The sequence below is a fragment of the Ranitomeya imitator genome, chromosome 2 (genome assembly GCF_032444005.1).
Source record: "Ranitomeya imitator isolate aRanImi1 chromosome 2, aRanImi1.pri, whole genome shotgun sequence".
NCBI classification, from domain to species: Eukaryota; Metazoa; Chordata; class Amphibia; order Anura; family Dendrobatidae; genus Ranitomeya; species Ranitomeya imitator.
In genome coordinates this window covers 156,808,641-157,341,271 of record NC_091283.1, presented here as the reverse complement: position 1 = coordinate 157,341,271, position 532,631 = coordinate 156,808,641, and the positions used below count along the sequence as shown (strand labels likewise).

General features: G+C 45.6%; 4 protein-coding genes across 6 annotated transcripts in view; 1 reads left to right on the top strand and 3 right to left on the bottom strand.

The window, feature by feature from the left end:
- The window catches only part of BARHL1 (BarH like homeobox 1), a 9,189-nt gene extending 9,030 nt beyond the window's left edge, over positions 1–159 (bottom strand). The window contains exon 1 of one of the 2 annotated variants that reach the window (XM_069755519.1): positions 1–159. This exon is cut by the window's left edge and continues 1,083 nt beyond it. The gene's annotated coding sequence lies outside the window, so the exon portion shown is untranslated. The other variant, XM_069755520.1, reaches the window with a different exon arrangement.
- A 51,916-nt stretch (positions 160–52,075) lies between these two features.
- Positions 52,076–222,538, bottom strand: CFAP77 (cilia and flagella associated protein 77). 2 transcript variants are annotated; one of them, XM_069747582.1, is made up of 6 exons: positions 222,426–222,538; positions 115,266–115,365; positions 100,888–101,110; positions 78,359–78,464; positions 74,241–74,342; positions 52,076–52,245 (listed from the first exon to the last, which is right to left on the bottom strand). In XM_069747582.1, the coding sequence occupies exons 1-6, from the start codon at positions 222,432–222,434 to the stop codon at positions 52,123–52,125; spliced, it is 663 nt and encodes a 220-aa protein (XP_069603683.1). In that variant the 5' UTR covers positions 222,435–222,538; the 3' UTR covers positions 52,076–52,122. The 2 variants fall into 2 exon arrangements, with proteins under 2 accessions (XP_069603683.1, XP_069603682.1); XM_069747581.1 differs by lacking the exon at positions 222,426–222,538 and adding an exon at positions 180,745–180,870.
- TTF1 (transcription termination factor 1) lies at positions 181,306–356,170 on the top strand. Its single transcript, XM_069747579.1, has 14 exons — positions 181,306–181,353; positions 185,366–185,468; positions 185,723–185,990; positions 186,235–188,746; positions 206,471–206,643; positions 209,374–209,559; positions 242,106–242,184; positions 248,572–248,699; positions 304,833–305,037; positions 305,978–306,067; positions 323,149–323,214; positions 323,503–323,585; positions 352,068–352,147; positions 352,238–356,170. Exons 2-14 carry the CDS (start codon positions 185,463–185,465, stop codon positions 352,313–352,315), a joined length of 3,954 nt encoding a protein of 1,317 aa, XP_069603680.1. The 5' UTR covers positions 181,306–181,353; positions 185,366–185,462; the 3' UTR covers positions 352,316–356,170.
- A 22,913-nt stretch (positions 356,171–379,083) lies between these two features.
- Positions 379,084–420,793, bottom strand: SETX (senataxin). Its single transcript, XM_069747578.1, has 25 exons — positions 420,661–420,793; positions 419,962–420,145; positions 419,669–419,879; positions 397,223–397,332; positions 396,756–396,975; positions 396,557–396,676; positions 396,236–396,407; positions 395,930–396,020; positions 389,291–393,019; positions 389,089–389,197; positions 388,672–388,842; positions 388,141–388,373; positions 387,832–387,999; positions 387,399–387,555; positions 386,866–386,967; positions 386,646–386,752; positions 385,477–385,548; positions 384,920–385,069; positions 384,734–384,841; positions 384,280–384,452; positions 382,421–382,513; positions 381,774–381,938; positions 381,505–381,603; positions 380,729–380,816; positions 379,084–380,474 (listed from the first exon to the last, which is right to left on the bottom strand). Exons 2-25 carry the CDS (start codon positions 420,139–420,141, stop codon positions 379,854–379,856), a joined length of 7,449 nt encoding a protein of 2,482 aa, XP_069603679.1. The 5' UTR covers positions 420,142–420,145; positions 420,661–420,793; the 3' UTR covers positions 379,084–379,853.
- Positions 420,794–532,631: the final 111,838 nt, after the last annotated feature.

Here is a 532,631-nt window from a genome sequence, read left to right as displayed (position 1 = left end):
AGTGTCCTGCTCCAGAGTCACCCAGGGGGGTCCTCCAGGCTCAGATCTTCTCCTTTTGAACTCCCTGCACTGTCCTGCTTCTCCTGGAGTGGGGGAGGGGAGGGTCCTCTCCAGGCTCAGATCTCCTTACACACTGTCACTTCAAGCCTTTTTCTCTACAGAACTTGTGTCACTTTGGCAGAGCTCACAATGTGTCAGCACACGTGTCACCAGAGCCCCCTCTCCCATTGGCTGCTGGGGGCTTTTTTTTGGCTGATGTCATGTAGGAGAAGGAACCTGATCCTCTTTCAGTTTGATTAAAAGAGACAGTGAATTAATTACAGCAGCTCACGGTCCGCTGTTTACAGGCAATTTCCACCTTGTTTGCTCTCATCCCATCATTCAGGAGCCTCTAATGATGCCATTAACCCTCTGCTGCCAGCCTGCAATCAAACCTGCCACCCTCAGTCAGCCCATGGTGCCAGGTCTGTGAGCAGGTGTGTGTAGGAAGTGTACCAGGTGTATAATATACTCAGCCATACAATATAGTATATGACACTTTCAGTCCTGGCTGCTATAGTTTAATTGCATTGTTTTCATTTTCATTATTTTACTTTATTATTTAATTGTTCAGTTTTTTTTTATTACTGTTATGCTAATATATTATTGAACAGTTTTCCTTTGATTGCAATTAAATGTCTTTACATCCGATTTATTCTCTATCCTTTAAAAGGGTGATAATAAGAATAGCGCCTTGCGTGCTTGACACCTTTAAAAAATAAATATAATAAAACACATACATATAAAAATGCCAACTATTCATTCACATTAGCAATTAAATTGATATAAATAATTTAGGGTATTTTAGAAATCAAGCATAAGAAACCCATGAATGTCAGTCCAAATACTCTGCTACACCTGCACCATCCACATGTCAGACCCTACAAGTGTCTATAGGGGGTTCAGGTACTTATATCATGGAGCAGAATATAATGGGGGTGGGTGGGGGTCTCTGAGATATTATATAGGCTGCACATTAATATCAGCTAATTGCACTGAATTATTATAGATTATCAGGGAGATCCTGATCCAGTAGTCTGTCATCACCATGAGGTATCAGAAGCATCAGATATGTGGAGTGCTGGATATTCTGAAGATCATTCTACAGAGGAAGGTGAAGCAACTGCACGATTTGGATATTATAATATTATGGAATTATTATGAGGAATAATTTGTAGTATTAGTACCATTGTTATTAGCACTTGTTATATGAATTTCATATTTACTGCGCATTCTATTTGTTCTATTAACTTCAACATTTGTATCATTTTATGTTATTAAATATTTGTATTATTCAGCATAATTTATTAATACTACTATTAATGTTGTGATTATGGCTATTATTATTTATTCATGATAGTAATAATAAAATATGTATTTGGAGTACAATAGAAAGTGACATCAAACCATGGAGGTCAAGTGAAAGTCATCAAGTGGTTTGTAAATTGTGAGCTGAGGATAATGCCAGACATATAAACACATATTCACCTATAAGTTCACCAATACGTTCTGCAGCAGCTGCGGTCAGCGGGCATGCGTGTGCGATTTATATGGGGCAGAGTGACTGTTCATCCCATAAGGTGATGTTCAGACGACTACTGCAATTCATGGACCAGATCTGTCTGCAGATTGCGGATGTGGCTGTGTCGGTATGCGTCTCCATGCGTCTCCATGCGTCTCCATGCGTCTCCATGCGTGCGTTCATAGGACCTACAGACACAAGCAATATGCCATTACATGCTTGTACTGTCTGATTCGCAAAAACAGATTCAGTCGTTTGAATATTGCTATTTGTTTTGATCCGTGTTATCAGGAATGTGCAGGAACGCATTGATCCGTTTGCCGACCGTTTTTTTTTTGTTAATTAAAAAAGAGCAAGGAAGGAAGTAATAAATGAGAAAAGTGCCCGCTACCTAACGTGATCTTCTACAGAGCCCAGGATGTGCCCCCTATGGCTTAATAATGATGTGTATAGGTGCTGGATATCCTGAGCTTGTTTGGCCTAATCTGCAAAAGGAGACAGTAATTACTCCCAAATTCTTGCTAACTCAGTAGGTAATCAAGGGTGGAGAGCTCTGCCAAGTGTGTGCCAGCGCCAGTCATCTGTAGCCTCATTTATTGTAAGGTCTGTCTATCTATCTATCTATCTATCTATCTATCTATCTATCTATCTATCTATCTATCTATCTATCTATCTATCTATCTATCTAATATCTATCTTTGTAATATATATATATATATATATATATCTGTCTGTCATATATCTATGGAGGGGGGCCCCTATGACAATACTTTCCTCCCCTGCACTCCCTCACCCATGGGGGGTCCTATGACACAATACTTTTCCTCTCCTGCACCCCTTCCCCCATGGGGGGCCCTATGACATAATATTTTCCTCCTGTGCACCCCCTCCCCTATGGGGGTCCTATGACAACACTTTTCCTCTCCTGCACCCCTCTCTCCCCCTTGGGGGGCCCTATGACACAATGCTATTTTTCTGGGTGTCATTAGTGTCCCCTTTGATTGGCATCTTGGCTGTGATTCGGGACCAGAGGGCACGGTGCTGGCAGCTCTGACACCCTCGGTGTGATCACAAGCCTCCCCCGGTAATGAGCCGCCGCCCGCACCCGTCACTTCTTCGTCTAAGATTCTTATGTCGTTGTTAACACTTTGATTTTCTTACATTTACACCAAAAAGTAAAATTCTGCTTCCTTTTGTATCTCCCGCCTGTCACATAGAACCATGTTCCCGTCTCCGAGATCACAGGGGGCCGAGAGCGGAGGGTGCGGGGGGCTGGGGAGGGTGGTCTGCATCCCCAACTCCCAGGATCTACCTGCCAGTGTCTCCCAGCTCAGATATGTCCCCTGCCCTAGGCCTGTCTCTAATAGCACAGAGACCCCCCACCAAGCGTCAGGGGCTGATTGCGGCTGCTGGGTTATTGTGGGGGCGATGCCCCTGGGCACTGAAGTCTTTCCCCACACTGCTCCCACTCTCAAGTGATCGGTGCCTGCAAGGGGCTCTTATTAGGGTGGCATATTAATTGCCCTCCCAGAATTGCCTATGCAGAGTGAAACAGGCGAGACGAGTGTGACAGATGCTGCTGCGCTCTGCATAGGCAGTGACTGAAATGACAAAGCTGAGCATAATGAAGTGAGCTCTGCCATTTCCGTGGCTGCCTGTGCAGAGCGTAGCAGCAGTTGACAAACAACTCTCCATTTGTGTGCTCTGCATAGGCAGCAACCCAGAGGACAGCATATGAGTAGCTAATGAATGAATATTGTATTCCTCAATTGATGAGAGCAGCTCTTACAATTATTCTCTATGGCCTCACCAGAGTTTGGTTAGAGTTACATCACTCTTTCTCAGATGAGTCAGAACAGACGTTTCCCCAGCTTCTCCCATGTAGCAGTCTGATGGCATCTGAGTGCGGTCTGACTTGTGTTGCTCATTTTGAGCCATCAATAGTGGTGATTTCTCCATCATTGTGCACGGAGCACTCTATCTGTGAAAAGTCATGACATGTGAATGGCCCAGCCACCACTACAGGTAGAAGCACAAAACGCAGGGGTGTGAACGAGCTCTATCTAGGGTTACAGCTGGGGGATACAATTGGTACATACAAATAGCAACTTAATATCTTTTTTTTGTTACATAAGTATTGTTAAAATGTTAGGAAAAAAACTAAAAGGTGAGAGCAGAGGGTGTCATTACAGTGGGGGGAGGGGCTGGGGGGCTAGTGGTCCACGTGTTAAGGAGCACTGCCCCCCGAGTGGTCAGCAGTCGGGGCGACCCCCAGGAGTCCTGAGTCCGGACAGCTCGCATTGCCACAGCAGGGAATGGGCAAACCTTCCAGATTTGTGCCAGGACCCCAAAGCCCCCCCCAGCTTCTCCCAGCAGATTGCAGGCGGTCAGCAGTCTGTGCCAGCCCCCTCCAGCCTCCCCCGGCTGCAAGCTGTCACTTTAATGGCAGAAGACTTAGCACCTTTAAGAAGGCTGAAAACATTGTCTCAGGTTTCACAATGGCGGAGCGGCCCCAGTTTGCTTCCATGGGACTGTTCTTCTGGATAAAGGGCGATGCCGGAATCCATGATTCCCTCTCCTGTCCGATGGCTGCCGAGTGGTCCCCAGCCCCCGATAACCGCGCATGCGCCAGCTATAGGGGGTGCAGAGAGCAGCCCACCTGGCTCCGGTACCTCAGAGTCCCACTCCACTCGGCTCCTGACTATTGAGCCAGCAGCACAGAGTGTTTCAGGAGCTTGATAAGGGCAGGACGTAGCCTGGAGGAGAGGGGGTTACTGCCCCGGCCGGAGTATTTGGATGCCAGGCCGAGCACTGAATTTCTGCACCAGCCGCTCCAACACAGGAGTCCACAGCAGCACAGAGTATTTCAGAGGAACATAGTTTTAATGTTGTTTAGCAGGAAAAGTACTTAAAGTTACATAGTCGAAGGGCAAGGTCATTAGCCGCAGCACAAAGTATTTAAGGAGAGCATGGTGTTAATCTCGTGGGAAGCTGCAGAAGGAGCGGTATATAGGGCAAGGTCCGGTCCTCAGCAGCACAGAGTATTTCTGAAGAGCAGGACTCGGCATTTAGCATCTCTATACTCCAGCCTCCCTGCAGTACCCCCAGTGGCCAGGCGGCGGCAGTGCAGGCCGGTGTGGGCGCCTCTGCATATAACGCTCGCTCCGCTTATATCACTCCCGCTGGCACTTACATAATTGGATTTGTTCATTGTTTGTCCGCACCCGGCTGAGCTGTAATCAGTCTGCACTGTCTGCAGCCTCTGCTCCATGGTGTATCTCATCCCTGATTATCTCCAGAGAATGTATCTCATCTGTTATAGTAATAGAATCTATGAAGTTTATAATCTGTCATTCAACTGATAGGAAGAGAAGCAAGCGGACTACAACCCCCATAATGACTTGCAATTCTGCACCTGGTAATTATACCACAATGCTACAGAGGGGCTGATATAAATCACAAATGATAAGTAAGGTCTGAGGATATATCAGTACTGGGCTGAGAGGGCTTATATCAGTCACATGTGGTGTAATGTCTGGAGGATATATCAGTACTGGAGCGTTATAAGAGGCTGATATCAGTCACATATGATGTAATGTCTGGAGGATATATCAGTACTGGAGCGTTATAAGAGGCTGATATCAGTCACATATGATGTAATGTCTGGAGGATATATCAGTACTGGATACGTTTCAGATGGAGACGTTTATTCTCAGTGAGGTAGGTCAAGCGTAGGACCTCGTATAAGAGAGATGCCGTAAAGTGGCTATGAGGTACACATAAAATTGGCCATTTTTATGCGCTAAAAGCTCTAATTTTTCATATTTCTAGTGCAGTAATGCAGTTCAAATTTCGTGTTTTCAAGTTTGCATGTTTTGGCGCTGCAGTGTGCTGCCCTATTTACTTAACATGTGGTGTAATGTCTGGAGGATATAAGTACTGGAGCGTTATAAGAGGGGCTGATATCAGTCACATGTGGTGTAATGTCTGGAGGATATATCAGTACTGGAGCGTTATAAGAGGGGCTGATATCAGTCACATATGGTGTAATGTCTGGAGGATATATCAGTACTGGAGTGTTATAAGAGGGGCCGATATCAGTCACATATGGTGTAATGTCTGGAGGATATATCAGTACTGGAGCGTTATAAGAGGGGCCGATATCAGTCACATATGGTGTAATGTCTGGAGGATATGTCAGTACTGGAGCGTTATAAGAGGGGCCGATATCAGTCACATATGGTGTAATGTCTGGAGGATATATCAGTACTGGAGCGTTATAAGAGGGGCCGATATCAGTCACATATGATGTAATGTCTGGAGGATATATCAGTACTGGAGCGTTAAAAGAGGGCTGATATCAGTCACATATGATGTAATGTCTGGAGGATATATCAGTACTGGAGCGTTATAAGAGGGGCTGATATCAGTCACATATGGTGTAATGTCTGGAGGATATATCAGTACTGGAGCGTTATAAGAGGGGCTGATATCAGTCACATATGGTGTAATGTCTGGAGGATATATCAGTACTGGAGCGTTATAAGAGGGGCTGATATCAGTCACATATGATGTAATGTCTGGAGGATATATCAGTACTGGAGCGTAATAAGAGGGGCCGATATCAGTCACATATGGTGTAATGTCTGGAGGATATATCAGTACTGGAGCGTTATAAGAGGGGCCGATATCAGTCACATATGGTGTAATGTCTGGAGGATATATCAGTACTGGAGCGTTATAAGAGGGGCTGATATCAGTCACATATGGTGTAATGTCTGGAGGATATATCAGTACTGGAGCATTATAAGAGGGGCCGATATCAGTCACATATGGTGTAATGTCTGGAGGATATATCAGTACTGGAGCGTAATAAGAGGGGCCGATATCAGTCACATATGGTGTAATGTCTGGAGGATATATCAGTACTGGAGCGTTATAAGAGGGGCCGGTATCCGTCACATATGGTGTAATGTCTGGAGGATATATCAGTACTGGAGCGTAATAAGAGGGGCCGATATCAGTCACATATGGTGTAATGTCTGGAGGATATATCAGTACTGGAGCGTTATAAGAGGAGCCGATATCGGTCACATATGGTGTAATGTGTGGAGGATATATCCGTACTGGAGCATTATAAGAGGGGCCGATATCAGTCACATATGGTGTAATGTGTGGAGGATATATCCGTACTGGAGCGTTATAAGTGGGCTTTTTCCATCTTTTGACTAGCACTTGCTTATTACTGTGATTTTTTTTTTATAACAGAGTATTTTTGACCTCACTGTGCTCTTTTGTGTCTTCAAGTTTCTTGGTGGTGTGTGAACAGGTTCCTACAGACTTGTTCAATGTGCAAGTAGCCCATGTGTTTCTACAAGACTAGGGAGTCCACCACTCCTTATGGCTCATTTGCATCAAAGCTGTTCCATCCAGCATGTCCACATGGATGTTCCCTCTCTGAACCCTGCTTATACAGGTACTATACAGATGATCAGGTTTTTAAATACATCAGATCGGGATTATATACATTAGGTAGGACTGCTCTATATGGGTATACCTTGACGATTGGTGGAGCAGCTTAGTATACATTTTTTTGCAAAAAAACATATCAACTAAATACCCTGTTTTTTTCCATCTTTTGACTAGCACTTGCTTATTACTGTGATTTTTTCACAACAGAGCATTTTTGACCTCACTGTGCTCTTTTGTGTCTTCAAGTTTCTTGGCGGTGTGAACAGGTTCCTACAGACTTGTTCAATGTGCAAGTAGCCCATGTGTTTCTGGTTCTACATATGGTGCACTGCGCACTGTGCTGCAATAAACGTCTCTGCACAATCAGAGGCCAGCAGCTGATATTGGCAGACGGTGCATGGCAGTGATATCACACGTCATTGGTTGCCTATAGGCTACTTTCACATTTCCGTCGTTTGGTCTCCATCGCAATGCATCATTCTGTGCAAAAAAACGCATCCTGCAAAGTTGCCCGCAGGATGAGTTTTTTGCACATAGACTTGTATTACCGACGCATCCCGACGTATCGACACACGTTCCATACGTCGTGCACTGGATGCGTCGGTATTTGGTGGACCGTCGTAGCGAAAAAAACGTTTTTTCGTACGTCGGGTCCTGCATTTCCTACCGCGCATGCTCGTCTGGAACTCCGCCCCCTCCTCCCGGGGACTTTAGAATGGGCAGCGGATGTGTTGAAAAACTGCATCCGCTGCCCACGTTGTGCCGAATTTTCACAACATCCATCGGTACATCGCGCTGACGCTTAGTGACGGCCGCGTACCGATGCAAGTGTGAAAGAAGCCTTAGCTGGCATGCCGCTTTCAGCTGCTGTCCTCTGAGCTGGCTATAGAAGAGAGAGGGGGAAAGTGAGAAGAATGTTTTTTTTTTTTTTTGTGTGTTTAGAGAACAGCAGCAGAATGGGGGGGGTCATATATACTAGGAAGGAATTCAGGATGGGGGCATATATACCAGAAAGGAACCCATGCTGGGGGCATATATACCAGAAAGGAACCCATGCTGGGGGCATATATACTGTGTGCAGAATTATTAGGCATGTTGTATTTTAGAGGATTATTTTTATTATTGATCAACAACTATGTTCTCAATCAACCCAAAAGACTTAGAAATATCAAAGCTTAATATTTTTGGAAGTTGGAGTGGGTTTTTTAGATTTTGCTATCTTAGGAGGATATCTGTTTGTGCAGGTAACTATTACTGTGCAGAATTATTAGGCAACTTAATAAAAACCAAATATATTCCCATCTCACTTGTTTAGTTTCACCAGGTAAACCAATATAACTGCACAAAATTTAGAAATAAACATTTCTGACATGCCAAAACAAAACCTCAAAAAATTAGTGACCAATATAGCCCCCTTTCTTTATGATGACACTCAGCAGCCTTCCATCCATAGATTGTCAGTTGCTTGATCTGTTCACGATCAACATTGCGTGCAGCAGCCACCACAGCCTCCCAGACACTGTTCCGAGAGGTGGACTGTTTTCCCTCCCTGTAGATCTCACATTTTATGAGGGACCACAGATTCTCTATGGGGTTCAGATCAGGTGAACAAGGGGGCCATGTCATTATTTTTTCTTCTTTTAGACCTTTCCTGGCCAGCCACGCTGTGGAGTAGTTGGAGGCATGTGATGGAGCATTGTCCTGCATGAAAATCATGTTTTTCTTGAACGATACCGACTTCTTCCTGTACCACTGCTTGAAGAAGTTGTCTTCCAGAAACTGGCACTAGATCTGGGAGTTGAGCTTCACTCCACCCTCAACACGTAAAGGTCCCACAAGTTCATCTTTGATGATACCAGCCCATACCAGTACCCCACCTCCACCTTGCTGGCGTCTGAGTCGGAGTGGAGCTCTTTGCCCTTTACTGATCCAGCCTCTGGCCCATCCATCTGGCCCATCAAGAGTCACTCATTTCATCAGTCCATAAAACCTTTGAAAAGTCAGTCTTAAGATATTTCTTGGCCCGGTCTTGACGTTTTATCTCATGTTTCTTGTTCAAAGGTGGTAGTTTTTCAGCCTTCCTTACCTTGACCATGTCCCTGAGTATCGCACACCTTGTGCTTTTTGTTACTACAGTAAGGTTGCAGCTCTGAAATATGGCAAAACTGGTGGCAAATGGCATCTTGGCAGCTTCACGCTTGTTTTTCCTCAATTCATGGGCAGTTATTTTGCGCCTTTTTTTGCCCAACACGCTTCTTGTGACGCTGTTGGCTATTTGCCATGAAACGCTTGATTGTTGGGTGATCACTCTTCAAAAGTTTGGCAATTTCAAGACTGTTGCATCCGTCTGCAAGACATCTCACAATTTTGGACTTTTCAGAACCCGTCAAATCTCTCTTCTGACCCATTTCACCAAAGGAAAGGAAGTTGCCTAATAATTAAGCACACCTTATATAGGGTTCTGATGTCATTAGACAACACCCCTCCTCATTACAGATATGGACATCACCTGATTTACTTAATTGGTAGTTGGCTCTCAAGCCTGAACAGCTTGGAGTAGGACAACATGTATAAAAAGTATCATGTGATCAAAATACTACTTTCCTAAGGGTATGTGCCCACGCTGCATCCTGGTGTGCGGATTTCTCCGCACTGATTTTGATAAATCCGCAGGGCAAAATCACTGCTTTTTTCCTGCGGATTTATCATGGATTTTCTGCAGATTTTCCGCGTTTTTTTGTGTGCGGATTCTACTGCAGTTTTACACATGCGTTTTTTTTAATATGGAGCAGGTGTTAAACCGCTGCGGATTCCGCACAAAGAATTGACATGCTGCGGAAAATAAACCATTTTTTTCCGAAGCATGTGCACAGCGTTTTTTTTCCATAGGTTAACATGGTACTGTACACCGCATGGAAAACTGCTGCGGATCCGCAGCATCAAAAACGCTGCGGATCCACAGTAAAAACCGCAACGTGTGCACATACCCTAATAATTCTGCACACATTGTATACCAGGAAGAATCCCATGCTAGAGGCATATATATCAGGGTGGGGGGCATTTATAACAAGAGGGAGCCCATGTTGGGGACATTTATACCAGGATGGGGGGCATATATACCAGGAAGGAACCCATGGTGGGAACATTTATACCAGGATGGGGGCATATATACCAGGAAGGAACCCATGGTGGGAACATTTATACCAGGATGGGGGTATATATACCAGGAAGGAACCCATGTTGGGGACATTTATACCAGGATGGGGGGCATATATACCAGGAAGGAACCCATGTTGGGGACATTTATACCAGGATGGGGGGCATATATACCAGGAAGGAACCCATGGTGGGAACATTTATACCAGGATGGGGGCATATATACCAGGAAGGAACCCATGGTGGGAACATTTATACCAGGATGGGGGCATATATACCAGGAAGGAACCCATGGTGGGGGCATATATACTCAGATGGAGAACATATACAGTGGGGAAAAAAGGTATTTAGTCAGCCACCAATTGTGCAAGTTCTCCCACTTAAAAAGATGAGAGAGGCCTGTAATTGACATCACAGGTAGACCTCAACTATGAGAGTCAAAATGAGAAAACAATTCCAGAAAATCACCTTGTCTGATTTGGCAAGATTTATTTTGCAAATTATGGTGGAAAATAAGTATTTGGTCATTAACAAAAGTTCATCTCAATACTTTGTTATATATCCTTGGTTGGCAATGACAGAGGTCAAACATTTTCTGTAAGTCTTCACAAGGTTGGCACACACTGTTGGTGGTATGTTGGCCCATTCCTCCATGCAGATCTCCTCTAGTGCAGTGTTGTTCTAGGCCTGTCATTGGGCAACACAGACTTTCAACTCCCTCCAAAGATTTTCTATGGGGTTGAGATCTGGAGACTGGCTAGGCCACTCCAGGACCTTCATATGCTTCTTAGGAAGCCAGTCCTTCGTTGCCCTGATGGTGTGCTTGGGATCATTATCATGCTGAAAGACCCATCCATGCTTCATCTTCAATGCCCTTGCTGATGGAAGGAGGTTTGCACTCAAAAGATCAGGATCTGTGACCCATTCATTCTTTCATGTACACGGATCAGTTGTCCTGGTCCCTTTGCAGAGAAACAGCCCCATGCTTCACAGTAGGTATGGTGTTCTTTGGGTGCAACTCAGCATTCTGTCTCCTCCAAACACGACGAGTTTTGTTTCTACCAAACCGTTCTACTTTGGTTTAATCAGAACATATGACATTTTCCCAATACTCTCCTGGATAATCCAAATGCTCTCTAGCAAACTTCAGATGGGACCGGACATGTACTGGCTTAAGCAGAGGGACACGTCTAGCACTGCAGGATCTGAGTCCCTGGCGATGTAGTGTGTTACTGATGGTAGCCTTTGTTATGGTGGTCCCAGCTCTATGCAGGTCATTCACTAGGTCCCCCCGTGTGGTTCTGGGATTTTTGCTCACTGTTCTTGTGATCATTTTGACCCCACAGGGTGAGAACTTGCGTGTAGCCCCAGATCGAGGGAGATTATTAGTGGTCTTGTATGTTTTCCATTTCCTTATTATTGCTCCCACAGTTGATTTCATCACACCACACTGCTTTCTTATTGCAGATTCAGTCTTCCCAGCCTGGTGCAGGGCTACAATTTTGTTTCTGGTGTCCTTCGACAGCTCTTTGGTCTTCACCATAGTGGAGTTTGGAGTGTGACTGTTTGAGGTTGTGGGCAGGTGTCTTTTATACTGATAACAAGTTCAATCAGGAGCCATTACTACAGGTAATGAGTGTAGGACAGAGGAGCCTCTTAAAGAAGAAGTTAGAGGTCTGTAGGAGCCAGAAATCTTGCATGTTTGCCGGTGACCAAATACTTATTTTCCACCATAATTTGCAAAATAAATCTTTCCAAATCAGACAAGGTGATTTTCTGGATTTGTTTTCTAATTTTGACTCCTATAGTTGTGGTCTACCTATGATGTCAATTACAGGCCTCTCATCTTTTTAAGTGGGAGAACTTGCACGATTGGTCACTGACTAAATACTTTTTTTCCCCCACTGTAAGTATACACTGACTGCACCAGCAGAATAGTGAGTGCAGCTCTGGAATATAATACAGGATGTAACTCAGGATCAGTAATGTAATGTATGTACACAGTGACTACACCAGCAGAATAGTGAGTGCAGCTCTGGAATATAATACAGGATGTAACTCAGGATCAGTAATGTAATGTATGTACACAGTGACTGCACCAGCAGAATAGTGAGTGCAGCTCTGGGGTATAATACCGGATGCAATTCAGGATCACTTCAGATATGGCAGCTATTAAAACTACCACCCGCTGGTTCTGGACCAGCTGTTCTAAGGTTCTGAGTGGCAGAGAGATGAGTGAGATTTTTCTTGCTCTAGATGTCTGAGCAATGAGGACAATCCCTCTGGGAGCTGTAACAGCGGTCACATTGGTTGTCACCGAACTTTCCTAGAAAGCTAGATTTCAGACACCGACAAATATAACTTGCACTGTTCTCATCTTCAGCTTTTGGACTCTGCTCTTGTTCTAGTTTCTTGTCTCTGAGTAAACAAAATAGGCGGTATTCCATGCGAGCGTCTCATCTTTATATAGATGTCTTTAGATTGCTAGATGAAATCCCTGGAGTTGCGAGTGACTGCCTGGCGCCACCTTACACTGCTGCCCGGGGCCCCTCAGGCAGGCGGCTCAGGAAAGCGCTGCACAATGAGCAGGTTCAGGAAATGACAAGTTTGGAGGATGAGCTAGGGCTGCGCGATTGATTCTGTCGTCCTCACTGCTCCGCTTGTGGCAACAATAAGTTGTTATTTTGATGTTGGCATGTCGAGTTTATTTCACACTTTTCTGCCATTAATACTGTATAAGTGTGATGTTGTGATAGCCGCCTGTGTGTACACACACCACCTTAATATGAAAGATTACAAGATACACATATTGTAAAACGCACCGTGGTAAGTTGCATTTTGCACTAAACCAGTACCTGATCCTCATCCAAGTCATTATATCTGCCCAAACAGGACACTTCGTCTAGTGAATCCCATTAACCCCTTTACCCCCAAGGGTGGTTTGCACGTTAATAACCAGGCCATTTTTTACAATTCTGACCACTGTCCCTTTATGAGGTTATAACTCTGGAACGCTTCAACGGATCCCGGTGATTCTGACATTGTTTTCTCGTGACATATTGTACTTCATGATAGTGGTAAAATTTCTTTGATATTACCTGCGTTTATTTGTGAAAAATGGAAATTTGGCGAAAATTTTGAAAATTTAGCAATTTTCCAACTTTGAATTTTTATGTAATTAAATCACAGAGATATGTCACACAAAATACTTAATAAGTAACATTTCCCACATGTCTACTTTACATCAGCACAATTTTGGAACCAAAATTTATTTTTGTTAGGGAATTATAAGGGTTAAAAGTTGACCAGCAATTTCTCATTTTTACAACACCAATATTTTTTAGGGACCACATCACATTTGAAGTCATTTTGAGGGGTCTATATGATAGAAAATAACCAAGTGTGACACCATTCTAAAAAATGCACCCCTCAAGGTGCTCAAAACCACATTCAAGAAGTTTATTAACCCTTCAGGTGTTTTACAGGAATTTTTGGAATGTTGAAATAATAATGAACATTTAACTTTTTTTCACAACAAATTTACTTCAGCTCCAATTTGTTTTATTTTACCAAGGGTAACAGGAGAAAATGGACCCCAAAAGTTGTACAATTTATCCTGAGTATGCTGATACCCCATATGTGGGAGTAAACCACTGTTTGGGCGCATGGCAGAGCTTGGAAGGGAAGGAGCGCCATTTGACTTTTCAATGCAAAATTGACTGGAATTGAGATGGGACGCCATGTTGCGTTTAGAGAGCCACTGATGTGCCTAAACATTGAAACCTCCCACAAGTGATACCATTTTGGAAAGTAGACCCCTTAGGCTGTGTGCACACGTTGCGTTCTTTCGCGTATTTCGCCGATAAAAACGCTATAAAACCGCAAAAAAGCGCAAACAATAAGCATCCCATCATTTAGAATGAATTCCACATGTTTTGTGCACATGATGTGTTTTTTTTTTCCGTGAAAAAAATGCATCGCGGTAAAAACCGCAGCATGTTCATTAATTTTGCGGTATTTTTGCGGATTTCCCACTACAAAATGCATTGGGAAGTGTCCGGAAAAAAACACGGCAAAAAAACGCGCCAAAACCGCGGCAAAAACGCATGCGGTTTTCTTGCGGATTTCTTGCGGAAAATGTCCGGTTTTTCTCAGGAATTTTCTGCGAGAAATCCTGAACGTGTGCACATAGCCTTAAGGAACTTATCTAGAGGTGTGGTGAGCACTTTTACCCAACCAGTGCTTCACAGAAGTTTATAATGCAGAGCCGTAAAAATAAAAAATCATATTTTTTCACAAACATTATCTTTCGCCCCCCAATTTTTTATTTTCCCAAGGGTAAGAGGAGAAATTAGACCACAAAAGTTGTTGTCCAATTTGTCCTGAGTACGCTGATACCCGATATGTGGGGGTAAACAACTGTTCTGGCGCATGGCAGAGCTCGAAAGGGAAGGAGCGCCATTTGACTTTTCAATACAAAATTGACTGGAATTGAGATGGGACGCCATGTTGCGTTTAGAGAGCCACTGATGTGCCTAAACATTGAAACCCCTAACAAGTGACACCATTTTGGAAAGTAGACCCCCTAAGAAACTCATCTAGATGTGTTGTGAGAGCTTTGAACCCCCAAGTGTTTCACTACAATTTATAACGCAGAGCTGTGAAAATAAAAAATCTATTTTTTTTCCGCAAAAATTGTTTTGGCCCCCAGGTTTGTATTTTTCCAAAGGTAACAGTTGAAATTAGACCCCAAAAGTTGTTGTCCAATTTGTCCTGAATACGCTGATACCCCATATGTGGGGAAGGGGGGAACCTGTTGTGAATTCTGCTCTTGGGTTCCCTCCAGTGGTTGTTGGTGGGAATGCAGTTGTCTCTGACTCGCAGTCCTGGCCAGGTGTATCGGATAATTACAATTCTGACTGGGATATTTAGGTGTGCTGGATCCTTTAGCCCTGGCCAGTTGTCAATGTTTCTTTGGAAGTATTGGTTCTCTGCCTGGCCTCACCTGCTTAGCTGCCAATTTCAGCAAAGATAAGTGTTTTGTTTTTGTATCTGTGGCACACTGTTGTGTGCTTGTTTCAATTTATTCCTGCTCTGTTTGTAGGATTCACTGGAGTTGCAGATTTACGCTCCTACATCTTTTAGTAGATGTAGGAAGTTTTTTGTATATCCTGCTGTGGATTTTTTTGAAGGGTTTTAATACTGACCGCACAGAACTCTGTCCTATCCTGTCCTATCTAGCTAGAGTGGCCTCCTGTGCTAAATCCTGTTTTTTCTGCCTGTGTATGTTTTTTCCTCTCCGACTCACCGCCAATATTTGTGGGGGGCTGTCTATCCTTTGGGGATTTTCTCTGAGGCAAGATAGTATTCCGATTTCCATCTTTAGGGGAATTTAGTCCTGCAGCTGTGACGAGGTGTCTAGGTGTGTTAGGTACACTCCACGGCTACTTCTAGTTGCGGTGTTAAGTTCAGGGTTGCGGTCAGTATAGTGGCCACTTTCTCCAGTGAAAGTTCTCATGCAGCTCCAAGGTCACCGGATCATAACAGTACAACTGGCCAACAATGAGTTAATTATATCTCAGAAGAAGGGAGGAAAGATCTTGAGCCATTTTTTTTTCTCCAGTCTGTTTTGTCTTCTCCTCCCTCTTTATCTCTGGGTGGCTGAAGAGCCTTGTGCTAGCATGAATGTTCAGGAATTAGCTTCTCGTATAGACCAGCTTGCTGCTAGAGTACAGGGTATTTCTGATTACATTGTTTAGACTCCTGCTTTAGAACCGAAGATACCTACTCCTGATTTGTTTTTTGGTGACAGGTCCAAATTTTTGAGTTTTAAAAACAACTGTAAACTGTTTTTTTGCATTGAAACCTCGATCCTCCGGTGATTCCATTCAACAAGTTAAAATCATCATTTCCCTGCTGCGTGGTGATCCACAGGATTGGGCATTTTCCATGGAATCTGGGGATCCTGCTTTGCTTAATGTAGACTCCTTCTTTCAGGCATTAGGATTACTGTATGATGAACCTAATTCGGTGGATCAAGCTGAGAAGACCTTGTTGGCCCTGTCTCAGGGTCAAGAGGCGGCAGAATTGTATTGTCAGAAATTCAGAAAATGGTCTGTGTTGACTAAATGGAATAATGATGCTTTGGCGGCAATTTTCAGAAAGGGTCTTTCTGAATCCGTTAAAGCTGTTATGGTGGGGTCTCCCACACCCTCCAATCTGAGTGATTCTATGTCTCTGGCCATTCAGATTGACCGGCGCTTGCGGGAGCGCAGAACTGTGCGCGCTATGGCGTTACCCTCAGAGCAAATTCCTGAGCCTACGCAGTGTGATAGGATTCTGTCTAAAACAGAACTACAAGGTTTCAGACGTCTCAATAGGTTGTGTTATTATTGTGGCGACGCTTCCCATGTCATTTCTGTCTGCCCTAAGCGGACCAAGAGGATCGCCAGTTAATTTACCATCAGTACTGTATAACCTAAATTTCTGTTATCTGTGTCCTTGATCTGTTCATTGTCATCATTTTCTGTCATGGCGTTTGTGGATTCAGGCGCCGCCTTGAACTTAATGGACTTTGAGTTTGCCAGGTGTTGTGGTTTTCCCTTGCAGCCTTTGCAGAACCCTATTCCTTTAAGGGGCATTGATGCTACACCCTTGGCTAAAAAATAAGCCCCAGTTTTGGACACAGGTGACCATGCGCATGGCACCAGCCCATCAGGAAGGTTGTCGATTTCTGGTGTTTCATAATTTGCATGATGCTATCGTGCTGGGTTTTCCATGGTTGCAAGTACATAATCCTGTTTTGGATTGGAAGTCCATGTCTGTGACTAGTTGGGGTTGTCAGGGGGTTCATAATGATGTTCCTCTGATGTCTATCGCCCCTTCTCCCTCTTCTGAAATTCTGGAGTTTTTGTCTGATTTTCAGGATGTATTCGATGAGCCCAAGTCCAGTTTCCTTCCACCACACAGGGACTGCGATTGTGCTATTGACTTGATTCCAGGCTGTAAGTTTCCTAAGGGCCGACTTTTCAACCTGTCTGTACCTGAACATGCCGCCATGCGGAGCTATATTAAGGAGTCTTTGGAGAAAGGGCATATTCGGCCATCTTCTTCACCATTGGGAGCGGGGTTCTTTTCTGTTGCTAAAAAAGATGGTTCCTTAAGACCCTGTATTGATTATTGCCTCTTGAATAAGATCACGGTCAAGTTTCAATATCCTTTACCTTTGCTTTCTGATTTGTTTGCTAGGATTAAGGGAGCTAGTTGGTTTACTAAGATTGACCTTCGGGGGGCTTATAATCTTGTTCGTATTAAGCAGGGTGATGAATGGAAAACTGCGTTTAACACGCCCGAGGGCCATTTTGAATACCTTGTGATGCCATTCGGACTCTCTAATGCTCCATCTGTTTTTCAGTCCTTCATGCATGATATCTTCCGGGATTATCTTGATAAATTCCTGATTGTATATTTGGACGATATTTTGATTTTTTCCGATGATTGGGAGTCTCATGTGCAGCAGGTCAGGATGGTATTTCAGATCCTTCGTGACAATGCCTTGTTTGTGAAAGGGTCTAAGTTTCTTTTTGGGGTGCAGAAGGTTTCCTTTTTGGGCTTTATTTTTTCTCCCTCGTCTATAGAGATGGATCCGGTTAAGGTTCAGGCCATTCATGATTGGATTCAGCCCACATCCGTGAAGAGCCTTCAGAAATTTTTGGGTTTTGCTAATTTTTATCGCCGTTTCATTGCTAATTTTTCCAGCATGGTTAAACCCTTGACTGATTTGACGAAGAAGGGCGCTGATGTGGCGAATTGGTCCCCTGCGGTTGTCTGCCTTTCAGGAACTTAAACGTCGTTTTACTTCTGCTCCTGTGTTGCGTCAACCGGATGTTTCTCTTCCGTTTCAGGTTGAGGTTGACGCTTCTGAGATTGGGGCAGGGGCTGTTTTGTCTCAGAGGGATCCTGTTGGTTCCTTAATGAAACCGTGTGCCTTCTTTTCCCGTAAGTTTTCGCCTGCTGAACGCAATTATGATGTCGGCAATCGGGAGTTGTTGGCTATGAAGTGGGCATTTGAGGAGTGGCGACATTGACTTGAGGGAGCTAAGCACCCTATTGTGGTCTTGACCGATCATAAGAATCTGATTTACCTCGAGTCTGCCAAACGGTTGAATCCTAGACAGGCTCGATGGTCCTTGTTTTTTTCTCGTTTTGATTTTGTGGTCTCGTACCTTCCGGGTTCTAAGAATATTAAGGCTGATGCCCTCTCTAGGAGTTTTTTGCCTGATTCTCATGAGGTCTTGGAACCGGTCGGTATTCTGAAAGAAGGGGTGGTCCTTTCTGCCATTTCTCCTGATTTACGACGGGTTCTTCAGGAATTTCAGGCTGACAAACCTGACCGTTGTCCTGTGGGGAAACTGTTTGTTCCTGACAGATGGACTAGTAGAGTGATTTCTGAGGTTCACTGTTCCGTGTTGGCTGGTCATCCTGGCATTTTTTGTACCAGAGACTTGGTTGGTAGGTCCTTTTGGTGGCCTTCTTTGTCGCGTGATGTGCGTTCTTTTGTGCAGTCCTGTGGGACTTGTGCGCGGGCCAAGCCTTGTTGCTCCCGTGCTAGTGGGTTGCTTTTGCCATTGCCAGTCCCTGAGAGGCCCTGGACGCATATTTCTATGGATTTTATTTCTGATCTTCCTGTTTCCCAGAGGATGTCGGTTATCTGGGTTGTTTGTGACCGATTCTCTAAGATGGTTCATTTGGTGCCTTTGCCTAAATTGCCTTCTTCTTCTGATTTGGTTCCGTTGTTTTTTCAGCATGTGGTCCGTTTGCATGGTATTCCGGAGAATATTGTGTCCGACAGAGGTTCCCAGTTTGTTTCTAGGTTTTGGCGGGCCTTTTGTGCCAAGCTGGGCATTGATTTGTCTTTTTCTTCTGCATTTCATCCTCAGACAAACGGCCAGACCGAGCGAACTAATCAGACTTTGGAGACTTATTTGAGATGCTTTGTGTCTGCTGATCAGGATGATTGGGTGGCTTTTTTTGCCATTGGCCGAGTTTGCCCTTAATAATCGGGCTAGTTCGGCTACTTTGGTTTCGCCTTTCTTTTGTAATTTTGGTTTTCATCCTCTGTTTTCTTCTGGGCAGATTGAGCCTTCTGACTGTCCTGGTGTGGATTCTGTGGTGGACAGGTTGCAGCAGATTTGGGCTCATGTGGTGGACAATTTGGTGTTGTCTCAGGAGGAGGCTCAGCGTTTTGCTAACCGTCGTTGGTGTGTTGGTTCCCGGCTTCGGGTTGGGGATCTGGTTTGGTTGTCTTCCCGTCATGTTCCTATGAAGGTTTCTTCTCCTAAGTTTAAGCCTCGGTTTATTGGTCCTTATAGGATTTCTGAGATTATTAATCCGGTGTCTTTTCGTCTGGCGCTTCCGGCCTCTTTTGCTATCCATAATGTCTTCCATAGATCTTTATTGCGGAAATATGTGGAGCCCGTTGTTCCCTCTATTGATCCTCCGGCCCCTGTTTTAGTTGATGGGGAGTTGGAATATGTTGTTGAGAAGATTTTGGATTCCCGTTTTTCGAGGCGGAAGCTTCAGTACCTGGTCAAATGGAAGGGTTATGGCCAGGAGGATAATTCTTGGGTTTTTGCCTCTGATGTCCATGCTGCTGACTTGGTCCGTGCCTTTCATCTGGCTTGTCCTGATCGTCCTGGGGGCCCTGGTGAGGGTTCGGTGACCCCTCCTCAAGGGGGGGGGGGTACTGTTGTGTATTCTGCTCTTGGGTTCCCTCCAGTGGTTGTTGGTGGGAATGCAGTTGTCTCTGACTCGCAGTCCTGGCCAGGTGTATCGGATAATTACAATTCTGACTGGGATGTTTAGGTGTGCTGGATCCTTTAGCCCTGGCCAGTTGTCAATGTTTCTTTGGAAGTATTGGTTCTCTGCCTGGCCTCACCTGCTTAGCTGCCAATTTCAGCAGTTTGTAGGATTCACTGGAGTTGCAGATTTACGTTCCTACATCTTTTAGTAGATGTAGGAAGTTTTTTGTATATCCTGCTGTGGAGTTTTTGAAGGGTTTTAATACTGACCGCACAGAACTCTGTCCTATCCTGTCCTATCTAGCTAGAGTGGCCTCCTGTGCTAAATCCTGTTTTTTTCTGCCTGTGTATGTTTTTTCCTCTCCGACTCACCGCCAATATTTGTGGGGGTCTGTCTATCCTTTGGGGATTTTCTCTGAGGCAAGATAGTATTCCGATTTCCATCTTTAGGGGAATTTAGTCCTCCGGCTGTGACGAGGTGTCTAGGTGTGTTAGGTACATTCCACGGCTACTTCTAGTTGCGGTGTTAAGTTCAGGGTTGCTGTCAGTATAGTGGCCACTTTCTCCAGTGAAAGTTTTCATGCAGCTCCAAGGTCACTGGATCATAACAGGAACCACCGTTTGAGCGCATGGCAGAGCTCGGAAGGGAAGGAGCGTCATTTGGAATGCAGACTTAGATCGATTGGACTGCAAGCGTCACATTGAGTTTGCAGAGCCTCTAATGTACCTAAACAGTAGAAACCCCCTACAAGTGACCCCATATTGGAAACTAGACCCCCACAGAACTTATGTAGATGTGTTGTGAGAACTTTGAACCCCCAAGTGTTTCACTACAGAGATCGGACGCCATGTCGCGTTTGGAGAGCCCCTGATGTGCCTAAACAGTGGAAACCCCCAATTATAACTGAAACCCTAATCCAAACACACCCCTAACCCTAATCCCAACGGTAACCCTAACCACACCTCTAACCCTGACACACCCCTAACCCTATTCCCAACCCTATTCCCAACCGTAAATGTAATCCAAACCGTAACCCAAACTTTAGCCCCAACCCTAACTGTAGCCTTAACCCTAAAACCCAACCCCAACCCTTGCCGTAACCCTAACCCTAATGGGAAAATGGAAATAAATAATTTTTTAAAATTTTTAAATAACTAAGGGGGCGATGAAGGGGGGTTTGATTTACTTTTATAGCGGGCTTTTTAGCGGATTTTTATGATTGGCAACTGTCACACACTAAAAGACGCTTTTTATTGCAAAAAATATTTTTTGCGTTACTATATTTTGAGAGCTATAATTTTTCCATATTTGGGTCCACAAAGTCATGTGAGGTCTTGTTTTTTGCGGGACGAGTTGATGTTTTTATTGGTACCATTTTCGGGCACGTGACATTTTATGATAGCTTTTTATTCCGATTTTTGTGAGGCAGAATTACCAAAAACCAGCTATTCATGAATAGTCCTAGGGACTATCTTCAAATACAGCACATAGTAACATAGTAACATAGTTAGTAAGGCCGAAAAAAGACATTTGTCCATCCAGTTCAGCCTATATTCCATCATAATAAATCCCCAGATCTACGTCCTTCTACAGAACCTAATAATTGTATGATACAATATTGTTCTGCTCCAGGAGGACATCCAGGCCTCTCTTGAACCCTTCGACTGAGTTCGCCATCACCACCTCCTCAGGCAAGCAATTCCAGATTCTCACTGCCCTAACAGTAAAGAATCCTCTTCTATGTTGGTGGAAAAACCTTCTCTCCTCCTAAGTACCAGGTTACATAGTTACATAGTTATTAAGGTTGAAGGAAGACTATATGTCCATCTAGTTCAACCCATAGCCTAACCTAACATGTTGATCCAGAGGAAGGCAAAAAAACCCCATGTGCAAAGAGTAAGCTCCACATTGGGGAAAAAAATTCCTTCCCGACTCCACATACGGCAATCAGACTAGTTCCCTGGATCAACGCCCTATCAAGGAATCTAGTGTATATACCCTGTAACATTATACTTTTCCAGAAAGGTATCCAGTCCCCTCTTAAATTTAAGTAATGAATCGCTCATTACAACATCATACGGCAGAGAGTTCCATAGTCTCACTGCTCATGTGGCTTTCTTTCTTTTTTCCCTGTTTATTTTACAGTACATTGGTTTATATTGCACTTGCACCCAGAGGCGTAGCTAGAGCTTTTGCCGCCCGGGGCTGTTCCCGAGTTTGGCGCCCCCCCCCCCCCCCCAGCTCAATACACACAAAGGTTACCAAAAATGGTTTTCCTGTTTTGTAGAACTTAAACTGGGCCTAATGGTGTCACCCCCACATGCCACACCTGTGACTTAATACCACCACACCATGACCAGGCCACATAGTGACCGAATAATACTACATACAAGGGACAAATACCACAACACCATTTCCAGACCACATATTACCACCACATAGTGACTGAATACTACAATACTGATCAGTAATAAAAAAAAAAACCACAATACTATCACCATAAGTGCCAGTATTCACAGGAGATCTGTACTTAGTATGCAGTGTCTGTGTAGAGGTAATACAGAGATCACTGGTGACATTATACACAGGACCTCTATATAGTATACAGTGTATAGTGTCAGTGTATAGGTAACACTGACTCACCAGGGAGCTGGCCCTGGTCGTGGCGGCGGACGGCGCCGCCCGAAGATTTAAAGGGGCGTCTTTTTTTTTTTTTTTTTTTTTATCTTCTTCTGCAGCGCCGGCTGCCCCCAGCATTGTGCCGCCCGGGGCGGACCGCCCCCCCCGCACCCCCCTTCCTACGCCACTGCTTGCACCACTGTGATCGCAGTGTTATATATTAACTTGTTTAGTATTGGTTTTTGCTATTGGTCTTTTTGCCACCTTATTAATTTTGCACATGCACTTTATTAATCTATACAGTTTTTGGTATTTCTGCTAATTACACTTTTATCATGCATATATACATGCATACATACATGCATATATACATGCATACATACATGCATATATACATGCATACATACATGCATACACATATACATATATATATACATGCATACACATATACATATATATATATACATACACACACATATATACATACATATACATACATACACATACATATACATACATACACATATATATACATATACATACATACACATACATACACACATACACACACATACACACATACATACACACACACACATACATACACATACACACATACATACACATACATACATATATATACAGTATATACATACATACACATACATATACTAGATGGTGGCCCGATTCTAACGCATCGGGTATTCTAGAATATGTATGCATAGTGTATAGCACAGCCCACGCAGTACATTGCGCAGCCCACGCAGTACATTGTGCAGCCCACGCAGGACATTGCGCAGCCCACGCAGTACACGTTGTATATTGCGCAGCCCACGTTGTATATTGCGCAGCCCACATAGTATATTGCGCAGTCCACGTTGTACATTGCGCAGCCCACGCAGTACATCGCACAGCCCACACAGTACACGTAGTATATTGCGCAGCCCACGTTGTATATTGTGTAGCCCACGTTGTATATTGCGCAGCCCACGTAGTATATTACGCAGTCCACGTTGTACATTGCGCAGCCCACGCAGTACATCACACAGCCCACGCAGTACACGTAGTATATTGCGCAGCCCACGTTGTATATTGCGCAGCCCACGTAGTATATTGCGCAGCCCACGTAGTATATTGCGCAGCCCACGTAGTATATTGCGCAGCCCAAGTAGTATATTGCGTAGTCCACGTTGTACATTGCGCATCCCACGCAGTACATCGCGCAGCCCACGTAGTATATCGGGCAGCCCACGTTGTATATTGCGCAGCCCACGTTGTATATTGCGCAGCCCACGTAGTACATTGCCCAGCCCACGGAGTACATTGCGCAGCCCACGTAGTATATTGCGCAGCCCACGTAGTATATTGCGCAGCCCACGTTGTATATTGCACAGCCCACGTAGTGTTTTGCACAGTCCATGTAGTATATTGCATAGGCAGCATGAAGAGTAAATAGTTGGTCACAAAGGGTTAATAGCAGCGTTAACCGAGTGCGTTACACCGCGGTCAACGCTGCCATTAACCCTGTGTGAGCGCTGACCGGAGGGGAGTATGCGGGCGCCGAGCACTGACTGCGGGGAGGAAGGAGCGGCCATTTTCTTCTGGACTGTGCCCGGCGCTGAGTGGTCGTGGCTGTTTTGCCGCAACCAATCAGGGACTTGGATTTCCATGACAGCCAGAGGCCGCGACCAATGAATACCTGTGACAGACAGAAAGACAGATGGAAGTGACCCTTAGACAATTATATAGTAGATACATACATATATGTATATATGTATGTGTATATAAATACATATATACACATATATATACACATATATACACACACATATCTAAATATATACATATACATATATATATATATATATATATATATATATATATATATATATATATATATATATATATATATATATATATGACCAGATATCACCTCCCTACTAACCAGAATCCCTCAATGTCTGTCTGCTATTTCATCCTTCTTCTCCACTAGATTTCTAAAACTTAACATGGACAAAACAGAATTCATCATCTTTCCCCCATCTCACGCGATCTCCCCAACGAACCTATCCATTACAGTAAACGGCTGCCCACTCTCCCCAGTCCCACAAGCCCGCTGTCTTGGGGTAATCCTTGACACTGATCTCTCCTTTAAACCACATATCCAAACCCTTTCCACTTCCTGCCGCCTCCAACTCAAAAATATTTCACGGATCCGCACATTCCTAAACCAAGAATCTGCAAAAACCCTAGTCCATGCCCTCATCATCTCTCGCCTTGACTACTGTAACCTCCTGCTCTGTGGCCTCCCCTCTAACACTCTTGCACCCCTCCAATCTATTCTAAACTCTGCTGCCCGACTAATCCACCTGTCCCCCCGCTATTCCCCGGCCTCTCCCCTCTGTCAATCCCTGCACTGGCTCCCCATCACCCAGAGACTCCAGTACAAAAGCCTAACCATGACATATAAAGCCATCCACAACCTGTCTCCTCCATACATCTGTGACCTCGTCTCCCGGTACTTTCCTGCACGCAACCTCCGATCCTCACAAGATCTCCTTCTCTACTCCCCTATTATCTCCTCTTCCCACAATCGCATACAAGATTTCTCTCGTGCATCCCCCCTACTCTGGAATGCTCTACCACAACATATCAGACTCTCGCCTACCATCGAAACCTTCAAAAAGAACCTGAAGACCCACCTCTTCCGACAAGCCTACAACCTGCAGTAACCACCGATTGACCAAACCGCTGCACGGCCAGCTCTACCCTCACCTACTGTATCCTCACCCATCCCTTGTAGATTGTGAGCCCTCGCGGGCAGGGTCCTCTCTCCTCCTGTACCAGTTGTGACTTGTATTTTTCAAGATTATTGTACTTGTTTTATTATGTATACCCCTCCTCACATGTAAAGCGCCATGGAATAAATGGCGCTATAATAATAAATAATAATAATAATAATAATATATATATATATATATATATATATATATATATATATATATAGATTCAAAGAAGCTTTATTGGCAGGACCAAATACACATCAATTTTGCCAAAGCAAGTGTATAAAGGCAATAGGGATAGGGACTGTGGGGATGTTGGGTAGGAGCTGTAGGGAAGGTGGATGGGGGCAGATCCACTGTGGGGGTTATAGTCCATGGCATAGGGGAGGTGGATGGGGCAGATCCATTGTGGGGGCTATAGTCCATGGCATAGGGGAGGTGGATGGGGCAGATCCATTGTGGGGGCTATAGTCCATGGCATAGGGGAGGTGGATGGGGGCAGATCCAGGGTGGGGGCTATAGTCCATGGCATAGGGGAGGTGGATGGGGCAGATCCATTGTGGAGGCTATAGTCCATGGCATAGGGGAGGTGGATGGGGCAGATCCATTGTGGGGGCTATAGTCCATGGCATAGGGGAGGTGGATGGGGCAGATCCAGGGTGGGGGCTATAGTCCATGGCATAGGGGAGGTGGATGGGGCAGATCCATTGTGGGGGCTATAGTCCATGGCATCATAGTTCTCTTTCTCGCAGTCTATGACATTCGCTCACATACCGCGCTGCTATCTCCACTGCTCTCTCTTCTTCTCCCAGCAGGATATATGTTTTCTCTTCCTCCTTCATGGTGATGAAGTCTGGGAAGAGATGTGAGAGTCTCCTGAAGTGCATCTCCCTCACTGCTGAGTATTTGGAGCAGTGTAGCAGGAAGTGGGTTTCGTCCTCTATGGCCTCCTGATCACACTGTTGGCACAGTCTTTCCTCCCTGGGCTTGTAGCTCTGCCTGTGTCGGCCACATTCGATGGCCAGACTGTGGGCACAGAGTCTATATCGGCTCAGGATCTGGCGGTCTCTGGGGTCCGGGAGTTTCTCCAGATATGGGGCCAGTCTGTAGTCTCTCTGTAGGCTCCGGTACATGGTCAGTTTCTGTGAGCTGATGATATTATTCTTCCAGTCACTGACATACCTCTCCTGGCCTTCGTCTGCCATCTTCCTAATTCCGGCTTTTGTCAGGTTGTTGTGATTGGTGTTCTAGTCCGGTTGGGTTTGGCTGGGCTGTTCGAGGATTCTGGTTTTTCTGTTTCACCTACATGTATCAGGGCTTTATGGTGATGGAAGCTTGGATTGCTCCTATGCAGGTGAGCCCGGAATGACAGCGCCCTCTTTAGAACTGTTAGGTGTAGAGGGAATCTGCCCAGCTCGGCCCGACAGGCACTGTTGGAGGTGCTCCGATGGACCTGGAGAAGGTGCTTGCAGAATTCCAGGTGGAATATTTCTGTTGGACTTGTATCCCACTTTGACCAGTCTGGGTAGGTGTGAGGACCCCAGACTTCGCTGCCATACAGGAGGATTGGGGCGATGATGAAGTCGAAGATTTTTAGCCAGACCCTCACTGGTGGCTTCAGATGGTAGAGTGTCCTTCGGATGGCATAGAAGGTTTTGCAGGCCTTGTCTTTCAGGGTCTCTATGGCTTGTTTGAAGCTCCCTGACCGGTGAATCTCTAGGCCCAGGTAGGTATATTTGTCTGTTCCTGTGAGGTCACAGTTGTTGAGGATAAATGATGGGTGTTGGTCTGATCTTCTCTTTCTCCTCTGGAACACCATGGTGTTGGTTTTCTTTAGGTTGACCGGTAGAGCCCAGGTGGAGCTGAATTTCTCTAGGATTTTCAGGTCGTCCTGGAGGCCTTTCTCGGTTGGTGACAGCAGCAGCAGGTCATCTGCATACAGCAGGATTTTCACCTGAGCGTCGTGGAGGGTGAGACCTGGTGCTGAGGAGGATTCCAGGGCGGTAGCCAGCTCGTTGATGTAGATGTTGAAGAGCGTTGGACTTAGGCTGCAGCCTTGTCTGTTCCGCGGCTCTGCTGGAAATAAGCCGTTCTTTTGCCGTTCACACTCACGCTGCAGCGGTTCTCGGTGTAGGAGCTTTTGATGACATCGTAGGTCTTTCCTCCTATTCCACTCTCCAGCAGTTTCAGGAATAAGCCCGGGTGCCACACTGTGTGTGTGTGTGTATATATATATATATATATATACACATATATATACACACACACACACACATATATATATATATATATATATATATACACACACACACACACACACACACACACACACATATACACACACATATATACACACACACACACATATATATATATATTTACTGTACACATATATACAGTTAGGGCCAGAAATATTTGGACAGTGACACAATTTTCGCGAGTTGGGCTCTGCATGCCACCACATTGGATTTGAAATGAAACCTCTACAACAGAATTCAAGTGCAGATTGTAACGTTTAATTTGAAGGGTTGAACAAAAATATCTGATAGAAAATGTAGGAATTGTACACATTTCTTTACAAACACTCCACATTTTAGGAGGTCAAAAGTAATTGGACAAATAAACATAACCCAAACAAAATATTTTTATTTTCAATATTTTGTTGCAAATCCTTTGGAGGCAATCACTGCCTTAAGTCTGGAACCCATGGACATCACCAAACGCTGGGTTTCCTCCTTCTTAATGCTTTGCCAGGCCTTTACAGCCGCAGCCTTCAGGTCTTGCTTGTTTGTGGGTCTTTCCGTCTTAAGTCTGGATTTGAGCAAGTGAAATGCATGCTCAATTGGGTTTAGATCTGGAGATTGACTTGGCCATTGCAGAATGTGCCACTTTTTGGCACTCATGAACTCCTGGGTAGCTTTGGCTGTATGCTTGGGGTCATTGTCCATCTGTACTATGAAGCGCCGTCCAATCAACTTTGCAGCATTTGGCTGAATCTGGGCTGAAAGTATATCCCGGTACACTTCAGAATTCATCCGGCTACTCTTGTCTGCTCTTATGTCATCAATAAACACAAGTGACCCAGTGCCATTGAAAGCCATGCATGCCCATGCCATCACGTTGTCTCCACCATGTTTTACAGAGGATGTGGTGTGCCTTGGATCATGTGCCGTTCCCTTTCTTCTCCAAACTTTTTTCTTCCCATCATTCTGGTACAGGTTGATCTTTGTCTCATCTATCCATAGAATACTTTTCCAGAACTGAGCTGGCTTCTTGAGGTGTTTTTCTGCAAATTTAACTCTGGCCTGTCTATTTTTGGTATTGATGAATGGTTTGCATCTAGATGTGAACCCTTTGTATTTACTGTCATGGAGTCTTCTCTTTACTGTTGACTTAGAGACAGATACACCTACTTCACTGAGAGTGTTCTGGACTTCAGTTGATGTTGTGAACGGGTTCTTCTTCATCAAATTAAGTATGCGGCGATCATCCACCACTGTTGTCATCCGTGGACGCCCAGGCCTTTTTGAGTTCCCAAGCTCACCAGTCAATTCCTTTTTCCTCAGAATGTACCCAACTGTTGATTTTGCTACTCCAAGCATGTCTGCTCTCTCTGATGGATTTTTTCTTGTTTTTTCAGCCTCAGGATGTTCTGCTTCACCTCAATTGAGAGTTCCTTTGACCGCATGTTGTCTGCTCACAGCAACAGCTTCCAAATGCAAAACCACACACCTGGAATCCACCCCTGACCTTTTAACTACTTCATTGATTACAGGTTAACGAGGGAGACGCCTTCAGAGTTAATTGCAGCCCTTGGAGTCCATTGTCCAATTACTTTTGGTCCCTTGAAAAAGAGGACGCTATGCATTACAGAGCTATGATTCCTAAACCCTTTCTCCGATTTGGATGTGGAAACTATCATATTGCAGCTGGGAGTGTGCACTTTCAGCCCATATTATATATATAATTGTATTTCTGAACATGTTTTTGTAAACAGCTAAAATAACAAAACTTGTGTCACTGTCCAAATATTTCTGGCCCTAACTGTATATATATATATATATATATATATATATATATATATATATATATATATATTTACTGTACACATATATATACACACACACACACATATATATATATATATATATATACATATATATATATATATATATACACACATAGATATATCTAATATATAAAGCTGAATGTGTGTGTGTATGTATCCGGGATTGGCATCTGCACCGTCGCAGCTACAGCCACAAAATTTTGCACAGTCACACGTCTGGACCCCGAGAGCGTCATAGGCTATGTTGTGAGATGAAATTTTAACCCCGCGCGTTCCAATTCACCAAACAATTTTGCCCCTATCTACATAATGGGGAAAAAGTGAAAGGAAAAGTGTTGGAGGCAAATTGACAGCTACCAGATGTGAACAAGGGGGACTTAAAGAGTGAGAGCGATGGCGCCAAAGAGTATATACCGTACAGTTGCTAAGGTGGGGCCCCGACATGGGATACTCACCACACACGGGGATATGAACACACACACACAAAATGCGCCACACACTACCACGTGCTTGAACACATATACCATCCTCAGCACACATTTCACCACACATACAGGTCCTTCTCAAAAAATTAGCATATAGTGTTAAATTTCATTATTTACCATAATGTAATGATTACAATTAAACTTTCATATATTATAGATTCATTATCCACCAACTGAAATTTGTCAGGTCTTTTATTGTTTTAATACTGATGATTTTGGCATACAACTCCTGATAACCCAAAAAACCTGTCTCAATAAATTAGCATATCAAGAAAAGGTTCTCTAAACGACCTATTACCCTAATCTTCTGAATCAACTAATTAACTCTAAACACATGCAAAAGATACCTGAGGCTTTTATAAACTCCCTGCCTGGTTCATTACTCAAAACCCCCACCATGGGTAAGACTAGCGACCTGACAGATGTCAAGAAGGCCATCATTGACACCCTCAAGCAAGAGGGTAAGACCCAGAAAGAAATTTCTCAACAAATAGGCTGTTCCCAGAGTGCTGTATCAAGGCACCTCAATGGTAAGTCTGTTGGAAGGAAACAATGTGGCAGAAAACGCTGTACAACGAGAAGAGGAGACCGGACCCTGAGGAAGATTGTGGAGAAGGACCGATTCCAGACCTTGGGGAACCTGAGGAAGCAGTGGACTGAGTCTGGTGTGGAAACATCCAGAGCCACCGTGCACAGGCGTGTGCAGGAAATGGGCTACAGGTGCCGCATTCCCCAGGTAAAGCCACTTTTGAACCATAAACAGCGGCAGAGGCGCCTGACCTGGGCTACAGAGAAGCAGCACTGGACTGTTGCTAAGTGGTCCCAAGTACTTTTTTCTGATGAAAGCAAATTTTGCATGTCATTCGGAAATCAAGGTGCCAGAGTCTGGAGGAAGACTGGGGAGAAGGAAATGCCAAAATGCCTGAAGTCCAGTGTCAAGTACCCACAGTCAGTGATGGTGTGGGGTGCCATGTCAGCTGCTGGTGTTGGTCCACTGTGTTTCATCAAGGGCAGGGTCAATGCAGCTAGCTATCAGGAGATTTTGGAGCACTTCATGCTTCCATCGGCTGAAATGCTTTATGGAGATGAAGATTTCATTTTTCAGCACGACCTGGCACCTGCTCACAGTGCCAAAACCACTGGTAAATGGTTTACTGACCATGGTATTACTGTGCTCAATTGGCCTGCCAACTCTCCTGACCTGAACCCCATAGAGAATCTGTGGGATATTGTGAAGAGAAAGTTGAGAGACGCAAGACCCAACACTCTGGATGAGCTTAAGGCCGCTATTGAAGCATCCTGGGCCTCCATAACATCTCAGCAGTGTCACAGGCTGATTGCCTCCATGCCACGCCGCATTGAAGCAGTCATTTCTGCCAAAGGATTCCCGACCAAGTATTGAGTGCATAACTGAACATTATTATTTGTTGGTTTTTTTGTTTGTTATTAAAAAACACTTTTATTTGATTGGATGCGTGAAATATGCTAATTTATTGAGACGGGTTTTTTGGGTTATCAGGAGTTGTATGCCAAAATCATCAGTATTAAAACAATAAAAGACCTGACAAATTTCAGTTGGTGGATAATGAATCTATAATATATGAAAGTTTAATTGTAATCATTACATTATGGTAAATAATGAAATTTAACACTATATGCTAATTTTTTGAGAAGGACCTGTACACCAACCTCGCCACATAAAAGTCAAAACACAAAAGTCGCCGCTCAAAACTCGCCACGCGCAAAACAAGCCACATGCAAAACTAGGCTCATGCAAAACTCGCCACACGTGCAAAACTCACCTCATGGAAAACTCGCCACACGCAAAACTTGCACACGCGGAAAAATTGCCACATGCACAAAAGTTGCAACACATGCAAAAGTTGCCTCACACAAAACTTGCACATACTCAAAACTTGCTGCAACATGCTACACTAACCTGTCACATGCAACTCGACACACAAAAAAGTTGCTACACGCACGTCGCCACACAAAATTCATCTCACAAAAGTCGCTACATGCATGTAGCCACATGCAACTCAACACACACAACTTGACACATGAAACTCGCCCTAAAACACACACAAGTCTGGTGTGTGGTGTATTCAAAAATAAAGATCTGATTAATAAGCAGACAAACTACAAGTGCAACAAATGTACCATATAGGAAATACGGCAGCTGTCAGTCACATGACCTGTCTATTATGTGATGTGTGAGCGAATATATACTGCCAGGGGGGAGGACTTCCTGTTGGCTGGAGATTTATCAGGCTGCAAATTTAGCTTACAAATACTGAGGTAAAAATACTGACCAAATAACGTGTGAACGAGGTCTAATACAGGAGGAGATGACACACAGGTACAGTGGGGCAAAAAAGTATTTAGTCAGTCAGCAATAGTGCAAGTTCCACCACTTAAAAAGATGAGAGGCGTCTGTAATTTACATCATAGGTAGACCTCAACTATGGGAGACAAACTGAGAAAAAAAAATCCAGAAAATCACATTGTCTGTTTTTTAACATTTTATTTGCGTATTATGGTGGAAAATAAGTATTTGGTCAGAAACAAAATTTCATCTCAATACTTTGTAATATATCCTTTGTTGGCAATGACAGAGGTCAAACGTTTTCTGTAAGTCTTCACAAGGTTGCCACACACTGTTGTTGGTATGTTGGCCCATTCCTCCATGCAGATCTCCTCTAGAGCAGTGATGTTTTTGGCTTTTCGCTTGGCAACACGGACTTTCAACTCCCTCCAAAGGTTTTCTATAGGGTTGAGATCTGGAGACTGGCTAGGCCACTCCAGGACCTTGAAATGCTTCTCACAAAGCCACTCCTTCGTTGCCCTGGCGGTGTGCTTTGGATCATTGTCATGTTGAAAGACCCAGCCACGTTTCATCTTCAATGCCCTTGCTGATGGAAGGAGGTTTGCATTCAAAATCTCATGATACATGGCCCCATTCATTCTTTCATGTACCCGGATCAGTCGTCCTGGCCCCTTTGCAGAGAAACAGCCCCAAAGCATGATGTTTCCACCACCATGCTTTACAGTAGGTATGGTGTTTGATAGATGCAACTCAGTATTCTTTTTCCTCCAAACACGACAAGTTGTGTTTCTACCAAACAGTTCCAGTTTGGTTTCATCAGACCATAGGACATTCTCCCAAAACTCCTCTGGATCATCCAAATGCTCTCTAGCAAACTTCAGACGGGCCCAGACATGTACTGGCTTAAGCAGTGGGACACGTCTGGCACTGCAGGATCCGAGTCCATGGTGGTGTAGTGTGTTACTTATGGTAGGCCTTGTTACATTGGTCCCAGCTCTCTGCAGTTCATTCACTAGGTCCCCCCGCGTGGTTCTGGGATTTTTGCTCACCGTTCTTGTGATCATTCTGACCCCATGGGGTGGGATTTTGCGTGGAGCCCCAGATCGAGGGAGATTATCAGTGGTCTTGTATGTCTTCCATTTTCTAATTATTGCTCCCACTGTTGATTTCTTCACTCCAAGCTGGTTGGCTATTGCAGATTCAGTCTTCCCAGCCTGGTGCAGGGCTACAATTTTGTTTCTGGTGTCCTTTGACAGCTCTTTGGTCTTCACCATAGTGGAGTTTGGAGTCAGACTGTTTGAGGGTGTGCACAGGTGTCTTTTTATACTGATAACACGTTTAAACAGGTGCCATTACTACAGGTAATGAGTGGAAGAAAGAGGAGACTCTTAAAGAAGAAGTTACAGGTCTGTGAGAGCCAGAAATCTTGATTGTTTGTTTCTGACCAAATACTTATTTTCCACCATAATATGCAAAAAAAATGATAAAAAAACAGACAATGTGATTTTCTGGATTTTTTTTCTCAGTTTGTCTCCCATAGTTGAGGTCTACCTATGATGTAAATTACAGACGCCTCTCATCTTTTTAAGTGGTGGAACTTGCACTATTGCTGACTGACTAAATACTTTTTTGCCCCACTGTATATACTATATACAGGAGGAGATGACATACAGGTATATACTATATACAGGGGAGATGACACCGGTATATACTATATACCGGGGGAGATGACATACAGGTATATACTATATACAGGAGGAGATGACACACACACATATATACTATATACAGGGGAGATGACATACAGGTACATACTATTTACAGGGTAGATGACAGGTATATACTATATACAGGAGATGACACACACATATATACTATATACAGGAGATGACACACACACATATATATACTATATATAGGGGAGATGACACACAGGTATATGCTATATACAGGGGAGATGACACACAGGTATATACTATATAAAGGAGAAGATGACACACAGGTATATACTATATACAGGAGATGACATACAGGTATATACAATACAGGGGAGATTACAGATATATACTATATACAGGAGGAGATGACACTCAGGTATATACTATACAGGGGAGATGACACGTATATACTATATACAGGAGGAGATGACACACAGGTATATACTATATACAGGGGAGATGACACAGGTATATACTATATACAGGGGAGATGACACACAGGTATATGCTATATACAGGAGATGACATACAGGTATATACTATATACAGGAGGAGATGACACACACACATATACTATATACAGGGGAGATGACACACAGGTATATGCTATATACAGGAGATGACATACAGGTATATACTATATACAGGAGGAGATGACATACAGGTATATACTATATACAGGAGGAGATGACACACGTATATACTTGTTGTGAGTTCCGTTCTGGAGCTCCCTCCTGTGGTTGCTAATGGTATTTTTGTGAGTTCTGCCCTTGGGCTCCCTCTGGTGGTTTCAAGTGGAACTGCTGCTCCGTTAGGTAGCTGTAGCAGCTGTCTTCACTAATCGCCTTGCCTGGGTTTGTTATTTAAACCTGCTCTGGGCTTTAGTCCATGCCTGCTGTCAATGTTCTTGGTTGGATTTGATTCTTCCCTTGGATTTCTCATATGGCCAGTCCTTGTCTGCAAAAGATAAGTTTTGCTAGTTTTGTTTGTCTATTTGTTTGGACTCTATTGCTTTGCATTTTGTCTCTTTTGTACAGCTTGTCACTATGTCTTATTCAGGCTAGCTGGAAGCTCTGGGAAAGCAAATTTGCCCCTCCACACCGTGAGTCGGTGTGGAGTTCATTTTTGTAAACTCTGCGTGGATTTTGTAGTTTTTAATACTGACCGCACAGTATCCTTTGCTCTCTATCTAGTTTAGTTTTGGCCTCCCTTTGCTGAAATCTAATTTCATTTCTGTGTTCGTCATTTCCCTCTCCTTTCACAGTCAATATTTGTGGGGGGCTGTCTTTCCTTTTGGGGGTTTCTCTGAGGCAAGATAGCTTTCTATTTCCTTCTTTAGGGGTAGTTATATCTGAGGCTGTGACGAGGTGTCTAGGGAGTGTCAGGAACATCCCACTGCTATTTCTAGTTGTGTTATTAGGATTAGGGACTGCGGTCAGTAGAGATACCACCTTCTCAGAGCTCGTTCCATGTTGCGTTTTAGCCACCAGGTCATTTCAGTGTGGCCTCTTAACCACCAGGTCATAACAGTACAGCAGGCCATGAATGAATTGAATGCATCTCAAAAGAAGGAAAAAAGAAGAGTTCTGAACCATTTTTTTTCTGTGCTCTGTTCTGTCTTCTTTTTCCTCTTGATATCTGGGTGGTGCTGGATATGTGCTCTGGTATGGAGGTTCAGGGTTTGTTTTCTCGTGTGGAACAACTTGCTGCAAGAGTCCAGAGTATCCAAGAATATATTGTTCAGACTCCGGCTCTAGAGCCAAGAATTCCTACTCCTGATTTGTTTTTTTGGAGACAGATCCAAGTTTTTGAACTTGAAAAATAGCTGCAAATTGTTTTTTGCTTTGAAACCCCGTTCTTCTGGTGATCCCATTCAGCAAGTGAAAATCATCATATCCTTACTGCGTGGTGATCCTCAAGACTGGGCATTTGCTCTTGAAACAGGGAATCCGGCATTATTGAATGTAGATGCATTTTTTCAGGCGCTCGGATTGTTGTATGACGAACCTAACTCTGTAGAGCATGCTGAGAAAACACTGTTGGCCCTGTGTCAGGGTCAGGAGGCGGCAGAGTTATATTGCCAGAAATTTAGAAAATGGTCTGTGCTCACTAAATGGAATGAAGAGGCGCTGGCTGCTATTTTCAGAAAAGGTCTTTCTGAAACCCTTAAAGATGTTATGGTGGGCTTTCCTACGCCTACCGGTTTGAGCGAATCTATGTCTCTAGCTGTTCAGATTGATCGGCGCTTGCGTGAGCGCAAGGCGGTGCACCATATGGCAGTGTCCTCTGAGTCCTGAGCCTATGCAATGTGATAGGATTTTGACTAGAGCAGAAAGGCAGAAATTCAGACGTCAGAATGGCCTGTGTTTTTACTGTGGTGATTCAGCTCATGCTATTTCTGACTAACCTAAGCGTACAAGGAGGGTCCCTAGGTCTGTTACCATTAGTACTGTGCAGCCTAAATTTCTCTTGTCTGTTACCCTGATTTGCTCATTGTCGTCCTTTTCTGTTATGGCATTTGTGGATTCTGGCGCTGCCCTGAACTTGATGGACTTAGAATTTGCCAAGCGCTGTGGTTTTTCCTTGGAACCTTTGCAGAGTCCTATTCCCTTAACCCCTTTCAGACATCGGACGTACTATCCCGCCGAGGTGACCACGGACGGGATAGTACATCCAGCTCACGGGGGGAGCGCGGCCGATCGCGGCCGGGTGTCAGCTGCCTATCGCAGCTGACATCCGGCACTATGTGCCAGGAGCGGTCACGGACCGCTCCCGGCACATTAACCCCCGACACACCGTGATCAAACATGATCGCGATGTGCCGGCGGTGCAGGGAAGCATCGCACAGGGAAGGGGCTCCCTGCGGGCTTCCCTGAGCCCCCCGCAGCAACGCGATGTGATCGTGTTGCTGCGAGGGTCTTACCTCCCTCCCTGCTTGATCCAGGCCCGGATCCAAGATGGCCGCGGATCCGGGTCCTGCAGGGAGGGAGGTGGCTTCACAGAGCCTGCTCAGAGCAGGCACTGTGAAGCAGCCTGCACTGCTCTCAGATCGGTGATCTGACAGAGTGCTGTGCACACTGTCAGATCACTGATCTGTGATGTCCCCCCCTGGGACAATGTAAAAAAGTAAAAAAAATTTTTTCAAAACGTGTAAAAAAAAAAAAAAAATTATTCCCCTAAATACATTTCTTTATCTAAATAAAAAAAAAACAATAAAAGTACACATATTTAGTATCGCCGCGTCCGTAACGGCCCGACCTATAAAACTGGCCCACTAGTTAACCCCTTCAGTAAACACCGTAAGAAAAAAAAAAAAAAACCGAGGCAAAAAACAACGCTTTATTATCATACCGCCGAACAAAAAGTGGAATAACACGCGATCAAAAAGACAGATATAAATAACCATGATACCGCTGAAAGCGTCATCTTGTCTCGCAAAAAACGAACCGCCATAGAGCATCATCAGCAAAAAAAAAAAAAAGTTATAGTCCTGAGAATAAAGCGATGCAAAAATAATTATTTTTTCTATAAAATAGTTTTTATCGTATAAAAGCGCCAAAACATAAAAAAATGATATAAATGAGGTGTCGCTGTAATCGTACTGACCCGAAGAATAAAACTGATTTATCAATTTTACCAAACGCGGAACGGTATAAACGCCTCCCCCAAAAGAATTTCATGAATAGCTAGTTTTTGGTCATTCTGCCTCACAAAAATCGGTATAAAAAGCGATCAAAAAATGTAACGTGCTTGAAAATGTTACCAATAAAAACGTCAACTCGTCCCGCAAAAAACAAGACCTCACATGACTCTGTGAACCAAAATATGGAAAAATTATAGCTCTCAAAATGTGGTAACGCAAAAAATATTTTTTGCAATAAAAAGTGTCTTTCAGTGTGTGACGGCTGCCAATCATAAAAATCCGCTAAAAAACCCGCTATAAAAGTAAATCAAACCCCCCTTCATCACCCCCTTAGTTAGGGAAAAATTAAAAAAATGTATTTATTTCCATTTTTCCATTAGGGCTAGGGTTAGGGTTAGGGCTAGGGTTAGGGCTAGGGTTAAGGCTACAGTTAGGGTTGGGGCTAAAGTTACGGTTAGGGTTTAGTTTACATTTACAGTTGGGAATAGGGTTGGGATTAGGGTTAGGGGTGTGTCAGGGTTAGAGGTGTGGTTAGGGTTACTGTTGGGATTAGAGTTAGGGGTGTGTTAGGATTAGGGTTTCAGTTATAATTGGGGGGTTTCCACTGTTTAGGCACATCAGGGGCTCTCCAAACGCGACATGGCGTCCGATCTCAATTTCAGCCAATTTTGCGTTGAAAAAGTAAAACAGTGCTTCTTCCCTTCCGAGCTCTCCCGTGTGCCCAAACAGGGGTTTACCCCAACATATGGGGTATCAGTGTACTCAGGACAAATAGGACAACAACTTTTGGGGTCCAATTTCTCCTGTTACCCTTGGGAAAATACAAAACTGGGGGCTAAAAAATAATTTTTGTGGAAAAAAAAGGATTTTTTATTTTCACGGCTCTGCGTTATAAACTGTAGCGAAACACTTGGGGGTTCAAAGTTCTCACAACACATCTAGATAAGTTCCATGGGGGGTCTAGTTTCCAATATGGGGTCACTTGTGGGGGATTTCTACTGTTTAGGTACATTAGGGGTTCTGCAAACGCAATGTGACGCCTGCAGACTATTCCATCTAAGTCTGCATTCCAAATGGCACTCCTTCCCTTCCGAGCCCTCCCATGCGCCCAAACGGTGGTTCCCCCCAACATATGGGGTATCAGTGTACTCAGGACAAATTGGACGACAACTTTTGGGGTAAAATTTCTCCTCTGACCCTCGGGGAAATACAAAACTGGGGGCTAAAAAATAATTTTTGGGGGAAAGATTTTTTTTTTAATTTTCACGGCTCTGCGTTACAAACTGTAGTGAAACACTTGGGGGTTCAAAGCTCTCACAACACATCTAGAGGAGTTCCTTAGGGGGTCTAGTTTTCAAAATGGTGTCACTTCTGGGGGGTTTCTACTGTTTCGGTACATTAGGGGCTCTGCAAACGCAATGTGACACCTGCAGACCATTCCATCTAAGTCTGCATTCAAATGGCACTCCTTCCCTTCCGAACCCTCCCATGCGCCACATATGGTGTATCATCGCACTCAGGACAAATTGGGCAACAAATTTGGGGTCCACTTTCTCCTGTTACCCTCGGGAAAATACAAAACTGGGGGCTAAAAAAATAATTTTTGTGGGAAAAATTTTTTGTTTTATTTTTACGGCTCTGCATTATAAACTTCTGTGAAGCACTTGGTGGGTCAAAGTGCTCACCACACCTCTAGATAAGTTCCTTAGGGGGTCTACTTTCCAAAATGGTGTCACTTGTGGGGGGTTTCAATGTTTAGGCACATCAGTGGCTCTCCAAACGCAACATGGCTTCCCATCTCAATTCCTGTCAATTTTGCATTGAAAAATCAAACGGCGCTCCTTCCCTTCCGAGCTCTCCCATCCGCCCAAACAGTGGTTTACCCGCACATATGGGGTATCAGCGTACTCAGGACAAATTGTACAACAACTTTTGGGGACCAATTTCTTCTCTTACCCTTGGGAAAATAAAAAATTGGGGGCAAAAAGATAATTTTTGTGAAAAAATATGATTTTTTATTTTTACGGTTCTACATTATAAACTTCTGTGAAGCACTTGGTTGGTCAAAGTGCTCACCACACCTCTAGATAAGTTCCTTAGGGGGTCTTCTTTCCAAAATGGTGTCACTTGTGGGGGGTTTCAATGTTTAGGCACATCAGGGGCTCTCCAAACGAAACATGGCGTCCCATCTCAATTCCAGTCAATTTTGCATTGAAAAGTCAAATGGCGCTCCTTCGCTTCCGAGCTCTGCCATGCGCCCAAACAGTGGTTTACCCCCACATGTGGGGTATTGTCGTACTCAGGACAAATTGTACAACAATGTTTGGGGTCCATTTTTTCCTGTTACCCTTGGTAAAAAAACAACAACTTGGAGCTGAATTAAATTTTTTGTGAAAAAAAGTTAAATGTTCATTTTTATTTAAACATTTAAAAAATTCCTGTGAAGCACCAGAAGGGTTAATAAACTTCTTGAATATGGTTTTGAGCACCTTGAGGGGTGTAGTTTGTAGAATGGTGTCACACTTGGGTATTTTCTATCATATAGACCCCTCAAAATGACTTCAAATGAGATGTGGTCCCTAAAAAAAAATGGTGTTGTAGAAATGAGAAATTGCTGGTCAACTTTTAACCCTTATAACTCCCTAACAAAAAAAAAATTTTGGTTCCAAAATTGTGCTGATGTAAAGTAGACATTTGGGAAATGTTATTTATTAAGTATTTTGTGTGACATATCTCTGTAATTTAATTGCATAAAAATTCAAAGTTGGAAAATTGCGAAATTTTCATAATTTTTGCCAAATTTCCGTTTTTTTTCACAAATAAACGCAGGTACTATCAAAGAATTTTTACCATTGTCATGAAGTACAATATGTCATGAGAAAACAATGTCAGAATCACTGGGATCCGTTGAAGCGTTCCAGAGTTATAACCTCACAAAGGGACAGTGGTCAGAATTGTAAAAATTGGCCCGGTCATTAACGTGCAAACCACCCTTGGGGGTAAAGGGGTTAAGGGGAATTGATGCTACGCCATTGGCCAAGAATAAACCTCAGTACTGGACACAGTTAACCATGTGCATGGCTCCAGCACATCAGGAATATATTCGTTTTTTGGTGTTGCATAATTTGCATGATGTTGTTGTGCTGGGTTTTCCATGGTTACAGGTACATAATCCAGTGCTGGATTGGAGATCTATGTCTGTGACTGGTTGGGGTTGTCAGGGGATACATAGTGATATTCCTTTGATGTCCATTTCCTCGTCCCCTTCTTCTGAAGTTCCTGAGTTTTTGTCGGATTACCAGGATGTATTTGATGAGCCCAAGTCCAGTTCCCTGCCTCCTCATAGGGACTGCGATTGTGCCATTGATTTGATTCCTGGCTGTAAGTTCCCTAAGGGCCGACTTTTCAATCTGTCTGTGCCAGAGCATGCCGCTATGCAGAGTTATGTAAAGGAGTCCTTGGAGAAAGGGCATATTCGCCCGTCTTCGTCACCGTTGGGAGCGGGATTTTTTTTTTGTTGCCAAGAAGGATGGCTCCTTGAGACCCTGTATAGATTATCGCCTTCTCAATAAGATCACTGTCAAATTCCAGTATCCGTTACCTTTGCTTTCTGATTTGTTTGCTTGGATTAAGGGTGCTAGTTGGTTTACTAAAATCGACCTCCGAGGGGCGTATAATCTTGTGCGTATTAAACAAGGTGATGAATGGAAAACAGCATTTAATACGCCTGAAGGCCATTTTGAATATCTTCTAATGCCATTCGGGCTCTCTAATGCTCCATCGGTATTTCAGTCCTTTATGCATGATATCTTCCGGAATTATCTGGATAAATTTATGATTGTGTATTTGGATGATATTTTGGTTTTCTCCGATGATTGGGAGTCTCATGTGAAGCAGGTTAGGATGGTGTTTCAGGTCCTTCGTACTAATGCGTTGTTTGTGAAGGGGTCTAAGTGCCTCTTTGGCGTTCAGAGGGTTTCTTTTTTGGGTTTCATTTTTTCTCCCTCGGCTATTGAAATGGACCCTGTTAAAGTCCAGGCCATTCATGATTGGACTCAACCTACATCTGTAAAGAGCCTTCAGAAATTTTTGGGCTTTGCCAATTTTTATCGTCGCTTTATTGCTAATTTTTTTAGTGTGGTGAAGCCTCTGACCGATTTGACGAGGAAGGGCGCTGATGTGGTGAATTGGTCCTCTGCGGCTGTTGAGGCCTTTCAGGAGCTTAAACGTCGTTTTACTTCTGCCCCTGTGTTGCGTCAGCCAGATGTTTCTCTCCCTTTTCAGGTTGAGGTTGATGCTTCTGAGATTGGGGCAGGGGCCGTTTTGTCTCAGAGAAATTCTGATGGCTCTTTGATGAAACCTTGTGCCTTCTTCTCCAGAAAATGTTCGTCTTCTGAGCGTAATTATGATGTCGGCAATCGGGAGTTGTTGGCTATGAAGTGGGCATTTGAGGAGTGGCGACATTGGCTTGAGGGAGCCAAGCATCGCGTGGTGGTCTTGACTGATCACAAGAATCTGATTTACCTCGAGTCTGCTAAGCGGTTGAATCCTAGACAGGCTCGGTGGTCTTTGTTTTTCTCACGTTTTGATTTTGTGGTCTCGTATATTCCTGGATCTAAGAATGTGAAGGCTGATGCCCTTTCTAGGAGTTTTTTGCCTGATTCTCCGGGAGTTCTTGAGCCGGCTGGGATCCTCAAGGAGGGGGTGATTCTTTCTGCCATCTCCCCTGATTTACGGTGGGTACTTCAGGAGTTTCAGGCTGATAAACCTGACCGCTGTCCTGTGGGGAAATTGTTTGTTCCTGATAGATGGACTAGTAGGGTAATTTCTGAGGTTCATTGTTCGGTGTTAGCTGGTCACCCTGGGATTTTCGGTACCAGAGATTTGGTGGCTAGGTCCTTTTGGTGGCCTTCCTTGTCGCGGGATGTGCGTTCGTTTGTGCAGTCCTGTGGGACCTGTGCTCGGGCTAAGCCTTGCTGTTCCTGTGTCAGCGGGTTGCTTTTGCCTTTGCCTATTCCTGAGAGGCCCTGGACGCATATTTCCATGGATTTTATTTCTGATCTTCCTGTTTCTCAGAAGATGTCTGTCATCTGGGTAGTTTGTGACCGGTTTTCTAAGATGGTCCATTTTGTGCCGTTGCCTAAGTTGCCTTCCTCTTCTGATTTGGTTCCATTATTTTTTCAGCATGTGGTTCGTTTGCATGGTATTCCGGAGAATATTGTGTCTGACAGAGGTTCCCAGTTCGTTTCTAGGTTTTGGCGGTCCTTTTGTGCTAGAATGGGCATTGATTTGTCTTTTTCTTCTGCATTCCATCCTCAGACAAATGGCCAAACGGAGCGAACCAATCAGACCTTGGAAACCTATTTGAGATGCTTCGTGTCTGCTGATCAGGATGATTGGGTGACCTTTTTGCCGTTGGCCGAGTTTGCCCTTAATAATCAGGCTAGTTCGGCTACCTTGGTTTTGCCTTTTTTTTTGTAACTTTGGTTTTCATCCTCGTTTTTCTTCAGGGCAGCTTGAGCCTTCTGACTGTCCTGGTGTGGATTCCGTGGTGGACAGGTTGCAGCAAATTTGGACTCATGTGGTGGACAATTTGACGTTGTCTCAGGAGAAGGCTCAGCGTTTTGCTAACAGTCGTCGGTGTGTTGGTCCCCGGCTTCGTGTTGGGGATTTGGTCTGGTTGTCTTCTCGTCATGTTCCTATGAAGGTTTCTTCCCCTAAGTTCAAGCCTCGCTTTATTGGGCCTTATAAGATTTCTGAAATTATCAATCCAGTGTCTTTTCGTTTGGCCCTTCCAGCTTCCTTTTCCATTCATAATGTGTTCCATAGATCCTTGTTGCGGAGATATGTGGTACCTATGGTTCCCTCCGTTGATCCTCCTGCCCCGGTGTTGGTTGAGGGGGAATTGGAATATGTGGCAGAGAAGATTTTGGATTCCCGTTTTTCGAGGCGGAAGCTTCAGTATCTGGTCAAGTGGAATGGTTATGGCCAGGAGGATAATTCTTGGGTTGTTGCCTCCAATGTTCATGCTCCCGATTTGGTTCATGCTTTCCATTTGGCTCGTCCTGATCGGCCTGGGAGCTCTGGTGAGGGTTCGGTGACCCCTCCTCAAGGGGGGGGGGGTACTGTTGTGAGTTCCGTTCTGGAGCTCCCTCCTGTGGTTGCTAATGGTATTTTTGCGAGTTCTGCCCTTGGGCTCCCTCTGGTGGTTTCAAGTGGAACTGCTGCTCCGTTAGGTAGCTGTAGCAGCTGTCTTCACTAATCGCCTTGCCTGGGTTTGTTATTTAAACCTGCTCTGGGCTTTAGTCTATGCCTGCTGTCAATGTTCTTGGTTGGATTTGATTCTTCCCTTGGATTTCTCATATGGCCAGTCCTTGTCTGCAAAAGATAAGTTTTGCTAGTTTTGTTTGTCTATTTGTTTGGACTCTATTGCTTTGCAATTTGTCTCTTTTTGTCCAGCTTGTCACTATGTCTTATTCAGGCTAGCTGGAAGCTCTGGGAAAGCAGATTTGCCCCTCCACACCGTGAGTCGGTGTGGAGTTCATTTTTGTAAACTCTGTGTGGATTTTGTAGTTTTTAATACTGACCGCACAGTATCCTTTGCTCTCTGTCTATCTAGTTTAGTTTTGGCCTCCCTTTGCTGAAATCCAATTTCAATTCTGTGTTCGTCATTTCCCTCTCCTTTCACAGTCAATATTTGTGGGGGGCTGTCTTTCCTTTTGGGGATTTCTCTGAGGCAAGATAGCTTTCTATTTCCTTCTTTAGGGGTAGTTATATCTGAGGCTGTGACGATGTGTCTAGGGAGTGTCAGGAACATCCCACGGCTATTTCTAGTTGTGTTGTTAGGATTAGGGACTGCGGTCAGTAGAGATACCACCTTCTCAGAGCTCGTTCCATGTTGCGTTTTAGCCACCAGGTCATTTCAGTGTGCCCTCTTAACCACCAGGTCATAACATATACTATATACACGAGATGATATACAGGTATATACTATATAAAAGATGAGATGATACATAGGTATATAGAGGAGATGACATACAGCAGGTATATACTATATACAGGGGAGATGACATACAGGTATATACTATATACAAGAGGAGATGACACAGGTATACACTATATACAGGGGAGATGACACACAGGTATATACTATATACAGGAGCAGATGACACACAGGGATATACTATATATACAGGAGGAGATGACTTACAGGTATATACTATATACAGGAGATGACACACGTATATACTATATACAGGAGATGACAAACCGGTATATACTATATAAAAGAGAAGATGACACATAGGTATATAGAGGAGGAGATGACATACAGCAGGTATATACTATATACAGGGGAGATGACATACAGGTATATACTATACATAGGAGGAGATGACATACAGGTATATACTATATACAGGAGGAGATGACACATAGGTATATACAATATACAGGAGGAGATGACATACAGCAGGTATATACTATTTACAGGGGAGATGACATACAGGTATATACTATATACAGGAGATGACATACAGGTGTATACTATATATAAGGGAGATGACAAACATACTGAGGGGAAAATGAGAGGTGTGAGGTGAAAATGAGGGGTGTGAGGTGAAAATGAAAAGGTGTGAGTGTAAAATGATGGTATGTGCACACGTTGCGGATTTTGCTGCGGATCCGCAGCGTTTCCGCACCTGCGGATCCGCAGCAGTTTCCCATGAGTTTACAGTACAATGTAAACCTATGGGAAACAAAATCCGCAGTGCACATGCTGCAAAAAAAACACATGGAAACACAGCGTTTTATTTTCCGCTGCATGTCAATTTTTTGTGCGGAATCCGCAGCGTTTTTACACCTGCTCCAATAGAAAATGCAGATGTAAAACCGCATCGGAATCCGCAATAGAAAACGCGATAAATCTGCAGTAAAAACCGCAGCGGTTTTGCACTGCGGATTTATCAAATCCACTGCGGAAAATTCCGCAGAGGAGCTTTCTACGTGTGCACATACCCTGAGAGGAGTGAGGGAAAATGGTGGAGTGATCGGAAAATGACAGATGTGAGGTCGAAATGACAAATGAGAGGAGTGATGGGAAAATAAGAGAAGGGAGGTGCTACAACTAACCACAGATATTTACTATCTATCTATCTATTTATATATATATATATATATATATATATACACACATATATATACACACACACACACTACATATATATATATATATATACACACACACTGTATATATATATATACACTATATATATATATATATACATATATATATATATATATATATACACACACACATATATATATATATATATATACACATATACACTATATATATACACATATACACTATATATATATATATATATATATACACTATATATATATATATATATATATACACACTATATATATATATATATATATACACTATATATATATATATATATATATATATATATATATATATATATATATATATATATATATATATATATATATATATATATATATATATATATATATATATATATATATACACACACACACAAAATATATATATATATAACGCTGGGAGCGTCACTCTGTCCGAAGCCTTTATAGACTGCGCTGGCGCAAGCGCCGGCGCAGTCTGGCCCCCACAGAGTGACGCTCCCAGGAGATCGCGGTATGCGTAAGCACTGAACGCATACCGCGATCTCCACCGGAGAGTCAGGGACCGTGGACGCGCCAGGAGGGAGGGTAAGTATATTCACCTGTCCTCCGTTCCAGCGCTGCGTGCGGCTCCGTCTCCCGGCTCCTCTGCTGTGACAGAGTCCAGTCACAGGCAGAGGAGCCGGAGTGTGTGTTCAAGAAAATGTCGCCGGAAAGCGCGGACTGCGCAGGCGCCGATTCCTGCTGCCGGAATCGGCGCCTGCGCAGTCCGCGCTTTCCGGCGACATTTTCTTGAAGACACACTCCGGCTCCACTGCAGGTGTGTCTTCAAGAAAATGGCGCCGGAGAGCGCGGACTGCGCAGGCGCCGATTCCTGCTGCCGGAATCGGCGTCTGCGCAGTCCGCGCTTTCCGGCGCCATTTTCTTGAAGACACACCTGCAGTGGAGCCGGACGATAGGGGAGTATGGTATTTTTTTTTTTTATATGGTAGCAGCATACGGGGGCATACACACTGGAGCGTCTTATGGGGGGCATATAATACAATAGTGGCGCAGGATGGGAGCAGCACATGACAGAACGGGCGCAGGATGGCAGCAGCACATGACAGAACGGGTGCAGGATGGCAGCAGCGCATGACAGAACGGGCGCAGGATGGCAGCAGCACATGACAGAACGGGCGCAGGATGGCAGCAGCACATGACAGAACGGGCGCAGGATGGCAGCAGCACATGACAGAACGGGCGCAGGATGGCAGCAGCATATGACAGAACGGGCGCAGGATGGCAGCAGCACATGACAGAACGGGCGCAGGATGGCAGCAGCGCATGACATAACGGGCGCAGGATGGCAGAAGGATGGGAGCAGCACATGACAGAACGGGCGCAGGATGGCAGCAGCGCATGACAGAACGGGCGCAGGATGGCAGCAGCACATGACAGAACGGGCGCAGGATGGCAGCAGCACATGACAGAACGGGCGCAGGATGGCAGCAGCACATGACAGAACGGGCGCAGGATGGCAGCAGCACATGACAGAACGGGCGCAGGATGGCAGCAGCACATGACAGAACGGGCGCAGGATGGCAGCAGCACATGACAGAAAGGGCGCAGGATGGCAGCAGCACATGACAGAACGGGCGCAGGATGGCAGCAGCACATGACAGAACGGGCGCAGGATGGCAGCAGCGCATGACAGAACGGGGGCGCAGGATGGGAGCAGCACATGACAGAACGGGTGCAGGATGGGAGCAGCACATGACAGAACGGGCGCAGGATGGCAGCAGCGCATGACAGAACGGGCGCAGGATGGCAGCAGCGCATGATGGAGACCATATACCAATATAAATGCTCGCCACCCGGGCGTAGAACGGGTTCAATAGCTAGTGTATATATATATATATATATATATATATATATATATATATATACTAGCTATTGAACCCGTTCTACGCTCTGTGTATAGTATCATTGTACAGGTAATACAGTGATCACCAGTGACATACACAGGAGCTCTGTATACAGTGTCCATGTACAGGTTGAAGGAAGACTTTAAGTCCATCTAGTTCAACCCATAGCCTAACCTAACATGCCCTAACATGTTGATCCAGAGGAAGGCAAAAAAAACCATGTGGCAAATAGTAAGCTCCACATTGGGGAAAAAAAAATTCCTTCCCGACTCCACATACGGCAATCAGACTAGTTCCCTGGATCAACGCCCTATCAAGGAATCTAATCTATATAACCTGTAACATGATACTTTTCAAGAAAGGCATCCAGTCCCCTCTTAAATTTAAGTAATGAATCACTCATTACAATATTACACTTATTACAATATGGCAGAGAGTTCCATAGTTTCACTGCTCTTACAATAAAGAATCCGCGTCTTATTATGCTTAAACCTTCTTTCCTCCAGACGAAGAGGATGCCCCCTTGTCCCTGTTTCAGGTCTATGATTAAAAAGATCATCAGGAAGGTCTCTGTACTGTCCCCTCATATACTTATACATTAAAATAAGATCACCCCTTAGCCTTCGTTTTTCCAAACTAAATAGCCCCAAGTGTAATAACCTATCTTGGTATTGCAGACCCCCCAGTCCTCTAATAACCTTGGTCGCTCTTCTCTGCACCCACTAATACACCTGCTAATACAGTGATCACCAGTAACATTATACACAGATCTGTATATAGTGTCAATGTACAGGTAATACAGTGATCACCAGTGACATTTTACACAGGAGCTCTGTATACAGTGTCCGTGTACAGGTAATACAGGGATCACCGGTGACATTATACACAAGAGCTCTGTATATAGTGTACAGGTAATACAGTTATCACCGGTGACATTATACACAGGAGCTCTGTATACAGTGTCCGTGGACAGGTAATAGTGATCACCAGTAACATTATACACAGTAGCTCTGTATAGTGTCAGTGTATAGGTACTAAAGTGATTACCAGTGATACTATACACAGGAGCTCTATATATAGTGTACAGGGATCACAGGTGACATCATACACAGGAGCTCTGTATATAGTGTACAGGTAATACAGTGATTAAAAGTGACACTATACACAGGAGTTCTGTATATAGTGTCATTGTACAGGTAATAGTGATCACCAGTGACATTATACACAGGAGCTCTGTATATAGTGTCAGTATACATGTAATACACACACACACACAAATCCTGGCTTTCTCACATATATCCGTCCTGGTCCCTTGTCCTGCCTCCCATATATTTGCATCCTGGCCCCCATATATATGCATCCTGCCCCTCATATATATGCATCCTGGCTCCTATATATATATACATATTATGATGTCCACAAAGTACTTGCCCCTGTATACAATGAGGTCCCCATAGTATAATCTCCCCCATGTACAGTATGATGCCCCCACAGTACATTCCCCAGAAAGCAGTGTGATGCCCCCCACAGCACATTCTCCCACACAATATGATGTATACAAATTATATTCCCCCCACACACAGTATGATGCTCTATCCAGCACATTCTTCCATTCCCCAACAGAGTATGATGTTCCCGTAGTAGTGTCCCATTCACACACACTACATTTTCCCCCACACGCAGTATGATGCACCCACATTTCCCTCACATGCAGTAGGATGCACCCACACTACATTCTCCCATTTATAGTAGGATGCCCACACAGAATATTCTCCCAAACACAGGATGCCTCCACAGTATATTCCCCCACACATATGATCTTCAAACAATACATTCCCCCACACATTGAATTATGCTTACACTGTACATCCTCCCATAGTATGATGCACACAGTAGAATGCCCCCACAGTACATTCACCCATACAAAGTATGATGCCCCCCAGTATATTCCCCCACACACAGTATGATGCCCCCACACAGTATGATGCCCTCACCGTATATTCCCCCCAGACAGTACATTCCCCAACATGAAGTACTCAATATATTCCTCCACATGCAGTGTGATACTCCCAGTACATTCTCCCACACACAGAAGGCCTGCCGAATTATATTCTCTTATTCAGTGTTATGCCTTCAATGTATATTCCCCCACACACAGTATATTCCCCTACACAATACGTTGCCTCAGTACAATCACACACACACACGATAGTCCCAGTACATTCACTCACAAACACACACACAGTATGATGCCCCAGTACATTCTCCCATACACACAGTAGTATGCTCCCACAATGCATTCTCCCATACACACAGAATGATGCCGCCACTGTACGTTCCCCCACATACAGTATGATGCCCTCACACTACATTCCCCCACATACAGTATGATGCCCCCCTCACAGTACATTCCTCCACATACAGCAGGATGTCCTCACAGTACATTCCCACATACAGTATGATACCCACAGAGTACATTCCCCCACATACAGTACATTCCCCCACATACAGTATGATACCCCCACAGTACATTCCCCCACATACAGTATGATGCCCCCACAATGCATTCTCTCACATACAGTATGATGTCCTCACAGTACATTCCCCCACATACAGTATGATGCCCCCACAGTACATTCCCCCACATACAGTATGATACCCCCACAGTACATTCCCCCACATACAGTATGATGCCCTCACTGTACATTCCCCCACATACAGTATGATGTCCCCACAGTACATTCCCCCACATACAGTATGATGCCCTCACAGTACATTCCTCCACATACAGTATGATGTCCCCACAGTACATTCCTCCACATACAGTATGATGCCCTCACAGTACATTCCCCCACATACAGTATGATGCCCTCACAGTACATTAACTCACATACAGTATGATGCCCCCACAGTACATTCCCCCACATACAGTATGATACCCCCATAGTACATTCCCCCACATACAGTATGATGCCCTCACTGTACATTCCCCCACATACAGTATGATGTCCCCACAGTGCATTCCTCCACATACAGTATGATGTCCCGACAGTACATTCCCCCACATACAGTATGATGCCCTCACAGTACATTCCCCCACATACAGTATGATACCCTCACAGTACATTCCTCCACACAGTATAATGTCCCCACAGTACATTCCTCCACATACAGTATGATGCCCCCACAGTACATTCCCCCACATACAGTATGATGCCCTCACTGTACATTCCCCCACATACAGTATGATGTCCCCACAGTACATTCCCCCACATACAGTATGATGCCCTCACAGTACATTCCTCCACATACAGTATGATGTCCCCACAGTACATTCCTCCACATACAGTATGATGCCCTCACAGTACATTCCCCCACATACAGTATGATGCCCTCACAGTACATTAACCCACATACAGTATGATGCCCCCACAGTACATTCCCCCACATACAGTATGATACCCCCACAGTACATTCCCCCACATACAGTATGATGCCCTCACTGTACATTCCCCCACATACAGTATGATGTCCCCACAGTGCATTCCTCCACATACAGTATGATGTCCCCACAGTACATTCCCCCACATACAGTATGATGTCCCCACAGTGCATTCCTCCACATACAGTATGATGTCCTCACAGTACATTCCCCCACATACAGTATGATACCCTCACAGTACATTCCTCCACATACAGTATGATGTCCCCACAGTACATTCCTCCACATACAGTATGATGCCCTCACAGTACATTCCCCCACATACAATATGATGCCCCCACAATGCATTCTCCCACACACAGTATGATGCTCAGTTGTATTGAAATTAATGTGACTGAGTTGTAGTACCACGCCTGGCCTGTAGACAAGTTTGGTGCTGTTACGGGAAGAAAGCAACATTTTTTTTTTTTTCAATTCTGGACAGTGCTTTTATATCAAAGTTTTATTTAGAGATGTCCTTCTGTGATTTTGAAGGGTGGTCTATTCAATTAAGCTCCATGGGATCCACCTACCCTCCAACACCTCCACTATCCCGATGTCATTGGGTTTTTAGACAAATTGGAGTGGGGGTTTGACTAGACCCAAAAGGTGTGACACCCTGTATTCCAATCAACTCAGAATGGTAATTTTTAGTTTAATCTATTTATTATACAGCCTGCTATAGAAAACCAACCTGCTGTCATTTTATTGTCTCATTTGCACAAGGCAATGGCTTAATGTAGCGTCCTAGTTTTATGCAACTAGGAAAAGATCCAGAGATCAGTGTGATCAGACGATCAATTACAAGATGACCTAGATATAAAGCAGATCATTGCAGAAGGTTTCTATAAAATACTAAAATGAAATCACAAACTGAAACCATGAAATCCAGGAGGCTTTATTGCACTGCACACAGAAGTTATGGGATCTCAGCTGATGTTATAGATGCCTTGTCCATGGAGACCTTGACGAGCTACGGCATCAGACCGATGGGCGCTGAATGCTCTCTGTCGTGCCTTCTCACTGGGAAAGGTATCTAGATGAGGAGCAACCTGGGAGAAAAAGCAAAAGTAAAAAATCAGCAACCCAAAGTCATGGTGTTGTGCAGAAGTGATCGCGCATGTGTATTACATACATATACAGACATACATATACACAGACAGAATGAACAAAGACTCCTGGGAATGATGATCCGGACTCACAGAGCCCTGATATCACATAATCCAGTCTGTCTGGGATCACATGAAGAGACAGAAGGATCTGCACAAGCCTCATACACAGAAGATCTGGGGTCAGTTTTCCAGGATGTTTGGAACAAACTCCTGCCGAGATTAGAGATACTGAGAATTATACTCAGTATACAGGACTGGAGAAGTGGTACTGTGCAGTATATAATATGTATATATACATACATACATATATACACACAGGTGGGGTGGTACTGTGCAGTGTATATACAGAATAATACAGATATTGAGAATTACACCCAGTATACAGGACAGGAGAAGTGGTACTGTGCAGTGCATACATACAGGACAGGAGATGTGGTACTGTACTGTGCAGTGTATATACAGAGGACAGGAGGAGTGGTACTGTGCAGTGTATACAGGACAGGAGGAGGGGTACTGTGCAGTGTATATATACAGGACAGGAGGAGTGGTACTGTGCAGTGTATATATACAGGACAGGAGGAGTGGTACTGTGCAGTGTATATATATATATATATATATATACAGGACAGGAGGAGTGGTACTGTGCAGTGCATATATATACAGGACAAGAGGAGTGGCACTGTGCAATGTACAGTGCAGACCAAAAGTTTGGACACACCTTTTCATTTAAAGATTTTTCTGTTTTTTCAGGACTATGAAAATTGTCCATTCACACTGAAGGCATCAAAACTATGAATTAACACATGTGGAATTATATACTTAGTTTCAGTTGTTTCACACTTTTTTGTTATGTCTTAGATTCTAGGTTCTTCAAAGTAGCCACCTTTTGCTTTGATGACTGCTTTGCACATTCTTGGCATTCTCTTGATGAACTTCAAGAGGTAGTCAACGGGAATGGTTTTCACTTCACAGGTGTGCCCTGTCAGGTTTAATAAGTGGGATTTCTTGCCTTTTAAATGGGGTTAGGACCATCAGTTGTGTTGTGCAGAAGTCTGGTGGATACACAGCCGATAGTCCTACTGAATAGACTGTTAGAATTTGTATTATGGCAAGAAAAAAGCAGCTAAGTAAAGAAAAACAAGTGGCCATCATTACTTTAAGAAATGAAGGTCAGTCAGTCTGAAAAATTGGGAAAACATTTTGAAAGTGTCCCCAAGTGCAGTGGCAAAAACCATCAAGCGCTACAAAGAAACTGACTCACATGAGGACCACCCCAGGAAAGGAAGACCAAGAGTCACCTCTGCTTCTGAGGATAACAGCAGCTCAGATTAGAGACCAGGTCAATGCCATACAGAGTTCTAGCAGCAGACACATTTCTACAACAGCTGTTAAGAGGAGACTTTGTGCAGCAGGCCTTCATGGTAAAATAGCTGCTAGGAAACCACTGCTAAGGACAGGCAACAAGCAGAAAAGACTTGTTTGGGCTAAAGAACACAAGGAATGGACATTAGACCAGTGAAAATCTGTGCTTTGGTCAGATGAGTCCAAATTTCAGATCTTTGGTTCCAACCACCGTGTCTTTGTGCGACGCAGAAAAGGTGAACGGATGGACTCTACATGCCTGGTTCCCACCGTGAAGCATGGAGAAGGAGGTGTGATGGTGTGGGGTGCTTTGCTGGTGACACTGTTGGGGATTTATTCAAAATTGAAGGCATACTGAACCAGCATGGCTACCACAGCATCTTGCAGCGGCATGCTATTCCATCCAGATTGCGTTTAGTTGGACCATCATTTATTTTTCAACAGGACAATGACCCCAAACACACCTCCAGGCTGTGTAAGTGCTATTTGACCATGAAGGAGAGTGATGGGGTGCTACGCCAGATGACCTGGCCTCCACAGTCACCAGACCTGAACCCAATCGAGATGGTTTGGGGTGAGCTGGACCGCAGAGTGAAGGCAAAAGGGCCAACAAGAGCTAAGCATCTCTGGGAACTCCTTCAAAATTGTTGGAAGACCATTCCCGGTGACTACCTCTTGAAGCTCATCAAGAGAATGCCAAGAGTGTACAGAGCAGTCATCAAAGCAAAAGGTGGCTACTTTGAAGAACGTAGAATATAAGACATTATTTTTTTTCCAGTTGTTTCACACTTTTTTGTTAAGTATATAAATCCACATGTGTTAATTCATAGTTTTGATGCCTTCAGTGTGAATATACAATTTTCATAGTCATGAAAACACAGAAAAATCATTAAATGAGAAGGTGTGTCCAAACTTTTGGTCTGTACTATATACACAGGACAGGAGGAGTGGTACTGTGCAGTGTGTATACATACATACATACAGGTATGGACTGGGACTGAAATTCAGCCCTGGCATTTGTAATCACACAGGCCCATGTTGTCCCTGTTTCCAAGCACCAGATAGGGATATATTACTAATATTACCACATAGCCCCCCGAGGAAGCCCACCACACGAAACGTACGTCGGGGCGACGGCAGAAAGGTACCGAGTCCCCACATGGGAAAGCACTTTTTACTGGGAACACTATTTGTGGCACTTTAGTATAATTAGTATATTTACATCAGGACTGTCACGATATTGTATGAAATATCATATAAGTTTAGTTTCGCTGCCAGCACACATAGGGTGGGTGGCGACCCCCCTTCACTCTGTGTTTAGCTTGCCTTGTGAATGTGTGTGTAGGAGAGCTTTTATGGCTTCTTGCAAATTCCTGACTTTCAGCTCCCAAACCCCTCCTGCCCCTCCTAAAGGAATTTTTACGACCAGGCTGGAATCTTCCTCCAGCAGGAACTGTCTAGAAGTTTCCAGAAATCCATGAGAGTTCTTTGTTCCAATATGATCAGATATTGGGCAAATGAGTTAGGCTAGAAAAAAGGAAAATACATATTCTTTATGTCCAGCGACAGATCTGTTAACCGCTGTAAACATGAGCTTCTAACCCCATCAGGTAAAAAAGTAGGGATTTCTTTGCAATGACGCATCACACATATGACATATTTGATCTCATTAGAATGCCAATGTTAATACGAGATGAATGCTGGGTTTGTTAGGACTATGACCTGTTCTGTAGCGGAGTTACAAGCCTTAGACAAATTTAGGGAAAAGTTAGTTAAACTGAAGAGGTAGGAGGGACGGGGTAATCCAACCCCTTTCAGTGATGTCACAGGCTGCAGCTATAAGTTTGTTGGCCAGACTCCAGCAGTCAGTCTGTCTGCTGGAAGCCATGTGAGTCTGACCTGAAGAGCTGTACCTAATGCACTGGGACAGATGGAAAACCCACTAGCCGGGTTGCCTGAACTGATATGAACTAAGAACATGTGACTTGTACCTTTTCTTATTTAATCCCTTTATTTTATAATTACCTTGTACATATTTTTTTTCAATTGTCTCATATTGTAACATCTTTATATAACTTTTTATAAACACTGCCTGAAAATCATTCGAGTATAATATTTAATATACTAGATTCGTTCTCCTGTTCTAAAACGTACCCTGTCTCCTAAAGGGAAATACGCTACTGTTTAGGGTTAGCTTCGGACCCTTTTAATCGAAGCTGGTGGCAGCTTACCGTGTGCAGGCCTCTGGGTGTTGTTGTAGCGACTGCGGCGTTGATAATTATTTTTCCTGCCTGAGTGGGAGTAGTTTATTGCATCGCTGCAGCGTGCCCAATAGCCAGTACATAGCAGGCAGCCTTTCTGGCGACTAATTACCCCAGGTGCAGTACCTAATCTGACCTGAGAGTAAGGGGGGCACCAGAGAGCTGCAAGTCTTAAGTGGAACTGTAAGCGGGATATACATAAATCCCTGCAGTTTGTGGTATATTAAAGAGCAGTGGGATACCTAAAATAAGCCCCTGCTGTAAACTAAGAGGTCAATAGCCTTGTGTGTGTTTTTTCATCACATTGTGGAGTGGAGGGATAACTAAGATAAGCCCCCTGCACATGTGATAGCCGTCTGTTGGCCTAAAGTCACCCCGACCCGTGACGTAGGGGTGACGGTCACGGTGTGAATCGTGACAAATTGGTGGCAAGGCGGTGGGATATATTAGAGCATTAGTGATTTGGTTTGAGCAATCATTCCTCTCACTAAAAAGTTGCAAAGTTCTTGCGAGGACTCTGTGCAAATAAGTTTGGAGAACGAACTCAGTGTTTATTAGTCCTGAGACAATTGTGTGTACTGGTAATTATCCCTTCCCTTTCTCTTCGTTTTTCTGTCCTATCTTATTTGGCAACCATGGTTGGGCTAGGAGAAACCTTTTATGAGCAGCAGACGAGAGACACCCTTATTGCCTTATGCAAGTCACAGCACATTGACTTTGCAGGCAAAAACAAAGCCCAACTGGTCGCAGACCTGGTGCAATGGTAAGCTGCTGTAGACAACTCTCAGAGCCCAGTGGCCGCAGAAGCCAGCACGAGCAGAGGTGGTGCAGCAGAGGTCCAACTACTGAATATGGGCCCGACTAGCAACCAGGGCGAATTGGACCCCCACCTGCAGGCGGCCTTGAAAGAATTCCCCACTGACGACCATGAGGGACGTCGGCAGCTGATCCAGCAATACCGGCAGGAGGCCGAGGCCCGAGCCGAGCGAGAGGCCCAGGCCCAGCGAGCCGAGCGGCAAGCGGAGCGGGAGAACCAGCTGCGGATGGCCCAACTGCAAATGCAGGGGTCGTTCCAGTCCAGCCGTGAGCCCAGCCGCGCTCAGACACCGAAGCCCCGGCCCGATCACTTTCATGTTATGGAAAAGGACGGGGACATGGACACGTTTCTGCGGGCCTTTGAGAAAGCCTGCAGACAGTACCGGCTGCCTACAGATGAATGGGCCCGATACCTGACACCAGGGCTGAGAGGCAAAGCTCTGGAGGCGTTTGCTGCCCTCCCTCAAGAACAAGATGGTGACTATGACGCCATCAAGCAGGCCCTGATAGCCAAGTACCAGCTTACACTCGAGGTGTACCGTAGAAAGTTCCGGACCCTCCAACGTGGCCCACACGACAGTTACAGTGATGTGGTGCATGGACTGGGGACCCACTTTGACTAGTGGACCCAAGGACTGTCAGTGACCACCTTTGCCCAGCTGCGAGACCTGATGATCAAAGACCAGTTCTTACATCTTTGCCCAGCTGAGGTGCGACAGTTCGTGATGGACAGAGAACCCAAAGACGTGACGAAAGCAGCGCAGATTGCCGATGCCTATGAGGCCAACCGTAGATCGGAAGCCAGTCACCACCAGCTGGAGAGGGGGTAAGCCTGCAACCAACGCCAGTACCCCTGCCAGCCAACACACCAGAGGTCCTGGCCCCGTGGCCAACAACACCAGACCTACCACCGAACCTCGCCAGTGTTACCACTGCAGGCGGCCTGGTCATATCAGTACCCACTGTCCAGACAAGCAGAAGAACCTCCCAGCCAAGGCCCCAGGGCCTAATGCAGCAGTTCTTTTGGTGGGTGGTGTGGTTGGGAGGGTGTGTGACAACGTACAGCACGTCACTGTGGGAGGCCATGTTGCTACAGGCCTCAAGGACACCGGGGCTGAATGAACCCTCATCCGACCCGAACTGGCGGCCCCTGAAGAAATTATTCCGGGGAAAACCCTGATGATGATGATGATGATGATGATGATGATAATGATGGGAAATCGCATGTGTTACCTGACCATGCTTTATCTTGTAATGATGCATCTAATAACCATTTTTTCCCTAGGATTGATGGTGAAAATGTTGCACCTGTGCCAACTGAACCTGATAATGATTTTTCTGTGAAGGTTAATGTGTCCATAGGTACAGGCGTGCCCAGCCACGTCGCTCTGCGGAGTGAGACGGCTGAGGAACCCCTAACAGGGGCAAGTGTTGGTGCTACAGGAAATGCGGAGATGCATGGGAACCATGAGGAAGGTGATGCCATGAAAGTGACCAGTGCCACCGAGGAAGGTAACTGGCCCATAAGTAGCACTGCCCCTGGAGTGTTGGGGGTGGATGGGGAGATAGAGCCCATAGCAGCGTCGGCTGATGGGTCTGTAGAAACCCCCGGGGAGACAGCCTACGTAGCTGCTGTCACCCGCAGTCAGAGTGCCCGGAATGCAGATAACTGTTGGCCTTCCGGACCCTCCTAAGTCATCAGTGTGACTGAACCAGAGGTGGATCAAGAGCAGGTCCAAGAGGGTTCCCGTGGGGAAGGGACCCTGACATCGCTTCTGGCTTCCCCTAGCCAGGAGTTTCAGGCCGCTCTGCGCACATATGCGAACCTAGAGAGTTTGAGACAACTCGCCGAGGTGTTCTGGGAACGAGGAAGGTTATACCGGGAGACAGTATCCGGAGAATCGCAAAAGGAGTGGTTGAGGGAAAGACAGCTGGTTGTCCCGCAGCAATTCCGGGGTGAGTTGTTACGGATTGCCCATGAGATCCCGCTAGCTGGACACTTGGGGATCAGCAAAACTAAGGCCTGGCTGTCTCAACACTTCTATTGGCCTAAGATGGGGACAGATGTGTCAAACTACTGCCGCTCCTGTATCACCTGTCAAAGAGTGGGGAAAGGGGGGGCCTGCTCTTAAGGCTCCCCTGATCCCTTTGCCAGTGATAGAGGAGCCTTTCCAGAGAATCGTGGTGGACATTGTGGGCCCGCTGGCCGTCTCAAGCACCTCTGGAAAGCAATACATCCTTACTGTGGTAGACTACGCTACCCGGTACCCAGAGGCAGTAGCTCTGTCGTCAACTAGGGCAGATAAGGTGGCGGATGCCCTGTTGGCCATCTTTTCACTTGTAGGGTTTCCAAGGGAAATGCTTACTGATCAAGGGGCCCAATTCATGTCTCGCCCATTGGAGGCTCTATGTAAGAGAATGCAGGTGAAGCACCTGGTATCGAGTGCGTATCACCCACAGACCAATGGCTTGTGTGAACGCTTCAATGGTACCCTCAAACAGATGCTACGCATGCTGGTTGAGACCCAAGGGCGCGACTGGGAGCGGTACCTCCCACACCTGCTATTCGTTTACCGAGAGGTTCCACAGGCCTCGACGGGGTTCTCCCCCTTTGAGCTCCTGTACGGCAGGCGAGTCCGGGGACCCCTTGGGTTGGTAAGAGAATCCTGGGAAGAGGAGCCGAACCCTTCTGAAGTGTCCATAGTGGAGTATGTCATGCGCTTCCGTGACAAGATGCAGACCTTGATGCAGTTGGTGCATGACAACATGACGCAGGCTCAGGCTGACCAGAAGCACTGGTACGACCATAACGCCCGGGAGAGGGCCTACCATGTGGGTCAAAATGTGTGGGTGCTGGTCCCCATACCAAAGGATAAGCTTCAGGCAGCCTGGGAGGGCCTGTACGTCGTCCACCAACAGCTCAACCCGGTCACCTACGTGGTCACGCTTGACCACGCTCGGGGTAGGCGAAAGGCCTTTCACGTCAACATGATGAAGGCTCATCACGAATGTGAGCCTTTCGTCCTACCGGTCTGCAGCTTGCCCGAAGACGGGGAGGAAGACACCCTCCTGGACATGCTGGCCCAAGCCAAGGCCAGTGGGTCCATCGAGGACGTGGAGGTAAGCGCCTCGTTAACTGAACCCCAGCGGTTGCAGTTGCAAACCACACTGGAACCCTTCCTGGTCATGTTCTCCAACCGACCTGGGAGGACTGAGTTAGCAGTCCACGAGGTGGACACCGGGAATCACGCCCCACTACGGCGAACACCCTATCGAATCTCTGACCAGGTGCAGCAGATTATGCGCCAAGAGATCGATGAGATGTTACAGCTGGGGGTGATTCGACGGTCAAAGAGCGCATGGGCCTCACCTGTAGTTCTCGTGCCAAAGAAGGACCAAACCACCCGGTTCTGCGTGGACTACAGGGGGCTCAACGCCATCACAGCCTCTGACGCGCACCCAATGCCGCGCATTGAGGAGCTGCTTGAGAGGTTAGCTGGCGCAAAATACCTGACAATAATGGATCTGAGTAGAGGATACTGGCAGATTCCCCTCAGCCCCGAGGCGCAGGAGAAGTCCGCCTTTATCACACCCTTTGGACTGTACGAGTCCACGGTCATGCCCTTTGGCATGAAGAATGCCCCTGCCACTTTCCAGCGGATGGTCAACCTCCTGCTTCAGGGACTGGAGAAGTACGCAGTGACGTACTTGGATGACATTGCCATCTTCAGTCCCTCCTGGGAGGAACACCTGCAGCATCTCGAGGAGGTGCTCAGGCAAATTCACCAAGCAGGACTGACTATCAAGCTGGGAAAGTGCCAGATGGGCATGAGGGAGGTCCACTACCTGGGGCACCGGGTAGGCGGAGGCTCCCTAAAGCCAGAGCCTGAGAAAGTGGAAGTGATTGTGAACTGGCCCACCCCCAGGACCAAGAAACAGGTGATGTCCTTCCTGGGCACTGCAGGGTACTATAAGCGCTTCGTACAGTACTATAGTAGCCTGGCAAAACCCTTGACAGACCTCACCAGGAAGAAGCTACCCCACATCGTCAACTGGACCGACGGCTGTGAGGGGGCCTTTCAGGCGTTGAAAACAGCACTGTGCAACGCCCCTGTGTTGAAAGCAGTCGACAGCAGTCGACCGTTCTTGGTGCAGACCGACGCCAGCGAGTTTGGCCTTGGTGCTGTGCTCAGCCAGGTTGACTCGGAGGACCAAGAGCACCCCGTGTTATACCTGAGCCGGAAACTTTTGCCGAGGGAAGTGGCCTACTCCACCATCGAGAAGGAGTGCCTGGCCATAGTCTGGGCCCTGCAGCGCTTGCAGCCCTACTTGTACGGTCGCACCTTCACTGTGGTGACAGACCACCACCCTCTGCACTGGCTAAACGCCATGTGTGGAACCAACGGCAGGTTGCTACGCTGGAGCCTTGCCCTTCAGCAGTTTGACTTCAACATTGAACACAAAACGGGCAGGGAGCATGGAAATGCAGATGGACTGTCCCACCAGGGTGAACCTACTGAGGTGCGCATGGAGGCATACCGAGGGGTTCTGCTGCCGTAGCGCACACCAAAAGGGGGAGGTGTCACGATATTGTATGAAATATCATATAAGTTTAGTTTCGCTGCCAGCACACACAGGGTGGGTGGCGACCCCCCCTTCACTGTGTTTAGCTTGCCTTGTGAATGTGTGTGTAGGATAGCTTTTATGGCTTCTTGCAAATTCCTGACTTTCAGCTCCCAAACCCCTCCTGCCCCTCCTAAAGGAATTTTTACGACCAGGCTGGAATCTTCCTCCAGCAGGAACTGTCTAGAAGTTTCCAGAAATCCATGAGAGTCCTTTGTTCCAATATGATCAGATATTGGGCAAATGAGTTAGGCTAGAAAAAAGGAAAATACATATTCTTTATGTCCAGCGACGGATCTGTTAACCGCTGTAAACATGAGCTTCTAACTCCATCAGGTAAAAAAGTAGGGATTTCTCTGTAATGACGCATCACACATATGACATATTTGATCTCATTAGAATGCCAATGTTAATACGAGATGAATGCTGGGTTTGTTAGGACTATGACCTGTTCTGTAGCGGAGTTACAAGCCTTAGACAAATTTAGGGAAAAGTTAGTTAAACTGATGAGGTAGGAGAGACGGGGTAATCCAACCCCTTTCAGTGATGTCACAGGCTGCAGCTATAAGTTTGTTGGCCAGACTCCAGCAGTGAGTCTGTCTGCTGGAAGCCATGTGAGTCTGACCTGAAGAGCTGTACCTAATGAACTGGGACAGATGGAAAACCCACTAGCCTGGTTGCCTGAACTGATATGAACTAAGAACATGTGAGTTGTACCTTTTCTTATTTAATCCCTTTATTTTATAATTACCTTGTACATATTTTTTTTCAATTGTCTCATATTGTAACATCTTTATATAACTTTTTATAAACAATGCCTGAAAATCATTTATGGTAATATTTAATATACTAGATTCGTTCTCCTGTTCTAAAACGTACCCTGTCTCCTGAAGGGAATTACGCTACTTTTTTGGGTTAGCATCGGACCCGTTTAATCGAAGCTGGTGGCAGCTTACCGTGTGCAGGCCTCTGGGTGTTGTTGTAGCGACTGCGGCGTTGATAATTATTGTTCCTGCCTGAGTGGGAGTAGTTTATCGCATCGCTGCAGCGTGCCCAATAGCCAGTACATAGCAGGCAGCCTTTCTGGCGACTAATTACCCCAGGTGCAGTACCTAATCTGACCTGAGAGTAAGGGGGGCGCCAGAGAGCTGCAAGTTTTAAGTGGAACTGTAAGCGGGATATACATAAATCCCTGCAGTTCGTGGTATATTGAAGAGCAGTGGGATACCTAAAATAAGCCCCCGCTAAGGTCAATAGCCTTGTGTGTGTTTTTTCATCACATTGTGGAGTGGAGGGATAACTAAGATAAGCCCCCTGCACATGTGATAGCCGTCTGTTGACCTAAAGTCACCCCGACCCGTGATGTAGGGGTGACGGTCATGGTGTGAATCGTGACAAGGACTATTTGGGTTCATGCCTTATAGTGGCTAATCACTAACATTAGGATATGTTCCACTGGGAACTTTCCCGTATACTTTTTCGATCTGATTAGCTATTGGAGATAGCACGATTCCTCCTTTTTCATCAGCGTGCCCTTTTGTGCATACCAAGACAGTTTTATCTGATGCTCAGCACTCCTGCCCTTGTTTTGTCATCTCACCAACTCACCTAGAGAAACGTTTTATGTATTTTACATGTCTCTGCTAATTCTGTATTTAATAAAGAACTTTTTTTTATATATATATCTTTATCTAGTGTTGTCTAGTCTATTTAGCTAGTCATTTAAGTAAGTATATCGACTTTATTGGGGCATAATATTTAGGAGTTACCCCCTCTTTACTTTTGTTACTTTTGTATTTTTACTTGGTAATCACTTTTGGTATGATATCCTTTGTTAAACTAATATTAACCTGGATTGAGAAAAACAAGATCAAAATTTCTAATCATACCTGTGGCCTGCTGGGGTAAGTGACGGAGTCAGCGACTTTGTGCTCCATCACAACTCTTAACAGAATCTGTGTTCTCATGACACCCATACTATTAAGTTTATTAACAACAACATTAGGGTTAAACCACCAAGGTGAATGTCTACTTATTTCTCTACATTTCAGTTCAATCGTTGTGTATGTCCTATTCTAATGTATAATGTATAATGTTCTTCTGTCAACTCCACTGTCATGTCAACTATGTAATTCCTTTATGATTTTTATGATTTAAGTTGTGCTGCTGTGATACCATAATTTCCCACGGGATCAATAAAGTGTATCGTATCGTATCGTAACGTAACGTGGCAGACAAGGCAGCCCATGACCAGACAGGCCCTTCTGGCATTTGCCAGAATTGCCAGATGGCCAGTCCGGCCCTGCATACATATCCATACACATAGAGGAGACACTGAGCTCCCTATAAGATGCGGAGGACTGTGTAACTTTAGCAGCAGTGCGGAGCTCCTTTTGCAGGGTACACCCACCCATCCTGGACCATCCTGACACCCAGCGCCCCCCTACCTCTCCACGCTCGCACATTTAGATGCAAATGACTCGGTGAAGCCGTCACTGTGATGCTTGACAGCGAGTAATGAGAATTACTAAATGTTTTATGAGGTCAACATCCAGCAGCTGTCAAACAAGAAAGAACTTAGCAAAGGCAGGAAAACTTCCATCACTTCATTAAAGCCGACAGGTTCGGACCGCGCACATTCGCCATCAATACGCGGCCGTTTTGTGTCAGTAATTTGTGGTGAAGAAGGAGGGAGAGAAAAAAAATCTTAAAAAATAAATAAAGTGCGGAGACGCCGGGGCCTTGGGGGGAGCTGGGGAATAGGATATGCACTAGGAGCAGTTCTGCTCCTAATTGGAAGCAATGGGCATTATCAGCGGCGGATTCTCCCGGCTCCCTGACAGCTCGCGCTGCCGGAATGATCGCCCACTTGTCAGTGTAAAAGGACCATTAAAAACAAACAATTTTGATTTAATTGGAGGCGTGCGCTGGGGGCGCGGGTGAGGAGTCTCATCATCCTCCTCTGCTTCCTGCTCCTTGTGCCTTGATGGGTTCAGAAGTATCTGGAGGAAGACGGGAGAGGGAGGAATGTGTCAGCGGCTACGGTGACAAGTCTGCCATCCGCGGGCGTCTATACTGGGCTCTGCTTTATCATCTTTGCGCAGCGGCAGCTTCTGCGCCGATCACATTTATATCAGTCTCGTCACTTCTAGTTTGAGATCTGCTTGTTAATCTGCTTATCCAGAGCCGCCTGTTTCAGGGAGACCAAGATATAGTCCCTCCTACTAATCACAGGAACCAGGAACTTCAGGATGAATGGATATATGATGATCTATAGGATTATCGATGCCTTTGTGGCGGCCGTCTAAGAGCTCCTGTGAAAAATGACTACTGTATATACAGTCTTCACAGCAGGGATTTTCATGGGGGCAAGTGACCTGTGTGCCTTGACCTATAGAGGGCGCCACTGCAATACTTGGAGCCCAATCTTACAGAAAGACGGCTGCAGAGAGGCGGTTCTGTTTGCTAAACTTATTTTAGCTATATTAATACTGGGCGCTATATCGCTGTACTATTACCGAGCATTATATGGCTATACAATTATTACTGGGTGCAACATGGTTGTATTAATGCTGGCCACTATATGGTGGTACTGCAATTAGGAGCTAAAGGCTATATTAATATTGGCACTATATGGCTGTATTATTGGGTGGTATATGGCGGTATTCATATTACCGAGAGCTATATGGCTGTATTATTGGGTAGTATATGGCGGTATTCATATTACTGAGAGCTATATGGCGGTACTCATTACTGAGCGCTATATGGCTGTATTATTGGGTGGTATATGGCGGTGCCCATATTACTGAGCGCTATATGGCTGTATTATTTGGTGGTATATGGCGGCACCCATATTACCGAAAGCTATATGGCTGTATTATTGGGTGGTATATGGCGGTACTCATTACCGAGAGCTATATGGCTGTAATATTGAGTGGTATATGGTGGTAATCATATTACCGAGAGCTATATGGCTGTATTATTGGGTGGTATATAGCTGTATTCATATTACTGAGAGCTATATGGCGGTACTCATATTACTGAGCACAATATGGCTGTATTATTGGGTGGTATATGGCGGTACTCATATTACCGAAAGCTATATGGTTGTAATATTGAGTGGTATATGGTGGTACTCATATTACCGAGAGCTATATGGCTGTATTATTGGGTGGTATATGGCGGTACTCATATTACCGAGAGCTATATGGCTGTATTATTGGGTGGTATATGGTGGTATTCTTATTACTGAGAGCTATATGGCGGTACTCATTACTGAGCGCTACATGGCTGTATTATTGCATGGTATATGCCGGTACTCACATTACCGAGAGCTATATGGCTGTATTATAGGGTGGTATGGGGCCGTACTCATATTACCGAAAGCTATATGGCTGTGCTATATGGCTGTATTATTGGGTGGTATATGGCGGTACCCATATTACCGAGAGCTATATGGCTGTATTATTGGGTGGTATATGTCGGTAGTGGTACTCCTACTACCGAGAGCTATATGGCTGTATTATTTGGTGGTATATGGCGGCACCCATATTACCGAAAGCTATATGGCTGTATTATTGGGTGGTATATGGTGGTAATCATATTACAGAGAGCTATATGGCTGTATTATTGGGTGGTATATGGCGGTACCCATATTACCGAAAGCTATATGGCTGTATTATTGGGTGGTATATGGCTGTATTCATATTACTGAGAGCTATATGGCGGTACTCATATTACTGAGCACTATATGGCTGTATTATTGGGTGGTATATGGCGGTACCCATATTACCGAGAGCTATATGGCTGTATTATTGGGTGGTATATGGTGGTAATCATATTACCGAGAGCTATATGGCTGTATTATTGGGTGGTATATGGCGGTACCCATATTACCGAAAGCTATATGGCTGTATTATTGGGTGGTATATGGCTGTATTCATATTACTGAGAGCTATATGGCGGTACCCATATTACCGAGAGCTATATGGCTGTATTATTGGGTGGTATATGGCGGTACTCATATTACCGAGAGCTATATGGCTGTATTATTGGGTGGTATATGGTGGTATTCATATAACTGAGAGCTATATGGCGGTACTCATTACTGAACGCTACATGGCTGTATTATTGCGTGGTATAAGCCGGTACTCATATTACCGAGAGCTATATGGCTGTATTATTGGGTGGTATAGGGCCGTACTAATATTACCGAAAGCTATATGGCTGTGCTATATGGCTGTATTATTGGGTGGTATATGGCGGTACCCATATTACCGAGAGCTATATGGCTGTATTATCGGGTGGTATATGTCGGTAGTGGTACTCCTACTACCGAGAGCTATATGGCTGCATTATTGGGTGGAAAATGGCGGTACTCATACTACCGAGAGCTATATGGCTGTATTATTGGGTGGTATATGGCGGTACTCATATTACTGAGCGCTATATGGCTGTATTATTGGGTGGTATATGGCGGTACCTGTTATGATCTGGTGGTTAGAACAAATAGTGGACCTGGTAGTTAGAGCACCAGAAAAGACCTGATAGCACATTAATACAGGACAAGCTCTGGGAAGTGGAACCTCTGCTGACCGCAATCCCTAATCCTATCACGTACACTAGAAATAGCCGTGGAGCGCTCCTAACATGACCTAGGCGCCTCGTCACAGCCTCAGAACTAGCTAGCCCTAGAGATAGGAAAAATAAGCCTATCTTGCCTCAGAGAAAATTCCCCAAAGGAAAAGGCAGCCCCCCACATATATTGACTGTGAGTAAGATGAAATCACAAACACAGAGATGAAATAGATTTAGCAAAGAGAGGCCCGACTTACTAAACAGACAGAAGATAGGAAAGGTCACTTTGCAGTCAGCACAAAACCCTAAAAAAGCCACACAGAGAGTGCAGGGAAAAATACCTTCCGCACCGACTAACGGAGCGGAGGCGCCCCTCTGCGTCCCAGAGCTTCTAGCAAGCAAGGCAAAATTCACATAAGCATGCTGGACAGAAAAAAATAACAAACAAGAAAAAAGCAAAGCGAAACTTAGCTTCTGCTGGAGAAAACAGGTAACCAGGAAGATCCAGGAGCGAACTAGACCAATGCTACAACATTGACAGCTGGCATCGGACAAGGATCCAAGTGGAGTTAAATAGAGCAGCCCACTAACGAATTAGCCTCGTCACCTGTAGAAGGAAACTCAAACACTCACAGGCATCAGAGAAAGTCCATGGACAGAACCAGCCGAAGTACCATTCATGACCACAGGAGGGAGCCCGAAAACAGAATTCACAACAGGTACCCATATTACCGAGAGCTTTATGGCTGTATTATTGGGTGGTATATGCCGGTACTCATATTACCGAGAGTGATATGGTGGTACTCATTACTGAGCGTTATATGGCTGTATTATTGGGTGATATATGGCGGTACTCATATTACTGAAAGCTATATAGCTGTATTATTGGGTGGTATATGGCAGTACTCATATTACTGTGAGTGATATGGTGGTACTCATATTACTGAGCGTTACATGGCTGTATTATTGGGTGGTATATGGCGGTATTCATATTACTGAGAACTATATGGCTGTATTATTTGGTGGTATATGGCGGTACTCATATTACTGAGCGTTATATGGCTGTATTATTGGGTGGTATATGGCGGTACTCATATTACTGAGAGTGATATGGTGGTACTCATTACTGAGAGTTACATGGCTGTATTATTGGGTGGTATATGGCGGTACTCGTATTACCGAGGAGCTATATGGCGGTACTCATTACTGAGAGATATGGCTGCATTATTGGGTGGTATATGGCAGTACTCATATTACTGAGAGCTATATGGCTACATTATTGGGTGGTATATTATTATTTATTGTTATAGCGCCATTTATTCCATGGCGCTTTACATATGAGGAGGGGTATACATAATAAAAACAAGTACAATAATCATAAACAACACAAGTCATAACTGGTACAGGAGGAGAGGGGACCCTGCCCGCCAGGACTCACAGTCTACAAGGGATGGGTGAGAATACAGTAGGTGAGGGTACAGCTGGTCGTGCAGCGGTTTGGTCGATCGGTGATTACTGCAAGTTGTAGGCTTGTTGGAAGAGGTGGGGTTTCAGGTTGTTTTTGAAGGTTTCGATCGTAGGTGAGAGTCTGATATGTTGGGGTAGAGAGTTCCAGAGTAGGGGTGTCACGATATTGTATGAAATATCATATAAGTTTAGTTTAGCTGCCAGCACATATAGGGTGGGCGGTGACCCCCCCTTCACTCTGTGTTTAGCTTGCCTTGAGAATGTGTGTGTAGGAGAGCTTTTATGGCTTCTTGCAAATTCCTGACTTTCAGCTCCCAAACCCCTCCTGCCCCTCCTGAAGGAATTTTTACGACCAGGCTCAAATCTTCCTCCAGCAGAAACTGGATTAGAGAAGCTTCCAGAATCCATGAGAGCCTTTGTTCTAATACGATAAGATATTGGGCCAACTACTGGGGCTAAGAGAATATTAAATAGATATTGCTAAAGTCCATCGGAGCCTCTATCCATCACGGTAAACCTGAGCTTCTAACTCCATCAGGTAAAAAAGTAGGGATTTCTCTGTAACGACGCATCACATATAGGACATATTTGATCTCACTAGAATGCCAATGTTAAGACGAGATGAATGCTGGGTTTGTTATGGCTATGACATGTTCTGTAGCGGAGTTACAGACATTAGACAAATTTAGGGTAAAGTTAGTTAAACTGAAGAGGTAGGAGGGACGGGTTAATCCAACCCCTTTTAGTGATGTCACCAGGTTGAGCTATAAGTGTTTTGCCAGACCCCAGCAGTGAGTCTGTCTGCTGGAAGCCATGTGAGTCTGACCTGAAGAGCTGTTCCTAATGCACTGGGACAGATGGAAACCCCCACTAGCCTGGTTTCCTGAACTGATCTGAACACATGTGTTATTTCTCATGTAATCCCTGTTTTTTTTAATAATTACCTTGTACATATTTTTTTCAATTGTCTCATATGGTAACATCTCTATATAACCGTTTATAAACACTGCCTGAAACTTTTGATGGGGTATATTATTTAATACTAGTTCGTTCTTCCTGTTCTAAAACGTACCCCAAGTCTTCTGAAGGGAATTACGCTACTGTTGTGGGTTAGCTTCGGACCCGTTTAATCGAAGCCGGTGGCAGCATACATTTGTGCAGGCTTTTGGGTGTCGTTGTAGCAACTGCGGCGTTGATAATTATTGTTCCTGCCTGAGTGGGAGTAGTTTATTGCGTCGCTGCAGCGTGCCCAATAACCAGTACATAGCAGGCAGCCTTTCTGGCGACTAATTACCCCAGGTGCAGTACCTAATCTGACCTGAGTGTAAGGGGGGCGCCAGAGAGCTGCAAGTTTCAAGGGGAACTGTAAGCGGGATATACATAAATCCCTGCAGTTCGTGGTATATAGCAGAGCAGTGGGATACCTAGAATAAGCCCCTGCTGTAAACTAAGAGGTCAATAGCCTTGTGTGTGCTTTTTTCATCACATTGTGGAGTGGAGGGATAACTAAGATAAGCCCCCTGCACATGTGATAGCCGTCTGTTGGCCTAAAGTCACCCCGATCTGTGACATGGAGGTGACGGTCACGGTGTGAATCGTGACAAGGGGTGATGCGCGATAAAAATCTTGTATACGATTGCGGGAAGAGGAGATAAGAGGGGAGTAGAGAAGGAGATCTTGTGAGGATCGGAGGTTGCGTGTAGGTAAGTACCGGGAGACGAGGTCACAGATGTATGGAGGAGACAGGTTGTGGATGGCTTTGTACGTCATGGTTAGGGTTTTGTGGTGGAGTCTCCGGGCAATGGGGAGCCAGTGAAGGGATTGACAGAGGGGAGAGGCCGGGGAATAGCGGGGGGACAGGTGGATTAGTCGGGCAGCAGAGTTTAGAATAGATTGGAGGGGTGCAAACGTGTTAGAGGGGAGGCCACAGAGCAGGAGGTTGCAGTAGTCAAGGTGAGAGATGATGAGGGCATGGACTAGGGTTTTTGCAGATTCTTTGTTGAGGAATGTACGGATTCGTGAAATATTTTTGAGTTGAAGTCGGCAGGAAGTGGAAAGGGCTTGGATATGTGGTTTGAAGGAGAGATCAGCGTCAAGGATTACCCCAAGGCAGCGAGCTTGTGGGACTGGGGAGAGTGGGCAGCCATGCACTGTAATGGATGGGTTCGTTGGGGTGGTCGCGTGAGATGGGGGAAAGATGATGAATTCTGTTTTGTCCATGTTAAGTTTCAGAAATCTAGCGGAGAAGAAGGATGAAATAGTGGACAGACATTGAGGGATTCTGGTTAGTAGGGAGGTGATATCTGGTCCAGAGATGTAGGTCTGTGTGTCATCAGCATAGAGGTGATACTGAAAGCCATGAGATTCTATGAGCTGTCCCAGGCCAAAGGTGTAAATGGAGAAGAGCAGGGGCCCAAGGACAGAACCTTGTGGGACTCCAACAGATAGGGGGTGAGGTGAGGAGGTGGTGTGTGAGTGGGAGACGCTGAATGTCCGGTCAGTTAGGTATGATGAGATCCAGGATCGGGCCAAGTCTGTGATGCCAAGGGATGAGAGGGTCTGTAATAACAGGGAATGGTCCACTGTGTCAAAGGCAGAGGACAGGTCCAGGAGGAGGAGGACAGAGTAGTGTCGCTTGCTCTTGGCAGTTAAGAGGTCATTGGTGACCTTAGTTAGGGCAGTTTCAGTGGAATGGTGTGACCGGAAGCCAGATTGTAAGCGGTCAAAGAGGGAGCAAGAAGAGAGATGGGAGGACAGTTCAAGGTAGACGTGTTGTTCCAGTAGTTTGGAGGCATAGGGGAGAAGTGATATAGGGCGATAGCTAGATACAGAGGATGGGTCAAGAAAGGGCTTTTTGAGGACAGGTGTGATGGAGGCATGTTTAAAGCTTGAGGGGAAAACACCAGTTGTTAGTGATAGGTTGAAGAGATGGGTTACGGTTGGGATGAAGACTGTGATGAGGTTTGGGATGAAGTGGGATGGGATCGGGTCAAGAGCACAGGTGGTGAGATGCGATCTTGAGAGTAGAGTGGAGAGTTGATTTTCTGTGATGGTGGAGAAGTTGGTTTTGGAGGTGCAGGGCTGGGAAGTCGGGAGGAAGGGCTCTGGGGGTTGTTGACCAAAACTGGCATTATTATATGGCAGTACTCATAATACCGAGAGCTATATAGCTGTATTATTGGGTGGTATATGGCGGTACTCATATTACCGAGGGCTATATGGCTGTATTATTGGATGGTATATGGCAGTACACATATTACTGAGAGATATACAGCTGTATTATTGGGTGGTATATGGTGGTACTCATATTACCGAGAGTGATATGGCTGCACTCATATTATTGAGCGCTATATGGCTGTATTATTGGGTGGTATATGGCGGTACTCGTATTACTGAAGCTATATGGCAGTACGAATATTACTGGATGCTGTATGGCACACTATGTGGGTTGGTGGGTATCATCCAACCTGCCACAATGTGCACTATAAATGTAAACTCATTAGCAGCAGAAATTTTCCCAGATAAAATACAAAATCCGTTGGGCCCCACGGAGCCAAAACCACTGATCAGCTGCTTTGGGCTAAGTCGCCACAGTGTATGGTGCCCACGTTATTCCATGTCTGATCATTTGTGACTTATAAGATATTTTTCACCAGGAGACGCAGAATCTCGCAGGGATGTCTGGAGGAAGCGAGTGACGCAGATGGACATATGTGCCGTTACAGAGTTGATAATAACTCTTCATACGCTCTGACATCGGTGGCGCCATCCTCTCCACCCCTAAAAGATCCAGATTCCATGTAGAGGAACAATTTAAAAGGGCAACCCCATCCAAAACTGAAAAATCAAGTGAGGTGTGCTCAAGTGTATATGTAGTGGTACCAGGGGGTACACCATGCAACACTGATCTAAAGCCACGTATGGTATGGAAAGTGGAATCCTACAGGGCGGTGGGGCAAATGATCAGGGACATAGAAAAGGGCCCCCTAAAAGGGGAGGGTGTTGTCATGAGCTTATTTGCATAAGTTGAAAACTACTTCCAAGCTTCCTCCCTGATTCATTAGACCCTCTAGCTGCAATTTAGATTCAATTCCCCGTTATATTCAATTATTGATTGATGTCAGTGAACAGAAACCCGAAATAAGTTTGCAATCTTTGACTATAAAGTTAATTGTCTCCATTCACTAACAGCAAACAGAGATCTTAAAAATGAGGAACTGACATTTTATAGATGGGAGGGCTGGGTGGGCCCGTCCTCTGTATGAAGGGCCGTCTCTGTACCCGTCCTCTGTGTGAAGGGTCGTCTCTGTGCCCGTCCTCTGTGTGAAGGGCCGTCTCTGTGCCCGTCCTCTGTGTGAAGGGCCGTCTCTGTGCCCGTCCTCTGTGTGAAGGGCCGTCTCTGTGCCCGTCCTCTGTGTGAAGGGCCGTCTCTGTGCCCGTCCTCTGTGTGAAGGGCCGTCTCTGTGCCCGTCCTCTGTGTGAAGGGCCGTCTCTGTGCCCGTCCTCTGTGTGAAGGGCCGTCTCTGTGCCCGTCCTCTGTGTGAAGGGCCGTCTCTGTGCCCGTCCTCTGTGTGAAGGGCCGTCTCTGTGCCCGTCCTCTGTGTGAAGGGCCGTCTCTGTGCCCGTCCTCTGTGTGAAGGGCCGTCTCTGTGCCCGTCCTCTGTGTGAAGGGCCGTCTCTGTGCCCGTCCTCTGTGTGAAGGGCCGTCTCTGTGCCCGTCCTCTGTGTGAAGGGCCGTCTCTGTGCCCGTCCTCTGTGTGAAAGGCCGTCCCTGTGCCCGTCCTCTGTGTGAAGGGCCGTCTCTGTGCCCGTCCTCTGTGTGAAGGGCCGTCTCTGTGCCCGTCCTCTGTGTGAAGGGCCGTCTCTGTGCTCGTCCTCTGTGTGAAGGGCCGTCTCTGTGCCCGTCCTTTGTGTGAAGGGCCGTCTGTGCCCGTCCTCTGTGTGAAGGGCCGTCTCTGTGCCCGTCCTCTGTGTGAAGGGCCGCCTCTGTGCCCGTCCTCTGTGTGAAGGGCCGTCTCTGTGCCCGTCCTCTGTGTGAAGGGCCGTCTCTGTGCCCATCCTCTGTGTGAAGGGCTGTCTCTGTGCCCGTCCTCTGTGTGAAGGGCTGTCTCTGTGCCCGTCCTCTGTGTGAAGGGCCGTCTCTGTGCCCTTCCTCTGTGTGAAGGGCTGTCTCTGTGCCAGTCCTCTGTGTGAAGGGCCATCTCTGCGCCCGGCTGGTAGACACATACATCACAGAGATGCATAGATGTAGAGGTGCAGGGTGAGGATAACTGGCGCTGACATCTGCCCCCTGCAGACTCCCTCAATCTGTCCGCCTCTGTACGGAGCAGAAGCCGCAGCGGTGGCGTCATCTCAGGGGCACATAAATGATCGCTGACATATGTTAATGGAGCGGATCAAGGTGGAAGAAGGTTCCTGGCAGCGGAGGCCTCCTTTATCATGACAGGACAGGGCTGTCAGTGTCAGCCCTGTCATGAAGGGAAGCGGCAGGAAAACCTCGTGGGATAGATGACAGCTCGGGTTTATGGGCAGCCGCTCGGAAGGGCTCGTGTCTGTCAGCTTGATCCTGGCTGCTACAGACAACCAGATTTCACTGATGGCGTACGAGTCTTACTGACGCGGGGATCAGTCGCACAGGAGGTGAAAGGAGCAAGGACACTGAGGGGCTGATGGAGCTTCTTACAATGTAGCAGTGCAGGTTTCCAACCTCTAGATGTAACCCAGAGATTTTCTCATTCAGTGACAGCAAGCAGAGGTCATGAGACTACAATACTAGAGCAAAACGAGCCACTTACACCTTTCTAATGAAAGCGGCAAATTTCCACAAACCTTTTCAAACCGAGGCAGCTTCCAAAGAGGAGCGGGGTCCATAGGGGGCTGGTACTTCCTGAGCATTGTGGTTCTCGTGTCCTGAACCTTCCGCTGCCGGATCTGAGGAGGAGATAAGAGGTCAGAAATCAGGAGGAAAATCCTGGGCACCAATTTGACCCATGGCCGCAGCACCCACCTTTACTGCTACATGTCAATACCGGGGCATGTACATCCCAGTGTTCACAATCACCGATATACTGCAGCATGGAAGGGAATGGCATAAAGGGCAATGCCCCAAAATTACTGGAATCTCTCGCATTGTCACCTGCAACCTGTGCTGCACTAAACACACTGTACATCCTGTGTTATATACTCCAGAGCTGTACTCACTATTCTGCTGGTGCAGTCACTGTGTACATACATTACATTACTGATCCTGAGTTACATCCTGTATTATACCCCAGAGCTGCACTCACTATTCTGCTGGTGCAGTCACTGTGTACATACAGTACATTACTGAAGTTACATCCTGAATTATACTCCAGAGCTGCACTCACTATTCTGCTGGTGCAGTCACTGTGTACATATATTACATTACTGATCCTGTACTGATCCTGAGTTACATCCTGTATTATACTCCAGAGCTGCTCTCACTATTCTGCTGGTGCAGTCACTGTGTACATACATTACATTACTGATCCTGAGTTACATCCTGTACTATACTCCAGAGCTGCACTCACTATTCTGCTGGTGCAGTCACTGTGTACATACATTACATTACTGATCCTGAGTTACATCCTGTATTATACTCCAGAGCTGCACTCACTATTCTACTGGTGCAGTCCAGTCACTGTGTACATACATTATTGATTGTGTAATGATCTTGAGTTACATCCTGTATTATACTCCAGAGCTGCACTCACTATTCTGCTGGTGCAGTCACTGTGTACTTACATTACTGATCTTGTACTGATGCTGAGCTACATCCTGGATTATACTCCAGAGCTGCACTCACTGTGTACATACATTACTGTTCCTGAGTTACATTCTGTATTATACCTTAGAGCTGCACTCACTATCATGCTGTAGTAGTCACTATGTACATAGGATCAATGAAGGATCAATACAGGATCAGAAATGTAATGTATATACACAGTGACTGCACAAGCAGAATAGTGAGTGCAGCTCTGGAGTATAATACAGGATGTAACTCAGGATCAGTACAGGATCAGTAATGTGATGTATATACACAGTGACTGCACCAGCAGAATAGTGAGTGCAGCTCTGGAGTACAATACAGGATGTAACTCAGGATCAGTACAGGATCAGTAATGTAATGTATGTACACAGTGACTGCACCAGCAGAATAGTGAGTGCAGCTCTGGAGTATACTACAGGATGTAATTCTAGGCACAGGTACAGTGGGGCAAAAAAGTATTTAGTCAGTCAGCAATAGTGCAAGTTCCACCACTTAAAAAGATGAGAGGCGTCTGTAATTTACATCATAGGTAGACCTCAAGTATGGGAGACAAACTGAGAAAAAAAAATCCAGAAAATCACATTGTCTGTTTTTTTAACATTTTTTTTGCATATTATGGTGGAAAATAAGTATTTGGTCAGAAACAAACCATCAAGATTTCTGGCTCTCACAAACCTGTAACTTCTTCTTTAAGAGTCTCCTCTTTCCTCCACTCATTACCTGTAGTAATGGCACCTGTTTAAACTTGTTATCAGTATAAAAAGACACCTGTGCACACCCTCAAACAGTCTGACTCCAAACTCCACTATGGTGAAGACCAAAGAGCTGTCAAAGGACACCAGAAACAAAATTGTAGCCCTGCACCAGGCTGGGAAGACTGAATCTGCAATAGCCAACCAGCTTGGAGTGAAGAAATCAACAGTGGGAGCAATAATTAGAAAATGGAAGACATACAAGACCACTGATAATCTCCCTCGATCTGGGGCTCCACGCAAAATCCCACCCCGTGGGGTCAGAATGATCACAAGAACGGTGAGCAAAAATCCCAGAACCACGCGGGGGGACCTAGTGAATGAACTGCAGAGAGCTGGGACCAATGTAACAAGGCCTACCATAAGTAACACACTACGCCACCATGGACTCAGATCCTGCAGTGCCAGACGTGTCGCACTGCTTAAGCCAGTACATGTCCGGGCCCGTCTGAAGTTTGCTAGAGAGCATTAGGATGATCCAGAGGAGTTTTGGGAGAATGTCCTATGGTCTGATGAAACCAAACTGGAACTGTTTGGTAGAAACACAACTTGTCGTGTTTGGAGGAAAAAGAATACTGAGTTGCATCCATCAAACACCATACCTACTGTAAAGCATGGTGGTGGAAACATCATGCTTTGGGGCTGTTTCTCTGCAAAGGGGCCAGGACGACTGATCCGGGTACATGAAAGAATGAATGGGGCCATGTATCGTGAGATTTTGAGTGCAAACCTCCTTCCATCAGCAAGGGCATTAAAGATGAAACGTGGCTGGGTCTTTCAACATGACAATGATCCAAAGCACACCGCCAGGGCAACGAAGGAGTGGCTTCGTAAGAAGCATTTCAAGGTCCTGGAGTGGCCTAGCCAGTCTCCAGATCTCAACCCTATAGAAAACCTTTGGAGGGAGTTGAAAGTCCGTGTTGCCAAGCGAAAAGCCAAAAACATCACTGCTCTAGAGGAGATCTGCATGGAGGAATGGGCCAACATACCAACAACAGTGTGTGGCAACCTTGTGAAGACTTACAGAAAACGTTTGACCTCTGTCATTGCCAACAAAGGATATATTACAAAGTATTAAGATGAAATTTTGTTTCTGACCAAATACTTATTTTCCACCATAATATGCAAATAAAATGTTAAAAAAAACAGACAATGTGATTTTCTGGATTTTTTTTTCTCAGTTTGTCTCCCATAGTTGAGGTCTACCTATGATGGAAATTACAGACGCCTCTCATCTTTTTAAGTGGTGGAACTTGCACTATTGCTGACTGACTAAATACTTTTTTGCCCCACTGTATATATGGTCACTGCTCTAGGTTTGCCATATCAGTGTTGACCACTTTCGGCTGTTCAGTGACTGGTGATCTCGCCGTCTCCATATTAGCGATTGGGGGTCTTGCATTAGAGGGTCTGCTCCCTTCCCCCGCTCTGTACACAACCCACTTCTTGTCATATTAAAGAATGCCCCCCATTCTCCTGCGGCCATATATAATCTCCTGACAGGGCAGTGGTAAATTTGCTGCTAATTAGACAAGCCGAGCCTCCCTGCACTCAAACCATAAAGCATCATCTGCAGATGCCGTAAACTCCCACAGCCATCGCTTATTACCCCATTAGCGGCCTCTTATTCCTGCCATTACCATATAAACCAGTCATTGGCCGCTCTTAAGGGCTATTTAAATATTACCAGAGGCCTCGGACCGGCATAAAACGTCTTTATCCCCCTAACCGCTCCACCGTTAATCCCGGTTAACACTTATTACACCAATTTAGTTAAAATATATCTCTCAAGTGCTGTTATTATGTAATAGGATTCAGGGTGGGGGAGGGGATCTTAAAGGGGATGTTCAGTTCGTAGTCGAGGATCCCACTTTTGTGATTCCATTACTAGGAAAAGTTGAATGCTACAGGCCGTGCTGCCCCTGGAGGAGCCTAGTGAGCGATGGCTGGAGATCTAGAGGCATGCGGTTTCCCACAAACTAAACCTGGGTGCACAAATTTTCTTCTTAAAGAACACGACCTTTAACTGCATATTAAACACGTGAACACCGCTTCTTCAGATCTTACTTCTCGGCCAAGATATGACCAATTGCATATCGAGGCCCAGGGCCTGAGGCTGCACTACTTAGACTCTAAGTCCCGTCCAGATCACCGCGCACGCATGCTACCGGTAAAGCTAGAGAGGGTGCACATATTGATGTGGGTGGCCATTAGGCACAATTTGTTAGGCAGGAACCATGCAGTCAGTCTCTCAGTAGTGCAGCCTCAGGCTTTAATCCTGAAATTGTAAGCCTCAGATCTCTGCATAGAAATAAGATTTGTGATGTTCACTACAGGGCTGCACTGCTGGTGCCGATAGTAACCCGGACCCTCATACAGAAGCGTCCTCCCAGGCGGTCACCTACCTTCTCCTTGGACAGGAGGCGCAAGGCCTCACTAGCCTGTCGCTGCTGCTCGAGCCAAAGCCGCTGGTACTTGTGCTCCATGAGGTCGTAGATGGGTGTGGACGGCCTGAAACAGACGAGAGGAGTCAGATCCAAGGAGCTCGTATATCGGAGGCCGACTGGCAAGAGGGCGTGGCCAATGGGCAATAGGGTGGGGTCGAAAGCAGTTACACCAACTTATGACCAAGGAGCCATGACTTTTTTTTTTAATGTTCTCGGTTATCAGCTATTACTGGGGAGATGTGACCATAGGACAGGTGAGTACAATCTATTACTCCCTGTTATCAGCCATTACTGGGGAGAGGAGACTGTAGGACAGATGAGTACAATCTATTACTCCCGGTTATCAGCCATTACTGGGGAGAGGTGACTGTAGGACAGGTGAGTACAATCTATTACTAAAAGGAAAAAAAAAATATAAAGAAAAACCAGCTCACCTACTAGGCATTTGTTGTGGGGAAGCCCGGATAACGTGCAGTCTTCACGTGAGACAATAGAGCAAAATAGAAGAGAAAATCCAGCTTCCAAGAATATCAAAATTTATTAAAGAACCTAGTGTTCGAAACGCGTAGCATGCTGCTATCTCCTCTCCTGTGAACTATGTTTTTGGACCTTGGATTTTATCTTTAATAAATTTTGATATTCTTGGAAGCTGGATTTTCTCTTCTATTTTGCTCTACAATCTATTACTCCCTGTTATCAGCCATTACTGGGGAGGAGACTGTAGGACAGGGGAGTACAATCTATTACTCTCTGTTATCAGCCATTACTGGGGAGCGGTGACTGTACGACAGGTGAGTACAATCTATTACTCCCTGTTATCAGCCATTACTGGGGAGAGGAGACTGTAGGACACGTGACTACAATCTATTACTCCCTGTTATCAGCCATTACTGGGGGAGAGGAGACTGTAGGACACGTGACTACAATCTATTACTCCCTGTTATCAGCCATTACTGGGGAGAGGAGACTGTAGGACACGTGACTACAATCTATTACTCTCTGTTATCAGCCATTACTAGGGGAGGTGACTGTAGGACAGGTGAGTACAATTACTCTCTGTTATCAGCCATTGTAAACTTTTAGCCATTATAAGCTTCAGGTCCTTTAAAGCTGAAGCTACGGTACTTTGTACACTCTGGGACTCAGTGATACATTGTTACTCGCCCTGTGACCTCTGTGGCAGTATTATATTGTTACAATAAAGGTCATCTCTTCTGCATTAGATCTGAGACCTTTCATGGTGTCTCTTCTGCGTTTGGATGTAGCAGAGCTGTGCGTGTCACCCCCGCCGTGGCTGATATTAATCATTGCACTCTGCATGTACAGCAGTTAGATAATCTATAGCCGTGTAATCCTAATGATGCAGATAAGGGGGGGGCCCGGCTTGTACACCACAGAGCCACCCCACATCACAAGAGACATGCCCGATGCCAGCGCTGTCTACTAAGCTGCTGGTGACCAGATGTCATGGTGGATCAGCTGCAGCCTTTGTGCTCGCTGGTGTTTAACCACATTGGCTGCATTAATCATCCCTCTGCAGCACTCCATAATCTGTAGAAACCAGATGATGGTCCTGCTCTGTGGAGTAAAGGGATGAGCTGCTAAGTCAGGACTGGACATAGTGCAGATGATGGGGCTCCACACCTCCATGTTTCACAGTCACCCCAGGAGGACGCTTCTCTAGACCAATGTCCTAAGGGCTAATTCCCACGTATAACCCCTCACATCAATGGCCTCCAGAGGCCTCTAAACCATTAGACCCACAAGACTAATGACCATGATGACACTACTGTGCAACAAGTAAGAAAGGGGCCCCACACCACCAGGACCACCTTCAGCAGGCAGTTCAGGACATGAAAAACAATCAGCACAACAGGTATAACGTACAGCCGGGGTAATGTCACCACACAGGTATAACGTACAGGTAGGGTGATGTCACCGCACAGGTATAATGCACAGCCGGGGTGATGTCACAGCACAGGTATAACGTACAGCCGGGGAGATTTCACCGCACAGGGATAACGTACAGCCGGGGTGATGTCACCGCACAGGGATAACGTACAGCCGGGGTGATGTCACCGCACAGGGATAACGTACAGCCGGGGAGATTTCACCGCACAGGGATAACGTACAGCCGGGGTGATGTCACCGCACAGGGATAACGTACAGCCGGGGTGATGTCACCGCACAGGTATAACGCACAGCCGGGGTGATGTCACCACACAGGTATAACGCACAGCCGGGGTGATGTCACCACACAGGTATAACGTACAGCCAGGGTGATGTCACAGCACAGGTATAACGTACAGCCGGGGAGATTTCACCGCACAGGGATAACGTACAGCCAGGGTGATGTCACAGCACAGGTATAACGTACAGCCGGGGTGATGTCACAGCACAGGTATAAGGTACAGCCAGGGTGATGTCACCACATAGGGATAATGCACAGTGATAATGCACATGGTAATGATGCACACAGTGATGTCACCACACAGGTATAACGTATAGCCGGGGTGATGTCACCGCACAGGTATAATGTACACAGTGATGATGGACAGAGTGATATAACAGCAAAGGGATAATGTACATGTCTCCTCCATTTATCTCTGAACTAATCTCCCGATATCTTCCCTCACGTAATCTCCGGTCCTCCCAAGACCTCCTTCTCTCCTCCACACTCATTCGCCCCTCATCCAATTGCCTCCAAGACTTCTCTCGAATATCCCCCATCCTCTGGAATTCTTTACCCCAACACGTCCGACTATCAACCACATCCGGATCCTTCAGACGGAACCTGAAAACCCACCTCTTCAGGAAAGCCTACAGCCTGCACTGACCCCGCTGCCGCCTCATCACTACTGAAGCATCACCAACACCGGAGCTCCTGCAACCCTCAACCTACTGTCTCCTTCCCCAGAATCCTGTAGAATGTAAGCCCGCAAGGGCAGGGTCCTCGCCCCTCTGTACCAGTCTGTCATTGTTAGTTTGCTTACTGTAAGTGAAATCTGTAATTTGTATGTAACTCCTCCTCATGGAATCAATGGTGCTATATAAATAATAATAATAGTGATAATGCACATAGTGACAAAGAACACAGTGGAGTCACAGAATAGAGATGATGCACACTGAGGTCACATGCGATGATGGCACAGAATAGGGACAATGCACAAGGTGATGTCACAGCACAGAGATGAGGCACAAAGTGATAGCATGGCACAGGGACAGTGTACGTGGTGATGGCACAGTATAGTAATAATTCACTCCGTGGTGTCACAGTACTGGGATAATGCCCACCAGCTGGGTCGGTATAGGCACCTTTAGTTGCTGCTATCCTGATAGTTACTGTTGTGCTACTGGGCACATAGAGAAAGTGAGCAGAGTAACAGAGAGGGGCTCGGTAACACTCCTGGATGGCACAAGACCCCCACCCTGGTTCTCTATAGGGGATGTCCTGGATTTAAATCTTTATATCGATTATGGAAATGAATGGGTTATTGCCAACATTAAAATTATATTTCCACAGGAAAGAGGACCCAGGTCCGACTACTTGGGTCCCCACTGATGCTAAGAACAGGACACTAAACGGTCATCATGGAGCAATGGTCGTGAATTTTGTCCACTGCTCCATAACATTGGGGTAGTGGTTGGTGAGACCCTACCAATTCCTCACCTGTCCTATTGGGTTTGACCATCCAAGCAAATTTCTACTAATCGTTTGAGAGCCAAAGGAAGCGAGGAGCATGTAAAGAAGAGCCCGGTGGGCGGCTCTCTCCCAGTTGACTCCTGCCCAGCTTAGTGTGGTTCATGCCAATCAAGCTGCAAGTTGGATGGAGAAACACAGGCTGGAGATGTCTATTGGACTTGTCCCCCATGCCCGTTTTTTTTAGCTAATACTTTCTGTAATTAGGCAGCCTACTGGGATTTCATGTTGGCCGGGGGGCTTCCCCCAGAGATTCAATGATTCTCCTTGAACCACCATGGATGTAAGTATGAATAATGTGGAATTATTTGGGCACTAAATGGAGGTATGTGGGCTGCAGATGGCAGTTTTAGATGGGCAGAGCATCAATATTAATTAGCATGGTATGGCGGTATTACGTGTATCTTCATACTCCACCAGAGGAACAGCTTTGTCCTTGTGCAGGTTTAACCCTGCAGCTGCCCACTCTCCAGGCACAGCAGATATTCCATTCACTGCACCCCCCGACTTCCACGAGAAGGTGAAGCAAGTGACTAGAAACAAATGCCGGATCCCATCCACTTGGAGCATTGGGCACCGGGGCGGCCATAAAGTCGAAACATTCTAATCTGAGAATGCATTAAACTGACACCTTGCTTGCGAGGCTTGTGCGCATGCCTGTGTGAAAGCTGACACTTCGGATTTGTGTGTTCGCTCGCCTTCCTTGCCAAATAAGGCTCCGCCGAGGATAGAAGGGGCGCCGTTTATGGCAGGTCATCATCATATCTGCCAGCTCATTAAAACTTGGAGATAATAAAATAAAATAAAAATATAAGAAAAAGTTCGGGAGAGGCGAGGAGTCATCAGAGGCTTGGGAGGGAGGAGAAATACAACGCGCCTTGAAAGGTGTTTGAGCAGCGAGCCTTGGGTCTGACAAACTGGATTCTTAGTATGCCTCTCCGTTCACTGTGGGCAAAAATAATTGGTCATCAGTGACTACTAATTTGGTTCAGTAGCCAGAGGCAATTTTCTTCTTGCGAGGAAATCAATGACAGCACTGAGGCCTTTCCAGCGCGATTCGGCTCATGCCGCGGCCCTTATTTAGCTCTTGATAAGCCGTCCGCTCCAGACAACTGTTTTGTTAAAATACCATTACAATATCTATATATGCGGACTGGGGAGGGGGGCAAGGTCGGATCTCCTGATTATGATGACACATGGGGCGGGGGTCACCTGACAGACCCTACAAAGTGACACAATTAAATGTGTCGAGTCCCAGTCAGGATTTTTCACTTTTGTATTTTATTCTCTGGTACAAACTCCCAGTACGTCCTCTTTCTTATCTGATTACAGGGGTCCTTGTGACATCCCCCTCCCCCCCCGGGCCAGATTCAACATTTTTTTTTATATAGAATTTCCTATTATATTTATTGAAATTTTATTAACCTTGCATATTAAAGAAAGTTCCGTGCACCTCCATATAAAGCAAGAGGAGATGCTGTACGGCAGGACCATATTGTGACTCCATAGTGCCAGACACATTAGACTTACCGTATGTATCGGCCTGATGGGGCGATTTTGGCAAGAGATGATCTATCGGAAGTATGAAATGTCGACCCGCGTTGGGGCAACGTGTACAAAGTATGATTTGGCGTGTTGAATTACACTATACCCGATCCTTATTGATAAACCAGGCTGTTGGCCAAACCAGCTATTATCACCTCACCTTTACATCGGAGGTGCCAATGACCACAATCACCTGTGGGGAGGCGCGCAGACATTTTGTCAGGTGTACAGGGTCATAAAAGTCATTGCACCGCTCGCCACCGATTCAGAAGTAAGTAGCGCTAAACAACCCCTTTAAAATCTGAAAAATAATTACATATACTATATAGTACACTAGATGGTAGCCCGATTCTAACGCATCGGGTATTCTAGAATATGTATGCAGTTTATTTATGAAGATTTTAGAACACATTTAATACACAGGATTCGGCCGGCCGCGACCAATTAGCGAAGCGTGGTTCAAATCCCGCGCTAATTCGCGGCTGGACGGCGCCTGTCACTGATTGTTCGCGGCCGGCCACGTAGTATATAGCACAGCCACTTAGTATATAGCACAGCCACTTAGTATATTGCACGGCCCACGTAGTATATTGCACGGCCCACGTAGTATATTGCACGGCCCACGTAGTATATTGCACGGCCCACGTAGTATATTGCACGGCCCACGTAGTATATTGCACGGCCCACGTAGTATATTGCACGGCCCACGTAGTATATTGCACGGCCCAAGTAGTATATTGCACGGCCCACGTAGTATATTGCACGGCCCACGTAGTACATTGCACGGCCTCGTATTATAGTGCATGGCCCACGTAGTATATTGCACGGCCCACGTAGTATATTGCCCGGCTCAGGAAGTATATTGCCCGGCCCACGTAGTATATTGCCCGGCCCACATAGTATATTGCACAGCCGCGTAGTATATAACAGCCCACGTAGTATATTGCACAGCCCACGTAGTATATTGCCCGGCCCACGTAGTATATTGCACAGCCGCGTAGTATATAACAGCCCACGTAGTATATTGCCTGGCCCACGTAGTATATTGCACGGCCCACGTAGTATATTGCCCGGCCCACGTAGTATATTGCCCGGCCCACGTAGTATATTGCACGGCCCACGTAGTATATTGCACGGCCCACGTAGTATATTGCACGGCCCACATAGTATATTGCCCGGCTCAGGAAGTATATTGCCCGGCCCACGTAGTATATTGCCCGGCCCACGTAGTATATTGCACAGCCCACGTAGTATATTGTCCGGCCCACGTAGTATATTGCACAGCCGCGTAGTATATTGCCCGGTCCACGTAGTATATTGCACAGCCCACGTAGTATATTGTCCGGCCCACGTAGTATATTGCACGGCCCACGTAGTATATTGCACGGCCCACGTAGTATATTGCACGGCCCACGTAGTATATTGCACGGCCCACGTAGTATATTGCACGGCCCACGTAGTATATTGCACGGCCCACGTAGTATATTGCACGGCCCAAGTAGTATATTGCACGGCCCAGGTAGTATATTGCACAGCCCACGTAGTATATTGCACAGCATATGTAGTATATTGCCCAGCCCACGCAGTATATAGCAATGTGGGCATCAAAACCCTGTTAAAAAAAAAATTTAAATAAAAAATAGTTATAAACTCACCTTCCGTTGGCCCCCGGATCGAAGCGGTTACCGACGCTCCTCGCGCACTCCAGTCTGAAGAGTGCATTGCGGTCTCGCGAGATCGCAATGCATGGAGCCGTCACCGGAGAGTCGCGAGGAGCGGGAAAGGCCTGTTCTGGATCCGAGGGGCTGACGAACGGTGAGTATATAACGATTTTTTTTTTTTTTTAATTATTTTTAACATTAGATCTTTTTACTATTGATGCTGCATAGGCAGCATCAATAGTAAAAAGTTGGTCACACAGGGTTAATAGCAGCGTAAATGGAGTGCGTTACACCGCGGCATAACACGGTCCATTAGCGCTGCCATTAACCCTGTGTGAGCGCTGACTGGAGGGGAGTACGGAGCGGGCACTGACTGCGAGGAGTAAGGAGCGGCCATTTTGCCACCGGACTGTGCCCGTTGCCGATTGGTCGTGGCTGTTTTGCTACGACCAATCAGCGACTTGGATTTCCATGACAGACAGAGGCCGCGACCAATGAATATCCGTGACAGACAGACAGAAAGACGGAAGTGACCCTTAGACAATTATATAGTAGATACCAAAAGTTTGGACACACCTTCTCATTTAAAGGTTTTTCTGTATTTTCATGACTATGAAAATTGCACATTCACACTGAAGGCATCAAAACTATGAATTAACACATGTGGAATTATATACTTACCGCATATACTCGAGTATAAGCCGAGATTTTCAGCCCATTTTTTGGGCTGAAAGTCCCCCTCTCGGCTTATACTCGAGTCATACCCAGGGGTCGGCAGGGGAGGGGGAGCGGGGGCTGCCTAATTATACTCACCTGCTCCTGGCGCGGTCCCTGCACGTCTTTTCCCTGGCGCCGGCAGCTTCTTCCTGTACTGAGCGGTCACATGGTACCGCTCATTACAGTAATGAATATGCGGCTCCACCTCCCATAGGGGTGGAGCCACATATTCATTACTGTAATGAGCGGTAACGGTGACCGCTCAGTACAGCAAGAAGCTGCAGCGCCGAGGAAGCAGGTGAGTATAACGGGGAGGGGAACGCATAGCTGCGCGATATTCACCTGCTCCTCGTTGCGGCGCCGCTCCGTCTTTAGCGTCTTCTGCAGTGACGCTCAGGTCACAGGGCGCAGTGACGTGGTTAGTGCCTGAACGTCAGTGCAGAAGACGCTGAAGATGGAGCGGCGCCGGAACGAAGTCAGGTGAATACTGAAAGAGCCGGGGGCCTGAGCGAAAGAGAGGTGAGTATGTGATTTTTTTTTTATCGCAGCAACAGCAAATGGGGCAAGTGTCTGTATGGAGCATCTATGGGGCCATAACGTTTCTGCAGCACTATATGGGGCAAGTGTCTGTATGGGGCCATAATCAACGTTTGTGCAGCACTATATGGGGCAAGTGAATGTATGGAGCATCTTATGGGGCCATAATCAACATTTGTGCAGCACTATATGGGGCCATAATCAACATTTGTGCAGCATTATATTGGGCAAATGTGTCTATGGAGCATCTTATGGGGCCATTATTAACCTTTATGCAGGATTATATGGGGCATATTTTATTATGGAGCATCTTACGGGGCCATCAAACTTTATAGAGCTTTATATTGGGCTCCTGATTCAATATGGATATTCAAAAACACTTAACCTACTGATGTCTCAATTAATTTTACTTTTATTGGTATCTATTTTTACTTTTGACATTTACCGGTAGCTGCTGCATTTTCCACCCTAGGCTTATACTCGAGTTATTAAGTTTTCCCAGTTTTTTGTGGCAAAATTAGGGGGATCGGCTTATACTCGGGTCGGCTTATACTCGAGTATATACGGTAACAAAAAAGTGTGAAACAACTGAAAATATGTCTTATATTCTAGGTTCTTCAAAGTAGCCACCTTTTGCTTTGACGACTGCTTTGCACACTCTTGGCATTCTCTTGATGAGCTTCAAGAGGTAGTCACCGGGAATGGTCTTCCATCAATCTTGAAGGAGTTCCCAGAGATGCTTAGCACTTGTTAGCCCTTTTGCCTTCACTCTGCGGTCCAGCTCACCCCAAACCATCTTGATTGGGTTCAGGTCTGGTGACTGTGGAGGCCAGGTCATCTGGCGTAGCACCCCATCACTCTCCTTCTTGGTCAAATAGCCCTTACACAGCCTGGAGGTGTGTTTGGGGTCATTGTCCGGTTGAAAAATAAATGATGGTCCAACTAAACGCAAACCGGATGGAATAGCATGCCGCTGCAAGATGCTGTGGTAGCCTTGCTGGTTCAGAATGCCTTCAATTTTGAATAAATCCTCAACAGTGTCACCAGCAAAGCACCCCCACACCATCACACCTCCTCCTCCATGCTTCACGGTGGGAACCAGGAATGTAGAGTCCATCCGGTCACCTTTTATGTGTCGCACAAAGACACGGTGGTTGGAACTAAAGATCTCAAATTTGAACTCATCAGACCAAAGCACAGATTTCCACTGGTCTCATGTCCATTCCTTGTGTTCTTTAACCCAAACAAGTCTCTTCTGCTTGTTGCCTGTCCTTAGCAGTGGTTTCCTAGCAGCTATTTTACCATGAAGGCCTCCTGCACAAAGTCTCCTCTTAACAGTTGTTGTAGAGATGTGTCTGCTGCAAGAACTCTGTGTGGCATTGACCTGGTCTCTAATCTGAGCTTCTGTTAACCTGCGATTTCTGAGGCTGGTGACTCCGATAAACTTATCCTCAGAAGCAGAGGTGACTCTTGGTCTTCCTTTCCTGGTGCGGTCCTCATGTGAGCCAGTTTCTTTGTAGCGCTTGATGGTTTTTGTCACTGCACTTGGGGACACTTTCAAAGTTTTCCCAATTTTTTTGGACTGACTGACCTTCATTTCTTAAAGTAATGATGGCCACTCTTTTTTCTTTACTTAGAATTTGTATTATGGCAAGAAAAAAAGCAGCTAACAGTCTATTCAGTAGGACTATCAGCTGTGCATCCACCAGACTTCTGCACAACACAACTGATGGTCCCAACCCCATTTACAAGGCACGAAATCCCATTTATTAAACCTGACAGGGCACACCTGGGAAGTGAAAACCATTCCCGGTGACTACCTCTTGAAGCTCATCAAGAGAATGCCAAGAGTGTGCAAAGCAGTTATCAAAGCAAAAGGTGGCTACTTTGAAGAACCTAGAATATAAGACATAATTTCAGTTGTTTCACACTTTTTTGTTAAGTATATAATTCCACATGTGTTAATTCATAGTTTTGAGGCCTTCAGTGTGAATGTACAATTTTCATAGTCATGAAAATACAGAAAAATATTTAAATGAAGGTGTGTTCAAACTTTTGGTCTGTACTATATATACTAGATGGTGGCCCGATTCGAACGCATCGGGTATTCTAGAATATGCATGTCCACGTAGTATATTGCCCAGCCACGTAGTATATTGCCCAGTCACGTAGTATATTGCCCAGCTACGTAGTATATTGCCCAGTTACGTAGTATATTGCCTAGTGACGTAGTATATTGCGCAGCCACGTAGTATATTGGCCAGTTACGTAGTATATTGCCCAGTCACGTAGTATATTGCGCAGCCACGTAGTATATTGGCCAGTTACGCAGTATATTGCCCAGCCACGTAGTATATTGCCCAGTTACGTAGTATATTGCCCAGTTACGTAGTATATTGCCCAGTTACGTAGTATATTGCCCAGTTACATCGTATATTGCCCAGTTACATAGTATACAGCACAGAGCCACGTAGTATATTGGCCAGTAACGTAGTATATTGCCCAGTGACGTAGTATATTGCCGAGTGACGTAGTATACAGCACAGAGCGACGTAGTATATTGCACAGCGAAGTAGTATACAGCACAGAGCCACGTAGTATATTGCCCAGTTACGTAGTATATTGCCCAGTTACGTAGTATATTGCCCAGTGTCGTAGTATACAGCACAAAGCCACGTAGTATATTGGCCAGTCACGTAGTATATTGCCCAGCTACGTAGTATATTGCCCAGCCAGGTTTGTCACAGGTGAAAAAAAAAAACAAAAACATATACTCACCTTTCCGAAGGCCCGTTGTAGTCCACGGCAGCTTGCGGTCCCAGGGTTGGTATCATTCTCTTGATGAGGTTCAAGAGGTAGTCATCGGAAATGGTCTTCCAACAATTTTGAAGGAGTTCCCATAGATGCTTAGCACTTGTTGGCTTTTTTGCCTTCACTCTGCAGTCCAGCTCATCCCAAACCATCTCGATTGGGATCAGGTCTGGCGTAGCACCCCATTACTCTCCTTCTTGGTCAAATAGCCCTTATACAGCCTGGAGGTGTGTTTGGGGTCATTGTTCTGTTGAAAAATAAATCATGGTCCAACTAAACACAAACCGGATGGAATAGCATGCCACTGCAACATGTTGTGGAGCCATGCCGGTTCAGGATGCCTTAAATTTTGAATAAATCCCCAACAATGTCACCAGCAAAGCACCCCCACACCTCCACCTCCATGCTTCACGGTGGTAACCAGGCATGTAGAGTCCATCCGTTCGCCTTTTCTGCGTCACACAAAGACACGGTGGTTGGAACCCAAGATCTGAAATTTGGACTCATCAGACCAAAGCACAGATTTCCACTGGTCTAATGTCCATTCCTTGTGTTCTTTAGCCCAAAACAAGTCTCTTCTGCTTGTTGCCTGTCCTTAGCAGTGGTTTCCTAGCAGCTATTTTACCATGAAGGCCTGCTGCACAAAGTCTCCTCTTAACAGTTGTTGTAGAGATGTGTCTGCTGCAAGAACTCTGTGTGGCATTGACCTGGTCTCTAATCTGAGCTGCTGTTAACCTGCGATTTCTGAGGCTGGTGACTCGGATAAACTTATCCTCAGAAGCAGAGGTGACTCTTGGTCTTCCTTTCCTGGGGTGGTCCTCATGTTAGTCAGTTTCTTTGTAGCGCTTGATGGTTTTTGCAACTGCACTTGGGGACACTTTCAAAGTTTTCCCAATTTTTCAGACTGACTGACCTTCATTTCTTAAAGTAATAATGGCCAGTCGTTTTTCTTTACTTAGCTGCATTTTTCTTGCCATAATGCAAATTCTAACAGTCTATTCAGTAGGACTATCAGCTGAGTATCCCCCAGACTTCTGCTCAACACAACTGATGGTCCCAACACCATTTATAAGGCAAGAAATCCCACTTATTAAACCTGACAGGGTACACCTGTGAAGTGAAAACCATTCCCGGTGACTACCTCTTGAACCTCATCAAGAGAATGCCAAGAGTGTGCAAAGCAGTCATCAAAGCAAAAGGTGGCTACTTTGAAGAACCTAGAATATAAGACATAATTTCAGTTGTTTCACATTTTTTTGTTAAGTATATAATTCCCCATGTGTTAATTCATAGTTTTGATGCCTTCAGTGTGAATGTACATTTTCCATAGTCCTGAAAATACAGAAAAATCTTTAAATGAGAAGGTGTGTCCAAACTTTTGGTCTGTACTGTATATATATATATATATATATATATATATATATATATATATATATCACATTAGTTTCAGCCCACAATAATACCGCCATATGGTCCCTAAATAATATACAATATCTGCGTAACACTCCTTTAGGTCGGGTTGGGATTTTATGCATGTAGACATTACAGTATTTTACAATCCCAGTAAAGTGGAGGAGGGCTCAGTGAACCCCTTCCTGCATCCTGACATAACAGGACAACACAGTCCGGATGCGGGTTTATGAAGCAGTGTTATACCGCCGGCATCCGCCTGTAACAGCCGTAACCAGAGCAAGCTCAGATCATTTAAGCATTTAGAAGCTGCGATTGTCTGAGCTCCTGCATTGATATGATGATGGAAGCCACAAAGCTTACAAGAAAGGAAGGGAAAGAAACAAATTGGAAATTTAGATGCAGAAACACTGCAGATTTGTAAACTGAAATCCACAAGGTGTGAACTAAGCCTTAAGGAGCTCACATAAAATTGCAGTTCAGTCCCTAAGTAATCGCTCCATGCATCACAGGAGAAAGGTTCTCGCCTATACGTACAGGATGGTGCTATGGCCCAGAGTCGGCACTAATGTGTAATGTGCACACTACAGCAGTCACGAGGCTGACATACCGCATCAGCAGTGACCTGGAGGGGCAGGATCTCATCTACCTGCTCCCAAAATAAGTTAGGACAGACATCCAGACGGATGGATAAAATGTCCGATTACCTCTTAAAGTGAACCAGTCCACCATTCTTCTCTCTCCCATCACCCCAGGAACAATGGCGACACCTGTCCCTCCACCCAGCTGATGCCTGGGTGCTGCAGCTCAGCAGGACATCCACGCTCCTATTATTGCAGATCAGGTAAATATGGTGGTAACCACCTGTGCAGCCGTTTGGCCCATCCTATAATTGTTCCCCCTTGGCCTGAGAACGTGTTGGATGCGGCAAACCCCGAGCCAAGGAAAGTGAGTGCAGCTCATCCGTATTCACAGCGGCTGCCGCAGCTAATTAGTGACGAAGCCACTGGGCTTTCATGGGCCGAGTGTTGCTCTGAGGGTTTTTTTTTGTTAATTGTTCCTGCATAAAGAAGCCTAATGACGGTGGAGGAGACGACTTTACTTCTGAAGCTAAATCCTTACAGAAAGGTCACCGGCAATTTACCCAGACTTTCCCCACGCCGCCTCCAATTAGTGTTCTACCCAAATTAGTACAAGACTTTGCGGCTGCAGGAGGAAGAGGTGCAAGTGAGCGCATCACAGATCCCAGGGGTCCCTAGATAAAACTCTACCCCGAAAAGACTATGGTCACCGACAATCACCTGATATATGATCATAAACCAAAAGCTAGCGAGTGTAGCTCTCGAGTAGAATGCAGGATGTAACTCCGGATCAGTAATGTAATGTATGTACACAGTGACTGCATCAGCAGAACAGAGAGTGCAGCTCTGGAGTATAATACAGGATGTAACTCAGGATCAGTAATGTAATGTATGTACACAGTGACTGCACCAGCAGAATAGTGAGTGCAGCTCTGGAGTAGAATGCAGGATGTAACTCAGGATCAGTACAGGATAAGTAATGTAATGTATGCACACAATGACTGCACCAGCAGAATAGTGAGTGCAGCTCTGGGGTATAATACAGGATGTAACTCAGGATCAGTAATGTAATGTATGTACACAGTGACTGCACCAGCAGAATAGTGAGTGCAGCTCTGGAGTATAATACAGGATGTATCGCAGGATCAGTAATGTAATGTATGTGCACAGTGACTGCACCAGCAGAATAGTAAGTGCAGCTCTGGAGTATAATACAGGATGTATCTCAGGATCAGTACAGGATCAGTAATGTAATGTATGTACACAGTGACTGTGTCAGCAGAATAGTGAGTGCAGCTCTGAGGTTTAATACAGGATGTAACTCAGGATCAGTACAGGATCAGTAATGTATGTACACAGTGACTGTGTCAGCAGAATGGTGAGTGCAGCTCTGGAGTATAATACAGGATGTATCTCAGGATCAGTAATGTAATGTATGTACACAGTGACTGTGTCAGCAGAATAGTGAGTGCAGCTCTGGAGTATAATACAGGATGTAACTCAGGATCAGTACAGGATCAGTAATGTAATGTATGTACACAGTGACTGCACCAGCAGAATAGTGAGTGCAGCTCTGGAGTATAATACAGGATGTATCTCAGGATCAGTACAGGATCAGTAATGTAATATATGTACACAGTGACTGTGTCAGCAGAATAGTGAGTGCAGCTCTGAGGTTTAATACAGGATGTAACTCAGGATCAGTACAGGATCAGTAATATATGTACACAGTGACTGTGTCAGCAGAATAGTGAGTGCAGCTCTGGGGTATAATATAGGTTGATGATGGTCATACAAACTAGAGAATAATCGTAATACTTTTTTTTTCCCCCAGATTTGGCTCCAGCAGAACAAAAATGTCAGTGTTTGGTGCTGGGTCTCCCACTTTTAATTTCCCAGCACTACTATTACCATTGGGTGTAGGAGGAAGCTGGGAATTTAGATTTTGGACAAAATGGACAACCAAGAGGCCAACTACCACTGGTCCAGATATCAGAAAACCGATGAGGCCCCATCTGTCCTCGCTATATGTTATCTGGACATGAAAGCATGTATGAATGTGCAGTGACAGAAGCGGGGGGTACATGTGGTGCATCCTTCCCTCTGTGGTTGGGCTTTTGGGGGTAAATTGGAATTTTCTGGAATGTGAGGAAGAAGAGGCGATGGCTCAGCATTTACCTGTACATCCACCACATCCTCCTCCACGCGCCAGACCTAGTAAGGATCACACGTTACAGCGAGAATTCCAGGATGCTGATTGGAGCTTTCCCCATGGGGGCCCGGGACGCTGGCACAGCCTCGTTAGTGCTGACCTTGGCATGGGTTCTGGTGGCTGATGGATAGGGTACCTGGCCGGACAAAGCCCTAGGGACCCTCGCAATGCATCCATTATTGTCCCATGACCCCTCCCTAGTAGTGAATGCCACAGGCATCAGGGAGAGTATAAATCTATGTCTGATGGTGCGGAGGGGGCAGCAAATGAAAAATGTCCTTTATATGACAGGTACAAGAAAGCAGCCTGAGCAAGAGGAGGAGGAAGGGAAAGGAGAGGGGGTAGCACTGCAGCAACCGGCCTGGATTAACCCCTGGAAGACTGAACAATGGATGGTGCAGAAATCCTGCTAATCCGGCAAGTGACAGATTGTCATCACCTGCCGGAGCTTCAATGGTGGATGAAACGCTGGTAAATAGCCACAGACCTATCGCCACCAGGACAGAGCATGTCCAAAATGGCCGGTCGTGAGAGGGGTCAGGACACGCAGGGCATCGCAGCTATGATAGAGAGGGGTCAGGACACGCAGAGCATGGCAGCTATGATAGAAAGGGGTCAGGACACGCAGAGCATCGCAGCTATGATAGAGAGGAGTCAGGACACGCAGAGCATCGCAGCTATGATAGAGGGGGTCAGGACACGCAGAGCATCACAGCTATGATAGAGAAGGGTCAGGACACGCAGAGCATCGCAGCTATGATAGAGAGGGGTCAGGACACGCAGAGCATCGCAGCTATGACAGAGAGGGGTCAGGACACGCAGAGCATCGCAGCTATAATAGAGAAGGGTCAGGACACGCGGAGCATAGCAGCTATGATAAAGAGGGGTCAGGACACGCAGAGCATCGCAGCTATGAGGGGTCAGGACACGCAGAGCATTGCAGCTATGAGAGAGCGGCCAGGACACGCAGAGCATCACAGCTATGACAAAGAGGGGTCAAGACACACAGAGCATCGCAGCTATGATAGAGAGGGGTCAGGACACGCAGAGCATCGCAGCTATGATAAAAGGGGCCCGAACACGCAGAGCATCGCAGCTATGATGGAGGGGTCAGGACACGCAGAGCATCGCAGCTATGATAGAGGGGGTCAAGACACGCAGAGCATCACAGCTATGACAGAGGGGGGTCAGTACATGCAGAGTATCGCAACTATGATAGAGGTCAGGACACGCAGAGCATCGCATATATGATAGAGAGGGGTCAGGACACACAGAGCATCGCAGCTATGATAGAGAGGGGTCAGGACACGCCGAGCATCGCAGCTATGATAGAGAGGGGTCAGGACACGCAGAGCATCGCAGCTATGACAGAGGGAGTCAGGACACGCAGAGCATCGCAGCTATGATAGAGGGGGTCAGGGTACGCAGAGCATCGCAGCTATGATAGAGGGGGTCAGGACACGCAGAGCATCACAGCTATGACAGAGGGGGGTCAGGACACGCAGAGCATCGCAGCTATGATAGAGAAGGGTCAGGACACGCAGAGCATCGCAGCTATGATAGAGAAGGGTCAGGACACGCAGAGCATCGCACCTTGATAGAGAGGTCAGGACATGCAGAGCATCGCAGCTATGATAGAGAGGGGTCAGGACACGCAGAGCATCGCAGCTATGAGAGAGGGGTCAGGACACGCAGAGCATAGCAGCTATGATAGAGAGGGGCCAGGACACGAAGAGCATCGCAGCTATGATAGAAGGGGTCAGGACACGCAGAGCATCGCAGCTATGATAGAAGGGGTCAGGACACGCAGAGCATCGCAGCTATGATAGAGAGGGGTCAGGACACGTCAAGAATTGCAGCTATGATAGAGGGGTCAGGACACGCAGAACATCGCGGCTATGACAGAGGGGGGTCAGTACACGCAGAGCATCACAGCTATGATAGAGGGGGTCAAGACACGCAGAGCATCACAGCTATGACAGAGGGGGGGTCAGGACACGCAGAGCATCGCAGCTATGATAGAGAGGGGTCAGGACACGCAGAGCATCGCAGCTATGATAGAGAGGGGTCAGGACACGCAGAGCATCGCAGCTATGATAGAGAGGAGTCAGGACACGCAGAGCATCGTATATATGATAGAAGGGGTCAGGACACGCAGAGCATTGCAGCTATGATAGAGAGGGGTCAGGACACGCAGAGCATCGCAGCTATGATAGAGAGGGGTCAGGACACGCAGAGCATCGTAGCTATGATAGAGAGGTCAGGACACGCAGAGCATCGCATATATGATAGAAGGGGTCAGGACACGCAGAGCATTGCAGCTATGATAGAGGGGGTCAGGACACGCAGAGCATCGCAGCTATGATAGAGAGGGGTCAGGACACGCAGAGCATCGCAGCTATGATAGAGAGGGGTCAGGACACGCAGAGCATCGCAGCTATGATAGAGGGGGTCAGGAGACTCAGAGCATCGCAGCTATGATAGAGGGAGTCAGGACACGCAGAGCATCGCAGCTATGATAGAGGGGGTCAGGGTACGCAGAGCATCGCAGCTATGATAGAGGGGGTCAGGACACGCAGAGCATCACAGCTATGACAGAGGGGGGTCAGGACACGCAGAGCATCGCAGCTATGATAGAGAAGGGTCAGGACACGCAGAGCATCGCACCTTGATAGAGAGGTCTGGACACGCAGAGCATCGCAGCTATGATAGAGAGGGGTCATGACACGCAGAGCATCGCAGCTATGATAGAAAGGGGTCAGGACATGCAGACCATAGCAGCAATGATAGAGAGGGGTCAGGACACGCAGAGCATCGCAGCTATGAGAGAGGGGTCAGGACACGCAGAGCATCGCAGCTATGATAGAGAGGGGTCAGGACACGAGGAGCATCACAGCTATGACAGAGGGGGGGGGGTCAGGACACGCAGAGCATCGCAGCTATGATTGAGAGGGGTCAGGACACAGAGCATCGCGGCTATGATAGAGAGGGGTCAGAATACGCAGAGCATCGCAGCTATAATAGAGAGGGGTCAGGACATGCAGAGCATTGTGGTTATGATAGAGAAGTGTCAGACACACAGAGCATCGCAGTCCTGAAAGAAAGTGGTCAGGACACGCAGAGCAGCTTGCAGGAGTGGCCTCAGGCTGGATAGGGAGCTCCTGCTGACCCCTGTTCACGGTTTTAAGTGCCTACATTTTGCGCATAACCATCAGAACTCGAAGATGGAGAGAAGTGTGATACTGTCCTCAGCGCTGCTGTATCTAAGCCTGTGATACCCTACACAGATTGAACAGTGGGTGTATTGTGTATTCACTGTGTGGATATTGGCGCGGATTATCAGAATATGATTACAGTAATGTATCAGGTCTGATCTGCTGTAAATTATAATAAGCACATAAATGAATATAAAGCTGGATAATTCAGAGACAGATCACCGGGTGTATCCACACACTGATTAGCACAGCCTCCCCTAATGATCAGACTCACTGTACCACAACAAGGGGGCTACACAGCCGGGGAACGAGGGCCTCTATATTCAGGAACCAGGATTTAGATCAAGAATCATTTACTGAGAATTTATCACTGAACCCAACTCAGATGTACTCTAGGACAGTGTATCTAATCCCAATATATGATGCCGTCTGATGATTGCCCGTATCTAATCCTATCCTGGGTGAGAAGGTCTGCTGAATTGTGTATCTAATCCTAATATGTGATACCATCTGATGACCTCCTGTATCTAATCCTATTCTGAGTGATGTCTGGTGAGCTGTGTATCTAATCCTATTATATGATACCTTCTGCTGAGCCGTGTATCTAATCCTACTCTGTGTGATAGTGTCTGCTGAGCCGTGTATCTAATCCTATCCTGTGTGATACTGCCTGCTGAGCCATGTATATACTCCTACCCTGTGTGATACTGTCTGCTGAGCCGTGTATATACTCCTATCCTGTGTGATACTGTCTGCTGAGCCGTGTATCTAATCCTCTCCTGTGTGATACTGCCTGCTGAGCTGTGTATCTAATCCTATCCTGTGTGATACTGTCTGCTGAGCCGTGTATCTAAACCCATCTTGTGTGATACTGCCTGCTGAGCCGTGTATCTAATCCTATCCTGTGTGATACTGTCTGCTGGGCCGTATATATCTAATCCTATCCTGTGTGATACTGTCTGCTGAGCCGTGTATCTAATCCTCTCCTGTGTGATACTGCCTGCTGAGCTGTGTATCTAATCCTATCCTGTGTGATACTGTCTGCTGAGCCGTGTATCTAAACCCATCTTGTGTGATACTGCCTGCTGAGCCGTGTATCTAATCCTATCCTGTGTGATACTGTCTGCTGGGCCGTATATATCTAATCCTATCCTGTGTGATACTGTCTGCTGAGCCGTGTATCTAATCCTCTCCTGTGTGATACTGCCTGCTGAGCTGTGTATCTAATCCTATCCTGTGTGATACTGTCTGCTGAGCCGTGTATCTAAACCCATCTTGTGTGATACTGCCTGCTGAGCCGTGTATCTAATCCTATCCTGTGTGATACTGTCTGCTGGGCCGTATATATCTAATCCTATCCTGTGTGATACTGTCTGCTGAGCTAAGTATCTAATCCTATTCTGTGTGATACTGCTTGCTGAGCCGTGTATCTAATCCTATCCTGCCTAACACTGTCTTCTGAGCTATGTATCTAAGCCTATGCTATGTGATATTGTCTGCAGAGCTGCGTATCTAAGCTTACTCTGTGTGATACCATTCTTGGTGCCGTCACACAGTTCAAGGTAAGAATAGATGATCACGCTGCAGGATACATCTCTCGGCTCGGATACGCCCGTCAGTCAGGATTCTACGTTTTGCCATTTTTTTCGCAGGATTGACAGCTTCAGATAGATTTCTGACATGTGAGGACACAGGATCCTGAGTGACAGCTCTGCAGAATCGTTAATGCTTCCACCCGCACTGGCAACAGATTAACAAGACTCTAGAATAAGTGCAGGCAACAAATGAAGAACTACATATCCCAGAAGACCCGCCCTCTAGGATTAGGTATTATTATGACTCTCCTTTATATTACGGGATTATTTACTCGTAGTCATTCATGGGCAAAAAACAGCTGGAGTGGTACAAGAGACTTCATCAAGCGCATGGATATTCAGATCCATTATTGCTAAGGCTCAAAAAACCCCTAATATAAGGTGTGACGAACTGAAGGCGGGTGTGGGGTGATTTACTTCTCACAGCTGAGGGTTTGTCACAGTGTATAGCAGTGCAAGCTGAACACAGCAGACATACAAATCTCGGGGGAGCTCCTCCTTTGAGGTCAGCGTCCTGTCAGCGCCCCCTGGTGGTGACATTTTATGAAATTGATCTAAGCATGACTCATGGCCTGGAAGCAATGTTAGAAAAAAAAAAATACCTTGGAAGGACGAAAAAGTCTTCTCTCATCCTTGCACAAACAAATATGGCCGCCTCCTTTTTATTTTGGTAAAAAAACAATAAACCTGAAGAGTTGCACAGACCTGAACCTCATGCGTGGGATCAATGTAGCGCCTCCAAGCACACGCCGCAGCACCGGTTCAGTGTGGCCATTTTTTGGAAAGCCTGGCTGGTCCCATTCCCACAGCTATTTGGATGGCAAAAATTGTTCTCGAGCCGCCCTCTCCATAAAAAGACGAATGAAGGGGCCAAACAAAACCCAGGCGCTACCATGCTTCGCGGTGCCCCCCAGCATCTTGCTCTTGATTCGACCCCCAGTTGTGGGAAGCTCTCCATAGCCTGGGAGCGTAATGGGGTGATCGGAATGGTGCGCCATTCTCTCTCCTAAACCGCCAGGCGCTGACCGCCTCTAATCCGCGGCCGCAGTCTCCTTCCACGATGTAACCTGCATTTATGGAGGAATACAGCAGAATTGATGCTGATTGGTGGCCGCTCGGGGGACACTTTGATCCATAAAAGGCCACTTTGCGGGCACTTTGCAGCGCGGCGCTGTCACACGGCAGCGGCTCCGGGCTGATCATGATAAAGCTTTATGGCCGGGCTGTTTGCATCTAAGCGCCGAGTAATGGAACGGATTCATTTGGCTGCAATTAATGTTAATGTCGGCTATGAAAATCGTCATTAAATACCATTTTAAAATCCATTCAATTTGCATCTATGGAGCCCCATTTACTCCTCACAAGCGCCCGGCGCATCAGCTCAGACTCCCCCGGATAGTTAACCTTCTGCTACCCAAGGAGTCCCAACATAGAGTTAAAAAAAACAAACATGGCTGCCAGCTTCCAGAAACAGCGCCACACCTATACTCAGGCTGCATCTGGTATTGCAACGCAGTGCATGACCTGAGTATAGGTGGTGATGATTTCTAGAAGGAAGCAGCTGTGTGTTCCTTATCCTGCCAGTGCCAGTGATTCTCTTTATTTTTCAGTTATATCAGTATCTAGAAAAGTGACAAGCAATATGGCCGCTCGTCACCTACACTCTATCTGCCAGAACACAAGACTGCAATACCATTGCCCTCCCCATGGTTCTAATGACCTGGCCCAGGTGACTATAGACTTAGACAATGATTATGGATCAGTCCATTACAAGTGCAGGGGTGTTCAGCCTTAATATGGACATAGTATTGGAGGATATTTTTTTTGGAGACAGAGCTAATTGCCGGTGGTGCAGCATGGCCGTGTCCTCTCAGCACCTCTTGCCGTTCCCACCTGGACGCAATGTTGTTCCAACTCCTGTAAATTGCTACTATGGCCAATTTACACCTGTAAGTGTCCTCTCCTGCGCCCTCGGAACTACAGGCCACCTTCATGGGCTCTTATCTAAAGTGCATGGCAAGAGGTGAAGTGGCGCCCAGGTGGGGGCCAACACCTCTGATCAGACAGATTTACCACTGGGGGGGCCGGGATGGGATTCTGAGGATCCGCGGGAGTGAAGCACTTTGCTGGATTGGACCCCGGTGGCTGCGGTTTTACGCTGAACCTTTTAAAATTCCACGAGACGTAATAGGATTGGCGGGAGACGAAAGGCACGCTATTTCTATCCCCGGAATGAGGAATAACAGGTCGAGGTGAACACCACTTCCTATGGAGAACGCCGGAGTCGCTCGCGCTGAAGAAACTTTACAAACTTCCATTTACAGAAACCTGATCTCTTTGTACTGTCCACACTATCAGAGAAAAAAAGAAGAACACTTCTCCTTTAAATAATACCCAAAGGTCCCCATTACTAGGGTAGTGACTCAGCTTTCCACAAGCTCTGAATGTACGGTTTCCTATACAATATGGCGGCATGTATTTTCCAGATAGTTCTGACGCTCACCTGGTGCAGATGCCGTAGGCCATGTCTTGCGGGAGGCGCAGGCTGCGCGGTTTCACCCGACCTTCATTGATTGGGCGCCAGATGTTATGGGTGTTGCGGAAAGCTTGATGTTCGGCCACAGTCACCAGTCCGGACTTCACCGCTTCCCGGTTTAGGGCGATGAAGTTACTCTCCAGCTTCCTCTGATGAGCCTTGGCCTCCACTGACTGCCAGTGTCCGATGGCTGATCATGGAGAAGAAAGGGAGCATCAGAGGCGGCATTAATAGTGTATAATATGTGGCGGAATTCATTGTGTACTATATGTGGTGGCATTAATTGTGTATAATATGTGGCTGCATTAATCGTGTACTATATGTGGCGGCATTAACCGTGTATTGTATGTGGCGGCATTAATCGTGTACTATATGTGGTGGCATTAATCGTGTATTATATGTGGCGGCATTAATCGTGTACTATATGTGGTGGCATTAACCATGTATTGTAGGTGGCGGCATTAATCTTGTATTATATGTGGTGGCATTGTGTATTATAGATGGCGGCATTAACTGTATAATATAGGATATGTGGCGGCATTAAACATGTATTACACATGGTGGCATTGATTATGTATTAGATGTTACGTGAGAAAAAAGTGCACTAGTTTTCTGACCTATATTGCTAGATTTGGCTGCATTTTTTCTGCCTTTTGTTGCTATGTGATATGTGGCAGAATTGTGTATTATAAGTGATATGTGGCGAAACTGATCACGTAAGGGATGCTATGCTGGAGTATCTGAAGAGGAATAACCTCAATAATAACCTCATGACCCAATACCAACATGGGTTTACTAGGGACCGTTCCTGCTAGACTAATTTGATCAGTTTCTATGAAGAGGTAAGTTCCGGACTGGACCACGGGAACCCAGTGGATGTAGTGTATATAGACTTTTCAAAAGCTTTTGATACGGTGCCACACAAAAGGTTGATACATAAAATGAGAAGGGGGTAGGGGAAAATATGTGTAAATGGGTTAAGAGCTGGCTCAGGGATAGGAAACAAAGGGTGTTTATTAATGGAGCACACTCGGACTGGGTCGCGGTTAGCAGTGGGGTACCACAGGGGTCAGTATTGGGCCCTCTTTTAACATTTATTAATGACCTTGTAGGGGGCATTCAGAGTAGAATTTCAATATTTGCAGATGACACTAAACTCTGCAGGGTGATCAATACAGAGGAGGACAATTTTATATTACAGGATGATTTATGTAAACTAGAAGCTTGGGCTGATAAATGGCAAATGAGCTTTAATGGGGATAAATGTAAGGTCATGCACTTGGGTAGAAGTAATAAGATGTATAACTATCTGCTTAATTCTAAAACTCTGGGCAAAACCGTCAATGAAAAAGACCTGGGTGTATGGGTGGCTGACAAACTCATATTTAGTGGCCAGTGTCAGGCAGCTGCTACAAAGGCAAATAAAATAATGGGATGCATTAAAAGAGGCATAGATGCTCATGAGGAGAACATCATTTTACCTCTATACAAGTCACTAGTTCGACCACACTTAGAATACTGTGCACAGTTCTGGTCTCCGGTGTATAAGAAAGACATAGCTGAACTGGAACGGGTGCAGAGAAGAGCAACCAAGGTTATTAGAGGACTGGGGGGTCTGCAATACCAAGATAGGTTATTACACTTGGGGCTATTTAGTTTGGAAAAACGAAGGCTAAGGGGTGATCTTATTTTAATGTATAAATATATGAGGGGACAGTACAAAGACCTTTCTGATGATCTTTTTAATCATAGACCTGAAACAGGGACAAGGGGGCATCCTCTGCGTTTGGAGGAAAAAAGGTTTATGCATAATAACAGACGCGGATTCTTTACTGTAAGAGCAGTGAGACTATGGAACTCTCTGCCGTATGATGTTGTAATGAGTGATTCGTTACTAAAATTTAAGAGGGGACTGGATACCTTTCTTGAAAAGTATAATGCTACAGGTTATATATAGTAGATTCCTTGATAGGGTGTTGATCCAGGGAACTAGTCTGATTGCCGTACATGGAGTCGGGAAGGAATTTTTTCCCCCAATGTGGAGCTTGCTTTTTGCCACATGGTTTTTTTTTGCCTTCTTCTGGATCAACATGTTAGGGCATGTTAGGTTAGGCTATGGGTTGAACTAGATGGACTTAAAGTCTTCCTTCAACCTTAATAACTACCGTATATACTCGAGTATAATCCGACCCGAGTATAAGCCGACCCCCCTAATTTTGCCACAAAAACTGGGAAAACTTATTGACTCGAGTATAAGCCTAGGGTGGAAATGCAGCATTTACCGGTGAATTTCAAAAAATAAAAATAGATCATTCTTGCCCCATAGCTGTGCCCCACATAGTGCTCTGCACCATTCATGATTGTCCCTATAGCTGTGCCCCATACAGTGCTCTGCACCGTTCATTATTTCCCTATAGCTGTGCCCCATACAGTGCTCTGCACCGTTCATTGTTGCCTATAGCTGTGACCCATATAGTGCTCTGCACCGTTCATTGTTCCCTATAGCTGTGCCCCATATAGTGCTCTGCACCGTTCATTGTTCCCTATAGCTGTGCCCCATATATGCTCTGCACCGTTCATAGTTTCCTATAGCTGTGCCCCATATATGCTCTGCACCGTTCATAGTTCCCTATATAAAGCTCTGCCATGGCCACTGCTGCTGCAGTAAAAAAAAAAAAAAAAGCCATACTCACCTCTCTTGATTGCAGCTCCCGGCGTCTCGTTCCGGCGCCTCCATCTTCCCAGCGTCTCTTTGCTGACTGATCAGGCAGAGGGCGCCGCGCACAGTATACGCGTCATCGCGCCCTCTGACCTGAAAAGTCAGAGCGCAGACGCCGGGAAGATGGAGGCGCCGGAAAGATGGAGCGGCGCCCGGCGGCTGGAACGTGGACAGGTGACTATTAAATACTTACCTGGTCCCGACGTCCGGCTCCCCGCCTGTCACAGCTGGTCTTCGGTGCCGCAGCTTCTTTTTCTAATCAGCGGTCACCGGCAGCGCTGATTAGAGAAATGAATAGGCGGCTCCACCCCTACGGGAGGTGGAGCCGCCTATTCATTTCTGTAATGAGCGGTCCCACGTGACCGCTGAAGAGGGGAAGAAGCTGCAGCACAGAAGACCGTGGGACGGCAGGGACAGCGCGAGGATCGCTGGGACTAGGTAAGTATACCTCAGCGCCCTCACCCCCTCACCCTGCCACCCACCTTGACTCGAGTATAAGCCGAGAGGGGCACTTTCAGCCCAAAAATTTGGGCTGAAAATCTCGGCTTATACTCGAGTATATACGGTATGTTACTATGTATTATACGTGACATGTGGCAGAATTAATCATGTATTATATGTGACATGTGGCAACATTAGTTGTGTATTATATGTGAGATGTGGCAGCAAAAAGTTAATTTATTTCAGTTCTTCAAGACAAAAAGTGAATCTCATATTATATAGAGTCATTACAAATTTTATCTTCAATTTGCTTAACTGTTCACAATAATAATAATAATAATTGTTATGTATACAGCGCCAACATATTCCGCAGCACTTTACAATTAAGCGGGGACATGAATTTTGACCAGGGGTGTCCAAACTTTTACATGCCACTGTATAGATAGATAATAGATAGAGGGACAGAGATGTATATATATATATATATATATATATATATGTGTGTGCATATATATATATATATATATAGATATATATATGTGTGTGTATATATATATATATATATATAGATAGATATATATATGTGTGTGTGTGTGTGTGTGTGTGTGTGTGTGTGTGTGTGTGTGTGTGTGTGTGTGTGTGTGTGTGTGTGTGTATGTATATATATATATATATATATATATATATATATATATATATATAGTGGTGCAGTGACCAATGTTACAGCCAGGGGGCGCTGCGTGTGCACTTCAAGATGCACTTGGAGGCATAATTGTGATAAGACAAAGTCCGGCAGAATTGTAGGTGGCCGGTACACTCTGCACTGTCAGTCAGAAGTTGTGTTGTGGTCTGGGACCTATAGTCCCATGTGTAAATGTTTAGTTCCAAAGGGACACTGGCAGGGCTAGTTATGAGAGATGGGAGGGTCAAACTAGCCACACACACCCACACGCCCACCCAAGGGAGTGGTTACGGGTATGTAATGTGACCAGGGTGTGGGTCACATGGTTCCGGTGTTTGGATCTGAATGGTCCAAGTGCAAGGCCCTGAAAGCCTGTGTTGGAAGTCCTGGGAATAGGATTCCTGAACAGCACATGGTTGGGCTTTGGCACTGTGTGGCCTGTGTGCTATAGGTCCTGGAAGAACCTGAAGACCGTGGACCTGGACGGTCTGTGTTGAGGACCTGGGGCTGACGTGAAGTCAGTGTGAGGAGTGGAACTCCTGAAAAGTAACCCCGGACAAGGGGATTATAATATACGGCAGAGAAGCCTATCTGCTATATGAACTGTCTGATGTCCTATCATGTTTCATGGATGTAATGAAGCCGACTGTACTCTATCTGGTTTATGCGGGGCTTAAATAAACCGAATTGCCTGCTTATGTGAAGTAACCTGTTGTGAATTCTGTGGTCAAGGTCCCTCCTGTGGTCATGAGTGGTACTTCGGCTGGTTCTGTCTATGAGCTTCCTCTGGTGGATGTGAGTGGGGCTGCGGCTTCTGAGTTTCCTTCCTCAGGTGACGAGGTTAAGTCGTTAGGTGCTGCTCTATTTAACTCCACCTAGTTCTTTGTTCCTGGCCTCCAGTCAATGTTCCAGTATTGGTCTTGCTCTCTCCTGGATCGTTCTTGTGGCCTGTCTGCCCTGCATAAGCTAAGTTTTGCTTGTGTTACTTTTGTTTGCTATATTTTCTGTCCAGCTTGCTATATTGGTTTTTCTTGCTTGCTGGAAGCTCTGAGACGCAGAGGGAGCACCTCCGTACCGTTAGTCGGTGCGGAGGGTCTTTTTGCGCCCTCTGCGTGGTTGTTTGTAGGTTTTTGTGCAGACCGCAAAGCTATCTTTCCTATCCTCGGTCTATTCAGTAAGTCGGGCCTCACTTTGCTAAAATCTATTTCATCTCTATATTTGTATTTTCATCTTTACTCACAGTCATTATATGTGGGGGGCTGCCTTTTCCTTTGGGGAATTTCTCTGAGGCAAGGTAGGCTTATTTTTCTATCTTCAGGGCTAGCTAGTTTCTCAGGCTGTGCCCGAGGCGCCTAGGTCTGGTCAGGAGCGCTCCACGGCTACCTCTAGTGTGGTATGATAGGATTAGGGATTGCGGTCAGCAGAGTTCCCACGTCTCAGAGCTCGTCCTATGTTATTAGTAATTATCAGGTCACTTTGCGTGCTCTTAACCACTAGGTCCATTGTGGTTCTGAATCACCAGTTCATAACAGTAACCGTGCCTGTATGCGTTATTCCCATGCCATGCGATAGTCCCCCAAGACCCGTAGTAAGGGAAACGCTACAATATTATATATATATATATATACTAGATCAGGGGTCCCCAACTCCAGTCCTCAAGGCCCACCAACAGGTCATGCTTTCAGGATTTCCTTTGCATTGCACAGGTGATGCAATTATTACCTGGGCAAGACTAAGGAAATCCTGAAAACATGACATGTTGGTGGGCCTTGAGGACTGGAGTTGGGGACCCCTGTACTAGATGGTGGCCCGATTCTAACGCATCGGGTATTCTAGAATATGCATGTCCACGCAGCCACGTAGTATATTGCCCAGCGACGTAGTATATTGCCCAGCCACGTAGTATATTGCCCAGTCACGTAGTATATTGCCCAGTCACATAGTATATTGCCCAGTCACATAGTATATTGCCCAGCCCCGTAGTATATTGCCCAGTCACGTAGTATATTGCCCAGCCACGTAGTATATTGCCCAGTCACGTAGTATATTGCCCAGTCACGTAGTATATTGCCCAGTCACGTAGTATATTGCCCAGCCACATAGTATACAGCACAGAGCCACGTAGCATATTGCCCAGCCACTTAGTATATTGCCTAGCCACGTATGTCACCGGTTAAAAAATAAAAAATAAACATACTCACCTTCCGATCCGAGGGCCCCTTGTAGTTCTGTCACCTGTGCGAGGTACAGGTGGCAGCTTCCGGTCCCAGCCTGCTCGCGCAGGGCCTATGATGATGTCGCGGTCACATGACCGTGACGTCACGGCAGGTCCTGCTCGCGCAGGCACGCAGGGCCTGTGATGACGTCACAGTCACATGACCGTGACGTTCCGGCAGGTCCTTCTGCCAGACGATCTGTGCCAACGGAACGTGGCGGTTGTATCGCGAGGAGCGGGAAAGGCGGCGTAGGTGAGTATATAATCGTTTTTTATTATTTTTAACATTAGATGTTTTTACTATTGGCGCTGCATAGGCCGCGTCAATAGTAAAAAACTTGGTCACACAGGGTTAATAACAGCGGTAACGGAGTGCGTTACCCGCGGCATAACGCAGTCCATTACCGCGGGCATTAACCCTGTGTGAGCAGTGAGCGGAGGGGTGTATGCGGGCGCCGGGCAGTCAGTGCGGGGAGTAAGGAGCGGCCATTTTCTTCCAGACTGTGCGCGTCGCTGATTGGTTGCGGCAGCCATGACAGGCAGCTGCCGAGACCAATCAGCGAACGAATAACCGTGACAGAAGGACAGACAGACGGAAGTACCCCTTAGACAATTATGTATATACTAGATTGTGGCCCGATTCTAACGCATCGGGTATTCTAGAATATGCATGTCCCCGTAGTATATGGATAATGATGATTCCAGAATTCGCGGCAGACTGTGCCCGTCGCTGATTGGTCGAGGCAACCTTTATGACATCATCGTCGCCATGGCAACCATTATGACATCTACGTCGATACTGTGCGGGATGTCTACGTCCTTTATGACATCATCGTCGCTGTGCCTGTCGCTGATTGGTCGATGCTTGGCGGCCTCGACCAATCAGAGACGCGGGATTTCCAGGACAGACAGACAGACAGAAGGAAAAACCCTTAGACAATTATATATATAGATAGATATAGATATATATATATATATATATCTAGAGCTAGATATCTAGATATATATCTATATATATATATTTATATATACACCGTATATATTATGTATATACACACACACACACACACACACACACACACACACACACACACACACACACAGTACAGACCAAAAATTTGGACACACCTCATTTAAAGATTTTTCTGTATTTTCATGAGTATGAAAATTGTAAATTCACACTGAAGGCATCAAAACTACTGTATGAATTAACACATGTGGAATTATATACTTAACAAAAAAGTGTGAAACAACTGAAAATATGTCTTAGGCTGGGATCACACATGCGAGAAGTACGTCCGAATCTCGCATGGTAATACCCGGCACTGCTGCCGTCTCTCTGGAGCGAAGCGTGCGGCTGCACTCTCCGCTCCTGAGTGACGGCAGCAATGCCGGGTATTACCATGCGAGATTCGGACGTACTTCTCGCATGTGTGATCCCGGCCTTATATTCTAGGTTCTTCAAAGTAGCCACCTTTTGCTTTGAGGACTGCTTTGCACACTCTTGGCATTCTCTTGATGAGCTTCAAGAGGTAGTAACCGGGAATGGTTTTCACTTCACAGGTGTGCCCTGTCAGGTTTAATAAGTGGGATTTCTTGCCTTATAAATGGAGTTGGGACCATCAGTTGTGTTGTGCAGAAGTCTGGTGGATACACAGCTGATAGTCCTACTGAACAGACTGTTAGAATTTGTATTATGGCAAGAAAAAAACAGCTAAGTAAAGAAAAACGAGTGGCCATCATTACTTTAAGAAATGAAGGTCAGTCAGTCCGAAAAATTGGGAAAACTTTGAAAGTGTCCCCAAGTGCAGTGGAAAAACCATCAAGCGCTACAAAGAAACTGGCTCACATGAGGACCGCTCCAGGAAAGAAAGACCAAGAGTCACCTCTGCTTCTGAGGATAAGTTTATCGGAGTCACCAGCCTCAGAAATCGCAGGTTAACAGCAGCTCAGATTAGAGACCAGGTCAATGCCACACAGAGTTCTAGCAGCAGACACATCTCTACAACAACTGTTATTATTATTATTATACATTTTTAGAGCGCCATTTATTCCATGGGGCTTTACATGTGAATACGAGGCAAATATAGACAAATACAATAAACATGAGCAGATAACAGGCACACGGGTACATAAGGAGGGAGGACCCTGCCCGCGAGGGCTCACAGTCTGCAGGGGATGGGTGATGAAACACTAGGAGAGGGTAACTGTTAAGAGGAGACTTTGTGCAGCAGGCCTTCATGGTAAAATAGCTGCTAGGAAACCACTGCTAAGAACAGGCAACAAGCAGAAGAGACTTGTTTGGGCTAAAGAACACAAGGAATGGACATTAGACCAGTGGAAATTTGTGCTTTGGTCTGACGAGTCCAAATTTGAGATCTTTGGTTCCAACCACCGTGTCTTTGTGCGAGGCAGAAAAGGTGAACGGATGGACTCTACATGCCTGGTTCCCACCGTGAAGCATGGAGGAGGAGGTGTGATGGAGTGGGGGTGCTTTGCTGGTGACACTGTTAGGATTTATTCAAAATTGAAGGCATACTGAACCAGCATGGCTACCACAGCATCTTGCAGTGGCATGCTATTCCATCCGGTTTGCGTTTAGTTGGACCATCATTTATTTTTCAACAGGACAATGACCCCAAACACACCTCCAGGCTGTGTAAGGGCTATTTGACCCAGAAGGAGAGTGATGGGGTGCTACGCCAGATGACCTGGTCTCCACAGTCATCAGACCTGAACCCAATCAAGAGAATGCCAAGAGTGTGCAAAGCAGTCATCAAAGCAAAAGTTGGCTACTTTGTAGAACCTAGAATATAAGACATAATTTCAGTTATTTTACACTTTTTTTTGTTAAGTATATAATTCCACATGTGTTAATTTAATAGTAATAGTTAATAATAATAGTTTTGATGCCTTCAGTGTCAATGTACAGTTTTCATTGTCATAAAAATACAGAAAAATCTGTAAATTAAAAGGTGTGTCCAAACTTTTGGTGTGTACTGTGTGTGTGTGTGTGTGTGTGTGTGTGTGTGTGTGTGTGTGTGTGTGTGTGTGTGTGTGTGTGTGTGTGTATACACACACACACACACACACACACACACACACACACACACACAGCTCAAAAAAAATAAAGGAAACCAAACAACAGAATATAACTCAAAGTAAAACAAACTTCTGTGAAATCAAACTGTCCACTGAGGAAGCAACACTGTTTGAAAATCAATTTCACCTGCTGTTGTGTAAATGGAATAGAAAACAGATGGAAATTATTGCCAATTATCAAGACACACTCAATAAAGGAGTGGTTCTGCAGGTGGGGACCACAGACCACATCTCAGTACCAATGCTTTCTGGCTGATGTTTTGGTCTCTTTTGAATGTTGGTTGTGCTTTCACACTCGTGGTAGCATGAGACGGACTCTACAACCCACACAAGTGGCTCAGGTAGTGCAGCTCATCCAGGATGGCACATCAATGCGAGCTGTGGCAAGAAGGTTTGCTGTGTATGTCAGCGTAGTGTCCAGAGGCTGGAGGCGCTACTAAGAGACAGGCCAGTACACCAGGAGACGTAGAGGGGGCCGTAGGAGAGCAACAACCCAGCAGCAGGACCGCTACCTCAGCGTTTATGCAAGGAGGAACATTGCCAGAGCACTGCAAAATTACCTCCAGCAGGCAACAAATGTGTATGTGTCTGCACAAACGGTTAGAAACCGACTCCATGAGGGTGGTCTGAGTGCCCGACGTCCACAGATGAGGGTTATGCTCACAGCCCAACACTGTGCAGGATGCTTAGCATTTGCCACAGAACAGCAGGAGTGGCAAATTCGCCACTGGTGCCCTGTGCTCTTCACGAATGAAAGCAGGTTCACACTGAGCACATGTGACAGGCGTGAAAGAGTCTGGAGACGCCGTGGAGAGCAATCTGCTGCCTACAACATCCTTCAGCATGACGGGTTTGGCAGTGGGTCAGTAATGGTGTTGAGTGGCATTTCTTTGGAGGGCCGCACAGCCCTCCATGTGCTCCAGAGGTAGCTTGACTGCCATTAGGTACCGAGATAAGATTGTCAGACCTATTGTGGGTCCATATGCTGGTGCAGTTGTCCTGGGTTCTTCATAATGAAGGACTATGCCAGACCTCATGTGGCTGGAGTGTGTCAGCAGTTCCTGCAAGATGAAGGCATTGAAGCTATGGACTGGCCCGCCCGTTCCCCAGACCTGAATCCAATTGAACACATCTGGGACATCATGTCTCCCACACCATCCACCAACGTCACGTTGCACTACAGACTGTCCAGGAATTGGCGGATGTTTTAGTCCAGGTCTGGGAGGAGATCCCTCAGGAGACCATCCGCCACCTCATCAGGAGCATGCCCAGGCATTGTAGGGAGGTCATACAGGCATGTGGAGGCCACACACACTACAGAGGATCATTTCTTTGTCTTGAGGCATGTTAACTGAAGTTGGATCAGCCTGTAACTTCATTTTCTACTTTGATTTTGAGCATCATTCCAACTCCACACCTCCATGGGATATTAGTTGTGATTTACGTTGATCATTTTTAGGTTTTATCGTTCTCAACACATTCCACTATGTAATGAATAAAGATTTACAACTGGAATATTTCATTCAGTGATATCTAGGATGTGGGATTTTAGTGTTACCTTTATTTTTTTGAATAGTGTGTGTATGTGTGTGTGTGTGTATATATATATATATATATATATATATATATATATATATATATATATATATATATATACACACGAGATGGTGGCCCGATTCTAACGCATCGGGTATTCTAGAATATGCATGTCCAAGTGGTATATTGCCCAGTCACATAGTATATTGCCCAGCCACGTAGTATATTGCCCAGCCACGTAGTATATTGCCCAGCCACGTAGTATATTGCACAGCGACGGAGTATACAGCACAGAGCCATGTAGTATACAGACTTAAAATAAAAAATAAACATATACTCACCCTCCGTTGAAGTCCTGGCCCTGCGTGCAGTGCACCCGGCAGCTTCCGGTCCCAGGGTTGGTATGGGCGCAGGACCTGTGATGACGTCGCGGTCACATGACCATCTTTGCCACCGGAACCTGCTGCTTGCATGGACTGGTCACCAGAGCGTCGCGAGGAGCGGGAAAGGCGCCGGAATGTGAGTATATGATGATTTTTTTTTTTTTATTATTTTTAATATTAGATCATTTTACTATTGAGGCTGCATAGGCAGCATCAATAGTAAAAAGTTGGTCACACAGGGTTAATAGCAGCGTTAATGGAGTGCGTTACACCGCGGCATAATGCGGTCCATTAGCGCGGCCATTAACCCTGTGTGAGCGCTGACTGGAGGGGAGTACGGAGCGGGCACTGACTGCGGGGAGGATGAAGCGGCCATGTTGCCGCCGGACTGCGCCCATCGCTGATTGGTCGTGGCATTGGTCGTGGGCGTTTTGCCACGACCAATCAGCGACTTGGATTCCATGACAGACAGAGGCCGCGACCAATGAATATCCGTGAGACAGAAGGACAGACAGAAGGACGGACAGATAACGGAAGTGACCCTTAGACAATTATATAGTAGATATATATATATATATATATACACATATACACACACACACACACACACACTTCTCCAAAAATTAGAATATCATCAAAAAAAGTTAATATATTTCAGTACTTCAATACAAAAAGTGAAACTCATATATTATATAGAGTCGTTACAAACAGAGTGATCTATTTCACATGTTTATTTCTGTTATTGTTGATGATTATGGCTTACAGCCAATGAAAACCCAAAAGTCATTATCTCAGTAAATTAGAATACTTTATAACACCAGCTTGAAAAATGATTTTAAAATCGGAAATGTTGGCCTACTGAAATGTATGTTTAGTAAATGCACTCAATGCTTGGTCGGGGCTCCTTTGACATCAATTACTGTATCAGTGCGGCGTGGCATGGAGGCGATCAGCCTGTGGCACTGCTGAGGGGATCTGGAAGCCCAGGTTGCTTTGATAGCAGCCTTAAGCTTGTCTGCATTGTTGGGTCTGGTGTCTCATCTTCCTCTTGACAATGCCCCATAGATTCTATATGGGGTTAGGGTCAGGCGAGTTTGCTGCCAGTCAAGCATAGTAATACTGTTGTTTGTGAACCAGGTATTAGTACTTTTGGCAGTGTGGACAGGTGCCAAGTCCTGCTGGAGAATGAAATTTCCATCTCCAAAAAGCTTGTCTGCAGAGGAAGCATGAAGTGCTCTAAAATTTCCTGGTAGACGGCTGTGCTGACTTTGGTCTTGATAAAACACAGTGGACCTACACCAGCAGATGACATGGCTCCCCAAACCATCACTGATTGTGGAAACTTCACACTAGACCTCCAGCAGCTTGGATTGTGGCCTCTCCACTCTTCCTACAGACTCTGGGACCTTGATTTCCAAATGAAATGCAGAATTTACTTTCATCTGAAAACACCTTGGACCACTGAGCAACAGTCCAGTTCTTTTTCTCCTTGGCCCAGGTAAGACGCTTCTGGCGTTGTCTAGTGGTCATGAGTGGCTTGACACAAGGAATGTGACACTTGTAGCCCATGTCTTGGATACGTCTGTGTGTAGTGGCTCTTGAAGCAATGACTCCAGCATCAGTCCGCTCCTTGTGAAGCTCCCCCAAATTTTTGAAGGCCCTTTTCTTAACAATCCTTTCAAGGCTGCGGTTATCCCGGTTGGTTGTGCACCTTTTTCTACCACACTTTTTTCCTTCCACACAACTTTCCATTAATATGATTGGATATAGCACTCTGTGAACAGCCGGCTTCTTTAGCAATGGCCTTTTGTGTGACTGACTTCTGGACATCTGTCAAGTGAGTAGTCTTCCCCATGATTGTGGAGCCTACTGAAACAGACTAAGGGACCTTTCTAAATGATTAGGAAGCCTTTGCAGGTATTTTTTTGTTAATTATTCTAATTTACTGAGATAATGACTTTTGGGTTTTCAATCATCAACATTAACAGATATAAACACGTGAAATAGATCACTCTGTTTGTAATGACTCTATATACTATGAGTTTCACTGTTTGTATTGAAGAACTGAAATAAATTTAGTGTGAAGCACCTGTATGTGGGGGGAAAAAGTGCATTCGTTTTCTGCCTGGTGTTGATATATATGATGGCATTAATCACAGATTATATATGATATATGGTGGCATTGATGTACTATATGTGATGGCATTAATCATGCACTATATGTGAAATATGGTGGCATTAATTGTGCACTATATGTGATATAATACATGATTAATGCCACTATATATGTGAAATATGTTGGCATTAATCGTGCACAATATGTGATCGCATTAATCATGCATTATATGTGATATATGGTGGCATTGATCGAGCACTTTATGTGATGGCAATAATCATGCATATATATATGAGGAAGAAATGCAAGATTCTACATTTGGGCAAGAAAAACGAAAATTACATCTATAGAATGGGAGGAATAAAACTAAGCAACAGCACTTGTGAAAAAGGCTTGGGTATACTAACAGATCGCATATTGCACATGAGTCAATGGTGTGATGCAGCAGCAAAAAAGGCAAACTTTTGTAATGCATTTTAAGAGAAGCATAGGGTCTAGATCACATGAAGTAATTATCCCCCTCTATTCCTCCTTGGTAAGGCCTCATCTGGAATATTGCGTCAAGTTCTGGGCACCACATTTTAAAAAAGACATTGAAAAACTGGAGCAAGTTCAGAGAAGAGCTATCAGGATGGTGAGCGAACTGCAAAGAATGTTCTACAAGGATCTGGGAATGTTTAGCTTGCAAAAAAAGAAGGCTAAGAGAAGACTTAATAGCTGTCTACAAATATCTGGAGGGAGGTCACAATGTAGAGGGTTCATCATTATTTTAATTTGCACAAGGAAAGACTAGAAGCAATGGGATGAAACTGAATGGGAGGAGACACAGATTAGATATTAGAAAAAACTTTAGGACAGTTAGGGTGATCAATGAGTGGGACAGGCTTCCACGAGAGGTGGTGAGTTCTCCTTCAATGACAGTCTTCAAACACAGGCTGGACAGACATCTGTCTGAAATGGGTTAGTAAATTCTGCATTGAGCAGGTGCTTGGGAACAATGACCCTGGAGGTCCCTTCCAATTCTAACATTCTATGATTCATTGGTGGGTCCATCGGCTCCCCCAATGAAAAAGGGCGAAATCTCCCAGCTCCCAGAAAAGGTAAATAGCCAAAGAAATCTAAAAAATCATCATTGCAGTGCTTGCACCCACCTTCTGCCACTCCTCCCTCTCTCAGTAAACTGTCCTGGCCGTAGGTGAAGTCTGGTCCTGGCAGAGAGTAACACCTTCTCTTTGTCTTTCCCAGCTCTGCCTAAAAGAACAAAAACTGGAAAATAAGAGATATATATATATATATATATATATATATATATATATATATATATATATATACAAAAATACTGAAAAGACAAATAACAGGTCACATACCAATACAACATAAATGTTTACAAAAAAGTCACTGGAACCAAATATATGAAGATAAAAGCAAATACATTGAAAATGAATTAACTACATTGATTTTATTTTTTATTCTGAATGTTCCTCCATTATCCGTAAACAAAACAACAGATATGGATATGGATGAAAATGTCAAAAGTTGTAGGGGAAGGAAACAACTACTGACACCACATTAGTGACCAAAAGATAGCAGACCAATTAAAGATTGAGTGACAAAAAGTGGCAAGCTAGGATGATTTATTCAAGAACAACTACTATAATACTGCCCCTATGTACAAGAATATAACTACGATAATACTGCTCCCTATGTACAAGTGTACAAGAATATAACTACTATAATACTGCCCTTATGTACAAGAATATAACTACTATAATACTGCCCCTATGTACAATAATATAACTACTATAATACTACCCACTATGTACAAGAATATAACTACTATAATACTGCCCCTATGTACAAGAGCGTAACTACTATAATACTGCCCCTATGTACAAGAATATAACTACTATAATACTGCTCCCTATGTACAAGTGTACAAGAATATAACTACTATAATACTGCCCTTATGTACAAGAATATAACTACTATAATACTGCCCCTATGGACAATAATATAACTACTATAATACTACCCACTACGTACAAGAATATAACTACTATAATACTGCCCCTATGTACAAGAGCGTAACTACTATAATACTGCCCCTATGTACAAGAATATAACTACTATAATACTGCCCCCTATGTACAAGAATATAACTACTATAATACTGCCCACTATGTACAAGAATGTAACTACTATAATACTGTCCATATGTACAATATAACTACTATAATACTGCCCCTATGTACAAGAATATAACTACTATAATAATGCCCCCTATGTACAAGAACTTTAGCAAAGAGGGGGTGGAGGGCACCATCAAACATAATAGTACAAAGAAGGGGGTCAACCCAAAGCTTGACCAACCATGAGACTCAAAAGACAAAAAGAATCAAGCTATACAGCAGGGACCACCACTAAATCAATTTTTGAAAATACAATAAATTTTATTTTGTCAACCAAAAACTGCACACCACACAATTAAAATCACTTAATACAAAGATGACATCTAGGGTTCCACATGAAGAACCCTATGTACAAGAACATAACTGTTATAATACTGCCCCGCATGTACAAGAATATAACTACTATAATACTGCCCCTCTATACAAGAATATACAGTGCCTTGCGAAAGTATTCGGCTCCCTGGAACTTTTCAACCTTTTCCCACATATCATGCTTCAAACATAAAGATATCAAATGTAAATTTTTGGTGAAGAATCAACAACAAGTGGAACACAAATATGAAGTTGAACGAAATTTATTGGTTATTTTAAATTTTTGTGGAAATTCAAAAACTGAAAAGTGGGGCGTGCAATATTATTTGGCCCCTTTACTTTCAGTGCAGCAAACTCACTCCAGAAGTTCATTGTGGATCTCTGAATGATCCAATGTTGTCCTAAATGCCTAATGATGATAAATATAATCCACCTGTGTGTAATCAAGTCTCTGTATAAATGCACCTGCTCTGTGATAGTCTCAGGGTTCTGTTTGAAGCACAGAGAGCATCATGAAGACCAATGAACACAACAGGCAGGTCTGTGATACTGTTGTGGAGAAGTTTAAAGCCGGATTTGGATACAAAATTGATTTCCAAAACTTTAAACATCCCAAGGAGCACTGTGCAAGCGATCATATTGAAATGGAAGGAGTATCATATCACTGCAAATCTACCATGACCCGGCCGTCCCTCTAAACTTTCATCTCAAACAAGGAGAAGACTGATCAGAGATGCAGCCAACAGGCCCATGATCACTCTGGATGAACTGCAGAGATCTACAGCTGAGGTGGGACAGTCTGTCCATAGGACAACAACTAGTCGTACACTGCACAAATCTGGCCTTTATGGAAGAGTGGCAAGAAGAAAGCCATTTCTCAAAGATATCCATAAAAAGTGTTGTTTAAAGTTTGCAACAAGCCACCTGGGAGACACACCAAACATGTGGAAGAAGGTGCTCTGGTCAGATGAAACCAAAATAGAACTTTTTGGCAACAATGCCAAATGATATATTTGGCGTAAAGGCAACACAGCTCATCACCCTGAACACACCATCCCCACTGTCAAACATGGTGGTGTCAGCATCTTGGTTTGGGCCTGCTTTTCTTCAGCAGGGATAGGTAAGATGGTTAAAGTTGATGGGAAGATGGACGGAGCCAAATACAGGACCGTTCTTGAAGAAAACCTGTTGGAGTCTGCAAAAGACCTGAGACTGGGATGGAGATTTGTCTTCCAACAAGACAATGATCCCAAACATCAAAATCTACAATGGAATGGTTCACAAATAAACGTATCCAGGTGTTAGAATGGCCAAGTCAAAGTCCAGACCTCAATCCAATCGAGAATCTGTGGAAAGAGCTGAAAACTGCTGTTCACAAACAATCTCCATCAAACCTCACTGAGCTCGAGCTGTTTGCCAAGGAAGAATGGGCAAAAATTTCAGTCTCTCAATGTACAAAACTGATAGAGACATACCCCAAGCGACTTGCAGCTGTAATCGCAGCAAAAGGTGGCGCAACAAAGTATTAAGTTAAAGGGGCCCAATAATATTGGACCCTCACTTTTCAGTTTTTGAATTTCCATAAAAATTTAAAATAACCAATAAATTTCGTACAACTTCACAATTGTGTTCCACTTGTTGATTCTTCACCAAAAATTTACATTTGGTATCTTTGTTTGAAGCATGATATGAGTGAAAAGGTTGAAAAGTTCTCTAGAGCCGAATACTCTCACAAGGCATTATAATGACTATAATACTGCTCCTATGTACAAGAATACAACTACTATAATATTGCCCCTATATACAAGAATAAAACTACTATAATACTGCTCCCTATGTACAAGAATATATCTACTATAATACTCCTATATAAAACAATGTAACTACTATAATACTGCTCACCATGGACAGTAATATAGACCTGCCTGTGCAGTGTCATTATTTTTGTTAGGTATTACAATTCCTCCGGGGGAAGCAATTGCTGGTGATAAGTTACCTGTGAATATGGCTTATCAGGTATAATGGTCTTATTTTCTCTGAGGTTTGTATAACAGTTATCTGGCAGTAATAGAAATTACCCAGAGTCCTCGGAGACACAATCCTGTAATTAAATTTTTCTTTGCTGATAGATTTCCCTGGGGTTTGATGAGGTTTCCTCTCCTAGTTAATATGGATATATGATAAGAACCTGTCATCTGCAAATCAGTACAAGTACAAACAAGAGGAACATACAGAATATTCTATAAGTATATCCCCTTCCGCAATTCTACATTCTACACCAAAGGTCCAGAAATGAGGAAGCTACAATTCCCAGCATGTATTGATAACCGCTAAAAAGCACCACCCATTTGTGGAGGAGCTGCGGGCACAAAGCCTAATTGACCAAAATCTTGGAAAAAGAACAAAGTGTTTTCTAAAATGGTTACCAAATTTTAAATATTTCTACTGTGTTTTCAACAAAAATAAAAAAATATATATACACACACACACTGCTCAAAAAAAATAATGGGAACACAAACAATAGACTATAACTCCAAGTAAATCAAACTTCTGTGAAATCAAACTGTCCACTTAGGAAGCAACACTGTTTGACAATCAATTTCACATGTTGTTGTGCAAATGGAATAGACAACAGATGAAAGTTATTGGCAATTATCAAGACACCCTCAATAAAAGGAGTGGTTCTGCAGGTGGGGACCACAGACCACATCTCAATACCATTGCTTTCTGGCTGATGTTTTGGTCTCTTTTGAATGTTGGTTGTGCTTTCACACTCGTGGTAGCATGAGACTGACTCTACAACCCACACAAGTGGCTCAGGTAGTGCAGCTCATCCAGGATGGCACATCAATGCGAGCTGTGGCAAAAAGGTTTGCTGTGTCTGCTAGCGTAGTGTCCAGAGGCTGGAGGTGCTACCAGGAGACAGGTGTTATGATCTGGTGGCCTAGGAGCAGCATGTGATGTACTCTGGAGAAGGTGGTACCTGTGCTGACCGCAGACCCTGAACTTAGCACCGCAACTAGAAGTAGCCGTGGGATGTACCTAACACTCCCTAGACACCTCGACACAGCCTAAGAACTAACTTCCCCTAAAGATAGAAACGGGAAAACTATCTTGCCTCAGAGAAAATCCCCAAAGGATAGACAGCCCCCCACAAATATTGACTGTGAGAGGAGAGGGAAATGACATACGCAGACTGAAATCAGGATTTAGTAAAGGAGGCCTTTCTAGCTAAAAAGAAAGAATAGGACAGAGTACTATGCGGTCAGTATTAAAACACTAGAAAATATCCACCACAGAAAATACAAATCTCCACATCTGACTAAAGACATGGAGGGTATATCTGCATCTCCAGAGATACAGCTTGGCTGCAAAAAAATCCTTACACAGACAAAGCTGGACAAGACAAAACATGAAAATGCACAGAACTATAAGGCCCACAGCATGTGGACAGCAAAAACAAAGCCAGAACTTATCTTTGTTGAAAAGAACAGCAAAACAGGAGAGACCAGTCAGGGATGTGAATCCTCCAAAAACAATGGACAACTGGCACTGACTAAAGGATCAAGCAAGACTAAATAGCCCAGTCCAAATTGCAATAAGTGGACACACCTGATAAATGCTGCGATCCAAAGACAGCAGCACTACCACTCATAACCACCGGAGGGAGCCCAAGAGCAGAGTTCACAACAGACAGGCTAGTATACCAGGAGACGTGGAGGGGGCCGTAGGAGGTCTACAACCCTGCAGCAGGACCACTACCTCAGCCTTTATGCAAGGAGGAACAGGAGGAACACTGCCAGAGCACTGCAAATGTGCATGTGTCTGAACAAAGTGTTGGAAACCGACTCCATGAGGATGGTCTGAGTGCCCGACGTCCACAGATGGGGTTTGTGCTCACAGCCCAACACTGTGCAGGACATTTGGCATTTGCCACAGAATACCAGGATTGGCAAATTTGCCACTCGCGCCCTGTGCTTTTCACAGATGAAAGCAGGTTCACACTGAAGACATGACAGAGTCTGGAGACGCCGTGGAGAGCAATCTGCTGCCTGCAACATCATTCAGCATGACCGTTTGGCAGTGGGTCAGTAATGGTGTGGGGTGGCATTTCTTTGGAGGGTCGCACAGCCCTACATGTGCTCGCCAGAGGTAGCCTGACTGCCATTAGGTACCGAGATGAGATCCTCAGACCCCTTGTGAGACCATATGCTGGTGCGGTTGACCTGGGTTCTTCATAATGCAGGACAATGCCAGACCTCATGTGGCTGGAGTGTGTCAGCAGTTCCTGCAAGATGAAGGCATTGAAGCTATGGACTGGCCCACCCATTCCCCAGACCTGAATCCGATTGAACACATCTGGGACATCATGTCTCCCACACCATCCACCAACGTCACGTTGCACCACAGACTGTCCAGGAGTTGGCGGATGCTTTAGTCCAGGTCTGGGAGGAGATCCCTCAGGAGACAATCCGCCGCCTCATCAGGAGCATGCCCAGGCGTTTAAGGAGGTCATACAGACACGTGGAGGCCACACACACTACTGAGCATCATTTCCTTGTCTTGAGGCATTTCCACTGAAGTTGGATCAGCCTGTACCTTCATTTTCCACTTTGATTTTGAGCATCATGCCAACTCCAGACCTCCGTGGGATAATAGTTGTGATTTACGTTGATCATTTTTAGGTTTTATTGTTATCAACACATTCCACTAGGTAATGAATAAAGACTTACAACTGGAATATTTCATTCAGTGATATCTAGGATGTGGGATTTTATAGTGTTCCCTTTAGTTTTTTTAATATATATAATAATCTTTATTTTTATATAGCGCTAACATATTCCGCAGCGCTTTACAGGTTGCACACATTATCGTTGCTGTCCCCGTTGGGGCTCAGAATCTAAATTCCCTATCAGTATGTCTTTGGAATGTGGGAGGAAACCGGAGAACCTGGAGGAAACCCACGCAAACACGGAGAGAACATACAAACTCTTTGCAGATTTTGTCCTTAGTGGGGCTTAAACCCAGGACTCTAGCGCTGCAAGGCTGCTGTGCTATCCACTGCACTACCGTGCTGCCCCTATACAGTACACACACAAACAGTTGCTTGCGAAGGTATTCACTTCCTCTCTTGGCATTTTTTGTGTTTTGCTACCCCACAACCTGGAATTTCACTTTTTTTTTCTGTTTGCATCAATTCATGTTTCTTACTGTGAAGCAAAAGCAAGTGGGACAAAATACCTGAAAATATCAGATGCATTCACGACCATAAAGTCAGTACTTTATAGAGCCTCCTTTTGTGGAAATTACAGCTGCAAGTCACTTTGGATAAGTCTCTATGAGCTTTCCACATCGTGCCACTAGGATTTTTGCCCATTCCTCAAGGCAAAACTTCTCCTGCTCCTCCAAGTTAGATGGTTTCCTCTGGTGAACAGCAATCTTCAAGTCTAACCACAGATTCTCAATTGGATTAAGGTCTGGGCTTTGACTAGGCCACTCCAAAACATTTACATGTTTCCCCTTAAACCACTCGAGTGTTGCTTTAGCAGTATGCTTTGGGTCATTGTCTTGTTGGAAGATGAACTCTAGTCCCAGTCTCAAATGACTGACAAACAGGTTTTGCTTACGAATATCCCTGCATTTTGCACCATCCATCTTCCCCTTGAGTTGGATCATTTTTTTGCAATGGTGTTGCAGGCTATGTGGCTTTTCAGAATAGGTAAAATGTATATACTTACAGGCCTAGTGACACTTAGATTGCACACAGGTGGACTTCATTTCACTAGAATGTTTAGGGGCTTCATGGCAAAAGAGGTAAATACATATGCACCTGCCATTTTTTGGTTATTCGATCCCATACATAATTAATCGTTGCATATTCAATTGAAAGTGTTTCAAGTGGGGTACCACAAGGCTCTGTCCTGGCCCCAGTGTTGTTCAACATTTTTATAAATGATCTCGATAATGGAACTAAAGGTAAATTAATCAAATTTACAGATATGCAAAGCTAGGAGGGATAGCTAAAGGTACCGTTACACTATACGATTTACCAACGATCACGACCAGCGATACGACCTGGCCGTGATCGTTGGTAAGTTGTTGTGTGGTCGCTGGAGAGCTGTCACACAGACAGCTCTCCAGCGACCAACGATGCCGAAGTCCTCGGGTAACCAGGGTAAACATCGGGTTACTAAGCGCAGGGCTGCGCTTAGTAACCCGATGTTTACCCTGGTTACCATTGTAAAAGTAAAAAAAAACACTACATACTTACATTCCTGTCGCGTCCCCCAGCGTCAGCTTCCCTGCACTGTGTAAGCGCTGGCCGGAAAACAGAGCGGTGACGTCACCGTTGTGCTCTGCTTTACGGCCGACCGGCGCTGTCACTGGGGGACGCAGGGAAGCTGGCGCTGAAGTCCCCTGGTAACCAGGGTAAACATCGGGTTACTAAGCGCAGGGCCGCGCTTAGTAACCCGATGTTTACCCTGGCTACCAGTGTAAATGTAAAAAAAACCAAACACTACATACTTACATTCCGGTGTCTGTCCCCCGGCCTCAGCTTCCCTGCACTGTCTCAGCGCCGGCCGGCCGTAAAGCAGAGTGGTGACGTCACCGCTGTGTTTTACAGCCGGCCGGCGCTCACAGTCAGTGCGGGAAGCTGACGGCGAGGGGACAGACACTGGAATGTAAGTATGTACTGTTTGTTTGTTTTTTACATTTACAATGGTAACCAGGGTAAACATCGGGTTACTAAGCGTGGCCCTGCGCTTAGTAACCCGATGCTTACCCTGGTTACCAGTGAAGACATCGCTGAATCGGCGTCACACACGCCGATTCAGCGATGTCTGCGGGAGATCCAGTGACGAAATAAAGTTCTGGCCTTTCTGCTCCGACCAACGATGTCACAGCAGTATCCAGATCGCTGCTGCGTGTTAAACACAACGATATTGCTATCCTGAACGCTGCAACGTCACGGATCGCTAGCGATATAGTTGTTAAGTCGCTCAGTGTGAAGGTACCTTTAGGGTGATCAATGAGTTAACAGGCTGCCATGAGAGTTGGTGAGTTTTCCTTCAATGGAAGTCTTCAAACAGAGGCTGGACAGACAATCTGAGCTGGTTTAGTGAATCCTGCATTGAGCAGGGGGTTGGACCAGATGACCCTGGAGGTCCCTTCCAACTAACATTCTAGGATTCTACATACGGCAATTTATGCCTATATTTTTTGCACTTCACCAACTTAGACTATTTAGTGCTGATGCATCACACACAAATCAGATTACAAAAATATTTAAATACAGGTTGTAATGTTATAAAATAGGTAAAAAGATATGCATATTTCTATATCTATCTATCTATACACACACACACACACACACTTTAAAAAGCAGAAACTGTAAGAATATAAAAAAAAAAAAAAACATGACAAATCTAAAGTAAAACTTTAGGAACAGAATGAAAAATATTTCCTAAAATTTCAACTTAATAGCGCTAGCAAAAAGAAGCCGGATCTATGTTAAAAAAAAAAAAAAAAAAAAAATTATTAAGGCCGAACCCCAATCAAATGAAACAATGTAACATTTAAAAAGTTATAAAAATGACACGTTATAGCCGATTGTTATCAAAAAGCAAAACAGGAGAAAAAGGCTTCACACTTGATACAAGTTGTGGCTTTAAACAGTTCTCTTTTCTTATAGTTTAGGAGTTTTCGGCGCTTTACCATTTGTAGTTGTGACACCAACACACAATGAGATCAAATGATATGAATACAAAAGATCCACAAATTCAGACCATGTCCTAAAGACCTGGGAGGGCACATGAAACATGACTGGAATGACCACAGAAAAATCCCTGGTCAATGGAGTAAAGAGATGAAAACGTTCCCTGTCCGGGCATTTACGGCTGTAAATTTTGGATGTTTTTAAATCTCTAAATCAAATTGAGAGGGTAACAAGGGCGGACAATGATCTGGCTCAGCTCTTTATCTAGTCCTGATGAAGTGCCTTTGTGTGTGGAATAGATTTCGGGAGGATTAGCAGGAGATCAGTTGGTTGTTGTGTTTGCCGATCATCTCCACGGTGAGGTCTTTGGGGGATTGGCATTGTCACGTTACCATACGCGATAGACTGAGCCGTGCCCCTTGTCAACATCACCACTCTTTCATGTCGATGGTTTGCAGCCTTCGGTGGCCAAATTGCTGGATATTTGTGGGGTTGAGGATCCAAGGATGAATTAATAATGGATTGGAGGGAGTTTAATGAGTGAACCTCCAAAGACTTCCATGTCAATCTTTGATGTTCTCCACCACTCAGTGAGGCTGGTAGTAAATGAGTGCGACTTCACAAATCTGCAGCCAGCAATCCCCCCCTGACTCCAGCCCATTCATGGTCTCATGATTCATTCTGGCCCAATTCATAATTCATATTGTGCTCTGAGATTTGCAGTAAAACTCCACCTAGAAGGCCATTTACGAGGCACCACAGAAACACCCCCCCCTTTATTGAGGTCGACTAGTTAAAAAAAAATAAAAAATGAAGAAATAGAAATTATGATGTTTATATATACATACACTGTTCTAAAAAATAAAGGGAACACTAAAATACCACATCCTAGAGATCACCAAATGAAATATTCCAGTTGATAATCTTTATTCATTACATAGTGGAATGCGGTGAGAACAATTAAACACAAAAATGATCAATGTTAATTAAAACTAATATCTCATGGAGGTCTGGATTTGGAATGATAGTCAAAATCAAGATGGAAAATCTAAGTACAGGCTGATCCATCTTTAGTGGGAATGCCTCAAGACAAGGAAATGATGCTCAGTAGTGTGTGTGGCCTCCACGTGCCTGTATGACCTCCCTACAACGCCTGGTCATGGTCCTGATGAGGTGCCGGATGTCTCCTCCCAGACATGTATTGAAACATCACTCAAATCCTGGACAGTCTGTGGTGCAACGTGGTGTTCATGGATGGAACAAGACACGATCTCCCAGATGTGCTTGACTGGATTCAGGTCTGGGGAACGGGCGGGCCAGTTCATAGTATCAATGCCTTCAGCATGCAGGAACTGCTGACACACTTCAGCCACATGAGGCCTAGCATTGCCATGCATCAGAAACAACACAGGGCCCAGTGCACCTGCATATGGTCTCACAATGGGTCTGAAGAGGTCATATAGGTACTTAATAGCAGTCAGGGTACCACTGGCTAGCACATGGAGGGCTATGCAGCCTTCCAAAAGAAATGCCTCAACACCATTACTGATTCACTGCCAAACTGGTCATGCTGGAGGATGCTGCAGGCAGTTCTCACGGCATCTATAGACTCTGTCACGTCTGTCACATGTGCTCAGTGTGAACCTGCTCTCATTCGTGAATAGCCCCCCTCCCCTCACCGTAGTAAAATCAGTACAAATAAATCTGGTTTACTCTTTACTAGCCTAACCTGACGCACATGGAAAATACATACACTTTTAAATAGGAATATATTTGAAACATCGATCTTTACACTTCTTCAGGGACTAAATGCCGCCTGAGGTGAAGTGATCAACTTGCTTCATTTTAAGTGTGCCATTGGCCGGGGAACAGTGCTTACTGTAGTACTTCTTCCCCGGCAGGCGTCCGTGTCGTACAGATGCAGCACACAGTTGCCACACGTATTACACACACAGACACGAATATCTCCAGTACCGTTTGTTCCGGTACCGGAAAAATCAGGATGTGTGAAACCAGCCTAAAGCCACATTCACACTATCAGTATTTGGTCAGTATTTGACCTCAGTATTTGTAAGCCAAATCGGGAGTGGGTGAGAGATCCAGAAGTGGTGACGTGTTCCTTTATACTTTTCCTCTGATTGTTACTCTCCTGGTTTTGGCTTACAAATACTGAGGTAACATACTGAACATGTGAACGTGGCCTGATAGCGTGTTTCTGTTACTTCTGACTTGCCGCAAGCAGCTGGAGCGGACCACGATGCCCATCTGACCCGTAACGGACCGGGACCGCCCCTGGGTTAGTATAATATAACCTTTATTTCTCATCTTTCAGGTTATTACAGCATTACAGAATGCCATAGATAAGCCCCTGATGCCGGTGGCCACAGCTCATATACGATTTTTGGGGTGATAGACGCCCTTTAAAAGATCTCTGGAGATGGACTGTGGACTGAGGACAGTTCTGAGGACCATTTTCATGTTCAGAGCAATTCTAGAATAATGGAGTATAACATTTGGAGAAGGGGGAAGAAAAGGGGACTAACAATTAAGGGATAGCTTAGTAAATATTCTATCAGAATATTTGTGGGCAGCCCTAGTGTCACAGCACAGCTGTCAGATGACCCGAGACCAGGGGCTCCTTCCCTGTCCCTAACAGTAGGGGGCCCTTTAGCTCGCCCTGCTCCCCGGGATGCTTCAGATGGCAAAGATGCCAGGGCCTCCTCCCTTGTCTTATCTCCTGAGTTAGCCCTCCGTCTGTTCTCTAACCCCACCCAGGGAAGAGGGGGCACTACTGAGCACCGCAGTACACCAATCCGACAAACAAGGCAACACAAACTCCTCCAACTCTCCATCTCATATGAAATCCGCTTCCTCCGTTAGCCATGCAGCAAATGCTAGCTCTGAAAAGGATTTGTAATAGAGCCCAGGTTATAAAGGAGAAAGGAGTGGCTGACAGAGCTCAGCTGTGAGCACAGGGATTTCCAACATGGCCGATTAACCTGTTTTGACAGAAGAAATAAACACATTTAAAATGAAGGAGAAGTGCTTCTTCTCAGCACCAGAGTAGGAGCAATCAGATGCTGCGGTCTTCTGGCTCCACACTATCGCGGTAACCCCGTGACACCTGGAGGATCCAACCAAGGACTCCATCCATATCTTTCCATATTTGCGAATCAAGTTACTTTCATGATAGATTCCTCTTTCCAACCAGATTATATTATTTACCCTTCGCTGTAGTTTTTCCCATAGATGGAGGATCTGTGTATAACCAATGCAATGCAAGAAGTTTACATGCTTAAAATACCTATGATGAATAGGGGAAAGTGGGGATCCATCTTTAAATAATCCCAATATACATATACGGGGATCTGTTAACCCATACATCCTTTCTATCAAAAGTGGTCCTATCTGTCTACATTCTCACATCACATGCATCAGATGAGCCTCATCCATCCCACACCTAGGGCTGAATGATGGCGATATCCCATCTTGTGTAGAAAGTATGCAGTTCGGTACACTCTGAACTACATATAGTTCAGAGCCGTTGTGCCTCGCAGGGAGATAATTTGGGAAGTTTCTAGAGTCTCTCTCCATTGCTCCACCGACATAGGGCCAACATCCGCCTCCCATATAGCTGTAACTGTCAGGGTGATTATTCAGTTGGGGTGACAATAGGCACTTATATATGGTAGAGATTAAAGCCTTTGTATGACCTGTTAGAAGCAATAGTATCCACTAAATGGTGATGTTTGTGCTAAGATCCATCAGACCCGATTGAGGTGAAAGAGCATGTTGGATTTGTAAGAAGGGAGCACTCCTGTTAAAATGGTGCGGTAGAGTGCATGCTTTATCGACACTTCATTCCTTCCCTATGGGGCTTCCGAGAAATTGCTGAGCGCAGCACTTGGCGGCTACATAGAAGATCAATAGAGCAGCAGTTGAGCATGTGCACCTCCACTTCATTTGAAGGGGGTAAAAGTGACGATTTGTTCAAGTCCTAGTGGCTGGACCCCTCAAAATCAAAATGTGATCGCCTATTACATGCATAAGCGATAACCCCTCTAAGGCAAATCCTCAAAAGGGTTATATAAAAAATTGTCTTTTTTTGCGTCACGTCTTCATTCATCTTCATTGAATTGTTTCTTTGGAATAAATGGGTGACAAAAAAAAAACATGTCTGCCTTTACTGCTCCCACAGGGAATTTGGCTTTTCTAGGATCCTGAACCTATAGTTTATACATTTCCTACAGAAATTTTTGATGCATTTGATGATGGAAAATTTGGTTTTTTTTGTAGCGGCTCACAGAAAAAAAAAAAAAAAAATGGCCCCCCACCCTGTGCATCATGCCCCACTGTAAGTTCTCAGGTGAGCGCCGGTTACCCCGGCCCCAGCTTGTTGTAATCTCCTCCACTAGGAGATCCGGCAGGAATACAGAGCAGCCTGACAGCTGTCTCCATCAGTCTACAGCTTCATTAAACCTCGTTAAGATGTCATCCGTGCGCCTTGTACCTCAGCCTCTCAGCTCTAATTAAAACCATCTCCTGCTACCTTTCCCGGCCCGTCCCTATCTTCTCCCGGCGCCTTCTGGAAAATTACATCCCTTTTTATGACCCCGCTATGTAAATAAATGGCGGCCTACTTCTAGCTGTTGTTTATGGCGCCTGTACAGGAAATATAGCGGAGATTCCTTATAGTCATTTTTATGCAAATGAGGCGGGAGGATTACGAGCGGCCGGGGACTGTGGGGTTTTATTTAATCATCGCACATTGCAGCCTGTGACTGTAAAATACAAAGATTTAAAGTTAAAGTAAAGTAGTCATCACCAAATTATGTCAACTTTTAATCATCATTCCAACAAAACAAGTCAAATAAAAAAAAAAATCTTAATTGGAATGCCACTGGAAATTTTTTTTTAACCAGTAAATACAAATTGTTTTCAACTGGGAAGAAAACCAATGGCAAACAAACAATTTTCCACACACCATTCCAATTGTTGCCTTTTTACTCACTTGTTCTCCATCTTCACCGTAGCCCAGCTCAACACTACAGACCAGTTAGCAAGAGTCCTATTCTCACCCGCAGATCTGTGTCTTCTTTCCCCTCTAGGGACTATATTACCAGAATGGCCGGTACATAAAAGGAATCTGTCACCACATTTGACCTATCTAAACTATTACTATGGGCATACAGGCTATAGTCTGCTGACAACGGTCCCACCTGTATGTCTTATCTCAGATGTCTTGTTGCTGAGAAATCATCTTTCATCACTTTATATAAGTGACCACTTCCAGGCTCTGGGGAGGATCCTGCATGGAAGAGGACTCCAGAACTTATTAAACATGAAGGAGAGATACCAGTGTGATGTGCAATGGTCACCAGCATGCTGTTTAATGGTTGTCATTGATACCAGAGTGATGTGTGATGGAAACTCTGCTCTCCTGATCTTATTGCAGAGCTGAGTGTGATTATACCTGATACATCTGCAGGTTCTTAGCTTCCATCCAACAGGCAGACAGGGCTACAATACAGCAGAGCTGTAAGAGCTCCAAAAATGAGTATGCAAGAAGACAAATGTAATTTCTCCTGTTCTGTGTTAGTGACTTGTCTCACACTGGTATCTCTCCTTCATGTATAATAATCCCTGGAGGTAGAGTCATCTTCCAGGCAGCGCCCTCCCCAGAGCCTGGAAGAGGTGACTTATATAAAGAGATAAAAGATGATTTCTCGCCAAGGCATCTGATATTGGACGCAGGGATCACACTCCTCAGCAGTCTATAACCTGTATACTCATGTTAATAGCTTAGAGAAATCAAATGTGGTGACAGAGTCCCTTGATCTTCTCTGTCACCTTGCAACTCTGCACTCCCTTCGTCTTATGTTGTCTGTTCCGTCCTGGCCTTTTACCTCTCTGAGTTATAAACTCTGTGCCGTACTGCTAGGTGTCCTGTCCCAGGACCAATCTCTAATCGATCACTCTGCCTTTTGGTCACTTCTCTTGCTAGGATCTCACTATCCTCTGTCACAGTCTCCTCTCATGTTAGGAGCATCCAAACCATGCGATACTCGTACTGCTACTGTCAAGACCTTAGGTCTACTCTAGACACACGCTGGGTCCCCATCTGACATCCTCACAGGAAACAGTCTCTGTCCCTTCACCTTAGCCCCTTCCACTCTGGGCTAGTCCCAACCCTTAACTCTCCCTACCGTCAAGCAGAACACAATACCAACACTATTAACGCATGTCACAATTCACATTACACAATAGAACATTACACTTGTCATTCAGAAGGTAATGTGGGCAGTATGTCCGTCCCCTTACACCTGGGCCCTAGTGACGAAGGGGCCCCAGAGACCATGTGGCTACATGAAACCCGTATTATAAATAGAACAATGGGACAAATCTTCTGTTTGAGCCCCAAATTACGCCAAGAAATCAGGATCCCAGAAATATACCGTATATAAGTTTTTTTTAAAAAAATAAATAAATAAAAATTTGGCAAATTTTCACAAACGTTCTGCTTTTCCTGCAGGACTTTGATGCTGCGATTTTCAGACAGCAGTGATGTGCCGAGATGGGCCGGTGTTCCCTCTCCTGCGGCAGCTGGAATTCATTTACATGATCTCTGTGCCCGGCTTACGAGACGGCGAGATTTATTTTCCACTTAGCCTGAAGTTTGATTACTCCAAGAAAAACAATGAGGAACAGACAGGGATGGCACAGGAGGGGCAGGAAGAGGGGCAGTAACTCAGGGGGCACGGCAGCAACGCTGGAGGTTACCAATTTACTGCCAGGTGGGATACAGATAAATCTGCCAATGTTTTTGCTCCACCCCCATTTTATTTATCCCATCTGATTGGACCGTAAGAAGCAAATGGCCTAATTTAAAGGGGCTGCTAACGGTTACAGATGACCTTTAAAATAGAAATCTCTGACCAGTGGAGGTTTTACCTTGGGAATCAGCCAAGACCACCATCGATCGATGGAGTGCCCCTTTAACCAAGACTGAAAACATCATGTGACATGATTGTGACACCTTAGTTAAAAGGGGTATCTCCATTTGTTATTATTTTATCCCCTGAAGACCATTTTTAGGAGATCTGTATAAAGAGAATGGCATCCTAAAAAAAGCTTGATTCTGATTGGTTACTGGTCGCTGCTCCTCTGCTTATTGAGCCAATAGGCATTACATACAGTAAGCGGGGGGCGATGCTTGTTTGCATTAACTTTATTGACAAAGTTATCAAAACGTCGGATTCTTCTGACCATGCCCAATAACCATGTATAGACGTTTTCCTTCTGAGCCAGATTATTTATGTGCCACCCATAAACCAGGCTTCATGCCCTCCGGTCAGGGGACTTTCTGGGCACATGAAGCAAGCTGTATTTTATTATTTCCAGCTCTCACATGTGTGGCGGACGCCGCTTTTTATTAATAATCGTCGAGATGAAATTAAATCTTTAGCGCGATTCATTAGCTGTGGTTATGAGGGGCAGCGGGTGACAAGCCGGCGAGGAAATTCACTGCTTCTACTGTCAGACTTTGCCTCCTTATATCTGTTCCTGGGAAAGATGGATGACAACCAATATGGCCACCAAAGGAACGATTAGGAACCGGGAAAGGTTGGTGACCGTTCTTAAGAGAGCCAGAACACTGGTCTAATTAGTCACAAAAAATGGCAGGATGGCGGTGGAAGGGAAGGTTTAGGTTTTAAGGTGCAATATCATTGGCAATACAAGGGGCTCTGCTCGCTCAGCACAAGGGGGCACAATGATAGGGGCACCTGTGGAGGCAAAATATCAGGGCAATAGCAAGTTTAATAAAGGGGCATGAATGGACAGTAAGCACAATATTTGGGAGCTATAGCATTTTGTGATTTGTGGGGGATTGAGATCCCCCATGACAGGCCGATCACAATGCGCTCAGGCTGACAGCAGCTTCCTCCGCCGGCCGGCCCACACAGGTGACAATTAGCCACCTGTCCAGGCCGCCCCTTCTCCACATCCTCAGATCTGCAGCCGCCACATCCTCATTATCTCCTCTCAATTATAGTTTTCCTTTTGCACTGAGACGGATGCAGATTCGATAAAACACAAGTCTCGGGGGAGCGCCGCCGCACCTCTGCCGGTCCCCAAAGAAATCAACTCTAATCCTTTACTAAGAAGCTTTAAATAATTTCGAGCTGCCATATTGACTGATTAAAATGCAGGCAAGCTCCGGGGGGCAGTCGCACGACTAGGAAGTGCCCTGGAAAGTTTTAAAAAATGTTCGAGAACAGAAAACGGGGAGCTGCACAACATCCGGAAAAAAAAAAGAAGCTAACATTGGGCTATGTCACAGCAGCAATGAGTGACCCTATAATAACACAATGGGGGCTGCACATCCATGGCTCCAGCCAAACAATGGCACATGACTTGGTGGGGGGAAAGGCCAATACGTGAGCTCCAATGGCTTTAGGTGGAGGTTGGGTGACAATCTGGGAAAGCTGCAATGGTGGCAACTTTTGTGGAGGTTTTATTTTTCTGAATTAAATAGATGCTCAGAAATAAATGGAAAATTGTGGAGCGTCGACTGATAATTGTATGAGGAGGATCTCGGCGCAGGACAATGCCCCGCGCCTCATTAACCCCATGTCCCCATCTACGCCCACTCCCCATTCAGCCTCCGCCGCTGCCGTTCTGTCACTGTCAGTTGTCGGGGCGGGTCCTGTGGGTTTACAAGCTTGTTCTGTCCTGCCCTCTGACACGTCTAGGCAGGGGTGACATTATCTGGGCTGGGCGTGCAGTTTGGAAACAATTCATAATGTTTAGGCCACTTACACATTGTAACATCTGTGCTGCCGCCGTCCCCCGAGAAGCCGCCGACATCTGACGCCATCATTAGCTGAGCGCGTACGATGATGGTAACGGCCGCATGCAAGAACGAATGGGAAAAAAAAAAAACTGAAAGATTATCGACAACCAGTAGAGTCAATATTATTTCCCGGGTGGGTTGTCAGCACTGAAGACCATATTTCGTGGACAGATAACTGTATCCGATAACATATGGCCACCATTACTGCTCCCACAAGGGTAATAACCCCACTTTTCCAGCCCCTGAAGGGCGAAAGTACTGGGCCCTGAATGGTGAAGGTCAGCGTCCGCACACGATATACAGAATTTCAGCAGCTTGTTTCGTTTTGCACCGGACTGAGGGTTTACCACTGGACCCAAGTTGTGCCCTAATGGTCCGCGCTATTAAAAAAAAAAAAAAACTCCAAAAATCAAAAAGACTCGCTCTTGTATATTTGTTTTTCGCCATGATCTTCTCCTACACTAAAGATTAATAAATAAATATTACGAGACCATAGACTCCTCCAGCCAAACCGTTCTGTTTTCAGTAGTCGTGATTTTTCCTCGCCCGCCTGTGATTTCCGACTATTTATTTAAATGCTATCTGGCATTATGAAGCGATAATCCTCGTGCACAGGAGATAATTTATGAGGCATTTAAATTAAGAGGAGCAGCTAATTGGGAGCATGTGTCTCGGTAAGCCCTGCGAACGCGCCACAACTGCAAATGAGGGGAGGCGCGGCGGACGGGTTCCTGTTGTTCCTCTCAGGTTTGTTTTTTCCTGCAGTAACAAAACATGAAAAAAAAAATGTTCAAAATCTTTTAGAAAATGATGCGAATCCTCGCGGCGCGGCATTTGATGTGACACACAAGGACGGTTTATGAATCCTGATGACAGCGGAGGCCGTTAGATGCCGCTATGAGCGGCGCACGTTACCAGACGCCGTTTTTCCAGCTGTAAACTTTACTGGGTTCGAAAATGTAATTCTAAGACGTTCGGGTCTCCAGTGGCCCCTGCGAAGGAAGGAGCGCGGCAGTTCTGCCTGAGATGGCGCGGAGGGCAGGACGACCTGCATATGGGAGACTCGCAGTCATTCAGCTTTTCGAGACTCCTGACAGGCAGCTAAGCCTAATGCTACGGGGAAGGGAATGCAGAGTAAATGTAATCCTACTTCAAGAAACACACACACGAAAAAAAAAAAAAATACCACTAACCCCCTTTATCCTCATCCAAAAAAAGGCCTCAAATTATTATTATAGTGATTGATGAGTGAATGTAGGAGCCAGGTGGGCACTTGCCCACCCCTTGGTTTGGGATTTCAATAACCACAAGGCCTTAAAAGAAGAAATTTGAGGGGCATTTCCTCTTTAAGTCCTCCCCACCAGTCAGCATTGCAGAATGTGGTCACGAGATTCTACTTGCTAACATACAAAAAGAGTGCTCCTTCTATATAGTCAAGGAGGAGGAGCCTAACTTATTATCTGCTTGGTACCTGCGGAGTACATTTTCCAGGAGCCCTTCCTGCTGACAGTTTCCCTTTAAGAAGCCGGTGAGGAGATTCCCCGTTCCTTGCGCTGCCGTCTTGACTGTCGCTCGCCTTTATTCCAGAGTAGGTTCCGCTTACATATTTATACGGTACGAGGCGAGGCCTTCCCCTTATTCGCCTTTGATACTTGGCGGTGTAATTGCATCTCTCGTGCGGATAAACGCACATGAATATTCTCTATCATTTCCTTTGTTCCTTTCTTCTCTGATTTACATGAACCGGCGGTGAACACAAAAGGGATCAAACTGGGAGGGGGACCAATGAGGCTTGCTGTCAGTGAATGAGGACATTCTTGTTTGCTTCCTGTCACAGCTGAGAGTTTGTTACAGTGTAAACTGTGGCAATAAGGACCTCTTGGTAGTAATTACAATTTGCTGAGATGCTTCATCACAAATTTCCATTGATTGTGGGGGTCCGATCACCCCTGAATGCAAAATCTGTAATGGGCCCCCAGCATTTATGTGCCATTTATCATACTGGTGTCATGTGGCCCCGCCAGGCTTGGGTGCGGCTGCCATCTTTGCATTCACCTACAGCTCCACCTTCCTTATCAGTCTAGGGGGTCTCCAGCTCCCTTTAAGCAATGATCTTTGACCTTTGCTTCTTCGGCCGTTGCATGACTACAACTCCCAGCATGCCCTAGACCCGGCCAATTATAACCAGGTCCTGGAGTCCTAATAACAGTCATAAAATCTCTGTTTGCAATCTTCTCCATTACAATGGTTGCTGGTCCCAGCGTGCTGCCGCACTGGTTTTCTGCAGGTGCATGTGTAATTCTGCATTGCTTTACCTTGCAGAGCAGATCCAAGGTGAGATTCCCTCAGTAGCTGACATGGCGGTTATTAGCCGGGCAGAGCGCTGCGCCATGAGTAAGACCTGCGATGAGGAATCTCCAGAGGACCTAGTGGGTCAATGAGGTTCAAGAGCTGGTGAAGACCTTATCTCAGGGCAGCTCTGCCAAACTGGAGGGGACGGTGCGAAAGGAGATGAGTACTAATGTGGGCCAGCTGCCATGGTGCCAGCCCAGGCCGCCCATCCTCAGCGAGACATGCAGACTCTCCGCTCAGTCCTCACCCCCAAGAGCTGGTGTAGACCTTATCTCAGGGCAGCCCTGCCAAACTGGAGGGGACAGTGCAAAAGGAGATGAGTACTAATGTAGGCCAGCTGCCATGGTGCCAGCCCAGGCCGCCCATCCTCAGCGAGACATGCAGACTCTCCGCTCAGTCCTCACCCCAAGAGCTGGTGTAGACCTTATCTCAGGGCAGCCCTGCCAAACTGGAGGGGACAGTGTGAAAGGAGATGAGTATTAATGTAGGCCAGCTGCCAGCTCAGGCCGCCCATCCTCAGGGAGAGCAGCTACAGCGGGCGACAGCAGACACTCCGCTCAGTCCTCACCCCAAGAGCTGGTGTAGACCTTATCTCAGGGCAGCCCTGCCAAACTGGAGGGGACAGTGTGAAAGGAGATGAGTATTAATTTAGGCCAGCTGCCAGCTCAGGCCGCCCATCCTCAGGGAGAGCAGCTACAGCGGGCGACAGCAGACACTCCGCTCAGTCCTCACCCCAAGAGCTGGTGTAGACCTTATCTCAGGGCAGCCCTGCCAAACTGGAGGAAACGGTGCGAAAGGAGATGAGTACTAATGTAGGCCAGCTGCCATGGTGCCAGCCCAGGCCGCCCATCCTCAGCGAGACATGCAGACTCTCCGCTCATCCCTCACCCCATGAGCTGACCATCTAATCTCCCCTTCCAGCACAATCCGTCGAGCACCCACAAACTACAATTCTTCTTTTTCATATAAATTAAAGCTCCTCCTGAATTCTTAGAAAGGAGTCTCATTGGGTGGAGTGTTAATCATTTCATCCAACTGACCAAAAACACCAAGAGATGCTCGACCTGGACAGATCCTGTGGGGCAGCGACTGAGGGGCGAAGCCAAAGTCTGACAACCCGACACCCACTCACTTCTGAAGCGCACAGGAAAGTCGTGTGCCCGATAATCTTGCCAGAAGGAATGTTGGATGGCGTCCCCTTTAAATTTCAAATTACACCTCAAGATTGCCATTCCTGAACAACCAGGGGTTTTAAAGGGGGCCCCTACTAACGCGAGGATTGGTGCACGAGTATGACCCCCAGCTCCATTCTCTGTCTATGGAAGCGATGGTCACACGTGTGCACCTACTTCATGCCCATAGTAGTGAATGGAGTGGACACTGAGCCAGCCATTTATACATGGGACCCCCATTCTCAGAATAGGACCACCACAGATAAAACGTATAGCACCTGCCCTGTAGACAATTGCTGTTCCAGTCATTCAGATACAATGTGGACAGCATACTGCAATACCAGACACAACCAGTGGACAGGCGTGGCGCTGTTTTCAGCTATGTTTTCGTTTGAGGGTCTTCGTCGGGGACATTTATCACGCCCAGGGCTGTTGTAATAAGGGGAGCATATATAACATAGAATGTGTGACAGTCTGCGCTCTCGGAGCCTCGGCCTTGCAGGGGATAGTGATGAAATATTACAGCGGAGGACTGTGAAGTGGTCCCTAGGGCGCTGCTCCTGGTGGCACGTGCGTGGAGACATAAAAAAAAATCCCCACAACATTATCCGTAACGTGTCGCCACCGCAGCCGCCACGAGCCCGGCGTTTCCTTACAATAGATTCCTCCCGGCTGTAAGCACCGCGTATCCGGCCGCGGCATTACCATGATTTATACAGCCCATTTCTGCGGAGGATCCAATACATCAGCGCAGGAGAGGAGCAGCTGCAGCGGCCGGATACCGGAGGCCGGGAGAAAAGTCCTCACATGATAAACTAGTGGCTGACAGGCCGCGCCGGTAACGAGGCGATGAGAAATCAGTTTTATTTCAAGCCTAGAGAGAAAGGAAAAAAAAAAGGTCAAAATAAATTTCGCAAGAGCGTCACCGCCATGAAAGAAAGCGCTAAAATCCTGGGAAGGAACAAAAAAATCTGTATAGCCAAATTTTTATTACATTTTATTTTATTTATTTACTTCGTATTTACTAGTCATTACTTGTTTCAGATCACGTTTTTTTTTTTTTTAATTATCTTTCTTTTTCTAAAATTATTATAATGGGCTATTTATCTAACCAATTATATTGTTTTTTTACTTTTATTACATTTTACACTTATCTATTTAGGACTTGTTCACATGTAGCATTTTTGCTGCGTTACTTGTGTGTTATTCTCATATGTAAAAAAAAAACAAAAAACAACAAAACAGGGTTTTACATTTGCTGCAAAACAAAGAAGATTTCTCCTCTCGTTCAGATGGTGCATTTTTTGCACAGTTTGAGCTGCATTTTTTATTTTTAACTAAAAAAAGATCAAGTTCGGCATTTTTTCTACAAAAAAAAAAAAAAGTGTGTGATCATACGCTTAGGCTATGTGCACGCGTTCCGGATTTTGCTGCGGTTTTGGCGCTGTGGATCTGGAGCAGTTTTCTATGCTTTATACAGTACCATGTAAACCGATGGAAAACAAAATCCGCAGTGCACATGCTGCGGAAAAAACGCTCGGAAGTGTAGGGTTTATTCCGCAGCATGTCAATTCTTGGTGCGGATTCCGCAGCGGTATACAGGTCCTTCTCAAAAAATTAGCATATAGTGTTAAATTTCATTATTTACCATAATGCAATGATTACAATAAAACTTTCATATATTATAGATTCATTATCCACCAACTGAAATTTGTCAGGTCTTTTATTGTTTTAATACTGATGATTTTGGCATACAACTCCTGATAACCCAAAAAACCTGTCTCAATAAATTAGCATATCAAGAAAAGGTTCTCTAAACGACCTATTACCCTAATCTTCTGAATCAACTAATTAACTCTAAACACATGCAAAAGATACCTGAGGCTTTTATAAACTCCCTGCCTGGTTCATTACTCAAAACCCCCATCATGGGTAAGACTAGCGACCTGACAGATGTCAAGAAGGCCATCATTGACACCTTCAAGCAAGAGGGTAAGACCCAGAAAGAAATTTCTCAACAAATAGGCTGTTCCCAGAGTGCTGTATCAAGGCACCTCAATGGTAAGTCTGTTGGAAGGAAACAATGTGGCAGAAAACGCTGTACAACGAGAAGAGGAGACCGGACCCTGAGGAAGATTGTGGAGAAGGACCGATTCCAGACCTTGGGGAACCTGAGGAAGCAGTGGACTGAGTCTGTTGTGGAAACATCCAGAGCCACCGTGCACAGGCGTGTGCAGGAAATGGGCTACAGGTGCCGCATTCCCCAGGTAAAGCCACTTTTGAACCATAAACAGCGGCAGAGGCGCCTGACCTGGGCTACAGAGAAGCAGCACTGGACTGTTGCTAAGTGGTCCCAAGTACTTTTTTCTGATGAAAGCAAATTTTGCATGTCATTCGGAAATCAAGGTGCCAGAGTCTGGAGGAAGACTGGGGAGAAGGAAATGCCAAAATGCCTGAAGTCCAGTGTCAAGTACCCACAGTCAGTGATGGTGTGGGGTGCCATGTCAGCTGCTGGTGTTGGTCCACTGTGTTTCATCAAGGGCAGGGTCAATGCAGCTAGCTATCAGGAGATTTTGGAGCACTTCATGCTTCCATCGGCTGAAATGCTTTATGGAGATGAAGATTTCATTTTTCAGCACGACCTGGCACCTGCTCACAGTGCCAAAACCACTGGTAAATGGTTTACTGACCATGGTATTACTGTGCTCAATTGGCCTGCCAACTCTCCTGACCTGAACCCCATAGAGAATCTGTGGGATATTGTGAAGAGAAAGTTGAGAGACGCAAGACCCAACACTCTGGATGAGCTTAAGGCCGCTATTGAAGCATCCTGGGCCTCCATAACATCTCAGCAGTGTCACAGGCTGATTGCCTCCATGCCACGCCGCATTGAAACAGTCATTTCTGCCAAAGGATTCCCGACCAAGTATTGAGTGCATAACTGAACATTATTATTTGATGGTTTTTTTGTTTGTTATTAAATATTGGATGGGTGAAATATGCTAATTTATTGAGACAGGTTTTTTTGGGTTATCAGGAGTTGTATGCCAAAATCATCAGTATTAAAACAATAAAAGACCTGACAAATTTCAGTTGGTGGATAATGAATCTATAATATATGAAAGTTTTATTGTAATCATTACATTATGGTAAATAATGAAATTTAACACTATATGCTAATTTTTTGAGAAGGACCTGTATACCTGCTCCTCAATAGGAATCCGCAGGTGTAAAACCACAGGTGGAATCCGCACAAAAACCGCGGTAAATCCGCAGTAAGTACCAAAATCAGTGCGGAAAAATCCGCACACCAATCCGCAACATGTGCACATAGCCTTAGACGGAATTCTATTTATTACTATATTTTCTGATTTTAAGCATCTGGACACACATACAGGATGAGTCCTAACTAAGGAAGCCCCCAGCGACAAAGGGGTCTTCGCACACATAAGACCAAAGATGTCCCAGCCAGGTTGTTTTGTATGGGTGGAGCCTGAGGCCTCATTCGGACGGCGGTAATGACAAGTAAGATGTCTCCGATGTTCATGGATGTACTAATAATGAAGGTGGTGTCGTCACTCCTCCATCTTAAATATAACTTAAAGGGGTTGTCCATATCTCCCAGGCTGCAAAAACAAATCTCAAGCAACATGGATGCTGAAAAAGCCTTGAGAAAAGAAGTGTTTCTTCTACAAGACCTGACATTATCCGTCATGAGATGGAACCAACGTGCCCTACCACACATTCAGGAAACCAGGAGTGGGTGGGACATGAGGAGGTGTGGCCTGTAAAAAGGGGGCGTGTCCAGTTATATCGCCACGATCATCATGACAATACACCTCCCGGTAGACTGCCACTAAAAAGTTGCCAAATACGATCTGTATCTTCCCACCGGACAAGCTTACAAGTAGCGTTGTGTCCCCTTTAAGAATTTAAAATTAATTTAAAAAAAAAGTCCAGATTTTTGGATTCCTGACCCTATATACATATCAGATAGAAGAAGTACCCCTCCACCAAACCCATTGCTACAATGTATCTGAATCTCAGACTGATCAGTATATATAGGGTCAGGGGTACAGGAAGGAAGAAATGGAGCAATTAGGGTTTAAAAAAAGTGCAAAAATATAGTAAAAAAATAAATAAAGTAAAGAGCGCAGCAGCGGAGCGTTGGGGTGTGAACGGCGCCTCGTCTCTAAGGAAATATATAAAACACAAACATGAACAATGAGGCGGTGGAAAGCGTCCATTTAATGCCGGCCGCTAACGGCGTTAATAATGCCTTAGGTCAAGAGTTGTTAGCATGGTATGGGCCCGTACTCAGCGTTCCAGAAATACATCCGATTCCCCAGGTGGCCTCATTTGTTATCTCGCCGCTTCGTAAATGCCAGAACAATAAAGCAAAGTCTATTGTTAGCTCCAAAGAGCCAGGTGATTTGCATCTGGTCATGGGTTACTGTTCGCTGCCTCCTTCATTTAGGCTGAGCAAGCTGGATCGCCTCGCATAATGAAAAAAATAAATAAATAAAAATATGGGAAAAAAAAAAACACCACCCTCCCATGGGTAATTGCGGAGAAAAGACCCCACCTCTCGCTTCACGGCATGGTGGGTGATTCCTACCCAAACTCATAAAACAGCTGCACTCGGCTAAATTGGTCCCCGGAATAATCCTTGATAATTTATTATACCTCTTAATTCGCGTAAACTTACACCTATATTATTGGCGTTCTGCGAGGCCGTCCTGCCGAATAACCTACTTATTAGCATTAGAATTTATGACCGTACTGGATCGGAAGGAAGACGACAAGAGGGGACCCTACAAATGGAGGAATAATCCAACAAACAGGACAGGAGAGGTCTCCTACACACAATACATTTCCAAGAACTATTAAAAAAAAAAATAAAAAAATTTTATATATATAAATACCCCTTCCAAAACAAACAAAACATCCACCCACATGCAAAATAAAGATGCATTTTTCTGTTGCATTTTTCCCAAATTTCTGCATTAAAATATGCAGGAATAATCTGCTTTGATAATTGCGCCTTTGGAGCAGATTTCAAGCAGTTTTATAATTGCGTTTTTACATACATATACAAATAGTTTTTTTTTCTTATTTCTTTTCAGGCTCCCTAAAAAAGACTTTACTGCAAATAAATAAATAAAAAATGCACAAAATACTGCACAATGCAGGAGTTTTTATTAAATCACAAAATTGTTAAATGCAGATTTTCTGTTGTAAAAAAAAAAAAAAAAAAAAGTAGAGGAAAAAAAAAAACTGCAGCATTTACACAATATGGGAGCATGGCCTAAGAGTTTTACTCAAAATAGGCCAAAAACCAATAACCAAAACCTAAAACACAAACATAAAAAGACAAAAACAAACAAAACAAAAAAAAAAGTATAAAAAAAATTAAAAATACAGTTCCAATTTAAAAAACAAAACGAAAACAAAAACAAAAACAGAAAGCGAAAAAAGTTACAAAAAAATTCTAAGAAAAACAGTAACAAAAAAAGATGGCGTACTAAAGTAATGTAAAAAGCCGACGAAGTATAAAAAAGCTATATAGAAATAAAAAGACTGAGAAAAAAACAGTACAAAGATAACATCTGTAAATCAGTGAATTACTATCAATTTGTCCACTTTTGGGAAATCTTAGTGACAATATGGCAGCCACTACTCCCATGGTTGATGCCAGGTTTCTCTGGAGGGCAAACATGCCCAGGTAGGAGGCATCCTTTGGGTGGAGAATGTGCCACCATGACAGAACTAGCCAGGTCTGCACTTAGGGAGTCCAGAACAGATGACGTCCATCCTTTCTAGACTCCAGAACAGCAAAGAACCAGTGAAACAGCGATGAAAGCAATGACTGCAGTCACCCAGCTTTCCTGGAGAAAGATGCAGCCAAGAAACAAGATGTGACAAATAGAAGGGGGGCTACTCGACTCCAGGGGGCTTCTGCCTATTTCTGGGCAACTGCCCGTCGGTTTTTTCTGTGACTCATTTGTAGGAATTGCTGGAAAGACACATCACACTCACATGTAATTAAGCTTTTGTGGTATTTTGAAGGACAAGGTTCATTTTCATTATTCCTCTTAAAAAAAAAAAATCCTAAAACTGATCCAGTGTTATTAATAATCTGCCTAATCCACAGCACAGTCCAGAATGAAGGTCCCGCCAGCAAAATCAGCCGTAATTACAGGCTGCAAATTATTAGAGAAACAGACAAGATATAGAAAATGATCATTAGAAAAGAAGAGGAATGTCCGACTCCACGAAAAAAGGAGAAATATATAGTTGTGCAGTACTACTGATAAATACACCCTGTAAAGGCAGTATTATTGTAGTGATATTCTTGTACATAGTGGCAGTATTATAGTAGTTATATTCTTGTACATAGGAGCAGTATTATAGTAGTTATATTCTTGTACATAGGGGCAGTATTATAGTAGTTATATTCTTGTACATAGGGGCAGTATTATTGTAGTGATATTCTTGTACATAGTGGCAGTATTATAGTAGTGATATTCTTGTACATAGTGGCAGTATTATAGTAGTTATATTCTTGTACATAGGGGCAGTATTATAGTAGTTATATTCCTGTACATATGGGAACAGTATTATATTAGTTATATTCTTGTACATAGGGGCAGTATTATAGTAGTTATATTCTTGTACATAGGGGCAGTATTATAGTAGTTATATTCTTGTACATAGGGGCAGTATTATTGTAGTGATATTCTTGTACATAGTGGCAGTATTATAGTAGTGATATTCTTGTACATAGGGGCAGTATTATATATTCTTGTACATAGGGGCAGTATTATTGTAGTGATATTCTTGTACATAGTGGCAATATTATAGTAGTTATATTCTTGTACATAGGTGGCAGTATTATAGCAGTTATATTCTTGTACATAGGGGCAGTATTATTGTAGTGATATTCTTGTACATAGGGCAGTATTATAGTAGTTATATTCTTGTACATAGGGCAGCACTATAGTATTTATATTCTTGTGCATGGGGCAGTATTATAGTAGTTATATTCTTGTACATAGGAGCAGTATTATAGTAGTTACTAGATGGTAGCCCGATTCTAACGCATCAGGTATTCTAGAATATGTATGTAGTTCATTTATAAAGTTTTCAGAATAATGCAATTTATACACAGGATTCGGCCGGCCGGGCGCGACCAATTAGTGAAGCGTGGTTCAAATTCCGCGCCAATTCGCGGCCGGACCGCACCTGTCGCTGATTGTTCGTGGCCGGGCGTGACCAATCAGTGAAGCCAGGGCCTGCTCCAGGATTTTGAGGGCCTCGGGCGAAAGAGTCTCAGTGGGGCACCCTCTTTAACACATACCACGATTCATGATGCACAGATACAGCAGAGAAATATACCACAGCCAAGTAGAATACAGCCCATGTAGTATATAATACAGCTCACATAGTATACAACACAGCCCATGTAGTATATTGTCTAGCCACGTAATATATTGCACAGCGACGTAGTATATAGCACAGCCACGTAGTATATAGCAGATACGTAGTATATAGCACAGCCCACACAGTATCTAACACAGGCCACGTAGTATAGAGCACAGCGATGTAGTATATTGCCCAGCCACGTAATATATACCACAACCACATAGTATATAACACAGCCCACGCAGTATATAACACAGCCCACGTAATATATTGCACAGCCACTTAATATATTGCACAGCCACGTAGTATGTAACACAGCCCATGCAGTATATAACACAGGCCACGAAATATAGAGCACAGCGATGTAGTATATTGCCCAGCCATGTAATATATACCACAGCCACGTAGTATATAGCACAGCCCACGCAGTATCTAACACAGCCCACGTAGTATATAGCAATGTGGGCACCATATCCCTGTTAAAAAAAAAAGAATTAAAATAAAAAATAGTTATATACTCACCTTCCGTCGGCCCCCGGATCCAGACGAGGCGTTTACCAATGCTCCTCGTGTGTTGTGAATTCCGCTCTTGGGCTCCCTCCGGTGGTTGTAAGTGGCACTTTTGTGAGTTCTGCTCTTGGGCTCCCTCTTGTGGTTTCAAGTGGTATGGCTGCTCCTTGGAGTTAGCTGTCATCAGCTGCCTCCACTTATCTCTTCTGCTCTGCTATTTAGGCCTGGCTCTTTCCTTCAGCCAGTGCCACTTGTAAATGGTTCCTGGTTGGATTCACATCTCTTTGGATTTCCCTGTTATCCTGACCAGTTCAGCAAAGCTAAGTTTTTGCTTGCTCTTTTCTGTCCATAGATTGTGGACTTATCCGTTCTGTGCTTTCTCTGTTTATCCAGCTTATCAGTATGAATTAATTCTGTCTTGCTGGAAGCTCTGGGAAGCAGATTTGCCCTCCACACCTTTAGTCAGGTGTGGAGATTTTTGTAAACTCTGCGTGGATTTTTGTAGTGTTTTATACTGACCGCACAGTATTCTATCCTGTCCTATCTATTTAGCTAGACTGGCCTCCTGTGCTCATCCTGGTTTCATTCTGTGTATGTCTTTTCCCTCTCCACTCACAGTCATTACTTGTGGGGGGCTAATCTATCCTTTGGGGATTTTCTCTGAGGCAAGATAGCTTTCCTGCTTCTATCTTTAGGGGTAGTCAGCTCTTAGGCTGTGACGAGATGCCTAGGGAGAGTTAGGAGCATTCCACGGCTACTTCTAGTGTTGTGTTGAGCTTAGGGACTGCGGTCCCACGTCCTTCAGAGCTCGTTCCATGTTGCTCCTAAACCACCAGATCATAACACTCGTGACACTCCGGTCCCAAGAATGCATTGCAGTCTCATGAGATGATGACGTAGCGCAGAGGTGTCAAACTGCATTCCTCGAGGGCTGCAAACAGGTCATGTTTTGAGGATTTCCTTGTACTGCACAGATGATAATTTAATCACCAACTCATTATTTGTGTAGATGATTAAATTATCACCTGTGCAGTACAAAGAAATCCTGAAAACATGACCTGTTTGCAGCCCTCGAGGAATGCAGTTTGACACCCCTGACGTAGCGGTCTCGCGAGACCGCTACGCCATCTTGCGAGACCGCAATGCATGGACCGGAGCATCGCGAGGAGCAGTGGGAAAGGCGACGGAAGGTGAGAATATAATGATTTTTTATTTTATTATTTTTAACACTAGATCTTTTTACTGTTGATGCTGCATAGGCAGCATCAATAGTAAAAAGTTGGTCACACAGGGTTAATAGCAGCGTTAACGGACTGCGTTACACCATGGCATAACGCAGTGTAACGCAGCCATTAACCCTGTGTGAGCGCTGACTGGAGGGGGCACTGACAGAGTAGGAAGGGGCGAATTCGCGGCCGGACTGTGCCCGTCGCTGATTGGTCGCGGCTTGCCGGCCGCAACCAATCAGTGACGCGGGATTTCCGTGACAGACAGACAAACAGACGGAAGTGCCCCTTAGACGAATCTATCTATCTATCTATCTAGATAGATAGATATTCTTGTACATAGGGTCAGTATTATAGTAGTTATATTCTGGTACATAGGGGCTGTAATCTGGTAGCTATATTCTTGTACATAGGGGGCAGTATTATAGTAGTTATATTCTTATACATAGGGAGCAGTATTATAGTAGTTATATTCTTGTACATAGTGGGCAGTATTATAGTAGTTATATTCTTGTATATAAGAGCAGTATTATAGTAGTTATATTCTTGTACATAGTGGGCAGTGTTATAGTAGTTATATTCTTGTACATAGGGAGCAGTATTATAATAGTTATATTCTTGTACATAGTGGGCAGTATTATAGTAGTTATATTCTTGTATATAAGAGCAGTATTATAGTAGCTATATTCCTGTACATAGTGGGCAGTGTTATAGTAGTTATATTCTTGTACATAGGGAGCAGTATTCTAGTAGTTATATTCTTGTACGTAGGGGCAGTATTATAGTAGTTATATTCTTGTATATAGGAGCAGTATTATAGTAGTTATATTCCTGTACATAGGCAGCAGTATTATAGTAGTTATATTCTTGTACATAGGGAGCAGTATTATAGTAGTTATATTCTTGTACGTAGGGGCAGTATTATAGTAGTTATATTCTTGTACATAGGGGACAGTATTCTAGTAGTTATATTCTTGTACATAGAGGGCAGTATTATAGTAGTTATATTCTTGTACATAGGGGGCAGTATTATAGTAGTTATATTCTTGTACATAGGGAGCAGTATTATAGTAGTTATATTCTTGAACAAAGGGGAAGTATTATTGTACATTTTACCAAGTTGTAAAATCCAACAACCCCGACATTCTAATTTCTGGGTTGAGCACTGCTCTGTATGGGTGAATCACTGTTGCATGCTGAGAGTTGTAGTGTCACAGCAGCTGGAGTGTCACAGGTTGCAGACAGTGGTTGTAGAGCCAGTGTCCTACTATCTGTAAAGTAGAAGAGTGATGATACAACGCTCTCTCCACGATTAAGTAGCAAAAATAAGGTCAGTCCACGGTTATTAATGCTGGTGACCTAATTTCTTTGACTTTCAGTCTCGAGCTGATTTCCGTAAACCAATTACATTTCTTCCAATAATTCAGACTTGGTTTGCGGCAAAACTTCAACGAAAAATAAAGGAAAAAAAAAAAGAGAGAAAAGATCATTGCTCATATCGAGGGGTCAAAGTTGTCAGACATGAAGTAAAAGCTAAACCATGTGACTGTGATGGTGACACAACGGCTTATTGATGGTGGTTCTGACAGGCTGGGGCTTGGCAGTGACAAGTTTCAGGATAAATATCGACTTTTAACAGGCGGCCATTACCAGAGATCTCCAACTACCATCAAGCATCAGGACGATGGCGGCGACGTTACCCGCACGCCATTGATCTATGCTGAGAATGACGAGACAGTACCAGGCGCAAAGCAACGCTCTGGAGAAAGGGACACAAAGACCAGATTTAAGCAGCAAAATACGCCACAATTGTAACTCAAGTTTCGTAAAAAATTATGTAGTTGCAGTGCACTTTTTTTTCGTATAGCAAAGTTGCAAAATGCGCCAGATGGGTTAGTAAGATGCAATATTGTTTGGGTGCAAAATATACGTCTGAAAGGTTTCTGCCCATCAGGTTTAATTTTATGGCATATACATTTAGAATGGGCAGAATAAATCTTCCACAGTATGTTGTTCCCAGGCACAAAACTAGGAATACTGTAAATATATATTTTTTTTTATTAGGGTAAGCTCACACTGGGCGCTTTTGATGCGTTTTTAATGCTAATTTTCAGCTGCTTTTTACAGTACCAGCAAAGCCTATGAGATTTTAGAAATCTCATGCACACATTGGTTTTTTGTTTGATCGGTATTTTGTGCTTTGCTGCATATTTTGGACATAGAGCATGTCACTTCTTTCAGCGTTTTTGCTGCGTTTTTTCAGCGTTTTTCACCCGTTGACTTGAATGGGTGTTGAAAAAACACAAGCAAAAACGCAGGTATCATTATTTGCTGCGTTTTTTGCTGACAAAAATTCAAGAACATTAGCATGGACAAAGAAAAAAAAGCACCAAAAAAACCACGCCAAAAACACATTAAGCAACAAAAAAAAGCACCTAAACCCTCGTTTTTCACGCAGCTTCTTTCCTGCCAAGATCAGGTTTTACTGCAGAAAGAAAAAAGCAGCAAAAACGCCCTGTGTGAACTTACCCTTTTAGACACAAAAATGACAATGGAAAATGCACATATTGCTTTTCCTTGAGTGTCTTTACTGCAGTACCGCTTTTCACCACTATGTTTGCCAACATATCCCATAGACTGCTTTACAACAGTGCCACTCCCTGTGAGTGATGTGCCGCAGGGTTTTTATTTCTGGCTTTGGGTTAATAGGATCCTTCAGAAATATCAAATGTGATCATCACAGACGAGAAGATGATCTTAGCATTGGGGAGCAGCTATGATCTGGCCGCACTGAGAAGTCAACGATATAAATTTAGGAATTATTATTATTTATTATTATAGCGCCAGTTATTCCATGGCGCTTTACATGTGAGGAAGAGTATACATAATAAAAACAGGTACAATAATCTTAAACAATACAAGTCACAACTGGTACAGGAGGAGAGAGGACCCTGCCCGCGAGGGCTCACAATCTACAAGGGATGGGTGAGGATGCAGTAGGCAAGGGTAGAGCTGGTCATGCAGCGGTTTGGTAGGGATTACCATGGAAACACAATTTCCAATAACTAATCAGAGGATTTTATCACACACCTCATGTACAATAATAATACAACATATGTATAATATAACTTATGATCATTTACATTTTATGACTGTTCAAACCAAGCCCAGCTCCTTATAGAGGACAAAGCTCTTGTAAAATTCACACTTAATATCCAAATACATTGATGCGGTTTCTAGAAACCATTCTTTATTCAAATATGCTAATGAGGCGTTTGGCACACCGTGGGCGTGGCCGAGCAGTTCATTGCATCTTCCCACCTACTTGCTTTTCCAGTTATCTATTCCTTATACTTCAATGATTGACAGCTCTCGCTGCTTGAAAGCCAGAAGAGGTAGCGAAGATGGAAAGCAGATGGATGGGAAGGCGTTATGATCTGCCAGGCACGCCAGGGTGCACTTCATTAGGAAATTTACCAGCAATAAAATGCATTTCTTGCAAGAACAGGAATGGATTTGGACACAAGAGGTATTAATAGTACTAGAGCTGCGTCCCCTACATGGAACCTGGGCTTGGTTTGCACAGTCATCTTGTGCTGACAGACTTCTTTAAAGGCAATCATCTGCCCGAACCACAGACTGCATGAATCAGAGACTGGCTGCAAAATTGCAACCATGCATATTTTATCTCAAACACACCGGTGTTTCAGAGAAAATACTGTACAAAGATCCAACCAAGGACCAATTCTGGAAATGAGACTAGTCTGGCATCGTCCTTGGCCGGCTCTTCCCAGCGCCGCTGCAGATGATTGCCAAATCTCTTGCTTTGGGAGTAATCTGTCAATCACCAACAGAAGCGCTGGGAAGAACCGCCCTGGGGTGGAGTAGGACTAGTCTCCGCTCAGGCTATAGTACACGGTCAGATCTCCAAAGTAGATGTCTGAAATGCCAGAGTGCATCAAAGAATAATGCACCTGGCTGCAATCATGGGGCCGGGCTCTGATAGATCTAATACAAGTATAAGGTACATATTAGAAAGATGCATGTTCTGTAACATTAGTCTAATATATGTCGATATATCTAATACGAGACCATAGATACAGGAGATTAAAAAATAAATAAATTATTGAGTAGTTATTAATCATCAAGATCTAGGAAACCTTGTAATAATGTATAATATGTAACAAACAAGGGTGCAGATATTTAACATAAGGTGCGTCTTTAGCTCAGGAGCGCAATGGTCGCATTATATTATTTTGCTGTGATTTCTAGCATTATTTTGTTGCTTTCACATCTTTCTAAAGTTGGACTTAGAGGAACATTTGGACCAGGAGGAGGTGAGAAAGTCTATTTTAAAACCGCATAAAAAAAACGCATCAAAAACGCACCTGCGGATTCTGCCAGGAGATGCAGTTTAGTGCAGAAAATTCTGTAATAAGTTTACCGCACCTCCTTGTACGATGATCGGAGGGGGATGAAAAGACGACATTAAAAAGGACAAATGGAGAAGATATAAAGGGATAATCTCAACAGCAACAATTTAATTAACCCTCCTGTCTCATTAGCTACCAGCGGGGCGCAGAGGGGCTGGCTTTAATTAGAGGACTTGTAAGGCTTTATTGTAGACAATGGTCCCTCCTGCTGCCGCCCAGATTACAGCCCCGGCTTATTACTACAATGGCCGATCATGAGCATATACCACCACGTTGGCTGCTGTTTCCACCTCCCCGAATCCATAGTCTTCTTCCATTCAGGCCTAATTGAAGCAGAACATTGGGATGTATGGGACACAATGGAATGGCAAAGGATCTTCTTTACTTGGCTCTTTAGGTTTTCGACTTGCATTTGCGCTACTTTTGACAAGAGAAGAGAAAGTGAACGGTATCTGGATCCACATAAGAGAATTAACGCGCTGGAAAATATGTGGATTCAAATCCTTCCGAGCATGGAAAATACATTTAGGGTATGTTCACACGTTCCTGATTTCCATCCTTTTTTTTTCAGGACTGTTTTTTAAAAAACTGCAGCTCTTGGCAGAAAACGCAAGTCCTTTTTTTGGTCCTTTTTTGATGCGTTTTTGATGCAGTTTTCTAGCCAGAGTCTGTGTGTTTTCTAGGAATTTTTTTAGGGTTAAAATGGCTGAAAATACCCTAACCCTACCCCTAACCCTACCCCTAACCCTAACCCTATTCTAACCTTAGTGAAAAAAAAAAAAAAAATTCTTTATTTTTTTTATTGTCCCTACCTATGGGGGTGACAAAGGGGGGGGGGGGGTCATTTACTATTTTTTTTATTTTGATCACTGAGATATAACCTATCTCAGTGATCAAAATGCACTTTGTAACGAATCTGCCGGCCGGCAGATTCGGCGGGCGCACTGCGCATGCGCCCGCCATTTTGCAAGATGGCGGCGCCCAGGGAGAAGACGGCCGGATGGACACCGGGAGGCCGGGTAAGTATAAGGGGGGGAGATTAGGGCACGGGGGGGCATCGGAGCACGGGGGGGCATCGGAGCACGGGGGGGGGGTGACATCGGAGCACGGGGGAGGGGCATCGGAGCATGGGGGGGTGGGATCGGGGCAGCCACACTCCACCCACGCACTTCCGCCCGCTTCCCCGCACTTCCTGCTGCAGCGGTTCTGCACCACGAACCGCAATAAAACCCGCAGATCTATTTTTGATCTGCGGGTTTTACTGCGGGTTTGACCTCACAATGGAGGTCTATGGGTGCAGAACCGCTGCTGTTTTACAAAAAGAAGTGACATGGTACTTCTTTTTTACCGCAGCTAATCAGTGCGGTTTTTTTTTTTCAATTCAGGACCATGTGCACAGTGGGTTCTGTTTTCCATAGGGTACAGTGTACTGTACCCTGCATGGAAAACAGCCGCAGAACCGCAGCGGCAAAACCGCTGCGTTTCCGCGGTAAAAAACGCACTGTGTGAACATGGCCTTAGGTTTGTGCGATATGATGGAACACTGATAAAGGCTACATGGTAGCAGATACATTTTCTGGTTGTAAGAACATTAACAAAAAAAAGGACAACATTTAAAGGTTTATTATACAACCTAAGCTCCGCCAGCCCTGACCTCAGACAGTCTACTGTATAACCTGAGCTCCGCCAGCCCTGACCTCAGACAGTCTACTGTACAACCTGAGCTCCGCCAGCCCTGACCTCGGACAGTCTACTGTATAACCTGAGCTCCGCCAGCCCTGACCTCAGTCAGTCTACTGTATAACCTGAGCTCCGCCAGCCCTGACCTCAGACAGTCTACTGTACAACCTGAGCTCCGCCAGCCCTGACCTCGGACAGTCTATTGTACAACCTGAGCTCCGCCAGCCCTGACCTCAGTCTACTGTACAACCTGAGCTCCGCCAGCCCTGACCTCGGACAGTCTACTGTACAACCTGAGCTCCGCCAGCCCTTACCTCGGACAGTCTACTGTATAACCTGAGCTTCGCCAGCCCTGAGCTCAGTCTACTGTATAACCTGAGCTCCGCCAGCCCTGACCTCAGTCAGTCTACTGTACAACCTGAGCTCCGCCAGCCCTGATCTCGGACAGTCTATTGTACAACCTGAGCTCCGCCAGCCCTGACCTCGGACAGTCTACTGTATAACCTGAGCTCCGCCAGCCCTGACCTCAGTCAGTCTACTGTATAACCTGAGCTCCGCCAGCCCTGACCTCAGACAGTCTACTGTACAACCTGAGCTCCGCCAGCCGTGACCCTGGACAGTCTATTGTACAACCTGAGCTCCGCCAGACCTGACCTCGGACAGTCTACTGTACAACCTGAGCTCCGCCAGCCCTGACCTCGGACAGTCTACTGTACAACCTGAGCTCCGCCAGCCCTTACCTCGGACAGTCTACTGTATAACCTGAGCTTCGCCAGCCCTGAGCTCAGTCTACTGTACAACCTGAGCTCCGCCAGCCCTGACCTCAGACAGTCTACTGTACGACCTGAGCTCCGCCAGCCCTGACCTCAGACAGTCTACTGTACAACCTGAGCTCCGCCAGCCCTGACCTCAGACAGTCTACTGTATAACCTGAGCTCCGCCAGCCCTGACCTCGGACAGTCTACTGTATAACCTGAGCTCCGTCAGCCCTGACCTCAGACAGTCTACTGTACAACCTGAGCTCCGCCAGCCCTGACCTCAGACAGTCTACTGTACAACCTGAGCTCCGCCAGCCCTGACCTCAGTCTACTGTATAACCTGAGCTTCGCCAGCCTTGAGCTCAGAGTCTACTGTACAACCTGAGCTCCGCCAGCCCTGACCTCAGACAGTCTACTGTACAACCTGAGCTCCGCCAGCCCTGATCTCGGACAGTCTATTGTACAACCTGAGCTCCGCCAGCCCTGACCTCGGACAGTCTACTGTATAACCTGAGCTCCGTCAGCCCTGACCTCAGACAGTCTATTGTATAACCTGAGCTCCGCCAGCCCTGACCTCGGACAGTCTACTGTACAACCTGAGCTCCGCCAGACCTGACCTCAGACAGTCTACTGTATAACCTGAGCTCCGCCAGACCTGACCTCGGACAGTCTACTGTATAACCTGAGCTCCGTCAGCCCTGACCTCGGACAGTCTACTGTACAACCTGAGCTCCGCCAGACCTGACCTCAGACAGTCTACTGTATAACCTGAGCTCCGCCAGACCTGACCTCGGACAGTCTACTGTACAACCTGAGCTCCGCCAGACCTGACCTCGGACAGTCTACTGTATAACCTGAGCTCCGCCAGACCTGACCTCAGACAGTCTACTGTACAACCTGATCTCCGCCAGCCCTGACCTCAGCCCATCATCTGTATAACCTGTGAACTGCCAGCTGCGACCTCTGTGTGTGTCGCTGTATAATGTGATCTTTGCAAGTTCTGACTAATTAGTCCATAGTTCTGATACAGCACTCCAATCTCTCCGAACATGACAAAAGATTGACTTCCTGTAGCCACCACTAGATGGAGCCCCCAAGCTAACAGTATACGGCCTCTTGTAGCAACTGCTTGTAACTGTCAATGCAGCAGCAGTAGGGAGACTACAGACTTCTGTAGATGTTGTTTCTACTCTGCAAATAATTTAGAAGGACAATGGAAACGGATTTCAAGTCCTGGTTTATTATAGGAATGCCACCACTGGTAAAAGGGAAAAAGTAAAAAAATAACAGTATATAAAGAACTATTTGAGATCCCCGTAATAACCCGATCTTTCATTTTCATGATTACCTTAGAATATGGCTGCCCCCCATATCTACATAACAGGAATGTCTTCAGAGCAGCAGCAGCGGGGCAATTCAATATCAGCAAAGCTCAGACATTTTGTCATCTGATTAATCTGACGCATCTTGTTAGGGGAAAAAAGAAAAAAAAAATGTAAAATTGTCTTTTCTTGCACATTTCTCAAAACTGAGATGTAAATTTGACATCCCAAAAACAAAGCAGAAAATGACTCTGGTTACAAATCATGGCGGCGTTCGCGGCTTTATTATGTCTACGTGCTTCTTGGGTTCCCACGTGAAAATAATAGATTTTTCTCCCTCCCGTCTACAGATGCAAACAAGCCTGTCCCAACAAATGATGGCTGCTCATTGCGCTGAGAAATGGTTTCATCTTCCCATTCCGATACTTTATGAGGGATTGTCCTCGACAAATGAATGCTGCCTCCCCGTATCATCTCCTTCCGTTCTCCTGACAACACCTGAGATAATTTTCAAGACTCGCATGTTAAACAGAGCGAATGAGAGCCTGAGTGACAAAAAAATTCCTGTAATAAATGTGCCGGGTTTTGTTCTCATTTTCTTTGGAAAATAGGGAAAATCTATCAGGCGGCTCCTTCTGCATCAGTCCGTCGTAGATCTTCTCCTTTGCGGCTGTTCATATACTGAGTAACCCGTATGCTGCACGGATGGACCTGCATCATAACGGCGCCGGTGGCCAGAAATGGAGCAGGTTTTTTAGGTCTTAACCTGTTTTTCAAAGTTTGGGCATCTCCTTTGGGATGCATACATCATTTTGTACCCTACTGTCCCCAGAGTTTAGGGCCGATTATCTTGTCCCCAACCCTGCTGGCCATCGATCTAGTGTCTATTCCCGAGAGTCTGATGTAAATGCCATTTTTGCCATGCTTTTGACCATTGGCTTTCCAAATTTTCTCATCTTCCATCCAGACTATGAGCTACAGGGCTTTAAGTGCTTTTTCCATCTCTTAACTTATAGACCTAGCATGGTAAAATAAAAATCTGTAAGAAAAAGTATAAATTTACATTGCAATCCTACATTGTGCCTCTGGCCTGTTGGCGGTGTCCCCTGCCAGTCTCTTCCAGTATGGAGGATTACATGTGACTGCAGTAGCCAATCAGCGACTGCAGCGATGGATCATGTGCTGACCATTTCAGGAAATTAGAAGGGACAGGCAGGGGACAAACCATTTAGGTGAGTGGACACTGTGTAATACTCTAATTTCCCTGTGGTGGCGCTGTAGTAACACCAAACACTTTCTGCCAGTGTAACCCACAGATTACAACTGATCCCCAGGAGTAATTATCCCAGTTGGTGAGAATGGTTTCACAGCATCCGGTCCATTGGCCACTGGACGGGAGCCCCGAGAATCGCCTCGTACCTGACCGCATCTCTTCTTTTGATTAGCAGTCTTGGTGTGATATCACAGGTGTTTCATGCCATAACAATGATGTTGCACCAGGCCGGCTCGTATATAAATTAGGAAAAAAAACAACAAACTTTGGATGCTGTTCAGAAAGAGGCAGTTCTCAGGGCTCCTGCACAGATGGTTCCGCTGCACAGATAGTATTAGGTGTCCACTGAACCAGAGGGTTTCACCAGCAGCAACCCAGGAGGAAACCTACACATTAAGGCTACTTTCACACTAGCGTTTTTTTCAATACGTCGCAATGCGTCGTTTATGGGAAAGTTGTCTGCAGGATGCATTTTTGCCCCATAGACTAACATTAGTGACACATTGCGACGCATTGACACACGTCGCAACCGTCGTGCGACGGTTGCGCCGTGTTGTGGCGGACCGCCGGGAGCAAAAAACGTTACATGTAACGTTTTTTGCTGCTGACGTTCCGCCATTTCCGACCACGCATGCGCGGCCGGAACTCCGCCCCCACCTCACAATGGGGCAGCGGATGCGCTGGAAAAATGCATCCGCTGCCCCGTTGTGCGGCGCATTCACTGCTAGCGTCGGTACGTTGGCCCGACACACTGCGACGGGCCGAGTCCGACGCTAGTGTGAAAGTAGCCTAAGTTACATTGGCAGATAGACCTTTTCTTTTTATATTTCGAAGGAGCTCCATTCAAAAATTCAGTATGGAGTCTTGCTGCACTTTCCAGTTAGGCTCCAGTTTGGTACCTACGAGCCTGGTCTATGACTATTGTCTGGACCTCAGTTCTCCAGATATAAGCCTCTTCTTTGGTTCTTGACCATATTCACTGGTACGTCTCTCAGCTGTTAATGGGGGCTTGTTACTTCAACGCTTAAAAAGTGCTTGCGACGTTGTTATTTGGCTTTATGCCTCTGTGAGGCTGATGTTTGGCTTTATCTGCCTGATGTGTGCAGGATCTTTGAGCTTTATCTGGTACTCGAGAGGTTGCACCTCACTGAAGTACCTGTGAACCCAACCTATTGTTGGCTCCTTGAGAGCTTGACCTCATCCAATGGCTCGCCTCTGAGGACTGATCTGCCATATTTGTCTCCGATGTCACACTGGTTTTTCGACCTGACCATGAGACTCTGACCCTATCCAATGTCCTGTCGCTCAGCTGTAAACCTGTGCTTGTTATACTGGTTAGTCTTTCCTCTGACCTTTATCTTCACATTGGTCAGACTTTTGGTTTTTCCTACAAGCGTCTCGTCACCTGCTTCAGCTTTCACCCTGTACGACCTATTGAAGGACTATGGCATTGAGGTTTACTAAAATTAAAAGGCCACTTTGCTACTGAGGCGGGTGTCTTATATACAACCCACTGGGTGTGTTAGACTCAACCCCTTGCACCAGCCCTGGAGGAGGAATCCCAAATCTACTGTTCTTTGACCTAACCTCCAGAAATCACTCAGTCCTTTTTGGTGTCAACCGAAATTGGGCCACATAATTATAAACGTTGGATTTACAAATTAGAAACCTGTGGATTTATGCTCTAATTCCTTTATCATCTACGACATTAAAAAGGCACAATTAAGGTTGTCATAATATGCAATAAAATGTTAATTTAAAATTTTGGAAAAATTACCAAATAAAAACCTGGGGCCTTGAGGTTGAAATAATTGTTATTTTAATGGTACAATTTGAGAAGAAGCCGAAAGCTCTCATATCAAGTGAGCCCTAAATTCTCTGGAAATGCACAAATTGGAGACTACTGATTTTTTTTTAAAGAACTCCTAAAAAAAGATTATAGTACCACCTTGTTGTAGGCTAGGCTGTCGGTGCATGATGGGAGTTGTAGTATCGCAGATGATTTTGCTTCCAAATCGTGTAGCTGTTAACCACTGCAAAATTTCATCTGTGTGTAATCTGGATGGTCTCACCCCCAATGAGTGTTTGTGTCATTGTGCCTTGGCGTCTACTTTGGACCTCATATTGGTCACGTTGAATCCTGTACCCAATGGAGGACCCTCATGTGCCTCAGACCACTTGCCACACAGATCAGCCATGTTCCTCTCCTGCAGATGGGAAACAGACTTTCCGAGTGCTTTGCCCCTTGTGCCTTCTGCCGATTACCCCATATAAATGTAAGTGAAGGCCTATGGGGACCTTGGCGCACATTCGGTAATAAGAGCGCTCCCTGGAATAGATCTTGCGCTAATTTCTCCTCCGATTAGACGGAGACTCTTCTAATCCTCATCATTTGTAAGGATAAAGTGAGATTTGTCAATGAAGTGTGATGTAAAATTCGGGGCTTTAAAGAGCGGCTTTGAAGAACGCTTTGCCGGGAATTTTGCATCCTTCTGCGAGACGATAATGTCAACAAAGAAGCGCGGCCGTGACACAGATCTCAGAGCGCCGCGCTTCCTCTTTTGATGTTGACGTCAAATTGACGAGTAAAATGGAAGCTGTGATATTCCAACTAATGTCGTGTTTCGTGGGAACGTTTAGATGTTCATCGTCAGGTGCACAAAGTAAACTGACAGGGAGGTTTACAGAGGAATTCCTGGAGGCCTCCCGCATGCAGCCTGGCTCACCGAGAAGAATCACATTTTATCCCCTTTACAACTAAATTTACGCTTCTGGCAATACAGCCATCATTGCCCTTGTTCATCCTGATCACTTTGGTGCATAAAGAGAATTAATTGTAAGCGCAGGTACGCAGCCGACGTGGCAGTACCCAAAACACAGCGCAGGTAAGAACCACCATGGCAGCACCCAAAGCACAGAGCAGGTAACAGAAGACGTGGCAGATCACAAAAAACAGGGCAGGTAGGCAGCCGACGTAGCAGTTCACAAAACACAGCGCAGGTAAGCAGCTGTGTGCATAAAAGCTGAGTGAGTGTCTGGGATCCAGACAGACTGTTGCATCTTTCATCCAGCCACTGACGTTTCTGGATTGTGTCTCATGGCGAATGCAAAAGAATTGTCAACGGATCTACGGGAAAAGATAGTTGAACTGTATAAAACAGGAAAGGGATACAAAAAGATATCCAAGGAATTGATGATGCTAGTCAGCAGCGTTCAAACTATGATTAACAAATGGAAAATCAGGGGCTCTGTAAAAACAAAACCACGGTCAGGTAGACCAACAAAAATGTCATCCACAACTGCCAGGAAAATTGTTAGGGATGCAAAGAAAAACCCACAAATAACATCAGCTGAAATACAGGACTCTCTGAAAACTAGCGGTGTGGCTGTTTCAAGATGCACAATAAGGAGGCACTTTAAGAAAAATGGGCTGCATGGTCGAGTCGCCAGAAGAAAGTCATTACTGTGCAAATGCCACAAAGTATCTCACCTACAATACGCAAAAAAGCACAGAGACAAGTCTCAAAACTTCTGGAACAAAGTAATTTGGAGTGACGAGATCAAAATTGAACTTTTTGGCCACAACCATAAATGCTACATTTGGAGAGAGGTCAACAAGGCCTATGATGAAAGGAACACCATTCCTACTATAAAGCACGGAGGTGGATCGCTGATGTTTTGGGGATGTGTGAGCTACAAAGGCACAGGAAACTTGGTCAAAGTTGAAGGAAAGATGAATGCAGCACGTTATCAGCAAATACTGGAGGCAAATATGCAATCATCAGTCCGGAAGCTGCGCATGGGACGTACTTGGACTTTACAATATGACAATGATCCAAATGACAAGGCCAGGTTGACCCATCATTGGCTACAGCAGAGCAAAGTGAAGGTTCTGGAGTGGCCATCTCAGTCTCCTGACCTCAATATAATTGAGCCACTCTATGGATATCTCAAGCGCACAGTTCATGCTAGACAGCACAGGAATTTACAGGAACTGCAGGCTTTTTGCCAAGAAGAGTGGGCAGCTTTACCATCAGAGAAAGTAAAGAACCTCATCTACAACTACCACAAAAGACTTCAAGCTGTCATCATTGATATTAGAGGGGCAATACATGGTATTAAGAAATGGGGTATATGAACTTTTGATCAGGGTCATTTGGAGCTTTTGGGTTGTCATTATGATTTAAAAAGAGAAAACACAGTAGTTTGAAAATAAATGGCTTCACCCAACCACTAACCATGAGTGGAGAAAAGGTTTTGGTGTTATTATTCATATTCTCTGAAAAAAGGCCAGAAAGCAAAAATTCTGCTGAGGTATGTAAACTTTTGAGCACAACTGTATAGAGAGACTGTTTGGGGCTCAAGCAGTATATAAAAGGGAGGATGTGTGGGGCTCACTCTATATAGGGAGGCTGTGTGGGGGCTCTTACAGTATATAAGGGGGTTCATACAATATAAAGAAGGGGCTGTACATCAGTTCAATCGATATTTAGGTAGATGTCAGCATAGTAAATTCTGCTCAATATTAACCTCTTACTGCCATCGGATGGGATAGTTTGTCTGTGGCAAGTAAAGTATAAAAAAAAAATAATAATTTTATATATGTGTGTGTTTTTAAAAATATGAAAAAATAAAAAATATATAAAAGTTCAAATCACCCCCCTTTCGCCCCATTTAAAATAAAAAAAATAAATTCAAACCTACACATTTGGTATCACGGTGTTCAGAATCGCCCGATCAATAAAAAAAGAAGGATTAACCTGATCGCTAAACGGCATAGCGATAAAAAAGTCAAAAGGCAAGAATTACGTTTTTTTTTTGTCAACTCGACATTGTATTAAAATGCAATAACGGGCGATCAAAAGAACGTATCTGCACCAAAATTGTATCATTAAAAACGTCAGCTCGGCACACAAAACATAAGCCCCCATCCAACCCGAGATCATGAAAAATGGAGACGCTACGGGTATCGGAAAATGGCACAACTTTTATTTTTTTTAACAAAGTTTGGAATTTTTTTTTCACCACTTAGACACCAAACATTTCTACGTTATTTTCTATCTATGAAATCGTAATGACCTGGAGAATCATAGTGGCAGGTCAGTTTTAGCATTTAGTGAACCTACCAAAAAAGACAAACAAAAAACAAGTGTGGGATTGTACTTTTTTTGCAATTTCACCGCACTTGGATTTTTTTTCCCGGTTCTGTTACACAACATGGTAAAACCAATGGTGTTGTTCAAAATTACAACTCGTCCCGCAAAAAGTAAGCCCCCACATGGCCATATTGACGGAAAAATAAAAAAGTTATGGCTCTGGGAACCAGGGGAGCGAAAAACGAAAACGCAAAACCAACAAAAGCTCCGGTCATGAAGGGGTTAAGTGATACAATTAAAAATATAATTATAATATATTGAGTAGAATTAATTTCGGCCTATTGGTTCGGCCTTTGACAATCAGTCACGGTCTCTTATGTGGCCCCTCAGCAACATTAATTGCCCGCCCCTGCTCTAGAACATTGAAACTGCATTGCTGCCATAGGAAAAAATATTTCTTGTGTACACTATATAGCGCTTTTTCCTACTTTTTCCTATGGCAGCAATGCAGTTTCAATGCTCTAGAGTAATCCTTCTTTGTATATTATGGTGCAAACTTACTATTTGTTGCTTATACACTTTTTTTGGTTGGCACCTATTCACACTAGTTTAAATGTGCTGGTCCTTTTTTTCTAATGAGTACACAAAACACAGCACAGGTAAGCAGCTGACATGGCAGTTCACAAAACACAGTGCAGGTACGTAGCCGATGTGACAGTACACAAAAGATGGCGCAGGAACGCAGCCCACATGGCAGTACACAAAAACACAGCTGAGGTGGCAGTACACAAAAACACAGCGCAGGAACACAGCTGAGGTGGCAGTACACAAAACATGGCGCAGGAACGCAGCTGAGGTGGCAGTTCACAAAACACAGCGCAGGAACGCAGCTGAGGTTGCAGTACACAAAACACAGCCCAGGTACGCAGCTGAGGTGGCAGTACACAAAACAGCGCAGGAACGCAGCCGACGTGGCAGTATACAAAACACAGCGCAGGAACGCAGCTGAGGTGGCAGTACACAAAACACAGCGCAGGTACGCAGCTGAGGTGGCAGTACACAAAACACAGCACAGGTACGCAGCCGACGTGGCAGCACACAAAACACAGTGCAGGAACGCAGCTGAGGAGGAAGTACACAAAAACACAGCGCAGGTACGCAGCTGAGGTGGCAGTACACAAAACACAGCGCAGGTACGCAGCCGACGTGGCAGTACACAAAACACAGCGCAGGTACGCAGCTGAGGTTGCAATACACAAAAACACAGCGCAGGAACGCAGCTGAGGTGACAGTACACAAAACACAGTGCAGGAATGCAGCTGAGGTGGCAGTACACAAAACACGGCGCAGGAACGCAACTGAGGTGGCAGTACACAAAACACAGCCCAGGTACGCAGCTGACATGGCAGTTCACAAAACAGCGCAGGAACGCAGCTGAGGTGGCAGTACACGAAACACGGCGCAGGAACGCAGCTTAGGTGGCAGTTCACAAAACTGCGCAGGAACGCAGCTGAGGTGGCAGTACACAAAATACGGCGCAGGAACGCAGCTGAGGTTGCAGTACACAAAACACAGCCCAGGTACGCAGCTGACATGGCAGTTCACAAAACAGCGCAGGAACGCAGCTGAGGTGGCAGTACACAAAACACAGCCCAGGTACGCAGCTGAGGTGGCAGTACACAAAACACAGCACAGGTACGCAGCTGAGGTGGCAGTACACTAAACACAGCGCAGGTACGTAGCTGAGGTGGCAGTACACAAAAACACAGGGCAGGTACGCAGCTGAGGTTGCAGTACACAAAAACACAGCGCAGGTACGCAGCTGAGGTTGCAGTACACAAAAACACAGCGCAGGTACGCAGCTGAGGTTGCAGTACACAAAAACACAGTGCAGGAACGCAGCTGAGGTGACAGTACACAAAACACAGTGCAGGAATGCAGCTGAGGTGGCAGTACACAAAACACGGCGCAGGAACGCAACTGAGGTGGCAGTACACAAAACACAGCCCAGGTACGCAGCTGACATGGCAGTTCACAAAACAGCGCAGGAACGCAGCTGAGGTGGCAGTACACGAAACACGGCGCAGGAACGCAGCTTAGGTGGCAGTTCACAAAACTGCGCAGGAACGCAGCTGAGGTGGCAGTACACAAAATACGGCGCAGGAACGCAGCTGAGGTTGCAGTACACAAAACACAGCTCAGGTACGCAGCTGAGGTGGCAGTACACAAAACACAGCACAGGTACGCAGCTGAGGTGGCAGTACACAAAACACAGCCCAGGTACGCAGCTGAGGTGGCAGTACACAAAACACAGCACAGGTACGCAGCTGAGGTGGCAGTACACTAAACACAGCGCAGGTACGTAGCTGAGGTGGCAGTACACAAAAACACAGGGCAGGTACGCAGCTGAGGTTGCAGTACACAAAAACACAGCGCAGGTACGCAGCTGAGGTTGCAGTACACAAAAACACAGCGCAGGTACGCAGCTGAGGTTGCAGTACACAAAAACACAGCGCAGGAACGCAGCTGAGGTGACAGTACACAAAACACAGTGCAGGAATGCAGCTGAGGTGGCAGTACACAAAACACGGCGCAGGAACGCAACTGAGGTGGCAGTACACAAAACACAGCCCAGGTACGCAGCTGACATGGCAGTTCACAAAACAGCGCAGGAACGCAGCTGAGGTGGCAGTACACGAAACACGGCGCAGGAACGCAGCTTAGGTCAGGTGGCAGTTCACAAAACTGCGCAGGAACGCAGCTGAGGTGGCAGTACACAAAATACGGCGCAGGAACGCAGCTGAGGTTGCAGTACACAAAACACAGCCCAGGTACGCAGCTGACATGGCAGTTCACAAAACAGCGCAGGAACGCAGCTGAGGTGGCAGTACACAAAACACAGCCCAGGTACGCAGCTGAGGTGGCAGTACACAAAACACAGCACAGGTACGCAGCTGAGGTGGCAGTACACTAAACACAGCGCAGGTACGTAGCTGAGGTGGCAGTACACAAAAACACAGGGCAGGTACGCAGCTGAGGTTGCAGTACACAAAAACACAGCGCAGGTACGCAGCTGAGGTTGCAGTACACAAAAACACAGCCCAGGTACGCAGCTGACATGGCAGTTCACAAAACAGCGCAGGAACGCAGCTGAGGTGGCAGTACACAAAACACAGCCCAGGTACGCAGCTGAGGTGGCAGTACACAAAACACAGCACAGGTACGCAGCTGAGGTGGCAGTACACTAAACACAGCGCAGGTACGTAGCTGAGGTGGCAGTACACAAAAACACAGGGCAGGTACGCAGCTGAGGTTGCAGTACACAAAAACACAGCGCAGGTACGCAGCTGAGGTTGCAGTACACAAAACACAGCCCAGGTACGCAGCTGACATGGCAGTTCACAAAACAGCGCAGGAACGCAGCTGAGGTGGCAGTACACAAAACACAGCCCAGGTACGCAGCTGAGGTGGCAGTACACAAAACACAGCACAGGTACGCAGCTGAGGTGGCAGTACACTAAACACAGCGCAGGTACGTAGCTGAGGTGGCAGTACACAAAAACACAGGGCAGGTACGCAGCTGAGGTTGCAGTACACAAAAACACAGCGCAGGTACGCAGCTGAGGTTGCAGTACACAAAAACACAGCGCAGGTACGCAGCTGAGGTTGCAGTACACAAAAACACAGCGCAGGAACGCAGCTGAGGTGGCAGTACAGAAAACACAGCCCAGGTACGCAGCTGAGGTGGCAGTACACAAAACACAGCGCAGGTACGCAGCTGAGGTGGCAGTACACAAAACACAGCGCAGGTACACAGCCGACGTGGCAGTACACAAAATACAGCGCAGGTACGCAGCTGAGGTGGCAGTACACAAAACAACCCAGGTATGCAGCTGAGGTGGCAGTACACAAAACACAGCCCAGGTACACAGCTGAGGTGGCAGTACACAAAACACAGTGCAGGTACGCAGCTGAGGTGGCAGTACGCAAAACACAGCGCAGGTACGCAGCTGAGGTGGCAGTACACAAAACACAGTGCAGGTACGTAGCCGACGTGACGGTACACAAAACACAGCGCAGGTACGCAGCTGAGGTGGAAGTACACAAAACAGCGCAGGTACGCAGCTGTGGTAGTAGTTCACAAAACACAGCGCAGGTAAGCAGCCGACATGGCAGTACATAAAACATGGTGCAGGTAAGCAGCTGTCGGTACATGGGAGATGGGGCAGCGAAGAAGCCTATGTGGCGGTAAATACGATTCTGTGAAGCCTACATGAAAAGATGGCGGTTTAGAGCTTATTTGGTGGCAAAGTTTAAAGGATCCTACATGTGATAGATACACAGTTCGGTGAAGCCTTCTTGAGGGGTAGGCAATATATAGCCTATGAAGGAGGTGGCGGTGCACAGCTTTTGAGAAGGGGGTCAGTGTGTAGCCTATGTGGAAGTATACACATGGTTCTATAAAACCTACATGATGGCAGGACATAGTCTATATGGAGGTGGTGTTATATAGACTATGAGGAGAGGGTGGTATGCAGCATATGAGGAATTATACATGGTTCTGTGAAACCTATGTGAGGAAGGGTCGGTATACAGCCTGATTGATGGCATACACGGTTCTGTGAAGCCTATGTGAGAGGATGGCGGCATGTAGCCAATGCAGGAAAGGGTGACATGTAGCTTATGCAGGAGGGGGCGGTATACACTGTTCTGTGAAGCCTATGTGAGAGGATGGCGGCATGTAGCCAATGCAGGAAAGGGTGACATGTAGCCTATGCAGGAGGGGGCGGTATACAGCCTGTGTGGTGGTCTATAGCCTTTGTGGCGGTATACACAGTACTGTGAAGCCTGTGTGAGGGGCTGGCGGCACATAGCCTATGCAGAAGGGTGCGGTATACAGCCTGTGTGGTGGTCTATAGCCTTTGTGGCAGTATACACAGTTCTGTGAAGCCTGGGTGAGGGGCTGGCGGCACATAGCCTATGCAGAAGGGTGCGGTATACAGCCTGTGTGGTGGTCTATAGCCTCTGTGGTGGTATACACAGTTCTGTGAAGCCTGTGTGAGGGTCTGGCGGCACATAGCCTATGCAGAAGGGTGCGGTATACAGCCTGTGTGGTGGTCTATAGCCTCTGTGGCGGTATACACAGTTCTGTGAAGCCTGTGTGAGGGGCTGGCGGCACATAGCCTATGCAGGAGGGTGCGGTATACAGCCTGTGTGGTGGTATATAGCCTATGTGGCGGTATACACAGTTCTGTGAAGCATATGTGAGGGGCTGGCGGCACATAACCTATTCAGGAGGGGGGGGGTGTACAGCCTGTGTGGCGGTATACATGGTATGTGAAGCCTATCTGAGAAGATGGGGCATAGAGCCTGTGTTGGGCACATGAGGCCATGTTTACCTATGTTATATCTTGCCCTCCCTTTTATATGAAGGGTTCCAGGCTCACATTTGCCGTATCCCCCATTAATGTGTGTTTCCAGCGCAGCACTTGGCACTTTCCTGCCTTATTTTTGCAATTTGCAGAGCACACTGCGCGTTACATCTGCACTGACAGCACATTCACTTATCTGTTTTGCTGCACCAAAGTGAGATCATTTTGCTTCTCACCTCGGAGTACAAAACCAATATTAGTCATAATTATTAAGTATATTTTTCTCTTAGGAAACGCAGATTACAGCAAATCTCCCTGACATTTAGCTGCTGAGCGATCTCCATGCCAGAGACTGATCGGCCCAGAACGCTTCATCTGGAAATTTTCGCACAGGCAGCCTTTTTTTTCTTTCAGTTAGATAACTAAATAACCGGTCGTTATTAGTGACAGTTAATACCGACTAATTGCCAGAAACAGGAAAAAAAAGGGGGCAGCGCTAATTACCGTCACTGTCAGGAAAGAAATTAACGGAAGATATTACCGAGACAGGTCAGAGATAATAAGAAATATTGCAAGTCTGTTGCTAAAAATGGAGCTAAAAGGAAAATTCACTGACAACTATATCAGAAATCACATGCAGATTTAGCAGCTGGGGGACTCACTGGGAAAAAAATAAAATTATATTATATTAATATATATATATATATATATCTATATATATATATATATATATACACACACACATACATATACATACATACACCGTATATAACATTTCTAAGATTGTGACACAAAAATCAAATAAACAACCAAAAAATTGTAAAAAATATATAGAAATATTGGAGGATAAAATAAAAAAGGAGCATAAAAACACAATTAATTAAACTTTTATAAAAAAACAAAAAGGGTTTTTAATTGAAAAAAAATCCTTAAAAGAGTGAAAAGAACAGGATTGAAATATTATTATTATTATTATTATTATCATTATTAATAATAATAATAATAATAATTACTTGCCTGATAACCTCCCCTTCCCCTGATGCTATCCACCAGATTAGGTTTACTTTCCTACAATAGTCACATGACTTCTGCCCATGTGATCACCACAGCCAATCAATGGCATCAGTTGTCTTGTACCATCTATGCCATTGATTTTCAGTAGTCATGTGACCACTGCCACCAAGATTGGGACGGAATAGGGGAAGGGGGATATATCCAGCAAGTAATGGTTGTTTTATTATTACAATCTATTTATTCTCAAATCTTTAGCTGTCCTGAAAAATATAAATGAATGCAAAAAAAATGTTGAAAAAAATAATTACAAATTTAACAAAGCAAATACATTGAGGACTTTATAGAATCAATTAAAGATTATATAGACAAGATTAAAAATAAATGTCTACAGTAATAAAAATCTTAAAAATATAAAATGATAAAAATAAAATGTGTCAACTTTGCTCTGTAAAAAAGTAAAAATAAAAGCAAACTTAAAATATTCTGAAAAAAAAAAATTTAAATTAAACATTGAAGGAAAAAATTGCCATCTGTTGGATTAGCAGCTAGAAAAACTCTTTTAAAAACAGCAATTACAAGAAAGGACAAGAGGGGGATGGTGGCGAGGAAACAAGCGTAAAACCCAAATTGAACTTGTAAACCCCGGTAGGCCGCCGGACTCTTTGTTCTGCTAGGGAAAATTAACCTCGGCTTGTGCACCAGGTCCCCTGATTGATTATCATAGATATTTAAATACTGTAATCTCATTTTCAGCATGAGGGGAACGAGAACGTCAAAAAGAAGAGAAATAAAAAAAAAAAGATTGGGAAGGAAATAGAGAGGGGGAGATAGAATACATTATCTGACAAAGAGGCGACGCGCTGGCGGCTCACAGAGTCGATCTCAGATCCTTCCACATCACTGGAAAAGTTGATGAAGTTTAAATGAAGCAGAATTATGAGCTTGGGCCACTGAGTGGCGGCTGCCGGGGACTCGGCCTGGACTCATGTGCGGCTCTACAAAGTCATGGAGAAAAACCTAAATGGTGTAATCTTCAATCACATCTCACATCGGCGCTGACAAGGGGAAGGTAATGAGATAGACGGGATCATCCGTGTTAGTTAAGGGAATTAATCCCTCTTGTTGCTCTGCGATATCGGCTTTTGGGAGCTTGTGCAAGAAATCCTCCCCCCATCCAACCTATCTAAATGCTAACTAACTGTGAGTGCGGCCGGGCGCTGCGCTTCTCATGTTGTGCAGGCAGCGGTACAGAGGGGAATGGTGGGATATCGGTGGAGTGGACCAAGGAAGAAGAGGCGATTGCAGTGCAGAAGACCTTTCATGGCTCAGAAGTACGTTGGAGGCACATCAGTGGGGCATGAAATGGCTCTTCACCTACCCTAAAGTATGGATGTGTAGGGTTTGCAACACACAACACAAGCACCACTAAACCCAGTGGCACCATAAAAATACTTATGGCCTATCCTCAATACCAAGTTGGTGAGGCCCCAACAACCGGCAGCCCCAATGATCAATGTACCTATTGCGAAGAGCCGGATCACCACAATGTAGTGACCATTCTTCGGTACTAAAATAAGCCGAGCTGCAGCTCCCGGGAAAGAATATTGGCACAACACTTATCCACTCACCACACAAGTAGTCCTTGGCCACCGGATTAGGGCCTTGCAAACTGTCCTTTCAGCACCTCTTATGTAGGCAACACACCTGAAGGTTGGTGTTGTGCTGGTGCTACAAGTCAGAAGAAGCTGTGGGGATATCAGTAGTTAGGAGGAGGTGCATCGTGCCTTGACCTGGGGCCCTGCAGATAACCATCATGGCGCTAAACCAGGGTCCTGTGAATCTTAATGCGCCACTCAATTTAACTGCTTATTAATAGGGTGTGGGCCCCCCACTGATCTGATATTGATGATCTATCCCAAACACCTTTATTCTTGGCAAAAAGAAAAAGTTACCCAGAGCCTTGGATATTTAAAAAAAAAAAAAAAAAAAAAAAAACCCTTAATTAAAAGGGATTTTCTTACTTTCAGGAAAGTGGATCCCAAATACAGTAAAATACCTAAAAGAACTGTCATGGGTCTGGGTTCAATCCCTTAAGCCTGTGCTTTTGTGGCTGGCTTCTCCATCCCCAGAGATATAGCAGATACACCTTTTCTCCAGGTATTTAGTTTGTTATCCTTTCTTCAGTCTTTTTAGGGCAACATTTGTTTAAATGTACTTATTTGTCTGCATTATCACCTCTTGGTTGCAGCTTTTTATACTTTCCCCCTGCTGGTATTTCCTGCCGGTGATGGTCTCATGTGGATGTCCAGCTATACTGCTGTAGTTTAAGCCAGTTCAGTGAAAGACCAGCCAGGGTTTCTCTCTCAGCTGTTTATGTTCTTTTTCCTGCACCCATCTTCTGTTTCATTTCAGTAAGTAAGTAGCACATTCTCCAACAGTACGTACTTTATACTTTGTTTTGTATTTCATGGTTTATTTTACTCACTCTGGGATCTCTTTCTATTTCAGCACACTTTCCCTTTTGTAAGTAATTCACACTCTGCTCTGCCCTCCGGTTCTTTAGGAGGAACGAGACTCCCTCGACAGCCTTTCAGTCAGCATAGGTCGGAGTTGCCATTATCTAGCCTGTGGTTAGGTCTATCTCACCTCATGCAGGAATCACTAGGGACTGCCTGCAAGGTCAGGATATCTAGTTTGTACAGGAGTTGGCAGGGTCAGTTGCAGCTTTTAGTGTGTTACCCATTTTCCCTGAGTGAGTGGCTACACTATCATAAGAACAAACACAGCAGGTACTCGCCCTCCCCAGGTCCGGCATGGGCTTCCTGCTGCAGCTTGGGTCTTAGGGATTTGGCTGCAGCTGTGAAGTGTTTATTATTTTAGTTACTTACAGCATTTGGGGGTCTACTTACCTTAAAGTGGAAAATCCCTTTAATTCTCATAAACCATCACCAACAGGCTCTCCATGCATGTGCTGTGACATAGCGGCGACATGCAGCTGCGGAGCCAATCAGCCGGAGCGATCCAGGAAGCCGGGTTCCCTCTGCATGTTAGGCTACTTACAGACTTGCGTTTTTTGCAATCCGTCGTTTTGGGCAAAAAACGGATCCTGCAAATGTGCTCGCAGGATGCGTTTTTGCCCATAGACTTGTATTAGCGATGGATCACGACGGATGGCCATACGTCGCGTCCGTCGTGCAACGGATCCATTGTGTTTTGGCGGACCGTCGTCACAAAAAAAGTTCAATGTAATGTTTTTTTGTACGTTGCGTCCGCCATTTTCTACTGCGCATGCGCAGTCGGAACTTCGCCCCCCTCCTCCCCAGACTTCAGAATGGGCAGCGGATGCGTTGAAAAACTGCATCCGCTGCCCACGTCGTGCACAAATTTAACAACGTGCGTCGGTACGTCGGCCCGACACTTAGCGATGGACCCGTACCGACGCAAGTGTGAAAGTAGCCTAATTTGGTAAGGGCTATAGCTTGGCGAATAAGAGGGAACCCGAGCAAATTCACCCAACTCTAGTGGAGACGTCACCGTTCTATTGGCTGCAGCAGTCATATTGTTACTTCTCTGTTCAAAGTCACCTGAGTGCTGCAACCAATGCAACAGGGTGGTCTCCACTTTGTGCTCTGGAGCAGATCATGGATCACTACATCCAGATGGACGGCGGTAGGTGAGTAGCAATTCATCCTTTATTGATTGCAGGCCCTGAGAACAATTTCATTTTGCGAAGAGAACCCCTTAAAGGAAACCAGCTCACCACAACAGCTTTCTGATCAAAAAGGGTCCCATTAGCGGAATTTTCATGGGTCCCAGTGGTCAAACCCCCAGCAATTTCCAATCTATTACGCTGATCTGTATCATGCAATGAGGACCATCAGACTGACAGTTCTCAGCCCCAACATGCACAGAAATTGATCAAGGACCAGCATGCACCACTGTAGATGGTCCTGTCCTCCATGTCAGTGGATGTATGGTTCCTGCAGCCAAAGCACGGGCTCTATGAGGGACATGACCACGGGAAAGACCATTTGATGATCCTGCCCTAATCTCCCATATAAACCGCTCCGTCCACAAATGGTCAACCAAGCAGCAGAACCTGAGGAGGTGTCACATAATGCCTCTGGAGCCGTGACACCAGAAGTCAGGTGGGAGGAGCTTCTTCTAGCCTCCTGGGTGCAGGACACAAAGGAGCTGCCCGGATGATGAGCTCAGTGCTGCGCTACAGAGTTTCAGAGTCTCAGACGCTTTTCTCGCCAGCACCGAGCAGAATCATCCGCAGGGAAATTATTTATGATAAAAAAAAAAGTCTTAGATTAGATCCAACTGTGAACGTGTAGCACAGAGAACATGGAGGGATGGAGCGACAAAGCGGAGCGCCCATTCTCATAATTATCACACGGAGTGACCCAAAACCGCATTCATTAATCACGTTAATTATTAAGAAGCTTCAAATCTGCAAAATGTAAAATTCACAGACTGTACAAATCATCCTCATAGAACTCGTCCTCCCTCCAAGAAATAGCAAGAAGTTTATGTTATAGCAGACATTATACAAAGAAGATGCCCAGGTTATACCAGCTGTACATATATAATTATATACAGAAGATACCCAAGTTATACCAGCTGTACATATATAATTATATACAGAAGATACCCAAGTTATACCAGCTGTACATATATAATTATATACAGGAGATACCCAGGTTATACCAGCTGTACATATATAATTATATACAGAAGATACCCAAGTTATACCAGCTGTACATATATAATTATATACAGAAGATACCCAGGTTATACCAGCTGTACATATAATTCTATACAGGAGATGCCCAGGTTATACCAGCTGTACATATATAATTATATACAGAAGATGTCCAGGTTATACCAGCTGTACATATATAATTATATACAGAAGATACCCAAGTTATACCAGCTGTGCATATATAATTATATACAGGAGATGCCCAGATTCTACCAACTGTACATATATAATTATACACAGGAGATGTCCAGGTTATACCGGCTGTACATATATAATTATATACAGGAGATGCCCAGTTTATACAAGCTGTACATATATAATTATATAAAACAGGAATCCCAAATACATATTGTGAGATAGCGGGTCCCGGCGAATTTACCGCCAATGAACCCCGAACTCACATAATCCGCTCAAGAACATATCTTAGTTTAAGGAGAAACAACTGAGCATTGATGAACAATTAATAAACTTTATTCCAAAAACCAATAAAATCACAATAGGTCTCATATAACAGTATCATAGAGTAATATACACAGCGATGTAAGCTTAGAATATGCTGGCAAGTAGCCCCCATACACCTACTCCCCCAAAACCCTGCCCACCCCCCACAGAAAACCGAGGGAAAAGGAAGGTATGAGGCACATATGCTAGTAAAACATGCCCATAGACACAAATGTGTCCAACCTGCAACAAACCCAGCCCTATGCACTGTGTGGTATTATTCAATTAAACATTAATATTGTACCATATCCATGTAAATGAAAAACACAGTACCAGGGGTGTTCGGGTGCACAGGTAAATCAAGGCTTGAATGTGCCTCAACCTATAGATAGGTGCCTATGCGCACAACAGTCCCATCTATGCTGCAGCTATATATGGCATGTCTAAGGTCATAGTGACCAGCAAAAGGACAGTGTGAAAACACCGGCTTACCTAGTAGCAGGGCAGAGTGGGGGTGCAGTCAGGAGTCAGTGCAGTCATATATAATTATATACAGGCGATACCCAAGTTATACCAGCTGTGCATATATAATTATATACAGGAGATGCCCAGGTTATACCAGCTGTACATATATAATTATATACAGGAGTGCTCAGGTTATACCAGCTGTACATATATAACTATATAGAGGAGATGCCCATGTTATACTGGCTGTACATATTTAATCATACACAGGAGATGCCCAGGTTATACCGCCATGTTCAGGATCGCTGTATACACATTGTGCTACATGTCAGTGAATAACCCGTTACTTTTCTTATAAAAAACTAAACCCTGATCTACTGCTGCCGCCAAGTGGCCAACATATGTAGGCACAGCTTCTTGTAGAAGTGAACTGTGATAACATTTACAAAGCTTATTACAATACGATATAAACCAGAACATTTGTGTTCACTGATGGAAAGCAGAGATTGTGAAAATGGTGAGAAATGAAAACACAAAAGTGCATTAGAAGGTTCTAGGGCTTTCAGTACGCAATGATCAGTCTTCTTGATGCTGTGCATCACCAACAGCAATTAATTAGACCAGAATTGGAACTGAAGGTAACTGGATACAGTCACAGCAAACAAGGTTTGTTTGTTTGCACTCTCACCCCTATATTCCTCCACTTTCTTCTAACCCCCCCCAATCCCTACACATACTAAGGATCTGGCTATCTCCTCTATCCATCCTCAGAACATACAATCTTGTCTCCAAACACAGACAGCCCCCTCATGCTCTTCCTGCTCCCACCTACTAACACTTTCTTTGCTCCTCGTTACTGCAGGCGATATCTCTCCATATCCTGGTCCTCCTCACCTCATCCCTACAGTCACTTTTACCTCCCAACCACACTCTATCACAACTTTCCATAACCTTTCTAACCTTATCTCGATCCACCCGGCCCCCCGGTGCCACTAACAGGAGCTCTGTGGAACGCCGGCTCTGTCCACAGCAAACGTTCATACATCCATGATCTCTTCATTACTAATAAACTTTCCTTCCTCTGCATCACCAAAACCTTGCTCACCCCCTCTGACACAGCTGGTCCTGCTACGCTTCCTTATGGTGGATTCCACCTTTCCCACACCCCCGCCCCAGCAGCAAGCATGGCGGAGGAGCTGGTTTTCTTCTGTCAGATAATGTCTCCTTCACCAAAATTCCACTGCCTCCCTCCGTTACTCTCCCTTCTGTTGGAGGTGCACTCTGTGTGCATCTACTCCCTCTCCAACCAGCTGTCATTTATTGCCCCCCAGGGCCGGCCAGGGTCATTTGGATGTTTTGGGTTGTCGTTATAATTTAAAAAGAGAAAACACAGTAGTTTGTCAATAAATGGCTTCAGCCAACCACTAACGATGAGTGGACAAATACGTTTTGGTGTTAACATTCATATTCTCTGAAAAAAGGCCAAGAAAGCAAAAATTCTGCTGGGGTATGTAAACTTTTGAGCACAACTGTATATAACACCACAATAGTTGCAGCTCTCAAATCAGTCACCCCCCCTCACACACACACACACACACACACCAAAGCTCACACAATCAACAGGCAACCCAGGCACACCTGTCTGACTTAAGAACTGAAGCAGGCTTTCAGAGTGGCTGAGCGGAGATGGAAAAAATCCCACTCCAACGAGAACTTCATCACATTTAAACAGTCCCTCACTACTTTCAAGTCCACACTCATTGCAGCAAAACAAATATACTTCTCGTCTTTCATATCCTTCCTGTCTCACAACCCTAAACAGCTATTCTACACTTTCAATTTTCTCCTCCATCCACCAGCACCCACTCCCTCTAATATCATCTCAGCTGAAGACTTTGCCTCATTCTTCAAGCAGAAGATTGGTAACATCAGATAAAGCTTGGCCTACCTTCCCCACAGCCCCTCCCTATAACTACTCAGCCCTCTTAAACCCATCACTAAAAAATGGTGTCTTCTCTTCTTGCTTCAAACATGCTTCGATCACACTCATCCTCAAAAACCCTCCCTTGACCCATCCTCTGTGTCTAGCTATCGCCCCATATCATGTCTCACCTATGCCTTTTAAATACTGGAGCAACACATCCATGTTGAACAGTCCTCCCACATCTCCTCCCGCTCCCTCTATGATCGGTTACAATCTGGCTTCCAAACACAACATCCAACTAAAACTGCCCTGACTAAAGTCACCAATGACCTGCTAACCAAGAAAGCCAAGCGACACTACTCTGTCCTCCTCCTCCTGGACCTGTCCTCTGCCTTCGACACAGTGGACTATTCCCTCTTAGGCTGGGTTCACATTGCATTATTGGCAGTCCACTGACGGCATTCGTTACATAGCGACACTAACGCTATGTAACAGATCCGTTAGCGCACCCATTGACTGCCATTATGTAGCGCATCACAAACGCATGTCATAATCGGCATGCGCTAGTGATGTGCCGTCATTCTGTGACGGACCCTCAGACGCAGTCTGCAACGTTTTTGGGTTCGTCACCGCTAGTGCAGATAGAGCATCTGTGATAGCGTGATCGCATAAACGCGATCCTTTTTCGGCACTTGCGTTAGCGCAGTCTGTTAGTGTATTCGTTGAACGGACTGCACTAACACAATGTGAACCTAGCCTTACTACAGACCCTCTCATCTCTTGGCATCACAGACTTGGGTCTATCTTAGATGTTCTCATACCTAACAGACCAGTCATTCAGTGTCTCCCACTCAGAAACAACACCGCCTCACCATCTGGTCCCCTATCTGTCGGAGTCCCCCCAAGGTTCAGTTCTATGACCCCTGCTCTTTCTCATTTACGCCTTCAGCCTGGGACAGTTCATAGTCCCATGGCTTACAGTATCACCTGTATGCTGATGACACACAGAACTTCCTCTCTGGACCAGATATCACCTCCCTACTAACCAGAATCCCACAATGTCTGTCCGCTATTTCATCCTTCTTCTCTGCTAGACTTCTAAAACTACTCATTAACCAAGTATCTGCAAAAACTCTAGTGCATGCTAATCATCTCCCAGCTAGACTACTGCAACCTCCTGCTCTGTGGCCTCCCCTCTAACACTCTCGCACCCCTCCAATCTATCCTAAATTCTGCTGCCCGACTCATCCACCTTTCCCCCCGCTATTCCCCGGCCTCTCCCCTCTGTCAATCCCTTCACTGGCTCCCCATTACCCAGAGACTCCAGTTCAAAACCCTAACCATGACGTACAAAGCCATCCACAACTGGTCTCCTCCATACATCTGTGACCTCGTCTCCCGATACTTACCTGCACGCAACCTCCGATCCTCACAAGATCTCCTTCTCTACTCCCCTCTTATCTCCTCTTCCCACAATCGCATACAAGATTTCTCCCATGTGTCTCCCCTACTCTGGAACTCTCTACCACAACATATCAGAGTCTCGACTACCCTGGAAACCTTCAAAAAGAACCTGAAGACCTACCTCTTCCGACAAGCCTACAACCCGCAGTAACCACCGGTCCACCAAACCACTGCACGACCAGCTCTACCCTCACCTACTGTATCCTCACCCATCCCTTGTAGATTGTGAGCCTTCGCGGGCAGGGTCCTCTCTCCTCCTGTACCAGTTGTGACTTGTATTGTTCAAGATTATTGTACCTGTTTTTACTATGTATACCCCTCCTCACATGTAAAGCGCCATGGAATAAATGGGCTATAATAATAAAATAATACTGCGATTGGAAAGGTCCTACTGTTTATTGTACTGCTGGAAAGTAAACTCTAGTGGAATCTCCTGTGCAACTGTTTCTGGAGACCTTGTATCTGGTATCTATGAGACCGTCGCTACCGTAACACTGCGGTAAGTAAATCAGGTGCATTATTTGCTCTCCGCTGCTTTGTACATTTCTACAGGACCTGTTGCTACTTGTCAATGGGTGATCACTGACTAATCCTCCGTCCACTTCCTATCAGTGCTGTATTATGGCTATGTACACATTACCAAGCCCTGCGCCGCTTGACAACACTGCAAATAATAGAACCCCACCTTAAATTATGAGAGACAGCAATGGTGGGCAGTTAGGGAGCAGACTTCCATGACTACATGGTCTGGCATGTGCCCAAATGTAGACTACAAGGAGAAGAGTATTGGCCCTGAGAATCAGTGAGTTGAAGAGTTACAGTCACCCCCCTGTGTATAACCTTCAGCCCCTCGCCACCCCCCTTGTATAAATTTCAGCCCCTCGGCCCCCTCCCTATGTATAACCTTCAGCCCCTCTACTCCCATCCTCCCTTCCCATGTGTAACCTGCGGCACCCCGAGTCCCCCATGTGTAACCTTCGGCACTCCGAGTCCCCCATGTGCTACATCCGGCACCTCGAGTCCCCCATGTGTAACCTTTGGCACCCCGAGTTCCCATGTGTAACCTCTGGCACCCCGAGTCCCCCCATGTGTAACCTCTGGCACCCCGAGTCCCCCCATGTGTAACCTGCGGCACCTCGAGTTCCCCATGTATAACCTGCGGCACCTCGAGTTCCCCATGTGTAACCTGCGGCATCTCGAGTCCCCCATGTGTAACCTGCGGCACCTCGAGTCCCCCATGTGTAACCTCCGGCACCTCGAGTCCCCCATGTGTAACCTCCGGCACCTCGAGTCCCCCATGTGTAACCTCCGGCACCTCGAGTCCCCCATGTGTAACCTCCGGCACCTCGAGTCCCCCATGTGTAACCTGCGGCACCTCGAGTCCCCCATGTGTAACCTGCGGCACCTCGAGTTCCCCATGTGTAACCTGCGGCATCTCGAGTCCCCCATGTGTAACCTGCGGCACCTCAAGTCCCCCATGTGTAACCTCCGGCACCTCGAGTTCCCCATGTGTAACCTCCGGCACCTCGAGTCCCCCATGTGTAACCTCCGGCACCTCGAGTCCCCCATGTGTAACCTCCGGCACCTCGAGTCCCCCATGTGTATTATCTAGCCCCTTGCACCTCATCATACAGTCTGCCTTCACTAACGTGATAAAATGATTGGTGGTCAAGAACTCATTGACTCAGGAGAATGCAGGAAGATTTATCTAGATTCCTATAAATAACATCTGCTCTTATAAGAGCGGCCACAACAAGACAGCACATGCCATCAGCGAGCCCTTCATTTCCAGCACTATCCCCACAAATGACTGGCAGTCTATAGATGGTCAGGATACACAGTGCTGTGCTGCCCCCTGGTGCACATCAGCAGGACTACATGACATAATATCCAGATTCCATAGGTTACTGAACGAAAATATCCAGACACTCATGTACAGTGGCTATAAAAAGTGTACACGCCCCGGTTAAAATCGCAGATTTTTGTCATGTAAAAAATCCAACCAAAAAGACCCATTTCAGAACTTTTTTCCTCCTGATACACTGAAATCATTTTTTTGTGGGGGGAGGGGGGTAAGACTAAAATAATAAGGTTGTAGCATTAATGTGAGCACCATCTTATAATTGGGTCTGTGATTATGTTCAGAATCCACTAATCACATTTCCCTCATGTTACATAGTAGTCAGTGCATGGTCGTCGTCATTTACAGCAATCCTGATTAACCCCGGGAAAGTTTTGCTTTGTAGGATTTTCCTGACATTGTCTGGTCTGTAAACAGCTGATAACGCAGCAAAGGATCTCATTGTAGTATTATACATTTTTATAGCGCCATTTCTTCCATGGCGCTTTACATTGTACAGTAAGAAAAACCTCTGTGACAGGGTCACTGGCGCGGTGTGTGAAGGGAGATACGGGTCCCTGCGTATACTACAGTGATGTAGAGCCAGATTATTTTTTGCCTCCAGCACGCTAAGTGCTGAGAGGGTTAATCTTAAAATTACAATGGGCTGGTATTATGTGAGCCCCCATAGTGTGGGAGGGAGGGTGCTCACCGCATCCCCAACATCAGCATGTGTACTAGCAGGACCTGCGGTGAAGTCACGATCATGTGATCATCACATGGTCCTGGTTAAATACCTGGCTATGAGAGACAACACTCCCAGGTGGCTCCAGGAGGAGTGGAGGACATTGCTAGGTGTCGGAGGTGGAACCTGCAGAACAAGGACTCTGTTGCACTTGGTTTTGTTTTCCGATAAGCCAGGAAGGCTCTGCTTTTGTTTTCGTGGACCCTGCCTTGGTCTATGCTGATTTTAATAAACCAGCAGGTGTTTCACGATCCTAGTGTTCCTGTGTCTATCTGAAGAAGAAGCTAAGCGTGTCAACCCCTCACACGTCCATCACGTCTACAAAAAAGCAGTAAAAGTGTTATGTCTGATGGGATTGAGGTAGAACTTTTGGCCACAATTCCCAAAGATGCTAAGCCGACTACTGCGCATCACCAGAAGATCACCATCCTCACAGTGAGGCATGGTGGAGGCAGCATTGTGCGGTGGGGCTGTCTTTCAGCAGCTGGACCTGGAGCTTTGGGTCAAGGAGGAGGGAATTATGAACAGTCCAAATATCAAACAATTTTGTAACAAAACCTTCAGCCTCTGCTAAGAAGCTGAAAACGAATTTCACCTTTCAGCACGACGTCCCTATGTGACCACCAAATCACCAAAGGAATGGCTTCACCAGAAGAAGATGGAAGTCCTGCAATTGCCCAGATCTGAACCCAGCAGAAAATTTGTGGTGGCCTGAAGAGGGCGCTGTACACAGGAGATGCCCCTGCAATCTGACAGTTGTGGAGCTACTGCAGAAGCGGGCAATGATGGACCATTCCGAATGTGCTGCGCTGATAGACTCCGACCCAAAAAGACTGAATGCTGCCAGGAATTCACAGGGGACTGCAGTAAAGTATTAATGTAAGGGTGTGCAGATTTCTGCAACCACATTATTTTACTTCTTTCCCCCCAAAAAAGATTTCAGTTTGTCTTCCTCAGGGTTTGTACAGATTATGGGTGACACTGAAGGGGGAAAAGTTTGGAAATTATTCTTCTAGGCAGGATTTTTTTTTTACATGACAAAAATGTGGTATTGTAACCGGGGTGTGTAGACTTTCTATATCTAATGTCCTATCACAGTAGCACCCCCTGTGGACTGGACACCATGTAACGAACCCTCAGCTGTGAGCTAGAAGGTCCAGATGTGTTTCCAGTCTCTAAACAATTAATATTTCCATTCACTGACAGCAAGCGGAGACTTTCACAGATAAGAGTCAGATGTGTGACGGCCCCGAACACCGCGTACCTGAGCCATCACGTCACGCACATACGGCCACACGACAATCGTACTGCGATGTCGCGCCTGCAATGGAGTCTGTCAGATTTTGGTTGTGGGTCGGACATTACTTCTCCATTGTTTCCACAATAAACGCTTCATGTGACACTGACCGGTCAGGGCTCCAAACAGCAGCTGTAAGATCGTGGCAGGCACAGCCCCAGAGCACAGCCCCCACAGCACGGTCCCCACAGCACTGCACAGCCCAGCTCGGCCCCCACAGCACAGCACAGCCCCCACAGCACGGTCCCCACAGCACTGCACAGCCCAGCTCAGCCCCCACAGCACAGCACGGCCCCCACAGAACTGCACAGCCCAGCTCAGCCCCCACAGCACAGCACGGCCCCCACAGCACGGTCCCCACAGCACTGCACAGCCCGTACAGCACGGCCCCCACAGCACAGCTCGGCCCCCACAGCACTGCACGGCCCCCACAACACTGCACAGCCCCCACAACACTGCACAGCTCAGCCCCCACAGCACAGCACAGCACGGCCCCCACAGCACAGCTCGGCCCCCACAGCACAGCTCGGCCCCCACAGCACAGCTCGGCCCCCACAACACTGCACAGCCCCCACAGCACGGTCCCCACAGCACAGCACAGCTCGGCCTCCACAGCACAGCCCCCACAGCACAGCACGGCCCCCACAGCACAGCACGGCCCCCACAGCACAGCACGGCCCCCACAACACTGCACAGGCCCCACAGTACAGCTCGGCCCCCCCCAGCACTGCACAGCCCCCACAGCACTGCACAGCCCCCACAGCACAGCTCGGCCTCCACAGCACAGCTCGGCCTCCACAGCACAGCACGGCCCCCATAGTCTCCACGGCCCCTACAGTACAGCTCGGCCCCCACAGTACAGTACAGCCCCCACAGCACTGCGAAGCCCCCACAACACTGCACAGCCCCCACAGCACAGTACAGCCCCCACAGCACAGTACAGCCCCCACAGCACAGTACAGCACGGCACATAGTCCTCACCCTCTGCAGCAGCTGGTTGCTGCTCATGGACTCCCTCAGCACTCCGCACCTCGGCTCCTCCATCCTGGGTGTCGCCCCCCGCTCCGCACACTTACTTCGGTTGCCCAGACACAACTGTCCGCAGTCACTCCGGGACCGAACCATTACAACTCCCTGGGGGGGGCAGTCACGCAACTGACAATAATTGCATCCCTTCACGCGTCTTTAGATATAGAATTAACTCCAAAAACTCGACATGATGTCACTTACCCAATGCAGGGAGGTTTATGTTTCTAACAGGCCAGAAGTAAAGCAATGGTTCCCCTTTTTTCAGGATGGTTCGTTCCATTGTCATGGCGACAAGGCACTAACAGGAAGCGCCTTAAAATAGGCTCATACATATTAATCCCGGCTCCACGTACACTTTATTCGCGCTGCTTACAATGCACATTAGGCGGCATTTATCGTGTGCGGATTGTCACTCTGTGCGGTTGTAAAGTCTATTGAAAGGGAAAAAAGCATAGCCAATAGTGTATGGCGGTTGCCGGGGTAACCGCGCCGGAAGTCTGACTTGGAGACGTCACTTCCTCTTACGGCGTAAACACGTGTCGTCCTGTACGGAAGGAGCAGGTGGGTGGCTGCTGTGTGATGTCGGGGGGATATTAGGTGTGAGGAAAGGAGGCGACGTCCGGGGGCAGAGGCCATGGGTGTGACCACTCCTAAATTGTGGGAGCAACCCCCCGGCCCAGACACCTAAATAATGTCAGCCCCCAGACCAGACACCTAAATAATGTCAGCCCCCAGACCAACCACCTAAATAATGTCAGCCCCCCAGACCAGACACCTAAATAATGTCAGCCCCCCAGACCAGACACCTAAATAATGTCAGCCCCCAGACCAGACACCTAAATAATGTCAGCCCCTCCAGACCAGACACCTAAATAATGTCAGCCCCCCAGACCAGACACCTAAATAATGTCAGCCCCCCAGACCAGACATCTAAATAATGTCATCCCCCCAGACCAGACACCTAAATAATGTCAGCCCCCAGACCAACCACCTAAATAATGTCAGCCCCCAGACCAGACACCTAAATAATGTCAGCCCCCCAGACCAGACACCTAAATAATGTCAGCCCCCCAGACCAGACACCTAAATAATGTCAGCCCCCCAGACCAGACACCTAAATAATGTCATCCCCCCAGACCAGACACCTAAATAATGTCAGCCCCCAGACCAACCACCTAAATAATGTCAGCCCCCCAGACCAGACACCTAAATAATGTCAGCCCCCAGACCAGACACCTAAATAATGTCAGCCCCCCCAGACCAGACACCTAAATAATGTCAGCCCCCCAGACCAGACACCTAAATAATGTCAGCCCCCAGACCAGACACCTAAATAATGTCAGCCCCCCCAGACCAGACACCTAAATAATGTCAGCCCCCCAGACCAGACACCTAAATAATGTCAGCCCCCCAGACCAGACATCTAAATAATGTCATCCCCCCAGACCAGACACCTAAATAATGTCAGCCCCCAGACCAACCACCTAAATAATGTCAGCCCCCAGACCAACCACCTAAATAATGTCAGCCCCCAGACCAGACGCCTAAATAATGTCAGCCCCCAGACCAACCACCTAAATAATGTCAGCCCCCAGCCCAGACACCTAAATAATGTCAGCCCCCAGACCAACCACCTAAATAATGTCAGCCCCCCAGACCAGACACCTAAATAATGTCAGCCCCCCAGACCAGACACCTAAATAATGTCAGCCCCTCCAGACCAGACACCTAAATAATGTCAGCCCCCCAGACCAGACACCTAAATAATGTCAGCCCCCCAGACCAGACACCTAAATAATGTCAGCCCCCCAGACCAGACACCTAAATAATGTCAGCCCCCCAGACCAGACACCTAAATAATGTCAGCCCCCCAGACCAGACACCTAAATAATGTCAGCCCCCAGCCCAGACACCTAAATAATGTCAGCCCCCAGCCGAGACACCTAAATAATGTCAGCCCCCCAGACCAGACACCTAAATAATGTCAGCCCCCAGACACCTAAATAATGCCAGTTCCCCAGACCAGACACCTAAATAATGTCAGCCCCCCAGACCAGACACCTAAATAATGTCAGCCCCCCAGACCAGACACCTAAATAATGTCAGCCCCCCAGACCAGACACCTAAATAATGTCAGCCCCCCAGACCAGACACCTAAATAATGTCAGCCCCCAGACCAGACACCTAAATAATGTCAGCCCCCCAGACCAGACACCTAAATAATGTCAGCCCTCCAGACCAGACACCTAAATAATGTCAGCCTCCCAGACCAGACACCTAAATAATGTCAGCCCCCAGACCAGACACCTAAATAATGTCAGCCCCCCAGACCAGACACCTAAATAATGTCAGCCCCCCAGACCAGACACCTAAATAATGTCAGCCCCCCAGACCAGACACCTAAATAATGTCAGCCCCTCCAGACCAGACATCTAAATAATGTCAGCCCCCCAGACCAGACACCTAAATAATGTCAGCCCTCCAGACCAGACACCTAAATAATGTCAGCCCCCAGACCAGACACCTAAATAATGTCAGCCCCCCAGACCAGACACCTAAATAATGTCATCCCCCCAGACCAGACATCTAAATAATGTCAGCCCCCCAGACCAGACACCTAAATAATGTCAGCCCCTCCAGACCAGACATCTAAATAATGTCAGCCCCCCAGACCAGACACCTAAATAATGTCAGCCCCCCAGACCAGACACCTAAATAATGTCATCCCCCCAGACCAGACATCTAAATAATGTCAGCCCCCCAGACCAGACATCTAAATAATGTCAGCCCCCCAGACCAGACACCTAAATAATGTCAGCCCCCAGACCAGACACCTAAATAATGTCAGCCCCCCAGACCAGACATCTAAATAATGTCAGCCCCCCAGACCAGACACCTAAATAATGTCAGCCCCCCAGACCAGACACCTAAATAATGTCAGCCCCCCAGACCAGACACCTAAATAATGTCAGCCCCCCAGACCAGACACCTAAATAATGTCAGCCCCCCAGACCAGACACCTAAATAATGTCATCCCCCAGACCAGACATCTAAATAATGTCAGCCCCCCAGACCAGACATCTAAATAATGTCAGCCCCCCAGACCAGACACCTAAATAATGTCAGCCCCCAGACCAGACACCTAAATAATGTCAGCCCCCCAGACCAGACATCTAAATAATGTCAGCCCCCCAGACCAGACACCTAAATAATGTCAGCCCCCCAGACCAGACACCTAAATAATGTCAGCCCCCCAGACCAGACACCTAAATAATGTCAGCCCCCCAGACCAGACACCTAAATAATGTCAGCCCCCCAGACCAGACATCTAAATAATGTCAGCCCCCCAGACCAGACACCTAAATAATGTCAGCCCCTCCAGACCAGACATCTAAATAATGTCAGCCCCCCAGACCAGACACCTAAATAATGTCAGCCCCCCAGACCAGACACCTAAATAATGTCATCCCCCAGACCAGACATCTAAATAATGTCAGCCCCCCAGACCAGACACCTAAATAATGTCAGCCCCCCAGACCAGACACCTAAATAATGTCATCCCCCCAGACCAGACATCTAAATAATGTCATCCCCCCAGACCAGACATCTAAATAATGTCAGCCCCCCAGACCAGACATCTAAATAATGTCAGCCCCCCAGACCAGACACCTAAATAATGTCAGCCCCCCAGACCAGACACCTAAATAATGTCAGCCCCCCAGACCAGACATCTAAATAATGTCAGCCCCCCAGACCAGACACCTAAATAATGTCAGCCCCCCAGACCAGACACCTAAATAATGTCAGCCCCCCAGACCAGACACCTAAATAATGTCATCCCCCCAGACCAGACATCTAAATAATGTCAGCCCCCCAGACCAGACATCTAAATAATGTCAGCCCCCCAGACCAGACACCTAAATAATGTCAGCCCCCAGACCAGACACCTAAATAATGTCAGCCCCCAGACCAGACACCTAAATAATGTCATCCCCCAGACCAGCCACCTAAATAATGTCAGCCCCCCAGACCAGACATCTAAATAATGTCAGCCCCCCAGACCAGACACCTAAATAATGTCAGCCCCCCAGACCAGACACCTAAATAATGTCAGCCCCCAGACCAGACACCTAAATAATGTCAGCCCCCAGACCAGACACCTAAATAATGTCAGCCCCCAGCCCAGACACCTAAATAATGTCAGCCCCCAGACCAGACACCAAAATAATGTTAGCCCCCCGGCCAGACACCAAAATAATATCAGCCCCCCAGACCGGAGCAGTCTGACCGACTTGTGCCGGGAAAGGATGGCGCCGTGCACGACTGGCAGACAGGTTGCGATTACCAGCCTGTTGATGCTTAAGTACATTTTTTGTTCTTTGATAAGTCCCTGATACACCCTTGAATAATTCAGCTTACAGCAAACCTCTAAATCACCACTAGGATTTCAAACCGCAGAACAGAATCCTAAATTATGCAGCCCCTAGACCAGTACCCTAATTGTAGACCCCCAATTACATTCCCCGTATGAGACTAATTTGCTTCCCCTCTTCTCTCCCTGCTTCCTTTTCAGGTTTGTTTCCATGAATATCAGGATTCAGTGTGACAGTTGCCTGGTCCTGGAGAGGAGCCCATGAGCGAGGAGGGTGATACCAAACATTATCTATTGGATGAGGGTAATTTAATACTTGTCCAGTCTTAGATTAAATGAGAGGCAATTAGTGAGGTCAGGGGAACCTTGAGAGCCGCAGTCATTAAAAACTTATGGGAGTTCCTCTGATACAATCATACTTCTGGGCAGGACCAGGTTCCCCCTTATGGTTGTCATCCAGCTTTTCCAGGAACAGATATGACTAACAAGAATACGACATGAGATCATATATGTCCCTGTATTTATATTGCAGACGTGCCATGTTGTTTCCTTTTCTAGAGAACATCATACGTCATGTCTATGAACCTGGAAGAGAAGCTGAAGCCCCGGGTGAGGACCCCTCACCAAGACATTTCCAATCATGAACTTTCTGGTACTGAGAACCAGGTCGTAACTGGGAATAAATTAAAAAAGAAAAGGAAATTCACCAATTTCAATGTCATGTACATGGGCAGCAGCGATGCAGAAGGGACACCGAAGAGGGCAAAGTATGAGCAACACAGTGAAACAGAATCTGTCCCACAAGTCCCCAAGAGGAAAAAGAAGGGTAAGCATCACATCCCATAAGACTGCATATCATTACATGACTTGGACTCATTGACCAGTCAGATGGACTGGACCAGCTTCATGGAATACTGGGTCAGAACCAGTATGGCTCCTGTTTCTGTTACAGATTTCCACAACACCCTTGCTACTACATGTCTAATGCAGTGTTCCTCCGCAGTCCATTCTAAATAGTTTGCATATTTTAGCAATGAAAATATATATAGATCTTCTCATTTTCTTTCCAGGAGATGTCTACATTGAGGAACAGACAGACCAAGAAATTTATGGGAAGAAGAAGAAAAAGAAAACAAAAGAAGAATCCCATCAAGAGGCTGAGGACACAAGAGCAGATGAAAAAATAAAAAAATCCCATAAGCCCAAAGAGTCCAAGAGTGGTGGCAGTAGTGAAGAAGCTCCAGATAGTAAAATTGCGGAGTTAGATGGTCGATCAAGAAAGAAAAAGATGAAACAGAAGAAAGATCACGGAGAACGTCCTTTAGACGATGAACATGTGAATGAAAGTGAAGACCAAGCTGAAGATGGTTCAGTGCAGGAATTGCTGATTTCTGAGACCCAACATACAAGGAAGAAGAAAAAGAGAAAGGGTTGTGGTGGGCTCCAGGAAGATGCTTTCAGTGAGAAACTTTTCTCCCAATTAAAGAGGCCAAATGGTTCTGAGACCTTAGAGCAAGTGGAAGGTATAAACCATAATGAAAAAACAGTCAAGAAGAGAAGAAGCAAGCTTGATCATCACCAAGCGACTGTTGACATTGCAGTGGATGCCTCGTCCCCCTTTGATGGCTTCTGCATAGAGGCATCTTCATGTAGTGAACTTATTGCTATAGAACATGGGCTGAGTCAGAAGAAAAAGAAGAAATCTAAGAAAGGTCATGCGAATCATCCCATGGAAGGTTTAATTGAGGAATCAATGACTACCAGCACTGCAGATGCGAACAAGAAATCAGAAGGCCAAAGTGTGGACCATGCTGAAGCTCATGGTAAGAAAAAGAAGAAACAACATTGTGGGAAATATCTCTTAGATGATAGATTAGCGGAGGACTTGTGCATTGTGGATGCTGAAGATACAAAGAAAAAGACAAAGCGGACGGATGATGGAGATGAAGGCCTTAGGAAGCATAGTTTTACTGCAAACACAGAGCCACTAGCAGAGTCTGTAGAGAAGACTGAAGTACACATGAAAAAAAAGAAGAAATCGAAGAAAGATAGCAGGGAGCCTCACCAGGAGACTGATCTTATTGCAGATGATGTGTCCTCTGTTGGCCTGCAGAGTGAGAAACCTTCATATAATGAATTTCCTGTTACAGAAGATGGTGTGAGTCGAAAGAAAAAGAAGAAATCTAAGAAAGATCTTGTGAATCATCCCATGGAAGAATTAATGGAGGAATCAATGACTACCAGCACTGCAGATGTAAAGAAGACGAAGCGGAATGATGGTGGAGGTCTACAGGAAGATGGTTTCATTGAGGGATTTGTTTCTTCAAGAAAGTCTTCAGATTATCCAGAGCAAGTGGTCAAAAATACAGAGCAGGCAGAAAAACACATTAAAAAAAAGAAAAAAGAAAGAAAGGATGAATCAGACTGGGAGGTTGGTGACATCACAAAGGATGATGTGGCCTCTTGGATTGGTTTTCATCAAGACATTCCTGAAGAGATCAAAAAAGTCCGGAAAATTAAAGAACCAAAGAGTCTAGGTTTAGCTGAAGAGTCATTATATAGTGAACCTGTAAATATAATCGATAGATCAAGTGTCAAGAAGAAGAAAAAATCTAAGAAAGATTATCTATTAGATGATTGCTTAGTGGAAGAATCGACTCTTACTGCCCAACATATAAGTGAGAAGAAGACAAAGCGGGAACATGGTGGAGATGAAAGCCAAATACAACATAGACAAGAAGGCCAAAGTGTGGACCAGGCTGAGTTTCATTGTAAGAAAAAGAAGAAGAAACATGATGGAGATGAAGGCCATAGGAAAAATAGTTTTACTGCAACCACAGAGCCAGTAGCAGAGTGTCTAGACGAGGCTGAAGTACACATGATAAAAAAGAAGAAGCCGAAGAAAGATCGCAAGGAACCACACCAGGAGACTGATCTTACAGCGGATGTGTCCTCCTCTCTTGGCCTCCACAGTGAGGAACCTTCAATTGATGAATTCTCTGGTACAAAAGATGGTGCGAGTCAGAAGAAAAAGAAATCTACGAAACATAGCAAGGATCGTCTTTTTGAAGATAGTTTAGTAGAGGAATCGTCGACTCCCTGTGTCCAACATACAAGCGACAAGAGAGCAAAGTGGAAGGATGATGGACACGAAAGCCATAGGCACCATGGATTCACTGAAGAATTTGGTGCAAAAAAAAAGCATCAAAGTGGTTCTGAAAATAAAGAGCAAAGGGATGAAAATGAAGAGGTGGAAAAACCTATCAAGAAAAAGAAGAAAAAACAGAAGGATGAACCTCCCCAAGAGGTTGACGACATGACAGCGGATGAAGCGCTCTTCGCAATCGGCCTCTGCAGAGAGGAACCTTCAAGTAGCAAGTTCACTGGCACAGAAGATACGTCGAGGCGTTTAATAAAGGAAAAGTCTAATAGTCATCACTGGGAACGTTTTTTGGAAAATGGTTTAGTAGAAGAAGACACAGAACAAAGTCACAGGCCTCAATCTTCTGCTTCCTCACACGCTGGCCCGAATCCGGCTACACAAGACAAACAGCAGGCCAAACAAAATGAAGGGGAGAAGAGGTAAGTGATTTTAGAAGACCCTTGTACAATGCCAGCAAAAAAAATCTTTACACTTGCGAGGCAAAAAAAACCTTAAAATGTAAAATCCGCTTCATAATTTCACTTCTTAAAAGTACAGACAATGAGGGAGATAATCAAAAACTGTTTAATAGCAAAACTGGCTTGGTAATATGTGAATAATAATTAACCCCTCTCTGACCTTAGACGTACTATCCCGTCGAGGTGACCTGGGCCTATCTGACCCTCGACGGGATAGTACGTCATAGCGATCGGCCGCGTTCACGGGGGGGAGCGCGGCCGGTTGTCAGCTATCGCAGCTGACATCCGGCACTATGTACCAGGAGCGGTCACGGACCGCCCCCGGCACATTAACCCCCAACACACTGCGATCAAACATGATCGCAGTGTGCCGGCGGTATAGGGAAGCATCGCGCAGGGAGGGGGCTCCCTGCGGGCTTCCCTGAGACCCCTGGAGCAACGCGATGTGATCGCGTTGCTGCGAGGGTCTCTTACCTCCTCCTCCAGCAGGCCCGGATCCAAGATGGCCGCGGCATCCGGGTCCTGCAGGGAGGTGGCTTCACTGCGCCTGCTCAGATCAGGCTCCTGGAAGCCTCTATGAGTGCACGTCAGATCGCTGATCTGACACAGTGCACAGCAAACTGTTAGATCAGCGATCTTACACTATAACATGATGCCCCCCCTGGGGCAGTGTTATAGTGTAAAAAAAAAAAATATTCACATGTGTAAAAAAAAAAAGTGTAAAAAAAAAAAAAAATATTCTTCCTATAAATACATTTCTCCTTCGCCTCATTGGGGGACACAGGACCATGGGACACAGGACCATGGGTTATGCTGCTGTCACTAGGAGGCTGACACTAAGCTGAGACAAAAAAAAGGTTAGCTCCTCCCCTGCAGTATACACCCTCGTACTGGCTTCCAGACACCCAGTTCAAGCTTAGTGTCCGTAGGAGGCACACTGATTTTTAATCTCACGGATTTTTTCTTTTTAATCTATTCCGGACGAAGGGGGCGACGGATTCTTTCAGGGTCCGATCTCCCCCGAACCAACAACAGGCGAGCACGGGAGTTTCACCTCACCGTATCCTCTCTGCGACGTGGGAGCCACTGCCTGAGCTGTCCTTTTTTTGGGCGACGGTTTGTTTTTTTTTCCCTAAAAGGGCGCCGATCTCCCCACTCTATACAGACGAGCACTGGTGTTTTACCTCCAGTATCCTCCTCTGCAGCCAGGCCTTTTTATTGCCGGACATCTGCCCTGTCCACCAGGTTCTACCCTCGGCTGTACAGTGGCCCTATCCCCGTGGCGTCCGTGCAGACCACACTGCATCACCAATGTTCTGTGTGACTCAGGTGGTGGACGGTTCCTCTCCACCCCCCTGTCTGGGGCTGGTGGATGGAGGCTTCCCAACCCCTGCACCGTCCCAGCCATCCTAAGGCTCCTCTCACCTCCTCGGGGTAAGTGTCTCGTGGGGGATGGGGGGGGGTCGCCGGCGGTCCGGAAGGCTCCTCCTAACATGGCACATTGGGGGCTGTAGCGCAGTATCGGTGGGCTGAAGCGTCGGCACTTTGCGGCCGCGCGCCGGGCCGAGGCCGCAAATTTAGCCCCCGGCTTCGGCCTAGCCGCTGGTCGCTGCCGATAGGCTCCGCCCACTCCTGCGCATCATCGGCGGCGCCGCCCCCCGGTCCTTGGCGCTTCTCGCAGCCGCCGAGATCTCTCTCCTGATCTCGGCGGCCATCTTGGTCCTCACCGCAGCTCCAGCTCTGCCGCATCTCAGTGTCACAGCGCCCACGTGCAGCCAGTTTCCTATCTCAGGCTTCACAGTCCGGCTTCCCAGGACAGCGGGACACAGGACCGGGGTAAGGAGACATCGTCAGCTTCTCCTCTGCAGCGTCGCCCTCTGCTTCCCAGGCCAGTTTATAGCCCCTGTGGGCTTTTTTGCATTAGAATCATGTCGCAGTCTAGGTCTAAAAAATCCTCTAAGGTGCATACGACCTTTTTTTCTGCGTGTACCACCTGCCAGGCCCCACTTCCTAGGCCTCAAAGTTCTCCCCTCTGCTCTGCCTGCGATGCTCCATGTGCCCAGGAGCCCTCCACCGCCACCGACTCTGGCGTACCTAGTCCCCCACCGTGCGTCGCTTCACTCACGCAGTCCGTGGATTTTTTAGCCAACGCCATCAAATCCATTCAAAATCCTCCCGGGGAACGGGGTAATCCGTTACAGGCCTTAAGAGATCCCTCCATAGCAGGGGAATCGTCGGTCAGCAGGGGCCGCTCTCTCCATAAAGAGGCTCGGTCATCCCGAAAACGGATCCGCACTACCTCTCCTGAGCGCTCTCCTCGCCGCTCAGACTCTGGCGGCTCCACCTCTCGCTCACCCTCTTTGGGGGCTCACAGCGTTCACGACTCTGAACATGAGTCCGAGGTATCATTGGACCCGGAGGCTCCGGAGTTCAGAGCTACGGTTGACTCCCTCATTGTAGCAGTCAATCACGCACTTAAGGTGGATGATGACGCTAATTCCACTCCGGAACACGCGGTCTCTTTTACCAGATCCAAACGTTCCCACAAATCTTTTGCCTCTCATCCAGCCTTTCTGGATATAGTCAGGCGTCACAGGGAGCATCCAGATAAGCGTTTCACGGGTAAGAAGGACCTGGTATCGAAGTATCCCTTCTCAGCGGATCTCGTGAAAGACTGGACGGATCCCCCTTTAGTAGATCCGCCGGTCTCACGCCTAGCTTCTAAAACGCTTCTTTCAGTTCCGGAGGGCGCTTCAATTAAGAGTCCCACTGAACGCTAGCTAGACTCTCTAGCTCGTTCAGTGTATGAAGCCTCTGGCTCTTCCCTGTCCCCCTCCTTCGCCGCGGCTTGGGTGACCAAGGCTATGGTTTCCTGGGCGGATGCTCTAGCGAAATCCATTAATGAACAGGACCTCCCGTCTGAGATGGCAGACCTAGCCAAGCAGTTAGCCATGGCTAGCGATTACGTGATGTTCGCATCCCTCGACGCGGGTAATTGCGCAGCATCGGCGGCTTCCAACGCCATCGCTATCAGAAGGGCTCTTTGGCTCAGGGAGTGGCGCGCAGATTCCTCCTCTAAGAAATCTCTGATCTCCCTCCCTTTTCAAAGCGGGCGACTTTTCGGCGAAAAGCTTGACCAGCTTATTTCCGACGCCACAGGGGGAAAGAGCAAGTTCCTTCCCCAACAGAGGCCCAAGGCGGCTTTCCAGCGCCAGCCTTACTTTCGCTTTCGGCCTTTTCGTACCAGCCCAGTTTGGTCCAACCCCTCCGGTCTTCCCAGATCAGACCGTTCCGCCCGCACAGACAGAGACGCTCGTCCCTCCTTCAGGCCGAATCCTTCCTGGCGCGGGAAACCGAGGCAGCCCAGAACCCGAGGTTCCAGACCTCCCAGATTCCCGTCTCAATGACTCGGAAACGGTGCCAGTCGATACCATCAGAGTAGGCGGACGCCTACTCCTTTTTCAGCAAGCCTGGCTCTCCGTCGTGCACGACGAATGGGTCAGGGATCTGGTATCATCTGGCTACAAGATAGAGTTCTCCTCTCCTCCTCCAACTCGGTTTTTCCCCTCTCGTCTTCCCAGTTCGGCAGCTCAGTCTCGCGCTCTTCTTTGCGCCATTCACGCTCTCCGCCAGAGCGGGGTCATTGTTCCGGTCCCGGAACACGAGAGGTTCAAAGGTTTCTACTCAAACCTCTTCGTCGTGCGACCCATTTTGGATCTCAAACTCCTGAACAAGTGCGTAAGAGTCCGGCACTTCAGGATGGAATCCCTCAGATCGGTCATCTCTTCGAGGGGAATTCTTGGCCTCGATAGACATCAAGGATGCCTATCTTCACATCCCGATTTTCCCACCTCATCAAAGGTTCCTCCGCTTTGCCGTTATGGAGGACCACTTCCAGTTCACGGCCTTACCCTTCGGTCTTGCCACGGCGCCCAGGGTATTCACCAAGGTCATGGCGGCTGTCATGGCCATCCTTCATTCTCGAGGAGTCGTCGTGTTACCTTACTTAGACGATCTCCTCATAAAGGGCCCGTCTTTCCAAGCCTGCGAGTCAAGCGTCCACATTACCCTGGATTCTCTTTCGCGCCTGGGCTGGCTGATCAACTTGGACAAGTCCTCTCCCGTTCCTGCCCGTCGGATCTCCTTTCTGGGAATGATCCTGGACACTTCAAGGGGGCTGGTCTTGCTTCCCCGGTCCAAGGCCCAAGCGCTTCATCAGGGAGCCCGAGCGCTATGCCATCCTCGTCCGCGAACCATTCGTTTCGCCATGAAGATCCTGGGGAAGATGGTTGCAACAATCGAAGCGGTTCCCTTTGCTCAACTCCATCTCCGTCCCTTGCAACAGGCTCTGCTGGACAACTGGGACAGGAGTCTCTCATCTCTCGACCGTCCTTGCCCCCTGTCCCCGCGGGTCAGACAATCTCTCGTATGGTGGACCCTGGGCTCGTCTCTTCTCCAGGGGAAGTCCTTCCTCCCGATCTGCTGGTTAGTGGTAACTACCGACGCCAGTCTTCTTGGCTGGGGGGCGGTGTTTCTTCACCACTCTGCCCAGGGCCGTTGGACAGTTCGGGAATCCAGACTCCCCATCAACATCCTGGAGATTCGCGCTATCAGACTTGCTCTGAGTCGCTTTCACGCCCTGCTCGCGGGTCACCCAGTACGAGTCCAATCGGACAACGTCACGGCGGTGGCTTACATCAACCACCAGGGGGGTACCCGCAGCAGGGCGGCGATGCAGGAAGTCTCCCTCATCCTTCGTTGGGCCGAAACCAACCATTCCATCATCTCTGCGGTGCACATTCCGGGAGTCGAGAACTGGGCGGCGGACTTCCTGAGCCGCCAGGGCCTTGCCTCGGGGGAGTGGGAACTCCACCCAGAGGTTTTTCACCAGATCTGTCTTCGCTGGGGGACCCCGGACGTGGATCTGATGGCGTTCAGATTGAACGCCAAAGTCCACAACTTCATTGCTCGATCTCGGGATCCCCAGGCCATAGGAGTGGACGCGCTGATTTCTCCGTGGCATCAATTTCAGCTCCCATACGTGTTCCCTCCCCTTCCCTTACTGCCGAAGGTGATCCGAAAGATCAAGACGGAGGGAGTTCCAGTCATCCTGGTCGCCCCAGACTGGCCTCGTCGCGCTTGGTACGCGGAGCTCGTTCAGCTCGTAGCCGACGTTCCCTTGCGGTTGCCAGACCGCCCAGACCTGCTTCGCCAAGGACCGATCTACCATCAGAGCTCAGGGGCCCTACGTTTAACGGCGTGGCTGTTGAAACCTGGATTCTAACTCGTGCCGGTTTCTCTCAGCAGGTCATCCCCACCATGTTAAGCGCTCGCAAGGCGTCTTCCGCCTCCATCTACCACCGCGTCTGGAAATCCTTCTTCTCATGGTGCAGGCTCCGGGGTCACCCTCCGCTCGTTTTCTCTATCCCTTGCATCTTGAATTTCCTTCAGGCTGGTCTGGATTCCGGTTTGGCCCTGAGTTCCCTCAAAGGTCAGATCTCAGCGTTATCCGTGCTTTTCCAGTGTAGGATCGCCACCAACCTTCAGGTCAAGACCTTCATTCAGGGAGTCTCCCATGTGGTTCCCCCCTACAGGATGCCGTTAGAGACCTGGGATCTCAACTTGGTCCTGGGGGTTCTTCAGGAACCTCCATTCGAACCCCTTCAGGACGTCCCGCTCTCTGTTCTCTCTTGGAAGGTTGCCTTCCTGGTAGCGGTGACGTCCATCAGAAGGGTTTCAGAGCTCGCCGCTTTATCCTGCCGGGCTCCTTTCCTTGCCTTTCATCAGGACAAGGTAGTCCTACGTCCTTCTCCGGCGTTTCTTCCGAAGGTGGTCTCTTCTTTCCACCTCAATGAGGACATCATTCTTCCCTCCTTTTGCCCGCAGCCCAAACATAGGGTCGAGAAGGCTCTCCATACTCTGGACGTGGTAAGGGCCCTCAGGAGGTACATTTCCAGAACGGCTCACTTCAGAAAATCGGACGCCCTTTTCGTGCTCCCGGAGGGTCACAGAAAGGGTTTGGCTGCGTCTAAATCCACGATAGCCAGATGGATCCGATCTGCTATCCAGGAATCCTATCGGGTCAGGGGCAGTCCTATCCCGGCGGGGATTAGAGCTCACTCCACTCGGTCGATGGGTGCTTCCTGGGCCATTCGGCACCAGGCAACAGCGGAGCAGGTTTGCAAGGCTGCAACGTGGTCCAGCCTGCATACTTTCACAAAGCATTACAATGTTCACATTCACTCCTCTGCGGACGCGGCCCTTGGCAGACGTATCCTGCAGGCGGCCGTTGCGCATTTGTATTCAGATGGTACACGGAGTTATTTGGTTGTATTGTTTCCCTCCCAGGGACTGCTTTGGGACGTCCCATGGTCCTGTGTCCCCCAATGAGGCGAAGGAGAAATAGGGATTTTTGTGTGTACTCACCGTAAAATCCTTTTCTCCGAGCCACTCATTGGGGGACACAGCACCCACCCTGGTAGCCTTTCGGCTCGTGATCTTGTTTTTTGATCTTGACTGTTTGTTTGACATGTTATATTCTAATGTTAATTGTTATATTGTTACTATCCTACTGCTTTTGCACTGAACTGGGTGTCTGGAAGCCAGTACGAGGGTGTATACTGCAGGGGAGGAGCTAACTTTTTTTTGTCTCAGCTTAGTGTCAGCCTCCTAGTGACAGCAGCATAACCCATGGTCCTGTGTCCCATGGTCCTGTGTCCCCCAATGAGTGGCTCGGAGAAAAGGATTTTACGGTGAGTACACACAAAAATCCCTATTTCTTTATCTAAAAAAAAAAATTAAAAGTACACATATTTAGTATCGCCGTGTCCGTAACGACCCTACCTATAAAACTGTCACTAGTTAACCCCTTCAGTGAACACCGTTAAGAAAAAAAAAAGAGGCAAAAAACAACGCTTTATTCTCATACCGCCAAACAAAAAGTGGAATAACGCGATCAAAAAGACTGAGATAAATAACCATTGTACCGCTGAAAACGTCATCTTGTCCCGCAAAAAACGAGCCGCCACACAGCATCATCAGCGAAAAAATAAGAGTTATAGTCCTCAGAATAAAGCGATGCAAAAATAATTACCGTATATACTCGAGTATAAGCCGACCCGAGTATAAGCCGACCCCCCTAATAATTTTGCCACAAAAAACTGGGAAAACTTATTGACTCGAGTATAAGCCTAGGGTGGAAAATGCAGCAGCTACCGGTGAATTTCAAAAATAAAAATAGATGCTCCATACCATTCATTATTGCCCCATAGATGCTCCATATAAAGCTGTGCCATATATAATGCTCCATGCCATTGATTATGGCCCCATAGATTATCCATATATAGCTGTGCCATATAGAATGCTCTGCACCGTTCATTATGGCCCCATAGATGCTCCATATAAAGCTGTGCCCCATATACAATGCTCTGCACCGTTCATTATGGCCCTATAGATGCTCCTTATAAAGCTGTGCCATATATGCTCTGCACCGTTTGGCCCCATAGATGCTCATTATAAATCTGTGCCCTATATGCTCTGCACCGTTCAGTTTGGCCCCATAGATGCTCCTTATAAAGCTGTGCCATATATGCGCTGCACCGTTCAGTTTGGCCCCATAGATGCTCCTTATAAAGCTGTGCCCTATATGCTCTGCACCGTTCAGTTTGGCCCCATAGATGCTCATTATAAAGCTGTGCCCTATATGCTCTGCACCGTTCAGTTTGGCCCCATAGATGCTCATTATAAAGCTGTGCCCTATATGCTCTGCACCGTTCAGTTTGGCCCCATAGATGCTCATTATAAATCTGTGCCCTATATGCTCTGCACCGTTCAGTTTGGCCCCATAGATGCTCATTATAAATCTGTGCCCTATATGCTCTGCACCGTTCAGTTTGGCCCCATAGATGCTCATTATAAAGCTGTGCCCTATATGCTCTGCACCGTTCAGTTTGGCCCCATAGATGCTCATTATAAATCTGTGCCCTATACGCTCTGCACCGTTGATTATGGCCCCATAGATGCTCATTATAAATCTGTGCCCTATATGCTCTGCACCGTTCAGTTTGGCCCCATAGATGCTCATTATAAATCTGTGCCCTATATGCTCTGCACCGTTCAGTTTGGCCCCATAGATGCTCATTATAAAGCTTTGCCATATATGCTCTGCAGCGTTCAGTTTGGCCCCATAGATGCTTCACATAAATCTGTGCCATATAGAACGCTGCTGCTGCAATAAAAAAAAAAAAACAACACATACTCACCTTTCTTGCTTGCAGCTCCCCAGCGTCCGGTCCCGGCGTCTCTCCGCACTGACTGTTCAGGCAGAGCGGAGAGACGCCGGGAAGATGGAGCGGCGCCCGGCGTGTGGATCGTGGACAGGTAAATATGACATACTTCCCTGCTCCCGGCGCGGTCCCTGGCTCCTTCTCCTGGACAGCTGGTCTTCGGGTGCCGCAGCTTCTTCCTCTGTCAGCGGTCACCGTTACCGCTGATTAGAGAAATGAATATGCAGCTCCACCCCTATGGGAGTGGAGTTCATATTCATAAGTTTAATGAGCGGTCCCACGTGACCGCTGTACAGGGGAAGAGCTGCGGCACCCGAAGACAGTGTGACGGGCAGGGGGAGCGTCAGGATCGCCGGGACTAGGTAAGTATGCCTCAGCGCCCTCTCCCCCTCTCACCCGCTTGGGCTGAAAATCTCGGCTTATACTCGAGTATATACGGTATTTTTCTATAAAAAAGGGAAATTAGACTTACTGGTAATTCCATTTCCAGGTAGTCCCTCAGGACAGCACCATGAAGGACGTCCTTCCTTGACCTATAGCGGGACAGGATCATAGAGAGGTTAAAAGGAAACCTCCCACCTCCACCCTCCAGTGTTGTTTCAAAGTACCACCGAGGATGGAAATAAATGGTCTAAACGTGCCCTTACAAACATGTCTGTAATAACCATTAAACTGCTTCATCTTAATTTCAAGCCATGGTGACCCAAAGGATACATGATCTTCCGGTAGATTAATCCTGAACAATCCTAAAAAAAACCAGAAACATAAGGGAGGGAACTACGGGTGCTGTCCTGAGGGACTACCTGGAAATGGAATTACCAGTAAGTCTAATTTCCCTTTTTCCATTACGTCCCTCAGGACAGCACCGTGGAGAATACCAAAGCAACTCTCCCAGGGTGGGTACAGAAGCCCAGGAATCAAAGTCCCAGGCAAAAACGAGACTAAATATATAGAGGATCTGAAAGATCAGAAAAACCATAGATATCTAAAGAGATCCGCAAAGAAAATCACCGTAGTGTCTGATATACATCTATAAAGGCCAATTTCAGTATGAATGTGGTAAACGAAATAAGCATCAGAAGCAGAGAGTGAAATACACCCATTGTACTCCAATATCAATAATGAACCACAGCAAGTTATTTATTGTGATAGATACTTATAGACACCGCAGCCCCAGAATAGGGTTAGAGAACCTTATTGCCCAGCAAAATATGGTGAAAGTCACAGCCACCACCCAATGAGGACTGTACCGACCAATAATAAGCTGCATGTGCTTATAACACAGGACTGTTCCTTCATCGGTCCTTTGGGCTCAGGTTAAGCCTTGGTTACAGACCAGCTTACCGTACTACACGGAGACCTGCAGGACAGAGGCCCTGGACTGCGGGAAGATCAAACCAATAACAGTACATGGATAATGGCAGAGCATTGGGATGTACGCACATTACTCATCCAGGAGATCACATCTATTCCAAATCCTTAGATGTCTAACCCAAAGAAGGGTTATATATTATTAAAACTAAGGAATACACCATCCGGCAGGTAATATCTCCTGCCATTACCAACGTCGGGCTTCTCATTAGAAGCGCTGAAAGAGAAACGTGGATCATCACTCCTGTTTTACTGATGTTAGACACAGGGAGTCTGGACTCTGAATCGATGAATCGGTGGTGCAAATAAAAATCTTCCGACACTTGAAATTATTCGGAACTGCATTTATACGAGTCATTAGTCCAGACATTATAAGTGTGTCAACTTATTTGTCCATATATGCATATACGTACATACATATCCCAAGAGGCAATCTTCTCAGGGATCTTTATACACTCAGACTGCCATTGTGGGAGTAATCATATTCCATGGCTAGAGAAAAGTAGGTTTCTTCCTCATCACCGAGGGAGATTATCTACTGAGAGGCAGTGAGACTATGGGGTCTTAACAGTAAGAGCCCTGGATACAGTTTCATTTATTTTAGGAGCCGTTACAGCTGTAAGAGCTGCGAGTATGGGATCCTCTGCCACACGACAAAGTGCCGCTGCTTCACCACAAGGTACAGAAGGCAGTGCTGATGCCCCTGGTAAACAAAACGCAACAGACTTATGGGACAAGAATCTGACTGATTGCCGAATGTGGAGTTTGGGAAGGATTAATAATAACAACAATAATAAACTTTTATTTATATATAGTGTCAACATATTCCGCAGCGCTTTACAGTTTGACAGTTTCAAACACAACAGTCATAAGTAACAACCATATAATAATTAAAGCAAAATAAGACGACCCTGCTTTTGAAAGCTTACAATCTACAATGAGGCAGGGAAGATAAAAAGTACAGGTGTGTATCAACAATATTTTATTTACAATGATGGCACAACCATCTCGGGGTGGGGGATAGATGGAGATAGTAAATGGGCTACATGCACAAACATAAAATGACTGATTAGGGAATGTGATAGACCTCTCTGAACAAATGTGTCATAAGGGAGTGCCTAAAACTATGCAAATTGTAGATGGTCCTAATATCTTAGGGCAAAGCATTCCGAGGCGGAAGGATTCCTTCCTTTCAACTCATGGGATTTTCCGCTTCCAGGACAGTAGTATGTCCTTCTATAGGATTATAGAATGTACCAAAATGACGTATGTCATCTTTTAAAGCTAATTATGTAATAGACTTGCCTTTAGCACTCAAGGTAGAACCTACCTGAGAGACCTGTTCCAAACAGAAGAAATGCAGATTTTACTAAGCCAATTCAAGCATATCTGTTTGCTTGACTAAGCCCTTTTGTAAAGAATGAAGTAACAGAAGCTGGATCTGGGTCCAAAACACAAGGACTCCATATCTGTGAAGTGGTAGGCCGATGATACAATGTGCGGCCACACAACAAGGCACCAGACAGAAGGTCTGGTCCAGTGGCTCACAGCCAGAGGCGAAAAAGGCACCAAGCTCGACACACTGATACCCCCTGCCCTGCAAAGGGCACCGAAACCTTATAATGCAAAATGATGCATATAGGAACTATGAAGCATATAGGAACTATGAAGCAATATAATGCAATATGATGTACAAAGTCACTATGAAGCGCTATGATGCATATAGCAACTATGGAGAAATATGATGCACAAAGGCAATTTGAAGCACTATGATGCATATAGGAACAATGAAGCAATATGATGCATACAGGAATAATGAAGCAGTATGATGCAATATGATGCATGAAGTAACTATGAAGCGCTATGGTGCATATAGGAACAATGAAGCAATATGATGCATATAGGAACCATGAAGCAATATGCTGTAATATAATGCACAAAGGCAATATGAAGCGCTGATGCGTATAGGAACCATGAAGCAATATGCTGTAATATAATGCACAAAGATAATATGAAGCGCTATGATGCACATAGGAAACCTGAAGCAATATGATGCACAAAGGCAATACGAGCACTATGATGCATATAGGAACAGTGATGCGATATGACGCACAGAGTCACTATGATGCGCATAGGAACCATGAAGTAATATGATGCAGAAGGGCAATATGAAGCACTATGATGCATATAGGAACAATGAAGCACCATTATGCATATAGGAACCATGAAGCAATATGATGCAATAGGATACTTGAAGTAACTATGAAGCGCTATGATGCAAATAGGAACAATGAAGCACCTTGATGCATATAGGAACCATGATGCAATATGATGCATGAAGTTACTATGAAGCGCTGTGATGCATATAGGAACAATGAAGCACCATGATGCATATAGGAACAATGAAGCACCGTGATGCATATAGGAACTATGAAGCAATATGATGCAATATGATACACAAAGTAACTATGAAACAGTATGATGCCACAGAGGCACTCAATATGATGCGTAGATGTGCTATGATGCAGTATCATGCACAGAGGCACTCAATATGGTGCATAGAGGCACTATTATGCAGTATTATGCACAGAGGCACTCAATGTGATGCATAGAGGCACTATTATGCACGGAGGCACTCAATATGATGCATAGAGGCACTATTATGCAGTATTATGCACGTAGGCACTCAATGTGATGCATAGAGGCACTATTATGCAGTATTATGCACAGAGGCACTCAATATGATGCATAGAGGCAGTATGACTAGGTCATGCCTGAAGGTGCCAAACGAGACTTATGGTACCGTCACACAGTGCCATTTTGATCGCTACGACGGTACGATTTGTGACGTTCCAGCGGTATCCATACGATATCGCTGTGTCTGACACGCAGCAGCGATCAGGGACCCTGCTGAGAATCTTACGTCGTAGCAGATCGTTTGGAACATTCTTTCATCGCTGGATCTCCCGCTGTCATCGCTGGATCAGTGTGTGTGACACCGATCCAGCGATGCGTTCGCTTGTAACCAGGGTAAACATCGGGTTACTAAGCGCAGGGCCGCGCTTAGTAACCCGATGTTTACCCTGGTTACCATCCTACAAGTAAAAAAAACAAACGCTTCATACTTACCTTCGGCTGTCTGTCCTCCGGCGCTGTGCTTTCCTGCACTCACTGTGAGCACAGCGGCCGGAAAGCAGAGCGGTGACGTCACCGCTCTGCTTTCCGGCCGCTGTGCTCACAGCCAGAGCAGAGAAGCAGAGCGCCGGGGACAGACAGCCGAAGGTAAGTATGAAGCGTTTGTTTTTTTTACTTGTAGGATGGTAACCAGGGTAAACATCGGGTTACTAAGCGCGGCCCTGCGCTTAGTAACCCGATGTTTACATTGGTTACCGGCATCGTTGGTCGCTGGAGAGCGGTCTGTGAAACAGCTCTCCAGCGACCACACAACGACTTACCAACGATCACGGCCAGGTCGTATCGCTGGTCGTGATCGTTGGTAAATCGTATAGTGTGACGGTACCCTTAGACTTTTAAGCAAAAGAGCAATCTATCAGAGTTCCAGATAAATCTCCACTCTGAACAATACGTCTCATTTGTCAGACTGACTCCACCCGAAGGAGCTAATTAAAGAGCCGCAGCTGGAGGGCAGTCTTCATGGAGACAATGTGCTGAATTAACACATTGTGTCCTCCTATGGATGGAGTAGTTAAGTTGCAAAGAAAAGTGAAACACTTGCTTATTGAACCAGAAAAAGGAAAGCATGCTTCCAAAGTTACTCTGAAGCCCGATCATAAGACTCTGTGCAGACAAGACCTGCAACTAACTAAAGTCCAGTCATGAGATGTAGCCTGGACATATGGCCCCACCATAGCCTAGAGGTCCAAGGCCTAGCTGCAAATGGGTTCCAGGTACAGCTTTGGTACAAAGGCCTGAGACTAGAGTCAGCCCAGAGGCCCCGGCCATCGATGCAACATTAAACCAAGCACTCACCTGTGCTGGCTCCATACCTGCTAGAAGACAAGGGGACCCAGTAACGCCGAGAGCCTACCGTGGAAGGAAGCGGCGTCCATTCAGAAATGCTGCATTACTGCCTGAGCCCCCTTCCGTGTTCCATTGTGGAACGCACGCCGATCCTATGTGTCAACGCTCCTCTCTGACGTCACTGGGAGCGCAACGGCCTTCTCCACCACACGACTTTCGTAAGTAGCGGTGTTTTGCCGGTCAGCGTCCGAGCCGAGAGCCCCCCACTGGGAGGAAGCTGCTCTACCCAGGAGCCCGTCCGCTCGACTGGTCTCTGGGGCTGAGGGACTCCCCACCGGAGAGTTTCCACCCTGGGCTACTTGACAGGGGGAAGGATTGGACCTGCCGATCCCCCTAAGCCCATTACACAGGCTGATGGCTGAGGAACCTCTCAAAGAGGAGTCGGCCATGGTCCGTCTGACCGGGAAAAGGGAAGGCTGAGATCCCCGAACTCGTGAGTCCATCTGGTACAGCACTGATAGCTGAGGGACCTCTACCAAGTGAGGTATCGCCCACGGACCACTTGACAAGGGAAAGAGAATCCACAGGATATCTTCGCTCTAGGAGCAACCTCTCATACAACCGTCCCTGTAGGGACAGGAAAAACACTGGAGGGTGGAGGTGGGGGGTCCTTTTAACCTCTCTATGATCCTGTCCCGCTATAGGTCAAGGAAGGACGTCCTCCATGGTGCTGTCCTGAGGGACGTAATGGAAATAGTTTTTATCGTATAAAAGCGCCAAAACATAAAAAAATGATATAAATGAGGTATCGCTGTAATCGTACTGACCCGAAGAATAAAACTGCTTTATCAATTTTACCAAACGCGGAACGGTATAAACGCCTCCCCCAAAAGAAATTCATGAATAGCTGGTTTTTGGTCATTCTGCCTCACAAAAATCGGAATAAAAAGCGATCAAAAAATGTCACGTGCCCGAAAATGTTACCAATAAAAACGTCAACTCGTCCCACAAAAAACAAGACCTCACATGACTCTGTGGACCCAAATATGAAAAAATTATAGCTCTCAAAATGTGGTAACGCGAAAAATATTTTTTGCAATAAAAAGCGTCTTTCAGTGTGTGATGGCTGCCAATCATAAAAATCCGCTAAAAAACCCGCTATAAAAGTAAATCAAACCCCCCTTCATCACCCCCCTTAGTTAGAGAAAAATTAAAAAAATGTATTTATTTCCATTTTCTCGTTAGGGTTAAGGCTACAGTTAGGGTTGGGGCTAAAGTTAGGGTTAAGGGTGGGGCTAAAGTTAGGGTTGAGGCTATATTTACGGTTGGGATTAGGGTTAGGGGTGTGTCAGGGTTAGAGGTGTGGTTAGGGTTACCATTGGGATTAGGGTTAGGGGTGTGTTTGGATTAGGGTTTCAGTTATAATTGGGGGGTTTCCACTGTTTAGGCACATCAGGGGCTCTCCAAACGTGACATGGCTTCCGATCTCAATTCCAGCCAATTCTGCGTTGAAAAAGTAAAACAATGCTCCTTCCCTTCCGAGCCCTCCCGTGTGCCCAAACAGGGGTTTACCCCAACATATGGGGTATCAGCGTACTCAGGACAAATTGGACAGCAACTTTTGGGGTCCAATTTCTCCTGTTACTCTTGGGAAAATACAAAACTTGGGGCTAAAAAATAATTTTTGTGGGAAATTTTTTTTTAATTATTTTCACGGCTCTGCGTTATAAACTGTAGTGAAACACTTGGGGGTTCAAAGTTCTCACAACACACCTAGATAAGTTCCTTGGGGGGTCTAGTTTCCAATATGGGGTCACTTGTGGGGGGTTTCTACTGTTTAGGTACATTAAGGGCTCTGCAAACGCAATGTGACGCCTGCAGACCATTCCATCTAAGTCTGCATTCCAAATGGCGATCCTTCCCTTCCGAGCCCTCCCATGCACCCAAACGGTGGTTCCCCCCCACATATGGGGTATCAGCATACTCAGGACAAATTGGACAACAACTTTTGGGGTCCAATTTCTCCTGTTACCCTTGGGAAAATACAAAACTGGGGGCTAAAAAATAATTTTTGTGGGAAGAAAAACTTGTTTTTATTTTTACAGCTCTGCATTATAAACTTCTGTGAAGCCCTAGGTGGGTCAAAGTGCTCACCACACATCTAGATAAGTTCCTTAGGGGGCCTACTTTCCAAAATGGTGTCACTTGTGGGGGGTTTCAATGTTTAGGCACATCAGTGGCTCTCCAAACGCAACATGGCGTCCCATCTCCATTCCAGTCAATTTTGCATTGAAAAGTCAAACGGCGCTCCTTCCCTTCCGAGCTCTGCCGTGCGCCCAAACAGTGGTTTACCCCCACATGTGGGGTATCGGCATACTCAGAACAAATGGCACAACAACTTTTGGCATCCAATTTCTTCTCTTACCCTTGGGAAAATAAAATATTGGGGGCGAAAAGATCATATTTGTGAAAAAATATGATTTTTTATTTTTACGGCTCTGCATTATAAACTTCTGTGAAGCACTTGGTGGGTTAAAGTGCTAGAAAAACAAAATCCAGCTCACCATACCGACATTCCCAGGAGCTCGGAGCACGGAACCGCTGTGTCAGGGCGTGGACGAACAGGAAAGAGAAGGAGATCCAGCTCAACGAAATAGTGAAAAATCCATAGTTTATTTCACTTAAAATATAGTGAAAGGACAAAACATCAGCATACAAAAAAATTATTAAAACCAAGGTCAACGCGTTTCCGGTGACTAAGCACCCTTAATCATCATGGGTTAAAGTGCTCACCACACTTCTAGATAAGTTCCTTAGGGGGTCTACTTTCCAAAATGGTGTCACTTGTGGGGGGTTTCAATGTTTAGTCACATCAGGGGCTCTGCAAACGCAACATGGCATCCCATCTCAATTCCAGTCAATTTTGCATTGAAAAGTCAAACGGCGCTCCTTCCCTTCCGAGCTCTGCCATGCGCCCAAACAGTGGTTTACCCCCACATGGGGGGTATTGCCATACTCAGAACAAATGGCACAACAACTTTTGGGGTCCAATTTCTTCTCTCACCCTTGGGAAAATAAAACAACTTGGAGCTGAAGTAATTTTTTTGTGAAAAAAGTTAAATGTTCATTTTTTTTAAACATTCCAAAAATTCCTGTGAAACACCTGGAGGGTTAATAAACTTCTTGAATGTGGTTTTGAGCACCTTGAGGGGTGCAGTTTTTAGAATGGTGTCACACTTGGGTATTTTCTATCATATAGACCCCTCAAAATTACTTCAAATGTGATGTGGTCCCTAAAAAATATTGGTGTTGTAAAAATGAGAAATTGCTGGTCAACTTTTAACCCTTATAACTCCATAACAAAAACAAATTTTTGGTTCCAAAATTGTGCTGATGTAAAGTAGACATGTTGGAAATGTTACTTATTATTTTACTTGACATATCTCTGATTTAAGGGCATAAAAATTAAAAGTTGGAAAATTGCAAAATTTTCAACATTTTCCCTAAACTTCCGTTTTTTCACTAATAAACGCAAGTAATATCGAAGAAATTTTATCACTATCATGAAGTACAATATGTCACGAGAAAACAATGTCAGAATCACCGGGATCCATTGAAGCGTTCCAGTTATAACCTCATAAAGGGACAGTGGTCAGAATTGTAAAAATTGGCCCGGTCATTAACGTGCAAACCACCCTTGGGGGTAAAGGGGTTAATACTAATTAATGATGAACTACTAGCTAACAAAATATCCACACAAAAAAACACTTGAATGTTTTGAAGATTTTGTGGTTTTGTTGAACTTGTAAAAAAAATTTTTGCCGGCACTATACACTCACTTATGTTGATAATTTTTCTGTCCAGGCTACAATGGAAATTAAGACTCCATACACTGATTTTCTGCCGGGGCTTCTAGACTGCAGCCGATGTAAGCAAAGCAGTGCTGCAGTGTAAAGCATGGGCAGTAGCAGAGACAGGAGTTCAAAGAAATCCTTTTGCTGTTTAATTACCGGAAGCATACACTAGTTTACCATGAATGTTTTCACAGGTCGGCCACCTTAGAAACGGGGAAAAATAGAAGAAGAAAAAGTATTTCCGAAGCTGTACGGGAACAGGATGTAGCTCTGCTTCAGGAGTATCTTCCTAGGATGAATAATCCAAATGCACTCAAATACTTGTGCTGCTCAGAGGTAGAGAGAGTCAAAGCTGCAAAAAGAAGCGGTAGGTGGAGTTATTGGTTGCAGTCTACTAACTGGAGCAAAAAGATGTTGCAAAGAGCGTGATGTCCGGGAAATCCACGGCCACTATCCAAGGCCCATTACTTATTTGTTTGTTTTATTTTTTTTTATAGACAGAATGGTATGAGCACTTATGGTGGGGTAAGCTGTGCTTTTCACTGCTGTCGTTCATAACCGTTCAAGACTTTTTAATCCCTTTTTACTTTACTATTTTGTATAATTTTCTGAGAGCCATAACCTTGTTCACTTTTTCATTTACTGATCTGAATGAAGCTTTTTTTTTTTTCCATAGCAAGCTGTCATATTTATTGATACTATTTTGTAATACGTACAACTTTTTGATGATTTTTTGTTAATTATTTTTAATGTGGGATGATCAAAAACAGCCATTTTGTCATTGCGTTTTTTTTTATACATTTTTCCTTCGCAGTGTTTATTGTACATGATAAACGATTATGCATGCTGCGTCGTTAATTATCATGTATAGTAAGCATTATGTATACCTCGTTACGGATAGCAAAAATGTATTTCTAATTATTTATTTTTTTCAAAAAAAAGCTGAAACCTGTTAAAGTATTTTTATTGGGATTTGGTGGTGGATGCCGTGCTTTTTTTTTTTTACACTTATTAGTCCTGCAAGGGAACTTTTACATGCAATCTTAGGATCACATAGTGAATACACTGCACTACTTGTGAAGTGCAGTGTAGTAACCTATCTTGTGAGCGTTTCATTGGTTGTTCATTAGTCCCTGTCTCCAGCTGGACATAACTGGTTGTAGAAGTAGGGATGTCAAAGTCAAATACACAGAGGGACAAAATTGAAAACTTGGAGAAAATTGTGGGCCAACCTTGATATTTATTTAAAAAAATTCTTCCATTGATGACGTTTTTCCTTATCAAATATAATGATGAACCCTTTCATATAGAAACAAACTTAAGACCTTCTGATTCATGGCTGTTCATGCCAGCAGCATTGTTGTACTGCCGAACCAAACTGCGCTGCTAATGATGCAGTATGGTGCATGTTTGCCTTTATAGTATCTGAAGTGCAGTTGTACTGAAGCTGATAGTGCACTCCAGTTAACCTCAGGAATGTGCTTACAAGCTCAATAGAGAAGAGAGCTTGTAAATACTACGCTTGTCCAGCCAACACTGCTAGAAAGATACACATGGCCACAAGCAGATGCAAAAAAAAAAAGTAAAGATTTGGGAATAACTGGAGACATATTTTAATAGAAGAATTGCCCTAACAAAGTAATTTTCCTCCTATTTAAGCCTCTAGATTTCCCTTTCATTGCCCCATAAAATGAGTCCCCCCCCCCCCACCCCACCCAAACACGGTACGATACTCCCACAGTGAATTCCTCCACATGTACGGTATGATGTATTCCCCCTCGGCAAAGTATGGTGACCCCAACACACTAGGATAACCCAACTGTGATCCCCGCATGGCCGTCCATGCAATATAATCGGCCCCACATAGTCATCCATGCAATACAATGGGCTCCACATAGTCTTCCATGCAGTATAATGGGCCCCACATAGTCCTCCATGCAGTATAATGACTCCACATAGTATAATGGGCCCCACATAGTCCTCCATACAGTATAGTGGGCCCCATATAGTCCTCCGTACAGTATAATGGGCCCCACATAGTCCTCCATACAGTATAATGGGCCCCACATAGTCCTCCATGCATTATAATGAGTCCCACATAGTCCTCCATGCATTATAATGGGTCCCACATAGTCCTCCACGCATTATAATGGGTCACACATAGTCCTTCATGCATTATAATGGGTCCCACATAGTCCTCTATGCATTATAATGGGCCCCACATAGTCGTCCATGCAATATAATTGGCCCCACATAGTCGTTCATGCAATATAATCGGCCCCACATAGTCATCCATGCAGTATAATGGGCCCCACATAGTCCTCCATGCAGTATAATGGCTCGACATAGTATAATGGGCCCCACATAGGCATCCATGCATTATAATGGGTCCCACATAGTCCTCCATGCACTATAATGGGTGCCACATAGTCTTCCATGCAGTATAATGGGCCCACATAGTCCTCCATACAGTATTATGGCCCCACATTAAAAAAAATAAATACTCAACTCTCTTCTTCCCCCCACTGCTCCAGCCTCTGCAGTGAGCGCTTCTTGACTTGTTGGAATAGTGATCACAAAATAGTGGTGTAATAGCGCCCTCTATGCTAAGACGTCAAAGCAGACGAAGAATGTTGAGGGAGGGACCGGACAGCTTATCTCTTCCATCACTGCTTTCAACTGTGCGGGCATCCAGAATGCCTACACAGTTGAAAGTGCGATGATGGGTGAAGGGGCCAAATATAATCACCCTGCAGACCACAGATTGACATGTACGGTAGACCTGGATGCCATTGTTGAGTTTCCAGTTGCCCTAACAACCCGTAGAAGTGCAGCTATGTTGAACAACCATCATTCTTTGTTTCTCTCCTGCACACTCCCTGCCCTCCGCTTTGCAAATCTTTGTTCCAATGAACTGAAAATAAAGGATTTATGAATCACATGCTTCATTTGTCTACACTGTGGACTAAATGTGCTCAATGTGTGCACTGCTAAATGGAATACCCTTTAAAATAATCACCGCTGACGTCTAGTTACATTTACATAGCAGTCAGAACACACCTTTTAAATGTCACCATTTGCTCTTTTTTTTTCTTAGGAATTATGTATCGCAGTGGACAGTTTACTGTAGAAGAAGACGAGATCATCAGAAAGAATGCACAAGAGTTTGCTTCGCGGTTTGGAATAGAATCTCCACAGATGCTTTTCCATACTTATTTATTTCCAGAACTCAAGGGCACTGTGTTGCAGCTGAAAAGAAAATATCGATTTCGAACAAGACTTGGTAAAGAGAAAAAATTAGTAGAATATAACTACTATAGCACTGCCTTCTATGTGCAAGAATATACTATAATAATTCCCCATGTACAAGAATATAACTACTATAATACTGCCCCTATGTACAAGAATATAACTACTATGATACTGCCTCCTATGTACAAGAATATAACTACTATAATGCTACCACTATGTACAAGAATATAACTACTATAATACTGCCACATGTACAAGAATATAACTACTATAATACTGCCCCTATGTACAAGAATATAACTACTATAATACTGCTCCCTATGTACAAGAATATAACTACTATAATACTGCCCCTATGTACAAGAATATATCTACTTTAATACTGCCCCCTATGTACACGAATATAACTACTATAATACTTCCCCCATGTACAAGAATATAACTACTATAATACTGCTCCTATGTACAAGAACATAACTACTATAATACTTCTCCTATGTACAGAAATATAACTACTATAATACTGCTCCCTATGTACAAGAATATAACTACTATAATACTTCCCCCATGTACAAGAATATAACTACTATAATACTGCTCCTATGTACAAGAACATAACTACTATAATACTTCTCCTATGTACAAAAATATAACTACTATAATACTGCCCCATGTACAAGAATATAACTACTACTAGATGGTGGCCCGATTCTAACATATTGGGTATTCTAGAATATGTAGGTAGTAAACAGCACAGGCTACGTACTATATTGCACAGTGACGTAGTATATAACATAGCCGACGTAGTATCTGACATAGCTACGTAGTATATAACAGAGCTACATAGTATGTAACACAGCATACGTAGTATATAGCAGAGCTTAACACAGCCACGTAGTATATAACATAGCCACGTAGTGTATTGCATAGGTATGTGGTATATTGGTCAGCCACGTAGTATATAGCCGAGCCACGTAGTATATAACATAGCCATGTAGTATATTGTAGACCCATGTAGTATATTGCACAGCCACGTAGTATATAACATAGTCACGTAGTGTATTGCACAGCTACCTAGTGTATTGCACAGCTATGTAGTATATTGGTCAGCGACATAGTATATAGCAGAGCCATGTAGTATATAACAGCTGCGTTAACGGAGTGCGTTACACCGCGGTCCCTTAACACTGGCATTAACCCTGTGTGAGTGCTCAGCGCTGACTGCAGGGCAGTAAAGCAGCGGCCATTTCGCTGCCAGACTATGGCCGTCGCTGATTGGTCGTGGGCGTTTTGCCACGACCAATCAGCGACTTGGATTTCCATTACAGACAGAGGCCACGACCAATGAATATACGTGACAGACAGACAGAAAGACCAGAAGTGACCCTTAGACAATTATATAGTAGATAATACTGCCCCATGTACAAGAATATAACTACTATAATACAGCCCCTATGTACAAGAATATAACTACTATAATACTGCTCCCTGTGTACAAGAATATAACTACTATAATACTGCCTCCTATGTACAAGAATATAACTACTATAATACTGCCTCCTATGTACAAGAATATAACTACTATAATACTTCCCCTATGTACAAGAATATAACTACTATAATACTGCCCCTATGTACAAGAATATACTATAATACTGCCCCCTATGTACAACAATATAACTATTATAATACTGCCCCATGTACAAGAATATAACTACTATAATACTGTCCCTATGTACAAGAATATAACTACTATAATACTGCTCCCTGTGTACAAGAATATAACTACTATAATACTGCCTCCTATGTACAAGAATATAACTACTATAATACTGCCTCCTATGTACAAGAATATAACTACTATAATACTGCCTCCTATGTACAAGAATATAACTACTATAATACTTCCCCCTATGCACAATAATATATCTACTGCTAGTTGGCCCGTGCAAACTTTTCGCACATTGGTCGTCGGGTGCGCAGGCAATTAACGAAAAAGCAAGCTGGTCAAATGTAAATGTATTTAATGACATGATGAACACAGAGAGGTATTTATATATGTAGATTGTTAATACAAAAAATTGGTTTGATAAGTAGAGGCCAAAAAATGTCTTAGCAAACTAAAATATCGCTGTTATAAAACCTTAAACACAACATTGGGGGTGATAATGTCAGTCTGATTGACTTTTTGATTGTAAGTATCGCTTACACAATCTTATATTTTTGAAGCTTCGCACTGTTGAAAATGCCACGTACAACTGGCCATGTGAGAACACTGGTTTTGATAGGAACAGGCCAGTTGTTTGATGTGTTTGTCCCTGTACATTATTAATGTTCATTGCAAATTCCACTTTCTCCTTCGCCACATTGGGGGACACAGGACCATGGGTGTTATGCTGCTGTCACTAGGAGGCTGACACTAAGTTGAGACAAAAAAAGGTTAGTTCCTCCCCTGCAGTATACACCCTCATGCTGGCTTCCAGAGACCCAGTTCAAGCTTAGTGACTGTAGGAGGCACACTGGACTTAACTCTCTTGTTACCGGACGAAGGGGCGACGGAACCTTTCAAGGCTCCGATCTCCCCGAACCAACAACAGGCGAGCACGGGAGTTTTACCTCTCCGTATCCTCTCCTGCGACGTGGGATGCCACCGCCTGAGCTGATTTTTGGGGGCGACGGGCCCCTTTCAAGGGATTACCCTCCCAACCCCCGGCGGCCATCTTTCTTTTCACTGCACACCGCAGCTCCACGTGCAGCGCTCTGGACGCCGGCTGGCTTCTTATCAGCGCCGCCGCCTCACTCTTTGCGGGACACAGGACCACGGGTAAGGAGACCACATTAGGATCTCCCTTGCAGCGTCACCCTCGCTTCAATAGTGTAGAGAACCTGAGGACTATCACTTACATTGGGGTACATCATGTCCCAGTCAAGGGCCAAAAAGATCACAAAGATGCATACCACCTGCCAGGCTCCACTTCCTCGGTCTCAAAGTTCCCCCCTCTGCTGAGCCTGCGATGCTCCAGGTGCCCAGGAGCTCTCCGCCGCCACCGACCCCAGTGTATCTAGCCCCCCTGAGTGGGCCGCGTCACTGTCACAGTCCATGGATTCTTTAGCCAAAGCTATTAAATCCCTTCATGACCCCTCTGGGGAGCGGGGCACTCTTTTTCATTGGTTAAGAGATCCCTCCGTAACAGGGAAATTGTCGGCCAGCAGGGGCCGCTCTCACCGGAAGGAGGCACGGTCATCCAGAAAACGGATTCACACTACCTCGAGGCAGTCAATTATGCACTAAAAGTGGACGATGACCCTAATTCTGCTCCGGACGTACACGTTCTACACGGAGTTATTTGATTGCATTGTTTCCCACCCAGGGACTGCTTTGGGACGTCCCATGGTCCTGTGTCCCCCAATGTGGCGAAGGAGAAATAGGGATGTTTGTGTACTCACCGTAAAATCCTTTTCTCCGAGCCACTCATTGGGGGACACAGCACCCACCCTGTTAGCCAGTTCGGCTTGTTACCTTTTTCGTTTTTTTTTATTTCTTTGACATGTTATACTCTAATGTTACGTGATATATTGTTATTAATCTCCTACTGCTTTTGCACTGAACTGGGTCTCTGGAAGCCAGCATGAGGGTGTATACTGCAGGGGAGGAACTAACCTTTTTTTGTCTCAATTTAGTGTCAGCCTCCTAGTGACAGCAGCATAACACCCATGGTCCTGTGTCCCCCAATAAGTGGCTCGGAGAAAAGGATTTTACGGTGAGTACACAAAAATCCCTATTTGCTGGGAATTGCTTTCTGCTCAGGTGAAAAGGTATAGTTGGATCGGAAGGTTCGAGGTATGATAACTGTTTGAGCTGAATTAATGACTTTTGCAGTGATTGTGTAATTGCCTAAATTAGTGATGACTAATCTCGCTCCATTGATGAGTCCTTGTTTAGCGTAAAGATTTCTTAGCAACATGATAATCGTATTTTTTTTTTTTTTTTGCAAGACCAACTTATGAGCGGGTAATCCGGAAGGGTTTAAGGAATTGAGAAACTCTAAGGGGTACAACTGTTGATGTTGTGGATCTTCACATAGTACAGTATCGCAACTTAGATAAACTTTCGACTTGCCAGGTATCATTTGTGTAACAATGTAATCATTAATTGCTGTACATTCTTCATTTCTGTGGTCACCTTCCACGACAGCCACTTCGGAGGTTGTCTTCCCCGCCCTAATAGGGTACAGGAGCACAAAGAGGTTAAATACCCCTCCCCTTCCTGCAACCACCAGTGTTTTCCTGTCCCCTGTGGGGCAGGAAGAGAATTTGAAGGGCCTGCCGTGGCCGGCGACCAAAGCTCCACATTTACCTTTCACTAGCCGGGCAGCTGAGGTCGGGGCCTGCCTCTCCTCATCTTGTGCTGCTCCCGTCTCCTTGCTCCAGGACTCGGGACCCTTCCACCTCTCCTGCGCCTCCTTTGGGGGTTAAGCAGGGCGGTGACGTGCATGCCGGGGGCCTCCTGTAGTCCCCCGGCTTCCTCCTCCTCCTGCTGCATTCTGGGCGGTCCTTGCTGGGGCTCACTGGGTAGGGCGCGTGTTTCAGAATGGCGCGTCGCTTCCTGCGCGTGTCACTTCCGGCGGGACGCGCGTCACTTCCGGTCGGTCCCTGTGCATTCCACGTTGGAGCGCGCGCGCTTGCGGCGGTCTTTGGCCTACATCATCCGGGCCTGCATTTTGGGGCGTTTTCGGAAGATCTCCCCCCAATAGGGCTACGAGGAGGAGGAGCACAGAACACGCTGACCCACGATCCTCCTTAAAAGATCCGGGCGAGGGACCACCAGGTAAGGCCTGTCTGACGTGACGGACGGACATGGAGCTCTGCATCTGCAGAACCCAGCGTACCCCCTCCTACTGTAAGTAGCAGGTTAGCCTCAGCTATCCATTATTTACATATATATATATATATATATATACTTTCAAGCGGCTTAAGACCTTTTTTCTCTCTTTTAGGGAGAAAAGGTCTCTGATCCTAGAAAGGCCAGCCGCAAATGCAAAGTGTGTGCAACTAGACTCCCATCTACATATGAGAAAAAGCTCTGCCAGTCCTGTACATATGAGGTTCTACGCGCTGAGCAGCCCTCTCTCCTGGATAGCATAAAAACCCTCATCAAGCAGGAGGGCCAGTCTTCCATGGCCAGCCTCTCCCAGGCTCCGGTACCTCTTCCACCTCCTCTCAAAAAGAGGAAAAATGCCCCAGTGGAGTCTGACTCTGACTCAGGGGAGATTCAATCCTCGGGTTCGGAGGATGTTTGGGAGAATGAGGGTTCCACTTCCACCCCCACCCCTAAGTCAGAGAAAAAAAAGTATTACTTCAATTCTGAGGATATGGGTGACTTAATCAGTATAGTAAGAGGCACCATGGGAGTGGAGGATGAAGAAATTAAACTTACTGTACAGGACGAAATGTTTGAAGGGTTAAAACCCAAAGATCAAAAGGGGTTTCCTGTACATAAAAATATTCAGGATTTAATTCTTCATGAATGGGGTCTCCCTGAAAAAGGTCTTAACATCCCCTCAGAACTGAAAAACCGTTTCCCCTTGGAGGGAGATAACTCCTTATGGGAAACCCCAAAAGTTGATGTACAGGTGTCCAGAGTGACTAAGAAAACGGCCCTTCCATTTGAGGACTCTTCGCAGCTCAAAGATCCAATGGATCGAAAGATAGAGCCTGCTAAGAAAGTCCTGGGACACCTCCACAAATCTATTAAAAACCAACATAGCCTCCACGTGCGTAGCTAGATCCTTGTTTATTTGGTTACGCAAGCTCGAGGATCATTTGGCACAGGGCACCCCAAGAGAGGAGATACTAGACTCCCTTCCCCTGCTGCAAAAAGCAACAGGATTCCTAGCTGATGCTTCAGCTGAGTCAGTCCGCGTGGCCGCAAAAGGGGCCGTCCTCTCCAACTCATCCAGGAGAGCACTCTGGCTAAAATCCTGGGGAGGTGATTTCATCTCCAAGTCCAAGTTATGCAGCATCCCCTTCCAGGGCCATCATGTTTTTGGTCCTATCCTGGTTGATATCCTGGATAAGGCAGCAGATAAAAAGAAAAAGCTCCCTGAGCAGAGAAATCCCAGGAAACGCTTTTTTAACCTCCCCGTGACCCATCTTCACAAAAGGATTATAGGGGAAAGGGGAAAACAGGGAGATGGAGTTACCCTAAAGGAGGCAAGGGCAGAAACATCCTTGTCCCCCTGACTCAACAGACCTAGGATAAGCAATGACGCTGCTCTGGTCAGGGGTCGTCTCTCACTCTTTTTCACCCAGTGGCAGTCCATCTCCGGAAATCAATGGGTCCTTCGTACCATACAAGATGGACTAAAACTAGAATTCGAGAGACCTCCCCCACAATACTTGAAATTAACCACCCTACAAACCCCACACCTTCAAAACTCCTTACTAAGAGATGTACAAAATCTGCTCCAGTCAAATGTGATCTCACAGGTACCAAAACTGGAGGAAGGACGTGGCCATTATTCACGTCTTTTTCTGGTAACAAAACCGTCGGGGAAAAACAGGATGATTATGAACTTAAAACCATTGAACGAATCTGTCCGCTACAGAAGATTCAAGATGGAATCAATCAGATCATTGATTCCCCTCATCGGACAGAATTGGGTAATGGCGACGGTGGATCTGAGGGATGCGTACTACCATGTACCAATCCACCCAGAACACAGGAAATTCCTCAGATTTGCAGTCTCACAGGAGCAGCAAATCCAGCACTTCCAGTTCAACGTCCTACCCATCGGCATCTCTTCAGCTCCGCGGGTCTTTACAAAAATCATGGCAGAAGCCATAGTCTTCATCCGCCGCCAGGGAATATGTATAGTACCATACTTAGACGACTTCCTCATCATGGCACCATCTACTCCCCGTCTGGAGGCAGACGTGACAAAGACCCTGGAGATATTAAGATCCCTGGGCTGGATCCCGAATCTGGAGAAATCAGAAATCTGTCCCTCCACGAGGAGAAAGTTTCTGGAGGTTATTCTGGACTCAAAAGAAAGAACATCGTTTCTACCCAGAGATCGTCAGATCGACCTTGTCCAGAAAATAACCAAATTCAGACACCAGCGACCACCAACCCTCAGGGAGTCTATGCCTGCTCTAGGTTCCCTGACCACATGCATCCAAGCAGTCTCCTGGGCTCAGGCTCACACTCGAACTCTGGAGACCTACGTGCTCCTACACTCCAGGAAGCGACAGGTCCCCTTATCTCAAAGGATCTTTCTCCCCGGCCTCGTAAAATCGGCTCTAAACTGGTGGTTGGATTACCAAAATCTTCAAAAGGGGGTGAGCTGGGACCAGCTTCCCCTGAAGACACTCCGCTCAGATGCCAGCAAATGAGGCTGGGGCGCAGTGGTGGACAGTTAACACTTCCATGGACGATGGCCTGCAGACATCAGCTGCAGTTCCTCGAACCTACGGGAACTGAAAGCCGTAGAACAAGCTTTAAAAGTGTCATCTGCGTTGATCCAAAATCACCACGTTCGAATTTATTAGGACAACATGACCACAGTGGCCTACCTACAACATCAGGGAGGAACAAGGTATGCCGGTCTAAAAGAGATAGCCGCAAGAATCTTTTCCTGGGCAGAAAAGAAACTTCTGTCAGTCACGGCAGTACATCTCAGAGGAGTAGACAATACTCAGGCGGAGGACTATCTCAGCCGGAAAGACATACATCCAGGGGAGTGGTGCCTGGATCAAACCGTGTTCATGTCCTTAACCTCAAGGTGGGGAACCCCAGAAGTGGACCTGTTTGCCAACTGATAAAATGCAAAGAGGAAGACATTCTTCTCCCTTTATCACTCGGATGGAGCGCAAGGGATAGATGCATTTTCACAGCGGTGGAGGTTCAGCCTCGCATATGCCTTTCCACCCATTCCCATGCTGGCGAAGACGCTACAGAAGATCAGGACGGACCGAGTTACCACAATCCTAATCGAACCACAATGGCCCGGCAGGAGCTGGTACAGTGCTCTACTGGATTTGGCCCTAGAAGGTCCCTGGCTTCTACCTCAGAAAGTCGACCTCCTTCACCAGGGTCCCCTACTACATCTGGATCTATACAAACTGAGCCTGGCGGCATTGTTACTGAGGCCAAAATCTTAAAAGCCAGAGGTCTCTCGGATAAAGTAATCTAGACCCTCCAAAAAAGCAGAAAGCCAGTGACCAATGCCATCTACACCAAGGTCTGGAAAAGGTTTACATCCTGGTGCCTCCCAGAATCCCCAGACCCCTTTCATCCCAATATTGCACGGGTCTTAGATTTCTTACAGAAGGGATTAGAAATGGGCCTTAAGGTACCGTTACACTAAACGATTTACCAACGATCACGCCCAGCGATACGAGCTGGCCGTGATCGTTGGTAAGTCGTTGTGTGGTCGCTGGGGAGCTGTCACACAGACAGCTCTCTCCAGTGACCAACGATCAGGGGAAAGACTTCGGCATCGTTGAAACTGTCTTCAACGATGCCGAAGTCCCCCTGCAGCACCCGGGTAACCAGGGTAAACATCGGGTTACTAAGCCCAGGGCCGCGCTTAGTAACCCGATATTTACCCTGGTTACCATTGTAAAAGTAGGCAGGAGCGCTGCTAATGCAAGCAACCCTAAGGAAGAGACCTTTCACATCCTTGATGTCCGCAGGGTGGTTCTACATTACTTACAACAGACTGAAGCCTGGCGAATCGATCAAAATTTATTCATACAGTTTTCAGGTCGGAACAAAGGCAAGAAAGCAGCAAAAAATACGATCGCAAATTGGATCAAGCAGTCTATTTGCCTGGCTTATTCATCACAGAAACTTGATCCACCAGCTTCTCTGAAGGCACATTCTGCCCGGCAGGCAACATCATGGGCAGTGAGGGGGAATGCTTCATCAGAGCAGATCTGCAGAGCCGCCACCTGGTCATCCATCCACACGTTCACCAGACATTACAGGCTAAATTTCAATAGGTATTTCACATTTGGCAGACGAGTTCTGCAGGCCGTGGTCCCTCCCTAGAGAAATTAACTGTTGGTATTACTCCGAAGTGGCTGTCGTGGAAGGTGACTAGAGAAAATAGAATTAGGCTTACCGGTAATTCAGTTTCTAGGAACCTTCCACGACAGCACTAATTTCCCTCCCTATCTGATATTTTTTCTTATTGGATGATTCCTGCATTTTTCGTGGTAATTATACATGCCAGTGTCCAGGAAAACACTGGTGGTTGCAGGAAGGGTGTGGGGTATTTAACCTCTTTGTGTTCCTGTCCCCTATTAGGGTGGGGAAGACAATCTCCGAAGTGGCTGTCGTGGAAGGTTCCTAGAAACCGAATTACCGGTAAGCCTAATTCTATTTTTTTGGACACAAAATTGCATTTGAATAGAAGTTGGAAACATTTTGTTCATTGATTTGTGTGGCTTTAAGAACCGTGCTAATTGAACTATGCTAATCGGAGTAACAATGTTTTGGTATTTTGACTGCATCAGGGGCAAAGTCAGTCTGTATTTCCAGAGAGAGCATTACCTAACTTTAGTGACCAGTCAGTGAACACGTGATCATCGTTTGCTCTTATGTTTTGGGTTAATTTCCTAACTTTTACCTTTGGCCATAAAGGAGATCGTTTCATATTTATTTCCACTATGGCTGTTCTACTGGCGTGTCGTAGTACAGGTAAGACCTGAAAATCTCCGCCAAACAAAATGATTTTACCACCATATGGTAGGCGATTGTTTGTGATGTTCTTCAAAAGCCTATCAACAACTGTGAGAGCATCTTTAGGAACCATTGAGACTTTGTCCCAAATAATGAGGTGAGCATCCCGGAGTACTTGTGCATCATTGGTGTGTAGTCGCATCGATGATACGGACGTTTCTAAGATGGGGACTGGCAACTTAAATAGGGAATGTGATGTTTGGCCTCCTAGTAGAAGATTTGCAGCAATGCCTGTCCATGTAACTGGCAAGACGACCCTTTGTTCACCTTGTAGTCTATAACATAACGTCTTGTAGAGAAATGTTTTTCCAGTCCACCACCTGACAGCACCATTGGAGGACGTCCTTCTTATCCTCAGTGGGACAGGAACCACAAGCAGTTAAAAGGACCCTCCCCACTCCACCCACCAGTGTTTTTCCTGTCCCACTGCGTATAGGAACGGCAAGCATGTCCTCTGACGGTGCTGTGCAGATGGTGGGGATCGGGGGGCCCAGCCTTTCCCTTCCCCGCCGCAAGATACCTGCGGCTGATACCTGCTATGGGGGGTCCCTCAGCCTCCCCAGTGTAGCGCTGCTCCTGGGGGTCGGGTCCGCTTCCTCCTTGTGGGGGCTCTCGGTCCGGGTGCCTGTCTGCCGGGGGGTGAGTGCGGCGGCCGCTTCCAGCAGCAGCCGGCTTCAGCATGCGGCCGCGGCTTCCGGGTCCAGCGGCCGCGTCACTTCCGGTCGCGACGACAGTGTCACTTCCGGTCGCGGCCAGCATGGAAGATGGCGCCGGCAGCAGCGCCGGCCTAGGTGAGAGGCACAGCGCGGTCACCGCAGCGGCGGTAAAGAGGGCAGGATCAACCAGGTAAAACCTATATAATCTCACCAGGGGGGTCTGTATGCCGCTGGCCATCCTGACAAAGGAGCACTCGGCTATACGTTCATATTGTTATCGGCACTATGGAGGAATCTGCCAGACCTGAGGGGACTGACCAGCTTCAGGGGCACGTGAGTGGGCTATGTTAGAGCCGTACCACAAAGCTCACCCCTCCCCCTGCTTCCCTACTTATGTACCCTAATGTAATAGAAAAGATGGAGGGCACCATCAAGCAAAATAACATAACAGTAGTAAAGGGGTCAACCCAAAGTGTGACCTGTAATAGCTACAACAGGAACAAGAAAAAGACGTCACACTATATATAATGGGGACCACCAAACAAGTAGTATGTAATCACATTTAAATTCTTTATTATGTCAACCAAAAGAACACAAAGAAACACTTTATGTTCTTTTGGTTGACATAATAAAGAATTTAAATGTGATTACATACTACTTGTTTGGTGGTCCCCATTATATATAGTGTGACGTCTTTTTCTTGTTCCTGTTGTACCTACTTACGTACCCCACACATATCTCTATTTATCCTAGGCTGACCCTCCCATCCCCCGAAAGGAAAAAATCGGGGAAAAATAAATGCCCGATATGTGCCACTAAGTTTCCGGAAAATTGGCGGAAACCATAATGCAAATCATGCACATCCAAGATCGTGAGTGATGAGCAGACTACGCTACTATCCAGTATGAGGACCATGATTCGACAGGAGGTCCAGGCTTCTATCTCAAGCCTGAATCTTTCCCAGGCAACCCAGTCAGAACCGCAGACGTCACGGAAGAGGCCAAGGGAGTCCAGTCCCTCTTCCGAGGGTGAGGTTTCAGAGGATTCTGACCAGGAAGAAAAAGACGGATCTCTAGGCGGAGGGAAGAGATATCTCTTCTCTGCAACAGACACAGATGAGCTTCTTTATGCTGTGCGTAACACCATGCAGCTACAGGATACGCCAGAGGAGACCTCGATCCAGGACGAGATGTTTGGCGGATTACATGCCCAGGTGACAAAAGTCTTCCCCGTCAACAACCACATCCGTTCCATGATCCTGGAAGAGTGGCAGGAAGCGGAGAAGAAACTGGTGGTACCCAGGGATTTTAGACTTCGACTGCCCTACAATCCAGAGGACATTAAGGTGTTGGATGAAGTTCCCAAGATCGATGCGCCACTAGCAAAAGTGGCGAAGAAGACCTCAATCCCTTTTGAGGACTCCTCCGCATTAAAAGATCCTATGGATCGTAAAGCGGACTGTTTGCTAAGGAGAACTTGGGAGTCCTCCGCGGCGATAATACGGGCCAATATAGCGGCAACCTCCGTAGCCCGGTCAATGCATTTATGGATTGACGATTTAGAGGATCATCTCAAAGCCAAGACTTCCAGAGATGTTATCCTTAAATCCCTGCCGTTGCTCAAACTCGCAACAGGCTTTATGGCAGATGCTTCGGCCGAATCTGTACGTTTCGCGGCTAGAAGCGAATCTTTGTCTAACGCGGCCAGAAGAGCCATATGGCTAAAAACCTGGTCGGGGGATCTCCAGTCAAAAAATAAATTGTGTGGAATCCCATTCTCAGGGAATAAAGTATTTGGGCCTATTCTAGACGATATCCTAGAAAAGGCCTCAGATAAAAAGAAGGGATTCCCTGAGGAGAATACCATCAGCCCTTTCGTAGGTCCCGACCTAGTCAGAGGACAGACTACAGGGGCAAAGGGAAGACTGGGAGGTGGTCTTATCCCAAGGGTGGAAAAGTAGAGACTCCATCTTCCCAAGTGCAGGTACACCAAAGTCAAATAAATGACATCAAGGTGGGAGGTCGATTACAAAAATTTCTAGGGGTTTGGCAGAAGGTGTCTGTCACGGATCGCTGCTCCGTAGTGTCACTTATTCGTCACGTGCCTGCTCTCACACGTGACTTTGGGTTGTGCCTGCAAGGGTTAATCTATCTCCCCACTCTCCGTCCAGCATTCAACCTCTATCCTATTCTGTAATGGGAGCATAAATCACACACCGACCCAGGCCACACACCCGCTCATACGCGCTGCCACCACTCATCGAATACACGGGCAATGAGTCCCAGAAATAACTAATCAAAATATGTTTATCACTCATAAGGCTCACACACCTCTAGGCTATGGATTCCTTAGAACATTCAAGGTTCAACTTATTAAAGTTTATACTTTAATAGAAAAAGGTTCAATGCTTACAAGAAAAAGGTATAAAAATATGATAGTAAAAAGACATACAACTTATGCAAAACAGTATAAAATAAAGAGGAGAAAACTTACAGAAATCATCTAACTTGTAGTCTGCTTTCTGCTCCCTGAGGGGGGGTGAATGTAGTTGTGGAACACATCAGCTTTTCAGGCTGCCCTCATCATGTGAACACCATTCTCTGTCTGCAGCCTAAATTTATAACTTTGGTCTGAGGTCAGGTTTCTAGACCAGCCCCTCAGGCCAATATCATAACTGCTGCCTGTCTGATTGGGCCATGGCCGCGCTACTAATGAATATATATTATTTTCCTCTGGAGACATGTGTGAAATGGTTCCCAGGGATACCTTCCCTCAAGCAGCATTTAGCATCTCCCCTCCAAGACCTCAGAGGTGTCAAGTGTCCCTTTGTTCTTGGCTCTAGCTAGACCCCCTGGTGAGATATGGAGACAGAATTCCTACTCTTCCCAAGGAAGTACATATTAACACCTAGGTGCCACTGGCCTTCAGGACAGATGCTACATTATCACTAGACAGATGTCAGAGGTCACTACACACATATAGATATACAGTGGGGCAAAAAAGTATTTAGTCAGTCAGCAATAGTGCAAGTTCCACCACTTAAAAAGATGAGAGGTGTCTGTAATTTACATCATAGGTAGACCTCAACTATGGGAGACAAACTGAGAAAAAAAAATCCAGAAAATCACATTGTCTGTTTTTTTAACATTTTATTTGCATATTATGGTGGAAAATAAGTATTTGGTCAGAAACAAAATTTCATCTCAATACTTTGTAATATATCCTTTGTTGGCAATGACAGAGGTCAAACGTTTTCTGTAAGTCTTCACAAGGTTGCCACACACTGTTGTTGGTATGTTGGCCCATTCCTCCATGCAGATCTCCTCTAGAGCAGTGATGTTTTTGGCTTTTCGCTTGGCAACACGGACTTTCAACTCCCTCCAAAGGATTTCTATAGGGTTGAGATCTGGAGACTGACTAGGCCACTCCAGGACCTTGAAATGCTTCTTACGAAGCCACTCCTTCGTTGCCCTGGCGGTGTGCTTTGAATCATTGTCATGTTGAAAGACCCAGCCACGTTTCATCTTCAATGCCCTTGCTGATGGAAGGAGGTTTGCACTCAAAATCTCACGATACATGGCCCCATTCATTCTTTCATGTACCCGGATCAGTCGTCCTGGCCCCTTTGCAGAGAAACAGCCCCAAAGCATGATGTTTCCACCACCATGCTTTACAGTAGGTATGGTGTTTGATGGATGCAACTCAGTATTCTTTTTCCTCCAAACACGACAAGTTGTGTTTCTACCAAACAGTTCCAGTTTGGTTTCATCGGACCATAGGACATTCTCCCAAAACTCCTCTGGATCATCCAAATGCTCTCTAGCAAACTTCAGATGGGCCCGGACATGTACTGGCTTAAGCAGTGGGACACGTCTGGCACTGCAGGATCTGAGTCCATGGTGGCGTAGTGTGTTACTTATGGTAGGCCTTGTTACATTGGTCCCAGCTCTCTGCAGTTCATTCACTAGGTCCCCCCTCGTGGTTCTGGGATTTTTGCTCACAGTTCTTGTGATCATTCTGACCCCACGGGGTGGGAATTTGCGTGGAGCCCCAGATCGAGGGAGATTATCAGTGGTCTTGTATGTCTTCCATTTTCTAATTATTGCTCCCACTGTTGATTTCTTCACTCCAAGCTGGTTGGCTATTGCAGATTCAGTCTTCCCAGCCTGGTGCAGGGCTACAATTTTGTTTCTGGTGTCCTTTGACAGCTCTTTGGTCTTCACCATAGTGGAGTTTGGAGTCAGACTGTTTGAGGGTGTGCACAGGTGTCTTTTTATACTGATAACAAGTTTAAACAGGTGCCATTACTACAGGTAATGAGTGGAGGAAAGAGGAGACTCTTAAAGAAGAAGTTACAGGTCTGTGAGAGCCAGAAATCTTGATTGTTTGTTTCTGACCAAATACTTATTTTCCACCATAATATGCAAAAGAAATGATAAAAAAACAGACAATGTGATTTTCTGGATTTTTTTTTTCTCAGTTTGTCTCCCATAGTTGAGGTCTACCTATGATGTAAATTACAGACGCCTCTCATCTTTTTAAGTGGTGGAACTTGCACTATTGCTGACTGACTAAATACTTTTTTGCCCCACTGTATATAATATATATACACATATTCCACCACACCTCCCTCCTTATGAACGTGCATGGGGGTTGACTTACAGGTCAGCTCCCGAGCACGTATCTGGTTCTGTGCCATCTTGGCGAGAAAGGCCATCGGCATTGCTATGATCAACTCCCTTCTTGTGCTGAATTGTGAAATCATATTGCTGAAGTATCAAACTCCATCTAAGCAATTTCCCATTGTCTCCAACTACTCGGTTGAGCCAACTCAGTGGGTTATGATCCGTGATCACGGTGAAGGTGCGCCCATAAAGGTATGGTTGCAGCTTCTGCAGAGCCCACACAATTGCCAAACATTCTTTTTCAATGGTGGCATAAGCCACTTCTCTGGGCAGGAGTTTCCTGCTTAGGTACAGAATTGGGTGTTCCTCTCCTTGGTGGTTCACCTGACTGAGAACTGCACCTAGCCCATAGGTGCTGGCATCTGTCTGCACTACAAACCGGCGAGTGTAATCTGGAGCCTGCAGGACGGGTGAACTAACCAATGCCGACTTTAGGGCAGAAAATGATTCCTCACACTGAGGACTCCAGGAGACAATTTTAGGAAGTCTCTTCCTGGTCAGATCAGTTAACGGTTTGGCCAGAGCACTGTAGTTTGGTACAAACCTTCTATAGTAGCCAGCCGTACCCAGGAAGGACAGTACCTGCTTCTTGGTTCGTGGGGTGGCCCAGGCTGTAATGGCTTCTACCTTCCCTGGCTCACTTTTTAGCAGTCCTCTCCCCACCCGGTGTCCCAGGTATTGAACTTCCCGCATGGCTACCTGACACTTCCCTGGCTTAACAGTAAGACCTGCAGTTTTAAGCTTTTGCAACACCTGCGAAAGATGTACGAGGTGTTCCTCCCAAGAATCACTAAAGATGGCTATATCATCAAGATAAGCGATGGCAAAACCATCACATCCTTCCAATAAGTGATTGACCAACCTCTGGAAGGTGGCAGGGGCATTCTTCATACCAAAGGGCATTACCAGAAACTCCTGAGCTTCTCTGGTCAGGGGTATCTGCCAGTATCCCCTACTCAGGTCCATGATGGTTAGGTACGATGCTTTAGCTAGCTGCTCTAACAGCTCATCTATCCTCGGCATGGGGTAGACCTCACATGTAGTCAATACATTTAATTTCCTGTAGTCTACACAGAACCGGGTAGTACGGTCCTCTTTTGGGACAAAAACCACAGGCGAGGCCCAGGCACTCTGGGATTTTTGTATCACCTTGAGTTTCAGCATCTCCTCTACCTGTTCCCTCATGTGTGCCTTCACCTCTGCTGACACACGGTACGCCGACTGCCGTACTGGGGGATTAGTACCAGTGTCCACATGGTGAACTGCTAAGTGTGTCCTCCCAGGCTCCCCTGTGAAGACTTCGTTGAACTCGCTGAGCGCCCCCATCAGCTCAGACCTCTGACTGTGGGATAGCTCAGGGTTAAACTCTGCTGACTCCAGGGACTCCATGTACTGAGTCCCGGCCCCCATATCTAATAACAGATCAGCCTCACCCTCTTCAGGCCGGCTACAGACAGGTAAGACACAGGCCTCCCTGTCATGATGAGCCTTCAACATATTTACATGAAACACTTTCTGACGCTTTGCATGCTCATCCAGTGTCACCACATAATTAACATCATTCAGCCGCTTATATACAGTATATGGTCCCTCCCATGCGGCCTGCAATTTATTCTGTAACATAGGGACCAACACCCAAACCTTCTGCCCTTCCTCATAGGCCCATATTCTGGCATTACGGTCGTACCAGACCTTCTGGTTGGTTTGGGCCTGGGCCACATTCTCATGGGCCAGGTTGCTCAGTTTTTGCATTCTCTCTCTGAGCCGCAGTACATATTCGACCACTGAGACTCCAGTAGTTCTGGGGTCGTCCTCCCAACAGTCCTTAATCAAATCAAGTGGCCCCCTGACCCTCCTCCCATAGACCAGTTCAAAGGGGGAGAATCCAGTAGACGCCTGGGGTACCTCTCTGTAGGCAAACAGCAAAAGGGGAAGGTACCGCTCCCAGTCTCTCCCTTCAGTCTCCACCAACATTTTGAGCATTTGCTTTAATGTTCCATTGAAGCGCTCGCAGAGTCCGTTGGTTTGGGGATGATAGGCGCTGGCCAAAAGATGCTGTACTTGTATTCTTTCACAGAGGCTTTCCATCAGATCAGACATGAACTGGGTTCCCTGATCGGTCAACATTTCCCTGGGGAAACCCACACGAGAGAACACAGTCAATAAAGCATCCGCCACTTTGTCTGCTCGGATGGAGGATAGTGCCACAGCTTCCGGGTATCGTGTAGCATAGTCCACCACTGTGAGGATGTACTTTTTGCCAGAGCTGCTAGGGATTGCAAGTGGCCCTATGATATCCACAGCCACTCGCTGGAAAGGTTTATCGATCACAGGCAGTGGTATCAATGGAGCTTTCTGTATATTCCCGGACTTTCCAACTTGCTGACAAACTACGCACAATCGGCAGTAATTGGCAATATCTGTCCCCATCTTGGGCCAATAGAAGTTATGTGTCAGGCGAGCTTTAGTCTTTTGGATTCCAAGGTGTCCGGCCAAAGGAATTTCATGGGCAATCCTCAATAATTGTTCCCTAAATGGAGAAGGGACGATCAGCCGCCGTTCATAGTCCCAAGATTCTGTAGTATCCGTGGGGATAGTCTCTGTATACAGTCTGCCCTGGTCCCAGTATACTCTCTCTTTGTCAGAAGCAGCAGGGGGTCGGTCTACAAGACATCTGAGCTCCTCCAGACTGGCATCTGTCTGCAGGGCCTCCTGGAAGCTCTGACGGTCAGGCTGCAGGCCCCGGCCTAGTGTGACTGCCAGGCCCTGGTCTGAAGCTGAGTTTCCAGTGTCTGTTATCAGGGACCGTGGTGGGTCTGCCATGTATGGAGGCTCCGGGACCACAGTATGGGCCTCCTGTCCTGGCAGTTCTGTCTGAGACTCATCCTCTAATCTCTGTGCCTGAGTCTGAGCGGCAGCCTGACTCCGGGTCACAGCTGCCACATATTTACAGTCCTGTGCATTGGGACATTTTCCCTCCTCGCACGGGATCTCAGGTGGGTCACTTTCTTCCACCTTCTCTGCATCATTCACTTGCAAGGGAGGAACATAGTGGGACACCATCCTCCCCAGGTCCGTGCCTAGCAACACATTGGTGGGAATAGCCTCTGATACTCCCACTTCTCTCAGTCCTTTCCCTGCTCCCCAGTCCAGGTACACACGGGCCATGGGCACGGCAGGGCTGACCCCTCCAATTCCGGTTATAGACATCGTCTTTCCTGGTATGATATCGGCAGGGGTTATCATGGCTGGATGCACCAGGGTCACCTCTGCCCCAGTGTCTCTGAGACCAATGGTGACTTTATTGCCAACAGTGACAGATTGACAGTTCTCATTTGCCCTCACATCAGAGCCGGCTACAAAGAGGACAGACGGTGGGGGCACAGACGGCTTTGTGGTTGGTAGTTGGGCGTTTCTCCCTATCAGGGCAGACAGAGCTAACATGTCTCACTTTGTTGCAGGAGAAGCACCGGCGTGCATCGCCTAGAGAATGTCTATTTCCCGGGGCCCCATAGGAGGTGGGCTTGGACAGCACTGGTGATCGGCCGGCAGAGGGAGAAGGGTCCCCATTTGGCTTACCTCCCCTCCAGCTGAATCCCGATGGCTTCCGCATCTCAGGCATTTTGTTAGCCACATAGCTGTCCGCAATCCTTGCAGCCTGATCCGCAGTTTGTGGCTCTCGATCACACACAAATTGTTGTACATCCGTGGGGCACATGTGAAGAAATTGATCCTTCACCATAAGATCTGTTAAGTCCTCAAAACTGTTGACAGAAAGTCCCCTAATCCATTGGTGGAACGTGGTCCTCAAGGTGCCCACAACATCCGCATAGCTGTCAGTTGATCCACGTTGTAGGTTCCGGAACTTTCTACGATACACTTCTGGTGTCAGGTTGTATTTCCTGATCAGGGCCTCCTTTATGGCCTCATAATTCGCATCTAGCTCTGGTGGGAGGCCAGCAAAAACTTCCAGGGCTTTGCCTCTCAACCCTGGGGTTAGATACTGTGCCCACTGCTCACGGGGTAGATGGTACTGCCTGCAGGTTTTTTCAAACCCCCGCAGGAAAGTATCTAAGTCCGTATCCTTCTCCATCACAGGGAAGTTTTCAAGACGTGGCCTCCTTGGATTTATGTCCTGGGAGGGGGTTATCTGAGGACTGATACCCCGCTGTAGTTGAGCCATCTGAAGCTGGAAAGCTCTCTCCTCCCGGCGTTCCGCAGCCTCTCTCTCAGCCCGGTCCCGGCATTCTGCAGCCTCTCTCAGCCTGTCGGTCTGCAGCCTGTCGGTACTGTAGAATCAGCTGCATGCGCAGATTGGGATCACTTGTTCCCAGCCGTTGTAAGTCCATTTGCAAAGTACAGTCCATAGGCTCCTCAGCACTGGCATTGCTGATATTTCCATCAGGCATCTCCGGTGCAAGAGCTGGCATTGCTGGGTCTCTCTGAGGTGGGCTCTCTCCTTGCCCTGATGTTCCAGCACTTTGCTCTATGTCCTGCTCGACCAAGGCTCGTATCAGAAGTTCCTTGGATCTGTCGGCTGTCTCTATTCCTCTCTGCTCACAGAGGTCGGTCAGAGCTTCCTTGCTCTGCTTCTTGTACTGGGCTGCCATATCGATGAACAGTCTTTGCCAAATAAAAGATAGAAAAGAAAAACGGGGAGGGGAAACTGTTTGCAAGTATGTCTAAGTAAGCACTGAGTTGAACCTTCAAGAACTGGTGCACTCCTCGCAAGGATACCAATTCTTTAGTACAGGGAATAATTACTTAAACCATGCACTAATGCTCTAATAGAAATAATTCTATCCCACCGCTCTGCCACCAATTGTCACGGATCGCTGCTCCGTGGTGTCACTTATTCGTCACGTGCCTGCTCTCACACGTGACTTTGGGTTGTGCCTGCAAGGGTTAATCTATCTCCCCACTCTCCGACCAGCATTCAACCTCTGTCCTATGCTGTAATGGGAGCATAAATCACACACCGACCCAGGCCACACACCCGCTCATACGCGCTGCCACCACTCATCGAATACACGGGCAATGAGTCCCAGAAATAACTAATCAAAATATGTTTATCACTCATAAGGCTCACACACCTCTAGGCTATGGATTCCTTAGAACATTCAAGGTTCAACTTATTAAAGTTTATACTTTAATAGAAAAAGGTTCAATGCTTAAAATATGATAGTAAAAAGACATACAACTTCATGCAAAACAGTATAAAATAAAGAGGAGAAAACTTACAGAAATCATCTAACTTGTAGTCTGCTTTCTGCTCCCTGAGGGGGGGGTGAATGTAGTTGTGGAACACATCAGTTTTTCAGGCTGCCCTCATCATGTGAACACCATTCTCTGTCTGCAGCCTAAATTTATAACTTTGGTCTGAGGTCAGGTTTCTAGACCGGCCCCTCAGGCCAATATCATAACTGCTGCCTGTCTGATTGGGCCATGGCCGCGCTACTAATGAATATATATTATTTTCCTCTGGAGACATGTGTGAAATGGTTCCCAGGGATACCTTCCCTCAAGCAGCATTTAGCATCTCCCCTCCAAGACCTCAGAGGTGTCAAGTGTCCCTTTGTTCTTGGCTCTAGCTAGACCCCCTGGTGAGATATGGAGACAGAATTCCTACTCTTCCCAAGGAAGTACATATTAACACCTAGGTGCCACTGGCCTTCAGGACAGATGCTACATTATCACTAGACAGATGTCAGAGGTCACTACACACATATAGATATATATAATATATATACACATATTCCACCACAGTGTCCCAGAATCCTTGGATTCTACAGGTGATTGCGCAGGGATACAAATTAGAGTTCTCCAGCAGTCCCCCAGAAAGATTTGTAGTAACCCGACCCTGCCCGCTCTCCGACTCCTCCATGTGGACAAACATCCAGGAGCTAGTGGATTTAGAGGCAATTGTGCCAGTTCCCATCTTAGAAAGAGGCAAGGGACATTATTCCCATTTGTTTTCAATAAAGAAACCATCGGGGGACTCCCGGACGATTATAAATTTAAAACCACTAAACAAATGGGTCCGGTACAAAAGATTCCGGATGGAATCTATAAAGTCCACGACGCCTCTAATAGACAAGGACATGGTAATGTGTACCCTAGACCTAAGCAACGCATACTATCATGTCCCGATACACATCTCCTACCAAAGATTCCTGAGATTTGCCATAATGAACAAGGGGATAGTACATCACTTCCAGTTCAGATGTCTCCCCTTCGGGCTTGCTTCAGCGCCCAGGATTTTTACCACACTGATGTCGGAAGTCGTAGCCTATCTAAGGAACCAGAATGTGACCATAGTCCCATACCTGGACGACTTCCTGATAATGGCGAAATCACAGAAACTCCTCAAGATACACTGCACTTTCACTCTTTCCATCCTACAGGAGCTGGGGTGGATTGTGAACTGGAAGAAGTCCTGCCTGGTCCCAAGTTCCAGAATAAAATTTTTGGGGATGATGTTGGATTCCAATCTAAGAAACTCTTTTTTACCAGAAGACAGGCAAGAGGCCTTGATCAGGCACATTCATCAGTTCAGAAGAAGTACCCCCTCCATAAGAGAGGCAATGAGGATACTCGGCTTCATGACAGCATGCATACCCTGTGTGAAATGGAGCCAATTCCACTCGCGGGAGTTGCAAAAAGAAGTTCTAGGATCCTGGAACAGGAAGCAGAGTTCCCTAGACAGGAGGATGATTGTGTCTCCGTCGGTAAAGAGATCCCTAACCTGGTGGACCACACCGGGAAACCTGAAAGAGGGAGTTCCATGGATACTCGATCCCTGTGTTACAGTGACCACAGACGCCAGTCAATACGGATGGGGTGGTCATATAGGAAGAACATACTACCAGGAAGAATGGACTCCTCAGATTGCCGCAAGATCGTCAAATTTCAGGGAGCTGTATGCGATCTGGAAAGTGTTGTGCCAGGCCCAGTCATTGGTCCGAGGCAAACACGTGAGAATACTGTCCGACAATGTCACAGCAGTGGCATTTCTGAGACACCAGGGAGGTCCGAGACATCCACCACTGCAACACTTAGCAGACCAGATTTTCAGGTGGGCAGAAAGTTTGGTCAAATCCATCTCGGCGGTTCACCTGGAAGGCGCCAAGAATCAGGTAGCAGATTTCTTGAGCCGAAAGTCGGTACATCCCAGAGAATGGGAACTGAACCCGGAAGTATTCAGCAGTCTATGCCAGAAATGGGGAACACCTCAGGTGGACCTCTTTGCCACCAGGTCAAACACAAAGATCAGAGCATTTTTCTCTCTGAATCCTCTAGATGGAGCCACAGGAGTAGACGCCTTGTCTCAGTATTGGGGAGAAGGTCTCCTGTACGCATTTCCGCCTCTTGCTCTGATACCGAAAACACTCAGGAAGATACGAGACGAGAAAGCAACCGTAATCCTGGTGGTTCCTTTTTGGCCGAAAAGAAGCTGGTTTTCTCTACTATCCAAGATGTCAACAGAGGAACCAGTCTTACTACCGAACAGGCAGGACCTTCTACTTCAAGGTCCGGTGTTTCACAAGAATCTAGATTCTCTTCACCTATCTGCTTGGATCCTGAACGGCAAACCTTAAGATCCAGAGGCCTGTCAGAAGATGTCATTACCACACTCCAGGCAAGCAGAAAGCCGGTAACTTCGGCGATTTACAACAAGATCTGGAAGCGGTATTGTTCCTTTCTGGGAGAAGGTCCTGTGGATACTTCAAAACCAGATATTCCCAGAATTCTCGATTTCCTGCAACTCGGATTTGACAAGGGCCTTCGGCCTAGTACTCTAAAAGTACAGATTGCAGCACTTAGTGTATTTTTTGATACATCACTAGCCTCCCATCCCTGGATAGCGAGATTTTCCAGGGCCACGCAGAGAATGAGGCCACTTGTGAGGAAATCAACTCCTCCTTGGGACCTAAACCTGGTCCTTAACAGTTTGTGTAAAACCCCTTACTTACTGTCGGAAGATATGGACATAGCCAATCTCTCCTTTAAGACTGCTTTCCTAATCGCCATAACATCGGCCAAAAGACTGGGGGAGATGCAGGCCCTTTCTATCCAGAATCCATATCTTCAAATCTTTGACGACAGAATAGTCTTCAAACCTAACCCAGCTTTCCTCCCCAAAGTAGTATCCTCTACCAATATAAATCTGGAGATAATCCTTCCTTCTTTCTGCCAACACCCTAAAAACGCAAAAGAAGGGGTCTACCATAACCTAGTCTTAGGGAGACTGTTCTAAAATACCTGGGGGCGACAGAAAGCTGGAGACAGGACACTAACTTATTTATACAATACGGTGGTCCAAATAGGGGGTGTAAAGCAGCGAAATCAACCATTGCTAGGTGGATTAGAAACATGATTAGCCTAGCATATACAGACCAAGGGAAAGATCCCCCGGATACTCTTAGGGCCCACTCAACACGATCTATTTCTACATCATGGGCAGAGAAAGGGGGAGCCTCAGTTGAGCAAATCTGTAGGGCGGCGACTTGGACTAGTCTTTCTACCTTTGCTAGACACTATAAACTAGATGTCGTATCAGACCAGTTAGCTTTTGGTAGAAAAGTTTTACATGCAGTAGTCCCACCCTAGTTAAAATCCTTTGGTATTCTCCAATGGTGCTGGACTGGAAAACGGTAATTAGTTCTTACTGGTAATTTTATTTCCAGGAATCCACCTGACAGCACTACTAGTTCCCTCCCACTGCAAGCTTATACTACTGACTAATGTGATGTAACATTGGTGTATAATTGTAAATAAACTCTCTTTTTTGCATCCATCCAGATGTGGTACTTAGAAAATCACTGGTGGGTGGAGTGGGGAGGGTCCTTTTAACTGCTTGTGGTTCCTGTCCCACTGAGGGTAAGAAGGACGTCCTCCAATGGTGCTGTCAGGTGGATTCCTGGAAATAAAATTACCGGTAAGAACTAATTACCGTTTTCCTGATCCTCCAGGTTCATCGATGAAGTAACAGTGGGGACGTTTTTATGACGGCGTGTAACACCTCATTTGCTATCACTGCCTGCTCTGCTTTGAGTTGGCTGTACGACTCTTCTCCGTTTTTGCGCTCCCTGTCAACGTTGTACGTCTCGCTTGGCTGTTGTACGTAAACTGGCTGTGGCAAATTAAATTGTTGACAGTTTGTGCCGTGTTGTTTGTAAATGTCTTGCAATTGTAGGAGAGCACGGTTGTAGGATTCGTCCGGTGGGTGTTGTCTTTGAAAATCTTCTGCTAAGGCGTGTCTGAATGTTTCCCACAACTGAGCTACATTGATAGGTTTAGAGAAAATGCAGATAATTGCAAAAAGGCATCTCATTTGGTGTTGAGCGGCCTCTTGCAAGCATTCCTTCCATTCTGCGTCATTAATCACCAAATGTAATTTTTCTGCCGCCTCGTGGAATGTATGGCACAAAGTTCCATCAACTGTGCATAGGTGTGTGAAGGATTGGGGCCCTTTAACGTGTAATAGTAGTACACAAAGGTAATACCTTTCTATATCTGGTGGGTTGACGGTGTATATGCGACCAAGGCACTTGGTGGTGTTCTTGCGTGGGATCCATTGTCCTTTTGACCAAGTAAAATGTTCGGGAATTTGATGGTAAAGACACTGGCGGGCCGAGACATTAGTACTACACAAAGTAAAAAATGCCATGAGCTTTGAGTCTCGTTCAACATTAGCATTAGTTTCCTTGCCAGCTTGAAAGAAAACCATATGTTGTTCTTCTAAATGCACAGGTAGGCGTTCGATGGGATGAGATTGGTAGAAAAGATGATGCTCGTGTATTCGCCATATAGCCTCTGGTGGATTTACATATCGACAATTTAAGTACATGTCAACTTTATCAACTGTTACTTGTTGTACACCTACAGAATTAGTTTGCAATTGTAAAGCAGCGCAGTCATGTTACTTAGGCTAGGTTCACATTGCGCTAGTGCAATTCGTTTAGCGGATACGCTAACAGAATGCGCTAACGCAATGTCCAAAAAGGGATTGCGTTTGGCAATCTCGCTAGCGCAGATGCCCGATCTGCGCTAGCGAAGAACGGACCCTGAACGCCTCAAGCAGCGTTCAAGGTCTGTCAGAATATAACGGGACATCGCTACCGCATGTCAAAAATGGCATACGTTAGTCATCCGTTAGATCGCGTTAGTTCCATTGCGGTCAATGGGTGCGCTAACGGATCCGTTACATTGCGTTAGTTGCGACATTTGCGCCATGTAACGGAGTCCGTTAGCGGACATCCACTAATGCAATGTGAACCCAGCCTTATACACGTACTTGTACAAATATTTTACCGACTGTATTGAAGAGCAATGTTGATATGAGCACGGTATTTTCTACTCCTGTATCTACTGTACTGTACTATCTACCGATTATCAATTTCAGTCTTGTTTGTTGCAACTGTCATTGTAACTCCGTTATCCCGTCTTCTGTATACAGGGTATCCATTCACATTTAATTTAGTCTCATTCTGAAATGGTTTTGGGTAATTTTTACTACATTGTCCATCTTTCATGCAGGGACTGTTTGAATTTACAGTTCCGCAAGGCCCGTGTACCATGCATTGTTGAATAATTGAATAAAGTTCAGTTTCTTTGTTTTTATCTGGATTTTTGGCAGAAATAATGAATCAACATCGTCAATAGCATGCAGTTTATTAATGTCTTTGAGTATGAGTAGGATATGAGCATGAGGTAGGCCCCTTTTTTGAAATTCAATAACAGAAACGTACGCAAGAACTACCCCAAGTACAAGTTTTTCAAAATATCCATTAGCGCTTGTAATTTTAAATGGAAAACTCTGGAAACTAAGTCTGGCCTATGGTTAACCTTTTCATATGATTTTAATTGAGAGATGATTTCACTCCACTTTGTATTGCAGGTGAAAGTGATAAAAAGATCTGGCTTGCCAAAGCGAGCAACTACAGCCATTGCATCCTGATAATGCATGTTTCTGGGGCTACCAATATATGCTGAGGGCAGAACCATAGAAATTCCCCCAACTGCACCTCGTTCTTGAGCATCACTGTGAAGAAAGTCCATTAATCCTTTGTAGTTGTCAGCTCTAAGTTGTTTTTGATTTGTGCGAATATATGCTAACCTGGAGCCTTCTATTGTTACATAAATGTCTACAATGTTCTGTTAAGATAATTTACCTGAAGCATGAAGTATACTGAAACCATCTGTAACTGCTAACCGATAACAATAGTTCTATAGAGTAGTGACAGTTCCTACAGCTGAAGCATGAACATTGACATGTTGCCTTCCTTCACTCCAAACCTGCTTCATCACATGGGAAAAGCAATGGGCAGCACATTGGATCAGAATGTGGATTCAAGTGAGAGATTTGATGAAGTTGCCCATTTGATTTTGAGTAGATACAGTAGAAAAATCAAATTTGCCTGGTGGTGCACCGTCATGACTAAGGCTACGTTCACACTAGCGTTTCCCGTTTTGCGTCGGGCGACGCAGCGTCGACGCATGCGTCATGCGCCCCTATATTTAACATGGGGGACGCATGCGTTTTTTTTTTGTTGCGTTGTGCGATGCATGCGTCTTTTTTGCCGCTAGCGTCGGACCAAGAAAACGCAACAAGTTGCATTTTTCTTGCGTCCGAATTTCGGCAAAAACCGACACATGCGTCGCAAAACGCAGCGTTTTTGCGTGCGTTTTGCCGCGTTTTTGCGTGCGTTGTGCGTTGCGTCGCCGACGTAGCGGCGCACAACGCTAGTGTGAACGTAGACTAAGAAACACAGCTGCCACTTCACTTACTGTAGGTTCATTAGATCTGTCTGGATGGAAAGCATTAGTAGTAGTAAATTGTAATTGCAACTGAGAAGCATCGTGTGATACATCTTTCATATACTTGAACTTCTGTGCATAAGGGTTATGGTTTGTTAGCTTTGTTTGCAAGTTATCCATTAAATCTTGTCGACCTTTTCCATTGGCTGGATTGTCAATACGATGCTGCAACGCAGCGTCAAAATCGAGAATAAAAAGGCCTACGTAATTTGGTTTAACCCCTTCAGGAGGGCTGTGGAGTCGGAGTCGTGGAGTCGGAGGTAGTTTTGGTTGGAGTCGGAGTCGGTAGAAATGTACCGACTCCAGCTTTAAAACAAAATGTATTAATATTTCATAATTGAACTTTCATATGAATTTTATAAATGTTACTCAAATATATATGTTCTATCAAACTATGAACAACAGTGATAAGCAGTTCTGCTGGAGATAGAGACATTTTACTTCTTGTGTGTCACTGTTCTCCACTGGCCTTATCTAATCTTATACTTGGTTAACCTCATGCTGCCCCAACCCCATTACTTACAATGTATGAAACTGAAAGTGAAAATGTGTTGCAAATTCTTAGTAGTAAAGCTCCTCCTCTAGACTAGATCTTTGGTGTGCGTCTTCCAAGCATCTCACAGCTGCTACTCAGAAGAGGAAGACTGTAAGAAGTATTATCCTTTCAACAAACTGCATCAGTTAACTGTGAGTACATGAGGAATAACAGAATTTAATTTAGAAAAATATTTGGATCACAAGGACCGTGCAAAGCTTTCCCGCATAGAAGAGTCATCCCCATCAAAGAACACAGCCAGTACATTTCAGCAGAATTGTTCATGTGCACTAAAAGAAACTGAGAAATTTGACCGTTCATCAAAAATAACAGTGCAACAAGCGATTCCTCTGTATCCTGACATTGTCAGAGATGTTGCCACCAACCCAAGTTAGTGTAGAGAGGTTGTTCTCTGCTCTCAAAATAATTAGATCAGATTTGAGGGCATCCATGAAGGAGGATCTAGATCAGATTTGAGGGCATCCATGAAGGAGGATCTGACAGAGGCAATACTTTTTCTGAGGACAAATTTATAGATTTCTTCTTATTAACTGCATAACAGTGTTTATTGCATATTTACTTACAAGAGTTTATAAAAGTTATTTGCTATATTCTAATTGTATTCTAATAAATATAGTTTTTGCTCTAAGTGGTCTGATTACTTATATGATGGTGAGAAACTGAATAAGCACGATATTAATATTTGACAACAGTAAATTTATTGTTACGAATTGGCCATTTATGAAGGAGTCGGAGCTGGAGACGGAACCTGATAAAATCTATGAGTCGGAGTCGCAACTGTGGCTTACCGACTCCACAGCCCTGCCTTCAGGTGGTTGTAAACTTCCCACCATGTGATAAACCTGGCCATGTATTTTGAAACAATATGGCCCCCTGCCAGGAATATTGACAGAGTTCACTTGAACTGATAGAAAAGCCAAAGCATTATTAAATTGCAGTAGATTTTGCAAATAGTTTTGAGCCAGGTGATCATTCTTTTCAATAAGTTTCTGAAGTTCTTTACAAACAGTAATGGTATGAAATTGAACCATTCTCTTGTGGCAACAGATGGAAGCAGATTGGTCACGACCGACCACCTAAATAGAGCTTTGCTGAACAATGTGGACATACTTTATCCATACTCCCAACGCTGTGGGTTTTAACTTCATTGTCTAGAAGTAATATGCAAGCACAACAGTATGTCTTTGGAAATGAATGTTGGCACCTCCTTGCACACGTCTTGTTGTAGACGCAGGAAGTAATCAGGTGAAACTAAATCAATACAGTGCTCTTGCCATAGTGTTCTACACTGATTCACTATCTGTTTCTGTGCTTCTGTTGAGCCTGTGGTTTTCAAGTCTTTGTTGCCTTTGTTCATGAGGTTGTAGCCTGTTGGATGTTCGCTGAGATGGTGTCTGAAGAGGTCTGGGACGTCTCGTTCGTGTTGGCCTGTTTCGAGGCCTGCTTTTTATACGCCTCTTCCTAGTCATCCTGCAAAGTAATTCCAAACCCAAACAATGTCAGGTCTGCGCTCCAAATGCAGCTTGAAATGTACAATAGGCAGTGCATGTTTCCAATAGAATAAGCAGTGCATGTTTCCAAATGTATTTGCATATGTGACTCACCTGCTGTGAAATGTGCAATCTGTTTGTATTTGTTTTTGATGTCTGTAAACAGCTTTGTGGTAGTGTGCTTTGGGGTTGTGTGGTGACACCTGCAGGTCATTTTTCCTTACTTCAAGATAAAAAACGTCCTCAAATAGTTATTAGGCCTATATTAAAAAGGCAAAACTTCATTAAGAATAAACTCAAAAACCATATTCTTTATGCACCATAATCACAAGGTTTAGGTGCAAAAGAAAAATATGAAGTGACAACAAAATTTATTTTAATACTGTATTAGTTTTTATTTAATCAAATACGGTACAATAAAAATGTTCAGGAACAAAAATTAGCTGGAATAATAGAGGTATCCCAGAGGGGAAGGTTCACAGCCGGCAGTATTTTGACTAATTATTTAGGTACCGCAATGCTTCTTCGGGCGGCGAAACGCACGCGTCGGGGCGGGAGGCAAAAGGTTTTAACAGCGGTACACCTAGCGAGCACTGAAACATTCAGGTAATAATGGACTGAGTGCCACCATTTGCACTCGTCATCATATGCATTTGATGTTGTCTTAGTGATTGTGCTCCCTCTAGCCCTTACAACAGGATCTAAGCTATTGTAGATATCGGTTTTGGTATACCCCTTGGGTGACTATTTAGTTTTGACAAACTGGTAGCCTGATTGCTTGGTGCTGAATAAGACTTAAAATAAGGATATATACTAATGTGACTCGTATACTTAATGACATAGATTAAAAACTTGGTAGTTAAACAGCAATGTTTGGACCTTTTTTATACAATATATATTATATTTATATTTCTTTTTGCACAATGCACTTTATTATATTTGAATATGGTTTGTTCGTTTGCTGCCATTGCTGTACCTAAATAATTTGTCAAAATAATGCCGGCTGTGAACCTTCCCTTTTGGGATACCTCTATTATTCCAGCTAATTTTTGTTCCTGAACATTTTTATTGTATTTGATTAAATAAAAACGAATACAGTTTTAAAATAAATTTTGTTGTCACTTCATATTTTTTCTTTTGCACCTAAACCACGTGATTATGGTGCGTAAAAAATATGGTATTTGCATTTTTGCAGGTTTATGAAAATTAATGTTTAAACTATTTTCTGATCACTTCTTGGATGTGTGATTTGTTTGGCTATTTTCTTGCTGAAGGGGGCAAGTTTACCTTTCAAATGGTGTATCATACGTGTGTGTGGGTGCAGTATGAACGGAGATACAAAGTAATCACTGAAAAAGAGCGTTTAGAAATAATATAAGGATAATACTGCTCCCTATGTGCAAGAATATAATTCATTAATGATCTGGTAGAAGGTTTACACAGTAAAATATCGATATTTGCAGATGATACAAAACTATGTAAAGCAGTTAATACAAGAGAAGATAGTATTCTGCTACAGATGGATCTGGATAAGTTGGAAACTTGGGCTGAAAGGTGGCAGATGAGGTTTAACAATGATAAATGTAAGGTTATACACATGGGAAGAGGGAATCAATATCACCATTACACACTGAACGGGAAACCACTGGGTAAATCTGACAGGGAGAAGGACTTGGGGATCCTAGTTAATGATAAACTTACCTGGAGCAGCCAGTGCCAGGCAGCAGCTGCCAAGGCAAACAGGATCATGGGGTGCATTAAAAGAGGTCTGGATACACATGATGAGAGCATTATACTGCCTCTGTACAAATCCCTAGTTAGACCGCACATGGAGTACTGTGTCCAGTTTTGGGCACCGGTGCTCAGGAAGGATATAATGGAACTAGAGAGAGTACAAAGGAGGGCAACAAAATTAATAAAGGGAATGGGAGAACTACAATACCAAGATAGATTAGCGAAATTAGGATTATTTAGTCTAGAAAAAAGACGACTGAGGGGCGATCTAATAACCATGTATAAGTATATAAGGGGACAATACAAATATCTCGCTGAGGATCTGTTTATACCAAGGAAGGTGACGGGCACAAGGGGGCATTCTTTGCGTCTGGAGGAGAGAAAGTTTTTCCACCAACATAGAAGAGGATTCTTTACTGTTAGGGCAGTGAGAATCTGGAATTGCTTGCCTGAGGAGGTGGTGATGGCAAACTCAGTCGAGGGGTTCAAGAGAGGCCTGGATGTCTTCCTGGAGCAGAACAATATTGTATCATACAATTATTAGGTTCTGTAGAAGGACGTAGATCTGGGTATTTATTATGATGGAATATAGGCTGAACTGGATGGACAAATGTCTTTTTTCGGCCTTACTAACTATGTTACTATGTTACTATGTAACTACTGTAATACTGCCCCTATGTACAAGAAAATAACTACTATAATATTGCTCCTATGTACAAGAATATAACTACTATAATACTGCTCCTATGTACAAGAATATAACTACTATAATACTGCCCCTATGTACAAGAATATAACTACTATAATACTGCCCCTATGCACAAGAATATAAATACTATAATACTGCCACTATGTATAAGAACATAACTACTATAATGCTGCTCTTATGTACAAAAATATAACTACTATAATACTGCTTCCTGTGTACAAGATTATAACTACTATAATACTGCCCCTATGTACAAGAATATAACTACTATAATACTACCCCTATGTACAAGAATATAACTACTATAATACTGCTCCTATGTACAAGAATATAACTACAATAATACTGCTTACTGTGTACAAGATTATAACTACTATAATACTGCCCCTGTGTACAAGAATATAACTACTATAATACTGCCTCTATGTACAAGAATATAACTATTATAATACTGCCTCTATGTACAAGAATATAGCTACTATAATATTGCCCCTATGTATAAGAATATAACTACTATAATACTGCTTCCTGTGTACAAGATTATAACTACTATAATGCTGCTCCTATGTACAAGAATATAACTACTATAATACTGCCCCTATGTACAAGAATATAACTACTATAATACTGCCCCTATGTACAAGAATATAACTACTATAATATTGCCCCTATGTATAACAATATAACTACTATAATACTGCTTCCTGTGTACAAGATTATAACTACTATAATACTGCCCCTATGTACAAGAATATAACTACTATAATATTGCCCCTATGTATAACAATATAACTACTATAATACTGCTTCCTGTGTACAAGATTATAACTACTATAATACTGCCCCTATGTACAAGAATGTAACTACTATAATATTGCCCCTATGTATAACAATATAACTACTATAATACTGCTTCCTGTGTACAAGATTATAACTACTATAATACTGCCCCTATGTACAAGAATATGACTACTATAATATTGCCCCTATGTATAACAATATAACTACTATAATACTGCTTCCTGTGTACAAGATTATAACTACTATAATACTGCCCCTATGTACAAGAATATAACTACTATAATATTGCCCCTATGTACAAGAATATAACTACTACAATACTGCTTCCTGTGTACAAGATAACTACTATAATACGCTCTCACTTCTTTTGTTATACAGCTGATGGATTGCATCGTTTCGCATCTCATGTATACATTCGAGGAACAAAGTTATTTTCACCTGGAACAATAAAAGGACGGTGAGTTTACAGTTATGTTTTTTTCACCATGTTATTTTTCTTTGCCACTCACTGGGGGATATTGGCACCACGGGTGTTGGCTGCTGCCCACCATGCGGATGACACCAATGATAGTAACATCTGTTCTTCCCCTTCCATCAAGCTATTTACCAGTTCAGCTTAGTGTCAGTAGAAGGTCTGGTTTATTGTGATCTATCACTACATTTTTTTTCTTGTATGCAATCTCCATTTAGGTCAGGAATCAGATCACTCAGCCTCCCCACAACTTTTAGAGGGATGTTTGTTTATACAATCATACTGTCTCCTCTTTGTTCCCTACGGCACAGCCACGTATTTGCTCCCTCATCCTCTTATGCAGAAAGGCGGTCCGTACCTTGGATTTGCAGGTTTTTTTCAAAACGCCGGTCTTCAGCACAAGCTTATGTGGCCTTCCTGCCCCCTTCCAATTGTGCTTCTGCCCCATTGTTCTGTGCAGCGATCCCAGCTCCTGACGATCTCTTCTTTTACTACAGCTTTCTGCCACCGTCTCAGGTACTCTAATTCAGATCCAGCAGCATGATAGATCTCGCCTGCAAACCAGGTCCCAATCATCTTTTAGATCTCTCTCTGTTCTTGCAATATAGTACCTTCACATTCACCCGCCCTGAGGCTCGCTTCTTTTTTGCATCAACAACTCAGACTCGCTTTCCCCTTCTAAGCTAACCACTTTAGCTGAGCCTCCTAATGTGGATCCACCCATTTTCCACCTTTCCTAGTCCACCACTTTGCTTTGATTGAACGCAGCATCCCACAAGGACCCAATCGACAGACACACTGATTTTCTAAGTCCTCTTTTGAGGCGGATGGATCATTCCATGGTGATGCTCAAAGGACTCTCTGATCTTTCTTACCAGATTGTGCAGACGGTAAGAATATCAGTTCTACTTTTTTGAAAGCCGCTATCACGGGGCTACCGCGACAGAGAGGTTCCAGAGAACCGCAGCGCTCTGGGCCTCGTTCACACACTGTGAACAGAAGCTCTTCACTTATATTCTGACCTGGCTGCTTTGTGCCAGCAGTGCAGGAGTTAACCTTATTGCTGAGAGCTGGGTCTCTCTCAGCTGAACTGGATTTTGTAATCTGATCCTCTATATAGACACAGTCCTGACTTCAGCTATTGTCAGTGATCAGTTCTACTGCCTGGCTGGAGGTTGATGGAGAGAGGTGTTGGAGGTTAATTTACAGAGATTGGTGTCTGCAGTTTTGGTTGCGTGTTAAACCTGTTTTCCTTCCTAAGTTTATTCCTTCTCTTCCCTTCTCTGTTTCCTCTGTGGTTGTGTGAGCATTTGGTGAGTTTGAATCTTTTAGTTACCTTGTCTGTTTACCCTGTTATTTGTTGTATTATTACACGGGTGCACTCCACCTCCTTTGGGGGGAGAGGGGGCCACTAATAGGGCCTGCACAGGAGACAGCGATACGCTGGCGGCTCGGGCCTCCTAACCTTCATAGGTACCCCCGAGATGAGGGAAAGCCAGGGCCCCATTAAAGTGGTAGGGTCAGGTGCGGGTCCCAGTACGCCGTCATGCCCCTTTAACGCCGCTTACGGCGTGACAGCCGCAAGTTGTTCTGCCCAGTTGTTCTTAAACCATCCGCTGAGTTCTTTAGCTAAAGGCTTGAAGCGCCAACTCAGTATCTAAATATCTAAAAATTCTCTGGCAGGGATGTATTGGCACCAGACTAGTTGAAATCATCTATGAAGCATTGAAGCATATTGCTTCCCTATTCAAGACTTAAACACTCCAGCCAAGTCTGCAAGATACATCAGTTTTTATCCTTTGGTTAGCTTTCCTCCAACTTCAATGAGAAGGCATCTCAAATGTCACGGAGTTACCGCGACAGAGCAGTGCCAGATGGCTCCTGCTTCGCCGCTTAGAAAAATCACTTCTCCGGTGTATTAAATGTTTGTTTTCTTTCAGCAGGACAGGGGTTAATCGGCCATGTGGAATTCATTGCATTCAACTGTGCTCGGTTAGCCACTTCTCTCTTCTATAAAAGCTAGGCCTTCTGGCCAGGTCCTTGTCTGAGTTAGCACTTGCTACATAGATCTGGAGAGTGATGAGCTGGTGTTTGGAGAACTGGAGGAGTTTGCTACTGTTGCTTGGTTTGTTCTCTTGGAAATTCCTCATCCTAACCTGCCTTATTTTCTTCACCCATCTTTCACACCCTGGTGAATACCTCTGTTATTTGTGAGAGTGTATTTGTGTGAGTGGAATTTTCTTTTCCCTTTATCTTTGTTCCCCTGTCTGTCGGGTTGATGTACTGCGATATACGGTAGCGCCTCTCTTCCCCGGGTGGGGAAGGGGACAGACGCAGGGCTGCAGCTAGGAGACAGGGCAAGGGCGGAGGCCCCGGCATCCTCGCCATCTGAGGTATTCGGGGAACAGGGTGAGCTAGGGCGCCCCATAGTGCTAGGGTCAGGAAAGGTGCCCCTGGTCCCAGTTTACTCGCCAGTCCTATTGTGACATCAAGTAAAGCAGAAATTTTACTTCACGTCAACTCCATCGTGGCATTTCTGGAGTTAACCTGACTGAACCGCCAAGTCCAGATCCAACAATACAGCATCTCTGCTTGAAGGGGCATCCTCACCAGAGTCCCTGTTTGGGGTGGGCAGTCGTCTTCTCCTTTTCCATGGGGTTTGGCTTTCTTCACCCTTTTCTTCCCAATAAAAGAGGGAATTTATCACAAATCACCGTGAACACTTGCTCAGGTCCTGTCCTCCCCTCACCATTCTTTCTCTCAGACTTCTCGATTTCAGCAGGCAATCTTTTATTTATCTCCTTTCGGCAGATTGTCCCTGTTCCTCCTCAGCAAAGATGAACAGGTTTTTACTTAAATAATGTTTTAGAGTCAAGATGAAATGTGGCTGGACTCTGGAATGCACATGGTAGCAGTATTAGCCAAGGCTTGAATACCCAGGTAGTGCACATCATACCAAGCAATCAAAGTAACCTGTTGTGGACAAGCACAGAAAGTGTTGGTCGTAGGGGAGGGAAGAAGCCAAGCATGGCACTGGGGCCGGGAGAGGTGATAGACAAGTCTCCTTCATTTTCCCACTCACAACGACCATTTCCAATTTTTTGCCTCTCTTCTTTGGGTTGGCCACAGTTGCCCACGTATTCACAAAGGTCAAGGCTGTGGTTATAGGGCTTCTATGTACCAGTGGGATCATGGTCATTCTCTATCTGTATATAGCTACAATATTATTGTTAAAGCCCTTTTTCTGTCTGAGATATTAGATTTTCTGGGTTAGGTGGATTCAGAAAACTGCTGGTCAAGGTAAACACATGGAAGTAGGTCATTGGTGCAGCAGACTGGAGGGCATATGGAACAGCGAGGACCTGGACACACTGGGATCCATAAAGCCATGCGGTCTGGCAAAGGGGAAATGGCAAGTCTGAAACAGCGCACATAGGAACAATAAGGAATCACAAGAGTTTTGCAAGGATGAATGTACAATAAGATGCTAGAACTATGATTATAGGAAAACGTTACACTCGGATTACACAAAATTCACAAAACTGATTCCTTCACCACAGGTAACATTTTATTCCGTATCACAGCGCCAGTATGGCCGTGTGTACTTTACTTAGGAAAACCTGGCTGACAGATTACATTTAAATAACAGTCCTCCCTTCCTTCTCCTTCTCCTTCTCATCCCAGAGAGAAGTCACTTCACAAGTTGGATGTCAGTAGGGCCATCTGCGTCTTGTTCATCTCTGCTCTTTTTGGATATATGGACTTCCTTGTCTCCATTCCAGATGGAGCCCGCAAGGGTTTGCTAACCTCCAAGGTGACAATTTCTTTCTGCATTCTAGAGCAACAGAGTAAAGAAGATTTTTGGTACTCACTAAAATCTTTTTCTTAACCTTCATTGGGGCACACTGCTCCTTTACTGATTACGTTGATGGGTAGTAGCTTTGTCTTCCTGTTAGGGCTGGCGGAACGCACCAAATAAATATAAAGATAATAAAATGTGCGTTCGCAGCTTGGGGTCCACCGTGTAGAGATGGAACCTGCTGCTAGGTAATAGCGGCACTATATGGCGGTACTACGCCGGACTAAACTCGGGTTCCGTCACCCAGGATGAACTGATGCGAATTCTGTTGCTTCACAGAGTCGCAGGGAAACTAAGGAAACGCTGTGCCCTGTTAGCAGTCACAGGGTGCAGCAGATGGACACAGTGGGACAGTGGGATCCCGGAAATTCACCCCCGCTATGCTGGTGATTGATCCCGCTCTGACCCTCGGTGGCTTTTGAGCCCGCGCCTGAGGACGCCCTGAGTCAGATGCTGAGATCAAGCGGGAGTTCCCACCCTACACTGACTGGTTGTCCGGACTAATTAAAGATTACTGCACAGAGTTCGTACAGCGCCGCACTGGCGGACGCCACTAACCACCATTACAAGGGCTAAGAAAGCGCTCTAATTGCGCACAGCGCCGCATTGGTGGTCGCTGCTGGTTAGGCGCAGTAAGGATCGTGCTCTTATGTTAAGGATAGCACTGTCAAGCGCTAGGCAGCTCCAACATTCGCAAACATTCAACAACTCTAGCAATGGGAATGATTATGGAGCAATCACCAGAACAGGCATACAACCACGCACACACACACGATTACAGGTTTACACTAGCCATGTGATCCTTTTATAGATATAGCCTTCCAGTACCTTCCTAGTGGTCCAATCAGAGCCGCTACAGGACCTGAGCATGTGACCTCCGACCTCCAATGAGAGGTCGTCCTACGGGCATGCTCAGTAGGTGAAAAGCAGGACTTAATCCCTGGAACGTCTGCTCACTGCTGATTAATGCTGGTTACAAAGGCTGAACCTGGGGCCGCAGCCGTAACCAGCCGCATAGTATCAGCTTGCGCTGGGACCGACGTCTCTGCTGAGCAGACTCCACTGCGGCTGGGGAAGAATGGGAGACCGCAGAGGACATGGTGCGAGATTCCCCCTGTGCAGCTGCGGGAACCCGACACCTAACCACTTCCTTTGAGTTTCTTGTTTTTTTCCGTTGTGTCTCGTAGTGCTTGGCACTACTTGGTGTTACTTTGGTGCCAGTAGGAGCTGATTTTACTTCTGTCAATAGTGTCGGCATCCTGGTGGCAGTAGCCACAACCCATTGTTCTGTGTCCCCCCCCACTGAAAGCTACGAGAAAGGGTATTTACTAGTGATGAGCGAGTGTACTCGTTGCTCAGGTGGTCTCCGAGTATTTGTAACTGCTCGGAGATTTAGTTTTCGTTGCCTCAGCTGCATGATTTACAGCTGATAAGACAGCTTGATTACATGTTGGATTTCCCTAGCAACCAGGCAACCCCACCTCCCCCCTATGTGTTCAGGCTGGCTAGCAGCCGTAAATCATGCAGCTGAGGCAACAAAAACTAAAGCTCTGAACAGTTACAAATACTCGGAGACCACCCGAGCAACAAGTACGCTCGCTCATCACTAGTATTTACCGCAAATACTAAAAATTCTCTTTTTTTATGTTAATAATGAGGTTCATGTCCCATGGGAGGAGTACAATATAAGGGTAAAAGAAAAAAATAGTTTAAAAAAATATGAAAAAAAAAAGTAATATAAAAACTCAAATCACCCCTCGCTTCTCCCCCTTTGGTAATATAGAAAATCAATCATATTTGACATCTTCACATTTGTAAAAGTTCAATCTATGAAAATATAAAAGTATCCGCTGTAAAGAGAAAAAAATTAAAACTTCAGAATCTGTAAAAAGATGCAGTAAAAAGTAATCCAAGCGTTCTTTGTATCCCAAAATAATATGAATTAAAAAAAAAAAAAAAAGCGTTCGCACAGCTCCATCGACTATCCAATAACAAAATTACGAGACTCGACAACTTTTAATACAATTTTTCATTTTTTCTTTCACTGCTTAAAGGGAACCTGAGCGCAAATACATGATGCATAATCCACAAGCAGCATTTATCAAACACCGACTGTATGATTTTAGCCATATATGACTCTGAGATACTGCTGAGTTTCAGAGAAAAACATACAATTTTTTCCCCCATTTTTTCAGTACATAATACAATAAAATTAATGATGTCATTAAAACTACAACTCCTCCTTCAAACAAGACCTCGTACGGCTGTAAAGATGTAAAAATAAAAAGTTATGACTCTTGAAAGAAAAAGAGGGGGAAAAAATGGGAACGCAAAAAGATGGAAAAAAAATTGGGTAGAGTGAAACCCCAAAGGTGCAGTCTTTTAGACACTTGAGATCCGTCACGTAAATTATTAGGTGGTCAGCAAATAATGATGAGTTATGACGACCCATCTTTGTGGAGTCTTGCAATCTATTACTTTTTTTGTGTTCTCTTCCATCTTGTCATTTTTAGGTTTTCAAATGAGGAGGTGGCACAGCTGAAAATGTATCGCGAGATGTTTGGAAGGAATTGGCAGATGATTTCATGTGCACTGAACCGGAATTATGACTCAGTTTCTATGAAGTCCACCCAGCTACATGGTAAGAGGCATTGTGAGCAGCAAGTATTTGTGAAGTATGAATGATACAAGGTTTTCGAAATATTGTAAAAACATATATCTGAAATTTGTGTTGTGCATTTGTATTCAGCCCTCCTGAATCAATACTCTGTAGGGCCACCTTTTGTTGCAATTACTGCTGTAAGTCTTTTGGGGTAGGTCTCTACCAGCTTTGCACATCAAGAGACGACATTTTTGCCCACCTTTAGCCTGCACCTCCTCCTCCAGCTTCACTGTCTCCTATTCATGCTGAGGGGATTCCCAAGATGGCCACCATCCCTCAGTTCTGTTCCCGCCACCAGCGCTCCACACCTTCAGGGGACCCAGCCCCCGGCCTCCAGATGCTCCCCTCAGCCTCTCCGCCCTCCCAGCTCACCAAGGGGCTGCTCTGTAGGTGAGTCGCTGGTCTCTCACAGCCGATGTCTGCAGGCACAGCACATCCAGCGCTCTGCTGCCTCAGCTCTGCCCGCACTTCACTCCCTGGGACAAATGCGGTCCCAGATCCTTCTGGCTCCCTGAAGAATCTTCCCGCCACTCTGAGGTTCCAAACCACCGAGAACTGGGCAGAAACTGGGTATTTGTGCAAATTCAGGTGAGAGCTCAGCAGCCTGTGTCCTCTCTCTACGGTGTCTAGGCCACGCCCCTGAGTCCTCTCTCTAGAAAAGTGTGATGTGCAGTGTTAGTTAGCACTTAGCCCAAAAAGTTCTACTCTGGTCTGATCTGACCTGAGCACCTTCTTCTACTTGCTCGCTGTGTCCCTTACATGTTTTTTGCAATCTGCAAAGGATACTTGTTATGGCTTGCTTTCAAAAATGGCTTTCTTCTTGCCACTCTTCCATAAATGCCAGATTTGTGCAGTATATGACTTAAGGTATCGTTACACTGAACGATATCGCTAGCGATCCGTGACGTTGCAGCGTCCTGGCTAGCGATATCGTTCAGTTTGACAGGCAGCAGCGATCAGGATCCTGCTGTGCCATCGTTGGTCGCTGCAGAAAGTCCAGAACTTTATTTCGTCGCTGGACTCCCTGCAGACATCGCTGAATCGTGTGTGACGCCGATCCAGCGATGTCTTCACTGGTAACCAGGGTAAACATCGGGTTAATAAGCGCAGGGCCGCGCTTAGTAACCCGATGTTTACCCTGGTTACCAGCGTAAAAGTAAAAAAAAAAAAACACTACATACTTACATTCCGGTGTCTGTCCCCGGCGCTCTGCTTCTCTGCACTGTGTAAGCGCAGCGGCCGGAAAGCAGAGCACAGCGGTGACTAAGCGCTGCAGCGATCGGGATCGTTGTCTGGATCGCTGCAGCGTCGCTTAGTGTGACGGTACCTTAATTGTTGTCCTGTGGACAGATTATCCCACCTGAGCTGTTGATCTCTGCAGGTCCTCCATAGTGACCATGGGTCTCTCGGCTGCTTCTCTAATAAGCGCTCTCCATGCTTGGGATGTCAGTCTACGTGGACGGTCATGTCTCTGTAGGTTTGCAGTTGAGTTATACTACTTCCATTTTTGTATGATGGATTGGACAGTGCTCCATGAGTTGTTCAGAGCTTGGGCTTTTTTTTTTTAGCCTAACCCTGTTTTACACTTCACCACAACTTAATTCCTGACCTATCTGGTGTGTATCTTGGTTTTAATGATGCGCTTTAATCCGTAATGTTCTCAAACCTCCGAGGCCTTCACAGAACAGCTGTAGTTATACTGAGAAGAAATTACACACAGGTGGACTCAATTTACTAATTATGTGACTTCTGGGCACAAATGGGCAGTCAGATTTTCTCTTTCGCTTCATTGGGGGACACAGGAAACCATGGGTGTATGCTGCTGCCACTAGGAGGCTGACAAAAAAGGGTTAGCTCCTCCTCTGCAGTATACACCCACCAACTAGCAGAAAGCTAATCAGTTTTAGCTTAGTGTCAGTAGGAGGTGGACACAGGGCTGCCCTGTTTCCACCTTAGGTTTTTTTTTTTTTTAATTCGTTAATTAAACAACAAAAAGGATAAGTATAAGATATACATATTTTGCTTATGACCGAATCACCATAAACATATTTGTCACATTTAGCAAGAAAATCCCAAATGTATACAATAAGTTTTTTTTTTTTTTTTTTTTGTTTTGTTTTTGGCAATGCAGATCATAGTATATGGAACGGGATAAAAAATATCACAAATTGTCTAGGATACCTATACTAAAACCTTAGAAAAAAACAAAAGGAAGAAAACATAACCCTATCCTGCTGCCAAAACCATCCCCATCATATCGATTGTTTAATATTGAAACTAGGCGTGATCCAATGTTCATTACAGTTTATTATAGTGGAGTTAGACTATCTGCCATGAGTTGACACAGTGAGAGGTGATGAATTCCATACATCCCATATTTTGCTAAATGTCCCCAAGCAGCCTCTATTTTGGTATAACGTTCGTTCGTAGGGTATAATAAAATTTACCAAATCAATCCAGGCTCTATGAGATGGATGAGTATTTCCCATCCAGTGAAGAGCTATTACTTTCCGTGCCAGAAAAAGGGTCTCCCTTAAGAAAATTTGAGTATGATATCCCCATGTCTCTTCCTCCAGTACCCCAAATAAACAAACTAAATGATTCAACGGAATGGGAATATGCACAAGGGAAGTCAGTATCGTAGTTACCGCACTCCCTCCAAATAATATGAATAAAGTCAGCCTCCATTGCGTGGCATCTTAGATATTCTGAGGAGTTAGACCATCCCATTTTAAATAACTGTATTGGGGTTAGATAATACTTGATGTAAGATATACATTTGTATCATTTTATTATTTTTTATTAAGAATAACAAGGCAATTAACATGTTACATTTACATTTTCAATATAGAGTATTTCCCCCCCCCTCCCCCTTCAAACAGCCCCCTTCAATCCCAAAGCCCCCCACCCCCACCCCACAAAGCAGCTCATCTTGTTAATTACTACCATCATTAAAACAATAGAGTATCTAATCCCTCAACCATTCGTATAAGCCACACTTCACATTACTATCCCATAGCAATCCATGGAGACCACATTTTATTGAACGTTTCAGTTTTCCCTTTCTTCTTATAAATCCCTTTTTCTAGTGTCAGGCCCTGTTTCACATACTGGAGGAACTCTCCTCTTGACGGCGGCTCTTCCCTAATCCAGTTTCTAGCTATCACCTTCCTAGCCAAGTATAACAATCTGGCTATAGCTATCTTTAGGTGTTTATCCACTCCAATCTCATCCACGCATCCCAACAAACAGACAACTGGATCCCTTGGCACCGTGCATCCATACGCACCTTCCATACGACTCAAAACTACCACCCAGAAGGCAGCCAACCTCGGACATGTCCACATCATATGGAAAATGTCTGCATCCGTAGACTTACACCTCGGACATTGAGTCATTACGCAATCCTGCCTTATATAGCACCATCGGAGACCTATAAACTCTGTGTATCACATAGAGCTGTGACAGTCTATACGGTTCACTCAGCGACAGTCTTGGGATCCATTCCAACACCGACTCCCAAGTCTCGTTATCTATTGGGCCCAAATCCCTTTCCCATTTAGCTCTTGCCATTATTGGAAACCCCAATAGAAAAGTGTGCAACAGATCCCTGTACAGAGTGGATATGACTCCTCCAGTCGTCCCATCATTACACACATACTCCAGTACTATATCCCTTTGAATCCTAATACCTCCGTTCCTACTCTGAGCTCCAAAGGCATGCCTCATCCGCAAATACTGATACTCTCCTGCAGACCCAAGACCAAATTCCGCCTGCAATTGGAAAATGATTTCAGTTCACCTTGTTCAATTATTTGATGCACATACTGAATCCCTTTGCCCAACCACTCTATCAGTACCCCCAATGCCTCAAATTCTTTCAGATTGTTATTATGCCATAGCGGCGAGTATCTAGTCAAGTCCGTGATCCCACGTATGTGCCTCAATCTACTCCACAGCTTGCGTATCAACAGCAAAGTCGGATATAGCTTCCCCAAACTCTCCAAGGATCCATCCTCCAAACATTGCACCACTGGCCTTCTTTTTGTCACCACCTCCATCAACCGCTGTACTGCCCCAGATGACCCTTCATGCACCCAGCCCCTTAAATGCTGACTCTGGGCTGCAAGAAAGTACAACTCAGGGTTAGGCAATGCCAGACCCCCATCATCCTTGGGTCGCTGAAGTGTCTCCAGTTTGATACGCGGATGCTGCCTCCCCCAAATCAGATTCCTAAACAGAGAGTTGATCTGTCTAAATTTCCCACGTGGTATCCAAACCGGCGCATTGTGAAGAATATACAATATTTTCGGCATCAGAATCATTTTGATAAGATTCACCCTGCCTACCACAGACAAATGTAGCTTAAGCCATGCATCCGCTTTTGCCTTGAGGGCACCCAAGATTGGAGTCAGATTCTCATGTATATAGTCAGTGACCGGCATAGATACCCATATTCCCAGGTACTTAAATTTACTCGTCACCTCCAGTCGCCCATCCTCCAATGGCTCCCCATCCACATCGTCCACCTTAAACAAGATGGACTTACTCCAATTTATCCTAAGTCCCGACACTGATCCGAATCGCTCAATAATCCCAATGGCTCCCTCCAAGGATGCAACCGGGTCAGCCAGAAACAACAAAATATCATCTGCATACAACGCCACCCTTTCTTCAATCACCCCATATTTAAACCCCGTCATCTCATCAGACTGTCGAAGCGTAGCGGCCAGTGGTTCCACCGCCAGAGCAAACAAAAGGGGGGAAAGCGGACACCCCTGTCTCGTCCCTCTAGCCAATTGTATGGTCCGTGACAACTCCCCGTTTACCCTAACCCTGGCCATCGGCATCGAGTACATTAATTGAATCCATGATATGAACTGCGGTCCAAACCCCATTCTTCGCAACACCTGCCAGAGATACCCCCACTCCACACTATCGAACGCCTTGTGAGCGTCTAAAGATGCAATAACTCTCTGGCCACAGTTATCGGCTTTGAGTTGCAAGTTCATATACATCCTTCGTAGATTAATCGCAGTTGACCTATCAGGCATAAAGCCAGACTGGTCTGAGTGTATCAGGCCAGAAATAACACTTGTCAACCTCATCGCCAACACCTTAGCCAGGAGTTTAACGTCGATAGTAAGCAAAGAAATTGGCCGATATGAATCCGGCTGTGTCGGGTCTTTCCCCTCCTTTGGAATCACCACTATTGTGGCCTCCCGCATAGATGCCGGTAGCCTTCCACCATTCGTAGCCTCTTCCAAGACCGCCTTCAATTTAGGGATCAACACTTCCCCCAAGCTTTTATAAATTTCGGCAGGAAATCCGTCTACGCCAGGCGCCTTCCCATTAGCCATCGACTGCAATGCCCGTCCCAGTTCCTCCTCCGTAATGGGAGCCTCCAAATCCTCCCTAGCTGTGTCACTCAGCCTCGGGAGCTCCAACTCCTCAAGGAACACCACCGTGTCCTCCATTGACCCATCTACCCGAGAGGAGTATAAGTCTACGTAAAAATCTGCAAAAGTCTCCAAAATCTCTGAAGTCTCAGAAACAGCAACACCACTCCCAGTCACCAAAGAGTGAACAAAGGAAGTATTTCTCTGCGCAGATGCCACCAGCGACAGCAAATGACCCACTGATTCACCCTCCTGGTAATAGGCCAAATTCATGAATATCATTTTATTATTAGCCGAAGGAGACACTCATATTGGGGATTCAAGAAACATCTCCCAATCTTCTTCTTGAAGATCAGGAATTAGGAATTTCCATTTTTCTTTAAATGCCAATACAACGGAATCAGCACCTACAGCCAACATATGTGTGTGTAGTGTGGAGATAAGACCACGGGGTTCCTGAGATTTAAGGATCCCTATTAATGGGAGAGATGATATTATTTGACTGGTCCTGATCCTGCGCATATGTGATTGTATTGCCAATCTGAGTTGTAAATATCGAAAAAATTGGGATCTCGGAATGTTGTATTTAATTTGTAATTGTTCAAAAGACATTAAAGTGCCTTGTTCAAATAAATCATTAACTCAAACAACACCATGTGAAATCCAAAATTGTGTAGATGGGTGATTCAATAGCCCTGGAAAGTACATATTATTCCATAGTGGCATTTCGGCTATAATACCATCAAAGTGGGTCACCTTCTTTACCTGTTTCCAAACCAGCCTCGCTAACCGGAGAAATGGTAGTAATCTAGGAGTAGTGGGTCTATCTATTTCCAAAAAAAACATCGGACAATCAGATCTTGCAGCCTGGATTAAATGGCTCTCCGAATTGGGTAAAAAGTTTTCTGGCATCCATTTACTCCATGCCCTAAGCTGTCCAGCTAAATAGTATAGGAAAAAATCAGGCAATTCCGCCCCTCCCATTTGCTTAGATCTATGTAAAGTAGATAATTTGAGTTTAGGCCTGGCTTCCCCCAGATAAATGATGAAATTAAAGAGTTCAAATTTGAAAAGAAGGAGTTAGGAACAGGAACTGCACTATGTTGAAGGGAGTAATTAAGCTTCGGGAGCAATATCATCTTAGGGTACCGTCACACTATACCATTTCGATCGCTACGACGGTACGATTTGTGACGTTCCAGCGATATCGTTACGATATCGCTGTGTCTGACACGCAGCAGCGATCAGGGATCCTGCTGAGAATCGTACGTCGTAGCAGATCGTATGGAACTTTCTTTCATCGCTGGATCTCCCGCTGTCATCGCTAGATCGGTGTGTGTGACACCGATCTAGCAATCTAGCGATGCGATCCAGCGATGCGTTCGCTTGTAACCAGGGTAAACATCGGGTAACTAAGCGCAGGGCCACGCTTAGTAACCCGATGTTTACCCTGGTTACAAGCGTAAAACTAAAAAAAAAACAAACAGCACATACTTACATTCTGGTGTCCGTCAGGTCCCTTGCCGTCTGCTTCCCGCACTGTGACTGCCGGCCGTAAAGTGAAAGCAGAGCACAGCTCTGTTTATAATTTAGTAAAATATGAAAAATAATTTGAAAAGTTTTGGAATTTCCACTTTTCAACACTAGGGGGAGCAGCTGCTGAAATTTCAGAAAAACCTAGTGTACAAATAGCTCACATTACTGCACTGCAGTAAATATGGGCGGAGCCTGCTGACGTGTGTGATGTCTCCTCTCCTCCCCTTCTGGGTGTTTGCTAAGGGATTAGAGAGGATGACATTCAGGAACCCAGTGAGCAGCCATTTTGTTGGTGACTGCAGAGTATGGCTGCCGTCACACTATCAGTATTTGGTCAGTATTTTACCTCAGTATTTGTAAGCCAAAACCAGGAGTGGAACAAATAGAGGAAAAGTATAATAGAAACATATGCACCACTTCTGCATTTATCACCCACTCCTGGTTTTGGCTACAAATACTGAGGTAAAATACTGACCAAATACTGATAGTGTGAAGGCAGCCTTATACTGACAAGTAGACAGTCACCGAGGATGGCAAGCAGCAAGGATTCTGGGAGATATGTGGTGGAGGGAGCAGGGTGACAGCAGCGCAGAGTATTTCAGGAGAGCAGTGTGCTGGTCTATAGGGGCCCCCTGTTCGGTGCGCGGAGTAGCCAGGGATTGTACATAGAGCGCTGTCTTTTATACACATGGATGGACCGTCTGCTCCACAGAAATCCAGGAAACATTTCTGCGGATTGATGGCCTGGTCTGATCCAGACTTTGCATGCAGACCCCATTCCCCTCCTCAGATCCTGTCTTCTCCATCCTGTCCTGGCGATGTGTGAAAGCGAGGCGACAGGCGAAGTACAGGGTGACGCTGGGAAGGAAATGTAGCCATATAGTAACGATAAAAATGAGACCCCTCTCTTCAGCTGCCTCACCAGCCTTCCCCTGACTGCACCTAACTGGAGGTCATGCTTTACCCTCTATTACCCCAGACCCGCGTGCAGGTGCTCAGCCAGAACCACCCTAGAATGGGTCCGCTTTCTGAAGATAATACTGCCATAGTGTTCTCACATAATACCGCCATATAGATCACACACAATACTATCAAATAGATCACACAATACTGTCATACAGTTCTCACATAATACCACCATATAGATCACACATAATACCGCCAGTGTTCTCACATACCGCCATATAGATCACACATAATACCGCCAGTGTTCTCACATACCACCATATAGATCACACATAATACCGCCAGTGTTCTCACATACCACCATATAGATCACACATAATACCGCCAGTGTTCTCACATACCACCATATGCTTCTCACATAATACCGCCAGTGTTCACATACCACCATATAGATCACACATAATACCGCCAGTGTTCTCACATACCGCCATATAGATCACACATAATACCGCCAGTGTTCTCACATACCACCATATAGATCACACACAATACCGCCAGTGTTCTCACATACCACCATATAGATCACACATAATACCGCCAGTGTTCTCGCATACCGCCATATAGATCACACATAATACCGCCAGTGTTCTCACATACCACCATATAGATCACACATAATACCGCCAGTGTTCTCACATACCACCATATAGATCACACATAATACCGCCAGTGTTCTCACATACCACCATATAGATCACACATAATACCGCCAGTGTTCTCACATACCACCATATGCTTCTCACATAATACCGCCATATAGATCACCCATAATGCCGCCACATAGATCTCACATGTATTGTAAATAAAGACTTGGCCAGAATAAAGTCCTTTATTAATCTTTTTTATACCATACCGAACGCATAATCCTCAAACTCCCTCATCTCCCACAACAAAAATAATAAACCACAATGGGGAAAGACACGCAGGGGGGAGAGGAGTGCATAGGAGAGGATTAGATACTGACTGCTGAGCCGTGTATCTAATCCTGTCCTGTGTGATACTGTGCTGCGGCGTGTATCTAATCCTATCTTTTGTGATACTGTACACAGGACAGGATTAGCTACACAGGACTAGATTAGCTACACAGGACAGAGGTAGCAGTGGTAGATGGTATATAGAGGCAGGCAGCAGTCGTAGATGGTATATAGAGGCAGGCAGCAGTGGTATATAGGGGCAGGCAGCAGTGGTAGATGGTATATAGAGGCAGGCAGCAGTGGTAGATGGTATATAGAGGCAGGCAGCAGTGGTAGATGTATACAGAGGCAGGTAGCAGTGGTATATAGGGGCTAGTAGCAGTGGTATATAGGGGCTGGTAGCAGTGGTATATAGAGGCAGGCAGCAGTGGTATATAGGGGCTAGTAGCAGTGGTATATAGGGGCAGGTAGTGGTATATAGTGGCTGGTAGCAGTGGTATATAGGGGCTAGTAGCAGTGGTATATAGGGGCTAGCAGCAGTGGTATATAGGGGCAGGTAGCAGTGGTATATAGGGGCTAGTAGCAGTGGTATATAGGGGCTAGCAGCAGTGGTATATAGGGGCAGGTAGCAGTGGTATATAGGGGCTAGTAGCAGTGGTATATAGGGGCTAGTAGCAGTGGTATATAGGGACAGGTAGCAGTGGTATATAGGGGCTAGTAGCAGTGGTATATAGGGGCTAGTAGCAGTGGTATATAGGGGCTAGTAGCAGTGGTATATAGGGGCTAGTAGCAGTGGTATATAGGGGCTAGTAGCAGTGGTATATAGGGGCTAGTAGCAGTGGTATATAGGGGCTAGTAGCAGTGGTATATAGGGGCTAGTAGCAGTGGTATATAGGGGCTAGTAGCAGTGGTATATAGGGGCTAGTAGCAGTGGTATATAGGGGCTAGTAGCAGTGGTATATAGGGGCTAGTAGCAGTGGTATATAGGGACAGGTAGCAGTGGTATATAGGGGCTAGTAGCAGTGGTATATAGGGGCTAGTAGCAGTGGTATATAGGGGCTGGTAGCAGTGGTATATAGGGGCTAGCTAGTAGAAGTGGTAGATGCATAAGAAAATAAAAACTCTGTACTTACCTTCCCTCCTCTCCCAGGAAGTGCTGAGTCATGTTCAGGGCAGAGCAGTGTGACGATCTCCCTGCTCTGCTCTGAACAGGTCGGCAGTGAGTGCAGCCTGTGCTGTAATAATAAGTACAGGCTGCAATCACAGCTCCTGGCTGCAGATACTCACCCCGGACCTCGCTCCCAGCAGCAGCTTCTCCCTGGCAGCTCCTGCTATGATCGCACACACTGAGCTGTGTGTGCGATCACAGAGGAAAAAAACAAAATGGCCACGATCTCCTCTCACAGCTGTGACGTAGCAGCCCAGGGGGCGTGGCCAAGTCACAGCTGAGAGGCAGGAGGAGCGGTCGGAGCCCGACTGTTGGCTCCTATGCCCATGGCTGCCGTAAGTGAGGAGTGCAAGTGTCGTGTCCAGACACTTACACCCACACTAATGAAAATGGCGGCCTCCAGTGGCAAAAGTAAAAATGAATAAATAAAAAAGTATTAAAGTACTACATTTACTTTTGTATTAAAAATAATTGATTATATAATCAATAATTATTAATACATAAACTAAAATCACGGCACCCTCCCTTTAAAGCTAGATACTACCGGTAATGAGGAGAGCCCTTCAAGGTGATCTGTTGAATCATGAGTAAGAGGCATCAAAGCAGATTTATTCCAATTAATATATAACCCCGAACACTTACTCAATCCATTTATAATAGTGATCACATGCGGCAATGTCTCTTCTAAATTATCCATAAATATTACCATATCATCCGCATATAAACCAATGCCATCCGTTCGATCAGCTACCTCGATACCCTTAATAGATGGAGTGGATCTTATACGTATTGCTAGTGCTTCAATCGCAAGAGCAAATAGAGCTGGGGAGAGCGGGCATCCCTGACGAGTTCCCTTTTTCAGGGAAAATGTTTCTGACATGTAGTTATTAATAATTATCCCGGCTTTAGGTTTCAGATAAATTGCACTAATACATCTTTGAACTTTAGGACCGAATTGGTATCTCTGTAAGCATGCAGATAAAAAGGGCCACTCTAGAGAGTCAAATGCCTTGACTGCATCCAGCGAGGCCAAGGCCCATCTATTCTCCATTACCAATGAGTTATACTGGGCTATTGATTGAACTCTCCTAATATTAATGGATGTACTTTTACCTGGCATAAATCATGTCTGGTCTGGGTGTATTATGTCCAAAATTACCGTGTTTAACCTAGTAGCTAATATTTTAGTAAATATTTTAACATTAACTAATGAAATAGGGCGATATGATCCACAATCCAGGGGGCTTTTTCCTTCTTTTATTAACACTAGAAAGAAATATATCTTGGTACCGTGTTAGCCAATAGATAGAAAAATATTTAGAATTGAGAGTCCTCAGTGGTTGATAACTTTTAATGGCTAACTGAAAAGATGGAAACAAATTGCAATTTTTTGTTTTAGTCTTTGCCTGATGAAGAGACGTATGTAGTCTCGAAAGCTTGCAATTTGTTACCATCTTTTCAGTTAGCCATTAAAAGGTATCAACCACTGAGGACTCTCAATTCTAAATATTTTATTAACACTATAATATTTACTTCATAGTAGAAGTCTGGTAGAGAACCCCCCTTCCAAATACCCTGGAATACCTTCAAAAGACTCGGTGCCAAAATGTCTCGATATTTTCTGTACATCTCTTTGGGGAACCCATTTGGGCCTGGTGCCTTTCCAGAGGCCATATCTGCTATAGCCAGGTTAATCTCTTCCAAAGTAAAGTCTGCATCCAGAAAAGCTTGCTGTGCAGGGGTTAGTGTAGGAAATTCAATATCTAAAGGTACCGTCACACTCAGCGACGCTCCAGCGATATAGACAACGATCCGACCTAAACTAGATCGCTGGAGCGTCGCTGTTTAGGTCGCTGTAGAGACGTCAAACACAGCAACTCCAGAACGATGCAGGAGCGATTTCAATGACGTAACGGCGACTCACTTATCGTTCGCGCTCCATGTAAAAACGTTGCTGGCGTCATTGCTTTTGATGTCAAATATGACGATACACGTCGATCTAGCGACCAAATAAAGTTCTGGACTTCTAGCTCCGACCAGCGATATAACAGCGGGATCCAGATCGCTGCTGCGTGTCAAACTCAACGAGATCGCTATCCAGGACACTGCAATGTCACAGATTGTTGTCGTTCTCGTTGCAAAGTTGTTGAGTGTGACAGTACCTTTAGAGGTAGTCTAGGCATCTCGAAGTATCGAAAACCCCTTTGGATCTCTATAATTCTTTATAATAATCATGGAAGCATTGGAGGATAGCATCTGTTGAGGTCACAATTGTACCATCTAATTTACGGATTTTAAGTATAGTATTAGATGTGTTGTGTTGTCGTACCATAAATGCTAAGCGTTTACTAGATTGATTCCCCAATTCAAAATATGCTTGCCTAGTGAAGAACAGTTTACGCTTAGATTTAGTGTCTACATACTGGGTATATAATCTATGTGAGTGTAACCACTCAGCCCTATTCTCACTGGTTTGGATAGCTAGATAAGCTGCTTCTGAGTCTTTCAGACGTTTTTCCATATTATCATCTTCTTGTGAGGTCACACGTTTAGTATGAGAGATTGTAGAGGATAAACAACCTCGCAGATACGCATTGAGAGCATCCCAGAAGATATTAATATTTTGCTGCTCTGGATCGGACTTATTAACATTCTAGTTGATCTATAGTTCTGTCTTTGGGGTCTATTAGCTTTAGCCAAAATGAGTTTAACATCCACACTACGTTGTGCCTTGCCTGACCAAACCTAAGCATAAGTATTACCGGGCTATGGTCTGAAATACCCCCTACTCCCATGCTCCACCTCTCCCACCCACATTGCTAAATTACAAGAGCCAAATATGTAGTCCAAGCGGGAGAGAGTACGTCTAACGGATGAGTGACAGGTGTATTCTCTTAGATCAGGATGACGCATTCTCCACAGATCCAACCAGCCACATTTTTCCATAAATATTGACAGATGAGATGAAGGGGAGGCCAGCCCCGGAACCGCACCATCTAATCTGAGCCTATCTAGGCGATCATCCATCACCAGATTAAAGTCTCCCATACATATAACATGCGCATCTGGATAGTTTAAAGTAAAACTCACCGCCTTTTTTATAATTGATAGGTTAGCAGGAGGGGGATTATATATACACATTATAACATAATCTCTCATATTAACCCATGCATGTACAAAAATAAAGCAGCCCTCAGGATCTCTCCGTACCTCTCCGACCTCCCATCTGACATCTATATCAAAAGAGAGACCATTGTACCCATGGTTTCTGCATATATCGAGCCGAGTCCCTAGTCAAGTGTGTTTCATCCAGGGTTACTATATGAGGATGGTATCCCCGTATTTGAGAAAACACTTTAACTCTCTTTCGAGGTGACCCAAGACCTCTCACATTCCAAGTCATGCACTTAAGGTCAGATGTCATACCCTTTCATCCACATATAATTGACATTGTCACACCTATTACCCTTCTGGTACATAATGGAAAAAACCATGGCAGCAGATATTATATAACCAACGACTAACAATGCTAAAACAAAATAGAACAAAGTACATTTCAGAAGGGAGCAAAACCTCATGCTCCTATCGCAGTCCAGAAAAGGGGGTACCATCTCTGAACACAGAGTCCGGTATAGTAATTTTCCCTTGGACTTGGACGGAAAGAGCTCCTATCATTGAAAAAAAAAAAAAAACACTCCAAAAACCCAATGAGAGAGTTCCATTTCCTGTATATCAATATATATATAGGGACAGCGGACAGTTTAGGATTTTGACCCTTCTCCGTTCGCCCACACACACGACCGCATCCAATCTTCGACTTCCGCTGGGGTTGTAAAGAAAGAGGGCATTGAATATAAGATGTTTTTTTCCCTGAGTTGCTTCTTTATCTCCATGAACTGAGCCCGTTGTTTTTGCAGTTCCATTGAAAATCTGGAAATATTGAGATAGTAGCATTTTTGTATTTAATAGGGCTTTTCTGCCTTGCCATGCGAAGGGTAACATCTCTGTATCTTCAGTTTAAGAGGCGCGCCCGGAGGAAGAGGCTTTGTTGGAACTCTATGGGCTCTTTCCACAGAGAATGTGGGGGAGAATTCATCTCCCAAAGTGTCTTTCAGCCAGCTCTCCAAGAATTTTTCGGGATGTTGACCTTCTAAGCGCTCTGGCAGGCCAATGATACGGATATTATTCCGACGTAATCTGTTCTCAAGATCATCTGCTTTCTGTTTCCAAGCATTTATGGAGCCGGCTACTTTTGTCAATTTAGTCTCCATGGGTACAGATTTATCTTCCAGGCAAGAGACCCGTGATTCAACCTCTGTGATATGACCCCTTATGGATTGCATATCTTGCCCGTGATTCAACCTCTGTGATATGACCCCTCATGGATTGCATATCTTGCCCGAAGGCGCCCCACCTCAGAGTGCACCTCCTCTATCTTCCCAGTCAGGTATGTCCTGGTTAAAGATATAGCTTGCATCAGTTGTTCAGATGCCTGCTTCAGAGTTAACTCTTCCCGATCTCCCTCCTCCTCACTATCCGAAGTACAATGTTTTGACTGGCTGACTGCCTTGACCTCAGGCGAGTTATTTTTATTTGACGCAAATTATCAGGAGGGTCAGAACGTGCATATTTTTTAAGCTTCTCAGTTGCACTTGAGGTTTTAGAGCGATGCATAGTTGCTATATTAGCTTTAATAGGATGCAGTCACCAAGTGGTTAATGTGCTGGAGTGTTGCAGTGTGGAATAGCTCCTTGGTAATTAACTGCACAACTTGCAGAGTTCCTACTGACAAAATAACATTTTGCAGTGTCAGTGATTTAATGCAGTCTTTTCACCTATAGTCACAGAGGAGGGGGAGAAACAGGGGAGCAAATCCAACAGCAGTAAAGGTACCGTCACACATAACGATATCGTTAACGAAATCGTTATGTGTGACAGCGACCAACGATCAGGCCCCTGCTGGGAGATCGTTGGTCGCTGGGGAAAGTCCAGCACTTTATTTTGTTGCTGGATCTCCCGCTGACATCGCTGAATCGGCATGTGTGACGCCGATTCAGCGATGTCTTCACTGGTAACCAGGTTAAATATCGGGTTACTAAGCGCAGGGCCGCGCTTAGCAATCCGATGTTTACCCTGGTTACCGTTGTAAATGTAAAAAAAACACTACATACTTACATTCCCGGTGTCTGGTCATGTCCCCCGCTGTCAGCTTCCCGCACTGACTGGTGAGCGCCGTCCAGCCGTAAAGAAGAGCACAGCGGTGACGTCACCGCTGTACTTTACGGCCGGCGCTCAATCAGTGCTCAATCAGTGCGGGAAGCTGAAGGCGAGGGATATGACCAGACACCGGGAATGTAAATATGTAGTGTTTGTTTTTTTACATTTACAACGGTAACCAGGGTAAACATCGGGTTACTAAGCGCGGCCCTGCACTTAGTAACCCGATGTTTACCCTGGTTACCTGGGGACTTCGGGATCGTTTGTCGCTGGAGAGCTGTCTGTGTGACAGCTCTCCAGCGTCCAAACAGCGACGCTGCTGCGATCGACATCGTTGTCGGTATCGCTGCAGCGTCGCTTAGTGTGACGGTACCTTAACCCCTTAGTGACAGAGCCAATTTGGTACTTAATGACCAGGCCAATTTTTGCAATTCTGACCACTGTCACTTTATGAGGTTATAACTCTGGAACGCTTCAACGGATCCCGCTGATTCTGAGATTGTTTTTTCGTGACATATTGTACTTCATGTTAGTGGTAACATTTCTTCGATATTACTTGCGATTATTTATGAAAAAAACGGAAATATGGCGAAAATTTTTAAAATTTTGCAATTTTCAAACTTTGTATTTTTATGCCCTTAAATCAGAGAGATATGTCACGAAAAATAGTTAATAAATAACATTTCCCACATGTCTACTTTACATCAGCACAATTTTGGAAACAAAATTTTTTTTTGTTAGGGAGTTATAAGGGTTAAAAGTTGACCAGCAATTTCTCATTTTTACAACACCATTTTTTTTAGGGACCACATCACATTTGAAGTCATTTTGAGGGGTCTATATGATAGAAAATAATGAAGTGTGACACCTTTCTAAAAACTACACCCCTCAAGGTTCTCAAAACCACATTCAAGAAGTTTATTAACCCTTTACGTGCTTCACAGGAACTGTAACAATGTGGAAGGAAAAAATGAACATTTAACTTTTTTTTGCAAACATCTTAATTCAGAACCATTTTTTTTATTTTCACAAGTGTAAAAACAGAAATGTAACCATAAATTTTGTTATGCAATTTCTCCTGAATACGCCAATACCCCATATGTGGGGGTAAACCACTGTTAGGGCGCACCGCAGAGCTTAGAAGTGAAGGAGCGCCGTTTGACTTTTTCAATGCAGAATTGGCTGGAATTGAGATCGGACGCCATGTCACGTTTAGAGAGCCCCTAATGTGCCTAAACAGTGGAAACTCCCCACAAGTGACACCATTTTGGAAACTAGACCCCTTAAGGAACTTATCTAGATGTGTGGTGAGCACTTTGAACCCCCAAGTGCTTCACAGAAGTTTATAACGTAGAGCCGTGAAAATAAAAAATCGCTTTTGTTTACACAAAAATGATCTTTTCGCCCACAAATTCTTATTTTCACATGGGTAACAGGAGAAATTAGACCACAAAAGTTGTTGTGCGATTTCTCCTGAATACGTCGATACCTGTGAGGGTAAACCACTGTTTGGGCGCACCGCAGAGCTTGGAAGTGAAGGAGCGCCGTTTTACTTTTTCAATGTAGAATTGGCTGGAATTGAGATTGGACGCCATGTCGCGTTTGGAGAGCCCCTGATGTGCCTAAACAGTGGAAACCCCCCACAAGTGACACCATTTTGGAAACTAGACCCCTTAAGGAACTTATCTAGATGTGTGGCGAGCACTTTGAACCCCCATGTGCTTCACAGAAGTTTATAACATAGAGCCGTGAAAAAAAAAATCGCATTTTTTCTACAAAAATGATCTTTTTGCCCACAAATTTTTATTTTCACAAGGGTAACAGGAGAAATTAGACCACAAAAGTTGTTGTGCAATTTCTCCTGAGTACGCTGATACCCAATATGTGGGGGTAAACCACTGTTAGGGCGCACCGCAGAGCTTGGAAGAGAAGGAGTGCCGTTTTACTTTTTCAATGTAGAATTGGCTGGAATTGAGATTGGACGCCATGTCGCGTTTGGAGAGCCCCTGATGTGCCTAAACAGTGGAAACCCCCCACAAGTGACCCCATTTTGGAAACTAGACCCCCCATGGAACTTATCTAGATGTGTGGTGAGAACCTTGAATGCCCAAGTGCTTCACAGAAGTTTATAATGCAGAGCCGTGAAAATAAAAAATATTTTTTTTTTCCACAAAAAAGATTTTTTAGCCCCCAAGTTTTTATTTTCACAAGGGTAACAGGAGAAATTGGACTGCAATAGTTATTGTCCAATTTATCCCGAGTACGCTGATGCGCCATATGTGGGGGTAAACCACTGTTTGGGCGCACGGCAGAGCTCGGAAGGGAAGGAGCGCCTTTTTGGAATGCAGACTTTGATAGAATGGTCTGTGGGCATTATCTTGCGATTGCAGAGCCCCTGATATACCTAAACTGTAGTAACCCCCGACAAGTGACCCCATTTTGGAAACTAGACCCCCCAAGGAACTTATATAGATGTGTGGTGAGGACTTTGAATGCCCAAGTGCTTCACAGAAGTTTAGAATGCAGAGTCGTGAAAATAAAAAATATTTTTTTTTTCACAAAAAAGATTTTGTAGCCCCCAAGTTTTTATTTTCACAAGGGTAACAAGAGAAATTGGACCCCAGAAGTTGTTGTCCAATTTATCCCGAGTACGCTGATGCCCCATATGTGGAGGTAACCCACTGTTTGGGCGCACGGCAGAGCTCAGAAGGGAGGGAGCACCATTTGACTTTTTGAGCGCAAAATTGGCTGTCGTGTTTGGAGACCCCCTGATGTACCTAAACAGTGGAAACCCCCCAATTCTAGCTCCAACCCTAACCCCAACACACCCCTAACCCTAATCCCAACCTGATCCATAATCCTAATCACTAACCCTAACCATAATCACAACCCTTACCCCAAAACAACCCTAATGTCAACCCTAACCATAACCCTAATCAAAACCCTAAATCCAACACACCCCTAATCCTAATCTCAACCCTAACCTCAAACCTAACCCTAATCCCAATACACCCCTAATCACAACCCTAACCTTAACCCTAATCCCAAACCTAACCCTAATCCCAAGCATAACCCTAATGCCAACCCTAACCCTAATACCAACCCTAATCCAAACCCTAATCCCAACTCTAACCCTAACTTTAGCCCCAACCCTAGCCCTAACTTTAGCCCCAACCCTAACCCTAACCCTAAGGCTACTTTCACACTTGCGTCGTTTGGCATTCCGTCGCAATCCGTCGTTTTGGACAAGAAACGGATCCTGCAAATGTGCCCGCAGGATGCGTTTTTTGCCCATAGACTTGTATTGCCGACGGATCGTGACGGATGGCCACACGTCGCGTCCGTCGTGCACTGGATCAGTTGTGTTTTGGCGGAGCGTCGGCACAAAAAAAGTTCAATGAAACGTTTTTTTGTACGTCGCATCCGCCATTTCTGACCGCGCATGCGTGGCCGTAACTCCGCCCCCTGCTCCCCAGGACATAGATTGGGCAGCGGATGCGTTGAAAAACTACAGCTGCTGCCCACGTTGTGCACAATTTTCACAACGTGCGTCGGTATGTCGGGCCGACGCATTGCGACGGCCCCGTACCGACGTAAGTGTGAAAGAAGCCTAACCCTAAATTTAGCCCCAACCCTAACCCTAAATTTAGCCCCAACCCTAGCCCTAACCCTAGCCCTAACCCTACCCCTAACCCTAACCTAACCCTACCCCTAACCTAGCCCTAACCCTACCCCTAACCCTAACCTACCCCTAACCCTACCCCTAACCTAACCCTAGCCCTAACCCTACCCCCCCTAACCCTACCCCTAACCCTACCCCTAACCCTAACCCTACCCCTAATTTTAGCCCTAACTGCTGTTCTCCTGCCGGCCGGCAGATGGAGACAGATGGCGGGCGCACTGGGCATGCGTCCGCCATGTTCTTCTGCCGGCGGCCAGGAGGAGCAGCAAGAGGATCCAGGGACCTAGGTGAGTATGCTAGGGTCCCCGAATCCCCCTATTTCTCTGTCCTCTGATGTGCGATCACATCAGAGGACAGAGAATTACACTTTACTTTTTTTTTTTTTTTTTTTTTTTTGTGGTCGCCGGTAAACAGTTCATTACCGGCGATCGCAAAACAGGGGTCGGTAATACCGACCCCGATCATGCTCTTTGGGGTCTCGGCTACCCCCGGCAGCCGAGACCCCAAAGATTCTCCCGGTGCCGGCCGGCGGGCGCACTGCGCATGCGCCCGCCATTTTGAAGATGGCGGCGCCCACCGGGAGACACGAGGAGCATCGGGGGAGCTAGGTGAGTATTGGGGGGCCACCTGGGACCCCTTTTCTCTGTCCTCCGATACGCGATCACATCGGAGGACAGAGAAATTAAAAAGAGATCGCTTTTTTTTTTTTTGCGATCGCCGGTAAACGGTTAATTACCGGCGATCGCAAATGCGGGGTGGGTTAAAAACCCCCCGAATCATGTTCTCTGGGGTCTCGGCTACCCCCGGCAGCCGAGACCCCGGAGAAAATCGGCCTGTGGGGGGCGCTATGTACTTTTTCCACAGCGCCGTTAATTAACGGCGCTGTGGTTTAAGTACCCTTAGCGGCCGCCGTTAAAAGGCGTATCGGCGGTCGCTAAGGGGTTAAAGGGACACTGTCACCTGAATTTTGAGGGAACAATCTTCAGCCATGGAGGCGGGGTTTTGGGGTTTTTGATTCACCCTTTCCTTACCCGCTGGCTGCATGCTGGCTGCAATATTGGATTGAAGTTCATTCTATGTCCTCCATAGTACACGCCTGCGCAAGGCAAGATTGCCTTGTGCAGGCATGTACTACGGAGGACAGAGAATGAACTTCAATCCAATATTGCAGCCAGCATGCAGCCAGCGGGTAAGGAAAGGGTGAATCAAAAACCCCAAAACCTCGCCTCCATGGCTGAAGATTGTTCCCTCAAAATTCAGGTGACAGTGTCCCTTTAAGAGCTCAGTATCTGTGGTGAAGACAGGCTTCTCCTCCAAGTATTGAAAGGGTGTAATAAAGGATTTGTTTAAAGTCTCCAGCTGAGCAGTGATTAGACCTGGCTGTCAGCCAGTGATAACAGATTCTGCAGCTGCAGTCTAAAGGTACCGTTACACTAAACGACTTACCAACGATCACGACCAGCGATACGACCTGGCCGTGATCGTTGGTAAGTCGTTGTGTGGTCACTGGGGAGCTGTCACACAGACAGTTCTCTCCAGTGACCAACCATCAGGGAAAAGACTTCGGCATCGTTGAAACTGTCTTCAACGATGCCGAAGTCCCCCTGCAGCAATCGGGTAACCAGGGTAAACATCGGGTTACTAAGCGCAGGGCCGCGCTTAGTAACCCGATATTTACCCTGGTTACCATTGTAAAAGTAAAAAAAATAAAAAAACAGTACATACTCACATTCTGATGTCTGTCACGTCCCCCGGCGTCCACAGGGTTAAAACTGCTTTCGGCAGGAGCGCTGCTAATGCACGTGCTGCGGCCGAGAGCTTCCCTGCACTGACTGTCAGCGCCGGAGGCCGTAAAGCAGAGCACAGCGGTGACGTCACCGCTGTGCTCTGCTTTATGGCCGGTGCTCTCACAGTCATTGCGGGAAGCCCTCGGCCGGAGCGCGTGCATTAGCAGCGCTCCTGCCGAAAGCAGTTTTAACCCTGTGGACGCCGGGGGACGTGACAAACATCAGAATGTGAGTATGTACTGTTTTTGTTTTTTTTTTACTTTTACAATGGTAACCAGGGTAAATTTCGGGTTACTAAGCGCGGCCCTGCGCTTAGTAACCCAATGTTTAGCCTGGTTACAAGTGAACACATCACTGGATCGGCGTCACACACGCCGATCCAGCGATGACAGCGGGTGATCAGCGACCAAAAAAAGGTCCTGATCATTCCCCACGACCAACGATCTCCCAGCAGGGGCCTGATCGTTGGTCGCTGTCACACATTAACGAGATCGTTAGCGGGATCGTTGCTACGTCACAAAAAGCGTGACGTTGCAACGATATCCTTAACAATATCGTTATGTGTGAAGGTACCTTAAAGGTACCTTCACACTGAGCAACTTTACAACGAGAACGACAACGATCCGTGACATTGCAGCGTCCTGGATAGCGATCTCGTTGTGTTTGACACGCAGCAGCGATCAGGATCCCGCTGTGGCATCGTTGGTCGTAGCTAGAAGTCCAGAACTTTATTTGGTCGTCAGGTCGGCGTGATTCGTCATGTTTGACAGCAAAAGCAACGATGCCAGCAATGTTTTTACATGGAGCTAACAACCAGCGAGAACGATAAGTACGTCACTGGATCGCTCCTGCATCGTTCTGGTGTTGCCGTGTTTGACGTCTCTACAGCGACCTAAACAGTGACGCTGCAGCGATCGGCTCGTTGTCTATATCGCTGCAGCGTCGCTGAGTGTGACGGTACCTTAAGGCTACTTTCACACTTCCGTCTTTTGTCCTCCGTCACAATCCGTCGGTTTGGGCAAAAAACGGATCCTGCAAATGTGCTTGCAAGATGCGTTTTTTGCCCATAGACTTGTATTAGCGACGGATGGCCACACGTCGTGTCCGTCGTGCGACAGATCCGTCGTGTTTTGGTGGACGCGATGCACAAAAAAATGTTCAATGTAACGTATGCGTCGCGTCCGCCCCCTCCTCCCCGGACTGCAGAATGGGCAACGGATGCGTTGAAAAACTGTATCTGCTGCCCACATCGTGCTGTAATTTCACAACGTCCGTCGGTACGACGGAAATGTGAAAGTAGCCTAAATGGCAGGAGCCAAGGGAGAAGCACCAATTCCAGTGCGGACAGGACGTCGGGGCCAGCCAACGTTATATGTTATTAAGGAGGGGGGAGCACGGCACCCGTCTCTCAGGGCTCACACCACGCAATACCCCCCTCATACCTCTAAAAGGTTATCTGATGTTTAGCCAGCTCCCCCGCAGCCAAGCGTCACTCTGCTGACACACGTGGCAAGGAAATGTCCGCCGTCTCCTGCAGACTCTGTCCTCCATCTGGGTTTTCCTCGGAGCTCACCCGACCGGAGCCGCACTCTGTACCTCCGCAGAAGCCAGGTGCCTCCAGGCGTCCAGGGGAGCTTCGCAGTGTCCAAGGAAATGCTCTCAGGGTGAGTTTAAAGCAGGATTTGAATCTGGATTATGGGAGCTCCAGCCAGACACGTCCTCTCAGCTCCACTACATCGCCACGCCCCCTCCACCTTAGGTTTTTGTTGTGTTTTTGTTAATTATTTCTATTTCTCCTACGCCTCATTGGGGGACACAGGACCATGGGTGTTATGCTGCTGCCACTAGGAGGACACTAATTATCAAAAGATTAACTCCTCCTCTGCAGTATACACCCCTTCACTGACTACCATTTCACCAGTTCTTGCTTAGTGTCTGTAGGAGGCACTTGGGTCTTTTTCAGACCCCAAACCTTTTTTATTTTATTTTTAATTTTATGTATATTTTTATTTTTTATTTAACAGAGTGAAGGGGGCGACGGAGTCCTTTTTTATAGGGCCCGCTCTCCCCCGAACCAGCAACAGGCGAGTATACCTCCCCGTCCCTCTCCTGCGACGCTGGAGCACGCCAATTTTTACTGGGGCAACGGTTTCCATCTTGGCCCCGATCTCCCCTCCCCCCTGCTGTTTGGTAAGCACACAGAGTCCGCTCTGCTGTGTCTTTCCGAGGGCCCCACAGAGAAGGCCCACACTATGGCATCACATGCGACAAGGAAGCACCAAGGCCCAGTGTTACCTGCGGAGCACCGCTGACAGAGTGAGCGCACATATCACAGGGGGACCGCCGACCGGAGGGCACTGTAAGTACATCCCTCCTGCCCCTGAAGCCCAGGGAGGCACCGGCGTTACCTGTGGGAGTCCCTGGGGAGAGGCGCCGGCGGTTGGGGGGACTGCAGTGTCAGAGCCGGGCAATTTAGTCCCCGGTTTTTCAGCCGGAGTGGGCCGCAGTGGCGCTCAGTCGCGGCCGCCGCCGCGCATCTCCGGGCAGGCCCAAAAATTTAGTCCCCGGCTTCTCAGCCGGAGTAGGCCGCAGTGGGCAAATCCCTCCCACGGCCGTATCCCCGCCCCCGTTATTTCGGCGCTTCTCGTCTGGGACATGAGGCGCCCTGCAGATCTCGGGGGCCATATTGATCTACCTCCCTGCAAGGAACCCACGCTTCCACAGCGCTCCAGAACCGCCATGGCTAATTCCTCCCCGGGGACACAGGCACAGGATCGTGGGTAAGCTGCTTCAAGAAAGCTTAACCCCTTCCCTGCGTATACTGCCCGCTCTGTCTCCAAAGACACTATGTCTCAATCCAAGGAGACTAAAAAGGGAAACAAGAAGCACACAGTGTTTTTCACTGTATGTGCCATTTGCAATGCGGCCCTGCCCCGAGCTCACACTAACCCGTTGTGTGCGGATTGTGTCCCGGCCCCTGTGCAGCTGCCTCCCGCCGATACCGCCACCGATGCCGCCGACCCTGTGGAGCCTAGTCTCCCTGAGTGGGCAGCTTCTCTGTTACGATCTATGGATTTTCTAGTCAGGGCGGTTGATTCCCTCCGCGGCCCCCCTTCAGGTCAGTCCGCGGTGGATACGGGCGACGGTACGGGTCCGTCCACCAGCAGGGGGCGTACGCTATCTCCTCCCTCTCGGGGTTCCAGAAAACGGGCCCATGTTTCTTCCCCTGACCACGGGCCAGCTGGTTTTTCAGCGTCGGCGACCTCTGCGTCCTGGTCCCCTTCCCCAGACAACCCGAACGACTCTGAATATGAGTCTGACGATTCTTACGTTCAGGATTTCTCCCCCTCCCAAGAGTCACTTGACTCTCTCATAGAGGCGGTTAACCAGACCCTGAAGGTGACCGAGGAAGCCGTGTCTACGCCAGAACACGTGGTGTCGTTCAAAAAGACTAAACGTGTCCAAAAGTTTTTTGTCACTCATCCTGAGTTCAAAGAAATAGTACAAAAACATAGAGATCGCCCCGATAAACGTTTCATGGGACAAAAACCCATAGAGGCCAAATATCCTTTTTCTCAGGACCTAATCAAGGACTGGCTGCAGTCCCCTTCTGTCGACCCTGCTGTGTCACATCTCGCTTCCAAAACCATCCTGTCCCTGTCAGTCGGCTCCTCTGTTAAGAACCCCTCTGACCGCCAGATTGATTATCTGGCTCGCTCCGTCTTCGAGGCCACAGGAGCTTCCCTCTTTCCCTCCTTCGCTGCCTCTTGGGTGGCTAAGACTATGTCCGCTTGGGCCGAGACTCTTTCCTCGACCATACAAGCTAGAGACCTTCCTCCTGAAGCTGTCATCCTGGCTAATCAGATTGCCCAGGCTGGGGACTTTGTAGTTAATGCCTCAATAGATGCAGCCAATTGCGCGGCACAAGCAGCCGCAAATGCAATCTCCATCAGAAGAGCCCTGTGGCTCAGGGATTGGCGAGCAGATTCTGCCTCCAAGCGCTCCTTGACATCTCTGCCCTACCAGGTGGGTCGTTTGTTTGGTGAAAAGCTAGACCAAATCATCTTGGACGCCACCGGGGGAAAAAGTAAATTTCTTCCCCAGCAAAAGCCTACCCGGCCGTTTCGATTTCAACAACCCCGATTTCGGCTTTTTCGCAGCAATACCAACTGGTCTTCTGCACCCTCTACCTCCGCATCGGGGCAAGGCACGCGCGGCGGCCGAGGCTCCCAGGTCTCTTACAGACCTAACCGTAATTGGAAACCCAGACCGAGACCTTCCGGGTCTAAGGGATCCACATCCCATAGATCCTCCACGCAATGACTCTTTGCGGCTTCCGGGGGGTTCCAACAGGGTAGGAGGGCGTTTACTTTTGTTCCGCCAGGCCTGGCTCTCAGTCGTTTCCGACGAGTGGTCAGGGAACTGGAATCCACCGGATACAAAATAGAATTTTCTCTCCCCCCCTGATACGCTTCTTTCAGCCTTGCCCTCCAAAATCAAGGACAACAGCTCTTCTTCAGGCCATGCGGGCACTTCAAATGGACGGAGTCATCATTCCAGTTCCCCCAGACCAAGGATTTAAAGGGTTCTACTCGAACCTGTTTGTGGTCCCAAAAAAGGACGGATTGTTCCATCCGATCCTGGACCTAAAACTATTAAACAAATTTGTAAAAATCAGTCACTTCAGGATGGAATCCCTCCGATCGGTGGTCGCGTCTATGGAAAAAGGAGAATTCCTCGCGTCCATAGACATCAAGGATGCTTACCTCCACATCCCAATCTTTTCTCCGCATCAAAAGTTCCTCCGCTTCGCGTGTCGCGGAGAGCACTTCCAATTTGTGGCCTTGCCTTTCGGTCTCGCCACCGCCCCCAGGGTCTTCACGAAGGTCATGGCGGCTGCCATGGCCATTCTTCATTCCAGGGGAGTGGTGGTACTTCCGTACCTGGATGACCTACTGATAAAAGGCCCTTCTTACCCAGCCAGTCCGTCGCTCTCACGGGGGATACTCTTTCTCGCCTGGGTTGGAAGATAAACTTCAAGAAATCCTCTCCGATTCCGGCCCAGCGGATTGCTTTCCTTGGAATGACTCTGGATACTTCTCGCGGTCTGGTCATCCTTCCTCAAGACAAGGCCTTTGCCTTGCAGCAGGGAGCCCAATGTCTTTCCCATCCAGTCTCTCACTCCATCCGGTTCAGCATGCACGTTCTCAGGCGGATGGTAGCTGCCATGGAAGCGGTTCCATTCGCGCAATTTCACCTCCGTCCTCTTCAGCATGCGCTTCTGTCGGCGTGGGACGGCAATCCGTCCTCCCTCGACCGCCGCTTCATCCTGGCCCCACGGGTCAGAAAGACCCTCAGGTGGTGGACGTTGAAGTCCTCCCTAACCCAGGGAAGATCCTTTCTTCCTGTGCAGTGGTTGGTGGTGACCACCGATGCCAGCCTCATAGGCTGGGGGGCGGTTTTCAACCACCATACGGCTCAGGGGCGGTGGTCCTCTCGAGAGTCTCGCCTTCCCATCAATCTCCTGGAGATACGAGCTATCAGACTTGCATTGTTGCAGTTCCACCACCTTCTGGCGGGTCTCCCAGTCAGAATCCAGTCCGACAATGCCACGGCTGTAGCGTACATCAATCGTCAGGGGGGAACCCGCAGCAAGATGGCTATGCTCGAGGTGTCCCACATTCTGCACTGGGCGGAATCCAATCATTCGCCAATCTCGGCGATCCACATTCCGGGTGTGGAGAATTGGGCGGTGGACTTCCTCAGCCGCCAGGGCCTCGCCTCGGGCGAGTGGTCTCTTCACCCGGAGGTTTTTCAGCAGATCTGTCATCGCTGGGGGACTCCGGATGTGGATCTCATGGCATCCAGGTTGAACAACAAGGTTCCACAGTTCTTCGCTCGGTCACTCGATCCACGGGCCATCGGAGTAGACGCCCTGGTCTTGCCTTGGCACCAGTTCCGTCTCCCGTACATTTTTCCTCCTCTTCCCCTGCTGCCCAGGGTCATCGAGAAGATCAGGGCAGAGGGGGTACCAGTGATCCTTGTCGCGCCGGACTGGCCGCGCCGGGCATGGTACGCGGAACTGGTTCAGCTGGTCGCCGACGCCCCCTGGCGTCTTCCAGATCGCGTGGATCTTCTCTCACAGGGCCCCATTTACCACCAGAACTCAGGGGCCCTGTCTTTGACGGCCTGGCCGTTGAATCCTGGATTCTAGGCCAAGCGGGTTTCTCTCCCAAGGTGTCTTCCACCATGATCAGGGCTAGGAAACCTGTTTCCATGCGCTGTTACCACCGTACCTGGCAAATTTTCTTCTCTTGGTGCGATGCACAGGGGCGATCCCCTTTGGTATTTTCCATCCCTGCCATACTGGAATTTCTTCAGTCTGGACTAGAATTGGGACTTGCCCTTAGCTCTCTAAAGGGTCAAGTTTCGGCATTGTCAGTCCTTTTTGCAGCAAAAGATTGCCAATAGATTGCCGGTGAAGACTTTTTTCCAGGGAGTCTCCCACGTGGCGCCTCCCTACAAAATGCCCTTGGATCCGTGGGATCTTAATTTAGTTCTTGGAGCTCTCCAGGAGACTCCCTTCGAACCGCTACAAGACGTGTCCCTGACTCTCCTCTCCTGGAAAGTAGTGTTCCTAGTGGCTATTACATCCATCAGGCGGGTTTCGGAGTTCGCTGCTCTCTCCTGCCGCCCTCCGTTTCTAGTTTTTCATTCGGACAAGGCGGTATTGAGGACTTCTCCCGCTTTCCTACCCAAGGTCGTCTCCTCTTTCCACCTAAATGAGGAGATCATTCTGCCTTTGTTCTGTCTGGCTCCGGTACACCTCATTGAGAAGGCTCTGCACACTCTTGATGTGGTGAGAGCTCGTCGTCGGTACGTCTCGCAGATGGCTCCCTTCCGCACGTCGGATGTTCTGTTTGTTCTTCCAGAGGGGCCAAGGAAGGGTTCTCCTGCTTCCAAGACTACTATTGTCAACTGGATTCGGTCGGCCATTGAAGAATCCTATCGTGTCAAAGGTGTGCCTATCCCAGCTGGGATCAAGGCCCATTCTACCCGGTCGGTGGGCGCTTCGTGGGCCATTCGGCACCCGGCGTCAGCACAGCAGGTCTGCAAAGCTGCGACATGGTCCAGTTTGCACACTTTTACCAAACATTACCACATTCATTCTCTCTCTTCTGCAGACGCCGCCCTTGGCAGGCGTATTCTGCAAGCGGCAGTTTCTTAGCCGTAAGCAAGTGGTACATGGGGTATTAGCATATTGCTCCCCACCCAGGTACTGCTTTTTTACGTCCCATGGTCCTGTGTCCCCCAATGAGGCGTAGGAGAAAAGGAGATTTTTGTGTACTCACCATAAAATCTTTTTCTCCGAGCCAATCATTGGGGGACACAGCACCCACCCTGTTAGCCTGTTTGGCTTGTTGTTACTTCTTGGTTTTTGACATAGTTTGTCATTTGTTCATGCTCCTACTGCTTTACTACCGAACTGGTGAAATGGTAGTCAGTGAAGGGGTGTATACTGCAGAGGAGGAGTTAATCTTTTGTTTACTTAGTGTCCTCCTAGTGGCAGCAGCATAACACCCATGGTCCTGTGTCCCCCAATGATTGGCTCGGAGAAAAAGATTTTACGGTGAGTACACAAAAATCTCCTTTTTTCAGATACAGCTTGTGATCTGGGCGACGGAGTGTATTTGGTCACTTCGCTCTCCCACCTAGAGACCGGGAGCACAATGTGGGTTTGCATCGCTACTGTACCCTCTCATGTCTACCAGGCAGGACCCCATGCCTCCTAACACATCAAGAGTGTTTGGTGCATCCGCAAGAGAGAAGATGCGGACTGGTCTTTGCCACTACCCCCTGCACCACCCGCCCTCCAGAACCAGTCGTGCAGGGTAGGAAGACGGAATCTTTACCTGACAGCCACCGAAGATGTTCAGTGGCCCAGAGGTCTGTACGCAAGTCCGTCTTACATCACTAATCTGCGGAGGGATGCGGGATCTTCAGGACAGGTATTCCATGTGGCAGTGCAGGGGGCTTCTCTCAAAAAAAAAAAAAAATGTATATACCTTTAAGGATTATAGGCCGGGGGTTAGTCAGCTGCATTCCTGTCTTATTCCCGGCTCCCTCCACTGCCCACGGCACCTACCGCGCCATCCCTCTCTCCTCTGCGGCTCCCCGGCTCAAATTTAGCCCCCGGCTTCTACTTAGTCCTACTACAGAGTTGGGCCACACCCTCAGCAGGCCAGCACTCTGTGAAGCTCCACCCCCCCCCCCCCACCGGCCTATCAGAGCGATCCTCTCTCCCTGGACCCGGCATTGCTGAGCTGCAAATCTGCGTGCGCTTTCAGGCTCCACCCACAACTCAGCGCCATCTCCACACTAACTACAGTCTCATCCCTGCAGCCCTCGGACCCCAGCCAAATACCTCTGGGACTCTGCCTATCGCTCTGCTCAGCCGGGATCCAGGTCTGTAAGCTCTGTCACTGGGGAGTCAGCTCTCATCCCCGGCAGCTCCCCCTGACACATATTCTCCTCCTCTCCCTCTTTGTCCCTTCATTGGGGGACAGAGGAACCATGGGTGTACGCTGCTGCCACTAGGAGGCTGACACTATGCACAAAAAAAGTTAGCTCCTCCTCTGCAGTATACATCCCACCGACTAATACTAGAATAATCAGTTTTAGCTTAGGGTACCGTCACATTTAGCAACGCTGCAGCGATATAGACAACGAGCCGATCGCTGCAGCGTCGATGTTTAGGTCGCTAGGAGACGTCAAACACCGGCAACAGCAGAACGATGCAGGAGTGATCCAGTGACGCACTTATCGTTCTCGCTGGTTGCTGTTCCATGTAAAAACATTGCAGGCATCGTTGCTTTTGCTGTCAAACATGACGAATCACGCCGACCTGACGACCAAATAAAGTTCCGGACTTTCAGCGACGACCAGCGATGTCACAGCAGGATTCTGATCGCTGCTGCGTGTCAAACACAACGAGACCGCTATCCAGGACGCTGCAACGTCACGGATCGTTGTCGTTCTCGCTGGAAAGTTGTTCAGTGTGAAGGTACCTTTAGTGTCAGTAGGAGGTGGACACGGGTCTTTCACTAGACCCATATCTACCTCAGTGTGCGTTGTTCCTTTTCAGGTACCCGGAGGGATGCAGTGTGAACGGTCACTGCTGTACTCCTACTCAGAGACTATGAGTACGGCGTGTACTTCCACCCCGTATCCTCATATGTCTATTTGGCAGGAAGCTAACCCCTAACACAGAAGCGTGTTCAGGTGATCCGGACCGGTCCTTCCTCTGTCCCCTACCCACTCGCCCACCAGAGCCTGTCGGTTGAGAAGACGCGGACATCCCACATCACAGGATTTTTAGACGTCCGATCCATCCTGGATGGGGAGGTACTTTTCTGTCTCTTTCCCCCAGGTGCAGGGAAGACAGAAATAAGATCAGAAGATAGAAAAAAAAAATTCCTTTATTTAATAGAGGGAACGGGTCGCTCCGCTTTAAGGCCGAGGGGACTAGGGGCACTGGGTATCCCCTTGCCGTGTTTTACAGCCTACACGCCGTAATTTTTGTGCACCCTTTAATTACGATACATTGGGGGCAACGGGCATACCTGCGCAGGTGTTAGGGCCCTCTGCACCGCTCGCCCATGCTCCTGCGGCCACCATCCTTAATCTAGGCCCCGGCTTCCCTTGGGTCTAGTTACAGTGATGGCTCCGCCCCCTTCTCAGCTTCAGGCGGGTTTTTTCCCGCCCGTCACTCCCTCTCCTCTTCCTACTCCCGGCGGCTGGCTCCGCCCACTACTCCAGGCCTCACTATTCTGCCGGGGATCGCCTCCATCTTGCTCCCCCGGAGCCGACGTCTAGCCCTGCCCCTCTTCCGGCCCCAGAGAGCGGGATCTTTCACCGTAGCGCGTGCTTTTACTGGCTGGGTCCCCTGCATCCTCCTTATCATCGCCATCTTCCTGCTGGTGGATTCGAACAGCGATTTTCTCCTAGCAGGACCTGCTTCTCATCTACTTATTGCATCAGCCTCTACAGCCTGGGAGCAGACTACAGGACTCTGCACCTATTGTGTGCAGCTCTGCTCTGCAGACTGACACTTTCTTCTGAATCTTTCCTGTCCCCTTACCTTCTGGCATCAGTTAGTGGGTCTGCTCATCATGCCAATCCTAAAGGAGAGCGTTCTCGTCCTCCTGCTTCCTCTTCTTCCTCTACTCATGTCAGACACTTTGCATGCTGTTCGTGCAAATGCAAGCTTCCTTCGGGTCAGTCCTCTCCCCTCTGTCAGGACTGCAGTAACCCCTCTGTGCCCACCACCCTTTCTACACCAGGCGAGACTGAGACCCCTATCCCAGGGTGGGCTTCCTCTCTGTCACAGTCTGTGGCGGATCTCACCAATGTGTCGCAAACCTTGGTGTCCGTACTTGACAGATTACCCCTTCTGTCTCCCACTGTTGCTAGTTGGTAACAGTATTCACCGTCTGGCCCTTCCAACACAGGCCTCAAGAGATCCAGACAGGAGCGCCGTTCTAGGTCCTCTTCCCGCTCCATCTCGCTCCCCGGTATTTCCCGGCGGGATTCCTCTCCCGAGTCATGCGATGCGTTTTCGGATTCACTATCGGAAGATCTGCCAGGTCTCGGCCTGGTGGACCTACCATAGGTATTTCGGGAAAGCCAGGAAGGGGTGGTCTTGAAGGAAGCCTTTTCCTAACTTGGCGGGTCTGCAGCCTCTGCTGGCTAGAAAAATCCTCCGTCGCCGTGAAGCAGGGAAAGGGCCGAAAGGAACAAAACTGCCGCTTCAGAGGAGGCTGGCGAGGTTTAGACTGGGGAAGGAGGGAACTCGTGTCCCCGTGGCCTCCTTAATAATTTGGTTCAACATGGAGCCAAACAGAAGGGACCACTGGAAAGGGAGGCTGGTAAGAAACTTCTTTAACGACAAGTCTGCTTGCCAAGCTTGACCCAAATAGTCCGCCGGATAGCCACCATATTGCTGGAAGCCTGAGCTGCGCAAGATGTGGCATCCAGGGAGGCAAATACCAAACATTTCCCTGCATGAGAAATCTGGTCCGCAAGGTCGGCTAGCTCCTACGGACGAGCACCAGCAAGGATGCCCTGACGAAGCTGCTTGGCCCACTTTGCTATGGACTTTGAGACCCAGGTAGAGGCAAAGGTCGGGCATAATGTAGAAGCAGCCAATTCAAAGGCTGACTTTGCCAGCGATTCTATAATCCTATCATTTGAATCCTTGAGGGATGCTGCATTAGAAAGTGGGAGGACCGTGTTGGTGGACAGTTTGGAGACTTGCGGGTCCACGGCCGGGGAACTCGTCCAGTTAGCGGTGAGCTCAAGAGAGAAGGAGTATATGATGCTGAGGCGTTTCCTCTTTGAAAGCGTCTGGTAGGGTTCTCCTCGGCATGACTGATCAAGAACCCAGTGTATCTCCCAGGCTAGGCGGTCGTCTCCTGTTTTTCAGGGACATTTTGCTCTCGGTGGAGGACGCATGGGTCAGGTAGGTGGTATCCTCAGGATACAAAATAGTGTTCGCTTCACGGCCCCGAGATCGATTCTTAGAATCCTGATCTGGTTCCAGGTTTCTTTGGGTCCATCACCTCTCTTCTCAGTTCGGGGGTTATCATTCCCGTCCCAGGACGGGAGTGCTTCACAGGTTTTTATTCAAACCTGTTTGTAGTGTCGAAGAAAGGCGGCGCAGTTTGGCCCATCCTGAACCTGAAGTTACTGAACAGAAGGGTCCTGTGTTCCATAGACATCCAGGGCGCCTACCTCCATGTTATGATTTTTCCAGGACATCAGAGGTTCCTGCGTTGCACGGTACAGCAGGACCATTTCCAGTTTGTAGCCCTGCTGTTCAGACTCGCGACCTCTCCCCGGGTTTTAACGAAAATCATGGCGGCATTGATGGCCATTTTGAGGATCATGCAGTAAATAGTAATAACGGTCCCAGGAGCGCTGGAAATAAGACCAAAACAAGGATTTTAGTGTTGAACCACAACGCGTTTCAACGGTTAAACCGTCTTCATCAGGTGGAAGTTTATTAGAGCAGAAAGGGGTATTTAAACAAATAGCAACCAATAAAATTCAGTCAACAGGTCACATGATAAGAGCAAGTCACATGATAAAATAGTAAGGTCACATGGTAAAAACACAATAGGAACAAAACTATGTATATATGAAAAAAGATTAAATAAAGCCCCTAGACCTGATTAAAATATAAAACATGGTAAAAAGCAAAAAATAAGACAACATATAATAAAATTACACTATAAAAACACTATATAAACGATTAAAAACAGAGAGATCACTTGTTAACCCTTTCAATGGTAAGATTTAACCCTTCAGGCGCCAGAGTCCCCAACTTCAAAATCCAGAAACTTTCCCTATTAATCAAGCTCCCATACCGGTCAGATACACTGGTATAAAATCTATAATCGTCAGTTTCAGAGATTCAAATTTTTTTTGGTGCTTAGTTAAAAAATGCTTTGATAGGCTATGCAACATAAAGCCATTCCTAATATTTTGGCGATGCTTGTTCAGTCTTGCGTGCATGCTCTTTATAGTCAGTCCAACATATTGGAGCCCACATCCGCATTCTATTAGATATACTACAAATGAGGATTGACAGTTAACATGGTAGTTGATTCTGTAATTAATATTAGTAGTATTGGATGTGAATTCTTTAACACCATGTTTTATGTTGCATAGCCTATCAAAGCATTTTTTAACCAAGCACCAAAAAAATTTAGAATCTCTGAAACTGACGATTATAGATTTTATACCAGAAAATGTATCGGACCGGTATGGGAGCTTGATTAATAGGGAAAGTTTCTGGATTTTTAAGTTGGGGACTCTGGCGCCTGAAGGGTTAAATCTTACCAATCTCCAATGCCACGGGAGGAAAGAGTACATCTCTACTTCAACAGATAGTCAAACGCACGCCCAGTTGTACAGTTGCTTTCGGAGGTTCCTGCCACAGAGTAACCCCCGACAGGACAAGTCCCCAGTGTGTCAACAAAGGAAAAGACCCTCCTTTAAACCAACCCCAACCTGGTGTTCTAGACCTGCTCAACGCCGGCTACCCAGGTCAGGCACCAACAGATTCTCCTCAGCATGTCGGGTTGCCCCCACCTGGGAACACTCTCAGGGTGGGCGGTCATCTCCTTCAGTTTCGGGACGAGTGGCTTTCTGTACTCAATTACACCTGGGTCCGAGACGTCCTCTCCTACGGTTACAAAATAGTTTTCTACTCACCCTCGATTTTGTTTTTTCAAGTCCCGTCCACCGAAGAATGCTTCTCTCATTCCGAGGTTTTTCAAGGCTGTCAACTCCCTCTTCAAGGCCGGCATTATCGTCTCCGTTCCGACACGAAAGCGCTTCTCAGGTTTTTATTCAAACCTGTTTGTGTTCCCAAAAAAGGAAGGCTCAGTTCGTCCCATCCTGGACCTTAAATTACTAAACAAATATGGGCATCTGCGTCACTTCAGGATGGAGTCCCTTCGATCCGTAATAGCCTCCATGGAGCCAGAGGAATTTCTCTGCTCGGTGGACATTCAAGACGCCTACCTGCACCTTCCCATTTTTCCCCCACACCAGTGATTCCTTTGTTTCGCCATTCAAGGACTTCACTTCCAATTCACAGCGCGGCCATTTGGCTAAGCAACTGCCCCCAGAGTTTTTATGAAAGTAATAGCCACAGCGATGGCCATCCTACGCAGCAGGGGCATCCTCGTCATTCCCTATTTAGACTACATCCTCATCAAGGCCACAACCCTCTCGGCGTGTCAGGAGAGTCTGCAGATCACCCTGGACACACTCTTATCTGGGCTGGATTGTCAACACCTTGAAGTCCTCTCTGATCCTGGTCCAACGTCTTGGTTTTCTGGGAATCCTCATTGACACCACCCAAGCAAAGATTTTCCTACCCATAGAAAAGTCTCTAGCACTAATGCGCGGAGTTCGATCTCTCAGAAGTTACTCTCCCCGTTCCCTCCGCTTCTGCATGAGTGTACTGGGCAAGATTGGTTGCTTCAAAGGAAGCAGTCCTGTTTGCTCAGTTCCACACGCGACCTCTCCAACTCTTCCTTCTGGCGAGTTGGGACAAGTCGATCTTTTACCTGGATCGACTTGTCTTATTTCCCTCGCGGATAAAGAAGTCGCTGGAATGGTGGCGATGCTCCCCGTTAGTCCATCTCAGGAGGTCTTCCCTACCCATTAGTTGAAAGATAGTAAAAATGGACGCCAGTCTTCTCGGCTGGGGAGCAGTGTTCCAAGCTATGATGGTCCAGGGTCGGTGGTCAGCTCAGGAATTATCACTTCTGATCAACATTCTGGAACTCTGAGCAATATTTCTCACCCTGCTTCATTGGCAGGAACTTTTTCACGCATGTCCGATGCGAATCTAGTCCGACAATGCCACTGCGGTGGCGTATGTCAACCATCAAGGGGGAACTCGAAGTCGGACAGTGATGTCCGAGGTCGCTCGGATCCTGTCTTGGGCCGAGCAGAATGTTCCAGCACATCCCAGGAGTCGAAAACTGGGCTGCAGACTTTCTCAGCCAAGAAGGTCTTGCTGCAGGCGAATGGTCACTGAATCCAGTCTTTCACAGGATCTGTCTCAAGTGGGGGACTCCAGACATCGACCTCATGGCGTCCAGACTCAACCACAAGGTTCCTCAGTTTGTGTCCAGATCTTGCGACCTGCTAGTGATTGGATCCGATGCACTAGTGATGCCCTGGACACAGTACTCCCTTCCATACCTATTTCCACCTCTTCCGCTGATTTCCAGGGTAATCAAAAAGCTAAAGGCGGAGGGAATACTCGCCATACTCATCGCTACAGATTGGCCACGAAGACCCTGGTACGCAGAGTTGGTCAACCCTCTATCAGACACGCTGTGGAGACTTCCGAATCTTCCGGACCTTTTGTCGCAGGGGCCCCTCTTCCACGAGAAATCTCAGTTGCTTAATTTAACGGCATAGCTGTTGAAGCCGCAGTTTTTTTTTTTTTAACCAATAGATATTTATTGAAATTTTGCATGTTAAACAACACATCAGTAAACTTCAGAGGGGGAGGGAGACAAGGGTAAACAGGGGGGGTGGAGGGGGATGTGGGAAAAAAGGACCAGCGCCCAAGTTGAAGACCACAATATGAACAGTATAATACACACAGATACAGTGTCAAAACTTGAGAAGCAAACGATTTAAATGAGGGCAAGAGCAGACTGAGATATATGTGCCGAGGACACCCAGGGATCCCACCACGAGAGGACCCTAGTTCTCCTCGATAGATCCTGTGCCATGATAACCTCATAGCAGAAGTGTAAGTCAATTCTGGCGATCAGTTCGGCTCTGGAGGGAAGACCCGAGGATTTCCAATGTTTCGCTATACATTGTCTAGCGGCAACTAGGATATTTGAAATTATGGGCCGGAGAGTGGAAGGGAGACCCATGAGGGAAATACCCAGGACAGCTAGTTGACCACTCAGCGCAAGGGGGAGACGTGTCAGATCGACAATCAAAGCCTCCACCTCACGCCAGAAAACCCGGATCTGCGGGCACGACCACCATACATGAGAGGAGGACCCCAAGGCGCCGCACTTCTTCCAACACAGAGGGGAGGAAGACGGGAAAACCTTCGCCAGGCGGACAGGGGTAAAGTACCAATGCAGTTGAATTTTTTTCACCTGCTCCAAGTGGCCAAGACATGTGGAGAACCTGGAAGGGTGCACCATAGCAAATTGCCAGTCCTCCAGGGAGGCCTCGAAACCCAGCGAGGACTCCCAGGCGGTCATGAAAGGGAGCTTGTCAGCAGAACCATAGGAGATGAGAGCTTTATAGATTATGGAGATGCCATGGGGCAATATGGTGGCCGGTCTGAAATATCTATGAGCCGGGTCCTCTGTCAGAGGCGGGGGCACTCCGAATGACCGACGTGACCTGAGAAAGCTACGGAGCTGCAGGTATTGATAGAAGTCAGACCCAGTAAGAGAGAATCTCCCTGAGAGGTCCTCAAACGACAGAAGGCCATTTGAGCCGAAAAGTTCTGCCACCCGGAGCACCCCGCGGTCCGTCCAGGAGGAAAGAGAAATGTGCCCGATAGCATACTCCAAAGCCTGCAAAGAAACATAGTCAAACATAAATATTAGATGGGAAGTGCTGAGTAGCGCCCACAATTTAGAAGCATTCCTAATAGAACGGAGACAAGGGCCAACTAGAGGTACCTTAAGCAGCTGAAACTCCAAGAGCAATCTAAGCGAGTTTTTGGGGGCAAAATGCGATTCAATCAGAAACCAGGGTAAACATGAGTTCCCCTCCCACCATATTTTAAGGGGCTCAAGGATCGCCGCCCTATAGTATGAAAGCACTGCAGGCGCGCCCAACCCACCCATAGAATACGGTAGGGACATAATCCGACGCTTAATCCTGTGAGGTTTCCCATTCCAAATAAACCGATCTATAAGAGATTGAAAAGCTGAAATAAACTTCGAAGGGATAAAAAGGGGGAGGCATCGGAAGAGATACATTATTTTGGGTAGGAATAGCATTTTCGCCGTTTGTATGCGGGCCATCCAGGAGAGCAGTGCACCCGACAGATGATCCATGCTCTTCCTGACTTCCGCAAGAGTTTCCTCACAATTTACACGAACTATATTATCCAGCCTAGTTATCCTGATGCCTAAGTACGTAAAGCCCAGGGGAGCCCAAATGAACTCGTATTGGGATTGAATTTGGATTTGAAGGGGGGCCGGGAGAAAAAGGGGGAAAATTGTGGATTTGGTCAGATTAAGTTTATAATATGAAACCGCCGAAAACTCAGTTAAAATAGAGGTAATCACGTTCAGCGATGCTAACGGTGAGGCACAAGTCAGGACCACGTCGTCGGCATAGAGGCCAATTTTGTGTTCGGTTCCCCCCACCCGGATTCCCTCAATATCCGCACTCTGTCTGACCATGGAAGCCAAAGGCTCCATGACCAGAGCAAAAATGATAGGCGAGAGGGGGCAGCCCTGGCGAGTGCCATTCCGAATAGAAAAAGTCCGAGATCTAAATCCTGCCGAACGAACCGACGCGCAGGGATTGGAGTATAATGCCATAACCGCTCTACTAATTTGCCCGGTGTGCCCAAATTTTTCCAGCGTGAGTTCAATATAACTCCAGTGTACCCTGTCGAACGCCTTTTCGGCATCAAGCGAGAGAAATACACTGGGAAGGCTCCCCCTCTCGACCACATCCAAAAGATCTATCAGGCGCCTGGTGCCATCCCTGGTCTGTCTGCCAGGAACAAACCTAACTTGGTCGGGGTGGATGAGACCAGGGAGAACCGAGAACAGTCTGTTGGCCCAGATTTTTGCATAAATCTTAACGTCGCAGTTTAAAAGTGCTATCGGACGAAAGTTCCCCGGGGATGTTGGGGGTTTCCCTTGTTTGGGGAGAGTCGCTATGGATGCCTCCAACCCCTCAGCCCTAATACTGCCCGTCGACAGCCAATTATTAAAAAGGCGCAAGAGGTAGGGGGAGAGGGCAGGGAAGAACTGAGCATAGTAGAGAAAAGAAAAGCCATCAGGCCCCGGGGAAGAACCCTTGTTGGCCTCTCTGACAATCTGCGAGAGTTCAGACTCAACAATGGGAGAGTTTAGGAAGGAGAGCTGTTCCTGGGTGACCGAGGGGAGATTAACCTTCTCCAAGAACGCCAAAATTGACTCCCGCGAAGGCTGAGGAATCCCTAGGTCAGACCCGAGGTCATAGAGCGAGGAGTAATAAGATGCAAATTCCTCCGCGATATGAATCGGATTATACACCCGGGAGCCGTCAGGCTTGAGCAAAAATGGAATCTTGGATTGAGCCTCTCTCTTCCTAACACGTCTGGCCAGAACAGCACCCGCTCGATCGCCCATTGTGTAAAATTTAGCCCTAGTTTTCCTCAGGGCCCTCTCAGCCTTATGGAGAAGCAAATTGCGAACATGCATGCGTGCTTTGGAGAGGTCGGAGAGAAGCGCCGGGGTAGGAGATAATTTGTGCGCGGACTCCAGGCGCCTTAATTCATCTAGGGAAGACTGGAGAGCTGCATTATACTTTCTTTTGGCCCTTGCCGCCAGTTTAATAAAGTGACCCCTAATTACCGCCTTGTGGGCAAACCAAAGGGTGTCGTCGCCTATGTCAGGAGTATCATTGGAGGTGAAAAATTCCCCCAAAGCCTCCTCAATACACCGAGAGTTGGAATGGTCAGCGAGGAGATGGGGGTTGAGACGCCAGTGCAAGGGGGGTCTAATAGCCAAGGGATCTCTCAGTGTAAGGGACACCGGGGCATGGTCTGACCATGTGATACTGCCTATATCTGCTGAAATGCAGCGAGGGAGAGCCACGTCATTTACCAGCACAAAATCAATCCTGCTATAGGAACCGTGCCTGGGAGACAGGAACGTGTAGTCTCTCTCGCCGCAATGGAAATATCTCCAGATATCATGCAGGTTAAAAGAGTTAGTCAGAGGACCTGCTTCGCATCTTGACAGGGAAGAGGCAGAGCAGTCCAAGTCCCTAAACATTGGAGCATTGAAATCACCAGCAATCAGTTTATGACCATGTTGGATATCACGCAAAGTTTCAAAGACCCCCTCCAGGAACCTAAGCTGCCCTACATTGGGAGCGTAGATTGAGGCGATGGTATAGGGGGCGTTATTAATGAGGCATAGGACCACAATAAACCTACCCAACGGATCCGCTATGGAGCGAACCAGCTGGAAGGCGTTGGACCTACTGAATAAAATGGCTACTCCCGCCTTTTTTGACGGGCCGTTGGCAAAAAATTGATGCGGGTATAAGCCTGACTGCATTCTGAGATTATCACATTCCAGTAGGTGTGTTTCCTGAAGACACAGAATGTCGTGACGGGATTTACCCAACTGACGCCATACCACAGACCTCTTGCCCGGCGAATTGAGACCATTAACATTAATTGAATACAGCGATATACTCATAATGAGAACATGTAAACAGTTTTGCAAACTTCAGGACACCAATAACCTGTGTAAAAGAGTCTAGTACTTGTGGCAAAAAAGTAAGTAAGGGGGGACCAGAAGGAGAGAAGGGGAAAAAGGGGAGCAAACAAGACATACAACAAGTCAACCAGTGGACCGAGGTCCATCAGGGATACCCTGAGTCCAAGAGGTGAGAATCAGGAAAACAATTCACCTATGGGGCAAACAAATGCTGCGGATACTCTCGAGAGAGGAACCAACGCAGCTTAAAAAAAGAAAAAAGAAAACCAAATGAATCCGTGCGGGAAAATGGCCAGGAACCAAAGTTGCAGTGGGCTCAGGCCACCTCCCAGTCCGGTGTGATGCGGGCCCTGAGACCTCCACCAGCTCCACGCTTAGGAAGGGTCACGGCGGTCGGAGAGTCCGGAGTTGAGAATCCCCATTTGGTGAAAGCAGTAGCTGTGTGTGACGGAGTCAGGCAGGTGGTGATTGAGCCATCTTTACGGATGAGGAGCTTGGTAGGAAACCCCCAGCGGTACAGGATGCCTTTCTCTCTGAGGATGGTAGTGTAGGGGGCAAAGGCCCTCCGTAGGGCCAACGTGCCCGGGGAGAGATCTGGAAAGACGGAGATGCTTGCAAATCTTTCAGGAAGAGCTGGACCCTTCCTTAGGGCCTGGAGAAAATCCTCCTTCATCTCGAAGAAGTGTATGCGTGCCAGGACATCTCTCGGGATGGAGGGCCCCAGGCCAGACGGTTTAGGGATCCTGTGCACGCGGTCAATTATAATGTCCTTTGGGGCCAACTGCGGGAGAGCTGCGGCCATAAATTCCTGCAGAAATATCTTCAAATCCGCCGCCAGGACAGATTCCTCAATGCCTCTCAGTTTGACGTTGTTTCTCCTGGACCTATCTTCCAGGTCCAAGGCTTTAGCATGGGTTTTAGTGGCCATGATTTGCAGGGTCTCATGAGCGTCCCTAAGTTCATTATGAGAAGAGACCAGCTCCGCCATTTTGCGTTCCAAACGGTCAGTGCGGTTACCCAGCTCAACCACCTCCCCTCTCAGTTCAGCCAGCATAGTGCGTATATCTTCCTGTATGGAGGTTCTAAGGTCTCCCAGCAAACCCTTGAGGAGAGAAGCAGTCACCGGGCCATCAGCCGAATCAGACGCTGTACCACTTGAATGCAACGCCTCTCCGCCTAAATGCGACGCTGCTCCGCTTGAACGCGACGCTGCAGCGCTCGATTGCGACGCCTGAGCGTTGCGTTGTGAAGAGCGGGAAGATCTGGGGGAGGGCGGCGCCATCTTGGACTCCGGCGGTAGCTGTGAGGAGGCCGCAAAGAAGTCAGGAATTCTCCTGGTGGGGTCACGGGAGCGCGTTTTGGATTTCCCCATACACTCACCACCGTACCAGGGACCGGAATCAAGATCGAGGAGGAGCAGAAGGGCGCCGGAGAGGTAGATAAGAGCCGCTTTAGGATTCCTGGACACTGAGCTCCCACTCTGTGTGACCTACTCCATCAGCAGTTAGGCCACGCCCCCGAAGCCGCAGTTTTGAAGTCGGCTTGGGTTCTCTGATCAGCTTGTCCAGACCATGATTAAAGCTAGGAAGCGTTCTTCCTCTTGCATCTACCACCGTACATGGAAAGCATTTTTCCGCTGGTGTGACGTGCATCGGATCACTCCAATGGTTTTTCACCTCCCATCCATTTTGTCCTTTCTGCAGTCGGGTCTGGAGTTCGGACTGTCCCTTAGTTCTATTATTATTATTATTATCTATTATTAGGGGCAAGTTTCGTCTCTGTCCATTCTTTTCCAAAGGAATTTGGCTGTTCGCCGCCATATCAAAACATTCTTTTAGGGAGTTGCTCCCTCCGTTTCCCCCTACCAGCCCCCAGAGGATCCCTGGGACCTTAATTTGGTGCTCGGATGTCTTACAGGAGTCTCTGTTTGAACCAGTGCGTAAGGTCCCTTTCACATTCCTTTACTGGAAGGCCGCTTGTTGTGAGTTCTGTTTTTGGGCTCCCTCTGGTGGTTACTGATGGTACTGGGTGACTTGTCTTTCCTGGGTTTCTGGGTTCCACCTGTTCCATCAGCTTATGGGAGTTTCCTATTTGACCTGGCTTTGCTGGCATTTCCTCGCCGGTTATCAATGTATCCAGTGTGTCTTGTTACCTCTGCTCTCTGCTCCTAGAACCTTCTGGACAAGCTAAGTTTGGATTTTCCTGTTTTGTGTTTTGCTTAATTTGGTTTTTAGTCCAGCCTGCAGATATGTGATTCTCTGCTGCTGGTTGCTCTAGTGGGCTGAAATTGCTTTTCATGTACCATGAGTTGGCACATGAGTTCAAGTAATTTCAGGATGGTTTTTTGAAGGGTTTTTCGCTGACCGCGCAGTTCACTTTTGTATCCTCTGCTATCTAGCTTTAGCGGGCCTCATTTTGCTGAAACTGTTTTCATACTACGTATGTGCTTTCCTCTCATTTCACCGTCATTATATGTGGGGGGCTGCTATTTGCTGTGGGGTATTTATCTGGAGGCAAGAGAGGTCTGTGTTTCTTCTGATAGGGGAAGTGAGATCTTCGGCTGGAGCGAGACGTCTAGGATCATCGTAGGCACGTTCCCCGGCTACTTTTATTTGTGTGTTAGGTTCAGGGTCGCGGTCAGCTCAGGTTCCATCGCCCTAGAGCTTGTTTGTATCTGTGCTTGTCCTTTTTGTGATCCCCTGCCATTGGGATCATGACAGTATAACCGGCCCACAAAGTGTTAATTGTATTGGCTGAAGTAGGAGGATAAGTAGTCTGAGGAAGTTTTTTTTTTTTCCCCTCAGAGTTTGCTGCCTAGCCTTATTGCAGCCTGGCTACTTCCTCCTCCTCTTAATCTTTGAATGGCTCTGATCTCAGCTGTTTATCATGGACGTCCAGAGTTTGGCTTCCAGCCTGAATAATCTTGCCACTAAGGTTCAAAATATACAGGATTTTGTTGTACATGCTCCTATGTCTGAACCTAGAATTCCTGTCCCAGAGTTTTTTTCTGGAGATAGATCTCGTTTTCTGAATTTTAGGAACAATTGCAAGTTGTTTCTTTCTTTGAAATCTCGCTCCTCTGGAGACCCTGCTCAGCAAGTCAAGATAATTATATCTTTCCTGCGGGGTGACCCTCAGGATTGGGCATTTGCATTGGCACCAGGGGACCCTGCGTTGCTTAATGCAGATGCGTTTTTTCTGGCATTGGGTTTGCTCTATGAGGAACCTAACCAAGAGATTCAGGCTGAAAAAGCTTTGTTGGCCCTCTCTCAGGGGCAAGATGAAGCAGAAATTTATTGTCAAAAATTTCGGAAGTGGTCGGTACTTACTCAGTGGAATGAGTGCGCTCTGGCTGCAAAGTTTAGAGATGGCCTTTCTGAGGCGATTAAAGATGTTATGGTGGGGTTCCCTGCGCCTGCTGGTCTGAATGAGTCTATGACTATGGCTGTTCAGATTGATCGGCGTTTACGGGAGCGCAAACCTGTGCATCATTTGGCGGTGTCGTCTGAACCGTCACCTGAGATAATGCAATGTGATAGAATTCAGTCCAGAAGTGAACGGCAAAAGTATAGGCGGAAAAAAGGGTTGTGCTTTTATTGTGGTGATTCAGCTCATGTTATATCAGCATGCTCTAAACGCACAAAAAAGGTTGATAAGTCTGTTGCCATTAGTACTTTACAGTCTAAGTTCATTCTGTCTGTGACTCTGATTTGTTCATTATCATCCATTTCCGTCGATGCCTATGTGGATTCAGGCGCTGCCCTGAGTCTTATGGATTGGTCATTTGCCAATCGCTGTGGGTTTAGTCTGGAGCCTCTGGAAGTCCCTATTCCTTTGAAGGGAATTGACTCTACACCTTTGGCTATGAATAAACCTCAGTACTGGACACAAGTGACCATGCGTATGACTCCCGTTCATCAGGAGGTGATTCGCTTCCTGGTACTGTATAATTTGCATGATGTTCTAGTACTTGGTCTGCCATGGTTACAAACTCATAATCCAGTCCTTGACTGGAAATCAGTGTCTGTGTTAAGCTGGGGTTGTCAGGGGGTTCAAGATAATGCACCTCCGATTTCTATCGCTTCATCTACTCCTTCTGAGATTCCTGTGTTTTTGTCTGACTATCGGGATGTTTTTGAGGAGCCTAAGCTCAGTTCGCTTCCTCCTCACAGGGATTGCGATTGTGCTATAAATTTAATTCCGGGCAGTAAATTTCCTAAAGGTCGTTTGTTCAATCTGTCAGTGCCAGAGCATACTGCTATGCGGGATTATGTTAAGGAGTCCTTGGAAAAGGGACATATCCGTCCATCTTTGTCCCCTTTGGGAGCAGGTTTTTTTTTCGTGGCCAAGAAAGATGGTTCCTTGAGGCCTTGTATAGATTATCGTCTTTTGAATAAGATTACCGTAAAATATCAGTATCCTTTGCCATTGTTGACTGATTTGTTTGCTCGCATTAAGGGGGCTAAATGGTTCACTAAGATTGATCTTCGGGGTGCGTATAATCTTATACGAATAAAGCAAGGTGATGAGTGGAAAACCGCATTTAATACGCCTGAGGGCCATTTTGAGTATTTGGTAATGCCTTTTGGACTTTCTAATGCTCCTTCAGTCTTCCAGTCCTTTATGCACGATATTTTCCGTGAATATCTGGATAAATTTATGATTGTGTATTTGGATGATATTTTGGTTTTTTCTGATGACTGGGAGTCTCATGTTCAGCAGGTCAGGAAGGTGTTTCAGGTCCTGCGGGCCAATTCCTTGTTTGTAAAAGGCTCAAAGTGTCTCTTTGGAGTCCAGAAGATTTCTTTCTTGGGGTATATTTTTTCCCCTTCTACTATTGAGATGGATCCCGTCAAGGTTCAGGCTGTTTGTGACTGGACGCAGCCTACATCTCTTAAGAGTCTACAGAAGTTCTTGGGCTTTGCTAATTTCTATCGTCGTTTTATAACTAATTTTTCTAGTGTTGTTAAGCCTTTGACGGATTTGACTAAGAAGGGTGCTGATGTTGCTAATTGGTCTCCTGCGGCTGTGGAGGCCTTTCAGGAACTTAAGCGCCGGTTTTCTTCTGCTCCTGTGTTGCGTCAGCCAGATGTTTCGCTCCCTTTTCAGGTTGAGGTTGATGCTTCCGAGATTGGAGCGGGGGCGGTTTTGTCACAGAGAAGCTCCGATGGCTCAGTGATGAAGCCATGCGCGTTTTTTTCTAGAAAGTTTTCGCCGGCTGAGCGGAATTATGATGTTGGTAATCGGGAACTTTTGGCCATGAAGTGGGCATTTGAGGAGTGGCGTCATTGGCTAGAGGGTGCTAGACATCGTGTGGTGGTCTTGACTGATCACAAAAATTTGATTTACCTTGAGTCTGCCAGGCGTCTGAATCCTAGACAGGCTCGTTGGTCACTGTTTTTCTCTCGTTTCAATTTTGTGGTTTCATACCTGCCAGGTTCAAAGAATGTGAAGGCGGATGCTCTTTCTAGGAGTTTTGTGCCTGACTCCCTTGGAAATTCTGAGCCCTCTGGTATCCTTAGGGATGGGGTGATTTTGTCTGCTGTCTCTCCAGACTTGCGACGTGCTTTGCAGGAGTTTCAGGTGGCTAAACCTGATCGTTGTCCGCTTGAGAGACTGTTTGTTCCGGATAATTGGACCAGTAGAGTCATCTCCGAGGTCCATTCTTCTGCGTTGGCAGGTCATCCTGGAATATTTGGTACTAGAGACTTGGTGGCCAGGTCTTTTTGGTGGCCTTCCTTGTCGAGGGATGTGCGTTCTTTTGTGCAGTCTTGTGAGGTTTGTGCTCGGGCTAAGCCTTGCTGTTCTCGGGCCAGTGGATTGTTGTCACCTTTGCCTATCCCGAAGAGGCCTTGGACGCACATTTCCATGGACTTTATTTCGGATCTCCCTGTCTCTCAAAAAATGTCCGTCATCTGGGTTGTGTGTGATCGCTTTTCTAAAATGGTTCATCTGGTACCCTTGCCTAAGTTGCCTTCCTCCTCTGAGTTGGTCCCTCTGTTTTTTCAGAATGTGGTTCGTTTGCATGGGATTCCTGAGAACATCGTTTCTGACAGGGGATCCCAGTTTGTGTCTAGATTTTGGCGGACTTTCTGTGCTAAGATGGGCATTGATTTGTCCTTTTCGTCTGCATTCCATCCTCAGACGAATGGCCAGACTGAACGAACTAATCAGACCTTGGAAACTTATTTAAGGTGTTTTGTTTCTGCTGATCAGGATGACTGGGTTACCTTTTTGCCGCTGGCCGAGTTTGCGCTTAATAATCGGGCTAGTTCTGCTACCTTGGTTTCTCCTTTCTTTTGTAATTCGGGGTTTCATCCTCGTTTTTCCTCTGGTCAGGTGGAACCTTCTGATTGTCCTGGAGTGGACATGGTGGTGGATAGGTTGCATCGGATTTGGAGTCATGTGGTGGACAATTTGAAGTTGTCCCAGGAGAAGGCTCAGCAGTTTGCTAATCGCCGTCGCCGCGTGGGTCCTCGACTTCTTGTTGGTGACTTGGTGTGGTTGTCTTCTCGTTTTGTTCCTATGAAGGTCTCTTCTCCTAAGTTCAAGCCTCGGTTCATCGGTCCCTATAGGATCTTGGAAATTCTTAACCCTGTGTCGTTTCGTTTGGATCTCCCGGCATCGTTTGCTATTCATAATGTGTTTCATCGGTCGTTGTTGCGGAAGTATGAGGTACCTGTTGTTCCTTCTCTTGAGCCTCCTGCTCCAGTGCTGGTGGAGGGAGAATTGGAGTATGTTGTGGAGAAGATCTTGAATTCTCGTGTTTCCAGACGGAAACTCCAGTATTTGGTCAAGTGGAAGGGTTATGGTCAGGAGGATAATTCTTGGGTGGTTGCCTCGGATGTTCATGCTGATGATTTGGTTCGCGCTTTTCATAGGGCTCATCCTGGTCGCCCTGGTGGTTCTCGTGAGGGTTCGGTGACCCCTCCTCAAGGGGGGGGTACTGTTGTGAGTTCTGTTTTTGGGCTCCCTCTGGTGGTTACTGATGGTACTGGGTGACTTGTCTTTCCTGGGTTTCTGGGTTCCACCTGTTCCATCAGCTTATGGGAGTTTCCTATTTAACCTGGCTTTGCTGGCATTTCCTCGCCGGTTATCAATGTATCCAGTGTGTCTTGTTACCTCTGCTCCCTGCTCCTAGAACCTTCTGGACAAGCTAAGTTTGGATTTTCCTGTTTTGTGTTTTGCTTAATTTGGTTTTTAGTCCAGCCTGCAGATATGTGATTCTCTGCTGCTGGTTGCTCTAGTGGGCTGAAATTGCTTTTCATGTACCATGAGTTGGCACATGAGTTCAAGTAATTTCAGGATGGTTTTTTGAAGGGTTTTTCGCTGACCGCGCAGTTCACTTTTGTATCCTCTGCTATCTAGCTTTAGCGGGTCTCATTTTGCTGAAACTGTTTTCATACTACGTATGTGCTTTCCTCTCATTTCACCGTCATTATATGTGGGGGGCTGCTATTTGCTGTGGGGTATTTCTCTGGAGGCAAGAGAGGTCTGTGTTTCTTCTGATAGGGGAAGTGAGATCTTCGGCTGGAGCGAGACGTCTAGGATCATCGTAGGCACGTTCCCCGGCTACTTTTATTTGTGTGTTAGGTTCAGGGTCGCGGTCAGCTCAGGTTCCATCGCCCTAGAGCTTGTTTGTATCTGTGCTTGTCCTTTTTGTAATCCCCTGCCATTGGGATCATGACAGCCGCTTTCCTGGTCGCGATTATTTCAATTAGACGAGTTTCAGAGCTAGCAGCGCTCTCTTGTCATTCTTCTTACCTGGTTTTTCACCAGGACAAGGTGGTCCTTCATTCTGTTCCATCCTTTATTCCCAAGGTGGTTTCCGAGTTTCATCTAAATGACGAAATCGTACTTCCATCATTTTGTCCGTCTCCCTCTCACCCCCGAGAGTGGTCACTACACAATCTGGACCTGGTGAGAGCTCTACGTGTTTATCTGTCCAGAACTGAGCCTTTACGGCGCTCAGATTCTCTTTTCATCATCCCAGAAGGTCCACGGAAGGGTCTCCCTGCGTCCAGGTCTACCATTGCTCGATGGATCCGTTCCACCGATCTGGAAGCTTACCGTCTCAGAGGTAGAGTACGCCCATTGAGGATCACGGCACACTCCTCACATTCGGTGGGGGCCTCCTGGGCAGTTCTCCATCAGGCGTCAGCCTCACAGCTCTGCAAAGCTCCTACATGGGCTTTCATTCATACATTTACCAAGTTTTACAGGGTTCACACTCATGCTTCATCAGATGCGAACCTTGGTAGAAAGGTCCTGCAAGCTGCACTGGCCTGTGCTCTGTTTTGAGGATATTATATTTCTTCCCACCCTTGGGGGCTGCTTTGGGATGGCATGGTTCCCTGTGTCCCCCAATAAAGAGGAAGTAAGATTTTGGGTACTCACCATAAAATCTTTTTCTCGGAGCCTTCATTGGGGACACGGCTCCCCCCCTTGTTTATTGTTATCTGTTTAATTCGTGTTGTTATGTTTTCTACTTCTCCTACTGCTTTCTTACTAACTGATTAGCTTTTTGCCAGTTGGTGGGTATATACTTCTGGGGAAGAGCTAATCCTATTTTTCTCCTTCGCCTCATTGGGGGACACAGACCGTGGGTGTATGCTGCTGCCACTAGGAGGCTGACACTAAGTGATACAAAAAAAGTTAGCTCCTCCCCTGCAGTATACACCCACCTGCTGGCTCTCTGCTAACCAGTTCTTGGTTAGTGTCCATAGGAGGCACACGGACGGGTCTGCTATTCAGACCCAAAACTCTTTACTATTTTATTTTTACCTTTTACATTTTTGATTTTAGATTTTATTTTTTCCTCGGACGAATGGGGCGACGGATCCTTTCAAGGTTCCGATCTCCCCCAACCATCAACAGGCGACAACGGAGAGTGTTGCCTCTCCGTATCCTTTCCTGCGACGATGGATGCCAAGCCTGGGCTGATTCTTAGGGGCGACGGGTCCCTTCAAGGGCACCGATCTCCCCACAACCTGAACGGACGAGCACATGAGGTGTGTCGCCTCCACGTACCCTCTTCGCCAGCTAGGCCTAATGCCGGACAAATGGCCCTGTCCACCCTGGGACTGAACTCCGTGGATGTACAGAGGCCCCTTTCTATGGTGTCCGAGCAGCCCCCACTGTCCCACCACTGTAAAAGCAGATGGCACAAGGAGGCGGACGGTTCCTTTCCACCTCCCTAACAAAGGGATGGTCGGTTGAGGTTTACACCTTTATCCCTGCACCGTCCACGCTGCAAAATCTGACTTGAAGCAGAACAATAGAGTGTGCTCTTTCCTCAGCGCTGAAACCCAGTCATCCGCGGTAGCTCCATGCCGGGGCGCGCACCCATGGTGAGTGGATCCAGTCAGCGATGGGCCTCTGCAGTGGGATATTCACATGCTGACAGGCAGACTCAGCGTCCCTGTGGCCCACCTGCCTGATGTAATGCTCCGGCTGGCTGCAAAAATGTAGGCCCCGGCTTCGGCCGATGTGTAGGCCGCAGACAAATGGGGCGACGGATCCTTTCAAGGTTCCGATCTTCACGAATCAACAGGCGAGCACGGAGAGTGTCGCCTCTCCGTATCCTCTCATGCGACGTAGGATGCCAGGCCTGGGCTGATTCTTAGGGGCGACGGGTCCCTTCAAGGGCACCGATCTCTCCCGGAAGCTTTGCCCGCACTATGGCTCGCTAAGGCGGCTCCGCCTGCTTTTCTGGCACTTCTCGCCTGCCACGAAAGCGCTCAATTTTCTCGCCTCACTTCTACCGCTGGTATCGCACCCGCCGGCTGCAGAAATTTAGGCCCTGGCTTGGGCCTATTCATGGAAGTCTCGAGGCTCCGCCCACATCATGTATGTGGCTCCGCCCCCGAATTGGCACTTCTTGCTCTCTGCCAGATTTTACCACCTCTGCAACTCCCGGTGGCCATCTTGGTCCACCTGGCCGGCTCACACAGGGGTGACAGTTTGTACATTAAAAGGGCACAACGACTCTGCATCAGTACCCGGGTAAGGAAGTACCTGACCAGTATGCCCTGGTCTTAAAGGCACATAACCAGCATGCCCTGGTCTTAAAGGCACTTCACCAGTATGCCCTGGTCTTAAAGGCCCATGACCAGCATGCCCTGGTCTTAAAGGCACATGACCAGTATGCCCTGGTCCTAAAGGCACATGACCTGTATGCCCTGGACTTAAAGGCACATGACCTGCATGCCCTGGTCTTAAAGGCACATGATCAGTATGCCCTGGTCTTAGGCACCTGACGAGTATGCCCTGGTCTTAGGCACATGACCAGTATTCCCTGGTCTTAATGGCGCACGACCAGTATTCCCTGGTCTTAAAGGCGCACGACCAGTATTCCCTAGTCTTAAAGGCGCATGACCAGTATTCACTGGTCTTAAGGGCACACGATCAATCCGAAGCCGGTCACCCTAAATGAGCTCAGGAGCCCTCTGCCGCTGATCCCAGTTTATCCCAGAGTACCTAGTCCCCCTCAGTGGACTTTGTCACTAACCGCAATCCATGGTTTCTCTGACCAAGAGATTGAATCCCTCCGTGAAACCTCTGTGGCTCGAAGTGCTCGCAGGATCGATATACATGGTCCCTCTCCTACATGGGAGCCGTCGGCTAGCAGGGGGCGCAAGTATTCTAGAAATGTACAGGCGTCTAGAAGCGTACAGGCATCTAGAAAGCCGAAGTTTCATTTCGTGATCTCTCCCCAATGATTTGCTGAGAACAAGGCTCTGAATGTGGATCAAATATTGGATTGCCAGAGCTTCAGAAAAGGATGGACTCGCCTATTTATATCATGAACCAAATTGAGTGATTCACTGGACAGAAGCCTCTACGTCGGATGCCGTACCTGGTCTGATTTTTAAGGGCGACGGGTCCCTTAAAGGGCACCGATCTCCCCACACCATCAACAGACGAGCACATGGAGTGTCGCCTCCATGTATCCTCTTCTGCATCCAGGCCTAACGCCAGACAATCTGCCCTGTCCACCAGGGGACTTCAACTCTGTGGATGTACAGAGGCACCCCTTTTTGGCATCCGAACACCCCCCTTTGCATCACCACTATTTAGCGGATGATGCAAGAAGGTGGACGATTCCTCTCCACTTCCCTGTTAAGAGGATGGTGGATCGAGGGTTCCTAATTTTCTAATCTGCACCGTCAAAGGAGAGCGACGATGGCAAGAGATGGCTTTTTCCTGACCTGCTGGATGCAGCCCCGCATTCTGCCACTTGGCAGGCTAACCAGGTAGATTTTCTTGTGGTATACCTACCAGTATCCCTGCCCGATGTATCATCAATTAAAAATACCACGGACTGTCGGATAGCAAATGTGGTTCGTTTCGTGTTGTGGCTTCAAGTTCAGCGCTCTACCCTTCCTTAGCCGCCACATGGGTTGCTTGAGCAATGGTCTCCTGGTCGGAGACCATAACTACTTCGATTTACACAAGTAACCTTTCCCCGAAGACAGTACAGCTGGCCAATAAAATCTTCTGAGCGGGAGACTAACAAGGGATAATTTTTTTTCTACAGACCCAACCAGAAGTGGAAGGGTTATCCAGGTCAGTCTAGATCTAAGGGATCTTGGTTCCAAAAAGGGAGAAGGAAAAGTAAGACCAATCTCGGACCTCAAACTTCTAACAACCTTTGACAAGGTCCCCCTTTTTCGGATGGAGTTCCTCCGCTCAGCCATTACTTCAACAGAAGAAGGTGGAGTTTCTGGCATCCACCGACATTCGGGTTTCTTACCCTCACATTCCTATTTTTCCCCTCTACAAAAATCCCTTCGCCTTTCCATTCGCGAACAGTATTTTCAAGTCACGACCTTGCCCTTCGGCCTGGCTACCGCACCCAGAGTGTTCGCAAGGGTCATGGCGGTTGTTAGGTTCCTCTGGCACCCTAGTAGCGTTGTTGTCCTGCCCTATTTGGTCAACTTTCTAGCCGCTTTTCCAGGACTACGCTGAGTCGTCTATATCACTTGCGATACCCTCTCACCTGGGCTGGCAGCTAAACTTAGACAAGTTTTCCTCATTTCCAGCCCAGCAGATCCTTTTTGAGGATGATCCTGCACAAGAAGGATGGTGATTCTCTCTTGAGTCAAGGTCGTGACCCTTCAACAGGGAGCTCGCGCACTTGATCACTCATCCCCTCAGTTCATTTGATTCGCTAGGAGGGTTCTGAGGAAAAATGGTGACGACAATGGAAGCAGTTTCCTTCGCTCCGCTCGATTTCAGCAAGTCAATCAGGCTTTCAAAGGGTAGTCTCTGAGCTCCTTCCTCATCCAGGGCCTTTTCCTGGTCCAATGGTTATTAGTGAATACCAATGCCAGTTTTCTTCTCCCGATCATTGCTCTGGGGATTCGAACGGTACAGCTAATCCTACAGTAGGTCCACTGCCTTCAGGCGGATCACCCCATCCGACTTCAATTGAAAAATACCATGGCTGTGCCATACGTCAATCATCTAGCAGGTACCCACAGTCAAGCGCCATGGCCGAGGTACCTCACACTCTCGGATGGGCCGAGATCTATCATTCGGTGATCTCAGCAGTACATATCCCTGGAGTAGAACACTGGGCGGCAGACATATTCAGCCGTCAAGGTTTCTCCTCAAGTGAGTGGGAACTTCACCCGGAAGTCTTCCTTCTGATATACCTTCACTGGAGTACTCCAGATGTAGGTCGGATGGCGTCCAAACTGAATGCCAATGTACTCGAGTTCATGGTTCGGCCTCGAGATCCAAGAGCATCGCAGTACATGCTCTGTTCTTCCATGGTACCAATTTCCATAAACCCTCTTCCACTACTTCCGAGATCTTTTTGGAAGCAGAAAGGGCCCCAGTGATCCTGGGAGACCTGCATTGACCATGTCAGGATTTCTCGCAAAACTGCAAATATGGACTTCCTTGTGTGGAGTCTTCACCTGTGGTTCTTCCCTATCGCATACCATTAGATCTTTGGGACCTTAATGGTCCTGAGGGTCTTACAGTAGACTCCTTTTTTGATCCGGACAGACTTTACTATCAGGGAAGGTCGCTCCCTTTTTTTCTCTGCGTTCTTGTAATCCTGTTGAGTCTTCAGAGCTTGCCGCTCTGGTCTTTCAGGCTTTTTCCCTTATTACCATCAAGGCAAGGTTGTCCTCAGGCCATCCCCTTCCCTTGTTACCAAGGTGGTATTGTATTCCCACTGTTACAGGGGCATCGTCCTTATCTCATCTCTTTCGGCTCCAGTCCACAAAACGGAATGGGTTCTCCATAATCTGGACAAAGTGAGTGCTCCGAGTAGGTACGTATCGAGGACGGCGTCCTTCCGAAGGTTGGACACTTTATTCGGGCTTCAGGCTTCCTGACGGTCACAGGAAGGGTTTAGCCGTTTCATCAGCCATGTTAGCCTGGTGGATTCGTTTCACCATCCATGAGTCCTTCCGTGCTACATGTCAGCCTAGCTCCCTGTCTGAGAGCTTTAGGCACCAGACGTCGGCAAGCACGGCTGCAAGCTTGTGGATTCGTCCAGTCCGCATGCATTCTTGAAACACTATAATTCCCACACTTCCACAGATGTGAGTATGGGCAGGCGGACTCTGCAGGTCGCGGTGGCACACTTGTAAATAGCGGTTACACAGGGCCTGATCTATTGTTGTCCCCACCCAGGGACTGCTTTGGGACGTCCCATGGTCTGTGTCCCCAATGAGGAGAAGGAGAAATAGGGATTTTTGTGTACTCACCGTAAAATCCTTTACTCCGAGCCATTCATTGGGGGACACAGCTCCCACCCTATTATTAGCTTGTGCATGTTTTTATAATTTGACATGCTATGCTCTCATATATATGACATGCTATACGCTCATATGTTGTTATTGAGCTCCTACTGCTTTTGCACCGAACTGGTTAGCTGAGAGCCAGCAGGAGGGTGTGTACTGCAGGGGAGGAGCTAACTTTTTTTGTATCACTTAGTGTGAGCCTCCTAGTGGCAGCAGCATACACCCACGGTCTTTGTCCCCCCAATGAATGGCTCGGAGAAAAGGATTTTACGGTGAGTACCCAAAAATCCCTATTTTGAATAGTGTCAACCTCCTAGTCGCAGCAGCATACACCCCATGGTTTCCTGTGTCCCCCAATGAAGGCTCAGAGGAAAAGATTTTATGGTGAGTACCCAAATTCATACTTTTTTATTTAGGGCTGTCAGACTAAAGGGGGCTGAATAGAAATGCACATCACAATTTTCAGATTTATATTTTTTAAATGTTTAGAAAACAATTTATCATTCTCTTTACATTTTACAATTAATTGCTACTTTGTGTTGGTTTATCACCGACAATCCCAGCAAAATACATTTATGTTTGTGGCTGTAAGATGAAAAAATGTGGTTAAGTTAACGTGGTATGAAGACTTTTTCAAGGCACTGTGTGTGTGTGTGTATGTGTATATATATATATATATATATATATATATGTATATATATATATATAAGGGGTACGTCCGTCTGTCTGTCTGTAACGGAAATCCTGCGTCGCTGAATCAGCAACGGGCACAGTCCTGCTGCGAATTCGCCCCATCCTACTCTTCGTCGGTGCCCCCTCCATACTCCCCTCGAGTCAGCGCTCAGGGTTAATGGCTGCGTTACACCACGTTATACCACAGTGTAACGCAGTCCGTTAACGCTGCTATTAACCCTGTGTGACCAACTTTTTACTATTGATGCTGCCTATGCTGCATCAATAGTAAAAAGATCTAATGTTAAAAATAATAAAAGATCATGCTATTCTCACCTTCCGGCATTTTTCCCGCTCCTCGCGACGCTCCGGTCCATGCATTGCGGTCTCGTGAGACCGCTACGTCATCATCTCGTGAGACCGCAGTGCATTTTTGGGACCGGAGCGTTGCGAGGACCATCGCTAAAAGCCTGGCCTGGATACGGGGGCCACCGAAAGGTGAGTATATAACTTTTTTTTATTTTAATTCTTTTTTTTTTTAACAGGGATATGGTTCCCACATTGCTATATACTACGTGGGCTGTGTTACATACTGCATGGGCTGTTATATACTGCGTGGGCTGTGTTATATACTACGTCTCTGTGCTATATACTATGTGGGCTATGCTATATACTATGTGGCTGTGCATATATTACGTGGCTGGGCAATGTACTACGTGGCTGTGATATATACTGCGTGAGCTATGCTATATACTACGTTGGCTGTGCTATATACTACGTGGCTGTGTTATATACTATGTGGGCTGTGCTATACACTACGTAGCTGTGCAAAATACGTGGCTGGGCAATATACTATGTGGCTGTGTTATATACTACGTGGGCTATGTTATATGCTACGTGGGCTGTTATATGCTACGTGGGCTGTGTTATATACTATGTGGTCTGTGTTATATACTACGTTGGCTGTGTTTACTACGTGGGCTGTGCTATATACTACGTGGGCTGTGTTATACACTGCGTGGGCTGTGCTATATACTACGTGGGCTGTGCTATATACTACGTGGGCTGTGCTATATACTACGTGGCTGTGCTATATACTACGTGGGCTGTGCTATATACTACGTGGGCTGTGCTATATACTACGTGGGCTGTGCTATATACTACGTGGGCTGTGCTATATACTACGTGGGCTGTGCTATATACTACGTGGGCTGTGCTATATACTACGTGGCTGTGCTATATGCTACGTGGCTGTGCTACATGCTACGTGGCTGTGTTATATGCTTTGTGAGCTGTGCTATATGCTACGTGGGCTGTGTTATATACTATGTGCCGTGTGCTATATGCTACTTGGCCTGTGCTATATGCTACTTGGCCTGTGCTATATGCTACGTGGCTGTGCTTTATGCCAAGTGGGTTGTGTTATATGCTACGTGGCTGTGCTATATTCTACGTGGGCTGTGTTATATGCTACGTGGCTGTGCTCTATTTATTTGCTGTATCTGTGCATCATGAATCGTGGTATGTGTTAAAGAAGGGGGCCCACTGAGACTCTTTTGCCCGAGGCCCTCAACAATCTGGAGTAGGCCCTGGCTTCACTGATTGGTAACTGCCGGCCGCGAACAATCAGCGACAGGCACAGTCCGGCTGCGAACAATCAGCGACAGGCGCAGTCCGGCCGCGAATTGGCGCGGAATATGAACCATGCTTCGCTAATTAGTCATGCCCGGCCGGCCGAATCCTGTGTATAAATTGCATTATTCTGAAAACTTCATAAATAAACTACATACATATTCTAGAATACCCAATGCGTTAGAATCAGGCCACCATCTAGTATATATATATATATATATATATATATATATATATATATATATATATATACACATACATACTGTAAATATATATTTTTATTTATATATACATATATATATATATATATATATATATATATATATATATATAATTATTTTTTCCATTATCTAGAGAGTAATCATGGTGTCTGGAGCACTGATGAAACAAACAGACTGATTGCAGCTGTGAAGGAGTCTGTTGTGGACAATCTGCGGAAAGAGAAAAATGGTGAAGAGCCGGTGACTGTACCTAAAAGAAGACTGTACACGGGTATACCATGGTTTTTGGTAGAGCGCAAAGTTGAGACAAGGCTATGGACATCTTGCAGAACTAGATGGTGATTATATATAATTTATTTTTCCTTTGGCTTTCATGCTTATGAATTCTCAATACCTTTTTTTTCCAATTTGCTTATTTTTCCACTTTCCTTAATTAAAACTGCTCCCATACATATAAGAATGTAACTACCATAATACTGTCCCCTATGTACAAGATTATAACTACTATAATACTGCACCCTATGTACAAAAATATAACTACTATAATACTGTCCACTATGTACAAGAATATAACTACTATAATACTGCCCCTATGTTCAGGAATATAACTACTATAATACTGTCCCTACATATTAGAATGTAACTACTATAATACTGTCCCCTATGTACAAGAATATAACTACTACAATAGTGTCTACTATGTACAAGAATATAATGACTATAATACTATCCCCTATGTACAAGAATATAGCGACTATAATACTGCCCCTCTGTACAGTAATATAACTACTATGATACTGCCCCTATGTACAAGAATATAGCGACTATAATACTGCCCCTCTGTACAAGAATATAACTACTATGATACTGCTCCTATGTACAAGAATATAACTACTATAATACTGCCCCTATGTACAAGAATATAACTACTATAATACAGCCCCTATGTACAAGAATATAACGAATGTAATACTATCCCCTATGTACAAGAATATAACTACTATAATACTGCTCCTATGTACAAGAATATAACTGCTATAATACTGCCCCTATGTACAAAAATATAACTACTATAATACTGCCCCTGTGTACAAAAATATAACTATTATATTACTACCTGTTAGTGGTAGTATCTTATCTAATATTGTAGCTTAACCATATGTCACTTCTGTCATTCCTTCTGTGAGCTTTAGATTTCCCATATTTGCAGCATAGTCACATTTTCCTCCTGTCTTGTCAGTTTATCATTTCTATTCATGTTTTTCCCTTGTATTTAAGGTACAACGTGATGCTTATGCGAATGAACAATTACATAAATCCTTTTGGAAAGACGCTGAAAATAAAAGCCTTCATAAAAACAATCAGATGGTACGTTGTGGGGATGAATGACGTGCGCTCGTCTGCAGCCACTTTTATCTCCAGGACAGTTTCATATTCTCATTATTTTTAGGCATTATAGCTATTTATTTACTACAGGGTATTTGCTTATTTTGTTTTTATCTTGGATTTTGTCTGTTTAGTGGCCTGTGTGAACATGCGCCTACATACATGCTGCATTCACACCAATTTATATTCCATTTCATCTCCAGGTTTTTGTTCTGGTTTCATATTTGTAAAGGATGAAAGAAAACATTGAGATCAAACCTATAACCAAACATTGATCCAGAGGAGACTCAAACCCCACAAGCAGATGCTAATTGCCCCATACTACTCAACACATGGCTATCAGAAGAGATCCCTTTATCTACATCCCACATTCAGAAATCTAGTGCCCATAACCTGTAATATATTTTCCAACAAGGCAGCCAGGCCCTGAACTCCGCATCATGTGGCAGAGAGTTGCATAATCTCATAATTCGTACAGTAAAGAGTCCATGGCCTCACTGCTTGTTCAGTAAAGAATCCATAGTCTCGCTGCTTGTCCTGTAAAGAATCCATAGTCTCACTGCTTATTGTAAAGAATCCAGTCTTACTGTTCTTACAGTAGAGAATTCATAGTCTCATTGCTCTTACAGTAAACAATCCATAGTTTCACTACTCTTAAAAAAAATCTATAGCCCCACCGCTCTTACAGTAAATAATCCATAGTCACACTGCTTTGTGAAGAATCCTTTCTCAATGCTCATACAGTTATGAATCCATAGTTTCAATGTTCATACAGCAAAAAATCTTTAGTCTTTGTATAGTTAAGAATCCATCATTTCACTGTTCGTCCAGTTACTATTACATAGTCCTGCTGCTAGTACAATAAAGAATACATATTCCATAGTCTCACAGCTTGAACATTAAAGTATTTCTGTATGTGGTGATGAGTAAACCTTCTTTCTCCATCACTTCATTGGGGAACACAGGAACCATGGGTGTATGCTGCTGCCACTAGGAGGCTGACACTATGCACAAAAAAGTTAGCTCCTCCTCTGCAGTGTACTCCCCACCGACTGGCATTCTGAATCTCAGTTTAGCTTAGTGTCAGTAGGAGGAGGACACGGGTCTTTCATTAGATCCATATGTACCTCAATGTGCGTCATTCCTTTTCAGGTATCACGGAGGGATACAGTGTGAACAGTCGCTACTGTACTCCCACAAAATGACTATGTGTACGGCGTGGAGTGCCACCCTGTATCCTCAAATGTCTGGCCGGCAGGACCAAGACCCCTAACACAGAAGCGTCTTCAGGGGATACGGACCAGTCCTAGCCCCGTCTCCCACCCACTCACCCACCAGAGCCTGTCGGTTTGAGGAGACGAGGACGTCCTTCAACAGGTCTTTCTTCAGGATGTCTCTTACATTCCTTGGATAATGAGGTAAGTATACAGATGAAGAAAGGTGATCACAGATTCCTACGTTTTGCTGTACATCAGGAGCATTTCCAGTTTGTCGCCCTGCCTTTCGGTCTCGCTCCCAGGGTCTTCACAAAGATCATGACAGCGCTGATGGTCTTTTTGAAGACCAGAGGTCTGGTGCTTTTTCCGTACCTCAACGACATCCTCATTAAGGCTTCGTCTTTCTCTCAGGCTCACGAAAGTCTGACCATCCTTCTCGACACTATGTCCCGTTTCGGGTGGCTGGTCAACAGGAAAAAGTCCTGTCTTGTTCCATCTCAGCGCCTCGTATTTCTAGGCATGCTATTCGACACCAGTCAGTCAAGGGTGTTCCTTGCCAAGGAGAAAAGAGCAATTCTCTGCAGGGAAGTTCGCTTGTTTCAGAGCCCTCGGCTTCCATCCTTCTGATCGGCCATGAAGTTCCTGGGGAGGATGGTGGCAACTTCGGAGGCGATTCCCTTCACTCAAGACCACTTCAGCAAGCAATTCTTTGGCAGTGGGACAAGTCTGTCCTTTCTCTGGACCGCCCGATTCGGGTCTTGTCCTGGGTCAAACGGTCCCTCAATTGGTGGTTGACATCACCCCTCATCTTCCAGGGTCTGTCTTTTCTTTCCGTTCACTGGCAGGTGGTGACGACGGACGCCAGCCTTCTCAGCTGGGGGGGCGGTCTTTGGTCACTAGACTTTCCAGGGCCATTGGTCGGCGCAGGAATCCACTCTGCCGATCAACGTCCTCGAAATACGGACCATTTTTATGTCCCTCCTTCACTGGGAAAGACTTCTCAGGGGTCTGCCAATTCAAATTCAGACGGACAATGCCACGGCTGTGGCATATGTCAACCACCAGGGAGGGACACGGAGTTCCTTGGCGTTGGCCGAGGTCTCCAAGATCCTCCTTTGGGCCGAGGTGACGGGTCTGGCGATATCAGCGGTGCATATCCCCGGCGTAGACAATTGGGCCGCTGACTTCCTCAGCAGCGAGGGCCTCACGGCAGGGGAATGGTCCCTGCATCAGGAGGTCTTCCATCAAATTTTCCTTCGATGGCGGACTCCGGATGTGGACCTCATGGCATCCCGACTGAACAGGAAAGTCCCTCGGTTCGTCTCCAGGTCCCGCGATCCTCTCACCATGGTCGCCAGTGCGCTGGCCATTCCTTGGTCAAAGTTCGTGCTTCCCTATCTGTTGCCTCCCCTTCTTCCCAAGCTGCTGAAGAAGATCAAGGCGGAGGGGGTCCCGGTCATTCCGATCGCACCAGATTGGCCCAGAAGGTCTTGGTTCGCGGAGATCGTCAATCTTCTCGGGGACGCTCCCTGGTGGCTTCCAGACAGATCCGATCTGTTATCGCAAGGTCCGATCTGCCTCCCGAATTCTCAGTCGCTCAGTTTGACGGTGTGGCTGTTTAGACCGCGGTTCTGAAAGAGTCTGGTTTTTCAAATCGGGTGATTCACACCATGATCCAGGCTGAGAAGCCGTCGTATTCCAGGATCTACTATCTAACCTGGAAGGCCTATTTCCTTTGGTGCAAGTCCAATCACGTCCCACCTATGTCCTTTTCTCTCCCTTCTACTTTGGCATTTCTCTAGGCAGGACTGGACTCGGGTCTTGCCCTTAGTTCCCTAAAGGGTCAAGTATCAGCGCTTTTCATTATTTTCCAGAAGACGTTATCAGCCCGACCACAGGTCAAGACCTTCCTTCAAGCAGTAGCACATGCAGCGCCTCTGTACCGGGCTCCCGTGGATCCATGGGATCTCAATCTTGTCCTGGAGGCCCTGAAGGGTTCTCCCTTTGAGCCTCGCAGAGAGGTTCCTCTGTCATTTCTGTCCCGGAAGGTGGCCTTTCTTGTGGCCATCACCTCCATTCGGCGCGTCTCGGAGTTGGCAGCCCTTTCTTGTCGCCCTCCTTTCTTGGTTATTCACCAGGATAAGGTGGTCCTGCGGCCTCTGCCTTCCTTTCTTCCCAAGGTGATGTCTGCCTTTCACCTCAACGAGGACATTGTTCTAACTTCTTTTTGTCCTGCTCCGACTCGTTCTCTGGAGCGTTCATTGAACAAACTAGACCTTGTCAGGGCAGTGAGGATCTGGCTAGAACAGCCTCTTTTCGGAAAACGGACTCTCTTTTTGTCATTTCAGATGGTAAGCATAGAGGCCTGCCGGCCTCCAAGGTGACTATTGCTCGCTGGATCAGAACGGCAATTTTGGAGGCTTACCGAGTCAAGAACAGAGTGCCTCCTCCTGGGGTTAAGGCTCACTCTACCCGGGCAGTTGGCGCCTCCTGGGCGGTGCACCACAGGGCTTCCGCCTTACAGCTTTGTAAAGCGGCAACCCTGTCTTCCGTACACACGTTCGCCAAATTTTACAGGGTCCATACCTATGGTTCGGCAGACGCCAGCCTAGGCAGAAGGATCTTGCAGGCAGAAGTGGTGAGTTCTCCAACCTGATGGAAGTCTGTTTTCCCTCCCCAGGGACAGCTTTGGGACGTCCCATGGTTCCTTTGTCTTCCAATGAAGCGATGGAGAAAACAGGATTTTTGGTTGCTTACCGTAAAATCTGTTTCTCGGAGCCTTCATTGGGGGACACAGCACCCTCCCATGTTGATCTGTTCTTCTGTTTTTTTCTGTGTTCTTTCAGTAATTTTCTGTGTTCAGTCATTACAGTTAAAATATCTGTGGTTGTGTTCTTTCAACTTTTCAATTTTATTCCTTTCTCCTACTGCTTTCTCACTAACTGAGTTTCAGAATGCCAGTCGGTGGGGTGTACACTGCAGAGGAGGAGCTAACTTTTTTTGTGCATAGTGTCAGCCTCCTAGTGGCAGCAGCATACACCCATGGTTCCTGTGTCCCCCAATGAAGGCTCCGAAAAACAGATTTTACGGTAAGCTACCAAAAATCCTGTTTTTGTGTAGATTTAAAAAATTCAAGGGCTAGTTTTTTGGTTATACAAAACTCTGTCAACTCTTATATGCAATCTCTCCATTACTGGTTTCTCTGGTATGCCACTGTTATTTGTGAGATCTCCAATAGTGACCCCTTTGACGCACTCATATTGTGTCTTTTTAAAGGGAAGGTGCCATGATTTGTACTAATAATTATTGATCATATAAATCAATTATTTTTAATATAAATCAATTAGTGCATTTCATTTTGTAAGTGTCTGAGCACGGCAGGTACACACCTCAAATATGGCAGCCCCTGTACATAGGAAACTTAGGTTGGTCTCTAACCACATCGCCTACATTGTGGCTACCTCCAGCTGTGACCCGGGCTGTCCAGAAAACGAAGGGTTCTACTCGAACCCATTTGTGGTTCCAAAGGAGCACAGAGCGGTGCGTCCCATTCTGAACTTGAAACTTCTAAACAAGTTTGTCAAGGTCCGGCACTTCAGGATGGAGTCCCTCCGTTCGGTCATCACCTCGATGGAGAAGAGGGAGTTCCTAGCATCCATCGACATTCAAGATGCTTATCTCCATATTCCAATTTTTCCCCTCGCCAGAAGTTCCTGTGTTTCGCTGTTTGCATTTCCAATTCACAGCTTTGCCCTTCAGCCTCGCCACCGCTCCCAGAGTGTTTACAAAGGTCATGGCGGCTGTCATGTCCATTCTGCACTCCTGGGGCATGGTCATGTTGCCATATCTAGACGATCGTCTAATCAAGGGATTGTCCTTCCAAGCCTGCGCGGAGTCCATGTGTATCACTTTGGATACTCTTTCACGCCTGGGCTGGCTGATAAATTTAAACAAGTCTTCCCCCGTTCCAGCTCAGCGGATATCCTTTTTTAGGGATTATCCTGGACACCTCCCGAGGGTTGGTGATTCTCCCTCAAGACAAGGTCTTAGCCTTTCAACAGGGAGCCCGGGCACTTTGTCGTCCATCTCCTCATTTCATACGATTCGGCATGGGGGTACTGGGAAAATTGGTGGCAGCGATGGAAGCTGTGCCCTTCGCCCAGCTACACCTCCGTCCTCTGCAGCATGCACTACTAGCAGCCTGGGACAAGACCCCGTTCTCTCTCGACCATCTGTGCTGCTTTTCCCCACAGGTTAAGCAGGTGCTCAGGTGGTGGACATTGAGGTCTTCCCTCTACCAGGGGAAATCCTTTCTCTCTATTCAATGGCTGGTGGTAACTACTGACGCCAGTCTTCTAGGCTGGGGAGTGGTTTTTCGTCACCACACTGCCCAGTAGGGTGCTGATCAACTTGAGAGTCGTGTTTCCTGATCAACGTCCTGGAGATTCGGGTGATCTGGTTAGCCTTATGGCGGATCCATCATCTCCTCGTGGGTCGCCCCATCTGAATTCAATCAGACAACGCCACAGCTGTGGCATACATCAACTATCAAGGGCGCACTTGCTGCAGAGCGGCAATTCACGAGGTAGTTCTCAGTCTCCGCTGGGCCGTGAAGAACCATTCGGTCATTTCAGCAGTCCACGGTGCCGGGCGTGGAAAACTAGGCTGCAGACTTCCTCCGTTGTCAGGGTCTCGCCTCGGGAGAGTGGGCACTTCATCCGGAGGTCTTCCAACAGATCTGTCATCGCTGGGGGACCCCGGACGTGGATCTGATTGCTTCAAGTTTAAACGCCAAGGTACCTGAGTACATAGCTCGGTTTTGGAAACCAGAAGCCATTTGTTGCGGATGCGCTGTTTCTTCAGTGGTGTCAGTTTTGTCTTCTGTATGTGTTTTCCCACTTCTGTTATTTCCAAGGGTCATCAGGAAGATCAAGGCGGAGGGGGTTCCAGTGGTCCTAGTCACTCCGGATTGGCCACGCAGGGTGTGGTATGCGGAATTATTGCAGGTCGTCGCCAACGTTCCCTGGCGACTGCCGGATCGACCAGATTTGCTCTCCCAGGTCCTGGTTTGCCACCAGAACCAGGGAGCCTATGTGTAACAGCTTGGCCGTTGAATCATGGGTCATAACCCCCCGGGCTGGGTTTTCCCAACAGGTGGTTTCTACCATTAGCGCCCAGAAGCCTGCGTTGGTGCGCATCTATCATTGCACCTGGAAAACCTTTTTCGTATGGTGTAGAGACCACGGACGTCCTCCTCTCATCTTTTCCATCCCTACCATTTTGGGGTTCCTCCAGACCAGCCTGGATTCAGGCCTGGCGCTTAACTCCCTCAAAGGTCAGATCTCGGCCTTATCGGTTTTGTTCCAGCACAGGATTGCTTCCAACCGGCAAGTGAGGACTTTTATTCATGGGGTTTTTCATGTGGCACCCCCCTATAGAATCCCATTGGATGCTTGGGACCTTTATCTGGTCCTTGGTGTTCTTCAGGAGACTCCTTTCGAAAAACTGCAGGATGTATCGCTAACCGTCCTTTCTTGGAAAGTCGCTTTTCTTGTCATGGTGACGTCAATCAGGCGGGTCTTGGAGCTAGCCACCCTGTCCTGTTAAATCCCTTTCCTGACTTTCCACCAGGACAAGGTGGTTCTCAAACCGTCCCCGACCTCTTTGCCCAAAGTGGTCTCTTCCTTCCACCTTAATGAGGGCATTGTCCTGCCCTCGTTTTACCTGGCACCGGTACATTGTATTGAGAGGGCTTTTCACACCCTCGATGTGGTGAGGGCTCTCAGAAGGTACGTCTCGTGGACAGGATTCTTCCGTAAGTTGGACGCCTTATTCGTGCTTCCGGAGGACCACAGGAAGGGATTAGCTGCCTCAAAGTCCACGATAGCCAGGTGGGTTCGCTCGGCTATTCAGGAATCCTACCGTGTCAGAGGCAAGCTTATCCCAGCAGGGATTAAGGCATACTTCACTTCATCGGTGGGTTCTTCTTGGGCCATTCGGCATCAGGTATCTGCAGAACAGGTCTGCAAGGCTGCAACTTGGTCCAGTCTGCACATATTCTCGAAGAACTACAATAGCCACACTCAGGCATACGCAGATGCTGGCCTGAGCAGACGGATTCTGCAGGCGGCGGTAGCGCATCTCTAGTCAGTTGGTACATGGGGTTTGATCTGTTATGTTGTTCCCCACCCAGGGACGGCATTAGGATGTCCCATGGTCCTGTGTCCCCCAATGAGGCAAAGGAGAAACAGGGATTTTTGTGTACTTTACGTAAAATCCTTTTCTCCAAGCCAATCATTGGGGGACACAGCGCCCATCCTGTTAACCTGACGGTTTGTGCTTGTTCATTTGTTGGACGTGTTGTACCTTTTATTTGATGTTTGTGATCTCCTACTGCTTTGACACTGAGATGGTTTGGCTGGAGCCAGCATGTGGGTGTATACGGCAGAGGAGGAGCTAATCTTTTTGTATTCACTTAGTGCCAGCCTCCTCATGGCAGCAGCATAACACCCATGGTCCTGTGTCCCCTAATGAGTGGCTCTGAGAAAAGGATTTTACGGGGAGTACACAAAAATCCTTGTTTCTCTAGTCACCTTCCATGACAGCGGTACCGGAGGTGTCTCCCCGCCCTAATGGGGGACAGGAACACAAAGAGGTTAAATACCCTCCCCTTCCTGCCACCTCCAGTGTTTTTCCTGTCCCCTATGGGGCATGAAGAGATCCTGTGGTGCTGCCGTGGCCGGCGACCGGAGCACACAGTTCAGCTTGCCATTAGCCGGGCAGCTGGGGTTGGGGGCGATGCTCTCCTCCTGGTATACCTGTGCCCGTCTCCATGCTGTGCCTGGACTCGGGACCCCTATTCCTGCCCTTCCTGCGCCCCCTTGAGGAGTAAAGCAGGGCGGTGACGTGCCGCCGGGGTCCCCTTGCGGCTCCCCGGCGTCGTCCTCATGGCGCTGGATTCCGGAGAACGCACGCATCGGAAGTGACGCGCTAGTACTTCCGGTTTGTTCCCTGTGCGTTTCACGCTGGTATGCACGTGCGCCCAGCATCTCCGCTGTTACTCTGGAGTCGGCGGCCACATGGGGCGTTCTCGCCTGGGACCCCCCTTTTCCTGCACCTGTGACCAGGGAGAGGAGGTGCACGCGGTGTCAGACGCCGGACCTCGGTTATTTAACCCTGGTCAGGGTTCACCAAAACGTAAGACCCACTGTCTGTTTGTCTGGACTGTGGACTGACCATGGACGGTGACCAAACCCTCCTCTCTGCGTCTGCGGAGCCCGGCGTCCTCCCTCTTTCTGTGAGTAGCGGTTGAAGGTCCTCTTTACTTCTGGGTGGCATTTAGACATAGTTTCCTTCTCTCTCTTTCCAGGGAGACAAGGCCTCTACCCCCAAGAAGGACAAATCTTCCAGAACAACGGAAGACCGCAAGTGTGGCGTATGTGCAACAAAGCTTACTGCATCATACAAGAAGAAGCTTTGTCAATCCTGCACTGACGAGGTGTTACACACCGAACAACCATCCCTCCTTGAAAGCATCAAATCACTTATTAAAAAAGAAGTGTAGTCATCAGTATCTGCCCTTTCCCAGACCCTGTTACCACAGCCTCCTCCTCCAAAAAAGAGGAAAATATCTGTAACATGGTAACATAGTTAGTAAGGCCGAAAAAAGACATTTGTCCATCCAGTTCAGCCTATATTCCATCATAATAAATCCCCAGATCTACGTCCTTCTACAGAACCTAATAATTGTATGATACAATATTGTTCTGCTCCAGGAAGACATCCAGGCCTCTCTTGAACCCCTCGACTGAGTTCGCCATCACCAACTCCTCAGGCAAGCAATTCCAGATTCTCACTGCCCTAACAGTAAAGAATCCTCTTCTATGTTGGTGGAAAAACCTTCTCTCCTCCAGACGCAAAGAATGCCCCCTTGTGCCCGTCACCTTCCTTGGTATAAACAGATCCTCAGCGAGATATTTGTATTGTCCCCTTATATACTTATACATGGTTATTAGATCGCCCCTCAGTCGTCTTTTTTCTAGACTAAATAATCCTAATTTCGCTAATCTATCTGGGTATTGTAGATCTCCCATCCCCTTTATTAATTTTGTTGCCCTCCTTTATACTCTCTCTAGTTCCATTATATCCTTCCTGAGCACCGGTGCCCAAAACTGGACACAGTACTCCATGTGCGGTCTAACTAGTGGTAGAGTCTGACTCAGACTCCGGTGAAATACGTTCTTGTGATTCGGAAGATTTGTGGGAGAATGAGGGCTCCACTTCTAACCCCAGGAAAGATAATAAATATTATTTTTCCTCTGAGGACGTAGGAGAGTTAATTAGTATGGTCAGGGGGACAATGAGTGTTGAGGAAGAAGAGGTTAAGCAATCCGTGCAGGATTAGATGTTTGGGGGCTTAAAACCCCAAAAAACTAAAAGGGTTCCCAATCCATGAAAATGTGCAGAACCTCATTCTACATGAATGGGAGTCCCCTGAAAAAGGGCTTAGTGTCCCATCTGAGCTAAAAAAAACCTCTTCCCCCTAGATGGAGACACCTCTCTGTGGGACACACCAAAGGTGGATGTCCAGAGTGACAAAAAAGACAGCACTGCCATTTGAAGACTCATCCCAGCTCAGGGATCCCATAGATCGAAAAATGGAGAGTCTCCTTAGACGATCTTGGGACACATCCACGAACCTCATTAAGACAAACATAGCATCTACATGTGTAGCTAGATCTCTGTTTCGTTGGCTCCGTACTCTAGAGGATCACCTTACCCAGGGAACATCGAGAGAAGTGATTCTAGATTCCCTTCCCCTTCTCCAAAAAGCTACAGGGTTTCTTGCCGACACCTCGGCGAAATCTGTCAGAGTGGCATCCAAAGCTGCGGTGCTTTCTAACTCGGCCAGGAGAGCTCTGTGGCTGAAGTCCTGGAGTGGCGACATTACATCCAAAGCAAAACGTTGTACCATTCCGTTTCAGGGTAGATACCTGTTTGGTCAGGCACTGGATGACATTTTAGACAAAGCCACAGACAAAAAGAAGGCGCTCGCCGAGCATAGGATTCAAAAAAAGAGTTTTTTTCGTCCCTCAAGAGATCAGACCTCTCAAAGGGATTTCAAAGGCAAAGGCAAAACAGGCCGCTGGAGCTACCCTAAAGGGGGAAAGGGAAGGAATATCCTTGTTCCCCAAACCCAGCAGACCCCAGATAAACAGTGACTATTCCCTCGGGGTCGGGGGTCGCCTCTCGAACTTTATCAGCCAGTGGCGTTCCATCTCTTCAAACCCGTGGGTACTCCGTACCATTCAAGACTGTCTAAGATTGGAGTTCGAGAGTCCTCCCCCTCTCCATCCGCAGGATGCATTCTGCTCGGGCCTTCAGGATTTATTCCAGACGAGAGTAATCTCCCCAGTTCCTCAACAGGAGATGGGCAGAGGTCACTATTCTCGCCTATTTCTAATCAGAAAACCTTCAGGGAAGCACAGGATAATTATCAATCTGAAACCCTTAAATCGGGTGATTACATGCCGAAGATTCAAAATGGAATCAATAAGATTTGCTATTCCCCTGATAGGTCAGAACTGTGTGATGGCTACAGTTGATTTAAGGGACGCATATTATCACGTCCCCATCCATCAGAAATTCAGGAAATTCCTAAGATTCACAATTTCCCAGGACCGGATGATCACACATTATCCGTTCAATGCCCTCCCGTTCGGTATCTCATCAGCACATCGTGTGTTCACAAAGATCATGGCGGAGGCAGTGATTTTCATATGGCTTCAAGGGGTTTGCATTATACCATATCTAGACAACCTGCTCATTGTCGCTCCATCAACCTCCCGTTTAAACACAGATGTGGGGAGGACCCTAGAAATCCTAGAATCCCTGGGATGGATACCAAACCGGGAAAAATCTGATCTGCTTCCGTCCACAAGGAAGAAATTCCTAGGAGTTCTTCTGAATTCAGAGTTAAGAAAATCCTTTCTACCCAAAGAGCGACAACAGGATCTGATGCAGAGGATAAAGAAGTACAAAACCCTGATGACTCCTACTCTGAGACATTCCATGTCCATTTTGGGGTCCCTAACCTCTTGTATCCAGATGGTACCATGGGCCCAAGCCCATACCAGAATCCTTCAGACACACGTATTGTCTTCTTGGGACAGGCAACAGAGCTCCCTGTCAAAGAAAATTCTCCTTCCCAACCACGTCAGAACATCGCTGACATGGTGGCTCTGTCTCCAGAATCTTCAGCAGGGGGTCAGTTGGGACCAGATCCCACTGAAGATTTTCACTTCAGATGCCAGTCGAAGGGGATGGGGAGCTGTAGTAGAGAATTCTCACTTCCAGGGCATATGGTCTCCGAACATCAGAGCCTGCTCATCAAACTTCAGGGAACTGAAGGCAGTGGAGGAGGCCTTAAAGGCCGCATCGACTCTTCTCCAGGGTCACCATGTCAAAATATACTCCGACAACGTGACCACGGTAGCTTACCTCAGTCATCAAGGGGGTATGAGGTTTGAGAAATTAAAAAATCTGGCTGCGAGAATTTTTTCCTGGGCAGAACGGCACCACTTATCTATCACGGCAGTCCATCTAAAGGCGTCTGCCAACACCCAGGCAGACTTTCTCAGCAGAAAAGATATACATCCGGGAGAATGGTTCCTGGATCAGGAAGTCTTCCCCTCTCTAGTTTCCCGATGGGGGATCCAGGACGTAGACTTATTCACCAACAGCCAGAATGCCAAGCTACAAGCATATTTTCCCCTAAACATGACAGACAAAGCACTGGTCATGAACGCTTTCTCAAACCCCTGGGAGTTCGACCTTGCTTATGCTTTCCCGCCTATCCCGATTCTGTCAAAAACTCTCCAGAAAATCCGATCCGAACGGGTCACTACAATTCTGATTGCCCCTATGTGGCCGGGAAGGGGTTGGTACAGTGCACTGTTGGAGATGGCCCACGAGGGTCCAATATAATTACCCCAGAAGAGCAACCTTCTTCATCAAGGTCCTCTATTACAGAGGTCCCCAACTCCAGTCCTCAAGGCCCACCAACATGTCATGTTTTCAGGATTTCCTTAGTCTTACCCAGGTAATAATTGCATCACCTGTGCAATGCAAAGGAAATCCTAAAAACATGACCTGTTGGTGGGCCTTGAGGACTGGAGTTGGGGACCTCTGCTCTATTACACCCGAACCTATACAGATTGAACCTCGCAGCATTGCTACTGAAGCCGAAATTCTGAGAGCAAGAGGTCTTTCTTATGAAGTAATTCAGACTCTTCAGAAAAGTAAGAAGCCGGTAACCAACGCCATTTATGGCAAAGTCTGGAAGAAATTTTCTTCATAGTGCTCTCCGAATACTCCGGACCCTTTCCATCCGAATGATGCCCAGATCCTAAACTTCCTCCAGAAAGGTCTAGAGTTAGGACTTAGGCTGAATACATTAAAGGTTCAGGTCTCTGCACTTAGTTCATTTTTTAATCAGGATTTCGCCAACCATCGTTGGATAAAACGCTTCATAACTTCAGCCAGTAGACTCTGTCCCACAGTTCGTAATCGTGTCCCCCCCCCCTCTCCGGGACCTGAATTTGGTTCTAAAGAGTCTGAAACAATCTCCATTTGAACCTTTATCAGAATCTTCCTTAAAAGTTCTCACCCTCAAAACCGTCTTTCTAGTCGCCATTACCTCCGCTAGACGGGAAGGAGAGATACAGGCTCTTTCCATGCAAGAACCTTATTTCAGGGTAACAACTGACAGTATAATCCTTCGTCTAAGGTAACGTCAGACTTTCATAGAGGTCAGGACATAGTGCTGCCCTCATTCTGCCCAGACCCTTCCAACAGGAAGGAAGAGTCCTTCCACACCTTGGACGTCCGAAGGACGGTTCTTTTCTACCTCCAACAGACTGAGAGCTGGAGGATTGATCGAAGTTTATTTATCCAATACTCGGGAAGGAACAAGGGCGAAAAGGCGGCAAAGAACACAATTGCCAATTGGATTAAGCAAGCCATAGCCCTTGCATATTCATCTCAGAACTTATCCCCTCCTTTATCACTAAAGGCCTACTTTACACGGTCAATGTCGACATCATGGGCAGAGAGAGGAGACGCATATATGGAGCAGATCTGCAGAGCCGCCACCTGGTCATCGGTTCACACGTTCAACAGGCACTACAGATTAAACTTTAACAGGGATTTAACATTCGGCAGACGAGTTCTGCAGGCTGTCGTCCCTCCCTAAGAAATTATTTGTTGGTACTGCTCCGGTGCCGCTGTCGTGGAAGGTGACTAGAGAAAATAGAATTAGTCTTACCGGTAATTCAGTTTCTAGGACCCTCCACGACAGCACTAATTTCCCTCCCTATTGACGATATTTATTGAGGGGTTCCTGCACCGAGTTGGTAATTATACATACTACTGTGTCCAGAAAAAAACACTGGAGGTGGCAGGAGGGTATTTAACCTCTTTGTGTTCCTGTCCCCCATTAGGGCGGGGAGACGTCCTCCGGTACCGCTGTCGTGGAAGGTTCCTAGAAACCGAATTACCAGTAAGACTAATTCTATTTTTAGTGGAAAAATGTAATTTATTCTTTTTTCACCGCTCAATGGTATAAAATTCTGTAAGGCACATGTGTTGTCACTATGATCACTGCACTCCTAGATGCATTCATTGGGGAGTGAGTGTAGTGTGTAAAATGAGTTCACATATAGGGGGTTTCTGTTCTGGCACCTCAGGGGCTCTGCCAATGTGACATGGCACCCTCGAGCCTCCCAGCAAAATCTGAACGCCAATATGGCGTTGCTTCCCTTCTGAACCTTGCACTATGCCTCAAAAGTGGTATTCCCCCACATATGAAGTATTGGCAACAAATTGTATGGTGCAATTTCTCCTGTTACCCTTATGAAAATGCAAAATTTGGGTCAAAATAACATTTTTGTGGGGAAAATGATATTTTTTTTATTTTCACCGCTCAATGTTATAAATATCTGTGAAGCACCTTGGGGGATCAAGGTGCTCACCACACATCTAAATGCATTCCTTGAGGGGTCCAGTTTCCAAAATAGGGTCACTTGTGGGGGGTTTCACTATTTAGGCACATCAGGGGCTCTCCAAATGGGACATGGCGTCCACCAATTGTTCCAGCAAATTTTGCATTCAAAAAGTTAAATGGCGCTGCTTCACTTACGAGCTCTGATCATGCGCCCAAATAATAATAATAATCTAGATTTTTATATAGCGCTAACATATTCTGCAGCACTTTACAGTTTTGCACACATTATCATCGCTGTCCCCGATGGGGCTCACAATCTAAATTCCCTATCAGTATGTCTTTGGAATGTGGGAGGAAACCGGAGTGCCCGGAGAAAACCCACACAAACACGGGGAGAACATACAAACTCCTGGTTTTTGCCCTCATATGGGGTATTTGCATCCCCAGTAGAAATTAGGGTGGTTTCACACTTGCGTTTTTGTCTGCAGCGTTTTTTGCACAAAAAAACGCATGCGTTTTTTTCCCTATATTTAACATTGAAAACGCATGCGTTTTTTGTTGTACGTGTTTGGTTGCGTTTTGAAACGCATGCGGTTTTTTTTTGCTGCATGCGTTCTTTTTCAGAAATGCAACTTGTAGTATTTTTGAGAGGCGTTTTTTGGACACATAAAAACGCATGCGTTTTCATGCGGTTTTTTTTGTGCCAAAAAATACACTGGAGTCAATGGAAACGCATGTGTTTTTAAGCACATGCGTTTGTTTGCTTTAAAAACGCATGGGTTTTTATTTAAAAAAACAGAAAACACACTGATATGCCACCCCCCACCATAAAAGTGATAAAGGGATCCTAACCCTAACCCTAAAGGGATCCTAACCCTAACCCTAAAGGGATCCTAACCCTATCCCTAACCCTACCCCTAACCCTAAAGGGATCCTGACCCTACCCCTAACTCTAAAGGGATCCTAACCCTAATCCCTTTAGGGTTAGGATCCCTTTAGGGTTAGGATCCCTTTAGGGTTAGGGGTAGGGTTAGGATCCCTTTAGGGTTAGGGTTAGGATCCCTTTAGGGTTAGGGTTATGATCCCTAACCCTAACTATTTCTGTTTATAGTGCCTAACTATTTCTGTTTATAGTGGGTTTTTTACTTTATTTTGATGATTGGCAGCTGTCACACATTTCTCAGCATGCGTTTAAAAAACGCAAACGCATGAAAAAACGCATGTAAACGCGTCAAAACGCTGCGTTTTTTTCACCACATGCAAAAACGCATGCGTCAAAAAAACGCAGCGTTTGCACGCGTTTACATGCGTTTTTTCACCATGCGTTTTTTTTTTAAACGCATGCGTTTTGAAACGCAAGTGTGAAACCAGCCTTACAGAACAAATTTTGGGCTCCATTTTTTCCTGATACCCGTGTCAAAATAACAAAAATTGGATCTAAAGTAATTTTTTTGTGAAAAATGTTCATTTTTTTTTCCACATTTCAAAAATTCCTGTGAAGCACTTGAAGGGTTCATAAACTTTTTGAATGTGGTCTGAGCAACCTCAGGGGTGCAGTTTTTATAATGGTGTCACTTTTGGGTATTTTCTAGCATATAGACCCCTCAAAGTGACCTCAAATGTTATTTGGTCCCTAAAAAAAATGGTTTTGTAAAATTTTGTTGGTAAAATGAAAAATCGCTGGTGAACTTTTAACGCGTATAACTTCCTAACGAAAAAAATGTTTGTTCCAAAATTGTGCCGATGTAAAGTAGACATGTGAGAAATGTTTTTTATTAACCATTATTATTATTATTATTTTGTGTAACATATTTCTGTGATTTAAGGATATGAAAGTTCAAAGTTTTGCTCAGTTTATTTTTTTTCCACCAATAAATGCAGGTCATGTGGAAGAAATTTTACCACTATCATGAAGTACAATATGTCACGAGAAAATAGTCTCAGAATCAGCAGGACCCGTTAAAGCGTTCCAAAGTTATAACCTCATAGAGTGACACTGGTCAGAATTGTAAAAATTGGCCTGGTCATTAACGTGCAAACCACCTTCGGGGGTGAAGGGGTTAAAAGTGGAAAATACAAAATCTTTAATTACTTTTCATATTTTCTCCATTAAAAACAAATATATAAAAAAGTAACATTAATACTTTACATTTTTTATGACACCTTCCCTTTAATAATCCCCTGTGTTTTTGATCACTGAGATTTTAAACCAATTACACTTTTTTATGTGACCCAAAAATCAAATATCTGTATATGCACCAGATATCTTCGGCCTCAGCCCGATTCTGTCTGTGTATACCCGCATTTACAGAATCACCCTGGTCTGGTCTATACATATCCTATATTCACGTACTCACCCCGCTTCTGGTTACACATACCCCACATTCACTACTTCACCCCGTCCTGTCTATATGCACCCTATATCCATGGCATCACCACATTTCGGTCTATAGATACCCCACATTCACTACTTCACTGCAGTCCGATCTATATGTACCCTATACTCATGGCCTCATCCCATTTCAGTCTATAGATACCCCAGATACCCCACATTCACTGCTTCACCACAAATCAGTCTATAGATGTCACGCATCCATGGTCTCATCCCTGTCTGGTCTACATACACCCCGCATTTATGGCTTCATCCCAGTCCAGTCAATATACACCCCATAAATAAGCACACCCCATACATAAGCTCACCCCATTCTGGTCTAGATATATACCACATACATGGTTTTCACCCCAGTCTGATCGATATATGTATGTATACAAGCCTTTCAGCCGCTGAGCCCTTGTACATTGTGAATATAGTCAGATAATCTCCTGTCTTGTCTGGTTTCCAGGCTATATGACAAGAATGTGAAGGATTACGGCGACGTGAAATGGGATGAGCTGAGTGACCACATTGGGTAAGAGCCATCGCACCTTGGTATTGATGCATTCCACCGATTTCCTTAGAATGGTATTTTATGATTGGTGACTGGTGGACAGATAAGTCCTTCCCTTTGTAGTTTTAGGTAATCGGGGAACTCCCTTTAGGGTTTGGATGTATTATTCAGACACGGTTGCTAAAGTACAGTAGTTAATCCATGTAACCAAACATAACCACTCGGATGTCAGAGGACGATCCGAGTATATTAATCTGTTATTTTTTTTATTTTTGGGGGCTCAACCATGTGATCTGTTTGATCTTTCAGAAATGTTCCAACCAACTACATGCAAAAAACGTTTCACAGTTGGAAGAAATGTGTCTTGGGCTGGAAAGATATGCGTCTGCATGGTAAGTGATTTAAAGGGGTCATCTAGCCTGAGCACGTAATCAGCTGGTTAGGTGTAATTGTTAGTTCGGTGTGGATCCCACCACTGGCACCTCCTCTCATCACCAGTATGGGGGACTTGTGCTCGGGAGCGTAGTCTGTTCCATACGGGGCAGGTTCCAGCTGTGATCCACAGCCGACATCTGCCTCTCACAGCTCCGATCGCTGCTGTTTAACCATGTATGGAGGTATGCCCGACCTGCTGCTTCTTGTAACTACTCTTGGCCATGGTCTCCCCAGCAAAAAAAGATGGATTTTTGGTATACACCGTAAAATCTTTCTTGGAGCCTTCATTAAAGGACACAGTTAACCATGGGTGTATGCTGCTTGTCCCTAGGAGGCTGACACTAGGCAAAGAAAAAGTAGCTCCTCCCCAGCAGGTTACACCCACCGATAGACACAAAGCTCATCAGTTAGTGAAAAAGCAGTAGGAGAAGCAACTATAGAAAACCCAAAAAATGAACAGGCCCAACCGAGGGCACAAAACAGGGAGGGTGCTGTGTCCCCCAATGAAGGCTCCAAGAAATATTTTACAGTGAATACCAAAAATCCCTCTTTTTTATTGCTTCATTGTCGACACAGGTACCCATGGAACGTCCTAAAGCAGTGTCATGGGAGGGAATAAATTTTCAGGTCTGACGGCGGATGACCGCTGTCTGCGAAACCTTTCTTTCCGAGCTGGCATCCGCCAAAGGGTAGGAATGCAAACTGTAGAACTTTTCAAAAAAGTGTGAAGGGAAGACAAGGTATCTGCCTTGCAAATTTGAGACGTAGAAACCTGGTGACGAACAGCCCAGGAGGCCCCCACCGCCAGGGTGGAGTGAGCCCTCTCACCCGGAGGGTGTGGTTTTCCCTTAACCTGATATGCCTCCAAGATAGCTGAACAAATCCAACGAGCGATGGTAGATTTTGAGGCTGGTAGACCCTTACGACAACCATCACGAATGACAAAGAGTCAGCGTGCCAAAAAGGAGCTGTCCTAGAGAGGTAGAGACAAACCGTTCTGACTAGATCCAGCTTATGGAGAGACCTTTCCAGGGGATGAACTGGGGAAGGGCAACAGGAAGGCAGAACGGTATCCTCATTGATGTGGAAGGAGGCAAATACCTTAGGAAGGAACCGATCTGAGGACAACCTTCTCCTAATGGAGAACGAGAAAAGGAGAATGACAGGAGAGAGCTGCCAGTTCTGAAGGTGAGACCCTGGCAACTTAGAAAGCTGGTGGCCCAATTTTCTACTCGCAGAACATGGACTGCCGAGATTACTGTTACGTGATTTTTAGCCCAGACTAGAATCCTAGAGGCCTCCGCCATAACATATCTGCTGCTCATTCTGCCCTGGTGGCTTATATACGCCATGACCGTGGCATTGGGTGACTGGATGCGATCCGGATGGCCTGTGAGGAGGTTTGCCAGTGCAGAAGTGAGAGGTAGATTGGACGTGGTATATCTCGATTTTTCCAAAGCGTTTGATACCGTGCCGCACAAGAGGTTGGTACACAAAATGAGAATGCTTGGTCTGGGGGAAAATGTGTGTAAATGGGTTAGTAACTGGCTTAGTGATAGAAAGCAGAGGGTGGTTATAAATGGTATAGTCTCTAACTGGGTCGCTGTGACCAGTGGGGTACCGCAGGGGTCAGTATTGGGACCTGTTCTCTTCAACATATTCATTAATGATCTGGTAGAAGGTTTACACAGTAAAATATCGATATTTGCAGATGATACAAAACTATGTAAAGCAGTTAATACAAGAGAAGATAGTATTCTGCTACAGATGGATCTGGATAAGTTGGAAACTTGGGCTGAAAGGTGGCAGATGAGGTTTAACAATGATAAATGTAAGGTTATACACATGGGAAGAGGGAATCAATATCACCATTACACACTGAACGGGAAACCACTGGGTAAATCTGACAGGGAGAAGGACTTGGGGATCCTAGTTAATGATAAACTTACCTGGAGCAGCCAGTGCCAGGCAGCAGCTGCCAAGGCAAACAGGATCATGGGGTGCATTAAAAGAGGTCTGGATACACATGATGAGAGCATTATACTGCCTCTGTACAAATCCCTAGTTAGACCGCACATGGAGTACTGTGTCCAGTTTTGGGCACCGGTGCTCAGGAAGGATATAATGGAACTAGAGAGAGTACAAAGGAGGGCAACAAAATTAATAAAGGGGATGGGAGAACTACAATACCCAGATAGATTAGCGAAATTAGGATTATTTAGTCTAGAAAAAAGACGACTGAGGGGCGATCTAATAACCATGTATAAGTATATAAGGGGACAATACAAATATCTCGCTGAGGATCTGTTTATACCAAGGAAGGTGACGGGCACAAGGGGGCATTCTTTGCGTCTGGAGGAGAGAAGGTTTTTCCACCAACATAGAAGAGGATTCTTTACTGTTAGGGCAGTGAGAATCTGGAATTGCTTGCCTGAGAAGGTGGTGAGGGCGAACTCAGTCGAGGGGTTCAAGAGAGGCCTGGATGTCTTCCTGGAGCAGAACAATATTGTATCATACAATTATTAGGTTCTGTAGAAGGACGTAGATCTGGGTATTTATTATGATGGAATATAGGCTGAACTGGATGGACAAATGTCTTTTTTCGGCCTTACTAACTATGTTACTATGTTACTATGTATTGCCCTGATAGTCAGGAGATTGACTGATGGGGTAACTTCCCGAGGACTCCCAGCAGCGCTTGGTTGCGTGATACAGAAATGTTGCCCCCCAAACTATGAAGGGATTGCATCAGTTGTGACGACCTTCCAATGGAGAGGAAGAAATGATCTCCTGAGGCGAATGTACGAGTGATGAGTCCACCATGTAAATGACTGACACACTCTAGGGGGTAGGATAATGGGATGGTCCAAGGACGACACCTTCTTGTCCCATGCTGATAATAGAGCCAGCTGATGCGGACGGGTGTGGAATTGGGCAAAGTGTATTTACTCCATGGCTGCAATCATTTTCCCCAGCACACTCATGCAGTGTCGAAAGGGGTGAGAAAATGGGCTTTTCAGAGAACAGATTCCCAGGTGGAGAGCCAAAATCTTCTCTTCCGGTTGAAAGACTTGGGCATGGGTAGTGTCGAGCAACATCTCCAGGAAAGTATTTTTTTGGGTTGGAATCAGCTGTAATGCAGCGGTAGCACACTTAGGCAGTGACCCAGCAAAGTTCGAAACAAAAGTCTCTTTAATGCGTTCACTTCACAGCATTTATGTCCAACTCATATAAACACAACACCCAATATCCTCTGGATTGCAGCCGGGCACATAACCTCTGGATTACAGTCACAAAACACGCCAGTCCACCTCTGACCGGTTGCTGTTTGCGATTTCACCTCCGTGTTAATGTCTCTTTACCCACAGTACTAGACAGCACACGATATCCTCCGGTTCACAGCCGGGAACCATATCCTCCAGTTCAGTCACTTAACATGCCAATCTTCCTTCGGGCACAGGACAGTCCACCTCCGGTTCACCGCCGGGTACAAGACAGTCCACCTCCAAGACCAGTTACCATGGGCAACCGCACCGCTGTGCACACTGTGGGTGCAAGGCATCTCAGCTCTCCTGGCTGTTTGGCTCCACTGGCCTGTGTTGCCTCATTCAGCGTGGAGCTCTGCAGAGCCGACTGCTTTGTACTCCTCTAAACACCAAACTGACACTAACCCTGACACACTCAAACCCTATACTGCAGGGCTTTTAACCAATGAACCTGTGGCCTTCAGCCACATGGAAAACCGACACCGGAATGAAATGGACTGCACGACTACCATCCTGCAGTCTGTTTCAAAACACAAAAGCCCAGAGCAGGTTTTCCCTAAATCTGCCTTGGACAACCAGCATGTCCAAGACCTATACTCGCTTTAGTCTGCATTACAACCACAGCTACGCCTGTGACTGCAATGCACTCCCATGGGCTCAGTACGCCTCCATGCGCATCATGGGGGGAACATACAGTGACCCTCACATGTAATACCAGTCACTGCCTCACACAGCGAAGACTTCATCTTGTTGACTATAGTATCCAGGCATGCCGGCCCAGAGTGTCCAGGGTAATCTGAAGACTCTGGCAGCCGTTTCGGAAGAACGGCCCCTTGATTAAAAGGTCGTCCAGTTAAAGGATAAATGACAATACCCCTGGAATGCAGGATGGCCATGACTGACGTCATCAACTTTGTAAACACCCTCGGAGCTGAGGACAGCTCGAAGGGGAGAGCTGTGAACTGATAATGACTTCCCTAAACCGCAAAACTGAGAAATCTCTGATGCGGCACACAAATCGGGATGTGGAGATACGCGGCGTGAATATCCACCGAATAGAGAAACTCCTCGTGTTCCATCAAGGAGAACCCTGAGGAGAACCCTAGTCTTCCTTAACATTTAAGGGTTTGGTTAACTTCGGATATAAGGCTGTCAACCAAATCCTGGATCTTGGTGGTCTGGTCCTTGTCGTTCTCAGACTTTCACCTGCTTTCCTAGTTAGACCCCAGGGCCACATCAAGAGGCGTGGGATATGAAGTGCATCCTGGAGCACATGGATGGGGATGGAGAGCTGGACGAGGTATTCAAATATGTTCTTTTCTTAGACCTAACCCTCGATCTGCCATTGTGAGAGTGGTGACGGGATGCCTGCGAATCGTCCTATGAAGCGATCGGCGCACTGGTGGCAGCGGGAAGGTTGGGTAGACTTTCTTGGACCTGGACCAGGGACTGAGAAATCCTGGCGAGGTCAGACACAGACTGAGAGATAGCCATGGCCCATTCCGGAGGAGGGAGAGTGGACTCGTCCCGGGCAGCGGAGGGTTCCTGTGATGCCAGCATGGTATAAGGAGTGCATAATTGGCAGTAGGCTGAAGCCTGACCTATGGACCACTTTCTTTTACAAATGACACAGGCTTAGTGAATGATAGTGGGGAAGGGGCAGGAGAGAGACAGGTCTGAGCATATGTGAAGGCCTGCTTCTCAGGAGGGGACCTAGGAAGAAAAAAGGTAGCCTAGATAGAGCCTACCCGGTCCTAGAAGAGTGGTGATCTGGTGATCTCTATACTAGAAATTTACACCCTGCTGCTCTTGAATAACATAAAAAAGAAAAGGAAAAAGATTAATGGGAAAAACGAGACCTGTAGGAAAAGACAAATTTGGGATCAGATCCAGGTCTACCTCTTACAGACACTAAGCTTAAACTGACGAGCTTTGTGCCAGTCAGTGGGTGTATAGTGCTGGGGAGGATCTAGCTCTTTTTTTTTTTGCCTAGTGTCAGCCTCCTAGTGACAGCAGCATACGCCCATGGTTACCTGTGTCCCCCAATGAAGTGATAAAGAAAAAAATGTAAATCCTTTGTTCTGGTGATCAGTGTAATTGGGGAACTCTGATATACTCCTTTAACCCCTTAATGACCTTAATGAAGTGCACTGTCCGTTGTAGTACACCTCTCCCTTCTTGGTGCGGGCTGCGGCGCTGAGCCTGCACCTTTTCCTGCAAATGACAGCTGATCTAATCAGCTGACATGTGCCCCTAACAGCCGAGGGTGGAATCGCGATCCACCCGCGGCTGTTAACTAGGTAAATGCAGCGGCATTTAACTCGCACAAACCAGATGCGCGTCTTAGTTCTGCCCATGCCACATTGCCGCGGGTTGGCATGACAACCCAGGGTCTGCAGGAGACCCCTGTGGTTGTCATAGCCGGATAGCTATGAGCGCCATTCAGCGGTCGGCGCTCATATCAAGTGAGCATTTCTGCTACACAAGTGATCAGATGATTGCAGCATCTAGTCTCTCATGGAGACCATTGAAGCAAGTAAAAAGTAAAAAAAAAATACAAAAATATTAAAATTTAAAAATATTACATTTCAAATCACCCCTCTTTTACCCCATTCAAAATAAAACAATTAAAAAAAATACATATTTTGTATTGTTGCGTTCAGAATCGCCCGATCTATCAAGATATAAAAAGAATTAATCCAATCGGTAAACTGCGTAATGAGAAAAAAAATTTAAATGCCTGAATTACTTTTTTTTGGTTGCTGCAACATCACAATAAAACACAATAACAGACAATCAAAACATTTATCTATCTAAAAATGGTGTCAATAAAAACGTCAGCTCCGTGCACAAAAAATAAGCCTGCCCCAGATCCCGAAAAATGGAGACGCTACAGGTCTCTGAAAATGGTGCAATATGTTTTTTTTTCTCCTGTTTACAAACTTTTGATTTGTTTTCACCGCTTAAATAAAAAAGAACTTATACATGTTTGTTATCTCGTAATGACCTGGAGAATCATAATGGTCAGACATCGACCATGACCATGCTCAACGATGACAAAAATATTCTCGGAGTTATACATTTTTTTCTGCTTAGCTAATAAAGGTATGTTTGCAAACTTTCAGAGCACAGAGGCTCCTTCTTCAGGCAGGTTTCCAAATGAATTGATTCCTAACTGACAAAGCCAATTTGGTGCTTCATGACCAAGCCAATTTTTAAAATTCTGACCACTGTCACTTTGTGGGTTATAGCTCTAGAACGCTTCAACGTATCCCACTGATTCAGAGATTATTTTTTCGTGACTTATTGTACTTCATGTTAGTGGTAAAATTTATTCAATATAACTTGCATTTATTTATGGAAAAAAAATGGAAATTTGGCAAAACAAATTAAAATTTTGCAATTTTCAAACTTTTAATTTTTGTACTCTTAAATCAGAGAGTGGTGTCACACAAAATACAGGATGGGCCATTTACATGGATACACCTAAATAAAATCGGAATGGTTGGTGATATCAACTCCCTGTTTGTGACACATTAGTATATGGGAGGGGAAATCTTTTCAAGATGGGTGGTGACCATGGCGGCCATTTTGAAGTCGGCCGTTTTGGATCCAACTTTATTTTCTCTGTCCCCCATGACGCGACCATGGTGAGAGGGGATCCGCCCATCAAGGACAGGAAACCTACAGATAAAAAGGGTGGTACCTATCTCCTGCATCAGTTGGTTTCCTGTACCTGATGGGAAACCTACAGTCGACGCAAGGATCATACCTGAGGATCGTCGTGGGATGCCAGGCCTGGCCAGACCGACCCAGGCAGCGGGGGTTCCCTGCCTCGGCTGGCGCGGTATCCTGAGGCGCCACCGCTGGGGTCAGCGGGCCTTTAAGGGTGTGTGGGGAGAGGCGGCAAAGAAGAGGATTGCCGCATGCTGCCTCTCGGGATCTTCAGGCTGAAACCCTCCTGGGTGGGGGTCCTTCAGCCACAGAGACCAGCGAGCGGGCAAGGCTCTTGGGTAGAGCCGCTTCCTCCCACAGTGGAGGCTCTCGGCACCGACGCCGGCAAGCCACCGCTACTTCTGGAAGTTGCGCGGTGGAGACGGCTGTCGCATTTCCGCTGACGTCAGAGCAGGACGCCGGGGCATAAGGTCGCCTTGTGTTCCACGGTAGAACGCGAAAGTGCAGAACGAGACAGGCAACAGGTTGGTTTCCTGGATCTCGTGGGGCACAGGAGAGAAAATAATTGGCAGCAATGCAGCATTCCTGACGGGACACCGCTTCCCTTTCATGATGGGCTCTCGGCGTTACCAGCTCCCCCTGTTTTTCTAGCGGGTATGGAGCCAGCAAAGGTGAGTGCATGGTGGAATGTTCTGTTGATGGTCTAAGTATAAGAAAAATCAGCCGCACTCAAATGGTTGAAAGTTCAGCAAACTGTGTAGTTTCTTTATTAACACAAACAATAAACATCACCAGGTGCTTTTTTAGGAGGTAAATGGGTGGCGGACTATTCAATTCGGGTAACGTTTCGACCTCAGCGGGTCTTTATCAAAACCTCACTTATGCCAAAGAGGTAGAGGAGAGGAGAAAGAGCCGAGTTCCCATAGGGCAGCTCTGGTGGAGTTGTGTGGAAGCACGTCCGCCTGGTGGGTGATGTAGCCTATGGGAACTCGGCTCTTTCTCCTCTCCTCTACCTCTTTGGCATAAGTGAGGTTTTAATAAAGACCCGCTGGGGTCGAAACGTTACCCGAATTGAATAGTCCGCCACCCATTTACCTCCTAAAAAAGCACCTGGTGATGTTTATTGTTTGTGTTAATAAAGAAACTACACAGTTTGCTTAACTTTCAACCATTTGAGTGCGGCTGATTTTTCTTATACTTGGACTATTTTGTTCATGCCTGCACCAACCTAGTGACAGTGTGCACATCTTTTTCCTGGATCTGTTGATGGTCTAGACCTCTGGGCTGATTCTAGTCTCATGCCTTTGTGCAAAAGCTGTGCCCAGACCCTCATGTGCCGAGGTATGTTTTCACATATACGCAGCTAGGACTTGGACCTCTAGGCTATAGTAAGGCCATATGTCTAGGCTACATCTCATGATTTGACTTCCGTTAGTTGCATGTCTTGTCTGCACAGAGCCTTATGATTGGGCTTCAGAGTGACTTTTTGGAAGCATGTTTTTTATTTTTTGGTTCGACAAACAGGTGTTTCACTTTTCTTTGCAACTTATCTATTCCATGCCTTGGGAGGACACATGGTGTTAATGGAGCATATTTTCTCCATGAAGACTGCCCTCCAGCTGCGGCTCATTAATTAGCTCCTTCGGGAGGGGTCAGTCTGACAAATGAGATGTACTATTCAGAGTGGAGATTTATCCGGAACTTTGAGCAATTGCTCTCTTGCTTGTAACTGTGGGCTTGTTTGGCACCTTCAAGCATGGCTGTTGCTCTATGTATCATATTGCATCATAGTGCCTCTATGCATTATATTGAGTGCCTCTGTTCATTATATTGCATCATAGTGCCTCTGTGCATCATATTGGGTGCCTCTGTGCGTCATATTGCATCATATTGGGTGCCTCTGTGCATCATATGGCATCATATTGCCTCTATGCATTATATTGTATCATAGTGCTTCATATTGCATCATGGTGCCTCTGTGAATCATATTGAGTGAATCTGTGCATCATTGTGCCTCTATACATCATATTGTATTATAGTGATTCATATTGCATCATAGTGCTTGTATGCATCTTATTGAGTGCCTCTGTGCATCATGTTGCATCATAGTGCCTCTGTGCTTCATATTGTATCATAGTGCTTCATATTGCATTAATGTGCCTCTATGCATCATATTGAGTGCCTCTATGCATCATATTGAGTGCCTCTATCCATCATATTGAGTGCCTCTATGCATCATACTGAGTGCCTCTGTGAATTATGTTGCATCATAGTGCCTCTGTGCTTCATATTGCATCATAGTGCCTCTATGCATTGTATTGCGTGCCTCTGCGTCTATGCATCATATTAAGTGTCTCTGTGTATCATATTGCATCATAGTGCCTCTATACATCATGTTGTATCATAGTGCTTCATATTGTATCAGTGCTTCTATGCATTGTATAATATCATAGTGCTTCTATGCATTATATTGCTTGCCTCTATGCATCATATTGAGTGTCTCTGTGTATCATATTGCATCATAGTGCCTCTGTGCATCATGTTGTATCAGTGCTTCATATTGTATCAGTGCTTCATATTGCATCATAGTGCCTCTATGCATTATATTGCATCATAGTGCTTCATATTGCATCATAGTGCTTCATATTAATAATAATAACCTTTATTTAATAATCTTTATTTTTATATAGCGCTAACATATTCCGCAGCGCTTTACAGTTTTTGCACACATTATCATCACTGTCCCTCATCGGGCTCACAATCTAGATTCCCTATCAGTATGTCTTTGAAATGTGGGAGGAAACCGGAGTGCCCGGAGGAAACCCACGCAAACACGGAGAGAACATACAAACTCTTTGCAGATGTTGTCCTGGGTGGGATTCGAACCCAGGACCCCAGCGCTGCAAGGCTGCTGTGCTAACCACTGCGCCACCGTGCTGCCCATATTGCATCATAGTGCTTCATAGCGCCTCTATGCATCAAAATGTGTCATAGTGCTTATGTGCATCTTATTGCATCGTATTGCTTCTGTTCCCTTGTGCCTCATGGAGTATCATTAGTGTCTCATAGTGGCTCTGTGCTTCATAGTACCTCGGGCCTTGTGCCTTTTTTGCCTCTGGCTGTAGGCCTTTGGGGTAGACCTTCTGACTTGTGCCTTGTTGTGTGGTCGCACATTGTATCGTCGGCCTACCACTTCACGTTTTGTTTGGCCCTCAACTCTGGTTATAGAGTCCTCATGTTTTTGGACCCAGATCAAACTTCTGTTGCTTTATTCTTTACAACAGGACTTAGCAATATAAACAGCTATGCTTGAATTGGCTTAGTAAATTAGCAGTTTTTCCGTTTGGAACAGATCTCTCAAGTGAGCTACTACCTTGAGTGCTAAAGGCAGGTCTCTTTCATAATTAGCTTTAAAAGGACGACTATCAGACTAGTTTCCTTGACCAACATCCAGTAGACAGATTCTTGTCCCATAACTTTGTTGTATTATGGTTACCAGGGACGGCATCTCTGCCTTTAGTGCCTTGTAACGAATCAGCAGCACTGTCAGGTGGCAGAGGTTCACATACTCTCTGCTCTTAGGGCTCCTAAGATAAATGAAACTGTATCCAGGACTCTACAGTTGAGAACCCATAGTTCCACTGCCTCACAGTAGATAATCTTCCTCTGTGGTGGGAAAAAACCTACTTTTCTCTAGCCATAGAGTATGGTTGCTCCCTCCATGGCTGTCTGGGTGTTTAACCCCTTAATGACAGCCAATACGTATTTTAACTGACCTGAGATATAAGAGACTAGCCTCCCCATACAGGTAACAATCCAGCCGCTGTCAGCTGTACACTATAGCTGACAACTTGCTGCATCAGGCATGATCAGTGTTTGCACCGTCCAACTCTGTTTAACCCCTTAGATGCTACTGCCAATAGTGACTACATCATTATAAATGGTTAACAGAGAGTGGGGGCTTCCTATTTAACCAAATTGGTGCCCTCAGATCTGGATTTTGTGGTCCTGATGTTTGCCATGGCAATTCATGACCAAATAGCGGCCTTAGAGTCTGATTGCTGTAGTAATCTGTTCAGAAGTTAGAGACATTTCGGTGGTAAAATGCACATTTTCATTCCTACCATGCCACTTTGCATTAATTCCTGTAAAGCACCTGAAGAGTTAATAAACTACCTGACTGAAGTTTTCAATATGTCAGGGGGTGCTGTTTTTAAAATGGTATCACATTTGGGAGTTTCCCAAAATATGAGACCCCTAAAGTTACTTCAAACATGGATAAGTCCCTAAAAAAATAAATTTTGTAAATTTCCTTGAAAAAATGAAAAATTACTGCTACATTTTTAATCCTCCTAAAATGCTAACAAAATAAAATAACATTTTACAAATGGTGCTGATCTAAAGCCGACATGTGGGAAATGTTATTTATTTATGGTTTGCTGTGGTATGGCCATCTGGATTAAAGGGATAATCATTCAAAGTTTGAAAATTGCTAATTTTTTAACATTTTTCTCAAATTTTTGATGTTTTTTATAAATAAAAACAAAACATATTGACCTAAAATTACCATTATCATAAAGTATAATGTGTCACGAAAAAACAATATCAAAATCACTTGGATTTGTTGAAGCGTTGCAGAGTTCAAAAATTTGGCTCCGTCACTAAGGGGTTAAATATCACTGAGAAGATTGCCTTTTAGGATATGTATATGTGTGTAATATCAGTAAAACAGGAGTGATGATCCACGTTTCCCTTTCAGCGCTTCTAATGAGAAGCCCAACTTTGGTATTGTCAGGTGATATTACCTGCAAGGTGGCATATTCCTTAGTTTCAATAATATCCAACCCTTACTTGGGGTTTAGTCATCTAAGGATTCGGAATAGACGTGATCTCCTGGATGAGTAATGTGTGTACATCCTAATGCTCTGCCTATTATACGTACATGTGCTAACTGTTCTTGGTTTGATCTTCCCGCAGTCCAGGGCCGGAGGCTAGTGCACACGTGTGGTGTGAGCGCGCCCCTATGATGCGAGCAGACACCGCGGTGCATGACTGGGTAATCCATTCTGAACAGGCACGTGTCACTTCTCCAAGTCCCCTCCTCGTGGAAATATGGGGAAGATGGTCGGGGGCCAGTACTCTGAGCCCTAATATGTGGCAATTGTCAAAAGTCTGGTGACCCAGACTTCACTGGTTCAACTCCTCATATCTACTATATAAAGCTGAATGTATGTGTGTGTGTGTGTATGTCCGGGATTAGCATCTGCACCGTCGCAGCTACAGCCACAAAATTTTGCACAGTCACACGTCTGGACCCCGAGAGCGTCATAGGCTATATTGTGAGGCGAAATTTTAACCCCGCGCGTTCCAATTCACCAAACAATTTTGCCCCTATCTACATAATGGGGAAAAAAGTGAAAGGAAAAGTGTTGTAAGGGTCGCAGCTACAGCAACAAAATTTTGCACAGTCACACGTCTGGACCCTGAGAGCGTCATAGGCTACGTTGTGAGGTGACATATTAACCCCGCGCTTTCCAATTCACCAAACAATTTTGCCCCTATCTACATAATGGGGAAAAAAGTGAAAGGAAAAGTGTTGGAGGCGTCGTAGCTACAGCCACAAAATTTTGCACAGTCACACGTCTGGACCCTGAGAGCGTTATAGGCTTCGTTGTAAGGTGAAATTTTAACCCCGCGCGTTCCAATTCACCAAACAATTTTGCCCCTATCTACATAATGGGAAAAAAAGTGAAAGGAAAAGTGTTGGAGGCGTCGCAGCTACAGAAACAAAATTTTGCACAGTCACACGTCTGGACCCTGAGAGCGTCATAGGCTACGTTGTGAGGTGAAATTTTAACCCCGCGCTTTCCAATTCACCAAACAATTTTGCCCGTATCTACATAATGGGAAAAAATGAAAGGAAAAGTGTAGGAGGCAAATTGACAGCTGCCAGATGTGAACAAGGGGGACTTAAAGAATGAGAGCGATGGCGCCAAAGAGTATATACCGTACAGTTGCCAAGGTGGGGCCTCGACATGGGATACTCACCACACACGGGGATATGAACACACACAAAATGCGCCACACACTACCACGTGCTTGAACACATATTACCCTCAGCACACATTTCACCACAAATACACCAACCTCGCCACATAAAAGTCAAAACACAAAAGTCGCCACTCAAAACTCGCCACGCGCAGAACTCGCCACATGCAAAAACTAGGCTCTTGCAAAACTCGCCACAAGTGCAAAATTCTCCTCATGAAAAACTCGCCACACGCAAAACTTGCACACGCGGAAAAATTGCCACATGCACAAAAGTTGCAACACATGCAAAATTTGCCTCACACAAAACTTGCACATACTCAAAAGGCACCACACATAATACTCGCAACGCGCAAAACTCGCCATGCGCAAAACTTGCTGCATACAACTTGCTACACTAACCTGTCACATGCAACTCAACACACAAAAAGTTGCTACACGCATGTTGCTACACAAAACTCATCTCACAAAAGTCGCTACATGCATGTCGCCACACGCAACTCAACACACACAACTTGACAAACGAAACTCGCCCTAAAACACACACAAGTCTGGTATTATCCTTCAAAAATAAAAATCTGATTAATAAGCAGACAAACTACAACAATTGCACCATATAGGAAATACGGCAGCTGTCAGTCACATGACCTGTCTATTATGTGTGTGTGTGAGCTAATATATACTGTCAGGGGGAGGGCTTCCTGTTGGCTGGGGATTTATCAGGCTGCCAATTTAGCTTACAAATACTGAGGTAAAAATACTGAGCAAATAATGTGTGAACGAGGTCTAATACAGGAGGAGATGACACACAGGTATATACTATATACAGGGGAGATGACACACAGATATATACTATATACAGGAGAGATGACACACAGGTATATACTATATAGAGGAGGAAATGACATATAGGTACATATATATACAGGAGGAGATGACATACAGGTATATACTATATACAGGAGGAGATGACATACAGGTATATGCTATATATAGAAGATGACATGCAGGTATATACTATATGCAGGAGAAGATGACACTCAGATATATACAGGGGAGATGACACACAGGTATATACTATATACAGGAGGAGATGACATACAGGTATATGCTATATATAGAAGATGACATGCAGGTATATACTATATGCAGGAGGAGATGACACTCAGATATATACTATATACAGGGGAGATGACACACAGGTATATACTATATACAGGAGGAGATGACATACAGGTATATACTATGTATAGAAGGAGATGACATTCAGGTATATACTTATATATAGGGGAGATGACACACAACAGGTATATACTATATACAGGGGAGATGACATACAGGTATATACTATATACAGGAGATGACATACAGATGTATACTATATATAAGGGAGATGACAAACATGTATATACTGAGGTGATGAGGTGAAAATGAGAGGTGTGAGGTGAAAAGGTGTGAGTGCAAAATGAAAGGAGTGAGGAAAAATAGTGGAGTGATCAGAAAATGACAGATGTGAGGTTGAAATGACAAGTGTTAGGGGGGAATGAGAGGAGTGAGGGAGAAAATGAGAGGTGTGAGGGAGAAAATGAGAGATGTGAGGGGGGAAAATGAAAGATGTGATTGGGAAAATGAGAGGCATGATGGGAAAATAAGAGAAGTGAGGTGCTATAACTAACCACAGATATTTACTATGCCCAGGCAACGCCGGGCTCTTCAGCTAGTTAACCATAATAATGATTCTGAATGTTTCCAGGAGTGGAGAAGATCATATAGGAACCACCAATCTGCATGGGGGACACCTGGAGGAACTTATTTTCAGGTTCCAAGTTAGAAGAGGGAGTTTCCAATAACAGCCGTCTTAGAGTTTCTGCACATGGGGTTGGAACAGGGGCTAGCCACAAATACTTTAAAAGTTCAAGTCTTGGCTTTTGGGGCCCTGTACAATTACGACCCGGCTGGGAATCGGGGGGATATCCAGGTTCATCAAAGCGTTGGCCAGGTCTAGACCCATCCCCTCTCGGTTTACTCCTCCTTAGGATTTAAACTTGGACCTTACAGCCCTATCCAGACCTCCTGGTCCGATACTTCACTGGGAATCCTGTCCCTTAAAACATCACTTCTTGTAGCGCTCATAAAATCTCGTAGAGTCCGTGACATTCAGGCATTGTCAAGCCAGACCTCGCTTCACACAAAGCTTACAGGATAGGGTTATTCTTAAGATTCACTCAGCCTAACTTTCAAAAGTGGCATCACGGTTTCTCAGATATCAGGAGATCTCCCTCTCTTCTTTTTGTCCCAATCCCAAAGATAGGGAAGAGAAAGTCTAAAGGTACCTTCACACTAAACAACTTCACAACGATATCGCTAGCGATCCGTGACGTTGCAGCGTCCTGGCTAGCGATATCGTTGTTTTTGACACGCAGCAGCGATCTGGATCCTGCTGGGAGATCGCTGGTCGGAGCTAGAAGGCCAGCACTTTATTTCGTCGCTGGATCTCCCGCAGACATCGCTGAATCGGCGTGTGTGACGCCGATTCAGCGATGTCTTCACTGGTAACCAGGGTAAACATCGGGTTACTAAGCGCAGGGCCACGCTTAGTAACCCGATGTTTACCCTGGTTACCAGCGTAAACGTAAAAAAAACAAACACTACATACTTACATTCCGGTGTCTGTCCCCAGGTGCTCTGCTTCTCTGCACTGTCAGCGCCGGCCAGCCTTAAAGCACAGCGGTGATGTAAGTATGTAGTGTTTTGTTTTTTTTTACGTTTACGCTGGTAACCAGGGTAAACATTGGGTTACTAAGTGTGGCCCTGCGCTTAGTAACCCGATGTTTACCCTGGTTACCAGGGGACTTCGCATAGTTGGTCGCTGGAGAGCTGTCTGTGTGACAGCTCTCCAGCGACCAAACAGCGACGCTGCAGCGATCGGGATCGTTGTCTAGATCCCTGCAGTGTCGCTAAATGTGAAGGTACCTTTACACACACTAGACGTGGGGAAATGCCTAATCCAGTACCTAGCGGCCACACGGGTGCGTAGGAAGCAAAGGTCTCTCTTTGTGTGTTTTCAGAGTCCTCGAGAGTGGCGAAAATGCTTCTAAGGGCACGCAAGCGAGATGGATAAGGGACTCCATCACCCTGACATACTCCTCACATGAAGCGGCCATCCCGGAGAAAATTAAGAGCCCATTCATCAACAGAGGTGGCAGCCTCCTGGGCAGAAAAAGCCAGTGCCTCAGTAGAACAGATATGTAGAGTCACTACGCGATCTTCCCCCTCTACGTTCTTTAATCACTATCAGCTGAATCTAGTCTCTTCTTCAGACCTTACCTTTGGGAGTACGGTTCTGGAAGCGGTGGTCCCTCCCTAATGTACAGTCTCTGCAATCTCTCCGTGGAGCCGTCATGGGAGACAGAGAAAAATATAGTTACTTACCGATAACGGTATTTCTCTGAGCCTATGACGGCACCCGTACATTCCCTCCCTTCACGTGTGGGTGTGCACACTTACATGGTGTTTTCTGTTAAGCTTCATAGTAATGTTAAATGTTTGTTAATAACCTGGAGGTCCTCTCGTGCTCTGTAAACAACTGATGCGGGAGAGAGGTACCACCCTTTTTATCTGTAGGTTTCCTGTCCTTGATCGGCGGATCCCTCTCTTCGTGGTGCCGTCATGGGCTCTGAGAAATACCGTTATCGGTAAGTAACTATATTTTTTTCCAATGGGAAGAGGGTCATGTGATTCATCAAACTTATTGAGAATTTCACAAGAAAAGCAATGGTGTCGTTGGTTTTAATGTAACTTTATTTTTTCATAAGTTATTTTCAAGTTTCTCTTTGTTTACAGCCATTGACATGTCACAGAGGTTAACACGTGAGGAGCGGATAGAAATTGTGTTGATGTCTGGTGAACGCAGTACCCGGGTCATTACAGCAGATTTCAATGCAAGGCACCCTACGAGAGCACCCATCTCCTTTTTCAAATAACTTTATTGAAAGTTTTTACAAACATAAACAAAAATGAAACAAGGTTGAAACAAAAACATTTTGTTTAATTAGGGAACATCACAAGGGAAAAAAAGGGGAGGGATAAAAATGGGAATATGTACATAAATGAACTAACAGTATAGTATGCACTATTATATGCGGTTAGGTTTACATTCAGTCGTTAAAAGTTTAGAGTTAAAGGGAACCTGTCACCCCCTCAGGCGTTTGAAACTAAAAGAGCCACCTTGTGCAGCACTAATGCTGCATTCTGACAAGGTGGCTTTTTAGTTACAAACGCCTTCACACGCTGAAATAAACACTTATAAAATGTGCCCCCACAACCCTGAAATCGTCCCCGGGGTCGGGACTTTCCTTCCTAATTAGACGCAGCACAGCCACCTCCTCTTGCTGCATTATCGTCCCCGGCGCCTGCACTGTAAATATGAAGGGCAGCGCAACTGCGCATACCCGAAAAAAAATTTACAGCGCGGGCGCTGGGGACGATAATGCAGCAAGAGGAGGGGGCGCCCACAGGCCCTGAGTGACAGCTGTGCTGCGTCTAATTAGGAAGGAAAGTCCTGCCCCCGGCACGATTTCAGGGTGTGTGGGGGCACATTTTATAAGTGTTTATTTCAGCATGTGAAGGCGTTTGTAACTAAAAAGGCACCTTGTCAGAATGCAGCATTAGTGCTGCACAAGGTGGCTCTTTTAGTTACAAACGCCTAAGGGGGTGACTGGTTCCCTTTGTCCCTTTAAGAGGAATAAAAGCAGTCTAAGGCAAAGTCAATCCAGGGTTTTCAACTTTTGTGATATGTCGCAGAGTAATTATTTGCTATAGTGTGACTCCTCTCATATAAGTTGTCTAGAGACATTTTATCTAAAATATAATTTATGTTTGGAATAGCATCTTCTCTCCAAAAAGTCGCTATAGCATTTTTAGTAAGTAGACATAAATGAATTATCATATATTTGTAAGAAATTTGAATTTCGTCTAAATCAAGTGAGAGTAAAGCCTTTTGAGGCGTTGAATCTATTTTTTGTTTAACTATTTTATTAATTATTTTTGACATTTCCAACCATACGGGTCTTATTTTAGGGCACTCCCAGAATACATTGGTCATATCTCCTACAAATCCACATCGTCTCCAACAATCGGGAGATCTACTTGGAAAAATTCTGGCCAATTTTGAGGGAGTAAAGTACCATCTAGACACTGTTTTATAATATGACTCATGTAAGCACACACAAATATTTGAGGAATATGTAAGTTTAAAAGCCTTGTGCCATTGTACTTGAGATATAGAAAGATTAAGATCTTTTTCCCAACTAAGTCATAAATAAGGTTTTTCCATCTACAAACTCTTTAGAGATCACCCATCTCCCATGCTACAGTTAGCAAACTGCTTGCCAAATTTCGTGAAACAGGTTCAGTGTTGGATTTGCCAAAATGTGGACGCAAGAAAACTGTCACTAATGAAGAAACATCAGTGGCTGTCCTAGCTTCATTCAGCAAGAGCCCACAGCGTAGCATGTCACTGGAGAGTGGCATCAGTTGAACATCCCTTCAGGGGATATTAGCTACTCACAAAGAGCACCCTTACAAAATGCAGCTGCTGCAGCAGCTCAACGAGGATGACCCAGATAGGCGGGCTGAAATTGCAGAATGGGCAAAACAAAAATTGGAACAGGACCCTCAGTTTACACAGAACATTATGTTCAGTGAAGAGGCATACTTTTTTGTGACTGGTGAAGTTAACAAACAATTTCACCACTGTTGGTCTGACACTAACCCACAGTGGATAGATCCCTCCCAAGACTTTTGGAGCACAAAAATTGATGATATGGTGTGGTATATGGGGTACAAAGATAGTGGGGCTGTGAAGGAAACCCCGGTTCCTCCCATGTCACCAATCCATGACGTAACTACACAGGCACAGCTCTCCGGCGCCCCCTTTGTCCCTCAGGTTAATAAGGGAACTGCACCTAGAGCAAATAACCGCCGGTGAGACTGGCCTGTTACCCACGTTGGGTATTCTAAGATTCGCAATCAGAGTAAATGGATCAGCCCAAAATTAATTTATGATTTAATTGCCTTAAAGGCACGCTAGGTAATTACAAGGAATATACAGTCAAAATATATCAAGAGTTACAGTCAGAGTAAAATATAACAATAATAATACAAGGCATAAAGGTATAAAGCTGGAGGTCAATGTACCAGGTTGAAGGTCGCTTGTGGAATCCGGGGGACTCAGCATTCCGCAGGTCCAAGACTTAGTTGCCGGGCAGCCCCCAGAAAGCGTGTACTTGCTCCCCTCTGGCTGGCATATGCCCTCTTCCTTATTTCCTTAGTTAGTCATCTTCCTCTGTTCTGTCTCAGTGTCTCTCCAAGTGTCCTCAGCTCTTAAACCTTCCATGTCCCCTCCCCCCCTGTAACTGGGTGGGCTAGCATTCTCCACCTCTCAGCCTCCCTGCAAGATTTATTCCAATATCTAATAAATGGGATAACTGCTCTGTGTGGTCGGATCAGTACCAGCGCACAAGGTTTGTTCTGCCGGTCGCCCAGGGACCAATCCCGGACCCATTCGGTCGCTGTGGGAGGCTGATCTCCATATCTCAGGTTTCAGAACTCCCACGGACCCGGGAGTTGCACTGTCAGATGCGCAATTTCTTTAGGGCGAGGGGGATATTTTTTATGAGCCTGTAGCTCAGACGATGCATCCATAATTCACGATTCCATGTTGGAGACGGTTCGACTGGAAGGCCATAATAGACGTGTATTCTGTGGCCACTTGATCTGCGTGCTTTAATTAAGCCCCCAGGCACCTTCTTGTCCCCTGCTGGTGTGGCTTTGAAGTACCTTCTGCCTGCTACACTGAGCTTAATTCTATTACCATGCTAAAAGGAACTTTTTCTCCTTCGCCTCATTGGGCGACACAGGACTGTGGGTGTATGCTTATGCCGCCAGGAGGCTGACACTAAGTAAACTTGAAAAAAAAGTTAGCTCCTCCTCCATCGTATACACCCTGACACTGGCTACCAGAGACTCGAGTTTATGCTTAGTGTCTCAAGGAGGCACATCTCTGGGTCCTGGATTCTTTGGACCCAATTTTCAACATCTTTGGATTGAGGGGGCGACGGACCTTTTTGAGGGTCCGATCTCCCCAAACCATCTACGGGCAAGTACGAATTTTTTCCACGTATCCTTTTCCGCTACGTGGGATCCTTCACTGGACTTGGCCCTGACCACCCTGAGGTAGCTAGACTCCAGGCTGTACAGGTGCCTGTAGATGTCCATGTGTTCCCCCCTGATTCCTACACCCCTGCTCGGCGGTGTTCGCTGGGGTGGTGGACGGTCCCTCTCCTTATCCTGGGATAATGGAGATAGGGTTCCTGCACCGTCATTTGTCTTCCCCCTCTCTGGAGTGCGGTGTGACAAAGGGGGGGCTCCTGGCATTACCTGCTGCTGCGTCCTCCGGGAGCGCGGTGGCTCCTTCTCGGGTGGTGTGAGTCGGCGCTGCAGCGTGATCCGGCGCTGTGGCGTTAGGACTGTGGCGCTGCAGCGTGTTCCGGCTCTGCGGCGTTGGGACTACGGCGCTGCAGCGTGATCCGGCGCTGCAGCGTTAGGCGGCGGTATAATGTGGCGGTGTCGCTATCCCCCAGAGGCTTCAGGCCTTGCCTAGCCTCCTTCGGGCGTGGGGTAGCGTCCTGCCTGGAGCCTGGGACTTCCGTTCAGCGCGCTGTGAGGCCCCGCCCCCTCCGGCGCGTCACTTCCGGTTCCGGCTTCTCCTCTCTCTGAAGGGGAAAAATTGAGGCCCCGGCTTCAGGCCTGCTCCAGGCCGCAGCGTTGATTGGCGGTCCCTCCCCTTTTCCGCACACCCAAAGTAATCGCCTCTGCGAGGCCTGTGACTCTGAACGCGCCCAGGAGCCCCCCCCTGCCAGTTCTCCAGTAGTCTCTCCGGCTCCGGTTCCTCAAGCAGATGCTGGGGCAGCTCCGCCGGAATGGGTCGCGTCCTTGTCGCAATCCATGGCGTCCCTTACTGAAGCGATCAAATCTCTGCAGACCCCGGCAGCCAGGGCCAGTAGTCCACCTGTCTCGGAGAGGGCCTCGGGGTCTCAGGAGCCTTCGGCCTGCAGGGGCCGCGCTCACTCTAGACAGACGCATGGAAAGCGGATTCGCACAGCGTCGCCCAGGCTTTCAGGTGCTTCCGCATCCTGGAGTTCCGTATCTCGTTCTCCTTCCCCTGCAGAAAGCGGGGAAGTTGAGACTGACTACGAGTCAGAAGGGTCCCTTAATTTTGAGAATCCTGGGTTTCAGGAGTCTGTAGATAGCCTAATTGAGGCTGTGAATCAGTCTTTGGGGATAGAGGACGAGCTCGCCTCATCCTCTGATCATAAGGTCTCTTTTAAGCGGGCTAAACGGGCCCATAGGGTTTTTTCCTCTCACCCTGAGTTTGAGGACTTGATTCGACGCAACCGGGAGCACCCGGACAAGTGCTTTTCAGGGCAAAGAGCTCTGAAGGCTAGGTATCCCTTTGCTTCAGAACTTTGTAGTAAATGGGCAGAAAATCCTTCTGTAGATCCTCCAGTGTCCCGTTTAGCCTCTAGCACGTTGCTATCTCTGCCTAATGGCTCATCGATTAAGGATCCTACGGATCGTCTTATAGAGAGCTTGGCTCGTTCTGTCTTTGAGGCCTCAAGTTCGGCTCTTTTTCCTTCCTTTGCGGCAACTTGGGTTGCCAGGGCTATGATATCTTGGTCGGAGTCGTTATCAAAGGCTCTTCAAGAAGGTAATTTGTCAGCAGAATTGGCGGAAATGTCATCTCAGGTAGCACTGGCTGGTAGCTATCTGATTAACGCGTCCCTAGATGCAGCAGATTGTGCTTCTTCGGCTGTGTCTAATGCTATTGCCATCAGAAGGGCCCTTTGGTTAAGGTCCTGGCGGGCTGATTCTACCTCTAAAAAATCACTTGCATCCCTACCGTATCACTGTGGTCGTTTGTTCGGAGAGAAGCTGGATCAGCTCATTTCTGACTCCACAGGAGGGAAAAGTAAGTTTCTTCCTCAGCAGAGGGCTAGACAGCCTTTTCGTCGCCAATTTCAGGCCCGTTTTAGAACCTTTCGCAATGTTAGATGGGCCCCAGCATCAGGCTCTCCTGCGCAGGGTCGACCCAATCAGGACCGAGACGGTCGGATCTCTTATACGGCCAGCCAGGAGGGAAGAATGCGTCCCCAGTCTACTAGATCCAGAGGATCTAGGACTCAAAGATTTTCGGCTAAGTGTCTGGAGGCCTCCTCTGGGTGTCGCCAACAAAGTAGGCGGACGTCTACTTTTATTTCGCCAGGTCTGGCTTCAGGTAATCCACGACCGGTGGGTTGGAGAGCTCGTATCATCAGGGTACAAAATAGAGCTGGTTCAGCTGCCTCCTCCCCAGTTCTTCCCATCCCGTCTTCCCAGGTCCGAGTCTCTCCGTCTAAGCCTGTTCAATTCCGTAGAGTCCCTTCGTATCAGCGGTGTCATTTCGCCTGTTCCAAGGGAGGAAAGGTTTCAGGGCTTTTATTCCAATCTTTTTGTAGTGCCCAAAAAGGACGGAGCAGTGAAGCCTATCCTAGATCTCAAACTCTTAAACAGGTTTGTCCGCGTTCGTCACTTTCGGATGGAGTCTCTCCGGTCAGTCATCGCCTCTCTGGAAAAGGAAGAGTTTTTGACCTCAGTAGACATTCAGGATGCTTATCTACATATTCCCATCTTTCCGCCTCATCAAAGATTTCTCCGATTTGCCGTAAACAATCTACACTTTCAATTCACGGCATTACCCTTCGGGCTGGCCTCCGCTCCCAGGGTGTTCACAAAGGTCATGTCTACTGTGGTGTCCATTCTGCACTCCCGAGGTATAGTTGTCTTGCCATACCTAGACAATCTGCTGATCAAGGGACCGACTTTTCAATCTTGCAGGGAAAATGTCGGCATCACTCTGGACACCCTTTCTCGTCTAGGTTGGCTGGTAAATTTAAGGAAGTCATCCCTACAGCCGTCTCGGAAGATCTCATTTTTAGGCATGATCTTCGACACCTCTCAAGCCCCATCAATCCTTCCCCAGGACAAGGTCCTAGCCCTTTTATTATTATTATACATTTTTATAGCGCCATTTATTCCATGGCGCTTTACATGTGAATACGAGGCAAATATAGACAAATACATTAAACATGAGCAGATAACAGGCACACGGGTACATAAGGAGGGAGGACCCTGCCCGCGAGGGCTCACAGTCTGTAGGGGATGGGTGATGAAACACTAGGAGAGGGTAGGGCAGGTTGTGCGGCGGTTCAGTAACTTCGGCGGGAAGTGAGGAACCTTCAACAACCGTACCCTCATACGATTCGGTCTGGCATGAGGGTGTTAGGAATGATGGTTGCAACTATAGAGGCAGTTCCGTTTGCGCAGCTTCATCTTCGACCCCTCCAACAAGCAATCTTATCAGTGTGGAACAGAAATCCTCTCTCAACCGCAGATTTCGGTTGTCTCTCCAGGCCAGGCAGGCCCTCTCTTGGTGGCTAAACAGTTCATCTCTACTCAGGGGGAAGCCCTCTCCCCCAACCAATTGGCTAGTGGTTTCCACAGATGCCAGTCTCCTGGGTTGGGGAGCGGTGTTTTTTCATCACACAGCTCAGGGACGCTGGTCTCCTCGGGAATCAGATCTCCCCATCAATATCTTAGAGATTCGAGCAGTTCGACTAGCCTTGTTACATTTCCACCATCTTCTGGCAGGTCGCCCTGTCCGAATTCAATCGGACAACGCCACAGCGGTAGCCTACATAAATCACCGGGGGGCACCCGCAGCAAGGCAGCCATGCAGGAGGTAAAACAAATTCTACTCTGGGCGGAGAGAAATCACTCTGTGATCTCAGCGGTCCACATTCCGGGCGAAGAAAACTGGGCGGCAGATTTTCTAAGCCGTCAGGGTCTAGCCTCCGGGGAATGGTCTCTCCATCCCGAGGTATTTTTGCAGATATGCCATCTTTGGGGGACTCCGGACGTGGATCTAATGGCGTCCAAGATGAATGCCAAGGTGTCCAGTTTTGTCTCTCGGTACCGAGACCCCCAGGCAATCGCCGTGGATGCGCTGGTACTGTCTTGGAACCAGTTTCATCTCTCTTATCTGTTCCCTCCTCTGGCACTGCTCCCGAGGGTAATCAAGAAGATCAAATCAGAGAGAGTGCCGGCCATCCTGATCGCTCCGGATTGGCCACGACGGACCTGGTATGCAGACCTGGTACAACTTCTCGCCGGGGTTCCTTGGCGGCTCCCCGCTCGGCCGGATCTTCTATCTCAAGGGCCGATCTACCACCAGAACTCAGAGGTCCTACGTTTGACGGCCTGGCCGTTGAATCTTGGGTTTTAACTCAGGCAGGGTTTTCTCAAGAAGTGGCTGATACCATGATCAGTGCACGTAAGTCCGTCTCGGCCAGGATTTATTATCACACTTGGAAGGTGTTTCTTTCCTGGTGTAGAGAGCGCGGGCTGCCTCCTCTGCGTTTTTCCGTTCCAAACATTCTAGCCTTCCTTCAAGCAGGCCTTGATTCTGGGCTTGCTCCAAGTACCCTTAAAAGGCAGATTTCAGCTTTATCAGTCCTTTTTCAGCGCAAGATTGACTTTTTTCCAGGGAGTCGCTCATAAGGTCCCTCCTTATAAGACTCCTTTGGAAGCTTGGGACCTTAATCTGGTCTTAAGGGCTTTACAGAACGCTCCTTTTGAGCCTCTTCAAGATGTTTCTTTGATGTTTCTTTCTTGGAAAGTCGTATTTTTAGTGGCCATAACGTCCATAAGAAGGGTATCGGAGCTGGCAGCCCTTTCTTGTCGTCCCCCTTTTTTGCGTTTTCATCAGGACAAGGTAGTGCTCAGACCAGCACCGTCCTTTTTGCCGAAGGTTGTTTCATCATTCCACATCAATGAAGATATTGTTCTGCCCTCTTTTTGTCCAGCACCTACGCACCGTGTAGAAAAAGCTCTCCATACGTTGGATCTGGTGAGGGCTCTGAGGAGGTACGTTTCCCTAACGGCTCCTTTTCTCCAGACAGATGCTCTGTTTGTCCTTCCGCAGGGTCGCAGGAAGGGATGCGCGGCTTCAAAATCTACCCTGTCCAGGTGGATAAGGGCGACCATTCAGGAGGCTTATCGCTCTATGGGCATGACGGTTCCGGCCGGAATCAAGGCTCATTCGACTAGAGCAGTGGGGGCTTCCTGGGCCATTCGGCACCAGGCATCAGCAGAACAGGTTTGCAAGGCTGCGACCTGGTCTAGTCTGCATACGTTTGTCAAACATTATAATGTCCACTCCCAGACCTCTGCAGATGCAAGTCTGGGTAGAAGGATTCTTCAAGCGGCAGTGGCGCATTTATAGACAACCATCATCTGGATGTCTTTTACTGGTGAGTTATTTTTCCCACCCAGGGACTGCTTTAGGACATCCCACAGTCCTGTGTCCCCCAATGAGGCGAAGGAGAAATAGGGATTTTTGTGTTACTCACTGTAAAATCCTTTTCTCCGAGACGCTCATTGGGGGACACAGCTCCCTCCCTGGTAGCCTTATGGCTGCTTTGGTTATATCTGATTACATTAGTCAGTAGGATCTTTTCTAGACATAAGTTTTCTGTATTTATGCTGTTATATTATTTTTTGTGTTTTGTTCTCCTACTGCTTTTTGCACCAAACTGGAGTCTCTGGTAGCCAGTGTCAGGGTGTATACGATGGAGGAGGAGCTAACTTTTTTTCAAGTTTACTTAGTGTCAGCCTCCTGGCGGCAGAAGCATACACCCACAGTCCTGTGTCCCCCAATGAGCGTCTCGGAGAAAAGGATTTTACGGTGAGTAACACAAAAATCCCTATATCCATGAGAAAAGGTGGGGGCCAGGAGCACTCATCTCTGCAGACCTGTGACCGGGAAACAAAATGGAGTCACGCCAATCTCTGTTAGTATGCCCGTATCCAAGATGGCGCTGTTCCCTCATCACAGGGGCCATTCTTCATCAATGGAAACCTCAATGCCACTGCATATCTGAAATTGCTACATGATGATGTTTTGCCCTCTATATGCACTGAAGATGGCACGTTCCCTGAGTTTTTCCAGCAAGATGGTGCCACCACCACATTATGAGTGACAGGTCTGAGCATTCCTACATGAACAGTTTCCGGGAAAGTGGATTGGTCGTTGTGGGCCAGTTGAATGGCCACCAAGGTCTCCCGATCTGACCCCCTTAGAATTTTATCTGAAGGCAATTGTCTATGCCAGTGGTCCCCAACTCCAGGCCTCGAGGGTCGCCAACAGTGCAGGTTTTCAGGATTTCCTTAGTATTGCACAGGGGTTGGAATCATCACCTGTGCAGATGATCACATTACCACCGATGCAATACTAAAGAAATCCTGATAACCTGCACTGTTGGCGGCCCTCGAGGCCTGGAGTTGGGGACCCCTGGTCTATGCTGTGAAGATACTACAAGATGTGCAGCATGTGAAACAATGGATACTGGAAGCCTGTGCCAGCATTTCTTCTGTGGTATTTCTATCAGTGTGTCAAGAATGGGAGAAGAGGGTTGCATTGACAATCCAACACAATGGGCAGCACTTTGAACACATTTTATAAGAGGTCATAAACTTGTAAATATCTCATGAAAGAATAAAGTTGCGTTACAACTAAGCACACCATTGTTTTTCTTGTGAAGTTCTCAATAAGTTTGATGTGTCACATGACACTCTTCCCATTGAAAAAAGTTGTATTCAAAATGGCCACCGTGGTCACCACCCATTTTGAAAAATTTTCCCCCTCCCATATAATAAATAATGTGTCACAAACAGGAAGTTGATATCACCAACCATTCCCATTTTATTTAGGTGTATCCATATAAATGGCCCACCCTGTAGTTAATACATAACATTTCCCACGTCAACTTTACATCAGCACAATTTTGGAAACAATTTTTTTGTGTTAGAACTTTATAAAGGTTAAAAGTTGACCATCGATTTCTCATTTTTCAAACTAAATTTACAAAAAAATATTTTTTTATGGACCACCTCACATTTGAAGTTAGTCTGGTGGGTCAGTATTAGAGATGAGCGAATTTGCATGGGTTACCACTTATTCGGCAAGCTATAGCCTTTGCCGAATAAGCTGCAGAGGGAAGTATGGGCGGTGGACACCGCGTCTACTACGCCACACACTTGCGGCTGCCTTATGCATACCATTTTTCTACATAGACCAAGGAAGCTAACTACCATTTGCCTACATAGGCACACTTCTCTCATACACCTTCCACTATACGTAACTGATAAAGGTCAAATTGGTGACCGAAACGTTTTGTTGCTGACAAATAAATTCGCTTCCAAAATATAAGTTTAGTGCCAGGTTTTATTATATATAATTGAGGTGTTGGGACCTACCTGGGCACCACATGTTACAAGCTGTGCACACATTTATTTACTAAACTGTTTGGGCGCAAGGGAGGGAGCACCGTTTTGACTTGAACGCAAAATTGTCTGGAATCAATGGTGGGCGCCATGTCACGTTTGGAGACCCCCTGATGTACCCAAACAGCGGAACCCCTTCAATTCTAACTCCAACCCTAACCCCAACACACTTGTAACCATAATCCAAACCAAACCATTACCCTAGTCCCAATCCTAACCCAACCCTAACCAAAACCTAACCCTAATGTAAATACATTTTTTTTATTTTTTGACCTGAGGGGTGATAAAAGGGGGGGTTCATTTACTATTTTTTTTATTTTGATCACTGTGTTAGGGTCTATCACAGTGATCAAAATGAACCAATAGGAAAAATTTTCCACCGGTGCCAGCCAGCAGGCGCACTGCGCATGTGCCCGCCATTTTCTTCCCGGAAGAAGACGCCAACAGCCGGGGGACAGGACCAGGGGAAGCAGGACGGTCCAGAGACACCGGAGGTATCGGGGTGGGCTCGGGGGACCCAATTTCTCTCTCCTCTGATGTAATATGATCATATCAGAGGAGAAATTAACTGAGAAATCAGTTTGTTTTTTTTTGGTTACCGTTATTCCAACACTGGGGTCAGTAAAAAAAACGACCCGAATCATGTTCTCTGGTGTCTCAGCTACCCCCAGTAGCTGAGACCCTGGAGAATTTCTGACGGGGGGTGCTATAATCTTATTTCTCAGTGCCGTTAAAAAGCGACGCTGAGGAATAAGTACCCTTAACTGCCACCATTAAAAGGCGTATTGGCGGTCGTTAAGGGGTTAATACAATTCATTTGTAGTCAAGCCTGAAGGAGGAGCCTCTGTGATCTGAAAGCTTGCAAACATATATTTTTTTCTGGTTAGCCAATAAAGGTATCATTCAGAGAATACTTTTGTCATCGTTGGGCATAAAAGTATTTACACCTTTTAAGGAGGAAAATATTTGTGGTCATGCACCTGTTCTATCCTATTTCTCTCATTTTAGCAATTGTGAAGGGCTTGTATGATGACATTCTGCCTGGTCTGGAAGCGCAGCTGTCAGCCGCCGAAGAAATCTACCTAGAGGTAAGCAGCGGTGCCCGGCCAGCCTTGGCAGAGTGTCCATGTCCTCTCCTGTAAGCCTCATACTGTTCTCTTTTTCTTGCACTTCCACAGCCCGAGACGAAAGACGAGTTCTTAATCAGCGAAATATTTCGGGAATATGAAGAGTGTGGGGAAAAATATGAAGCATGATCTCACTTTTATTATTAACATCCTTAATACGCAGGAAACGTAGAATGATTTAGGTTACATGTGACATGACACTTAATGACTAAAAACAGTCGCATGACAGTAAGTTACACATGTGTCGTAATGCAGTCATGAACAAAACTAATCCTGCTGCTCACACCCATCTCCAGCTCCGGGCTGGTTAGTCAAGAGGCTGGAGTTCAGTGATCTGGAGGGGAGAGGCTTTGCTGCAGCTCGGTGGGCAATATGGCCAGGCTCCTGTTCTTTTTCACACAGAAGATTTTTTATATACTGTATATATTTCTCAGGATTTTTTTTTAATCTATGTATTTAAATGTTTTTTTTTCAAGAATTTTCAGTGCAGCTTTAGAAGTGATTTGAGGCAATTGATTACAGGATCGCTCACAAATTGGCTAACATTTATGCTACAAAGCAGCCAGAAGTGATGGGCCAAATACATGTTCAGTATTTTACATCAGTATTTGAAAGCCAAAACTAGACGTGGAAAAATATAATAGAAACAAGTCACCACTTCTGCATTATTTTTTTTTACTCACTCATGGCTTTGGCTTACAAATACTGACCAAATGCTGAACGTGTGCACGTGGCCTAAAGGGTTATTCTCGTCTTACTGCGGGGGCCGGTGCGTTCCTGATGAACTGGTCTGACCAGCACCACGATCTGTGCGCTTTTCCATGCTGCAGCAGCGGAGGAGCCCAGGGTTAATGGAAGCTGGGAGGCCGTGCATACAATGTCTATGGGAAATAGCCTGAAAGTGCCACACGCCCTGCTTAAGAGATTAACCCTTTAACTATTTTTCTCTAGCTAGCTCTCATGCTAGATTGGCGTGGGCAATGTCAACATTACTGATATCTTAAGTCTCCGTTAAAAGCACCCTACATTGAAAAAAAAAACATTTTCAACGCAGCTTTGTCTGTAACTGGCGTCAAATGGGATATTGAATATTTTGGTTGCAATTTGTCTTTTTAATGTTACTCTTTTTTGCATTTTTTTTGTTTATGCAAGGGGGCTGAGTAAAACAGTGCAAAAATGTTGCCATATTTTGCCACAAGGAAAACCATTTCTACACTATTTATCCCCTTCAAGTCGCGGCCCTTTTTCATTTTTGCGTTTTCGTTTTTCACTTCCCTCCTTCGCTGAGCCATAACTTTTTTATTTTTCCGTCAATATGGTCATGTGAGGGCTTATTTTTTGCGGGACAAGTTGTACTTTTTAACGACACCATTGGTTTTACCATGTCCTTTACTAGAAAACGGGAAAAAAATTCCAAGTGCGGTGAAATTGCAAAAAAAGTGCAATCCCACACTTGTTTTTTGTTTGGCTTTTTTGCTAGGTTCACTAAATGCTAAAACTAACCCGCCATTATGATTCTCTAGGTCATTTCGAGTTCATAGACACCTAACATGTCTAGTTTATTTTTTATCCAAGTGGTGAAAAAAATTCCAAACTTTGCTTAAAAAAAAAAAAAAAGAGTGCCATATTCCGATACCCGTAGCGTCTCCATTTTTCGTTTTTCTCGCTACGCCGTTTAGCAATCAGGTTAATGCTTTTTTTTAATTGATAGATCAGGCGATTCTGAACGCGGCGATACCAAATATGTGTATGTTTGATTTTTTTTTTTATTGTTTTATTTAGGATGGGGCGAAAGGGGGGTGATTTAAAATTTTATATTTTTTATATTTTTTTCATATTTTTAAAAACATTTTTTTTTTACTTGTGCCATGCTTCAATAGCCTCCATGGGAGGCTAGAAGCTAGCATAGCCTAATCGGCTCTGCTACATAGCAGCGATCATCAGATCGCTGCTATGTAGCTGAAATGCAGGTGTGCTGTGAGCGCCGACCACAGGGGGGCGCTCACAGCAGGCCTGCATCAGTAACCATAGAGGTCTCAAGGACCTCTATGGTTACCTTCCTGATGCATCGCCGACCCCCGATCATGTGACGGGGGTCGGCGATGACCTCATTTCCGGCCGCCCGGCCGGATGCGGTAGTTAAATGCCGCTGTCTGTGTTTGACATCAGCATTTAACAGGTTAATAGCGGCGGGTGAATAGCGATTTCACCCGCCGCTATTGCGCGCACATGTCAGCTGTACAAAACAGCTGACATGTCGCGACTTTGATGCGGGCTCACCGCCGGAGCCCACATCAAAGGGGGATTCACGGCATGAGCTGTACATGTACGGCGCATGTCGTGAAAGGGTTAAAGCAGTGGTCCCCAACTCCAGGCCTCGAGGGCCGCCAACAGTGCAGGTTTTCAGGATTTCCTTAGTATTGCACAGGGGTTGGAATCCAACCTGCACAAAACCTGCACTGTTGGCGGCCCTCGAGGCCTGGAGTTGTGAACCACTGATTTAAAGGGAAGCTGTCAGCAGGATTGTGCACAGTATCCTACAGACAGTGTCAGGTCGGCGCCGTTATACTGATTAAAATGATACTTCACTTGATGAAATCAGTCTTGTGGTTGTTGTTTAATCTGTGTTGTTTTGTTAATGATATGCTCGTGCTTCGGGGGGATCTTCATGTGGTGCTCTGCTTAGGTATTCATCAGTATGGCTTCTGACAGGTCACTGATCGCTCACTGACCCGCCCCCTACAGTAGTTTACATACTGCATATCTTATTGCTTGAAAAGAAAAAGAAATTACATTCATCATGCAGGCGGCGAAGCTTGTGCTATAGCATGAGACGATCTATAATATCCATATTTTCATTTGAATTTGTCATATAAATTTTCTTGGAGAAAAAATTCTTAATCAAAATGGTGCCTGTGCAGTAGCATCATTCAGATTGCCACCCCACTTATTCTCTCCAGTGTTTTTTTTTATAAAGAACTACACAAGAAAGAATGCTTCAGTATTTATTTATATCACCCAAATAAAACAAAAAATAATAGGGTGGGATTATCCATGCTGTCGTGGAGGGTTCCTAGAAATGGAACTACTGGTAAGTCTAATTCTATTTTCTCTCGTCACCCTCCACATAAAAGGAATGCCAAAGAATCATTATTTAGGGGAGACAATGGCCTGGAGAACTATCCAAAGACAAAATCGGTATTGGACATTAAATCTAGCCTGTAATATTTTGAAGGTATGAACCGAGGACCAAGTGGCATCTCTGCAGATCTGCTCGATGGAGGCGCTTGCCCTCTCAGCCCATGAGGCTGACATAGCTCAGGTGAAGTGTGCTGTCAACTTCTCTAGAGGTATCATTCCTTGGTTTCCGTAAGCTCCACAAATTGCCTTTTTAATCCAATTTCCAATCGTGCTTTTGAAAGCTCTTTATCCTTTTTCTTTCCCCAAAGTGTTGTATGAAGACACTCTAGGCCTTCCTCCATGGTCTTGACCTTTGAAGATAGTGAAGGACTGTTCTTTGTTCGTCTAGAGTATGGAACTCCGTTTCCTTAGCATTGGACGGGTTCTGCCAAAAAGGCTGCAGCACAATTTCTTGGGAGCTATGGAACTGATGGATCTAGGCAGAAAATAATTCTGCCCCGTAGGGTTCTTAAAGGGAATCTGTCACCCCAAAATTCGCCTATAAGCTAAGGCCACCAGCACCAGGGGCTTATCTACAGGATTCTGTAATGCTGTAGATAAGCCCCTGATGTAACCTGAAGGATAAGAAAAAGTTATATTATACTCACCCAGGGGCAGTCTCGGTCCGGTCCAATGGGCATCACGGTCCGGGTCCAGCGCCTCCCATCTTCATACGATGACGTCCTCTTCTTTGCTTCTTACTGCGGCTCCTGCGCAGGCGTACTTTATCTGGCCTGTTGAGGGCAGAGCAAAGTACTGCAGTGCGCAGGCGCTGTCTCTGACCTTTCCCGGCACATGCGCACTGCAGTACTTTGCCCTCAACAGGGCAGATAAAGTACGCCTGCGCAGGAGACGCGGCAGGAAGCAAAGAAGACGTCATCATATGAAGATGGGAGTCGCTGGACCCAGACCGCGATGCCCATCGGACCAGACCGCCATTGGGTGAGTATAATCTAACCTCTTTTTCTTACCTTGCAGGTTACATCGGGGGCTTATCTACAGCATTACAGAATGGCTGTAGATAACCAACCGGCATGCGAATTTTGGGGTGACAGATTCCCTTTAAGTAGTGTTCTCTGATTGAGAGGGCCTGTAGTTCACCTACCCTTCTCGCTGTTTTGATGGCTACCAGAAAAGCTGCTTTCCAAGACAATTTTATCTAAGTCTATAGCCTCTATAGTTCAAATGAAGATATTATGAGACCTTTGAGGACCACGTTCAGATCCCAGGCTGTGAATAAATTGGGAACCCTAGGTTGTAGACGAGAGGCTGAAATCATAATTCATAATGGATTAGTTGGTCCTGTGTGCTATTCGTAGCTCTGTAGCTCCGTAGCTTTGCAGCTGGTCACGTGTACACATCACGTGACTGTGACATCACACAAGGTCCTGCACCTTGTCGGCTTCAGCTCTATACACGCGGCCGCCACTGCCTGTGCACGGCAGTTACCAAGCTCTGGGGGAGTACGCTAGTCACCGACTGGGACAGCGTCTCCTATACTACTATTTGCTCTGCAACATATTGGATATTTTTGGAACAGAGATTCAGAGAAGGCTTCAGATACCAACCTTTCAGCACATGAGTGAAGGACCTTCCCGCATGTCAGCACTGGACACAGATTTCCTTTTCTTTGATATTAAGGTAAACACATTTTGTTAATCAAAGTCCTGTATGGGGAACCTTGCTTATGACATTTCTTAGTATTTTAACTATTTATGGCTTCATATAGGTGAACTAAGCGCAAATATCACATATAGTTTTCTTTGAAATCATAATTCTCCTCCCCCAGCGATGGTCAACTAGAGTCTGATCAAAGTACAAGCTTTCTCCAGCCTGCTTTGTAAAAATGAAATCGAGGATTTGCGCCACATTTGAACATAACACATTTGGCGGGTTGGATCCGCACCAGGACATCAAGGAAGCAAGAACAAGATATGAAAAATCTTTAAGTGTCTTCATCACTTTATCAGAGAGACCTCTAGCCTTTAGGTTGATGGATTCAGAAACCAGGCTGCAAGCTATATGGCTTGAGGTTCTGGGTGACAAATCGGTCCCTGGTGGAGATTGCTAGTTGGTGGGAGAACCAGTGGGCCATCTACCTTTAAAAATTGTTCAAAGAGCTGAACCAGCTTCTTTTTGGCCAATAAGGTGCTACTAATATGGTCTTTGTCTTGTCCCTCCTGATTTTCTGCAATGTCCTTATTATCTGATTATATTTTTATATGAGTCCCTTGTACCAAGTCTACTGCCGCTTTTAGTGCTTCTTCTACTGACTTCAACTCCCTGAAGTTTGAAGAACGAAGACTGACGTCTTGGGATCTTATCCAATGGAATGTGTTGTGGATGACCGTGGCTCCCCATTCTTTTTTACAGGCGTCTGTTGTGAAGGTTGATAGGGGGATTTTGATATCAAGCTACTCCCTGTCACAATTCGTCGGCTTGAGCCACCAGCTGAGGGAGGCTTTTACTCAGCCTGACAGGCAAGTAGTTTTGTTCAGGGACGCCGGGGCACGTCCCAGCAAGATAGAAGGTGGGATTGTAAAACTTTGGTGTGGACCTGGGCCCAAGCTACCGCTGGAATGCAGGAGGTCATGGACCTTTGTGCTGACATTGCCAACCTAATACTTTTTTTTTTTTTATCTTGGACTGTATCAGTATTTGTTTCTCCTTTGGCAGATGAGACATCTGGTCTTGTGAGTCCAACATTATTGACAAGAAGATTCTCCTGGTGGATGGTACCAAGATGGATTTTTGATCATTTATTAACCATCCTAAAGATGTAAGAAGACCCAGAACTTCTTATATTTGGCCCTCATGGACAACTCCTGATTGACTTATGAGTAGCAGGTCATCTAGGTAAGCAGGGCTGTGGAGTCAGTAAGCCAAACCTCTGACTCCTCAATTTCCATGACTCCTGACTACACGACTCAGACTCAACAGTCCTTTAGGTAAGGTACGATACAGATATTTCTGTTCTGGATAGCCGCTATCACCTCTGCCATTATTTTGGTGAAACCTCAGACATCTTTGATGCGTTGGGTGAATGAGGATGTGATAGCATCCCGAAGGTCTATGGGTGCCGTAGTGAAGTCTTGGCTTACCAATGGAATGGTGCTTTTTATCAATTCCATCTTGAACCTCTTGTACTTTATGTGCATATTTTTAGGTTTTAAATTTATCATCCTGTGTGTTCCATTTGTTTTTTTTATTAGGAACACGTGCGAATAACCAAGTGCTTTTCTGGTAGTTCCCACTCATCCAGTATCAATTTTTTTATATTTTCATGTACCGGAAACACTAACTTTTTCTGAGATCTTAGACCCCCGAACATTTCATCCTGAACGGTGTTCTAGACAACTGCTTCCTCCTCCATGTTCATAGTGGTTTTCACCACCATCAGAAGTTCCTCCAAATCTTCTGATGCAAAGTAATATTTTTTTACTGCTTTGGGACTGATCTGCCCCTGAAACAGACTCACCTTCTTCCCACCACTCACCACTAGGTCATGTTGACCATGTAAATTTTTCTTTTGTATGCACCATATTTTCTTTTGAAAAATAAAAAGAAAAGAAAAATCCAGTCCTGTTGAGCCGGACTCCAATTTTTTTCTATTATCCTCCTATGGTGCTGTCGTGGAGGGTGACTAGAGAAAATAAAGATTAAACAACAACCACAAGACAGATTTCATCAACCAAGGTATCATTATTCAGTATAACGGCGCCGACCTGACACTTGTCTGTAGGTTACTGAGCATAAACCTGCTCACAGATTCCCTTTAACAAAAAAAAAATTACTAAGACGTAACCAAGTAAAGGTAACATAAAAAAGGTGCTAATTTTAGACATTATTCGAAGCCGAAAAAAGGCTCCAAAGACCACGATAAATTGGGAGTTTTGTGTAAGAGGGTCCAGAAGAGCATTTTCTGCTTATTATATTGGTGGTGATTTTGTGCAGACTTTTAATATCGCCGGTCACACTGTCTTTGCTACTGTTTTATGCTCGAGTTTTAAATTTTATATCCGTTTGTAGATATATCTGTATATAAACTGTTTAAAGATGGCTTTTTTCAAATTACAGGAAAAAAAAAACACGCTGTGCACTGTTTTTTTTTTTTTTTGAGAATCCTGTAGACTCTACAGTGTATAGGTAATGATATGAGGGTTACTGCCTTTGGCCACCAAAGCCTTCATCTGATGAAGCCTTCAATATTATTGGTATTAATGGTCCAAGGACCATTACAAAATGGGGCATGTTGACCATTGCTACTAGTTTCATGTACAGATACATTTTTATTAAAAAAAGGATTTTTTGGTACTCACAGTAAAATCTTTCTTGGAGCCTTCATTGGGGGACATAGTTAACCATGGGTGTATGCTGCTGTCACTAGGAGGCTGACACTATGCAAAAAAGGAAAATGGCTCCTCCTCATAGTAACATATAGTAACATAGTTAGTAAGGCCGAAAAAAGACATTTGTCCATCCAGTTCAGCCTATATTCCATCATAATAAATACCCAGATCTACGTCCTTCTACAGAACCTAATAATTGTATGATACAATATTGTTCTGCTCCAGGAAGACATCCAGGCCTCTCTTGAACCCCTCGACTGAGTTCGCCATCACCACCTCCTCAGGCAAGCAATTCCAGATTCTCACTGCCCTAACAGTAAAGAATCCTCTTCTATGTTGGTGGAAAAACCTTCTCTCCTCCAGACGCAAAGAATGCCCCCTTGTGCCCGTCACCTTCCTTGGTATAAACAGATCCTCAGCGAGATATTTGTATTGTCCCCTTATATACTTATACATGGTTATTAGATCGCCCCTCAGTCGTCTTTTTTCTAGACTAAATAATCCTAATTTTGCTAATCTATCTGGGTATTGTAGTTCTCCCATCCCCTTTATTAATTTTGTTGCCCTCCTTTGTACTCTCTCTAGTTCCATTATATCCTTCCTGAGCACCGGTGCCCAAAACTGGACACAGTACTCCATGTGCGGTCTAACTAGGGATTTGTACAGAGGCAGTATAATGCTCTCATCATGTGTATCCAGACCTCTTTTAATGCACCCCATGATCCTGTTTGCCTTGGCAGCTGCTGCCTGGCACTGGCTGCTCCAGGTAAGTTTATCATTAACTAGGATCCCCAAGTCCTTCTCCCTGTCAGATTTACCCAGTGGTTTCCCGTTCAGTGTGTAATGGTGATATTGATTCCCTCTTCCCATGTGTATAACCTTACATTTATCATTGTTAAACCTCATCTGCCACCTTTCAGCCCAAGTTTCCAACTTATCCAGATCCATCTGTAGCAGAATACTATCTTCTCTTGTATTAACTGCTTTACATAGTTTTGTATCATCTGCAAATATCGATATTTTACTGTGTAAACCTTTTACCAGATCATTAATGAATATGTTGAAGAGAACAGGTCCCAATACTGACCCCTGCGGTACCCCACTGGTCACAGCGACCCAGTTAGAGACTATACCATTTATAACCACCCTCTGCTTTCTATCACTAAGCCAGTTACTAACCCATTTACACACATGTTCCCCCAGACCAAGCATTCTCATTTTGTGTACCAACCTCTTGTGCGGCACGGTATCAAACGCTTTGGAAAAATCGAGATATACCACGTCCAATGACTCACCGTGGTCCAGTCTATAGCTTACCTCTTCATAAAAACTGATTAGATTGGTTTGACAGGAGCGATTTCTCATAAACCCATGCTGATATGGAGTTAAACAGTTATTCTCATTGAGATAATCCAGAATAACATCCCTCAGAAACCCTTCAAATATTTTACCAACAATAGAGGTTAGACTTACTGGCCTATAATTTCCAGGTTCACTTTTAGAGCCCTTTTTGAATATTGGCACCACATTTGCTATGCGCCAGTCCTGCGGAACAGACCCTGTCGCTATAGAGTCACTAAAAATAAGAAATAATGGTTTATCTATTACATTACTTAGTTCTCTTAGTACTCGTGGGTGTATGCCATCCGGACCCGGAGATTTATCTATTTTAATCTTATTTAGCCGGTTTCGCACCTCTTCTTGGGTTAGATTGGTGACCCTTAATATAGGGTTTTCATTGTTTCTTGGGATTTCACCTAGCATTTCATTTTCCACCGTGAATACCGTGGAGAAGAAGGTGTTTAATATGTTAGCTTTTTCCTCGTCATCTACAACCATTCTTTCCTCACTATTTTTTAAGGGGCCTACATTTTCAGTTTTTATTCTTTTACTATTGATATAGTTGAAGAACAGTTTGGGATTAGTTTTACTCTCCTTAGCAATGTGCTTCTCTGTTTCCTTTTTGGCAGCTTTAATTAGTTTTTTAGATAAAGTATTTTTCTCCCTATTTTTCTCCTCCACAGTATACACCCACCGACAGGCACAAAGTACCTCAGTGTTAAAGCAGTAGGAGAAGCAACCAGAAACTCAACATATATATCAACCCAACAACGAATGCACATAGGCCCAATAATGATACAGTTAGGGAGGGTGCTATGTCCCCCAATGAAGGCTCTAAGAAAGATTTCACGGTGAGCACCAAAATCCCTTTTTTATTGCCTCATTGTCGACACAGGTACCCATGGAACGTCCTAAAGCAGTCACATGGGGACACAGGTAACCATGGGATGTCCCAAAGCAGTCCCTAGGATGGAAAACAAACTATGGAAGGAAAAATTGACTCAGGTTGGCCAGTGCGAAACCGCCACCTGCAGCACCTTCCTTCCCAGGCCTGCATCAGATAAGGCATGGGTATGAACCCTGCAAAAACTCGCAAAGGACTGCAAAGATGACCAGGTCACAGCCTTACAATTTGGAAAGCCAAGGTCTAGTGACGAACAGCCCAAGAGGGCCCCACCACAGAGCGGAGTGAGCCTTCACCCCCGAAGGAAGCTGTTTGATGAAAGGGAGCAGTCCTTGAAAGGTAGACTCGGATATGTCTGACGGGATCCAGCTTGTGGAGCGACTTCTCCAGGGGATGGACAGGAGAGAGACACAGAGAAGAAAGGACAATGTCTTCATTAATAAGAAATTAAAAGACAATCTTAGGTAGGAACACATTGTCCTGATATAGGATAAGGAACGGGGAACGGCAGGACAATGCCGCTAACTCGGATAACACTTCTAATGGACGTAATACAACTAAGAAGACAACTTTCCGTGACAGGAAAGAAACCTGATGTCTTGAATGGGCTCAACTGGAGCGCGCCAAAGATAATGTTAAATCCCATGGATCTATCGGAAGACGTTAAGGAGGTGCCTGGTTGTTAAGGAATCCCCACATGTAATCAAGCTCGCTAACAGATGTAAAGCATTCAGCTGCGTTGATGAAAACTAAATCTCCGAGCACTAAAAAATACTCGGAGGTCTCCCAAGCGTGCTCGGGAAATCTCGAGTAACGAGTATATTCGCTCATCACTAATCATAACCTATTTGCTGCTAGTTCCGCCTGACAGCTTATGTAAGCCACGGCTGTGGCGTTGTCCAACTGTATGCGGACCGACTGGCCTGCGAGGAAGGTCTGCCAGTGGTGAAGGGCAAGGAAAATTGCCCAGATCTCCAGGAGATTGATGGGGAGAATGGCCCTGCGCTGTATGACGAAGAAAAACGCTCCCCAAACGAAAAGACTGGCATCAGTGGTGAAGACCTCCCACCAGAGAGGAAGGGCTTCCCTCATAAAACTGATGGTGTCACCAATTGAGGGACTGCCTCACCTTGAGAGGTAGAATCACGGGGCCATCTAGGGAGATGGTCCTCTTGTCCGAAGCCAACCATAGGGCCAGCTGAAGAGGACAGGTATGGAACTGGGCAAGAGGAATGGCTTCCATGGCAGCAATCCTCTTCCCTAGAACTCTCATGAAGGACCGTATGGGGAGAGAAGCTGGTCGCTTTAGAGTACAGATCCCCTGGCAGAGGGATGAAAACTTCTACTTTGGAAGGAAGACACGGGCTTGGGTTGTGTTGAACCTTATACCCATAAACACTAGGTGATGAGCTGGGGTCAGGGAGGACTTCTCTCTGTTGATAGTCAAGCTGAGATGGACCAGAGTGTCCAGAGAAAACTGAAGACTCTGGCAGCAGTCTCGGCGGTGCAGCCCCTTGATCAGAAGATCGTCCAAGTAAGAAATTATCAGATTCCCCTTGGTGCGAAAGGTGTCCATGACCGCTGCCATGACATTCGTGAATAATCTGGAGGCAGAGGCCAGGTTGAAAGGAAGGGCCGTGAACTGATAACGATCCTCCTGGATCGCAAACCATAGGAACCTCTGATGCTGAACACAAACAGGAATGTGAAGAAATTCTCCCAGTCCATGGAAACAATTACCAAATGTAGGGACTTCATCCTGAAATGGAGGAACCAAACGTGACAGTTCAATCTCATGAGGTCCAAAATCAGACGGAGCAATCAGTCTTTCTTTGGGACTATGAAAAGAATATAGTAGAACCCAAAAGAACATTTGTTCCTAGGGACGAGTATGATTACTCCTGTACGTGGTAGGGAAGAGACGGCCTGAAGAACCTCTAAGGCCTGCGACGTATGTCTTGACGGGTGAGACAGAAGGAAACGTCTTCCTGGGGGAGAAGAAAAGTCGATTTTCTAGCTGGAAGTCACTATCTCTCTTGAGATTAAACATACTTTTAATTGGAAAAGGTTAAGACTTGGAACGGGGAAGCTTGGACCCAAAAAGTCTAGAGCCCTGCAAGGCAAAGCCAGTGAGGGACTTTTTTTGTTTGTTTTGACAGCGGATCCGCCTTCCACGCTTTTAGCCAGAGAATGCGGCATATAGCAACCAGCCGCATCAAAGGAAGCGGTCACGAGATACTTGCACGATCACGAGATATCTGATCTGCCATCTCATCTGGAGGAACTGCCTCTAGAATACCCTGATGAAGCATTCTTGCCCAGGCAGACATGGACTTTGCCACCGAGGTGAAGGCAATTATGGGACAGAGGGAGGCGCCAGCTGCTTCAAAGTCTAACTTGGCTAAGGATTCAATCTGTCTATCCGTAGAATCCTTAAAGGTACCTTCACACATAACGATATTGTTAACGATATCGTTGCTTTTTGTGACGTAGCAACGATATCGTTAATGAAATCGTTATGTGTGACAGCGACCAACGATCAGTCCCCTGCTGGGAGATCGTTGGTCGCTGAATAAAGTCCAGAACTTTATTTCGTCGCTGGACTCCTCCTGACATCGCTGGATCGGCGTGTGTGACAGTCTTGTCTCTACTGGACAGTGCATCTCTTAAGGCCCCTTCACATTAAGCGACGCTGCAGCGATACCGACAACGATCCGGATCGCTACAGCGTGGCTGTTTGGTCGCTGGAGAGCTGTCACACAGACAGCTCTCCAGCGACCAACGATGCCGGTAACCAGGGTAAACATCGGGTAACTAAGCGCAGGGCCGCGCTTAGTAAACCGATGTTTACCCTGGTTACCATCCTAAAAGTAAAAAAAAAACAAACGCTACATACTTACCTAACGCTGTCTGTCCTCCAGCGCTGTGCTTTGCTCTCCTCCTGTACTGGCTGTGAGCGTCGGTCAGCCGGAAAGCAGAGCGGTGACGTCACCGCTCTGCTTTCCGGCCGCTGTGCTCACAGACAGTACAGGAGGAGTGCAGAGCACAGCGCTGGAGGACAGACAGCGTTAGGTAAGTATGTAGCGTTTGTTTTTTACTTTTAGGATGGTAACCAGGGTAAACATCGGGTTACTAAGTGCGGCCCTGCGCTTAGTAACCCGATGTTTACCCTGGTTACCGGCATCGTTGGTCGCTGGAGAGCTGTCTGTGTGACAGCTCTCCAGCGACCAAACAGCGACGCTGTAGCGATCCGGATCGTTGTTGGTATCGCTGCAGCGTCGCTTAATGTGAAGGGGCCTTAAGAGATGCACTGTCCAGTAGAGACAAGACTGTTTTGGAAGACAGGCGAGACATCGGCAGATCCACAATAGGGGATTCTGCCCATTTATCAACGAGGTCTGGGCTAAAGGGATAGAGAATGTATAGCTGCTTCCTTCCGGGGAATTGCTTTTCAGGGTGTTCCCAGTGTTTAGACATAATCGTTACAAAGTCCCTGTGATTAGGGAAATTTCGGGAAGGACATTTTACCCGTTTGAAGGATACGGAGTGTTCTTGAGTAGGTGCCTCGTCCTCGCTTAGGTTCAGAATTTAGATAATTGCCAAGATTTGATATAATAGTCCTAAGTACTGTCTCAGAAATTGAGACATGTGGTATGTACAATTTTTAATTTGCACATATGTTTGTAGCACTAGCACTTTTTTGCACTATGTTCCTGCACTTTATAGGTTTTTAACTTATTTATTAAAAGCTAAGTTTTAAAAATATTTTTTTCAACCAGCTGGTAACTAATTGTCAAGATGAGGCTATCCTGCATCCCTAGGTCTGGTCCGTATCGGACTGAGACTCAGACAGGGAATCCATATCAGACCCAAAAGCTGCCTCTGATGAGTGGTCATGGGGTGAGGAATGCATCCAGGAGGATGTGGAAGGACCCAGAGAACTAGAGGAAGAACTGAAAATAACCCACTTCCTTTGCTTTGAACCCGATTTGTCCCTGTGAAGGTTGCAGCCAGGTGCGTGCGAATCACCGTGAAAGGCGTTCTGAGCACTGGTGGCAGAAGACAAATATGGAAGTCACTCCAGGGCCTGGGCGACTTTTGTCAGGTCTGAGACCGACTGTGACATGGCCACAGCCCACTCCAGAGGGAGTGGAGTGCTCTCATCCTGGGCATTAGAGGGCTTCTGTGTAGACACGGTGGAGGAGCTGCAGGACAGATAGGAATGGACCTCTCTGAGATTGGGCATAAGAGATGGACTAGGGCTACTGCTGGGGAGAGCTAAGCCCTTGTGAAGGGATAAAATAACCAGTCTGGGCTGGTCCTACCAGATAACAGAGATGGCGCTGACACTGCTCAGGCTGCAGTGTCCCCCAGATCCAGTGCAGGTGGATGGATGCCTGCTGTGCCCTTTCGAGCCGACAGACAGTACATGAATCTTCACACGCTTAGCAGACAGAGATAAGCCAAGTGGGGTAGGGGGGGTGTCTCAGGTGGTCAGGAGAGAGGAATAGAGAAAACACTCCTTAGGACAAAAAACAACATGATTTTTGGTTGCTTACCGTAAAATCTGTTTCTCGGAGCCTTCATTGGGGGACACAGGAACCATGGGTGTATGCTGCTGCCACTAGGAGGCTGACACTATGCAAATAAAAAAGTTAGCTCCTCCTCTGCCGTATACACACTACCGACAGGAAGTAGGATATTCAGTTAGTGGGAAAGCAGTAGAAGCAACATGTAAAAGATAGAAAACTCAAACTAACAATATAACACAACAGAGCTGTTCAACTTGGGAGGGTGCTGTGTCCCCCAATGAAGGCTCCGAGACACAGGATTTTTGGTTGCTTACCGTAAAATCTGTTTTCTCTATCGCCTCATTGGGGGACACAGGAACCATGGGACGTCCCAAAGCAGTCCTTGGGGTGGGAACAGCAGAAAAATGGTAGTTACTCATCGATAACGGTGTTTCTCTGAGCCCATGACTGCACCACGGAGAGAGGGGATCCGCCCACCAAGGACAGGAAACCTACAGATAAAAAGGCGGTATCTCTCCCACATCAGCTGTTTACAGAGCATGAAGGGAATATCAGGTTAATAGTTTCAACATTACTAAGCCTTAATAGAGATACCGCGTGCTTATCGCTTAGATATTTAACTAAACATAATAGTGTGCACACCCACACGTGAGGGAGGGAATGTACGGGTGCCGTCATGAGCTCAGAGAAACACAGTTATCGGTGAGTAACTACCATTTTCTCTGTCCCCCATGACGGCACCACGGAGAGAATTGCAGAGACTACATTAGGGAGGGACTACCGCTTCCAGAACCCTTTTACCAAATGTAAGGTCTGAAGAAGTTAAGTCCAACCGATAGTGCTTAAAGAAGGTTGAGGGTGAAGACCAAGTAGCCGCTCTACATATCTGGTCAAGTGAAGCGCTGGCTCTTTCTGCCCAGGAAGCCGCCATTGCTCTAGTTGAATGAGCTTTAACCTCCCCTGGAACTGGCATCCCGCTTGAGGTATACGAGAGGTTGATGGCATCTCTGATCCATCTTGCCAGTGTACCCTTGGAGGCCTTTTTGCCTTTTCGAGGGCCCTGAAAACACACAAAAAGATCTATCCTCCCTACACGCCCTAGTAGCTTCCAGGTAATGAATGAGACACCTTCTAACATCCAATGTGTGTAATGTTTTTTCCCCTTCGTTTTTAGGGTTTGGACAGAAAGAGAGAAGGGAGATCTCTTGGGATCTATGGCACCGGGAAGCTACTTTTGGTAAATATGCCGGATCTGTTTTTAATACCACCCTGTCATCTAAGATTTGTTTGAAGGGTGGGCCGGCTGACCAGGCTTGTATGTCACTAATCCTTCGGGCTGAAGTAACATAGTAACATAGTTAGTAAGGCCGAAAAAAGACATTTGTCCATCCAGTTCAGCCTATATTCCATCATAATAAATCCCCAGATTTACGTCCTTCTACAGAACCTAATTGTATGATACAATATTGTTCTGCTCCAGGAAGACATCCAGGCCTCTCTTGAACCCCTCGACTGAGTTCGCCATCACCACCTCCTCAGGCAAGCAATTCCAGATTCTCACTGCCCTAACAGTAAAGAATCCTCTTCTATGTTGGTGGAAAAACCTTCTCTCCTCCAGACGCAAAGAATGCCCCCTTGTGCCCGTCACCTTCCTTGGTATAAACAGATCCTCAGCGAGATATTTGTATTGTCCCCTTATATACTTATACATGGTTATTAGATCGCCCCTCAGTCGTCTTTTTTCTAGACTAAATAATCCTAATTTCGCTAATCTATCTGGGTATTGTAGTTCTCCCATCCCCTTTATTAATTTTGTTGCCCTCCTTTGTACTCTCTCTAGTTCCATTATATCCTTCCTGAGTTCCCTCGTATGTTACTGGGCCCATTGGACCACAGAAATGCAGGCTGCCATAGACCCCAGAAGAGACAGACATTGCTTCTCGGAGCGATATAGAGGGGAGTTCCCTTGCCTGGGACACTAGCCCCACCATCTTTTGGATTTTCCCTTGGGGTAGGCGACTCTCTTGGGAGATGGAATCTAGCGTAATGCCCAGATACTCCTGAATCTGACTCGGTGTTAACCTGGACTTTTCTAGATTTAGGAGCCAACCCAAGTTTTTTTCTCAGATCTGCCATGACTTCTGCTATCAGTTTGGTGAACACCCTTGGGGCTATCGAGAGACCGAAAGGGAGAGCTGCAAATTGAAAATGTCTTACAACCCCCTCAATTTCGATCGCCACCCTGAAAATTTTTTGGAAGTCTCTGTGAAAGGGGACGTGGTAGTATGCGTCCTTTAAGTCTAATACTACCATGAAACAATGCGGAAACAACATTTTGACTGCTGTTTTTATTGTTTCCATTTTGAATGGTTCCACTATCAGGTGTCTGTTTAAATTTTTTAAATTGATAATTGTCCTGAAAGACCCGTCTGGCTTTTTCCTGAGAAAAACCGGAGAGTAGAACCCTTTCCCTCTTTCTCGGGGAGGGACTTCCAGAAGAACCCCTTTGCCTAGCAATGTTGCGACTTCCTGCCCCAGAGCTATTCGTTCCTGCGGAGAAGCTCTCTGAGATGTTACCAGGAAGGAAGGCTGAGGAAAAGTGAGGAATCTGAACTTTAGTCCCTATCTTATCAAGTCTAGAATCCAGGTGCTGCTGGTTATCTTTTCCCAGGCTGAGAAAAAGAGGGACAATCTTCCTCCCACCTGGGGCGAAAGTTCATTGTGAGGGTTTTTTGGTATCGGTGGGGCTTTTGTTGAATATAAACCCCTTATTTTTGTTCTTTTTGTCTTCTCACCTGTCCTGTGTTCTAGGGGGTTTTCTACGGTTGAATCTCTTACTCTGAAAGGGACGTTTGTAAGATGGATATGCCAGGATGGGGAAGGACTTTTTGTCCCCTGCCTTATCCAAAATAACATCCAGAGTGGAGCCAAATAGAAGTTCTCCTTCACAGGGAATATTAAAAAAAATTTTGACTTTGTTTGAAGGTCTCCAGGCAAACACTTGAGCCAGAGTGCTCTTCTGGCCGCATTGGAGAAAACCGCTGATCTGGCCGTCAGCCTGATGGAATCTGCTGACGCATCGGCCAGGAAAGTGGCTGCCCCCTTTCATTACTGGCAAGGTACTTAATATACTGTCTCTGGATGATCTCCCTTTGAGCTGAGATTCTAGCTGGTCTAACCACACCATCAGGGAGCAGGAGGTACAAGCAGCGGCCACTGCTGGTTTCAGTCCCCCTCCAGCTGCTTCCCAGGAACTTTTTAGAAAAGCATCCGCTTTTTGTGTCCATGGGGTCCTTTAAGACCCCCATATCCTCAAAAGGTAGGGCAAACCCCGAGAAGAGGATGATGAGGAATTAGAAGAACTCGAACTAATCTCCCCACTATCTGTGTCACTGGAGTCAGAGATAGGGGATTTGTGTATGATCTTTTTATGTTTTTTACTCTTGTGGAGAGATTTAAAGGTATCCTCCACTTGAGTTTTAATTAATGTTTTGAGTTCTGTAGCGAACCCTGGAAGCCCCTCGCAGAGTGTTTGCTCTATACAGGATTTGCACAATCTCTTTTCCCATGTAGAAGGTAAATCTTCTTTACAATGTGCGCAGATTCTGTGTTTGGACTTCCCTGAGCTTTTCTTTCCCTAAGAAGACAAGCAAGAGAAAGAGTAGGCTCTATTAGCCGGAGCATTCACGGAGACCACTTACCACCTGGTGTGCCCCTCAGTACCGGCTGTGGATGGTCCATATCCACTACGGGATGCTCCTTTGGTCCGGATGCAGCACTAGAATTCTTGCTGTGCTGGGATCCTGACCGTACCCCAGATCCAAGCTGCTGGCCATAAGGGGTTCCTTTCCCCTGCTGCCGGCGTTTTTGCTGCTGCTGCGGTTCCTGCGCTGGTGATCCCTGCAGTTCAGGGTCACTCATGGCTGTTGGGGAGCACTGGCTGTACTCCATTAGGGCAACCAGCCAGTGAAGCGACCCCCATTGAATATAGAGTGGCTGCATGTTCCACGCTGCGTGCGCGTCCACACCGGGACCATCATGCATTGCGCAGCTCACTGTGCACACGCGCGCCGCCCCAGCATGTCCTGATGCGGCTGTTAAGGCGCACGTTATCGCGATGCATTCCACCCCTGGAGGGACCCCTCACGGTGGTTTTGTTGCGGGCTCCCTGGTGCCAATCTGGAAGCCCCTCGTTTAGTGAGGATTCTTCCTGGGAGCAGCAACGCTGCTGCTGCTGCTCCCCGCGCACCCTAGAGAACTACTGATCCCAGCGGTGGCCCAGCCTAGCAGAGGCAGGGAACCCACGCTGCCTGAACCGGTCTGACTGGCCCCGGAATCCAACGTCGATCTGAGGTAAGATCTGCTGCAGGTTTCCCATCAAGGACAGGAAACCAAACTGATGCGGGAGAGAGGTACCGCCTTTTTAAATGTAGGTTTCCTGTACTTGGTGGGCGGATCCCCTCTCTCCTTGGTGTTATCATGGGGGACAGAGAAAACTCCGTTCAGGTCGGAGGACTCACCATTGCCGCCTGCAAGATCCTTCCGCCTAGGCTGGCAACTGCCAAAGCGTAGGTATGGAGCTTATAACATTTGGCAAATGAGTGAATGGAACACCAGATTGCCGCCTAGTAAGGTTGTAGGGCGGATGCCCCATGGTGTACCGCCCGGGAGGCGCCCACTGCTCGGGGCAGAGTGAGTCTTAATCCCAGGAGGAGTCACTCTGTTCTTGACGCGGTAAGTCTCCAGAATAGTAGTTCTGATCCAGAGAGCAATTGTAATCTTGGAGGCTGGCAGGCCTCCTAGCTTACCGTCTGGAATGACAAATAGATGGTCCGTCTTCCTAAAGAAGGCGGTCCTAGACAAATAGATCCTCACCGCCCTGACCAGGTCTAGCCTGTTCAGCGAATGCCCCAGAGAATAGGTCGGAGCAGGACAAAAGGTGGGAAGGACGATCTTATTCAAGTAAAAGGAGGACACCACCCTGGGAAGAAAAGGCGATGAAGGCCGTAAAACTACCGTATCCTGGTGAAGAACCAAGAAATGGGGCGACAGGAGAGAGCCACCAACTCCGTGGCGCGCCTAATGGAGGTGATGGCCACCAGAAACACCACCTCGCAGGACAGGACAGACAGTGAGGCTTCATGGGGAGGTTTAAGGGGGGAACCCCACTGAGCATCCAGAACAAGATTGAGGTCCCAGGAATCCATTGGAGTCTGGTACGGGAGAGCTGCATGCGCTACTCCTTGAAGGAAAGTTCTGATCTGAGAACGGGACGGATATACATCTTTGTACCGTGATAGCCAGTAGCTAAGAACTTCTGAAAGGGACTTCAGAAAGAGCATGGAAAGGGTTGCTACCTGACCCTTTAGAGAACTAAGGGCAAGGCCAGCATCAAGTCCCGCCTTGAGAAAACAGCCAAAATGGAAGGTTTCAACAGCAAAGCTGTTAAATTGAGCAACCAAGGACTCTGTGGCAGATCGGTCCTTGGTACAGAAGATCTGGCCTGTCTAAGGGCCTCAAGTGGGAGTCCGCAAGGAGATTAGTGATCTCAGCGAACCAGAACCTTCTGGTGCGATCAGAATGACCGGCACCCCCTCCGCATTGATCTTCAACAGCCTGGGAAGAAAGGGAAGGGGAGGAAACAGATAGGGAAGTACAAAATGCGACCCAGGAATGGCCAAAGCATCGGTATCCACAACAAGAGGATCACGGACCTGGAAGCAAACGGTAGAACCTTCCTGAGCAGTCGGGACGCCAAGAGATCCGCGTCCGGAGTTCCCCATCAAAGGGAAATTTAAAGGAAGACCTCCTGATGCAGGGACCATTCTCCTGCCGCAAGGGCCTTGCGGCAGAGAAAAACACTGCGGTCTAGTTGTCCACGCAGGGGATATGCACTGCGAATAGTGCCAAAACCGTCGCCTCTGCCCAGAGGAGGATCTTGGATACCTCCGCCATTGCCAAGAGACTATGATTCCCTCCCTGGTGATTGACATATGCCACAGCCGAGGCATTGGACGTCTGGATTCTGAATGGCAGACCTCTGAGAAGCCTTTCCCAGTGACTCAGGGACAGAAGAATGGCCCCTATCTCAAGGGTGTCGATCGGCAGAGAGGACTCTTGCTCCGACCAATGCCCCCTTCACTGACGGGTGGCGAGAAATCGCGTCCCAGCCAGGAAGGCTGGTGACCGTCATCACCACCTGCCATGGGCGAGAAGGGAGGATCGGACCTGGGGAATGAGAGGGGATGACAGCCACCAGTTGAGAGTATTAGAATCGGACGGAAAGCCGAACCGGACAATCCAGAGACAGCACAGGCCTGTCCCACTGAGAAAGGATGGCCTGCTGAAGTGGTCTCAAGTGGAACAGCGCAGAAGGGAACGCTTCTGATGCTGTCACCATGCGTCACAGGACCTTCATTACTGAACGGAAGGAAGGCAGCCAAGGGCCTTGAAGAGAGCGAACTTCGTTCTGCAGAATTGCCCGCTTCTCCTCGAGAAGAAAAACCCTCGACTGACGGTGTCAAACAGCATGCCTAAGAGGACGAGGCGCTGACTCGGAACAAGACAAGACTTTGTTATGTTGACCAGCCACCAGAAAAGGGACAGGAAGTCGAGGATGATGGTCACTCTCTCCTGGGCCTGAGAGAGGGGCAGAGCCTTGATGAGGATGTTGAGGTATGGAATTAGCACTAGGCCCCTGATCCTCAAAATGGCCATAAATGTAGCCATGATCTTTATGAAGACACTGGGAGCGGTCGCAAGACCGAGTGGCAGGGCGACAAACTGGAAATGACTCTTCTGCACCGCGAAACGCAAGAAACTCAGGTGTGCTGGGAAAATCAGAACATGGAGATAGGCGTCTTGGATATCTATGGAGCACAGGAATTCCTGTGGTTCCATGGAAGCCAGAACTGAACAGAGGAACCTCATCCTGAAATGCCGCAGGCAGAACCTTCTGTTTACTAACTTCAGAGCCAGGATGGGTCGAACTGCGCCGCTCTTCATCGGCACTACAAGCAGGTTTGAATAGAACTTCTGCTGTGGGACAGAAACTATAATCTCCAAACAAAGGAGGAAGGTAATGGACGCAAAGAAACCTTGGATCAGAGTAGGATTTTTTTTTTAAGAGGGCGGGATTCGAAGAAACCATTCCGGGGCCGCGAAGCGAACCTAATCTTGTATCCAGTGGATACCACCTCCCTGAGCTATGCGTCCTCCACCGAGGCCAGCCAAACATCCCTGAAAAAAAACAGGACACGCCCGCCCAACTGGGAGGAACGCTGGGCCCTTAGCACGTGTTATGCTGAGGAAGATCTGCCAGGTCTAAGCCTAGTGGACCTACCATGCGAGTTGCGGGAACGCCAGGAAGAGGTAGGCTTGAAGGAAGCCTTTCCTGTACCCAGATGAGACCGTGGTCTGTTTTAGCTAGAGGAATCTTCCGACGCCGCGAAAAAGCGAAGAGACAAAAAGGGAGCTGAACTGCCATTTCAGGGGAGGCCGGCGAGGCTTGGAGGGAACTTCTGCCTCCCGTGGCGTCCTTAATAATTTGTACCAGCATGTAGTCAGAGACGGGTCCCCTGGAAGTGGAGGCTGGTAAGGGACTTCTTTGAAGACAAGTCCGCCTGCCGTGTGTAGAGCCGAATATTCCGACAGATGGCCACCATATTGCTGGACACCTGAGCTGCACAAGCCGCGCATCTAGGGAGGCAGATACCAAATATTTCCCTGCATAAGAAATCTGGTCCGTCAGGTCGGCTAGCTCCCCAGGAGGAGCTCCAGCCGGGGTTCCCTTACCAAGGCTGTTTGGTCCATCTAGCTATGGTCCCCGAGACCCAGGTAGAGGCAATGGCTTAGGCACAAAGCAGAAGCAGCCGCTTCAAAAGCTGATTTATCCAGCGATTCTATAATAATTGTATCCTTGGAATCCATGAGGGATGCTGCATTGGAAAGTGGAAGAACAATCTGGGGACTGACAAGTCCAGAATTGCCCGCTTCTTGCCGAGGAATCAGTCCAGTTAGCGATGAGCTCAGGGGAGAAGGAATATAGGATGCCTAGACGCTTCCCTGTTTGAAAGCATGTGGTATGGTTCACCTTTCCCCTGGCAAGTACCACCACAAATTCAGTGTGTGGGGCAAAGACCTTGGAAGTTGGTTTTGACCGTTTAAATGAAACCGCCTATTCTGCGGGTTCTGTAGAGGTATCTTTGATGCCACAGGTCTGATTTATCGCTCCAATGAGATTCTGAACCATATCCCTCATGGTAGCGATTTGGTTAGAATCCAGCTCCAAAATATCCTCCAAGGACGCATCAGAGAACGCCTCGCCTGCCTCAAGGGAGGAGGACCGGGAGGAAACCGACCGCAGGAGGAGGACCGTGTGGCAAGATTGAGCTAGAAGAGGACTCAGACCAGAGTTCCTGTCTGGACCTTTTGCACTTAGAATGGAGGGCTCGGACGGAGGCTCCTGCGACCCGCTGGCTATTGCGGGGGTCTGCAGGGGTAATCGATCCAGCACGGACACCAGAGTTTGAGACACCCGAGTTAGATCCGCTACCGATTGTGACAGAGAGGAAGCCCTGTCTGGGGTGGGGGTATCACTCTCAAGCGGAGCGGTGGGAACAATCGAGTTGCTGCAGGCCTGACAGAGTGGAGAGGACTGACCTGAGGGAAGTTTGCAGCTACAGGACGAACATGCAAAGTATTTGACTAAGGCAGAAGTAGTAGAGGAAGAAGTAGGGGGGCGAGAGCAGCCTCCCTTAGAGGTAGACATCTTGAAGAGTCCCTAAAAAAAATGGCAGAGGGTTAGGGGACAGGGGCAGAGGGGAGTGTCAGTCTGCAGTGCAGAGCTACTCACGGCAGATGAAAAACGGATTTCAGATGGAGGAAGCTGTCGGCTTGCGGTGGACCTCCGGAGAAGTATCCCCTTTAGGCAGGAAGGCTGTATGGAAGGACGCCCGGATGGCAGAATGCGCGCTCTGTAAAGGGGGGAGTGGCGAAGTGTGGCGCCAAGCTGGAATGTACCGTGCATCCGCGAGCACCAAGATGGCGCTGGTGGGCAGAGACTGCACGGAGGAAGATTGTCGGGCGGGAGAAAAGCACACCCGAGCAAACCGGAAGTGGGTGGAGTCGCGGTGCTGGAAGTAGGCCCCGCAGCAGCCGGGGCCTAAATTGGAGGCCGCGAAAGCTGGCAAGGGCCGCTGCGCTGAGGAACGAGCAGTGCGGCCGTCGGGGAGATGGCGACCGCTGAGGGAAAACAGCGCGGCTGCCTGCTAAGGCCGCCGTGCCACAGTGGAACGTGGCCGCCGGGGAAAGTAGGCAGTGGAGCTGCCTGTAGAAGCCGCTGGAGCAGGAGAGAGCTGGGAGAATAAAAAGGCAGCGCAGGCTGAAAAAAGACGTCACGCTGGAGGAAGATAGAGCAGCCCCCCCATGGAACAAGGAGGAGAAGCGATCAGCAAGGCCGCTGCAGTGCAGCGACGATCCCTGCCCCGTGGGACACGCCAAACAAGTACTGCAGTCCTTAATAAAATAGAGGCCCAGAGGGATCCCCAATTCCTAACTGGGATGGGTGTCAGACGTCCATGGAGCTGATGGACGTCCTCATCTCCTCCAACCGACAGGCTCTGGTGGGCGACGGAGCAAGGACCGGACTTCTGAGCACGCTTGTGTGCTAGGATCATGGCCCTGCTGTTGGATCTATGAGGATACGGGGTGGCAGTACATGCCGTACTCATAGTCCATAGTGTGGGATTACAGGTGTGACTGTTCAGCCCGTATCCCTCCAGAAAACGACGCACATTGAGGTAGATAAGGGTCTAATGAAGTGTCCACCTCCTTCTGACACTAAGCTAAACTGAATATCCTACTTCCTGTCGGTAGGGTGTATACTGCAGAGGAGGAGCTAACTTTTTTATTTGCATAGTGGCAGCAGCATACACCCATGGTTCCTGTGTCCCCCAATGAGGCGATAGAGAAAACGCGCTCAACAGAGGGGGCCCACACTGATTAGCCAAGGTTCCAGTAAGGGGGTGTGGCTAAGCAGAAGACTGCCTATGACTGGCCAGGAGCCCAGTAAGGGGGCATGGCTACAGAGTTCGGGAAAAGGCCCAAAGCCAGGGACTAAATTTGCCACATCTGTACATTGGAGTGCTTGGCTGGCCAATTTGTGCCGGCCGTGTCAGGGAGCAGGGGCCCCTCCTATTGGCTATGCCGCCAGAGATATAGGCATCGGGCAAGAAGACCCATGATAATGTGGGGGGCGTGGCTCTGGCCAGCACAGAAGGAGAGAGAACCGGCCCGTTGATTGGGCACAGTAGCGCGTACTACAGGAAAGGGGCATTAACGAAGCACTAGCCAGGATGAAGAAAAAATGGCTGCAGCCGTTCAGTGGCGCCATATTCTGTGCGGCTGTCCTGTCGCAGGTAAACAGTGAGGCAGGCAGGTAGCTGCCAAGGACAGAGAAAAGGGCATACCTGTAAAGTTGAGTCCGGAATTCCACTGACGAGGACATCATCAGGAACCCCCGGATGGATGAGGGTCACTAGTAGAAAAGGGTCCTCCTTCCCACACCGTCTCCGGACAGTGTAGAAGACGGCATCAACCCCTTACACGAAGGGGAAGGCCACCGCTGGTGACCACCGTCTTCCTTTCAGCCCGCTCCAGGGAGAGGGGTGAGGAGGGGAAAAGGCAAGGACTGACCACCAGGAATCGCCCTGAAACACCCGTAAGGGTGACGGGATAAAGGCCTGCCTGTGGGTCTGAGAGTGGGCGATGTGGGTGACATCACACTGCTCTATCGGTGGGAACACAGGGTGAGAAATTACACCCTGTTACCCAGAAGATGAAGAAACCTGAAAGACAAAAGGAAAAAGATCAATTTAAAAAAAAAAAAAAAAACAGGTGACCTGAAAAAAAAAAAAAAAAAAAGCATCTGGGATCTGATCCAGGTCTGCCTCCTACAGACACTAAGCTTAAACTGAGGTACTTTGTGCCTGTCGGTGGGTGGAGGAGGAGCTATTTTCCTTTGCATAGTGTCAGCCTCCTAGCAACAGCAGCATACACCCATGGTTACCTGTGTCCCCCAATGAAGTGATAAAGGGAAAAAAAAAATTACAGTGCAGCCAATGTCTTCAGAGCTGCACTCACTATTCTGCTGGTGCAGTCACTGTGTACATACATTACTGATCCCGAGTTACATCTTTTATTATACCCCAGAGCTGCACTCACTATTCTGCTGGTGCAGTCACTGTGTACATACATTACTTATGCTGTATTATACCCCAGAGCTGCACTCACTATTCTGCTGGTGCAGTCACTGTGTACATACATTACTTATGCTGTATTATACCCCAGAGCTGCACTCACTATTCTGCTGGTGCAGTCACTGTGTACATACATTACTTATGCTGTATTATACCCCAGAGCTGCACTCACTATTCTGCTGGTGCTGTCACTGTGTACATACGTTACTGATCCTGTACTGATCCTGAGTTACATCCTGTATTATACTCCAGAGCTGCACTCACTGTTCTGCTGGTGCAGTCACTGTGTACATACATTACTTATCCCGAGTTGCAGCCTGCATTATACTCCAGAGCTTCACTCACTGAGTACATAAGTCCAGAAATGTTTGGACAGTGAACCAAGTTTTGGCATCTTAGCTGTTTATAAAACCATCTTGCATATGTTTTAGTAATCAATGTTAAAAGTGCAGCCTCTCTGCTCTAGGGCTCGCTCACACTGGTGTATAATACGGAGGAGTGCAATGCGAGAAAACCTCACATTGCAATCTGACCAGTGCTATTCAATGAGAAAAAAAAAATTGTAGCTTGCGGTTATTAGCAGTGTATCTCACACGGCAGACACCCTACCTAGTCAATGGGTACGTGAAAAACATTGGACTGCACCCTACAATCAATACAGGCAATGGAGAAATGAATCTCATTCTCTGCACCTGTGATCCAATTCTCACATGAGAGAGGATCGGATCACAGTAGCCTGACACTCTGCTCACGCTCGCTCGCAGCAGAGGGGTCTGCACTGACTATTGAGCCCTGTGTACACATTAACTGCAGGAGCAGAGCAGATGTGCACAAATCTCTCACCTGCAGCAGCTCCCTACTGCAGAGATGAAAGGGATATTTGCACCCCTGCTCCGCTCCTGCAGTCAGTGTGGGTACACAGGGCTCAGTATTCAATGCAGACTGCACTGTCAGTCAGCACAGGGAGAGGGGCAGAACGTGCACTGAGGCTTTTGGCCAAGACCCAGGTGCACCGTGCAATAATATTAGCATATGGTTAAAGATCATTTTATGGATAAAACTCAAAATACTCAATAGGATTTCTTTATAGGGACTAAGTACTCTACGACTAGTTGATTAGTTTAGCTGAAGTTGGGGGCGACAGACTGCCTTTTAAGCTACGATAACTACCTTCCGTTACCTCATACATTGGGACTGGTGAGAAGGAAACTCCCCTTGTCCAACAGACCGAAGCGGGATTTTAGCCTTTCACCACTTTTGTGACTTCTCGCTACATCAGTCCTTGTCATCCACTGCAGGTACAGGCTAAAAATCACTGGTCAACAAACACGTAGCAGGTTCGATCAGTTTATAAAAATAAAAACTTGCAGAACATTGCTTGTCCAGTCATCCTCACAAATCTGTGAGCGAGAACTTGGAGTGATCACACTGCTATAGAATGTGTTAAATTCAAATATCAGAACTGTACAAACAAAATGTATAAGGCATAGTGTAATAAAGAGCTCTGGAGCTGTCTAATAGGCCATGTTCAAAGCACCCACCTTTATCAATACCGCTGCTTGCAGTCAGTGGATGACAACATTCCGAATTGGCCCTGATTACAGGGAGTTCGCCACTCATGGCCGCAGCCAGAGATGATTGGCGCTGATGACGTTATGGCTCCACACACCTGCTGGGATGCACGATCAGCCAGTATCATACATGTACATGCAAGAAAGACTCCCCACTTGCCTCCTAAATCTGATGGGTTGTTACAATGCAGACAACCTTCTAGGTGCTGACACACAGTAACAAACACCAGCTGTAGAAGCAGAACAAGGTCAAATTTAGCAACTCACATCCAGCTGACATTTCTGCTCCGAAGAGCAATATTCCCATCCATTGACAGCAAGAAAAAAATCTTGACAAAAACGAGCATTTAAAAAAATTACAAGTCTATGAGAAAGGTGCAGAGCGTTTTACTGTACAATGATTGCGCCTCATTTATATACACCCCATTAACTAATGGTGCACCAGGTCTCTAAAGTGCCATTAAGTGCTGAATACTTGGCAGCAACTGGTATAGAAGACAAAGTCCTGGCCATGGGGTAAACTTTGCAGCCGCTAGGAGACTTTCCTCTTTTTGGCATCCTGGTTATAGTCAAACTGCACGTTCTTATTTCGATAGTCCTGGTCTCTGGAGTAGCCATGTGCTATGCTGGGTGGTAGCTGGTCTCTGTAGGCGGGATGTGAGGGGCGCTTGACTCCAGCTACTGATGATGATGAGGAGTAGTGCGTCTGGGAGCGGCTGTGGGGATGTGCTGCTCTTGACTTCTCTCCCGCTGAAGGTTTGAGATCTCTGGACTCTTGCCGCCGTGCCAGTCTGGGATCTTCCAGCTTCCCTCTTCTGAAAGATGGTTGAACCTGAGCCACCGTGCGGTTCTGCATTGGTCTAATGTCCACGGCTGGATGTGCCACGAGTCGCTGTGGGGCCTGGATCACTGGTTTTGGAGGTAGGATGTGGTCTCTGGCCGATGCATCTGCAGGAGGAGTATGGGATTGACTGCCAGCTAAGGCTGGCCGCTCCACCACTGGCCCACTTGCATGGTTAGGAGACGTCCGCACTACAACAGGTTTCAGTTTCAAGATCCTGTTGACGTCTTTCTGGTACAGCTCCTCCTTAGTTGTGAAGAGTGCCCCTCGCCTTTTGGCATCCTGAATCAAGTGGTTCCAGTCCTTATTCTCCTGCAAGAAGACATGAGCAGCTTATGAAGTCCTAGAGCAATCCATGTATACACCTGTGAATCATAAAGGAGCAGGCTGTCCCCAGCTCTACCAGCTAAGCACATTAGCCCTGGTGTACTAGGTGGTCTATTACTCTGTTATCAACCATTTCAGGGTACCTGTAGTACTCTATGAGATGAGTGATAGGATGTACAGAAACCGTCCTGCCCCCATAAGATCACCATTATGCTGGACATTATCAGGGTGTTGCTCACCATTAGGGTCCTTAGGTTCCCCAGGATGAAAAGACTGAACCGGGCCCTCGTGATGGTCACGTTCAACCTTTGCCGACTGGCCAGGAACCTAAATGTAAGGCAGAAGGCGTAGAACATTGGAGGGGTTGTCCACCATTAGGCAATCCCTTCTCAATCATAGCATTTTTTTCCCATTAAAATAAAAGCACAAGTACTCGCCTCCCGTCCCAGCTCTTGCCCTCCCAGGGCTCCCGTGAGGGGTTGGTGACATGAGCCCAAACAATGCTGGCTTCTCTTCCTGCCTTCAGAAAACTAAGTAATTGACAGGAAGTGAGCAGGACCCCAGTTCTAACAAATAATTAACAAGAAGTTAGAACTGCAGCTACCGTTCACGTCCTCTCAATTACTTGGTCCAAAGCCGGGGAGAGAGAAGCCAGCGCTGATTGGGCTTGCGTGAACAACCCCACAGTAGAGCAAATGCCAACACCGCTGGAACAGAGCTGGTACAGGAGGCAAGTATAGCGGTTGTGAAGAAACTGGTTTAGATCTTAATTACCCAGACTATTTTTAGCAAACCAAAAAGAATATGCTGTTATCTATACTTTTGCTTGTGTAAGCCAGTAATGGTGACTTGTAAGCAAAACAGTCATCTGGGTAGTTAAGATATAATCCAGTTTCTTCACAGGGGGTTTTTTTTTTTATGGGGAAACCACTCATTGAGAAGGGGATGTCCTAGTGATGGACAAATCCTTTAATGGCAGAAGGCCATAAACTGTCTATACAACGACAAGACTCACCCGATAGACCCTTGGCCGAAGTTTGCCCGCACACACGTCACGATGATACAGTCCTTCTGCCGCCCCTGGAATCCATCCACCGTATCCACTTCAATACGTCTAAAAGACACAAGAGGTTAAATTAACACAAGGTCATGTCTGCTGCGACTAGTCAAGCCAGAAGGAGCAGGTGATATACAAGAATGGAAACATTAGATTGGGTAAGGGGACATCCATCAGAAGAGGCCCTCCCTGCTTCTCCACCACATTCAGTACAGGCTACCTCTCACCTGGAGTCTGTTCCAAAATCTTTCTGGAGCGCGTTGATGATCAACATCTTCTGGGCACGGTACGGGGTGATGATCCCGATACCACGGAAAGTAAACTCCTTCTTGCTTTTAATGAGCTTCATCAACGCCACCACCATTTTTATTTCTTGCGGGTTGGCAAATGATCTGCAGGAGAAGGAAGGCATGTTAATGTTCAGAACCCCCAGCAATGTCAGCCAGGGTACATCACGTGATCTGGTTTGGCCAGTCAGTAGCTGGAAGCAGAATCATGTGACATCCACTCGCAAATTGCATCATCTTCAGAGACAGATCATGTGATACCTCCAGGTTCTGAGGGGTCATGTGTTACTCTTTACAGCCCTGTTTGGGTGTGTGGGTATAATCGCACAGACAACAGTCCCCATCCTAAAAGGTATATTAGTATACTTTACATTTCAAGAACTATGCTTGCTGTTAGTGAATGAAAACAGGCTGAGAAACCTGTCTGAAGGTTTGCTACAGTGTATCAGTCTAGTCACTCCACAGTAATACACTCCTGTCCTAGTTTGTTACAGTGTATTGGTCTGAGGTCCTAGCTGTTAATATAGGACATAACTGCACCAAAGTCGCAGCTGAGATGGGGTCACCATGATTAATTCTGCCCTTACTCCTTCTCCTTCATCTCATAGCCATCTGCCACATCGAACACCATGTACGGCTGGAAGGGCCACTCGGAAGAACACCGCACCTCCTCCGTCGCTCTGCAGAAACATGAGACAATGCGATCACACACAGTTGCCTATTCTAGCACCATCATAGCCAGATGCGATCAGTCTCCCCCTGGTGTAAATCTGGTTCTTTAGTAAAATTAATACACCATTACTCCAGTCTCTTCGGGGGCGTGGGTTCGAATCCCACCGCTGCCAGGAAACCTTTTCTCTATAATTTGTAAAGCGCTGCGGAATATGTTGGCGCTATATAAATAAAAATTATTATTATTACTGCTTGTTTCATGGGTTAATTAAAATGTAAATTTCTGAACAATAGATCGTTTTCTCCAAATTCACCACAAAACGCCTTTTTACTGACCCCTGTAGTCTCATTATTAGAATCCCCCATAAGAGCCATTTGTCTTCAGCTGTAATAATCCAGAGATTATAACCGACCATGAGATAAAACATCAAATACCCAGTGAGGGGGGACGTGTCTGCACAAGAGGGGGCTCCACAAAGAGAAGACAAGATGGCGTAGTAGATAGTGTCTGTACGGATATGGTGGGAAGCAGAGGTGACAGGAGCAGCGGCTGCAGGAACAGGAGGCAGTCACCGGCTGCCTCAGATTCCTCAGGGGCCGGAGCTAGAAAACCTGCAGCGAGATCTGGTGGCAGCCGGCGCTGAGGTCTCAGTCTGTAGAGAAAGGCGAATACTAAACTGAAGATCTCTGTGCCAGAACTCAAGAATCAGGGATGTCTACAGTGAAGCTCCGGCGCCCATGGACCTTCCAACAGGACAATGAGCCCAGCATCTCACAGTCCACCAAGGCTCGGGGTCAGAAGAAGTCCTGGAAGATTCTGGAGTGGCCGTCAGTCACCCGACCTGAACCCAATAGAAAAGCTTTGGTGGGATGTGAACGGGTGCAAACCTGAGATTACTGATCTGGACACCCTTACCCATGATGAACGGGCAGAGATTTCCCAGGAAAGCTGCCATAAGCCAGTGTGTAGAGATGTATCCAGTCTGCAGCAGGTCATAACAATAAGAGGGGTTCTACTAAGTACTGAAGATGTTAGTCATAAAGCGGTAAATAATCCTGAGAATGCGAAAGTAAGTAAAAGTGGCATCTTGGGGTGAATTTAACAAGTGATTTTTATTTATTTTTTTCCCCAGAGTAGTTCAGATATTTACATTGTACTTGCTTCATTGTAGTAGACCAAAAACAGAATGCAATGCGCAAGGATTAAATTCCGAAACACGTATGCGAGATTTCCACATTTTTTCCTGCCCATGTACACTTGTGCAACTTTTTAATTCTTCAATAAAGACTTCTGAATTTTATTCAACACGCTGGATATTTTTCTATTTCTAAAACAGCAGAAAGTTTATAGATGAAACTAATAATCCAGCTTTACAATGGGTGGAGGGGGAGAACTGCGATTGTAAGGGAAGGTGTACACGGTCAGTAAGTGCTGAGGGTTGGACGCTAACTACTTGTGCAGTGTCCAGATGTTACAGCATAGTGAATGGGATTTCAAGAAAGACGCCCGCGGATCACCTGCGGAGACGGACATGTGGCACGTCTTTCCAGACCACAGTATGTCAATTTACTTTGCAGAGACGCGAGCCTCCGCAAGATGAATTTCACCTGTACAAAGTATCGGATGCGGTGAATCCGCAAGTTCAGTGAACACATGCTAATTCATCGGCGTTCAATAGTCGGCAGCGCTTTGGACACAGCAGACGTGTGCTGCGTCCAAAGCACTGCCAATTACTGAACATCTGTACATACCCTAACTCTTCGCTGCACTCACCGGTCTGTTTTCAGTACATGTTTGTAGAAATAGCTGGATGGGAAGAGACAGATGTCTGGGTGCATCCGATACTGCACCGTCAGCTGCAGAATGAGGCTGCCGTGGCCTGAGCTTTCCAGTTGCCGACATAGCCGTGCCATCAGGGACTGCCCGTAACCCAAATCCTCAGCTTTCTAAAGGGAATGGAGTAAATTACATCATTCAACTGCTCTAGTTACAAGAAGATTTCTTCTTCAGTCACATCTTGAGCTGCATTCAGAATTCTGCTGGTTTCCCATTACCAGAGAACAGTGCATTGTGAGCATTTAGTGACTTCTATAGAGCGTTAGGTCACAGGTCTAATTTTTGATGCAGCTCTGGATGTGATGAGGAAATAAGCTGGAAAATAGCAAAGCTAAATCTTGATTAATTATAAAAAATATTGTGCAGAGAATATTTTCGTATTTTTTCCTACCGAGGAGATGACGGTGGGAGGGAGCTGCTCGGGGTCTCCTACCAAAATCAGCTTTGTACATCGGTGGAGCAAGGGAATGAGGGTCTCAACCTCACATGACTGTCCGGCCTGAGGGAGGAGGATCGGTGAGTCTGGGCATCTCTACACATCACTCGTTAGGTTTCTACCCACGCCCAGGAAACGAACCTCGTCCACAATGACACAGCTGAAGGGTTCGTGTCCCAGCTGCCTGAAGGCGGACTCCAGTAGCAGTCCCCCACTCGTGCTCAGCGTGCAGCAGATGACATGCGACTCCAGGATGACATTCCTCTGGACCTCCTGTGGTCTCCGGCGCACCTTCAAATAAGGACAAGGTCTCATTAACAACCAGACCACCACAATGTGCCCAGCTCAGCCCACGGCAGGAGGACTATAATAATTCACCATAGCAAGCAGACATCTTGCATTGATGGCTGGCAGTAAAGCCCTACTCTAAACTACATAACCAATGCCAGATATCTGGCAAGTGGCCATAGTTGCATGGTTAGCATGTCATGGGCTTTAAAATGCAAGTCACCATTTTTGGTGGCTACTGGCACAACCAGGAGATTGCCTGTTATGGCACCAAATCGTAAAACAGCATGGCTTTATAGGGTAGTCACTCTCCCCATACACTGCAATACCATACGACTGCAGTGAAGTGCGTAGTCAAAGCCATCACAATTTCACAGTACCTAAGGGCACAAACAATACCTGACTCTTACCTCCCTCAGTTTATTAGCCAGAAGTTGCCGCTCTTTTGACAGATTGTTAATTTTCTGATCAAGCTCTTCACACTGCAAAATAACAGAAAACATCCTGCCGATCAGGTAACAACCTCACAGTACAATGCACCGATAAGATTTCTCATTGCAAAAGGTGGACTTTTAACAGTCTGCAAGCTCCGTGCTCAGTGAATGTTTCCTATGAAGCAGCTTTTCCCCTCTCACTCCATGTTTACATCCACACTTGATTGATGTCTAAGCAAATCCAGAAGCGCCTAATACCCTGTTTCCCCGAAAGTAGGACCCCCCCGAAAGTAGGACAGTGTGGGGGTTTCGGGGGGGTCCTCCAATGTAAGGCCTCCCCCGAATGTAAGGCAGGGTTGGGGGGGCCGCTGTGAAATGTAAGGCCCTTACCTTTGGGCCGCCGCTGTCCCCCATTGGGTCCCCAGGCTCCAGAGGTGTCCAGCGCTCATGGGGTTAACTCACCGTGTTAACCCCGCAATCCGCCCAGCTCAACAGCTCATTGGCCGCCCCTGCTCCCCACGTCACCGCCGGCCCCCGGCTCGAGCGCTGATTGGCCAATCAGCTCGAGTGCTGATTGGCCCAGCAGCTCGGGCTGTAATTGGCCGCCCCAGCCCCACGTCACCGCTGTTTCCCTGCTGATTGGCACAGCGTTCCCTGCAGCACAGGCCTTCCGCACCCACAGCCGCACCGCAGAGGAAAACGTCCAGCATTTAAAAACCAAGTAGGGAAACATGTACTGTATAGGGTATGGGGCTGTGTGCAGTGGGATACGGCACTGTTATGGGGTATGGGGCTGTGTGCAGTGGGATACGGCACTGTTATGGGGTATGGGGCTATGTGCAGTGGGATACGGCACTGTTATGGTATGCAGGCAGAGGGTATACGGCAATTACCGTACAGTACCGTACCGTAGTGTGTTACTGTTACCGTACTTTGATTTGTTGTCTGCTTTCCAGTTGAACGGTGTAACGTTAAGTACTGTACTGAATTTGAAAATTGTCATATTTTTTTTCCGGCTAATGTAAGACCTCCCCCGAAAGTAAGACAGGGTGGGACTTTTTGGGGTAAAATTAATGTAAGACAGGGTCTTACTTTCGGGGAAACACGGTACTAACACAACTTAGGGCAAATCACGCTGAACTCACAGTATGCTTGTTGCAGCGCTCCATCGCTCTCTGGCGGGACAGTTGGTCCAGCTGCTTGTCCAAGGCTTCCTTCTGTCGGAAAATTCCTTGATCCTGGTGAGCTCTGCCTGAAAAGAATGCAAGAATCAAATCTTCATCCAGGGAGGAAGGTCTAAAGCAGAGCTGACATTCAGCGCACTGCCACCAGTGTATGAACCATGGGGCAGCAGGCCTCACTCACTGATTTTGTGGTTGACTTGACAATCCAGACTGAACTTGACAACATCAGGGTCAATGCTCTTCTCTGCTCCCAGTCGCACCAGGTTTATGTCTCCACAGTTTCCTATCATGCAATAAGTCCATAATAAAGTAAATCTGCCTTATTGATCTCTGTGGGGGCGGGGTGGGGTCTATTCCAAGGCTGCCTGGAGCCCACCACTGCCTGTTTCGTAGAGACTGGCATTTGACCGCTGCTGGCAGTCACTATAAGAGGCAGACACATGCTTGCCCAGCTAAAACTGGATGTACAGTCTGTAGACTTCCAACACCATGGTCATTTACTCGTCTGAAACAATCACGGAGACTGGCAGAGCAGCCTTGCAAGAGGAATATAAATTTTTTTTATTATATATATATATATATATACATATACACATTATGTGTGTGTGTGTGTGTGTGTGTGTGTGTGTGTGTGTGTTAGATATATATATATTATACACACACACACATTTTTGGGGGTGGATATCTTCTTTAGGCAGTCAACTACCTCCTTACCTAGGGGATTCTTCTTGTCATGGCATTTCTCCTTGAACTCCAGAATGATCTTCTTCATCAGGTCGTCCAGCGCTGCGTTGGATGGGGCACATATCAGAACTCTGTTGCGCTTATTTTTGGCATTCAGGTTCTGATCCGGGATATTGCTGTTCCTTTTCTACAGAGAAGACATACGCTTTAGTAATCACGCCAGTATGAACACATGACCACATCTTTCCTCGTCCAGTCTATCATCTGGAATGAGCAGCCCCACCTCTGGAGGACTCAACAGGACCATTATCACCTGTTTATCAGAAAAGATGTGATACCAGGTTTCTCTTAAATTGGCCGCTTTGCCGTTATCCTCACACTCCAAGTGACCCACAGCAATCGGCTGATAGCCAGCAGCTCCACCTTTAGAAAAAGTTGGGTCATTCACTTATGTACAACGTACCTCCATGAGAATCCTGTACAACAGGCCAACTATGGTCTTAGATTTGCCCGTTCCCGGAGGTCCATGTACCAGACACATCTTGGGCAATCGGGGGTGTTGCGTCACCATGATGTATGCCCGCTCGATTGCGAGTCTCTGGTCGCTGTTATATTCTTTCAAGTTGAGAATCTGAGGATGAGAAAATAGATTGTAAAATGTGAATCCACTGCAGGACCCAAAATCAGAGATAACAGGCTGCCCTCCGCAGAAGGAGTCAACCTGGCTCAGCACACTACAGCCACAGGCAGACTCTCCATACGAAGCACTTACAGGGCTGGCGCAATTATTGTCAGCGCTGTCTTTCGGTAAGAAGTCTGATCTGTTGGGATGAATGATGGGTCGGAACAGTGGGTTCCTCTGTAGCTGGAGTAGCGCTTTAAATTGCCGCAGGATTGTTACAAAGCTTCCGATTATGATGCACTGCACCTGCTGATCGCGGAATGCCGACAGGTTTCCATATGTGTGGATACACAAGTCACAAAAAGTGTACTGCTCCTTCTCAACTAAAATACAAGGAATACAATCAAATGAGACACTTTACTGTAGATCTCTTCTTGCCGCCATTTATGGGTTCACATTAATCCACACTGACCCGAGTGGCAAAACTTAAGTTAGGAAGGGGCAGTATTCCATTGAAGCCTATGTAAATAACGGTCACCAACTTTATGGGTGAAAACTGGTTCTGAACATGACAAATCTAGTTCTAGAATTACCCACAATTTCTGGACTTGCTTAGAAGTGCTACCACTTAATACATGGAAAAATCCCAGAGCAGGTCCATCCTCCTGACTTTCTACTTACAGTATTGTGCTTTTTGCGAACGGGTAAATCGGAAGACATGTCCAAAATGATAGACCAGTGATGCTGGGGGCTCCCTTTCATCTGGGGAATGGCTGTCTGATGTGAGCAGAAAGACCAAGTCGTCCTCTTTTGGGTGATGTTGAAAGTTTAAGTCTTTATCCCGTATCCAGGCTGTTAAATGGAAAAAGTAAGAAAACCAATGTGAAAAGCTGAAACTTACAAAACGAGGGACTTAAGGGACTGTCCAGGCTTAGAAACAGGGCCTTTCATCTATAGGTTGTGTCTAGTATTGCAGCCACTCTATCAAAACGGAGCTGCAATTCCACACATGGCATTTGGACATGAATGGCATGGTTTCTGGAAAATAGTTTTACCAAGCTTACCGTAAATTAAATTCGATATAAAAAAGGATTTTACCTCGAAATTCTCCCCGGTTGACCTGGCTATCGAGGCAGAAATTTTGCAGGTGGAGTTTATATGGATGGGAGCTTTGTGGCCTCCGTCTTCCTAGCCATTCTTGCGCCAACTATTAACATACAGGACATTAGTAAAATCAATGTGACAACCTCCGAGAAAAGCTTCACTTGTAATTGGAAAAAAAAAAAAAATTATATCTTACTTGTTCAAAGGCATTCTGGAGCATCAGAGGGAAGAAGACCTTAAAATACTCATCATAGGAGGAGAACATCAGCGGCACCTTCATCAGTGGTAATGTGCACAGATTACTGGGGGCTCCGAAATGCTGGAAGTTGTCAAACATGTCATATTTCCAGTGTAAGACCTCCTTCATGAGCCAGGCCTGATCCATTGCTGGCAAGCGTCCAGCTATAGTTAACTTATCTGCGCTGGTGTTTGTGGCGGGTGGAAGCGGGACGTTATTTTGATTGGTTAGGGGCTGTAAAATGCCACTTGTCGGCATGGAGACCGGATAATTCCTCTGTGGCAGGACTAATTTAGGAAGAGGAGGTTTTGGAAGTTGATTTCTAGGCTTTGGAAGTGATGGATACTTTGGGATATTTTCCAGGTCCTTTGTGAGGCTGGCAGTTCGGGAAGCAGTCTCAGTGCTGAAAATCTTGGCTGTAGCTGCTTTTGTAGGTTTTTGGACAGATGGAGGCAAACCAGGTCTAACAAACAGGTGATCATCGGTTTTCTCAGATGTGACGTGCATAGGACAATGATTACCAGAACCCAGCAGAGGCTCGGAGCAGCCCGTATATTTGCACTTGATGGTTTCTTTTGCCTCTTGTTCAGCTGCAGGTTCCTCCCTGACAATGAACGGATACGGCCATTTGTCTTCGATGATTTTGGACTCCACCTGTGAGCACAGGTCCATATCAACTGGATCAGTTTGGGTTAAAAATAAGTTGTCCTCGTCTTCATCTTCGTAATCCTCCAATTCAGTCTCTGTAACCCTTGGCACAGGTGGAGGAGGTTGAGCCATGATGGGCTTTTCCAGGCTATTGGACACTTCTCTCATTGTTTTGGGATCGGTAGAGATTTGTGGTGATATCTTTGGAGATTCCATTTTCTTTGAGATTTCATGCAGTGTTTCATTCTTGTCAAGCCTGCTCTGTGGATAGGAGCAGTCATCCGTCGTTTTTCTCATTGACTTTACAGAATTTTCCGACGTTAGGTAGACATTTTCCACTTTCTCACTTGACATCCTTTTTTCAACATTCTTCGGTCTAGACTGACGGTAAAACTGACGATCTTGACAAGCCAACATCTTTTTGTTCCCCTTCACCATAATAGATTGTGGAGAGATGAATTTTGCTTTCTGCTTCTTGGTTTCCACAAACCCAGCCGACTTTCCATAGTTGCGTAGCTCTGTTAAGCTATCAAGAGACCGTTGGGATAAGTCGAAAGCTTTGCGAGGCCCCTTCTTTAGGCCTAGTTGTTCAGCAGGTGAGGTCAGCTCAGGACACTTGCGTATTTTCTTTGGTGGGATCACAGCGGGTAACACTTTGCCCGGGCTCCGAATCTTTTGTGGTTTTCCATGTGCCTTCAGCGGGCTTTTGCCTTTTGTGGTTTTGGCACTGAAAGTCTTATGCTTTCTGGAAGCCTCCACTTTTGCCTCTGTCGCCATCGAGGGGGTTTCTTTAGCAGTTTTGGATTGTTTTCTTCTAGAATCAAATGTAGGATTTTTAGTATCTGTTTCAGATAAAAGTTTCCCATAAAACTCTAAGATGCTCATTTTCTCGCTTAAAGATCTATCGCTTTTACATTCACCACCCGGAGCAGCGGTTTCAACTGACTCTTGGAATTGCTTCTCAGCATCCTCTGCAGCTCTTTCAATGTCGTCATCACAGATATAATCAGTGTCATACCCCCACTGATCAAAGTTACCACTCAAGTCAAGATTTTTGTCGTCAGGACTTTGGTCGATTTCGGGTTTTTTGCAGTTATTGGGTTTTTCCTCTTCGAGTTGCGAGTCTCCCCACGCTGAGTAGATGTCGTCCCGCGTCTCAAACTCGAAACACTGGGAGTTGTACTCGTCACAGTTCTCCGGCTCTTGCTTTATTTCTGCGCTTTTCACTTGTGCAAGTTTAGCTGAGGAAGAAGAACTCAAATCTTTCTGTTTTTCCACTTTTCCAAACCTAATAAAGTCTTTCAGCTCGTCGTCTGAAGAATCAGAGATGGTTATGATCGGATCAGAGGACATTTCTGTTTCAGAGGAGTCATCTAAGATCAAAAACCTTGCAGCTCCCTTCACTTTCCTCTCTATAGAGGCAAAGTCTTGGCTTGGAGTCACCTCTTGAGCAGCCAATCGATCAGAATCCTTATAGTCTCTGGGATTGTCAGGATCCATCTTTTTAACAGTTTTTAGCAGCAACCTTTCTTTAACTTCGGACAATGGAAGATCGTCATCAGCTTCGCTATCCATTACGTGCTCTTTGCAAACAGTCTCTCTCAGATGGTTGGGCTCACTCTTAATCGATATGACCGACTGATCGCTTCCTAGCGACAATTGTTTAAGCTGTTCACTAACTGGAAGGTTGTCTGCAACAGCACTTTTAACCCTTTCATGCAAGGATTTCCGGACCTGCGACAGTGGTATGTCATCGTTGTCACTTCCTTCACTACAGTCGCTTCTGTAACCACAAGATTTTGCTCTATCCCACAAGTCTTGCTCCTTCTTAATGCGCACATAGCACGGCTTGACCATATTAACCATCTCAGTGCTGTGGCTGATGTTACTTTCAAGCGCTGGAGCTTTGTTTTTATCCTTTTTACTTGAAGACTTTGCCATGACTTTGCACAGTTTTGACTTCCATCCCGTTGGCTCTTTTTGCAGCGCCAGATTTTCTTGGACAGGCATTTCATCTAGCTGTTCCTTTTTGATTGACGTCTTTAACACAGACTTAAGCAAGGAAGAGCGGAGCTCTGTTTCTTTGGTTCCAACATCTTGGGGTTCCTTTTTAACTGAGAAAGGTAACCCTCCTGCACCTTGTCCTGAAGGCTTGCCGAAAGCAGGTGGCTCGATATCAGGAGAGGCCACACTGCTACATCCAGACTCAAAAGACCTGCCGGAAGCAATATCTGGAGACCTACTACTACGCCCGAACCATTCATCATCCTCCTCCATCCTTTCAGTCTTAATGAAAGGAACAGAATGAACCTTGTTTGTGGTCGTCGGCTCCAGAACAGAATTAGGGATCATCGCCGTCCGGTCCTTAATGCTCTTAATAACTTGGGTAAGGCAACTTTGTAGACCGTGAATGTCGGATTTGCTAAAGTCCAGATTCCAAAGAACGTTTCTCCTAATGACGAGATTGAGTTTATCTAGATATTGCTTACAGCTTGAGTTCTGCCCCAAATGGTAGCCCTCGCGCAAAAGGCTTCGTATCAGCTGTATACAAGCAGACTGCACTGAGGAAGATGCCTGAGAGTTTGGTGAAGACGACAAAGGCGAGGAAGTGGAAGTTGTTGGATTGTGCCGTGCCGCCATGTCTATGATGGGAATCATGGAGCCCTTGACAAGAGCCTCAACCCACTTGTGAGAGCTCACCCAGAGTAAGTGAAGGCACTTTTTGCTTCTATGCAGTTCAACAATAGAAATCAGGACCCTGATAAAAAGCTCAGTGACCTTGTCGCACTGACTGCTCCTTTGATTGAGGACATCCTTTATTTCAGAGTACAGGTGGTGAATCACTTCCATGATATACGCCACCCCCAGGTCTTTCAAGTCCATGACTGACTGCACGTAGGGTATGAACCACAAGAAGGTGCTGTTGTGGACCCGCATATCCTGGCCAATGTCAGACTGCAGAATATTAGCCAAGCTTTGCATATCTTCATACATGTTTGGGCAATAGTCAGGGCAAATTGCACCTTTCCATCCAGTGTCCTGAAAATATAGATGGAAAGACTGAAAACATGCCACAAGGAAAATAAAAATACCTGTCTAAGCAATATATGCAGTACAGCAGCTCAGCATGCAATGCTATGTACCGCCTTTGGGCAGGGGTGGTGATGTTTTTATTACATAAACCCAATTTGCACTTTAGAAGCCTGTGATAGGTGTCCCCTATTCCAGGTATGGCAGTCACCTGGCTAATGGCCGCTTGGCTTGGGCTTTAAATGGCCAAGATCACAGAAACCACTGATCTCATCTGTTCAAAAGCCCAAATGCCACAAGCTGTAGCAATCTAAGCTATTTGAGAGGGAAGAAGCTCCCTACCTCTGTCCATGCAATCATGGGGTGCTGTAGCAGCAAGAGACCTCCAATGACCTCTTGGTCTGACATGTATGGAAATATTAAAAATGTCCAAAATTAAAGGGGCACTTCAACATAATATCGCAACAAAAACTCCCATAAGGTATAATACTCAAGGGAATAAGAAGAGTTCCCAAAATTATTGATTAAAAATATATATTTATTAAATATAAATTAAAATCTAAAAAAGCAAAATACCATCTGGGGACACCAAGCAGAACCAAATGGGGATATATCATCAAATGCAAAGCACATCAAAAAGACCAATCAATAATAAAAAAAAATAAATATATATATATATATAATCTATCCCATCCGTAAACCTATAGTGGCACAACCTATGCAATATATAAAGGGATTACTATATACAGATATAGGGGTCTATATATCATATAGCAGGTCCACAAATACCAAAATGAAGTTACAGATGTCCTATATCCCTCCCAGGATTACCCCTTACACAATGTAAGTTCTAAGTTAGTTCTGGCAAAGATATACAATGAAATAATATTTTTAAATCAATAATTCTGGGAACTCTTCTTATTCCCTTGAGTATTATACCTTATGGGGTTTTTTGTTGCGATGACATGTATGGAAGCCCAATGCACAGGCATAATGTGTACTTCACATGAGCATTGGGTAAGCAGTGCAGTGTATCATATAGGATCGTAAGTCTCCTTGTAGGACTTAAAAAAAAAAAAGCCTTAACAATTTACTTAACCCACACGGTAAAATCCACAAGAGAATTGCTAATCTAAAATAAAAATAAGGGACCAAAAAGTCACATCTACCCCCCACCCCCCCCAAAAAAAAAAAAAAAAAAAAAAAAAAAAGACTTATTCGTCCCCCATAAAACAAGCCCTCATCTGGCTACGATTTAAGAAGAAAAAAAAAAACAAAAAAACAACCTAAAATACCGTATATACTTGAGTAGAAGCTAACCCGAGTATAAGCTGAGACCCCTAATTTTGCCACAAAAAAAACTGGGAAAACTTAATGATTCGAGTATAAGCCTAGGGTGGAAAATGCAGCATCTATCGGTAAATGTCAAAAATAAAAATAGATACCAATAAAAGTAAAATTAATTGAGACATCAGTAGGTTAAGTGTTTTGAATATCCATATTGAATCAGGAGCCCCATATAATGCTCCATACAGTTTATGATGGGCCCCATAAGATGCTCCATACTAAATATGCCCCATATAATCCCGAATAAAGGTTAATAATGGCCCCATAGGATGCTCCATAGACACATTTGCCCAATATAATGCTGCACAAGTGCTGATTATGGCCCCATAAGATGCTCCATAGAGATATTTACCCCATATAATGCTGCACAAACGTTATGGCCCCATAAGATGCTCCATAAAGATAGTTGCCCCATACAGTGCTGCACATGCGTTGATTATGGCCCCATAAGATGCTCCATACAGACACTTGCACCATATGCTGTTGCTGCGTAAAAAAAAAAAAAAAAAATCACATGCTCACCTCTCGACGCTCAGGCCCCCGGCACTTTCAATATTCACCTGACTTCGTTCCGGCGCCGCTCCGTCTTCAGCGTCATCTGCACCGACGTTCAGGCAGAGGGCGCGCACTAACCACGTCATCGCGCCCTCTGACCTGAGCGTCACTGCAGAAGACGGAGCGGCGCCCGGAACGAGGAGAGGTGAATATCGCGCAGCGCTCCCCCTCCCAGTTATGCTCACCTGCTCCTGACGCGGTCCCTGGTTCTCTGGCACCGCAGCTTCTTCCTGTACTGAGCGGTCACCGTTACCGCTCATTACAGTAATGAATATGCGGCTCCACCCCTATGGGAGTGGAGTGGGGTCCATATTTATTACTGTAATGAGTGGTACCATGTGACCGCTCAATACAGGAAGAAGCTGCAGCGCGGTGAGAACCAGGGACCTGCAGGGACCACGCTGGGAGCAGGTGAGTATTATTAGACTCCCCTCCCCTGCCGACCCCTGGGTATGACTCGAGTATAAGCCGAGAGGGGAACTTTCAGCCCCCAAAAATGGGCTGAAAATCTTGGCTTATACTCGAGTATATACGGTAACTTACTTAATCATTAGTAGCCAATATAAAAGTGGAACATAAAATAAATGACTAGATCGATAGAAGTGTGGCAAAATGGCGTTGTCGGGGTGCAGCTACTGTGGACTCACATACAGATTTTGGACTGTAAGTAAATGGTGCATATCTATACTACATTTATATGCGGGCAATTGTATTTATGGGCACTCTGAACAGGCTCACCTTGTGGCTACTACACAGGATTTAATTTATAACTATATTGGCACTTGCACTGCAGTCTGATCCTGAACAGAGAACCAAACTCTTAAATGTATTCATCCATTTATAAATGTATGCATATTTCCAGTTTGTCAACTGAGAGATTCCCTGAATTTTTAAGTTGTACATTTTTTGAGTATTTATCTTCAATAAAAATTGTATTTTTCAATCTCCTGAAGCACGTCTCTTCATAACCTGAGGTTAGTTCTTAAATAAGTTTGGGCTCATTTTGCCCAGTTTTACCTTTTTTGGTTTTTCAGTGTTGAAGCTGTACACCATCTGACTACAGGAGACCAAGTCATCATCTTCAGAGTCAGGCTCTAACTTTGTTAGCCTTTAGAAAGACAAAAAGTTATACTCCTGTGTATCTGAGATCACACACACCACATATTATATGAATGCACAAACATATATACAGACGGGAGATCGATCACATCAGAAAACAAATCGCCTCTGATCAGCAGACTATAAAAAAAAAAAAAAAAAAAAAAAAAAAAAAAAAGTAATTTGTGGAAAAGCTTCCGTGTGAGAACAAGTTTAGGCTCAGACCTCTGACAACTTTTCCTGATGTAGTCGATCTCATCATTGTAGCTCGGGCTGGCGATGATGGTTTGAAATGCTTGGATTGGATCAATCAGTTGTCCCCAAACCTTAGATCCCAGGCGATCGAGGATTATCATGAAACAGTGGAGCGCCGGCCAAAAGGGATTTCTGCTTTCATCTAAAAAGCAAAAAACGCTGATGGTAGTGATCAATACGGAAATGGTAAATCTGTGCTGGGAATAGATGAATATAGAGGCGTCATCATTCCCAGTCTCCCTCTTATCCCCAGCTTCGCACTTGCCATGTGTCAGCACACACACTACATACCCTCAGTGTGCTTCTCCATCACATGAAGGATGGACTGCATGAAGTCATTCTGCTTGTCTGGCCCAAGAAGCAGGGAGTCCATGGCCTGTTCCTCAAGTACAGTCAGTAACATGCAGACACCTGGAATAACCAAGCACGTAGTCATAAAAACAGAGGTGAATGCCAGCGGGAGGCCAAGATTGATAAGGAGTGTGCTCACCTAGCCAATAGTTCTTGTAATTAGAGGCATTATACAGGTGGGCCGGCAGGAGGATGAGCTGCCCATCTTCTATCTCTGTGAAGCTGTAAATGTCCGGATTTTCAAACAGCCCGAGCTCAATGACCTTAAATAAGCAGGTGAAGACGGCCTGAAGATCGTAGTAGTCATCCCGATCCACCTTCCCCTGAGCCCTGGCCGTCAGAATGGCCCAGCGTCTTATCTGAACAAGGAAGGGAGAAGACGGGAAAAGGAAAACAGAAAAGGACGTTAGACAAAAATATAATAATGGTAAAGGAAAAAAAAAGTCTGCCAATTAATGACAGCGTAAAGTGGTGCCAAAGCAGCCCCAGCTCCACCATCTGGGAGGGCAGAGAGGAGGAAGGATGAAGGAAGGAGGGAGATCAGATGGAAAGGAGGAAGGATGGAGAAGACAAGAGGAAAGGAAGATATGAAACTGAGAAACTCACGCTCTCATTGGGATGTACAAGGAGGAGATAAATTCCCGGCAATTTCTCGTACACCTGGAAGGGGTTGTTCACATGCTCCATCTTGCACAATGCATCAACACAGAGTTCACCTGACGAATAAAAAGGAGATGTATGACAGGTCAAGAACTTTGGTCCTGAACTTGCAAACGTTTATTGTGACGGCCATATACCCTAGGACATATGGAAAGGAGTTGTCCTGATGGGATCTTACCCTTGTATGTCCTAGGATGCACAACATCACAACAGGGTCACTTCTGGTGTAAAAAAAAAAAATCTCACTTTTACAGGAAAACTATTTCAGGAGGATAATTAATGAAAAAAAACCAAGACGATAGGAAGGATTCATTCCATGCAGTGAAATAAAATTTTTAATTTTTTTTTTTTTTATCACACACACACTACCGTTCAAAAGTTTAGGCTCACTTAGAAATTTCCTTATTTTTGAAAGAAAAGCATAGTTTTTTCCAATGAAGCAAACATTAAAATGATTCAGAAATACACTGTATACATTGTTAATGTGGAAAATGACTATTCGAGCTGCAAACATCTGGTTTGTAATGCAATATCTTCATAGGTGTATGGAGGCCCATTTCCAACAGCCATCAGTCCAGTGTGCTTATGGTACTTTGTGTTTCCTAACTCTGTAAGAAGGCTAATGGATGGTTAGAATAACCTTGAAAACCCTTGTGCAGCTTCCTTTGAGCTAGTGAGAATCTGGAGCATTAAATTTGTTGGTTCCATTAAACTCTCAAAATGGCCAGAAAAGAAAAAAAAAAACTTTCATGTGAAACTGGACAGTCTATTCTTGTTCTTAGAAATGAAGGCCATTCCATTAGAGAAATTGCCAAGAAACTGAAGATTTCCTACAGCGGTGTGTACTACTCCCTTCAGAGGAGAGCACAAACAGCCTCTAACCAGACTTACTTACAGGGAGAAACAAGAGTTTTCTTGGGTAAACAGTAAAAGGTCAAAATGTATTGATAGTTCACATTACATATCATAAATAATTTTCAAAGAACAATCAGATAAAGTGATACATGTGCAGATACAATACCGGGGGAACCAGGAATCACCGGTTGCATTTGCCCCTTAGTGCAAAATAATCCATTTAGACATAAAGTGCATGTGCATTAGGGTATAGCACCAGTAAGTAGCCTTGCCCAGAATCGATCTTATATATATAGTAACAGGGGGTCTATATAATATAGTACCCTACAGGGCCGGTACACACTTACCACGGGCAAACGCTGAAGGGGACCTGGGGCGGGTGTAGAAAAAGCCCGACGCGCGTTTCGCGTCTCCAATAGAACGCTTTCTCAAGCGTTCTATTGGAGACGCGAAACGCGCGTCGGGCTTTTTCTACACCCGCCCCAGGTCCCCTTCAGCGTTTGCCCGTGGTAAGTGTGTACCGGCCCTGTAGGGTACTATATTATATAGACCCCCTGTTACTATATATATAAGATCGATTCTGGGCAAGGCTACTTACTGGTGCTATACCCTAATGCACATGCACTTTATGTCTAAATGGATTATTTTGCACTAAGGGGCAAATGCAACCGGTGATTCCTGGTTCCCCCGGTATTGTATCTGCACATGTATCACTTTATCTGATTGTTCTTTGAAAATTATTTATGATATGTAATGTGAACTATCAATAAATTTTGACCTTTTACTGTTTACCCAAGAAAACTCTTGTTTCTCCCTGTAAGTATGTTTGTTTGAGTGGGTATATTTTCTTTTTGTATGGGCTAATTTTAGCCTTTTATGCTGACAGAATTATGTCAAAGAGGTTGTGGTGGCTAGCCTCTAACCAGAGTAGAAAGAGAATGGTGAGGCCCCGCTGCACAACTGAGCAACAAGACAAGTACATTAGAGTCTGTAGTTTGAGAAATCGATGCCTCCCAGGTCCTCAACTGGCAGCTTCATTAAATAGTACACACAAAACGCCAGTGTCAACATCTACAGTGAAGTGTCGACTCCGGTATGCTGGCCTTCAGGGCAGAGTGGCAAAGAAAAAGCCATATCTGAGATTGGCTAATAAAAGGAAAAGATTAATATGGGAAAAAACAGAGGCATTGAACAGAGGAAGATTGGAACAAAGTGTTATGGACAGACGAATCCAAGTTTGAGGTGTTTGGATCACACAGAAGAACATTTGTGAGATGCAGAACAACTGAAAAGATGTTGGAAGAGTGCCTGACACCATCTGTCAAGCATGGTGGAGGTAATGTGATGGTCTGGGGTTGCTTTGGTGCTGGTAAAGTGGGAGATTTGTACAAGGTAAAAGGGATATTGCCATACCCTGGGACAGCGCTAGTTTAGCTCCGATGACATAATCCTAATTATAGTTGCATCACCAACTTTTATAAATGATCTCTGTGTAAGGTATACAGTGTTAGAATTGCTTAGCTAGAACCCTAGCCGTGTTCTTTCACCCCACGTGGCGATTGCATTCCTATCCCTGTCCTGCCCTAGACAAGGCCCAAGCTAGTGTGTGGGACACTAGCCCTGCTGTATAATAAATACACAAAGGGAAACAAAACTGCAATCATTTAACATGCCCCCAGACTATGGAATGGTATATAAAAAGGAAAAGAGTGAGGACAAACAAAACAAAAAAAAAAAAAAGGAGAAAAGTAAAAAGGAACACACCAAACGTCCAAACCGCAATTTCTGGAGACTCATCTATCCAAAATCTAGCAAGCCAGCAAGAGTGGGGACAATATACCAGAGGGGAGTGGGGACAATCAGAAGACATAACTCAGGACAGAAAGCTTTAGGAGACAAGTGTTTAACCCTTGCAACAAACAAACAAGGGAAATCTGCACAGCTAACTGGAAAGCAAAGCAGATCCAACCAGTGCAGGCATGCGGGTAGCAAAATGCTGTGATCTTCTGACCCCTGAAGTAGAAGAGAGCACTGTTCGTGGTACCCCCATGACACCTACAACCTGTATTTTGGATGCAGAATAAGAGATCAGGACAAGAGTTGGACTCCACACATACAGCTCTGGCAAAAATCAAGAGACCACTGCAAAATTTTCAGTATCTGATTTTTCACTTAATAGGTAAATTTGAGTAAAATGTAAGTTGTTCTTTTATGCTTTAAACTACTGACAACGTCTCTGAAGTTCCAAGCAATAAATTTTGTATTTATTTTCTGAAAATGAGAGATGGTCAAAATAGCAAATATAAAAAAAATGCATTGCTTGCAGGCCTCAAATAGTGCAAAAAAAAATAAATAAAAAAAAGTTCATAATCATTTAAAAACAATACTAATGTTTTAACTCAAGAAGAAGAGTTCGGAAGTTGATATTTTGTAGAATAACCATGATTTTTAATCACAGCTTTCATGCGTCTTTCGCACTGCTTCTGGGTGACTTTATGCCACTCCTGCAGTTCTTTGTTTGATGGCTTGTGACTATCCATCTTCCTCTTGATTACACAGGTCTGCGAATAAAAAGCTGTTTGATTATTTTCATCTCATTTCCATGTATTTTGGTGTGCTGAAAACATATAAAAAAATATTGAATAAAAAATCCTGGATGTCAGGATTTGCCACAAAATGCAAAATTCTCTTCAAATTTAGTATGTTTCTCAATTTTTGGTATTTTATCTTAGGGTTTTGAAAGTCAAAATTACTATTAATTAATATCAATGCATTGAAGATATACAAGACTCCGACTACAAAAAAATCGTCGGACGAATGCTGAAAGCATTTCAAGCTATAGGCTGCCTGAGGAGTTTGAAAGTGCATTTCCTCCATTCCCACCTTGACAACTTTCCTGAAAATTTTGGAGCTGTGAGTGAAGAGCAAGGTGAATGATTCCACCAGGACATTAAAGAGATGGAAAGAAGATACCAGGGAAGATGGAGCATTACAATGATGGCAGACTACTGTTGGACGCTTCAGAGAGACATTCCAGATGCTACTCACAAGCGTAAATGTACCAAGAGAAGTCTCACAGGGAAGAAGAATCGATTTTAGTGTGTGTTAGTGAGCTCATTGCAGTTAAATGATTTTCATGAAACATTTGTAATAAAATTTATTTTAATGAGTATTTTCATTTATTTTGAGGTATTGTCTTATTTAACAGTTACTTAAATTGTCAGAAAACATGATGTCCTATGACAAAACGGAGGTCATTTTCAGATTCACCGCACTTAAACAGAAAAATTACGTGGAATAACCAAAACAGCTCTTGAAAAAATTTTTTTCCAGTTTTTGCAGACCTGTGTTCCATTCCAGAGGTTTTCAATGGGGTTCAGGTCTGGAGATAGGGCTGGCCATAACAGTGATTTGATGTGGTGGTCCTTCATCCACACCTTGATTGACCTAGCTGTGTGGCATGGTGCATTGTCCTGCTGGAAAAACCAGTCCTCAGAGTTGGGGAACATTGCCTGAGCAGAAGGAAGCAACTGTTTTTCCAGGATAACCTTGTATGCAGCTTGATTCATATGTCCTAAGCAAAGAACAACCTGCCCAATTTCAGCCTTGCTGAAGCATCCCTAGATCATCACCAATCCTCCACCAAATTTCACAGTTGGTGCAAGACATTGGCTTGTACGCCTCTCCAGGTCTCCGTCTAACCATTAGATGACCAGGTGTTGGGCAAAGCAGAAAATTAGACTCAGAGAAGATTACCTTACTCCAGTTCTCTATGGTCCAATCCTTATGGCCTTTGGCAAACTTCAGCCTGGCCCTCCTTTCTGGTTATTCTGGTCAGTTGAGAGTAGTTTTCACCCTCTGTCGGTGTGTAGCTTTGTTGTCCCCAATGTCGGCTGCTTGACCTTGTTGTAATGGACTGCCATCATAGAAATTTGAAGGATATAGGCAACATGACGCTGTGTCCCTCTGCTAGTAAAGCCAGAATTGAGCCCTTCTTTTCCTCACTCAAGACTTTTCTTTTCAACTCCATTGGCATGGCTGGAAGTTATTTTTCATTCCTATTACTTTTGGGCTATTACTAGCACTTATTTTGCCCTCCAGCTTGTCCTATTGCAAGAGGATTGTGAACACCACAGCAAAGTTTTTTATTCTTTCCTTTGTTAAATAAGATTTGGTTCAGGTGATCACCTAATCAGAAGCACATTAAGAAGAATGAGGTGTACTCCTCAGGTTGGAATTCAACTGACACTGGAATGAAAGTCAGACATGTAGAGAAGCTGATTTTTATGAAACTGTGCAGTGGTCTCATTTTTTTGCCAGAGCTGTATGCTGCCTTAGATGTGCATCACATCTTACCCAACGGTTGCAAGGGAAAAGGCAATCTATGCCTTTTTACAGTCCCGATGATCTGTAGAGCCAACCGATCACATTACCAATTGCCATTTCTGCATGGTGCCACCAATTAAGAAAAGTTTCAAGGAAGAAGTGGACTTTACAGTAACATTCAATCTGTAATACGCCTTGTGCTACATACAGAAGAATAGCCGATTCCAAAAACACTTTCCATCAACTGAAAAAGAACAGGGTGCGTGGTGTCTTGAAGCATCTTCCTCTCAGGACCCAGACTTCCTGTCAGCAATATCACCTGAACCACATATAACACAAAGTGAACTGAATGATCTTGTTAGAGATTTGAATCTACCCAAGAGTAATGCTGAGCACTTAGGTTCCCAGCTACAGCAATGGAATCTTCTAGCGGGCGATGTTCAGATTTCTCTGTTCCACAACCGTGATAACGATCTTGTCCAATACTTCTCCGTTTAGGACGATCTTGTGGCATGCAACAACATCAACAGTTTAAATGGAAGCTCCTAAGATAAGTTATAATCCAGAGATATGGAGGCTCTTTGATTCATCCAAAACAAGCCTAAAAGCAGTCTCGCTGCATAATAGCAATGCATTAGTTATGCAGTCCACATGAAAGAAACCTATGACCACATGAAACAGCTGTGCCTCAACTATGACCAACATTTGTGGCCCCCCTGTGGTGACAAAGGTGGTTTCCTTAACTTGGTCTCCAGGGTGAATACACAAAGAACTGATGATTTTGGTGTGAGTGGGATAGTCAAGCAAGAGAATATCACTACAATAAGAGACTGGCCTCTCCAACATTCACTTCAGCAAGGAGGAAATATGTCCAGCATCCAGCACTTATTGACCCACATAATTTTGTTTCCACCATTGCATATCAAGTTGGATCTAATGAAGAAGTTTGTAAAAGCAATGGATGCATTCAAGTATCTCATTGATAAATTTCCAAGGTTGAATGAAGCAGAGAAAGGTGGCTTTGTCAGACCTCAGATTTGGAAGCTTCTTCAAGATGAGGAGTTTCTCAGTTTGTTGCAGGGCAAGGAAAAGGCTGAATGGGTAGCATTTGCATTAGCAATAACCAATTTTTTTTTTAAAAACTAAAGAGCAGATAACTATTAAAAGTTGGTGGAAAATCTCAGCAAAACAAAAGGATCTTGGCTGTAACATGTCCTTAAATACTAATTTCTTATATTTGCATCTAGACTTTTTTCCACTGAGCTGCTGAAATGTGAACGACGAGTATGGTGAGAGATTTCAACAAGATATTGCGACTATGGAGAAAAAAAAAGAAAAAAAATATCAAGGAAAATGGAATCCATCAATGCTTGGAGATTACCGTTGGATAATTGTAAGATGATCTGAAGCATCTGAATAGTGGTTAGACATGTTTAAGTTATTTGAATGCTAAATTCACGCTAAACATCAGACAATTGGCATATCAAAATATTCTGCATCTTTATACTTTGCAAAAAATGTTTAAAAGTCCTGAAACTTACATGTTAATTATATGTGGCAGTTAAACAAAATCTCAAATACACTGCTCAAAAAAATAAAGGGAACACAAACAGAATATAACTCCAAGTAAATCAAACATCTGTGAAATCACACTGTCCACTTAGGAAGCAACACTATTTGACAATCAACTTCACATGCTGGTGTGCAAATGGAATAGAGAACAGATGGAAATTGGCAATTATCAAGGCTCACTCAATAAAGGAGTGGTTCTGCAGGTGGGGACCACAGACCAGATCTCAGTACCAATGCTTTCTGGCTGATGTTTTGGTCACTTTTATGTTGGTTGTGCTTTCACACTCGTGGTAGCATGAGACGAACTCTACAACCCACACAAGTGGCTCAGGTAGTGCAGCTCATTCAGGATGGCACATCAATGCATGCTGTGGCAAGAAGGTTTGCTCTGTCTCTCAGCGTAGTGTCCAGAGACAGGAAGTGCTTCCAGGAGACAGGCCAGTACACCAGGAGGGGGCCATAGGAGAGCAACAACCCAGCAGCAGGACCGCTACCTCAGCCTTTGTGCAAGGAGGAACAGGAGGAGCACTGCCAGAGCCCTGCAAAGTGACTTCCACAAATGTGCATGTGTCTGCACAAACGGTTAGAAACCGACTCCATGAGGATGGTCTGAGTGCCCGACATCCACAGATTGGGGTTCTGCTCACAGCCCAAAACCGTGCACAACGCTTGGCATTTGCCACAGAACATCAAGATTGGCAAATTCGCCAATGGCACCCTATGCTCTTCACAGATGAAAGCAGGTTCACACTGAGCACATGTGACAGACGTGACAAGAGTCTGGAGATGCTGTGGAGAGCGATCTGCTGCCTGCAACATCCTTCAGCATGACCGGTTTGGCAGTGGGTCAGTAATGGTGTGGGATGGCATTTCTTTGGAGTGCCGCACAGCCCTCCATGTGCTCTCTGTTATGACCTGGTGGTTAGGAGCACCCGGAATGACCTGATGGTTAAACTCACAGGACAAGCTCTGGGAAGTGGGAACTTTGCTGACCGCAATCCCTAATCCTATCACACACACTAGAAATAGCCGTGGAGCGTACCTAACAGGCCTAGACACCTCGGACACAGCCTAAGAACTAGCTAGCCCTAGAGATAGAAAATAAAGCCTACCTTGCCTCAGAGAAATTTCCCCAAAGGAAAAGGCAGCCCCCCACAAATATTAACTGTGAGTAAAGATGAAAGTCACAAACAGAAATGAAACAGGTTTTAGCAAAGGGGAGGCCAGACTAACTAAATAGACAGAGGATAGGAAAGGTATCTTTGCGGTCAGCACAAAACTACAAAAGACCACGCAGAGTGTGCAAAAAGACCCCCGCACCGACTCACGGTGCGGAGGCGCCACCCTGCATCCCAGAGCTTCCAGCTAGCAAGACAAAATCATGAAAGCAAGCTGGACTAGAAAACCAAGAACAGAAAATAACAAACGGGGACATAGTTTATTGCAGGAAGAGACAGGTCTCCAGAAAAATCCAAGAGCGAACTGAACCAGCACAGGAACATTGACAGCTGGCATTGGCATGGAGTAATGATCAGAGTGGAGTTAAATAGAACAGCCAACCAAAGAATAAACCACGTCACCTGTGTAAGGAACCTCAGAAGCAGCAGCTTCACTCACAGCCACCAGAGGGAGTCCATGGACAGAACTCGCCGAAGTACCATTCACGACCACAGGAGGGAGTTCAACAACAGAATTCACAACAGTACCCCCCCCCCTTGAGGAGGGGTCACCGAACCCTCACCAGAGCCCCCAGGCCGATCAGGATGAGCCAAATGAAAGGCACGAACTAGATCAGCAGCATGAACATTAGAGGCAAAAACCCAGGAATTATATTCCTGACCATAACCCTTCCATTTGACCAGGTACTGGAGTTTCCGTCTCGAAACACGAGGATCCAAAATCTTCTCCCCCACATACTCCAACTCCCCCTCGACCAACACCGGGGCAGGAGGATCAACGGAGGGAACCATAGGCGCCACGTATCTCCGCAACAACGACCTATGGAACACATTATGGATGGCAAAAGAAGCTGGAAGGTCCAAACGAAATGACACAGGATTAAGAACTTCAGAAATCTTATATGGCCCAATGAAACGAGGCTTAAACTTAGGAGAGGAAACCTTCATAGGAACATGACGAGATGACAACCAAACCAAATCCCCAACACGAAGTCGGGGACCAACACAACGCCGGCGGTTAGCGAAACGTTGAGCCTTCTCCTGGGACAATGTCAAATTGTCCACCACATGAGTACAAATCTGCTGCAACCTGTCCACCACCGTATCCACACCAGGACAGTCCGAAGGCTCAACCTGCCCTGAAGAGAAACGAGGATGGAAACCAGAATTAGAGAAAAAAGGAGAAACTAAAGTAGCCGAGCTGGCCTGATTATTAAGGGCGAACTCAGCCAAAGGCAAGAAGGACACCCAATCATCCTGATCAGCAGAAACAAAGCATCTCAGATGTTTCCAAAGTCTAATTAGTTCGTTCGGTTTGGCCATTAGTCTGAGGATGGAAAGCCGAAGAAAAAGACAAATCAATGCCCATCTTAGCACAAAAGGACCGCCAAAACCTCGAAACAAACTGGGAACCTCTGTCCGAAACGATGTTCTCTGGAATGCCATGCAAACGAACCACATGCTGGAAAAACAATGGCACCAAATCAGAGGAGGAAGGCAATTTAGACAAGGGTACCAAATGGACCATCTTAGAGAAGCGATCACAAACCACCCAAATGACAGACATCCTTTGAGAAACAGTGAGATCAGAAATAAAATCCATGGAAATATGCGTCCAGGGCCTCTTCGGGACCGGCAAGGGCAAAAGCAACCCACTGGCACGAGAACAGCAGGGCTTAGCCCGAGCACAAGTCCCACAGGACTGCACAAAAGAACGCACATCCCGTGACAAAGAAGGCCACCAAAAGGATCTAGCCACCAAATCTCTGGTACCAAAGATTCCAGGATGACCAGCCAACACCGAACAATGAACCTCAGAGATAACTTTATTCGTCCACCTATCAGGGACAAACAGTTTCTCCGCTGGACAACGGTCAGGTCAATCAGCCTGAAACTTCTGCAGCACGCGCCGCAAATCAGGGGAGATGGCAGACAAAATTACCCCCTCTTTGAGAATACCCGCCGGATCCGGAATATCTGGAGTCAGGCACAAAATTCCTTGACAGGGCATCAGCCTTCACATTCTTAGATCCCGGAAGGTATGAAACCACAAAATCAAAACGGGAGAAAAAGAGCGACCATCGAGCCTGTCTAGGATTCAACCGTTTGGCATACTCGAGATAAGTCAAATTCTTGTGATCCATCAAGACCACCACGCGATGTTTAGCTCCTTCAAGCCAATGTTGCCACTCCTCGAATGCCCACTTCATGGCCAACAACTCTCGATTGCCAACATCATAATTGCGCTCAGCAGGCGAGAATTTTCTAGAAAAGAAGGCACATGGTTTCATCACCGAGCCATCAGAACTTCTTTGCGACAAAACAGCCCCTGCTCCAATCTCAGAAGCATCAACCTCGACCTGAAACGGGAGCGAAACATCTGGCTGGCACAACACAGGGGCAGAAGAAAAACGACGCTTCAACTCCTGAAAAGCCTCTACAGCCGCAGAGGACCAATTGATCACATCAGCACCTTTCTTGGTCAAATCAGTCAACGGTTTAGCAATACTAGAAAAATTAGCGATGAAGCGACGGTAAAAATTAGCAAAGCCCAGGAACTTCTGCAGGCTCTTCACAGATGTCGGCTGAGTCCAATCATAAATGGCCTGAACTTTAACAGGGTCCATCTCGATAGTAGAAGGGGAAAAAAATGAAACCCAAAAATGAAACCTTCTGAACTCCAAAGAGACACTTAGACCCCTTCACAAACAAGGAATTCGCACGAAGGACCTGGAACACCATTCTGACCTGCTTCACATGAGACTCCCAATCATCAGAAAAGACCAAAATGTCATCCAAATATACAATCATGAATCTATCCAGGTACTCTCGAAAGATATCATGCATAAAGGACTGAAACATAGATGGAGCATTAGAAAGCCCGAATGGCATAAACAGATACTCAAAATGGCCCTCGGGCGTATTAAATGCTGTTTTCCATTCATCGCCCTGTCTCATTCGCACAAGATTATACGCCCCTCGAAGATCTATCTTGGTGAACCAACTAGCCCCCTTAATCCGAGCAAACAAATCAGACAGCAGCGGCAAAGGATACTGAAATTTGACTGTGATCTTATTAAGAAGGCGGTAATGAATACAATGTCTCAAAGAGCCATCCTTCTTGGCCACAAAAAAAGAACCCTGCTTCCAATGGTGAAGACGGGCGAATATGACCCTTCTCCAAGGACTCCTTTATATAACTCCGCATAGCGGCGTGTTCTGGCACTGATAAATTGAACAGTCGACCCTTAGGAAACTTACTACCAGGAATCAAATCAATAGCACAATCACAATCCCTATGAGGAGGTAGGGCACCGGATTTGGGCTCATCAAATACATCCCGGTAACCCGACAAAAACTCAGGGACTTCAGAAGGAGTGGAAGACGAAATTGACAGCAATGGAACATCTCCATGTACCCCTTGACAACCCCAGCTGGACACAGACATTGATTTCCAATCCAATACTGGGTTGTGGACCTGTAGCCATGGTAACCCCAAAACGACCACATCATGCAGATTATGCAACACCAAAAAGCGAATATCCTCCTGATGTGCAGGAGCCCTGCACATGGTCTAATGAGTCCAGTACTGAGGCTTATTCTTGGCCAAAGGCGTAGCATCAATTCCTCTCAATGGAATAGGATACTGCAAGGGCTCCAAGAGAAAACCACAGCGCCTGGCAAACTCCAAGTCCATCAAGTTCAGGGCAGCGCCTGAATCCACAAATGCCATAACAGAATAGGACGACAGAGAGCAAATCAGAGTAACGGACAAAAGAAATTTAGACTGTACAGTACCAATGGTGGCAGACCTAGCGAACCGCTTAGTGCGCTTAGGACAATCGGAGATAGCATGAGTGGATTCACCACAGTAAAAACACAGCCCATTCCGACGTCTGTGTTCTTGCCGTTCAGCTCTGGTCAAAGTCCTATCACACTGCATAGGCTCAGGCCTATGCTCAGAAAATACCGCCAGATGGTGCACAGCTTTGCGCTCACGCAAGCGCCGATCAATCTGAATGGCCAAGGACATAGACTCATTCAGACCAGCAGGCGTGGGAAATCCCACCATGACATCCTTAAGGGCTTCAGAAAGACCCTTTCTGAAAATTGCCTCCAGGGCACACTCATTCCACTGAGTAAGCACAGACCACTTTCTAAACTTCTGACAGTACACCTCCGCTTCATCCTGACCCTGACACAAAGCCAGCAAGATTTTCTCTGCCTGATCCACTGAATTTGGTTCATCATAAAGCAATCCAAGCGCCAGAAAAAAACGCATCAACATCACGCAATGCAGGATCTCCTGGCACAAGGGAAAATGCCCAGTCTTGAGGGTCACCACGCAACAACGAAATTAATGATTTTTACTTGTTGAACGGGGTCACCAGAGGAGCGGGGTTTCAAAGCTAGAAACCGTTTACAATTATTTTTGAAATTCAGAAACTTAGATCTATTCCCAGAAAATAAATCAGGAATAGGAATTCTAGGCTCTAACGTAAGATTCTGAACCACAAAATCTTGAATGTTTTGTACCCTTGCAGTAAGATGATCCACACAAGAGGACAGACCTTGAATGTCCATCTCTACACCTGTCCTGAACCACCCAAAGGTCTAGGGGAAAAGAAAGACAAAACACAGTGCAAAGAAAAAAAAATGGTCTCAGAGCTTCTCTTATCCCTCTATTGAGATGCATTAATACTTTGGGCCAGCTGTACTGTTATGACCTGGTGGTTAGGAGCACCCGGAATGACCTGATGGTTAAACTCACAGGACAAGCTCTGGGAAGTGGGAACTTTGCTGACCGCAATCCCTAATCCTATCACACACACTAGAAATAGCCGTGGAGCGTACCTAACAGGCCTAGACACCTCGGACACAGCCTAAGAACTAGCTAGCCCTAGAGATAGAAAATAAAGCCTACCTTGCCTCAGAGAAATTTCCCCAAAGGAAAAGGCAGCCCCCCACAAATATTAACTGTGAGTAAAGATGAAAGTCACAAACAGAAATGAAACAGGTTTTAGCAAAGGGGAGGCCAGACTAAATAGACAGACAGAGGATAGGAAAGGTATCTTTGCGGTCAGCACAAAAACTACAAAAGACCACGCAGAGTGTGCAAAAAGACCCCTGCACCGACTCACGGTGCGGAGGCGCCACCCTGCATCCCAGAGCTTCCAGCTAGCAAGACAAAATCATGAAAGCAAGCTGGACTAGAAAACCAAGAACAGAAAATAACAAACGGGGACATAGCTTCTTGCAGGAAGAGACAGGTCTCCAGAAAAATCCAAGAGCGAACTGAACCAGCACAGGAACATTGACAGCTGGCATGGAGTAACGATCAGAGTGGAGTTAAATAGAACAGCCAACCAAAGGATAAACCACGTCATCTGTGTAAGGAACCTCAGAAGCAGCAGCTTCACTCACAGCCACCAGAGGGAGACCATGGACAGAACTCGCCGAAGTACCATTCACGACCACAGGAGGGAGTTCAACAACAGAATTCACAACAGCTCTCCAGAGGTAGCCTGACTGCCATTAGGTGCAGAGATGAGATCCACAGACCCCTTGTGAGACAATATGCTGGTGCGGTTGCCCTGGGTTCCTCCTAATGCAGGACAATGCCAGACCTCATGTGGCTGGAGTGTGTCAGCAGTTCCTGCAAGATGAAGGCATTGAAGCTATGGACTGGCCCGCCCGTTCCCCAGTTCTGAATCCGATTGAACACATCTGGGACATTATGTCTTGCTCCATCCACCAACGTCACGTTGCACCACAGACTGTCCAGGAGTTGGCGGATGCTTTAGTCTAGGTCTGGGAGGAGATCCCTCAGGAGACCATCCGCCGCCTCATCAGGAGCAGCCCAGGCGTTGTAGGGAGGTCATACAGGCACGTGGAGGCTACACACAATACTGAGCATATTTTCCTTGTCATGAGGCATTTCCACTAAAGTTGGATCAGCCTGAAATTTGATTTTCCACTTTGATTTTGAGTATCATTCCAAATCCAGACCTCCATGTGATATTCATTTTGATTTACATTGATAATTGTTAGGTTTTATTGTTCTGAACACATTCCACTATGCAATGAGTAAAAATTTGCAACTGGAATATTTCATTCAGAGATATCTAGGATGAGGTATTTTAGTGTTCCCTTTATTTTTTGAGCAGTGTTTAATAGAAACAACAGCCAACTAAAAATGTTCATTGTTAAATTTCAATTCAGGTCAAAATCATTAAGAATTGGCTAATTTCATAACTGAACATGACACCTTTTGAAACTATGTGGAACAATGTAATCAATGCATAGTCTTTGCTCAGTCACTGCACCCACCACCATTAAATCAGCTTTGTAGGAACGCTTCCAGACAAAAATCATCTACCACCGTCCTTCATACAAAGCACAACTTAAATGTGTCTTTTCTAAACACATTTGGTTCATTAACCAGCATCTATGTAGATCCAAAAGACCCCTCCAGTTAACCACTAAGCAGATTCTGACTAAACAATGCCTGCTGTTGTGAATTCTGTGGCAGAGCTCCCTCCTGTGGTCACAAGTGGTACTTCGGCTGATTCTCTCTGGGAGCTTCAGTTTGTGGAGGAAAGTGGTACTGCGGCTTCTGAGTTTCCTCCCTCAGGAGATCTGGTGAGGTCATTAGGTGCTTCTCTACTTAACTCCACCTAATGCTTTGATCCATGCTTCCTGTCAATGTTCCAGTGTTGGACTTGTTTTTCCCTGGATCATTCCTGTGGCCTGCTGCTCTGCATAGCTAAGTTCTTCTTTGCTATTTGTTTGCTATTTTTTCTGTCCAGCTTGTCTAAATTGTTTTGCTGGAAGCTCTGGGACGCAAAGGGTGTACCTCCGTGCCGTTAGTTCGGTACGGAGGGTCTTTTTGCCCCCTTTGCGTGGTTTTCTTTAGGGTTTTGTGTAGACCGCAAAGTTATCTTTCCTATCCTCGCTCTGTTAAGAAAGTCGGGCCTCACTTTGCTGAATCTATTTCATCCCTACGTTTGTCTTTCCATCTTAACTCACAGTCATTATATGTGGGGGGCTGCCTTTTCCTTTGGGGTATTTCTCTGAGGCAAGGTAGGCTTATTTTCTATCTTCAGGCTAGTTAGTTTCTCAGGCTGTGCCGAGTTGCATAGGCAGAGTTAGGCGCAATCCACGGCTGCCTCTAGTGTTGTTTGGAGAGGATTAGGGATTGCGGTCTGCAGAGTTCCCACGTCTCAGAGCTCGTTCTATTATTTTGGGTTATTGTCAGATCACTGTATGTGCTCTGACCGCTATGTCCATTGTGATACTGAATTGCCTATCACAACAGCCTGCCTGTGTGCCTTATTAAGGAAATCATCAAACAGGAGGTCTCCCACTTCGGACACCCCACTCATGAGCCACAGAGGGTGTATTAGGCTACGGTCACACTATCAGTATGTGGTCAGTATTTTACATCAGTATTTGTAAGCCAAAACCAGGAGTGGAACAAACAGAGGGGAAAGCTATAATAGAAATACATCAACAAGTCTGTATTTTTTACCCACTCCTAGTTTTGGCTAACAAATACTGATGTGAAATACTGACCAAATACTGATAGTTTTTGTCCATGTAAGGCTACGGTCACACGATTTCACACCAGCACCGTTGCTGACAAAAGCCACCATTTACTGGATACTTTAGTCAACCCTTGAATTACAATACCAGTCACACACATGTGCAATTCTCTTTCCCATCCATCTCTCCGTGATAACATCTTCAGTTGCACAGCAACAAGTGGCCATCCATAGGAATTCAAGGTATTCTTTTTGTGTTTTGAAAAGCACAGGGAGGCTATATGATTATAAGAGCCAAGTCACAGAAGCTATGGAGCGGTAAAAGCACATTAAAGAGTACATGAGGATCTCAGCACAAGGAAATGAATAGTACACGAGGTTCTGAAGTTATCGAAACTAAAAGGAGACAAGGTACACTGCGCAGAAATAAAGAACAGAAGGATTTTAGCAGGAGGCTCCAAAACAAAGTACATCAGGATCTCAGCACAAGGTCGGAAGAACAAAACCAGCCAAATGATAATGACTCCTGCTGGGAAACTGCACATCTGTGAGACAACGGGCATTGCCACAAGCACATTGCCAAAGATCCAAGGCAAATAAATAATAATCCAACATCAAAGTGGTAGCAAAACCCAACCAAAAATAGGAAAAAGATACTGAAAACTGAGTTGTCAGGAAAGAGTAATCCTGCCTGCACACCAGCTTCGTAGGTCACATATGCTCAGGACTTTGGAGAAACTTAGCAAAAATCAAGAATCAAATCTTGTAGGTAAATTCTGTGCAATCCAATTCTTGGGATAAACACCTCCAAAAAGGGCAATTTCCTACCAAGGATGACGACAGGATCCTATGGACAGTCCTGGGGTTCAGTAGGCTACAGGGGTCATCTGTGGGTTCATATTGCACCAGGAGCATCGTGTGTATGGAATTTTCATCTCCAACTTTCCAGAGTTTAGTTGCACACTCATAGTTCTAATAAAATAGCTCGGTATGAAACTTGCAGAAGGAACTGAAATGTAGATTTTGACAGACTGATGTGAATGGCAACGACTTCTGTAATGTGCAGCAGAATATGTTTGCACTATATAAAAAAAAAAAAAAAAAATATTCAAAATTCCATTCTTGGCCCTCTGCATCAAGTCTACTTTTAAGAGAGACAGGAGTTATCTGTGCAGTTAATCCTGTCAATCCTTCGAGAAATTACTGTTATATTCCTTCGCTGCAGTCTGTAAATTGAGGACTCGGGTTAAAGTAAAAATACTGGGTCCTGTAAGTTTAAAAATAAAAAAATAGAATTATTCTTACCGTTAATTCGGTTTCTAGTAACTCACCACGACAGCACACCTGGAGGATGTTACCCCTTTCCTAATAGGGACAGGAAATGACAAGAGGTTAAATAACCCCTCCCTCATCCTCCCCCTTATAAAGGACCACAGGAGAAAGAATGCTTCAAATTATATTTATTCTTTTCAGAACGTATATCAAGCATAGGGAGGGATTACTCCTGCTGTCGTGGTGAGTTACTAGAAACCGAATTAACGGTAAAAATAATTCTATTTTCTCTAGTAACCACCACGACAGCACACCTGGAGCAGTACCCAAGAGTAATTATTAGGGAGGGACTATAGCCCCAAGGACTTTTTCTCCGAAGGCCAAGTCCTCTTTTGACATCAGGTCTAGCCTGTAATGTTTGGAAAATGTATGGACCGAGGACCACGTAGCAGCTCTGCATATTTGCTCAATGGAAGCACTAGCTTTCTCGGCCCAGGAGACAGCTGTTGCTCTAGTAGAATGAGCTGTGAATTTTTCTGGCGGTGGAAGGCCTTGGATCTGATAGGCCTCCAAGATTGCTCTCTTGATCCAATTGGCAATTGTAGATTTGGAAGTCTTCTTTCCCTTATTCTGCCCATGAAGATGGATAAATAAATTCTGATCCTTCCTAATTTTATCTGAAATTTGAAGGTAATAAAGTACCATTCTTCGAACGTCTAAAGTATGGAACTGTTGTTCTTCATTTTTTGGTTCTTGATAAAAAAGGGAGAATTATCTCCTGTGATTTATGAAAGTCAGAGACGACCTTTGGAAGAAAGGATGGATCCAATCGCAGAATAAGCCTATCTTGTAGAATCCTCATGTAGGGTTCATTGATCGACAGGGCCTGTAGTTCACCTACTCTCCTGGCTGTAGTTATGGCTATCAGGAAGGTGGTTTTCCAGGCGAGTCTATCCATTGCTATTGATGACAAAGGTTCGAAAGGTGGAAGTGTAAGTCCCTTCAGGACTATATTGAGGTCCCAAGATGGGACAATATTTATGGATCTTGGAGATATGCGGGATGCTGCCGTCATAAACCTTCTTATCCATCTGTGTTCGGCTAGAGGTTGGTCAAAATACGAGCTCAGTGCCGCCACCTGTACCTTGAGGGTGCTGGGTTTGAGACCTTTCTCTAGACCATCTTGTAAAAAAATCCAGGATTCTGGCTAAGTTCGGCCTGTCTGGGTTGGGCCGTTCAGGAGCACTCCATGTGATATAGGTTTTCCATATTTTCTGATAAATGGAATTGGTAACGGTCTTCCTGCTTTTCTGTAGCATACTAATGACCTTCTTTGACAGCCCTCTGGTCCTCAGAATTGAGAATTCAGAAGCCAGGCATTCAGGTGTAATCTCTTGGGGTCTGGATGAAGTATTGGCCCCTGATAGAGGAGGTTCTTGATCGGAGGTAGTGCCATTGGTCAATCTACTTTTAGACTGATGAGGGACCCAAACCAACTTCTTTTGGGCCAAAATGGAGCTACTAAGATAACACTGACCCTTTCTGTCCTTATCTTCTGTAGGACCCTTGGTAGAATTGGTAATGGAGGAAAAGCGTAGGCCAGTGAGAATGCCCATGGTTGGGCCAATGCGTCTACTCCTAGCCCCGGATTGGTTGGATCTAGTGAAAAAGAAATTGATCCACTTTTGTGTTCTGGGCGTTCGCGAACAGGTCCACTTCCGGCTGTCCCCACTTTCTGACCAAAATCTGAAGTCTCTGGGTCTAGACCCCATTCTCCGGGATGGATCTTCTCTCTGCTCAGGAAGTCAGCCTGTATATTTATTTCCCCTCTTATGTGCAGAGCAGAAAGAGAGAGAACATGTTCTTCGGCCCAGGAAAATATTCGGGCTGATATGGCCTTTAGATCCTCGTGTCTTGTACTTCCCTGATGACGAAGATGGGCAACTGTTGTCATGTTGTCCGAGTAGATCTTGATATAGGAATTCTGAACAAGAGTTACCGCTGCTTTGAGGACTTCCTCCACAGCTTTTAATTCTCTGAAGTTCGAGGATCGTTGACTTATCTCGTTTGGCCAGTTCCCCTGAAATATGTGTTGGGCTACCGTAGCTCCCCAACCTCTTTCGCTGGCATCTACTGTTATAGAGATTGCTGGATCCTGCGACCAGGGAACTCCTTTGAGTAGGTTTTCCTTTTGTAGCCACCACGTCAAAGATGACTTTACGTGCGGTGGTATTTTGATCTTTCTGTCCAGAGAATCTGGGGATCCGTCCCAATTTGACAGAACATAAGTCTGAAGTACTCTGGTGTGGGCTTGTGCCCATGACACCATCTGGATGCACGACGTCATGGTCCCGAGAACCGACATGGCCCATCTTAGAGAAGTTATCTTCTTGTCCCGCAACATTCTGATCTTTGCTGTAAGCAAGGTCCGTTTTTGTTCTGGTAAAAAAGATGTCTGGCTGCGAGAATCCAGTAGGACCCCTAAGAAGACCTTTGTTGTTGATGGAACCATCTCCGATTTCTTGTGGTTCACTATCCAGCCTAGGGAAGATAAGATCTGGACTACCTTCTGAAGGTGTTCTTGAAGAGTGGGGACTGAGGGGGCCACTATCAGTAAGTCGTCGAGGTATGGAATTATGCATATTCGTTGACCTCTGATGTAGGCCATTACTTCGGACATGATCTTCGTGAAGATCCTCGGGGCTGAGGATAGCCCGAACGGCAGGACATCGAATTGATAATGGTCTATGTCTTTTCCCCTGGCGACTGCAAATCTTAGGAATTTTCGATAAGCTGGATGGATTGGGACGTGGTAATACGCGTCCTGTAGATCTATCGTCGCCATGACGAAATCTTGTCCTATGAGGGGTACTGTAGACCTTACTGATTCCATCTTGAACCTTCTGTAGGCGACATATTGATTCAGAGGACCTTAGGTTGATTATTATTCGATGGGACCCATTTGGTTTCTTTATTAGAAACAAATTTGAATAATGTCCTCTGTTCTTCTCGTCCTCCGGGACTGAGGAGATCACCTTGTTGTCCAATAGATCTTGTACTCCCGCTATCAATATGGATTGTAGCTTTGGTGTAGCTAAAGATGTTGTTCTTGACATCTTTTGAGGATATATCAACTATTTTTATTCCGTCTCTGACTGATGTTAACGTCCATTGGTCTGAGCAGATTGCTTGCCAGTATGGGAGGAAGTTTGAGATACGACCTCCTACCCCCTGGTGGCGTCATTGTTTTCTCTGATTTTGGGGCTGGGAAAGAAAGATTTCTGTCTCTCCCTCCTTTTGGGTAACTCCAGCGCCCTGTCTTACCCTTGCCTCTGTATTGAGGAGTATGCTCTTGTTGAGAGCGAAAGGGTCGTTTTCCTAGGGTTTCTAGGTTCTGGCAATGTCTTCTTATCTGAAGCCATCTCCAGTAGATCATCCAGGGCCGGCCCAAACATATAATTTCCTTTAAAAGGAATGGAACAGAGCCTCATCTTCGAGGTCATGTCCCCAGACCATGATTTCAGCCAGAGTGCTCGTCTTACAGAATTTGACAATCCTGGTGACCTTGCTGCCACCCTCACGGACTCAGCTGAGGCATCCGCTAGAAATCCTGTCGCTTTCTGGAAGATAGGTAGAGAGGCCAGGATCTCCTCTCTGGGAGTGCCTGAAGACAGGTGTTCCTCTAATTGACCCAGCCAGCGGTGCATTGATCTAGCCACACAGGTAGATACCGAATTGATGTTAAGTAAGGATGCTGACGTCTCCCATGACTTTCTTAGCAGCCCGTCCATCTTACGCTCCAGAGGGTCCTTCAACTGGGAGGCATCTTCAAATGGTAGCGTGGTTTTCTTAGCTACCCTAGCGATCTGGATATCCACCTTAGGAATCTCCGACCAGCATGAAGCAGTCTCATCATCAACCGGAAACCGATCCTTAATTTCTGCTGGGGTGGTCAGCCTCTTTTCCGGGGTTTCCCATTCTTCTAGAACTAAATCACGGATATTTTTGTGAATGGGAAATACCTGTTTCTTCTTAGAACGAAGAGCCCCAAACATCTCATCTTGTACTGACTGCGCCGTCTTCTCTTCCTCAATCTCCATAGTCTTCCTCACTGCTGTGAGGAGTTCTTCTATGTCACTGGAGGAAAGTAGTATCTCTCTTGCCGAGAAGGGTCTGAGTCTAAGGATATTTCACCTTCCTCTGGAGGTTCATCCGACATCTCCCCTTGAGATTCCTCATGCCTTTCATCCTCTGGATTAAGCCTTCTTTTCTTAGCCTCTGGAGGAGTACTGGGGGAGGGTGTGGGCTGGGAGAGTGTGGCCAGAGAGCTTCTGATCTCGTGCTGGATCAAGCCTTTAATCTCTTCCATTAGAGATGGCTGCTCTTCTCTAACAATTTTTTCGGTGCATTCTTTGCACAATGTCTTCTTGTATGAAGAGGACAGTTTTTTTGCACAGACAGCACATTTGCGTGCAGTTTTGGATCTGCTTCCTGATGCGGGTTCCTTGTCCCCCTGAAATAAAGGGGAGAAGGAATCATAAGATTGCAACCCGCATCAGGGAGTGGACACCCTGGGCCAGATTACTTACTGGGGCCAGGATGGTGCTGGGATCTGCAAGAGCAGAGCGCGAGGCAGACGTCTCCATGATTTTCACCACACAGTGGTCTTACCTGAGACGTCTTCTTGTCCGGGGCTCTTAAATAGGCGACCGGACACAGCACCTGTCCTCCTGTGAGAGGACCTCCTCCTCCAATGTCCGGATGTGGGGGGAGGAAAGCCGCCGATATCCACGCCATCTGACCTGCGTTCCAGCGTGGAACGCAAAGGAGCTTCCTGAATACTGAAGCCGGCCGGCGTCTGACGTCACTTCCTGCCGCCGGCTTCAGACCGGAAGTCCTCATCGCGCGCACAGCGCTGGAGGAGGAGAGGGGCTGGAGAGCTCAGAGAGGCCTCCAGCCGAAGAATGCCGCCCAGACCTTGCCTTGTAGGTGCGGACTGGTGGCGGAAGTCCCGAGTCCGGAGGAGATGGGAGCAGCGCTCGGGGAAGAGAGGCAAGTCTGCTCCCCAGCTGCCCGGCATAAAATCTCTTTTCCCCCTTGGTGACCGCTGCCGGCACAGCACACCTGGGATGACCTCTTCATCCCTAGTAGGGACAGGAAAAAACACTGAGGGGGAGGATGAGGGAGGGGTTATTTAACCTCTTGTCATTTCCTGTCCCTATTAGGAAAGGGGTAACATCCTCCAGGTGTGCTGTCGTGGTGGTTACTAGAGAAAAAGTTTATAAGCGTGCATTCCTGTGTATATATATATATATATATATATATATATATATATATATATATATATATATATATATATATATATATATATATATATATATATATATACACATACATACACACACACACAGTAAAATTTTGGCCAATGAGCATAAAAAGAAAAAAGAAAAAAAGTTTTCTACCAAAATTAAGAGGTAATTGGTCGTAGCATCTAGCCAGTTAGGTATTTCTTCCGCTTTGATCCATTCTCTGGGCCTTATTAGGATGTGCTTGAAGAACTAATGTTTTAGGGGGGCAAAAGCTCCTATGACCAACAAACGTAAATCCAAGTCGTGATGATTCCGGTGTTCTCGCCCGATACTTACTAACAAGCTTGTTGAGCAGCAGGTACGGATACTTAAGTATTTCCAGCAGTGGGACCCGTACGCAGCTTTCGAAGTTGGGGCCGGTGTACCCAAAAAGTTGCTTCTCCCCATCTTCCTCCACCAGAAACAGCTCGTCGTCCTCGTCTATCTCCTCACCCATGGACTTCTCCAGCTGAGCCGTGATCCGCGACGTCTCCATGCTCCATAAAGCCTGAGGGGACGGAAACAATGAATGAGAATCTTAAGCAGAAATTATTACACGGTGGGGGTGTATATTGAGGGTCAGCATCCACCTTGTGCAGCTGCGGCGCCTCCTCACGGACACGGTGGTACTCCACCACACACTCCATGCAGTAGGAGAGGTCATCGTCAGCTCCGGTGAGGTCATCGCTCCGCAGTTCCCTGGCGGCATAGCTCTTCAGCAGCTCTGCAGCGACAGAACCCCCCGGCGTGCACCAGCGGCATGTGCTCATTATCCTGCGGGTCAGGGGAGAAGGACAGTGAGTAACAGTTATAAGGGGCGGCACACCTGGCGCATTTTGTGCCTCGATCCCAGCAGCACAGATGACACTGCAGACCAGTAATACCAGTCAGCACTGGGAATGAGCATCAAGCCCTGGAGCCGTCACATGAGGTTCCATGATGGGAGCGGACCACATACATGGCGGGGCAAACAAAACTCATGGCGACATTGCAAGGGACGCTGGACAGGACCATTGCCATGACAATCCAGAGACAGAAAGCGTCACCGGCTGCAGGGGCAGTAATGGGGACCTGCAAGCACGCCTCTGAAGGGCAGCGCAGGCGGACGGCCATGAGGTAGCTGTCATGGCGTCCATTATACACATGAGCCACCGTAATCCACACCAGAGACAGGCACAGCACGCAGGCTAGGAACTCTATAGCTATAGATGAGGACAAAGCACAGCCCATTGTAATGTGTACAGTATACCCCAATACCCGCCCTGCTGCCCCTCACCGACGGCCCTCACCCTCCTCCTGCCCGCAGGGTCAGCCCTCCTCCGCCATGGCGTCAACTCAGCCCCCGAGGCCTCCGTGGTCCGCTCAGTCCCCGGCCTCACGTTACAGCTACTGCCGCCAACCGCTTGGCCCCGCCCCGGAAGTGAAGCACGGCCGATGGCCGCTATTTACCTGCAAGGCAGCGGAGCCTCCGCCCACAACATGGCGGCTGGTCTGTGTCATCTTGCGGGAGCCAAGAGTCCGGGGTCTTGTGTATACAGAAGAGTCGATACAGGGGTCACTAATCAATCACCGCAGCCGCTGCAGAACCTCCTCACACACAACTGCTGCAGAACCTCATCACACACAGCCGCTGCAGAGCCTTATCACACACAGCCACTGCAGAACTTCATCACACACAGCCGCTGCAGAGCCTCATCACACACAGCCGCTGCGGAACCTCATCACACAAAGCCGCTGCAGAACCTCATCACACACAGCCGCTGCAGAACCTCATCACACACAGCCGATGCAGAACCTTATCACACGCAGCCACTGCAGAACTTCATCACACACAGCCGCTGCAGAGCCTCATCACACACAGCCGCTGCGGAACCTCATCACACAAAGCCGATGCGGAACCTCATCACACACAGCCGCTGCAGAACCTCATCACACACAGCCGCTGCAGAGCCTCATTTCACACACAGCCGCTGCAGAACCTCCTCACACACAGCCGCTGCAGAGTCTCATGACACACAGCCGCTGGAGAGCCTCATCACACACAGCCGCTGCAGAACCTCATCACACAACCGCTGCAGAACCTCATCACACACAGCTGCTGCAGAACCTCATCACAAACAGCCGTTGCAGAGCCTCATCACACACACCGCTGCAGAGCCTCATCACGCACAGCTGCTGCAGAACCTCACACACAGCTGCTGCAGAACCTCATCACACACAGCCGCTGCAGAGCCTCATCTCACACACAGCCGCTGTAGAACCTCCTCAGACACAGCCGCTGCAGAGCCTCATTACACACAGCTGCTGCAGAACCTCATTACACACAGCCGCTACAGAGCCTCATCACACACAGCCGCTGCAGAGCCTCATCACACACAGCTGCTGCAGAACCTCATCACATACAGCCACTGCAGAACTCATCACACACAGCCGCTGCAGAGCCTCATGACACAACCGCTGCAGAACCTCATTACACACAGCCGCTACAGAACCTAATCACACACAGCCGCTGCAGAACCTCCTCACACACAACTGCTGCAGAACCTCAACACACAGCAGCTGCAGAACCTCATCACACACAGCCGCTGCAGAACCTCATTACACACAGCCGCTGCAGAACCTCACACAGCTGCTGCAGAACATCATCACACACACCAGCTGCAGAGCCTCATCACACAACCGCTGCAGAACCTCATCACACACAGCTGCTGCAGAACCTCATCACACACAGCCGCTGCAGAGCCTCATCACACACAGCCGCTGCAGAGCCTCATCACACACAGCTGCTGCAGAACCTCATCACACACAGCCGCTGCAGAACTTCACACACAGCCGCTGCAGAGCCTCATCTCACACACATCCGCTGCAGAACCTCCTCACACACAGCCGCTGCAGAACTTCATCACACACAGCCGCTGCAGAACTTCATCACACACAGCCGCTGCAGAGCCTCATCTCACACACAGCCGCTGCAGAACCTCCTCACACCCAGCCGCTGCAGAGCCTCATCACACACAGCCGCTGCAGAACCTCATCACACACAGCCGGTGCAGAACCTCATCACACACAGCCGCTGCAGAGACCCATCACACACAGCTGCTACAGAACCTCCTCACACACAGCCGCTACAGAACCTCATCACACACAGCCGCTGCAAAACCTCATTACACACAGCCGCTGCAGAACCTCATCACACACAGCCGCTGCAGAGCCTCATCACACACAGTTGCTGCAGAACCTCCACACACAGCTGCTGCAGAACCTAATCGCACACAGCCGCTACAGAACCTAATCACACACAGCCGCTGCAGAACCTCATCACACACAGCCGCTGCAGAACCTCATCATACACAGCCGCTGCAGAACCTCCACACACAGCTGCTGCAGAACCTAATCACACACAGCCGCTGCAGAACCTCATCACACACAGCCGCTGCAGAACCTCATTACACACAGCCGCTGCAGAACCTTATTCCACACAGCTGCTACAGAACCTACACACACAGCTGCTGCAGAACCTCATCACACACAGCCGCTGCAGAACCTCATTACACACAGCCGCTGCAGAACCTTATTCCACACAGCTGCTACAGAGCCTCATCACACACAGCCACGGCAGAACCTCATCTCACAAAGCCGCTGCAGAGCCTCATCACACAGCCGCTGCAGAGCCTCATCACACAGCCGCTGCAGTGCCTCATCACACACAGCCGCTGCAGAACCTCATCTCACAGCCACAGCAAAGGAGATTAATAATATATAACTTTTAATTGTTGCCATAAAATGTTTGTAGCCAATAATAGATGATACACAACCAATAATGGGCTAATTCCTATGTAGCGGCACTGACACATCTAGTCAGGCTCAGTTTGGCACTGCTTGCCACTGCAAGAGACCAATATGTTTCTATATTCCCATACACTACTGATCTTGTGCACCTACCCTAATGCTCCTTGTTGTACCCCTGCATTGCTCCTGCCATAACAAGGGCAGTCCCTAAGGCCGGCTTCACACTTGCGAGTTTTACGGACGTAAGAGCGCAGAAACTACGTCCGTAAAACTCGCAAAAAATACGGCAATGAATGATGGGGAATGAGGCTAAATATAGCCTGGGAGCCTAAATAAAGCCTGGGAGCTTTCTAGGCAAGTTCCCACGATCTATGAACAGCCAGCAGAGGGCGCCTCACCGCAAATGAGCTAAATATAGATCATTGATCTATATTTAGCCTCATTCCCCGGGGTTTTGCAGCAAGGAGCAGCCTGCATTAGCGGAACTCCTTGCTGCAAAATGTTTTAACCCCTTCAGAAGGATTTACATCGTTGGACGTTACAGATCTGCGGAGGGTAACGATATTGTTGGTTTATTATGTTTTTTTACTTACAGAACGAGGGTCTTCAGTGACTGGATTGGGCGTAGAATAAAATACTCCAACAACCATTGTTTTTATTTCATTAAAATAATTTTAAATAATGTGTTTGTGTTTTATTTAACCCTTTACTACAATTGGATTAATAATGGATAGGTGTCATAATTGACACCTCTCCATTATTAATTTGGCTTAATGTCACCTTACAATAGCAAGGTGGCATTAACCCTTCATTACCCCATATCCCACCGCTACACGGGAATGGGAAAAGAGTGGCCAAGTGCCAGAATAGGCGCATCTTCCAGATGTGCCTTTTCTGGGGTGGCTGGGGGCAGATATTTTTAGCCAAGGGGGGGTCAATAACCGTGGACCCTCTCCAGGCTATTAATATCTGCCCTCAGTCACTGGCTTTACTACTCTGGCGGAGAAAATTGTGCGGGAGCCCACGCCAATTTTTTCCGCCATTTAACCCTTTATTTTAAGAGCTAGAACGGCCAAATTTTGCAGATACACACTACTGACATTAGTAGTGTGGAATCTGCAAAAAAAATGGAGAGAAGACATGGTTTACTGTATGTAAACCATGTCTCAAATCATGTCGGGTTTAGGAAGGAGAAAGAAAAGGTCGGTAATTGAATTACCGGCTTTCAAGCTGTATAGCGCTGGAATAAATATTAATATATATACATATATGTGTCTCACTGACATATATATATATATATATATATATATATACCTATTCTATGTGTACACATTTATTCTACCTATTGGACTGTAAGCTGTCAGTGTGATTTTACTGTACACCGCACTGAATTACCGGCTTTTCTCTCTAACAGCGCTGCGTATTTCTCGCAAGTCACACTGCTTGTCCGTGTGTAATCCGTATTTTTCACGCTTCCATAGACTTTCATTGGCGTATTTCTTGCGCAGTATGGTGACAAACGCAGCATGCTGCGATTTTGTACGGCCGTAGAAAGCCGTATAATACTGATCAGTAAAATACGGCAGATAGGAGCAGGGGCATAGAGAATAATTGTGCCGTATTTTTTGCGAGTTTTACGGACGTAGTTTCTGCGCTCTTACGTCCGTAAAACTCGCAAGTGTGAAGCCGGCCTAAATCTGCTCACAATTTACCCATATGGATTGTATGGCCTCCCAACGCGTTTCCCCCTCTGTTCGGGGGGTTACGCTGTGGGTTCGACGCTGTGTACTTGAGCAGCGTTCAGATGTTGCAGCCTGCGGATCATCTGTGGAGACTGCAGTATGTCTATTTATCTTGCGGAGACGCTCAATCTCTGCAAGATACATATCACATGTACAATGTATGGGCCACGATGGTTCTGAACGGTTCAGTGATCACATGCAGATTCACCTGGTTTCAATAGCCGGCAGCGCTCTGGATGCAGCGGACATGTGCTGAGTCTGAATTGGTGCCAATTAGGGTATGTGCACATGTAGAATGGTCCACTGCGGATTTTTCTGCAGCGGATTTGATAAATCCGCAGGGCAAAACCGCTGCGGTTTTTCCTGCGTATTTATCGCGTTTTCTACTGCGGATTCCGCTGCAGATTTACATCTGCAGTTTTCTATTGGAGCAGATGTAAAAACGCTGCAGATTCCGCACAAAGAATTGACATGCTGCGGAAAATAAAACGCTGCGTTTCCGCACGTTCTTTTCCGCAGCATGGGCACAACGTTTTTGGTTTCCCATAGGTTTACATTGTACTGTAAACTCATGGGAAACTGCTGCGGATCCGCAGCAAAATCCGCAACGTGTGCACATACCCTTACTGATCATTTGCACATACCCTTAGAGGATAAGATCAACTTCTCCCTCCCACTACTAGTGTTCCTCTACTGCTCCTGTCTTGTGAACCTGGGACAAAGAAGAACTACATTATTGAGATCAAACAAATTTTTATTATGAGCACTGGTTATTTTGAGCACTAGCACTTTATATGGTGTCTTGATTGTGTATGATCTATTTCTGGCTACAAACATTTTATGGTAACAATTAAAAGCTATATTTTATTAATTTCCGTTGCCCTGCTGAACTCTACAGAACTACATAACACCTCAGCTGCTGCAAAGCCTCATAGCATAGAGCTGCTGCAGAGCCTCATAAGGCTATGTTCACACGCTGCGGATATTGCTTCGGATCTGCCAAGTTTCCGCAGCTGCGGGTCCGCAGCTGTTTCCCATGCGTTTACAGTACAATGTAAACCTATGGGAAAACGCAATCCGCAGTGCACATGCGGAAAAAAACGTGCGGATTCGCAGCGGTTTACATTCCGCAGCATGTCAATTCTTTGTGCAGAATCCGCAGCGGTTTTACACCTGCTCCATAATAGAAAACCGCAGGTGTAAAACCGCAGTGGAATCCGCACAAAAACCGCAGTAAAAACGCAGTGTTTTTGCCCTGCAGATTTATCAAATCCGCTGCGGAAAAATCCGCAGTGGACCATTCTACGTGTGCACATACCCTAATATTCAGCTGCTGCAGAGCCTCATAATGCACAGCTCAGCTGCTGAAGAACCTCATCACCAGGGTTGCCAAATGTAAATTCCTGGACAGTCCATAAGAATAGGTCACTTTTTTTTCCATTTGTAAAAAAAAATTTGATACATCTGTGAATTTCTTCAAACTGAAGAAACTTCTATAGATCTATATCACTGTATGTCTCACTTTTTAGGCTGGGTTCACATTGCGTTAATGCAGTCTGTTAACGCTGCCATTAACCCCGATTATTGGGCGCATCGCCAACACATGCCATAATCAGCATGCGCTAAAGATGTGCCGTCATTCAGTGACGGAGCTTCGGACGCGGGCTGCTGCGTCTGAGGCTCCGTCACCACTAGCACAGATGAATCATCTGCGCTAGCGGTATAGCATAACGCGATGGTGTGTATGCTATAGCGTAAACGCAGCCCGTCAATGCTATGCGTTGAACGGGCTGCTTTAACGCAATGTGAACCTGGCCTTACAGTTGATCATGACTGCAGCTCATGCTCCATATAGGATCTATGGGCTGCAGGCACGAATCACTGTATCACTATTATCACTATATCACTATCACTGTATTACTGTATAACTATATTACTGTATCACTGAATAACTATATTACTGTATCACTATATCATTATATTACTGTATCACTATATCACTGAATAACTATATTACTATATTGCTGTATCACTATATTACTGTATCACTATATTGCTGTATCACTATATTACTGTATCACTATATTACTGTATCACTATATTGCTGTATCACTATATTGCTGTATCACTATATTACTGTATCACTATATTGCTGTATCACTATATTACTGTATCACTATATTGCTGTATCACTCTATTACTGTATCACTATATTGCTGTATCACTATATTACTGTATCACTATATTACTGTATCACTATATTGCTGTATCACTATATTACTGTATCACTATATTACTGTATCACTATATTGCTGTATCACTATATTACTGTATCACTATATTGCTGTATCACTATATTACTGTATCACTATATTACTGTATCACTATATTGCTGTATCACTATATTACTGTATCACTATATTGCTGTATCAATATATTACTGTATCACTATATTGCTGTATCACTATATTGCTGTATCACTCTATTACTGTATCACTATATTACTGTATCACTATATTACTGTATCACTATATTGCTGTATCACTATATTACTGTATCACTATATTGCTGTATCACTATATTACTGTATCACTATTTTACTGTATCACTCTATTACTGTATCACTATATTACTGTATCACTATATTGCTGTATCACTATATTGCTGTATCACTCTATTACTGTATCACTATATTGCTGTATCACTATATTACTGTATCACTATATTACTGTATCACTATATTGCTGTATCACTATATTACTGTATCACTATATTGCTGTATCACTATATTACTGTATCACTATATTGCTGTATCACTATATTGCTGTATCACTCTATTACTGTATCACTATATTGCTGTATCACTATATTGCTGTATCACTATATTACTGTATTACTATATTACTGTATCACTATATTGCTGTATCACTCTATTACTGTATCACTCTATTACTGTATCAATATATTACTGTATCAATATATTGCTGTATCACTATATTGCTGTATCACTATATTACTGTATCACTATATTACTGTATCAATATATTACTGTATCAATATATTACTGTATCACTATATTGCTGTATCACTCTATTACTGTATCACTATATTACTGTATCAATATATTACTGTATCAATATATTGCTGTATCACTATATTGCTGTATCACTATATTGCTGTATCACTATATTACTGTATCACTATATTGCTGTATCACTATATTGCTGTATCACTATATTGCTGTATCACTATATTACTGTATCAATATATTGCTGTATCACTATATTGCTGTATCACTATATTACTGTATCACTATATTGCTGTATCACTATATTACTGTATCACTATATTGCTGTATCACTATATTGCTGTATCACTATATAACTGTATCACTATATTACTGTATCACTATATTACTGTATCAATATATTGCTATATCACTATCACTATATTACTGTATCACTATTACTATATCACTATATTACTGTATCAATATATTACTGTATCAATATATTACTGTATCACTATATAACTGTATCACTATTACTATGTCACTATATTACTGTATCAATATATTACTGTATCAATATATTACTGTATTACTATATTACTGTATCACTATATTGCTGTATCACTATATTACTATATCACTATATTACTGTATCACTATATTGCTGTATCACTATATTGCTGTATCACTATATTACTGTATCACTATATTGCTGTATCACTATATTGCTGTATCACTATATAACTGTATCACTATATTACTGTATCACTATATTACTGTATCAATATATTGCTATATCACTATCACTATATTACTGTATCACTATTACTATATCACTATATTACTGTATCAATATATTACTGTATCAATATATTACTGTATCACTATATAACTGTATCACTATTACTATGTCACTATATTACTGTATCAATATATTACTGTATCAATATATTACTGTATTACTATATTACTGTATCACTATATTGCTGTATCACTATATCACTGTATCACTATATTACTGTATCACTATATTACTGTATCACTATTACTATATCACTATATTACTGTATCAATATATTACTGTATCAATATATTACTGTATCACTATATTACTGTATCACTATTACTATATCACTATATTACTGTATCAATATATTACTGTATCACTATTACTATGTCACTATAACACTGTATCACTATATTACTGTATCAATATATCACTATCACTGTATCACTATATTACTGTATCACTATTACTGTATCACTATATTACTGTATCACTATATTACTGTATCACTATTACTATATCACTATATTACTGTATCAATATATCACTATCACTGTATCACTATATTACTGTATCACTATATTACTGTATCACTATTACTATGTCACTATATCACTGTATCACTATATTACTGTATCAATATATCACTATCACTGTTTCACTATATTACTGTATCAATATATCACTATCACTCTATCACTATATTACTGTATCACTATTACTGTATCACTATATTACTGTATCACTATATTACTGTATCACTATTACTATATCACTATATTACTGTATCACTATATTACTGTATCAATATATCACTATCACTGTATTATTATTATTATTATTATTATTTATTATTATAGCGCCATTTATTCCATGGCGCTTTACATGTGAGGAGGGGTATACATAATAAAACAAGTACAATAATCTTGAAAAATACAAGTCACAACTGGTACAGGAGGAGAGAGGACCCTGCCCGCGAGGGCTCACAATCTACAAGGGATGGGTGAGGATACAGTAGGTGAGGGTAGAGCTGGCCGTGCAGCGGTTTGGTCAATCGGTGGTTACTGCAGGTTGTAGGCTTGTCGGAAGAGGTGGGTCTTCAGGTTCTTTTTGAAGGTTTCGATGGTAGGCGAGAGTCTGATATGTTGTGGTAGAGCATTCCAGAGTAGGGGGGATGCACGAGAGAAATCTTGTATGCGATTGTGGGAAGAGGAGATAATAGGGGAGTAGAGAAGGAGATCTTGTGAGGATCGGAGGTTGCGTGCAGGAAAGTACCGGGAGACGAGGTCACAGATGTATGGAGGAGACAGGTTGTGGATGGCTTTATATGTCATGGTTAGGCTTTTGTACTGGAGTCTCTGGGTGATGGGGAGCCAGTGCAGGGATTGACAGAGGGGAGAGGCCGGGGAATAGCGGGGGGACAGGTGGATTAGTCGGGCAGCAGAGTTTAGAATAGATTGGAGGGGTGCAAGAGTGTTAGAGGGGAGGCCACAGAGCAGGAGGTTACAGTAGTCAAGGCGGGAGATGATGAGGGCATGGACTAGGGTTTTTGCAGATTCTTGGTTTAGGAATGTGCGGATCCGTGAAATATTTTTGAGTTGGAGGCGGCAGGAAGTGGAAAGGGTTTGGATATGTGGTTTAAAGGAGAGATCAGTGTCAAGGATTACCCCAAGACAGCGGGCTTGTGGGACTGGGGAGAGTGGGCAGCCGTTTACTGTAATGGATAGGTTCGTTGGGGAGATCGCGTGAGATGGGGGAAAGATGATGAATTCTGTTTTGTCACTATATCACTATATCACTATATCACTATATTACTATATATGTCACTGTATCACTATATTACTGTATCACTATATTACTGTATCACTATTACTATGTCACTATATCACTGTATCACTATATTACTGTATCAATATATCACTATCACTGTTTCACTATATTACTGTATCAATATATCACTATCACTGTATCACTATATTACTGTATCACTATTACTATATCACTATATTACTGTGTCACTATATCACCATATTACTGTATCACTATATCACTGTATCACTATATTACTATATCACTGTATCACTTATATCACTATATTACAGTGCCGGCAAAAAAAATCTTTACACTTGCGCTGCAAAAAAAACCTTTACATGTAAAATCCACATCATAATTTCACTTTTTAAAAATGTACACAATGGGGGAGATAATAAAAAAACTGTCTAATATTAACCCCTTAGTGACAGAGCCAATTTGGTACTTAATGACCAGGCCAATTTTTGCAATTCTGACCACTGTCACTTTATGAGGTTATAACTCTGGAACGCTTCAACGGATCCCGCTGATTCTGAGATTGTTTTTTCGTGACATATTGTACTTCATGTTAGTGGTAACATTTCTTCGATATTACTTGCGATTATTTATGAAAAAAAAACGGAAATATGGCGAAAATTTTTAAAATTTTGCAATTTTCAAACTTTGTATTTTTATGCCCTTAAATCAGATAGATATGTCACGAAAAATAGTTAATAAATAACATTTCCCACATGTCTACTTTACATCAGCACAATTTTGGAAACAAAATTTTTTTTTGTTAGGGAGTTATAAGGGTTAAAAGTTGACCAGCAATTTCTCATTTTTACAACACCATTTTTTTTTAGGGACCACATCACATTTGAAGTCATTTTGAGGGGTCTATATGATAGAAAATAATGAAGTGTGACACCATTCTAAAAACTACACCCCTCAAGGTTCTCAAAACCACATTCAAGAAGTTTATTAACCCTTTATGTGCTTCACAGGAACTGAAACAATGTGAAAGGAAAAAATGAACATTTAACTTTTTTTTGCAAACATCTTAATTCAGAACCATTTTTTTTATTTTCACAAGTGTAAAAACAGAAATGTAACCATAAATTTTGTTATGCAATTTCTCCTGAATACGCCAATACCCCATATGTGGGGGTAAACCACTGTTAGGGCGCACCGCAGAACTTAGAAGTGAAGGAGCGCCGTTTGACTTTTTCAATGCAAAATTGGCTGGAATTGAGATCGGACGCCATGTCACGTTTAGAGAGCCCCTGATGTGCCTAAACAGTGGAAACTCCCCACAAGTGACACCATTTTGGAAACTAGACCCCTTAAGGAACTTATCTAGATGTGTGGTGAGCACTTTGAACCCCCAAGTGCTTCACAGAAGTTTATAACGTAGAGCCGTGAAAATAAAAAATCGCTTTTGTTTACACAAAAATGATCTTTTCGCCCAAAAATTCTTATTTTCACAAGGGTAACAGGAGAAATTAGACCACAAAAGTTGTTGTGCGATTTCTCCTGAATACGGCGATACCCCATATGTGAGGGTAAACCACAGTTTGGGCGCACCGCAGAGCTTGGAAGTGAAGGAGCGCCGTTTTACTTTTTCAATGTTGAATTGGCTGGAATTGAGATTGGACGCCATGTCGCGTTTGGAGAGCCCCTGATGTGCCTAAACAGTGGAAACCCCCCACAAGTGACACCATTTTGGAAACTAGACCCCTTAAGGAACTTATCTAGATGTGTGGCGAGCACTTTGAACCCCCATGTGCTTCACAGAAGTTTATAACGTAGAGCCGTGAAAAAAAAAATCGCATTTTTTCTACAAAAATGATCTTTTTGCCCACAAATTTTTATTTTCACAAGGGTAACAGGAGAAATTAGACCACAAAAGTTGTTTTGCAATTTCTCCTGAGTACGCTGATACCCAATATGTGGGGGTAAACAACTGTTAGGGCGCACCGCAGAGCTTGGAAGAGAAGGAGTGCCATTTTACTTTTTCAATGTAGAATTGGCTGGAATTGAGATTGGACGCCATGTCGTGTTTGGAGAGCCCCTGATGTGCCTAAACAGTGGAAACCCCCCACAAGTGACACCATTTTGGAAACTAGACCCCTTAAGGAACTTATCTAGATGTGTGGCGAGCACTTTGAACCCCCATGTGCTTCACAGAAGTTTATAACGTAGAGCCGTGAAAAAAAAAATTGCATTTTTTCTACAAAAATTATCTTTTTGCCCACAAATTTTTATTTTCACAAGGGTAACAGGAGAAATTAGACCACTAAAGTTGTTGTGCAATTTCTCCTGAGTACGTCGATACCCAATATGTGGGGGTAAACCACTGTTTGGGCGCACCGCAGAGCTTGGAAGAGAAAGAGTGCCGTTTTACTTTTTCAATGTAGAATTGGCTGGAATTGAGATCGGACGCCATGTCGCGTTTGGAGAGCCCCTGATGTGCCTAAACAGTAGAAATCCCCCACAAGTGACCCCATTTTGGAAACTAGACCCCCCATGGAACTTATCTAGATGTGTGGTGAGAACCTTGAATGCCCAAGTGCTTCACAGAAGTTTATAATGCAGAGCCGTGAAAATAAAAAATATTTTTTTTTCCACAAAAAAGATATTGTAGCCCCCAAGTTTTTATTTTCACAAGGGTAACAGGAGAAATTGGACTGCAATAGTTGTTGTCCAATTTATCCCGAGTACGCTGATGCACCATATGTGGGGGTAAACCACTGTTTGGGCGCACGGCAGAGCTCGGAAGGGAAGGAGCGCCTTTTTGGAATGCAGACTTTGATAGAATGGTCTGTGGGCATTATGTTGCGATTGCAGAGCCCCTGATGTACCTAAACTGTAGTAACCCCCCACAAGTGACCCCATTTTGGAAACTAGACCCCCCAAGGAACTTATCTAGATGTGTGGTGAGAACTTTGAATGCCCAAGTGCTTCACAGAAGTTTAGAATGCAGAGTCATGAAAATAAAAAATATTTTTTTTTCCACAAAAAAGATATTGTAGCCCCCAAGTTTTTATTTTCACAAGGGTAACAGGAGAAATTGGACTGCAATAGTTGTTGTCCAATTTATCTCGAGTACGCTGATGCGCCATATGTGGGGGTAAACCACTGTTTGGGCGCACGGCAGAGCTCGGAAGGGAAGGAGCGCCGTTTTGGAATGCAGACTTTGATAGAATGGTCTGTGGGCATTATGTTGCGATTGCAGAGCCCCTGATGTACTTAAACTGTAGTAACCACCCACAAGTGACCCCATTTTGGAAACTAGACCCCCCAAGGAACTTATCTAGATGTGTGGTGAGAACTTTGAATGCCCAAGTGCTTCACAGAAGTTTAGAATGCAGAGTCGTGAAAATAAAAAATATTTTTTTTTCCACAAAAAAGATATTGTAGCCCCCAAGTTTTTATTTTCACAAGGGTAACAGGAGAAATTGGACTGCAATAGTTGTTGTCCAATTTATCTCGAGTACGCTGATGCGCCATATGTGGGGGTAAACCACTGTTTGGGCGCACGGCAGAGCTCGGAAGGGAAGAAGCGCCGTTTTGGAATGCAGACTTTGATAGAATGGTCTGTGGGCATTATGTTGCGATTGCAGAGCCCCTGATGTACTTAAACTGTAGTAACCACCCACAAGTGACCCCATTTTGGAAACTAGACCCCCCAAGGAACTTATCTAGATGTGTGGTGAGAACCTTGAATGCCCAAGTGCTTCACAGAAGTTTAGAATGCAGAGTCGTGAAAATAAAAAATATTTTTTTTTTTCACAAAAAAAGATTTTGTAGCCCCCAAGTTTTTATTTTCACAAGGGTAACAAGAGAAATTGGACCCCAGAAGTTGTTGTCCAATTTATCCCGAGTACGCTGATGCCCCATATGTGGGGGTAACCCACTGTTTGGGGGCACGGCAGAGCTCAGAAGGGAGGGAGCACCATTTGACTTTTTGAGCGCAAAATTGGCTGTCGTGTTTGGAGACCCCCTGATGTAACTAAACAGTGGAAACCCCCCAATTCTAGCTCCAACCCTAACCCCAACACACCCCTAACCCTAATCCCAACCTGATCCATAATCCTAATCACTAACCCTAACCATAATCACAACCCTTACCCCAAAACAACCCTAATGTCAACCCTAACCATAACCCTAATCAAAACCCTAAATCCAACACACCCCTAATCCTAATCTCAACCCTAACCTCAAACCTAACCCTAATCCCAATACACCCCTAATCACAACCCTAACCTTAACCCTAATCCCAAACCTAACCCTAATCCCAAGCGTAACCCTAATGCCAACCCTAACCCTAATACCAACCCTAATCCAAACCCTAACCCTAATCCCAGCTCTAACCCTAACTTTAGCCCCAACCCTAGCCCTAACTTTAGCCCCAACCCTAACCCTAGCCCTAAGGCTACTTTCACACTTGCGTTGTTTGGCATTCCGTCGCAATCCGTCGTTTTGGACAAGAAGCGGATCCTGCAAATGTGCCCGCAGGATGCGTTTTTTGCCCATAGACTTGTATTGCCGACGGATCGTGACGGATGGCCACACGTCGCGTCCGTCGTGCACTGGATCAGTTGTGTTTTGGTGGAGCGTCGGCACAAAAAAACGTTCAATGAAACTTTTTTTGTACGTCGCATCCGCCATTTCTGACCGCGCATACGTGGCCGTAACTCCGCCCCCTTCTCCCCAGGACATAGATTGGGCAGCGGATGCGTTGAAAAACTACAGCTGCTGCCCACGTTGTGCACAATTTTCACAACGTGCGTCGGTATGTCGGGCCGACGCATTGCGACGGCCCCGTACCGACGTAAGTGTGAAAGAAGCCTAACCCTAAATTTAGCCCCAACCCTAACCCTAAATTTAGCCCCAACCCTAACCCTAAATTTAGCCCCAACCCTAGCCCTAACCCTAGCCCTAACCCTACCCCTAGCCCTAACCCTAACCCTAACCCTACCCCTAACCCTAGCCCTAACCCTAGCCCTAACCCTACCCCTAACCCTAGCCCTAACCCTACCCCTAACCCTACCCCTAACCCTACCCCTAACCCTAATTATAGCCCCAACTGCTGTTCTCCTGCCGGCCGGCAGATGGAGACAGATGGCGGGCGCACTGGGCATGCGTCCGCCATGTTCTTCTGCTGGCGGCCAGGAGGAGCAGCAAGAGGATCCAGGGACCTAGGTGAGTATGATAGGGTCCCCGAATCCCCCTATTTCTCTGTCCTCTGATGTGCGATCACATCAGAGGACAGAGAATTACACTTTACTTTTTTTTTTTTTTTTTTTTGCGGTCGCCGGTAAACAGTTAATTACCGGCGATCGCAAAACAGGGGTCGGTAATACCGACCCCGATCATGCTCTTTGGGGTCTCGGCTACCCCCGGCAGCCGAGACCCCAAAGATTCTCCCGGTGCCGGCCGGCGGGCGCACTGCGCATGCGCCCGCCATTTTGAAGATGGCGGCGCCCACCGGGAGACACGAGGAGCATTGGGGGAGCTAGGTGAGTATTGGGGGGCCACCTGGGACCCCTTTTCTCTGTCCTCCGATGTGCGATCACATCGGAGGACAGAGAAATTAAAAAGAGATCGCGTTTTTTTTGTTTGGTTTTTTTTTTTGCGATCGCCGGTAAACGGTTAATTACCGGCGATCGCAAATGCGGGGTGGGTTAAAACCCCCCCGAATCATGTTCTCTGGGGTCTCGGCTACCCTTGGCAGCCGAGACCCCGGAGAAAATCGGCCTCTGGGGGGCGCTATGGACTTTTTCCACAGCGCCGTTAATTAACGGCGCTGTGGTTTAAGTACCCTTAGCGGCCGCCGTTAAAAGGGGTATCGGCGGTCGCTAAGGGGTTAAAGCTGGCTTTGTTGCAAATATCAACCAATCAACGCTCAGTTTTCACTTCTCTGGTAAAGCGAAAGCAGCACTCTGATTGGTTGTTATGTGCAGCTCAGCCAGTTTTGCTATTAGGCAGTCTTTTATTATCTCCCTCAGTTTTTTATTATCTCCCACAATGGGTCGAAAGAAGCTTAAAATGGAAGAGAAAACCCGTGCCTTGACTCTGCTCGAGAAGGGGGATTCGGTGATTGCTGTAGCTAGAGATCTGGGAGTGTCAAGAGAAGCAATGTATCAGCTGAAGCTGTCGGCGGCATCATTGCCTCCTGGGATGGTACCACAGAGGAAGTCAGGCTCTGACGCACCTAAGAAGACTTCACCAAGGACTGATAAGCTTCTGAAGCGTGAAGTGATGTCAAATCCTTCTATAACTGCCGTTGAACTAAAAAACAAGTACCCTAAAAAACAAGTATGCTCTTCCAGAACATTGCAACTAGGACAATTCGTCACCGCCTGCAGAAGGACCTGGGTCTACCAAGTTGCCGTGCCACAAAGAAGCCCCTGCTCACAGCAGCAATGAAGAAAAGGCTTGCCTTTTGTAAGAAATATCAAGATTGGACATCTGAAGAGTGGAAGAAAGTGATGTTTAGTGATGAGAGCACTTTCAGGCTGGTCAGGGGAGGCTCAAAGGTTGTGCGTCGTCCGAGTACCGTGTCACGATATGACCCAAAATATACAATACTAAAGGAGGTGCTGAAGACACTGTGGGTAAACATGGACTCCACATACTTAGCCAGCCTCACTGAATCCATGCCTAAACGACTGCAGATGGTGATAAAATCTAAGGCTGACATGTCAAAATACTAATTGTAATAAAATATCCACAATAAAACACTTGAATCCACTTGAATATTAAGATTTTGTAGTTTCATTGAACTTGTAAAGATTTTTTTTGCCGGCACTGTACTGTATCACTATATCACTGTGTCACTATAACACCATATTACTGTATCACTATATTACTGTATCACTATATCACTATTACTGTATCACTATATTACTGTATCACTATATCACTATTACTGTATCACTATATTACTGTATCACTATATCACTATTACTGTATCATTATATTACTGTATCACTATATTACTGTGTCACTATATCACCATATTACTGTATCACTATATTATTGTATCACTATATTAGTGTATCACTATATCACTATCACTATATCACTATTACTGTGTCACTATATCACCATATTACTGTATCACTATCACTATATTACTGTGTCACTATATCACCAAATTGCTGTATCACTACGAGGGGCGATCCAAAAGTAATGATAATCGGTTATTTCTATTGCACACAGAAATTAAAATAAAATGTTTTCTTCTCTCTTAGGTACCCACTAGTCCAGGAAAAAACAAATCACTTAAATAGACCACGATTCCTGGGAGCATCAAAATGGAAAAAACGAGCTCAGAGCTGTCATCAAATACCTCTGCTTGAAAAAAATGACTACCAAAGACATACACAGCGACTTGGTGGAAACATTGGGGGACTCTTCTCCTCTATATTCCACAGTTGCATGCTGAGCCAAGGAATTTAAGCTGGGAGGAACATCGACGGAAGATGAATATCGTGAAGGACACCCATCCACGTCCCTCAATGAAGAAAACGTGAAAAAAGTTGAAGAAGTTGTATTGGCAGATCGAAGAGTGACTATCAGGCATGTAGCTGAGGTCACAGGGATCTCATATGGCAGTATTCAACGAATCCTTGCAAAAGAATTGCATATGAGAAAGGTCTCCGCGCGTTGGGTGCCAAAAATGTTAACCGACGAGCAAAATAAGAAACGAGTTGACATTTCAATAGCAAATCTCGAAAAGTTCCAAGCAGACAAGGAAAATTTTTTGACATGTTTTTGACCATGGACGAGACCTGGATCCACCACTTTGATGCCGAAACTAAACAACAATCGATGACATGGAAACGAGCCGACGAACCGACGCCGAAGAAATTCAAGTGTCAAGCTCAGCAGGGAAGGTTATGGCGTCCGTTTTTTGGGACGCTGAAGGAAATATTATGGTGGACTATTTGGAGAAGGGAGCCAGTATTACAGGCTCCTACTACGCAGAACAAATAAGAAGATTGCGGGAGGCTATCAAGGAGAAAAGGCGCGGCAAACTGCGGGCTGGAGTGCTGTTTCACCAAGATAACGCACCAGCTCACAAAGCTGCAGTTGCCATGGCTACCATTCAAGAAGCGGGCTTTGAACTGGTGGAACACCCCCCCTATTCGCCAGATCTAGCCCCCAGTGACTTCTTTCTTTTTGCTCGGCTCAAGGAACACCTCCGGGGCAAGAAATTTGATGACAATAGTGACGTGATAACCGCTGTTGGGGATTTTTTTGAGGGTCAAGATCAAGAATTTTTTTCGAAGGGAATTCTAAGTTTAGAAAAGAGATGGACTAAATGTATAGACTTTTTAGGAGACTATGTAGAAAAATTAAAAAAAAATTTGACTATATTCATTATGTTTAGTATTGATTATCATTACTTTTGGATCGCCCTTCGTATATTACTGTATCACTATCACTATATTACTGTATCATTATATTACTGTATCACTGTGTCACTATATCACTGTGTCACTATATTACTGTACATAGTTAAGTAAATAAGGCAGCACACTGCAGCGCTAAAACTTAACTATATACGAGTTGGCGACTCTAGGTTCAGCACCTGTTCACACTTAGTCTATGTTTGGATGTGCCGGTCAGGTTTTTGAAATGTATTCTTTAGCCTTCTGATCGTGCACTCCGCCTCCTAGCTTCAGGTGTTTTAATTACAGCAGGTCCAATACCCCTCCACAGAGAGAGAGAATTTTAGTCTAAGAAGAGGTTTCACATGTACCCATTCAGATGGAGACGTTTATTCTCAGCGAGGTAAGGCAAGTTTAGGACCTGGTATAAGAGAGATGCCGTAAAGGGGCTACCAGGTACACATAAAATTGGCCATTTTTATGCGCTAAAAGCTCTCATTTTTCATATTTCTAGTGCAGTAATGCAGTTCAAATTTCGTGTTTTAAAGTTTACATGTTTTAGCGCTGCAGTGTGCTGCCTTATTTACTTAACTATATACGAGTTGGCGACTCTAGGTTCAGCACCTGTTCACACTTAGTCTATGTTTGGATGTGCCGGTCAGGTTTTTGAAATGTATTCTTTAGCCTTCTGATCGTGCACTCCGCCTCCTAGCTTCGGGTGTTTTAATTACAGCAGGTCCAATACCCCTCCACAGAGAGAGAGAATTTTAGTCTAAGAAGAGGTTTCACATGTACCCATTCAGATGGAGACGTTTATTCTCAGCGAGGTAAGGCAAGTTTAGGACCTGGTATAAGAGAGATGCCGTAAAGGGGCTACCAGGTACACATAAAATTGGCCATTTTTATGCACTAAAAGCTCTCATTTTTCATATTTCTAGTGCAGTAATGCAGCTCAAATTTCGTGTTTTCAAGTTCACATGTTTTAGCGCTGCAGTCTGCTGCCTTATTTACTTAACTATATACGAGTTGGCGACTCTAGGTTCAGTACCTGTTCACACTTAGTCTATGTTTGGATGTGCCGGTCAGGTTTTTGAAATGTATTCTTTAGCTTTCTGATCGTGCACTCCGCCTCCTAGCTTCAGGTGTTTTAATTACAGCAGGTCCAATACCCCTCCACAGAGAGAGAGAATTTTAGTCTAAGAAGAGGTTTCACATATACCCATTCAGATGGAGATGTTTATTCTCAGCGAGGTAAGGCAAGTTTAGGACCTGGTATAAGAGAGATGCCGTAAAGGGGCTACCAGGTACACATAAAATTGGCCATTTTTATGCGCTAAAAGCTCTCATTTTTCATATTTCTAGTGCAGTAATGCAGTTCAAATTTCGTGTTTTAAAGTTTACATGTTTTAGCGCTGCAGTGTGCTGCCTTATTTACTTAACTATATTACTGTGTCACTATATTACTGTGTCACTATATTACTGTATCACTATATTATTGTATCACTATATTACTGCATCACTATATTGCTGTATCACTATATCACTGTATCACTATATTACTGTATCAATATATCACTATCACTGTTTCACTATTACTGTATCACTATTACTATATTACTGTGTCACTGTATCACTATATTACTGTATCACTATATCACTGTATCACCATATCACTGTATTACTGTGTCACTATATTAGTCACTATATTACTGTATCACTATATTACTGTATCACTATATCACTGTATCACCATATCACTGTATTACTATCACTATATTACTGTGTCACTATATTAGTCACTATATTACTGTATCACTATATTACTGTATCACTATATCACTGTATTACTATCACTGTATCACTATATTACAGTCACTATATTACTGTATCACTATATAACTGTATCACTATATTACTGTATCCATATATCACTATATTACTGTATCACTATATCGCAGAGAATAACAATCACTTATTGTGTTCATATACATAGTAACATAGTAACATAGTAACATAGTAACATAGTTAGTAAGGCCGAAAAAAGACATTTGTCCATCCAGTTCAGCCTATATTCCATCATAATAAATAAATACCCAGATCTACGTCCTTCTACAGAACCTAATAATTGTATGATACAATATTGTTCTGCTCCAGGAAGACATCCAGGCCTCTCTTGAACCCCTCGACTGAGTTCGCCATCACCACCTCCTCAGGCAAGCAATTCCAGATTCTCACTGCCCTAACAGTAAAGAATCCTCTTCTATGTTGGTGGAAAAACCTTCTCTCCTCCAGACGCAAAGAATGCCCCCTTGTGCCCGTCACCTTCCTTGGTATAAACAGATCCTCAGCGAGATATTTGTATTGTCCCCTTATATACTTATACATGGTTATTAGATCGCCCCTCAGTCGTCTTTTTTCTAGACTAAATAATCCTAATTTCGCTAATCTATCTGGGTATTGTAGTTCTCCCATCCCATTTATTAATTTTGTTGCCCTCCTTTGTACTCTCTCTAGTTCCATTATATCCTTCCTGAGCACCGGTGCCCAAAACTGGACACAGTACTCCATGTGCGGTCTAACTAGGGATTTGTACAGAGGCAGTATAATGCTCTCATCATGTGTATCCAGACCTCTTTTAATGCACCCCATGATCCTGTTTGCCTTGGCAGCTGCTGCCTGGCACTGGCTGCTCCAGGTAAGTTTATCATTAACTAGGATCCCCAAGTCCTTCTCCCTGTCAGATTTACCCAGTGGTTTCCCGTTCAGTGTGTAATGGTGATATTGATTCCCTCTTCCCATGTGTATAACCTTACATTTATCATTGTTAAACCTCATCTGCCACCTTTCAGCCCAAGTTTCCAACTTATCCAGATCCATCTGTAGCAGAATACTATCTTCTCTTGTATTAACTGCTTTACATAGTTTTGTATCATCTGCAAATATCGATATTTTACTGTGTAAACCTTCTACCAGATCATTAATGAATATGTTGAAGAGAACAGGTCCCAATACTGACCCCTGCGGTACCCCACTGGTCACAGCGACCCAGTTAGAGACTATACCATTTATAACCACCCTCTGCTTTCTATCACTAAGCCAGTTACTAACCCATTTACACACATTTTCCCCCAGACCAAGCATTCTCATTTTGTGTACCAACCTCTTGTGCGGCACGGTATCAAACGCTTTGAAAAAATCGAGATATACCACGTCCAATGACTCACCGTGGTCCAGCCTATAGCTTACCTCTTCATAAAAACTGATTAGATTGGTTTGACAGGAGCGATTTCTCATAAACCCATGCTGATATGGAGTTAAACAGTTATTCTCATTGAGATAATCCAGAATAACATCCCTCAGAAACCCTTCAAATATTTTACCAACAATAGAGGTTAGACTTACTGGCCTATAATTTCCAGGTTCACTTTTAGAGCCCTTTTTGAATATTGGCACCACATTTGCTATGCGCCAGTCCTGCGGAACAGACCCTGTCGCTATAGAGTCACTAAAAATAAGAAATAATGGTTTATCTATTACATTACTTAGTTCTCTTAGTACTCGTGGGTGTATGCCATCCGGACCCGGAGATTTATCTATTTTAATCTTATTTAGCCGGTTTTGCACCTCTTCTTGGGTTAGATTGGTGACCCTTAATATAGGGTTTTCATTGTTTCTTGGGATTTCACCTAGCATTTCATTTTCCACCGTGAATACCGTGGAGAAGAAGGTGTTTAATATGTTAGCTTTTTCCTCGTCATCTACAACCATTCTTTCCTCACTATTTTTTAAGGGGCCTACATTTTCAGTTTTTATTCTTTTACTATTGATATAGTTGAAGAACAGTTTGGGATTAGTTTTACTCTCCTTAGCAAATGTGCTTCTCTGTTTCCTTTTTGGCAGCTTTAATTAGTTTTTTAGATAAAGTATTTTTCTCCCTATAGTTTTTTAGAGCTTCAATGGTGCCATCCTGCTTTAGTAGTGCAAATGCTTTCTTTTTACTGTTAATTGCCTGTCTTACTTCTTTGTTTAGCCACATTGGGTTTTTCCTATTTCTAGTCCTTTTATTCCCACAAGGTATAAACCGCTTACACTGCCTATTTAGGATGTTCTTAAACATTTCCCATTTATTATCTGTATTCTCATTTCTGAGGATATTGTCCCAGTCTACCAGATTAAGGGCATCTCTAAGCTGTTCAAACTTTGCCTTCCTAAAGTTCAATGTTTTTGTGACTCCCTGACAAGTCCCCCTAGTGAAAGACAGGTGAAACTGCACAATATTGTGGTCGCTATTTCCTAAATGCCCAACCACCTGCAGATTTGTTATTCTGTCAGGTCTATTAGATAGTATTAGGTCTAAAAGTGCTGCTCCTCTGGTTGGATTCTGCACCAATTGTGAAAGATAATTTTTCTTGGTTATTAGCAGAAACCTGTTGCCTTTATGGGTTTCACAGGTTTCTGTTTCCCAGTTAATATCCGGGTAGTTAAAGTCCCCCATAACCAGGACCTCATTATGGGTTGCAGCTTCATCTATCTGCTTTAGAAGTAGACTTTCCATGCTTTCTGTTATATTTGGGGGTTTGTAACAGACCCCAATGAGAATTTTGTTACCATTTTTCCCTCCATGAATTTCAACCCATATGGACTCGACATCCTCATTCCCTTCGCTAATATCCTCCCTTAAAGTGGACTTTAGACAAGACTTTACATAGAGACAAACCCCTCCTCCTCTCCGATTTTTACGATCCTTTCTAAACAGACTGTAACCCTGTAAGTTAACTGCCCAGTCATAGCTTTCATCTAACCATGTCTCGGTTATTCCCACTATGTCAAAGTTACCTGTAGATATTTCTGCTTCTAGTTCTTCCATCTTGTTTGTCAGGCTTCTGGCGTTTGCGAGCATGCAGTTTAGAGGATTTTGTTTTGTTCCAATCTCCTCACTGTGGATTGTTTTAGAAATGTTCTTACCTCCCTTCTGAGTATGTTTTCCTGGGTCGTCTTTGTTTGAGTCTAATGTTTTTCTTCCCGTCCCCTCTTCTTCTAGTTTAACGCCCTCCTGATGAGTGTAGCGAGTCTTCTGGCGAATGTGTGTTTCCCAGGTTTGTTGAGGTGTAGTCCGTCTCTGGCGAGGAGTCCATCATACCAGTAATTCACACCGTGGTCCAGGAATCCGAATCCTTGTTGTCTGCACCATCGTCTTAGCCAGTTGTTTGCATCAAGGATCCTGTTCCATCTCCTGGTGCCATGCCTGTCTACTGGAAGGATAGATGAAAAAACTACCTGTGCATCCAGTTCCTTTACTTTCTTCCCCAACTCTTCAAAGTCCTTGCAGATTGTCGGTAGGTCCTTCCTTGCCGTGTCATTGGTGCCAACATGTATCAGAAGAAATGGGTGGACGTCCTTGGAGCTGAAGAGCTTTGGTATCCTATCGGTCACATCCTTGATCATCGCACCTGGAAGGCAGCATACTTCTCTTGCAGTTATGTCCGGTCTGCAGATGGCTGCTTCTGTGCCTCTCAGTAGTGAGTCTCCCACCACCACCACTCTTCGTTGCTTCTTGGCTGTACTTTTTGCTGTCACTTGTTGCTGTGTGCCCTTTTCTTTTTTGCTTGCTGGTATTGCTTCATTCTTAGGTGTGCCATCTTCATCCTCTACAAAGATTTGATATCGGTTCTTCAGTTGTGTGGTTGGTGATTTCTCCATGGTCTTCTTGCTTCTTTTGGTCACATGCTTCCACTCATCTGCTTTTGGAGGTTCTCTGACACTTTTTGCACCTTCTGTGACCAGTAGAGATGCTTCTGTTCTGTCTAGAAAGTCTTCATTCTCTTTGATGAGTTTCAAAGTTGCTATTCTTTCTTCCAGACCCCGCACCTTTTCTTCTAAAAGGTATAAATGTGTCCATAAAAAAATCTATGATTTTTGGGGGGAAGCTGTCCTAAAAAAGTATAAAATCAAGTTGGCAACCTTGATCATCACACACCTCAGCTGCTGCAGAACCTCCACACACACTTTAACTGCTGCAAAACCTCCTCAGACCTCAGCTGCTGCAGAACTTCATAATGCACACCTCAACTGCTTCAGAACCTCATGTTGCACACCTCAGTTATTGCAGAACATAATACACAACTGCTGCAAAACCTCATAATACACCACAGCTGCTGCAGAATCTCATCATAGCTGCCAGTTCTCTGGCAGTGACAGGCATAGGGGGGAGCACATACTGTGACAGTCACCATTACATTTCATTCTACACGAGGACACAAGAAAGTAGAACAAAAACAGGAAATGTCTCCAGCGAGGTTTCAGGGCGTTTCCAGCGTATAGCGGGGCCGAACTGAGCAACACACAAGACCCAATACCACAGCGCTCCAGAGTCTGGCCATTCACAGGCCAGAGGAGGAGACACATAATATCAAGCCGGTGATCACATTGTCATGGCTGATGTGCGTTGATAAATACCTCCCAATTTTTGATGTGAGGAGCTACGCAAGCTGTGTTTTTGGTTTTGGCCTCGCCCCTTGCCACACCCCAATCCACTCCCATTTACCATTCCGTTCTCCCCCGGAAGGAGGAGTTGTCAGAGGGACACTGGCAGTGAGGAACACTCAGCAGACCCCTGAAACTGCAGGGCGTAACCCAAATCCAGGACTGTCTGCTGTATCCGGGACAGGTGTGACTAGATATGAGCAATTGGAATCACGGGTCTCAGGTCCACTGTGCGGGTCAGTGCTACCTGGCGACTGGACGGGAGGCCGTTAATCTCTAACCTTCCGGCGTCCCTGCTGCAGCTCTTGATTACTCAGGGCCGGTGGGGCGTCATCTGTGCATCCTGCTCATCTCTAGTTGGGACCGGCTGTGGATTTATTTTTGTTCCTTAATTCATAGTCGGAGCCACCAGAACTTTCTCATCTTTATGTAGCTGCACTATACAACATCCGTTTTTTTTGGTGTCTATAAGGCGGTGTTCAAATATTCCAGAAATACTGTTTTTTGTTTTTTGCAGGATCCGCACCAAACTACACAATAACAATCTTTTCTCCCTTATTTGATGCGTTTTTGGCGCAGATGTGAAGCCGCGTTTTTCATGTGCATTTTATAGTACAGAAAACCTTTTGATTACCTTTTGATTCTGCACTTAATAAAGTATCTGCAGTTTTTTACAAGCGTTTTTTATAGGCTCCTCATAGAAGACGAGAGAAAAAAAGCCCCAAAACCGCACAGTTTTACATAAATGGAGTAAAGAAAAAGGGAGAGATATATTATAAATCCACAGTAACAAAGACGCAAATGAGAACAAAATAAAAGCAAAAAAGCCAAATTTAAAGGGATGAAAGACAAAGAAAAAATAAAGAGTGGGAAGGCTCTTTTTCCCCTCTTCCTTTCCCTTCCATTTGTACCATTATTTTATCTCAGTAAAATCATTCAAGATATACAGTTATTGGGTCAATCTTGCGTTCTGGGCCGATGACCCTAAGGCTACTTTCACACTAGCGTCGGACTCGGCCCGTCGCAGTGTGTCGGGCCGAGGTTCCAACGCTAGCGGTGAATGCGCCGCACAACGGAGGCAGCGGATGCATTTTTCCTGCGCATCCGCTGCCCCATTGTAAGGTGCGGGGAGGTGGGGGCGGAGTTCTGGCCGCACATGCGCGGTCGGAAAAAGCGGTCCGTCGGCAGCAAAAACGTTACATGTAACGTTTTTTGTTCCCGGCGGTCCGCCACAACACGGCGCAACCGTCGCACGACGGTTGCGACGTGTGTCAATGCGTCGCTAATGTTAATCTATGGGGCAAAAACGCATCCTGCAAACAACTTTGCAGGATGCGTTTTTTCCCATAAACGACGCATTGCGACGTATTGCAAAAAACGCTAGTGTGAAAGTAGCCTAAGTGTACTTTCACACATCACGTTTAGAAAAAAACGGTTCCTTTTGATTTTCCGACGGATCCGTTTTTTTCTCATAGAGATGTATTAGTGCTGGATTGCGCCTGATGGCCAAACGTTTCATCCGTTTTTTTCCATTTAAAATTAGTTTTCCAGCGTTCATAGGAACATTGTTTCTGTCTGGCGAAAAACGCCAAGTGACGGTTGCAGCGATAAACGGATGAAACATGATCTCTCTCTCTTCACTTACTCATGTTGTTTTGACATATTCTTGGCAATATCTTGACTTGATTGACTTTGTTAGGGCCCTGCGCGGTCAGGATTCTTATGTTTCTTGTAAAATTTCCGTTTGTTATGTGAGAAAATTCAATAAAAATGATTGCACTAGAAAGGGTTAAGGATGAGAAAGGGAAGGAAAAAGAAAAAATTTGGTATGTACAGGATTGGCAAGGGAAAGCGATGACAATACATATATAAGATACCTTATATATCGGGGGCGTGACCTGATGCCGGAGTGAGCGGTTGCATCGCTGAGGAGCTCTCGCTGGGCACACTATCTCTGCGGCCAAAGCATCCTACTGTCACTACCACTCCTTCTGCGGCCGTGCCCATTGCCGGGACCACCGCTGCTCCTCCCGCTCATACTTACCCGCTACGGCGCGCTTCTCCTGCAGGCGCGCATCCTTTCCTTCATTCTTCTCCGCTCCCTGGTTCTCATCGGGTGCGCGTGCGCACCACCCACTCCAGCACTTTCTCTTTCTGATTTACAGGCGCTCTGTATCTCTTCTCTGTGATCCTGGAGGACCGTGACCCGGAAGTCCTTCAGCACTCCATGTATTTAAAATCCTCTAAACTGCATGTTTGCAAACGCCAGAAACCTGACAAACAAGATGGAAGAACTAGAAGCAGAAATATCTACAGGTAACTTTGACATAGTGGGAATAACCGAGACATGGTTAGATGAAAGCTATGACTGGGCAGTTAACTTACAGGGTTACAGTCTGTTTAGAAAGGATCGTAAAAATCGGAGAGGAGGAGGGGTTTGTCTCTATGTAAAGTCTTGTCTAAAGTCCACTTTAAGGGAGGATATTAGCGAAGGGAATGAGGATGTGCTGCCAAGGCAAACAGGATCATGGGGTGCATTAAAAGAGGTCTGGATACACATGATGAGAGCATTATACTGCCTCTGTACAAATCCCTAGTTAGACCGCACATGGAGTACTGTGTCCAGTTTTGGGCACCGGTGCTCAGGAAGGATATAATGGAACTAGAGAGAGTACAAAGGAGGGCAACAAAATTAATAAATGGGATGGGAGAACTACAATACCCAGATAGATTAGCGAAATTAGGATTATTTAGTCTAGAAAAAAGACGACTGAGGGGCGATCTAATAACCATGTATAAGTATATAAGGGGACAATACAAATATCTCGCTGAGGATCTGTTTATACCAAGGAAGGTGACGGGCACAAGGGGGCATTCTTTGCGTCTGGAGGAGAGAAGGTTTTTCCACCAACATAGAAGAGGATTCTTTACTGTTAGGGCAGTGAGAATCTGGAATTGCTTGCCTGAGGAGGTGGTGATGGCGAACTCAGTCGAGGGGTTCAAGAGAGGCCTGGATGTCTTCCTGGAGCAGAACAATATTGTATCATACAATTATTAGGTTCTGTAGAAGGACGTAGATCTGGGTATTTATTATGATGGAATATAGGCTGAACTGGATGGACAAATGTCTTTTTTCGGCCTTACTAACTATGTTACTATGTTACTATGATTCCTTCCTCTGCTCCTTGCCTGTCTGTCATTTGTGCTTCTGTGACTCAGGTCCACCTTTGTCTTTGCACTGCCTGTTCTGAGTCTCCGCTCTGTCCAGCCAGTTCAGCTTCTCTGCCTTTTCCAGGCTTCCTTGTCTCCTCATCCAGTCCAGCCTTCCCAGTGTCCGCTCTGTACTCTGTTACTCTGGTGTCTCTGTCCTGTTTCCTTTGTGTCTTCCCCTTCCCAGTGCTCCTTTGCTCTCGCCTGTACTCAGCTCTTATCAAACTGTACTTCATCTTACCCCGCTCTATTTTGTACCTCCTACTACCTATCTCTAGGTTCCAGCTTCTGCGGCAATAGTCTCCCTTGGGTCTACCCCTAACGCTCCCTGTATAGGGGGTGGTCTACCTGGTCAGCTCACCCTTGGGAGGTTCGTTGTCGTGGATCTGCGGGTCCAGTCCAAGTGTTCCAAAGGATCTCACAGTACAGACAGGCCATGGACCCCGCTGGTACCCCGACTCCTACCCAGAAGGAATTATTGTTCCTTAGGGAAAATCAGTCTAGGATTATGTCCTTTTTGAAAACCTTGGAATCTCGTCTCTCGTCCCTGCAGGCCTCCGATCCTGGGAGCGCTTCGCAGTTAGCAAGTCTCCAACAGGAGCTGGCTATAATAACTTGAGAAGTGGACCCTCTCGGTCACGGCTTCAGAGCCCCCGAGGGCGAGCGGACCAGATGGTGCCACCCCGTGTACAGGGAGTGTTAGGGACAGGCCCAAGGAGGGTGAAGCCACAACTGCCAGAGCCAAAGGGACGACTGAGGGCTGAGCAAAGGGAGAACAGAATCACAGAGGAGACTAGAACGGTGGAGACACGGGATGGACAGAGGCTGCAAGGTTTTCAAGAACATTCTCGAGAATCCGCTAGAGGGAGGAGATTTCCTCGACTTCCACCTGTTTCTCCTAGCTCTTCCCGTCCTGGGTCTGAGTCTTCTTCTGCTAATTCTGCCCCAGAACCCATGCAGGTGGATCGTCTTAAGCCTGTGGAGCAACATCGGAAAGAGAGACTAACTCAAAGTCTCTGTTTCTATTGTGGTAGTGCGTCTCATCTCTTGCGTTCCTGTCCTTTGAGGCCGGGAAACGCCTCCACCTAGGGCTGTTAAGAGAGGTCTCCCTAGGTATAATAATAATAATATAATAATAATTTTTATTTATATAGCGCCAACATATTCCGCAGCGCTTTACAAATTATAGAGGGGACTTGTACAGACAATAGACATTACAGCATAACAGAAATACAGTTCAAAACAGATACCAGGAGGAATGAGGGCCCTGCTCGCAAGCTTACAAACTATGAGGAAAAGGGGAGACACGAGAGGTGGATGGTAACAATTGCTTTAATTATTCGGACTAGCCATAGTGTAAGGCTCGGGTGTTCATGTAAAGCTGCATGAACCAGTTAACTGCCTAAGTATGTAGCAGTACAGACACAGTGGGCTATTAACTGCATAAAGTGAATGAGAACATGATGCGAAGAACCTGATAGTTTTTTTTTTTTTTTTTTTATAAATAGGCCACACAGGGATAGTTAGGTTAATGCATTGAGGCGGTAGGCCAGTCTGAACAAATGAGTTTTTAGGGTACGCTTAAAACTGTGGGGATTGGGGATTAATCGTATTAACCTAGGTAGTGCATTCCAAAGAATCGGCGCAGCACGTGTAAAGTCTTGGAGACGGGAGTGGGAGGTTCTGATTATTGAGGATGCTAACCTGAGGTCATTAGCGGAGCGGAGGGCACGGGTAGGGTGGTAGACTGATACCAGGGAGGAGATGTAGGGTGGTGCTGAGCCATGGAGTACTTTGTGGATGAGGGTAGTAGTTTTGTACTGGATTCTGGAGTGGATGGGTAGCCAGTGTAATGACTGGCACAAGGTAGAGGCATCGGTGTAACGGTTGGTGAGGAATATGATCCTGGCAGCAGCATTCAGGACAGATTGGAGCGGGGAAAGTTTGGTAAGAGGGAGGCCGATTAGTAGAGAGTTACAATAGTCCAGACGAGAATGAATAAGTGAAACAGTAAGAGTTTTTGCAGAGTCGAAAGTAAGAAAAGGGTGAATTCTAGAAATGTTTTTGAGATGCAGGTAAGAAGAGCAAGCCAGTGATCGGATGTGGGGGGTGAATGAAAGGTCAGAATCAAGGATGACCCCAAGGCAGCGGGCATGTTGCTTTGGAGTAATGGTGGAACCGCACACGGAGATGGCAATGTCAGGCAAAGGTAGGTTAGTAGAGGGAGAGAACACGAGGAGTTCAGTTTTTGACAGGTTAAGTTTCAGATAGAGGGAGGACATGATGTTAGAGACAGCGGTAAGACAATCACTGGTGTTTTCTAAAAAGGTCGGTGTGATATCAGGAGAAGAAGTGTATAATTGGGTGTCGTCAGCATAGAGATGGTACTCTCAACCCCTCACTCTTACTGTTCTTTTACATCTGAGTAATAAACGTTTCTCTGACACTATAGAGATTCCGGGGCAGCCGGGAACTTTATTCAACTTGAGGCAGTTAGTGTCACGCTCACGCCCTGACTGGTGGGCGTGAGCTCGGGGGTTTGTGGCCCCATTGTGCCACAAACCAGACTACCCTGGAAGGGGCGTGACTATGACAGCTGCCTGGGTTTTCACTGGAGCCTCTGATGGTAAGGTCAGGCTTGTGCAGCAGGCAGCTGCCAGGTGCTACTCCAGGGTGGTGTCTGGCTGTGGCTGCTGATCCCACTTGGGACACAGGAACATCAGGATTGGTGCGGGCATCAGGCAGGACTGGCAGAAGAGCACGGCTGGAACTCAGACGAGTAGGCTGGCACGGCAGAGAACACAGGGCTGGCAGAGACACGGCAGAGAACACAGGGCTGGCAGAGACACGGCAGGAAACACAGGACTGGCAAGGATGGCAGGAAACACAGGACTGGCTAGGACGGCAGGAAACACAGGACTGGCTAGGATGGCAGGAAACACAGGACTGGCTAGGATGGCAGGAAACACAGGACTGGCTAGGACGGCAGGAATTAGGACTGGCTAGGACGGCAGGAAACACAGGACTGGTTGATGTGGTATATGAAGGAACAGGTAGGGGCCTGTTCACACTGGAGGTGCAGGTACAGATATGTAGTTTGGAGGAACAGGTAGGGACCTGTTCACACTGAAGGTGCAGGAACGGATATGAAATATGAAGGAACAGGTAGGGACCTGTTCACACAGGAGTTGCAGGAAAGGAAACAAGCAGAAAGGAATGAGGTATGAAGAAACAGGTTGGGACCTGTTCACACAGGAGATGCAGGTACGGAAACAAGCCAGAAGGAAAGGAGCATGAAGGAACAGGTTGGGACCTGTTCACACAGGAAGAGAAGTGCAAGACTGCAGATAGGAGCGGAAGAGCAGCAAGAGATAGCGTAGCAACAAAAGCTAAGCAGAGCGGAGCCACAAGGAATGTGGAGAGGAGCTGCAGCAAGAGATACTGCTGAAGCTAAGCAGAGTGGAACCGCAAAGATTGCGGAGAGGAGCTGCAGCAATAGATACTGCTGAAGCTAAGCAGAGTGGAACTGCAAGGATTGCTGAGAGAAGCTGCAGCAAAAGATTACTGCAGCAACGGGAGCGGAGCAGAGAAGAATGTAGCAAAACCGCAGGAGTGCGGAGTAGAGATCAAGCCACAAAGCTACAGAGCAGGCAGAGCCGCAAGAGTGCGGAGCAGAAGCAGACTGAGAACACAAGGAAAGACACAGCAGGGAAGGAAGCCACAGACAAGGAGACCGAGATAAGACAAAGTACTGACAAGGCAATGGAACAAGACACAAGGACAAAGACACAGGGACCAGGATATTCTGCCTCCTGGAGGGCGGACAACAAGATCAAGGCAATAGCACAGAGAAAAGCCTCCAGAGAGGGAGTAACACAGAGCAAGACCTGGCAAACTCAGAAGCTAAACACTAACTGAGCAAACACATTGCACAGGCCCAGTCCACTGGGTGGAGCTGCAATATATACTGGAGGCCTCTTGGCAATTGGTCAGGAACAGATTAGACAGATGCACCTGATACCTATAAGAACCAGAGAGGTCAGGCGCCGCCCCCCTATACACACAACCATGAAGCATGCAGAGGGCAGAGGCACAGAATATGGCGCTGGATAGAAACAGAAACCACAACATTACCTGGAGCAGTGTAAGAGAGTGTGAGAGATGAGAGGCCATGCCGTGATGCCAGCAGAGTTGTTAAAGTTAGGAGATTGTGGATTCCGGTCAGATCCCTGGAGACTCCTCGACAGATTGCGTGAGTCGATGGCCAACCTCTGCAGGAGTCCGTTACGTTGGTAACCGAAGAATTGGAACTCTAAATTGGAATCCTGCATCGTGAGAAGATCGTCTTCTATGTGCTGCCTTCTTTATCCCACACGTTTCTTGGACTTGGACTTCCTTGGTTGAGGACTCACAAGCCTTGTATTGACTGGCGGTCTGGCGAAATCCTGAGTTGGGGACTCTTTGGCCAGAGTAACTGTCTGCTTCCTGTTTTGCCAAAAGAACCTTCTCGTCCAATTTCGGTGTCTTCAAATTTACCATCTTCGTATTTGTCTTTCCTGGATGTCTTCACTAAGAAAGAGGCAGAGACTTTACCTCCACATCGACCCTACAACTGCCCAATTGATCTTGTTCTGGGCTCTACTCCTCCCCGAGGTTGAATCTACCCGTTGTCTCCTACCGAAACCCAAGCCATAACTGAATACGTCCGAAAGAATTTATCCAAAGGTTTTATTTGCAAATCCTCCTCCCCTGCAGGTGCGGGTTTCTTCTTCGTTAAGAAGGACGGGTTCCTTCGTCCTTGTATTGACTACTGTGGTCTCAACAACCTCACGATCAAGAACTCATTCCTGTGTTGTTTGATCACCTGAGTGGAGCCCGAATTTTCACAAAATTGGATCTTCGCGGGGCTTACAATCTAATCCGTATTCGTTCAGGAGACGAATGGAAAACCGCTTTTAACACTCGAGATAGCCACTAGGAGTATTTAGTAATGCCTTTCGGCATGTGTAACGCTCCAGCGGTGTTCCAGGAGTTTGTGATTGATGTTTTCCGTTATCTACTCTACCCCTGTGTGGTGGTATATTTAGACAACATTTTGGTGTTCTCCTCAGATCTTGCTTCCCCTAGAAGGGATGTCCGCCAAGTGCTGTCTCGTCTTAGAGAGAACTGTCTTCGCTACCATTTCTTGGCTATATAATTTCTGACTCTGACTTGGAAATGGACCCGGAAAAAGTGTGTGCTGTGCTTAACTGGCCACGTCCTCAGGGAGTAAAAGCTATCCAACGCTTCCTCGGGTTCGCAATTTCCTACTGGCAGTTTATCCCACATTTCTCAACTCTGGTCACCTCAATTTCTGCTTTGACTCACAAGGGGTCCAACCCCCACATCTGGTCTTCTGAAGCTGAAGATGCTTTTCGCTCTCTGAAACAAGCCTTTGCTTCGGCTCCTGTACTCCGTCGGCCTGAGGTCAACAACCCTTCATTCTTGAGATAGACGCTTCTGCCATTGGTGCCAGTGCGGTACTTTCCCAAAGATCCTCTTCCGGACATCTGGCTACTTGTGGGTTCTTTTCCAAAATCTTCTTCGCCTCAGAGAGGAACTACGCCATCGGTGACAAGGAACTATTGGCCATAAAATTGACGCTGTATCTTCACAGATCATAAGAATTTGGAATATATCTGCTGGGCACAAAGATTGAACCCTCGACAAGCCAGATGGTCGTTGTTCTTTGCCTGTTTTGACTTCGAATTACATTTTCGTCCTGAAAACAAGAACTTCAAAGCCGATGCTTTGTCCAGGTCATTTCTCGCATCTGATGTTATTATTATTATTATTATTTATTGTTATAGCGCCATTTATTCCATGGCGCTTTACATGAGAGGAGGGGTATACATAATAAAAACAAGTACAATAATCTTAAACAATACAAGTCATAACTGGTACAGGAGGAATGAGGACCCTGCCCGCGAAGGCTCACAATCTACAAGGGATGGGTGAGAATACAGTAGGTGAGGGTAGAGATGGTCATGCAGCGGTTTGGTCGATCGGTGGTTACTGCAGGTTGTAGGCTTGTCTGAAGAGGTGGGTCTTCAGGTTCTTTTTGAAGGTTTCGATGGTAGGCGAGAGTCTGATGTGTTGTGGTAGAGGGTTCCAGAGTAGGGGTGATACGCGAGAGAAATCTTGTATACGATGTTGAGGAGGAGCCAGCACACATCATGGATCCCAGCAAAATTATTCTTGTGGCTTCGGTCAGCATGTTTTCTTTACCACCAGGTAAAACCTTTGTCCAGGTGAACGAAAGGTCTCGAGTCCTACGTTGGGGCCATGCCTCAAAACTAGCAGGCCATGTAGGATACAAGAAGACACTCGCTCTCATTATGCGCCACTATTGGTGGCCGTCTCTTCTTCCGGATGTTCGAAGTTTTGTCGCCTCTTGTCCTTCCTGTGCAAGAAACAAGATCCCCAGACATCTGCCCTCTGGTCTCCTACATCCGCTTCCAGTTCCTTCGGCTCCTGGGCAGCATATCGCTATGGATTTTATTACCAACCTTCCTCGGTCTTCTGGTCATACGATCATTTTTGTAGTCGTGGATCGATTCTCCAAGATGGTTCATTTCGTCCTTTTGCCAGGATTACCTTCCGCTCCTGAATTGGCGAGAATCTTCATTGCTCATATCTTTCGGATTCACAGTTTTCCGTTGCACATAGTCTCTGATAGAGGAATCCAGTTCACCTCTCGTTTTTGGCGAGCTCTATGCAAACTGATAAATGTTACCTTGGATTTCTCTACAGCTTATCATCCTCAGACCAATGGACAAGCGGTGCACACAAAACAAATACTGATGACTTATCTCCATCATTTTTCCAACGTTTATCAAAATGACTGGTCTGATTTGCTTCCGTGGGCTGACTTCGCATACAATAACCACATCAATGAGTCTTCTTCCAAATCTCCCTTCATCGTCTATGGGCAACATCCTGGCATCCCTCTACCGGTACTTCCTGTTTCAGGTGTGCCAGCGGCTGATCTTCTGTCCGAGGAGTTCTCCAGGGTCTGGCAAGAGACCAAAATTGCCTTGCAATGGGCACAGGCCAGGATTAAGAGTCATGCCGATAAGAGACGTCTAGATCCTCCCTTATACCGGCCAGGTGATAAGGTGTGGCTGTCCTCCAGATTTATTAATTTAAAGATCCCCTCGTATAAATTGGGTCCACGGTAAGTAGGTCCTTTCGAGGTTTTGTCTCGTATCAATGATGTTGCTTACAAACTGAAATTGCCCGCTTCTCTTCGCATACCTAACTCTTTTCACATTTCCCTTTTGAAACCAGTCATCTTCAATCAGTTCCATGTTTCTCCTGCTCAAACTCCTTTACCTGTCTCCGACCCAGATGTCTTTGAGGTTAAGGACATTCTTGCCATGAAAAAGTCTCGAAGTAAAACTCTCTTTTTGGTTGATTGGAAGGGTTTTGGTCCCGAAGAGAGGTCTTGGAAGCCCCGTGAGAACATACAATCTCCTCAGATTTTATGCAGGTTTCTGTCTGGTCTTAGAAAGGAGGGGAATAAGGGGAGGGGTACTGTCACGGCCACTCCTTCTGCGGCCGTGCCCGCTGCCGGGACCACCGCCACTCCTCCCGCTCATACTTACCCGCTGCGGCACGCTCCTCCTGCAGGCGCGCGTCCTCTCCTTCATTCTTCTCCGCTCCCTGATTCTCGTCAGGTGCGTGTGCGCACCACCCACTCCAGCACTTCCTCTTTCTGACTTACAGGCGCTCTGTATCTCCTCTCTGTGATCCTGGAGGACCGTGACCCGGAAGTCCTTCAGCACTCCATATATTTAAGGCGATTCCTTCATCTTCTCCTTGCCTGTCATTTGTGCTTCTGTGACTCAGGTCCACCTTTGTCTTTGCACTGCCTGTTCTGAGTCTCCGCTCTGTCCAGCCAGTTCAGCTTCTCTGTCTTTTCCAGGCTTCCTTGTCTCCTCGTCCAGTCCAGCCTTCCCAGTGTCCGCTCTGTACTCTGTTAGTCTGGTGTCTCTGTCCTGCTTCCTTTGTGTCTTCCCCTTCCCAGTGCTCCTTTGGTCTCGCCTGTACTCAGCTCCTACCAAACTGTACTTCATTTTACCCCGTTCTGTCTGTCCTACGCCCAGCTTCTCTATTTTGTACCTCCTACTACCTATCTCCAGGTTGCAGCTTCTGCGGAAATAGTCTCCCTTGGGTCTGCCCCTAACGCTCCCTGTATAGGGGGTGGTCTACCTGGTCAGCTCACTCTTGGGAGGTTCGTTCCAAAAGATCTCACACATACCGGATGGGCCCCAGACATCTCAAGAGCCAGGCCCAGCCTGGGGCAGCATCCGCGGGTCCCGTGACGGCCCTAGACACCTTTCTCCTCCGGGACCAGGACGCCGCTGGAGTCCAGGAGTCATCTTGCCCCACAAAGGTGCCAGCTCAGGAGTAGGCAGAGGATATCAGAGCGGGCGCCAGGCTGGGCGGTGAGGAGCCTTCGGGCTGGACTGGGGAGGGGAATCCAGGGTCCGTGTCTTCATATCAGGAAGATGCCCCTACCCTGTGCTCCCCTGTTGGATCATTGCAGGAGGTCTCCTCTCCTGACCGCCATACAGCAGTCCTGGGCACTGTTCATGCTGGGGGGGAGCAGCCATCACCTTCACCTCCCTGCTGCAGCCATGACACATCATTCCTCCTGCTCTAAACCCTGAGTAGTGGGAAAGGCTGCCCAGGGATTTAGTGGGGTCTCTGCTGCCAAAGGAGAACCTCCTAAATTAACCCCTAGCTATCCCTGCACTGGCGACGGGTCTGATTTATATGAAGGGGCCCTCAGATGAAGAGGATGGTTCACCGGACCATCATTTCCCCCCAAGGTGGCAAAAATTCCTTTCTCGTTTCCCTTTAAGAGAGGACTTTAAGGCATTAATATCTGAGGTCAAGTGCACTTGCAAGTCAGAGACTACATGTGTGAGACAGGACCCGCAGCTCCTAGAGGGCAGAATGAAAGGAGAGCATGATGAAACTAGATTACATGTGGTTGCCTTGCACCAGACATCTACTCTGCAGGTGAAGGTGATCAGAGATTTGCTCAAGTTGAGGATTTGGACAATAGCAACGAGCAACCAGGCAACCCCCACATATACTTATGCTGGCTAACAGATGTAAATCATTCAACTGCGGCAGTAAAAACTAAATTTCCGAACACTAAAAAACACCTCGGAGGACACCCGAGCGTGCTCGGGAAATCTCGAGTAACGAGTATATTCGCTCATCACTAGTTAAGAACCTTAACTCCCCTAGAAAGAGAGGGCTTGCCTTATGGAAATTGAGGTCCCAAAAAGCAGATATTACCTTCCTCCAAGAAACACACTTTGACAATGCGGGCCTTCAGATTTGCCTCTGGCTCCTTCTCCGTGTGACGCTCTGCGTTCTCAAACAATAATAGAGGGGGAGTTTCTATTTTGATCTCCTCCAGATGTCCTGAATAAGACACATACAGACCCTGGAGGCAGATACATTATACTGGAGGCTTCTTTGAGAGGCATCCCAATCATTCTATGTAATCTCTACGCTCCAAATTCGGGTCAGATTACATTTTTGAGGAAATTTTTGTCCATATCCAAAAAAAATTGCCATCTTCCTTACTGCTGGGGGGAGACTTTAATGTCCCTTTTTCGGAGCAATTTGACAGATTCTCATTAGATGGTAAACCCCCTACACAAAATCTGATCAACCTAGCGAGAGATTTTAGAAAACTAATTAGGACTAATTCCCTATTTGACCTGTGGAGTATAGATCACCCCAGGGGCAGGACCTTCTCTTTCTACTCTACCCCTCATCACACCCACCCTAGAATAGATCACTTTTTTTCGAATACCTCAGGATGATGGCGAAGGCAGAGATGGGACACATCACTTGGTCCGATCACGCCCCGTTGATTCTAGACCTTAAATCCTCTCAACCGCTTAACAGAAGATGTCACTGGTCTTTGAATGAGTTTTTGGTAAAGGATCTGACAATTAGGCACAACTTGTTGGACCATCTCTAACTTTTTACGTCTGAAAGAGGGCTCAGTTTCATCCCCTGCAATAATATGAGAAGCCCATAAGGTCATTATGAGGGGGTTCTGTATTAAGGAAGGCTCCAGATTAAAAATAAACGTTAAAGCGGAGTTTGACAAATTGACCTCTCAACTGGTAGTTGAAGAACGTAAGTTGGTAGCTTCGCCCTCCGTAAGGACCCTAAACAAAGTAGTGGTGCTTAGAAATAAACTAAAAGATATAACATCACGTAGGATTGAAAAACTCCTTTATTATAAACAAAAATACTATGAAAAGGGTAACAAAGCCCACACACTTTTGGCCACGATGCTGAAGGATAGAGCCCTGAATTCCCACCTTCATGCTCTGAGAGGCTCTGACAACACGATTCATTATGAACCTTCGTTACTTGTGGACCTATTCTATAATTTCTATAATAAATTATATAAATTACAGGACCCTACCATTTCAAATAGGACCGACACAAAGGGTCCTTTGCGACAATTCCTATCAGGTTTAAATCTCCCAACTCTCCCTTGATAGATGTCGCTGATAAAAACAAACTTCAGTCAATGATACTGAGTCTAGATACTGAAAAGTCATTTGACCGTCTCAACTGGTCCTTCATGCTTGAGACTTTACATGGCTTTGGTTTTTTGATCCCTTTTCTAGCAGCAATAAGGCTACGTTCACATTAGCGTTGTGCGCCACTGCGTCGGCGACGCAACGCACAACGCACGCAAAAACGCGGCAAAACGCACGCAAAAACGCTGCGTTTTGCGACGCATGCATCGTTTTTTGCCGAAATTCGGACGCAAGAAAAATGCAACTTGTTGCGTTTTCTTGGTCCGACGCTAGCGGCAAAAAAGACGCATGCGTCGCACAACGCAACAAAAAAAACGCATGCGTCCCCCATGTTAAATATAGGGGCGCATGACGCATGCGTCGCCGCTGCGTCGCCTGACGCAAACTAGCATAACGCTAGTGTGAACGTTACCTAAGAGTACTGTACAGCACCCCTTCTGCCTCAATTAGGCTTCCTTTCCACACGTCTTCTTCATTTAAAATACACAATGGGACACAGCAGAGTTGCCCTTTATCGCCCCTATTATATGTTTTATGCATTGAGCCGCTAGTGGCAATGATTAGGCAAAACCCAAACATTTCTGGGATAGAAGTTCGTGATAAGATATTTAAGATCTCCTTATTTGGCGGACGATGTCCTTTTAACCCTGACCAACCTTCATGTTACGCTACCTAATTTGTTAGATGTCCTTAAAAAATATGGTGACTTTTCGGGGTATAAGTTAAACACTTCAAAAACAGAGGCCCTTCCATTGAATATTCCCCCCCCCCCCCTCTTGAAGTACTAGACCATCTAAAACTGAATTTCAAATTCAGATGTACAGTAGATGACATTAAATACCCGGGGGTTAAACTGCCCTCTTCCTATGATAATCTATATAGCTCCAATTACCCCCCACCTCTTATCGTGTTGAAGAGATTGCTAGATAGATGGAAGTCGCTCCTGCTTTCATTACTAGGTAGGATTTATTCAGGTAAGATGTCCTTTTTTCCTAAACTTTTATTATTTTGAGACCTTCCCGGTCAGGGTTCCCATGAGTGAGCTCAAATCTCTCCAAGCGGCCATGATGAGGTTCCTCTGGAGGGATGGTCATCACCAATCTCCAAGTGTGTCCTCGTCTCCCATAAGTCTCTGGGAGGTTTATCAGTTCCAGATATTACTAAATACTATTGGGCGGCTCACCTTCGTAGAATCTCTTAATGGGCATCGTTCTGGGCATTCAATAAATGGACTGAAATGGGGAAACTATGGCTAGCTACAATCCATCCAAATTCTTTATTATGGCTGAGGAGACCCATGGTGGTCCCAGAGCCCCTTTTGGGTCCCATCTGAATCACAAGTGAAATCTGGCTCTCATGTATGAAGAAGTTTGGCTTGGCTTCTCCAAAGTTGCCTATGATTTCTTTTATACTCCAACCTCTGCTTCCAAGCAGTCTAGAAGATGTAATGGCTCACCCTTGTCCTCTGTGGGCCTGTTTAGATTTGCGGACGTGGTAGACGGGGACACGCTTGGGCTTCTTCCACTTTGACAAGTTCAAATTCAGATTCTCTATTTCTAACATAGAATTCCACCAGTACTTACAGATTAAACACTTTGCCCTCTGCCTTTTCAGCTCTTCAGGACTCTCCCTGCCAACAGACTTCAAAAGGATTTGAAAATGAAGGTTGGCGACCAAAGGCTTAATTTCAGATATTTATAAAATTCTCTATTCCCTTCAAGATGGTTGTCAGCCAAAACATCCCTATATGAGCAGGTGGGAATCTATCCTGGGAAAAGAACTCTCGCCCCAAAGCTGGCATATCATATGGGAAAAGGCGGCTAAGACATCTATCTGCACCCTCTACAAAGAGAACCAGTATAAGATTTTAATGTTCTGGTACCACATCCCTGATCTCCTACACAGACTGAATCCCGCAATTCCAGATCTGTGCTGGCGATGCGGCCTGGAAGTTGGTATGCTGTATCATATTTTCTGGACGTGTTTGAGGATTCAGAGTTACTGGAGGGAAGTTGGTACGCTGATATCTAAGGTGCTCTATGCTGAGATGGGTTTAGACCCGACTACTTACCTGCTAAATCTTACCCCTAAAAGGATGGGGAAATGGTCAGCTAAACTGCTCTTAAACATTCTTAGGCCATGTTCACACTATGCGGTTTTTACTGCGGAACTGCGGCGATTTTGCCGCTGCGGGTCCGCAGCTGTTTTCCATGCACGGTACAGTACAATGTTACCCTATGGAAAACAGAAACCGCAGTGCACATGATGCGGAAAAACCCGAAAAAAACCGCGCAGAATTGCTGCGGAAATAAAGAAGGACCATGTCACTTCTTTGTGCAGAATCGCAGCGATTCTGCACACATAGAAATGCATTGATCCGCTTACTTCCCGCATGGGGCTGTGCCCACCATGCAGGAAGTAATGCAGATAATGTGCGGGTTATACCCGGGGTGGAGGAGAGGAGACTCTCCTCCAGGCCCCGGGAACCATATTTGTATTAAAAAAAATAATTTAAAATAAAAAATCATGATATACTCACCTCTGAAGTCTCAGCGCTGCATGCGGCCGTCCGGTCTCAGGTTTGCTATGCGACCAGGACCTTCGGTGACGTCGCGGTCACATGACCGTGACGTCACCGAAGGTCCTGGTCGCACAGCATCTTTGGAACCGGACCGCCGCCTGTAGCGCCGAGGAGATCGGGACGTCAGAGGGTGAGTATACCATGATTTTATTATTTTTAACACTACTATTGATGCTACATATTGCTGCATATGCAGCATCAATAGTAGGGGTAAATCCCGCAGCGGAACCCGCAGCGGAACCCGCAGGACAAACCGCGATAAATCTGCAGGGATAACCGCAGCGGGTTTGCCCTTCAGATTTATCAAATCCGCTGCGGGAGAACCCGCAGGATAAAAAGGAACGTGTGAATGTGGCCTTACCGTGGCTAAATGTCTGATTGCCCTCAATTGGAAGCAGGTGGCTCCTCTGCCCTTCCTCCATCTCCTACATAAAATTAATGATATTCGCAGGATGGAGTATATGACCGCGATCCTAAATTCAACTGTTGAAAATTTTGACTCGGTTTGGGCTCCCTGGGACTACGTTTGGGCACAGAATTCAGATTTGATCAATATCTGAACCTTGACTCTCCGCCCTCCCCTGGTCTCTGCTCTCTTCCTTCCCTTTGGTGTGCGTCTTGTCTTTTTGTATGTCCATATTAGTGATAAATGTTTGTTAATTGGCTATAGGTCTTTCCAATAAGTGGACAATTGTAGAAAATTAATAAATCCTTAATAAAAAAAAAATTACAGTAGAAAAAAATATATATAAAACATTTAAGAGGGAGGAGGGGAAGAAAAGGAAAGGAAGAACACCTGTAAATGAGTGGAGAGACAAGCGTATAGATACAAGTGCTTCACAGTAAATTAGAATATCATCAAAAAGTTAATTTATCTCAGTTCTTCAATACAAAAAGTGAAACTTGCATATTATATAGAGTCATTACACACAGTCATTTCAAGTGTTTATTTCTGTTAATGTTCATGAGTATGGCTTACAGCCATTGAATACCCAAATGTCATTATCTCAGTAAATTAGAATACTTTATAACACCAGCTTGAAAAATGATTTTAAAATCCGAAATGTGGCCCTACTGAAATATAGGTACAGTAAATGCACTCAATACTTGGTCAGGGCTCCTTTTGCATCAAATACTGCATCAATGCGGCATGGCGACGATCAGCCTGTGGCACTGCTGAGGTGTTATGGAAGCCCAGGTTGCTTTGATAGCAGCCTTCAGCTCATCTGCATTGTTGGGTCTGGTGTCTCATCTTCCTCTTGACAATACCCCACAGATTCTCTATGAGGTTAAGGTCAGGCGAGTTTGCTGGCCAATCAAGCACAGTGATGCTGTTGTTTTTAGACGAGGTATTGGCACTTTTGGCAATGTGAACAGGTGCCAAGTCCTGCTGGGGAATGAAATGTCCATCTCCAAAAAGCTTGTCGGCAGAGGGAAGCATGAAGTGCTCTAAACTTTCCTGCTAGATGGCTGTGCTTACTTTGGTCTTGATAAAACACAGTGGACCTACACCAGCAGATGACATGGCTCCCAATTTCCCAAACCATCACTGATTGTGGAAACTTCACACTAGACCTCAAGCAGCTTGGATTGTGCCCTCTCCACTCTTCCTCCAGACTCTGGGACCTTCATTTCCAAATGAAAAGAAAAATTTACTTTAATCTGAAAACAACACCTTGGACCACTGAGCAAGAGTCCAGTTCTTTTTCTCCTTGGCCCAGGTAAGACATGGCATTAGAATGAGCAGAATAGCAGCAGCTAAAAAAAAAAAAAACAGTTCATGAAGAAAGCGAGGGTGCACTGGTAAGAAAAACGCGTGTCCTTAAGCAACATCTGCAATACGAAAAATAAGTAGACAAAAACAGTAGGCATAAAGCTCACAGGGCCATTGGTGTAATACCTAATATAGATAAATAGGGTCAGACAAAATAGCCTGACACGTTAAATAAAACTGTCATGAAGCACAGGGGGAATATTTTTGATTATCCCAACGCTGCCACCAATATGTCATTTGGTCGCCCTGAGTTCTTTCTTCAGGGATTTATTTATACCCCACTTCCCAGTTCAGGTTTAGAATTTGCAGCTCTCTGGGGCCCCTTTACCCTCAGGTCAGTCCGGGAACTGCACCTAGGATAATTAGTCGCCAGAAAGGCTGTCTGCTATGTACTGGCTATTGGGCACACACTGCAGTGAGGGCGATATAACTATTCCCAGCCGCAGCCAGGCAATACACTTATAAACCCCATTCCGTCACTGCCAGCATTTCCCAACAAGCTCAGTATGATCTGCTGCCACCAGCTCCTATTCCTATGACTAATAGCTGGTCAGGAGCCAACCCAATCAGTAGCACTGGCTTAGGTCGGAGGACTTGGGGTACGTTTTATAGCAATGAAAACGAAGCTAGCAAATATTATAACTTTTACTCAAAAAAAGATTAGGCAGTGTTTACAAAATTATACAACAATATATTACCAAAATGAGAAAATCATAGTATGTACAAGACAATTACAAATAAAAAGGGATTAAAAGAAGAAAAGAAACTTACAGGTCTCTCATCATGGCTGACCATGTGGCGTGGGGGAGGGGTGACATCAAAATACATCACAGAGTGTCTCTTAGCTGGCTCCCTGGGCAAAGACTAGTGCAAAATGAGGTCCCACTATCTTATACCCTCCTGTGACATCACTGAGTGGACTCCACTCCCCTTTCCAACAGTAATGAAATCCGGCTATTAGCCATAACTCCTGGGGAGAAGCCCGTAGAAGGCTGACAAAATTATTATGTTTCTCAGCGTGAAATAAACGTACATTTAAGACTAAGCACGATTTGGCTATGTGCCTCGGTTAAGCAGTAATCTGTTTCTCGGATACTGCTGGTACGGGATATTAGGAAACACACTAGTCATGATCCGGTTAGTTTGTGGGATTAGGTAGTTCAGAGGTTAATCTGGACGGCCTCACTGTGGGATTCTGGGAGGCTTCTTATAGCCTCGTTGTGGGGTCATTCCTCGTCACTTATACTCTGACTCTTGGCCGAGTGTGTGTGACCCTGTTGTGCCTGTGCTTTGTGCCTGTGATAGTTTATGCTTGTCTGGTTCTGATCTGGTTCTGTCCCCGTTTAGAGTTCTGCCTGTCCCTCTTGTACTGCGCTGCTATCTCCGTGTATGACTGCTTGCCTACATTCTGACTATTCTCTGCTCGCCCCTCCTGTACTGTGCCACCCTCTCCTTGTATGACCCCCATTTGTATGACTTGAGTTCCCATCTCCTCTACTTCAGGGTCCCTGTAGCATCCTGCACTCATCTCCAGCAGCAGGACGCTAAGCCCTACCCCCTGAGGTCACATGATTGCAGGTCCTTCTGTTTTCTGCCATCCTCAGCGTCACCTCTCACCACGCTGCTTAGGACCCGTCTGCCTGAGCTTTCCCCACGGCATCTGACCCCCGGCTCTCCCGTAGTGTGTGTGAGTCACCCTGCTCAGCCGTAGCAGTGCGCCGATGCTGACAGGATCCTGATATTATAAGCGACCATACATTTTTTTAGGTTGGGGAAGTTGTGTGTTTTTCTGTACAAATTAGCAGCATGGATCCCCTGTAGGCTTTGGCCGATCAGGTCAAGCATCTAACTCAAATGTTCCAAAAGCTCTATGTGGAACAGTGCACGATAGCCCATACCCAACAGCAGTTGGTGGACACCGTGCAGGGGGCTGTTGCGGCAGGGTCTCCTGGTTCTGGGAGTAGGGATGTATCTGTGGTATCCCGTGAACCCCGGTCAAATTGCCTGACTCTTTTTCAAGGGATAAAAAGGAGTTTAGGTCCTTCAGGGAGGGATGTAAGCTTTTTTTTCTTTACGGCCCTGTTCCTCTGGGGACAAGTTCCAAAGGTTGGGGGTCTTTGTTTCTTTACTGCGGGGTGTCCCCCAAGCATGGGCTTTTTCTCTGTCTCCCACTGCCCCCAAGAGAATGACAGTCGATGCCTTCTGACCCTGGTTCCGGGAGTAGGGATGTATCTGTAGTATCCCCTGAATCCCCGGTCAAATTGCCTGAGAATGACAGTCGATGCCTTCTTTGAAGCCTTGGGACGCACATATGATGATCCTGACAGAGTACGTATGGCTGAAGATATTATCATGAGTATGCATCACTGTGCGGAGTTTCAATGCTGGGCAGTAGAGGTCTCATGGAATGATGCCACCCTTCGGGGCTTATTCTGCAGAGGCCTGTCCAAACGCCTCCAAGATGCTCTGGCCCTTGGACACCTTGGAGGATGCCATTACTCAGGCCATGCGCATGGACCGCAGGTTTCGGGCTAGGGGTATCATGCAGTCTGAGACATCCCTATTCTCTGGCAGCAAAAAGACTGGTGTCGCTCCTGAACCCATGGAGATTGGCGCCACTTCGGTCAAGGAGATGAAAGTGAGACGCCGTCAGGAGAAGCAGCTGTTTTTATTGTGGGGAGTCTGGTCATTGGAAAAAGGATTGCCCCTTGTGCTCATCGTCCTCCAAAGCGACAGGAAACGACTAGGTCTGAGTAGTGGTCGAGGAGGCTGCCCAGACCTGCAGGTACTTTCTTCCTCATGTCCTAAAGTTTTTCTAAGGGTTGAACTGCTGATAGACAATTGTTGTGAATTCTATGGCCAAGCTCCCTCCAGTGGTCGTGAGTGGTACTGCGGCTGGTTCTGTCTATAAGCTTCCTTTGGTGGATGAGAGTGGTACTGCGGCTTCTGAGTTTCCTTCCTCAGGTGACGAGGTTAAGTCGTTAGGTGCTGCTCTATTTAACTCCACCTGGTGCTTTGATCCTGGCCTCCAGTCAATGTTCTAGTATTGGTATTGCTTCCTCCTGGATCGTTCCTGTGGCCTGTCTATCCTGCATAGCTAGGTTCTGCTTATGTTATTTTTGTTTGCTATGTTTTCTGTCCAGCTTGCTATGTTGGTTTTTCTTGCTTGCTGGAAGCTCTGAGACGCAGAGGGAGCACCTCCGTACCGTTAGTCGGTGCGGAGGGTCTTTTCGCCCCTCTGCGTGGTTGTTTGTAGGTTTTTGTGTTGACCGCAAAGCTATCTTTTCTATCCTCGGTCTATTCAGTTAGTCGGGACTCACTTTCCTAAATCTATTTCATCTCTGTGTTTGTATTTCGTCTTTACTCACAGTCATTATATGTGGGGGGCTGCCTTTTCCTTTGGGGAATTTCTCTGAGGCAAGGTAGGCTTATTTTTCTATCTTCAGGGCTAGTTAGTTTCTCAGGCTGTGCCGAGTTGCATAGGGAGCGTTAGGCGCAATCCACGGCTACCTCTAGTGTGGTGTGATAGGATTAGGGATTGCGGTTAGCAGAGTTTCCACGTCTCAGAGCTCGTCATATGTTTTTGGTAAATGTCAGGTCACTTTGTATGCTCTGAACGTCAAGGTCCATTGTGGTTCTGAATTACCTGTTCATAACAGTAGGAGGCCCAAAGTACTTAATGCTTCTCAATAGAGGGAAAAGAGAAGTTCTGAGACCATTTTTTTTTTCTTTGCACTGTGTTCTGTCTTTCTTTTCCCCTATACATCAGGGTGGTTCAGAACACAGGTGTGGACATGGACATTCAGGGTCTGTCCTCTTTGATGGATAATCTCACTATAAGAGTACAGAACATTCAAGATTTAGTGGTTCAGAATCCTATGTGTTATGGCTGGCAATCAGGCAACACAGCGTGCAGTAATCAGCGCACATACAGAGATCTGGCAATAACCAAAAACAATAGGACGAGCTCTGAGACGTGGAATCTCTGTAGACTGCAGTACCTGATCTATCCTCACACAACTATAAGCAGCAGTGGATTGCGCCTATCACTACCTATGCAACTCGACACTGCCTGAGGAGCTGACTAGCCTGAAGATAGAAATACAAGCCTGACTTACCTCAGAGAAATACCCCAAAGGAATAGGCAGCCCCCACATATAATGACTGTTAGCAAGATGAAAAGACAAACGTAGGAATGAAATAGATTCAGCAAAGTGAGGCCCGATATTCTAGACAGAGCGAGGATAGCAAAGAGAACTATGCAGTCTACAAAAAACCCTAAAACGAAAACCACGCAAAGGGGCAAAAAGACCCACCGTGCCGAACTAACAGCACGGCGGTGCACCCCTTTGCTTCTCAGAGCTACCAGCAAAAGTTAATAGCAAGCTGGACAGAAAAAACAGAAAACAAACTAGAAGCACTTATCTAGCAGAGCAGCAGGCCCAAGGAAAGATGCAGTAGCTCAGATCCAACACTGGAACATTGACAAGGAGCAAGGAAGACAGACTCAGGTGGAGCTAAATAGCAAGGCAGCCAACGAGCTCACCAAAACACCTGAGGGAGGAAGCCCAGAGACTGCAATACCACTTGTGACCACAGAAGTGAACTCAGCCACAGAGTTCACAACAGTACCCCCCCCCTTGAGGAGGGGTCACCGAACCCTCACCAGAACCCCCAGGCCGACCAGGATGAGCCACATGAAAGGCACGAACAAGATCTGGGGCATGGACATCAGAGGCAAAAACCCAGGAATTATCTTCCTGAGCATAACCCTTCCATTTGACCAGATACTGGAGTTTCCGTCTAGAGACACGAGAATCCAAAATCTTCTCCACAATATACTCCAATTCCCCCTCCACCAAAACAGGGGCAGGAGGCTCCACAGATGGAACCATAGGTGCCACGTATCTCCTCAACAACGACCTATGGAATACATTATGTATGGAAAAGGAGTCTGGGAGGATCAGACGAAAAGACACCGGATTGAGAATCTCAGAAATCCTATACGGACCAATAAAACGAGGTTTAAATTTAGGAGAGGAAACCTTCATAGGAATATGACGAGAAGATAACCAAACCAGATCCCCAACACGAAGTCGGGGTCCCACACGGCGTCTGCGATTAGCGAAAAGCTGAGCCTTCTCCTGGGACAAGGTCAAATTGTCCACTACCTGAGTCCAGATCTGCTGCAACCTGTCCACCACAGAATCCACACCAGGACAGTCCGAAGACTCAACCTGTCCTGAAGAGAAACGAGGATGGAACCCAGAATTGCAGAAAAATGGAGAGACCAAGGTAGCCGAGCTGGCCCGATTATTAAGGGCGAACTCAGCCAACGGCAAAAATGACACCCAATCATCCTGGTCAGCGGAAACAAAACATCTCAGATATGTTTCCAAGGTCTGATTGGTTCGTTCGGTCTGGCCATTAGTCTGAGGATGGAAGGCCGAGGAGAAAGATAGGTCAATGCCCATCCTACCACAAAAGGCTCGCCAGAACCTCGAGACAAACTGGGAACCTCTGTCAGAAACAATATTCTCAGGAATGCCATGTAAACGAACCACATGCTGGAAGAACAAAGGCACCAAATCAGAGGAGGAAGGCAATTTAACCAAGGGCACCAGATGGACCATTTTAGAAAAGCGATCACAGACCACCCAAATGACCGACATTTTTTGAGAAACGGGAAGGTCAGAAATGAAATCCATCGAAATATGTGTCCAAGGCCTCTTCGGGACCGGCAAGGGCAAAAGCAACCCACTGGCACGTGAATAGCAGGGCTTAGCCCTAGCACAAATTCCACAGGACTGCACAAAAGCACGCACATCCCGTGACAGAGATGGCCACCAGAAGGATCTAGCAACCAACTCCCTGGTACCAAAGATTCCTGGATGACCGGCCAGCACCGAACAATGAAGTTCAGAGATAACTTTACTAGTCCACCTATCAGGGACGAACAGTTTCTCGGCCGGACAACGATCAGGTTTATTAGCCTGAAATTTCTGCAACACTCTCCGCAAATCAGGGGAGATGGCAGACACAATGACTCCTTCCTTGAGGATACTCGCCGGCTCAGATAACCCCGGAGAGTCGGGCACAAAACTCCTAGACAGAGCATCCGCCTTCACATTTTTAGAGCCCGGAAGGTATGAAATCACAAAATCAAAACGAGCAAAAAATAACGACCAACGGGCCTGTCTAGGATTCAAGCGCTTGGCAGACTCAAGATAAGTAAGGTTCTTATGATCAGTCAAAACCACCACGCGATGCTTAGCACCCTCAAGCCAATGACGCCACTCCTCGAATGCCCACTTCATGGCCAGCAACTCTCGGTTGCCCACATCATAATTACGCTCAGCAGCAGAAAATTTCCTGGAAAAGAAAGCACATGGTTTGAACACTGAGCAACCAGAACCTCTCTGTGACAAAACCGCCCCTGCACCAATCTCAGAAGCATCAACCTCGACCTGGAACGGAAGAGAAACATCAGGTTGACACAACACAGGGGCACAGCAAAAACGACGCTTCAACTCCTGAAAAGCTTCCACGGCAGCAGAAGACCAATTAACCAAATCAGCACCCTTCTTGGTCAAATCGGTCAATGGTCTGGCAATGCTAGAAAAATTACAGATGAAGCGACGATAAAAATTAGCAAAGCCCTTGAATTTCTGCAGACTTTTTAGAGATGTCGGCTGAGTCCAATCCTGGATGGCCTGAACCTTAACCGGATCCATCTCGATAGTAGAAGGGGAAAAGATGAACCCCAAAAATGAAACTTTCTGCACACCGAAGAGACACTTTGATCCCTTCACGAACAAGGAATTAGCACGCAGTACCTGGAAAACCATTCTGACTTGCTTCACATGAGACTCCCAATCATCTGAGAAGATCAAAATGTCATCCAAGTAAACAATCAAGAATTTATCCAGATACTCACGGAAAATGTCATGCATAAAAGACTGAAAAACAGATGGAGCATTGGCAAGTCCGAACGCCATCACCAGATACTCAAAATGACCCTCGGGCGTATTAAATGCCGTTTTCCATTCATCTCCCTGCCTGATTCTCACCAGATTATACGCACCACGAAGATCAATCTTAGTAAACCAACTAGCCCCCTTAATCCGAGCAAACAAGTCAGAAATCAATGGCAAGGGATACTGAAACTTAACAGTGATCTTATTAAGAAGGCGGTAATCAATACACGGTCTTAGCGAGCCATCCTTCTTGGCTACAAAAAAGAACCCAGCTCCCAATGGTGACGACGATGGGCGAATATGTCCCTTCTCCAGGGACTCCTTCACATAACTGCGCATAGCGGTGTGTTCAGGTACGGACAAATTAAATAAACGACCCTTAGGGAATTTACTACCAGGAATCAAATCGATAGCACAATCACAATTCCTATGCGGAGGTAGGGCATCAGACTTGGACTCTTCAAATACATCCTGAAAGTCCGACAAGAACTCTGGGATGTCAGAAGGAATGGATGACGAAATAGACAAAAATGGAACATCACCATGTACTCCCTGACAACCCCAGCTGGTTACCGACATAGAGTTCCAATCCAATACTGGATTATGGGTTTGTAGCCATGGCAACCCCAACACGACCACATCATGCAAATTATGCAGTACCAGAAAGCGAATAACTTCCTGATGTGCAGGAGCCATGCACATGGTCAGCTGGGCCCAGTACTGAGGCTTATTCTTGGCCAAAGGTGTAGCATCAATTCCTCTCAACGGAATAGGACACCGCAAAGGCTCCAAGAAAAATCCACAACGTTTAGCATAATCCAAATCCATCAGATTCAGGGCAGCGCCTGAATCCACAAACGCCATGACAGAATACGATGACAAAGAGCACATTAAGGTAATGGACAAAAGGAATTTGGACTGTACAGTACCAATAACGGCAGAGCTATCGAACCGCCTAGTGCGTTTAGGACAATTAGAAATAGCATGAGTGGAATCACCACAGTAGAAACACAGTCTGTTCAGACGTCTGTGTTCTTGCCGTTCTACTTTAGTCATAGTCCTGTCGCACTGCATAGGCTCAGGTGTACTCTCAGACAATACCGCCAGATGGTGCACAGATTTACGCTCGCGCAAGCGACGACCGATCTGAATGGCCAAGGACATAGACTCATTCAAACCAGCAGGCATAGGAAATCCCACCATTACATCCTTAAGAGCTTCAGAGAGACCCTTTCTGAACAAAGCCGCTAGTGCAGATTCATTCCACAGAGTGAGTACTGACCACTTCCTAAATTTCTGACAATATACTTCTACATCATCCTGACCCTGGCATAAAGCCAGCAGATTTTTCTCAGCCTGATCCACTGAATTAGGCTCATCGTAAAGCAATCCCAGCGCCTGGAAAAATGCATCAACATTACTCAATGCAGAATCTCCTGGTGCAAGAGAAAACGCCCAGTCCTGTGGGTCGCCGCGCAAAAAAGAAATAATAATCAAAACCTGTTGAATAGGATTACCAGAAGAATGAGGTTTCAAGGCCAAAAATAGCTTACAATTATTTCTGAAGCTCAGGAACTTAGTTCTGTCACCAAAAAACAAATCAGGAATCGGAATTCTTGGTTCTAGCATCGATTTCTGACCAATAGTATCTTGAATCTTTTGTACATTTACAACGAGATTATCCATTGAGGAGCACAGAGCCTGAATATCCATGTCCACAGCTGTGTCCTGAAGCACTCTAATGTCTAGGGGAAAAAAAAGACTGAAGACAGAGCTAAGAAAAAAAAATGATGTCAGGATTTCTTTTTTCCCTCTATTGGGAATCATTGATTGGCTCCTTGTACTGTTATGGCTGGCAATCAGGCAACACAGCGTGCAGTAATCAGCGCACATACAGAGATCTGGCAATAACCAAAAACAATAGGACGAGCTCTGAGACGTGGAATCTCTGTAGACTGCAGTACCTGATCTATCCTCACACAACTATAAGCAGCAGTGGATTGCGCCTATCACTACCTATGCAACTCGACACTGCCTGAGGAGCTGACTAGCCTGAAGATAGAAATACAAGCCTGACTTACCTCAGAGAAATACCCCAAAGGAATAGGCAGCCCCCACATATAATGACTGTTAGCAAGATGAAAAGACAAACGTAGGAATGAAATAGATTCAGCAAAGTGAGGCCCGATATTCTAGACAGAGCGAGGATAGCAAAGAGAACTATGCAGTCTACAAAAAACCCTAAAACGAAAACCACGCAAAGGGGCAAAAAGACCCACCGTGCCGAACTAACAGCACGGCGGTGCACCCCTTTGCTTCTCAGAGCTACCAGCAAAAGTTAATAGCAAGCTGGACAGAAAAAAACAGAAAACAAACTAGAAGCACTTATCTAGCAGAGCAGCAGGCCCAAGGAAAGATGCAGTAGCTCAGATCCAACACTGGAACATTGACAAGGAGCAAGGAAGACAGACTCAGGTGGAGCTAAATAGCAAGGCAGCCAACGAGCTCACCAAAACACCTGAGGGAGGAAGCCCAGAGACTGCAATACCACTTGTGACCACAGAAGTGAACTCAGCCACAGAGTTCACAACACCTATGTTAGAACCTAAAAATTCCTATTCCTGAGTTATTTTTTGGAGATAGAGCTAAGTTTTTGAATTTTAAAAATAATTGTAAACTATTTCTGGCTTTGAAACCCCGCTCCTCTGGTGACCCAGTTCAACAAGTTAAAATTATTATTTCTTTATTACGTGGTGACCCTCAAGACTGGGCATTTTCCCTTGCGCCAGGAGATCCTGCATTATGTAATATTGATGCGTTTTTTCTGGCGCTCGGATTGCTGTACGACAAACCTAATTCAGTGGATCAGGCAGATAGAAATCTGCTGGCTCTGTCAGGGTCAGGATGAGATAGAGATTTATTGTCAGAAGTTTAGAAAGTGGTCCGTGCTCACTCAATGGAATGAATGTGCGCTGGCAGCTATTTTCAGAAAGGGTCTCTCTGAAGCCCTTAAGGATGTCATGGTGGGATTTCCTATGCCTGCTTGTCTGAATGAGTCTATGTCTTTGGCCATTCAGATCGGTCGACGCTTGTGCGAGCGTAAATCTGTGCACCATTTGGCGGTATTATCTGAGCATAAACCTGAGCCTATGCAGTGCGATAGGACTTTAACCAGAGCTGAAAGGCAAGAACACAGACATCAGAATGGGCTGTGTTTCTACTGTGGTGATTCCACTCATGCTATCTCCGATTGTCCTAAGCGCACTAAGCGGTTCGCTAGGTCTGCCACCATTAGTACGGTACAGTCGAAATTTCTTTTGTCCGTTACTTTGATCTGCTCTTTGTCATCATATTCTGTCATGGCATTTGTTGACTCAGGCGCTGCTCTGAATTTGATGGACTTGGAGTATGCTAGGCATTGTGGATTTTTCTTGGAGCCCTTGCAGTGTCCTATTCCATTGAGAGGAATTGATGCTACGCCTTTGGCCAAGAATAAGCCTCAGTACTGGACCCAGCTGACCATGTGCATGGCTCCTGCACATCAGGAGGCTATTCGCTTTCTGGTGTTGCATAATCTGCTTGATGTGGTCGTGTTGGGGTTGCCATGGCTAAAAGTCCATAAACCAGTATTAGATTGGAAATCAATGTCTGTGTCCAGCTGGGGTTGTCAGGGGGTACATGGTGATGTCCTATTTCTGACTATTTCGTCATCCATCCCTTCTGAGGTTCCTGAGTTCTTGTCTGATTACCGGGATTTATTTGATGAGCCCAAGTCCGATACCCTACCTCCGCATAGGGATTGTGATTGTGCTATCGATTTGATTCCTGGTAGTAAATTCCCAAAAGGTCGACTGTTTAATTTATCTGTGCCTGAGCACGCCGCTATGCGGAGTTATGTGAAGGCGTCTTTAGAGAAGGGGCATATTCGCCCGTCATCGTCGCCATTAGGAGCAGGGTTCTTTTTTGTAGCCAAGAAGGATGGTTCACTGAGACCTTGTATAGATTACCGCCTTCTAAATAAGATCACGGTTAAATTTCAGTACCCCTTGCCATTGTTATCTGATTTGTTTGCTCGGATTAAGGGGGCTAGTTGGTTCACCAAGATAGATCTTCGTGGTACGTATAATCTTGTGCGTATTAAGCGAGGCGATGAGTGGAAAACTGCATTTAATACGCCCGAGGGCCATTTTGAGTATCTAGTAATGCCGTTCAGACTTGCCAATGCTCCATCAGTGTTTCAGTCCTTTATGCATGACATCTTCCGAGAGTACCTGGATAAATTCCTGATTGTGTACTTAGATGACATTTTGATCTTCTCGAATGATTGGGAGTCTCATGTGAAGCAGGTCAGAACGGTGTTTCAGGTCCTGCGTGCTAATTCTTTGTTTGTGAAGGGATCAAAGTGTCTCTTTGGTGTTCAGAAGGTTTCATTTTTGGGGTTCATCTTTTCCCCTTCTACTATCGAGATGGACCCTGTTAAGGTCCAAGCCATCCATAATTGGACTCAGCCGACATCTCTGAAAAATCTGCAAAAGTTCCTGGGCTTTGCTAATTTTTATCGTCGCTTCATCTGCAATTTTTCTAGTATTGCTAAACCATTGACCGATTTGACCAAGAAAGGTGCTGATGTGGTCAATTGGTCTTCTGCTGCGGTGGAAGCTTTTCAAGAGTTGAAGCGTCGTTTTTCTTCTGCCCCTGTGTTGTGTCAACCAGATGTTTCGCTTCCTTTCCAGGTCGAGGTTGATGCTTCTGAGATTGGAGCAGGGGCTGTTTTGTCGCAGAGAAGTTCTGATTGCTCGGTGATGAAACCATGCGCCTTCTTTTCCAGGAAGTTTTCGCCTGCTGAGCGAAATTATGATGTGGGCAATCGAGAGTTGCTGGCCATGAAGTGGGCATTCGAGGAGTGGCGTCATTGGCTTGAAGGAGCTAAGCATCGCGTGGTGGTCTTGACTGATCATAAGAACTTGACTTATCTCGAGTCTGCCAAGCGGTTGAATCCTAGACAGGCTCGTTGGTCGCTGTTTTTTGCCCGTTTTGACTTTGTGATTTCATACCTTCCGGGCTCTAAAAATGTGAAGGCGGATGCTCTGTCTAGGAGTTTTGTGCCCGACTCTCCGGGTGTATCTGAGCCGGCGGGTATCCTCAAAGAGGAAGTAATTGTGTCTGCCATCTCCCCTGATTTGCGGCGGGTGCTGCAAAAATTTCAGGCTAATAAACCTGATCGTTGCCCAGCGGAGAAACTGTTTGTCCCTGATAGGTGGACGAATAAAGTTATCTCTGAGGTTCATTGTTCGGTGTTGGCTGGTCATCCTGGAATCTTTGGTACCAGAGAGTTAGTGGCTAGATCCTTTTGGTGGCCATCTCTGTCGCGGGATGTGCGTACTTTTGTGCAGTCCTGTGGGATTTGTGCTCGGGCTAAGCCCTGCTGTTCTCGTACCAGTGGGTTGCTTTTGCCCTTGCCGGTCCCGAAGAGGCCTTGGACACATATCTCTATGGATTTTATTTCAGATCTTCCCGTCTCTCAAAAGATGTCAGTAATTTGGGTGGTCTGTGATCGCTTCTCTAAGATGGTCCATTTGGTACCCTTGTCTAAATTGCCTTCCTCCTCTGATTTGGTGCCATTGTTTTTCCAGCATGTGGTGCGTTTACATGGCATTCCAGAGAATATCGTTTCTGACAGAGGTTCCCAGTTTGTTTCGAGGTTTTGGCGAGCCTTTTGTGGTAGGATGGGCATTGACTTGTCTTTTTCCTCGGCTTTCCATCCTCAGACTAATGGCCAGACCGAACGAACCAATCAGACCTTGGAAACATATCTGAGATGCTTTGTTTCTGCTGATCAGGATGACTGGGTGTCCTTTTTGCCTTTGGCTGAGTTCGCCCTTAATAATCGGGCCAGCTCGGCTACCTTGGTTTCACCGTTTTTCTGCAACTCTGGGTTCCATCCTCGTTTCTCTTCAGGGCAGGTTGAGTCTTCGGACTGTCCTGGTGTGGATACTGTGGTGGACAGGTTGCAGCAGATTTGGACTCATGTAGTGGACAATTTGACTTTGTCCCAGGAGAAGGCTCAACGTTTCGCTAATCGCAGACGCTGTGTGGGTCCCCGACTTCGGGTTGGGGACTTGGTTTGGTTATCTTCTCGTCATATTCCTATGAAGGTTTCCTCTCCTAAGTTTAAACCTCGTTTTATTGGTCCGTATAGGATTTCTGAGGTTCTTAATCCTGTGTCTTTTCGTCTGACCCTTCCAGATTCTTTTTCCATACATAACGTATTCCATAGGTCATTTTTTGCGGAGATACGTGGCACCTATGGTTCCATCTCTTGATCCTCCTGCCCCGGTTTGGGTGGAGGGGGAGTTGGAGTATATTGTGGAGAAGATTTTGGATTCTCGTGTTTCAAGGCGGAAACTCCAGTATCTGGTTAAGTGGAAGGGTTATGCTCAGGAAGATAATTCCTGGGTCTTTGCCTCTGATGTCCATGCTCCCGATCTTGTTCGTGCCTTTCATATGGCTCATCCTGGTCGTCCTGGGAGCTCTGGTGAGGGTTCGGTGACCCCTCCTCAAGGGGGGGGTACTGTTGTGAATTCTGTGGCAGAGCTCCCTCCTGTGGTCACAAGTGGTACTTCGGCTGGTTCTCTCTGTGAGCTTCCGTTGGTGGAGGAAAGTGGTACTGCGGCTTCTGAGTTTCCTTCCTCAGGTGATGTGGTGAAGTCGTTAGGTGCTGCTCTATTTAACTCCACCTAGTGCTTTTATCCTGGCCTCCAGTCAATGTTCTAGTATTGGACCTGTTTCCTCCTGGATCGTTCCTGTGGCCTGCTGCTCTGCATAGCTAAGTTACTCTTTGCTATTTGTTTGCTGTTTTTTTCTGTCCAGCTTGTCAATTTGTTTTTTACTGCTTGCTGGAAGCTCTGGGACGCAGAGGGTGTACCTCCGTGCCGTTAGTTCGGTACGGAGGGTCTTTTTGCCCCTTTGCGTGGTTTTTGTAGGGTTTTGTGTTGACCGCAAAGTTACCTTTCCTATCCTCGCTCTGTTCAGAAAGTTGGGCCTCACTTTGTTAAATCTATAACTCACAGTCATTATATGTGGGGGCTGCCTTTTCCTTTGGGGTATTTCTCTGAGGCAAGGTGTCATGATTCCAATGGCAGGGAATCACAAAAGGACAAGCACCAACGAGCTCTAGGGTGATGGAACCTGAGCTGACCGCGACCCTAAACCTGAACACACAAATAACAATAGCCGGGGAACGTGCCTACGTTGATCCTAGACGTCTCGCACCAGCCGAAGATCTAACTTCCCCTATTAGAAGAAACACAGACCTCTCTTGCCTCCAGAGAAATACCCCACAGAAATAGCAGCCCCCCACATATAATGACGGTGAAATGAGAGGAAGGCACATACACAGTATGAAAACAGATTCAGCAAAATGAGGCCCGCTAAAACTAGATAGCAGAGGATACAAAAGTAAACTGCGCGGTCAGCAAAAAAACCCTTAAAAAAACCATCCTGTAATTACTTGAACTCATGTTCCAACTCATGGAACATGAGGAGCAATTACAGCCCACTAAAGCAACCAGCAGCAAAGAGACAATTATATGCAAGCTGGACAAGACAAAAATAAAGCAAAACGTGGAACAAGAAAATCAAAACTTAGCTTGTCCTGAAGATTACTGAAGCCAGAAGCTGAGGTAACAAAACACTCTGATAACCTTGATAGCCGGCAGGGAAATGACAAGAAAGCCCGGTTAAATAGGAAACTCCCAAATCCTAATAGAACAGGTGGACACCAGAGACAGCAGAACACAAATCACCCAGTACCATCAGTAACCACCAGAGGGAGCCCAAAAACAGAACTCACAACAGCAAGGTAGGCTTATTTTCTATCTTCAGGCTAGCTAGTTTCTCATGCCATGCCGAGTTGCATAGGGAGCGTTAGGCGCAATCCACGGCTGCCTTTAGTGTGGTTGGAGAGGATTAGGGATTGCGGTCAACAGAGTTCCCACGTCTCAGAGCTCGTTCTTGTTTTTTGGGTTATTGCCAGGTCACTGTATGTGCGCTGACCTCTATGTTCATTGTGGTACTGAATTTTTTTTTGGAAGTGCATTTGAACAGCAAGGTTGATTGCTGTTGAGGGGAACTAGAAAAAAAAAAAAAAAAAAAAAAATCTCTATAAATCTTCAGCAGAGCGAGTGTGAGCGAGCTGAGTGTGACCAGAGCGTAAGTGTGGACGGCGGTAAGTGTGACTTGTGATTCAGTGAAGAGGTATTTGGAAAGCCTTTAACAAATACCTGTGTGAATTGGTGTGAGTTGCTGAATTGGGGGTAGCTATATTCATAAGGGTTAACTTAGGGTGGGGGCTCATAGTTAACCCCTTCCCGACCCATGACGCCACGTAGGCGTCATGAAAGTCGGTGCCATTCCGACCCATGACGCCTATGCGGCGTCATGGAAAGATCGCGTCCCTGCAGATCGGGTGAAAGGGTTAACTCCCATTTCACCCGATCTGCAGGGACAGGGGGAGTGGTAGTTTAGCCCAGGGGGGGTGGCTTCACCCCCTCGTGGCTACGATCGCTCTGATTGGCTGTTGAAAGTGAAACTGCCAATCAGAGCGATTTGTAATATTTCACCCATTATAACGGGTGAAATATTACAATCCAGCCATGGCCGATGCTGAAATATCATCGGCCATGGCTGGAAATACTAGTGTGCCCCCAACCCACCCCTCCGATCGCCCCCCCAGCCCCCCGATCTGGCCGGTACACTGCTCCGGCTCCCCTCCGCCCTGTGCTCCGCTCCCCCCCGTGCTCGTGTCCGCTCCCCCCGTGCTCCAATCACCCCCCCGTGCTCCAATCACCCCCCCTGCACTCCGATCCACCCCCCCCGTGCTCCGTTCCACCCCCCCGTGCTCCATTCCAGCCCCCCGTGCTCCGTTCCACGCCCCCCGCGCTCCGTTCCACCCCTCCCGCGCTCCGATTACCCCCCCCCGTGCTCCGATCCCCCCCCCCGTGGTCCCACCCCACCCTATCATACTTACCGATCCAGCCGTGGTCCCGTCCGTCTTCTCCCGGGCGCCGCCATCTTCCAAAATGGCGGGCGCATACGCAGTGCGCCCGCCGAATCTGCCGGCCGGCAGATTCGTTCCAAAGTGCATTTTGATCACTGAGATATAATCTATCTCAGTGATCAAAATAAAAAAAATAATGACCCCCCCCCTTTGTCACCCCCATAGGTAGGGACAATAAAAAAATAAAGAATTTTTTTTTTTCCACTAATGTTAGAATAGGGTTAGGGGTAGGGTTAGGGTTAGGGGTAGGGTTAGGGTTAAGGTTAGGGCTAGGGGTAGGGGTAGGGGTAGGGGTAGGGTTAGGGTTAGGGTTAGGGGTAGGGTTAGGGGTAGGGCTAGGGGTAGGGTTAGGGTTAGGGGTAGGGTTAGGGGTAGGGGTAGGGTTAGGGCTAGGGTTAGGGCTAGGGTTAGGGTTAGGAATGTGCACACGTATTCTGGTCCTCTGCGGATTTTTCCTCTGCGGATTTGATAAATCCGCAGTGCTAAACCGCTGCGGATTTATGGCGGATTTACCGCGTTTTTTTCTGCGCATTTCACTGCGGTTTTACAATTGCGATTTTCTATTGGAGCAGTTGTAAAACCGCTGGGGAATCCGCACAAAGAAGTGACATGCTGCGGAATGTAAACCGCTGCGTTTCCGTGCAGTTTTTCCGCAGCATGTGCACAGCGATTTTTGTTTCCCATAGGTTTACATTGAACTGTACACTCATGGGAAACTGCTGTGGATCCGCAGCGTTTTTCGCAGCGTGTGCACATACCTTTAGAATTAGGCCATGTGCACACGGTGCGGATTTGGCTGCGGATTCGCAGCAGTGTTCCATCAGGTTTACAGTACCATGTAAACATATGAAAAACCAAATCCGCTGTGCCCATGGTGCAGAAAATACCGCGCGGAAACGCTGCGTTGTATTTTCCGCAGCATGTCAATTCTTTGTGCGGATTCCGCAGCGTTTTACACCTGTTCCTCAATAGGAATCCGCAGGTGAAATCCGCACAAAAAACACTGGAAATCCGCGGAAAATCCGCAGGTAAAACACAGTGCCTTTTACCCGCAGATTTTTCAAAAATGGTGCGGAAATATCTCACACGAATCCGCAACGTGGGCACATAGCCTTAGGGTTAGGGTTGGAATTAGGGTTGTGGTTAGGGTTAGGGGTGTGTTGGGGTTAGGGTTGTGGTTAGGGGTGTGTTGGGGTTAGGGTTGTGGTTAGGGTTATGGCTACAGTTGGGATTAGAGTTAGGGGTGTGTTGGGGTTAGTGTTGGAGGTAGAATTGAGGGGTTACCACTGTTTAGGCACATCAGGGGTCTCCAAACGCAACATGGCGCCACCATTGATTCCAGCCAATCTCGTATTCAAAAAGTCAAATGGTGCTCCCTCACTTCCGAGCCCTGACGTGTGCCCAAACAGTGGTTTACCCCCACATATGGGGTACCAGCATACTCAGGACAAACTGCGCAACAATTACTGGGGTCCAATTTCTCCTGTTACCCTTGTGAATCTAAAAAAATGCTTGCTAAAACATAATTTTTGAGGAAAGAAAAATGATTTTTTATTTTCACGGCTCTGCGTTGTAAACGTCTGTGAAGCACTTGGGGGTTCAAAGTGCTCACCACTATCTAGATAAGTTCCTTGGGGGGTCTAGTTTCTAAAATGGGGTCACTTGTGGGGGGTTTCTACTGTTTAGGCACACCAGGGGCTCTGCAAACGCAACGTGACACCCGCAGACCATTCCATCAAAGTCTGCATTTCAAAAGTCACTACTTCCCTTCTGAGCCCCGACGTGTGCCCAAACAGTGGTTTACCCCCACATATGGGGTATCAGCGTACTCAGGAGAAACTGGACAACAACTTTTGGGGTCCAATTTCTACTGTAACCCTTGGGAAAATAAAAAAATTCTGGGCTAAATAATTATTTTTGAGGAAAGAAAACGTATTTATTATTTTCACGGCTCTGAATTATAAACTTCTATGAAGCACTTGGGGGTTCAAAGTCCTCACCACACATCTAGATAAGTTCCTTTCAGGGTCTAGTTTCCAAAATGGGGTCACTTGTGGGGGGTTTCTACTGTTTAGGCACATCAGGGGCTCTGCAAACGCAACGTGACGCCCGCAGAGCATTCCATCAAAGTCTGCATTTCAAAACGTCACTACTTCAATTCCAAGCCCCGGCATGTGCCCAAACAGTAGTTTACCCCCACATATGGGGTATCACCGTACTCAGGAGAAACTGGACAACAAATATTGGGGTCAAATTTCTCCTGTTACCCTTGGGAAAATTAAAAAATTCTGGGCTAAATAATTATTTTTGAGGAAAGAAAACGTATTTATTATTTTCACGGCTCTGCATTATAAACTTCTATGAAGCACTTGGGGGTTCAAAGTGCTCACCACACATCTAGATAAGTTCCTTTGGGGGTCTAGTTTCCAAAATGGGGTCACTTGTGGGGGGTTTCTACTGTTAAGCCACATCAGGGGCTCTGCAAATGCAACGTGACGCCCACAGAGCATTCCATCAAAGTCTGCATTTCAAAACGTCACTACTTCACTTCCGAGCCCCGGCATGTGCCCAAACAGTGATTTACCCCCACATATGGGGTATCAGCGTACTCAGGAGAAACTGGACAACAACTTTTGGGGTCAAATTTCTCCTGTTACCCTTGGGAAAATAAAAAATTGCAGGCTAAAAGATCATTTTTGAGAAAATAATTTTTTTTTTTTTTTTCATGGCTCTGCGTTATAAACTTCTGTGAAGCACTTGGGGGTTCAAAGTCCTCACCACACATCTAGATTAGTTCCTTTGGGGGTCTAGTTTCTAAAATGGTGTCATTTCTGGGGGATCTCCAATGTTTAGGCACACAGGGGCTCTCCAAACGTGACATGGTGTCCGCTAATGATTGGAGCTAATTTTCCATTTAAAAAGCCAAATGGCGTGCCATCCCTTCCGAGCCCTGCCGTGCGCCCAAACAGTGGTTTACCCCCACATATGGGGTATCAGCGTACTCAGGACAAACTGGACAACAATATTTGGGGTCCAATTTCTCCTATTATCCTTGGCAAAATAGGAAATTCCAGGCTAAAAAATCATTTTTGAGGAAAGAAAAATTATTTTTTATTTTCATGGCTCTGCGTTATAAACTTCTGTGAAGCACCTGGGGGTTTAAAGTGCTCAATATGCATCTAGATAAGTTCCTTGGGGGGTCTAGTTTCCAAAATGGGGTCACTTGTGGGGGAGCTCCAATGTTTAGGCACACAGGGGCTCTCCAAACGCGACATGGTGTCCGCTAACAATTGGAGCTAATTTTCCATTCAAAAAGTCAAATGGCGCGCCTTCTCTTCCGAGCCCTGCCGAGTGCCCAAACAGTGGTTTACCCCCACATATGAGGTATCGGCGTACTCGGGAGAAATTGCCCAACAAATTTTATGATCCATTTTATCCTACTGCCCATGTGAAAATGAAAAAATTGAGGCGAAAAGAATTTTTTTGTGAAAAAAAATTACTTTTTCATTTTTACAGATCAATTTGTGAAGCACCTGAGGGTTTAAAGTGCTCACTAGGCATCTAAATTAGTTCCTTGGGGGGTCTAGTTTCCAAAATGGGGTCACTTGTGGGGGAGCGCCAATGTTTAGGCACACAGGAGCTATCCAAACGCGACATGGTGTCCGCTAACGATGGAAATAATTTTTCATTCAAAAAGTCAAATGGCGCTCCTTCCCTTCCGAGCCTTACCATGTGCCCAAACAGTGGTTTACCTCCACATGTGAGGTATTGGTGTACTCAGGAGAAATTGCCCAACACATTTTAGGATCCATTTTATCCTGTTGCCCATGTGAAAATGAAAAAATTGAGGCTAAAAGAATTTTTTTGCGAAAAAAAAGTACTTTTTCATTTTTACGGATCAATTTGTGAAGCACCTGGGGGTTCAAAGTGCTCACTATGCATCTAGATAAGTTCCTTGGGGCGTCTAGTTTCCAAAATGGGGTCACTTGTGGGGGAGCTCCAATTTTTAGGCACACGGGGGCTCTCCAAACGTGACATGGTGTCCGCTAAAGAGTGGAGCCAATTTTTGATTCAAAAAGTCAAATGGCGCTCCTTCCCTTCCAAGCCCTGCCGTGCGCCAAAACAGTGGTTTACCCCCACATATGAGGTATCAGCGTACTCAGGACAAATTGGACAACAACTTTCGTGGTTCAGTTTCTCCTTTTACCATTGGGAAAATAAAAAAATTGTTGCTAAAAGATAATTTTTGTGACTAAAAAGTTAAATGTTCATTTTTTCCTTCCATGTTGCTTCTGCTTCTGTGAAGCACCTGAAGGGTTAATAAACTTCTTGAATGTGGTTTTGAGTACCTTGAGGGGTGCAGTTTTTAGAATGGTGTCACTTTTGGGTATTTTCAGCCATATAGACCCCTCAAACTGACTTCAAATGTGAGGTGGTCCCTAAAAAAAATGGTTTTGTAAATTTCGTTGTAAAAATGACAAATCGCTGGTCGAATTTTAACCCTTATAACTTCCTAACAAAAAAAAATTTTGTTTCCAAAATTGTGCTGATGTAAAGTAAACATGTGGGAAATGTTATTTATTAACTATTTTGTGTCACATATCTCTCTGGTTTAACAGAATAAAAATTCAAAATGTGAAAATTGCGAAATTTTCAAAATTTTCGCCAAATTTCCGTGTTTATCACAAATAAATGCAGAATTTATTGACCTAAATTTACCACTAACATGAAGCCCAATATGTCACGAAAAAACAATCTCAGAACCGCTAGGATCCGTTGAAGCGTTCCTGAGTTATTACCTCATAAAGGGACACTGGTCAGAATTGCAAAAAACGGCAAGGTCTTTAAGGTCAAAATAGGCTGGGTCTTGAAGGGGTTAAGGGTTTATAAGGGGCAGCTGTTTGGGGCTCAAGTCCTTTTTGGAAGTGCATTTGAACAGCAAGGTTGATTGCTGTTGAGGGGAACTAGGAAAAAAAAAAAAAAAATCTCTATAAATCTTCAGCAGAGCGAGTGTGAGCGAGCTGAGTGTGACCAGAGCAAGTGTGGACGGCGGTAAGTGTGACTTGTGATTCAGTGAAGAGGTATTTGGAAAGCCTTTAACAAATACCTGTGTGAATTGGTGTGAGTTGCTGAATTGGGGGTAGCTATATTCATAAGGGTTAACTTAGGGTGGGGGCTCATAGTTAAAGGTTTATAAGGGGCAGCTGTTTGGGGCTCAAGTCCTTTTTGGAAGTGCATTTGAACAGCAAGGTTGATTGCTGTTGAGGGGAACTAGGAAAAAAAAAAAAAAAAAATCTCTATAAATCTTCAGCAGAGCGAGTGTGAGCGAGCTGAGTGTGACCAGAGCGTAAGTGTGGACGGCGGTAAGTGTGACTTGTGATTCAGTGAAGAGGTATTTGGAAAGCCTTTAACAAATACCTGTGTGAATTGGTGTGAGTTGCTGAATTGGGGGTAGCTATATTCATAAGGGTTAACTTAGGGTGGGGGCTCATAGTTAAAGGTTTATAAGGGGCAGCTGTTTGGGGCTCAAGTCCTTTTTGGAAGTGCATTTGAACAGCAAGGTTGATTGCTGTTGAGGGGAACTAGGAGAAAAAAAAAAAAAAAAATCTCTATAAATCTTCAGCAGAGCGAGTGTGAGCGAGCTGAGTGTGACCAGAGCGTAAGTGTGGACGGCGGTAAGTGTGACTTGTGATTCAGTGAAGAGGTATTTGGAAAGCCTTTAACAAATACCTGTGTGAATTGGTGTGAGTTGCTGAATTGGGGGTAGCTATATTCATAAGGGTTAGCTTAGGGTGGGGGCTCATAGTTAAAGGTTTATAAGGGGCAGCTGTTTGGGGCTCAAGTCCTTTTTGGAAGTGCATTTGAACAGCAAGGTTGATTGCTGTTGAGGGGAACTAGGAAAAAAAAAAAAAAAAAAAATCTCTATAAATCTTCAGCAGAGCGAGTGTGAGCGAGCTGAGTGTGACCAGAGCGTAAGTGTGGACGGCGGTAAGTGTGACTTGTGATTCAGTGAAGAGGTATTTGGAAAGCCTTTAACAAATACCTGTGTGAATTGGTGTGAGTTGCTGAATTGGGGGTAGCTATATTCATAAGGGTTAACTTAGGGTGGGGGCTCATAGTTAAAGGTTTATAAGGGGCAGCTGTTTGGGGCTCAAGTCCTTTTTGGAAGTGCATTTGAACAGCAAGGTTGATTGCTGTTGAGGGGAACTAGGAAAAAAAAAAAAAAAAAAAATCTCTATAAATCTTCAGCAGAGCGAGTGTGAGCGAGCTGAGTGTGACCAGAGCGTAAGTGTGGACGGCGGTAAGTGTGACTTGTGATTCAGTGAAGAGGTATTTGGAAAGCCTTTAACAAATACCTGTGTGAATTGGTGTGAGTTGCTGAATTGGGGGTAGCTATATTCATAAGGGTTAACTTAGGGTGGGGGCTCATAGTTAAAGGTTTATAAGGGGCAGCTGTTTGGGGCTCAAGTCCTTTTTGGAAGTGCATTTGAACAGCAAGGTTGATTGCTGTTGAGGGGAACTAGGAAAAAAAAAAAAAAAAAAAATCTCTATAAATCTTCAGCAGAGCGAGTGTGAGCGAGCTGAGTGTGACCAGAGCGTAAGTGTGGACGGCGGTAAGTGTGACTTGTGATTCAGTGAAGAGGTATTTGGAAAGCCTTTAACAAATACCTGTGTGAATTGGTGTGAGTTGCTGAATTGGGGGTAGCTATATTCATAAGGGTTAACTTAGGGTGGGGGCTCATAGTTAAAGGTTTATAAGGGGCAGCTGTTTGGGGCTCAAGTCCTTTTTGGAAGTGCATTTGAACAGCAAGGTTGATTGCTGTTGAGGGGAACTAGGAAAAAAAAAAAAAAAATCTCTATAAATCTTCAGCAGAGCGAGTGTGAGCGAGCTGAGTGTGACCAGAGCGTAAGTGTGGACGGCGGTAAGTGTGACTTGTGATTCAGTGACTTTGGAGTCAGGGAGTTTTCAGGGGAGGAATTACTGAATTGCTGTCTGATTTTTATTAATACTTTGTATTTATTTATTTTTTTTATTGAACTGTTCTGTCTGGTGCAATCCCCATTAGGAAATGTGCTCCACGATTGTTAATGCCATCCAGTGCACATCTTGCCACATGTATGCAGTCCTTGAGCAGCCGATCGAGGGGGCATACTGCTGTGCGAGATGTGAGCACGTTGTGCATTTGGAAACCCAGATTCTGACTCTAAATGTGCAGCTGGCAACACTGAGATCTATAGACAACATGGAGAGGAGTCTTCTGCTCACGGAGCAGACGCTCAATGGGACAGATGAGGGGGGGGATGGTGGGATGGAGCTGCAGGACAATGAAGTAGCAAGCTGGGTGACAGTTAGGAAGCGGGGTAGAGGGAAGAGTGCCAGGGAGGCTAGTCCTGATCTGGAACACCCCAATAAGTTTGCTAAGTTGGCAGATGAGGGGGGTGCCAGTACAGGGGTAGCACTGCTGCAGCCAGGCATGTCCTCTGAAAGCCGGAGGAGTGACTGCTCCAGTAAGGAGGGAAATAGGAGAGCAGGGCAGGCCAGACAGGTGCTGGTAGTGGGCGACTCAATTATTAGGGGAACAGATAGGGCAATCTGTCACAAAGACAGGGATCGTTGAACGGTGTGCTGCCTACCTGGCGCTCGAGTCCGACACATCGCTGATCGGGTGGACAGATTATTGGGAGGGGCTGGTGAGGACCCAGCGGTCATGGTGCACATTGGCACTAATGACAAAGTTAGAGGTAGGTGGAAGGTCCTTAAAGATGATTTCAGGGAATTAGGCTGCAAGCTGAAAGCAAGGACCTCCAACGTGGTATTTTCCGAAATACTGCCAGTACCATGTGCCACGCCAGAGAGGCAACGGGAGATTAGGGAGGTTAATAAGTGGCTCAAGAATTGGTGTAGGAAAGAGGGGTTTGGGTTCCTGCAGAACTGGGCCGACTTCTCAGTTGGCTACAGGCTCTACGCTAGGGACGGACTGCACCTCAATGGGGAGGGTGCAGCTGTGCTGGGGGAGAGAATGGCTAGAAGGTTGGAGGAGTGTTTAAACTAGGAATTGGGGGGGAGGGTATTCATTTTATAGGAGGGGAAGATGGTGCAGACAGAGTCCTGGGCACAAATAAGGAAGTTGGGGGTGGCGGTGGCATGGGGGGTGGGGTCAGAACAGTTAATAATTTAAGAAATAGAAGTACAGAGAGGAACATAAAGTGCATGTATACTAATGCCAGAAGCCTCGCCAACAAAATGGACGAATTAGAACTAATGTTGTTGGAGCATAATTATGACATGGTGGGGATATCTGAAACGTGGCTGGATGAGAGCCATGACTGGGCTGTTAACTTGCAGGGCTATAGCCTGTTCAGAAATGACCGTACAGATAAGCGAGGGGGAGGGGTGTGTCTATATGTAAAATCATCCTTAAAACCCATCCTGCGCGATAATATAGGTGAATTTAATGAAAATGTAGAATCCCTGTGGGTGGAGATAAGGGGAGGGGGAAAAAATAATAAATTACTGATAGGGGTTTGTTATAAATCTCCAAAAATAATGGAAGCAATGGAGAATATCCTCGTAAAGCAAATAGATGAAGCTGCGACTCAAGGAGAAGTCATTATTATGGGGGACTTCAACTACCCTGAAATAGATTGGGGAACAGAAACCTGCAGTTCCAGCAAAGGTAATCGGTTTTTGACAATTATGAGAGACAATTACCTTTCACAACTGGTTCAGGACCCAACAAGAAGGGGGGCACTGCTAGACCTAATATTAACCAACAGGCCAGACCGCATATCAAATATAAGGGTTGGGGGTTACTTGGGAAATAGCGATCACAAAATAATAAGTTTTCATGTATCCTTTAAAAAGATGTGTAGTAGAGGGGTTACAAGGACACTAAACTTCAGGAGGGCAAATTTCCAACGGATGAGAGAGGATCTTGGTGCAATTAACTGGGACGATATCCTGAGACACAAAAATACACAGAGAAAATGGGAGACGTTTATTAGCATCCTGGATAGGACCTGTGCACAGTATATACCGTATGGGAATAAACATATTAGAAATAGGAGGAAACCAATATGGCTAAATAGAGCTGTAAGGGGCGCAATAAGGGACAAAAAGAAAGCATTTAGAGAATTAAAGGAAGTAGGTAGTGAGGAGGCATTAAATAAATACAGAAAATTAAATAAATTCTGTAAAAAGCAAATCAAGGCAGCAAAGATTGAGACAGAGAGACTCATTGCCAGAGAGAGTAAAAATAATCCTAAAATATTCTTTAACTACATAAATAGTAAGAAACTAAAAAATGATAGTGTTGGCCCCCTTAAAAATAGTCTGGGTGAGATGGTGGATGAGGATGAGGAAAAAGCCAATATGCTAAATGACTTTTTTTCATCAGTATTTACACAAGAAAATCCCATGGCAGACAAAATGTCTAGTGATAAAAATTCCCAATTAAATGTCACCTGCTTAACCCAGCAGGAAGTGCGGCGGCGTCTAAAAATCACTAAAATTGACAAATCTCCGGGCCCGGATGGGATACACCCTCGAGTACTGCAGGAATTAAGTACAGTCATTGATAGACCATTATTTTTAATCTTTAAAGACTCCATAATAACAGGGTCTGTGCCACAGGACTGGCGTATAGCAAATGTGGTGCCAATATTCAAAAAGGGAACAAAAACTGAACTCGGAAACTATAGGCCAGTAAGCTTAACCTCTACTGTGGGTAAAATCCTGGAGGGCATTCTAAGGGACGCTATACTGGAGTATCTGAAGAGGAATAACCTCATGACCCAGTATCAGCACGGGTTTACTAGGGACCGTTCATGTCAGACTAATTTGATCAGTTTCTATGAAGAGGTAAGTTCCGGATTGGACCAAGGGAACCCAGTGGATGTAGTGTATATGGACTTTTCAAAAGCTTTTGATACGGTGCCACACAAAAGGTTGATACATAAAATGAGAATAATGTGAATGCCCTCTTGCATGCGTCCTCGTCACATCCGCGGTCCACGATCAGATCCATACCAGTAGGACAGTTTTTACGAGCCAGGAGGATTTGCACCACGGACCAAGCCTTTGAGGAGCAGGCTGTGGACCTTGGGGAGAGATTTGCCCAAAGGGGTTATAGTAGGAGAAATGTAAAGAGAGGATACTTAAGAGCAAAGAAAGAGCAGAGAAATGATTTATTGGCACAGAGAAGAGGGAGAGAGAGATCTAAAAGTGAGGGAGAACTTAGATTTATCTCCACATTCAATCACAAGTGGGATACCATGAGATCCATATTGGACCGTCATTGGCCGATACTAAAAACTGACCCTGTCCTGTGGGGATGCCTACCACATAGACCTCTGATGACCGCACGGAGGAGTCGAAACCTTAGAGACATCATAGTAAAAAGCCATTATATACAGAAACAACCTAATATTTTTGGAGTTGGTAATCCCAGAACGGGCTTCTACCCATGTGGTGGATGTTTGGCCTGTAGGAATTTGAGACGGGCCACATCCTTCATGTCATCGGACGGAAAGAAGGAATATACTATAAGGGACCACATTACCACAATGAATGTAGTGTATTATGCAGTGTGCCCCTGCAATTTGGTGTATGTAGGTCTTACGTCCAGAGAGCTGCGTGTTCGCATACGCGAGCACGTGAGGGACATAAAGGCCGCACGTGACATGGAGGATGTGGCTACGTTGAAACCAATTCCAAAACATTTTCGTCTCAAGCATAATAGTAATCCAGATGGCTTTATGGCTTGGGGGATCGACAGAATCCGTGTGGGCATCAGGGGTGGTGACGTAAGGCGCCTGCTGGCCCAGAGGGAGTGCCGGTGGATCACGGTACTTAATACCGTGGCGCCGGCAGGCCTGAATGAACAGGTGAGCTTTGGCTCATTTTTGTAAGTTTTTGTGCAGCATCCCAGTCTTGGTTTTTAATATTGTGTGTCTTTTGTGGTTTATGTCTGTTATGTTTTGGATAGTAATTTTGTCTTTTTATTCACAGTTTTGTTCTAATTTTATTATCATCCCCTTGATGTGTGAAATGCATAACCACCTGGGCCATATAGTTATGCTGGAAATAACATTCTAGGAGCAGGAAGTGGAAATTCGGAGGATGGGCTGAACTGTATCACGCTATAATTAACTACTTCAATAATATCACTGATTATGTTATATTTATATTTATTTTGGTTTATATTTATTTAATTATTTTTGTCAATTAATATTTAGGTATTGTATGATTATTTTTAGACACGTACACAGTTGTTGAATATAATTATTAGTATATATGATGTGTTTCACTGTATTTACTGTAAAATTGTACATTTTTATATATGTTACACTTATCCGTTTGTCTGACCCGACCTCTGATCTGACATCTTCTATTGCTTCACCGGATCCTGTAGTGCGCATGTCTGATGTGGCACGGCCTGGAGCATTGCCAAGGGCGAATTGGGATGACACATGCGTTCCAATGACGTTATATCGTCATGGACGCTGACACGCAGTGTTGCCCCTCCCGCCGGAAGTGATGCGTACCACGGCGTGCAGGACAGAGGACATGCGCCGACTATACAGTTTCCGGCGCGGATTGTTATTTAGTGCGCATGTCTGATGTGGCACGGCCTGTAGCATTGCCAGGGGCGAGTTGGGACGACATATGCGTTCCAATGACGTCACATCGTCATGGACGCTGACACGCAATGTTGCCCCTCCCGCCGGAAGTGATGCATACTACGGCGTGCAGGTCAGAGATATGCGCCGACTATACAGCTTCCGGCGCTGACTGCTATTTAACCCCGGCCCTATCACACAATACCACCGCACCTTGAAGAAGAACTGCGAAACGCGCGTCGGTGGCGGTGCAACACAGACCCGGTCTTTTACCACATGATGGGTAAGCCCCCTTAAAGAGTACTATCACTCTATTGGGCTACAAGTGTGTAGCAATCTCCAATCCCTGACTCTAGTGGGTATACATTATTGGGGAAGCTTCCCATCCAAATTTAGAGCACTATGCACTTTACGTTGTGATATATGATTGTGCCGGTGTAACTGTGACTACCCTAACCCTCTAATTATGTAATGTTGTTATACATGTTTCTACAAGTGATGTAATAAAGTACTATATACGTTTATATGAAATATCTGGACTGAGTACTCCTAGTTTCTTCTGGGTTTAGGCTCTACGCTAGGGACGGACTGCACCTCAATGGGGAGGGTGCAGCTGTGCTGGGGGAGAGAATGGCTAGAAGGTTGGAGGAGTGTTTAAACTAGGAATTGGGGGGGAGGGTATTCATTTTATAGGAGGGGAAGATAGTGCAGACAGAGTCCTGGGCACAAATAAGGAAGTTGGGGGTGGCGGTGGCATGGGGGGTGGGGTCAGAACAGTTAATAATTTAAGAAATAGAAGTACAGAGAGGAACATAAAGTGCATGTATACTAATGCCAGAAGCCTCGCCAACAAAATGGACGAATTAGAACTAATGTTGTTGGAGCATAATTATGACATGGTGGGGATATCTGAAACGTGGCTGGATGAGAGCCATGACTGGGCTGTTAACTTGCAGGGCTATAGCCTGTTCAGAAATGACCGTACAGATAAGCGAGGGGGAGGGGTGTGTCTATATGTAAAATCATCCTTAAAACCCATCCTGCGCGATAATATAGGTGAATTTAATGAAAATGTAGAATCCCTGTGGGTGGAGATAAGGGGAGGGGGAAAAATAATAAATTACTGATAGGGGTTTGTTATAAATCTCCAAAAATAATGGAAGCAATGGAGAATATCCTCGTAAAGCAAATAGATGAAGCTGCGACTCAAGGAGAAGTCATTATTATGGGGGACTTCAACTACCCTGAAATAGATTGGGGAACAGAAACCTGCAGTTCCAGCAAAGGTAATCGGTTTTTGACAATTATGAGAGACAATTACCTTTCACAACTGGTTCAGGACCCAACAAGAAGGGGGGCACTGCTAGACCTAATATTAACCAACAGGCCAGACCGCATATCAAATATAAGGGTTGGGGGTTACTTGGGAAATAGCGATCACAAAATAATAAGTTTTCATGTATCCTTTAAAAAGATGTGTAGTAGAGGGGTTACAAGGACACTAAACTTCAGGAGGGCAAATTTCCAACGGATGAGAGAGGATCTTGGTGCAATTAACTGGGACGATATCCTGAGACACAAAAATACACAGAGAAAATGGGAGACGTTTATTAGCATCCTGGATAGGACCTGTGCACAGTATATACCGTATGGGAATAAACATATTAGAAATAGGAGGAAACCAATATGGCTAAATAGAGCTGTAAGGGGCGCAATAAGGGACAAAAAGAAAGCATTTAGAGAATTAAAGGAAGTAGGTAGTGAGGAGGCATTAAATAAATACAGAAAATTAAATAAATTCTGTAAAAAGCAAATCAAGGCAGCAAAGATTGAGACAGAGAGACTCATTGCCAGAGAGAGTAAAAATAATCCTAAAATATTCTTTAACTACATAAATAGTAAGAAACTAAAAAATGATAGTGTTGGCCCCCTTAAAAATAGTCTGGGTGAGATGGTGGATGAGGATGAGGAAAAAGCCAATATGCTAAATGACTTTTTTTCATCAGTATTTACACAAGAAAATCCCATGGCAGACAAAATGTCTAGTGATAAAAATTCCCAATTAAATGTCACCTGCTTAACCCAGCAGGAAGTGCGGCGGCGTCTAAAAATCACTAAAATTGACAAATCTCCGGGCCCGGATGGGATACACCCTCGAGTACTGCAGGAATTAAGTACAGTCATTGATAGACCATTATTTTTAATCTTTAAAGACTCCATAATAACAGGGTCTGTGCCACAGGACTGGCGTATAGCAAATGTGGTGCCAATATTCAAAAAGGGAACAAAAACTGAACTCGGAAACTATAGGCCAGTAAGCTTAACCTCTACTGTGGGTAAAATCCTGGAGGGCATTCTAAGGGACGCTATACTGGAGTATCTGAAGAGGAATAACCTCATGACCCAGTATCAGCACGGGTTTACTAGGGACCGTTCATGTCAGACTAATTTGATCAGTTTCTATGAAGAGGTAAGTTCCGGATTGGACCAAGGGAACCCAGTGGATGTAGTGTATATGGACTTTTCAAAAGCTTTTGATACGGTGCCACACAAAAGGTTGATACATAAAATGAGAATAATGTGAATGCCCTCTTGCATGCGTCCTCGTCACATCCGCGGTCCACGATCAGATCCATACCAGTAGGACAGTTTTTACGAGCCAGGAGGATTTGCACCACGGACCAAGCCTTTGAGGAGCAGGCTGTGGACCTTGGGGAGAGATTTGCCCAAAGGGGTTATAGTAGGAGAAATGTAAAGAGAGGATACTTAAGAGCAAAGAAAGAGCAGAGAAATGATTTATTGGCACAGAGAAGAGGGAGAGAGAGATCTAAAAGTGAGGGAGAACTTAGATTTATCTCCACATTCAATCACAAGTGGGATACCATGAGATCCATATTGGACCGTCATTGGCCGATACTAAAAACTGACCCTGTCCTGTGGGGATGCCTACCACATAGACCTCTGATGACCGCACGGAGGAGTCGAAACCTTAGAGACATCATAGTAAAAAGCCATTATATACAGAAACAACCTAATATTTTTGGAGTTGGTAATCCCAGAACGGGCTTCTACCCATGTGGTGGATGTTTGGCCTGTAGGAATTTGAGACGGGCCACATCCTTCATGTCATCGGACGGAAAGAAGGAATATACTATAAGGGACCACATTACCTGTACCACAATGAATGTAGTGTATTATGCAGTGTGCCCCTGCAATTTGGTGTATGTAGGTCTTACGTCCAGAGAGCTGCGTGTTCGCATACGCGAGCACGTGAGGGACATAAAGGGCGCACGTGACATGGAGGATGTGGCTACGTTGAAACCAATTCCAAAACATTTTCGTCTCAAGCATAATAGTAATCCAGATGGCTTTATGGCTTGGGGGATCGACAGAATCCGTGTGGGCATCAGGGGTGGTGACGTAAGGCGCCTGCTGGCCCAGAGGGAGTGCCGGTGGATCACGGTACCACGGTACTTAATACCGTGGCGCCGGCAGGCCTGAATGAACAGGTGAGCTTTGGCTCATTTTTGTAAGTTTTTGTGCAGCATCCCAGTCTTGGTTTTTAATATTGTGTGTCTTTTGTGGTTTATGTCTGTTATGTTTTGGATAGTAATTTTGTCTTTTTATTCACAGTTTTGTTCTAATTTTATTATCATCCCCTTGATGTGTGAAATGCATAACCACCTGGGCCATATAGTTATGCTGGAAATAACATTCTAGGAGCAGGAAGTGGAAATTCGGAGGATGGGCTGAACTGTATCACGCTATAATTAACTACTTCAATAATATCACTGATTATGTTATATTTATATTTATTTTGGTTTATATTTATTTAATTATTTTTGTCAATTAATATTTAGGTATTGTATGATTATTTTTAGACACGTACACAGTTGTTGAATATAATTATTAGTATATATGATGTGTTTCACTGTATTTACTGTAAAATTGTACATTTTTATATATGTTACACTTATCAGTTTGTCTGACCCGACCTCTGATCTGACATCTTCTATTGCTTCACCGGATCCTGTAGTGCGCATGTCTGATGTGGCACGGCCTGGAGCATTGCCAAGGGCGAATTGGGATGACACATGCGTTCCAATGACGTTATATCGTCATGGACGCTGACATGCAGTGTTGCCCCTCCCGCCGGAAGTGATGCGTACCACGGCGTGCAGGACAGAGGACATGCGCCGACTATACAGTTTCCGGCGCGGATTGTTATTTAGTGCGCATGTCTGATGTGGCACGGCCTGTAGCATTGCCAGGGGCGAGTTGGGACGACACATGCGTTCCAATGACGTCACATCGTCATGGACGCTGACACGCAGTGTTGCCCCTCCCGCCGGAAGTGATGCATACTACGGCGTGCAGGTCAGAGATATGCGCCGACTATACAGCTTCCGGCGCTGACTGCTATTTAACCCCGGCCCTATCACACAATACCACCGCACCTTGAAGAAGAACTGCGAAACGCGCGTCGGTGGCGGTGCAACACAGACCCGGTCTTTTACCACATGATGGGTAAGCCCCCTTAAAGAGTACTATCACTCTATTGGGCTACAAGTGTGTAGCAATCTCCAATCCCTGACTCTAGTGGGTATACATTATTGGGGAAGCTTCCCATCCAAATTTAGAGCACTATGCACTTTACGTTGTGATATATGATTGTGCCGGTGTAACTGTGACTACCCTAACCCTCTAATTATGTAATGTTGTTATACATGTTTCTACAAGTGATGTAATAAAGTACTATATACGTTTATATGAAATATCTGGACTGAGTACTCCTAGTTTCTTCTGGGTTTAGGCTCTACGCTAGGGACGGACTGCACCTCAATGGGGAGGGTGCAGCTGTGCTGGGGGAGAGAATGGCTAGAAGGTTGGAGGAGTGTTTAAACTAGGAATTGGGGGGGAGGGTATTCATTTTATAGGAGGGGAAGATAGTGCAGACAGAGTCCTGGGCACAAATAAGGAAGTTGGGGGTGGCGGTGGCATGGGGGGTGGGGTCAGAACAGTTAATAATTTAAGAAATAGAAGTACAGAGAGGAACATAAAGTGCATGTATACTAATGCCAGAAGCCTCGCCAACAAAATGGACGAATTAGAACTAATGTTGTTGGAGCATAATTATGACATGGTGGGGATATCTGAAACGTGGCTGGATGAGAGCCATGACTGGGCTGTTAACTTGCAGGGCTATAGCCTGTTCAGAAATGACCGTACAGATAAGCGAGGGGGAGGGGTGTGTCTATATGTAAAATCATCCTTAAAACCCATCCTGCGCGATAATATAGGTGAATTTAATGAAAATGTAGAATCCCTGTGGGTGGAGATAAGGGGAGGGGGAAAAATAATAAATTACTGATAGGGGTTTGTTATAAATCTCCAAAAATAATGGAAGCAATGGAGAATATCCTCGTAAAGCAAATAGATGAAGCTGCGACTCAAGGAGAAGTCATTATTATGGGGGACTTCAACTACCCTGAAATAGATTGGGGAACAGAAACCTGCAGTTCCAGCAAAGGTAATCGGTTTTTGACAATTATGAGAGACAATTACCTTTCACAACTGGTTCAGGACCCAACAAGAAGGGGGGCACTGCTAGACCTAATATTAACCAACAGGCCAGACCGCATATCAAATATAAGGGTTGGGGGTTACTTGGGAAATAGCGATCACAAAATAATAAGTTTTCATGTATCCTTTAAAAAGATGTGTAGTAGAGGGGTTACAAGGACACTAAACTTCAGGAGGGCAAATTTCCAACGGATGAGAGAGGATCTTGGTGCAATTAACTGGGACGATATCCTGAGACACAAAAATACACAGAGAAAATGGGAGACGTTTATTAGCATCCTGGATAGGACCTGTGCACAGTATATACCGTATGGGAATAAACATATTAGAAATAGGAGGAAACCAATATGGCTAAATAGAGCTGTAAGGGGCGCAATAAGGGACAAAAAGAAAGCATTTAGAGAATTAAAGGAAGTAGGTAGTGAGGAGGCATTAAATAAATACAGAAAATTAAATAAATTCTGTAAAAAGCAAATCAAGGCAGCAAAGATTGAGACAGAGAGACTCATTGCCAGAGAGAGTAAAAATAATCCTAAAATATTCTTTAACTACATAAATAGTAAGAAACTAAAAAATGATAGTGTTGGCCCCCTTAAAAATAGTCTGGGTGAGATGGTGGATGAGGATGAGGAAAAAGCCAATATGCTAAATGACTTTTTTTCATCAGTATTTACACAAGAAAATCCCATGGCAGACAAAATGTCTAGTGATAAAAATTCCCAATTAAATGTCACCTGCTTAACCCAGCAGGAAGTGCGGCGGCGTCTAAAAATCACTAAAATTGACAAATCTCCGGGCCCGGATGGGATACACCCTCGAGTACTGCAGGAATTAAGTACAGTCATTGATAGACCATTATTTTTAATCTTTAAAGACTCCATAATAACAGGGTCTGTGCCACAGGACTGGCGTATAGCAAATGTGGTGCCAATATTCAAAAAGGGAACAAAAACTGAACTCGGAAACTATAGGCCAGTAAGCTTAACCTCTACTGTGGGTAAAATCCTGGAGGGCATTCTAAGGGACGCTATACTGGAGTATCTGAAGAGGAATAACCTCATGACCCAGTATCAGCACGGGTTTACTAGGGACCGTTCATGTCAGACTAATTTGATCAGTTTCTATGAAGAGGTAAGTTCCGGATTGGACCAAGGGAACCCAGTGGATGTAGTGTATATGGACTTTTCAAAAGCTTTTGATACGGTGCCACACAAAAGGTTGATACATAAAATGAGAATAATGTGAATGCCCTCTTGCATGCGTCCTCGTCACATCCGCGGTCCACGATCAGATCCATACCAGTAGGACAGTTTTTACGAGCCAGGAGGATTTGCACCACGGACCAAGCCTTTGAGGAGCAGGCTGTGGACCTTGGGGAGAGATTTGCCCAAAGGGGTTATAGTAGGAGAAATGTAAAGAGAGGATACTTAAGAGCAAAGAAAGAGCAGAGAAATGATTTATTGGCACAGAGAAGAGGGAGAGAGAGATCTAAAAGTGAGGGAGAACTTAGATTTATCTCCACATTCAATCACAAGTGGGATACCATGAGATCCATATTGGACCATCATTGGCCGATACTAAAAACTGACCCTGTCCTGTGGGGATGCCTACCACATAGACCTCTGATGACCGCACGGAGGAGTCGAAACCTTAGAGACATCATAGTAAAAAGCCATTATATACAGAAACAACCTAATATTTTTGGAGTTGGTAATCCCAGAACGGGCTTCTACCCATGTGGTGGATGTTTGGCCTGTAGGAATTTGAGACGGGCCACATCCTTCATGTCATCGGACGGAAAGAAGGAATATACTATAAGGGACCACATTACCTGTACCACAATGAATGTAGTGTATTATGCAGTGTGCCCCTGCAATTTGGTGTATGTAGGTCTTACGTCCAGAGAGCTGCGTGTTCGCATACGCGAGCACGTGAGGGACATAAAGGCCGCACGTGACATGGAGGATGTGGCTACGTTGAAACCAATTCCAAAACATTTTCGTCTCAAGCATAATAGTAATCCAGATGGCTTTATGGCTTGGGGGATCGACAGAATCCGTGTGGGCATCAGGGGTGGTGACGTAAGGCGCCTGCTGGCCCAGAGGGAGTGCCGGTGGATCACGGTACTTAATACCGTGGCGCCGGCAGGCCTGAATGAACAGGTGAGCTTTGGCTCATTTTTGTAAGTTTTTGTGCAGCATCCCAGTCTTGGTTTTTAATATTGTGTGTCTTTTGTGGTTTATGTCTGTTATGTTTTGGATAGTAATTTTGTCTTTTTATTCACAGTTTTGTTCTAATTTTATTATCATCCCCTTGATGTGTGAAATGCATAACCACCTGGGCCATATAGTTATGCTGGAAATAACATTCTAGGAGCAGGAAGTGGAAATTCGGAGGATGGGCTGAACTGTATCACGCTATAATTAACTACTTCAATAATATCACTGATTATGTTATATTTATATTTATTTTGGTTTATATTTATTTAATTATTTTTGTCAATTAATATTTAGGTATTGTATGATTATTTTTAGACACGTACACAGTTGTTGAATATAATTATTAGTATATATGATGTGTTTCACTGTATTTACTGTAAAATTGTACATTTTTATATATGTTACACTTATCAGTTTGTCTGACCCGACCTCTGATCTGACATCTTCTATTGCTTCACCGGATCCTGTAGTGCGCATGTCTGATGTGGCACGGCCTGGAGCATTGCCAAGGGCGAATTGGGATGACACATGCGTTCCAATGACGTTATATCGTCATGGACGCTGACACGCAGTGTTGCCCCTCCCGCCGGAAGTGATGCGTACCACGGCGTGCAGGACAGAGGACATGCGCCGACTATACAGTTTCCGGCGCGGATTGTTATTTAGTGCGCATGTCTGATGTGGCACGGCCTGTAGCATTGCCAGGGGCGAGTTGGGACGACACATGCGTTCCAATGACGTCACATCGTCATGGACGCTGACACGCAGTGTTGCCCCTCCCGCCGGAAGTGATGCATACTACGGCGTGCAGGTCAGAGATATGCGCCGACTATACAGCTTCCGGCGCTGACTGCTATTTAACCCCGGCCCTATCACACAATACCACCGCACCTTGAAGAAGAACTGCGAAACGCGCGTCGGTGGCGGTGCAACACAGACCCGGTCTTTTACCACATGATGGGTAAGCCCCCTTAAAGAGTACTATCACTCTATTGGGCTACAAGTGTGTAGCAATCTCCAATCCCTGACTCTAGTGGGTATACATTATTGGGGAAGCTTCCCATCCAAATTTAGAGCACTATGCACTTTACGTTGTGATATATGATTGTGCCGGTGTAACTGTGACTACCCTAACCCTCTAATTATGTAATGTTGTTATACATGTTTCTACAAGTGATGTAATAAAGTACTATATACGTTTATATGAAATATCTGGACTGAGTACTCCTAGTTTCTTCTGGGTTTATGCAATTGGTTGGAGTGTCCTTTTGATGTTATATGGCCTGTGATACGTGGTTCGTATTTACGGATCCTATGGGCTGTGGTAGAAGTAGAGTGTTCTATCTGGTTTGGTTTTATACGATTGTTTTCTGTGTTTTCACAGCTACCAATAAGGAACACATGGATTTCCGTGAACGTGAAAAAGCGTGGCAAACAGAGCTTGATAAAGTTTTTAATGAGGGTTCGGGTGGTGGTTTGGAATCCAGGACTGGTGATGCTGCCATACTTACTGTGAAATATAAAGAACTTTTAAATAGACGTACAAGATTATGGTGGAATAAGGCATTCCTGCAGAGATATTTAACATGTGGTCTGATACCAAGGGGTCTAAGGATCCAAGTGTTTCCCTCATTTGTTGTGAGTGACATGGATTTTGTTGCACAATGGGAAGATGCGGCCTCAACGTGCTCTAAGAAATTTATGGATTTATTGTTTAAATCAAATGAAAAACAACTAGACGAATTAGACGTAGAAATTGGGGCTATACAGGATGAGATTAACAAACAACTGAATGTGGAGATGATAACTAAATTTAAGACAGAGCTGGATTTGCTCCTAAAAAAATGGGAGACAGAAATTGTTCAGAGGAAAACCAAAAAGTATCAGCGTGATCTGACTGATCGACAACAAGATCAGGTGTATAGATGGCGGAGCCGTCACCCTGTGGGTAACAGGGCAATCTCCAGAGGTAGATCTACCTCGATATCATCAGTATCTTCGGCTGAAGAAACAGGGCATAATATGGAGTTTGTGAGATCCTTTGGCGATAGAAGGGAAATCACAAAGGATGGTCGATGGAAAGGGGGAAGATTCAGTAACAAACGTAAAAACATGGTGTCACCTAAAAGTGACAAGAAGGCCCGCCCTAATACACTTGAGGTAATTAATCTCTCCTCACATATTTTGTCAGAACCACAAAAACGTGTCCTTGAATTGGGGTTATCTTTCGCACCAGTTAACAACTTTGACTTTTTTGTAGCAATAAAAGATCTACATCTATTTTCTCGTAAGATCATCTTAAAAAGACTGCATACACGGCTCTCACCCAGTCACGAGATGAATCATGATGAGGCAGAAACCTTACGTATATTGGAGGAGCTCGAGAGTGAGGCAAATAATGATTCGGTGAGTACACCAATGCCCCCGATTTCGGCCAGATGCGCCACGTTTCCCCCTTTGTCACTATGCCCACAGGTGGATATCTTCACCCGCTTAGTCATGGAAGACTTTAAGGCTATTAATAACTATAAGAAACGGGATAATTTAAGCCCAGTACAAAGGGGAGCCTTGGAGGAGATTAGAACCTGGGACGATGTGCAGATTAAGCCAGCTGACAAAGGGGGAAATGTGGTGATCTGGCCTGTTGAAAAGTATGAGAAGGAGGCTATGCGGCAGCTTAAGAGCAAGGAGACTTATACACAACTGCCTCAGAGCCCCTTGTCCAAATTTCAAATTCAGTTGAATAACATCTTAGAGATTGCTTATGAGAGGGGGATCATCACAAAAAAAGTGCTGGGCGGTCTGTTGGTACCCACTCCGGTAATCCCTACGTTTTATATCCTCCCCAAGGTCCACAAAGATCCAGTCAATCCTCCTGGTCGTCCCATTGTCTCTGGCATAGGGGGGTTGTGTGATCCAATTTGCAAATTTATTGAGTACTATCTGCATCCACAGGTGGAGACACTTCCCTCCTATGTCAGGGACACTAATGATATCTTAAGACGTCTGGATGGTCTGTTCGTGGACGCGGATATGGTACTGGTTACGGCGGATGTGGAGTCACTCTACACTAGCATCCGCCACGAGGACGGCTTGAGGGCATCCAGATTCTTCCTTGAAAACAGTAATTTGGATGCTGATGTACGTGAGTTGGTGTTGGAGCTGTTGGAGTTCGTCCTGACTCATAATTTTTTTACTTTTAAAGATCGGTTTTTTCTGCAGAAACAGGGGACTGCTATGGGGGCGGCCTGTGCGCCATCCTATGCAAATTTGTTTTTGGGATTTTGGGAGAGGGAGATCTTTTCTGATGGCGCACATGCCGCCCCCGAAATTATGGGATGGTACAGGTACATCGATGATGTCCTGTTCATCTGGCAGGGCCCAATAGCAGATCTGCAGAAATTTATGTCAGGACTGAACCGAAACGGCTCCAACATCCACCTCACTTACACGTTTAATCAGCGTGAAATTACATTTTTGGATGTCATGCTAAAAGTCCAATATAATGGCTTGATTCATACCGATTTATATCGGAAGGAGACGTCTGTGAATGCCCTCTTGCATGCGTCCTCGTCACATCCACGGTCCACGATCAGATCCATACCAGTAGGACAGTTTTTACGAGCCAGGAGGATTTGCACCACGGACCAAGCCTTTGAGGAGCAGGCTGTGGACCTTGGGGAGAGATTTGCCCAAAGGGGTTATAGTAGGAGAAATGTAAAGAGAGGATACTTAAGAGCAAAGAAAGAGCAGAGAAATGATTTATTGGCACAGAGAAGAGGGAGAGAGAGATCTAAAAGTGAGGGAGAACTTAGATTTATCTCCACATTCAATCACAAGTGGGATACCATGAGATCCATATTGGACCGTCATTGGCCGATACTAAAAACTGACCCTGTCCTGTGGGGATGCCTACCACATAGACCTCTGATGACCGCACGGAGGAGTCGAAACCTTAGAGACATCATAGTAAAAAGCCATTATATACAGAAACAACCTAATATTTTTGGAGTTGGTAATCCCAGAACGGGCTTCTACCCATGTGGTGGATGTTTGGCCTGTAGGAATTTGAGACGGGCCACATCCTTCATGTCATCGGACGGAAAGAAGGAATATACTATAAGGGACCACATTACCTGTACCACAATGAATGTAGTGTATTATGCAGTGTGCCCCTGCAATTTGGTGTATGTAGGTCTTACGTCCAGAGAGCTGCGTGTTCGCATACGCGAGCACGTGAGGGACATAAAGGCCGCACGTGACATGGAGGATGTGGCTACGTTGAAACCAATTCCAAAACATTTTCGTCTCAAGCATAATAGTAATCCAGATGGCTTTATGGCTTGGGGGATCGACAGAATCCGTGTGGGCATCAGGGGTGGTGACGTAAGGCGCCTGCTGGCCCAGAGGGAGTGCCGGTGGATCACGGTACTTAATACCGTGGCGCCGGCAGGCCTGAATGAACAGGTGAGCTTTGGCTCATTTTTGTAAGTTTTTGTGCAGCATCCCAGTCTTGGTTTTTAATATTGTGTGTCTTTTGTGGTTTATGTCTGTTATGTTTTGGATAGTAATTTTGTCTTTTTATTCACAGTTTTGTTCTAATTTTATTATCATCCCCTTGATGTGTGAAATGCATAACCACCTGGGCCATATAGTTATGCTGGAAATAACATTCTAGGAGCAGGAAGTGGAAATTCGGAGGATGGGCTGAACTGTATCACGCTATAATTAACTACTTCAATAATATCACTGATTATGTTATATTTATATTTATTTTGGTTTATATTTATTTAATTATTTTTGTCAATTAATATTTAGGTATTGTATGATTATTTTTAGACACGTACACAGTTGTTGAATATAATTATTAGTATATATGATGTGTTTCACTGTATTTACTGTAAAATTGTACATTTTTATATATGTTACACTTATCCGTTTGTCTGACCCGACCTCTGATCTGACATCTTCTATTGCTTCACCGGATCCTGTAGTGCGCATGTCTGATGTGGCACGGCCTGGAGCATTGCCAAGGGCGAATTGGGATGACACATGCGTTCCAATGACGTTATATCGTCATGGACGCTGACACGCAGTGTTGCCCCTCCCGCCGGAAGTGATGCGTACCACGGCGTGCAGGACAGAGGACATGCGCCGACTATACAGTTTCCGGCGCGGATTGTTATTTAGTGCGCATGTCTGATGTGGCACGGCCTGTAGCATTGCCAGGGGCGAGTTGGGACGACACATGCGTTCCAATGACGTCACATCGTCATGGACGCTGACACGCAGTGTTGCCCCTCCTGCCGGAAGTGATGCATACTACGGCGTGCAGGTCAGAGATATGCGCCGACTATACAGCTTCCGGCGCTGACTGCTATTTAACCCCGGCCCTATCACACAATACCACCGCACCTTGAAGAAGAACTGCGAAACGCGCGTCGGTGGCGGTGCAACACAGACCCGGTCTTTTACCACATGATGGGTAAGCCCCCTTAAAGAGTACTATCACTCTATTGGGCTACAAGTGTGTAGCAATCTCCAATCCCTGACTCTAGTGGGTATACATTATTGGGGAAGCTTCCCATCCAAATTTAGAGCACTATGCACTTTACGTTGTGATATATGATTGTGCCGGTGTAACTGTGACTACCCTAACCCTCTAATTATGTAATGTTGTTATACATGTTTCTACAAGTGATGTAATAAAGTACTATATACGTTTATATGAAATATCTGGACTGAGTACTCCTAGTTTCTTCTGGGTTTAGGCTCTACGCTAGGGACGGACTGCACCTCAATGGGGAGGGTGCAGCTGTGCTGGGGGAGAGAATGGCTAGAAGGTTGGAGGAGTGTTTAAACTAGGAATTTGGGGGGAGGGTATTCATTTTATAGGAGGGGAAGATAGTGCAGACAGAGTCCTGGGCACAAATAAGGAAGTTGGGGGTGGCGGTGGCATGGGGGGTGGGGTCAGAACAGTTAATAATTTAAGAAATAGAAGTACAGAGAGGAACATAAAGTGCATGTATACTAATGCCAGAAGCCTCGCCAACAAAATGGACGAATTAGAACTAATGTTGTTGGAGCATAATTATGACATGGTGGGGATATCTGAAACGTGGCTGGATGAGAGCCATGACTGGGCTGTTAACTTGCAGGGCTATAGCCTGTTCAGAAATGACCGTACAGATAAGCGAGGGGGAGGGGTGTGTCTATATGTAAAATCATCCTTAAAACCCATCCTGCGCGATAATATAGGTGAATTTAATGAAAATGTAGAATCCCTGTGGGTGGAGATAAGGGGAGGGGGAAAAAATAATAAATTACTGATAGGGGTTTGTTATAAATCTCCAAAAATAATGGAAGCAATGGAGAATATCCTCGTAAAGCAAATAGATGAAGCTGCGACTCAAGGAGAAGTCATTATTATGGGGGACTTCAACTACCCTGAAATAGATTGGGGAACAGAAACCTGCAGTTCCAGCAAAGGTAATCGGTTTTTGACAATTATGAGAGACAATTACCTTTCACAACTGGTTCAGGACCCAACAAGAAGGGGGGCACTGCTAGACCTAATATTAACCAACAGGCCAGACCGCATATCAAATATAAGGGTTGGGGGTTACTTGGGAAATAGCGATCACAAAATAATAAGTTTTCATGTATCCTTTAAAAAGATGTGTAGTAGAGGGGTTACAAGGACACTAAACTTCAGGAGGGCAAATTTCCAACGGATGAGAGAGGATCTTGGTGCAATTAACTGGGACGATATCCTGAGACACAAAAATACACAGAGAAAATGGGAGACGTTTATTAGCATCCTGGATAGGACCTGTGCACAGTATATACCGTATGGGAATAAACATATTAGAAATAGGAGGAAACCAATATGGCTAAATAGAGCTGTAAGGGGCGCAATAAGGGACAAAAAGAAAGCATTTAGAGAATTAAAGGAAGTAGGTAGTGAGGAGGCATTAAATAAATACAGAAAATTAAATAAATTCTGTAAAAAGCAAATCAAGGCAGCAAAGATTGAGACAGAGAGACTCATTGCCAGAGAGAGTAAAAATAATCCTAAAATATTCTTTAACTACATAAATAGTAAGAAACTAAAAAATGATAGTGTTGGCCCCCTTAAAAATAGTCTGGGTGAGATGGTGGATGAGGATGAGGAAAAAGCCAATATGCTAAATGACTTTTTTTCATCAGTATTTACACAAGAAAATCCCATGGCAGACAAAATGTCTAGTGATAAAAATTCCCAATTAAATGTCACCTGCTTAACCCAGCAGGAAGTGCGGCGGCGTCTAAAAATCACTAAAATTGACAAATCTCCGGGCCCGGATGGGATACACCCTCGAGTACTGCAGGAATTAAGTACAGTCATTGATAGACCATTATTTTTAATCTTTAAAGACTCCATAATAACAGGGTCTGTGCCACAGGACTGGCGTATAGCAAATGTGGTGCCAATATTCAAAAAGGGAACAAAAACTGAACTCGGAAACTATAGGCCAGTAAGCTTAACCTCTACTGTGGGTAAAATCCTGGAGGGCATTCTAAGGGACGCTATACTGGAGTATCTGAAGAGGAATAACCTCATGACCCAGTATCAGCACGGGTTTACTAGGGACCGTTCATGTCAGACTAATTTGATCAGTTTCTATGAAGAGGTAAGTTCCGGATTGGACCAAGGGAACCCAGTGGATGTAGTGTATATGGACTTTTCAAAAGCTTTTGATACGGTGCCACACAAAAGGTTGATACATAAAATGAGAATAATGGGGATAGGGGAAAATATGTGCAAGTGGGTTGAGAGCTGGCTCAGGGATAGGAAACAAAGGGTGGTTATTAATGGAGCACACTCGGACTGGGTAGCGGTTAGCAGTGGGGTACCACAGGGGTCAGTATTGGGCCCTCTTCTTTTTAACATATTTATTAATGACCTTGTAGGGGGCATTCAGAGTAGAATTTCAATATTTGCAGATGACCCTAAACTCTGCAGGGTAATCAATACAGAGGAGGACAATTTTATATTACAGGATGATTTATGTAAACTAGAAGCTTGGGCTGATAAATGGCAAATGAGCTTTAATGGGGATAAATGTAAGGTCATGCACTTGGGTAGAAGTAATAAGATGTATAATTATGTGCTTAATTCTAAAACTCTGGGCAAAACCGTCAATGAAAAAGACCTGGGTGTATGGGTGGATGACATACTTAAATTCAGTGGCCAGTGTCAGGCAGCTGCTACAAAGGCAAATAAAATAATGGGATGCATTAAAAGAGGCATAGATGCTCATGAGGAGAATATAATTTTACCTCTATACAAGTCACTAGTTCGACCACACTTAGAATACTGTGCACAGTTCTGGTCTCCGGTGTATAAGAAAGACATAGCTGAACTGGAGCGGGTGCAGAGAAGAGCGACCAAGGTTATTAGAGGACTGGGGGGTCTGCAATACCAAGATAGGTTATTACACTTGGGGCTATTTAGTTTGGAAAAACGAAGACTAAGGGGTGATCTCATTTTAATGTATAAATATATGAGGGGACAGTACAAAGACCTTTCTGATGATCTTTTTAATCATAGACCTGAAACAGGGACAAGGGGGCATCCTCTGCGGTTGGAGGAAAAAAGGTTTAAGCATAATAACAGACATGGATTCTTTACTGTAAGAGCAGTGAGACTATGGAACTCTCTGCCGTGTGATGTTGTAATGAGTGATTCATTACTTAAATTTAAGAGGGGACTGGATACCTTTCTGGAAAAGTATAATGTTACAGGGTATATACACTAGATTCCTTGATAGGGCGTTGATCCAGGGAACTAGTCTGATTGCCGTATGTGGAGTCGGGAAGGAATTTTTTTCCCCAATGTGGAGCTTACTCTTTGCACATGGGTTTTTTTTGCCTTCCTCTGGATCAACATGTTAGGGCATGTTAGGTTAGGCTATGGGTTGAACTAGATGGACATATAGTCTTCCTTCAACCTTAATAACTATGTAACTATGTAACTATGAATTACCTTTCATAACAGGTTCCATCTGTTGATCCTCCTGCTCCGGTTTTGGTTGAAGGAGAATTGGAGTATATTGTGGAGAAGATTTTGGATTCTCGTGTTTCGAGACGGAAACTCCAGTATTTGGTTAAGTGGAAGGGTTATGGTCAGGAAGACAATTCCTGGGTCTTTGCCTCTGATGTCCATGCTGCCGATCTGGTTCGTGCCTTTCATGTGGCTCATCCTGGTCGGCCTGGGGGCTCTGGTGAGGGTTCGGTGACCCCTCCTCAAGGGGGGGGGGTACTGTTGTGAATTCTGTGGCCAAGCTCCCTCCTGTGGTCGTGAGTGGTACTGCGGCTGGTTCTGTCTATAAGCTTCCTTTGGTGGATGAGAGTGGTACTGCGGCTTCTGAGTTTCCTTCCTCAGGTGACGAGGTTAAGTCGTTAGGTGCTGCTCTATTTAACTCCACCTGGTGCTTTGATCCTGGCCTCCAGTCAATGTTCTAGTATTGGTCTTGCTTCCTCCTGGATCGTTCCTGTGGCCTGTCTATCCTGCATAGCTAGGTTCTGCTTATGTTATTTTTGTTTGCTATGTTTTCTGTCCAGCTTGCTATGTTGGTTTTTCTTGCTTGCTGGAAGCTCTGAGACGCAGAGGGAGCACCTCCGTACCGTTAGTCGGTGCGGAGGGTCTTTTTGCCCCTCTGCGTGGTTGTTTGTAGGTTTTTGTGTTGACCGCAAAGCTATCTTTCCTATCCTCGGTCTATTCAGTTAGTCGGGCCTCACTTTGCTAAATCTATTTAATCTCTGTGTTTGTATTTCGTCTTTACTCACAGTCATTATATGTGGGGGGCTGCCTTTTCCTTTGGGGAATTTCTCTGAGGCAAGGTAGGCTTATTTTTCTATCTTCAGGGCTAGTTAGTTTCTCAGGCTGTTGCATAGGGAGCGTTAGACGCAATCCACGGCTACCTCTAGTGTGGTGTGATAGGATTAGGGATTGCGGTCAGTAGAGTTTCCACGTCTCAGAGCTCGTCATATGTTTTTGGTAAATGTCAGGTCACTTTGTATGCTCTGAACTTCAAGGTCCATTGTGGTTCTGAATTGCCTGTTCATAACAGACAATGTCCGTTTTTTCTCTACAGCACTGGTGGACAGTGGTTCATCACTCAACCTGGTCAGCTCTCATGTCGTTTCCCAACACCAGATAGGGACAGTCAGGCTTCCTACACCACTTAAAGTCTTGGCTATCGACTGATGTCCTATTACCCGAACTGGGATCATTTCTGTTTCTGAAAAGTTTATGTTGAAAATTGGTTCTTCTCAGGTGGAAGAGATTGAATGTTCTGTCATGGACAAATTACAAGAAGGGCTGGTGCTGGGCATGCCGTGGCTTCGGTGCCCTAACCCAGTGATTGATTGGGAATCTGGGTAGATTGTTAAGTGGGGGTCCAAGTGTGCTGACTGTTACCATAAATTAATTTGTCGTGTGAAAATCGCAAAACCTGTCTCTTTGTCTTCTAATAGTCTGGAGGGTATTCCGGAGTACCTGAGAGACTTTGAGGACGTGTTTAGTGAGAGTGAGGCTGAGGCGTTACCCCTCATAGGCCATTTGATTGTGCCATCAATCTGATTCCTGGTGCCAAATTGCCCAAAGCTCGCCTGTTCAATCTGTCAGGCCCCAGGCGCTTAGCTATGAAACAGTATATTTCTGAAAGTCTCCGTAAGGGGCACATAAGACCCTCAGATTCCCCGGTAGCAGCGGGGTCTTTGTTAAGAAAAAAGATGACGGCCTATGTCCCTGCCTCGACTTTAGAGAACTAAATAAAATTACTGTCAGGAACACATATCCCCTACCGTTGATTCCTGATATCTGTAACCAGCTCTCTGGCTCCAACTGGTTTTCTTAATAAGAATACGAGAAGGAGACGAGTGGAAAACGGCTTTCCTAACAACTGTGGGGTTGTTTGAAAATCTAGTAATGCCATTTGGACTCCCCAACTTACCCGCAGTGTTTCAAAATTTTATCAATGTGGTATTTTTGGATCTCATTGGCCGTTTTATAGTGGTATACCTAGATGATATCCTGATATATTCTGTTGACAGAGTTTCCCATTTGTTGCATATTAAAACAGTGCTTCAGAGGCTCAGACAAAACCAATTGTTCGTCAAACTCGAGAAATATTCATTTTTTGTTCAGGAATTGTCATTGCTAGGTCTGATAATTTCACCTCAGGTGTTTCGCATGGATCCCAAGAAGGTGCAAGCTATTATGAAGTGGGTCCAGCCCCGGGATCTTAGGGGACTCCAGCGCTTCTTGGGATTCGTGAATTATTATCGCAAGTTTATTAAAGGTTTTTCACAGGTGAATAAGCCTCTCACGGACCTCACTTGTAAAGGGGCAGATGTCAGAAACTGGTCCTCGTTAGCTAAACAATCCTTTCTAATGCTAAAAAACTGTTTTTCATCTGCTCCTATCCTGGTCCAACCGGATCCTTCCAAACTATTCGAGGTCGAGGTGGATGCTTCCGAGGTAGGGTGGGGGCAGTTTTGCCACAAGGACCAGCTTCTCTGACTAATCTCAGACCCTGTGCCTATTTTTCTAAGAAATTTTCTCTGGGAGAAAAATTATGATGTAGGCAACAGAGAGCTTCTGGCTATTAAATTGGCATTCGAAGAATAGAGGCAGTTTTTGGAGGGCGCGGCTTATCCTATTACGGTTATCACTGACCATAAAAATTTAGAGTACATCATATATCTGCTAAAAGAATGACTCCCAGGCAAGCTCGCTGGTCACTTTTTACCTTTCGCCCAGGGTCTAAGAGCATAAAGGCTGATGCCCTGTCGCGTAGTTTTGTGCCCTTATCTGCCCCCGATCTGCCGTCCCCCATTCTTCAACCCAGTCTTGTGGTTGCTGAGGTGTCGTCGGAAATTGGAGCGAGAGATTGAGGGGGATCAATCTTTGTCTCCAAGCTCCAAACCTGTAGACAAATTGTTTGTCCGGCAGCATTTGCGCAACAAACTCCTGTGGGAGCTCCATGATTCGAAGTTGAGTGCACACCCTGGTATGGCTGCCACATGGGAAGCAGTGGCAAGGGTCTTTTGGTGGCCTTTAATGGCTTCAGATATAAAGAAACATGTCACAGCATGTGGGATATGTGCCCGTTCTAAGAGCTCGAGTTGCCGGCCGGGGAATTGGTGCCTTTGCCAGTCCCAGAAAGGCCATGGCATCACTTGTCCATGGACTTCATCACCAATCTTCAACTATCCCGTCATAATACTGTTATTTGGGTAGTGGTGGATAGATTTTCTAAGTTGGCACATTTTGTACCCATGACAAGTTTACCTTCAGCAGAGACGCTCTCTAGATATTTCCTTTCCCAGGTGGTATGCTTACACGGGGTCCCCACTAATATTGTGACAGACAGAGGGACTCAGTTTGTGTCTAAATTCTGGCGGGCCTTCTGCAAAACATTGGGGATATCTCAGCGTATCACCCAGAAACCAACGAACAAACTGAATGCACCAACCAGTCGCTTGAACAAATTCTTCGTTGCCTGACTTCTACCCTACAAAGCGACTGGTGTGATGCCTTACCATTTTCATAATTCACCTTCAACAACCGGGTAAAGCAATCTACCGGTTGGTCACCATTTTTTATTAATTATGGGATGAACCCTCATTTTGGCGAATTTTCTTGAATAGATTCTGGTTGTCCGGGGGCAGAGGATGAGGTCAATCGTCTCACGGATTTTTAGACTAAGGTCAGTTTAAATATTTCTAAGGCTCAGGAGAAATATAACTGTCTTGCGGATAGGAAAAGGGACTCTGCTCAGACGCTTCTTTGTGGGGATAAGGTGTGGCTGTCCACACGAAATATAAATCTTCGATTGCCCTCCGCCAAACTAGGACCTAAATTTATTGGCCCCTATGAGGTCATCGAAGTAGTGAACCCAGTAACCTATCGCCTCCGTCTTCCTCCCTCCTTAATACTGCATAATGTCTTTCATAGGTCTTTACTTAAACCCTTGGGAGCGGTGAGGGAGGATACTGAAGCTGCTCCTCCTCCAGTCTTGGTTGAGGGACATATGGAGTTTGAGGTACAACATATTGTGGATTCCAGGCAGGTTCGGGGGTCTTTGCAGTATTTTGTACATTGGAGGGGGTATGGTCTGGAAGATCGATCATGGGTACCAGCCAGAATGGTACACGCTGACCATCTGGTTCATGCATTCCATGCCCGGCATCAGGGCCGGACTGGCCATCTGGCAATTCTGGCCAGACAATGCCAGAAGGGCCTGTCTGTTCATGGGCCACCTTGACTGCTACATTGTTAAGAGAATCAGTGATCTCAAGACACCCATACTGTTAAGAGTTGTGACGAAGCACAAATTTGCGGACTCAGTCACTTACCCGAGCAGGCCATGGGTATCATTAGAAATATTGGTCTTGTAGCAAATCTTGCTTTCCTATATCCAGGGTAATATTAGTAATATATCCCATCTTGTGCTTGGGGATGGGGACTTTTATGATCTGGTGGTTTAGGAACAACATGAGACAAGCTCTGAAGGAGGTGGTATCTGTACTGACCGCAAACCCTGAACCTAGCAGCGCAACTAAAAATAGCCGTGGGGGGTACCTGACGCTCCCTAGACCTCTCGGCACAGCCTAAGATCTAACTTCCCCTAAAGATGGAAACAGGAAACCTATCTTGCCACAGAGAAAATCCCCAAAGGAAAGATAGCCCCCCACAAATATTGATGGTGAGAGGAGGGGAAAATAACATATGCAGAAATTAAATCAGATTTTAGCATAGGAGGCCAGTCTAGCTTGATAGATAGGACAGGAAAGGATACTGTGCGGTCAGTATAAAAACTACAAAACAATCCACACAGAGTTTACAAAAATCTCCACACCTGACTAAAGGTGTGGAGGGTAAATCTGCTTCCCAGAGCTTCCAGCTATCAGAAATAATCCATACTGAAAAGCTGGACAAATATAGAATGCACAGAACAATAAGTCCACAACATGTGGACTGAAATGAGCAAAGCCAGAACTTATCTTTGCAGAACTGGTCAGGAAACCAGGAGAATCCAAGCAGAGATGTGAATCCAGCCAGGAAACATTGACAAGTGGCACAGGCTGAAGAAAGAGCCAGACTTAAATAGCCGAGCAGAAGAGACGATAAGTGGAGGCAGCTGATGACAGCTAACTCCAAGGAGCAGCCATACCACTAGAAACCACAAGAGGGAGCCCAAGAGCAGAACTCACAAAAGTGCCACTTACAACCACCAGAGGGAGCCCAAGAGCGGAATTCACAACAGTACCCCCCCCCTTGAGGAGGGGTCACCGAACCCTCACCAGAGCCCCCAGGCCGTTCAGGACGAGCCAAGTGAAAAGCACGAATGTTATGACCTGGTGGTTAGGAGCACCAGGAATGACCTGATGGTTAAACTCACAGGACAAGCTCTGGGAAGTGGGAACTTTGCTGACCGCAATCCCTAATCCTATCACACACACTAGAAATAGCCGTGGAGCGTACCTAACAGGCCTAGACGCCTCGGCACAGCCTAAGAACTAGCTAGCCCTAGAGATAGAAAATAAAGCCTACCTTGCCTCAGAGAAATTTCCCCAAAGGAAAAGGCAGCCCCCCACAAATATTAACTGTGAGTTAAGATGAAAGTCACAAACATAGAAATGAAACGGGTTTTAGCAAAGGGAGGCCAGACTAACTAAATAGACAGAGGATAGGAAAGGTATCTTTGTGGTCAGCACAAAAACTACAAAAGACCACGCAGAGTGTGCAAAAAGACCCCCGCACCGACTCATGATGCGGAAGCGCCACCCTGCATCCCAGAGCTTCCAGCTAGCAAGACAAAATCATGAAAGCAAGCTGGACTAGAAAACCATGAACAGAAAATAACAAACGGGGACTTAGCTTCTTGCAGGAAGAGACAGGTCTCCAGAAAGATCCAAGAGCGAACTGAACCAGCACAGGAACATTCACAGCTGGCATGGAGTAACGATCTGAGTGGAGTTAAGTAGAGCAGCCAACCAAAGGATAAACCACGTCACCTATGTAAGGAACCTCAGAAGCAGCAGCTTCACTCACAGCCACCAGAGGGAGTCCATGGACAGAACTCGCCGAAGTACCATTCACGACCACAGGAGGGAGTTCAACAACAGAATTCACAACAGTACTCCCACCTTGAGGAGGGGTCACCGAACCCTCACCAGAGCCCCCAGGCCGATCAGGATGAGCCAAATGAAAGGCACGAACTAGATCGGCAGCATGAACATCAGAGGCAAAAACCCAGGAATTATCTTCCTGACCATAACCCTTCCACTTGACCAGGTACTGGAGTTTCCGTCTCGAAACACGAGAATCCAAAATCTTCTCCACCACATACTCCAACTCCCCTTCAACCAACACCGGGGCAGGAGGATCAACGGAGGGAAAAATAGGTGCCACGTATCTCCGCAACAACGACCTATGGAACACATTATGGATGGCAAAAGAAGCTGGAAGGTCCAAACGAAATGACACAGGATTAAGAACTTCAGAAATCTTATATGGCCCAATGAAACGAGGCTTAAACTTAGGAGAGGAAACCTTCATAGGAACATGACGAGATGACAACCAAACCAAATCCCCAACACGTCGGGGACCAACACAGCGCCGGCGGTTAGCGAAACGTTGAGCCTTCTCCTGGGACAATGTCAAATTGTCCATCACATGAGTCCAAATCTGCTGCAACCTGTCCACCACCGTATCCACACCAGGACAGTCCGAAGGCTCAACCTGCCCTGAAGAGAAACGAGGATGGAAACCAGAATTACAGAAAAAAGGAGAAACTAAAGTAGCCGAGCTGGCCCGATTATTAAGGGCGAACTCAGCCAAAGGCAAGAAGGACACCCAATCATCCAGATCAGCAGAAACAAAGCATCTCAGATATGTTTCCAAAGTCTGATTGGTTCGTTCGGTTTGGCCATTAGTCTGAGGATGGAAAGCCGAAGAAAAAGACAAATCATGACAATGCCCATCTTAGCACAAAAGGACCGCCAAAACCTCGAAACAAACCGGGAACCTCTGTCCGAGACAATGTTCTCTGGAATGCCATGCAAACGAACCACATGCTGGAAAAACAATGGCACCAAATCAGAGGAGGAAGGCAATTTAGACAAGGGTACTAAATGGACCATCTTAGAGAAGCGATCACAAACCATCCAAATGACCGACATCCTTTGAGAAACAGTGAGATCAGAAATAAAATCCATGGAAATATGCGTCCAGGGCCTCTTCGGGACCGGCAAGGGCAAAAGCAACCCACTGGCACGAGAACAGCAGGGCTTAGCCCGAGCACAAGTCCCACAGGACTGCACAAACGAACGCACATCCCGCGACAGAGACGGCCACCAAAAGGATCTAGCCACCAAATCTCTGGTACCAAATATTCCAGGATGACCAGCCAACACAGAACAATGAACCTCAGAGATAACTCTACTAGTCCATCTATCAGGGACAAACAGTCTCTCCGCTGGACAACGGTCAGGTCGATCAGCCTGAAACTTCTGCAGCACGCGCCGCAAATCAGGGGAGATGGCAGACAAAATTACCCCCTCTTTAAGAATACCCGCCGGCTCCGGAACACCCGGAGAGTCAGGCACAAAACTCCTTGACAGGGCATCAGCCTTCACATTCTTAGATCCCGGAAGGTATGAAACCACAAAATCAAAACGGGAGAAAAAGAGCGACCATCGAGCCTGTCTAGGATTCAACCGTTTGGCATACTCGAGATAAGTCAAATTCTTGTGATCCATCAAGACCACCACGCGATGTTTAGCTCCTTCAAGCCAATGTCGCCACTCCTCGAATGCCCACTTCATGGCCAACAACTCTCGATTGCCAACATCATAATTGCGCTCAGCAGGCGAGAATTTTCTAGAAAAGAAGGCACATGGTTTCATCACCGAGCCATCAGAACTTCTCTGCGACAAAACAGCCCCTGCTCCAATCTCAGAAGCATCAACCTCGACCTGAAACGGGAGCGAAACATCTGGCTGGCACAACACAGGGGCAGAAGAAAAACGACGCTTCAACTCCTGAAAAGCCTCTACAGCCGCAGAGGACCAATTGACCACATCAGCACCTTTCTTGGTCAAATCAGTCAACGGTTTAGCAATACTAGAAAAATTAGCGATGAAGCGACGGTAAAAATTAGCAAAGCCCAGGAACTTCTGCAGGCTCTTCACAGATGTCGGCTGAGTCCAATCATAAATGGCCTGAACTTTAACAGGGTCCATCTCGATAGTAGAAGGGGAAAAAATGAAACCCAAAAATGAAACCTTCTGAACTCCAAAGAGACACTTTGACCCCTTCACAAACAAGGAATTCGCACGAAGGACCTGGAACACCATTCTGACCTGCTTCACATGAGACTCCCAATCATCCGAAAAGACCAAAATGCCATCCAAATATACAATCATGAATCTATCCAGGTACTCTCGAAAGATGTCATGCATAAAGGACTGAAACACAGATGGAGCATTAGAAAGCCCGAATGGCATAACCAGGTACTCAAAATGGCCCTCGGGCGTATTAAATGCTGTTTTCCATTCATCGCCCTGTTTAATTCGCACAAGATTATACGCCCCTCGAAGATCTATCTTGGTGAACCAACTAGCCCCCTTAATCCGAGCAAACAAATCAGACAGCAGCGGCAAAGGATACTGAAATTTGACTGTGATCTTATTAAGAAGGCGGTAATCAATACAAGGTCTCAAAGAGCCATCCTTCTTGGCCACAAAAAAGAACCCTGCTCCCAATGGTGACGACGATGGGCGAATATGACCCTTCTCCAAGGATTCCTTTATATAACTCCGCATAGCGGCGTGCTCTGGCACAGATAAATTAAACAGACGGCCCTTAGGAAACTTACTACCAGGAATCAAATTATTAGCACAATCGCAATCCCCATGAGGAGGTAGGGCACCGGATTTGGGCTCATCAAATACATCCCGGTAATCTGATAAAAACTCAGGGACTTCAGAAGGAGTGGAAGGCGAAATTGACAACAATGGAACATCACCATGTACCCCCTGACAACCCCAGCCGGACACAGACATAGATTTCCAATCCAATACTGGGTTGTGGACCTGTAGCCATGGTAACCCCAAAACGACCACATCATGCAGATTATGCAACACCAAAAAGCGAATATCCTCCTGATGTGAAGGAGCCATGCACATGGTCAAATGAGTCCAGTACTGAGGCTTATTCTTGAAAAAATCCGGCACTCAAAGAAAAAAATCTTTTCAATATATTCTTTATTTAGTCATAAATCCCAGTATATATATATATAACGTTTCGGTCATTATGACCTTCATCAGACTAGGGAAAAAAAAATACAAAAAGAAAACTCAATAACATAGTCATAATATACAATCCAATATATACATAATCATAGATATATATCCCTTATTTTTGTCTCTATTAGTACATATATATATATGCAAATCATATAATCATCATTTTTATTATAAGAAAAATTTGCTCATTTGCATAAAGTCTAATGTCATACGAAGGCTTTTCCCTCTCCATATAAATATCCATGATAGATTTTAGTGAAAAACCCCCATTTCTTACAAATAAACAAGACAAAAAATTGCTTACCAAAGATTTATATAAAATACGAGCAACACTGTAATTAGAGTGGGCCCAATAATCAGATGGAGGGCTCCAAGGAATTACTGAAACAAAGAAGCATTATAAGAATGTAATATAGGCAGCCCCAATAGCTACCGAAAAGCTCCCTATTATGTATCACTATGTCTTACCACTATAGGTGCCGTTTAACAAATATCCGGGCTGTGACAAGGGAAACCCACATATACGTTTGTTAAACTCCAAATCGGAGCGCTGTAATAAAGAACCAAGGGCAAAAATCAAAATGAAAAGTATGACGCTTGTTCGATACAAAAGAAAACCCCTGTGTATCGCAAAAGAGCTTACCGTTAGAACCTCCTGTGGTAAGTGACACAGCCGACCGCATGCAGAGTCCAGGGAGATCACCTGCATACTAATTGTAGGACCGCGCTCCCATTATAAGCTAACCCGCCCGGAAGTGACATCTCTACTTAGTGCCTGGAACGCTGTGACCCGCAGAAAGAATCGGCGCAACCAGAAATACGTCACCCGGGTAGGACACATCTCGGTGGAACGCAGTGGTGGAACGCGGAAGTGCAATGTCAGTCCGAATCTATGCAGTGAGAAATATTCAACGCTGGAGCGTGCGGATCGGGTGAAGTATAACAAACATGGATACAAGATGGAATAATCAATTGGCTGCCTAGAAATACAAGAAAGAAGAAACAATAATGAATAAAAAGAAAAGAATAAAGTAAAAAATATACACACAAAAGAGAGGGGGTCATTAATCACTATGGTAATATCTAAATTACACACTTTATATTGTCAGAATATCTAATAAAAGAGACCTGTGAGATTGTAGTCCCTATTTAACCCTTTCGGTTCCAAACTCTGTAGGAAATGGATCCAATAGGCCTCCCTACGTAAAAGTTGTTTATTACATGTAATTCTAAACAAGTTATATATGCGATAAAATGCCCTTGTGGTAAAGTCTATGTTGGTGAAACTATGCAGACTATAAAAGAACGCATTTCCCATCACAAATCGGATATACGTTGTGGAAAGAACCATTTACCGATTCCGCATCACTTTCAGGAAGCAGGACATTCGGTCACTCAATTGAGATTTTTGGTTCTGGAGCAGGTCAATCTGAATAGGAGGGGAGGCGATATTAATAAACAACTTTTACGTAGGGAGGCCTATTGGATCCATTTCCTACAGAGTTTGGAACCGAAAGGGTTAAATAGGGACTACAATCTCCCAGGTCTCTTTTATTAGATATTCTGACAATATAAAGTGTGTAATTTAGATATTACTATAGTGATTAATGACCCCCTCTTTTTTGTGTGTATATTTTTTACTTTATTCTTTTCTTTTTATTCATTATTGTTTCTTCTTTCTTGTATTTCTAGGCAGCCAATTGATTATTCCATCTTGTATCCATGTTTGTTATACTTCACCCGATCCGCACGCTCCAGCGTTGAATATTTCTCACTGCATAGATTCGGACTGACATTGCACTTCCGCGTTCCACCACTGCGTTCCACCGAGATGTGTCCTACCCGGGTGACGTATTTCTGGTTGCGCCGATTCTTTCTGCGGGTCACAGCGTTCCAGGCACTAAGTAGAGATGTCACTTCCGGGCGGGTTAGCTTATAATGGGAGCGCGGTCCTGCAATTAGTATGCAGGTGATCTCCCTGGACTCTGCATGCGGTCGGCTGTGTCACTTACCACAGGAGGTTCTAACGGTAAGCTCTTTTGCGATACACAGGGGTTTTCTTTTGTATCGGACAAGCGTCATTCTTTTCATTTTGATTTTTGCCCTTGGTTCTTTATTACAGCGCTCCGATTTGGAGTTTAACAAACGTATATGTGGGTTTCCCTTGTCACAGCCCGGATATTTGTTAAACGGCACCTATAGTGGTAAGACATAGTGATACATAATAGGGAGCTTTTCGGTAGCTATTGGGGCTGTCTATATTACATTCTTATAATGCTTCTTTGTTTCAGTAATTCCTTGGAGCCCTCCATCTGATTATTGGGCCCACTCTAATTACAGTGTTGCTCGTATTTTATATAAATCTTTGGTAAGCATTTTTTTGTCTTGTTTATTTGTAAGAAATGGGGGTTTTTCACTAAAATCTATCATGGATATTTATATGGAGAGGGAAAAGCCTTCGTATGACATTAGACTTTATGCAAATGAGCGAATTTTTCTTATAATAAAAATGATGATTATATGATTTGCATATATATATATATGTACTAATAGAGACAAAAATAAGGGATATATATCTATGATTATGTATATATTAAATTGTATATTATGACTATGTTATTGAGTTTTCTTTTTGTATTTTTTTTTCCCTAGTCTGATGAAGGTCATAATGACCGAAACGTTATATATATATATACTGGGATTTATGACTAAATAAAGAATATATTGAAAAGATTTTTTTCTTTGAGTGCCGGATTTTTTCAAGATTATTTGTATTAGGGGTTGGCAACCCTCATCTGAGCACCATTACCATTATAGGAGTGACGTGTTATCCTTTTGGAAATTATTGTTGCCTTTTTCACGAGCACCCTATTCTCTATCCGTGATCAAATCTACTATTGATATATAGAATTTTGTCTCAATTTTTGGATTTTTATTTATTTTTTATTTTTTATTTTTCTTGAATTTTTTATATAAGTGAACTATGTCTACGATTGGCTTTTCGTTTAGTGAGACGGAAATAGCTAATATTGTCTCACAAGTCACAGCATCTGGTGACTTTTTGCAAGTCTCTGGTTGCGAATTCAAGTCTCGAGATCTTGAGAGGGAATCCCGACATTTGGTCAGTCTAGAGTTACACAGCATTACGATTGCAGAATATATCAAGACCCAACGTATCCCAAGAGGCTTGCGTGTATCATTACGACCTACATTATTTCATGATAATTCTGAGTTTTGCTCCAAATTTGAACAGATCTTAAATAAATGTTCAATGGACCTGATGGCTTTGACTCTCGATCACCTCAATAAGGAAATTAAAGTGAGTCAAGATAAGGTATCTAATGTTGAGACACAACTGAAAGACTCTTTGTCCAAAGATGAATTTGACACAATAAAGAATCGTACAAAGGAAAATGTGGACAATTTCAAGAAACGGAAAAAAGGAAACGGCAAAAGTTTATACGGGACACTCGGGACTATTTGCAAAAGAGAGTCTATAAATGGCAATACTCCTCTTTTCGTCCGAACTATCGGAATTATAGATCTACAGATGGATCATCTGTTTCAAGCTCGGATAATGAACGTGGAGAGTATAGTCGGTCTTTTTTAGGGGCCGGCCGGAAACTCCACTCAAAAAGAGGACGAGGAGGGGGGGCCAGTGTTTCAGACACAAATCGCCATGTGATGAATACCAGGTCACAGGTAATAAATCAAATTTAGTTGTTAATATATCACAGAGATCACTTGGGGTATCACAATTACGTTTGTTACAAAAGGGCCTATCTTTTTGTCCTACTTATCGTTTTGATTCCTTTCAGTTTGATATCGATCTTCAAAGATTTTATAGGAATGTACGATTGAAGGCCCATTTTTCTGAATTAACATCGGTTGATATACACCCCCCGATTATACAGACAACACCCATCAATTTAAAGGATTTGTGTCTGAGGGTCCCTAGTAAATTTTCCCCTCCTAAGAATAGTCCACCGGTCGAAACTTTTATTGGGTTGATTGAGAGGGAAGCATCGGAATTTTATAAGCAGATTATAAGAGGCAATTTTATTTTTCAATCTAATCTAGAACCTGCTGAATTTACTGCTTTAAAGACCCTTATGGACGATAAAGACATAATTATCAAACCGGCGGATAAAGGGGGTGCTATAGTGATTATGGATTATTCCTTTTATCGTTCTGAAATACTATCTCAATTGTCTAATAGGGAGGTCTATTTACCGTTAGATAATAATCCTACATCAATAGTCAAAGAAAAAATAGCTTTTGTCTTAGAGAAAGCCTTGGCATCACACATTATTGATAAAAAGACTAAAGATTTTTTGACAAAGGAATACCCTATTATTCCTGTATTCTATGTATTGCCAAAAATACATAAAAATATGACTAAGCCCCCCGGTAGGCCGATAGTTGCATCGACGGACTCAATTTTGTCTCCATTATCGATCCTGTTAGAAAAAGTATTGACACCCCTAGTCAAGGACACACAGGCCTTTTTACTAGACACGGGGGCCTTTTTGAAAATTATAAAAGATACTGGTACACTCCCTGAGGGTACACTGTTGGTGACCCTGGATGTTAACAATTTATACACGTCCATTCAACATGTGAAGGGAATTAGGGCAACTGAACGCATACTTAGAGACTCCCATAAAGACCCGAATGTAATTTCTTTTTTACTCAGTTTATTAGAATTAGTTCTAACAGAGAATTTTTTCTTATTTGAAGACACTTTTTACGTTCAGGTACAGGGTTTGGCAATGGGGTCCAATGTGGCCCCACCTTATGCTAATTGTTTCATGTCTGTTTTTGAATCCGACCATATATACAATAATGAATTATTTCAAACACATTGTTTATTGTGGCGTCGTTATATAGATGACGTGTTCTGTTTGTGGAGGGGTTCACAAGACACATTGCTGGCATTCTTGGAACATATTAATTCAGTATGGCCCGAATTGTCCTTCACATTAAATTATAGTACCACACAAATTAACTTTTTGGACACAATGGTCATCCAACAGCCTGATGGGTCAATTATGGTTGATCTTTATGTAAAAGAGACTGACCGAAATAACCTCCTACTCTATCAGAGTTGCCATCCAACAGCAGTTTAAAAAATCCATTCCCTGCTCACAATTTGAAAGGGTACGTAGAATCGTTAGTGACCCTATAGTACGTTCCCAGCGTTTGAATGAAAAGGAAGGAAAATTTTCATTAAGAGGTTATCCACCTCGTATGTTAAAACAATGTCGGAATACTATAAGTTCGAAAAAAGATTCTGGTTCTCCTCCACGTATTCCTCTGGTACACACTTTCCATCCTTTTCTGTATAAGTTCCACAATAAGATACGTAAGCACTGGCATATCCTGCGGGATAGTTTTCCTGAAGTACCAGAGTTTCAAATACCATTTATGCCATGTTTTAGACGTCCAAATAATTTGAGGAATAAAGTAGTCAGAGCAGACATTGGCTCACGGTTGACTATGCCCAAACAATTGTTTTTACGTACACAGAAGAAAGGTACTTTTCCCTGCTTACAATGCGCACAATGTGCGAACGTACTAAAGGGCCCCAAAATTTCACATCCACAGACAGGGGCTGATATTCCGATACGGGTTTTTTTTACATGTAATTCTAAACAAGTTATATATGCGATAAAATGCACTTGTGGTAAAGTCTATGTTGGTGAAACTATGCAGACTATAAAAGAACGCATTTCCCATCACAAATCGGATATACGTTGTGGAAAGAACCATTTACCGATTCCGTATCACTTTCAGGAAGCAGGACATTCGGTCACTCAATTGAGATTTTTGGTTCTGGAGCAGGTCAATCTGAATAGGAGGGGAGGCGATATTAATAAACAACTTTTACGTAGGGAGGCCTATTGGATCCATTTCCTACAGAGTTTGGAACCGAAAGGGTTAAATAGGGACTACAATCTCCCAGGTCTCTTTTATTAGATATTCTGACAATATAAAGTGTGTAATTTAGATATTACTATAGTGATTAATGACCCCCTCTCTTTTGTGTGTATATTTTTTACTTTATTCTTTTCTTTTTATTCATTATTGTTTCTTCTTTCTTGCATTTCTAGGCAGCCAATTGATTATTCCATCTTGTATCCATGTTTGTTATACTTCACCCGATCCGCACGCTCCAGCGTTGAATATTTCTCACTGCATAGATTCGGACTGACATTGCACTTCCGCGTTCCACCACTGCGTTCCACCGAGATGTGTCCTACCCGGGTGACGTATTTCTGGTTGCGCCGATTCTTTCTGCGGGTCACAGCGTTCCAGGCACTAAGTAGAGATGTCACTTCCGGGCGGGTTAGCTTATAATGGGAGCGCGGTCCTGCAATTAGTATGCAGGTGATCTCCCTGGACTCTGCATGCGGTCGGCTGTGTCACTTACCACAGGAGGTTCTAACGGTAAGCTCTTTTGCGATACACAGGGGTTTTCTTTTGTATCGGACAAGCGTCATACTTTTCATTTTGATTTTTGCCCTTGGTTCTTTATTACAGCGCTCCGATTTGGAGTTTAACAAACGTATATGTGGGTTTCCCTTGTCACAGCCCGGATATTTGTTAAACGGCACCTATAGTGGTAAGACATAGTGATACATAATAGGGAGCTTTTCGGTAGCTATTGGGGCTGCCTATATTACATTCTTATAATGCTTCTTTGTTTCAGTAATTCCTTGGAGCCCTCCATCTGATTATTGGGCCCACTCTAATTACAGTGTTGCTCGTATTTTATATAAATCTTTGGTAAGCAATTTTTTGTCTTGTTTATTTGTAAGAAATGGGGGTTTTTCACTAAAATCTATCATGGATATTTATATGGAGAGGGAAAAGCCTTCGTATGACATTAGACTTTATGCAAATGAGCGAATTTTTCTTATAAAAAAATGATGATTATATGATTTGCATATATATATATGTACTAATAGAGACAAAAATAAGGGATATATATCTATGATTATGTATATATTGGATTGTATATTATGACTATGTTATTGAGTTTTCTTTTTGTATTTTTTTCCCTAGTCTGATGAAGGTCATAATGACCGAAACGTTTTATATATATACTGGGATTTATGACTAAATAAAGAATATATTGAAAAGATTTTTTTCTTTGAGTGCCGGATTTTTTCAAGATTATTTGTATTAGGGGTTGGCAACCCTCATCTGAGCACCATTACCATTATAGGAGTGACGTGTTATCCTTTTGGAAATTATTGTTGCCTTTTTCACGAGCACCCTATTCTCTATCCGTGATCAAATCTACTATTGATATATAGAATTTTGTCTCAATTTTTGGATTTTTATTTATTTTTTATTTTTTATTTTTCTTGAATTTTTGATATAAGTGAACTATGTCTACGATTGGCTTTTCGTTTAGTGAGACGGAAATAGCTAATATTGTCTCACAAGTCACAGCATCTGGTGACTTTTTGCAAGTCTCTGGTTGCGAATTCAAGTCTCGAGATCTTGAGAGGGAATCCCGACATTTGGTCAGTCTAGAGTTACACAGCATTACGATTGCAGAATATATCAAGACCCAACGTATCCCAAGAGGCTTGCGTGTATCATTACGACCTACATTATTTCATGATAATTCTGAGTTTTTTCTCCAAATTTGAACAGATCTTAAATAAATGTTCAATGGACCTGATGGCTTTGACTCTCGATCACCTCAATAAGGAAATTAAAGTGAGTCAAGATAAGGTATCTAATGTTGAGACACAACTGAAAGACTCTTTGTCCAAAGATGAATTTGACACAATAAAGAATCGTACAAAGGAAAATGTGGACAATTTCAAGAAAGAAACGGAAAAAAGGAAACGGCAAAAGTTTATACGGGACACTCGGGACTATTTGCAAAAGAGAGTCTATAAATGGCAATACTCCTCTTTTCGTCCGAACTATCGGAATTATAGATCTACCGATGGATCATCTGTTTCAAGCTCGGATAATGAACGTGGAGAGTATAGTCGGTCTTTTTTAGGGGCCGGCCGGAAACTCCACTCAAAAAGAGGACGAGGAGGGGGGGCCAGTGTTTCAGACACAAATCGCCATGTGATGAATACCAGGTCACAGGTAATAAATCAAATTTAGTTGTTAATATATCGCAGAGATCACTTGGGGTATCACAATTACGTTTGTTACAAAAGGGCCTATCTTTTTGTCCTACTTATCGTTTTGATTCCTTTCAGTTTGATATCGATCTTCAAAGATTTTATAGGAATGTACGATTGAAGGCCCATTTTTCTGAATTAACATCGGTTGATATACACCCCCCGATTATACAGACAACACCCATCAATTTAAAGGATTTGGGTCTGAGGGTCCCTAGTAAATTTTCCCCTCCTAAGAATAGTCCACCGGTCGAAACTTTTATTGGGTTGATTGAGAGGGAAGCATCGGAATTTTATAAGCAGATTATAAGAGGCAATTTTATTTTTCAATCTAATCTAGAACCTGCTGAATTTACTGCTTTAAAGACCCTTATGGAAGATAAAGACATAATTATCAAACCGGCGGATAAAGGGGGTGCTATAGTGATTATGGATTATTCCTTTTATCGTTCTGAAATACTATCTCAATTGTCTAATAGGGAGGTCTATTTACCGTTAGATAATAATCCTACATCAATAGTCAAAGAAAAAATAGCTTTTGTCTTCGAGAAAGCCTTGGCATCACACATTATTGATAGAAAGACTAAAGATTTTTTGACAAAGGAATACCCTATTATTCCTGTATTCTATATATTGCCAAAAATACATAAAAATATGACTAAGCCCCCCGGTAGGCCGATAGTTGCATCGACGGACTCAATTTTGTCTCCATTATCGATCCTGTTAGAAAAAGTATTGACACCCCTAGTCAAGGACACACAGGCCTTTTTACTAGACACGGGGGCCTTTTTGAAAATTATAAAAGATACTGGTACACTCCCTGAGGGTACACTGTTGGTGACCCTGGATGTTAACAATTTATACACGTCCATTCAACATGTGAAGGGAATTAGGGCAACTGAACGCATACTTAGAGACTCCCATAAAGACCCGAATGTAATTTCTTTTTTACTCAGTTTATTAGAATTAGTTCTAACAGAGAATTTTTTCTTATTTGAAGACACTTTTTACGTTCAGGTACAGGGTTTGGCAATGGGGTCCAATGTGGCCCCACCTTATGCTAATTGTTTCATGTCTGTATTTGAATCCGACCATATATACAATAATGAATTATTTCAAACACATTGTTTATTGTGGCGTCGTTATATAGATGACGTGTTCTGTTTGTGGAGGGGTTCACAAGACACATTGCTGGCATTCTTGGAACATATTAATTCAGTATGGCCCGAATTGTCCTTCACATTAAATTATAGTACCACACAAATTAACTTTTTGGACACAATGGTCATCCAACAGCCTGATGGGTCAATTATGGTTGATCTTTATGTAAAAGAGACTGACCGAAATAACCTCCTACTCTATCAGAGTTGCCATCCAACAGCAGTTTAAAAAATCCATTCCCTGCTCACAATTTGAAAGGGTACGTAGAATCGTTAGTGACCCTATAGTACGTTCCCAGCGTTTGAATGAAATGGAAGGAAAATTTTCATTAAGAGGTTATCCACCTCGTATGTTAAAACAATGTCGGAATACTATAAGTTCGAAAAAAGATTCTGGTTCTCCTCCACGTATTCCTCTGGTACACACTTTCCATCCTTTTCTGTATAAGTTCCACAATAAGATACGTAAGCACTGGCATATCCTGCGGGATAGTTTTCCTGAAGTACCAGAGTTTCAAATACCATTTATGCCATGTTTTAGACGTCCAAATAATTTGAGGAATAAAGTAGTCAGAGCAGACATTGGCTCACGGTTGACTATGCCCAAACAATTGTTTTTACGTACACAGAAGGAAGGTACTTTTCCCTGCTTACAATGCGCACAATGTGCGAACGTACTAAAGGGCCCCAAAATTTCACATCCACAGACAGGGGCTGATATTCCGATACGGGTTTTTTTTACATGTAATTCTAAACAAGTTATATATGCGATAAAATGCCCTTGTGGTAAAGTCTATGTTGGTGAAACTATGCAGACTATAAAAGAACGCATTTCCCATCACAAATCGGATATACGTTGTGGAAAGAACCATTTACCGATTCCGTATCACTTTCAGGAAGCAGGACATTCGGTCACTCAATTGAGATTTTTGGTTCTGGAGCAGGTCAATCTGAATAGGAGGGGAGGCGATATAAATAAACAACTTTTACGTAGGGAGGCCTATTGGATCCATTTCCTACAGAGTTTGGAACCGAAAGGGTTAAATAGGGACTACAATCTCACAGGTCTCTTTTATTAGATATTCTGACAATATAAAGTGTGTAATTTAGATATTACTATAGTGATTAATGACCCCCTCTCTTTTGTGTGTATATTTTTTACTTTATTCTTTTCTTCTTATTCATTATTGTTTCTTCTTTCTTGTATTTCTAGGCAGCCAATTGATTATTCCATCTTGTATCCATGTTTGTTATACTTCACCCGATCCGCACGCTCCAGCGTTGAATATTTCTCACTGCATAGATTCGGACTGACATTGCACTTCCGCGTTCCACCACTGCGTTCCACCGAGATGTGTCCTACCCGGGTGACGTATTTCTGGTTGCGCCGATTCTTTCTGCGGGTCACAGCGTTCCAGGCACTAAGTAGAGATGTCACTTCCGGGCGGGTTAGCTTATAATGGGAGCGCGGTCCTGCAATTAGTATGCAGGTGATCTCCCTGGACTCTGCATGCGGTCGGCTGTGTCACTTACCACAGGAGGTTCTAACGGTAAGCTCTTTTGTGATACACAGGGGTTTTCTTTTGTATCGGACAAGCGTCATAGTTTTCATTTTGATTTTTGCCCTTGGTTCTTTATTACAGCGCTCCGATTTGGAGTTTAACAAACGTATATGTGGGTTTCCCTTGTCACAGCCCGGATATTTGTTAAACGGCACCTATAGTGGTAAGACATAGTAATACATAATAGGGAGCTTTTCGGTAGCTATTGGGGCTGCCTATATTACATTCTTATAATGCTTGTTTGTTTCAGTAATTCCTTGGAGCCCTCCATCTGATTATTGGGCCCACTCTAATTACAGTGTTGCTCGTATTTTATATAAATCTTTGGTAAGCATTTTTTTGTCTTGTTTATTTGTAAGAAATGGGGGTTTTTCACTAAAATCTATCATGGATATTTATATGGAGAGGGAAAAGCCTTCGTATGACATTAGACTTTATGCAAATGAGCGAATTTTTCTTATAATAAAAATGATGATTATATTATTTGCATATATATATATATATATATATATGTATTAATAGAGACAAAAATAAGGGATATATATCTATGATTATGTATATATTGGATTGTACATTATGACTATGTTATTGAGTTTTCTTTTTGTATTTTTTTCCCTAGTCTGATGAAGGTCATAATGACCGAAACGTTATATATATATACTGGGATTTATGACTAAATAAAGAATATATTGAAAAGATTTTTTTCTTTGAGTGCCGGATTTTTTCAAGATTATTTGTATTAGGGGTTGGCAACCCTCATCTGAGCACCATTACCATTATAGGAGTGACGTGTTATCCTTTTGGAAATTATTGAGGCTTATTCTTGGCCAAAGGCGTAGCATCAATTCCTCTCAATGGAATAGGATACTGCAAGGGCTCCAAGAGAAAACCACAGCGCCTGGCAAACTCCAAGTCCATCAAGTTCAGGGCAGCGCCTGAATCCACAAATGCCATAACAGAATAGGACGACAGAGAGCAAATCAGAGTAACGGACAAAAGAAATTTAGACTGTACAGTACCAATGGTGGCAGACCTAGCGAACCGCTTAGTGCGCTTAGGACAATCGGAGATAGCATGAGTGGATTCACCACAGTAAAACACAGCCCATTCCGACGTCTGTGTTCTTGCCGTTCAGCTCTGGTCAAAGTCCTATCACACTGCATAGGCTCAGGCCTATGCTCAGAGAATACCGCCAGATGGTGCACAGCTTTGCGCTCACGCAAGCGCCGATCGATCTGAATGGCCAAGGACATAGACTCATTCAGACCAGCAGGCGTGGGAAATCCCACCATGACATCCTTAAGGGCTTCAGGAAGAGCCTTTCTGAAAATTGCCGCCAGGGCACACTCATTCCACTGAGTAAGCACAGACGACTTTCTAAACTTCTGACAGTACACCTCCGCTTCATCCTGACCCTGGCACAAAGCCAGCAAGATTTTCTCTGCCTGATCCACTGAATTTGGTTCATCATAAAGCAATCCAAGCGCCAGAAAAAACGCATCAACATCACGCAATGCAGGATCTCCTGGCGCAAGGGAAAATGCCCAGTCTTGAGGGTCACCACGCAACAATGAAATAATGATTTTTACTTGTTGAACGGGGTCACCAGAGGAGCTGGGTTTCAAAGCTAGAAACAGTTTACAATTATTTTTGAAATTCAGAAACTTAGATCTATTCCCAGAAAATAAATCAGGAATAGGAATTCTAGGCTCTAACATAGGATTCTGAACCACAAAATCTTGAATGTTTTGTACCCTTGCAGTGATATGATCCACACAAGAGGACAGACCTTGAATGTCCATCTCTACACCTGTGTCCTGAACCACCCAAAGGTCTAGGGGAAAAGAAAGACAAAACACAGTGCAAAGAAAAAAAAATGGTCTCAGAGCTTCTCTTATCCCTCTATTGAGATGCATTAATACTTTGGGCCAGCTGTACTGTTATGACCTGGTGGTTAGGAGCACCAGGAATGACCTGATGGTTAAACTCACAAGACAAGCTCTGGGAAGTGGGAACTTTGCTGACCGCAATCCCTAATCCTATCACACACACTAGAAATAGCCGTGGAGCGTACCTAACAGGCCTAGACGCCTCGGCACAGCCTAAGAACTAGCTAGCCCTAGAGATAGAAAATAAAGCCTACCTTGCCTCAGAGAAATTTCCCCAAAGGAAAAGGCAGCCCCCCCACAAATATTAACTGTGAGTTAAGATGAAAGTCACAAACATAGAAATGAAACAGGTTTTAGCAAAGGGAGGCCAGACTAACTAAATAGACAGAGGATAGGAAAGGTATCTTTGCGGTCAGCACAAAAACTACAAAAGACCACGCAGAGTGTGCAAAAAGACCCCCGCACCGACTCACGGTGCGGAGGCGCCACCCTGCATCCCAGAGCTTCCAGCTAGCAAGACAAAATCATGAAAGCAAGCTGGACTAGAAAACCACAAACACACAAAAGAGATCTCAATGAGGTTACATTCGCACACTTGTCCACAATCAGGCAAAAGTTGCTCACCTTACTGAACCAAAAGTCACGCTACCTCAGGGAAAGGCTCCGAAATCGCTTTTACCATCATGGAAACAAAAGCGGCAAGATCTTGGCTAGATACATTAACCCACGAGGCCCAAATACATTTATTCCCTTCATTAAAAATGGGAAAGGGGAAAAGTTATATAGTACCAGAGACATCACCTCGAGCTTCAGTGATTACTACAAAGACTTATACAACATAGATGGCCACTACAAAGATCTATCCACATCCGCTCTCCATAACAAAATTAATACGTATTTACAGCAAAACAATATACCCCTTCTACCGGAGGACGAGATTCTGGGCCTAGAGGGGGAGTTTACACTGGAGGAGGTTTTGGAGACTATCAAAGGCCTGAAACAAGGGAAAAGTCCAGGTCCAGACGGGTACTCAGCCGGTTTTTATAAATCATTCTCCTCATTATTGAGCCCGATTTTTCTTGAAGTGTGTAATTCGGTCTCCTCGGGTGGTTCCTTTCCCCCTCAGGCTTTGGCCGCTCATATCACGGTCATACCAAAACCAGATAAAGACCCCTCGTTATGTAATAACTATCGTCCAATATCTCTTATAAATTTAGACATTAAAATCTACGCGAAGATGATTGCAAATAGATTGAGCCCTCTCCTTCCAAACGTGATAAACCAAGACCAGGTTGGTTTTGTCCCAGGTAGGGAGGCGCGTGATAACACCATTAGGACCATCTCTTTGATAGACAGGGCGGGACGGGAGGGGGGTGATCCCATGTGTATCCTGTCGATCGATGCTGAGAAGGCCTTCGACAGGGTACACTGGGAGTTTTTGTTCCGGGCCCTGGCGGGGATTGGCCTGGGAGAAAATATGATGCATAGAATAAAGGCCTTATATACCTCCCCTAACGCCCAGGTGAAGGTGAATGGCACCCTTTCAGACACGTTCGAGATACGGAATGGTACGAGGCAGGGGTGCCCGCTCTCCCCTCTCCTATATATCCTGTCAATGGAATACCTGGCCACCGCCATACGCAATAACCCCTCCATAAGATGAGTTAAATTAAGATCAGAGGAACACAAGTTGGCGCTTTTTGCCGATGATATCCTCTTATATGTTACCTCCCCCATAACTAGCATACCCAATATCATTTTAGAATTATCGAAATTCGGTCACCTAAGCAATTTTAAAATTAATTCCCACAAATCCATGGCCTTAAACATATCCCTACCACCACCTGAGGTAAGTGGGCTGCGAGCCTCTTTCCCGTTTGGTTGGCGCTTCGATTCACTTCCATATCTGGGGATCAGAATAACAGCCAAAACATCTGGTTTGTACGATGCAAACTTTAAAAAGGCGTTGCAAAAAGCGGAGCTGGACTTAGAGAAGTGGCATAAACTTCAACTGTCTTGGTTTGGTAGAGTTAATGTAATTAAAATGGACTTATTGCCTCGCCTTTTATATTATTTCCAGACAATCCCGTTATATCTTCCCGCGTCCTTCTTCTCGCGACTCAAGAAAGCGGTCATCCGATTGGTCTGGTCTCATGCTAGATCAAGAATATCACATTTTGTATTAAGCAGGTCCAAGAAGAGGGGGGGAATTGGCCTACCAGACTTCCTAGTATATAGTCGTGCCTCATTAGGTACTTGCATTTTAGACTTATACCATAGCAGTAACAGCAAGAAATGGGTGGGCCTGGAGGGTGATCTCGTTGGCAGGGATCCTCAGACGATACTATGGAACACGGGAGGGGGGGGGGTTGAGGTCGAACCTTCCATTCATGACTAGGAACATGCTTCTACTTGTACGACAGAGTGGCAGAAATACTATAACCTCTACAGCCCCGGGTCCACTAACC

What these genes read in the sequence shown, in the direction of transcription:
- SETX (XM_069747578.1), bottom strand. Translation starts at nt 420,141, where the DNA reads ATGAGCACATGCCGCTGGTGCACGCCGGGGGGTTCTGTCGCTGCAGAG. An exon ending in TTACAAGAACTATTGGCTAG is followed by an intron (nt 396,677 to 396,755) that starts GTGAGCACACTC and finishes TGGTTATTCCAG; the next exon opens with GTGTCTGCATGTTACTGACT. An exon ending in TATGAGATGAAGGAGAAGGA is followed by an intron (nt 381,939 to 382,420) that starts GTAAGGGCAGAA and finishes CTTCTCCTGCAG; the next exon opens with ATCATTTGCCAACCCGCAAG.
- TTF1 (XM_069747579.1), top strand. An exon ending in GAGCTGAGTGACCACATTGG is followed by an intron (nt 323,215 to 323,502) that starts GTAAGAGCCATC and finishes TTGATCTTTCAG; the next exon opens with AAATGTTCCAACCAACTACA. An exon ending in GAAAGATATGCGTCTGCATG is followed by an intron (nt 323,586 to 352,067) that starts GTAAGTGATTTA and finishes CTCTCATTTTAG; the next exon opens with CAATTGTGAAGGGCTTGTAT.
- CFAP77 (XM_069747581.1), bottom strand. Translation starts at nt 180,807, where the DNA reads ATGGAGGAGCCGAGGTGCGGAGTGCTGAGGGAGTCCATGAGCAGCAAC. An exon ending in GCAACCAGCTGCTGCAGAGG is followed by an intron (nt 115,366 to 180,744) that starts GTGAGGACTATG and finishes TTGTTCTTTTAG; the next exon opens with GCAGAGCTGGGAAAGACAAA. An exon ending in AGCTGCCTCGGTTTGAAAAG is followed by an intron (nt 52,246 to 74,240) that starts GTTTGTGGAAAT and finishes TTTTTCTCCCAG; the next exon opens with GTTGCTCCTCATCTAGATAC.